The sequence below is a fragment of the Lissotriton vulgaris genome, unplaced genomic scaffold (genome assembly GCF_964263255.1).
Source record: "Lissotriton vulgaris unplaced genomic scaffold, aLisVul1.2 SCAFFOLD_1705, whole genome shotgun sequence".
Lineage (NCBI taxonomy): Eukaryota > Metazoa > Chordata > Amphibia > Caudata > Salamandridae > Lissotriton > Lissotriton vulgaris.
Genome location: NW_028252178.1, coordinates 1 through 545,846, shown reverse-complemented (window position 1 = coordinate 545,846; position 545,846 = coordinate 1). Strand labels below are relative to the sequence as shown.

The following is a 545,846-nucleotide window of genomic DNA, read 5'->3' as shown; positions in this document are numbered from 1 at the left end:
GTCTTAATATCGATATTAGTATGATATCAGTAATATCGAAGTTGTAAATATCGATGTCAATAATATCGAAATTAATAACTTCGATGTTACTAATATCAATTTTTAAATAAATTTAGTGTATATTACATTGTATTTATTATGTTTTATTATTTATTTATAATGTAATTTAATTAAATATTGTCTTTTACTACTGTAGCGGGTTGTGGGTTTATAGGGGAATAGGGTGGGAAGTAATTTAATTATGTTAAATTAATTATTAATTAGTAGGAATTATTAATTAATTAATTGAGAAATAATTTTTAATTATTTTTAATTAATAGATTAATTGATAAATATATTCTGTAGCGGGTTATGGGTTTATAGGGGAATAGGGTGGGAAGTAATTTAATAATAATTAATTAATTGTTATATGTTTGTACATATTTTAATTAATAATTAATTGGTAATTAATTTCTATTAATTAGTTAATTAATTAATATAATTTCGTACATATTTATAATTATTATTTAGTTGGTAATTAATTAATATTAATTATTTAATTACATTAATTATAGTAAAAAATTATATATAATTTATTGTTATTCTTAATAATTAATTGGGAAAAATAATATTAATTATTAAATTAAATTAATTACAGCAAATGTGCTAATATATTTACTTTATTGTTATTGTTAATTAATAATGAATTGGTAATTAAATAATAATAATTAATTTTGGGTAAAGGAGTATTTTTAGGGTTCAGGGTCAGTTTTCAGTTTTTGGGTAAAGGGGTATTTTTAGGGTTCAGGGTCAGTTTTCAGTTTTTGGGTAAAGGGGTATTTTTAGGGTTCTGGGTCAGTTTTCAGTTTTTGGGTAAAGGGGTATTTTTAGGGTTCTGGGTCAGTTTTCAGTTCATGGGTAAAGGGGTATTTTTAGGGTTCAGGGTCAGTTTTCAGTTTTTGGGTAAAGGGGTATTTTTAGGGTTTAGGGTCAGTTTTCAGTTTTTGGGTAAAGGGGTATTTTTAGGGTTCAGGGTCAGTTTTCAGTTTTTGGGTAAAGGGGTATTTTTAGGGATAAGGGTCAGTTTTCAGTTTTTGGGTAAAGGAGTATTTTTAGGTTTCAGGGTCAGTTTTGGGTTTTTGGGGTACAGGGATATTTTTAGGGTTCAGGGTCAGTTTTGGGTTTTTGGGGTACAGGCGTACAGGGTAAAACAAAAAAATATTACATTAAATCAAATAAATTACATGAAAAAAATTAAAATTACATTAAATTATTAAGTGTTTTATTTATTTTAAATGTATATGTATTAGTTTTAATTTTGTTTTAATATTTTTATTTAATATTTGTAAAATTATATGTATTTTAAAATTATTTTTACATTATTATTAATACATTTAAAAAAACGATATTTTTGATTCTGATATTTTTGTACTACGATATTATTTTTTCGATATTTTTGTACTTACCTTAATGAAGATAGAATTCCGATATTTTTGCTGTCGATATTTTTGCTCCGATATTTTTGCATTTCGATATTTTGTCTGTCGATATTATGTCAGACATTCGAAAATCTTTGTGTAATCTGGTGTACCTAACACTGGTGCAGAACAAAGGGCCTGTCTCAATTGTTCAAAAGCATTCTGACATTCATCTGTCCATTCAAGGGGCATTGGTGTAGTTTTGGACAATAACGCTAACAAAGGTTTTATAATGTGCGAAAACCCCATTATCCACTGTCTACAAAAAGACGTTAATCCTATGAAGGCACGCACATCTCTCTGAGTGCGGGGGACTGGTGTATCTAAAATTGCTTGAATTCGATCAGATGTTAATGCACGTCCCTCCTTAGACAAAAGATGACCGAGGTAGGTCACCTTTGGTCTACAATATTATAACTTTTTCCTAGAAACTTTGTGATTATTCTGAGCCAGAAAGCAGAGCAAAGCAAGAGTACTCTCCTCACATTGTGCGTAAGTGTCTGCAGCCAATAAGAGATCATCAACGTATTGGATAAGAGCTACTCCAGACCGCAATTCAAAAGAGTCGAGCTGTCTTTTTAAAGCTTGGTTATAAATGCTAGGACTTTCCGTATAGCCTTAGGGAACACGACAAAATCTATACGATTTATTATTTAACGTGAAACCAAATAGGTATCTGCTGTCGGGATGGATGGGGATGGAAAAGAAAGCATTCTTAAGGTCAATGACAGAAAAAGTAGTGGCAGTGGGGGGGACCAAAGTAAGTAAGGTGGTGATGTCAGACACCACCGGGTACTGGGGCACTACAATTTTGTTAATTTCTCTCAAATCAATAATAAATCGATAGACTTTGTCGTCAGTGTCTTTCTTGAGAATCGGAAGAATAGGGCTGTTACAAACATTGTAAGGAACTTCCTCCACTACTCCTGCAATAATCAAATCCTGAACGATGTGCGTCAGGGCAATCTCACCTTCTCTAGATATCTTATACTGAGGTACACGTGGCAAAGATACTCCCTCCTTAACAGTGATTCGAATAGGCGGGATGAGCATCTGCCCCACATCCGTATCTGATGTCGCCCATAACGTGTGTGGGAGAGAGGCTAGCGCTTCAATTTCCTGCATGGTACATAGTCTTCCTGCATCTGGATAATTGTCATTCAAAATAACCCGCATTCCTTCAGGAGCACAGCGTATTGTTGCTCGAAAATATTTGAGCAAATCTATGCCCATAATATTGTCTGGGGTATGAGGCGACAACAAGAATGGGCACAGACCAAAAAATGTATCAATGCAAAAGGCAAGAGGTTGTGACAATGGGCTTGGAGAGGGTGTGCCATCGAACCCTATACATGTAATCGTTTCGCCAGACAGGGGAGCCCTTGGAACCAAGTTTTTAGACAAAGCACTACGAGTAGCTCCTGTGTCAACTAAAAACTGATCAGTAGAACCCAAAACGCCCGCTGATACATATGGACCTCTTTGATCTACTGACACTTCAACCGATTCCACACCCCATCCTACGCAATCCTATGCATGCACATAATCCTGACTCTCCACGTTCTCACCCTCCGATATCTGGTACTGATTTCATCGATCAAAAGTATTACGTTCATCCATACCCCGACCCCATGCCTCAAACCTACCACGATCACTTCCTCCACCTCTCGCTCCCGAATAACTATTCTGTGTCCTTCCACCTCCTCGACCACGCTGGCTACGTTGCTCACGAAGCACCGGACAATCTTCAGCCCAATGCCCAAACTCTTTACAATACGCACATTGGTCCTCAGCAATGTCGGTACGACCATACGACGTATTACCCCCTCCTCGCCTGCCTCTGTCATTCCCTCTAGATTGTGCACCACGAACCTGTGCCAACATCACCTTCGTCTTTAACTCCTTCGCTTTCTTATCAACACTTTCTTTAGCTTCCAATTCCTGCCGCTCGTAATACTGAGCCACAGTGAACAAAGACGCGGGGGTCGCCGTGGTCCAAGAACTTTCACTAGTTTTCAATCGCTTTGCAATCTCCGGCAGGAGATTAGCCACATACTTATCGACAAACAAATGCCTCCCCGTATCATCCGTTAATAATTGCCCACTGTAATCATGAAACGCTTCTTCAAAACGGGAGAAGAAGTCAGATACCGACTCGTCTTGTTTCTGTTTGCACGAGGCTAACATAGTCCAAGCAATCTTTTTAGGGGGAACAAGCATTTTCAATTTGTTTAAAATAGCTGTTGGGAGATCTAAAATTAGCTGACAAGGCTTACACGCTGGTTCCCTATCTAAATCAGCTTGGCCTATAGTTTTCCAATCTGCTCCTAAAATCGCCTGATCATCAAACTTACTAATCGCTCTCCACATATCAGGGGGGAGTATTAATCCAAAGAAAAGATCTATATCAACTAATGTCATAACACAGGAAGAAATAGCCCCCTCCACTCCTTCATAGAAAGCTGCCGGATTTTTACGGGGATCGGGTAAAGCGTTTTTCAATGCCATAACATCTGCTCTATTCCAAGGCGTATACACCCAATTCTATATGAAATATCCTTTTGCATCCCCAGACAATTTATCATCACTGGTACCTTGCCCTTTAGGGGGAACATACAAAGGTGCAGCTTCACGCATGGGCATAACATGCACTTTAGAACTCTTATCTGCTTCAAAGATAGAACACTCTTTGGATTGTTCCGTCGACCCCGGCGCGGACTTCTCTGATGCTTTCCGTGCTTCCCGCAATCTGGACGCCTCATCCCGTAGCTGGACCAATCGTAGGAAAAAAGCATCCGCATCTGCAATAACAAATAGACCTTTACGCATATTCTCATGATGGACTGATATATCCTTAGGTTCTAAATCATCTGAATTCTTACGAAATCGCTCAACAACTTCGTCTGCAAAAGTACTCAAGAAATACAACTGTTCTCGTTCTGACCACTTATTCCTTTCAACATTAATCTCTGACATAGTTATTTTATTCAAATTCAGTTTCCTAGCGAAACTGCGCAAATCCGCGGCTTTAGCAGCAGTTAACCTTGTACTCGCACTATCTCGATCTTCATCGCCGAAATCCTCGTCCGGAGCCGTAGGCAGAACATACGGAGGCGGAGACCGATCTAATAATGAAAAATCATCAACTTCATTAGTAAGGACTGGATAAAGTGAACGCCGAATAGGGAATTGACCGCTCGTTTGCAAATTACGTTCCCGTGCCTCCCTCTCTTTCTTTTCCTGTAACTCCTTCTCCTCCAGCTGTAAAGCCTTATCTCGAGCAGCCTTGCGCTGCTCTTTTTCCACCAAGGCAATCTCACGCTTCATTCGTTCACGCACTGCTTTCTCCCACATTCGTACACAGTCAAACATATCCTGTCTAGACCTGCGCTGAAACAAACATTGCTCCACAAACTGAACCTTTCGTAAATCAAACGACCCATGTAGTGGCCATTGCAACTCGGGATCAGACTTAGTGTATTTGTTCCATAATTTACTATACAATATAGGGGGAAGGGCAAATTTAATATACATTTCACGATTGGGAGTCCCCTCGGGGGGAGCCGGCTGGAATTCGTTTAATCGATATGTGGTACCATTCCCAAGACAGCACATTCCTCGGAGTGTGCTTAAAACAGGCATGTTCAAAAAGTATCACGAAAACGTGATACCGTAAAAATGGCACTTACTATACTTCACACAAAATGTGCCGCTCGAAACACAAACAAAGTTAGAGAAACATCTCTACATGCCTGCCTATGTGAAGTGCACTGCACATATAAATCAATTCATAGAACCAAATGTTAGCTAACTCAAAACATACTCATATTCATAGAACCACAGTAAGTGTCCACAGACTACCTTACCAATCACAATTCTTACCAAAATCTCAAATATCCAGGTTCCAACTGCCAAGGTCTTTGATCAAATCAGCCAAACCGGCACTGTACGACAACGCAGACGAGCAGGATCTCAGTCGGGGACCGGCGCCACCTGGAAGGTCAGATCAGAAGGAAGGGAAGAAAACACCGTGGGTGCCAAGACTCGGGTCACTCAGTGGCAGCGTACGCGTCCATGGCGAGTTTCCAATCCTTCATCACGACCTCTCCTTCGGGCATCCGAGTCGCCGATGAGTCCCTTCGTGGTCGCCAATTTGTGGTATTGAGTTCTCCAGGCCTACATACTCCGCAGAATACCCTCTACACCATAAGAACTGTTGGCACAGAAACTAGAAAATGCAAAAGACAAGTTTATTAAGACCCCATGGGGTGGTGGTACATTCCTACAGCACCCTACGGCAATGCAAGAAGTATCACACCGAACATCGGTGTAAGTCCTTCTTTTATACATTTTTACAGACATTAAAAGATGGGCGGTACATGGTTACAGAATTTTAAGTACATATATGGTCATTTTTGGAACACAGCCAACTCATGGGAGGGGTTACAACACCACTGGTCAGTTTGGCGGAACATTCCTAAGTGATGACTGGTCAGTCTGAACTGCGCATATGCGGTGCTTGACCATTACTAAAAATAGCCTGTTGCTGGGCAAACTCAAGTGGTCAGCGGTACAGAGGAAGGACAAAAGGGCATGCTGACCATGAGGCGACGCATTCTCTAAAATGGCCGCCGATACAGACAAAATGGCGTCAAATAACTATAGTCAAGATAAGAGGAAATACGTGTAGCAAAGCTTAACGCTAACCCAGTCATTGTCAAATTACGACACCACTGTCTTTAAAATGTATTAGCACCCCTAGAACCTTCTGGTATGAGAGTCTTCTCACCCCTTAACCTCCACCAGCTACTGAATCAGCAGGTGGCCATCTTTAAAAGGATTCTAATCCTTTCCAAGGCATCGATCCAGTAACGGCATTTAGGAGTAGTAAGGGGTCGCAGCTACGAACTCTAGCTTCTTCCCTGCTAATCCTGGCACTTCCCTTGCGACCACGGGCCTAAGAGGTAACAAACGTTTTGCACCCTGTCGGGCAAAGGGTCGCAGATGAAGTGCCAGGAGTAGCAGGAAGCAAGCTAGAAGTCACAGCTGCGACCCCTGACTACCCCCAAATGACATCCATACAGTGATCATGGAATGATTTTCTGAAAACAGAAAATATGTACCCCTTTATGGGTGCCTGTTGGGTATTGCAGTGCTCATCCAACGAGGAGCAGGTCCATATGATGAAGCATGACACTTAGCTTGCTTGGTGTGTGAGGTACCCTAGTTCCGAAAGAAGGTATTCTCCCACTCGCTTTCCTGCACTGAACACCACTGAGTTTGTAATTTACAAACAAGGGAAGCTTGGCTGACTTTTTCTCCCAGGCACCACTATGAGGGGAACTACATACCTTTAGATAACATTATCTTACTTGGCATTTATGTTGGACCTCTATAAAAAAAACACCATAGTCCCCCATTTTGTTGAGCATTTATGATTTATGGTTATTACCTCCACACTCCTGTGGGCACATTGTTGGAGCTAGGTAATTCTCCACTGGCAGGACGTTCACCGTCCAACAAGCTTTCAAAACGGATGCGTAGACCGCCTGAGGTGAAGCCGGAGAATGCTCCATGTTTTATTGGGACTTCCTCTCCCCCATTTCAAATCAGGCCCAAGATTGTTATCCCACCTTCATCGGTGAGTGTGCAAGATAATTTATAAGCAAACTCCAAAAAGGAAGCCATCCGTTTACAAACAAAACTAGAACACATCTTGAAGAGGAGCCATTTGTATCTTGTGTGCACATTAAAGTAACTCCTCACATTAGCAGTTCATTTAATCCCATTGGTCATGCATGCCTTTCCATAGATAATTGAGGCTTAAAATTGCTTCCCAGTGAGCTAATGTTAAGACAGGAATGTGATTGTCAGATATATCCAGTCTTTTATTGGTAAGGATGCTCACCCATTTCCCATTATTGTGTTTAGTGAATATATGAGTGCTAATGAGATTTGTGGTATTTATGAGTATTATGTATGCTAGGGAGTCAGTGTTCAAGCATGCCTTGCTCATCACTACAATGGACTTGACTCTGTATAGAGCCTAGTTGCTCATAATATTCTCACAAAACATAATGGCCACCATCACCTTCACCTAAATACCTTTAGCATGGAATCTGTGGACATCCAGGTATACTACATCATTCAGCAAAAACACCACACAGACAGAACAAGGGTTTGGATGACAGGTATTACCCATACACTTAAAAGACAGGTGCTTCACTCAGGTCATCTAGGAGTGGCTGGGAATATGTAAAGTACCCCAGAGGCAAGGCTGGGTAATGTAAGTAGAAGGTCCAAGGCAAAATGTTAAAATATCTGGATCATGATGTGAATACACTGCTGAGCCACAACCAAGGGTGACCACTATGAACTCCCCAACCACACAAAGGCACAGTAAGGCATGGGCAAAGTGGGTTATTGTCCAGGGGCCCCAACATCCAAGGGGCCCCCTGAGAAACTGACATTTCCCTCCATTTGACCTCTGTCTTGTCTATTTCTTTATCTAAACCTCGCTTCCATTCAGCTGCCTGCCCTTACCTCTAACTCTGCCTCTCAAAACCACTGTTGACTTGGGGATTTTTGAGATCCCATGCAAGACATATTTCATCTGTTTTTGTATGACTTTGGTAAAATGTAACAAATAATTTATTATTATTCGCCATTATGTGGGCTTGAAATATGTATTCAAATTCATATTTGTTCTGCACATGGTCCCTCAAAAATATATTTTTCTTGAGGCCCCAAAAATCCGTAAGATGACACTGCAAACACCTATGTAACCATCTCCCTGAACCACAAGTACTCACAGTAGGAGGTAGCCCAAAGTCTGCAAGTGACCTCAATTCTTGATAAAGACGAGACACAGACATAGGGCCGATTTATATGTTGGCAGTAAACATATGCTTATCGCAAATGTAATGGTCCACCTGCCGAATTTAGAAGTGGGGGGACCATAGTTTACGCATGGCGGAGACTACTCTGTCTCCACTGTGGCCAAACCTCTCAGACAGAGTAAGGGCTGTCGGAGAATTGACTATATGTCTGCCCATCCACTTTGGATGGACAGACATATATAGCCATTTTTTAGTGCTCGTCACTGCTAAGAAAACCCTGACAGTAAGGGGTAGTAAAGAACAAGACATTTCTCCCTCGCCAATGACTCCCATGGCGATGGGGGGCAGTGACTTTTTATTTTCAAAAACAAAAACCCACTTTGGTTTTTTTTGTCTTTTTAAATTAAACAACTTTGGAAACTTTGCAGTTTTTGTGGCAAAATTCAAAAGCACTCACAGGAACTGCCTTGACGGTGGTTCCTGTGAATGCTTGAAATATCCGACCGGCTGACAGACATTTCATAATTTGGTGGCTGGGACCTCCAACAGGGGCATGGAGTAAATTACTCAATTGCCCTGATGAAGGACAGCCTGACAGCCACATTTAATTTGGGCCCATATTCTGCACGTGCTTCCTTCAGGTTTTTCTCTAAAATAATACATTCTCTTTTTCTTTGTGGAGAATGGAGATGTTTCACAATCACAACCTCTCTGCAACCCCGTGGCAATGTAGATTCCAGCTACCACATTTATTGATGTTAAATGCATTCCTGTTGAGCGGCTCTTGCTGCTGGGTATTTTGTCGCTGCAGGCATGCTCTGAAGGTTTGAAAGTGAGTATTCCGACCTGTTAGACTTGAGCGATGCAGAAGCAAAGATTATTCATTCTCTTTTCCATCAATAGAACTGTGACTAGTAAATCCTTACAATGTAAGGATGACTCTTCGGAAATCCAGCTGTGCCCATCCATCGCACATTAAGTGTATGACATATGCAGTCTCGATAGGTCTTTCGCATCCTCCCTGATCAATGAACATGTATCATCCTCAAACAAAATTTGATTGGATTTTTACCCCACGAAACAGATAAGAAATGCTCATCTCCTTCCATAAATGGGTATTCAATTTTACGCCGCCAGGGAAATTGCTTAAAATTGCTTGATGTATCATTAGAATTGCTTCCATCACTCTCATAGTCATTGTCCTTTGGGCATTTGACATGTCGGATTGTGCCTGTGTTCATTGCTGTGTGGCTGGCACAAATGTTATTAAAATGATCCCTGATGTTTGCATGTTAGTATGTGATTGCAGATTTCCTACCAAATTATTCCATTGTGAGGAAAGATAGGATAGGGATAAACGGTGGAGGAATTGCAATAGTGTTCAAAATTAGTTTTAAATTTACTATTAAAGAACTGATAATACCAGACTGTGGAGCAATATTGTTCTCACTTGCCCTCACACATAAGATCAGTTTATCGGGTGCCTTAATATATCAGAGGCCGGGTTATGCTGGGAATTGGGGTAAACTACTCCCTAAACATCTTGCCCCTGACATTTTAAGATCCTCTAAATTTGTGTTATTAGGTGACCTGAATATTTATTTTCGGGTTAGATCATGTTGTGTCGGGCAAACTTCAATTGAGGATATTAAAGTTTTAAGTCTAGAGCTAATTAATTCTGCACCAACTCATAGGGCGGGACATTTCTTACACCCGATCCTAGCCAATATACATTCATTGGAGTCTACTCCTGTGCCATTAATATAGACAGATCATTATGCAGTATCCTTTTTGGTTCAAATACAGGACAATCACATTATAGTGAAGAGGAAATCACAGCTCAAGAATAGTCCATGTTCAAAATTGGACACAGCAGGATTTAATATTCAATTTAGGAATTCAGTGGCATGTTTACCCCAGGTGGTGGAGCTAGACCAGCCTAGGATTGATGATTGGCTGAGGTTTGCATTGGACATGGTTTTCCAGCAAAAAGCAGATGCCATGACAGGACGTAACTCTGCCTCCATGGTTCATTGAGGCACTATAGACAGAAAAATCTAGATGCATGGCCTTAGAGAGGTTTTGGGGAGTTGACTATAACGAAGAGAATAAGCGCAGATATAATGATGAAATATGAAGATGCCACAGGCAATGCAGAGCGGCTAAGAGGACTTCTATTTGGATCATATCACATTTGCTAAAAATTGTCCTAAGACCCTCTTTAGAGTGGTAAAGGATCAGGGGGATCCAAATAGGATTTCACCAGTGCCAACATTGTCTCAATCACAGTGTGAGGATCTGGCCTGTTTTTTTGTTAAAAAGGTGGCAGACATTTTGATCTCAGTAGAGAAAGAGGTCCCACAGGCATGTATGAATGGAAGGTCCTCAGATGTTGAAGACTCAGACAGTCCATGTGCGGAGCAATTGGGTCAGAAGTTGAAAGCTTTGTACCCACTGGATTTGCCCTTGTTTTTCTCATTATTAACACACACCCCAGTAAACACACTAGGCACACCACAAAACGATACTCCACACAAGCTTATATAATAAAAAAATATCCTTTGTATTATACATAAAACACATAGACCACAATCACATAAATCACGTTCAGTTTTCCAACTAGGCAATTGTCATAAGAATACAGTTAGCATGATACAGTAATTATCCTTGTATAGGTCATAGACCACTCTGCCATAAGGCAATTGCCATACACACACATCACTTCGTGCGCTAAAGCACATAATAGAAGTTACACGTCATGAATCACTTTGTAAATACTGGCAGAAATGCATTAGATCACCATTATTTTGATAACTAAGCAGTACAGTGCGAATATTTCATAAACTGAGTTTCCAGGAAAGTTTGATTTTATAACTGGTTTCCTCTGCACCCCCCAGGCTGCCTGTGTTGCCAGCAAACACTCTACTTGTTTACGGTGAGCAGGCAAGGGGCACAGATGACACAGGTGCAATGCAGCCAAACAAAATTAAACTTCCCAAGGTCTTTACTCTTATTTTTCCAGCACCTCTGGGTTAGCTTGTTGCGAGTACACCATGCCAGTGCACTCGCACTAATTCACGTGATGCCGCCCCATACCTGATTAAATCCAGTGGCGGGAAGGCCGGATCACAATGCCCCCAGTTGGAATTGTTGTGAGGGAGAGGGGTAGAACACAACCACAGCGTTGGAAGCCCTCGCCTGGCCTCCAATCCAAAAGGAGTGAGGGCCTTAGGTTCCAATCAAAGGGGGCTATGTTGGCCCTGTGTAGAGGCAGCGGGACACTCCCTTGGTCCTTCCTTCATTGCCCCAGCTCACTTGAGCCCACGAGACTCCATCCGACAATAGCGGGATTGGGGTTGGAGCTGGGTGGTGCTGCTGCAGGGGCCGCTTTTCCCTTTGCGGCTTCGGGAGCCTCGGGTGGCCTGGACAGGCTTTGCTGTACGCTGCGGAGATCTTCTGGGACAAGTCAAGCATGGGTGGTCGATCCTTTGCCTACTTAGGCCCCACTTTCTAGAACTCTCTCCCTGCGTCGCTTCGCAGTGAATCTGTTTATGAGAATTTCCGTAAATGTTTAAAAACTTGGCTGTTTAACCAATAAGCGTCCCTTCCTTCCATTTTTTTTAGCTGGTGCCGGGAAATCCTTTTTGGGTAGCTGTTGTGCCTTACAAATTAAAATTAACATAACATAACAATTAACATGACATAACAAGTTGTTAGGCAATGCTTGGCAGCCCTGCTGTGCTCTACCAGCGGTTGAGCAGCCACATGTTGGTTTCCTGGGGGTTGTATACCTCACCACAGGGCGAGGCGGCCGGCTCCTCAGTCCCTGCTCGTCTCCGTGGAAGGGGGAGGGAAGGACAAGGGATCCTCAGCCAGGAAAGCCCAGAGAGGCTTTACACAGCATGTGGAGGGCAAAGAAGGCCACACAAGCACCAAGACGTGGCGAATTGAAGTAAAAGCAACAGCACTCTGCAATTTAAAGTAAAAGCACCGGAGCTTGGAAAATCCAAGTGAAAGCACCACAAATCTCAGGATAAAGTAGAGCACCAGAGATTTCAAAATAAAGTTTAACAAAGAGAAAGAAGACTTTGATGTCCCTAAGTCTTCAGAAACAGGAAGCCAGCACACACAAGCCCTTGAAGATTTCTCCCCGGCAGGATACCACAGCAGGGCAAAATGAGTCAATACTTTTCCTCCACCAAAGACAGAAGCAGCAACTGTAGGCCAACCCACCCCTCACTCAGAAAAGGCTGCGCTCCTCACACATTCCTTCCGCTCTTCTTGGCAGGGTCACCTTGGTCCTGGAAGTAATGTAAAGTCCTAGGGTTTAAAGTTTCATACTTATACCCCATTTTGTCATTGTTCTCTTTGTGGCAAGGGTCTCTGAACCCCGTCCGAACCAGTCATGTCCTCCCTAGCGCAGCATGACTACAGAGGGTGTTGACAGCATTGTGAAAAGGAGACACAGCCTATTCAATTGCAAGCGGAACTCAGCCCAGCGAAGAGTCATCCATGTATTGTATCACATATATTAACACTATAGCTGCTTCGAACGTTCCGTGCCAGTGCAGAACGTTCGAAGAAATGGGCGGGGCCGCGTCAGCCATTGGCCGTTCGCAGCACCAGCCAGGTAGTGCTCACGACGGCCAGCGGCCGACGGGGGCACTTAAGGGGTTAACACAAGCGACTCTCGAAATTTCCTCACCTTAAATGTCTGCTTTTCTATCAAACTCTTTAAGCATGGGATTAGCACAGTGCCATCCATGCCGAAATAGAAAGGGACAAAGGGCCAGATGTAGGTAGCTAAATACCAGCCAGTAACGGCCGAAAATCAGTGAATTTCCCGTTACCGACTGGTATTTAGCCCTTCCTAATTTAGGAGGCTGGAAATAAGGATTCGGTAATTTATCGATTCCTTATTTTATGTAGGTAGCACTTAAGTGAGTGCATTTTTGCTTTAAGGATTCGTTATTTACCACCAACTACAAGTTGGTGGTAAATACCGAATACCTTTAACCACATGCGCGCTAGTGGGATTCAGCACCTATGCTGAGATTTTTAAAAACCCATGTTACATGACGAGCTGGGCTCGTCATCAGTGTGCGAGGAGGCTACACCATGACGAGCCCAGCTCGTCATGAGCCTGGAAGGGGTTAAAAAAGCAATAATTTGCTTTTTTCAAGGTGCCATGTGGCAGACATACATGCCCTTAGGGCATGTATTTGTGCCACATGTGCACACATGCACGATTCAGGGGTGCAACAGGGTGCCAATGTGACACCCTGTCACCCTTAAATATGCTCCCGCAATTACCGATTCGGTAAATACCGAATCGGTAATAGTGAATGGCTTCCCATTCATTCCAATAGGCCTCCAGATCCATAGGAATGAAAGGGAAGGTATTTCTTATTACTGAATCGGTATTACCGAATTGGTAATAAGAAATATTACTGAATCGGTAAATTTTACCGATTTTTTTTACCTACATCATAGTTACTGATTCCTAAATACCGAATTGGTAAAGTTCGGTATTTAGGAATCGGTAAAATGAGATTACCTACATCGGGCCCAAAGTCTTTAGCAAGTTCCCCAAAAAAGTCTTTAACTCGTTCCGGGCTGCGTGAATTTTCGTGCTGTGCGGGCGTTTTATTGAGTGGGCGGAGTTCGGATGGCCCCTGGCCGTCCTCCACACATGCCCACCTTGACGTCGACTGAAGCACACACGGGGTTAAGCATAGGATTAGGACACAGATATCCATGGTGAGCTGTAAAATGACGAAAGTCTTTTACCACTCCAGGTACAGTACTAGAGCTTTGGACTGGTAAATACCATATATATTTGTGTGTGTATATGTATCTATTTAGTATAATACAATTGTTAAAAGTTGCATATATATATATACACATATTTTTTTATTATACAATTGTGAAACATTGGGTTGTTGAGTCCTACACAAGCTCTAGCCACAATTCCTCAATTCCTGTCAGGGTGAAATCTAAAAAGCACCACATTAACCATTGCTTAACCATCGAGTAGCTTGTCAGAAAAGCAGTCAGGCTTAAATTAAAGGCAATGTGTAAAGCATTTATGTAGCACTCAAAACAATAATAAAGTGAATACACAGCACAAGAAAAATCCCACACCAATTTACAAAAACTGATCAAAATGTAGTAAAGTATTTGACACCAAAACAACAAAAACCCAATAAGTAGAACTGGACTTGTGAATTTATAAAAGTTTTAGTAAAATCTAGCACCTAAAAGATCAAAGCCCCAACCGTGGAATCGGGACAAAGTCAAGAGTTATGGCTGACTGCGATGAAGCAGGGTTCAGATACACAAAGTGGTGTGGGCCTGGTCTCTGCTTTTCTTTCGGACTTAGAAGAAGTTTTAAGAAATAACTATCTGAAACGGTAAAGTTCCGTGGGGAAAGGCAGCCGGCGTTGTCCGAGGAATATGTGTTGTAGTTGGGGAGTTTCTAGACGATGTTGCAGTGAAGATTTCTACCTTCTGACTTAGTCTCTTTTATGGAAGTCAAAAATCTGCAGTGGAACGAAGTTGCAGGCTGTATCCAATGACGACCTCTGAAGGACGGATACCTTTATAGAACGTAGTGGGAGTCACTGTAAAGTCAGGCCGACCAGATTAGAGAAAAGGTTGGTCCCAGTCTCCTCTTGGTTCTCAGAGCACTTTCTTATAGAACATTTCCTAAGTCCCAAGTTTTGGATTTGGGCTATCTTAGCAATGTAGCACCACTTCCAGGGGTCAAAGACTGGAGGTGTACCACTTGGAGGGCCAGGAATCACTGAGACTGGGTCCAGGTGCGAGTTCAAGATGTTTGGAGACTTTTCTGGGCCTATGTCTCTGATCAGGAAGCCAGCCAACTGGCCGTTGGAGTCACAGTGGAAATTCTGGGTTCAAGCAGAAGTGCAGGGCAGGCCACTGAGGGCACAGGGCAGGCTTCAGGCTACAAATTAGTCCTCTTGGAGCAGCAGGGCATACCTCTGAAATACACAGCAGGCCTCAAGCAACAGGGCAGTCCACTGAGAGTCCTACCGCAGGGCCTGTAGTGAACTGAACAATGGGGCTGAGAGTCCATTTTTTATACCTGGTGCCCTCTTTGAAGTGGAAGAAACTTCTTAAGTCTTCCTCCCATAGCAGTGTCTGGAATTTCCTACCTCCCTGCCCTGGTCCCAGGATGTCAGGAGTCACAATAGACTACTGGGAAGCTTTTCCGTGTGTGTGCTGAGGCTGTGTCTTTGAAGTGCAAGTAGGACTGTTTGCAACTCCACACCCTCCCATCCTACCAGAGTGGCCCATTCTGCCACCACTCAGTCCCTTTATTGTGTAGCTGTGTAGGAGCCCTACACAGCTACACCTAGTCATGTACCAAAGAACAGGCTTCTGGCACCAAATGGTTAGGACAGCAAAATGCCAACTTTCTAAAAGTGGCATTTTTAGAATTTTGACATACATCCAACTTTACCTTTAAAGGGGATTTTGAATTACAGTTCTTTAAACACCATTCATGGTATTTCTACCTGCTCCCAAACAAAAGTTATAACTTATTAAATGTAATAAGGTAACCCAATGTTTTCCTACGGGAGAGGTAAGCCTCCCAGTAGTGAGAAACACATTTAGGATTTTTCAATTCCAGGACATGTAAAACTTAAAAGGACATGTTCCATTTTTTAAATACAAGCCACCCTGTCCTGTGGGCTGATGATGTCCTACCTTAGGGGCGATTTATATGTATTATAAAGAGAGTTCTAGACTTGACCCAGGGGTTATTTTGCAAAGGCAAATTGGCCGTTTAAAACTGCATGCACAGTAAAATGGCAGGCCTAAAACATGTTTTAAAGGTCTGCTTACGTGGGTGGCACAATAGGCCCTGCAGGTCCACTAGTAGCATTTAATTACCTGTCCTGGGTATATGGTATACCACTTTACTAGGGACTTATAAGTAAATTAAATAGGCCAATAAGGTACAAGGAGGCATTTCTAGAGACATTCTGACAGAGTACACGCATTCCTGAGGACATTTCGGGCTGTACGGTTCCCATGAGGCACAGGGTCAGACTGATTTGCATATGGCCATGTCTGAACTGGAGTGGCAGAGTGGGCTAAAGAATGGTGATGGATTAAACCCAGATCTGTTGACTGGGTGTGTGTGTTTGATTGGTTCAGATGCTCCGTCCATCACCACCCCCTTTTTGTACCGCTTTGTTCGCCATAAGTTGGCAGGGTATGCTCAGATGTGAGTCCCTTGCTCACTTTGCCACTGGATTCAAGCAAGCCTGGCTGAAGACGGCTGGAATGCCAGAAACCGGTCCTAAGAAGCTTGAATCCGGTCCACGGAAGGCATGCCTTGGCAGTTCGGGCTGGACTGTTCCCATGAGGCACAGGGTCAGACTGATTTGCATATGGCCATGTCTGAACTGGGGTGGCAGAGTGGGCTAAAGAACGGTGATGGATTAAACCCAGAACTGTTGACTGGGTGTGTGTGTTCGATTGGTTCAGATGCTCCGTCCATCACCACCCCCTTTTGTACCGCTTTGTTCGCCATAAGTTGGCAGGGTATGCTCAGACGTGAGTCCCTTGCTCACTTTGCCACTGGATTCTAGCAAGCCTGGCTGAAGACGGCTGGAATGCCAGAAACTGGTCCTAGGAAGCTTGAATCCGGTCCAGGTAAGGCATGGCTTTGCAGTTCGGGCTGGACTGTTCCCATGAAGCACAGGGTCAGACTGATTTGCATATGGCCATGTCTGAACTGGGGTGGCAGAGTGGGCTAAAGAACAGTGATGGATTAAACCCAGATCTGTTGACTGGGTGTGTGTGTTTGAGTGGTTCAGATGCTCCGTCCATCACCACCCCCTTTTGTACCACTTTTTTGCGCCATAAGTTGGCAGGGTATGCTCAGGCTTGAGTCCCTTGCTCACTCTGCCACTGGATTCAAGCAAGCCTGGCTGAAGACGACTGGAATGCCAGAAACCGGTCCTAGGAAGTTTGAATCCGGTCCAGGGAAGGCATGGCTTGGCAGTTCGGGCTGGACTGTTCCCATGAGGCACAGGGTCAGACTGATTTGCATATGTCCATGTCTGAACTGGGGTGGCAGAGTGGGCTAAAGAACGGTGATGGATTAAACCCAGATCTGTTGACTGGGTGTGTGTGTTTGATTGGTTCAGATGCTCCATCCATCACCACTCCTTTTTGTACCGCTTTGTTCGCCATAAGTTGGCAGGGTATGCTCAGATGTGAGTCACTTGCTCACTTTGCCACTGGATTCAAGCAAGCCTGGTTGAAGATGGCTGGAATGCCAGAAACCGGTCCTAGGAAGCTTGAATCCGGTCCATGGAAGGCATGGCTTGGCAGTTCGGGCTGGACTGTTCCCATGAGGCACAGGGTCAGACTGATTTGCATATGGCCATGTCTGAACTTGGGTGGCAGAGTGGGTTAAAGAACAGTGATGGATTAAACCCAGATCTGTTGACTGGGTGTGTGTGTTTGATTGGTTCAGATGCTCCGTCCATCACCACCCCCTTTTGTACAACTTTCTAAAAGTGGCATTTTTAGAATTTTGACATAAATCCAACTTTACCTTTAAAGGGGGTTTTAAATCACAGTTCTTTAAACACCATTCATGGCATTTCTACCTGCTCCCAAACAAAAGTTATAACTTATTAAATGTAATAAGGTAACCCAATGTATTCCTATGGGAGAGGTAAGCCTCCCAGTAGCGAGAAACACATTTAGGAGTTTTCAATTTCAGGACATGTAAAACTCAAAAGGACATGTCCAATTTCTTAAATGCAAGCCACCCTGTCCTGTGGGCTGATGATGTCCTACCTTAGGGGTGACTTAAATGTATTATAAAGGGAGTTCTAGACTTGGCCCTGGGGTTATTTTTCAAAGGCGAATTGGCCGTTTAAAACTGCATGCACAGTAAAATGGCAGGCCTAAAACATGTTTTAAAGGGCTGCTTAAGTGGGTGGCACAATAGGCGCTGCAGGTCCACTAGTAGCATTTAATTACCTGTCCTGGGTATATGGTATACCACTTTACTAGGGACTTATAAGTAAATTAAATAGGCCAATAAGGTACAAGGAGGCATTTCGAGAGACATTCTGGCTATTCCCACCATCATTGTAGCCCGTTTCTAACAGAGTGCACGCATTCCTGAGGACATTTTAGCCATCCATTGCTTAATATCACCCCATGCATGAAATATTGTTGATATCAATTCTTGTTGACACTCTGCTTACCTCTTGCTAATGGATAGCTTTGTTTAACACATTTTAGGGCAACGTAAAGACTGTTTCATGTTATATAGAGCAGCGTTTCTGAAAGTGTGGATCTGTAACTTTTTGCAAAATAAAATCATATTAGAATTGATACATTCACATTAATAAAGTATATACTAATAAAAAAGCAAAATTGACATTTTGCAGAAATTGTTTGAATATTTGATAGTAAATTGCTCAAAATATTTCAATATTTGAGCATTTGCTTGGCATATTTGTTTGTATTGTCTTGAGACTCAAATCATAGATATTGCCTAGGCTGGATGTCCCCTGTTGTCACAAATGACTAGTGGGGATCCCCAGATTCAAGTAATGATTCTTTGGGCTCCACAGAAGTAAAAAGGTTAAGAAGTGCTGAAATACAGGTTATTTGTGAAATTGTGGCTATCCCTTGCACACCAAGGCATGTTAGTGGCCCATAGATAACAACATATCATTGCAGTATTCTGGCTATCATTGATATAATACCTGACATATTGTGGAGCTGCATTCTTGGCAACATTCTGAATTTCCTTAAAATAATTGTGTCCAGACCTTGACTTATTATAGGCTTTCATGGCAATATGGCTAACCCTGGGAAAATAGTGGCTCATCCGTGACATATAGTGGGCATCCTTTGCAATATTTCCTGTATTAATAGTTGCACATCCACATATTCTGAGCATTTTTCAAAATGGTCTGGACTATCTCCAGCATAATATTGGCCCATATACATAATATTTTGGGCATGCAGTCTTGGCAACCTTCTGGATGTCCTGGTTATAGTAGTGGGCTGAACCTGACATCTGTGTGAATTCTTTCTGTACATTATTCTGGCTATCCCAGTCTGATTGTTCCCAGATCCTTGACGTATACAGGTCAATTCTTAAAGACATTCTGGCTATCCGCGGCATAATATTACCCTCTAAATGACATACTGTGATGATTATTGGCAACATCCCAGCTAACCCTGGCATCAAAGTGGCCCAAACCTTACATACTGTTGGCAATTGTAGAAACATTGAAGATATCCCTAGCACAATAGTGCATGTACCTACTACCTTGTGCCAGTCTTGATATACTGTGTGTATCCCTGCCATCATTTTAACCAGTGGCCTACACCTGGCAAAATTGCGGATCTGCTTTCCTGGCAACATTCTGGCTATCGTTGGCATAACAGTGGCATTTCTTTGACATTTTCAGGGCATTCCTGGTGACACTCTGCCTACATATAGCATAACAGTGGCTCATGCCTGACAAATTGGTGGCCTTCTATGCACCACAGCTACCCATGACAGAGTAGTAGCCCATGTTAGATATATTGTGAAAAATCTTGATGACTTCTAGCCCTTGCATAATAGTGGTCCATAGTTTTGATATTGTGGTCACTGTTAACAACATCATAGGTATTGTAGAGGTATCCCTGGCATAGCAGTGGTAGAACCTCAGCACGTCTTCTTGGAGAAAGTCTGCCTATCCGTGGCTTAATACTGACCATTCTTGTGATATTGTGTGCACTATTGGCAGAATTCAGGCTATTCATGGCTAACTAATGGCTAGCTCTCCATTAATACTGGTGCAGGTTAAACACATTTTGGGTGTTCTTGTCATAACTGTTCCAAGCTGTCATTACCAGGTCTGGTGGCTTAGTAGACTAATGTGTCCACTGTAGGGGCCTGTGTTTGCCCTCATGGTCACAGGTTCCAATCCTGGCGGGTTCACTCAGCCTTTCATCCACCCGAGGTAGATAAAATGAGTACCATTGAGATGGGCAACAACAAACATCTGTTAATCAGCACCAAGATGACCATGGATGAACGTGCGCTTTACAAATACATATGTTATGTTGTGTGACAATGGTAAAAAATATCTAACATAACACCACTGGTATTTAATGAAGATTATATATAGACATGCGAGGCTGAATGTGTTCTTGTGTTATAGAGTCACTTGTAGATGATTTGTGAAAATGTCAAGCAGAATTTCTGAGAAATAACCATGTATTACTTCACTTGTGGAAGTGACATGTTTGGAGGACTTGAGCTTATTTAACCCCCAATTATTTGTCTAGTATTTACAAGAACTGGAAGGCCTAGGTTTCTGATCAAATGGTTGCTTTTCAGAAGTTTATCTGAAGCTGATATTACAGTGATAGTTTTAAACCTGATATTAAATTGATAATTGAAGCAGAGTTCAGAAAGCCTTGTTGCTGGTTGGTTCCTTTAGTAGCAGAGGGCACAGAATGATATGGCTGTTCTTTCATAGAATGCATGGAGGCAGTTCATTCAGTGCAGATAAAGCTTAGTATGATGTCACTTCTGCCGTGTGGGGGCATGAGCATGTAGGACTGGTGTAACCTGTCTGCTGTCTGATCATGTAAACTCTATAAAATTGATCAATAGCATTGATTTATGAGGCCATAGAAGAAAGCGTACCCTCGCCCTAATCACATGCACAATCAATTAAAAGGTTCCCATACTACATGGAGGGGGCACCCATATTTGCTTGGACCTGAAATTGACTCCAAATGTGGCATTTTTTCTTCCCTTTAATTTTTTTATTATATTTATTTGTTTGTTTATTTATATATTTGTTTAATCGTTTACACACAACATTATCAAAAATGTTTAATATAAGTTTATATTCATTGTAGAACATTTATATACGTTCTCTTAGTTAATTGCTGAAAAATGACATTTTAATTTGAAATATTTAAAAATGTTACACAAAGGTCAATACATCGTCAGAGTTCATTTTCTGTATTATTTTTTATGACATCCAAATAAGAGAGAACGCACTTTTACAGTCCCATAGAGTGCATAACATTGGCAGATTATGGACAATTTAGGAAGAGAGGTCCACGATCCGGTCATCCATAAATAAAAATATTTATAAACCCACATTTCACAAACTCTCCTCGTTTCATGCTCATTAATCCAATGTTCTCATTGGTGGGGCCCTTCTCTAGTGTATAACGGTACTCAGCATCTTGTGGCCCCTTCTTAGGGTAGATCTTGTGTGAATGCAACTATTGATAGGTATATTCTTCACAAAACTTTCAAAGATCAATAGCACGGCCCATTTCTGCAACCAGTGGCATAACTTGAGTTACCAACCAACCACAGCTGGAGTTTATATCCTGTTGTCCAATCGCACTTGGGGAGCGCAGAGGCTGCTGTCGGAAGCAAAATCAACCATTTTAATTACTGATGTCACAGCCCTGCCCAGGCCCCTCTCAGAAGCTCTCTATTGGTTGATGGGAGACTCTCCGACGTCGCTTCCATACCAGTGCATCATACAATTTATTAAAACTCACCAGAACATTAGTTCGTTGTGGTGTTACTCATTTTTAGCGCTTTGCGCTTTGCTCTTTGCTCTCTCATGACCATCTTCCTGTCAAAACGACTCTAAACTAGTTGTATGACATGGTGTAAATGAGCTGTTTCTGGCTTAAATTCCACCCCTCCCAAAAGTGGTGAAGGCAGAAGCCATAGATGCGTTTCAACCATGACCATGGCTAATCAATGTTGGGTTCTTCTGCAGGACATTCAAGGCTCGCTGCAGGCCTAAAGCAGCCTGGTCACAGAAGACGTCACTGCGTGACGCCCAGGCCCATATTTATAAATTAAGGTTTGCGTCACTCTTGCACCAGGCAATGTGGCGCAAGAGCGACATGAACCTTAATTCATATTAAGTCTTATTTTTGAAGCCACACAAAGCCTCTTTGCATGGCTTGGATTGGCTCCAAACATGTGGAGTAATGCAACGCAGTGCAAACTGCTGTGTTGCGTTACTCTCCCCTGGGTAGGCATTCCATGGGTGTTCCCACGCAACTTCCATCGTTTTTGACGTATTTACAGATTTACAAGACCTTGTAAACCTGTGAATGTACCAAAATGATATGCCTCCCAGGAGAGGCGTAGTGGTTTGAAAGGAAACATCTCTCGGGGTTGTTTGTGTGCTGGAAGGTGCCCCTTCCTGCACAAAAACAAACCTGCCTACAACACAGGCACCCCTGCGCCATGGTGCAAGGGCGCCTGCGGTATCTAGGCTGCCGAACCCGCGTCAGAGCAAGGGAAAAGGACAGAAATGCACCACAATGGATGAATATGCGCATTCCTGCCCTTTCGCAGTGATGTAGGGCAGCGCTGCCCGTGCACCACTGAAGTCGTAAATATGGCCCCAGTTCTTGCTCCTTTGCATCCGTCTTCTTGTAGTGCGGAGTCGAAGCATAAATTGCCCGGCACGTGCGTGGATAACTGAGCTGACATGGGTGCCTCATACATGCCTGAAGGCTGTTCTTGATCTATATGTACACCCATCACTCGAGAGAATTAATACATGTGTTTCAGCAGCGACTCTTAAAAGCTTCGGCCTTTTCGATAAAATGTGGCCTCGTTTCTATTGACCGCATTTGTATTCTACAGGGCATCAGATGTCAAGAGAAAGCGCAGTGGGCGTGCACTTGATTCATGCAGTATAAATTGTCACTGTGCAAAGTCTCAAAACAGCACATCAGAGGATGCAGGTCCCTGCAATGATCGACAGCACCAGAGAATAACAGACTTGAGGAACTGATGCCCTTCAGCGCTGTCAGGCGCCCATCACTCCCAACATCTGAAGAGCGCATTCCACACCTAACATGGCGCCCTCTGGTGTCAGGAATGAAATGCACTTTTTCCACTGCTGCTCGGCCTGTGGTACATTTTTACTTGAAGCAATCCCGAACATTTTTTTGGGATTCAATTCTGAGAGCGTCCTCAAACTAGCTTTACCTTTGTTTAATTTGAGAAGATGCTTTAGTCTAATAAGTGAACTGCGTGAGAAAAGGCAATGGCTACATTTAAGATTAATGTCCCTCTACAAAGTGTGGCAACAGTTGTTAATGGCCCCGAATCCAAGTTATAGGTCCGAGCCCTGGCGTCTAGTGAGGGGGAAGAGGGGGGCATTGGTTTTAACAACCGAGGCAGAAGAGTTAAAAGGTTCTGGGAATATTCCACCAAATCGAGGTAGAAAGTTATAGTTATGGTTAGGGATGGCTATGTATTAGAGTTTATGATAAGATTACCCATCTAAAATATGTAAATAATACTATATGGGGTGCTATGAGGGTTTCTGCGTATTAATGTGTAAAATTGATATTTTATTTGTGATGTGTTGTGTGTAGTAAATATGACCGGGTTTGTTTACGGCCCATAACCCAAAAGATTCTGAAGGTGTTTCCGTGTAATCTGTGTCACAAGGGGGAATGATGGGGGTAAAGACCCAAGGGGTGGGGGGAACCCCCAGGGATAGTCTGCATGCAAGTCAAGGTGTAGGGGCCGGGACTCGGCCATACCGGCCCATGTGTTTATTCCTCCCCGTTTTTTCTCTTTCTGTAGCACACATAGACAGAGAAAAAAGACTCTCAGGAATGTTTTTGTTGAGGAAGGTTCCCCTTCCATGCACACACCTATCTGCAACACAGGCACCCTTGCACCATGGTGACACTAGGATGCCTAAACAGCTCTAGTTTAACCCCTTTGCTGCGGCGGCTATTCCGCCGCAGCGCTAAGGGGGAGGCGGGCCGCGCAGCACTCCCGTGCTCGTGACGGAACCGCTCCGTCATGAGCCTCGGGTGAGCTGTGCTTGTGACGAAACGGTTCCGTCACGGCCCCGCCCGCTCTTTAGAACGCCCAGCACAGGCGCGGAATTCACGCCACGCAGGCGCGGCGAGCGGGCCGTGACGGAAACGTTCCGTCACCAGCACAGCCCACCGAAGACTCGTGACGGAACGGTTCCATCACGAGCATGGGAGGGGTTAAGGGAAAAGAACAGGAATGCACCGCATTGGATGAGTACAGCACATTCCTGCCCTACCCTGTAATGTAGGGCAGCACTGCAAAGCGTCTTGTTGGGCTCCCCTGCGCCACTAAAGTTGTAAATGTAAATGTAAATTGATACTTGTATAGCGCACTACTCACCCGCAAGGGTCTCAAGGCGCTTGTACGAATACCGCTGTGGAACCCATCCTGGCTTTCCCTGTGAGGCGTCCACTCCTGGGCACCCCCAAGGGGGAGGCCAGGCATCCTTAGCGTTGTGGGGGCCATTGTGGAGATTAAGCAAGCTATTGCCCAGAGTTGCAGAGTGGGACCCCATGATTGGAATAGGCACTGAGGCGAGAATTATCAGGTCCATGGAATTTTGAGCCCAAGACCCACCGAGGCGGGGAATTGAACCCTGGTCCCAGGCTAGACCTCTGCATCAGGGTTTGCCGCTCTAACCATTGAGCCACACTTCTCCATATGGCCCCAGTTCTTGTTCCTTTACATCCGTCTTCTTTTAGTGCGGTGTCGAAGCATAAATTGCCCAGCACGTGCGTGGATAACTGAGCTGACTTGGTGCATCATACATGCCTAAAGCCTGTTCTTGATCAATATGTACAGCCATCACTCGAGAGAATTAATACATGTTTTTCTGCAGCGATTCTTAAAAGCTTCGGCCTTTTCTATAAAATGTGCACTTGTTTTTATTGACCACATTTGTATTCTACAGGGCATCAGGTGTCAAGAGAAAGCGCAGTGGGCGTGCACTTGATTAATTCAGTATAAATTGTCACTGTGCAAAGTCTCAAAAAAGCACATCAGAGGATGCAGGTCCCTGCAATGATCGACAGCACGAGAGAATAATAGACTTGCTGAAGTGATGCCCTTCAGCGCTGTCAGGCGCCCATCACTCCCAACATCTGAAGAGATCATTCCACACCTAATATGGCGCCCTGTAGTGTCAGGAATGAAATGCACTTTTCCCACTGCTGCTCTGCCTGTGGTACATTTATTTGAAGCAATTCCGAAATTATTATGGGATTCAATTTTAAGAGCGTCCTCAAATCAGTTTTATCTTTCTTTAATTTGAGAAGATGCTTTAGTCTAATAAGCGAACTTGCTCTGGGTCTCTACTAATTTTTTGGCACTTACCAGGCTGCACGTTGCCCAACAGGATGCTGCCAAACTGTCACCGGAACCAGCGCTCCAGCTCCGACGCCGGTCTACGTTTCCCGGCATCCCGCTCGCGGCGAGGACGCCGCTGATGGACATAAATGTTAAATGTTAAATGTCGTATACTTGTAAAGCGCACAGCTGCCCCAGCAAAGGGGCGTCCCTGCGCTGTATACCGCTGGGGAACCCATCCTGGCTTTCCCTGTGAGATGGTCCCTCCTGGGCATCTCCAAGGTGAAGACAAGCATCCCCGGCGCTGATGGGGCCGTTAGTAGATATTAAGCAAGCTATTGCCATGAGTTGCTGAGTGGGACCCATGGTTGGAGTAGGCACCGAGGTGAGAATTATTGAGTCCACTGACCATGGCCCAAGACCCTGCTGCGTCGGGAATCGAACCCTGGTCCCGGGCCGACCTCTGCTTCCGGGTCTGCCGCCTCTAACCAGTGAGCCACATCACTCCAAAGTACTAGTTTTTGGGCACTTACCAGGCTGCACGTTGCCCAACAGGACGCTGCCAAACTGTCACCGGGACCAGCTCTCCAGCTCCGACACCGGACTATGTTTCCCCGCATACCGCTCGCGGTGAGGACGCCGCTGACGCGGCAACTATGCGCTAGGAGGCGCATAAAGGGGTGGTTGGATCCTCGTCCTGCGGGACGCGCCGGGAGAAGCCCGGGACAAGGGCGGGGCCGTCTTAGGCCGTCAGAGGCTGGGCTGGGCCACCCCCCTTGGCCTACACGTAAACAAGGTATTGATGGTGTTATATTTTGATGTTTAATTGTTGGAAGTGCTGCCAATTGCCTATTGCCTAAGTAACTGGTGCAGTCCTTATTCTGAATTGGAACCTTGTTTTTCGTCTATCATGAGCAAATGGAAAGGTGCTGCCGGGACGCTCGATGATTTTGTAACTAGAGCTGAAACAGTACTGTGCCATGAGATTGAAATGGCACAGAGAAGGCTATCACTTGATCCTTCCAATTTCCCAACATATAGGCAATCTATTGTATAATCAGAACGAGGGCAGATGTTCTCAAACCCCTTTTAATCACTTTGAGTAACTCTGTGACAGAAATAGTAGAAATCAAAGAGGGGCAATCAAGTGCAAATGAAGCAGGGATTGCTGGGATATTTACAAGATTACGATACCAAAAATCAGTAGAAGTACCGAAAGGAAAAACGAAAAATTTACCAAAGGAGAAAAAAACTGGAGAAAAGAAGGGGAAGACTGGGACAACAGCAAAACCCAACAAAGGGGATACCAATGTTCAAGACTATGAGGAGATTTTATGCAGAACAATTGGGGTACCAACGGATATTGACCATTGTTCAAACCAAGGCAGACATAATGGGGCGGAGGAAGGAGAAGATCGCACTATGGTGCCCTAGATCTGATACAGACCCAAATAGATGAATGCCTAAATACAAAAATGATGGTTTTAGATAGTAAAATCAATCAGTTCAACCTTACCATAGCTAAGATGTGCACAGTAATCGAAGATGGTAACAGAATAATTGAGGAGGGGGCCTGCCTACTATTAGAGGTGAGGGCAGAAAATAAGGAAATTGAGGAAGCTAAAAATGCTGTACAAAGTCCTAAACAATCAAGTCTTGTTTTAGTAAATCATGCTAGGGCAGGGAGAAGATTGGAGGGATTGGAGGATAGTGTGTCCCAGAGCAACATTCCCGTTCAACTTGATAATAGAAAAAATCTTCTATAAACCCGTTGTAACAAGACCAATCCATAACTTTGGTAATTTCACATTCCCTGAAACCTTGAATAGCTTCCAAGAATTAACTTCTTTGGAAACTATTGATTGACCACAAATGATGAACGAGAAAGCTATAGAAACGCAGGAGGTACCTGCAGAGTGTAATTTAGAGGGGAATGTCATTCATTGTGAAGAACTGGTGGCAGGAACAGAACAACATGTTTGTGAAATCGTACTTCCTATTCCTATAGCAAGACCAATATGTGAGAATATACTGGTTAGGGAAGTTAATGGCACTGGAAATATGCCAAGAGATGTGTCATCCAGTGCAATAGTTCATAAGCACACTGCTGATCTAAAACTGATATCCTGGAAAATAGCAGGTTTGGGCAGAAATGTTAGTGACCCTGAATAAAAAAATTACATTAATACAAGTGACATCTGTATTCTCCAGGAGACCTGGGCTACCAAGACTCTACACAGGGTAGGGTACAACACCTTTCAAATAGCTGCAGTTCCATCTGTGAGAGGAAGGCCCTCTGGTGGCCTCATAATTTGGGTAAAAGTGACTCTTAACATCAGTGTCACTCAATTATGTACCAACTCACAAGATGTCCTTGGGATTAAAATTGTTACCAAAGATAAAAGGGTTTCACATCTATATAATATTTATAACAGACCATGCCCATCATATAGGGAGTCTCCAAGAATAGAAAAATTAGACTCACTTCTAAATGCGCTAGATCCTGGAACAAGCATAATATTAGGGGGTGATCTTAACTGTTATTATGAACCTATTACAGGATTTGGAAACGTATTAGTTGATGAAGCTAGTGCTAACAAGATAACCACAATGAATAGTAGTGGGACAGTCCCAGGTACCACCCTAGCTCTCCAAATTATGAGGGTAATAGCTGGTCACGGCTTGAGGGCATGTAATGGACGCTTACCATCGGACTGCCCAAAGGCTCCAACCTTTTTTAGAAGCAAGTGCCAGAGCAAAATTGATTATCTTATTTTATCATTGGAAATTTGCATGTTTGCTGTAGACATAGAGATTAGACCGAGAACAGAAAGCGACCATCGTCTGCTTGAGCTTCTCCTTCACAGCAGCTTATACTAGTCCAGAAGACATTATAGTCAGCAATATTCGCCGTTCAGTTATAGTACTTTTGCCAAAATCTTCGGCACATACGATGCCTCCCAAGATGGGAAAAAATCATTCCTAGATTTACACATGGGGTTTTTTAAATAACTTATCCTGTTGGTAACAAAAAAAACAAAAAAGACCGGTGGAGTTAGTAACTCTCAAATGGTAGGGAAATCCTGGTATAACAAGGAATGTCGTAGTGCAAAGGCTGATTTAGTCCACGCAACAAAAAACAACAATATGTTGGTGGTTAAAGAGGCTAGGATTAAATATAGAATAACCCAAGAGAAGGCGAAAGCATCTTGGGATGAAGAGATCTGGCCCAGCATGTTAATTGCAGCTAAAAATAGGGATCAAATGTCGTTCTGGAAAATAGTGGCCATAGGAAATAGAAAAGAAAAAGGATCCAGTGAAGTCTTTCTTGATGAGACCACCTGGATCGAGAATTTTACTAAGTTGTATGATGCTCCTGAGGAGGATCAGGCTTTTCCTGAGGCTAATATATTGTGGATTCCAAGCAAGGATAAATTAGATTTTGACTTACAGGGAACCAAATTAGCTATTAATTCGGTCAAAAATGGGAAGGCCCATGGACTAGACAAAATTCCAGGAGATTTATTCAAATACGAGACTAGTATCTGGGGCCCTTATAATATTGCTTATGCAATGCTGTAGCTGCGGGTGCAGATCTCCCGGAGACATGGAGGGGAGCGGAAATTATTACAATTTTTAAAAAGGGCGATAGGAATGATCCTGCAAACTATCGCACTATTAGTTTAATTGATATCTTACAGAAGATCTATGCAAGGCATATTTGAAATCGTATACATTTATGGATGGAGGAAAAAGCAGTGCTCACAAAGTTCCAAGCAGGGTTTAGAGCCAAAATATGTACTATTGATAAGGTCCTAAGGTTTTGTTGCCTGTGTTGGAAGTATGTTACTTTGAGAAAGGGTTACCTGTATGCAGCCTTCGTAGACCTTCGGGCTGTGTTTGATTTAATTCCCCGTAAATTGTTATGGGAGACACTCAGACATCAAGGGCTACCAGCCAAACTTTTAGAGCAGATTATAAAGCTACATGAAAACAATTATGCAAAGGTTAGGTGGGGCCCAGGAGGGGAGCTAACAAGACAAATACCGATAAAGAGGGGGGTTAGTCAAGGATGTGTGTTGGCCCCCACATTGTGCTTCTTGTTTGTCAATGACATTCCATCTTGCATGGAGGATTGTAGTAATGATTCTTCAAAATTGGGGGCAAAAGGGTCCCAGCCCTCCTTTTCGCTGACGACACTATATCTCAAACACCCAGGGGCCTACAGAACCTACTAAACACATTTCAGACATACTGCAGCAAAAAGGGCCTTGAGATTAATGTTAAGAAAACAAAATATATGGCTATAAACCCCCATAAAATTTCAAGGAAAATTTGACTCTAAACGGTTATAAAAATAGAACATGTACAAAATTTTAGCTATCTGGGTATTTCCTTGGACTCTAATTTATTTAGTGTGTTTTATATAGCGCACAGCTACCCCAACAGGGTGTCCCGGCGCTCCTGTGTATTCTTAAACTGAACTGGATTTTTTTAGAGTGGGGATTAGCAGAAGAGGAAAGTTTTTAAGGCTTTCCGAAAGGGGAGTTCTTCCTGGATCATCCGTATGGAAATTGGTAGCTTGTTCCAAAGGGCAGAGGCACATACTTGAAAGGTTTTTCCGCCAGAGCGGGTTTTTTTAAATCTGGGAGTAGGGAGAAGGTTTTTTGAGGAAGAGCGAAGAAGCCTGGTATTGCTGTAGGGGGAGAGGCATGTGGAAAGGTAGGCAGAGCCCTTTCCCCTCACTGCACGATGGGCCAGTACAAGTGCTTTAAATTCTGTCCTTTTTTGTATGGGCAGCCAATGTAGTTTACGGCGGTGGGGCGAGATGTGCTCACGCAAGGGAATGCCACCCACCAACCGTACTGCAGCATTCTGGACTGTCTGGGGTCGATGGCAAAGACCTGCAGTCAGTCCAATGTATAGGCCATTGGCGTAGTCCAGATGGGAGGTCAGTGCTTGGACAATAGTCTTCCTGGTGTTGTTAGGTAAGAAGTTGATGAACTTTTTCACCATCCTGATTTTGGAAAAGCATGCTGCAGAGACCGTATGTACTTGTTGTTGGAATGAGAAGTTAGAGTCCCATCTAACCCCTAGATTTTTCACCGATTCTTTAGGCTGGGGAGGGGCACTCAGATCAAGGGCCACCAGATGTTGGGATCCAGTGGGGACGGCTGGTGAAAGAATAATACCTCTGTTTTCCCGGCATTAAGCCGGAGGAAATTGTTATCCATCCATTGGGCAATGGTACTCAGGCAGTTTTTTAGTGGGTCAAAGGTAGATTGAGTGATACTGTTGAAAGTAAATAAGAGTTGAATATCATCTGCGTAGGAAGTGGCCTTTATTCCAGTTTGGGCGATGGTTTCAGCAAGGGGTGAAAAATAAACATTGAATAGAAGAGGGCTCAGTGAGGAGCCCTGAGGGACTCTCCACCGAAGCGGTCGGCTGTCCGAGGTGTGGGGAGGGGTGAACACTGCTTGCGTCCGGTTTGACAGGAAGGATGCGATCCATTTTAAGGCCGTACCCTGGATGCCTTGATTGTAGGCGGTCCAGGAGGAGGGGGTGGGAGACGGTGTCGAAGGCTGCCGACAAGTCAAGCAGCACCAACACCGCTCTTAATCCCTCGTCCATCCTCCAGCGTACGGCATCGGCCATCTCAATTAGTGCTGACTCAGTGCTATACCCTGGTCTGAAGCCATGCTGTGAGTCATGAAAAGCACCATGTGTTTCTAAAAAACCTGCTACTTGTTGCTGTACAGGTTTTTTGAGCACTTTGGCAGGAGCTGGTAAGAGAGAGATAGGCCTGTAGTTGGCGGGATCACTGGGGTCGGCATTAGCTTTCTTCAATATGGGGACTAACCGAGCATGCTTCCAAGAATCTGGAAAGACACCGGTATGCAGGGAATCATTCCATATCCCATTCAAAATGGGGTTAAGAAGAGGTGCCAGAGATTTGTATTGCTTAGCAGGCCAGGGGTCCAGAGGTGAGCCAGATTTGCATTTTAGGAGTTCTTTTAGGGATTGATCTAAGGCAATCGCTTTAAAGTTGGAGAAAGTACAGTCTGATCCAATAGCGACGGTACTGGTTACATGATTGTCAGGATTAATATTGCTGGGGAAGGAGTCATATATGGTGGCAATTTTGTTTTCGAATAAATCAGAGAGACTGTTGCATAGTGTCTGAGACACCAGAGGAGGTTGTTAGAGAGCTAAGGGGTCGGTAAAGGTTCTGACTGTATTAAACATTTCCCTGGATGATCCCTGTGCACGGTTAATTTTTTCTCCCAGAAAAATTCTTTTGTGCTCAATTATTTTTTTCCTACACTCTTTAAGGGCAGTTTTGTATAGGAGCTTACAGTCGGGAGAATAAGTTAATCTCCAGCATCTCTCAAGGAGCTTACATGCCGATTTGCATTTACGAAGCGCATTGGAGTACGAAGGAGCCCACACAATAGGTTTTAATGGGCCTGATTGGGGCAAGATGGTCAATGGCGGAAGAAATTCAGCCATTGAAGTTGGTCAGTCTGGCATCTAAGTCAGAAGCTGTATCAGAGTGATGGATGGGGGAAAGATGGGCAGCTAGGCTATCAAGGGAGATCTTGCTCCAGTTTCTACCTTGTAATTTGGCCGGGCATCTAAGACGGTCTTGATGGTGCAGAGAGAAGGAGAATGGAATAAAAAAGTGATCGGACCAAATCACCGGGAGGGGTTCATTTATGGATAGTCCATCCAGGTTGGTACAGATCAGGTCAAGAGTATGTCCGGCCTTATGTGTTGGACTGCTAATAAGTTGGTTTAGCCCTCCATCTGATAAGGTGGATAGAAAGTTGAGAGTGATGGAATCCAAGGGATTATCAACATGAAGGTTGAAGTCCCAGAGGAGGGTAAAGTTTGCGTAACGCGATGTTGCTTGCAGGACGTAGTCTAAGAAGGCCGGTAAATGGGATGTTTTAGAGTTAGGGGGGCGGTAGACCAGAAGGCCAGAAAAGGTAAAATTAGCCGCCATTTTAATACAAAAGGGAAGTGCTTCAATGCGTTCTAATTGTATGTAAGGGAAGGAGGAGATAGTCCACTGAGATCTATATATTATGGCAACTCCTCCTCCATAGCGAGAGCCCTGTCTGTTAGCGCACAGTATGCTGTAGCCAGAAGGTATGGCTAGATGTATAGCGGGATTGGTTTCGTCCCCTAACCAGGTCTCGGTTAAGAAGAGGAGATCCCACTTTTCATCTTCCAGAGTTTGGGCAACGTCAAGAGAGTGTTTTGCTAAAGAACGGCAGTTAATCATACCAGACTTTATGAATAAAGTGTTTGTAGTGGGAGGGGTAGGGGCCATTTACTATGGAACACTCAAATAGAAAAAGTAAAATAATACTTACACAAAACATGTTACCTATGACGAAAAGACATGGAAATAGTCTAAATAAAGCAGTTTCGCCAGCCTTGGAGATTTTTAAGTTTAAAGCTCAATCAGCTGCATTATAAGGAGCTGAACTATGGGGACCCATGTGTAAAAAATCCTTTGAAACTGATGAAAACAAATGTTATAGAGCTTTGCTGAGACTACCGGTCAGCACGCCACTAGTACCACTTATCCTAGATCTTAACATGAAATGTACTGACCACCATGCAATTTTGAGACCTTTGATGCTCTGGGTTAGACTTTGGTCGACCCCTGAGCTGAAAAATTATAAGGATGGTCTAAAAAGAAATAATGGATGTGGATTGCTGTAACAAAATGTTATGGTTTAAACATGTTAGATCCTGGTTAACAAAAATTGGTCTAGTACATTTCTGGGATGATCCATCTATATTATCTCGAACTTCGAAGAAAATCTTAAAATTATCATTCTGGGCATACTTGAATCACAATGTGTTGAATGGAAGAGTGTATGGATCGCTAACGAATAGTTTCCTCATGTTTAAAGATACAGTATATTATGAATGCTTATTGATGAGGTACACCCACCACTTGCCAAGACACTTTACATGAAATATAGATATGGTATTTTGAGGACAAATGCAAGTGTAGCAAGGTGGTCTAATAACAATAACAACTATCAATGCACTGTATGCTAAGGTGAAGTTAAGGAAGACGAATTCCATATTTTGTTCTTTTGCCCGGCCTATGTGGCACCTAGAAAAAGATGGATCAGACATCTCTGTCTAAACATAGGCGCAAGATCATACAAATAGGCAGGAAGGATTTTAAAAACTGATACCAGCCAGGTTACTGTCTTTGGCATTAGCAGATTTTTGTTAGCCACACATTTCATAAGAGTTAAATTGGGCCTAAAACTCTAGTAGAAATTACTTGTTTTAAAACTTACAAGCTGCTCCATGTTATATTGTTTTAATGAATTGGGAGAATATTTATATAACAACACTAATCATTATTAATGTTGGATTGTTGCGGATATATTTTTAAATTTTATATATTTTTATCTGTATATATGCCTTTTTATATTTATAACTATTTAATGAAGTTTTAAATGTAATGATAATCACCCCCGTAACTGTCTTCCAGGACCTCTGCGAACCGCATCTTACCTCGTTTGCCACCTTCCAATCACGCCAATTATGTTTTAATGTACTATGTTTTAATGTATATGCATGTGCTTCTTATGTATCTTTTATGGTACTAATATTACCGAAATAAAGATTATGAATAAATGAATGAATAAGTGAACTGCACGAGAAAAGACAACGGCTAAATTTAAGAGTAATGTCCCAGTACCGAGTATGGTAAGAGTTGTTAAAGGCCCAGAATCCGAGTTATAGGTCCGAACCCTGGCGTACAGCGAGGGGGAGGGCACTGGCTTTAACAGCCGTTGTTGGCCAAGGTAGAAGAGGGATAAGGCGATGGGAATATTCCACCCAATTGGGGTAGAAAGTAATAAATTAAAAAGGGAGAAAAAGGCAAACTTTGGTATATTGGAGCAGATGGTCTGTATCCACCAGTATTGGTCCTGACTAACCTCTTTGTCCCAAGTGGAACACTCAACATCCCAAAGTTCTTAGGATGATTATGTTTATGCCAGTATTTCAACACAAGGCAGCTTTGTCACTATATTTACTATATGAATATTCTCTTCTGATATTAATGGTGTCTTACCGGTGCCACACCCATTAACTCTTTCTTAAGATATGAACCTGAGTTGCTTAATCTTCGGCATGTTGAGGACTTTAGTCTTTAGAATGAAGTATTTTCCTGTGTTTGCTGTTGTCTGCGTTTATGGCAGTGATTGATGGTTAAGTCCCACCGGAACAAGTATCCAAACCTTCTGAGAAAGCAGTTGCAAATAGTCAACTATAGTGGTCGCCAAAACTGAACACAAGTCTGATATTGCTTAAAAACGGCTCTGACTCTTATTTGTCTCTTTTACTTGTCCTGAAAATGAAGACTTAAATGCAAAATTCAAAGAAGTCACTCTTTTGAGTCACTTACGTTGAATATTGTGCTACCCACTTACCACGGGAATGCATCGGAACTGGTCTCACCAGAGCTCCACAATAAAACACAAAAACCCCTGCAAATAAAATCCCTCAAAACCAAGGGTCTTCAAACTGCGGGTCTCTAACAACAATTCTGTCTTTGATTGTGGCAACAGTACAGATCTGATATCGTGGCTTCACTTGTACCATTTCAGGGTAGGGGGCTCTCAATGCATTCAGACTAACATCTTCATCACTGACAAGCAATTAGACAATTTGACTGTTGTTGTGCAGAAATAGAGATGTGTCCCAGCTTACCTTGGCTACAAAGGTGAATATTATTATCTAAATGTCTGTCTCTTAGGGGGACAGCCTAAGTAAACCCATCCAGTGGAGGGGCAACTTGAAATCAGATATTTCTATTTACCAACTATGAATCTTTCCAGTTGTTAGTGTTGCTTAAGATCACATATTAGGAAAATTACAACCATTCTTCCTTTGGTTTGGGTGCCCAGCCTTTCTGAAAACCCTGCTGTAAAATTGCCACAGGTACGCGTATATTTTACCTGTCCTAAACCGAATGATATTTTTGAATCAGTATGCTATCAGTATGCCATGAGGAAAGCTTGGATGGAGAATATCAGTTCTAGGATTGAAAGCTCACCCAATTCATCTAAGGAACTTTACAAAATGGTCAACTCCTTTTTTAAACCACCCACCATGGACTCAGACCCTTCACCCTCTGAGTCACGATGCAACCAACTAGATAATTACTTTCTCAGGAAAGCAAGGAGTATTTTTTATAAGCTCACTGGAGCATCGGAGCACAAGGAGTGCAGCATTTCACACTGGCTGAGATTGTGGGGAGTGTGCGAAAATGGCTCTCTTCTTTATAAATAACAGAAGCTTTCAAGTGAGTGAAGGGTCGTTTCTTTCTGCCACCCATCACCTGAAGTGTGGTGTTCTCCAGGGTTCTTCTTTAAGCCCAACGCTTTTTAATCTTTATGTTCGTCCGCTGTCAGACATCATTTGCTCGTTAGGCTTTCCATTGGCGTGGTATGCATGGCACACAGATCATTGTCCTGTTTAAAGCAAGTTCCTGACCGGATGGCCACTACTTGACTGAAGTTAAATGGCAACAGAACTCAGGTTCTGGCAGTTTCAACAATCCATCACTCTGGAATCAGCTCAGCTGGACCCGCTCCTTGGGAGACCCCCCATCTCCCACGTCAGAAGTGAAAAGCTTTGAAGTTATATTGGACATACTCATGTTTGGGCCTATTAAGAGCCCTTAGGAAGATGCTTGGTTTGTGTTGGGCCTGTCATCCTAAGGTGGTCTCTCCCCTAACTTTCCGCCTTTTGCCTACCATTTTTTGCTGTATCTTTTTATCGCCTTGGGACTCTGAGTACCTTACCACTGCTAACCATTGCCAAAGTGCAAGTAAAAAATGTTGACATTGATATATATCTAATTGGCATATTTAGTTTACTTAGAAGTCCCTTGTAAAGTGGAATACCATGCACCCAGGGCCGGTACTCTAAATGCTACTAGTGAGCCTGCAGCGCTGGTGGTGCCACCCACACAAGTAGCCATTCAAACCTGTCTGAACTGTTTCTCTGCTTTGCTGAGCAGCCCTGCTGTCTGATGATCTCTGCAATACTAAGGACTTGCCTCGCGCTTTCTGACATCTCAGGGACAAAAAAAACTTCCTACAATCCTGCTGGTGCTGCTAGACTCTGTCATCTGTGCGTCCTACCTTTGCCTGAAGTGCCTCTTCCTGTCCTAGGTCTCAGAAATGTGTTTCCTAGTGCCCTTCGATGCCTACACAGGGCCTGCTGATGACAGCGACTCTACAGCCAGTTTGGCTCGACATCAACACAGCGCATGCACCACAAAGGGGTTAGACACCGAAGCTTCCATCGAAGGTGTGGATTGGCGCCAATGCTCACCTCCATCTACGGATCGAAGACACTGTGGCACCTCCTCGACTTGGACCAAAGCTCCATCCAAGGTATTTCTGCAGCGTGTCTGGGTCCTGTAGGGGGCCTTCCCTTGCCTGAAGTTTGATTTTGAACCGGTCCCTTTGCCAACCAGAAACCCCATTTTTAACACTCCCCCTATATTGTGTTGTCTTATCCTTAATAGGTGAGGCGACACTGTGATTTTGGAGATCATGAACTATTAAGGGTCAATTGTGATTTCAGATTTCAGAATGTCATCAAAGGTAATTTGAAGAAAAAGCACTGACTGGACAATCATTTATTGAGTTTTAATATTGTGTTCCAGCGAATAGCGATTATCAGCCCACACCTTCTCCCCTAAGTAGGCCCTGGGCTGATCTGCTTCGCTGCCCTGAGACAGTCAAGTGTTAAAATGGGGTGCTTGGTTCCCAGTAATGAGTCAATTGTGGGCCTTTACTTGTGCAAGCTTCACATCCTGCACAACTAATAACCAAATTTGTTACACATACTAACTCCAAAAACTGTTTCAAATCTTTACAATGTACACATTCTTTACTAACCACACACAACCAAACACCCAGATAGAGAATACGCTACAGGACCATAACAATGGAAGTCTGTACTATACAAATGTCCTTAATATAAAATAAAGAGCATCCTAAAATATTTTCGGCCTTTAAGCACTATGGAAATGTAAATGATGAAGACTCACTGCTATCTTGGCTCATTGCTTTCATGGAGTCTAACTTGGGCAGTCAGGAAGAAATGGATCTCTCAAGCTATATTCAGCAGATTGACTGATCTTCACAAACCTTGTAAAGCAAGTTAAGTCATTTATTTATTATGCTTGATTAATTAAAACCATTGAATACATTGAAAACATATAAAAATTGAAATACCTTGCTCATATACAATAAATAAAACACTATTAAAAGACCCACGTTTTGCCACCAGCAACACATTTTTAAAATAGTCATTAAGGGATGGGCGCAAAGTTATTAATTCCTTCTATACCACGTTCTTATTAGTATAGAAGGACTGTTTCAGATATTGCGCAAGTCTATTGTACTAGGTTGATTCGTAGCCAGCGTGGACGAGTTTTTTTCAATCTCTTAGCAGTTATATCAACATTTTTTGTAAGGCGGCAGTTTAGCTGCACTGTCTCAGGATTGAAGCACATCATTGCCACTTGTGTGCATGTCCTAACTCCATGCTGTCTGAATATTAGTTTTAGTAAAGTTATCCTTATATCCCTTAGGTTGTTAAAGATACAAATGACATGAGTGAAGTCCTCCACACAACAGCTGCACAAGCGACAAAGCTGGTCGCCTCCTCTTCTCTCCCAAGGAGGTAGAAACGGGTTAATCGGGCCGACCCCCAAGCGGAGTTTTAAGAAATTGTCCTTGGTGGTGGTTTTTATTCCCATTTTCAAATAAGGTTGGGTTTTGAGGGATTTGTAGGTGTTAAATACTACCCAGCCATAAGCTTGTTTGGCTAATGCTTTTTGTCCTCTATGGAAGAAATTAGACGAGTTGCCTTTGTAACAGCTTTTTTGAATGAGGAATGATTCATTGGAATGTTCCAAAGGTCTGTCAGGCCTAAATGTTTGATTGGTTCCTGCAGATACTCTCTGGCTGGCGATTTTCCAGTGCGAAACAACTCAGTCCAGAGATAGTATTCAAGGATCCTTCCTCAACTCCTTTAACTTTTTGCCAGCATTTTATGTATGCTCCCCTTCTTTCAATTGTCTGTTTTTGGTGTCCAAACTCCAGCCATATTTAGGCCGGGGAAATAAATTTGGGGAGTTGGAAGATCTCTCAATATGAGTTAATTATTATGTTGCGCTCGCCATGGAGCCATTAGCGGAGACACTGCGCACCCAGTTGGGAGATGCAATACCCTCGGGAGATGCTAACCATTAGATTGCACTGTATGCGGACGATCTCCTCATCTGCGTCAGGGATATTACCTGTGTTCCTGCCCAACTGGCCAAACTACGGGAGGGGTTTGCCGTACTCTCCAGATTGAAAGTAAATGTGGATAAATCCTGCCTTTACCCATTCAAAGATGGGCTTAGTGACCCGGTATTCACCATGGGTGGCAAACTAGTACAGTGGAAGCCTGACACGTTCCGCTATCTAGGAATTCAGATCTACCGCCAGCCGAGCGATCTTTTTGATGGAAACCTAGGCAGGGCAGTAACATCTCTTAAGTCGCAAATGCGATTCTGGAGCATGCTGCCATTGACTGTAGCTCATATACTATTTTACGAATTTGCCGCTGTACAAGTCGGCTTCCTTCTACACTGCCTTCGAGAAACAGCTCAGAGACTTCATTTGGGGCAATACCAGACATACGATGGCACTTAGCAAACTGTATCTGCCAACAGACTGAGGTGGGTTGGCGGCTCCCTGTTTTGAACATAACTACCTGGAATCTCAACTACAATGGATTGCACAGTGGTTGTCGAACCGTCATTCTGCAGACACTGCAACTACACAGGCGCCCTACCTCCAGGAGCGCATTGTCAAACTATTCCATCCGGATGGGCACCTGCGTCCGCCAGAACCTCTGCTACTTGCTAAATGCTTCAGCAGGATTCTATATATAACGCGCACTAATATCGACTCAAAAATATCGATGTAAAAAACATAGATGTAAAAAATAGCGACTTTAAAAAATAACATAACTTAAATTAAATTAATTAAATATTATTATTATTATTGACAAATTAAATTACATTTAATATATATTTTAACTACTTATAGCAAATAAACTTAATTTAATAAATATAAACACAAAAAAGTGTACAGTTACATATATTTACTTAAATACATTTTATTAACTATTATCTTCATTTAATTTATAAACTTTATTAATTATATAAAAATAAAATAAAAACATATATAAATAATTTAAAATAAAATAATATATTCTATATTTAATTAACACATTGAACTATTAAAAAAAATACAGACATTTAATAACAAAATAAAAACATTAGTAGTTAAAACATTGGATAGCGGGAGGGTAAAAATAACTATTCCAACTCCAGTGAGTGCAACAGTAGGGAAAGCACTGGATAGCGCAGGGGTAAAAATTACTATTCCCACTCCAGTGAGTGCAATAGTAGGCAAAGCGCTGGATAGCGTAGGGGTAAAAATTACTATTCCCACTCCATTGAGTGCAACAGTAGGGAAAGTGCTAGTTAGCGTAGGGGTAAAAATTACTATTCCTACTCAAGTGAGTGCAACAGTAGGGAAAGCCCTGGATAGCGTAGGGGTACAAATTACTATTCCCACTCCAGTGAGTGCAACAGTAGGGAAAGCGCTGGATAGCAGAGGGGTAAAAATTACTATTCCCACTCCAGTGAGTGCAACAGTAGAAAAAGCGCGGGATCTTAAAACAATACAAAACAAAACTATCAACATTATTATTAAATTTAATTTCCAATTTTAACATAATTAATATATAAATGTAAATATATTATTATTAACAAAGATAATAAAAAAATTAATTACACATTATTTAGCACTATAATATCCACAATACACATCAAATTAATTACACAATTACATTTAATATTTATTAATTAGTTAATGAAAATTAATTTATTAATATTTATTAATTAATCAATAAAAAATTAATTACTTAAAAGATTTCACACCATTTACACATATAAACACCACAACACACACCTAAAATTAATTACACAATTACAATTATATTAATTAATCAATAAAAAATTAATTACTTACCAGATTTCACACCATTTACACATGTAAACACCACAACACACACCTAAAATAAATTAAACAATTAACATAATTAATTATTAATTGACTAATTGAAATTAATTAACAACTAATTATTAAACTATTATTAATTAATAAATTAACACATTAATTAATCAAATAATTTTATATAATTAAATTACTTCCCACCCTATTCCCCTATAAACCCACAACCCGCTACGGAGCTAATAACGCAAATTTAACCTTAAAATAAATTAATAACTAGAACAATTATAAAACATATAATAGAATGACAAAAAATTCTTATTAAAAACACTAAAATACATAACATTATTAATAAATCGAGATTTTTGTCAACTATATTTTTGTAAAGGATATTTATTACAACTATATTTTTGTAATCAATATTGCTTACCTGTCAGTCGATATTCTTGTCATCTATATTTTTGTTGTCGATATTTCTTCCAAATGATATTTCTGCGGCGATATTAATGTCCCACGATATTTCGCCATCGATATTCCTGCTCTGCACCATCTATATTATATTGTAGCTCAGTGTATGTGGCATCCCAGTACGTGGCGATAGGGATCTTACGTAGCTCCAGGGTTTCTAGGAGTTTAATAGCGAATCTTTCCGCTTTGGCCCATGCAAGTATTGAATTACGCCAAGCGCATATATGAGGGGGTCAGATGCTTTCCACTTTGTACTAATTAGCCTCTTGGCCACTATCAATCCCAGATCTAGAAATCTGGACGTGACTTACATGGTGTCCTGCGGAACTTATGTAACAGAAATGCAGGTCATTCGAACGGCAACTCCTGACCAGTGCAAGCGTGTAACGATGCGGCCACCTTCCACTAACATGTGCCCACCCTATAGCAGCTCCAGAACATGTGAATTAAGTCGGCACCCAGTTCCTCACATCTCGGGCATATGGCATCTCCACGATTAAAATATTGGTTCATTTTCGCTGGCGTTAGATATGCCCTATGTATGCCTTATGTATGATATACAACTGAATCTGCTGGAAGCGCATGTTCCTGGGGATGCGTGTCGGGCTCTCGAGTACTTGGACTGGCGACCTGGATCTTGTTCCAATTTACGGCGAAGTATATCAAGGCTGATCGCTGCCCAGGCCCTGAGCGAAGCTGCAAACCAGTGTTTCAGATGTCTACCCTGTTCCATGACGTGTAAGTATTGCATGGTGAGATGCGTCTGCGGCTCTGTAATGATGTCCCCCCATTTTGCCGTGAGCGAAGCCATCAGTTCTCAGTGAGTGAGAAACTGCCCAGGTGGTAATCCCTCTTCGTTCGCACGCATTGTGTATGGCATAAGCACCCCCTCATGATACAGATCTCCAAGAGTGTAAATGCCCTTTTCCTGCCACTCTCTGAGTACAAGTGTTGTCAGTACCGCTTGCCCAGTTGGGGTTCCCTTCAGTGGTATCGCCGATGCATAGGGGACCATGCTGCGCGTTATATATAGACTCCTGCTGAAGCATTTAGCAAGTAGCAGAGGCTCTGGCGGACGCAGGTGCGCATTCGGATGGAATAGTTTGACAATGCGCTCCTGGAGGTAGGGCGCCTGTGTAGTTGCAGTGTCTGCAGAATGACGGTTCGACAACCACTGTGCAATCCATTGTAGTTGAGATTCCAGGTAGTAATGTTCAAAACAGGGAGCCGCCAGCCCACCTCGGTCTGTTGGCAGATACAGTTTGCTAAGTGCCATCGTATGTCTGGTATTGCCCCAAATGAAGTCTCTGAGCTGTTTCTCGAAGGCAGTGTAGAAGGAAGCCGTCATGTACAGCGGCAAATTCGTAAAATAGTATATGAGCCACAGTCAATTGCAGCATGCTCCAGAATCGCATTTGCGACTTAAGAGATGTTACTGCCCTGCCTAGGTTTCCATCAAAAAGATCGCTCGGCTGGCGGTAGATCTGAATTCCTAGTTAGCGGCACGTGTCAGGCTTCCACTGTACTAGTTTGCCACCCATGGTGAATACCGTGTCACTAAGCCCATCTTTGAATGGGTAAAGGCAGGATTTATCCACATTTACTTTCAATCTGGAGAGTACGGCAAACCCCTCCCGTAGTTTGGCCAGTTGGGCAGGAACACAGGTAATATTCCTGACGCAGATGAGGAGATCGTCCGCATACAGTGCAATCTAATGGTTAGCATCTCCCGAGGGTATTGCATCTCCCAACTGGGTGCGCAGTGTCTCCGCTAATGGCTCCATGGCGAGCGCAACATAATAATTAACTCATATTGAGAGATCTTCCAACTCCCCAAATTTGTTTCCCCGGCCCAAATACGGCTGGAGTTTGGACACCAAAAACAGACAATTGAAAGAAGGGGAGCATACATAAAATGCTGGCATAAAATTAAAGGAGTTGAGGAAGGATCCTTGAATACTATCTCTGGACTGAGTTGTTTCGCACTGGAAAATCGCCAGCCAGAGAGTATCTGCAGGAACCAATCAAACATTTAGGCCTGACAGACCTTTGGAACATTTCAATGAATCATTCCTCATTCAAAAAAGCTGTTACAAAGGCAACTCATCTAATATTTTCCATAGAGGACAAAAAGCATTAGCCAAACAAGCTTATGGCTGGGCAGTATTTAACACCTTCGCTGCTAGCAATATTTTCCTTCTGCGCTGCATTCCCAGCTCAGCTCGTCATCAGCACAGCTCAACTGTGCCTCATGACGAGCTGAGCTCGTCATGAGCATGGAAGGGGTTAAACCTACAAATCCCTCAAAACCCAACCTTATTTGAAAATGGGAATAAAAACCACCACCAAGGACAATTTCTTAAAACTCCGCTTGGGGGTCGGCCCGATTAACCCATTTCTACCTCCTTGGGAGAGAAGAGGAGGCGACCAGCTTTGTCGCTTGTGCGGCTGATGTGTGGAGGACTTCACTCATGTCATTTGTATCTTTAACAACCTAAGGGATATAAGGATAACTTTACTAAAACTAATATTCAGACAGCATGGAGTTAGGACATGCACACAGGTGGCAATGATGTGCTTCAATCCTGAGACAGTGCAGCTAAACCGCCGCCTTACAAAAAATGTTGATATAACTGCTAAGAGATTGAAAAAAACTCGTCCACGCTGTCTACGAATCAACCTAGTACAATAGACTTGCGCAATATCTGAAACAGTCCTTCTATACTAATAAGAACGTGGTGTAGAAGGAATTAATAACTTTGAGCCCATCCCTTAATGACTATTTTAAAAATGTGTTACTGGTGGCTAAACGTGGATCTTTTAATAGTGTTTTATGTATTGTATATGAGCAAGGTATTTCAATTTTTTTATGTTTTCAATGTATTCAATGGTTTTAATTAATCAAGCATAATAAATAAATGACTTACCTTGCTTTACAAGGTTTGTGAAGATCAGTCAATCTGCTGAATATAGCTTGAGAGATCCATTTCTTCCTGACTGCCCAAGTTAGACTCCATGAAAGCAATGAGCCAAGATAGCAGTGAGTCTTCATCATTTACATTTCCATAGTGCTTAAAGGCCGAAAATATTTTAGGATGCTCTTTATTTTATATTAAGGACATTTGTATAGTACAGACTTCCATTGTCCTGTATAGTACAGACTTCCATTGTCCTGTAGCGTATTCTCTATCTGGGTGTTTGGTTAGTAAAGAATTTGTACATTGTAAAGATTTGAAACAGTTTTTGGAGTTAGTATGTGTAACACATTTGGTTATTAGTTCTGCAGGATGTGAAGCTTGCACCAGTAAAGGCCCACAATTAACTTATTACTGGTAACCAAGCACCCCATTTTAACACTTGACTGTCTCAGGGCAGCGAAGCAGATCAGTCCAGGGCCTACGTAGGGGAGAAGGTGTGGGCTGATAATCGCTTTTTCTTCGAATTACCTTTGATGACATTCTGAAATCACAATTGACCCTTAATAGTTCATGATCTCCAAAATCACAGTGTCGCCTCACCTATTAAGGATAAGACAACACAATATAGGGGGAGTGTTAAAAATGGGGTTTCTGGTTGGCAAAGGTATGCACCCCATCAAAGCTGAAACCTCGATCCTAGTCAGGGTAAACTAGATACACACTTAAAGATAACGGGCCTGATTTACAGAACTCACTTAAGACAAAATCCTAAACTTACTACTTTTGGTATTCACGGTAGTTAGGATTTTGTCTTAAGTTTGTCTTAAGACAAACTTAAGACAGACTTAAGTTAGGATTTTGTCTTAAGTCTGCCTTAAGTCAGTCTTAAGTCTGTCTTAAGACAAAATTTAAACAAAATCCTAACTTCTGTGAATACTAAAAGTAGTAAGTTTAGGATTTTGTCTTAAGTTAGTTCTGTAAATCAGCCCCAACCTGTTCTCACCCTTTGGTAGCTTGGCACAGAGCAATCAGACTCATATAAAGAGTAAATGTGTAAAGTATTTAAGCAACATACCCACACAGTAACACAATGAATACACCACAAAAAAAACTCCACACCGATGTATAAAAACAGATAATATTATGAACAAAACAAGACCTAAACAAAACAATCCAAATTATAGAAATTTTTATATTGAATTTTAAAGGAATAAATGCAGTAAAGTGCTTAGAAGCAAGTAGTGCAAAAGGGTTACTTTTGGTTGCGCTGGACCGGGACTTAGTCAAAGTTCAGGCCGATGACAATGGAGTACCGGCAGACTACAAGACACACCCTGGCCCTAGTGAACAAAGTACCTGTCCTGGTCGCAAACAATGAGAATCGCCGATCTTCTCCATGCAGTGAAGGCAATGCATCAGTTCCGAAGACGGGTGCCGGTGTTGAGAGGCATCGGCCGATGCGTTGGATTCACCCGCGCAGTCCAGGAGATGCATTGATCTTACCAAGCTGCAGCAGTGGCAATACGCTGTCTGGAATGCGCCGATTTTACTTCCGCAACCGGGTCGATGCGTCAGTTCTATTACACACAGACACCAGGACGGCTCCTCCCTTTGAGCGGAGGAGCATCGTCCCATTCACTAAAATGCACAAAAAATGCACCAGTGATGAAAAATGAATTGACAATGAACTTAATTTATTACCATTTTATTTTTCAATCCTCGTCCCAAATCAAGGGACAGGATGGGGGCAGGCTTTCACAGTGACTGCGGGAGGGAGCAGGGTGGGCTGCCTGGGCACTTTTCAAAGTGCGACTGTCCCTTTGGCCGGCCATCTTTTGATGACCAGTCACACATGCGCACTTTAAAAGCTCTAACCCAGCTGTTTTAAGACAGCTGGGATGGTGAAAGTGCAGGGCTCCAGTGCCCTCGGTAGCGCTGAGAGCGACCGCTCCTTCCAATCCTGTCGCTGCTATCATGCTGAGAGCAGCAACAGGATTGGTTAGGGAAGTTGTGGAGGAGCGCTGGAGGCAGAGGCGAGCAGAAGACCAGACTAGAGCGATGAGGAAGTTCATTCAAGTAAGTTCCCGTTAATTTATGTGCTGCTAGCCGCAACTGCACAGACAGCTGGCGTTGAAATCTGGCACAGGAGCAGGGATAGAGAAGTTGATATCCCTCAGTCTCAAACAACTGGTGGCAAGCCAACAAGCCCATGGAGATCATTTGGAGTGAAAGCAGAGTCCGGCTCACCTTCAGCTAAGTCGGAGAGTAGAAGGCGGCAGGGCAACACAAGGCCTTCTGTGTCTGCAGTCCAAAGATGAGTCCTTTAAGCAGCACAGCAGTCCTTCTGACATAGGTTCAGTTCAAGAGCCATAAGTGTCTGATTTGGTGGGATCAGAGATCCAGTACTTATACCCAAATGTGCCTTTGATGTGGGGGTGACTTCAAAGCAGCTCTCTGAAGTGCACAAGTATCTCTTTCAACCCAGTCCTACCAGGCTATCTGTGGGGAGTAATCAGTGCTTTGTGTGGGGACAGGACACAGCCTATTCAAGTGAAGTGTTATCCCCTCCCTTCCATCCCGCCCTGGCAAGGCCATCAGAATACATGTATGTATACGGGTACTCAGACGCACCTATCCTTCCTATGTTGTGGCTGTCTAGGGGGAATTCACAGTGTGTAGCTTTCACCCAGACGTGTACTGGAGACAGGCTACAAAGCACACAGAGTTATAAGCACTGAGAAATATCCACTTTTAATAAAAGAGTCATTTCTAAAATAGTAAATGCCAAATCCAACTTTACTACTAAAGAAAAATTTTCATTACCATTCCAAGCATATGAAACATGAAAAGGCTTCTCTTCTCTGATCAGGAATTGCAGTTTAAAAATGTATTAAGGAATTCCCAATGCTAAGATATGAGAGGAGTTGGCCTCACAGTAGTATGAAATGAAATATGCTGTTTGTCACTACCCAGATATGCAAAACATACCAGTACATGTCAAACCTTTCACTTACGTGGCACCCTGCCCTTAGGGTTACTTAGGCCCTACCTTAGGGGTGACATATGTAATAAATGGATGTTAAGGGCTTGGCAAGTAGTTTTAAATGCCAAGTCGAAGTAGAAGTAAACTGCAAACAAGGGTACTGCAGTTGCACCCCTGAGACAAGTTTGAAAGGCTACTTAGGTGGGTGGCACAATTAGTGCTGCACGCCCAGTAGTATAATTTGAAGTACAGGCCCTGTGTATATGGTATACCACTTTACAAGGGACTTATCTGTACATCAAATATGCCAATCAGGTATACACCAATGTCATCATGTTTAGGGGAGAGAGCACATGCACTTTAGCACTAGTCAGAAATGGCAAGTGCCTGGAGTCCTAAAGCCAACAAAAAGAAGGACAGAAAAATAGGAGGAGGAAGGCAACAAGTTTGGGGTAGCCCTGCAAAAAGGGCCATTTCCATCAGGGGGTATCATTTTAAGTAAAACAGCGCTATTGGCTTTTTCGTGGGGCCACCAAATCAATACATTTGGCAAACCCATTGGCTTTATCAAGGGGACTTAACAACCATAATATAAGGCAATCCTAAGTTTATCAAAAACCATTGTCAGCAATACACTGTCACTAAAGTATTTAAAATCGACATAACATGTCTGAGTCTTTCTTGTACCACTTTAGGCTACATAGAACTAAGGCAGCCATAGAACCAACCACTAGAGGTCCCTTCCTTTTTCTGGTGGGGCTAGTGATCCTCTGTTGGTGTTCGCGCTCGGGTTGAACAACCACTGCTGCCATTATTCGGTACCTGTGGGGTGGAGCCCACTACACCTGCTTCTTCTCCCACCCACAAAGGGGAGCACAGCAGACCTGCTCTTCTCCTTTACTCTAGCCATCCGGGTCCTGAGGATTGGGTCCCAGGACCCTGATTTCCACTCACCGGTCTGCTTTCTGATTGCGCAACTGCCATTTCTCTTATGCTGACCATGAGGAAGTGGGGGCCCCAGGTGACAATTAAAGATGCCGGGAGGGGGACCCATGCATCCTCCCTCCCAAGGACATATATAATAATTTAGCGCTGTGCTGACGCCCAGGTATTTTCAGAAATGGCGGTTGAGCCCTACAAATTAGTCGCTGTCAAAAGGGTCACACAGCTTTAAAGCTGCATAACTCCACCACTGTTAGGCCAATTTCAATGATCTTGGGCTTATTGTACTCCTGGTGGCAAACTCTAGCAACCAGGAGTATTTTTAGAAATCTTCCTAACCTCAAAAGGGTACACTCTGCAGGGAGATGGTTTCACCGGCTCCCTGCACCAGCTTCTCCCCTGCTGTGCCAGTTTAAACCTAACCCCTGAAACTGCCCTCCCAAACCGAGTTCTCAAACTCACTCAGCCAAACAGAACCCATGTCGAACTTGTGCAAACAAACATGCCAGCTTGGACTGCGGGGCTTATGGCAATTGGCAGTGTGTAAGGTATTGCATGGGCCCCTGCGTGTGTGACCTGATGGTACTGTACTGTTCCTCTACCCTTGTTTAGTGTCAAACTAGGAGCAATATACATGAAGGGGCCCCTTATCAGCATTCCACCACCCCTGATAGAGATTATCAAAGAGGGGTATCTGCATTACCTTCAAAATTAAACTGCAAAGCCAGCAGTCATTAGGGTGATGACAGGCCCTGCACGCAGGGTCTCCACTACTTCATCAATCGAGTCTCACTCAGGAGTCACATTGGCATTTGATCTCCATTCCAGGCTTCCATTTCAGCAGCTACCCTCTATTCCATGTCTGCTACTACCTGTGTCCTTTCTCGTGCAGCCTGTGACGTGGAGGGTTTGCTAAGTATCTTCCTGGCAGTTTGCCAGTTATTGCAGCCTTCTACTCATCCTGAATTCTGATCTTTGCTGTGAACAGGAGTGCATATTTGATATTCAATTGGTGAAGGTGCCATCTGACCTCAGTAGACGATTCCTGTTTCCTTTACACTTCCGTGGTGAATCAATAAAATTAGTCACTTTGCAGTTTTCTACCTTCCAAGGACCTTTGGCGCAGGTGAGTTGCAGTATTTCATCCCAGTGCTGGTAATTAAACATGCATGCCTCCATGAGACAGGGCAGCACACCAGGAGCAAGCTGATTGCTGTGGGTTCTGTGCGCCCTCTCCACTGAGAAGAATGTAGATCTTCTGCCCCCCAGCACCGTGATGGCTAACCAGTTTTGGATGAACTGTTCCATACTTGGGCCTTCAACATGTTCTGGAAGGACCACCACTCTTATTTTGTTGCAGCGTGTGCACCCCTCTGCATCATTAGCATTTTGCTGCAGCAATTGAACTTATTTCAATTCTTTAATCTGGTCCTGAGCCTCTGCAAGGGATGGTTGCAACATGTTCAACGTCGAATTAGCAGTGTCCACTCTATCCTGTAATTTAATCTCATCTTCACACAGGAAGCAAATATTTACAACCGGTGTGTCGATTTTTGGACCTAAGGAGGATTTTATGTCCAGTACTTCCTACAGCAGTTTAAAAAATTCTCAGAATATTCCTGTAATTTGTTCTTCACTGTGGTGACCCCAATCATGGGGGTGGCTGACTGATGGACTCCTTCCCCTTCTCTGGCACCCTTCGGTTACACCTGTGAGTTCTGATGGGGGTGGGACTCTGATAGGAGAAACAAGCAGCCCCACCTTCACCCCTTTACCTCTGGCAGATATCTGTGCACCCAGTTTACGCTGTGTTTGGTGGTACTGGTGGCTGGTGGCTGTGTCAGTGTCTGACTCCTGTACCATGTCGATGGATAAATTGCCAATGGCTCATTTGGGCCTATAAACCCGCCGGGTGCGTACCGGTTGATCAGAGGCCCCTCTGCCAAATCCCACCCCCAGTTGCCAGCAGCGTTCTCCGGCTCCAGGAAAGGAGCAGCTGCAAACAAATAGCTCCACTGCACTCAGCCACCCTTCAATCCTCAGCCACAGAAGCAGACCCTCTGTGCAACGGTCTGCATGGGCAGGAGACCATGGCAGTCTTTGCTCCCCTGGTGTCCCTGACGGTAGGACGGACAGGACTTTTCATGTCTCGCGAGGTGGGCTCGCCTGTTCAGCGAGTAAGCCACCAGCCGCTGCCTTCAACAGGACTCTGCAGGCTCCTAGCCCTACACACACAGCCGCTATAGACCATTGTGCCCCTTACTGATGTTCGCCCGTAGGGTCAACAACCAAAGGTTATTACCATTTTATGTTTTGGCTCTCTCAAACTGCGAGAAAGCAGTGTGGCAACGCTCCTCTGCCCAAGTGGAGGAGCTACCCTGGAAGGGCATGCCCCAGGCATATAGAGTGTAGTGTAGTGGGGGTAAGATATACCTGGTGAATAACATTATATTGTATCAATTTGAACCTCGAGTTAGGTGAGGCGGTCTTCACCCCCTTGTGTATGCTCTCCCACTCCTTGTCCATAATTGGTTAACCCAGTCTTTCCTGCCATCTGCCTTGAACCGTCAGCATGTGCAGTGAGACATCCTCCCATACACCCTGTATATAGAGGAGATTAATTTACCAATATCTGTGACTCTTCAGGGCATCCGGGAATGAAGGCCAGATACCATGAACTGTGGCAGCTGTTTTAGAGAATTGCTGGAGTCCACAGCCTAATTGAATGTTTCCATTGCATCTGACTCTGCCAGGGTAATACATCTATCATTTAGATACAAATCCCGTATTGTGTTATGGCATCCCACTTGTTTTACTCTATTTACGAGTGCTGCACATACAAAGAGGAAATTTCCTTAAAGAACAGTTTTTGAGCACAAAGGTGTCCTTTCTATGACACAAATTATGTACACCACAAGCAGACACCCTTGCACTCTAGTGCAAGGGTGCATGCATTGGCGCATTGTTTCAGGTGAGCCAGCGCAGGGCGGGAGCGGAACTGTGCCACTTCTTTGTAGATATGGCTCAGTTCTACTCTCTCCAGTTCACGCAATGTAACTCAGCAACTTTGCTTTCTGCCCTGGGCTGTTCATTGTAAATATGAGCATGGATGTGGATTGGCTGAGTGGTATGCCAGTGGATTCGTTTCTGTCTTATTAGTAATCCTCCCCTAAATATTTCCCTGATTCCAGTATTGAATTTTACATACCAAGTATTTATGAAAGGTAAGTCGTTACAAACCGCTGATCAAGGAACTGGGTCACAGCACGGGGGCAAGGTGAGGTTCAAAAGTGCCTCTTAGGTACTTTTCAGCACAAGGCCCTGCCCCCCTTCTCACATGCTGCGAGCTTTGTTCAGGTTGGCAGGATGAAGCCGTATGACCTGCCCTGATCAATATGCACGCCCAAAGCTATACATAATGATTACAGGCTGTTGAATGAATGAATGAATATATTTTATTGTATCAATTAACAAAAATTGTTACAAAAAGTGTCCTATAAAATATCCACAAAACTTGCTTGCTACAGTAATCATCGTTAACTGCTACAAATTTGGATGCACTAGATCCTGTTAAGCAAATCCTAAAAATACAGCTCATAGATAATAAAAAACATTAAAACCCATGTATCAATTATGAATTCAAGGCATTCAAAGGCCTATTTTGGAATAGAGATTCCAACAAAGTGCAAAATAGATACAACTTGTCGCAGCGTGCAAATCAAAGTCTGGGCATGCCCAAAGTGCAGTCTTGAAGTTCTAAAGTGCACGGTGCGTTTCTTAAACGTTCTTTAACTTTATGTGCAAATTTGGCAAACCTAGCCAATTCCATCGGTGTCTCCAGGCTAAACAAGAGTTTCATGGCATCCTTGCAATTACGTGTCCCATATTTTAAAAACAATGGCCTTAGTAAAGTGCGACGTGCTTGTATTAGGCAATGGCATATGCAGACCAAATGGACCATGGATTCTTCATGCTTGTGGCAAAGTCTGCAGGTGGTAATTGCCTCTAGGGTTTTCCAGCGCCTGTTGATATCTTTTATCGGTACTGCCATAAGCCTCACTGTTAAGATTTGCTTTAAAATTATCTTGTTTAATGCAGAATCGAGGTATGGTTGCCATAACCGATCTTCATAGGACCTAACAAGTATCCCAATGTTACTTTTGGAACGATTCAACTCCTTCATATCTTATTCTCTTGATAATGCTCTAACTTGTTTTTTTATTATAGATTTTAGTGTACCAGGCTGATAAGTCAGATCCTGCAGTTTGGTCATGTCAAGCTGTAATGCAGTGCAGGCAGTTCTCAGGCCGTTACTCCATGAATTATTGGCTTTCATAAAGATCATTTTCAGAGTTGACTTCATTGTGTTCGGAGGGGCCGCACAAACCCCTCGGTAGTAACGCACCAGCGTTCCCCAGGGCTCATAGTTTTGTTTGTTCAACCCAAATTCCAGCCGCACCAGGATGTTTCGTCTATGCGCATGGATCTGGAAAATATGCTTGTAGGCTCAGCAGTTGATATGTTCGAGGCTATTAACAAAAGCCGCAGGAAATGCCAACTGGCCATATGTTATTGAGGGAAGCAGCTTGGCCCTTATAACTCTACTAATGGATTTTGTTGTTGGGCTATTTAGTTTAGCATTCAGCTTGCACAAGGCAAACGTCACTGCATTTGCCTTTGTTTCGGCTGAAGCAAGGTAAGCTGTTGATTTCCCATTATTCATCAGCCAAACCTCTAAGTAATTATATCTGGGCACTGTTGTTACCTTCAAGTTGCCCAACCTCCAATGCTGCCTGAGTTTGTTGGCATACTTTCCGAATATAATTACCTTTGTTTTTCCTGCATTTGCTCTTAGGTCATTCTTGTTGTTGTAGAGATTTAGTGCGTCCAATAGTCTTTGCATGCCTACTTTTGTTTGATCTAATAGCACCATATCATCAGCATACTGTATTAAAAATATTCAATTTTCGGAGATAGAAGATTTGCATTAAGAATAGTTTTAGCAAGGTCTGCTGTATATAAGTTAAAAAGCAAAGGTGTCAATACGCAACCTTGTTTTAAACCACGGTCTGTTGGAATCTATTTGGTAGCTGAGTTCATTACAGGCTGTTATCTAAGGTTGTTATCTAATAGTCTTAAAAGCTTTTGTCTCTTCCAGGGACTGTGATCCTTCTACTAAAGGTCCTAGTTCTGTGCCTATGCTAGGATGAAGGGGTTTGTCCATTTAACAGACGCCTACGAAGGCCGAGGCACATTTAAAAGCCTTGTTCTGTGGTGGATGTCGAAGCGAAGGTGCAGAAAAATCAATGAATTTGGCTCCTGAGGCCCGGCCAGGCGCCGCCCATCTCACTTCCCACGAGATCAATAAAGCACGGAGAGGGCGTTCTCTGTTTAGCACTAAATAAATCCTACATTCATCACGTTTGAGTTGTGTTCAATCTACAGCTCATCTGGGCTAAATTTTCGTGTTTTGTGTTTGTAAATACCTGTTATAAAAGTGCATGTTTAACAAGGTTTTCTAAATTCCACATTTCTCACAATATATTGTCTAAGACAAGTGTGAAAATCAAAAATATATTTTGGAACAGATTAAGTTGATGAAATAAATAAATGCGCACGTCATTACTAGAACTACAAACTGTTCTGTACATAAAACACATATCTAGGTGAGCCGGAGGGGGGAGGGAGGGAGAAGGGAGTGAGGGAAAGAAAGAGGCACACCCAGAGAGGAGAAGGAAGTTGGGGGTGACCCTGAAAAGAATCAGTGTGTGACAAAGTTTGAAACCATTGTACGCTCTGCTTAGAACATTTTAGCATGAACTTAGAAAAATGCAGTTTATTTTGCAAATACCTATTGTATCCAGGAAACACATGCAGTAATTACACCTTTCAGAAATAGATGTCCTGCACATCTAACCTGAGCTTCTATAGGAATTCTATAACGCATATTAGCAACCCCATTATTTCCGTTTTAGCAGCAGTTTCCTGCCGCTAAAACTGCGATAATTTTAACCAGGTTCTTGCTAATATGCCCCCTAGTTTTACAAAAAAACGGATGATCAAATGAGTCCCACAATCTAGTGCACTCATTGATGAATGGCTTATGCGTGGCCTGTATTAAACCTTACAGATGATAAAGGGCTCCTTTATGGTTTTGTGGGCAGCCTACCAGGCCGGCAGGTTGGCCTCTTTGCCATCCTAGTTAGAGAACCATGCCTGCTTACCGGTATCCCTCTGCCTTCATTGTGGGCCCCATGTTTTTCTGGCCATGACTGCCATTTTTTTCAAACCTGAAACACTTCTCTAAGTGCAGTGCATGATCTGTTAAAGGTGCTGCAACCCAACATTTTTCTCAGTAGGCTTCCAGACAATCGCCGCTCCGCACACCTCACCCTCGCACAGATACCACGTATACACCGCTGCCGAGGACGCTCCTCTCCCGCCTAGCCGCCAAAGCCTGGAACGCCCTCCCCCTTCTCCTCCAAGCTGCACCCTCGCTGACCCACTTCAGGAAGGGACTCAAATCCTGGCTCTTCGACTGATACCTGCAGCACTGCGTCTGTATGCCCTCTTGTATGATTAGTCACGCTACACAAGTACTACTTGAATGAATACCTCCCACGCAACCGGATGTGGGGCTGATGAATACCGAGACTGGCTCGTGCCTCTTTCATCAACCGCTATACTCTCCCTGCCCCCTTTATCTCACTTTTGCAGGTTCTTTTCACCCCTGTTTTCTCCCCTTTATCACTGGTTTCCCTTCTTGCTCCCTTTGCTGCCTTTCTCTCCATTACTTTGGGTCACAGTCTAATGAAAAAGAAGTACCATCCCCTGTGGTACTGCAAATCCGGACCCTGCTGTTTCACAGATATCGAGGTCCAACACTCGTGTCACAAAATATCGTCGTACCATGACGAATTTGGTGTCTACAAACCGGTAATGATTAGGACATTATCCCTATGCATTTGCGTCACGATCGAGTGATGCTAACACCCTTAAATCGTAGTTTCCGTCCCGAACCCTCAGACTCCATTTTGTAAACGGCATCCATCTTATGACTTGCCCTCATATAGTCAATTGATTAAGACCGAGTTTGATCTAAAAGGACACGTCCGCCGTAGCTGACTTCCCCATGACCTGGCCGAAGCTGACTCCACTGCCTCCAGCCAAGCCTGTTTGGGCAGCTCCTCGCCCAGTGGCCGAGCAAGATATCATCAAGGCACAACATGTCATAAACCATTCACTACATGCAGACCCTGTTTTCTATACACATACACCTGTCCATGATTCTTGTTTATGACCCGTTTTATGATGGGAGGGTGCCCGACCTTATTGGTGTTTCATCGATATCTGATGGGAATTCTGGATATGGCGGGGTAATCCATCACAAACTGGACATCTAAAATATGTGCTGACCAGCAGGACTTCGCTCTTTGTATTATTGTAGAAATATGTGTATAGCCATATCATAAACTCAAGAATTCTTGCCTGCAGCTGTTATTTATGTATATAAGGAGAAGGCTGGTTCTGTAAAAACGAACAGTCTCCTGAGAACTTACGGCCCGTGTTGTCGTACTTCTAGGACGCATGTTACTTGGTTGCAGCCAATAAAACTCGATCTCTGACTTCAACTAGAAGACTCTGTGTTTCTGTAAGTCCAGAACAGGGAGAACTCAGAGGTCTTCGGGTGTGGTCCCCTGGCACCACCGGGTCTCTAAAAACCCGGCACCTCACTTGGCGCCCAACTCGAGGCGATATCAAGCGGTGACGGTCCAAGCCAGATGTTCGTGAGGAGCTTCGTGTGAAAATTCCGGAGGACGGCCAGCCACTTCAGCGACCCCTGCGTGTCGACGTGGTTCCGAAGGTCTTTGCTGCGAGGTTCCCCGCGTCCCGACGGCTACGAAGGACTGCTGCCCTGACTATCGCCCTGTTTTGGACCCAGTGATCCTTGGTAGAGCGAAACGATAGAAGAGTCTTCTAGTGACGTCACTGATCTTCAATATTCAGTTAAGTATAAGTGGAGCGTCTCCCAGTTCTTAGTTTGGTTCTTAGTTTTGGTATCCCAGAGATACGGTTTGTATTGGTTCTTGCAAGCACCAAAACCGAGGGATTCGTGTATTCACGACAATATCATAATTAGATAATCCCTTGAAGTTTGAAGCTAGACTAGTGAGCGAAGATGCCTGGTCTCAGCAGACTTGGAAACTTGTTTTGTCTTGGTTGTAGTAAGGATTCCCGATTAGAGGATTCGTGTCCGGTTCCTCCGATTGGAACTCCAACATATGAGTTATATATAAAGCACGGAGTAGGTCCTATCACATATAATGAGGTATGGATAAAATACACCCGCAAGGATGGTGTTTTAAAATGGCCCCAATATGGTAGTTTTGACTCAGAAATATTAGACAACCTCGAGGTCAAATTGTTCAAGAAGAAAGCCCGGCCGGCGATGTTTGACTCTTTTCGCTTATGGCGCAAAGAAGCCAAACAGAAAGAAATAAAGTTAGCAAAGAAAAATAAAAGAGGCATGTCGATGGTACAAGCTGCCATCGCGTACAGGGATAATGAGGAAGAGCAGGAAAGTGAACAAATGCTCAGAAGCAAGGAACTAGCAATAGATAAATGCTACCCGATGTTGCCACATGGGGAACAAGACTCAAAGGGAACATCCGAGACAGATCCATTAATGTCCCATTTATTGAACTCACCACCCCCATGTACATCGAGTATTGTTGGACCCCCGAGGCGTATTGTTATACCGCGCCCTGGCGCACGAAAAGCAGCTCTTGCACAAGCACCAGCTCCTCTTCAGCTGGTTCCTACTTCTCCGGCGCAGCCTTCTCAAGGGCCGCCGCCTTTGCTACATACTCCATCTACTTCTACAACTTTGCCTACTGCTCCAACTATTCACTATGATACTACGTCTGCTACTGCCTCGACTTCCTCTGCTGTTGCTTCGACTTCCTCTTTACATCAGCCCGTCTTTTCTGGCGCATCTGCCTCGCCGCAAGCTTCTCCTTCTGTCAGACAGAGAGTGGCAAGTACTGTCACTGGTCTATTCTCGCCCTTCTTTGGGTCGCCTAAAACGACCCCTAAAACAGAACGTAGACAGTTGCGTAGTCAACTACCCGACTACGAGGAAAGAGAAGTGCTGAATGAGTTAGCGCGCAAATGGGTTACTGATACTGTAAGATATGATGTTCAGTCTGTTATGGAAGTCTTCCGTCAGTGGGATTCATCCACTCAAAGATATGTATTTGAAGAAATGTGTGTGTACCTCTGGGAAGATTTACAAGACAATGACCCAAAACGCAGAATGCAGGAACTAGCCCGCATGCGATTCAAATTTTACGAAGGCATGATTATAGGTGCAGATGTTGAAAAAGCAATGGATCTGTTGTTATCTTATAGGAGTAAGGGAAACAGCTCTAGATCGTTTAATGAGGACGATATGTCTGGTAGGAAAAAGGCGCGACAGTACCCCATGAGAGAGGTTCCTCCGGTATGGAGGGAAGGTGACGCGAATGCACAACCACCTGTTCCACCGCATTTCCAGCGTGTATGGGTACATGTCCCCTGGAAAAGATCCGAAGTTTTAGCACTCAAACAGACACTACCTGATCCCCGTAAAAACCCAGCAGGATATTACAAGGAATTATCACAGACTGCCAGCTCATGTATAATGAATTTAGCAGATATAGACATGTTGTTTGGGAATGTTGTTCCGCATCCTTTATGGAGTAAAATCCGTCATGCAGATCATGATCAAGAACTAGGTGACTCATGGGCTAATATTACTGCTACAGATGCTAGACAAGTTGGTGGTTCTAAACCCGAGGCTTTAATAGCAGATCTTCCCGGTAGGATTATCGCGTACATGAAAACGTTAATGCCTGAATTACGTATAAATTGGGACAAGCTATCTGCGTGCAAGCAGAAGAAAGATGAGAATGTGTCTGACTTTTTCACGAGATTTGAGGAGACTTTCACTGATCATAGTGGTCAGGACATGGCTACCGAGGGTGGCCAAAGATTGTTTGTAGACAAATTTGTACATAATCTGCTTCCTGAACTGTGCAATAAATTGAAAGATTCAGAGAGTGCTTGGGCTGTTTCCACGTCAGCGCAGATTTTAGCCACAGCCCAGTACTATGAAAATAAACGCAAAGACGAGTTAGATAAGTCAGACAAGAAGACTAAAGAACTAAAAACTAAAGTTCTTCTCCAGCAAGCCTATCCGCCTCGCACTCCTAGTCAGCCCAATTATCAGCAACCACAGCAGTTTTCGAGAAACGCGCAAGGAAACGAGTTTTCCCACCAGCGTTCTCCGTATGGCCCGAATCAATGTGCATATTGCAAAGAAGAGGGTCATTTCAAAAGTAATTGCCAAGCTCTTGCACGACGTTTAAACGGTGTTTCCGGCGCAAGAGGTAGAGGTGTTCAACAGGCTCCTAGAGGTAGGGGACGTGGAAATTTCTCCCAGAATACCATTTCTTTTCCGCCTCAGAATTCTATGAATAGCTTTGACCAACAGAATAATGCGTCTTCCAGGTCAGCTCAGTACTATGCAGATGACTATTACGCAGAAAACGAGAATGAGGGTAATAATTGCTAGGACAGCCATGGACAAAGAGAGGGAGTTGTTTCAGTTCCAGTAGATCAGAATGGACCTTATGTCAAGGTGATTACAACCGGAGTGTCGGAGCCATTTCTGCTGGATACTGGTGCTACAAAAAGTTCTATTATGCACTCAAAACTTCCTGGTGCACCTTTGTCCGGCGAAATGAATGTTTCAGTAGGTTTTTCTGGCGCCCCTGTTAGAAACCCGATCTTCAGTCCCATGCCCCTTTCTGTTGGCCCATGCGAATTAGAAGCACCCCTCATTCTTACAACAGGTTGTGGCGAAAATTTGTTAGGTTTGGATTTGCTGAAGAGATTATATGCGACTTTGTACTGTTCTCCTTCGGGAGTACAACTTACCCTTGGTAAGAAAGTGATTTCCCCGATGTATTTGTCAAAGGAAAGAATTCCGACTGAGTTGTCATCTCTTCCAGATGTACTTTGGGTGAATGGTTCAAATGATGTAGGTCGTTTGGAGATAGCACCGTATGTCATAACATTGAAAACTAATGTTAGGTTGCCACGTATTCCCCAATATAGGATATCAAAAGAATGTGAAAAGGCTTTGTTAGAGATAGTCTACGATCTGATTGCGAAAGATGTCATCGAAGAGACTACAGGCAACATTTGTAACAGTCCTGTTTTGCCTGTTTTAAAGCGTACCGATCCTTCACAGCCCCCTGTGTACCGATTTGTGATCGACCTAAGGGAAGTGAATAAGATCGTTGTACCGCAGTTTCCAGTCGTCCCCGACATTACTGCTTTATTGACAATGGTTCCAGCCTCAGCCAATTGGTTTTCAGTGATTGACCTGAAGAACGCTTTCTTCAGCATCCCGATTGCCGAAGAGAGCAGAGATATCTTTGGCTTCAATTTAGGAGGACGAAGTTTCCGCTTTAGACGCGCTCCTCAGGGCTACTGTGAGAGTCCATCAATATTCAGTCAGGCTCTGAAAACACAACTAGATACGATTGTTCTACCTGGTGGCGCGACTCTGATTCAGTATGTACACGATTTACTGATCGCTGCAGATACTGAAGAGATTTGCAAGCGAGCTACGTTGTCCTTGTTGCGTCATTTATGTGACATGAAGCACAAGGTCTCGCTTTCCAAATTACAATTTTGCCGACAAGAAGTAACCTACTTAGGTCACATCTTATCAAAGGAGGGAAGGAGACTGACCCCAGAAAGAATACAGGCAATTGCAGAATTGAGTGTCCCAAGGACACAAAGAGAAGTGCGTGCCTTCTTGGGCATTACATCATACTGTAGACAATGGATACCGAATTTCTCACTGTTGGCCAAACTGTTGCTGGCATTAATGCGTAAAGACACACCCAATCCTTTGCCTTGGTCTGAAGATTGTCAGGCGAGTTTCCATGAGTTGCGTGAGGCATTATGTTCGGCTCCTGTGTTGGGCAACCCCGACTACAGCAAGCCTTTTACATTATACGTCCATGAGAAGGAAGGTTGCGCATTATCAGTCTTGACACAGCACTTTGGGGACAAACAACGCCCATGTGCATATTTCTCCGCGACTCTAGATCCTGTAGCTAAGGCATTACCAAGTTGCTTGAGGGCCACTGCCGCAGCGGCTGTCTGTATTCGACAGTCAGCTGGGTTAGTCATGAATAATACTCTGACCGTTATGGTCCCACATGCAGTAGATATCCTACTAAACAGGACGAAAACACAACATCTAACTAGTGCTCGACTATCCAGCTATGAATTGACCCTGTTAGCAAGTCACATTCACATAAAAGGTGTGATAAACTCAACCCTGCTACGTTACTACCCATTCCACCAGCAGAGACAGAAGAGGTCGACAAACATGATTGCTGCTTTAGGACAGAGGAAGAGACAAAAGGGAGAGTAGACTTGCAGGACACTCCCTTCCCTGAATGTAATGATAATTTATGGGTTGATGGTTCATGTTTCAAGTTGCCAAATGGTGATACGACTGCAGCATATGCCGTGACAACATTACACACGATTGTAGAGACAGCTCGCATCCCCCAGAATTCTGCACAAGCAGCAGAGTTAGTCGCACTCACAAGAGCATGTGTGTTGGCGAAAGGAAAACGAGTGAATGTGTACACTGATAGTCAGTACGCCGATGGCGTAGCCCACAGTTTTGGAAGATTGTGGCGTGAACGTGGGTTCCTGACGTCACATGGTGTGAGAATACAACACGGCCAGCTAGTACACGACCTTCTCGAGTCACTGACCTTGCCCCTACAGGTTGCGATTGTGAAGTGCAGCGCGCATAGGAAAATCCGAGATGATGTTGGCCGAGGGAATGCATTTGCCGATGAGGTCGCGAAAGAGACTGCAAGGAACACAATGAGTCGGATGTATGTTGTAGGTCCTGCTAGATGGACCCCTGATGTGGGTATGTGTGAGGACACCATCGAAAGCGTGAAGTCTATACAAGCTGATGCTACCGAGAAAGAGGTGAATGAATGGAGAGAAAGCAAGGGTAGATTAGACGCGAATGGTTGTTGGGTCGAACTGTCAGAACATCAGCGATGGTTGTTACCTAACGCCTATGTGCTCGCAGTGGTAACGATGGCCCATGGAATGGCACACATCAGTGTGAAAGGAATATGTAAGCTGTTGGCCCCAGTATGGCAGAATAGTGGTATCCCAAAATGTGCAGAGAATCTGGTCAGAAATTGTATGGTGTGTTTGAAGCACAATCCCGGTAGGGGAACCCCAACCCCAGCTGGTCATTTCGCACCTCCAACGTATCCGTTTGAGGTTTTGCAACTCGATTTCATTTACATGGAGAGGTGCAATAACCTGAAATATGTCCTTGTTGTCGTTTGCGCCTTCTCCAGGTGGGTAGAAGCGTACCCCCTTAAGAACAACACTGCATTGTCAACTGCCAAAGCCCTTGTCAAGGAATTCTTCCCTAGATTTGGCATGCCTAGAATTGTCTGGAGTGATAATGGAAGTGAATTCGTGGGACGAGTGATGAAGAGAGCGTGTGAGTGTCTAGACATCCACCAGAAGTTCCATGCCGCAAATCATCCCCAATCGGCAGGATTGGTAGAGTGCTATAATGGCACGTTAAAATTGAAACTGGCCAAGATCCAAGCCAGCACAGGTCTCAAGTGGCCAGACGCCCTGCCTTTAGCACTCCTGTCTACCAGGATGATTGTCCATTCCAGATTAGGACTTAGCCCACACGAGATCGTGTTCGGGCGCCCAGCCAATATATGGGGAGTACCGAGGCCCAAGAGGCTCAGTGAAATAGAGTACCCTGCACTGTTTGACTATTTGCACGAACTGACAACTAAACTCATGCTTTACATCAACAGGTCCACAGCTCCTCTCCACCGGCGTCTGACGATCCAGGCCACGCCATCGAACCCGGCTCCTGGATCCTGATTCGGAATTTCAGACGAACCAAGAACGAGGAGCCTCGCTGGACCGGACCTTTCCAGGTTTTGCTGTCCACCCGCTCTGCAGTACGTGTCCTCGGGAAGAAACACTGGGTGCACGGCGCCCATTGCAAAAGGGTCCCGCTCCCCCTTCCATATGACAGATGGGTCCGGCAAGGAGTCGCTGACTCCGAAACTGAGTTTACACCTCGTTTTGTCCCCTTCAGCGATGCACGATTAAAAGGAACTGGTACCGACAATGAGAGCGATTGTATTTTGCAAGGATCTGTACCTCCGTCGATGCAGTTGGACACGACAGAACCTGAAACGCTGTTTGAAGATCACACCGTGCCTGGAAAGGAACGATATAATCTGAGGTCAAGACCAAGGAACTGACATAATCGAATTTGTGCGATTTTCCCCCTTTTTCCCATGAACTATATTTGATTTCACAGCTCTCTCGCCCAGGGAACTAGCTCATTTTTGATTTTCGAACCGCCATCCGGTTCTGCTGCTAGGGCCGCGGTTGAAGTCTGAGGAGTGCAGCCGGGGACGCCTAGGTGAACGGTTCTGGTCAGTCTGAGGGAATTACCCCGGACTGGACAGAGCGCACATCTTGGCAGAAGCAACCTCCCACCGCAGGCAGCAACCAGAGGATGGAGTTTTCAGGGGTAGAGAGACCTGCTAGACACATGACCTTTGAAAAGAAAATATGCACTGTAATGGCAAAAAGACGAACTCTAGTGTTAAGCATCTCAATGTTGTGTAGTATAATAATGTTTTTAACTGGCTATGCTCTGTCCATTTTTCGAGTTCCATTCATACACAACACACAGCTCGCACCTCCTCCTACTGTTCCCGCACACTCTTTTCACCCTCTCCCTGAACACGAGTCTGCCAGAAGACTAGAATTCGTAAATAACTCCTTTATCCAGCTCCTACACCAGCACCAGTCTATAATGAACACATCGAATTGTTGGATATGCGGACTCATGCCACACACTACAGATAAGGGCATCCCTTACTTTGTCCTGCCATTTAGTTATTTCGGTTCTCTGTGGGCTTTCCAGACCATGTTCCTGTTTTCCCTTGAACCATACGTTCGAGGGGAGAACTCAAACAATAAGGTACTAGTGGCAGGGATCCGAAATATGAGTAGAGATATTGACACGGTTAGAGCAACTCCCAAAGATGAGTTTACCCCATACAGCAGGTGGAACATCACCAAGTATGGGATTTCCTTAAGTGAGAGCCAGAAATCAAAGAAATCCTCCCCAGTCTGGATAGTGCCCCACCGAGGTCACTTATGTCTGCAAGGTATTGGCAGGGATCCCAAAGCGCAGTTGGGGAAGAGCATATGCACGGAGACGTATGTGTTTGCCTCCCGAACTTCCCCTCCATTCTTGGTGGCTAAAGGCACCTATTTCGTCTGCCATGACAAAGCCTACACATGGTTGCCCCCTGACTTCTCGGGCACATGTTTTATCTCGTTTCTGCTGCCACCCACCTACACGGCCGGGGCAGATTACCATCGGACAAGGACAGTTAGGGGTGTCGTGAGTCAAGACGACACTGCGGGTCAGGAGTTTGGAGACTTTGCAAAGGGTTTTCTGCCATTTTGGGGGCCCATGGTGAACAGCAGGAACATTCGACAATTGACGAGAATAGTTGAATCCGCCGTGACTGAAACGGCCGGTGCCCTTAGCAACTTGACAGCTGAGCTTCAGTCGAATCAACTTATGACCCTTCAGAACAGGGTTGCCCTAGATGTCATACTTGCAGACCGTGGTGGTGTATGTAGAGTGATCCAATCTAGTTGCTGCATTTTCATCCCCGATAATGCTCCGACGGTGTACCAGGCCATCTCCAAATTACACAAAATCTCTGACTCCCTTCACATGGAGAAAGGAGACTGGTCTCTGCTAGGGTGGTTCTGGGAACTGATCTCTGCCTGGGGATGGAAAACTCTGATCTTCATCGGGATGATCTTAGCCGTTCTGTTTATGTTCTGCCTGTTTGTGCAGTGCGCTCCTGCAATATGTGGCCTCTGCGCCACTTCATGTGTAAGGAAGCCTGTGTCAAGGGACGAATTGAGCAACAGAATGATGCTACAGCAGCATCTCCGTGAATTCATCAATACAGATTTGGACTCAGATTAGCGTGAGTTATTGCCTAATATGAGGGCAAAAGGAGGGTCTGTGGTACTGCAAATCCGGACCCTGCTGTTTCACAGATATCGAGGTCCAACACTCGTGTCACAAAATATCGTCGTACCATGACGAATTTGGTGTCTACGAACCGGTAATGATTAGGACATTATCCCTATGCATTTGCGTCACGATCGAGTGATGCTAACACCCTTAAATCGTAGTTTCCGTCCCGAACCCTCAGACTCCTTTTTGTAAACGGCATCCATCTTATGACTTGCCCTCATATAGTCAATTGATTAAGACCGAGTTTGATCTAAAAGGACACGTCCGCCGTAGCTGACTTCCCCATGACCTGGCCGAAGCTGACTCCACTGCCTCCAGCCAAGCCTGTTTGGGCAGCTCCTCGCCCAGTGGCCGAGCAAGATATCATCAAGGCACAACATGTCATAAACCATTCACTACATGCAGACCCTGTTTTCCATACACATACACCTGTCCATGATTCTTGTTTATGACCCGTTTTATGATGGGAGGGTGCCCGACCTTATTGGTGTTTCATCGATATCTGATGGGAATTCTGGATCTGGCGGGGTAATCCATCACAAACTGGACATCTAAAATATGTGCTGACCAGCATGACTTCGCTCTTTGTATTATTGTAGAAATATGTGTATAGCCATATCATAAACTCAAGAATTCTTGCCTGCAGCTGTTATTTATGTATATAAGGAGAAGGCTGGTTCTGTAAAAACGAACAGTCTCCTGAGAACTTACGGCCCGTGTTGTCGTACTTCTAGGACGCATGTTACTTGGTTGCGGCCAATAAAACTCGATCTCTGACTTCAACTAGAAGACTCTGTGTTTCTGTAAGTCCAGAACAGGGAGAACTCAGAGGTCTTCGGGTGTGGTCCCCTGGCACCACCGGGTCTCTAAAAACCCGGCACCTCACCCCACAAATAAATGCTGGGTGGGGGGCAGTTAAAAACACAAACTCAAATTAACTACAGCCTCAGTGGGACTATCTTAAAAAAATGACCCTGGCAGGACCATTGCTTGTTTTTCCAGCCTGGGACATCTAGTGACATTGGCTACCCCAAGAAAATAAGTCGAATAACTGATACAGTGGCCCGCTGGTCCAGGGGCAGGCGGGCCACTAAGTGAAGGGTTTCCGCTGACATGGCCAGCACATGCTCTACCAGCAGAAACGCAGGGGTTCTCCTGACTGTAAATGAGATGGAGGGAATGAAAGTTGGGAGCTCTGCCAATGTCCATGAGCTTCAGGTCAGCCCAGTCTGAATGAGGCCCACAGTCCATGTGGTGTTATTGTTACAGCAAACTGATGCTTCACTTGTTTTTTGTAACTGTATTGATCTTTTATTCGCCTGCGTTTTAGTGCACAGAAAACACCGAGCATCATATTACACAAACCAATGTTTGGTTCCTGTTTCCACTTCACTCATGATTGGGTGAGTGGTTTATTGCTGTACATTGATATTACGGTGTCCTCTATTACGGTGCAGGTATGGATATGAAAACGTCGAGGAGTAATGAAGCAGGTATTGTATTAGACACTGCACAAGTGACTAGAATAGTCCAAAGTCATACAAATAATGACATTTACCATGGTCATTTTGTTACTCCAGTGATTAAACTAAATATAGGTAGGCTTGTAATACACTAACAATAACTGTGCCATGCCTTTATTTAAGTTGATTAGTTTTGTTCAAATTCTGCTATTACTATGGCGCAGCTAGAGACTTTGTAAGGCATGGGCAGAGTGGGCCCTGGCCCAGGGCCCCAGTCTTTTAGGGGGCCCCTGATAGAGCCTGCTCTCTTCTCCAGGGAGTCCTGCCCGATGGCCTAGGACCGTTCCTAAACAGATTGTTTTAAATACTATCTTCCTTTAATGTGTTTTAAATATAGGTGATGTGTGGTAGTCTATTACAGACATTTTGCAGAGAAATGTGTTTATATTTGACTATTTGATATGAACACATTTAGAATGTGGACCAGTGCACCTGTGCACTGTCAGTGGGTGGCCACAGAGGGATACAAGAGCTGAAATTAAATCATAAATTCAAGGCATTTCCAAACAGAGGCCCCTAAAATACATTTGTCCCAGGGCCCCCAAAAACCTTAAGATGTCCCTGTAGCGCACACTGGGGTATTTATTAGTATGTCAACTGGGTGTGCCTTCCTCAAGTTTGAGAGGTTCCAATTGCAGGACGGAGTATGGTATTCTGTTATCATATCTGCGAGTATTGTTTTCTGTCCGATTTTAGGTTGGATGGCAATTTATACATCAATCACCTGTGCGTATATGCCTTTGGTGTCAAGGTTGTGTGGTCAGAAAGGTTTATTTCTTGATTTGCAATTCTTACTTTGGAAACCTGCTCATTGCCCGGTGCTGAGGAGCCGTAGCTGACAATGTGTCATTTCGAAGCTATGGAGGATATAAATATGTGGTGCTCTTATGTCAACGTTACGTGGTGAATGGATGCATGTGAGAGGTCCTCTCTCAGGTGCTCCGTTGCATGCTTATATTGAGTAGGTTAAGATTCTAAGTGCTCTCCTGAGTGCAGCGATAGACGCCTATCTACCCAATACACAAAGAAGAAATTGACATTTTTTCCTGTTGAATAACACCTACTTGTGGCGTAAATACCCACCGTTCTTGTCATACACAAATAATTCCCGGAATATTCTTGAAAATGTGAGAGCACTTCAATGAAATGTATAAACATTGAGTCATACAGGAATGTAGGCGGCGTATAGATTCAAATAGGAAAGTATTTTTCCAGGAAGAAAACATGTTTCCCTGTAGAGAGAAACACCCACCCCCTTTTTGGGGGTTTCCTCTCCCCTTTCCCACCTTAAAATGGATTTGCTCTGTCCTTAAAAGGATTAAATCTTTCACCGTTTTCAGGGCTAGAAACGACCTGAAAAACATGCATGCTTCTGAGCGCGAAGCAACCTTTGCAGGTATGCCGACCCTGGGGCACCCAAGAACCACACATGAAAACAGGTCATTTAGATCTTGGTGGAGCAGGACCCCTGCTAAAAACTGACCACCTCATTTAGAGGTGAGCGAAGAGCAGGGTTTGCACCAGTGGAGCCTCAGCCAGCTCTTGGGTGGAGTCAATTGACCTTGTAACCCATCCTCCACCCTATTTTGGGGTTGATGGCTGTCGCTAGATTTCCCTGACCAGGACTGCAATGGAAGGTAGGGTTGTCCCAGTAGATAAATCCATCAAAACCCACACTCAGGGAGAATTCTTCCTGCTTGCCTGAGCCATGCATTGCTTGTTTTCCACAAACAAACCCCTATTTTGGAATTTGTGTAAAACAAAGAGAAACAATGAACAGAGTGAAAACAACATGGTGCCTGTAGATCATTTTACAAAATCTTACGAGTGCATTTCACACATGTGAGTAAATCCATTTACGAGTGCAAATTCTCATTTTGTGAAGAAAGATGTATTGTCAACTGGAAAAGCAGCTACATCCTAAGGGTGACAATGGTGCTGTGATTTGGGACCTATATGACATTTAGGTGCAACATTTGTTGCATGACGTGTTATGACTAGTAGGTTTTTGTTCCATGTTTGTGGGTCGTATCTTGGTGATAAGTGGTGTTGGGAACACATGATAGCTGACAATATCACATATCCTAACTATACACAGGTAGTGAAGTGGAGGACTAGGAGGATGTGGAGGGCATCTGACTTGTTGGCAGGGGCAGCTGAGATGGAGAGTGGGCGGGGCTATGAGAAGAAGGGGGGTCATTGTGGAAGGAGGGAGAGAGGATGGGGAAGGTACATGAGAGCAACCTGTGCATGGCAGAGAGTTTTATAATCATCACATTCTGTTGGAGAGACACCAGGCCACAGATAAAATATATGAATTCCAAAAATGTTATACTAAAACTAAACAGATTTCTACAATTGTGGATGCTTTGTCTACAGAAATGTGGAACATTATTGAATTGTATCCAATCATCCAGAGGTTAGCACTATATGAGTAGAACGTAATATCATTTGAAAAATCTGAGCATAGCAAGGGTCTGTAAAATTAGCACATGTGCTCGAAGGGTTGTGTTTCATATTTTACCTAAAAATTAACCCGTGCTACCTTAAAAAGGCGAAAATAATTTTTAAAATGTGCATCTACCCCTTTCATCTGCCCTTGTTCTTATCCACAGTAATACATATTGGCAGCAAATAATTAACCTCTTAGGTTGAGATATAGAAAAAAATTAATACATGGCAATATTTGAGGCCATGTGAGGGAAAAGTTGGGTGTAAAACCAGCAATCAGTGAAACTCAGCACTGAGCTGGTGTTTTCTAGGGATCAAAACCCTGTTACTGCAGATGTGGTGCATGAAAAAGCAGACCTCCCATATAAAAATGACCTATGCCAGAAAATATACACAGACCGCAAGGGCTGCGATTAAGGTTTGGTGGAGCAGGAGCACCACAGTAATTTCGTCTTCAACATTGCCAAAGCAGAAGGTCCCTGACTCATATAAAGGTGCGGAAATGGCCGAAAGACTGTCGGTGGAACCTTCGTAGCATCTTCTGATGGTCAATCATTGGCCCTTTCGTCGCAAGGCCACAGCCTTTACTGCATTGGGATGTCTACCCAAAATAGGGCGATTTTCCAATGCAGGTTTCCCCACTCTGGATCCATCAAGTGAAGCTTGATGGATTCAGCAGGGAAAATAAAAAATGCCCACCACGTGTCTTGAAAAACTCTGTTTCCTTGTGTTGTTTCTGCAAAAGAAAAACGAATCCCAGGGTGGATGCAACAACCTTGGGTCCCAGATAGCAATCATCTGTACTGAAAGTGCATCTATACCACTTTAACAGGTACAACGTCGGATGTACTTTTGGCAAAGATATAGTTTCTAACATGGCAGGTATATCTAGATGGGGCAAGTGGTGCACCTCCAGGAGTGTAAGAGCCTCTATTGACCCACCAACAGGCCCTGAGACTTTTCAGATCCATGCCATCTGTCAGGGCCTCTTCTGATGTCTTTATATTTCCTGAAAATTTAAAGAACAGAAAACAATTATTACATTACTAGCTTACCCGTTGCGCGTTGCTGCGATCTCAGAAGAAAGGACATTTAAGGAAACTTGTTATGATAATATTCAATTTACATTGTGTCATTTTTATTGAAACTTATTCATTTTAATATGGAAAACATTTTAAAGTGTTGTTTTAATTCTGTTTATTTATTCGAGTGCTTGTGGATACACAGTATTTTTTTTTCTTCTATCTGGTGCGTACACGAATAAATCAGAAGGTTTTCCGATGCGTGAGCTGGCCACATACAGTTGTCCATGTGAGAAGCACGTATTCTCCAAATCTAGTCCACACACTTGCAGCGATTGTCCTTGTGCTTTCTTGATGGTCATTGCAAAAGCGAGTCGCACCGGAAATTGTAAACGTTCAGTATTGGAAAGATTATGAGGGCCCTGGGGGGCCGATATTTAACAATTTTTTATTTTTTTGCCAGAAACCTTCGCGGAAGTGTACTCAACAACTTTTAACAAATATATATATACTAGCAGCTTGTCCCGACGTTGTCCGGGTATGAATTGCTGCCGGACAGTAGTATATTGTTTTGTAGGATTTTGTTTTGAAAGCATTTCTTATCTGTGACAGGCCTGTGAAACGCTCCGATTCACAGTGCACTGCTGATGCACTTAAGAGTGCGCGTTCAGTAGTGTGTGAACTCGAGTTTCCCTACTTTATTTTTCCTTGCAATATTATGTAGCGCGAACACGACAACATGGCATGAGCACAATTTACATTACGGAAGAACACATTCATTTGTGGTAGGCACGGGGAGACAAAGCGATTTGCCTGGAATCACAGGATGTTGAGCTGATGTTGAGATTCGAACGTAGCTCCCCAGCTCTAAAGTTTGCAATTCTAGAACTTGTGGTGGGAGGTGTGTCTAAAAGTGTATGTCGGTGCTGGCCATCAATGAGAGAGACCTGTGCATTTTTCAAATCGGTGGTGAAAAAATATGAGTAAGTTGCTGGAGATGTGGGCCGCTGTGCCACCAATGTACTTACCGGGGGAGGGTAAACACCCATTATTCCGCAACTTTCTTTCCGCATACCATCACTCTGTATACTTTCATTACGAAAGTACCATGACTCCGCAATGCCATTATAACGCATGGCATTACATTTTATATGCTTTTACCACACATACATTTTCAACGAAATTCGTTATAAATGCATGAATGGTAAACGCACGTTTTTTTTTATGTTTGGATGAGGTAAGTATGGGTATAGGGGTATATGTTTTGGGGTGTTTGGGTATTTTAATGGTTCAGATATAGTTTTGGGTTATGGGGTACAGGGGTTGTTTTAGGGTTTAGGGATAGGTATGGGTTTTGGAGTACAGGGGTATTTTTAGGGTTCAGGGCTAGGTTTGGGTTTTGGGGTATAGGGGTATTTTTAGGGTTCAGGGGTAGGTTTGGGGTACAGGGATATTTTAAGGGTTCAGGGCTAGGTTTGGGTTTTGGGGTACAGGGGTATTTTTAGGGTTCAGGGCTAGGTTTGGGATTTTGGGGTACAGGGGTATTTTAGGGTTCAGGGGTAGGTTGGGGTTTTGGGTTACAGGGTCATTTATATGGTTCAGTGCTAGGTTTGGGTTTTGGGGTACAGGGGTATTTTTAGGGTTCAGGGGTAGGTTTGGGTTTTGGGGTACTGGGGTATTTTCAGGGTTTAGAGATAGGTTTGGGTTTTGGGGTACAGGGTATATTTATAGGGTTAAGATAGGTTAGTGTTTAAGGGTGGTGGGGTATTTTAAGGAGTAAGGGTGGGTTATGATTATGGGGTGCAGGGGCATTTAAAAGGAGCAGGGTGGACACCCGGAGCTGGAATGTACAGAACCTGGGAAGAAAAAACAATGAAATATTGGGCACAACGCTTGCTTTTTTTCCGTAATCCCGCGCCCTCCACACGCCCACGCCCCCAGCACACGCCCAGAGCACACGATATGAGACATGGCATGAAGGGCGGAAAGTACCACACGCCCCCAGCGTTTGTCACGCCCCCATCACACGCCCACACACAACGCAGAGACGCCCACAAGGGACTACTTTGCTGGCACGGTTCTTTTACCTTTTAAATGTATATGGTGGGCGTCTGCATAGCCTATGTCCTTCTGCTGCAACTGCCCTTTCCAACGCTGTATTGGGTGTTGAGATTGGTGCTGTGGTTAATGAGATTACCCGCCTCAAAGGTTTGGGCTCTCTCTTTATTATATTAGTATGAATTTTGTTTTATTACATTTTTTTTTGTTGCCAGAAACCTTCGCGGGAGTGTACTCAACAACTTCCCAAAGTTTCATGGCGATCAGATGAATGGTGTAGTAATGCATAAAGGACAAACAGACATACTTTTGTTTATATATATATATAGAAGATTTTTTGACCCATGACTATTTTTCTTCATTCTTTGCAGCAATGAAACATATATTATAATGCCATCTCTGATGTGTGTTTCCACAGGTCTAGGTGGGAAGAAGATGCTGGTGGACACAAACATATCCCTACTTCCCAACTCTTCTTTCGCCTGCTCCTTGAAGATAAGAGAAGGAAACAGGACGGGAGCAGAGATCGCTCCTCATCAAGTTGCAGTTGGATTGTTACTCAGCATCATTGACTTAGTCACTTTCCTGGGAAATACTGTGGTTTTTATCTGCCCTGCGGTGGAAAAGAGACTTCGCACTGTCACTTACATGTTCATCATGTCATTGGCTATGGCGGATCTTCTCGTTGCGTGTATGGTCATGCCTTTTAGGTAAGAATTGAGTACAACTACATATTCACAAAATAATGTTGAAGCATGCATTTTACCTTGCCAGTGAATGTTGTGTCAAAATATGAATGCACCAGATGAGTTCTAACTTTATGATGTAAATGTATATCATATGGCCACAATCCAGATGGCACAAGAGCCATTGTAATCTCATTAATGACTTGTGCATTCTTGGTTCACATTTTCCCTCCATTGCCAATATCACTGGCTCAGGTCAGGTTCTGTTGTGTTCAATGATCACCAGGTCAGATGGGGATTGACTGAATCGCCCAAAGATATTTTCTCTATGTCCAGTTGCGAATTCCATCTGTAGAATTTAAAGTGGTTTAGAAAACGAATTAGATGATACAGTAGTATTAATGGAATGGCTGACAATGCAGAATTCAAAGAGGAAAGAATATAGATCTAACAGAAACACTGTGTTGGTAAGAAGGACAGATCACTTAGTATGTATATGAAACAAAGAGTGCTAAAGTTGCAATAAAGGAGCATTGCATGTGCAAGCAGTATAAAGAAGGAATCCATTTATGCACCAGTTATCCTTGCTCATAAACTGATAGAAATGGATCTTTAACTGGCACAGCTTAAGAGCATTCCAAAATCCAAAAATGCCCACTGTACGAAAAAGAGAGGCACCTCGTCACCCCCAGACTGACATGGCCATGGAAAGTGTGGCCAGTAGTACTGGAAGCTGCCACCCGAGAAGACTCATATCTAAGCTGTTAGCAGCAGAACATGCAGCATTATTTTCCCCATTGCAACGCACAGAGGCCACATGGAGAAGGGAAAGGGCCACTACAATGCGTCCGTTTCCACGCATTACCACGCATGCATTACAACGCAAGCGTGGTTACCACGAATAGCATTTACCATGCATACCTTTACTACAAGATACGTAGTAAAGGCATGTGTGCTAAAGGTAAAAAAAAAAAAAGGGGGCTTGGGCGGTCTCCCTCCTACCCAATAAAAAGCGTGCAATTCAAAAAGGGTGGTTGGGGGATCCCCCACCCCCAAAAAAACACACCTGTTTACATTGCGATGTGGAGGCAATCGGCGTCGTTAGAGGAAATGGAAAGATACTTCCGCTTCCTCTTTACGATGTACAACACACGTAGGAAGAGCATGGACAGGAGAGGTCCTGGAGAGGAAAGGGGAATTTTTGTAAAAAAAATAAAAATAAAAGGGATGAGGGGGTAGTGTCAAACAGGTAAAAAATGTAAGTGTTAAGAGCAGGTGTATTTATAAGAAGGAATGGGGGCGAAGGAACTTTTTAATTGTAACTTAATGTTATAGCAACATGAATTGTAAAATTCATTTAAACAGATCATTCTTGAACATAAACTGCATATAAATGCAGCATGTGCCATCTAGTGGAAAAAATAGATTCTTGTAACAAAGCTGAATCCCACCGCAGAATTGGGGCAGGGGAGAGGAGCCTTTACCATGGATATGCCATTATCCATAGAAATGGAACTTTAGCCGGCACAGCTTAAGAGCATTCCAAAATCCAAAAAGGCCCACTGTACGAAAAAGAGAGGCACCTCGTCACCCCCAGACTGACATGGCCATGGAAAGTGTGGCCAGTAATACTTGAAGCTGCCACCCGAGAAGACTAATATCTAAGTTGTTAGCAGCAGAACATGCAGCACTATGTTCCCCATTGCAACGCACAGGGGCCACATGGAGAAGGGAAACGGTACGGTATCATGGTGGTAAAAGGCATTTTCGTGGTAAAGGTTAGGCGGAGTAATGGCATTCGCGTTGTAACGCATGCGTGGTAAGGCATGCGTTGTAACGGAATGCGTTATAACGTTTTACAACCAAAAATCTTAGCTTCCAGAGAATAAACAAGATGCATCTGTTTCTCATCTTCAAGACCATTGGTGACGAAGACCTTTTCTAACTCTTCTATAATGGACTTTATCTATGCGTCACCATGGAATTTGTGCTAGTCTATGTGTGTTTGATGCTTTAAGGCTACAGCTCTTTCAAGGATATGGGTGATGGGGATGTAGTAGCTGAGGTTGCCCGGGTCTTGATGAATAGAGTATTTGTGAGGTCTCCAGAAGTGATGGTTGGAGATTGTTGATTTTAGTGTTTCTCTTTGTGCAATCGGTGGAGTGTGGAAGCAATGGGGTTGCTTCTCTATCATGTTTGATTTTGCTCATCATCAATCCATGGTATCAAGTTATAAAATGCAAAAATTGTTTAAAACAATTGAACTATTCAGGCAGGACTCTAGACTGGAATTACAAATGAATATAATGTAATCAATAAATAAAATACTGATTTAGTGTAGTTCCTGGCTTTCTCAAATAATTTTTTTTTTTTAATTGTAGCTATGTGACAATAAGAGGCTTGACTATCAAATCTCAATGACAAGCCCCAGGACTTGGCTACATTCACTACCGCCAACCCTCCACCGAGAAAAGTTAAATAAATAATAGGTTTTTAATCCCCCAACTAGGGAGTGGAACTTCAAATTATGGAGGATATAATTAAACGTCAGCGTTATCCCAAATACCACAGAATTTGTGATTCCACCAGATAGTGGTAGGCGAAATTCAGGTGCAATAAGCACAATGCAGGAATTTCATCTGTTTTTTTCCCACCAACAGGGTGGATTCAGGGCTGACCCACTGCTCCATGAGCGGGGAAAAAAAGCAAAAAAGCATAGTTGTGTTTCTAAGTACTATGAGTAACTGATCAATGTATTTAGCTTAATCCTAACCACATTAAATACTACGTAAATACAGTGTCCCGACGCCCAGACAGTGCACTTAAAAGCAACTTCTGCAGCCGGGAAGTCTGTGTGCATGCCCACCTGCAGGGTCCTCTTGGCAGGCAGGTAAGACCAACAAGCTTCCATGCTGGGACAGTTTCTTTGAAGAGCACTGTCAGGGCTCAGCCATTATAATTAACATAATGTAATTAGAATTATGTTAATTGCAATGGCGGGCCCCTGACTGTGCCAGCAGCACACAGGTTCCTTGCTCTTATAAATACTTAATGTCTAGAATAAGCAAATCCTGTTTTTTGCAGAGCATTTCACCTACAATCATTCCTTTTTCCCGTCCGTGGCAACCGGATGCCGAAACTGGAATGGCCTGCAGTATTGCATCTGCTTATCGCGGATGGAAAAAAAGATAATTTTGCCCATCCCCACACCAGTTCTCCTTGGGGTCTGAGAACACAATAATCCCAACTCTTCTGAGTACCTGATGGACTCCTCAAGAAGTTGATAAGGGCACACATTAGATCCAGGGAAGATGAGGTCTGGGCTAAACTCTTACAATACTCCAAATCCCAAAATAGCACACGCTTCTGGGCCGCGGCGAATAAAATAATGAGTCCATCACATGGAGGCATGACGTCTCACATGACAGAAAAGACATGGTCAGAGTTTCTGACAACCCACTTCGACCACCAGGGTTGCGCAGGCCACTAATATAGCCCTATAGCCCGCCGTAGAGGGCTATACCGGCTATTAAAGGCCCTCTCCAGCGTTAAAGGCCCCGAGCCGAAGGCGAGGGCCTTTAACAAGGGAGAGGGACTTTAATAGCGGTATAGCCCATCTACGAAGGGCTATAAGGCTATTAAAACATTCTGTCACTAGAGGACAGAATGTTCTAACAAAAAAAAACAAAGCCTTTTGGGATCGTGAGGGGATTGGAATCCCCTCAGGCTCCCTGCACCCTTTGTTCACAGCCAGAGCAGTGAACAAAGAAACATTGGAATGTTGGAGCTCCAGGCTTATACCAGCCATTATAAGCCCGGAGCACTCCATTGTTTTCAATGGAGCTCCCAACATTCCAATGTTCTAATATAGCCTTATAGCCCGCCGTAGAGGGCTATACCGGCTATTAAAGGCCCTCTCCAGCGTTAAAGGCCCCGAGCCGAAGGCGAGGGCCTTTAACAAGGGAGAGGGACTTTAATAGCGGTATAGCCCATCTACGAAGGGCTATAAGGCTATTAGAACATTCTGTCACTAGAGGACAGAATGTTCTAACAAAAAAAACAAAGCCTTTTGGGAGCGTGAGGGGATTGGAATCCCCTCAGGTTCCCTGAAGCCTTTTGTTCACAGCCAGAGCTGTGAACAAAGAAACAATGGAATGTTGGATCTCCAGGCTTATACCAGCCATTATAAGCCCAGAGCACTTCATTGTTTTCAATGGAGCTCCCAACATTCCAATGTTCTAATATAGCCTTACAGCCCGCCGTAGCGGGCTATACCGGCTATTAAAGGCCCGCTGAATCGTTAAAGGCCCGAGCCGAAGGCGAGGGACTTTAACGAGACAGCGGGACTTTAATTGCCGGTATAGCCCTGCTACGAAGGGCTATAAGGCTATTAGAACATTCTGCCACTAGAGGGCAGAATATTCTAACACATTAAACAAAGGGTTCTCGAAGCTCGAGGGGATATAAATCCCCTCGAGCTTCGAGAAGCCTTTGTAGGACATTGGAATGTTGCTCTGCGGGCCTTTACCGGCCTGTAGAAGCAGGGAGCACTCCATTGTCTGCAATGGAGCTCCCAACATTCCAATGTTCTAATAATAAAGAAGACCCTCAGACAAATGCCGTTATCAAAACCGACATCTACTACAATGAAACTAAAGTGCCGCCTGACATTGCAATAGTTAAACACCAGATTTGCCAAAGGCAGGAGAGAAGGAGCTCCAGGGCCAAATGGGATTCCCTCCGGCCCTCTTTAACCCCTTCCATGCTCATGACGAGCTCAGCTCGTCATGCAGTACACTGGTCGTGTGCTTATGACGAGCTGAGCTCGTCATGAACAATGGGAAAACAAAGGATCCAGCACAGGAGGGGAAAAGTCATAGCAGCCAAGGTGTTAAGCAAGACCCGGATTACTGGGCAGCGGCCTTGGACTCACTATTCCGGGAAGCCAGACATCTGGGTCAACTACCAGCCTTTTGGAAAGGTTCCATCATTGCGCCTATTTACAAAAGCGTCGAGAAATCCACCCCAAAAAATTATCACCTAGTGGCACTAATAGATAACGAAGCCAACTATTTTTCGGGCACCCAACTAGAAGACCTTCAAATATGGGTAGCTAAGCGAAAAATTACACCACCCAACCAAACCGGCTTCTCCAAAAACACAGGGACTCTTAACTAATATCCTAACACTGTCACTGCTCATAGACAAGGCTAAGTCATCAAAACAGTCACTCCATCTCTGCTTTGTAGACTCCAAGGCTGCCTTTGACAACATAGATAGAGCTAATCTCTGGAAAAAGCTGCAGGCTTGAAGGTCCCACAAGCACTACTTGGCACGCTAACAGGCCTGCATTCAGACACAAGGGTGCAGGTTAATTTGGGCAATGGCACAGGCTTGTCAAGGTGTATTCCAACCACCAAAGGGCTCAAACAGGGCTGTGTGCTCGCCCCGACCCTGTTTAATCTCTACATGGCCCACCTCATGCAGACCCTCAACTGCACATGCCCCAAGGATAGGAGGCAAGGCTCTATATAGAATTGTTTACGCCAACAATGTAGTTCTAATCAGCCACACTCACTTGGGAATGCAACGCCTTTTAAATACTCTTCATACATTTTCAAAAGATAACTTCCTGGAAGTAAAATTGGAAAAAACCAAGACAATGTCCATAACAAGACGCAGGGGAAAACCTCACCATTGGCACTTGGGAAACGGCCAAATACAAAACTCAACAAGCTACAAATGCCTAGGGCTAATCCTTGACAACGGGGACCAACTCTCCAGCTAGCTGGAGACGATAAAAAGGAAAGCAATGACCCTTGCAATTACTTTGAGGTATATAAAATCCCAGCTAATGGGCCCGAGGCTCTCTCCTCTTCTCCAGATTGCACAGGCTAAAATCTTGCCTACGATTACATACAGCAGCAAAGCTTTAAGAGGATATTTGACATCAATCAATCGGCCTCGTCTGTTCTTAATTTACAATCCACCATGCGATTTATAGGCGAGTGGATGAACTGCAACCATCTGAAGCTGAATCGCGATAAAACAGAGCTGATCCCTATAGGTGGGCCAGCCAACCCTTGGAATTCCAACTCCTAGCCACCCCCACTACCAGCATGTTCAACTAAAAGTCTGGGTATCACCATTAGCAGTGATCGGTGAAAGCCCAGATTGGGACAGTGGTCACTTCCTGCTTCTTCCAGTTGCGAAAGATCAGGAAGATTAGTAGATGTTTTACCTTGGAGGTCCTGACCCAGAGTGTCTTGGCCTTAGTCATTTGTCGCATTGACTACGCCAACTCCCTTTACCTGGGCATCCCAGCATATCAACTGAAACGTCTGCAACTAGTGCAAAATCAGGCAGCCAGACTGATTTACCACCAGCCCAAATGGCACCATGTTACGCCATTAATGGTCAGACTTCACTGGCTTCCAGTAGTCAAATGTTGCACATTCAAGCTAGGGTGGATCACCTTCAAGGCTCTTCATGACAGCAGTCATCCTGGATTCAGTCTATGTTTCTCTGCGGGACCTTAGGTCTTCCCATCTGAATCTGTTGGTCATCCCGTTGTCAAAATGGAAGAAACACAGAGGACTAAGATTTGCGGTCCTGGCTCCTCGATTCTGGAATTCTCTCCCTCTGGAGATTAGATCTCTGACCTCTTATGCTCTGTTTGGGAATAGTTAAAGACCTGGCTGTTCAGAGAAGCATATGGCTAAATCTCCTTTGCAGCAGTTTCTCATGGACTTCAGTGCCATGAAACTATTTGGTGTACATGCGCTTTACAAGAATCTTTACCATAACATAACAGGTAGGGATGCACAAATCCTGCACGCACAAATCCTGGTTAACATCCTAATCAGGGCCTACAGAATTATGTTCAACATCTCTACATATGCATCCGCAGCTCAGACCCGGCTAGAATATGGCTTCATAAAACTGCCAGCCATTCAGCATCTACCACCATGGGTGAAGGGGCAAATGTTCCCACATTGCCATCTGTGCAACTACGGAGTCAAGGACATGGCCCACCTGATATGCTCTTGCTCCAGCCTGACGGAGGAAAGAGCCCACCTGCTCAAACATCAATTCAACCAGCATGGGATTCGAATACAGAGACAAGCTGTGATAGCCTGTTTTAATCCAGATGACCCGCAGATGAAATGTAAGTTAGTAAAATACCTAGCGCTAATAGTCGAAAAACTGTCAAACGCAGGAAAAACGACAGATAAGTGCATGTAAGGCTCCGCTTACCGATGAAAGCACACATGCGCTCTGGAATTCACGCTTACTTCTGCTCACTCAGGATGACAAACTATCTGCAAATGATTTCAGTATAAACAGCCAAAGGACTTGAGGACATTAGGCTTAATAGCTCCTGCAATTAGCACCACAGCTTCTTATTAGCAAATGCTTTTTATCTGTTTTAATCACCGGTTTTAGCTATCACATGAATTGCGCACTTTCTACTATCATTTTTGTACGAGTTATAATTAACTTCATACAATAAAGATGACTTACTTACCATCCCTACACCAGTTCTCCCTGGGGCCTGAAAACACAATAATCCCAACTATTCTGAGTACCTGATGGACTCCTCTATGTGATTATATTCATCAGAGACAGGAGTTGGGGGGGGGGGGGGGGGGGGGTTGGCCTAATGGCTAGGGCTGTCAACCTCAAATCTGAGGAATCAGGTTGAAGTCTCAGCAAGGACGCGCAACATCCTGTGATTCTGGGCAAATCACTTAATCTCCCCATGCCTAACAAAAATAAATGTGTCCTCATGTAACACAACTGTTGCTTGTGTAAAGCGCTCTGATACCCAATACCTTCGGCTCAAGTTTGCACTATATAAAACTCCATAAAATAAAAAAAATTACAAATAAATTTAAAAAAAAACAAATTTGAGGGATACTTGAGGCCACACAAAAGAGGGACCCTATCTCATGCTCTCCCTAACATACAAAAGGGACCATATCACATCCTCTCACAAACAAAAAGGGAAACAGTTTTACCAAGCCAGGAACTGTTGCATTTTCACACAGTGCAACCTGGACAGGTCACTAGAAACCAAGGAATTAATTAGGACCCGGACTCAATTCACACTGCTGATGAAACCTCTCACCTGCCCCCTACAACTGACTACAGACTCCCTCATCTCCTTGATACCAGGAATCTCCCAGACGTATGATCACATCTTCATCCTGCTATCACCAATTCAAGACGTTTGTAGATCTTCATTGCTTGAAAGGGTGGCCATCTTGGAATGGTATTAACAATGGCCACCAAAAACCTTCTAGATGGTGACCACTTGCTTGCATATTTGTGTACAATCACAGACTGCCATCTTTCAATTGCAAAACCAAAATTGGACGTAAGAAATACTTCTTTCCCATAACAGACAGCCCTCCAGAGCAGTGCAATCATACTTATTATGTACATTATACATATCTCTGCGTGCTATATTTTAGGCACTTTAGGATTCAAAGATATTAGATTTAAGAAATGCACCACGTGCAGAATATTTAAAAAATAACCACTGCTGCCATGCCCAGGGAGGTCCCAGTGGACTATTCCGTGAAGACAACGTGTTATAACTGATCTGCTAGGATGTTATATGCTTGTTAGATTGTCATTAGCAGTTTATGTGTCATAACTATGGACACAGGTATGTGGAAATTGATAAAAAAGATTTCAACCAAAATAACCGCTGCTTTGTTCCTGATCTAAACAGGGATTTATGTGTTTGGCCTAGCACAGCATTTTCTTGACAAAGAAGAAATCATTTTGTCCACCCTATTTACCCGCACATTTTCCAAGTCCTGCATCAGGCGTTATACTAACACAATTCAGTGTGGTGATCCGCTTCACTGCATTGAAATGCAAAGTCACGCATATTAGGCATAGCTGCTGTCAAGCTGTAGCTGCTCTGCTGACTGCAAAATTAGTAGCTGGAGTGGCGCTGTGAAGAGCTTGCTGCTCCTTGTAGGCTTCTGGGGCTGGCTGAAGTGAGCTTGGCAACAATGTATCGATATTCATCCTGGATGCGGCATTACCTCCTGACACTGATTCTGTATCAGGAGAGGCCATGTTCAATGGCTACATCCGGTGCGCAGGACGTAACATCCTGCTGCCGTCTCCTGCGGCGGCGCAAGTGAGTGGGTAAAGTGTTGGAACTCAGGCACTTGGTACTGAATTGAATCATCGCGAGCGCAGCTGGAGCTCAGGCACACGCTACAGTGCCGGAGCTGCAGCTGAGCCTTGAATGAAACCGGGCTGAGGGACTGCAGTAGTTTATTGTGGCCTGTAGGACTCTCCGACGAGGCGGGCGGCCAGGCCATAACCCGCGTTTCCCGGCAGCGGCTCGCCTTCCATTTTAAGTTTATTCAACAGTTACTGTCACAATGCGCCTCTGGAGCGTGGTAACGCATGTAAAATGTGCTTTGTTTTTAGCGTGGCTTGCTGCAATGCACTTTAATTCATTCGGTGGAGCACCCTGGCTCACTCAGCTGCTGCACTGTGTGTGTGCATGTGTGCCTCCCAGCCTCTCACCCCACCCAATGAATGCCCGGACCGGTGCTCTTTGCCACGGTGGCGTTTAGGTGGTGACTTTCAAGTGCGTTAGCTCATTAAGACAACTATCTGGGCCACTAGCTACAATGAAGCTGGGCACGTCGTGGCACGCCGACCAGTTCACGGACCACTTGCTTTGAGGTAAAGAGTTTGTCAGGGCCTCACAGATCCTGTTAGGACGGCCCAGTTGTGAAGGGCACTACGTTATTGTCCTTTCATTTCTGGTGCTAACTTAACAGTTTTTCATTGCTCAGAGGGTTGTTATTTCAAAAATGTATGTTTCCCTCCTCTTCATTCCTTGAATGAAGGAATGAATGACTGAATGAGTGAATGAATATTACCTTTGTAGAGCGCCAACTTTGCCCAGGGTCGTCAAGGCACTACAGAAAGGGGCCAGCAGACGATTGTGCGAATATGTACAAGGCTTACAGAGTTGAAAGGGTGAAAAACAAGGTCTTCAAGGTTTTACGGAAGAGAGAATGAGTTTTCAGTCCAGAGATAGAGGAAGGAAGGGAATTCCAGAGTTTGGCAACAGCAAGGGAGAAAGCTCTACACCCCCCATCTAGCTTTCCTGAAACTCGGAACTATTAGCAAATTCTTGCTAGCAGATCTCAGCTGCTTGGTGGGAACATATCTTCGAAAGAGTTTTTTGAATGCCTTCTGAGCCTGTATCATGGAAAGCCTTGTGAACGAGGCAAAGGGCTTTAAATGCAATTCTCAGTCCAAGCAGGAGCCAATGCAGATTACTAATAGTGGCCGAGACTGAGTGATCCATCACCAGCCTGGCAGCAGCGTTCTGCACTAGCTGAAGTCGATGCACAAGCCCCTTATTAATACCCAAATAGAGGGAATTACAGAAATCTGATCTGGACAACACAGGGCCCCAACTGCCTGTTTTTCAGGAGGAAAAGGAGAGAAATTGGGAGATCTTTCTTAGAGTCCTTATAATCCCAAAGCAGGTGGAAACTCTTCTACTGATTTGGTGACCCAGGGAGAGGGAATTGTCAATCATGATACCTACGTTTTTAGCACTAGCCCCAGGGCGGGGCAGGTGCCAAGCGTATCCGGCCACCAACCTCTGACAAGGTATCCTGATGGTTTCCAAAAATTAAAACCTCAGTTTTATCCCCATTGAGTCTGAGATAGTTCTCTACCATCCAGGAAGCCACTGCCTGCATGCAGTTTTAAAATTAGTCGCCGAAGCTTCTACGCTGTCAGTGATGGAAACCATAATTTGAGTGTCATCAGCGTAGAATAACACTTCCAACCCAAAATATCTTAAAACCCTGGCGAGAGGGGCAACATAAATATTAAAAAGGGTTGGGTTCAATTAGGATCCCTGAGGGACTTCGCAGAACAACTGATTGGAAGCTGAGTAGAATTGACCCATCTTAACTCTTTGCAACTGGTCCTAAGAAATGAGGTGAGCAAGTTCAGGGTAGAGCCCTGATTCCTTGATTTTGCTTTTGAAAAAGTGTCACTCATATATGTGGAAATGTCACTCATAATTGCATTGAAAATCTGAAACTGCCACACAGCAATCTGAAACCTTGGCAGCTATGTTTTCCTTGATGTATTTTGTAAAGTTGGTACAAATTGCAGGGGCGCATTGTGAACAGCAAAGCTCAGACGATCGATCAATGTATTAACTTGTCACCTCTTTATTGCCTGAATGCAGCCATGAACAGTTGCAAAGTGGACAATTACTTTTTGCGAAGTGTCAGTGTTTTTAATATCTGTTCATCACTTGGGTTAGTATTAGATCTAGTATTAGATCTTTTGTGGCATATTCTGCAACTTAAGTAGAAAATGCTAGGTGGTAAATTTACAAAAATATGTTGGAGCTACTCCTAATTCCGCAGTGCCATATTTACAAGAATACAGCACACCCTTGTTTTTCCACTGGTGCAAAAAAAGCTGTCTTGCGCGCGCAGGCACCCTGCCACCATGTGGCAAGAGTCCCTGCACTACTGGGGTTATTGTTTATATGCACATAAACAATCATTCATTGCGATTTGCTCTTTCCATGTGTCCTACTGAATTCATCACAAATGGAAAAAGCAAAAAACTAGGAGAAATTAATAATTTCTCCTTGTATCACTATTCTAACACCTAGTAATCCATGGCGTTAGAATAGTGCTGTTTTTGGCACTGCCTCAGCCTTGCAAATCTGGGGCTAAGTATAAAGCAATAAACGCCCACAACAACACCCATTACATGCCCCTTTGTCGCAGAGGACTCCGGAGAAAATGGCATATTTACAAGGTGGCGTTAAGCCGCCTTAAGTGGCTTAGCGCCACCTTGTAAATATGTGAAATGGCACTACACCACTAGAGTGTAAAAAAGTGATGCTTCAGTGTCGAATGGGGTTTGTAAATATGCCCCCAGGTTATGTGATAAGTGTGTCAGCTATATATTTATGGAGAAACAAACGCAGCATTGCATTATTTCATGCCCGGGTTGCAGTTCAGACTGCAAAGCCATCCCTCATGACTGAGACTGCAGAGGTATTTTTCAGTTTACGAAGTTCTCATGAACACCAAGCTGTAGGGCTCTCAGAAAGAATATGGGAGCTGTCCTATAGTTCAGGTTGAGCTCTCTCAGTAAAGCATACAACCTCAATCTACACTCCAGGTTACCTGTGTAATAGCATCTCCAGTTTAAAAGCCTGTACCTTTTAAACACAAGCTCTGACCCACTGGCTTTCTCACTCTGGCTGGACTGCTGGCATTCATTTGCACTTAAATAGAACCGACACTAACAAGATAGCAGTGTTCTTGTTAGATCCCCAGCGGTGACAGGCATTCCTAGAAATGAAAATTGCTCTTGGCAGAGACCACTGTTTTTCCAGAGTGAATTCAATCACCCGCAGAGCAAACCAGCATCCTTGAGCTCTGGTCTGAAGAATGACGTACAGCTCGAAGAAAGAGAAGTAAAAAGAACCATTTTGTGATAAAGATTTTATAGTGTCCATTTCCAAAGGGCTAGATTGGTGACTACTCTTCTTGAAATAATGTTGGCATATTAGATCAGTCAAACTCAGGGCATGAGCTTTAAGATCTTGATATTTTTTTACAATGTAAAATTGATGTCTCACAGATGTTTCATTTTAGAATACACATTTTAGAGTCGCAAGTATATATCTAACTTTTACTATCTACCCTCTCTACTTTCATTGTCTTTGATATAGTTTTTAATACCTTTACTCTGTTGCTCTCACCTCATCTTTCCCTCATTAACTTTTCCTTGCTCTATTGATTTATATTCCACATAGTTGTGGCATAAATATTAGTTGTATTTACTTTTTTAAACTAATTTTATTAGTAATTGTACAACAGATTATATTTCGGTGCCATATTTAAATGGCAAGTGAATAGCAATCGATAACAGAGCCCAGTGGGTCCTCATATCAGTCAACTAGAAATATACAGATCCCAAGGGTTTATCAAAATGAGATAACTACCCCAACAGCCATCCCCACACCCCTATCCCCCAAGCAGGTATGCAGGAACTCAGCATCATATTTATTTATATGCTGTCATCACAGACGTTAGCATAAGTTATACATTTTACCAGAACCAGAAAGCCTATCACCCATGCCCTCGCTACCAGCCGACTAGACTACGGGAACGCCCTATACACAGGAACCACAGTCAAACTTCAGAAAAGACTCCAACGCATACAGAAAGCATCCGCATGACTCATCCTCGACATCCCCCGCCACAGCCACATATCAGCCCACCTGAGAGACCTGCACTGGCTCCCCGTCAACAAAAGGATCACGTTCAGGCTCCTCACTCACGCACACAAAGCGCTCCACGACATAGGTCCTGAATACCTTAACAACCGCCTCACGTTCTACACTCCAACTCGCAAACTCCGCTCCGCCAGCCTTGCCCTCGCCACCGTCCCACGGATCAGCAGAACCACAGCCAGAGGAAGGTCATTCTCCTACCTGGCGGCCAAGACGTGGAACTCCCTCCCCGCCCACCTACGACTGACCCAGGACTACCTCACATTCAGGAAACACCTCAAGACCTGGCTCCTCGAGCAGTAGCGGCTCTCTGACCCCCCCCCCTCCCCAGCGCCTTGAGACCCTCACGGGTGAGTAGCGCGCTCTACAAGTGTATTGATTGATTGATTGAAGTTGTCTCCGCTTGTACTAAGCAACAAATGTAAAGCCTGTAGTCTCAGGAATGTTATGTTATGTTATGTTATTTTTATTTGTACCGCGCACAGCTGCCCCAGCAAAGGGGCGTCCTGGCGCTTTGAGAAGGTAAACACAACACAGCATTAAAAGCGGGCAGAAAGGAGAAGAGACACAACAGATGAGCTAAACAAATAAAAAGGTCTTGATAGCCCGTCTAAACTGAAGGAGCTCATCGATGGCCCGGATTTGTGGAGGAAGAGAATTCCACCAGCTCGCTGCCAGGACTCGAAAGGAGCGGCCACCGATTCTTCTCAACTTAAAACGTGGGACCACTGCTAAGTTCTGGCCTAGCGATCTAAGAGTGCGAGAGGGGACATAGGGGATCAGCAGTTTTTCCAAGATTTGTGGGGAAGTACCCTTGAGGATTTTAAATGCAAGGCAGAGAACCTTGTGTTATGTATTCTGCTAATCACCCGCTAAGATATGCAGACCCTGAGTAGGGCAGGCCTGAGGAGGGAGGAGGAGATAATGCTTGTTTCATTTGGAAGAGTCATGTCTTGAGGTTTCTTCAAACTCCATGAGGGAGGGGGAAGTTCTCAGTTGTTTCAGGAGGTTGTTCCAGGTCTTGGCTGCTAGGTATAAATGGAACGGAAGAAGGAATATGTTATCTCCCTCAATGTTTCTCTATTTAATGTAGCACTGGTTGCCATACTGAGATAAAATCATCTTTGTCTTTCAGTAAGTGCCTAGATAACATTTGCCTCGCCCTCCAATTGCAGATTCTTCATATCACATGTTTAATGTTCGAGGGCTAGACTCCATTTTTTGTTCCATAGATTCTCCCAGTGTGTGGGCCTCAGTACCTATATAAATACCCCCAGCTCTATGGAATTAGGAAGCTATGATTTCTTTAGTTGCAGCAAATACTGGTTTGCAACAACATCCATCCATTAGAGTACATTGCCTGGGTTCTGTTTCTCTTTCTAATATAGTTGCCCACTTTTTTAGGTAACTCTTTTGATGTTGTGGACTTGTTATTATGTATATTTTTTAACCCACCCACCCTCCTCACAAGGTTCACCAGCTTCTCAACCTTGTGTCAATTGTTTGTTGCTTCCCCTTCGTTAATTGGTTGCAGTGCCCAGACATACACAACAGCTTCAAGACATACACAACAGCTTCAGCTCTCAACCGATGCACGCCACGACCGAACCACCGCCCCCCACCACCACCCTCCATGCCTGGACCCCGATCAGCACCGAAGACACCGTCCGCACGATGAACTCCATCCACTCCGGATCTCCGACCGACCCCTGCCATCACCACATCTTCAACAAGGCCGACGTTGTCATCGTACCCCACCTGCGGGACATCATCAACACCTCCTTCGACACCGCTACCTTCCCGGAGAGCTGGAAGCACGCCGAACTCAGCGCTCTACTAAAGAAGCCATCAGCCGACCCCACCGACCTCAAAAACTACCGCCCCATCTCGCTGCTCCCGTTCCCTGCAAAAGTCATCGAGAAGACCGTCAACAAACAGCTGGCCGCCTTCCTCGAGACGAACGGATCCCTCGACCTCTCGCAGTCTGGCTTCCGGGCCAACCACAGCACAGAGACCGCCCTGATCGCAGCAACCGATGACATCCGAGCCCTGCTCGACAACGGAGAAACAGCGGCCCTCATCCTCCTGGACCTCTCCGCGGCCTTCGACACTATCTGCCACCGCACCCTAGTGCAGCGCCTCAACAACGTCGGAATCCAGGAGAAGGCACTGGAGTGGATCATCTCCTTCCTCGCCGGAAGGACACAGAGAGTCCGCCTCCCCCCGTTTAGTTTAGAAGCCACCAAAGTCATCTGCGGCGTTCCTCAAGGCTCCTCGCTCAGCCCTACCCTCTTCAACGTCTGCATGAGCCCCCTCGCAGCCATCGCACGCCAGCACAACCTCAACATCATCTCCTACGCCGACGACACCCAGCTGATCCTCTCCCTCACCAACGACCCCGCCACCGCCAGAGCCAACCTACACGAAGGGATGAAAGAGGTAGTCGAATGGATGAAGAACAGCCGCCTGAAACTGAACTCGGACAAGACGGAAGTCCTCATCCTGGGATCTTCACCCTCCACCTGGGACGACTCCTGGTGGCCCCCCGCCTTAGGCAGCGCACCCAAACCATCAGACCACGCACGCAACCTGGCCTTCATCCTGGACTCCTCCCTCTCCATGACCAGACAAGTCAACGCCGTCTCCTCGTCGTGCTTCAACATCCTGCGCATGCTACGGAAGATCTTCCGGTGGATCCCCACAGAGAGCAGGAAGACGGTCACCCAGGCCCTCGTCATCAGCCGTCTGGACTAAGGCAACTCCCTCTACGCCGGAACCACCGCCAAACTCCAGAAGAGACTCCAGCGGATCCAGAACGCCTCAGCACGACTCATCCTGGACATCCCCCGCCGCAACCACATCTCCGGACACCTGAGAGACCTGCACTGGATCCCGGTCAACAAGAGAATCACCTTCCGTCTCCTCACCCACGCACACAAAGCCCTACACAACCAAGGTCCAGGATACCTCAACAGCCGCCTCAACTTCTACGCTCCCAAACGCCAGCTTCGATCGACCGGCGACGCCCTCGCCGCCATCCCCCGCATCCGAAGAGCCACCACAGGGGGAAGGTCCTTCTCCTACCTTGCCGCCAAGACTTGGAACTCCCTTCCGACCCACCTCCGCCTGACCCAGGACCACCTCGCCTTCAGGAAGCAGCTCAAGACCTGGCTGTTCGAGAAGTAGCGGATACCCCTCCCCCCCCCCCGTTCCCCTAGCGCCTTGAGACCCTCCGGGTGAGTAGCGCGCTTTATAAATGCTTTGATTGATTGATTGATACTGCTTTTGGTTCCAGAATGTCTCTTTGTCAGTTTATCTAAAGGTCAGTTTTTAAAGAATCTAATTTGATCTATTCAAACAGATCTGCAAGTTTCCCCCTCCTGGCAGCTCCTGTATCCACATCCCTCTTTTGCCAGTAAAAGTATTTTTTATATGTACTTAGGACGAATGGAAATGATGCAAGATGTGGAGTGCAGGCCATGCAATCCTGGATGTCCAGTCCTGTGCTAGTTATCTGAATATAGTATCAATGCTGAGGTTGTGATCCTCTGGGCAATCAGTGCAAAAAGAACAATTGATGGACGGAATGCTGAACAATGTCAAACATTCATCCCCAGTACAGAGATCTTGGCCGAAATCCATGATTTTTTTTGCTCACTATGCCATCCCATTTTGGACACATCCATATGCATATTAGTCGTGACCCTGCCCCCCATGGGAACAGTCCAGCCCGAACTGGGAAATCAGATCACGCCCCACAACAACATCATTACAAATCTGATAGATGATGTATCAGTCAATAACACCTTTTTGTTGGCCACTCAATCATCGGATGTAGAGAAGCATGTTTCGCAAAGGTGAATTGCTTATTGGTTTGCTTAATTCTTCGGACAGGCCCGTCATTGGCTCTGAAAGTTAATTCTAAGGCTTAGTCTATGCATTTAGGGTTGCTAGCTTGTGCCTAATCTAGTTTCTTTAATAACATTGGTTTGTGAACAGATAAACGTGTTGTGTCTTCATTTCAAGTCTAGTTTACTCAGAAGTGTTGCACCAAGGTAGCCTGCTAAAAAAACTTGGACCATCACACCTACAGCCTTGCCAGCTTGAAATGTGTCATTGTGCTCATGGCTAGAGGCAGAAGCATGGGAGGGGTTCAGTAGTTGGAGATTTACTGGAGTAAAGCCTGTTGGCAAGGACTTATGATAAAAGAATCATAACCTTCATATTCACATATCTTGAGCCTTAGCTATTACAGTTTTAAATGTTGCCTATCTTAGGTACAATGGTTTGTATGCCTGATAAGCTTGTTGGTGTCAAAAAGGGATGAGCAGAGACCAGATGAATAGGAATTAGTTTGTGCACATGCTTGGGAATACACCCACGTGAGTCACAATAACTAGTTGTCGATCCTCATCAATGAATTTCATCAGCATCCCCAGGATCAAGAAAGCCACCTGTGGAGGACGAGCTTTCAGCATTGCTGCCGCCCACCTTTGGAATAGCCTCCCCTTTGACATCAGGATAACTAATGATCTTCTAACCTTCCGGAAAAAAGGTGAAAACTTGGCTTTTCCCAAAAAACCCTTCCAAAACCCTCCGCAATAAATAATTCTCCCCGGCTCAGCATCCCGTTCCTGCTCCTGTCCCCACAAAGCTTTAGCTACGTACCTAAGCGCCAGGATGCCCGTAGGGTTACAGAGCGCTATACAAATGCTATAAATGAAATAAATAAGTTGTCAAGTCCTTCAGAAGTGTGCAGTGTCACCTGCAGTGAACTCTGTAAAGTCCTTCAAAAGTGCTGTGGGCACTGATGAAAGACAATTTCAACAAAAAAATAAAATCACTGTTCACACTATCGGCTCTTATGAATTGTTTCCATGCTAAACACCCTCCTGCGGAGCCAACTACTCTGTCACAATCATGTCTGCCACAATGTGGTAAACAAGCTGTGAGAGATGGTGTCAGAGCAACTGCTAAGTCTAGGGTGAATGTCCTGCTACAATGTCTATTAAAATTAGGTCTGTGAAAGACCACCACAGAAATGTAAAAATGTGAATATACGTATAGTGTCTCAAACATGCTGGAATATACACTGAAAGTGTTAGGGGAGACTAGATATGGTGGTACTGAGAATGTAAAGCCACTGTTGTGATGTGTTGTTTTTTGTCAAATGAAACCATTCTCCATTACCCGAATTTCTACCAGACAATTTACATCCAAAAGGGCACATCCAATGGCCGGGAAGTCACTTTGATTGACCATTCTCTGCAACCGTGCAGAGAACTCAACATTATATGGAATTTCCACTGCCAGTGTGTCAGAGGATTTATATCCCCACACTGAATGATGGAAGTTACACCGGCAAAACTCTAAATGAGTCTTTACGTCAGAAGATAACTCTGTTTATTGGCTCTGATCCACCATCTTAGATTGACTGCACACTCACAAGTGGGCTTGATTTTGGCACAGATCCCACTGAAAGAAGCACTTTTGGTATATTTTAGATGTGACTGGTATCATAAAAAATTTCTGTTTGTGGTGAAATATGATCCTATGGTGAAATTACCTTCACCACACTTCAGCTATGGCCAAGGTAGTACTGAGAGACATTTTAGCAATTTCTCTACACATCAGAGGATTTCCATTACTATCAAACTGTAATGTAGGCCCTTAGTAATTCTTTCTGACCTATTGTTCTTCCCATTCACTCACATTGATTTCCGCAGGACCCATGATAATGACTACTCTTATGGGCTTTCATTTGAATTGTCAACCCAATTTTTCTCCATTTTTCCTTTGTTTGTTTTCTAGGATTTGTTTATATGATAACTATATTTTTTATTTATATAAACTTGAATTGTACCTCACCATCTGTGTTCTTTGATAAATATTGCTTGTGTGAGTTGTTGATTCTTACATTGGGGTATAAGATGAGAGGGGACTGTGCCCACCTCAGGTAATAACCACAATCCTTTTTAGGGTGAATCACAAAAGTCACTAAATTAAACTGAGCGCAACATACTGGTACCTATGGTGCAGAGGAGATAAACTTAACTAAAAGGCAATGCATACAGTATTTATGCGGTACCTAAACAGTAATAAAGTCAAAATGCAATACAAAAAAAATCCCAAAATGAATTAGGAAAATAGAGCAAAATGTAATAAACAAAATGACATAAAAATGACAGCAATCCAATAAGGTGAACCAAAGATTTTTTTAAATTGTAATTCAAAATAGATCCAAAAAGCACAATGTGCCAATAATAGTCAATGTTTGTGGAAGTCAGGGACCTAGGCACAAATTGACACTGACTGCGATGGCGTTTGGGTCGGATACACTGGGTTCATCCTGGTCAAAGATTGTGCTTTCTGACTTTAGTCCTTTAGGTCCCAATCCACCATAGGAGTACACTTTTAAATGTTCCCAAGCATTTTATCACTGGTTAGCAGGTATAGTGCCCAGAGGTCTACAGCCAGCAAAAATATACAGTCCAGCAAATGACATAAAATCTGTTTGACCATGCAAAAAAGGCAGACGTCCTACAAACACCAACTTTTGCTCAATGAAAGTACCTCAGATTCATCCAGGACACCAATCTACCTCGCAAGGAAAACATAAACATCACCAAAAAATTAAGATGGCCTAATACCAGCTCTGTCTACTAAAGAAAGTGAAATATTTCCTCCCAGGAAATGGCTTCAGAACTGCCATTCACATATCTGGATGGTGACAATGAACTTCACGGCCTCCCAGATTCCAAGCTGGTCCTCCATAATGGCTTCATACATGATAAAGAGGGTCTCATCAAGGGCCTGAAGGAACCCCACCACATTACCCACACCCTGTTGGACTTCTGTTGCATGCCCTTGTCAGCTCACACCATCTTCAAAGTCACCTACATAAGCTCCAAAGCCATCACAACCAGTACCTCAGTACATCTGCCTATTTGGCAAACAATTTCACTGGTGGCTCTAGGCACACCCACAGCCTGGACAAAAAAAGACTTGAAACAAGGAAGTGAAAAAAAATAGTGAGCACGGGACCCACGTCTGGGCATACCCTTCCACAGACGTGGGTCCCTTGCTCACTAAGCCACTGGAGTCAAGCTATCCTAGTTGAAGACGGCTGATAGCCAGAAACCGGTCCTATGATGCTTGATTCTGGTCCAGGAAAGACATGGCTTGGCAGTTCGGGCTGGACTGTTCCCATGAGGCACAGGGTCAAGACTGATTTGCATATGGCCATGTCTGAATTAGGGTGGCTTGGTGAGCAAAATAACGATGAATTAAACCGAGATCTGTGACTGGGGGTGAATGTTTTGCCATTGTGCAACATTCCGTCCATCATCTTGTGTGTTTTTCTGTTCACCCTATGTGGGAAGGATATCCCCAGATGTGGATCCCTTGCTCACTAAGCCACTGGAGTCAAGATATCCTGGCTGAAGACGGCTGAAGCCAGGATAGCTTGACTCCATTGGTATAGTGAGCACGGGACCCACGTCCACATAATCAAAACTTGAGCATGGAGGATAGTAATATTCTTCTTAGTAATATTCTTCACTCCCAGTGTAACACTGAGACAATCACCAGGCAGGATCCCTTGTGGGACTAAAGTAAGCAGCTTATCTGCTAGTCTTTGTCACTTAGCTGACTTTGTGATAAGCTGTCCTTGTCACAGCCTTTGTCGCGCTGTTGTCGTGCATGTTGCTTGGGGAATTTCATTCCTTTCAATAAGCATATTCGTTCATGGAAGCGATTCAAAGATGACATTTGCATGATGTAGCAGTGGTGATGATAAATCACAGAAATCATTTCTTGAATGGTTGACTCAGTATTCAAAAGACTTAGGCCCCCCTTTAAAAGAGGCCTGTGCTGCCGAAGTGTCACTTTATATGACGATCCAGTGGTGCTGGCCTCCCAATCATATATATGAAAGCAAACCTGCATGGCTTTGCATGACCTCATGGATATGAAGTAAAGCAAGGAAGCACAAATCACTGCATTGCCTTCCTTTACGTCAACAAGGCATTCCATGGCAGTCGCTTTGGTTGGTCCCACTCAACACCCATGGATTTTGACAATTGACCCAGATTTACAATATCATAGAAACATGGGGCAGTGCCAAAAACCTACACATCCTCAGAGCAGGCGTAATGAGGAGAAATGTATACATTTCTGCTAGTTTCTTCCTCTTTCAGCGTGCTGCATTCCGCAGCACACATAGACCAAGTAAGACCCCTCTTGTGATTGTTTTTGTGCAGGAAGGTGCCACTTCCTGCACAAAAACAATTAAGCCAGCAACACAGTACACCCTTGCACCACGGTGCAAGGGTGCCTGCATTGGCGCTCGGCTGCAAATTGTGCGCTGGCTGAAAGGACAGGAATGCAGCATATCTTGTAAATTCAGTGCATTCCTGCCCTTTCTAATTGACATTGGGCAGCCCAACAAAATGACTTGTGATGCTACCCTAAGCCAATTCTTTATAAATGAGGCCCTTAACATTTACTTGAAGGTCAGGCAAAACATTTTATGATTTCCTGAAGCTCACATTCATTCCATCAGAAAGGTCTTAGGTACTACCTTATATAGACACCGAAATGTACACAATACTTTGCCACAATACTCTGATAACCAGACTTAGGCACTCAAAGATGTCTACCAATGTGGCCAATTTCTCAGAATTTTCCCAAATTAGAAATGAAAACGGGACTATTTGGGGAGGTGTAGACCCTTTCTATCAAAGTCTTAGCTAAGGGCTATCCTTGGAAATTAGTAAAAAATAGCCGTAACAAGGGCTTGTTATTTCCCCCGTGAATGGATATTGACACCCAGAGACACAAAACAATCAGACAGATTGGTCTTTGTTACCACTTTTGTTCCACAGAGCAACAAAGCGGTGGACATTATTAAAAAATATTGGTCTCCAATTAAGTCAATAGGGCTTACTTAAAACCGTCCAATGTTTTCATTGAAAAGACAGAAATGTGCATGTTCATATAGTTTATGCCAGTTTTGCCAAAAACGCCTTGTGCTGACATCGCAGAAATGTGGGGACTCTAAAAAATAACCTGACACTATAAATGTGCCAATTGTGTATTTTATCCATTACATAATAAGTAACCCTGGGCGTAGTTCGCGAAGTAGCGCTACGCGTAGCTACACAAAGTGCACTTCGCACTACGCGAGCTACGCGTAGCTACGCGACCTGCATAGTGCACTGTGCAAAATGCTGTTCGCACTGATTGCACAGTGCTGGTTGCTTGTGTGCACGGTGCAATCAGTGCAACTGCATCTTGCACAGTGCAAGCGGTCGTTTTCTGTCGCTCGAGTAGATTTCTACTCGGGCAGCAGCTTTCTCAACGCGGACAGGTAGTTTCTCATCGCGAGCGGTCACGAGCATAAGCGACCACTCGCAATGCGAAACCTGACCTCCCTGCGTTGAGAAGCTTGCCGGGAGGTTTATTTTCCACGCTCGTGATCGGCAACTTGATGTTGCTGATCGCGAACGAGGAAAAAGTCTCACTGGGATGTCATTTTGCTTGCTCGGGGTCGCCAACTTGACGTTGAGGACCGCGAGCAAGAAAAAAATGACCGCTGCACTACGCTATGCGGGTTTTGGAGGGTTCCACCCGTCGGGATGCTTGGAATTTCCTGCCTCCCTGCCCGTCCCCAGATTGTCCGGGGTCACACGTCTAGTGTCAAACCCTTTGTGGGTGTCCTCAGGCAGAGCCTTTTGAAGTGCTAGTGTAGTAGGTGACAGCTCCTCCCCCTCATCAAGTCAGAGATGGCCCATCCTGCCACCACCTATGGCCCTTTGTTTCACTCCCTGGGAGCAAAGCACAAAGACCAGCTTCCAGGTATACCTTGTCATGTAACCCAGGAAACAGCCTGCAGGCACCAATGGTTACGATAAGAAAATGCCAACTTTCTACAAGGTTTTTTTTAGATACATAAGAGCAACCCAATATTCCCTTGAGAGCTTGGGTAAATGTAATATAGCAGGTAAGAATGTCAACAAGGGAATTGTCCAAACACTTATACTTATATGTAAATGTCTGCATTTTTCAATATGTCAGAGCTTGACATTACAACTTAATTGAAGGTTATTTTCTAATAACATAAAAATAAACAGAATTTCAAATGCAGGTGTATATATTCAAAAATGTCTATATTGAAAAAGATAAATCTTCATATATACAATAACAGGGGTTCGCAAAGATAAATCTTATGACGCATTGACATTGGTCATTACTAAATCATATATACATTAATGTGCCATATGGCAATGCATCAGACAACCACTTCCTATAGACTCGATTAAGCCTGTGGACTACCCAGACTGACGACCCGTTCATGTAGGTGCAGTCATTCACTGCACCTGCAAGGGAATCATCTCTAATCCCTCTTGACAGTGCAGGCATCATGCCATCTGCACAGAGAAACATGGTGTATCTTTTAAACAGCTGTTCTGTATTTAACTGGAATGTGCTGACCCAGGGCGGTGCAAATTCACAGCTGCCCTCAGGGCAGCGGGTTCATTTTATACAGTGCACTATCCCTTTAGAAAGGTGTGCCGTGTCGCAAACGGGGAAAGTGCAATGTATGCATAAGAAAGGCCCCAAGTAGATTGTTTATGACAAGGTTAGGCACCCACCTGGGCACTATTCTAATTGTAACATAAGCAACTTGATAAATGGCATTGGGAATCCCCTTTACACAAAGTGCCCTGGGTAAGCACAATGGGCGTGTGAGCCTGCTTTGTGCACTTCCCATGAAATCTGATATTACAGAAGGGGCCACAGATGCTTGTGTGACCCGTCATGTAATACTAATAGCCCTGGCGCACATTTAATACCAGTGCTATCTCGAGAGGGCATTCCCTCATTTGTAGGGGGCATGGCCCCATGCAAATAAAGTAATCTGTTTACATCTAAGCCTGTGCCGTACTATGGACGTGGGCACATGGGCAAGAAGCTATCAGAAGGCGCACTGAGAGTTTGCCACACAATGGTAGCACTCTCTTAGTGCTCGCCCTGATAGCTGCCTCTGCAAGGTGAAACAGTGCTCCCAGGGACCCCCCAGACATCCCCTTGCAGGCGGGTGCAGTCACTTACTGCACCTGCCAGCAAAAGGATTGTTCTTGAAAGGGCAGGCTTTTGATAGCTGCTCTGTATTTCACTTGAATTTGCTGTCAGTGTATGTTCATGGCTGCCCTGAGGACATCGCATTCAGCATAATAGGGTGCACTTTCCCTGTTTGCACCCAGCGCACCTATCAAAAGGTGTGCCAGGCGCAGATGCGGAAAGTGTGGCCTGTGCCTAATATGACTCCTGGTGTCTGTGTAACTTATTGTACATTTGCCTAACTACTCAAAAAGTGAAATATAGACTATGCCAGCATTGTGGTCCCACTATGTATAAATGAACCACTCCAAAATAAAGTGCCAAACTGAATATGACATTGAAGTAGTTGAGAAGCCACCACACAAAGGTGATTTGCAATTACTTTTAAATACAATGGAGTGGAAACAGAAATGAGGAGTAAAACAGTGGCCAAGGATTGAATACAATGCAAGAAGAACATAATAGTGTTATTTAAAGTTCAGTGAGGGGTTTTGAGTGTTCAGAAATGTTACGGCGCCCAACAGGTAGTGGTAGGGTAAAAGAAATGACAATCTTGGTTGGTGCTTCTTGGTCAGAGGAAACCCAAAACCTCTGAAAAAAAGAAAGTGGGGGGAGCCCACCCTCTTGATTTAAGCAGACAAAGTCCAGAGCACACAAGAAATATTTTTGTAAGGGTAATCACAATATGTTGATAAAGATAAAATCACAAACAACAGATTCTTTCTTTTGCTTTTTATAAGTGAAAGAATGGTCTTCCTGTCAAGGGAGACACAAGGAACATGAGAAGGGAATAGTACAGTAATGATGCGAAAGAACACATTTACGCAAACATTTTGAAATGTGTTCTTTCGCATCATTACTGAACTATTCCCTTTTGTATCACCCCCAGCCCTGAAGAGTCACGGGTTAACACCCGATCTGACGAAACATGTGTCGGCTTGTCTCATGTTCCTTGTGTCTCCCTTGACAGGAAGACCATTCTTTCACTTATAAAAAGCAAAAGAAAGAATCCGTTGTTTGTTATTTTATCTTTATCAACATACTGTAATTACCCTTACAAAAAAAAGATTTCTTGTGTGCTCTGGACTTTGTCTGCTAATAGTGTTATTTTGTCTTAATTAATTTTTCTTACCTCCCAATATGCAATACTGCTATGGCCTATAACATGTCATACTGTAATAATCCTGTATTCTTTATTCTATTGTTTTGTAATTGCATTTATATAGAGCTTACTACTCCTGACGAGGTGTCAAAGCACTTTTTCGGCAAGTAGCCCCTACTTCAGAACCCATAAAGGATTAGTGGTGATTTAGTATAGTGAAAATATGAAAGTAATTTGGGTGGTGGATATATTAGTCCATTATTTGGATTGAGAAGGATAGTGAAGGCATAAAAAAGAGGGGAAAAGGTTTGCATTTATATAGCGCGTGCTACCCCTGATGGGGGGTTGAAGTTTTTTTTTTCCGGCGAGTAGCACGCTACTCTAGAAACGACTAATGTTTTTTGTTAGTGTAACAATACAAAACTGAAACAGATTCCTTACTTTTTAAAATAAAAAACTCAAAATGCATCTGGTGACTAACATGAATTGCTACTACTTGTGAACACCTAATTTTTTACTAAATGTATACATTGTTTACTGTGTATTCGCCTGGGGCTTAATGGTTCATTGACAACGCCTGTAGAGAGCTGGGATAAGTTCACCTTTGTGGATCAGGTCTTTGTAGTTTTTTTCGATTTTCACTATCTCTTGAAATCATCCTCATGAAGTTTCAAAAATGTTTTATTTAATTTTCTTTTATTACTTACTAAGCACTTGTTTTACTGCTACCGAAATATCTCATTCCTTTGTCTTTTTTGACTTTCTATGCCCATCATTAATGGTGCAACTGAGCATCATGCGTCAGTCATGTTTAATTTACCCTGGCTTCCATGCGCCATTCCGCATTCTTGCAACACGGACTCTGTGTCCTGCCATCCCTCTCCTTAGGCTTGTGTATAGCACCGTATCCAGTTATCGGCAGGACCCTGTTTCTCCAAATAGACCTCTTCTCTACTAGTATGACCGTATCAACAAAAAACGTTTTCATGATTTGCATTACATTTCAGATGGACTTTGGGGCTTTGTTTACTGGACAAGCTTGTAATCAGCAAACTACTTCTATTACCGTTTAATCAGCTACTAATTCTGGTTCAAGTTATTTGTTTGCCTTCCTTTGTGACACCCTGAAGGACTCTGCACTTTTCTTTTAGAAATGCCATAATTATCACTTTAGATTTACAGCTAGCTCTCTTTATTTCATTTTGACCTAGTGAGCCTCCTGAGTAAGTCCTTTTTTTACCCTTTGAGCACTATGTGGTTAGTAACCATTCTTGATATATACTCTAAATTGCGTATTCCTATATTTGAATTTTTCCATAACTGTTGGGCCACGTGGCTCATTTTGAGTATGTTTATTTTGAATGTTTTCCCTGCGACTAATCATAGTTGCTTATCAGTTACATTTTTAAAAACTAATGATTAAATCCATTATCATTTACAGAGCTCCATTCATTCCCAATGATCTATTGTACTGATGAAAACCCCGTAAAAGATCCACAGGTCATGACAGCATCGACACAAATGCCAATTGAAACAGATGTATCGCTCTGAAACTTTCTGTAGAAGTGTGTGTTTAAATGTATTCATCTTGTACACAGTTGCGGCTCCTCAGCTAAGGCGGAGGAACTGCGCCCCATGAGGTTCTGGGTTTTTCTCGGAACCAATACTACTACAATAACCCAGCGGTGTCAGGGCAACACCCAAAGACCTCGGATTCACCTGTCTTGGCAAACAGAGACAAGGGATACTTCTCGATGACGTCAAAGACCAAAGTTTATTGGTTGCAACCAGGGACAGAGGTCTACGAAGTACACACAGGTAGTTCGACAGAGACTGCACCACCTCAATGAACGAAACTCGGTCTTTTATGCCGAAAATTACGCCTCTGGCAACATACAATTTACATTGGGTGCATACAAACTGACCAATGAACAAGTAGCATTTCAAAAGCAACGAATGACGACAGTCAAAGTTAATCCCACTTTGCGTTGTCCAGCCCACCAAAACGATCGCACACATGGCCGGTTTCCTGTTCGATCAGGCCGGACAAACCCATCATAAAACCTTCAACCGAGATCGATGTTCAAGTCGTAAAGGAAAGGCAGAAACAGATGGAAAGGAGATAGAGAAGTGGGAATAGTGTACCATAAACACGGACACGTCCTGCCCTTTGATCTTTATTAGGCCAGCTGCTGCATGAGGAACTGGCTTGGCGGAATTCGCCTCAGGCGTGGAGTCAGTTCGGCCAGGTCAACCAAGAGTCAGCTAAGGCGTACGTGTCAAGGACTCGTTCGGCCACAGTCATCGGGCCTATGTTAGGGCAACCACACAAGATGGCTGCCATATATACAAAATGGAACCCGAGGGTTCAAACTAAATCCTCAAATACAGAATGTTCTCATATATCGATTCATACGAAAAACACTCAGACACGTTACACTCGCCATTTGCAGTCCGCTGACACCAAAATCGTCCATTTCCGACGATCTTTATAAATCGGGTTCGAAACTATCGAACTCAATTCGGAATCACGGAACCACAGCCCCTCCTTTTGCCCTATCATAGGTAATAAACCCAGACCCATTTTAATCTGAATCCGGATCTATGTTCATCAGGTCATCGATATGCTGCTGTAGCAAAATCTTATTACTATGTGTCTCTCTCTGGACATTTTTCCATACGCACAAAGTAGCACAAAAGCCACAAATAGCCGGAGCACACTGTACACAGAGACAGAACATGAACAGAATTGCTAAGACCATCCCAATGACCATCAGAATCTTCAAACCCCAAGTGGATATCAATCCCCATAACCATCCCATCAAAGACCAATCTCCTTTGTCCAGATGGACAGAATCGGGGAGTTTGTGCAATTTGGAAATGGCCTGGAAGACTGACTGGGCGTTGTCTGGAATATAAACACAACAGCTTGATTGGATCAGTCTACAAACTCCACCTCGATCTGCCAAAATAACGTCTAGGGCAACTCTATTCTGAAGTGTCATAAGTTTATCCGACTGGAGCTCAGCAGTCAGGTTACCAAGGGCACCGGCAGTTTCCACTATGGTGGACTCAACCACTCTTGTAAGCTGATGAATATACCTACTGTTAGCCATAGGTCCCCAAAATGGCAGAAAACCCTTAACGAAATCTCCCAATTCCTGACCTGCAGTGTCTTCTTGGCTAAAGACACCTCTAGCAACTCTCGTCCTGTGGTAATCTGCTGCTACTGTAAAAGTGGGAGGCAACAGAAAGGAAACAAAACATGTGCCCGAGAAATCGGAGGGCAACCATGCATACGCTTTGTCATAACAAACAAAGTAGGTACCCTTAGCAGCCAAAAACGCTGGGGAAGATTGAGACGGAAACACATAAGTCTCAGCACAAACGCTCTTCCCTAACTGAGCCTTCGGATTTTTACCGTTGCCCTGCAGACAATAGTAACCTTTATGGGGTACTATCCAGATCGGGAGAGGACTTTTCGCTCGCTGGTTAATACTCAGACTAACTCCATATCCAGTTACGTTCCGACCGCTATACGGTTGCCTTTCATCTTTCGGAATAGTCTCTACTGCATTAGTCCCCTTGATCATATCGACTATGCTTCTAGCTATAGGACTATTCTTGTCTCTCGGTGAACGTAAGGGGTCGACACTGTGGGCATATATGAACATGGTTCTATAAGCTCGGATCAAGCCGTTTAAACTAAAGGGCAAAACCAATTAGGGAATACCTTTATCGGCTGTATGGGGCATCAAACCACAAATCCAGCAGTTCGTCGTATTAATCACTAACTGATGCTGGTGCAAAAGCTGTATGAAAGAATTATTAGAGAATTCTTTACGTCTGACTACCTCATATTCAGGCAAAGGGTGGAAAGAATGAGAAGAAATAGTAGGTGAAGGTGTAGATTGCACAGTGGAATTAGACGTCATTTTAAAAACACATGCTACTTAACCAGTTATGAAAATCATGATGCTTAATAGCAGAAATATGCATGGTATCAAAAAGCATTTCTTCGACATTATTTTGCATATACGTTTTCTAAAAGTCAGTGTCTGCACAGGTCTCTCCAACTCAAAGAAATCCATCCTAAACTAAGGTTGCTGCCCGCGGTGGTTGGTTGATTCTGCTTGAGAGTGCTTTCTGCCGGATCCAGGAAGGCGGCCTTGGACCAACAGAACCCTAGACCTATTGTCTTGGGCTTACACTCCCAAGACTGGTAGCAACCGCGACCCTAGCAGCAAGAACCGGATGGCAGTTCAGAAAAAACAAAAATAAGTAGATCCTTGGTGGAGAGTTTAACCTGCAAACAGTAAAAAAAAAATCAACTTTATTAAATTTTATTTGTCCTTAATTCTCGATCTCAAATTGTATCTGTTTCTTCCAGGTAACTCTTGATCAGAAAACAAAAGATGAGGCTCGGTAGTGTCCAATCGGTCTGCAGAAAGTACTGATGCTTGCAAAAGGCAATCACTCTCTTTGTCTGTATTAGTTCAAACCGAACGAGCATCACTGAACGTCACAAACTTCGGAATTGTCTCAGTCTCGGAGTCTGCGAGACCATCCTGAACCCACTTATCATACGGCAAAGGTAAGGGTGCCTTCTTCGTGTGCGAGCCGTGAATCCAATGGCGTTTCCCACGTACTCGCACCGCAGATCTTGTCGACAAAAGGACCTGGTAGGGTCCTATTCAACGGGGTGGCTTGTTCTTGGTCCGTTGAAAATTGCGAACAAAAACCCAAGAGCCAGGGTCGATGGAGTGCCCTGGATCCTCTGAAGCTTGTGGAAGGCTGTCATGCACCTGTTGGCGTAAAACACTCATTTTCGTTGTTAATTCACGCAAGTAATCAAGCAAAACAGGATATTCGAGGTCACTAAACCTCGTTGGTCTTGGTATGCCCCAAATATTCGCCGGGCGACCAAACACAACTTCATATGGGCTCAAACCCATTCTCGAGTGTACAGTCATTCGGGTGGACAAAAGTGTTAATGGCAAGGCATCTGGCCATTGTAAACCAGTGCTTTCTTGAATTTTGGCTAACTTAAGCTTCAGAGTGCCATTATAGCACTCGACTAAACCAGCTGATTGGGGATGATTTGCAGCGTAGAATTTCTGCCTAATTCTGAGACCGTCACATACTCTCTTCATCACTTGACCCACAAACTCACTTCCGTTATCACTCCAAATGATTCTCGGCAAACCAAATCTCGGAAAAAATTCCTTTATCAAGACTTTCGCTGTGGACAAAGCAGTGTTGTCCTTAAGGGGGTAAGCTTCTACCCATCTAGAAAAAGAGCAAACAACCACTAACACATACTTGTTGCATCTTTCCATATGAATAAAATCTAGCTGCAAAGCCTCAAACGGATATGTAGGAGGAGCAAAATGACGAGCTGGTGTTGGAGTTCCCTTACCAGGATTATGCATCAAACTCACCATACAGTTCTTGACTAAATTCTCTGCACATCTGGGGATTCCTATGTTCAGCCAAACCGGAGCCAACAACTTGCAAATTCCTTTCACACTAATGTGTGCCAATCCATGTGCCATTGTAACAACTGGCAGCACATATGCATTAGGCAACAACCATCTTTGATGTTCGGACAAATCAGTCCAACAGCCATTCGAATCCAATCTACCCTTACTCTCTCTCCATTCATCCAACTCTTTCTCTGTGGCCTCACTCTGAATAACTTTCACGCTCTCAATGGTGTCTTCACACATACTCTTCTCTGGAACCCATCTCGCCGGACCCACAACATACATTCGACTCGTCAAGTTTCTAGCAGTTTCTTTCGCAACTTCATCCGCAAACGCATTACCACGACCAACATCATCCGTAATCTTCCTATGGGCACTGCATTTCACGATCGCTATTTGCAAAGGTAACGTAAGAGATTCAAGAAGTTCATTCACCAGCTGCCCATGCTGGATCTTAGTCCCATGTGATGTCAAAAATCCACGTTCACGCCACAATCGTCCAAAACTATGAGCCACTCCAAAAGCATACTGACTATCAGTATACACATTCACTCGTTTCCCTTTCGCCAACACACATGCTCTCGTAAGTGCAATCAACTCAGCCGCTTGCGCGGAATTATACGGGACGCGTGCAGCTTCAACAATCGTGTACAAAGTCGTCACAGCATATGCCGCAGTCGTCTCACCATTCGGCAACTTAAAACATGAACCGTCAACCCACAAGGCATCATCACAATCAGGAAGAGGAGTATCCCTCAAATCTATTCTCCCTTTGGTCTCTTCTTCAGTTCTCAGAAAACAATCGTGTTGCTCTTCGCTATCATCGTTTGTCTCAAGCGAAATCGGCAACAACGTAGCCGGGTTTAGAGTATTGCACCTCTTGATGTGCACATGGCTTGCTAACAACGTAAGCTCATATCCCGACAGTCGAGCACTAGTCAAGTGCTGTGTCTTCGTACGTTTCAACAAGGTATCCACTGCATGTGGAACCATAACCACTAACATATTGTCCATAACCAAACCAGCAGACTGTCGAATTGAAACAGCCGCTGCTGCTGTTGCTCTCAGGCAACTCGGCAACGCTCTAGCTACAGGATCTAATGTTGACGAAAAGTACGCACATGGGCGTTGCTTCCCGCCAAATTGTTGAGTCAAAACCGATAATGCACATCCCTCTCTCTCATGGACATACAGTGTGAAAGGCTTGCTGTAGTTGGGAGTACCCAACACAGGAGCCGAACACAGCGCATTGCGTAATTCTGAGAAACTCTTTTGACATTCCTCAGTCCAAGGAATAGGATGTGGAGTATCCTTAACAGTAAGAGCTAGCAAAGGCTTCGCTAAAAGAGAAAAATTTGGAATCCACTGTCTACAGTACGACGTAATACCCAAAAACGCACGTACTTCTCTCTGTGTCGTAGGGACACTCATTCTCGCAATAGTCTGGATTCTTTCTGGGGTCAGTTTCCTTCCCTCCTTCGATAAGAGGTGACCTAGATAGGGTACTTCTTGACGGCAAAATTGTAATTTCGAGAGAGAAACTTTATGATGGCATTCGGACAAATGAGACAACAAGGACACAGTGGCCTCCTTACATATGTCTTCAGTATCAGCAGCGACCAACATATCGTCGACATACTGAATAAGGGCTGCACCTTCGGGTAAAGTGAACAAGTCAAGTTGCGTCTTCAGAGCTTGACTGTAAATTGATGGACTCTCACAATAACCTTGAGGAGCGCGCTTAAAGCGGAAACTTCGTCCTCCTAAAGAGAATCCAAAGATATCTCTACTCTCTATGGCAATCGGAATACTGAAGAAAGCATTCTTCAAATCGATCACCGAAAACCAGGTGGCAGAAGCTGGAATCAATCTCAACAATGCAGTAATGTCTGGTACAACAGGGAATTACGGAACAACAACTTTATTCACTTCACGAAGCTCAATGACAAACCTATATACTGGAGGTTGTGAAGGACCAGTTCTCTTCAAGACAGGCAAAACAGGACTATTACACACATTACCTTGAGTCTCTTCAATAACGCCCTTTTCAATCAAATCATAAATGATCGACAAAAGCGCTCGTTCACCATCATTCGAAATCCGATATTGTGGAATGCGCGGTAACTGAGCATTCGCCTTCAATGTCACAACATATGGGGGAATGTCTAGCAGGCCCACATCATTTGTACCCGTAGCCCATAGCGAATCTGGTAACGAAGATAACTCAGATGAAAGACAATCTTTCGAAACATATATCGGAGAGATCACATTCTCGCCCAAAGTAAGATGTACTCCTGATGGAGAACAGTACAGAGTCGCATACAATCTCTTCAACAGGTCAAGGCCTAGCAAATTCTCATTACAACCTGTAGTCAAAAGAAGGGGTGCTTCGAACTTACAAGGACCAACGGAAAGAGGCAATGGGACTGAAATCGGATTTGTAACGGGGGCGCCACAAAAACCCATAAAAACATTATTAAAGCCAGACAAAGGTGCGCCAGGGAGTTTGGAATGCATAATAGAACTCTTCGTAGCACCAGTGTCTAGCAGGAAAGGCTCTGACACACCTGATGCAATTACTTCCACGTAGGGTCCACTCTGATCCACTGGAACTGAAACAACTCCCTCTCTTTGTCCATGGCTGTCCTAACAATCATTACCTTGCTCTTCATCGCCTTCAACATAGTAATCATCCACATAATACTGTGCTGTCCTACCAGAAGCATTCTGTTGTTGGTCAAAGCTATTCATCGAATTTTGCGGAGGCAAAGAACGCACATACTGTCCGCGACCTCTACCTCTAGGCGTTTGCTGAGCACCTCTACCTCTAACACCAGGAGCATTATTTGCCCGTTGCAACAGAACCGGACAACTGTTCTTATAATGGCCCTCTTCTCTACAATATGCACACTGATTAGGCCCATACTGAATACGCTGTTGTTGAGGAGTCTCGTCTCTTCGCGAGTTCCTCGAATACTGTGGTGATTGCTGATAATCACGCTGATTATTAACACGGGGTGGATAAGCTTGTTGTAGAAGAACTTTAGTCTTCAATTCCTTAGTCTTCTTATCCACTTTCTCTAACTCATCTTTGCGCCTATTTTCATAGTACAGAGCCGTAGCGAGAATCTGTGCCGATGTAGAAACAGGCCAAGCACTCTCGGAATCCTTCAACTTAGTACACAACTCAGGAAGAAGATTGTGCACGAATTTAACGACGAATAATCTCTGGCCACCTTCGGTAGCCATATCCTGACCACTATGATCAACAAATGTTTCCTCGAAGCGCGAGAAAAAGTCTGAAACTGACTCATCTTTCTTCTGCTTACAAGCTGACAATTTGTCCCAATTAACACGGACTTCAGGCATTAAAGTCTTCATGAAAGTGATAATTCTACCAGGAAGTTCAGCAATAACATCTTCAGGCTTAGCACCTCCAACTTGTCTATCATTTGCTGCAACAAGATTCGCCCACGAATCGCCTAATTCATTATCATGATCTGTATGTCGAATGACATTCCAAATGGGTTGTGGAACAACATTCCCAAACAGCATATCTATGTCTGCCAAATTCATAACGCACGAACTCACAGTTTGTGTAAGCTCTTTATAATATCCTGCAGGATTCTTTCTTGGATCTGGTAAAGTCTGTTTAAGAGCTAAAACTTCTGCACGTTTCCATGGAACATGCACCCAAACACGCTGAAAGTGTGCTTGAATAGGCGGAACAGCAGTCGCATCAGCAGGTCTCCATACCGGAGGAACTTCTCGCATAGGATACTGACGCGCATGTCTCCTAACTGATGAATCTGGCTCACACAGCCGTGCAGTAGGAACATCGCTACGAAGTGACAATAATGTCGATACCGCTTTCTCAACATCGAGTAGACCCACAATCGTTCCTTTAGCAAACTCCGAACGTAAACGGAACAATTCTACAGGAACTCTACCCAATTCATCCATCCATTGCTCGTTGAGGAACGCACACATAGGCTCGAAAACGTAACGCTGCTTTGGTGCTTCCCATTGTCGGAAAACATCCATAATACCTTCTAGATCGTACTGGGACTTATACGTCACCCATCTACGCGCCATATGGTCCAAAACCACTCGCTCATCTGTATCAGGCATTTGGCTACGCAACTGTCTACGCTCACTCACAGGAGACATACAAATCTGTCCCAACAGAGGAGTTAGAAAGTTAGAAAAGGCTGCGGTCATCCGCTGTCTAGGAGAAGGAGTAGTCGGAAAGACAAGAAGAGATGAAGCAGTAGTAGGAGTAGGATCCATAGTCGGAACAGGCATAGAGACAGTAGTAGCAGGAGGAGGCAAAGTTGGCAATCCTTGAGAAGGCTGCGCACAAGGAACAACAGTCAATGAAGAAACTGGCTGCGGAGGAATAATAGGTGGCAAAGCAATAGGTGCTTGTGCAGCCACAACCGGTGGTGCCGTAGCATTCTGCACATAAGGTGGTGGTGAATTTAGCAAATGCGACATTAAAGGGTCTTTCACAAGATCCTTTTCGTCTTTCTGTTCTTTAGCTGGCAGTACTGGGTAGCATCTGTCTACCGCTAACTTCCTCACTCTAAGCATCTGCTCACTGTCTTTCTCTTCTTCATCATCTCTGTATGCAACGGCAGCTTGCACCATTGACATACCCTTTCTACTTTTCTTCGCCAACTTAATTTCTTTCTGTTTGGCTTCTTTGCGCCTTATGCGGAAAGAGTCAAACATCGCCGGCCGGGCTTTCTTCTTAAACAACTTCACTTCCAAGTTATCTAAGACTTCTGTCTCAAAACTACCGTAACGGGGCCACTGTAGGACACCGTCATTCTTCGTATATCTTACCCAAACTTCATTGTAGCTAATAGGGCCCACACCATGTTTCACATACAACTCGTATGTAGGAGTTCCGATCGGAGGAACCGGACACGAATCCTCTAACCGGGAATCCCTCAAAGTACCACAACTAAACAATTTCCTAAGACTGCTAAAACCAGGCATCTTGCTCACTAGTTTAGCTTCAAACAACAAGGGTAATCTAAAATCGATAAGCTCGTGAATACACTAATCCCTTGGCTTTGGGGCCTGCAGGTACCAAATCAAAGCTATCCACTAAAGGATACAAACAAACTAAGCATCAGGAGACGCTCCGTTTATACTTAACGGAATTGTCGATGGCGTCACCAGAAGACCCGTCAATCGTCTTGCTCTACAAACGTCTAAGGCTCCAAAACAGGGCGACAGTCAGGGCAGCAGTCCTTCGTAGCCGTCGGGACGCGGGAAACCTCGCAGCAAAGACCTTCGGAACCACGTCGACATACAGGGGTCGCTGAAGTGGCTGGCCAATCCTCTGGAATTTTCAAACGAAGCTTCTCACGAACCTCTGGCTTGGACCGGTACCGCTGAAGTCGCCCCACTTGGGCGCCAATTGAGGTTCTGGGTTTTTCTCGGAACCAATACTACTACAATAACCCAGCGGTGTCAGGGCAACACCCAAAGACCTCGGATTCACCTGTCTTGGCACACAGAGAGACAGGATACTTCACGATGACGTCAAATACCAAAGTTTATTGGTTGCAACCAGGGACAGAGGTCTACGAAGTACACACGGTTAGTTCGACAGAGACTGCACCACCTCAATGAACGAAACACGGTCTTTTATGCCGAAAATTACGCCTCTGGCAACATACAAGTTACATTGGGTGCATACAAACTGACCAATGAACAAGTAGCCTTTCAAAAGCAACGAATGACGACAGTCAAAGTTAATCCCACTTTGCGTTGTCCAGCCCACCAAAACGATCGCACACATGGCCGGTTTCCTGTTCGATCAGGCCGGACAAACCCATCATAAAACCTTCAACCCAGATCGATGATCAAGTCATAAAGGAAAGGCAGAAACAGATGGAAAGGAGATAGAGAAGTGGGAATAGTGTACCATAAACACAGACACGTCCTGCCCTTTGATCTTTATTAGGCCAGCTGCTGCATGAGGAAATGGCTCGGCGGAATTCGCCTCAGGCGTGGAGTCAGTTCGGCCAGTTCAACCAAGAGTCAGCTAAGGCGTACGTGTCAAGGACTCGTTCGGCCAGTCATCGGCCGATGTTAGGGCAACCACACAAGATGGCTGCCATATATACAAAATGGAACCAGAGGGTTCAAACTAAATCCTCAAATACAGAATGTTCTCATATATCGATTCATACGAAAAACACTCAGACACGTTACACTCGCCATTTGCGGTCCGCTGACACCAAAATCGTCCATTTCCGACGATCTTTATAAATCGGGTTCGGAACTATCGAACTCAATTCGGAATCACGGAACCACACCCACTGCTATTCAGTAATGCAAAGAAGGAAAAATAATAACAGCACAATGTTGTTATCATTTTAGTTTTCCGTTCTGAAGCAGATTTTGGGGTGGGGCTTGGCTGTCGTCACAGCCAGCTGGGGGAGGAAGAAATATGTGCACTTATGTGCGCTTGACAATTTCACTGGCCGTTTTGGGACAGCCAAACAGTTATGCCCTCTTACCATGTTCTCCGCCGGGCTATAATGCACAGCCTGGGGGAGAAAATGCACAGACTCCTGCTCCATGTCTGAGCTCTGAACCAGGCTGCTAAGACCAATCATGACGCTGCTGTCATGCTGGTGACAGCAGCGTTGTGATTGGTTATTGGAGTCTGGGAGCCTGTGTGCTTTTTGACTCCGGAACAGAAACGGACGAGAGACGACGATGGAGGAGAGGCAACGGCCATACAAACGTTAGTGTTCTTTATTCTTTGTTCTTTTTTCTAAACCGCCTGCCTCACCAGCCCCGTTCAGTACTAGCCGCCACTGGTGCCATAATCTAATAAATGCATCGCCCATTAACTATTTCTGTCAGACACATACACTGGTCATTTTAAATGTTACGCATGTGTGATCACTTGAGTGCCTCATTGTTCCCAATTGCGATCAATAAATAGAAATGTAACATTCTCTTGTTGAATCGATTTTTGATGCATGGTCTATGATTATGTTTTAGCCTGAAATTAATTTCCATTGCTGACTGCATTTATTGTTTTTAAGTACATTTTGCGTAGACCACTAGGAACTATTATTCATTTACTATTTATACTTAGGGCACTTGTCATTAAATACCAGGGTCCCTGTCCTTCAATTCAAGCTTTAATTATCTGTTAGACTTTATTACAGATACTAAGGTTCACACCTGGAAATAATATAATGACTGAGTTGTTTATATATTCACTCCATCAGCTTTAAAGTGGTTATTGATAGGCCTTAACGTTGAAAGGCTGATTTACATTTAAAAACATATATCTTGGCAAGTAAACTGAGAAAGTAACAATATGTGACCACAGTCGGATTACTTAAGAGATTTAAGATGATTTTCAACCTTGAAAAGGTGTGACAACCTAAAATGTTCCTTTTGAAATCAATCTGTATGAGTATTTTGGAAGTTTACTGGTCGCAGATAATTCATTGTCTGAACATATCTGAAAGCATTCCATGGTGTCTGTGACGCCCTCAGTCAGTCTTGCTTTTTTGGTGAAAAGACGTTTATATTCAGTGGTTTAATTGGGTAAAACGTTTGAACACCACAATGTTATCTCACTTGACCGTTGAGAAAGTGAACACCCCAATGTTGTCCCACTTGTCCGTTGAGAAAGTTGCTAACAAATGGTTTGACCTGACCAACAAGATCAGAATGGGTCAGAAAATGGAATTGATGTAGGGAAATCCCAATCCTTACCGAAAGAGTAGTCAGTAAATGCCATATGAGGGAAAGCCACAGGCCAGACCAGAAGGTATACATTTTGTAAACTGAATCAATAAGGTATCAAACGTCAGTTGAGGACACGATTAAAATATTCAAGTAAGTAACATAAACAGAGGTGTTAAAGTAGGCCTCTGTCATCTTGGTATAACAACACGAATGGCATTGCTTTTTGGAGAATAATATTGTGAAGATAAGGGCTGACATCACAGACAATTTGGAGGCATTGCCTAATTCCACACCTGAGACACCACATTTCCTAACCTTGTTCTTAGTTTTTGCAGCTCTGAACTTCAAAGAAGTGCAAACAGCAGCTGGTAAGCTGAATAGAGTCTAACACTTCGAAACATGCAGTAAATACTGCCTTGCTAGGGAAACCATTGGCCAGCCTATTGGTATCATTAAAGTATAGAGCCAGCTTGAATTTCACCTGGAAAAGTTAATGATGGTGAGGCTTTGTGACAAGTGCAATAATTCAGACAGTCATGTGATGCTCTACAAGACAAACATTCTCTGCTTTAGGCTGCCAAGAGAGGCAGCATCTGTCATAGCCAACATCAGGTTAGACCTGCTCTCCTCCCTGGACATGTGACACCCGAATCCATAATCCTTCTCAATCTTTCAGGAGCATTTACATTTGCAGACCAAAAGCACCTGGAAATTTGTCTGGGATCACTGAAACAGACCTTCACTTGCACCAAGCATTCTTATACAATTGCAGTCTAATTACTTCAGCCTTGTGCAGAGATACATTCATCTTGTCTGGAGTCGCACAAGAAATCACAACTGCTGCATCCTTCTTTCCAATATCTGCATGAGGCCTCAGACCAAGGTTATATCAGAGCACCACTAACAGCTTCAAATTCATGCAGAGGACACCTAACTCCTCATCCATCTAAGTAACACCTTACAACACCATAAAAACATCTCAACCTCGCTTAAACACGTGTTTTTCTGGGTGAAGGAGAGCTTCCTCTGTGCAACCTGCATAAAGACCAAGGGACAGGTGTGTAAAATGGTTTTACCCATTCTGTGTCTATGGGAAAATGTGTTCGTACATATGGTCCCAAAATCATCTGAATTAGAGACTTGTTTGGCAGCTTTCTTTCAGTTTGTCATATGAATTAAGAGCGAATGCAAGCTTAGCTTAAGTATTAAAGCCCTTAGGCATAGTTGCATGCATGGGGTTTATGGTATTAATCAAAGGATTACTATAAAAGGTATAAAAAACTTCACACTCAATATAAATATCGAAAAATAGAATTATAAAATCATGACATACAAAAGACCAGTTTCTTTGCATGTGAACTCATGCTTTGCAATTCCGAGTCTGAGCATAATATTGAAATCACATAGGTAATAATTGGTGCATCTAATCTGTAAATATCATTAAAAAGAAAAACTGCAATTTCTTGAATACAAATTTTGATAGGTATACTAATGTACTGTGACATATATTTTGCAGTCATTATTCAAGATCAGTTTGCATGAAACTTGATCAAGTATAATCGACGAAGTGTAGACATTTACATATTTACAGAAGTGAAGCTTTTTGATCTCACGCAATAGCATCAATAGCCCTATTATTAGAACTGTTAGCCAGAACACTTTCAACCTCTTCCTTCCATTTTGTTTGACCTGCTAACTTTTCCTACCAGCTCAAAATGGTGCAAATGCACAAAAGTGTGCAAAAAGGGATATAAGTTAAATAGGGTGTGTGCAAACAGATTGAGACAAATCAGGATATATAAATGGGTAATAAAATCGTAAGGCTATATAATGCTGATCTAAAAATGTTATCCACATTGTTTTTGCACTATCTTCCCTGACTCAAACACAGTATCTGTCGGCTTCCACATTTGATCTTGTTTATCCTTGTTAAACATGGGCGTAAATACTTTTTACTTAAATGCAACCGTTTAGGGCAAATACATATGTTATGCAGAAGGGATTCGAGTGAATGCCCACAAAGAGGACAGACTTTTAGGAATATATCTCAAAAGAAAACAAAAAAACTGGATACCACTGCGGGGAATGAGATTTTGATATCTTTTCTGATCACTTAGATACCTATCTCATTCATCCAATTTGGATCGATTATTGACTGTCATTGAGTAAAAGGCAAACCCCGCATAAGTTAAATCAACCCCATAGACTGACGCAACTCTGAAGAACCACTTACGACTGATAAAGTTTAAAAAGTTTAATATAAAATCAGAATCAATTGCATATACAATCCTCTCAGGATAAGATTCAACAAGTATACAGGAACTAAAAGAAACATAAATTCCCTAAAGAATCTAAATCTACAAAAGAAAACGATTAAAATCAATTCCAGAATCAGCAAATTGAAAAGCCTAGACACAAAGTGGATCTGTTGCGTCATCTACAAAAAGAGAATAAACAAGTTAAATCTGTCCCTACTCTATGCTAGGTGACATCCCTACTTCGCAAGTTCTTTACCTAAAAAGGTGTCAGCAGTTTGACTTCCAAAGAAGTTCAAACTCTCTTAGCCTCTGATGGTATTCTATGTCGAGAACAGTACCCTTTCTGCCTACCCATCCGCTCTCTAAGGGTCCTCGGCCTACTGCTCTCTTGCGCTCTGCTCTCTGATCTTCTGTTCTGCGCTCTGGCTTCTCCCCGGGGTGCTGTCCCTAAATACAAAATCACAGTATGGGTGGAACGCCCCTTTGACGCCCACCACGTATACATTTCACGTGATCTCATTTCTGGGTTTTTCCATAGCTTCATCTCTTCGCGTCGTTCGTTAAGTTGACCTTGCTTCTTAGGCGCCATCTTCGTCTTCTTGCTGGTAACCTTATGACATTCCAGTTGACACTTTCAGAGCAAAGTCTATCACCTCAACAGAACTCTATTCATTACCGTTGTGATTGTAACCTCCTTTGGTCCTGAGAACGGTCACTTCTAAACAAGACCCCAAATTCCAAGCGTCTCTTATCTCACTTAGGCCATAAACTTCGTCCAGCATTGTCACTTTAAATTTAACAAGACCTTTGACTCTTGGCTCGCACGTACAGATCAAAGCTATCCCCCGATTCCTGTGAGCCCACTAAATTACATGCAGCGGACTACACTCTTGCGAACCCTTGGTCAGTTAGGTTAAAATCACACATGACCACACTATTCTAAAATTCCTACAAACTCTTCTACACGGTATAACTTTTAACACACATATATATATAATCGAATTTAGCAAACTATTGATTATAAGCGAATCCATGTTACATAAAACACAACGTTATATCCTCGTTTCTTACACAGTGCTATATAGTCTGCACATTTCTTCACTTTACATTTCGCCGCTTTCTCCGTTTAATAATTACATATGTACATTCTATTCAGCACGTTCTACTGTTCTTAAGCATTTCTACACATTTCTATATTAGCCCAACCTATATATACGGGCCTTTCTAATTCTAATGCATATTCTAGAGTAAATACAAATACATTTCCTATTACTTAGGTTACATCGGCTAACTTTATACTACAAGTGCTAACTTCACATTATAGATTCTACGTTTGCGTTATATGCTTGTAAATATGGTACAGATATGCTTTTCATTCAAATTGCGCTCTCTCAGTTCCCCCCTTTGATGACCTCTAGGGGTCATCACTAACACTTCAATTTGAATGACACCTTACACAGAACTAGTTACAAGACTCCCTCTTTTTATCGTTTCGAGAGCTCTTAAACTTTTATACTGTTGATCTTGTAAAGCAGCTAATCTCCTTTCTTGCTCTCTCATGGACCTTTGTAACCGGTTCGTCCTATACCATTTGTACAGTCTCACTAACCCCAACAATATGATTATGCAAATCAATATTATTAAGACAGGTTTCAATATGTACCACACAACGCTTTTACCAAGGTTGGCAAACCAACTTCCAACCTTTCCCACTCCATGACCTACTTTTTCCCAAACATTTACTTTTGTTAAATCTTCGATTTCTTGGTGTATCTCTGTAATGTTCTGTATGACTTTCTCAAGTGGTTTTGAATTGTCTGGAATATAAGTACAACATTCCTGGACCTTCAAAGCCTTGCAGACTCCGCCTTCTTTTGCTAGCAGAACATCTAAAGCAAGACGGTTCTGAAGAACCATTGCCCTAATCGACTGCATCTCTCCTTCTACTAGCATCAATGACCTTGCAGTACTAGCAAACAATCTATCCACAACTGTAGCTAGTCTCCTGATCTTAACATCATTCAGTATCAAACCTAAAAGAGGAAACATTGCTCCAAATATGTCTCCAACTACCTCAGCATCTCCTACTTCCCTTTTCGCTCTTGTCGAAGCCTTTCCTTCTATGATCTCTAAATCCTTTGCATGATATATTTTGGGGAAGACAATTGCCAAATAACACGAACCATACCAATTGTCAGGCAATTTTACATAGGCATTTCTTCCACATACAAAATATACATTAGGAATCGCTTGCATTCCTTTCATGAAATCTTTCGTATAGTACTCTAACCTAAAAGCATGTTCGCAATTAACTTCACCTACAAATACACTCCCATAATATGTCTTGCTTCGAGTTAAACATAACTTTCCTTTCTGCGTTCTATCCAAAGCTATTGGACCATTGCTACCTTTCCTTTTGTGTGCTTTTTCCTCTTCGGTCCAATCTGTTTTCCACTGTCCTGACATTTTTAGAATCTTCTGCCTCCTGTACCGGTCATCTACTTGTCCTATGAACTTTTTCTCTACCTCTGACACCTTGCAAGTCAGATTATTTCTGCGTGCATATGAAGTATCTAGTGTATCCCAAGGAAGAAAGAATTTTGCTAATCTATCTTCCTTTTTATAATAGTCCCACTTATTCATTTGTTTATAATTCGGGACTTCAGGCAGTACCGAATCATAATTTGAAAAGTAGTACTCGAACCCTTCTCTACCATAAAATATACTGAGCAATAAACTACATGTTATCCCATAAGTCAGTGGGAGATGATGATATCTGATGCCTTCATCTACAGAAGCCGGCAATTGCATGCAAACATAACAATCTTTGGCCTCCATGGCATCAATATACTCGTACAATAACTTGGCATATGCGTTTGACCTAAAATTTCCCTGTGACTCGTCTACGTGTAACCTACGAGCTTCATCTGCCAGTAACGCCTTTTCACGGATCACATTGCTCTCCTCCTTCTTCCCAACAAGAGCAGGTTTCAAAGTCGTTACAGGCTTTACATCTGTTGTCTCCTTTACATTTGTATGTCCTACTATGTATGATATGGTAACTACTGTAATAATGAGAAAAATTACTACTGCTATTAGTGTACCTATTATGCATTTGGCCTTTCGGTTTGGGTTGCCATTCTCCATGTTATCAAACAGCGTAGCTCTTTCTTTTTCGAGGAAAAAGTTTTCTTTTTCAGGTCTTTGTTTGCTTTATTTGCTTTCTCAGTCTGTGAAGCGCTCTTAATCAACAAAAAGTCTCTTTTTCACCACAATGTCTTTTTATCTTCAGCAACAGACAACCCTAACCCTTCTCCGTCCTCTAAATGTAATCCCTAATTTTATTCTTCTTTCCACTCGGCGCTAGGTTATCTTCTTCTTTATAGCTTAAACACAAAAGTCTTTATGCATCTACAATGATTTTCGTACCTGCAGCTCTAATAACATTTTTCCAATAATTCTAAACGAATGTTTTTTTCTTCTTGTGCTGGTATTTGATGACCAAAAGTCGGAAACTCTAATCGATTTAGCACTAGGTCTTTGATCCGACTTAGGTAAAGGGGAACGGGAAGTGTGAAAGTCAGTAGCCCCTCAATCTCGATTCCAGGCGTCAACATCCATATCTCCACTGCCACAATTGGATCGAGATTGATCACCTGCACTTCTCTCACTCTCCCAGATCTCTGTCCCCAAGACATCTGCTAGATAAGTCCACTCAGGGGTGGCGTATCTTCAGCAGGGCACACGTACCCTTCTTGATCTTCTTGGACTCTCAGAGCCTGAGTCCGTAGCTTCTTCGTCTAGATCCGAATCTTCAGAGATCGGGACAAGGGTTCTCTCTGGATTTGCTCTCAAGCTTGACCTTCTCCTTCTTTCCGGCCAACTAGCTTCTCCATTCCTTGTCCTCCTGCTCCTTGTTCTTGGACTCGTCTCTTGATCACTCACAGCTTGTTCAGTATCTGACTCGAACTCCCAGGTACTCTCCTCTTCTGAGGCAACTTCGGTCTCACTGGTGTCCTGACCGTCATCAGCCTGTTCCGACACAGGCTCAGCCTCTTCGATCACCTCTACAGCTTGACTTTCCCTCTCTGTGGCTTCTCCGCTTTCCGCTGAATTTTCATCCGAGAGAGGAGCTGTTTCTTCCAGAGGTGCTGGAACTCTTCGGGTGTGTGAGGCGTGTATCCAGTTGGGCAAGCCTCCACACTTTACTGCAGTGTTCGTAACTAGTATGACTTGGAATGGTCCACGCCAACGCACGTCTAGACAGTTCTTCCTGACATGCTTCTTCACCAGGACCCAGTCCCCCGGACACAGGTCATGGCACAAGTCTTGTGCTGATGGAACCTCTGCAGCCTGGACCTGGAGGGACACAGAATGAATGGCATCAGATAGTCCCTTGCAGTAGTCCATGATCAAATCGTCTGTGATGTTCAACAATGCTGCAGTCGGAACCGATGGCAATCTCATAGCTCTCCCCATTAGCACCTCGTGTGGAGAGAGACCTGTTCTTCTATCTGGTGTGCTACGTATGCTCATAAGAACCAATGGAAGTGCATCAGGCCAACTCAGGGATGTCGATGAACAAACTTTGGCGAGTCTGGATTTAATTGTGCTGTTGATTTGCTCTACAATCCCCGAGGCTTCTGGTCGATAACTACAGTGGAGCTTCTGGTCGATACTTAAGGCTGAACATAGCATCTTCACTATTTCGCTGTTGAAATGAGTTCCTCTGTCCGATTCCAAAGAGGCTGGCACCCCAAACCTCGGTATCAGCTCTCTAAGTAACAATTTTGCTACTGTAAGTGTATCGCACCTACGTTTAGGGTAAGCTTCAACCCATCTGGAAAATATACAGACAATCACTAAGACGTATCTGAGTCTATTGCACTTGGGCATTTCAATAAAATCCAGCTGCATTCTATTGAAAGGCCCCCCAGACCTCCCTATGTGACTCAAAGTGACTGGTGTTCTTTTTCCTACGTTTAGTTGCTGACAGATCGCACAACGCTGACATACTGCTTCTGCCGCTACTCTAAACTTCGGATTATACCACGTTTGTCTGAATACTCTCACCATAGCATCTCTACCTATGTGTGCTGGTCTGTGCAATCTCCTTGCCATTGGACTAACAAGTTCGTTTGGTAAAACTGCTCTCCCATCTGCAGAAATCCAAAAATTCATCTCACTTTTGGTACATCCAGCTGTTTCCCATGCCTTTTTCTCAGAATCTGGTGCATTTTCCTGAACACACTTCAATTCGTCCCACGTATCTACAGTATCTAACAACATAGTCAACTCATTTCTTTCTTGTATTCCCCCCACTTCTACATTGGTGTGAGAATACCCCTGTTCCGCACAATAACGTGCTACTTCATCTGCATATCGGTTTCCTTGCGACACAAAATCTGTATTCTTTGTGTGCGCGGCGCATTTGACAACCGCTATGGCTGTTGGACCTTGCAATGCGTCTAACAATAATCTCACGAATTCTCCATTCCTAATTGGAGAACCCGAGGAGGTCATGTAACCTCTTTGAGACCATAACTGCCCGTAGTCGTGAACTACCCCGAAACCATACTGGCTATCGGTGTATATGGTGACTCGAATTTTGTTGCCTGCCAAACAGGCACGGGTCAAAGCAATGATTTCAGCTACCTGAGCGGAATGTACTCCTTCCAGGCAAGCGGCTTCCACAACTCTGGTAATAGTACAAACTGCATATGCTGCTCTCAGCTGACCGATATCATCTCTTACGCATGAACCATCAACAAAGAATATTTCATCGGGGTCAGTCAATGGCTCATCTACGATATCGGGTCTCGGTTTGGTGCATAGTTCAGTCACATCAAGGCAGTCATGATCTGTACAAATTTCATCATCAATCTCATTTGGAAGTGGCATCAAAGTAGCAGGATTCAAGACAGAGCATCTCTTTATGGTCACATTCTCAGCAGCCAATATGACTTGCTCGTAGCGTGTGAGCCTGCTATTCGTCAGATGCTGAGTCTTCGTCCTGGTCATTAACAATTCCACAGAATGCGGCACATACACCACTAACTGGTGTCCCATGACCACGCTCTCAGATCGCTCAATACTGACACCCGTTGCAGCTACGGATTTGAGACATCCGGGCAACGCTGCGGCTACTGGATCTAATGTAGCCGAAAAGTACGCTACTGGCCTGCGCGCATCTCCGTGGATCTGAGCTAATACTGCTAACGCGCATCCCTCTCTCTCGCAGCAGTAAAGCAAAAAAGGTTTAGTGTAGTCTGGCATTCCCAAAGCCGGGGCGCGACATAAGTCCTCCCTCAGCTGCAAAAATGCCATCAAACAATCTTTGTCCCATGGCACCGGATCACTTACTCCTTTGTGCGTCAGTTGTAATAACGGTTTAGCCTTCAGTGAAAAGTTTGCTATCCACTGTCGACAATAACCGACCATGCCTAGAAACATCCTGACTTCTCTTTGTGTTGTAGGCGCGTTCATCTTCATAATCGCCTCTATTCTGTCTGGAGACACCTTCCGCTTTCCCTTTTCAATCCTATGGCCCAAGTATTGCACCTCAGTCTTACAATATTGCAATTTACCTGGAGACACCTTGTGCCCGTTCTCGGCCAAGTGATTTAACAAAGTGATGGTGTCTTCTCTGCAAGCTTCCTCAGTTTCTGACGCAACCAGGAGGTCGTCTATGTACTGGACCAGAACCGAGTTCTTGGGCAGTACTAGACTTTCAAGATTTTTCTTCAGCAGCTGGTTAAAAATCGATGGGCTTTCTGTATACCCCTGGGGAATACGACACCATGTTAAAACGCGATTTTCCAGCTTAAAAGCGAACAGATACTGGCTCTCCTCATCTAAAGGAATCGAAAAGAAAGCCTGGCACAAGTCTATCACTGTGAACCATTCAGCTTGGAACGGTATCTGAAACAATATCACTGATGGATTCGGTACCACTGGACAACATGAAACAACGATATTATTAATCTTTCGAAGGTCCTGCACTATTCTGTATTTCCCACTAGGCTTCTGTAAACCCATAATCGGGGAGTTACATGGACTTCCCACGATCTCCTTCAGTATTCCCTGTTCGAGTGGCCCCCGTATCCACCAAAAAGGTCGTAGGACATCCAGCCACCTCAGCTTCTACGTATGGTCCTCTCTGGTCTACCTCCAGGGCTGCTCCTAGAGTACAGTCTTCTTCCCTATTCACTCGTTGTCCCGTAAGGGGATCAACGTAGTAGCATTCTTCTCCTCCTACGAACAGTGGCAGTTGTCTATAGGTTTTCCCTCCATTTGCAATGCGAGGCGGTTGAGGGAACTGGGCTCGAGGAGTCTGAGTCCCCCCTTTGATAAACTTTCCCTTCGGGACTGCTGTTCCCTTTACCATGCTGTTCTGAACCTCATCCTCCTCTTGTTCTAATTCCCCCGTCTCGACATTATAGGGACACTCGCGTCTCCAATGTCCCACCTCGTTACACTGATGGCACCTCGTTGTCTTTTTCAGTGTCGCGATATCTACCCTCGGTCTCGGTCCTCCTCATCTCTGCTTTGATTATTCTGTTTCTTTCCTAGTGTTCCTGTTCCCTGTTGCCGCTGTCCACCCTTTCCAGCTGATTGCATCTGCACCAACATCAGCTTTTCCTTAAGTTTCTTTGCCTTCGAATCTATTTCATCGCTACAGTACCTCGCATATCTCAGAATCTCATCTAACGGTTTGTTCTGCCAACAAATCAAATGCTGTTGAATCATTAAGCTTATGTCTGGTCTCAATCCCAGGACAAACTTCGACACAAACTGTCCTATGTCTTTGGGATCCATCACATCCAACCCACTATACTGTTTGAAGGCTTTCAGCAATCTCTCATAGAACTCGTGAACGGTCTCTTTAGGTTCTTGAGTGGTTCGATCTATCTTAACCCAGTCTATGTCCTGCAACGGCACCTTCTCTTTTAACCATGCAATTACCCTCTCGTACTTTTCCATGACTCTCTCTGATGGACCATTCGTCCGGGCATCCCTCGTGGGTTCACAAATGGGCCATTCGACACTAAGTTTGCATGCCGTCCACAAATCTCCGGGTACTACAATGTCAAACAGGGTGTTCAAGTCGACCCACAGCACCTTAGAGATCTTCACGAACCTCTCTACCTGTTTGTACCATTCGACGGGATTCTCCCTTAGCTTTGGAAAGGAATTGGTAAATGCCGCTAAATCCCCCCTACTCCAGGGCACATGCACGTAGCTTCCGTTCGCGATTTCTCGCAAAGGGAAAGCTTCCATTCGCATTAGCTCTCCATCCGGGGACCTCGCAAGTGTACTCCTTCTGACGGTTCCCCTCTTGGACCATCTTTCCTCCCATTTATCCAAATTCCTCCACATTCTGATACTTAGAATCAGTTCTTTTAAGTGTATTTTCAGCCCAATCGTCCTACGCTCATCTAGATCCTGATCCGTGCAATTTAGCCTATGGTTACCCTGTAAAGCTTTAGTTCGTGATAGGTCTATCATATACCTGTTTGTCAACTCAGATAAATTTTCATGAACTGACCTCGCTTTCCGAGTAACATCCTTGGACATAAACAGTATTTCATCCTGATCATACAGCTCTATCCTTTCAATTGGCAATGTGCCGTCTATTATTTCATCCAAATCTGATTTCAAACTCATTACATCGAGCCGTTTTGCTTTTATCTCAGCTCTCAGTACCTCACTCCTAGGTGGTTCGTTTACATCCCTCTCACCCCCACTACGAGTCCTACGTCTAGGCACAGGTGAGTTATGAGGCGTCCTTCTTCTTTCTCTTTGTTCCCACCTCTCTAGATCCCAAGCTTTCCCATCCTCCCTTGGGGTATGGTGAAACAATGATCTATTCCCCATTACTGCATTCTGTCTTTTCGGCTCGGTCTCTTTGGATGCAAGATAGGATCCCCCGTTCTGTTCTATATCACTGCAACTCCCTTGCTGTCTGGTGTCGCTCAATAAACGATAAGATCCCTCACGGCCCTCCATGTTCCCGCGATCCCGTCCGTGATCACCGGATGCATGGCGAGACCCTTCGCGACTCCCTATATTCTCGTGACTCCAATGTCGCACGTTTTCGCCCGGGGCATGGTGAGTGCACCTGAAACTATCTCGGTACTCCTGCGTCTTTCGTTCTCCCTCGCTAAGGATGAGGCGAGGCACTCCCCCACACCCTGTACTCTTGTCATCGCACATTTGTCTATTGCCACTGGTGGTATGGCAAGTATCTCCTTTGCTTCCTTGACTCCCTTTGAGGAAATATAAATTCTATGGTCAAGAAATGTTCCCTAACGTGTACCCCACCGTCTCCATGTACTAGCTTGAAGTGCATGTAACTTCCCTCCTGTGCCAGCTATGAAGACGCAAATACATTTGCGTCCAACGTTACATGTCCTCTTTCAGATCCGCCATGAACGGGTTGAATATTCCGTTTCTAAGTATGCCTTGCCAACGTCTTTTTGTGGTATACTTTACACGTTTTCCAGCCCAGGCAAAGTAGGCCCTGAATCCTGCCATCAAGCCTTTTCCTGCCTTCTGACTCTGAATGCCTCAGCCTGGTCTGCCTCTGTACCCGTGACCTCTGCCTTACTCCCTGCGCGGCTCACGGCGCTTGGCCCAGTCTGTTGCCTGCCAAGACTGTATTCAACCTTCGAATTATCTGCTCCGCTCCTCGAAAATACATTCCTGTCTCGTAGTTCAAGTAAACATCCTTCCAGCTGCAGAGCAACGGGCCCGGCCTTACTGTCTCCGTGCAAGTAATTCATAGCTCCTGTTGCCATGGTAGGCCCATGCCCCCTCGCATCCCATGCAGACACGTAGACGCTTATACACGCACTCACAACCAGTATAGAATAGCCTCCGTCGGAGAGACCTTTCCCTTCCAGATAATACAGTTCCTTAAACATGAGATATTAGATACGATTTGGGATTAGGTTGATCTGACATCCCAGACTTATGTCTCCACTTGTAGGGCTAAATGTCAAGTCCCCTTCACCCTCCAGTTACACGTCAATCACACGTCATGCTGCTGCGCGCGCATCTCTGCCATGTATTTCTGCTGACACTGTCGGATTCTCTTATGGATCCACCTACTTGTGACATCATGTTAAATGACGTTTCTAGTACACGCCTTCATGCACGCCTATTGTAACGCCTTTTCTGTTACGTATGAGCATTCTTATCTCTCTTCTCAGCTGTTACGCCTTCTGCATATGCTTTTACTGTAATGCATTGACTATATATATGAATAATTGTCAATAAAGTATTGTCTGTCAGTCCCTTCCCGAACCTATGTGGTGACGGAATGGTATGCCACCTTGGCTCGAGCCAAATACCCAATTCCTTTTTAAGGAATAAAACCCTTTTTGAGAAACCTCAAATATCACGATTTTGCCTCTTATTTTTCTGAGTTATTCTTATTGAACTTTACCGCATAAATTAAGCGTGGGTAATTAGAATTTACCACATAATTGGCGCCCGAATAGGGACCCCTCCCCCATCTCACGCGCCGGAGGTGCGTTGCAGGCCTGGCCCCCTGCCACAGCCGGACGGACAACTACGCGTACCCGCAGGATTTCCTGTATCTCCCTCAGGCCAACGGAGGTGACTGAGGCTGCGATCAACACCCAGACGAGGCGGTGAGGAGTGCGGAGGATCCCGACCAGAGCCTAGCTGAGAGAGCAAGATCCGAGGTATACGGAGGCCCACCAGGTTCCGAAGTTCCGAAGTATCTGCGTCACGAGTCGAGTCTGAATCCAGTCCGGTCCAGTCCAGTCCAGAGTTTCCGAGGCCTTCTGTTTCCGTGCTTCCCGGTGAGTACCGTTGCTGGGGACGCATCTAAACGTGCGCATTAGTTTGTGCCGGTCAAGACGGGTTTGGGTACACAGACCTGGTCTGCACTGTTTAGCAGTGTATCTGTACTGTTTTAGCAGTATATCCTGTCTGCACTGTTTAAGGTGTATCTGTACTGTTTAGCAGTACATCTAGTATCACACAGTTAGTAAGTGTTATTCTAATTATTGTTGTTCGTTTTAAAATGTTTTAATGTGTTATCTAAATGTCGTGGTATGAGTGATTGTTCGATCTTCATTATTGTGATTATTGTGTTCATTGTGTTCATATCTGAGGAAGAACCAAGTAGCCAGATTTTAAGATGCCGTTATTCTCCAAATTAAGACAAATAAAAACTAGAAAAGGGATACTAGAAGAAGCTGTTCCCATTCCACCTAGGGACACTCCAGGGTACTTTATGTACCACAAGCACGGCCTAGATGCCGTTTTATATCTCGATTTATGGGTGGACTACACTAAGGATCTAGCAGAGAATCAGAGATGGCCCGCTGCTGGGACATGGGATGCAGATTGCATCATGAGAGTAGAAGAAGCATTATGGAAAAAGAAAGCCAGACAGTCACAGAAAGATGCCATTGAACTATGGCGTAAAGAATCGCATAGGCGTACAGAAAAAGCACACAGAAAAGAAGAGAAAAGTAGAGAGGAGTCTGAAAAGGCCCGAGAAAACGTATTAGTTGAGGAAGGTATCCGAGTAAAAATAGAACAAGTAGATAGACAACGAAACACCCTTATGAATGGTATGTATCCTCTTTTGGCTGAGGGTTTGCCTAAGGCCACCCCGGAAGTACCGAAAGATCTACCACCCCCATTGCTCCCGACTAAAATGCATCAGAAAACAGCAAAGGACATTTTCCTTTCTTCCTATCTAGACGATGTAGCCCCCGAATATGTTAATACTGCACCGCCACGCACACCTCCTCCTGGCGGCGCTCGACCCCAAGATGGTCAGCCCCCACCTCCGCGACAAGCTACTCCTCCTCCCGTTCCTCCTGGTCTTCCAGCCGTTCTTCCACCTCTTCCTGGACCTATCCCCCCTGCTTTACACCCAACGAATCCCTTCGGATCCGGCGCCTCAGGAGGCGCGTCCGGAGGGGCGACAGGTTTCCAAACCCCGCCACCCACACATCGGTGGACTTATAGAGACCTAGCACAACAACGTACACCTCGAACAGCCGATATTGCAATATATGGAGATCGTCTTGCAGACTGTAGATATGATCCAGTACCTGGTAAAAAGAATGACGAAAGTATGTTGCTCGCATCAGTACGATTGCGACGAGTCACAAACTTTTTATTAACACTACCTGGAATGGTAGATCATCTAGCTAAAATATATCATTTTGTCCAAACAGGGGCAGGGCCTGAAAGTATTAAGGAGGCATTGGCCTACCAGAAAGTGGATACTCAAGCCAAGATATTACGGTTTCTTATAAACTGTCTAATAAGAGAAGTGGATAGGCCGGGTATGAACCCGGATGACGTAAAAGCACTCCATAGGTGGGGTCAGAATATAGCAGATGGGAATCATGATAAACAGGCCTGTATAGATAATATGTACCGAAGAATCAGAAATGCAATAACAAAGATGCATGAAAAAAGACAGCCACCACCAGAAATAGATTCAGACAAACTTGAATCCTCATAGGAGGAGAACGAACAAGAAGAGACAGCAGAACAAACACAGTTACCAGTTAGAGAAATGATAGCTTATGTAGGTAAAGGAAGACCCTATAATAATTCAATGCGTCCAGTACGTCCAGAAAGTAAAAGAATTTTTCAGGAAGCTATGTGTAACCCGAGAACTCCTGAACACTTATTCCAAGCCACTGACAACAGGCTTCGAGAACGAATGGGGTACCATGTACTCGATTCTATGGACGAACAAGAATTAGCCAGGTCAGCAGTACAATGGGCTGACAATTCTGAGAAATATAGTGATGATGCGTTAGCACACACGTTTTTGAACATGACACCGAGTGAACAGCGTTTAGCTGGTACATACATGATACAACACCTACTCCTATTGTATAAAAGCCAACATTCCGATCCAGGTCCCCTGCCTGATATATTAGCAGAACTGCTCATGAATAAATGGAGAGGTCTAGGTACCGATCTAATTAAAGTGATTCTAGAACATCGACACAGATATAGTGCCTTCTTGTGTCCACAGACCGATTCAGCACATGCCATGGAAAGAAAAATGTATTACATAGACAGACAGAATCCGTTGCGAGAAGTGCACCCAGTTCAGAATGCCTACAATACGCTTAGACGCGTGTTTGTGTACACGCCCATAACTAAAATAGAATTATTGGAAATGAAAAAATTAGTACCTAGCCATGACAAAGATCCCGCAGGTTTTCACCGTGAAATAAAAGACATGTTACTAATGGGCGATTACACCTATCCAGACCTTATGAAAATATTGAAAGTACTACTGCCTCCTGGTATTTACGAGAAACTCAAAGAAAAAGAATGGGAGGTGGGAGATGCAAAGATTGATTGGGCTGCATTAGAAAACGAAGAAAATACTCGAGTTGCAGGCCTAGGGCTTGGAGACAAAGTTAAGGCGTTACCAGGATTGTTAGTACACGTATTGCCACGTTTATTAAGTACGAAAAAGGAAGATTGGGGTGCAATCTCAGCCTGCAAACAGAAACCCGATGAAGACACTAGTGACTTCTATACCCGATTTGAGAAATGTTTTGGTATTAATAGCGGCCTGAAAGCGAGTAGCGAGTCATATCCACATCTTTTTGTAACGAAATTAGTCGAGAATTCCCTGCCCCAGGTTAAGAACAGGGTACTGAAAGTCGAAAGCACTTGGCAAGCTACTACTCCTTCACAAATTTTACAAATGTTACAGTACCATCAGAATAGAATTAGAGAAGAACAAGAACACGAACAAAGACGTATGAAAGACACAAAAATGAAAATGTTAGTTGCCCAGTCAGTTCCTGCTGACGGTCATAAAAAGGGTGCGACCCAGCCCAGTAATTCGACGGCTCCTGTTAAGGGAGTATGTAACTATTGTAAACAGCCAGGTCATTATATAAACGATTGTGCAGTTCTGAAACACAATATCTCCACGGGTAAGACCAAGGAGAGACCGCGTCCACCTAGACAAGATCAGGCCCAACAACAAGTACCCCAGAATATACAACATATTCCGCCTATGCCAGCTTCAACACAGACCGTAGCAGTACCCCAGCAACAGCCTATTACCGCAACACAAAACATGACACAACAGATGTACCAGTATGCACAAAATGATTACCCCGATTATCAGCGATACACATGAAACAGCCTAGAGAGGGAGTTTGGCTTGCCTCTTATTGAGGTTCCTGTAGATCAAGAGGGTCCTTATGTACACAGTCAAGTATTAGGGAAAGACAGAAAGTTTCTCATTGATACAGGGGCAAGCAGAACCACGATAAGCCACAATGAGGTTCCAGGGGCACCCCTCTCAGGCTCACAGAATGTTTCCCTTGGATTTTCAGGAAAGCCTATTATTAATGAAGTATCACAACCCCTTCCTCTTGCAGTTGGTCCTTTGACACGGACTACAGATTTATTGCTTACAAAATCATGCCCAGAAAACTTGCTAGGTATAAAGACATTGAAAGCTCTAGGAGCTATTATATGCTGTTCTCCGGAAGGAGTACGATTATTCTTGCGAGATTTTAAAGGCCACTATGTATTGAGAGACATGGACCACTGGTTACAGAATGTACCTGCACATTTGTGGGCGCAAGGTCCCACTGAAGTAGGTTGTATGCACATTACACCATATCGAGTCACACTCAAAGCAGGAGTGGTATTACCACGGATTCGACAATACAAGTTACCCCCAGATGCTGTAGTGGCTTTACTGAGAATCATTGACGAGCTCATTGCACAAGGAGTGGTTGTGGAAACCGACTCCAATGTATGTAATTCTCCTATCATTCCAGTTCTTAAACGTACTGATCCAAATGCACCACCTGTTTATCGATTAGTTATTGATCTGCGCGAATTGAATAAATGCATTATACCACAGTATCCCGTGGTCCCAGATATCTCTTCATTACTGACAGCCATTGATTCAGAAGCGACGTTCTTTACTGTAATTGACCTCAAGAACGCCTTCTTTAGCGTCCCAATCGATCCGGAAAGCCAATACCTGTTCGGATTCAGTTTAAATGGACGAAGTTTCAAATTTGCACGCGCACCTCAAGGATTCACAGAAAGCCCCAGCATCTATAGCCAAGCACTGAAAAGACAACTCGACAGTATCCACATGCCAGTTAACACTGCCCTACTTCAGTATGTCGATGATCTGCTGATCACCGCTCGAAGTGAACCCGAATGTGAAAAAGCATCACTAACAGTTTTAAATTTCCTGGCTGACAAGGGGCACAAGGTATCCCCTTCGAAGCTGCAATTCTGTGTTCAGCAAGTTGTGTACCTGGGTCACTTGCTCTCCAAAGTGGGGAGGCAGCTCACTCCTGACCGCATTCAGTTAATTGTAAACATGTCACCACCCAAGACACAGAAGGAGGTGCGGGCTTTCATAGGCCTCACTTCGTACTGCAGACAATGGATTCCCCAATATGCATTTCTAGCAAAACCACTCATTCAGTTGACAACTCAGGAGGCAGCGACTGTCCTCCCTTGGACTCAGGAACATACACAAGCTTTTGAAGACTTAAAGAAAGCCTTATGTCAAGCACCTGTTTTAGCAACACCATGTTACAGTAAACCTTTTACACTTTTTGTCACAGAACGTGAAGGCACTGCCTTGTCAGTACTCACTCAGGAACAAGCAGGTTCACACAAACCGTGTGCTTACTTTTCTAGCACATTAGATCCAGTAGCCCAGGCCCTCCCTGCGTGCTTGAAATCAGTTGCAGCGACAGCTTTAGCAATCAGACAAAGCGATTCCATAGTGTTAGGACATCAATTGACAGTACAAGTTCCACATTCCGTGGAAGTCCTTTTAAATCGAACACAGACCCAACACCTGACCATAGCAAGACTGACAGGTTATGAATTGACATTGTTTCAACCACACATAGAAATCAGACGCTGTAGCACATTAAATCCTGCCACGCTTTTGCCATTAAATGGAGTAGATCCATTGGCACATGATTGTATTGAAGTCATTACTATTACAACAAAACCCAGACAAGACTTGACAGATGTTCCATTATCAGATCCATACCTGACACTTTATGTGGACGGTTCATGTATGAGAACAAGTACAGGAGAATTAGTGGCAGCCTACGCAGTCACGACAGACACCGAAGTTATTGAAACCAATTGTATCGACACCCTGTCAGCCCAAGCAGCAGAGCTCATCGCTCTGACACAAGCATGTATTCAAGCCAAGAATAAGAAAGTTAACATATACACTGATTCACGTTATGCATTCGGAGTCGTTCACGACTTTGGAGTCCTCTGGCGAGAGAGAGGTTACTTAACTTCTCACGGTGCCAACATTCAACACGGTCCCCTCATTCAAGCTCTGTTAGATGCAATACATCTGCCTACTGCAATCTCTATCATGAAATGTAAGGCACATACAAAAGTCACCGATACGATCTCCCAGGGTAACGATCTGGCAGACCGAACAGCTAAGCAAACTGCTCAAAATCGAACTCATGTAACTGACCTGACAAAGACAGTAGTACCGACACCGACACACTGTATGACAGTCAGGGACCCCGCACATGATGTAATTGACATACAGACACATGCCACACCAGACGAAATCAAGAAGTGGACTGAACTAGGAGGGATCCAAACAGATCAAGGATGGATGACGAAGGGAAAATCTACATGGTTTCTCCCCGACTCTATGGTTCAGGTCATCATTAACACGATACATAGTCCAGCGCACCTAGGAGAAAAAGCCATGCTAGACAGTATTCAACACATATGGTCCAATAAAAACTTACGAGCAGCAGCCAAACAAAAAGTACGTACTTCCATGATTTGTTGTCAGTTTAATCCAGGTAAAAGCATTCCCGTAGAGCAAGGTGGATTTCAGCCTCCCGATCACCCTTTTGAAGTCCTCCAGATGGATTATATCCAGATGGAACGTTGTCGAGGTTTCAAATATGTCCTCGTAGTCGTATGTGCACTTTCCCGATGGACAGAAGCATATCCAGTCCCAGATTACACTGCTCCGACCACTGCCAAGCAGCTGGTTCGCGAATTCTTCCCACGGTATGGTTTGCCCCGTATCGTGTACTCAGATAACGGTCAGCCATTCTCATCCGAGCTTGTGAAACATATTACACTCCTGTTAGGCTATCAGTGGAAATTCCACTGTGTCCGGCATCCCGAGGCAGCAGGTCTCGTGGAGCGCCATAATCAGACTCTAAAAATCCGACTTTCAAAAATCTGTAGAGAGAAAGGCGTTGACTGGATAGTCGCTTTGCCAGTTGCCCTTTTTTATATGAGGATGGTGGCGCATTCTCGAACCGGGCTATCCCCGTATGAAGTGGTCTTTGGTAGGCCACCGAATATGTGGGGGATGCCTATACCTCGTAAAATAACAGATGTTGACTGTATTATGCTGACAGATTACCTTGCTTCCTTGATGTCTGCACTACAATCTTGTCGTTCACAGGTAGCTGCAGCCTTTCCCGACAACACCGAGGTGAAGCCCCACGAAGTGGTCCCTGGGGATTTTGTCTTCGTTCGCAACTTCGACCGGAGAAGTCCACTGGAGCCCCGCTGGCAAACTCCGAAATTGGTTCTTCTGACGACGAGGACCGCTATTAAAGTTGAGGGCAGAAAAGGGTGGCTACATTCGAGCCATGTAAAGAAGTTTCACGGACTCCCTTCGGACTTGGACTCTAAGCCCTGCCCTCCTACACAGACTGATTCAAAACTCCCTTTGGTTGAGAAAACCGCCTCCGAAGAATACAGACTAAAGTTACGGTCTAGCAAGTCAGACAGTTTAATTGTTTAAGTCCTCCCCTAGGTGAATCGGTTAAATTAGTTTCTGACATGTACCCCCTAGATCGAGATAGAGAGAGAGATAGACAGAGACAACTCAAGAAACGTGCATATCGTAAATCACTTCGTAGTCACTGTATAGTGACATTATTGATTATGTTCTTCCTAAGTCTTCTGATTATTGCTGTTAGTATATTACTGCATATCTACTACCCTATTTTCAAGCGTGCACAATCTGCTTATAACGTCACTGCCGAACATTCTTTTAGTGAATTACCTCCACATGAACTATCTTACAGACTTGCGCTGCGCAACAACACATTCATTAGTATGTTACATCACTCCCATCAGACTAATAATGCTACGAATTGTTGGATATGTGGCCGACTCCCTCCCTACCAGAAATACAAGGGAGTTCTGCCCCTCTTTCCGTACCCGTTCACTCACAATGGCTCATGTGGCGCATGGTTTAGATTGATTAATTCCTTAGATTCTGATATTGCTGTATATGAAGGAAATTGGGTTTGGGGAAACCTGAACTTAGTCCTGCTTAAAGCCTGCTACCCTGACAAGAAGGGACTTCCCATTAGGACAGGAACTGATCTAGAAAAGGAAGTATATGGATTAGGTAATTATACAATTAACCTCATGATTCTAACTGTTGAATCCGAAGCTGCACCAGTTTTACCTGCCATGTCAGTATTACCAGTTACAGGTGAATTATGTGTCCGAAAGAATGGTTCAGTACATTTAGGTCATAGTAAATGCACTACTGTGGTCGAATTCAGTGATCAAGGCAAATCCACATTCAGAGCTACACGTCATTCCTACTTCGTTTGCGGCCATACCGCATACATACGCTTACCTCCAGATTGGGATGGTACCTGTTACATTGCATTCCTTTTGCCACCTGTTTTCCTAGCCCCTCCTGATTATCACAGAAATACCAATCTAGTAAACAATAGACTCCGAAGGGATCTCCCGATTGTCGATTACACTGAAACGGCATGGGAGCAATACACAGACTTCAATAAAGGCTTCTTTCCCTACTTAGGTGCTGTCTTTAATAGTAAACTGATACGTAAATTAACTAGAACCCTCGAAGCAGTAGTGAATGAAACTACTTCCGCTCTAGGCAACTTAACAGAGGAGCAGTCTGCGATGCGGGTTGTTGTTCTTCAAAATCGTCTTGTCATTGACGTCATCCTAGCAGACAGGGGTGGAGCCTGTAAGGTCATCGGGTCGAGCTGCTGTGTTTTCATTCCAGAAAACGCGCCGACAGTATATAAAGCTATAACACGTCTCCATAAGATTGCCAGTTTGATACACCAGAATCCAGGCACCTGAACTTGGTCCGGTTGGTTCTGGACAACGTTGACCGCTTGGGGATGGAAGATCCTATCCTTCCTAGGCATTGCCCTTCTCATAGTATTCAGTTGCTGCCTGTGTCTACAATGTGGGCCGGCGATTTGCGGCCTGTGCGCCACATCATGCATTCCGCATTCAAATTCCCATTCAAAACGCGAAAAGAAGAAGAGCAAATGATGTTACGTGAACAGATTGATCGATTCATGAGGATCGATATATCATGAAGGGTCCGTAGGGAACAAAGAGGGAATGAGGAAATATAAATTCTATGGTCAAGAAATGTTCCCTAACGTGTACCCCACCGTCTCCATGTACTAGCTTGAAGTGCATGTAACTTCCCTCCTGTGCCAGCTATGAAGACGCAAATACATTTGCGTCCAACGTTAACATGTCCTCTTTCAGATCCGCCATGAACGGGTTGAATATTCCGTTTCTAAGTATGCCTTGCCAACGTCTTTTTGTGGTATACTTTACACGTTTTCCAGCCCAGGCGAAGTAGGCCCTGAATCCTGCCATCAAGCCTTTTCCTGCCTTCTGACTCTGAATGCCTCAGCCTGGTCTGCCTCTGTACCCGTGACCTCTGCCTTACTCCCTGCGCGGCTCACGGCGCTTGGCCCAGTCTGTTGCCTGCCAAGACTGTATTCAACCTTCGAATTATCTGCTCCGCTCCTCGAAAATACATTCCTGTCTCGTAGTTCAAGTAAACATCCTTCCAGCTGCAGAGCAACGGGCCCGGCCTTACTGTCTCCGTGCAAGTAATTCATAGCTCCTGTTGCCATGGTAGGCCCATGCCCCCTCGCATCCCATGCAGACACGTAGACGCTTATACACGCACTCACAACCAGTATAGAATAGCCTCCGTCGGAGAGACCTTTCCCTTCCAGATAATACAGTTCCTTAAACATGAGATATTAGATACGATTTGGGATTAGGTTGATCTGACATCCCAGACTTATGTCTCCACTTGTAGGGCTAAATGTCAAGTCCCCTTCACCCTCCAGTTACACGTCAATCACACGTCATGCTGCTGCGCGCGCATCTCTGCCATGTATTTCTGCTGACACTGTCGGATTCTCTTATGGATCCACCTACTTGTGACATCATGTTAAATGACGTTTCTAGTACACGCCTTCATGCACGCCTATTGTAACGCCTTTTCTGTTACGTATGAGCATTCTTATCTCTCTTCTCAGCTGTTACGCCTTCTGCATATGCTTTTACTGTAATGCATTGACTATATATATGAATAATTGTCAATAAAGTATTGTCTGTCAGTCCCTTCCCGAACCTATGTGGTGACGGAATGGTATGCCACCTTGGCTCGAGCCAAATACCCAATTCCTTTTTAAGAAATAAAACCCTTTTTGAGAAACCTCAAATATCACGGATTTTGCCTCTTATTTTTCTGAGTTATTCTTATTGAACTTTACCGCATAAATTAAGCGTGGGTAATTAGAATTTACCACACCTTCCTCCCAGATCCTGTTATCCTGATCTCTCCATTCTGCTTCTGTTTCTATTCTTTTATTCTGAGTCTCTTCGGCAGCATCCCATTCTTTCAAATACTCCCTTAATTCCTTAAAGGTTTTCGGTTTCGGTCCCCTCAGATCCATCTGTCCTCTCTGACCCCCCTGTTCTATCCAGGGACCCGTTGCTGGATCCAATGGGGTACTCCGACTCTTTGGTCCTAGCAACTGCCTTTGGGAATTAATCGTATTATTCCTACTCTCCATCTCTGCCCTTTCCCTGTCCCATCGTGCCTGTTCCTCCTGCTGGGCTCCCTCTGGGTTGTAGATTGACACTACAGGACCTATGGTAACAGGTACTTGTAGAGCATCCGGCAATTGATACGACCTTGCACACTGCGTTTCTGGCACCTTCTGGACCACGAATCTTCCTACTACTCTCTGTACGGGACTAGATTGAGGTACTTCACCTTTCTTGGGGTCCCACTCTGATGTGGGGAGCGGTTTATATTCCCCCCACCTAGCCCCGTCACCTTGCTGTAGTTCGGGACTTTCGGCTTCTCTGTTGTACGGAGGTGGTCTGTCTAATAATAGCCTCTCTATCAGATCCTCATCTGGCTCGCTATCCTCATCTTCCTCTAGAGGTTTCTTTTCTCCCGTAGCCTCTAGCATTGGGTACAGTTTGTCTGCTTCTATTTTTTGCACCCTCCACTTTTTAGCTTCATCGTCCCATTTAGCATCCTGCACTGCTTTTACCGATCGTCTCACTCTTTTCTTGGCGCCTATTCAAGCTCTTGTCGTGTGCCGCTCTAAACCATGCACTGAGGGCTTCGAACTGTGTTGGCCTCGGTAGAGGTCTCGTTGCGAGCATTACCGCTTTCAGTTGGTTCAATACTTCTAACTTAAACGTCCCGTATCTCGGGAACATCAGTTCCTCATTTCCTTCTGTTAGCTTACTCCACTCGGAGATCCATAGTATTGAGTGTAACCCTACATTCACAGCCATATAATAAGCTGGTGTGCCTTCTGGTGGGGCTTCTTCCCCTGCATACAAGTTTCCTCTATCTCTCTTAAAGATCGCCCTTAAACGCTTAAAACACTTCATTTTCAAGAATCTTACGATTTTCCTTACTCTCTTCCTTGTTTACTTCCCGATGACAACCCCCAATCCCTGCGCTGCTCTCGCTGACCGGCCTATCCCAGCGCGGGTTTACACCAACCGGCCAATCCCAGCGCGGCTCTACGCTGACGTCACTTGTCCCCTGTGCAGCAGTTCCCCTCCTTTCTCAGCTCGTCTCGCGGTCTTGCATGCGTTTCATTCATACACCGAAAAATGACTACTTCCGACCAAGCGATCACTTTTCTTGACTGTACGTCCACAGTCTAACTGTAATTGTCACCTCAACTGGCGAGACGTCTTCCTCTCACTTCAGACGCTTCGCCTTAACTGATAGGTTACTTACACACAGTAAACGTCCGACCAGCGTCTGTTACTCATACACTCACTCTTACGTTCCCCCTATCTCGGTCCTGCGGGCGATCAATGGTACCTCATGACCCCCTTTACAATGGTAGACAATTACTCTGGGTGTTCGATACACCGGAACCACTTAAGCCCTTCTCTGGACTTAAGATTTTATCCGGTTGCGCGCGCTCACAACCTTCCCACAATCACACTACAGGCATTCAACTCCGCTTGACATTACAACACAGGTACAACACAAAACACCGCAATCTGGCAACGCATGACCCTTATACTCACTCTCGACCGACTCTGCTGCTTTTCTCTTCACGCACCGTCAGCACCTTCTTCGGCAGGGATTCTTCTTCTGGTCGTCGATGACTAGGGACCTTGGGGTAATCTAGACCTGACCTAGGTTGCCTTCCTCAAGAAGAAAACCATCTTTCTCTGCTACCAACTGCGGGGAATGAGATTTTGATATCTTTTCTGATCACTTAGATACCTATCTCATTCATCCAATTTGGATCGATTATTGACTGTCATTGAGTAAAAGGCAAACCCCGCATAAGTTAAATCAACCCCATAGACTGACGCAACTCTGAAGAACCACTTACGACTGATAAAGTTTAAAAAGTTTAATATAAAATCAGAATCAATTGCATATACAATCCTCTCAGGATAAGATTCAACAAGTATACAGGAACTAAAAGGAACATAAATTCCCTAAAGAATCTAAGTCTACAAAAGAAAACGATTAAAATCAATTCCAGAATCAGCAAATTGAAAAGCATAGACACAAAGTGGATCTGTTGCGTCATCTACAAAAAGAGAATAAACAAGTTAAATCTGTCCCTACTCTATGCTAGGTGACATCCCTACTTCGCAAGTTCTTTACCTAAAAAGGTGTCAGCAGTTTGACTTCCAAAGAAGTTCAAACTCTCTTAGCCTCTGATGGTATTCTATGTCGAGAACAGTACCCTTTCTGCCTACCCATCCGCTCTCTAAGGGTCCTCGGCCTACTGCTCTCTTGCGCTCTGCTCTCTGATCTTCTGTTCTGCGCTCTGGCTTCTCCCCGGGGTGCTGTCCCTAAATACAAAATCACAGTATGGGTGGAACGCCCCTTTGACGCCCACCACGTATACATTTCACGTGATCTCATTTCTGGGTTTTGCCATAGCTTCATCTCTTCGCGTCGTTCGTTAAGTTGACCTTGCTTCTTAGGCGCCATCTTCGTCTTCTTGCTGGTAACCTCATGACATTCCAGTTGACACTTTCAGAGCAAAGTCTATCACCTCAACAGAACTCTATTCATTACCGTTGTGATTGTAACCTCCTTTGGTCCTGAGAACGGTCACTTCTAAACAAGACCCCAAATTCCAAGCGTCTCTTATCTCACTTAGGCCATAAACTTCGTCCAGCATTGTCACTTTAAATTTAACAAGACCTTTGACTCTTGGCTCGCACGTACAGATCAAAGCTATCCCCCGATTCCTGTGAGCCCACTAAATTACATGCAGCGGACTACACTCTTGCGAACCCTTGGTCAGTTAGGTTAAAATCACACATGACCACACTATTCTAAAATTCCTACAAACTCTTCTACACGGTATAACTTTTAACACACATATATATATATAATCGAATTTAGCAAACTATTGATTATAAGCGAATCCATGTTACATAAAACACAACGTTATATCCTCGTTTCTTACACAGTGCTATATAGTCTGCACATTTCTTCACTTTACATTTCGCCGCTTTCTCCGTTTAATAATTACATACGTACATTCTATTCAGCATGTTCTACTGTTCTTAAGCATTTCTACACATTTCTATATTAGCCCAACCTATATATACGGGCCTTTCTAATTCTAATGCATATTCTAGAGTAAATACAAATACATTTCCTATTACTTAGGTTACATCGGCTAACTTTATACTGCAAGTGCTAACTTCACATTATAGATTCTACGTTTGCGTTATATGCTTGTAAATATGGTACAGATATACTTTTCATTCAAATTGCGCTCTCTCACCACCAAGCTTCAAACACCAGTTTCTACCTTGTGCTGCTGAGAACGATTATCCTGTTGAATCAGTTACCACAGTGCGATGAACTAATGCTTTGGGGTTGTCGAAGCCTGGTTACTCTGACATTGTCCATACTTGAGGCCCATGGAAAGAGCTCCTGTAGTTTGAGAGTCTGCATTAAGTTTCGGATCCGTCTTATACCACCCCAGCTCTGAAAGACCTTCGCTGGCTTGCAGCAGATCAGAGAATAAAGTTCAAACTATTCTGCCCAATCCTCAAAGCACATGAATGCCACAGCTAAACCACTATCTGGCTCTAGATCTAACCTACATATTCAGTCAAAACCATAGCAATACAAGCCTTATTACACTGGACAGATAAAACCACAAAACTCACTTAGGCGGGTCACACACATCTGGAAATCACAGGCCAGAAGCAGAAGTTGTAGGGAAAAAACAGCACGTTAGATGTCTGCAAAAACTATCTCTGATCGTGACATTCAAAGAAATGCCCAGGAATCCCACATCATGTCATTCTTTTGTGGGCCCATTCTAGTGTGGCTTATAGAAGGCCCCTTAATCAGGAATATTTCTCCAGTGTTTTCTGATGTCCTCTTTCTCAATTGGTAAGCCAATGTTATTGACAGCTTTTGAGTTTCTATCTTCAATTAACCCAATAGGAGAGAATTTTTTTCTGATAACTTAAGGTACAGATAGGTTATAACTACTTTTATTTGTAGGCTGTCCTGTTTTCAGTGTTTATTTGTGTGGCGTTTCAGTGGTGTTTTTTCAGTGTTTTCAGTGTAATTTACCTGCAGCTTATTTTAATTCAAGCACTCCATTCATCTTTTTTTATATATACTTTAGTATGTCACCCTAAGTGGGCTGGGTATGACCAGACGTGGATTCCATGCACACCAGAGCCAAGCTATACCTGGCTGATGGGTCCTAGCTAGGCTGAACCTAATTTGGGTTGCATGTGTTTGGGTTTAGGGAGGACTTGGATTGGCAGTTCGGTATGGACTGTTCCTTTTGGAACAGGGTCACAACTGATTTGCATATAGCTGGGTCTAAACTGTGGTTGCATGGTGTGCAAAATAGCACTGGACTGGGATGCAGCCCAAGGAATTACCAGTGGCTGAGATTAATTCAAGAATTCCAATCATCACTTTTTGCATACTTTAGTATGTCACTGTAGGTAGGACAGGTATGCCCAGATGTGGGTCCCATGCTATACCTGGCAGAAAAGCCCTAACTAGGACAAAACCAGTCCTGGGTTAATTGTGTCCCAGTTCAGGGAGAGCCTGGCTTTGCTGTTTGGGCTGCACTGTTCCCGCTGGAGCAGGGTCAAGACTGATTTGCATATAGCTGGGTACAAACTGGGGTAGCATGATGTGCAAAATAACGATGAATTGGGATGCGTCCTGAGTAATTACCAGTGGTTGAGTTAATGGAAATGTTCCATTCATCACCTTTTTGTATGCTTCAGTGTATCGCTGTAAGTGGGACAGGTATACTTAGACATGGGTCCTGTGCAGACTGTATCACTGGAGCCAAGCTCTGCCAGACTGATGAGCCCTACCTACGGTGAAACCAGTTCTGGTTCGCTTTTATTCCAGTACAGGGAGGACCTGGCTTGGCAGTTCAGGCTGGACTGTTCCCATTGGAACGGGGTCAAGACTGATTTGCATATATCTGGGTCCAAACAGGGGTGCCACGGTGTACAAAATATTAATACTAGTATTAATAAAAATATTAATACTAATATAAAATATATAATGTTATAATAATAGGGATGCAGCCACAAGTAATTACCAGTTACAGAGATACATTTAAGCATTCCATCCATCACCTTTTGTATAATTTAACTTTATTATGATGGTCTCCAAAACCCCATCAGTAGAGTGCAGTTGGGTAAAAGGACAAGATTAGCTGGAGGTATGACACACAACAATGGGACACCTTGCAGCTAAGAACTGTATGTATATGTGGAAAGTCTTGTGCCATGTTTTTGCCACTATCCTATATACTTAGTGACAGCACTCTTTTAATAGATATTGATCACTACACCATGCATTAAATGTTTAAAGCCTGGAATGTTTGCCAGGTGGGACCTGCTGTCAATACTGGCTTGTTAAAAGAGGGGGCTGATATGCCAAAGGGGTTTACCCATTCTGTATCTGGAGGTAAATGTGATGGTACATATTGGCCAAGACTCTTATGAGACATCCATTTCACCAATCAATGAAAGAATTAAACACTGCCAAATGATCCAATATGATTTTATTATTCACAGATCAGATTCTGTACAGTCTATAACATAATTAGATTAGACCTAAAACATGCTTCTAAACCCTGCACCTTTAATCTACGCATACAAAACCGGAGCAAACAGAAAGGAAGAAGAAACAATATTTAGTGACATCTCTAAATAACAGAACTCAGGAAGAATAATCTGAGCTCAGCCTTTCTTGCTGCAACCTTCTGTAACAAAGTGAAATTATGTTGTATCCTTTAGAATAAAATAAGAATGACTTATTCTCTCTCACTTTCCTTTCCTTAATGGTATTTTAGTTTGTGGTCATGTTTAGCAGTGTTTATATGTTCCTACTGACAAAGGTGGTTCCCCTTTCAGTGGGTTTATCAGTTCTTTTATGTTTAAACCTAAAACAGGATTGCGTAATTACTTGGAACCATTTGCCCTGTTACTGATGTCCTTGAATTTCTACATTCACTTGATGGATAAATTATTCCCATACTATTAAAATCTCCTCATGATTTATAAGTATAGCAGTCTTCTTCTCTTGCAGTATCTTTATTCTAATTTAAACTTTGCCATTCTGTTCATTGGCTCTTATACATTTATTTCTTCCTCTCTCAGCTTCTAAGGGCCTTATTTACAAGCCAATTGTGCCGCCGGTGCCTCTCTTTTTTTGACGCACCTGCATCGCAGTGTGCCGGCCCATATTTACAAGGCCTGTAAAGCCACCCAGTGGGGTTTTTCATGGTCTTGTAAACTTTGGCCCCTTTTCGCACATCACTCTGTGTGAAAGGAGCATTCCACGGGTGTTGCTGTGGGTCTTCCCATGCAACACCCATGAAACCTGACGCATTCCCAAAATTACAAGGTTTTGTAACCCTGGGAATGCGTCAGAATCCTACGCCTCACACATAGAAAGAGGAAATCACCCCAACAACGCAGACACCCTCGCACCATGACACAAGGATGCCTGCGTTGGCGCATGGCTGCCCATTTTGCGCCAGCGCATGGGAAAAGGTCAGGATTGTGGCATATCTTGTAGATACAGCGCATTCCTGCACTTTTCTTTTGATGCACGGCAGCGCAGCAGGAATGTTTGCTGCGATGCATGCGGCAAATATTATAAATGAGGCCCAAAAGATGGGAACTTGCTATAGGCACAACACATGAGAATTTAAGCCAAGTATGGTAACTAAAACTACCCTGTAATTCTTGAAACGTTCACGGTCTGGAATGGCTTTTTTAGCAATGTGATAACTAAAACAGCCTTCATCTCTTTGGGTATCCGCCAGGTTCTCAAGGAGGCGTTTCTAATGTTACAAACATCATCACATAACTTCTATAAAAGTGTTTTAGGCTATTTGTCTGGTGAAATGTCCGCCCACATCCCATGGACCTACCGTTTGCAATCAACGCCTCACAGTCTTTGTGACTCAGTTCAGAAAAATAGCTCTGCTTCATCCCTTTAAACATGCCTTTTATTCCAGCTGACTGTCAAGTAATGAAGAAAGGGTTTATCTTGATCATTAATTTTGACAACCTTTTGTTCACAAAAATTAGAAAATTGATTACTTTTTGCAAATGTGTTGCCCTGTCTGAGTATGTTCAGGTCATTTGTAAGCTCACCAATCACCTGATAGACAGATGTTGAAATATTTGAAGTATTCAGAATGCCTTCCACAGAGTAATTTCCAGTAGCAATGTTCATATCTTTTTTATAAGCATTGTTAAGAATGATTCATTTCTTTTCTATTGCTGGTGAATGATACTGACACTAATGTTTCTACAAACTCTTTACATCTTTCTTTAGGCCCAGCATGTTTTTCATAAACCAATTATGACCTCCTGTTTTTGGTTTAGTGTGAATCAGTGAATCTGTTTTCTGAGCACTAAGGCATCTATTGACTAGGTCTCTGTCTCATTTCTAATTAGCTAGTAGTTGTTTTGGACTACCTTAGTTAAACTCAGGAACAGGTGCTTCAGTCACTGCCTGTCTCAATAGCGGCATATCCAACGTGTATCAAAAACATCCCATACGAGGAGGTCAACCCATTTTTTTGGGCATGTAGGAGAGCAATCGTCGCCTAGCCAAAGAACAACGAAGAGTGGTATGACCACAATACTGATGAAACTGAGTTTATAGTTTAGGATTTACTGTCGCACCAAATCACTTCAGGCATGTTCCACAACTTATGGGGTGGGTGAAGATTTCAATAATGTATCATTAAAAAGAGACCATGTCTCTAAACGTCCACTCATGTCCATCTAACAGGTCATCAAAATATAAATATACATACTAGTCTCCTGCGCCGAACAGTGACCCTGAGCTGACTCCATACCCAGGGGTAAGTAATATTATTAGGTACAGTGTTCCATTCTGACTCATCCAAGAAACCTTTATAAATTTTGGGGGGCTCAGAGAAGTGATGTACAAACCCTAATAGCAATAAATGAATCAAAAGTTGCTGATTATGAGAAAAATTGTATTTATAAGTGTTAGACCTGGGATCCCTGGTTAGCTGAGGTAGGTACCTTAGGCCAAGTAGGGACCCGCGTTCCAACATCAGGGAAAGTAAGGTCACCTTCTTAGATAGCCCCACTCACCCCCTCTGTAGCTTGGCACGAGCAGCCAGGCTTATCTTCAAGACAAATGTGTAAAGTATTCACAGCCACGCTCACAATAATCCAATGATGACACCACAAATAGACTCCACACGAGTTTTATAAAATGAGTATAAATTATATGTAAAAAGATATACGATAAGACCACACAATATAAAACCAACATATGAGGTTGTGTAATATTTCTCCTGGCCAGTTGTTAGGCCAGCCAGGCCTTGTAAGTTCTGACGATGTCAATGAGCACTTCTAAACATTCTCCTGTACTCCTAAACACATGTCATACAGTTCGTAATGCTAGAATCAGGTACTTTTGCAATGTAAAAATAATGCAATGCGAAATCCAACCCCAGATATGTCGCTCTGCAATAATAAGGCAATGTGTATACACTAATTAGATAATTTGTTATGTAGGAATAATGCAATGCGCAATACGCTAATCAGGTAGTTTGTTATCCCGGAACACGGCAATGCGTCATACGACAATCAAGTAGTTCGTTATACAGACATTTTGCAATGTGTAATACGTCAGTCAGGTACTCTGCTATAAGAAATGGAATATTACGTAGTACACTTAGCCTCTGATCACCTGGCCTTAGGCGGTCTCTCTGCCTCCTCTTCTGACCTTCAGTCAGCCTCTCACAGTTGCCCCCAACACAGTACGATGTAATTCCAAAGTACAGCTTCGCACTCCGGCCCCTGTACCGCCACTCCCTTTGGCAATACGGGACGTGACACGAGCCAAAGCAGAGGCTCGTGATGCCAACACAAGAGAAAGGCCGAGAGCATCTCCCTCTGAGCCTGGCCCCGCCCCAGGAGTCGACACACAGTACCTGGGGGTGTGAACCCACTCTACTCTCCTTGGCCAGCGGCTGGGCCTCCAAGCAGCTTTGTGAAATGGCAACGGCGGCTCAGGCCGGCAACACAGCTCTTCTGGGACTGCCGGTCCGGGTCACTTCACTTACAAAAATCTCAGGCTGCCACAAAGCACATGCACACAGCGTCGCTCAGTCTTCCTTCACTCTGGCTCCACGATCACTGGGCACTCCACACACAGGTCTCAGGCTGCACGAAGATCACACGCACAGCGTCGCTGAGACTCCCTTTACTCCGGTGCGCACAATAATATGGGGATTCTTCACGAAAGTCTACCGGTGCACATTGCACCCGCACACAGCGGCGTTGAGACTCATGCGGATTCCGGTGCACACAATAACAAGGCAAATCCTCAGGAAGGTCTCACAGTGCACAACGCTCAGCGTTGATGAGACTCACTTGGATTCCGGTGCTCACGGTAACAAGGCAAATCCTCACGAAGCTCTCACAGTGCACAACGCACACACTCACAGCGTCGATGAGACTCACTTGGATTCCGGTGCACACCATAACAAGGCAAATCCTCACAAAGGTCTCACAGTGCAAAATACACACACTCACAGCGTCAATGAGACTCACTTGGATTCTGATGCACACGATCACATGCCGATCCTCCTGAAGGTGTCAGTGCTGCACAAAGCACACGCACACATCATCACTGACACTCACTTGGACACCAGGTGCCCATGATCACAGAAGTTGTTATGAAGGTCTCAGACTGCAACAGGCACGCTGACACAGCGCCACTGAGACTCTCCTGGAAATGTTTATGTTCATATGTTTTCAAACAGGAAGCCAGCACACCTCAGGCCCTTGGGGATAGTAACTTCAGGGCACAGCACACAGCACACAGCAAAGTCCTTCAAGCAGGGGGACACAGCACACAGCAACGTCCCTTTAGCCTTTCCTTGGTTGAAATTGCAAACTGTAGGCCAGCCCCAGATCACACAGCAAGGGTCAGTCCTATCCTTTAGTCTCTTCAGTTGTTTCTTCCTTGGCAAAGGTCCACCTGACCACAAAGTAGCTCCAGTCTTGCTTGATCAAGCCATTCTCCAAAGTTCAGGGGCTTCAGCTCTCTTAGTTATACCCCTCAATGGCTTTGAAGTCTTTGTGCTTCAGGGGGCACAGACCCCTGTTTAAACCAGTTCTGGGTGCCTCCCTGCCAATGACACCACTCTTCCTTTGATTAGTGGGTGTCTGGATTCTCAATCACTCAGCAGGAGGTGAGCCAATTGTTTTATAGCAGCAACCCAGACCTCTTAACCTCTACACTGCACATGCAGGTCAGCATGTTGCTGTCTCACCTCCTCTCCTGGGGTAAGACATTCCCCGAGTCCTATCGCTTTCAACTCCAGACAGTCAATCCACAGCCAGGCAGAGACACACAGAAATGTTGGAGCACAAAACTCAGCCACTTCTAAAAGAGTGGCTTCTGAACACACAATGCAAAAACCACCTTCATAAAAAGATGTTTTATTAAATTGTGAGTTCAGGCATACTAAACTTCACCTTTCCATCTTAAGCCCTTGGGAAGATAGGCTGGAAAACATATTACACAGCCTTCCTATTCTATCCTATGGGTCAGATGGCCTTAGAACAGTGAAAAACGAAAATGGAGATTATTCCACTGCCAGGAAATGACACACACCTTAGTACATGTCCTACCTTTCACACGCACTGCACCCTGTCCAGGGGTTACCCTAGACCTACCATAGGAGTGTCGGATGTACACAGAAAGGGAAGGGTAAGGTCTGCCAAAGAATGCACTTGACAGAACAACATGGCAGTTTAACAAACTGCGCGCAGGCCCTGCACTGGCAGGCCTAAGTCCCCTTTTTATTATTAAGGCTACTTGTGTGGGTGGCACAAATAGTGCTGCTGGCCCACTAGTAGCAGTTGTGTTACCAGCATTAGTAAGGGAAGCATACCAATCATGGACAACCAATTACCATTACTTTATACAGGGAGCACTTGCACTTTGACTCTGTTTAGCAGTGGCAAAGTGTCCAAAGCATCTAAATTGGCTACATTCTGTCAGAAAAAGGTCTAGGGGAAAGCAAAAAGTCTAGGGACTTTAGCCAAAAAGGGCCAAGTCCTACAATAAGCAAGACCAGTCTATTGGTGGACAGTTCACAAATAAGGTGTTCCTGGTGCAGGCGTCGTGCAAGTGTTAATAGTGAACAAATAATAAAGTGCACAGACAAGTATATACAAATAATATCAGTCACAGGGACACTACAGATTCATGATCCAAACAGATAGCAGTTCAGGGTTTATTGTTGACTGTCCAACAATAAATGAGTGACCAAAACTATAAAATGTTGATGTTTCAATCCCAATAAATATTTTGTCAGGTGGGTCTTCTTCAGAACAAAAAAACTGGTAACAACCTAAAGAGAATGTATAGGAACCATTAGTATCTAAATGGATTAGTGGGTGAGTAAAATCTGTGAGGAGGGTGGCTGAATGAATAGCTGGAATGCTGCCATTTTTTAAGCATCCATAAATATTTACAGGAATGGGTTAGAAACTAAGGGCAAAAATAAAGCATTATGGATTCAGGTTTGTACAATGGAAGGTGCAAAACTACTCAAAGAAGTACCAGGCCTGCTGTAGCAGAGTGCATAACACTCAGCCAAGCATGACAGACCACATCCCTGTTGGGAGTCCATCCCTGGTTGTGCATGGAACTGGAGCATTATTTTGTCTGGTGAATGGCCTACACCCAATTGACCTATTTAATTTACTTGAAAGTCTCTAGTAAAGTGGATCTACTTGTGCCCATGGCCTGTAAATTAAATGCTGCTATGGGGCCTACAGCACTGATTGTGGCACCCACTTACATAGCCTTTCTTTTAAACATCTCTGACCTGCCACTGCAGTCTGTGTATGCAGTTTTAAATTGCCATTTTTACATGGCAAAATGAACCTTTTGCTGGGCCAAAACCTTCCTTTTTAACGGATGTAGGTCATTCCTATGATAGGCCCCGAACAGCCCAGGGAGCAAAGTGCAGTGTATTAAAAAAAAGTAGGCCATGCACTTTTACGTTTTACATGTCCTGGTAGTGAAAAACTCCTAAATTCGTTTTTTACTACTGCATGGCTTACCTCTCACATAAGGTAACATAGGAGTCACCTTATTACATTTAATAAGCTGTCAATTCCATTTAAGAGCAGGTAGAAAGGTGGAGTTTGGTATCTAAAGAATTTTAATTAAAAGCCCCCTTTAAAGGTAATACTAGATTTTTAGTCACAGTTATGAAAATTCTACTTTTAGAATGTTGGTATTTTCATGAACTAACCATTTGGTGCCTGCTGCCAGATCCCGGGTCACATGATTAGGGTAGTTGGCAGTTGGCCTTTTTCTATTGCTAGACGAGACAGTGAGACAAAGGGAAGATAGGTTTTGGCAGGTTGGGCCACTCTGAGTTAATGAGAAGGAGGAGCTGTACATCAGAAAGGCTCTGCCATGTGCACCCTCACAAAGGGTTTGTCACTGATCTTTTGTGACCTCCGACAAGCTAGAGGCAGGAGAGGGAGGAAGGGCATGCCTTACACCTCAGGGGCCCGAAACGTTTAGAAGTTTCTACCACTTCAAAGTGGACACAGCTATAAATAGTGGACCCTTAGGCCCAACTCTCAAGTACACTTTTGGACCTGTGGGCTCTGCCAGGAAAAAAGGACTGCTATGCTACTGTAAGGAATGCCACTCTGATGGACTGCTGCCCTGCTGTGCTAACCTGGTGCCCTGCTGCCCTCTTGCCTGGGTAAGAAGGATTGGACCTGCATCTCCAAACCCAGGACCCAGAGTGACTCCAATGGCTAGTTGGCTGGCCTCCTGATCAGACAGAAGTCTTGGGGACATTACAGGACTCCAACAACGTTGAACTCAGCCCTTAGACTCTGCCATATGTGAGTCTTAACCCTCCCAAGTGGTGCCACCCTAGTCCTGGACCCTTGGAAGTAGGGCTGAAGAATCTCTGCCAGCCCTTTTGTGGATCCTGCAGAGCCGACACATCTCCCACAGTACTGGCACATCACCTTTCCTGCTTGATGCATTGCCCTTGGAACCTACACCTCGCCTCTGCTGAGCGGACTTCCCTAACAACATGACTCGCATTACCTATCACAGTCGAAGCATCTCCATGCAAGGACATTGTGTCGCCCAATGCATACTGTTGGAATTGCTGCTCTGTTAGGCATCTTTATGCAAGGACATCACCTCACATTTTGCAGCTCCCCTGAACCGCCTCTGCGTAACACATATCCTCCCCGGACCTTGGATCACCTCTGCTGCTTGACGCATCCTCGACACAGAACTCCCCATCTCTTTGCAACCAGGATTAAGGTACTGTTTTCCGCTGTCAAAACTGTGTCCCTGTAGCTGGCCCATTCTCCATCGTAGTAAGCCTAAACTTGTGACTTTGCCCCGTTGGGCACAACCAGATCACCGCAGTTGACACTTTGTGCTTTTTTAGCGTTATTTTCACATAAATATTTAAAATTTCATATCTCCCATTCTACTAATTGGATTTTTGCAGTTTTGGTCTTGATGCATTACATTTATTCTATTTTCCAAATTGGTGTTGTATTTTTCTTGAGTTTTCCCTTTATTACAGTTTGAGGTGTTGCAGTAATACTTTGCATATTGCCTCTAAGTGAAGCCTGTCTGCTCTGTGACAAGCTACCAGAGGGTTGACCACATGTTAATTTAGGGTTTACTTGTGACTTCACCCTGACAAGGATTGTGGTTGCTGCTTAAATAAGGTTTTGCACCCTTCAACCAGTAACCCAATTTCTAATATTGGTGATCAGCGGTGAGGATTAGGACTTTTGTTTGTGTAGTGCCATATAGCGATTGTGTGTTACACTGGAAATCCCAGATAAATATTCTATGTTAGACCTGGCATCCCTGTCTTTTTGGCCTCTACCTCCTGTATTTTTGATGTTGTACTGGATTTCGTTTTTGCTGGTTTAGATACTTTGGACACTCTGCCACTGCTGATCAGTGCCAGAGTGTAAGTGCTCCCTGTGTAAATTGTTATGATGATTGGATATACATGATTGGCATATTTGTATCACCAAGAAGTCCCTAGTAAAGTGCACTGGGTGTGCCAGGCTGGTGATGACAAATGCTATTAGTGGGCCTGCAGCACTGATTGTGCCACCCACATGAGTAGCCCCAAAATGGTGTCTCAGGCCTCCCACTGCAGTGCCTCTGTGCAGTCTGTGAACTGCCATGTCCTCCTAGTCAGTGTTCCCACTGACCAGGCCTAACCCTTCCCTTTTTGTGCACATTGGTCACCCCTATGGAAGGCCCAAAGTACCCCCCTGGGCAGGGTGCAGTGTATGTGAAAGGTAGAGCATGTACTGGTGCAGGCGACATGCTCTGGTAGTGAATCACAGCCAATTTCGTTTTTCACTATTGTAAGGCTATCTTGCTCCATAGGTTAACATGGGGGATGCTGGCTACAGTGGCTACCAGCATTTCTTCCCATAGGAACTAGGCATGAGCAGGTTTTGCGGATTGGCAATCCGCGAATTTGCGGATTTGCGAATTTGCGGATTGCCAAAATCCGCAAAATCTGCGAATCCGCGCAAATTATTATTTTTTTTTTATGTTCGCACGGGTTTCTGCAAGTTTGCGAGGGTTTTGTACAATTTCGCAAATTGCGAAATTGTACAAAACGCATGCGAACTTGCAGCAACCCGTGCGTACACAATTATATGAAGAGAAAGAAGCTCCTGGTCACAGGAACAGCACGGGGATTGCACTCATGAAAGTCAAGGATGCAAAGGCCTCTACCCAGCATCACAGCTGATTTTCCACAGTTGATTTGGGAAGAGGCACACCTGTCCAGCCTCAAAGACGCTCATGATTGTTTTTGGGCTAATGAATGAGTCACTGATTTTGAGCATCAACTAGTTTGAGTGACCATGTGTGTGTTACTATGCAATCTCCCTGAAGGGCGCAGGGGTCCCTTGAGTGACCTGTGTAAGGCTGTAACTATTTTACAATGGCGCCAGCAAGCTGCCAGCGCCGTTGTAAAATAGTTACAAAGTTAGCTTGCACAGGAAGCACCTGCTTCGTTTTATCTAGTGGTTCCTGTGCAAGCTAACTTTGTAACTATTTTACAACGGCGCTGGCAGCTTGCTGGCGCCATTGTAAAATAGTTGCATGAGTGGGGGTTAAACTTTTGAACCCGTTAAATTCGCGGATTGCGGATTTCCCAAAAATCCTCAAAATCCGCGAGCGTAACGGATTTCCCGCTCATGCTTAATAGGAACAAGATAGGAAATAAGAGTCTAGTATCCCTGAACTCAGAATTTAATAACACATCTTTTAGTAAAGGTTGTTTTTGAATCCTGTGTTTGAGAACAGCACTTTTAGAAAGTTGCTATTCTCTTGTCTGACCTTACTGTGTGACTTGGCCTGTTTGTGTATTGACTGTCTGGTTTGAGAGTGACAGGGGCTGGGGATTCCCCAGGAGGCTGGTTGAGTCAGCCCTAGGCTGAATGACTGCATTTGCAACTTGAGTGGTGGGAGGAGATAGCACCTGGGCCTGAATAGGGCTGTGCCTGCCTTCCACAATGCTGGCTCCACCTCCTGCTGGGCGGCTGACGACCCTGCCCCTCACTCTGAAAGGAAAGGAGAAGCCAGGAAAACAAAGTGCTCAAGAAACACCCAGAACTGGTGCAGACCGGGCTCAGGGCCCACTTGCACAAAGAGAACAAAGACTCTAGGGGTATAAGTACAGGACCCCTGACAACAGAAAATTAGATCATCCTGGAATCAAGATGGAACCTCTGCCAAGGATCCAGCCGGAAGACGGAAGAAGGAAGACTGCCCTGATGTGTTGCCAGGGCTGAACTGCAGTAGCTTTGTTGCCAAGGAGAGGGGAAGGACTTTGCTTTGTGCTGTGTCCCCTTGCTTGAAGGAATCTCCAAGGGCCAGAGAAGAGCTGGCTCCCTGTTTTGAAGTCCCAGGAACAAAAGAACTTCACCTTCAATTTCCTCTGAGCTCTACTGAGAGAGTTCTGTCCTTCCTGGAGTGCGTGGCCCATGTGTGGTGCCTCTGGAAGTTGTAGCTGTGCTGGGAAGCTGGAAACCAAGATTTGAGAGACTTTGCTGCAGAAATGTTATTGCATCGCTCGCTGCGGAGCGCATCCCCGACAGTGCGAGGAAATTCCCACCGCTACGAAGGTCGAGATCATCGCAGCGCCTGTTGCCGCTGTCAGAGCCGTCGCATCCTTCGTTTGCGGGACGCACCAGATCGGTGCGGGAAGTCTAACATCGCTGCGAGTGTCGTCGCAGAGCCTGTCATCACTGGATGAGATCGTCGCACCGCCTGCTTGCGGACCGCATCACATCGCTGCGAGAGTCATCACCGAAATCATCGCACGAGGAGCTGTGAGAGAGAGGATCACCGCCGGATGCGCATCGTCGCCCTGGAGATCATCGCAGCCCCTACGAGATCGTCGCATCGTACCTTTGCGAGAACAAACTTCTTACGGAACCTACGCACCGGAATCCATACAAGTGGCCTTCCTCCCCATACAGACCGGATTCGTCGCAACACGCCCGCTGCTGCAGCGGGGCTATCGCTAACGCCTCCCCAGGGTCTCAGGAGTAAAGCATCGCTTGTTTTCCACCGCACCAGCTTCTGCTTTTGGAACTTTGTCGCAACTAAAGGTACTGTGAATTAAATGTGACGCAACTGTGAACTTTTCACACAACTGTGGATTATTTTATCGCAACCATAAGAACTCTTTTGAAACCATATTCTTGAACTGTGTATGTTGGATTTTTGTCGTTTTGGTCTTGTGTAGTTTAGATTAAATACCTTTATTTTTCTAAACTGTTGTGGAGACAGTTTGTGGTGTTTTCACTGTGTTACTGTGAGTGTTGGTACAGATACTTTACACATTGCCTTCTGATTAGCCTTGACTGCTCGTTCCAAGCTACCTAGAGGGCGAGCAGGGGTTATCCCAGAGGGTTTCCTCCTTACCCTGACTAGAATCAAGTGTACCTATTTGGACAGTGGTACCTACCTCTGCCAACTAGAGACCCCCAGTTCTAACAATCTAAGACCAATTTGTGTTTACATTTCCTCTTCATTGACGATTTAGATTTTTTCCAAATTCACCCTTACTCTACCTGGCTGTTTGGGACTTCACCTTCAAAAATAGAATTTGAGTTCTTCAATCTGAAGGGCTACCTTGTGACTGAGCTCAAGGAATTTTGTAAGGAGAGCCACCACAAGGAGCACCAGGAAGGTTCAGAGGGCATGGGCAGAGGCCCACCAGTTGTGAGTTGAAACAGATGACCTGGATGGAGAGAATGATGTGGAAGGCCAGACCAGGGCCCGGATGAGGGTCCTGAAATGCAGCAGTCAGCTGAGAAGGATGACTTGTCTCCTAAATTCAAGCTCCCTGCCAGAGCAGAGAGCACTGTGTCTTATCAAGGCCATTCCCAGAGGAACTGATGGACAGGAAAGCCTAAACTGAGTTTAGGCTGCAAGTGACCCATCTAAAAATGGAAGAAAAGAAACTGGCCATGGAGACAGAACAAAAGAAGGCTGAGGAAGAGAGAGCCTTTGAGTAGATATAAATGTTGTTGGCTCATGAAGTGAGTCTTAAGGAGCTGGACATCAGGGGCAGACAGGCAAGATCTCGCAGTGTTGGTCGCAGTGTCCATACTGTGCCCTCTAAAGACAAGAAGGTCCACATCCCTAAAGGTATGGTGCCTAATCTTTGTTGTGGAGAATAACTTTTACTTATGGGGTAGTTTGCAGTTGCATAGGATCCCTGAGGATGATTAGGGGCTAGCCTTTCGAAGCATATACCTAGTGTTGGGAGTAGCATCCAACTGGTCCTGGAAAAGGGGGACAGGATGAGGTATCCCCAATGAAGGAAGCTCTTGCTAAAAAAATATGGTCTCACCCCTGAACAGTATAGGCTAAAGCTAAGGGACAGCCAAGTTGCCCCAGGAGTCCTGGGTGGATAGTGTAGATTCCTTCTGCAAGGCACAAGATGGCTGGGCGAAAGGGCAGTGATGTGAAAGATTACCATGGGCTGGATAACTTGCTGCAAATGAGCACATGTTCAGTCTTTATTTTGTAAGATCTGTGCCAATATCTGATTGATACTAAGCTTACTGTTCCCAGGAAGCTTGCTAAGGAGGCGGACCACTGGCTCATCTACAGGGTATATATATTGAGGTGCTTCAGAGTAACGCCAAAAATGGTGGTTCTGGTTCTCCCAGCAGAGTGGGGGGTGGGGGTTACAAGTGACTCAGGCAAGATCCAGAGTAAGGTGAAGGAAATAGCTCTCATGCCCTTTCCGAGAAACAGGGAGGAGGCTTTGGTGGCCAGCGGCCAAGGGAACCCCATTTCCAACCCCGCTGATTTGAGTGTTCCCAGCTAGGACACAATCAGGGGGACCTGGTCTGTCCTAAGAAACCACCCACTGGTAGGACATCTACAGGAGTGGCCAGTGTAGCCTTAGGGGTAAGAATTCCCCAGAAGCAGGCCATAGACCATGCCATGATCACCTGTAGCTGGGAGAATGTTAGAAATGGGGGTCTCTTGTTGGCAGAGGTAGGTACCTTTGTCTAAATAAGGACCCTTGCTTCCAGTCAGGGTAAGGGGGATACACTTCTAAAATAACGCCTGCTCACACCCTTGGGAGCTTGGCACAAGCAAACAGGTGTATGTCATAGGCAGTGTGTAAAGCATTAGTGAACACAGAGTAAAATAGTGAAAACACTACAAATGGACACCACACAAGTTAAACGAAATAACTAATCTTCATCTAAACCAAACAAGACTAAAACAACAAAAATCCACAATACGGTAATATGACTTACAGATGGTTTAAATAGTTCAGTTCAAAGCAAATTGCCGATGTGACATTTTTCAAACAAAGTACCTTGAATGTGTAGTGCACACAAACAAAAAGGGTCGCAGGGAAGGTGATGCGTCAGTTCCTTACACTCCGGGAAGGTGATGCATTGGTTCCTTGCTCCGGCGGAGGTGATGCGTTGGTTCCTTACTGCTGCGCAGGGGAGGTGATGCAATGGTTCCTTACCGGAGAGGAGGTGATACGTCGGTTTCTTACTGCGTGGGGAGGTGATGCGTCGGTTTCTTACTGCGTCCCCCAAAAGATGTGACAGATTTGGCTCCGCGATTCGATGATCCTTGACGAAGCGTAGGTTCTTGCAGCCCCACAGCAAGCCTTACGACGGAATCAGTGTGATGATCCCGGACTTCGGAGATCAGTGCACTCTATGCAGCATGTGGTGATTTCTCAAGCCGCAGGCAGGCGCTGTGACAAATTCTTCAGCGATGCATCGGAAACAGGTGCAGATGCCTCGCTCTTCTCAAAGTTGCGTTACTTTTCCCAGCACACAGAAAACAGCCTCCAAAGGTCCAAAACACCACCAGGCACCTCTTAGCAGGGCAGAACTCCCAGCAAGGAAATTCAGGAGAGCTGATAGTGAATCTTTGTGTCCCTGAGACTTCAGAACAGGAGACAAGCTCAGTTTCAAGCTCTTGGAAATCTTCCTCAAGCAGGGGACACAGCAAACAGCAAAGTCCTTTCTCCTTTCATTGGCAGCAAACAGCCACTGATGGCCAACCACAGACAGCAAACAGCACAGGGGTAGTATTTGACCTCGGCTAGCAGCATTTGATCTAAAGGCCCTTAGCAAAGGTTCCTATTGATTCGCAGAAGTGATCTTTGACGTCTTTTCTATCCCTGAGACTTCTAACAGGAGGCAATCTCTACTTCAAGCCCTTGGAGAAAACCCTAAAAGTAGGATGAAGAAAACACAGTCCAGTCCTTTCCCTACCCAAGCCAGAAGCAACCAGTGCAGGCCAACCCCAACAGCTCACAGCACCGGGGCAGTACTCCTCCTCCAGCTTTCCCGGTCCTTTTTCCTGGCAGGTACCTTAGTTCAGCAGTGATTTACAAGTCTGGGCCCCTCTTTTTATATGGTAAATCTTTGTTCTCCCCAGGCCCAGAGCTCTGAGCTCCTTCCAAACCATTTCTGAGGGGGCACTTTGCTTGTGCACACCAACTTCCGTTGTCAGTGTGAGCCCTGGCTCCAGACACACCACAGGGGGCGGAGCCATCATTGTGGGAGGCAGACACAGCCCTATTCAGGTGCAGGTGGTGGTCCTCCCACCACTCCAAAAGCAGATCAGACCTATTCAGCCTAGCGCTGACACATCCAGACTCTCTGGAGCAACTGCACATCACCAGCCCCTGTGAAACCAAAACCAGACAGTTGATAGACATTCTGGCAAAGGCACACTGGATGGCTAAGCAAGAAAGTACCTACTTTCTAAAAGTGGTATTTCCAAACACAGAATTTAAAAATCACCCACACTAAAAGATGCATCTTGACATTATTAGGTCAGGCATATCAAACTTTATTTTCCTAGCTTGTGCCCCCAGGGTAGTTATGTTTATAAATTGTTATAAGCAAACTCCTCATTCCATCCTATGGGAACAGATAGCCTTGCAATAGAGAAAAAACGAAATTGGCAGTATTTCACTATCAGGACATGCCACCCTGCACCCTGCCCACAGGGGTACCTTGGGCCTACCTTAGGGATGACTAGCAAGTAAGTAAAGGGCCTGGCAAGTTGGTGTATGTGCCAAGTCAACATGGCAGCCCTAGTCTGTCCACAGGTTCTGCAATGGCAGGCATGGGTTACATTTATAGGCTGCTTATGTGGGTGACACAATCAGTGCTGCAAGCACACTAGTATCATTTGGTTTACAGGCCCTGGGCACATACAGTGCACTGTACTAGGGACTGACTAGTAAATCAAATATGCCAATCATGGAATCACCAATCCATAAACACAATTATTAGCGAGTGCAAATGCACTTTAGCACAGATCAGCAGAGGTAAAATGCCCAAAGTCAGAAAACCACCAACAACAGGTCAGAAAAAATAGGAGGTGGCAAAAAGCTTGTGATTCCTGCAGGTGGTAGTCCTCACTTCCACCAGGTGAAAGTGAATTGGATCCTTGTCACTGCTCTGAGGAACACCGGAGCTAGCCAGACCATGGTATTGAGAAGGCTGGTTTCACTAGAGCAGTACACCAGGCAGGTGTGTAGGGTCAGTCAGGTCCAGGAGCAGGACTTTTTCATTCCCATGGTCCTGGTATCATTGGAATGAGGTAGGGAGGTGGCCCAGAGAAGGATCATAGTTAGTCCCCAGATGCCCATAGTCTGCATTCTGTGGAATGAGTCGCTTCAGGTGTCAGGAGAACTAATGGGGGCGGCCACCCAGGGTGCCCTGACAGTTCTGTTTTCTGGGAGTGCCACTACCAAACAGTACATAGGCCCAGATGGAGGGACAGAAGGTGGAAGCAGTCCACTGTGGAAGGACCAGGAGATCTGTTTTTGCTAGCTCTGAGAACAGAGTGCCCAAGATTGACCCTGGTGAAGCTACTTCTGACTTGAAGTGCTCTCTGCACTGTCAGGGACAGAGGGTTATAGACCTCCACCCAGCAGGTCCCTGCATGATACAGACAGAGTATGCCACCTTTGAGGGGGCTAGTGGTTTCCCCCTAAAGTCCTGACTTGCCAGGCACCTGTCCAGCCTCAGGATACAGACCCTGAGCTGAGTGAGTAGTCTCAGGCTACCACCCCTAGACTGGTGGGAAGCAGCATGGAAGAAGGGTGCCTATCACTCGGGGTTGTTAGCCAGCATTCTGAGAAACCTCAAAGGTCAGAGAACATGGATGGCCTGGGGCCTGGCTCTTGACACTGGCAGCTGTCAGGGGCCTTCGTTGGTTGCTGTCCTTATGGGCAGAGTTTTCCTTGGGTTGGGAACAGAAGTCTTACTGCCTACTGGAATGCATCTGTGAGCAAGTTAAAGGTAGGTGCTCCGCAGATAGGGGCCCACAGATGAGGGCAAGGGTTCCCCATTGGTTAGTTTGGTGGCTGAGAACAGTGTAGACAGAGGCATCCAACTTAGTACAGAAGGGCGTAAAGTTGACAAGCCCCCAGCATAACAAAGTTCTTCGTCCATGTTTATCGCCTAAGCAGGGAAGCCCATAAAGGTATTGATTACTCTAACCTGGCTTTTGGCTAGAGGGGGGTCATGTTGGACTTGGCCTTGTCTGCAGGGTCATTCCTGGACTTTTTACCTTCCCCCTTCTGTTTTCTGAACCTGTTTTGGCTGACGTTGAGGACTCTGCACACTTTACCACTGCTAACCAGTGCTCTATCATTTAAACATGGTAGAATTGGCTGACATGCAATTGGCCTATTCAATTTACTTGAAAGTCCCTAGTAAGTGGCACTACATGTGCCAAGGGCCTGTAAAGTAAATGCTATAAGTGGGCCTGCAGCACTGATTGTGCCACCCACTTACATAGCCCTTTACACATATCTCTGTCCTGCCAATGTAGCTTATGTGTGAAGTTTTAAAACTGCCATTTTGACCTTGCATAATAAACCTTTTGCCAGGTCAAACCTTCCTTTTTAATAACATACAAGTTACCCCTAGGGTTGACCCAGAAAAGTTCAGAGGGCAGGGTGCAGTGTATTTAGAGAATAGGACCTGTACTGTTACATTTTACATCTCCTGAAAATTAAAAAGTCCTACATTTTTTTTTACTATAGCAAGGCCACCTCTCCCGTGGGATAACATTAGAGTCGCCTTATTACATTTAATAAGCTGTAAATTCCAATTGGAAGAAGGTAGATAGATAGAGTTTGGTACCTGGAGAATTGTAATTAATGGCCCTCTTTAATGGTAAAGTCGGATTTTAGCCACAATTCTAAAGATGCCACTTTTAGAAAGCTGGTATTTTCTTGTCCTACCATTTGGTGCCTGCAGCCTGATCCTGGGCCACATGACTAGGTGTTGCTGGCAGCTGGTCTGTGTATATTGCTCCCAGACAGTGAGACAAAGGCAAGAAAATGGTTGGAAAGATGGGTCACACTCTGAGTTAGAAAGAGGAAGGAGTTGTCAACTACCACACTTGCACATCACAAAGGCTTTGCCTGAGCGCACTCACAAAGGGTTTGTCACAAGCAAGCTGGGGCCAGGACAGGGAGGAAGGGGATGTCTGACACATCAGCGGGTGGAAACGTCAAGAAAGCTTCTCCCACTTTACAGTACGTCAGAGGTATAAATAGTGCCCCCCCTAGACCCAACTCTTCAGGACACTACTGGACCTGTTGACTCTGCCAGCAAGAAGGACTGATGTGCTGCTGAAAGAACTGCCACTCTGCTGAACTGCTGATCTGAAGGACTACTGCTCTGCTTTGCTGATCTGCTGCCCTGCTACCCTCTTGCTTGGGTGAGAAGGACTGGACTTGCATCTCTAAACCCAGGACCCCAGAGTGACTCGAAGGGCTAGTTGGCTGGCCTCCTAATCAGAAGCCTAAGGGAAATAACAGGCTTCCCAAAATCTTGAACTCGGCAACTGGACTCTGCCAGCTGTGTATCCTGTCCTCCCAAGTAGTGCCAGTCCTAGACCCTTAGAAGTGGGCCTGAAGGTGCTCTGACAGCCCATCTGTTGATCCAGCAGAACCGGCACATTTCCTCCGAACACAGTGCATTTTCCGCAGAACCGGTGCATCCCCTTTGCTGCTTGATGCACCACCTCTGCTGTGCAGATCGCCCATTGAAGTCCATGGGGGCCAATGCATCTCCATGCAAGGGCATCACCTCACACAACGCTACCCAACAGAAACGCTGTGGTGTGATTAATCTCCACACAAGGACTTTGCGTTGCAGAGAGAGAGATGCGCTCACCCCCTTGCGGAGGATTGCTCGTGGCGCTGCCTGTAAAAAATGCTTTTAATGCTGCTACTTTTTAAAATTGGAAAATTATCTTTTAAAAATTGAATTTTGCACTGTATTCACCAGCGCTCAGCGCTACCTCACTTCCACCACCCCAGGGCACTTCCGCTTAGTTGGACGGGTTAGTTGCTCAGGGACGGTCAGCTGCCCGCAGCAGGGCTGATTGGTGGGTGGGTGGAGCCCCCAGCTTAACTTCAGAGCTGGAGCAAGTACGCAGCGACGCTGGGGCCCCGAAAGCTAGTGTAAGAGGGCATGTATCTCGGCAGAAGTCCTTGCAACTTGTAGATCATAGGTTTCTTTGGCCGAGGTCAGTGGCACAGTTTTTTGCAAAAGAATGGCTTTCATTCTGATTAAAGTATCAATTCATATAGAAGAGATGCTCAGTGAAGGCCATAAGGGCGACTCCATGTCTGTCTTGGTTTTTGGAAACAAAACTTGCATACAGCAAGTGACCCTGGCTGACACAGTTACTAGATAGGGTATACCTGGCAACGCGACCGACCGGGACCAGGGGCCAGTCCCCCTGGTCCCTGTTACTCATATTCCATGGAGGAACTCCAGGTCTTAGCTCTAGGAGAGGTGCCACTAAGAAATGAAGTAGTTATACCAATCAGGGCGGCAGGTCTACTAAGGACACACATGGTAGTAGACAGCACAGGCTCCACTTCCCACCCACTCAGAGCGGTCCTGTCCAACGACTCACAGGGACTCCGAGTGTATACCCTCAACAACAACTCACTGCAGAAACACAATCTTGATGTCTTCTCGCTCCTCCAAGGTGACCCTGCTGACATACTTGGTGTTACAGAAACCTGGCTCGAGGACTCCTCAACTCCGGACCTAGTAGCTGCTATGCCCCCAAACCACGCCACCCTCTGCTATAATAGACCAAGTAGCAATAAAGGAGGTGGAGTTGCAATCCTGTATAATCAACAGCTACAGTCAGAGACCCTTTGTGCGGAAAGCATTGAGTGGGCAGATGTGCTGGGAGCCAAGTTTTGCTCTCAGATCACCTGCCTAATAGTTCCGATAGTATATCACCCTCTGCGAACGCCCCCAAATTTGTTGCGCTCTTCACCAAATTAGTTAATGATATTCGCTCATGGTACCAATACATCTTGGTATTGGGGCACTTTAACTTCCACTGGGATCAGACACCCAAAGATGGCCAGGCCAAACAGTTGGAAAAGGCTTTAGATGCCCTGGATCTGGAGCAATTGGTGAACACACCTACTCATGAGGAGGGTCATACACTTGATTTGGTCTGGACTTCCTACCCTTCATCCAGTAAATGTAAAATGTAAATGTAAAATGTAAATGTAAATGTAAATTGATACTTGTAAATTGGTACTTGTCTAATTGAGATCAGCCTTTGCGCCTGGTCCGACCACCATCTAATCAGAGGCCTGTTTCCGCCCACTAAACAAGCAGCACACCCCTACCAGGAATGGAGAGTGCTGAGGGGATGAACAGAAATCAGAGCTCACGACCTGATTAACACTCTACATAAAACTACCCCCCCTCCTGCAACACAGCGAAACCCCAACCTTGACTGAGAACGTGCTGCCCTCTCTACTAGGTTGGAGAATGCCGTTGACATAGTAGCCCCCATGCGCAGAGAAAGAGTAAGGGATAAAGGCAAAGGGGCCTCCTGGTTCAATGAGGCCCTAAGAAACAAGAAACAAGCCCTATGCCAGTGCGAGAGAGCCGGATGCAAAGCCTATGATCCAAATGCCCGGCTAGAATATAAAGCAATGTTTGCAGTTTACAAAAAGGCGATCCTAACAAGGAAAGCGGAATTTTATGAAACTAGGATTCTAAAAGCTGATAACATTCAAAAGGAAACCTTTCAGATACTAAAAGAGCTAAGACATGCCCCGGAACAGAAGCCCCTCTTCTACCCTGAAGACTCTAACAAATTCCAGTCTTTCTTCCTAAGGAAAGTGGAAGACCTATTGACGGAGATCCATCTTTCCCCTACCGCCCACTGACCCTTAGCACCAGTACCCTTGCCCCCCACCTTTGATAAACCACTCGCCATTTTCCCCATGCTCACGCACGACTCTTTGTCTCCCTTAATGGACTGGGTTAAGTCAATTTTACCGGCTGACCCCTGTCCCCCAAGGATTTTCAATCTGTCAGTTCCAGGGATTGAAAGTGAGGTCCTTACACTACTCAATCGAACGAGTCATCCCACTCCTGAAAAAAACGGGGGCAGACGCGAAGAACCGAAAATATTTTAGGCCGATATCCCAACTTCCATTCCTGGCAAAGTAGGTGCCGGAACAGCACGTACTAAAATCCCTGACACACCAAATAGAAGCAAACCATCTCCTGCAAACCAACCAGGCAGGCTTCAGGCCCCATCACAGCACGGAAATGGTCATGCTGGAAGTGTTGGATGAACTTAGGCTTAGGGCTGACAAGAAAAAAACATGTGCCCTGGTCCTCCTAGACCTATCCGCAGCATTTGGTATGGTCAACCATGACCAACTTTTGTCACGGATCTCGGAGCTAGGCATCCAGGGTACGGCCCGGAGATGGCTTAAGTCCTTCCTCATTAACCGATCAGAGAGAGTGCAACCGGGTGAACATGTATCTAATTCCGGCAAACTCTTGTGCGGGGTGTCACAGGGCTCAGCATTGTCGCCCCTCCTATTTAACGCCTACCTCCAGCCCCTGATAGCCGCACTGAATCTTATGGAGTGCCAGATCTACTACTACGCTGACAACACCCAAATCATCATTCAGATAGACAACTCCCAAGCTGCACACTCACGAATGCAAAACATTTAAAAATATATAGTTAATTGGATGACGGCCAACTCCCTTAAAATCAATCCTGAAAAGACTGAAGTACTAGCCATCACCACTGACTCTAACACCTGGAGTGACCTCTACTGGCCACTAGGGCTTGGCACAAACCCTGTACCAGCCCAGGCCGTAAAAAGCCTGGGCATCAATATCGATGTCAAGCTATCCATGACCCAGCAGGTATCGGCCGTAGTGGGAACATGTGTCGGCCTGCTTAGGCAGCTTCACTGTACATTTGTCTCCCAGAAAAGCTGCTCACCAGACTACAGGTCATTATGAATGATCCTGCCAGACTAATTTTTAGACTACCTAGGAGGGCCTACGCAACCCCCCTTCTACGCCAGCTACACTGGCTTCCGATTAGGCAGAGAGCTAGGTTTAAGGTCCTATGCATCGCACATGTAAATGTAAATGTGGCGTATTTGTATAGCGCGAACAGTGACCCGGAGGCATCCCGGCGCTTGTACTCCTACCACAAGGGAACCCCTCCTGGCTTTTCCTTGTGGGGTGTCCACTCCTGGGCATCCCATGGTGAAACCAGGCATCCCTTGTGTATCAGGGGGCCTTTGTGGAGACTAAGCAAGCTATTGCCCAGAGTTGCAGCGTGGGACCCATGCTTAGAATCGGCACTGAGGCGAGAATATCCGGTCAGAGGAATTTAAGCCCGAAACCCGCTGAGGCGGGAATCGAACCCTGGTCCCTGGCCAGCATTCTGCATCAAGGTCTGCCGCTCTAAGCATTGAGCCACACTTCTCCACTCCACATAAGGCCAACTATGGCCAAGCCCCATCTTACAATATAAAGCGCCTAGCAACCTACACTCCTAGTAGGACACTACAGTCCTCGGAGGCCGGCCTGCTGGCTGCTCCCGCTTTAGCACGACCTCTAAAGGAGGCAGAGCCTTCTCAACTTTAATCCCTGTGCATTGGAACAAGCTGCCGGAGAACCTGGGTAAGGAGCGTGCCCTCCTCCCTTTTAGGAAGATGCTAAAAACACTCCTTTTTGCGGAAGCCTGTGGCACAACCTAGCCATCTTCAACTCCTCCACGCGCTAGGGTAGGGCTCCCTCTCACAGCGCTTAGAGGCCTGACGGTGATTATGTACTCTACAAATGACAATTACAATTTACAATTCAAATTCACAGCTCCCTGGAACCGCCTCTGCGAACTCATCTCCTCGCATGGACCTTGCATTACATCTGCTGCTTAATGCATCATCGATGCAGGATTCCACATCTCTTCACAACCAGGATTAAGGTACTGTGTTCAGCAGACCTAACTGGGTCCTTGTAGCCTACCCGCCCACTTTCACAGTTGGCCTCAACTTGTGGCTTTGTCTCAGTCTGGTGCAACCAGATAATCACAGTTGGTGCTTTGTGCTTTTTTGGAACTTTTTTCCCTTAAATCTTTAAAATTGCATATCTCTGGTTCTACTTATTGGATTTTTATTTTGTGGTCTTAAATATTTGATTACATTTGAGTCTATTTTTCTAATTTGGTTTGGGATTTTTCTTCTGTTGTGTTTTCATCGTATTACTGTTTGAAGTGCTACACAAATACTTTACATATTGCCTCCAAGTTAAACCTGACTGCTTTGTGCCAAGCTACTAGAGAGTTGAGCGTAGGTTAATATGGGATTTGTTTGTGACTTAACCCTGACGAGGATTGTGTTTGCTGCTTTAGTAAGATTTCACCTCCCTCAACCAGGAGCCCAAATTCCTAAGGAGACTTGACGAGGGTAGCCATAACAGACATTGCAGCCAGCAGAAAAAAAGTTGTGATTCAATAAGTAATTGTGTTGATACAACAAAGTACGTATGTGGGTATAAATACATCACACATACTGGTGCCGAAAAACCATGTAGAGGTTTTTAGTAGTGATAAAGGGTCCAAAAGCTACTTTGCTCACTCATGCAAGTCAGAGAACTTGAAACAGACCATGTTTCAGTTAAGAATATCAAGCTACAGCTATTTACAAATATGTAAAGATATGTGTAAGAAACTTGTCTAGAGTCTGAGAAAAGCAGCACAATAAGGTTACAGATGGTTGGAGGGCAGGTTCATGCATCTGTAAGAAAATAAAACTGAGTGAATGCAAATACACCATATCGTGCTATGCCATGCAGACGAGACATGCAAAGTTTCAAAGTACCTTGAAAGTGTACACATCACTTTTTACATATGAATCCGACCGGCTTCCTTATAAAACAAAGGCACACATCCTGTGTCAGCACGGCTGACTGCCTGAGACAGAAAATAAAGAAATCATCTCTCACACATCAGGGAAGTCACAACTGAGGCTGGTCAGCAAATCAATACATTCAAATATTGTGAAACACATTAGGCTCCATAAGGGAGGCAGAGTGGTTAGGATTTCCAAACATAAAGGTTTATTAGAGGTTACGATCTTTATAGAAGGCAAACTCATTACTTTAGTGTCAATTATTAATATATGAATGCATTAGTTAATATGAAGTTCAAATTATTCAAAGTGATAAGTGTAAGAGGATGAACTAATATAGAGTCTCCTCAAAGAAAGGGGTAAGTAAAATAAGTTATTCCAGAAATAGAGTACCCTAAGGGGCCTTGTAGGACTTTTTGGCGGAGAGGTGACGCAGCACTGCAAACCTCCATGCCACCGCTCCACCAAAGGTTGTGTCACCCGCCCGCTAGATTACAACTTTTTAGTAGTCTCCTTCCTTATTGCCTCCAATCTCACTCAACCACCTCCTAAGCTACTTTCTCCTATTTTCAAACACTCCAAAGCTTTAACACTTGCACTTTTTCGTTCATTCTCTGTACCATCTACTCTTCATATGTATACCCCACTTTGGTAGAATAAATCTCTTAAAATTACGCAATTGTGCGCTCTTTTGGAAGGAATGGATTGACAAAGGAATTCTCACTTACCAACATCTTATTTCTGACAATTCCTTACTAACCTTTCCAGCACTTCGTGACTCCTTCAGTATCTCTACCAAATACTGCACACACTTTCATGAACTTCTGCCCAAACTATCCACAATTATCCTACACAATACTCCTTCATCCTCTTCACCTCCCCTCCTTGCCTCTCCACCTAACTTTCAGGTTCCCCTTAAGGCCTCTGCTATTTATAAATTACTTTCTCCCTCACTTATTGACAGGCCTAAAACTAATCTTGAACTTATCTGGGAATCGGACCTCAATCAAACTTTCCCCTCACTTGCCTGGGACAATATTTGGTCCAAACTTCATTCCACTTCTCGTTCCGCTAGTACCACACAAACTCTTTGTTTTTTTTATGATAGATTATTTTATACTCCCTGTGATTTGTTTACATTTAAATTGTTAAACATAATTTTAATTGTTAGACACTAAGAAGTGTTAGTCCTATTCATGCACTCCTGGTGACTTTGTTCACATGTTTTTTCTTTGTCCTGAGGTCCAACTTATGTGGTCCCACATTTGGTCTACACTTAATAAGATTTTAATTTTAATGTTCCCTTTGTTATTTCTTCTGTATTCCTGGGTGGTTTGGCCCCAGTTTGGGATGTCCCACTCCATACTCGTAAATTTATTGATCTTTGCATAGCTATCGCTTTTCAAATTATAACAACTAATTGGAAAGACACTACAAACGTGGTATATAATGCTTGGTGGAATTTGCTCTGCCATCATCATAGACTAGATCGTGCATGTGCTTCTTCTATTCCATTGTTGATGATAAAAAGTGATTTACTTTGGTCCCCTTTAACAGACTTTTTATCTAAAAGTGCCTCTTGATCACATGTTATTGTTATATTTAGTATTACTGTTATTATTATGAACTTCTCTGTATTTCATACCTCTTTATTTCTCTTACCATAAATTTTTCTATTGCTGTTCCCCTTCCATCCCCCCTTTTTTCCCTTTCTTCCCTCTTTCTTTCTCTCTTCCTTCCCCACAAAATGAAAAGTTATAAAAGCATTTTTTCTTTGTATAGCGCTGTAATGGCTGGATTTTCTGTTTAGATGGGATCAGCCCCCAGGGGCCCCTGTGACCCAGCCAAAACGTACTCACCTTCCGTCCTCAGGACTCCTCTATATCCAGGCACCTGGTACCTACCTGAGGATAGGGAACTCGCAATATACAAGCTCATATTATTAAGAACACCACTAAATCTATAGGGATACTAAGAATACGCACTGATTACTAGGGATATCCATACCCTACACCACACTTATTCACATCAGTTGGTCTCGCGGCCACCCTGACCCAGACCGTTCTACCCTAGGGCAGATCTGACACACAATCTGGTGCGTCTACACACGGGCCTGCAGAACCCAATGCTCCCTTTTCCAAATTGTTCGCGATCCTGCGAAACTCCACGTCAGTGTCCTTCCTGACGCTCTCACTTATTTTAAGCCACAATCTGGTGGATTTACACGCCGGTCTCCTTCCCGACGCTCTCATTAACGCCGCATATCAACGACGACCACATTCCTATGAACACCTATACATATATATATATATATATTGGGATATTATCTCAGCTGTCTACTCGGGATGAAACTACAATAATAACTTTGAATATGGGTCCGGATTGTATAGTGTACTCTCTGCTCTTGGCATCAAAGGTTCACTCACTCCCTATTTATGTGATCACCACCTACCTGATTGGGATTACTCATCCATTCACATATCTAGTGCTCACCTAGGAGCTATGTTTACCTTTAGTGAACAAGAATAGGGGCTACACACCAGTTTATTATAAACTGGGGATCTTTTATTTTAGTAATATAAACATTTATACAAATCTAACAAAGGCTATAGGTAGAACACACCACTTAAAAGAGAAGGATTACACATAACAGGAACACTCCGCTGAAAGGGAAAAGATTAAGTGTAGCTAATGTGATGAAAACAATATCACCTGATTAGTGTGAAGTCTTGTTCTAGCTGTCATCTGGGTTCCTCTCTCGTCTGTGCCTTGGCTCATCTCATGCTCTCTCTCTCTCCTGCACTCTTGGGTACACCTCTGCGCTGATCACTCTGTCTCTGGACTCCTCTCCCCCACACGAACTGTCTCTCCACCTTGCGTCTTCAATCTTAATGGTTCCTGCCGCTCTGATCACCGTTCATTCCACTATCTTATTCACTCTGTCTCTGCGCCAATGTCCAATTCCATCTGCTCCCATAGGTTAATCCACGAGCTCTCCTCTATCTCTTCTAAAAGGCATTACTTCAGACTCCAGCTATTCACACCTCCTCCTGATAAGCAACTGCTTCTGACTGCTTCCTTCAGTTCCAGCTCACTATTCAACTCAGCTCTTCTCCAGATTGAACCCTCTCTCTCTCTCTCTGCCAACTCCACTCCACTGCTGGACTCTCTCCTCGACTCTCTCCTCGACTCCCCTCTGCTTGACTGCCTGACTCCGCCTCTGCACTTCACAAATATAGAATGCTGTTTCCTCATGGAAAATTCCATCCATCAGCCCGCCGCTTACCAGGTCTCTGCATCACCTCGCATCAAGGACACACACCCAGCCGGCCGGCCTTTTGTTGTGTCTTCTACACAGAGAATAATACAGCCTACCGATAAGGGCTGGCCCAGACCGGTTCTCTCCAAGTGGAAAACAGCCTTAACTATAAACTTCGCCTTTGCCCTGAAAAGCCTCTCTGCTTCCATCAAGATGGAGTCTCTCTAGTTTTAGGCCTGAAAGGGGTGAAATGCTCCTTAGCTCTGTCAGAATACCTACATAAACCATACCAATATGTCTAATATGTCAAAGCCAATAGGCAATAGACAGGTTAAAGTCAAGAATAAAGGCATATTAAGCAGCTATCCTCTTCTAGGTCTGGAAAAAGGGCTTAAAAGGGCCAACACAGGCTAAGAATACCTATACTAGATGCGAGCAAGAATAATGATCTATATCACTGCTAAATAAAGCCAAAAACTCTGCCATTACACTGCACCCTAGATCCTTATCTTGCGAGCATCTTATAAACAACAACAACCATCTAAACAAACATCAACATAATCTATCCAACATAGGCTAAAAATACCTATCCTAGGTGTGAGCAAGATTAAGATCTATGTCACTGCTAAATATCTCTGCCATCCACCCTTAGATCCTTATCTTGCGAACATCTGACAAACAATAACATCTAAATAAACAAACATCAACACAATCTATCAACAAATCAAAACCTAAAAAACTCCCTAAAAACAATGACAACTCAAGAAAATTCCCCCTGAACCTCAATTGTAGGGAATAGAAACCTAAAAACAAATCAAAGCACCCTTGACTTGAATGCTGAAACATATCTGAGATTGGATGTGATAACAAAAGAAACTAACCAAAGCATCCTCAAACTAAATGTTCCTCAACTTCTAATGATAACTGGTGAAATCTAGTGATGTAGGGACTTATGTGTTGAATGAAAACAGCAAGGGGCCTAAATGGGCCTACTTCGGACAACTTAAGCTAATGATGACTCATGAAACTATTGGTGTAGGTGCTAATATGTGAGATGAAAATAACAATAGGCCTAAATGAGGCCTACCTGCTGACATTTGTCAATTTAAAGTGAAATCTGAGAAATACAGTTGCAAGGTCTGGGCAAACATTAATACATAATCATACTAAAAGACACACCACCCAGAATAATTCAAATTTTAAGGTAACTACCCTTTGATCAATCAAGGTGAAAATATAAGAACAGTAAAAATACCCCATGTCTATAAGATAGCTAATGTAACATCAAGCTTAAAACAACAAAAAACATTTTAAATCGCACGGTGAAACACATGTGCGCACCATCATTGAAAAAAGTCCTTCATTTGGAAAAACTATAATAGGTGACATATTTTTTTTAAAAGTGGGGCCTGCTTGTAGTGATGTCAAAATTGCAGGCCAGGGAATTAAATAACTTAGTCATAATAGGTGACACGTTTTTTTTGCTTTAAAAGTGGGGCCTGATTGTCCAAGGGATTATTTAATGTCCAAATTCTTCAGTGTAGGCCACCACCCTGCATCCTCGGTACTTCCTCCAATGTGGCCATCCATCACCCGGTCTGGTCTGGTCTGGTCTGGTCTGGTTCCATCATCCAAAACAATAAACTAAAATAATAACATGAAAATAAAAAGCTAAAACAAATAAAGGGAGTGGGAGGGGAGTGGGCAGACGCACGCACGCACCCCAACTGCAGCAATCCTAGAAACAAGAGAAGAAGTATCATTATTCTTGTAAAATAAAATTTTCCATTTAAAAAGCACCCCGGGTGCCTTTCATTATTGAAAAGAAAATATCCTAATTAATTAAAAACATTCAAAATTTAACTTTTAATAACTTTTATCGCAGGGCCTAACATACCCTAATCCTAACTAAGCCAGTCCCACCCTTCAGGGCAAGAGCCATGCTTACAATGTGAAAAAAAAAATTTGGAGTACCGCCCAAATGGTGACAGCATCAGCAGGGCACTGCAAGCCTCCCATTTTCCCAGGTCTGAGAAGCCCGCCCAGGCCCATCCAACTAACTAACTCCAAGGGAAGAGCCAGGCCACCCCGCCCTTAAATAAACAAGCCGTGCGCGGAAGAAAATTGAACTGTAGCCAATCATAACACACTGGGACGTGATCGAAACTTGCAGAATGAAAAAGCTCGTCTGCACAGACCAGCTGGTCTGCCAAGGTCAAAAAACAAATTTCACATGCCTTATTTTGTAACTAACAGAAGCTCGAATTTAACAAAAACAATTCTGTTACAGTGTATTGCCAATTAAAAAAGCTCCAGTTTTTTTTTTTTTAAAAAGACGTTTGTCCAACTAACTCAACTAAAGGCAAGACATTTAAAATAGGGGCACTTATTTAGGGTCCATTTGTCAAAGAGAAATGATTTGTAAAACAACATAAAATGCAGATACATTTCAACATTGTATTTCATGCAATGTTTCGCTAACACATTTATAAAAGCATACATTTTAATTCACATTTGGGAAAATAATAATGTTATGTTGCAACATCCTTCCCTCTTTCAAAGGCACATGGTCGCATTCTACTAATTAAAAGCACATGTTATCATGCACAGTCGGGCAAGATTTATTATTATTAAACCAGCACATTCCTGTCTAGATGGAAACCCCTCACAGAAATTATTAATGAAAACAGCTCGTAGCGTGCACTCTAACGGGCTATCTTTTTAACATTTCACTCATTTTAAAAGAACACAGCTTTCTCCGTAAACAGACTGGTTGATTTATAACCACTTCAGTTCCAAGGTGAACCCACACAAATACGTAGACGCATTTCAAAAGGAATGTGAAATGAACAGAACTCTTCTCAAAACACAAGATGTTACCTTTCCGTCAAGAAACTGACAAAGCACATAGGCTGACCAAGGAACCAAAAAAAAAAAAAAGTCAAAATCAAACCATCAAAAAATCCACTGACTTTTATAGTCAGGTCAGATAACCATGCATGTTGACAGCATGTAAAAAAAAAAGGCTGCCATCTCAACTCAAGATATTAACCCTTTGGCAGCTCAAATAGAAACATTTCCCAACGTCCATTTATACATGGGAAAATCATTAGCACATTTCTTCACATTTACAAATGACACGTACACATATTTTCAAAAACGTTATCCCCAAGCACCCGAGAAAGATCCAGCTCTCTCCTGCCAAACGTAATGATAACATGCCCTGTCCAAGCCATGACCACATGGCGCTATTCACAAGCCATATTTACAAGACAAGCCTTTCACAAACAATGTATCCAAGGCGCAATGCACAAGGAACACAGCAGATCAACATGAGAACATGCACCTCACAAGTCACAATAATATGGCGCTATTCACAAGTCATATTTACAAGACAATCTTTTCACAAACAATGTATCCAAGGCGCAATGCACAAGGAACACAATAAATCAACATGAGAACCTGCACCTCACAAGTCACATTAATATGGCGCTATTCACAAGTCATATTTACAAGGAGCTATATTCACAGAACTCCACAGATCATAGAACAATGAACACATTTCACATTGCACAGCATAAGCAGATGCAGCAAGCAATTGAATGGGCAATTGAAAAGCATTTTTTACACACATTTATACAATTGGACCATCACAAAGATGTAACTGGCTTCCTCATGTAATGCCATCCTTCAACTCTGACAGTTTAAACACCAAGATGAAAACCATTCCTTCCACCCTGAATAAACCAAATGCCATGATGTAATGCAATCTCCTCACGCTGCAACTGTTCAAGCCAATAGGTCTAACAGGCTACATAAACTGCAACATTACGCCAGATGGAACCAGCGTTCAGGGCACTCCCTCAGAACACATAGGCAACTCTCTAAGCACATGGCCAGGCACACAGGCTTCGTAAACTGTCCGACTACGCCAAAATGTAATGTCTGGCGCTCAGGGCACTCCCACACAACACATGGGCAACAATCTAAACACATGGCCAGGCACACAGAGTTCGTAAACTGTCCGACTACGCCAAAATGTAATGGCTGGATTTTCTGTTTAGATGGGATCAGCCCCCAGGGGCCCCTGTGACCCAGCCAAAACGTACTCACCTTCCGTCCTCAGGACTCCTCTATATCCAGGCACCTGGTACCTACCTGAGGATAGGGAACTCGCAATATACAAGCTCATATTATTAAGAACACCACAAAATCTATAGGGATACTAAGAATACTCACTGATTACTAGGGATATCCATACCCTACACCACACTTATTCACATCAGTTGGTCTCGCGGCCACCCTGACCCAGACCGTTCTACCCTAGGGCAGATCTGACACACAATCTGGTGCGTCTACACACGGGCCTGCAGAACCCAATGCTCCCTTTTCCAAATTGTTCGCGATCCTGCGAAACTCCACGTCAGTGTCCTTCCTGACGCTCTCACTTATTTTAAGCCACAATCTGGTGGATTTACACGCCGGTCTCCTTCCCGACGCTCTCATTAACGCCGCATATCAACGACGACCACATTCCTATGAACACCTATACATATATATATATATATTGGGATATTATCTCAGCTGTCTACTCGGGATGAAACTACAATAATAACTTTGAATATGGGTCCGGATTGTATAGTGTACTCTCTGCTCTTGGCATCAAAGGTTCACTCACTCCCTATTTATGTGATCACCACCTACCTGATTGGGATTACTCATCCATTCACATATCTAGTGCTCACCTAGGAGCTATGTTTACCTTTAGTGAACAAGAATAGGGGCTACACACCAGTTTATCATAAACTGGGGATCTTTTATTTTAGTAATATAAACATTTATACAAATCTAACAAAGGCTATAGGTAGAACACACCACTTAAAAGAGAAGGATTACACATAACAGGAACACTCCGCTGAAAGGGAAAAGATTAAGTGTAGCTAATGTGATGAAAACAATATCACCTGATTAGTGTGAAGTCTTGTTCTAGCTGTCATCTGGGTTCCTCTCTCGTCTGTGCCTTGGCTCATCTCATGCTCTCTCTCTCTCCTGCACTCTTGGGTACACCTCTGCGCTGATCACTCTGTCTCTGGACTCCTCTCCCCCACACGAACTGTCTCTCCACCTTGCGTCTTCAATCTTAATGGTTCCTGCCGCTCTGATCACCGTTCATTCCACTATCTTATTCACTCTGTCTCTGCGCCAATGTCCAATTCCATCTGCTCCCATAGGTTAATCCACGAGCTCTCCTCTATCTCTTCTAAAAGGCATTACTTCAGACTCCAGCTATTCACACCTCCTCCTGATAAGCAACTGCTTCTGACTGCTTCCTTCAGTTCCAGCTCACTATTCAACTCAGCTCTTCTCCAGATTGAACCCTCTCTCTCTCTCTCTGCCAACTCCACTCCACTGCTGGACTCTCTCCTCGACTCTCTCCTCGACTCCCCTCTGCTTGACTGCCTGACTCCGCCTCTGCACTTCACAAATATAGAATGCTGTTTCCTCATGGAAAATTCCATCCATCAGCCCGCCGCTTACCAGGTCTCTGCATCACCTCGCATCAAGGACACACACCCAGCCGGCCGGCCTTTTGTTGTGTCTTCTACACAGAGAATAATACAGCCTACCGATAAGGGCTGGCCCAGACCGGTTCTCTCCAAGTGGAAAACAGCCTTAACTATAAACTTCGCCTTTGCCCTGAAAAGCCTCTCTGCTTCCATCAAGATGGAGTCTCTCTAGTTTTAGGCCTGAAAGGGGTGAAATGCTCCTTAGCTCTGTCAGAATACCTACATAAACCATACCAATATGTCTAATATGTCAAAGCCAATAGGCAATAGACAGGTTAAAGTCAAGAATAAAGGCATATTAAGCAGCTATCCTCTTCTAGGTCTGGAAAAAGGGCTCAAAAGGGCCAACACAGGCTAAGAATACCTATACTAGATGCGAGCAAGAATAATGATCTATATCACTGCTAAATAAAGCCAAAAACTCTGCCATTACAAGCGCTTTCCCCTTTTGGGGCCTTTCTTGTTTATTGGCACATTATTCTCCACAATTATTTTAATTCCTATTGCTCTTTATTTGTGCTATTGTACTGATGTTTTACATTGTTTTCTTCAACTCAATAAAGCTTTTCAAACTTAAAAAAAGGAACAAAATGAGGGGGTATATTATGCCTCAGAAAGTATTATTAGTGCTGCAGAAAGAAAAATTAGGGCACATTTTGAGTGACTTCTCAAATCCTCTTCTGTTTCATTAAAAAATACTGACATGCAGTCTCCCAAGATGGCCACCAGAGACAAAAGAGCCCAAATGTAGCCCAAATATCACCCAGATGTAGCCCAAGTATAGCCCAATGACAGAATGTCCCAGAGTGTTCTAAAGAACAACTAGAGCGCTAACAGTCCTACTTATTACAAAGGTATGGCACACCTGAAGCCATCTTGATTGGAATAAAGTGGTAACTCTTAAAACATTTAATTTAAAAAGGAACAAAATGAGGGGGTATATTTTGCCATAGAAAGTATGATTAGTGCTGCAGAAAGACCAATTAGGGAACATTTTGGGTGACTTCTCAAATCCTCTTCTATTTCATGAAAAAAAATTCTGACATGCAGACTGAAACATGCACTTAGAATACCAGCAGCAGACTTCCCTGGTGAGCAGTACCTTTACTACAGTGATCTAATGAGCAACTAGAGTGCTAACATTCAGAATTTATGGCAAATGTGTGACACATCTGAATGCCTTCTTGATGGAACCAAAGTAAACAAGCATTGAAAATGCAATAGATCTCGCCCTCGTTTAAGTTAAAGCCATTCTGTTTGTAATGAGGTGGCTTTTTAGCTTTGCTTTTATTAGTGTTTTTTAAACTTTCATGTAAATAACATGCATCTGTATGCATATATGTATATGTATGCATGCATTTATATTTGTATTTATATAGATATACAGATTATATATGTTTATAAATGTATATATATATATATATATATATACATACAAATCCTCTTCTATTTCATGAAAAAAAATTCTGACATGCAGACTGAAACATGCACTTAGAATACCAGCAGCAGACTTCCCTGGTGAGCAGTACCTTTACTACAGTGATCTAATGAGCAACTAGAGTGCTAACATTCAGAATTTATGGCAAATGTGTGACACATCTGAATGCCTTCTTGATGGAACCAAAGTAAACAAGCATTGAAAATGCAATAGATCTCGCCCTCGTTTAAGTTAAAGCCATTCTGTTTGTAATGAGGTGGCTTTTTAGCTTTGCTTTTATTAGTGTTTTTTAAACTTTCATGTAAATAACATGCATCTGTATGCATATATGTATATGTATGCATGCATTTATATTTGTATTTATATAGATATACAGATTATATATGTTTATAAATGTATATATATATATATATATATATACATACAAATACATATATAAATGCATATGCATATATATGCATATATATATATATGTGTATATGTGTGCGTGTAGAGAGAGGTAGAGAGGTAGAGGTGTAGAGGTAGAGAGGTAGAGGTAGAGAGGTAGCGGTAGAGAGCTAGAGACTAGTAGAGAGAGAAGTAGAGAGAGGTAGAGAGGTAGAGAGTAGAGAGTGAGTAATAGACAGTAGAGAGTGAGTAGTAGAGAGTAGTAGAGAGAGTAGCAGAGAGTGAGTAGTAGAGAGTAGTAGAGTGAATAGTAGAGTGAGTAGTAGAGAGTAGTAGAGAGTGAGTAGTAGAGAGTGAGTAGTAGAGAATAGTAGAGAGTAAGTAGTAGACTGTGTAGTAGTAAGCAGTAGAGAGTGAGTAGTAGAGAGTAGTAAAGAGTGAGTAGTAGAGAGTAGTAGAGAGTGAGTAGTAGAGAGTGAGTAGTAGAGAGTAGTAGAGAGAGAGTAGTAGAGAGTGAGTAGTAGAGTGAGTAGTAGAGAGTGAGTAGTAGAGAGAGAGTAGTAGAGAGTGAGTAGTAGAGAGTAGCAGAGAGTGAGTAGTAAAGAGTGAGTAGTAGAGAGTAGTAGAGAGTGAGTAGTAGAGAGTGAGTTGTAGAGAGTAGTAGAGAGTGAGTAGCAGAGAGAGAGAATAGTAGAGAGTAGTAGAGAGTGAGTTGTAGAGTGAGTAGTAGAGACTAGTAGAGAGAGAGTAGTAGAGAGTGAGTAGTACAGAGAAGTAGAGATTGAGTAGTAGAGAGTAGTAGAGAGTGAGTAGTAGAGAGTGAGTAGTAAAGAGTGAGTAGTAGAGAGAGAGTAGTAGAGAGTGAGTAGTAGAGGGTAGTAGATAGTGAGTAGTAGGGAGTGTGTAGTAGAGAGGGAGTAGTAGAGAGTAGTAGAGTAGTAGAGAAGGAGTAGTAGAGAGTGAGTATTTGAGAGTAGTGGAGAATAAGTAGTAGAGAGTAGTGGAGAATATTCCAAAGTTTGGCACAGCACCACTTGCACAATAAGTCCAATCAAATCATATCACTTAGAGTCCTTATTGAAGCGCTGAATCTTGGTGTATATTCAAATGCTTTTATTTTCCTTAAGTTTATGTACCACAGCCAGCCGAAATGTTTCGTTCTGTACCACAGAACTTCTTCAGGGCGTTCTTATTTCCTTCAAGTTATGTCGGTATCCTGTTGTCATATAACTAGATATTTCTTCCAAATGTTAGACGAGACGTAAGTACATTCTTATTCAAAGTGACTAGGTATCAATTTTACCCACACAATTCGGGCAGACTTGAGTAATTTATAGCATCCTCAAAGTCAGTCTTTCAAAAATTCCAAAGTATAGGACATGATAATCCAAATCCAAATGTTTCTCAAGAAAAGTCATTTTCAATTGTACGGAATATCGGTGTTTGGGCAGATATGACCCAGGGACCTCCAGTATGCAAGGGGAATTTGTCCCCCCTCTGCAAACGCGCCAGTGGCCTGCGTTGCAGAGAGGTGTAAAAAGGGGCTTAGCCTCATTACACCTCTGTGCAATGCAGTCCCCTGGCGCATACCAGAGGTTCCAGGTGGGCTAGTTGGCCCCCAGGGACCCCTAGTATGCAAGGGGAATTAGTTCCCCCTCTTCAAACATGCACGGGGGCTGCGTTGCAGAGAGGTGTAAAAAAGGGTGTGGCCTCATTACACCTCTTTGCAATGCAGCCCCCGGGCACTTACTGGAGGTTCCTGGTGGGCTAGTTGGCCCCCAGTATTTAAGGGGAATTAGTCCCCCTCTGCAAACGTGGCAGGGGGCTGCTTTGTAGAGACGTGTAACAAGGGGCATAGACTCATTACACCTCTGCAATGCAGCCCCCTGGCGCATACTGGAGGTTCCAGGTGGGCTAGTTGGCCCCCAGGGGCCCCCAGTATGCAAGGGGAATTAGTTCCCCCATCTTCAAACATGCACGGGGGCTGCGTTACAGAGAGGTGTAAAAAGGGGCGTGGCTTCATTACACCTCTCTGCAATGCAGTCCCCTGGCGCATACTGGAGATTTCTGGTGGGCTTTCAGGTCTTATATAGTTAGGAATTAGCATTAAAAAAAACTTTGAAATTCACTGAAAAAAACATAGGTTTCAGGCCTTATATGGTTAGGAATTAGCATTTAAAAAAACTTGCAAATTCACTGAAAAAACCATAGGTTTCAGGCCTTATATAGTTAGGAATTAGCATTTAAGAAACCTATTAAATTCACTGAAAAAACCATAGGTTTGACACCAGTTATAGTTAGCTGGAAATTTTACTGACATAAAACCATTGAAATTCCCACGTTATAGTTAGTTGGACTCACTATAACTTGCGCGCCTGCAATGCACTGCTGATGACGTCACATATTACATCACTCATGACATGGTCAGTGACATCACTCATGACATCACTGATGACACCATCCAGTGAATGTGTATCTTTCTGAAAATTAAATATGTTTTAAATATGTGTATGTAAAGGTCGATGGAAGAATAAATGTTTAAATAAGTGTCTTAATGGATTGGGTAACTGTCTTATTAAGTGTATCTTAGTGAATACATATATTAGCGAGTATTGTTTAAATATTTAAATGTTTGTATCAGTGTTTCACTTTGTGTATAAGTGGCTGCATGCACGACCACAGCCAGCCTCACCACCACAACCAGCCTCACCAACATCAACACCACCTGCAGTGGTGAGACCTAGAAGGCATGCTGTTGCCAGACTGGTGCTGTTGAAGTTGCGGACAGCGGAGACACAACCAGTCGGAGCAGCATTACCCCCCCTGTAACAGACACCCGGAGGAGCAGCAGACGGCATGGGTCCGCCACTGGTACCACAGCCAGTGAGGAAAGTCAGTCAATGCCATCCAGCACTGTTGTGCGTGGGTGCAGACGGTGATGCAGCCCACACTTCCAGGACAGAATTGGGTGAAGTAACCCATTACTTCTTATTATGATGTGACAAATTGGAGGTTTTCGTTGTGGCGTAATGCCCAGAAATTAAACTACGTCATTACATTCAACAACTGGCTGTGTCTCCTTACTTACTTAAAAATAGTTGCATATGATCTCAGCCCGTCTCTGTTTCCCATCTGTTGCTGGTGGCACTCCTGCTGCGTTGGGCTCTGGCTGAGCAAATTCATCATCATGGTCCTCATAATCAGTTAATTCCACTTCTGTACCTTTCTTAGTGGCAAGGTGGTGCAGCATTGCACAAGTTCCAATGATTTTGCAGTAGATGATGGGTGTGCACCTCCGCTTTTTGTGGAGGCAGCGGAACCTGCTTTTCAATAGTCCAAAAGTACACTCCACAACGTTGTGAGTTGATTTGTGTGCCACATTGTATCATCTTTCACTCAGGGTTGCTGGGTTCAGGTAGGGAGTAAGGATAAATGACCGCACGGCATATGCACTATCGCCTAGGTGAGATTGAGAGTGCCATTAGTCACATACACCAAGACACATTCATCTGCAGTAAGTATAAGGGAGTGTCACAGTGATTTACCTAGCAGTTATTCTTGTCCAAATTCTCCAGCAGCCAGGTATCTGTAGATCGTTATGTTCTGGAAGATGTAGGAATCGTGGGTGCTCCCAGGAAATGTGGCCACAATGTCAGTGATTATTTTGCCAGCATCGCAGATTACCTGCACATTTATGGAGTGGGTAGATTTTCTGTTCCTGTAGATATACTCAGTGGCTGCTGGTGGGGAGATTGGAATGTGTGTGCCATCAATACAGCCTATGACATACGGGAACTGTGCCATCTGGTAAAAGTCTGTCTTGGTTTTCAGCAGTTCCGCTTGTGTGTGTGGGAAGCTGATGTAGTGATGCATTCTCTGCATCATGGCATCCAGGAACTTTCTGAAGAAACGGGACTGGCAACTCTGAGACACCCCACCTACCGCAGCTATCACCCCCTGGTAACTGCCAAATGCGAGAAGATGAAGGCTACAGAACACCTGCACATGTGGTGGTATGGCATGCGGCCTTGGTGTTGGGTGCTCAAGGAGTGGGTGCAGGCCCCTTATCAAGTCCAAGATGGTGTGGGGGTGTAGTCTGTACCTTTCATGGATCTCAGCCTCAGTCTGTTGGAAGAGTGTGATGCGCTGTCTAAAAATGCGCTCCTTCCATCTCCAGATCCTCACTCCTGCTGCCTGTAGACGTAGCCGCCTTGCAATCACATAGAAAGCCACCATAGTGATCACACTGTTGCATTTTGGGATTGCTTATATACAATGTGGCTGATTACTACCTGCTTTCAGTCAGTGTTGTATAAAATACAGAATTTCATGAAATTCAGTATTACCAAATTTACCTACATCTCTTTTCTCGTTTTTACCATTTCCTATTTACCGATTCGGTAAATAAGGAATCGGTAATTCTGATTCGGTAATTTTGGGTTCGGTAATGATGAATCGGTATTTACCGATTCATATTTACCGAATCCTTATTTTTGGACTCCTACATCTCAATTGCCAAAAAAACGGTCGTAATGGGAAATGTACTGAATTTCGGCCGTTACCGACCGGTATTTAGCTACCTACATAAGGCCCTTTGTTTGGAAAGATGAGGATATATCTTCTGTAAAGACTTCTCACAATTTTGGTGTAGATCAACAGGAGATTATCCCATAGCCCTTCAGGGTGGTGGTTGGAATACATCAACAAGGAATTTCTCTCTGTGGGCTTACGGAACAAAGTGGTGTATAGTGGGGTTTCATTGGCCTTAATAGTGAGGTCCAACAAACAAATAGGCTTGTCGAGGTAAATTTAAAGTCTGAGGATCTGGAATGCAACCAATCCAGAAACTCTTTCAAAGAAGAGGCATCTCTATTCAAGATCGTGAAAACAATATCGATGTAGTGCACCCAAATCACATTATTTTGCCTCTATAAATTGGAATCAGTGAAAATATTTCTGAGTTTGGAATTGTCAATGCGAGATTCGACAGATCTGGAACAAATCGAACCCTCATGGATGAAAATAGAAAGCATTACTGAACTGGAAGAAGTTGTAATTCAGTGCTATTTCTTTGAATCTAACTATGTAGGAGTGGGGGCGTGGCTTAGCTGGCATCTGAGATGGCCGTGCTGAGCTAGAGCTCTCCGGTAGCCTGTAACGCATCCGGCACACCAGCATTGTCCAAGTGGCCAAAAATCAACCACAGGGCGTCGGAAAGGTGCAGCACCCGATCCCGCTCCTTCCCTCCGCGAATCGGACCGCGGAACATCCAAAAAACAGCGAATGCGGCGCATAGCCGCGAAATCCAAGATGGCGGCCGGGACGAATGCCTGAGAACGCCTACTGCCCAGCGGACCGGAGCCGGCGCGATCGGAGGGATCAAAGAAGCCCGACGCCCGAGAACCTGCCTGTGCTGCTCAAGGAGTGATGAGAGCGGGTGAGCCGGGCGCGTAACGGCGAGACACGTGCTGCACGCCCTACGGCCCATGTGTGGTCTGCAGTTGCGGCGGGGGTGGGAGCCGAATGTGTGGAGGACCGGGGCATAGTCCCCACACCACCGGGGGGAGCAGAGAGTAGTGCACCACCATTTACGGCTATCTTGGTGCCCTACCAACAGCACAACTCCGCGCAGCTCCCCCGCCTCTCTGCCGAGGTACTATAAGAGAGACATTACCTGGGCCACCTCGGTTGGGCCTGCTGCTGCCACGCAGGGCCCCATTACCATCGCCTGATAGCAGCTCGGCCAGTCAAACGGCACATAAGCGCAGCCACACTGGACACGGCACGTCCCTGAACCTGCTCACCCCCACGAAGTCTGGCTGCAACCTGGGGGGTCTGACCTCGCACACACACGCCTGGAGCCCAATTAAAAAAAACTGCTGCCCCTCGTCACCACGTGAAACCATTCAAGGGCCCTCTTCAGCCGAAAAGGTTTATATTTTGGAGGCAGTGGTGCGTGGATTGTTGATAACTCTGGCCCCCCAGGACCCAGCCCCCAGGCTACCACGGCGCCCCTCTGTGCCACCCCGCAGTGGAATAATGAGGCATGGGCAAAAAAGACTGCGGCAAGGCCAGCTATCCTTCGAGAAATCGACGAACGTGCACAAAAACCCGCCTCCCGACATGGCGACAGGCGGACAGCCCCCTACCGCACCCACGGAAGAAATGTGCCAACTCGGCCATTTGCTACAGGAAATGCGTACGGGATTCAGGGCACTGGATATCCGCTTTGATACCCTTGATAAGCACATTGCAGACCTGGGAGCTAAACTGCAAAGCCACGATCAGCGCCTGGAGGTGGCTGAATCCCGAACGTCCGACTTGGAGGACGGCACGGCCCAGTCCCTGAAGAGGATCGACAGAATGGAGCGGATACTGAAGGAGGTGGCTATCAAAAATTGAGGATTTGGAAGCCAGGAGCCGCAGAAACAACATCCGCTTGGTGGGCGTTCCAGAATCCACAGCCGCTGGACGTATGGACAATTTGGTAGAGTCCATCCTAATAGATCTTTTTAGCAAAGAAGCATTCACCCCGACCTTCATGGTGGAGCGTGCCCACAGATCCTTAGGCCCGAGGCCAAATCTAGGCATCCCACCATGTCCCATTATCGCAAGGCTCCTAAACTTCCGCGATAGAGTCATCATACTGCGCATGGCCAGGGAAAAAGGAGATCTTACATGGCAGGGCTCCAAGCTGTCCGTATATCCAGACTTCACCACTAAGGGGCAGGACACCAGGAGGAAATTTCAGGGAGTTAAAGCCGCCCTCAGAAACTTGGGATTGAAATATGACATGTTATACCCTGCCAGGTTACGGGTGGAAGTGAACGGGCGATCCTGTATATTTGAGACCCCTGCTGAGGCACAGGACTTCAGCCACTCCTACAAATCCAACACCAAAAGCCCTTCAGGCGCTGTGTCTTCTTCCCCACCTCAAAGCGGTTCTGACGCCAGTGCCGACCTGTTCTCTTCATCTGGACAGGGCTGAAAACATATCCTTTTTAGGTATGCTGCCGCTGCTTTTATGGTCTAAAGGACAATGGGTGATTACAATGACATTATTCGGCAAAAGTTACAGTAATACTGGTTAGCGAATGTCCCCCTGTTTTGGTGCACGCCTCTAACTGTGATTGTTGCATTATTTTGTGCTCTGTGATGCTAAATTTGCATACATGTCAAACGGACTGGACATTGTGGGTTACTGTTGGCAATAGGTTATTGCCTTTCCGATTGAGCGGGAAGGCTGGGTGGGGGGTGGGACGGGAACTGTGGTATTTCAATTGTGTTACACCACTCTAAAGATTAACGCACAGTTATGGCACACATAGGGCATTCTACGGGCCCCTCTCTTGTCAATTTGATGACATGGAATGTCAGGGGCCTGAATGATACACAGAAACGTCGGCAAGTCCTGCAATACTTGAACTGGCATAAAGTCGACATAAACAAAACAAAAGGGGGGGTTCCTTTCTGTGTTATTCAATTAACTGTTGACAATTTAGACACTTGGCAGATAATCACAAAACTTTTGACAAGACATGTGAAAAAATTATAAATCAAAAGCTCAATAAATTCATCTTTATACTCATATTTATTGGTAGGAAAAACATTTAATTAAAATTGTACAATATACAGTTAGGCACAATCTCTAGCAAGTATTTTGAACCTGCACATTTCATTACATAATGAAGCAATTGGTATCCATATTCATATGTTGCACAAATTTTATAAAAAACATCAAAAACATTTTTTTAAGGTATAAAGTTGACATAGCCTTGTTACAAGAAACTCACCTCCCCCCTGCAGACCGCTCCCGATTTGCATCGTCCTGGGGCCCAAACTGCTATTTCAGTGATAATAGTAACTACGCTAGAGGCACAGCCATCTTGATTCATAAACGTCTCCCCTTTAAATGTCACAGTATTATATGATGATTCCGGTAGATTCGTCATAGTAGTGGGCACGCTGTCCTATTATACGATTGCACTGGGTTGTATATACGGCCGGAATAGTGACTCCCCGTTTTTTTTCCATGACCTTCATGCAAAGGTATTATGCCTAGGTTCCACTCCTCTATTGCTGGGTGGGGACTTCAATGTTACATTTGACCCCCGATTAGATACGACATCAGCAGCCCCTGACCCAAAACCTAGAGCTTGCAAAACCCTACATTCTTTATGTGACCACCTTGCATTAGCAGACATAGGGAGGGCATGTGACCCGGGACACACCACGCACACACACTATAAGGGGGCTAGCGATACCTAGACCCACCTTGACTACTGGTTGGCCTCCCCGGAATTGACAGGTTGGTTTCACAACATATGCACTTTCCCCAGGTCCTATTCCAACCATTCTCCAGTACTGCTGGGTCTGCTTGTCCCTCGGACAGAAGGGTACGAACGGCAATGGAGATTCCCGATACGGGCGCTAGAAGACCAACGATTTAGACAAGAAGTGTTGGGAGCCATTGAGGAATACTTTGATCTAAATACTGGTTCTGTTGATTCCAAGGCGGTATTATGGGAAGGTTTCAAGGCCTATTTAAGGGGTGTCTGTATTTCCAATAGCGCAGAGACCCTTAAAGATTTGCGTTCTACACTCTCCCGCCTGGAAACAGAACTGAGCATACTAGATGCCTCCCATAAGGCGGCTGCTACCCCAGGCTTTGACATAAGACGAACGGCTTTACTCATGCAATACAAGGAAACAGCAGAGAAGGAAATACTGTAAATGGGTAAATATCATAGCGCCAAAGTTTACGGGGAGGGTGACCGCCCCGGCAGGACACTAGCCCAGATGATAAGACCCTAGTATGCGAAATCGTATGTTACAGAGCTGAACTCTGCAGCAGGCCATACTATCACAGACCCCCTGTTAATACAGGATGAGTTCCTTGCCTATTTTAAGATGTTATATACCACCAAATTGGGAACTGATCCCTCTGAGCAGGAAGAATATCTATCAGAAATTGCATTAGTCTATCTAGAAAGAATCATGCAAGATTTTTTAGCAGAACCCATCACCACGGATAGCATTTACGAGGCTATCGGTACTCTAAACACCACCACGGCCCGGGACTAGACGGTTACACGCCTGAATTTTATAAGGCATACAGAGAAATCCTGACCCCACATCTTTTGGATGTTTATGCAGAGGCCCTAGAGATGCAGCAACTCCCTCCCACCCTTCGGGACGCGGTAGTAATCTTACTGCCGAAGCCCGGCAAAGACCCTCTCCACTGCAGCTCCTATCGACCTCTGTCCCTTTTAAACCTGGACTACAAAATCCTAGCAAAGGCCTTAGCGTGTCGACTATCCCTATTAATGGAATTCAATACTATCCCCGGCCCAATCGTGATTCATTCCACATCGCTCCACAGCATTTAACCTCAGAACCCTATTCAATGTTCTTCACCGACTAGACCCAGAGACTCCTGCAGCAGCAATCCTATTAGACACTGAAAAGGCGTTTGACTCTTTGGAGTGGCCCTTCTTTCTTTCAATAATGAGGCGCATGGGAGTGCCCCAGGGCTTTATAGACACCACTGCCTTACTTTACACTTACCCCATGGCCAGACTGAGACTGAATGGGACGGTATCTGCCCCCTTTTCTTTATCGCGTGGTACGCGGCGGGGATGTCCCCTCTCCCCTTTATTATTCATCCTAGCAATGGACCCGCTCATAAAGCACTTTCAGGAAAGGCACCTACACAGGAGTTTGGTGTTTAGAACTGGTCCATTATTAGTCTCATTATATGCAGACGATATCATCCTGTACGTACACGATCCCCAAATAAATCAGGACCCGCTATTGAGAGAGATCATCCGATTTGGCAACTTCTCGGGCCTGAAAATTAACTGCCACAAGTCAGTCATCTTCCCGCTGACAGAGGGGACAGGTCGCTGGTCCCCAGAATTCCCGCTAGACTGGTGCACTGACTCAGTGAAGTACCTAGGAATCCACATTCACCGTAGCAATATCCTAGCTAGAAACCCGGATAGACTCATGGCTCAAACTCCCACTCTCCATGACAGGCCGCATTGCCCTGATAAAAATGATAGTACTCCCCAAATTTTTATATTTGTTTCAGAATATACCAATTCCTGTCACCAACAAATTTTTTGGCACTTTGCGTTCTCTTTTGATTAAACTAATTTGGAACGCCAAAACTCCCAGGGTAAAGTGGCAGGTGCTTACTCTCCCCTATGATCGAGGCGGCTATGGGGTACTCAATTTACATCTTTATTATATAGCAGCCCAAGCTAGTTTTGCACATAGCTGGCATGATCCCGACGCCAGAATCCCCTATCTTCGTCCAGAAGCGGACTTTGTCCTTCCAGACGTCCTTCCCTCAATATTGATCGGTATTGATAGAGATCCTAATCCTTTTATAAGTGCAGAAACCCCAATGCCATATCCAAACAATCCCCTAGTTTCTACCTTAAACAAGATTCTTATTTGAGTAGTGTCTTTCGTGGTATCTCAAGTAGCTTTTAAGTGACACGACGACATGACATATTTAGACCTGGAACCTCAGACCATTGCACAACACAGCCTGCACTGCTTCATCCTGTGAAAAGTGATCTTAGATTTAGCAACACATTAGGTCTGATTTAGAGTTTGGAGCGAAGGGTACTCCATTGCCAATGCGATGGAGTACCGCGTTTACCAAACCCTTGGTCTGCTCACCGCATTTATAGACGGGAGGACCACAGTCTTTCCATCAACTGAGCCCCTTTTGCCTCTATGGATGGGAAGTTTCTTCCAACATCCTGATGAAGTGGGGGCCCTCAGAGGAATGGTATTAAACCACCCTCCCTGAGAAAAAGCAATAATGGCTCCCACTCCCTTAGAGAAAAGATCAAAAGGATGGGGAGGGGCACTAGATTTTTGTTTCACTGAAACAAATTCACAATTTGTGAGCTTGTTTATGAAAAAACAAAACAGCTAACAGCTTGATGAATGGCCATGAAAATTAAAATTTGACAGAGTAGGGTTGGGATGGAGGGCATAATGGTCCCCATGAACGGTACTCCACCCATCAAACCTAAAATCAGGCCCATAGTCATTTTATCCAAGATGGCCAGAGGTATATTCACACAGTTAATCAGGCACTGTTGTGCCGCGGGTAAATTCCTTTTCAGTGGTCAGCTCCATCATTATGGAGAGATGCCGCTGGCCACAGCAGGGCTTATTATACAAAGCAGGCAAGGAGTAGGAAACAGCCAGAGGCCTTCTCCTGCTGCAGTATGGACTTTTTCAAATAATGAATCTTTCGAGTAGAATAATATCCAACTGCCTCAAAAATGGAATGACCTTTCAGCAAGTGTCTGCATTCTTTCTCTAAATTATTGCACAATTGATTTGGTTTGAAATTCTTTTTTTTACCCCACTTGCTTCCACAAAGAATTGACATTATCCGTGTAATGACACATAGATTCTCCTATGCACCCATCCTCTCCTTTTCTTCTTACCCTGTGCCATTGTTAAACATAATTACATTTCATAGCTTAGAGCTTTCTGAAGATAAGTGCTCAAAAAGCATTTATTCAGTAGATTGTTGTTAACGTCCTCGCTTCTAGAGGCACCATTTGTGGCCTTGCCACAGCGTTTCACATCTCAGGCTTCGATGCGGTATGATAAATATTTCATTTTTCTGTATTTACAATGTGAAGATAGAAAGCTGAACCCTTTCAGCCCTCACCTATGGGAATGTTCTTTGAATGTTCTGTGAAATCACGCAGGGTCTGTAAAGTGATGAAACGTCTGTGTGTGGAAAGAAGGTTCAACGCATTCAGGATAGTTATGGAAAGCTGCTAAGTGCATTTTCTTATTATAAGTCTTGCAAAGAGCCAAGACCGACAGAAAAGAATAGTAGCCTTTGTAGCATTTTCAAATGGCTTTTTTAAATGAACGTAATGTAAAAATCATCAGTTTCGCTAGATCACTGTCAGATGAAGTGAGGTAAATGGGATATTCACACCACCTAAACACTGACTTTCACACTCTTGAGGCAATACCAGGTGCATGTAACATTAGTGCTAGTTACCAAGGCCCTTATTTATGAGGCCTTGCGTCAGTTTTGCGCCGCCGGTGCGTCACTTTTTGGGACGCACCAGCGGCGTACAAAATGCGCCTTATTGCACCATATTTAAAAAGTGAAGCATCTAGGTAGATGCGTCACTTTTTAAACCCCTGCACCACATTATACCTGCGTCAGGTATAATGTATGCAGAGGGGGCGTTCCCCCACAAAAAGCCTCGTAATAGTGACGCAGTGAAATCTATGAGATTTCACTGCGTCACTTTTAGAATGCTGTGGCGTCAAAATCTTGCGCCTGCCTCACAGCAGGCATAAGACTGACGCAAGCCCTTTCACATGGGGCTTTCCCCATGTGAAAGGACGCATTGCTGGAGTTGCATCACTTTTGTGACACACTCCAGCAATGCGTCACTTTTGCGCTTACAGATGCGTCAGAAATACTGACGTATCTGTAATCCTTGCAACATGATGCGTCATACATTAAATATGACGCATCATTGGTGTCGCAAGGAGTGCGCAGTGAAAAGTGACGCATCGCTGTTTTCACGCAGCGATGCGTCACTTTTCATAAATGAGGCCCCTGGGGCCTTATTTATGAAGGCCTTGCGTCAGTTTTGCGCCGCCGGTGCGTCACTTTTTGTGACGCACCAGCGGCGTACAAAATGCGCCTTGTTGCACCATATTTAAAAAGTGACGCATCTAGGTAGATGCGTCACTTTTTAAACCCCTGTGCCACATTATACCTGCGTCAGGTATAATGTATGCAGAGGGGGCGTTCCCCCGCAAAAAGCCTCGTAATAGTGACGCAGTGAAATCTATGAGATTTCACTGCGTCACTTTTAGGATGCTCTTGCGCCTGCCTCACAGCAGGCGTAAGACTGGCGCAAGCCCTTTCACATGGGGCTTTCCCCATGTGAAAGGACGCATTGCTGGAGTTGCGTCACTTTTGTAACACACTCCAGCAATGCGTCACTTTTACGCTTACAGATGCGTCAGAAATACTGACGTATCTGTAAGTCCTTGCGACATGATGCGTCATACATTAAATATGACGCATCATTGGTGTCGCAAGGAGTGCGCAGTGAAAAGTGACGCATGGCTGTTTTCACGCAGCGATGCGTCACTTTTCATCAATGAGGCCCCTGGTGTATTTTCGGGTTGTATGACTGAACCACGGATGAGATTACCACCCACGCATTTAACCCACGGTCCAGGGTTGGATTCGGATTCAAATTCGTCTCGGGCAGGCTAAAAAAAAGTGGCCCACATTTGCATATTGCCTTTCCGTAAAACACTACTTCGGTGAAGTTTTATAAAAACATGGTGGGGACTCTGACAGAAGCATGTTTTCTTCACTTTACTTAGATAACAAAAAAATACTCAGATTAGTTCACACTGGTGAAGCACACCTGAAAACAAGAAATGCCACTTCTGCTCAGGCCCCATGCCCCCACTCAATCTGCATGGATTAATTTGCCGACCCAGCGAGAAAAAGGGAGTGACACCTCCACCTGTTGCTAAAAGGGAGGTAATAGAGGCCCACCTGCCTCCGGAAAAGATATTCAGGCACCCAGTGGGCCGCTGGTGGCACCCGAACAACACAGACACCGCCCAAGTCGCCTCCCCAGGCTGCCCAAAAATGCAGCCCACAGCTGGAACTCAGATACCGGGCCCTTGGCCATTGCCCAAGTGCCCACCTTACCAATCTGACCCTGCCACGTTCATTACAACGCCCGCAACACTATCAAGCATTTGATTACCATGCAAATCTTTACCACTCGTATGGCTTTACCACACATGCCTTTACAATGAATTTTTGCTGTAAAGGCATGCATGGTAAAGGCATATGTGTCGTTAAAATTGAACTGGTAAGTATACCCCAATATATATATATATATATATATATATATATATATTGGTATTGGGGTATACTTACCAGTTCGATTTTAACGACACATGTGCCTTTACCATGCATGCCTTTACAGCAAAAATTCATTGTAAAGGCATGTGTGGTAAAGCCATACGAGTGGTAAAGATTTGCATGGTAATCAAATGCTTGATAGTGTTGCGGGCGTTGTAATGAACTATATATATATATATATATATATATATATATATATATATATATATATATATATATATATATATATATATATATATATTGAGGTATACTTACCAGTTCAATTTTAAATATATATATATATATATATATATATATATATATATATATATATATATATATATATATATATATATATATATATATATATATATATATATATACATATATATATATATATATATGTATCAAAGCTTCCCAAGAAAAATGGAGCACTCACAGGGCACATATCAATTCTTTACTGGCAAGAAGACATGTTCCGGTGTTAGACTGTTTCAATTCTTGTCTCAATAGTGAAAAAATGCACATCTTCTTTAAATTCCAAACAATGTGCTTTCATTGGTTAATTCAAAGCAGCCAATCCAAAGAAGGCTGCCTCTGTCATAGTTCGAAATGTAAGATCATTCGTTGCCGTCTTAGCATGTTTTTATACTTATATAATGGTTCCCTTCATTTATTAGTTATAGTTAGGATGTAGTTTCCATAGGAAGGCCGTTTTTTCATTTGCCAATAACTTTAGCGTTGTTTGACGAATCCTCGCAATACACCAGTCACTTCAAATGCTGTCTTGAAAGTTTCGTGGTGATCCGTCAAGCAGGGGCAGAGAAAAAAGGTGGTCCCAAAACACTTTTCCCCCATATTAATACCTATAGAAAACTTTAGACACGGCTACAGCCCGAACTGCTGACCGGAATTACACCAAATTACACAATTTAGCAAAAGGTAGCGCTTGTCCAGAAAGTGACCTTTTTGTTAAGTTGTGTAAATTCGTTCAGTAGTTGCTGAGAATTTTAAAGATTTCTCAGATATACAACTGTGGCCGCGATGGATCAGCGACCCTTCCCGATCCCGTGCCTGAGATCTGATTGGCTGCCAACACTTCAAACCAGGAAGTATTGGCAGCCATCTTGTGATTCAGTTGAACCGAGTCACAAAAAATAACCTTAAAAAAAAGAAGGGGCAGGGTAAAAACACCCTGGGCCCAAAAAGCATTTTTTGTGTACATTTTCGGTGGGAGTCACGTTGGATCCGCCAATGCGGCTGAAATGTTGTAAAAAACGAAGCACAGGTTGCTGCGTTTCATTTAATTAGGACCCCGGGTGGGCCAGGGGCAATTAGATATAATATGAAGGGGCTCCCCATCGGGCCCCCTGCAGTTCTGGGGACCGGCACCACCCCAAGGCTAATTCCCATAAATGCTGGAGGGTCATGAGTCCCATCCCGCAACCCCGAAGAACGCCACCTCTCGGGGTCTAATTCACTGAAATGCGGGGAACCATGCCCCGCAGCCCTGGGGACTGCCACGTCCCTGGGCTATTTTTAAAAATAATAAGAGGAGGGGCGTCAGTCCACCATGCAGCCCCATGGACCGCCCCCCCAAACCCCAGGCTAATTCAATAAAATGTGGGGGACCACATGCCCTCTCTTCCCCGCAGCCCCAGGCACTGCCAATTCCCTGGGGCTATTTTTAAAAATATTGCATGAAGGGGCTCCAGCCCCCTACGCAGCCCTGGGGACCAGCAGCTTCACAGGGCTTAATTGTTGGTGTGGGGCCATGTGGCCCCCCTCATGGAGCTGTAGATGGCCCTGGGGACCCTCTCAGGGCTGGCTCCAGCAATGTTCTGGGGTGCCCACCCCGGGACATTGTTGTTTTCTATAGCAAACTCTGCTCCGGTTCATAGAAGTGAGAGCAGAAAAATTATCTTGCTTCCAAGAAGTGGAGCAGAATTTCTTTCGGACAGAGGGAGCTGCATGTTTGCAGCTCCCTCTGTCTGAAAATCAATCCAGCAGGAAGAGGGGAGCTGGGAGGGACCGCGGGGGCCTTGAAGCTTGCGCCGTGGTCCCCAAAACCCTGGCTATGTTGCGGGGGATGGGGTCCCAGGGGCAAAATCGGCCTGGGGAGGGGGGCCACGCTAGCCCCCCTCTCTTTTAAAAAAGTAAATAAATCAATAAAGGGCAGACCCCAGGAGATAAGGTCCCCAGGGATAAAAGTGGTCCAGGGCAAGAGGGCCATGCGGCCCCACTTCCTTTATTTTTTTTATTATAAAAAGGAAAAGGCAAGGCCCGGGGATGGGGTGCCCAGGGACATAATCGGCCTGGGGAGGGAGGCCCCGCAGACCTCCCTCCCTAATGAATAAAAAGGACTGCCCCGGGGATGGTGTCCCTGGGGCAAAAATCAGCCTAGGGAAGGAGGCTACGCAGCCCTCCTTCCCTAAAAACAAAAAACCTCAGCAAGTCACCAGAGCCATGCCCCCTTCACCTCCTCCCTGCAAACGCGTCTCCTGGCACAGTGGTGGTTGCAAAATGAAAATCTTTTGAATGCTAAGGGTCTTTGGGGGCTAACAAGACCTCTTGTTACCTCCAGTAAGTCCCAGAGAGCGGGATTGCTGAGAGGACTTGAAGGCTACACCCCCTTTGTTTACCACTGTTCAAACCTGCCTCCTGTCATGCTTCAGGTTGGGGAATGAATTCCACTTTACTCCTGAGGGCTTCAGGTCTAAAGTGGACTATTTCCCCCAAACAGAAGTGCTTCAGGAGGTGTGTTGGCAGAGTGGTATAGAGAAAGGTGGCATGGCCTCTGACAATCACTCAGCAATCCAACATTGTGGGTCTTACTGGAGGTGGCAGGAGTTGTAAAAGTTTTCAAGGTAGGTGCAGGTACGTTTTAAGTGATTTAAGTATTGCGTTTTTTTTGCATATATATTTATATGCAAAAAAGTAATATTTAAAACACCTGCACTTACCTTGAAAACTTTTACAACAATTATTCCTTCACCATTCATGCCTTTATAACAAAATCCATTGTAATGGCATGAGTGGTGAAGGCATATTTTTTGTAAAGGCATGAGTGCTAATGGCATGCATGGTGGCGTTGCATGCATGGTAGTGTTGCATGCATGGTAAAGCCTGCCTGGTAAAGGCATGTGGGGTTTCGGCTTTGTGATAAAACTGTTTACCATATTTTCACTTCTGATTATGATCTGGGTGATATATAGCGGTGGGCAAAGTTTTCAATACACCTGCATAATTTGGCAAAGTTAGAAAAGTACTCCAGTGAAGAATGCAAACTGTGGGCCTGATTCACAAAGGTACTTACTCATCAGTAATGTACACTTAAGGGTAACATTACTGCTTTTTGGCTATTCCTTAAATCCAAGAGTAAATTTAGTCCAAAAGGTTAACTTTCAGGTTTCCAGCAAATAGAAGATACTGGGGCTATTAAAAACTACATGGGCTATTCACAAAGGTAGCTTGCTCTTTTTGGTAAATATAATAATCTCATACACTTTTAAGTACGTTTATTACTTTTGGCTATTCACAAAATCCGAGTGTAAAGGGTAAAGTTGGAAAGTGTATGTCAGAATCAAGACATAGCCCAAATCCAGGTATGTGTAAAAAGAGAGAAACTAAACAAACAGCTCAAATCCAGTTTTATCAATGACATCATTTTTAACAAGCAGCGACAAAGTCAACAGATCTGCCTATTTTACAATTTGAAATCATTTTTCATTGATAGATGAGTTTTTGTGTGAGGTTTTGTGAACTGACGATAGGGTACATGTAATAATGAGTCAGCTGCCAGATGAGTGAGTATTTATTTATTTATTTATTTATTTAAGGTTTTTATAGAGCGCGTAATCACCCGGGAGTATCTCAGCGCTATACCTAGTAGTCAGACGGGGGGCACAGAACAGGAGGTTAGGAGGATTTGGGAAAAAGAAGGGTTTTAAGTGATTTTCTGAAACGGAGATGGTTAGGTTCCGTTCTAAGTTTCCACTGCTTGGCTGTGTGCACCGAGAATCGGCGTCCTCCAGCCCGGGCTTTCTTCACTCTCGGTACCACTAAGAGGTTTTCGTGGTCCGATCTGAGCGCTCTGGCCGGTCTATAGGGGGTGATGCAGTTTTTGAGGATTGGAGGACCTTCTTCGTGAAGCGTTTTGTGGGCCAGGCAGAGAGCCTTGAACACCACCCTCTCCCTGACCGGCAGCCAGTGCAGCTTCATCAAGGCGGGTTTCGCGGATGTTCTGGCTGGGGTGCCCGTGAGCATCCGGGCAGCAGCGTTCTGAATTTTCTGCAGAGTGTAAAAGGTTGCTTCCGGGGCTCCCAAGTAAATGGCATTACAGTAGTCCAGCCTGGACACAATCAGGCCCTGGATCAACAGTTTCCGGGAGTTAAAAGGTAGCAGGGGGAGGACTTTCCTGCATGACCTGAGAAGGCCGAAGCAAACGCCGGCCGTCTTCTTTGCCTGTGTCCTAAAGGTGAGATCTTTCTCCAGCCATACCCCTAGGCTCTTCACCTCAGCTTTGGGGGAAGGTGGTTCACCGAGGCAGGCAGGCCAGGTGTTTGGGGGAAGGGAGATCTCTCTGTGCCCCAGGAGTAGGATCTCCGTTTTTGACCCATTGAGCTTTAGGGCAGAGTCATTCATCCACTGATGAATTTTGGAGAGGCAGCCATGGAGGTCCGAGGGGTCTTGCTTGGGGTGGGAGAGCGTTACCACAAGCTGTGTGTCATCAGCATAACTGATGATGGTTACTCCAAATGGAGTAACCACTTCCTCCAGTGTGGCCATATACACGTTAAATAACGTGGGGCTAAGTGACGAGCCCTGGGGCACGCCACACCGGAGAGGGATGGTAGGAGAGCGGCTGTCACTTTCCCAGACTTGGAAGGAACGTTGGTCGAGAAATGACGCAAGCCACTCCAGAGCTTTGTCCTTCACTCCGACATTCCCCAGGCGTTGGATAAGGACCTGGTGGCTGACAGTGTCGAAAGCCGCACTGAGGTCTAGGAGGATCACTGCCACTGATCCTCCCGTGTCCAGAATGTCTCTGGCCTTCTCCACTGCTGCCAGGAGTGCGGTGTCAGTGCCTTGGCCTGGTCTGAAACCGGTTTGAGAGCTCTTGAGCAGATGGTTGGTTTCCAAGAACTCAGACAGTTTTTTGTTGACCAGTTTCTCCGCGACCTTGCCCGCCCATGGGAGGAGGGAGATGGGTCTATAATTAGATAGATCTGCTGGATCTAGGGAAGGTTTCTTGAGGAGACCCTTAACGACCGCCGCTTTCCAGCTCGGCGGTACTTCTCCTTGAAGTAAGGAGGTATTAATCAATGCGGTCAACGGGGGCACTATGGTATGGATGATTTTTTTTAGGAACCGTATAGGCACCGGGTCGCTAGGGGCGCCACTCTTGATGGATGCAAGTGTGGTGGCTACTTCCTCCCTGGTAACCGGACCGAATGAAGGCAGGTGAGGGAAGGATGGTTTCCGGGGGTTCGGGGGGAAAAAGCCGTTTTCCCCTTCATTAAAAGCGGCAGCGGTAGCAGGGAGGGAGGCAAGAATCTTTTTGATTTTTTCATCAAAGAATGAAGCTAAGTTGATACATTTGTCCTCCGCTTCTTTGGGGCTCAGATGTTTCTCAGGGGGGTCAGGGACCTGAAGGAGCTCTTTAAGAATAAGGAAAGTTTCCCTGGCGGAGCAGCAAGAATTTTTTATTTTTTCATCATAGAAGACGCTTTTGGCTCTGCGGAGTGCCATTTTGTATGTTCTCATGGCTGTCTGGAATAATTCTTTTTTATTCGCAGACTTGTCCTTCCTCCATAACCGTTCTGACTTTTTGCATTCCTTTCGTAGGGCATTTAGTGCAGGGGTATACCAAGGGGCGGGGTTGGTCCTCTTGGCATGTTTGAGCGTGCTCGTTTGGGGGATAAGATCGTCTAAGGAATGGGTAAGCCAGTCGTTAAATTCTCTATCCGCAGTTTTGGGGTCCAAAGAGGGGAGGGGGGTGGATTCTCTCAGCTTAGCTTCCCATATCTCGGGTACCAGCTTGTGCCAGCGGCGCGCAAGGGTCCTGGCTTTAGGTGTTTGCGTCGGAGTGGATTTGAGACGCCAGTGCATGGGGATCAAAAAGTGATCAGTCCATGGGTAAGAGATGGGTGTCTCGGTTTTAAAGTTATTAAGATTCGTGAAAATCGGATCCAGGAGCTGGCCTTTTTCGTGTGTAGCTTGTGTATTCCTAAGATGCAGGTCAACTGAGGAGAGGTCTGTCAATATGTTGGCTGCAGGGTGATCCGTGGGGTCAAGGAAATGGATATTGAGATCTCCAAGGAGAAGGAAGTTGGAGGCAATGGATGCCTTTAGTGTCACGTGGTCCATCAGAGAACTGGGGAATTCCCCAAGTGGACCTGGCGGTCGGTAAACTAACAGTCCGGGAAGGGAGACTGTAGGCGAAATTTGTAGGGTGAAGTCGCAGCTCTCACAGTCTTTGATATTGCCAGAGTGAATCCTACAGGTGAGGTGGTCCTTGTATAGGATGGCTAGGCCTCCGCCTCTGCCGACCGGTCTATTTGCGAGACGTATTTGGTATCCGGGGGGAACGGCGTTGACTATATCGAAGTCGCTGTGCGGCGTTAGCCATGTTTCTGTAAGAAACAATATGTCCAGCAGAAGATTTTGTGCGAGGAGGTTTATTTCGTGGGCGTGTCTAACTAGGGACCTGCAATTAAGAAGTCCGAGCCGGAGGGTTTGTTGGTGTGCCAGATCCTCCGGTGGGTTGCATAGGGTGCAGCCCAGAAATGGGGTATCTTCCCTGAGGATATGTGAGCAATTGGGGTGTTTGCTCGGGTTCAAAGCACGGAGCCTATCCTGCGAGTAAAATATACGGCCTTGGGAATCGGGCATGGTGTCTGGGCCTAGGGCCGTCTGGGCCCGGACGGGCCCAGACGGGCTTGCCTTAGGCGCGCCCGCTGCGCCCGTCCGCTGCGCGTCCGGTGGAGGCACATGTGTTTATGGGGATTTCGGAGGGAGTGGCCTCAGAAAAGGAGGCGTGTCCTACACCGGGAATCCCTCTCCCGCGTCAGCGCTGACCTCGGCTGGGCGGGGGGGTCAGGTCTGATAAAGTGCCTAAGTGTAGCAGCGTTTTTTCAAGTAAGCAGGATTAAAACCACAGTATACACAAGTAAAAGCAGAAAGTTCTAAAGTTAAAAACCTCCCGGCTGTGCCTCAGGAGTCTACCAGGTATTATGGCGCGGCTCGTATTCAGCGCGTCTAAATACTGGAAGGGGGCGTGGCTTAGCTCAAGGGGCGTGGCTCCACGGCGGGCGGGAACTGTGCCTGCACCGGGAATCCCTCTCCCGCGTCAGCGCTGACCTCGGCTGGGCGGGGGGGTCAGGTCTGATAAAGTGCCTAAGTGTAGCAGCGTTTTTTCAAGTAAGCAGGATTAAAACCACAGTATACACAAGTAAAAGCAGAAAGTTCTAAAGTTAAAAACCTCCCGGCTGTGCCTCAGGAGTCTACCAGGTATTATGGCGCGGCTCGTATTCAGCGCGTCTAAATACTGGAAGGGGGCGTGGCTTAGCTCAAGGGGCGTGGCTCCACGGCGGGCGGGAACTGTGCCTGCACCGGGAATCCCTCTCCCGCGTCAGCGCTGACCTCGGCTGGGCGGGGGGGTCAGGTCTGATAAAGTGCCTAAGTGTAGCAGCGTTTTTTCAAGTAAGCAGGATTAAAACCACAGTATACACAAGTAAAAGCAGAAAGTTCTAAAGTTAAAAACCTCCCGGCTGTGCCTCAGGAGTCTACCAGGTATTATGGCGCGGCTCGTATTCAGCGCGTCTAAATACTGGAAGGGGGCGTGGCTTAGCTCAAGGGGCGTGGCTCCACGGCGGGCGGGAACTGTGCCTGCACCGGGAATCCCTCTCCCGCGTCAGCGCTGACCTCGGCTGGGCGGGGGGGTCAGGTCTGATAAAGTGCCTAAGTGTAGCAGCATTTTTTCAAGTAAGCAGGATTAAAACCACAGTATACACAAGTAAAAGCAGAAAGTTCTAAAGTTAAAAACCTCCCGGCTGTGCCTCAGGAGTCTACCAGGTATTATGGCGCGGCTCGTATTCAGCGCGTCTAAATACTGGAAGGGGGCGTGGCTTAGCTCAAGGGGCGTGGCTCCACGGCGGGCGGGAACTGTGCCTGCACCGGGAATCCCTCTCCCGCGTCAGCGCTGACCTCGGCTGGGCGGGGGGTCAGGTCTGATAAAGTGCCTAAGTGTAGCAGCGTTTTTCAAGTAAGCAGGATTAAAACCACAGTATACACAAGTAAAAGCAGAAAGTTCTAAAGTTAAAAACCTCCCGGCTGTGCCTCAGGAGTCTACCAGGTATTATGGCGCGGCTCGTATTCAGCGCGTCTAAATACTGGAAGGGGGCGTGGCTTAGCTCAAGGGGCGTGGCTCCACGGCGGGCGGGAACTGTGCCTGCACCGGGAATCCCTCTCCCGCGTCAGCGCTGACCTCGGCTGGGCGGGGGGGTCAGGTCTGATAAAGTGCCTAAGTGTAGCAGCGTTTTTTCAAGTAAGCAGGATTAAAACCACAGTATACACAAGTAAAAGCAGAAAGTTCTAAAGTTAAAAACCTCCCGGCTGTGCCTCAGGAGTCTACCAGGTATTATGGCGCGGCTCGTATTCAGCGCGTCTAAATACTGGAAGGGGGCGTGGCTTAGCTCAAGGGGCGAGGCTCCACGGCGGGCGGGAACTGTGCCTGCACCGGGAATCCCTCTCCCGCGTCAGCGCTGACCTCGGCTGGGCGGGGGGGTCAGGTCTGATAAAGTGCCTAAGTGTAGCAGCGTTTTTTCAAGTAAGCAGGATTAAAACCACAGTATACACAAGTAAAAGCAGAAAGTTCTAAAGTTAAAAACCTCCCGGCTGTGCCTCAGGAGTCTACCAGGTATTATGGCGCGGCTCGTATTCAGCGCGTCTAAATACTGGAAGGGGGCGTGGCTTAGCTCAAGGGGCGTGGCTCCACGGCGGGCGGGAACTGTGCCTGCACCGGGAATCCCTCTCCCGCGTCAGCGCTGACCTCGGCTGGGCGGGGGGGTCAGGTCTGATAAAGTGCCTAAGTGTAGCAGCGTTTTTTCAAGTAAGCAGGATTAAAACCACAGTATACACAAGTAAAAGCAGAAAGTTCTAAAGTTAAAAACCTCCCGGCTGTGCCTCAGGAGTCTACCAGGTATTATGGCGCGGCTCGTATTCAGCGCGTCTAAATACTGGAAGGGGGCGTGGCTTAGCTCAAGGGGCGTGGCTCCACGGCGGGCGGGAACTGTGCCTGCACCGGGAATCCCTCTCCCGCGTCAGCGCTGACCTCGGCTGGGCGGGGGGTCAGGTCTGATAAAGTGCCTAAGTGTAGCAGCGTTTTTCAAGTAAGCAGGATTAAAACCACAGTATACACAAGTAAAAGCAGAAAGTTCTAAAGTTAAAAACCTCCCGGCTGTGCCTCAGGAGTCTACCAGGTATTATGGCGCGGCTCGTATTCAGCGCGTCTAAATACTGGAAGGGGGCGTGGCTTAGCTCAAGGGGCGTGGCTCCACGGCGGGCGGGAACTGTGCCTGCACCGGGAATCCCTCTCCCGCGTCAGCGCTGACCTCGGCTGGGCGGGGGGGTCAGGTCTGATAAAGTGCCTAAGTGTAGCAGCGTTTTTTCAAGTAAGCAGGATTAAAACCACAGTATACACAAGTAAAAGCAGAAAGTTCTAAAGTTAAAAACCTCCCGGCTGTGCCTCAGGAGTCTACCAGGTATTATGGCGCGGCTCGTATTCAGCGCGTCTAAATACTGGAAGGGGGCGTGGCTTAGCTCAAGGGGCGAGGCTCCACGGCGGGCGGGAACTGTGCCTGCACCGGGAATCCCTCTCCCGCGTCAGCGCTGACCTCGGCTGGGCGGGGGGGTCAGGTCTGATAAAGTGCCTAAGTGTAGCAGCGTTTTTTCAAGTAAGCAGGATTAAAACCACAGTATACACAAGTAAAAGCAGAAAGTTCTAAAGTTAAAAACCTCCCGGCTGTGCCTCAGGAGTCTACCAGGTATTATCTCAATGGATGAATGCAAGAATAGGTATAGAGTGAATTCACTGATAGGTTAAAGTTTGAATAATTCCCTGCATTGATTGATATATGGATGAATAGGTGTGTGCATGAACTGATTAATTTGTAATTGATCAGATAGAGGCAGACAGGTTACCACCATCTAGCTGGCTGAGACCTCGAACAGCAGCTGTTATACTGTTTAAAAAATACCAAGAAGAACCAAAATTTGACACTGCAAGCGTTACACCAGATCGGGAATTCCTTATGCCAAGAATACCGAAGGGCCATATGTATCATTGAAATTCTCATTCGCAAAATGATATGTATGAAGGAAAATCCAAAGCAAAATAAGGAATCACAAAATGTGCGATTCCTTATTTTGCGATTGCATTTAAGGAATAGCAAACTTTGCAATTCCTTAAATGCAATGTAAGAAGGCAAAAAAAAATGCTAAATGGCCTTAAGGAATCGCAAATTACCACCAACTTCTAGTTGGTGGTAAGTTGCGAATTCCTTGAAAGATGCAAATTTTTGCATTTTTCAAAGTGCCATGTGACGCACATACATGCCCTTAGGGCATGTATGTGCACCCCATGTGCACCTATGCTTATTTCAGGGTGCAACAGGGTGTCCTTTGGACACCCCTGCACCCTTGGAATTATTCTCAATTTGCGATTAGCAAATTGCGAATTCGCAAATTGAGAAAAAATTCCTATTCCTTCCTATGGGCCTCCTGGCCCATAGAAATGAATGGGAAAGTATTCCTTAATTGCAAACACACAATTCGCAAATTCGCAATTAAGAAATATCAAGGAATCACTAAAAAATGCGTTTTTCTTGATACATACCATTTTGCGATTCTGAAATGGCGATTTCTTAAAAATCGCTATTACAGAATCGCAACTTGGTTCCTTGATACATATGGCCCCTAGTATAAAAAATGAATTTAAACATTTGCCATTGAAAATACTCTACCAAGAGTAAGAATAGTTGAGAATGCCCACAATATGTCAAGAATGATCACAAATAATCATTCAGTAATCCCGAATGGAGTTTCAGATTTTTGCAATTACTGATTAACTCTAAGTGCTTGTTTTCATTTAATGCATCACTCATTAATCAATGGTGCTTATTTAAATTTGCCCCATCCCTTGGTAATCATTTGTTCATGTTTATATTTGCACCATGTAACCCATTAATTCATCACTTACTCATTCTTAGTACAGATTCATACTTACTCCATCACTAGGTAATACTGCTGCATTCTATTTGCAGGCACCGGAACACAAATGCAACACTTTCAAATAACATATTTTGGGCTTGATTACGATGCAGTTCAGAATTCATTTTGACCGAATCGGTTTGGGAATGGTTCCTGACCGAATCGGATCGGGAGAGTTGGACCGATTACGATGCATTCAGATGCTTCCAGATACGATTCGGCTGGACTCCTATTGACTTCAATAGGGGCGTATGTTCCGACAGAATGCATAGGCTCTCATTGAAGAAAGGGGTGGCTGAAGAAAATCGGGGACCCTGTGGCGGGCACCCCCTGGTGCCTGCCACACTGTACATGGCTGGTAAGGGGGGACTCATGGGTACCCCCATGGGCCCAATTGGTAAGGCTCTGAGTGCAAAGGGGCCTGCTACGGGCCCCCAAAGTTTGATTCCGATTGCTAATTCGAGTCATACGTCACAATTCAGAAAGGCTGTCCAAATCCAGCATCGTAATCAGTCAATTGAAAACAGGGCTCGTAGAGACGTACGAGTCTGCTCCCTACTGCTAGGTAATTCTGAATGCTGCCGGGTTTGGATTAGGATAATCCTAATGCCTAACTCGCATCGTAATTGGTTGGTCAGAAACCTTTCTGATTCGGTCGGAAAAACACGTTTCCTATCCAATTCCGACAGAGCAGAAGCCTTCCAAACCGCAGCATAATCAACCCCATAGTGTTTATGGTTCTCCATGCTTCATCAGAAGTGATTTGTATATCTGGTCCTTCCTCATTATGCTGCCAGGCGTACAAGAATGCAGTATTACAGGTAGTTACAGAGGTCCTTTCAAAGTCAACAAAAATGTTTCAGTATCACAAGTCATTACTAGAGGAGTCTATGAAGTAAGAAGAATGTGTACAATACCTCAGGTCCTTAATAGAGCTCTGTTTGCAGTCCGCAGATAGATAGCAGCACACATTCTTTATGCACAATCACATAATAATACTTGCTTGAACAAGGTTACAATAATACTGGCACATCGCATTTGCAAACTTTGGGGCCCATTACGATGCGGTTGGAAAAGGCTCCAACCGTATCGAAATATGGTGGTCGGAATCCTTTCCGACCGCCGCATTTCAATGGAGACGGTCAGAACGGAATCCAAATGGTCATTCCGACTGGCTTCTGAAGAGCACAGAGAGACTGTCCATCAGTCGGAATGTGGCCAGGACTGCTCTTTCGATTAAGATGTCAGGTTTCGGCAGCCTTTCTGTGCTGGCCTTCCCAACACAGAAAGGCTGTTGGAACTCAACTTTGGAGGCCCCCCAGCAGGGCCCCCTTGGCTGCACGGCCTCTGGTAAGAGGCTGAGCTGGTACCTATGGTGCCCCCCTGTTGATCCCTGCACACAGCACCTTTAGGTGCCTGCCACGGGGTGCAGGGATGAACTGCACCTCTTATTTTACAACGGGAGCAAGCATTCCGGCCAGAATACATGCTCCCATTGTAAAGTATAGGAATGTGACTGTACAGTGTTCGGTTGCATACTAATTAGTTGGTTGGGACCACCGGCCGGGTGTCGGTCGGTCCTATGACCGAGACAATGGCTGGCGGAGGAAACTCCACCTGACATCATAATAGGGCCCTTAGGATCAAAAATACCACATTTGATAATATTACCTGTTATTTTCAAAGGTAAATGATATAGGGCCTGATGTACGAAAGCAACATTTACAGATTCCTAAATTGCATTTGCAATAATGAAATCTTAGGAAATGCTAAAGTTGATTTACTTATGTTTACTTTATGTAAACAGCGATTCAGAACCATTCAGTATTCTTAAATACCAAATCATAAATTGTGGTTCAGTAGGAAACGCGATTTGTTATTCTTGCATCGGGAGCTAATTAGGATCACACCCAGTATATGAAGAGCATTTACCTGATGCAGCATAGCATTGCATAGTAACAGTTTGCCGCACAGCCTAGCAGCTTTCCCTTGAAGATGTCAAGCCAGGAGACATAGGAAGTGAAGGGGGAGACTCGCAAAATGAAATTTAGTGATGCTGAGCTGGAGATTCTGGTGAAAAAGTGTGTGATAGAGCAAGACCAGCTATTTAGGAAGTCTTCCATGTCTGTTTTTGAGTTCACAAAAAAAACATATATGAAGCTGTGAGAAAGTCATCCTTCTGCCCTGCTCACTCCCATTTTTTGACTCATACTGGTAGACTAGGCGTCAGGGCCAATGCTATGATGAAAAAGGTATATGGTAATTAGGTATAATTACAAATGGCAATGACAGACCCCCTGTAAGTCTCTAGTATATGATAATGAGAGGTGGATTCAAACTACCTATAAATCCGTAGTATATAAAAGGGCAGGGGGTTTAGAGGCTCAGTAGATTTCCTACATTGAAGTGTGCACTACTTTGTTGCCTGCTGTCATTCATTTTTAAAGGCAGCCCTTCTTTGCAGACTGTCTTTAAAAGTTAATTATATGGAAATTCGACTTTGTAATTAAAGGTCCTTCCAAAGTGGTAATCTACCTTATTTTCTATATAAGTCACCACTAAGGTCTTCCCTAGGTGCCCTAAGGATGGGTTGCCATGTAACTATAAGCAGGGACACTATACAAGATATTAAATAATGCCCCGGTGAGGGAAAAATACACCAATTTGTTTTCCCCCATTGTAGATTATTAGCTCCAAAGGCATAACATTGGAATATTTTATATAAATATAAATATTGCCGGGAAGGGGCTAAAAAGTCATTCAAATACTCAAAAGGAGTGCATCCAATGGGCTTTTAAATATTTGGCCATGTGCATTGTAACAACTGTACTTCCAAACTTCCAACGACCATCTCCGTATTTCTAGACCCATGGAATTGTGTTTTTGACACTTTGAACACACAAGAGGAACTTCAGGAAAAAGTTCCAGAAGTTTGGAAACACTTTTGGAATAATGCTCCATAAGTGGACTGTCCCGACCCGACATCGAGAGTCAAGCCGACTACCTTCAACCACAACCCGACCTGGATTTCAGGTTTTTCTATCTGAAAACTCCAGAGCTCAAGACTTTCAGGAGTTGAGCGGGAGTTCCTGCCGAACCAAGTCGGCGAACCAGCTGCGAATCTAGCTTGACAAAGGGCCTTGCTTGCCACTGAGAAAAAAACCTCCAGAAACGTTTCTAGTTGTGAAGGTAAAATTTGGACCGGGGATCCAGCTTAGTGTATCTGGCCAGAGATCTATCGCGGTCAGCCTCAAACTTTGACTTTGTCCTGCTCAAGTGCAACTAGATGTCCCAAGTTGGCGCTATATGTTTTTAAGCACTATAAAGTGGTTAATCTTTAAAAGTTCAAATTTCCAGTTCTCTATATCGAATGTGTGTCATTCACAACCACAAGCTATCTTTGGAGTATCTACCATTGATACTTCTGTCCCTTCACGGAACATCAGGGTTAGCAATTTACTGTTTGCATTTATAAATATATTGTTCTTTGTTTAAAATATTTCAAAACATTACACAATAGTTAAGCTAAAGTTGAATTTTAATATGATTTTATTTAAAAACTGAACACGATTAGATTATTCAAATGAAGTTTAAACAACACTTAGAAAAATAAAATTCGGCTTTTCTTAGAGCTGTAGACAATTAATTATGGGTAATGTGGTCCAAAAGATAAAAAGAAACAGATTCAGGAAACAAATACTCATTTACATGTGATGTTTGTTGGCATTACAAAACATATAGCTCATTGAAGAAGTAGGTATATATTATCCCTGTAAATAAAAAAAAAAAGCAATTAGTATCAATGTGACCATTGCTACCTGTTACACATAAAAAAAAACACCATTAGTAAACATTTTTTTCTTGCTCCCGTTCAACCCACCTAAAATACACCAGAAACTGAGAATGTGGGTGAGACATTGGGTCGAACTAAAGTCAAAGATGCAGAAACTGCAATAAACATTTTCAACATACACAGAAAGCGGGACAAGCAGTCTGTTCAAAACTATTCCTTTAGTGCAGTAGACTACAAATATTGCCACTTGCGATGAAAATTAAGATCAAATAATGACATCAGTACCTGTAGTGCATAAAGCAAGAAGGCCTGTAAGGCTGGCTGGAAGGTATGTGATGCGAAATATCAGTGAGTCTTCACCTATTCCAGCACAATTTTATGTATTGGAGCAATGGTCAAAATACAACTCAAGCAGAAATGAGCTCCATCTGAATTAAGTTGAAGGATAGGAAGATAAGAGTGAGCCATTTTAGGAGGCAATGGGGTTATGAAAATTAGCTTTGAGGACTTAACTTTGGCTATTAAAGATCTGACCACACAAATGGCTCAAGATTCAGCATAACATAGGTGCCAACAAAGACACAAGCCTGTGAAAGCTGTTGGACGTTCTGTAGAAAGGTTGAATTCAGTGATATGAAGTGTGCATAGAAGAACAGCCAACAAGTAATGTAGTGTATTTTGTAAAATGCACAGCTGCCCCAACAGGGCGTCCTGGCGCTGTATAACGCTGTGGAACCCTTCCTGGCTCTCCCTGTGAGATGCCCCTCCTGGGCACCCCCAAGGTGGAGGCCAGGCATCCCAGTGTTGTAGGGGCCGTTGTGCAGATTAAGCAAGCTATTGCCCAGAGTTGCAGCTTGGGACCCATGATTAGAGCAGGCGCTGAGGCGAGAATTATCGAGTCCACGGACATTGAGCCCAAGACCCTGTCGCGTCGGGACTTGAACCCTGGTCCCGTCGGGACTTGAACCCTGGTCCCGTCGGGACTTGAACCCTGGTCCCGGGCCTGATCTCTGCTTCAGAGTCTGCCACTCTAACCAGTGAGCCACAGTTCTCCACGTGCAGGTTGAATTAGTACAGCACAGTTGTAATATGACAAAGACTGTTACACAAATTAAAACTTCACTTGAGGAAATGCAAACTGCTAATACAGTAAATAGGTCACCAAGGTCTGTTGGTGAAATGTTGGGGTTGAAGTGTGAGCATTTTGTCAGTTGGTGAGCCTGCTATATCTAGCAGCAGTAGAAGCTAGAGTGAGGAAGGGCAAGGGCCACCCTGCGTTCTAATCTAGGACGAGATACTGGACGTCAAACGCGTAAAGAGTAAATAAAGCTATTACAATGTGCAATACACTGTAAAGATGAGATAATTTATTTACTAAGTGTAAATGGAAAGAACATTTTATTTGTATAAAAAAAAACAATTGCGGTGTTGTCCATTGGAAAATATAATCCGTGAAGAAACAGAAAAAATGATTACCACTTTGAAAATTTTTATATTTTTTATATCAAACAAATATGTTGCAAGTACTTTAAAAATAGTTGTTTGTCAAATAATCTCAGCATCAGGTCCTGGATGTGGAACGCCAGGGGGAATGTCATAATTGCCCTCTGCAGAATCATCACTTGCTGCTTCAGTGGCCAGACTCCTACTCACAGCTCGGTTGTGTAGCATAGCACAGTATCTATAAACGTACAGCACATTGTTTTCTATGTACACCATGCCTCCTCAGTTTGGCCCCAGCTATATGAAAACCAGTCTAACCCTGCTCCAATAGGAACAGTCCACTCCGAACTTCCAAGTCAGGTCTCCCCTGAACTGGAATAGAAGCAACCCAGGACTGGTTTCACCCTAGTTATGGGCTCATCATCCGGGTATAGCTTGGTTCCAGTGGGACCCACTGCTGGCGATCCAATAAGTATGCAAAACAGTGAAGGATGAAAAGCTTGAATAATCTCAGCCACTGGTAATCACTTGGGGCAGGATCCCTGTACATTGTTATTTTGCACAACATGCCACCTCAGTTTCGACATACCTATATGCAAATAATTCTTGACCCTGCTCCAATAGGAACAGTCCAGTTCGAACTTCCAAGCCAGGTCCTCCCTGAACTGGAACACAAACAACCCAGGACTGGTTTTGCCCTAGTTATGGACTCAGCAGCTGGGTACAGCTTGGTTCCAGTGACACAGTGTTCACTGGAGCCACTTCTGGCATACCCGTACCACTTAGGGCGGCACAGTAAGTATACAAAATTGTGATGGATTGAATGCTTGAATTAATCTCAGCCACTGGTAATCACTCGGGCCGCATCCCGAATCTATTGGTATTTTGCACACATTAGTAGTACAGGCTGAAAAAGCAGGCCTTCTTATTCATTGTAATGCACGAAATAGGATTATATTAACATACAGCAAGCTTTGTGATGTAGGCAACTTATCACAACACAAAAAAGAATAGCACACATTCCTTTTTAGGTCGAGCTGGATTTGCATCTGATAGGATGCTCCAGTTCGACAACTTTAGTCAGCTGTCTCGGGGGAATTAGGGACAGGAGGGTGCCACGCGTTTCTGTTGCCGATTTTGCTGGATTTGGGTGCGTGTACGCGCACGCTTTCGCGTTGGTGAACAGGCACGCACACACACACGCGCACAGGCAGGCAGGCACACACACACACACGCAGGCATACAGACATACAGGCAAACCTCCCCGCCCCCCCTTACCAGGCTCGCACCACTCTGGCCAGCGTGTCCAGGTCTTCCAGCCGGCCGGCTGCCGCCGCCACGCATCCACACATAACCCACAAGCAACAGCAGCCGAGCAGCAGCTGGGGATCCAAAAGCAGCGTGTCGTCCAGCATCATGGCAGGAGGGAGCGGCTATGTGTCCAGCCCCGGTCGCCGATCCCAGGAGCGCGAGCCTCTGAAGAAGCACGGTGGGTATGGGCTCCTGGCGCACGCCGAAACAAGCGCAACCGCAGGGGGAAATAGCTTGAAAACAAGCCGCGCCCCTAGCGTGATGGAGAGGGGCAGGAGCCAACCGATGTGCACACTCTTATTGCTGCCGCTGCTTCTGCTAATCAGCCCATGTATGTCGGGTTTTGTTTAGGGCCGGGACATTAAGAGATTTGCCCAGAATCACGTTATGCTTGTTTCGTATCTTTTTGTTTCCTTTGTTTGCTGAAAATCTTTATGTTTCAGACACCGCATTAGCATCTTGTTCAGGTGAGGTGCTGCCTGAGTGCCCCTGGACAGTGCATTAGCCGGCTTTGAATAAAAGCAGGTTACACATTCTCGCGGCTCTCGAGTGATTACCGCAGGTTTTTTTTATTAAATAGCCTACAAATCGAGCTGACATGGGGTTGATGAAGCGGCAAGGGCTCGCGAGATGGAATGTTCGCGCCTGTTTGGCCTACTAATGTCACCGGGGGCGAGTGACTGCACTCCATCCACTCAAGGCCTCCTCCCTTCTGGGGTGAGGGAGGCAAGGGGTGCAGGGTATGTGGGCACCGGCAAAACTGCGACGTGTGCAAAACACACCGGAAGTTCGGCGATTGTCCGGATGTGAAATGGTCTCTCTCAGAAGAAGGTGGTTCTGACATCACCGTCAGAGGAGAGCATTCAATACTTTGTTTTCTACCCCCGCCCACGTGCAATCGTGGGACTTTTTGTTTTTCTAAACTCTGTAAAAGAATCTGGGGTCATTCAAAGGCCAACCCTATCCTAAATAGGATTATTTCGAGGATAAACACAGATAAATGTGGTCTCATATTGAGTGCACCAAAAGACCAAGCTGCCCTTTTGTCAGGTGGGTATTATGTTTTCGCTGACTTGTCAGTATGCAGGTAGATTAAATGAACAATCAGCCTGATTCATGATCGGACCGTTTTGCGAGGCTCAAATAGCGAATCATAAGGAATCGCTATTTGAGACTCGCAAAACGGTAATCATGTAGGAATCGCAATATTAATTGCGATTCCCACTGATTCCTTATTTGCGATTAGCTAATTGCTAATCGCAAATAAGGAATAACTCCCCATGCATTCCTATGGGCCAAAAGCCCATAGGAATGCATGGGGAGTATTCCTTATTTGCGATTAGCAATTTGCTACTCGCAAATAAGATAGCGATTTAAAGGGTGCCAGGGGTGTCCAAAGGACACCCTGTAGCACCCCTTAAATGCAAATTGAAACAGGTGTTGCGCACACACATGTCCAAAGGACATGTGTGTGTGCAACATGCAACTTAGAAAAATGCTTTTAAAAGCATTTTTCTAAGTTTTTGCTATTTACCGAGAGGTCTGAACTCTCGGTAAATAGCGGCCCAAAATTGCATTTTCGCAATTTTCAAATGCTTCATGAATTGCATTTAAGGAATCTCAAATAGAGATTCCTTAAATGTAATTCCTCGCAATTTAGCGATTTAGCAATTACCGATTTTTGCATTTGGGATGCTGAATCCCAAATGCAAAAATCGCACTCGCAAAGGGCCGGATTCTCAGAATCCGGCCCTTTGCGAGCCGATTTAGCCTTCATGAATAAGGCTGAATATTTTTATGAGCTGGCATTGTTTTCAGGGATGTCCTGTTGAATGATTTCGCCTTGAACCTGCAATTATTTAAAATGCTTGGGGCGCTAGAGGGCGCACTGCAGAATGGCCGCACTGCCGTGAGGCTCCTGCTGCCCGGAGCTATTATCCGTTTATTGATCCTGCTGACCATCACTGCGCCCAGATCTGACCCCGGAGTTCTGCTGGCACATCGACTGACCACCCACGGTCCAACTCCTGTGCAGATCGGAGCTTGCTAGCCGAAGTTACGAGGGCTCCAAGTTTCCCCGACTCGCGCTCTGGATGTCAGGTGCTCCATAGCCGGCGTCGCCTTCCACTCTAGCCCGAGGCTTCGCACGTGGGGTGGAGGCCCGGATCTCCCTCCCTCCTCCGGGCTTGTTTGCCGACTGGGCGCGCTGCGGAGTGCTCCCCTGGGAAGTGACTGGCTGACGGTCTCCACTTCTAACAGTCCTGGAGATGTTGTATTGCGAAGACGCGGCTTGCCGCTTGGACGCTCAGGAGACGAGCACTTAGCCTGAGAGGTGCGGCGGGCATTGTTTTGTCGGGAGTGGCGGGGTGTCCGGGCCTGCTCGTGCCCCCGACTGTGGTGAGTGGTCGCGTGGTGGGAACAGCCTACGACTTGGCCTTTATTGACTTGTGTGCCCCTTCGAGCTGGTAGCGGTTTATCATGGGGAAATCGGACGCTAAGCAGTCCAAATTATCCTTTGATTCGGGGGGAGCCAGGAGGGGTACGCGCCTGGTGCAGGAGGCTGGAACTTCGCGGTCTCCTCCCCCGCCTGTCGCTGATACTGTGCCGCAGCCACAAGCCCCGGACTTTTAGCAGATGATGCAGGAGATGAGGCAAGGGTTTGCCACTATAGTGGACAAAGTGGACAAACTGTCGTCGCGCATGGATGCGGTGGTGCAGAAGCTAGATGTGCACGAGGAACGCCTAACATCAGCGGAACAGCGCATCTCTGACCACGACGATACTGCTGCCACCCATACCACTCAGTTGGCGAGGATTGATAATATATTGCGGGTGATTGCCGCTAAGAATGAGGAGTTGGAGGCGAGGAGTAGGCGCAACAATGTACGCATAGTAGGTGTGCCGGAGTCGACGAATGTTGGGAAAATGGAGACATATGTGGAGAGACTCCTTGTGGGTGCCTTTGGTACGGAGGCCTTCTCGTCGCAGTTCATCGTCGAGAGGGCGCACCGTTCACTGGGGCCTCGGCCGGCTCCCGGGGCTGCGCCGCGCCCTATAATTGCACGACTTCTAAATTACCGCGACATGGACGCTGCCCTCAAGGCTGCCCGCACTACTCGTACCCTCTCTTTTGAGGGGGTTTCCTTTACCGTGTACCCTGATTTCACGCCGATGGTGCAGGACCAGCGTCGTAAGTTCCTAGGGGTAAAAAAGAAACTTCGAGAACTTCAAGTGGACTATGCTTTGCTTTATCCTGCTAAGCTGAGGGTGACTCATCAGGCAAAGCAGCACTTTTTCACTAACCCGCAGCATGCTGAGGACTTTGTACAGCGTCTCAAACGTGAACGTGCTGCTGCGGATCGGAGAGGTGACCGGGACCCCGAAGGCGAACATTCGGCGGCTGAGGAGGAGGTCGCTTGAATGGGGCGATCTTGCATTCATGAGACGTTGATGGTGCCTGCGCTTGACTGTTTCTGTGGCCTCGGCTCTACCGTGCCTTGTACTGTGGGGGATCATTGTGGTTGATTGCTGATTTATGTTTGAGTGTCGGTTCTTGGGGACAGTATGGAAACGATGGTTGGCGCCTTTGTTGCGCTCCGGGCACCCACCCCCCGCGCTGCGCCTGGGCCGTGTGTGACTCGTTGGCTCGGACACTGACGTGGTGTGTGGGAGTGGTGCTGTGCACCTCTAGTGGGTACCCCATAGGGTGTTCCCCACTATTACCTTTGGTTTGGTTTCTAGTCATTTGTTGGTTGACTGGATGGGTGTTTGGGAATGGAGGGGGGTTGGTGTTTGAGTGTCCTGATAGTTGGGGATTCATCAGGTGGGAGGCGGGGGGGGGGACAATGTGGGTGACACGTGCTCGGCCTGGTCCTTTGGACTGTAGTGCTATTTGCTCTTGCTGTGTGTTTGCGCAGATACGGCTGCAGTTCCGCTGCACAGGCTGGTTCTTCGACTTGTTGGACGGTATTGGTCCTGGGACCCGTGCCTTCGTACTCCTTGGGCCTGAGCGTCATGGCCGCTATCTCCTTCGGCTGGATGGAAGTGAGCGCGTTACATGGGGGATGCGCGTGCCTGTTGAGGGCCGGGAGAGCTGTGAATGCTGCGCGTTGTGTGTTGTATTTCTTGCGTGCCTTTTGCACGGATGGTGCTGTTTGGGGATGGGAGGTGGGGTTCTGGTTGGTTGGTTTGGAGATGGCTGGGATGTCTGTGGAGTGTATGTAGTGGGGCGATTGTGGTTTGGGCTGGTGACGTGTTGCTGTCTGGCGCTGGGAGTCGGGCACACTGCCCTCATCACTGGGTCCTATGGTGCCCCGGTCATGGCTGATGTCGACTGAAACTATAGACAAGATATCAATATTGTCCTGGAATGTACGGGGTCTTAATGAAGCAAGGAAATGTCGAAATGTGCTACAGTATTTGGATAGGCATGCTATTCATGTGGCCCTCCTGCAGGAGACGCATCTGCGGCCTGGGCCTGCTCCTAGGTTTGGTGGGCGGTGGGCTGCGGTTAGGGTATTTACATCGTACTCCTCGTATGCTCGTGGGGCTGTTATTCTTGTTAAAAAATCGCTCACCTTTCAAGAACTGGGATCTGTGGTGGATCCTGAGGGGCGCTATGTGCTGTTATGGGGGCGGCTTGGGCAGATCACTGTGCTGTTTGTCAATTGCTATGCTCCTAATATTGATACACCGGCTTTCTTCCTTACCCTGTGGGGCCATGTGCTTGCTGTCGATGCCTCTCACATTGTGTGGGGGGGGGATTTCAATTTTGCATTTCAAGCTCAGCTGGATAGGTCGGAAGGATGCCCTCAGTACAATGTGCAAGCTAGGGATGTTTTGCGGGGTATTGTGGAGGAAGCTGGATTGATTGACAGCTGGAGGTATTCTCACCCTGCTACTAGGGAGGGCACACATTACACTGCGCATGCACGCTCATGGGCGAGGCTGGACTATGTCTTTCTCTCCAGGGGGCTGGTAGCTGGTCTGCCGGAGGCGGTACATCTGGAAGTTTTTTCGTAGGCTCCGTTCTGAGCTCCTTCGTTTGTTTTGGGGGGGCAAACAGCCACGTGTGGCCTGGGCTACCCTTACGTTACCCTATTCCGATGGGGGCTTTGATGTCCCTGATTTTGAGCTTTACTACCTTAGCGCTCAAATGCACTATGCTTATCATTGGATGCGCCCCACGCCGTTTATGCCACAAGTTGCGGCTGAACATTGGGTCGCCCATCCGCTCCCACTGGAGGGATTGGTACTGGGCAATGTGTCTGATGTGGACACGCATCAGACGACGGTGACATGCACAGTAGACGCTTGGAAACGGGTGGCGCGTTTGTTGGGTGTCTCCTTTCTCTATTCGCCGGCACTGCCTCTATCCTATCATCCTGATCTATCTCTGTTGCAGGAAACGGGGTTTCAGCGTCTTTGTAAGCGGCTTGGAATCCTTACGTGGGGTGGCGTTTTTCATGAGGGTGCGTTTCGTACCCAGGCTCAGTTTTTTGGAACTGCCGACTGTTCCCCTTTGGAGCTGTTTTATTATGTGCGTCTGAGACAGGGCTTACGTGCCTTGTTGCCGGATTTCCCTTCGGAACCGGAGGTGACTGTTGGACGTGGCCCATCTGGCAGGTCCGCCCCTGAAGTTTTTATGGTATATGTAACCTGGGGATGGTGATTCCCCCTCTGAGTGAGTGTGAGGAGAGAGCGACCTACTCTTCCATAGGAATACATGGGGAATGGATGAGTCCTCTGTAGTTCCCGGTGCGTAGGGTGTGCAGGGTCAAGTCTGGTATGTATGAACTCGTGAGATTGAATGCTGCGCAACGGTATATGAGGTATGAGTGTGTCTAGTGTAGAAGTCCCCCTTTTGGAAGTTGGCATATTTGTGGAATATGTGCCTGGCGTATGATTGGCCGGGGCTGGCTGGTGAGCCTGGCTCCCAGGATCTGAGAGGGTCTGCCCCGGTGGTGAATGGAGTGTTTAGCATACTGATGTGAGGGGAGGAGTGAGCCTGGGTCTGCTTGTGGATTGACTGTCTGGTTTGAGTGTCATGAATGAGGCTGGGTTTTCCCCAGACAATGCTGGCTCCACCCCCTGGGGTGCGGCTGATGTTCCTAGCCTGGCCAGTGTAAAGAATCCCCCCATAACCAGTTCCAGCTGGTTCTCCCCCTGCCTGCCCCTTCAGACCAAGAATGTGTGTATAAAAAGGGTGCTGTGACACTCTGGACTTGTTCTTGTTCTCAACTTGAATCTACCAGGAGCTGCTGCTGCTTGGGCTCAGGGTTGGCTTGCCTCCCTGGGCCCTGCCCGACTCCTGGACTCCTGATGGTGTTCCCCCTTCTAGGAGCGGCTACGCTCCACCTGAGGTCCTAGACTCCCTATGGACTTTGCTACCTTCATCTGGCCTTTGGGGAAGCGCTTTTCTTCTGATCCCTAGCGCTGGGAGCGCGGCATCTATACCCAAGCGCTTGGGAGCGCTGGATTCATCGAGCCGGTGCCACCCGGCATTTGCCCTGCCCCACGGAGTTGCCAGACGCCCAGCGAGTGCCTACCTCGCCTACCCCCTTGCGCGGCATATTTACGAGGGAGCCTACTCCTCGCTACCTCCCCGAGTTCACCGCTGCAGCCCGGAGTCGGCTGTGGAGGCGCTGTGCCCGCCTCCCTATCCAGGGCCGCGCTGCCATTGGCGGCCCCGGAGAAAGTATTGCCACCCCACCATTGGTCCTGGCCGCCGGGACTCCTACCGCGTCATTTCGGGGCCGCGCAGGGATTGGCCCGACCCTGGGAGGGCTTCCCCAGGCGCACCCGGCAGTCTATGGTTCTCCCGGAGGAGGGAGCGCCGCCATCGCCACGCCAAGGAGCTGAGGCCCCGTGGAGCCGCCGCCTCTAACAACTGGTGAGTGCGGGCGGGCTACGGGACGCTCCTCTGCCCTGGGGAGTGCTGTGGGTCCGCGAGGCTCCCCCCCTTTTGGTCCCCGAGTCCGGGAAGGACTCCCACGATGCTCCACCTTTGGCCCTTCATTTTCCCGAGCCCGGCGAGGCTCTTCCTTGGGCCCCCTCATCTCTCGAGCCTGCGAGGCTCCACCTTTGGCCCTTCATTTTCCCGAGCCCGGCGAGGCTCTACCTTGGCCCCCCTCATCTCGCGAGCCCGGCGAGGCTCCACCTCTGGCCCCTTCGTACCTCGAGCCTGCGAGGCTCCACCTCTGGCCCCTTCGTTCCTCGAGCCCGAGAGGCTCCACCATTGTCCCTTGTCCTGCCGAGCCTGCGAGGCTCCAACGTGATGCCCCCAGCATCTACAGCTGCCCAGCACTTCGTGGGCCGCTGCCACGTTTAGGTTTATCGGTGGGTACCTGCAGTCCCCCCCACCCCTGACATTGAGACTATGGGCGTCCCAGCCCCCGAAGGTCGGTTGGCCTGTTGAGAGGACTAGCTAAATGTCAATTGTGCTCCTTGAGATTTATTCTATGTGTCTTTCCTACAGGTACCCCTGCAGGCTTATGTACTTTTGTCCTTTCCCCCCTGAAATGCCAGATATCCCCTGTATGTGATTCCTGGCAGTGGTCCCTTGGCCCTGCGCTGTACCTTCTTCCCTGTAGCCCCTGCCCGTGCCCCTGGCACCTTGTACAATGTGTGTCTATATGTGTCATGCTTAATACAAAGACTATTCTCATATATACTTGGTGTGGAGTTCCTTTTGTGGGAGGCCCGGGATGTTGTTGTTGGTGGGTGCGTGCGCAAATGCTTCACATGTCCTCCGAGATAGGCCTGGCTGCCCGCGCCGCGTTACCTAGAGGGCGAGCAGGGGTCGACTTTTCATAGGAGTGGCGGTCTCTGACTGGCTGTGGCGCAAGCCCTGGCCGGCCGGGGGTCCCATTTCCTACACTGGTGGCTAGCGGTGGGATCCGGACTTGTGTTTGCGCAGTACCACAATGATAACTGGCCTCCCTACAAAACTCTGTATTGTAAATGGTCGCAAAGAAAAGAGATTATTGTTTTAAGAGTTTACGTAAATGTCCGTCCTATGAAAGATGTGTTCTGGTTAGATGGCCCTAACTAGGGAGGGTAGATCAACTCCCTAGTACAATGTGTTTTCTGGACTCACCGGAAGGGTGGGATCCAGTGGTGGCAGCATAATTATGTTCAATGTATATGGTCCCTGTCCCTTCCTTGGAATAATGGTACCTGTGCCACATAGGGTCAGGTCAGGTTGCTAAAAATGTCTGTGAAAAATGTTAAAGATTGTTAGAAATACCCGTCCTGTGGAAAGTTTTAAGGGTTACTTAAATATCTGTTCTGTAGAAAAAAATGTACATGTATACTGAGAGTTAGGTGTCCCTAGCTTGGGAGGGTAAATCATCTCCCTAGTGTAATATGGTTTTCTGGATTCACCAGAAGGGTGGGATCCAGTGGTGGTTGCAAAATTGTGTTCAAATATGTATGGTCCTTGTCCCTGCCCTAGAGTAATGGTACCTGTGCCCCGAGGGTCAGGTTGAGGAATCAGGGGCGGTGGAAAACTGTCCTACCAGTCTAGGGAACGGTATGTGCATGAATGTTGAGGTATGCTGAGTAATGGAGTATAAGTTCTCTGGGATGGGGAGCTTGCTGAATCAACGTTAATCTTGTCCTTCCTTATCCCGATGAATGTGTTGGAGGCATCATGTGTTCAGTGCACCGCTGAATGTGTTTGATGCGTCAGGTGTCCCCCCCCCCCTTTTTTGCCCTGCTAATTGTGTTTGATGCATCATGCGTTCCATACCCCGCTGAATGTGGTTTAGGCGTCAGGTGTCGCCCTGGCTGAATTTATGGTAGTTGTATCCCGGACAAGGAAGACCTGCTGGCTCGGCCGCGGCTTGCCTTGGGGAGAGCTGAACCTTGAGACCGGCTAGTACTGCCGCGGCTCGTTTTGTTGAATTCATGTTAGTTGTATCCCAGACAAGGAAGACCTGCTGGCGCGGCCGCGGCTTGCCTTGGGGAGAGCTAAAACGCTTAGTTCCCAGGTGGAAGACCAGTGGAGGGAGGAAGTTCCAAGACTGTTAGGAAAGTGTGTTCTGAGGGTGTTTCTCCTGGGAGAACGCGGAACCTCAGAAGTAGAGGTAGGGTGGGGCATTCTTGCCCGTGACCTCTGGCAAGCCTGAGGGTGTGGACCCTAGGTGGAAGGAACAGTGGTAGTCGTGGCTACCCTGAGAAAGGGAGTGGAGAAGGGCTATTGTGGGCCCGGGGTTACCACCCCCCACTTCGGATTCGCAGGGACCAGTGGTATCTGGGTGGCCTAGGGCCTGGTCCTAGTCACGGACAACTAAGGCGTGCCAGGGGGGTAGCCTGGTTGGACCTCTGTCTTTATTATTTTTTTTTTATTTTTTTTTAATTTTTCTTAATTTTTAGCCTGTGTGTGTCTATCGGCCCAGGTAGGCGTCGAACTGGAGGGTGGCTCGGTAGCGCGAGCCACGTCCATGTTCTATCGCCCTGCAGCAGGGAAGTCCATCACGGTAGTGATTGGTCTACCCTGCGTTTGGGCTGGGAGGGGCATGTGTTGGACGTGGCCCATCTGGCAGGTCCGCCCCTGAAGTTTTTATGGTATATGTAACCTGGGGATGGTGATTCCCCCTCTGAGTGAGTGTGAGGCGAGAGCGACCTACCCTTCCATAGGAATACATGGGGAATGGATGAGTCCTCTGTAGTTCCCGGTGCGTAGGGTGTGCAGGGTCAAGTCTGGTATGTATGAACTCGTGAGATTGAATGCTGCGCAACGGTATATGAGGTATGAGTGTGTCTAGTGTAGAAGTCCCCCTTTTGGAAGTTGGCATATTTGTGGAATATGTGCCTGGCGTATGATTGGCCGGGGCTGGCTGGTGAGCCTGGCTCCCAGGATCTGGGAGGGTCTGCCCCGGTGGTGAATGGAGTGTTTAGCATACTGATGTGAGGGGAGGAGTGAGCATGGGTCTGCTTGTGGATTGACTGTCTGGTTTGAGTGTCATGAATGAGGCTGGGTTTTCCCCAGACAATGCTGGCTCCACCCCCTGGGGTGCGGCTGATGTTCCTAGCCTGGCCAGTGTAAAGAATCCCCACATAACCAGTTCCAGCTGGTTCTCCCCCTGCCTGCCCCTTCAGACCAAGAATGTGTGTATAAAAAGGGTGCTGTGACACTCTGGACTTGTTCTTGTTCTCAACTTGAATCTACCAGGAGCTGCTGCTGCTTGGGCTCAGGGTTGGCTTGCCTCCCTGGGCCCTGCCCGACTCCTGGACTCCTGATGGTGTTCCCCCTTCTAGGAGCGGCTACGCTCCACATGAGGTCCTAGACTCCCTATGGACTTTGCTACCTTCATCTGGCCTTTGGGGAAGCGCTTTTCTTCTGATCCCTAGCGCTGGGAGCGCGGCATCTATACCCTAGCGCTTGGGAGCGCTGGATTCATCGAGCCGGTGCCACCCGGCATTTGCCCTGCCCCACGGAGTTGCCAGACGCCCAGCGAGTGCCTACCTCGCCTACCCCCTTGCGTGGCATATTTACGAGGGAGCCTACTCCTCGCTACCTCCCCGAGTTCACCGCTGCAGCCCGGAGTCGGCTGTGGAGGCGCTGTGCCCGCCTCCCTATCCAGGGCCGCGCTGCCATTGGCGGCCCCGGAGAAAGCATTGCCACCCCACCATTGGTCCTGGCCGCTGGGACTCCTACCGCGTCATTTCGGGGCCGCGCAGGGATTGGCCCGACCCTGGGAGGGCTTCCCCAGGCGCACCCGGCAGTCTATGGTTCTCCCGGAGGAGGGAGCGCCGCCATCGCCACGCCAAGGAGCTGAGGCCCCGTGGAGCCGCCGCCTCTAACAACTGGTGAGTGCGGGCGGGCTACGGGACGCTCCTCTGCCCTGGGGAGTGCTGTGGGTCCGCGAGGCTCCCCCCCTTTTGGTCCCCGAGTCCGGGAAGGACTCCCACGATGCTCCACCTTTGGCCCTTCATTTTCCCGAGCCCGGCGAGGCTCTTCCTTGGGCCCCCTCATCTCTCGAGCCTGCGAGGCTCCACCTTTGGCCCTTCATTTTCCCGAGCCCGGCGAGGCTCTACCTTGGCCCCCCTCATCTCGCGAGCCCGGCGAGGCTCCACCTCTGGCCCCTTCGTACCTCGAGCCTGCGAGGCTCCACCTCTGGCCCCTTCGTTCCTCGAGCCCGAGAGGCTCCACCATTGTCCCTTGTCCTGCCGAGCCTGCGAGGCTCCAACGTGATGCCCCCAGCATCTACAGCTGCCCAGCACTTCGTGGGCCGCTGCCACGTTTAGGTTTATCGGTGGGTACCTGCAGTCCCCCCCACCCCTGACATTGAGACTATGGGCGTCCCAGCCCCCGAAGGTCGGTTGGCCTGTTGAGAGGACTAGCTAAATGTCAATTGTGCTCCTTGAGATTTATTCTATGTGTCTTTCCTACAGGTACCCCTGCAGGCTTATGTACTTTTGTCCTTTCCCCCCTGAAATGCCAGATATCCCCTGTATGTGATTCCTGGCAGTGGTCCCTTGGCCCTGCGCTGTACCTTCTTCCCTGTAGCCCCTGCCCGTGCCCCTGGCACCTTGTACAATGTGTGTCTATATGTGTCATGCTTAATACAAAGACTATTCTCATATATACTTGGTGTGGAGTTCCTTTTGTGGGAGGCCCGGGATGTTGTTGTTGGTGGGTGCGTGCGCAAATGCTTCACATGTCCTCCGAGATAGGCCTGGCTGCCCGCGCCGCGTTACCTAGAGGGCGATTAGGGGTCGACTTTTCATAGGAGTGGCGGTCTCTGACTGGCTGTGGCGCAAGCCCTGGCCGGCCGGGGGGCCCATTTCCTACAGTGACCCTCCCTCTTCATGTGCTCCTGGTCTCAGATGGTCGTCATTTAGTTTCGAAATTGTATGGTGCCATTCGACGACAACGCTCTGTCCCGACCAGTCGGGTACGGGAGCAGTGGGTTGCTGAGTTGGGCGTCCCTATTACTGATGAGCAGTGGACGTACTGCTGTGGTCTTACTGCCAATATCTCCTCCAGTTGCCGCCTGAAAATCATACATTACAAATTCATCCAAAGGTTTTATTACACCCCGGCGAGGAAACTTCGGTTTCATTTAGCGGATGATGACAGATGTGCTAGGTGCCGAGCAGAGGGTGCCGACTTTCTGCATTTGGCGTGGCAATGTGCAGGGGTTCTGGAGTATTGGGTTCAGGTCCATGCGGCCCTTCAGATTATGACAGAGGATGGAGTGGTGTTCGACCCCTTAGTGATGCTGTTGGGTTATTCCAGGGACGTGCCTGCCCTCCACCGTAGATTTACTGACGTGGCCTTGTTGTTAGCCAAACGTAGAGTGGCCTGTTGTTGGGGTCGTGGCAGGGTGCCGCGATTCAAGGATTGGCTAAGTGATCTCATTTATTGTCAGGACCAATATAATATCTACTCGGAACTGATGCCCGTGAGATGTAGGCCCAAGGATTTTTGGAGCCCGTTACAGGTGTACCTCCTCACTAGAGCTGCGCAGGACTCTGAATCTGAAAGTGAGGACCGGGTTGGGGTTGGTTAACACCGGCGTAGAGGCTGAGATATTGTATTGCATTTGCTGGCCCTCTGGCGTTGGGTGGGGGGTGGATTATCTCCTTCTGGGTTGAGGGGTTTGTACTCCCTTCTGTGACACTCCTGAGACCGCGTTGGTGGTCCAATGCCTGTATGCTATCTGTTGGCAAACAAGGGGGGGCCTGTATGGACTATATCGTGCATGGGGGGTGCTGGTATCTGCTGGTACGGTGGGACCCTCCTTTTCATTTGGATTTTTGCACTGACAGCTTCTGCCCATGCCATTGTATGCAATTTTATTAGTATGTATTATGAGATGCCCATTTGTGAACGATACATGCCTTTATCCGTTACTAACTGCACTGATTTATATGTTAACCTGTATTCCGGACTCCTTGATTGACTCGCTTTTTTGTACTGGCCATATAAGACTGTATGTATCATGATTGCACTACCTTTTCTCTGGCTTATCTCCAAATAAAGGTTTAAAAAAAAAAAATTATTTAAAATGCTATCTTGTAAAAATGGTGTGTGTGTGCTGGAAATATGGCGTATGTGTGGTAAAAGTTCAAGTATAACAAAAATAGCTTTTTCTAAACAGTTTATGCTCCACAGTGTCAGTAAGCGGGTCTTCTCGGCCCGGCCATGCTGGTGGCATGTTACACTGCTCGAGATGTATTGGTGGTGACAGCAAGCCTCGCAGTGCCCCTCTTCACTGTCTGGGAGGATCTATAGTTCATGCACTCTTCTCTGTGCTCTCTGAAGAAGGGCACCCAGACACACGGGAGAGGGGAGGGGGGGTCAGGGGGCAGGCCTCTACCTCAAGTAATGGGAACTCCTGGCTTCACCAAGGACAGTCTCACAAACATACCGAGGAAGGTGTCGGGTGACTGCAGACTGGAGGCATGTGTCCGAAAGTTGACCAATGTCCTTATAGCTCTTCCATGAAAGCTCACGGCCCTTAAATATAATCCCCACCCATGAGCTATTTAGCTCTGTCAATGACGCAACTCTGTTTACACGTGCATCGGCGAGATGCACGATTGAACGTGGTCTGGTGCAACAACAAACACATTTTAATGCTAATACTGGTATGTTATTCTTTTTTTTATAAAGCGCTCAATTACTCATAGCTGCTGCCTGTTTATCCCATACATGTGATCTAAAAGGGAAACTGACCGCATGTGTCTTCCATCCTTGCGATCTCAGATTATGTTGAGAACAGCCAAGTTTTCAGAGCCTTTCTGAAGGCCAATACGTTTGGCATGGTTTTTTAACTGAAGAGGGAGTTAGTTCCTCCCCACGACATATGTTCCCCAGGACATACCCTCTAGATTGGTATACTTGAGCAAAACCCATATTTGAATCTATATGTTGAAGTTAATGGCCTGTCTGTATGCCACGTGAATAAATTACACATAGACGGGTTCATGATGTTTCTGAGTAAAATCGAAGGGGTATGTGTATACGGGGCGTCTAGGATTCGTGGCCAAGGGACCATGGTGCTAGGCTATGCTGGGAGCCAATAACAAATGGAGATTCCTTTTCTGGTGGGGATGTGACCTCGAAGAATAACGTTGATTGGCTGAAAGGTATTCTATAGAGAGCAGTCTTCATAGTTCAGCAATGTCCTTTTAAGTGAGCCTCTGGATGCCAGCCAAACACCCAACCCCAGAAGCCAATCAGATGATCGGAGAGAACGAGTTATTCAATCACAAGGACCAGCTCGGATGATACCGAGTGCGCGGCTGGGCCGTTAATGGTAGTTTTGCCCCAGATGTAAAGTTTCAGCTCACCGTGAATGACTATGCACTGAAAAATCGCTGACTACTCTCGGTCATCTGAGGGATCTGGTGAAGAAAGGGCCGGCCGTAATGTGTATAAAGGGGTCTTTATCATTTGCTCGGGATGCAGGCTTATTGGGGGGCGACGGGGGTCATTAAGACCACAGAGGGAACTTGTACCCGAAAAACCGGCATATCCGGTTACCTTTCAATCACTCTGCCCCACTCATATCAACTGTACTGAGAAACACAGTGCATTTGACATATGACTGACACTGCCACAGCTCCACCAGCCTCACAGGGCTTGTTCACTCTGACTGACTGTCCCAGAATTGACCTTACAGGAATTGCTAGACAAAGGAAGGTCTTATGCAGTGGCGAGGTAATACACATTATTTATCCTGCATATTATATTAGTAAAGGCACATTCCTGATCGTGATCTGACCACCAAGCATCCATAGTTGGTGCTACGAGATGTACAACACAAAGCATTCTAGCCCAGCATCATTGTGTATAATCTATGTATCATCCATGCATCCCACCCAGATCCCATTTGATGCTGAACACGCAGAATATGTGGGTTGCATCCAAAATCAGAGGACCCTTCCTGCAATAGCTGCTGTATTGAGAACACTTTCATGCTGGCATGAACTTCGCATGAACAGGGAAGCAAACGTTTTTCATGAAAAGGAGTGGTCCTGATTACACCCTGTTTGAATTGCTTGTAAATGTCCACTGTTTTGGCACATGCCGAAAAAGATGCCTGTACTGGCCAAGAAATTGAGAAATCAAACACCTGGGCTACACTCTAGCCATTTTAATGCCTCAAAAAACTAAACAGCAGCTTACAAAATGCAGGGCTACCACTGGAGACACATCTTCTGGCCCTTTACGCAGCTGCAGTGTAGTAAAAGCACTATGGGGCAGATGTACAAGCCGCTTGCGCCTCTTTTGCGCCGCAGTTGCATAACTTTTGTGACGCAGCAGCAGCACAAAAGATGCGCCGTGGTGCTGGGTATTAACAATGTGACGCATCTGAGAGATGCGTCACGTTGTAAAGCCCTGCGCCATCAGGAGGCGTTTCGGCGCAGAGGAGGGCGTTCCTGCGCAGGAACACCTCCTAAAAGTGGCTGTGTGAAATCTACAAGATTTCACTCAGTCACTTTTAGGCCAATGCTGCGTCAAAACCCTGGGCCTGCTTGAAGTAGGCGTACGGCTTGACGCAGCATTGGGGAGATAGGGCCCCCCAGGGCATTGCTGGAGCTACATCTCGCTTGCGACGCAGCTCCAGCAATGCGCTGCTTTTATGGCTTGTTTTTCTGCCCTTCTGCCCCCTGTTAGACTCGTTTTTTGTGCCCTTCTGCCCTCTGTTAGACTCGTTTCCCCTTGTTTTTCGGCCCTGCTGCCCTCTGTTAGACTCGTTTTTTGTGCCCTTCTGCCCTATGTTAGACTCGTTTTTCCCTTGTTTTTCTGCCCTTCTACCCTCTGTTAGACTAGTTTTTTGTGCCCTTCTGCCCTTTGTTAGACTCGTTTTTCCCTTGTTTTTTTGCTACCCTCTGTAAGACTCTTTTTTGTGCCTTTCTACCCTCTGCATCACCACATCATCACTCAGCGCTACCCCAGCATCACTCAGCACCACCACATTATCACTCAGCACCACAACATTGTCACTCAGCACCACAACATTATCACTCAGCACCACTACATTATCACTCAGCACCACCACATTATCACTCAGCACCACCACATTATCACTCAGCACCACCACAGTATCACTCAGCACCACCACATTATTACTCAGCACCACCACAGCACCACTCAGCACCACCACAGCGCCACTCAGCACCACCACAGCGCCACTCAGCGCCACCACAGCTCCATTCAGTACCACCACAGCATCACTCAGCACCACCACAGCATCACTCAGCACCACCACAGCACCACTCAGCATCACCACAGCACCACTCAGCACCACTACAGCACCACTCAGCACCACCACAGCTCCACTCAGCGCCACCCCAGCATCAATCTGTGCAACCATTCAACAACAACAACTGGTTCAAATATGTTCTCTCAATGTTTCAATCTTTATTACAAATGTCACAAAAAAGATGTTAATATTTCACTTCTGTTCTTGGATTTTTGTCACAATAAAATACACTGAACATAATCTTCACAAAAGGTATTTACAAAAGTTTAAGCTTTTGACATTATAAATTAAAATCACTTTTATATAAGTATTAATTATTTAAAAAAAATTAAAAACCATTGTAATTTGTAATATCAATACATCTAAGTCACGTAAATACAAAACATTTTGCATTACAAATGCTATAGGTGTCACATTTGCGAAAGTTATAACTATTGGCATTGTAAGTGACAAAGCTATTAATTTAGCTATTTTCAAAACCAATACATAAATAAAAAAAATTGTCATTTACAAGACCAATAGCTCAAAATTTGCTAATGCGAGACCTATTGCATTGCAAATGCTTGTTTCTTGACTAATCCAATTGATAAGAATCAATATTATTGCACAATGCGGGGCAACTATGAGTATTAGACTGCAATGTGTGGTATACATACTCCATATCTTTGTGTTCTTCGAGAGAGTCCTAATCTTTATAGATCTTGTCTTGAATAGTTAGTGAAAACATTGTAGTATAAGTGGATGAATCATGAAGCTGAAGACCTGGCTTTTCAATTAACAACTGCAGGGTTAGGCACATATATCAGCTCAGCACTAAGATAGCCTCTCGAGTGATAGTGTGCCTTTCAAATACATATTGCAAACAAAACAGGTGATGGACCGAATGTGGATCAATGTCACACATTCATCCCAGTCAAAAGATCTGGGCCCAAATCCATCGCTTTTTTGCACTCCACACCACCCTGGGTTAGACAATGGCGATATGCAAATCAGCTTTGACCCTGTGCCCCATGGGAACAGTCCAGACCGAACTACAAAAGCCATGTCCTTCCCAGAACGGAATCAAGCATCCGAGGACCGGACCGGTTTCGAGGTAACACCTCTCATCAGCCCGGCTAGCCCGACTCCAGTGGTGTGGAGTGCCTGGGACCCACGCCTGAGCATCCCCAGCGCACTTATGGCGGTATTGCAAACAAAACAGGTGATGGACCGAATGTGGATCAATGTCACAAATTCATCCCAGTCAAAAGATCTGGGCCCAAATCCATCGCTTTTTTGCACTCCACACCACCCTGGGTTAGACAATGGCGATATGCAAATCAGCTCTGACCCTGTGCCCCATGGGAACAGTCCAGTCCGAACTACAAAAGCCATGTCCTTCCCAGAACGGAATCAAGCATCCGAGGACCGGACCGGTTTCGAGGTAACACCTCTCATCAGCCCGGCTAGCCCGACTCCAGTGGTGTGGAGTGCCTGGGACCCACGTCTGAGCATCCCCAGCGCACTTATGGCGGTATTGCAAACAAAACAGGTGATGGACCGAATGTGGATCAATGTCACACATTCATCCCAGTCAAAAGATCTGGGCCCAAATCCATCGCTTTTTTGCACTCCACACCACCCTGGGTTAGACAATGGCGATATGCAAATCAGCTCTGACCCTGTGCCCCATGGGAACAGTCCAGTCCGAACTACAAAAGCCATGTCCTTCCCAGAACGGAATCAAGCATCCGAGGACCGGACCGGTTTCGAGGTAACACCTCTCATCAGCCCGGCTAGCCCGACTCCAGTGGTGTGGAGTGCCTGGGACCCACGTCTGAGCATCCCCAGCGCACTTATGGCGGTATTGCAAACAAAACAGGTGATGGACCGAATGTGGATCAATGTCACACATTCATCCCAGTCAAAAGATCTGGGCCCAAATCCATCGCTTTTTTGCACTCCACACCACCCTGGGTTAGACAATGGCGATATGCAAATCAGCTCTGACCCTGTGCCCCATGGGAACAGTCCAGTCCGAACTACAAAAGCCATGTCCTTCCCAGAACGGAATCAAGCATCCGAGGACCGGACCGGTTTCGAGGTAACACCTCTCATCAGCCCGGCTAGCCCGACTCCAGTGGTGTGGAGTGCCTGGGACCCACGTCTGAGCATCCCCAGCGCACTTATGGCGGTATTGCAAACAAAACAGGTGATGGACCGAATGTGGATCAATGTCACACATTCATCCCAGTCAAAAGATCTGGGCCCAAATCCATCGCTTTTTTGCACTCCACACCACCCTGGGTTAGACAATGGCGATATGCAAATCAGCTCTGACCCTGTGCCCCATGGGAACAGTCCAGTCCGAACTACAAAAGCCATGTCCTTCCCAGAACGGAATCAAGCATCCGAGGACCGGACCGGTTTCGAGGTAACACCTCTCATCAGCCCGGCTAGCCCGACTCCAGTGGTGTGGAGTGCCTGGGACCCACGTCTGAGCATCCCCAGCGCACTTATGGCGGTATTGCAAACAAAACAGGTGATGGACCGAATGTGGATCAATGTCACACATTCATCCCAGTCAAAAGATCTGGGACCAAATCCATTGCTTTTTTGCACTCCACACCACCCTGGGTTAGACAATGGCGATATGCAAATCAGCTCTGACCCTGTGCCCCATGGGAACAGTCCAGTCTGAACTACAAAAGCCATGTCCTTCCCAGAACGGAATCAAGCATCCGAGGACCGGACCGGTTTCGAGGTAACACCTCTCATCAGCCCGGCTAGCCCGACTCCAGTGGTGTGGAGTGCCTGGGACCCACGTCTGAGCATCCCCAGCGCACTTATGGCGGTATTGCAAACAAAACAGGTGATGGACCGAATGTGGATCAATGTCACACATTCATCCCAGTCAAAAGATCTGGGCCCAAATCCATCGCTTTTTTGCACTCCACACCACCCTGGGTTAGACAATGGCAATATGCAAATCAGCTCTGACCCTGTGCCCCATGGGAACAGTCCAGTCCGAACTACAAAAGCCATGTCCTTCCCAGAACGGAATCAAGCATCCGAGGACTGGACCGGTTTCGAGGTAACACCTCTCATCAGCCCGGCTAGCCCGACTCCAGTGGTGTGGAGTGCCTGGGACCCACGTCTGAGTATCCCCAGCGCACTTATGGCGGTATTGCAAACAAAACAGGTGATGGACCGAATGTGGATCAATGTCACACATTCATCCCAGTCAAAAGATCTGGGCCCAAATCCATCGCATTTTTGCACTCCACACCACCCTGGGTTAGACAATGGCGATATGCAAATCAGCTCTGACCCTGTGCCCCATGGGAACAGTCCAGTCCGAACTACAAAAGCCACGTCCTTCCCAGAACGGAATCAAGCATCCGAGGACCGGACCGGTTTCGAGGTAACACCTCTCATCAGCCCGGCTAGCCCGACTCCAGTGGTGTGGAGTGCCTGGGACCCACGTCTGAGCATCCCCAGCGCACTTATGGCGGTATTGCAAACAAAACAGGTGATGGACCGAATGTGGATCAATGTCACACATTCATCCCAGTCAAAAGATCTGGGCCCAAATCCATCGCTTTTTTGCACTCCACACCACCCTGGGTTAGACAATGGCGATATGCAAATCAGCTCTGACCCTGTGCCCCATGGGAACAGTCCAGTCCGAACTACAAAAGCCATGTCCTTCCCAGAACGGAATCAAGCATCCAAGGACCGGACCGGTTTCGAGGTAACACCTCTCATCAGCCCGGCTAGCCCGACTCCAGTGGTGTGGAGTGCCTGGTACCCACGTCTGAGCATCCCCAGCGCACTTATGGCGGTATTGCAAACAAAACAGGTGATGGACCGAATGTGGATCAATGTCACACATTCATCCCAGTCAAAAGATCTGGGCCCAAATCCATCGCTTTTTTGCACTCCACACCACCCTGGGTTAGACAATGGCGATATGCAAATCAGCTCTGACCCTGTGCCCCATGGGAACAGTCCAGTCCGAACTACAAAAGCCATGTCCTTCCCAGAACGGAATCAAGCATCCGAGGACTGGACCGGTTTCGAGGTAACACCTCTCATCAGCCCGGCTAGCCCGACTCCAGTGGTGTGGAGTGCCTGGGACCCACGTCTGAGCATCCCCAGCGCACTTATGGCGGTATTGCAAACAAAACAGGTGATGGACCGAATGTGGATCAATGTCACACATTCATCCCAGTCAAAAGATCTGGGCCCAAATCCATGGCTTTTGTATTTCGGACTGGACTGTTCCCATGGGGCACAGGGTCAGAGCTGATTTGCATATCGCCATTGTCTAACCCAGGGTGGTGTGGAGTGCAAGAAAACGATGGATTTGGGCCCAGATCTTTTGACTGGGATGAATGTGTGACATTGATCCACATTCGGTCCATCACCTGTTTTGTTTGCAATACCGCCATAAGTGCGCTGGGGATGCTCAGACGTGGGTCCCAGGCACTCCACACCACTGGAGTCAAGCTAGCGGGGCTGATGAGAGGTGTTACCTCGAAACCGGTCCGGTCCTCGGATGCTTGATTCCGTTCTGGGAAGGACATGGCTTTTGTAGTTCGGACTGGACTGTTCCCATGGGGCACAGGGTCAGAGCTGATTTGCATATCGCCATTGTCTAACCCAGTGTGGTGTGGAGTGCAAAAAAACGATGGATTTGGGCCCAGATCTTTTGACTGGGGTGAATGTGTGACATTGATCCACATTCGGTCCATCACCTGTTTTGTTTGCAATACCGCCATAAGTGCGCTGGGGATGCTCAGACGTGGGTCCCAGGCACTCCACACCACTGGAGTCAAGCTAGCCGGGCTGATGAGAGGTGTTACCTCGAAACCGGTCCGGTCCTCGGATGCTTGATTCCGTTCTGGGAAGGACATGGTTTTTGTAGTTCGGACTGGACTGTTCTCATGGGGCACAGGGTCAGAGCTGATTTGCATATCGCCATTGTCTAACCCAGGGTGGTGTGGAGTGCAAAAAAACGATGGATTTGGGCCCAGATCTTTTGACTGGGGTGAATGTGTGACATTGATCCACATTCGGTCCATCACCTGTTTTGTTTTCAAATACATATAGCATGATTGCTGGTGTGCTTGATGATGTTCGGAATGTTGGATGTGTGTGATGTCACGGAATGCTTGGGGTCTGGAGATATGTGGAGTGGCAGTTGGTGGATGCAGGCTGAGCAGCAGGGAGGCTGCTCCTGTGGGGCTTTGTTATCTTTTACTTATCTACTTGAAGCTTAACTTGGAACTAAGCTTCATTAAATCCAGCGTGTTTTATATACCTGGCTCAAGGACTTTTCATTATTACAGAAAGGTCAGCCTTTTTAATCAAAAACTTGTTCAAAACTGTGTTCAGAAAAGTCCTACCTCAAAATAATTGAATCATGTTAACCATACAAACTTGATTAAATAAAGATGCCAGACTCAAGAGTAATAATATGGGTTTTTAGTAATTTTATAAAGTGTCAAACAAGGTCAAATCCAATACAGCTTGAAGGAGGCAATCAAAACAGAGTTTATTTTATTCTTTAGAAGTTTTTTTATCGAGCGTACATTACCCAATTGGCAAGAGAATGAGGCACATAAAAACAGTTTGGCTTAAGAAGTATTAAACATGCACTATGCTACAGATTATATAACAGTATATTATAAAATAAAAAACACAGACACATAAAATATGTGATGTACATAAGGAGCAAGAGTGACACAGGGTGGGTTGAGTGTATTGGAGAAGAGGCATAAAGTTGTGTCAGAACATTATTAACAGCCGTACCCATTTCCAGAATTCTTGACGAGAGACAGTATTTTTTCATGATTGCAAATAGCCAGTTGAAATAATTATCTTTCATGGACTGGATTGTTCAAACGACTGGAGGGATAGTGGAGAAGTGTGGCTCAATGATTAGAGTGGCAGACCCTGATGCAGAGGTCTAGCGCGGGACCAGGGTTCAATTCCCCGCCTCAGCGGGTCTTGGGCTCAAAATTCCAAGGACCTGATAATTCTCGCCTCGGTGCCTATTCCAATCATGGAGAGCTACTCTGGGCAATAGCTTGCTTAATCTCCACAACAGCCCCCACAACGCTAAGGATGCCTGGCCTTCACCTTGGGGGTGCCCAGGAGTGGACGCCTCACAGGGAAAGCCAGGTAGGTTCCACAGTGGTATTCGTACAAGAGCCTTGAGACCCTTGCGGGTGAGTAGAGCTCTATACAAGTATCAATTTACACTTTTTTCACACCATATGTACGGATGCATTACGGAACCACGCAAGCCATTACCATGCATGGTTTTACAACGCGTTCATTACAATGACTGCAACACTACCATGCAAGTCTTTACCATACAAGTCTTTATCAAACATATACTTTTACAACAACATTTGCGTTGTAAGGCATGTATGATAAAAACTTACCAGGTAAGTATAATGTCAAATTATATATATATATATATATTAGTTATGTAGAAATGTATAAAAAGGTTGTACACACACACACACACACACACACACAGACACATATATATATATATATATATATATTCAATGAAAAAACCATAGGTTATAGACCATATATAGTTAGGAATTCGCATTTACAAAACCTTATTTTACTCGCACAAAACCATTGAAATTCCATATATAGTTAGTTACACTAACTATATATCGCGCACCCGCAATCCACTGCTGATGATGTCACATATTACATCATTCATGACATGGTCAGTGACATCACTGATGACATCACTGATGACATCTCAAATGACATCACTGATGACATCACTGATGACATCTCAAATGACATCACTGATGACATCACTGACATCTCATTTGACATTACTGATTACATCACTGATGATATCATTTATGTGATAATACATCTTCAGACTCTAATATAACCTTAGATACACTCAGTGTAAACAGGCACTCACAGACTGTCACACATCCATGGAGTTACTCACACACCTAGTCAATCATGCAAAGAATCAATCACACCTCCATTTCCTCAACTATACAGTTATACACACCTTACTTATTCAAACATATACTAACACATATTTACTCTCTTATACAATCCTTGATACAAGTTCACAATGATTCATACAGCCACTCTCACATTCACTGGCTCTTATGTTCAGTTATTTATATATGTCAACTCTCACATGGAGTGTGTTTTACATATGTACTTACTTTGACATGTAGAACTGAGATATCCATTCACTCACCAATATACTCATGCACACAGTCAACTGTCCATACAGCTGTTTCTACATGCACTTTTGAAGCCATACACCTAGGGAATCAACTGCTCACACATCTATGCACAGAGTTATACACCTCCCAGCCACCCACAGACATACTCAGTCTCCCATACAAATACTTGGGCAACCATTCAATAACCCATATAGTTACTGATATAGCTACTGATTTAAACATGCAGCAGTTTACAGAAGAACATAAATAATGATTGCCAAATTAAGACACTTTAATCACTAACCCATGCACTCAGTGAGACACATTTAATCATTCTCTCATACAGTCAGTCATGCACCTACTAAATCCTTCATCCAGACACTTATACATCCACTCATTCTTCAATATGTAAGACATATTTAAACTTTACAGACACATACAATCACTGGATGTTGTGATCAGTGATGTCATCAGTGATGTCATTTGAGATGTCATCAGTGATGTCATCAGTGATGTCACTGACCATGTCATGAATGATGTAATATGTGACATCATCAGCAGTGGATTGCGGGTGCGCGATATATAGTTAGTGTAACTAACTATATATGGAATTTCAATGGTTTTGTGCGAGTAAAATAAGGTTTTGTAAATGCGAATTCCTAACTATATATGGTCTATAACCTATGGTTTTTTCATTGAATTTCAATGGTTTTTTAAAAGCAAATTTCTAACTATATATGGTCTATAACCTATGGTTTTTTCAGTGAATTTCATTGGTTTTTTAAAAGCTAACATCTGTAGCTGTAAAATGTATTATTCTTTAAATCCCAAAATATATATAGATATTTATTGATAATTTTTTTTAAATATTTTTTTCTTCGCTTCTAGTTCGCGAACCGGGAAGCTTTCCGTTAGCTCATGTTGATGCCGCGATCTAGTCCGCGAACCGGTCAACGTTACGTTAGCGGAACAGTGACGCGTCGCGGAAGCGCGACATATCACGTTATCGCGTAATGCGTCTAATGACGCGTCGCGTTAGCGCAACCGGAAGTGCTCCGGACCGCGAACCGGAAGCGATGTGGGACGCGGCGCGCGCCGCGTAACGTAAGCGGAACAGGTCATGTGACTTGTTTATCAAACTTCTCATTGGTTCATTTCACTTTTGGTTTCCAAATGATGTATGACTAGGTCATGTGACCTAAAAATAACACTTTTCATTGGCTCAGAACTTTTGTTTTCCCCAAATCATGTAAACCCCTCCTTATTTCCTCACTCTGACTTTCATCTTGGTGAGAGAAAGACCATTTATCTGAAGATCCACAATGGCTTCCATTCTTGCTGCAGCTGGTGGACCCCCACCACCACCTCCACCTCCTCATAAGAAGAGAGGACCACCTAGTCAAATTCTGACTAACAGAGAGGAGGAAGATGAGGAAGAAGAAGAAGAGGAGAGAGAGGGACAACAATTTGTTGATGAGTTGCCCCGGGTTTCTAAACGAAAATCCAGTTTTATCTGGCAGTTTTTCACCATCCCTCCTGGAACCAAGAAAGTGAATGCAAAATATGCCACCTGCCTCATCTGTGACTACAGATTGTCGAGAGGCACAGAAAAGAAGTACAGTATGGGGAACTATACAATGCATCGTCACATGAGCAGGTGGCATCCCAATAACTACAGCCGGGCTGAATTAAGGGATCTTGTAGACAATCCGACGGCAACTCCTGTGGCAAGATCTACATCCACATTGTCTTTGACGGGAAGAGAGGCACAAGAGACTGTGCCAAACATCCAACCTAACTTTCAGCACATAAAGTTAACTTGTGTTTACTGTGGTGAAATGCTGTCCTATGGCAACATGAGCATCAACCTCATGAACATTGCATATGAAAATCATGACTGCCCTAATGCACCCAAAAAGTAATTTTCGTTTTTTTGCTCCAGTTGAGCCGTTTTGAAAGCCTGTTTTTTGTTGTCTCCCCTCCATAAAAAAAACAAAAAAAACATAAAACAGTTCTAAAAATACAAAAAAATCAAAAAATGTTCAAAAAATAAAAAAAAATATAAAACAACAAAAACAAAAAAAAACAGTTCTTTTCAGAACTACCCCCCCTTTCAAACAAAATTGCTAGAATGTTTATCACTCTGGCAAGCTCTATTTCTTTTGGTTCGCTTCAAGTTCGCTGACCGGTTCGCGAACTTTAAGCGAACTAAAAAAATATTTTTTTAAAAAAAAGAAGAGTTAGTATAAGGGAAGTAAACAGAGAATAATGTAAAAAGAAAGACAGCTAGAGAGAGTAAATGAGAGATAGTGTCAATGACATCATCAGCAGTGCATTGCGGGTAAAAAGAGTGGAAAACATTTACCTTATAATTCTTGTTACCTTTTTAAAATATTTTTTCATACTTTCAATCTGTAAAACAAAGAACAAACATTTCAAAAAATATTAAAACATGTATTTAAAAATTAGAAAAGACAAGGGAAAAGGTTCAAAAACAAACAGTTTTTCAACAACTTTAACATTTACAGAAGTCTCTGCTTTTCTACGTCCCCTACACAATCCTAAAGATATATATTCGAAAGAAACTGTATCTTGATGTTGCTGAACTGAGGCCTATTTTGCAACATGATGTTTTTCTTGCACTGCTAATGTCTCACAATAGTGATCCAATAGCAGCGCAAAAAAGGTGTAAAGCCATCATAAAATTGTGTCTAACATTGTAAATGATTGTTTTAGGATGCAAATAAGATGTGTGCTTTCAAGAGCTTTCTTTGTGGTGAGGCCTCTTTTTTAAAAAAAAAAAAAAACACTACCCAGAAGTACAGCACTATAAGCATTAAAATTGATATTTACAGAACTCAGCTTACCCATATGTACCACACATTTCTAAATGTATATCATAAGGACAAAAAGCATAACATTAATTATACATGTTAAATGGTTTATTTTTGCTGTTCTCAGAATGTATCAAATTTCACTTAAAACAGTGACTTGAAGGTATTCATCATGTAACAGCGGGGAAAAAAAAACACAATCAAAATGACTGTGTTTAAAAAACCCATACAACCTAATAAATCTGATTTCAAAACTTCTTAAAATTAACTTACTTTCAATGACGTCAAACGATCTCCTATAAACAGCATCCACTCTGTTGTGCTTTAAATATTTTCAGCCCACCACTTTCTGAAAGAAAACCTCCATCGATACGTGAAATATGTTACATAGAAAAAAAACTTCTCTCATTATATCACATGTTTCCACTAGGCCAAATCATGTTGCCGCGATTCGCAAGTCTTGTAATTCTTCCAATCAAATCCCGACATTTTCTATTTTCGCAACTTTCAAAAATAAAATATTTGAGATTATTTTCACAATCCTGGACTACTAATATCTTACTCTTCTTTGTCACTCATGTTCTCCTTTTCCTATGACACTGATACTGCTTACTATGAAGCAGACTTACTTGCATCAGGTTTATATAGTTGGATTTTTAATCGAGACAGCATTGCAGACTTACATTCCCTCTACTTAAAATTTTGGTTTTAAAAACACCAGGTAAGAATTTTTAAGGTCAAACGGCAATTTTTTTTTGAAAGTTACAACAGAATCATTACAGAATGACCAGCCGTTTCCAGACTTTAAGTAAGCTGTATAATGTCCTGATGTTGTTGATGGACCATCGTGATAGATAATTGCTACAGTAACAAAAGTCCTCCCTGATATTGACAGCTGAGAAGCCACAAAATTTTTTATTAAAGTTGACAATTTTGATCTATGAAGCTCTAACAGTACATATCCTGAAATTTAATTCATTTCAAAATTCGTTTTTAAACACAGCATATAAATCAATTGTATACCTGCATTCATGAAGAAATGACTGAAAATGTCCTTGAGACACATGAAAGTGTTTTCTGGAATGCCCTAGCACCATTTTTGGGACACTATTAACATGGCTAGGTAACTCCCATAATGAAAATCTAAATTTGCCAAGCACAAGTGGGAGCGTATTTACAAGACACTTGCCCCATGAGGAACACTTTACATTTTAAAAGGCGAACATAACATCTTAGACACTCAAATAACTTATAAATATGGCCCAAAACAACCTATGAAGCTCTAGCAGTAAATATCCAGAAATGTAATTGATTTCTGAAATCGTTTTTAAAAGCAACATATCTGTTTCAGCTTACATAACAGACCATGAAATGGCCTCCATGTATTACAATATCTTGTGTTACTGCATGCCAGAATGTTACACCAAATATGCCATTATAATTTCTCTATGAAACTAATTCTATTAGTATATAACTAGAGACAAAACCACATTTTAAAAACACAGCTTTCTTCATCATTTTCTCCTTAAATCATACTATTCTCTATCTAAATTAAATAAATCTTTTCTCACCTTAGCAAATATTTTTTGAGTTTTGAAAACAGTCTCAGAAATACACCAAATTGTCTTCAGCAGAAGAAAAAGGATGCACTCCAAAGGCTGCAGCTATTGAAAGCACAGAAATACAGATATTCTTTTCACATATCTATCATATTAGCCAATCATACCTCTTCCCTCACTTTTTTCAAATCAAAACCCTTCCCCCCTCTGCCCTGTCTGCCTTGTTTCCATAGCAACCACCTCCTGGAAGACCTCTCATGTTTGCAAATTCACACAACAATGTTTCAATTGAACTCTGAACTCTCAGTGCACCTGCGTATCCAGTGCAATCTTTCATTAATTGTTTCTTCCTTGACCATTCAAATTACATCTTTCAAAGAACACATCCATGCACCCTAACTTTCTGTTTTCAGAAATGGAAATGCACCAATCACTGCTAATGAATCATTAGCATTGTAAATCCACAGTTTTTTTTCTTTAGAAACTCCTACTGTTTCAACTGCCCTTTCATTACCACACTTCATCTGACTGCAGAACAACCTTCTTCAACCATGTTTAACGTCTGGATTGTTGGACATAGTTACATCCACTGGGCTCAAAGGTATGCTGAGAGCAGAAATTTACACAACCTCAATTTACAAGATGTGGAAATTAAGTGGTTGGGCCAAAGAGGATTAAAATGTCACCAATTGATACCATTGGTGAAAACCTTTATGCATTTGCCAAAACCTGACCTGTTAATAGTGCACTGTGGAGGTAATGATTTGGGCACTTTGACAGGGGTAGGTCTGGAAATGCTTTTAAAGGACACCTTTGAGCAATTAATGGCACTTTTTCCTCAAACTGCCTTGGTATATTCCAATATATGCCAAAGACAGAAATGGAGGTGGTCCAACCAATTTTGTCCACAAATTGAGAAAGCGAGGAAGCATGTAAACAAATCTGTTTCAGCTTACATGAGAGACCATGGAATGGGCTCTCTTTACAACAATAACTTGCGTTACTACATGCAAGATATCTACAGAGGAGATGGAGTTCACTTCTCAGATGAGGGCAACAGAATTTTCATTCTGAATTTAAGACTGTGCATTGGTACCTACTTATAAGTACCTAAATGTACCATAAACCCAAAAGCTCTTCTCAGAGCTACCCTACATCTGATCACTCACAATTATTATTTTTCTCTAACTTTTTTCACTAATTTTCCACAAAATTCGCTCCCCGGAGCGCTACCCGGTTCGCTAACCGAAAGCTAACCTCGCGGAATTTTTTTAAAAAAAGTTTTTTTTTCCGCACATATAAGCCTCCTCAGCCACGCTCAGAAAACCTAGGGGGTCAAGATAAGTCTAACATGACCCCTTCTACCCATTCTAAACATTATTTGCCCTCCATCTTGTATCTTAATGCGAACGAAACACAAAATGGTGGACTCCCGTAACGCTTAAGGTTCGCTAACCGGGCAGCTTCCCGGAAAGCGGTCCTAAAAAAAGGCGGGAAAGTAATTTACAGAAAAACGACTAGAGACACTCTCACCAAATATAGATTAGCTCATACTACATAACATTCCCTTCCATTCTCACAAATTTCATTGAAATTCCATTTAGCCATTTAGCCTGTAGACCTCTCCAAGTACCGTGAGGTAAATTACTTCACAAAACACATCTGAATTGTTGGAATTGACAACCAATGAAAATGTTACTTTCATTTTCTACTTTTATTACCTGACATTTGATTGGTTATATACCTGTATATATATAAAGGGAGAGAAGGAAACACAGCCATTTTGACTACTACTTGTTGTTGTACATTACAATTGAATTATCACTAAACTCTTCAACTTGTTTGTAAAGGTAAGTTAATATAGTAGACTTTTTCTGCTAGATATACACTATCCCTCTGTAGTAGTAATGTATTTAGATAGACTTCTCTGTTATAGTTATCAATGGAGTAAGGCTTGTCTTGGTTAAATCACATACACTTTTTTATAGTCCTATTTCCACTCTCATACTATACACTGCCAAAAGATAAATTCACTGATAAAAACTGCCTATCTAAAATTAATCCCAACAGTGCCCTATCTCTACTAATATATATTTTTTTAATCCAAATTTCAGGCAAAATGGAAGGCGAGCAGCAAGTTTCTTTTGAGATGGACCTGGAAGAGAGCAGCCAGGAATTAATAGAACCAATTGACATGGAATTTATGGATGAAAGCTTGGATAATGAACTGCTGCAATGTGTCCAAGCAGTAGATGCCCTCCTTGCAAATGAGGACATTTTACAACCTCACAGATTGCAAAGAATATTTCAAGAAAATAATGACATTTCAGACACTGAAATGTTAGAAAGTTTAATAAATTATGAAAAAGAATCAAAATAAAAAAAACACTTTAAAAAAAAAGAAAACAAAAAAAAACAAGAAAAACAACAAACAATTAACATACAGTACTAGAAAAGTCTTTCATTCTTTTATCCATAAAGTTCGCTGCCCAGAAAGCTATCCGGTTCGCGAACTTGGCGCTTACCACGCAAAAAAAAATTTTTTTTTTGGGACCCTCCTAGGCCCTTTTAAAACCTCCACATAAAACCTAGGGGGTCAAGGAGGATCTACTATGCCCCCTTATGGTAATTTCCCCCTTTGTTTTGGCCTCCTCTTGTCTCTCGATCCTACCGAGAGACAAGATGGCGGCCGCTCCGGACTGTTTAGAATGTTGACAGACACCGGAGGGCCAATCAGCTTCTCATCGCAAAGTTCCGTTACGCGAAAGGTTCGCTAACCGGATAGCTGCCCGGAGCGCTGTTACAGATATATATCTTGATTTAAACGTTAATTTCTCAAAATCCACTGAAGCACATATATTGAGACCTAGCAAAGGCACATCGGGCTAACAGTCCCTACAATTTTGCCAAGTTTCGTGAAAATCCATTCAGCCGTTCGGGCTAAAAGTGAGTCCAACCGCCCTATGGAAATTAACATGGGAAAAAGGTGTTTTGGGACCCCCCTTTTTTCTCGGCCCCCCCTCCACAAAACCCCCCCAAATTTTCAAGGGCTGCTCAGAAACAAAATGTGCCATTTTCCTGAAAATTTCAGCCAATTCCGTCCACAAACGCCAAAGTTATTAGGCATAGAATTTTCAGAAATCCCATAGGGAAAAAATCCTAACTATATATACCTACTGGCGACCGCCAGTAGGTAATACATATATATACATAGATATATATATTTATATATTTACACATATATGTATATAGAATTATTTTTAAAAATATTTTTAAATAAATATATATATATATCTATATTCACACACATGCATACACACATAAACACATGTCTTCACACTTGCCACCCCAATACCCATACACACCCTAAAATCAAACAATACCATTGCTACCCCAAACCCATACCCACCCTAAACCCTAACCAAACCATACCACCCAAAAACCCATACCCAATCTAAACTAGAAATCCTAAAAACTTCACTTGCCACCTAAAAACCGAAACCCACCCTAAAATCTTAAAACCCCTTACCATCCAAACCCATACCCACGATAAAACCTAAAAATATCCTTACCACCTAAATACCCAGGCCCACCTTAAACCCTACAAATAACCTAGCCACGCAAAAAAACATACGCACTCTAAACCCTAAAAAGCCCTTAGCACCCAAAACCCATACCGACCCTAAACCCTATAAAACCCCTTACCATCCAAAAACCCATACCCACCTTAAACCCTAATAATAACCTTGCCACTTAAAAACCCACATCTACCCGAAACCGAAAAAATACTCTTACCATCGAAAAACCCATGTCTACCCAAATCCCTAAAAATAACCTTGCAATCCAAAAATCCATACTCACCCTCAATACCCCTTAGCACCCAAAACCCACCCTAAACACTAAACAATTCCATTACAACACAAAAACCCATATCCACTCTAAACTCAAAAAATAAATTAACTTACCTTCCAAAACACCATGGCGACCTTAAACCCTAAAATGTTCTTGCCATCCAAAACCCTCAATTTCAACCTAAATCCCCCCAAAATTCCTTCAACCCAGAGCCTCCTTGATAGGTTCCAATCCTTTTGTGATGCGAGGGGGTTAGAAATTAATATGAGGAAGACCAAATATCTGATCCTGAATCCCCCGAAGAAGATAGGCAGGCCTCCCGTGTTGAACTCAGCATGCCTCGAAAGGGTCAAGGAGTTTGACTACTTAGGAATCCGCCTCACCGACACCATGAGGTGGAACTGTCATCTCCAAAAAATGCTGTTAAATCACAAAAGGGTGGTGGAGGCCCTGCTCAAAGAGCAGCGTTCCTCTACCTTTAAAACAATTGCCCCGGTACTGGATATTTATAAGGCAAGAGGTGTGAGTGCGGCGTTGTACGTGGCGGAGCTCTGGGGGGCACAGAATGTGGATCAGTTAACCCGTTCAGAACACAAATTCCTGAAGGATTTGATGGGCCTCCCTTATAGTACCCCCTCTGTTCCCCTACTCCTTGAAATTGGCTGTCGCTCTATCAAGGATCAGGCTAGGTTACGCCCTCTTCTCCTCTGAACTTGCTAGTTATGCAGAGGGGCTAAAAGAGGTTTTATCAATGCCTGGCTGCCACCGAATTAGATGGTTAAGGGATGTGAAATGGTTACTCAGAGAAGTGGGTCTTGGAAATATTTGGCAGTCTAGGACCGCACTCCCCAAGTCTGTCCTGAAAAACTCTTATTGGAAATGGGTAAGGGATTCGAGGAACTTAAACCCTAATGCAGGTAGCTCTACTGTCGAATTCCTATTGCATAAGGAGGTGGCATTCCGAGAGCCCTATCTCAATATCATCACTAAACCTAGAGATAGGGCTCTATATTTTAAGTTTAGAGTCGGAGTGCTGCCTGTCCATGAATTGACTGCCAGATGGTAGCCCCCTGCACAGACCATTCCATTCTGCCCATTCTGTGAGACCATGATTGAGACAGTACCTCATTTTCTTTTTGTATGCCCTGCATACAATGCCCCTCGCATTAGGTTGCTGAAACCCGTCTGCAAAGAATTAGGTACGAGACATTGTGGTGAGGCCCTACGCATTCTGAAATCAGATACACGGCCGCTACTTGTCTGTGGCTTGGCGAAGTTTTTAAACTGGGCTTGGCTGATCAGGTCCAAAAAGCTTTCTTGCATTGTTTAATTGAGATTTTATGTCTATTTTATGTAATTTATTGTCGCCATTTGTATTTCGTATTCGATCTTTGTATATCTGTTTTTTTCATGAAATAATGCTTCATATGAATTTTAAACAAGGCTTTTATGTATTTTAAAACTGTATTGTGATGCTTTTAGAGATATATTCATATCGAAAAAAAAAGCCTACTTTGACTGACTGACTACAACCCAAAAAATCTATAGACTAATACCCACCCTAAACTCTAAAAAAAGCCTTTTCCTAATATTTATATAAATAGATGCATATTTATATATGTAAAAAAAAAAATATATATATATATATATATATATATATATATATATATATATATATATATATAAATATATATATATATATATAACGCTCCAACTCCCCTTGATATTTGCAAAAGGACGAAACAGCACTCGGAGGGCAAATCTGTCGATCACGCTGATTTTATTTACACGGACGGGGCACACACAGACGCGTTTCGGCGTGCTGCCTTTGTCAGTGTGTGTTACACTGAAAATCATGTTGACATGTTTTTTAAAGCCACACACACATTGTTTCGGACATCGACATAGACAAGGGACTTTCGCCACAACAAGAAAAGGGCACGCCATCTTTCAATGTTTTCAATGTTATTCATGCAGCTCATTATTATGCATTCAGTAAAATCCAGCCCATAGATGAGCGGTGGCCCGAATAAAGTCGTGGTACAAATAATATGCATTAGTCCATAAAGTGAACAAAGATCAAGCCGTGGATCGGCTAATGTCCCTTGTCATACAAATCAATGCTGTCCATCATATTATAAGACTTCACATTTTGTATCATGCATTTTGAAGTTACTTATAAATAAATTAGAAAGTGGATATGGCTCAATGCTGTGGGTGTGGCGGCGGATAGAAAGTTGCATGAAAACTGAACATAATGAGTGAACATGGTGGAATAATTGCCCAACATTCAATCAATATCTCAAGTTCTGGCAGTGACTTTGAACAGTCTTACTTAGCGATTCATTTCATTCAAGGTTGCAAAATTAGAGTAATCTCGACTCAGTTTCCCTGTACTCAGAGATTATTTTAAATACAGAGAATGAGATACATCCTATTACAAACCAGATTTCATAATTTCAAGATGTCATCACGAAAAACAAACGTCAATCATATAAATCTGTCTAAAAATTCAATTCACCTGACAGCTGTCAAATGTTGCGATGTTCCAATATAGAACATGTGGAACCATCCCATGTGATAATGGAAAGCCTGAGCTCGGGAGATACATTATCTTTCAGACAAGGTCTCATCACAGCACTATAGTCTGACAATGTTAAACTTCAAGTTCTCAAAACAGTGTGGAGGTTAGTGTGTCTCATTTCCCCAGATGAAATGCCATCTCTTCCCCACTGTTGAGGCCTTTCGGATGTTTCGTTGAAAGGTCTATAATGTATCTAGATTCCAACCTCCGTAGTCTCCTTAGCCGATCACCACCTCTCACATTGGGAGGCACAATATCAAGACCAAAGTATTGAAGTTTATTACGGTCCTGCTTATGAGCCTCAGCGAAGTGGCGGGCCACTGGATAGGCCTGATCCGCCTTGTCTATAGCTCTAAGGCGCTCAAGTATTCTCAACTTGAGCTCCTTAATAGTGCTCCCAATGTAGCGGAGGCCACATGGGCACTGTAAACAGTAGACGGCATATTGCGTACTACAGGTGATAAATTTGTTTATAGTCATTTTTCTCCCTGTATCTGCTATTACGTATGACAGGACCCGTTTACTGCCTGCGCACGCTTTGCAGCGGCCGCAAGGGTAAAAGCCTTTTTCATCCCTTAGGGTGTTAACTCTCTGGGGTAATTTATCAAAATGGCTGGTCACTAGCATGTCGCCTACAGATCTGGCTTTGCTAAACGTTAGAAGAGGATGGATTGGTAGGTCTTCCTTAAGCACATTATCCGTCAGAAGAATGTGCCAGTTTTTGTTTAGCATCACTCTTAGATCTTTAGCCCCTGACGAGTATGGAGTTATTGATCTGAAATTTCCTTTGTTGTTACTTGCTTGCTCCGTACGTCTACCCCGTATAGGGTTAGTCGTTAGGAGAGTGCGTCTTTCAATTTTCCTTACTTTATTTAGAGTCTTTCTCAGCAGTTTCTCACCGTATTCCCTGATCTTGAAACGGGATACACACTCTGAGGCAGCCTCCTCGAAGTCAGACTCCCTGGAACAGTTTCTACGAAGCCTAAGTAATTCCCCGTATGGGATGCTGTTAATCAGTTGGGGGGGATGACTGCTGCTGGCAAAGAGTGTAGAATTGCCAGCAGTCTCTTTTCTGAATAGGGATGTATGGAGATGTCCTTCTTCTATAAATATTTTCAAGTCCAGGTAGTCTGCTGCCACCGGACTAACTGAGCCCGAGAAATGAAGGTTGACATTATTTCTATTCAGTACATTTATATATTCTTGTGCTGTGTCATATCCACCACTCCATACAATGAATAGTTCATCGATGTAATGATGCCAGCATATGACCTTCCCCTCTTGTTCCCCAACTGTACAGCTCCTGGGCACTTGCTCCTCCCACCAGCCTACGAATACATTTGCATAGCTGGGGGCAAAGCAAGTGCCCATTGCCGTCCCAGACCTCTGTATGTACAGTTTATCCTCAAATAAGAAGATGTTGTGGGTCAGGCAGAATTGTAAAAATTCAAGAATCATAATGTTATGCCTTGCAAAATGTAGCTGGCGTTGTTCTAAGGCATGTTTGACAGCTTCTAAGCCATGTTGATGTTCTATCCTAGTATATAAACTAGTAATGTCCAGTACCATCAACAGGTATCCTGATTCCCACTCAAGGTCCTGTATTTTCGTCAAAAAGTCCTTTGTGTCCCTAACATATGATTCTAAGGTAGACACCAAAGGAAACAGGGTGTTATCGACGAACCGGGACATATTTTCAGTTAGGCAATAGAGGAAATAATTGGACGACCAGGCGGACAGTCATGATGCTTGTGTAGTTTAGGGAGGTAGTAAAATGTTGGAGTCATGGGACAATTAGTTTGCAGGAATAGGTGTTCATCTCTATTGAGGATCTGGAGATTGTACCACTTTTTAATCAGTTCATCATATTCTTTAATACTTTGTTGATAAGTCTTACTGGTACATTTGTTGTAGAACTTCTCATCCGAGAGCTGCTTCAGAGCTTCTTGTTTATAATAGTCCCTAGTCATTAAAACCACGTTCCCACCCTTATCCGAGGGTTTCACTATAATGTTCGTGTCTGCCATTAAGGTTTTCAGCGCATACTTTTGTGGTTCCGTGATGTTATGATCAAATTCATGGTGGTCCGCTTTGCGATATTTTATTAGATCATATATATGTGTGTGTGTGTGTGTGTGTGTGTGTGTGTGTGTGTGTGTGTGTGTGTGTGTAAAAAACCTTAAAATAATTAATCCATAAAACCATTAATTCTTACAGGTACTTACCTTGAACACCTTTACAACGAATATGCCTTTACTAAATTCATTGTATGGTATGCGTGGTAAAGGTATATTCATTGTAAAATCCTGAGTGGTAAAGACTTGTGTGGTGATGTTACCTGTGTGGTAAAGGCATGCAGGGTTCCGGCTTTGTGGTAAAGGCTGTTTCCACATATGTACAGTTCCTGAGAAGAATTCATTTAGGGTATTTTCTTCCATGAAACGTGGTTTCTCCAGCAGTAGGTTGTCCTGGCTCTGAAGGATGTGTTGTCTGCCTGACATGGTCGATTTTAACGCAAGGGACCTTCATGCATATGAAAGCACATTTACAGATGCTCATCACTTCTATAGGGAATTACTTCAGTGAGACTAGAATAGGTGAAATGTTGTCACATTTTTTTTGTTCACATGGCCTACCTGGCAGCGGCATGGAGTGTTGCTATTATTGACGCTATCTTATCAGATAATCTAAGATAGAGTACCTATGCAGGAATATATGCAGGTTCTTTTCCCTACAATGATTAGAGAGAAATAAAATAAATGTACCTGGTCAAATAAGCCTCAAGACTCAAAAAAAGGCTTAAGGCCAGTAATGGTAAGAATCCATGAATGTTTGCGAAATACTTAAAGTGCAATTTGGAAGGCAAAAATAATAGTCAAAATGCATGGCAAATCAAAATAGGGAATTAGCATAAGGCTCAAACGAATGCAGAAAGCAGTACGACATTAAGTCAAGTCTCAGAATAAAATATTCTAAGTCCTAAACAAGAGACAGACTGAAAAGGCCTGATCTCACAGCGTTGGGGCTAACCCGACTTTGGCTCACCCCACTAAAGGAGTCTTTTTATATTAAAATTCACAGGTAAAATTGTTGAAATGCCAGCAAACGGTGATGAAATGGTTACACAGGTGTAAGAAATCTGAATACAGATTGTAATACAGCATCATCTTATACCATCCCCATAATGAATATTAATACAACCCCTTTGAACCTAATGTCATTGGATGTGACAGTATAAATCGAGTTACACTCAAAACAATGACAGACTCGTATACATAAATAACCTTACAATGGCACAGACAGGAAGAATTGTTACAAGGAGAGAAAGGGAAGCTTCCCTCCAGAGTTCTTGAACACAGCATGTCAACAGTGTACATTGTGCTGAATGTAATGAGAGGAGAAGTGAACACACATCATGGCTGCCTTGAAATAGAAGACGGAGTCAGGGCTAATTTAGGCCTAGGTTGGCCATGCAGAGGAAAATACAGCTTACAAGGTGCAGAGTTTTTGTTTTGAATACAGAATGCTCACAGTATTAAGCACACATTATTTCAGAATGAGAAATATCTACTTTACTATGTGAAGAGCGAGATGTAGATTGGGAATATGTAAGGGTAGGGATTTGCTGTAGTCTATTGAAGACAAACCACAAGACTGTACAATTAACATAACATAAATGTATAGAAGGCTTGATACCACATAGGACTCTAAGGGGCCGATTACAATGCCAGATGGAGCCAAGTCCGTCGGGCATCGTTCTGAAACTGGAACCGAACTACCTCCAGTCGTCGGTTCCAGCCCAGGAATTAGGATGGTCGCAATCCTGCTCGTTGCTATGAGATCATGCATTCCGAACGGAATGCATGATCTCATAGCAAAGAGCAGGGTTGCAGTACATCCCTGCACCCAGGTGCCTGCCTACGGTGCAGGGATCAGCACGGTGGCACCCTAGGTGCTCCCTAGGCCACCATTCGGCGGCCTTGCACCCATGGGGGATCTGCTGGGGGCCTCCAAAGCCGTTTCTCACTGCCTTTTTGTGCCAGAACGGCTGGCACAAAAAGGCAGTGGAAAGCTGGCATCGTAATCCCTTGGACGGAAAGAGCCGGTGGGGGATTACTGTGGGTCTTCCGAATGGCAGACGGGCTCTCAGAGCCCGTCGTAAGCCATTGAGAAGACTGGCTTGGATTCCCCTCCGACTGAGCCTATCGAAATGGCTCGGTCGGAATGGAATCCGAATCAATGATTACGATGCGGCCAGGAAGGGCTCCAACCTTCGCTTGGAGCCCTACCTTCTTGCTTCATAATCGGGCCCTAAGTTGTACTTCAGCTCCCAATGAAATGCGTGGTTGCAGATTAAGGTTCAGAAAAAAACAAGTGGTTTAGCAGATTTCACAATTGAATGATTAAAAATGTTAAACAATCTGAGACTGTTTCATGGGCTAAAAACGTTATTAAGCGCATTGTCTGATACAATGGCTAATTTCATTGAGTAGCATGTTAGGAAAGGGCTCACCTTATTTGAAGGAGGTCCAGGCTGGTCCTTTTGCATTACTGTGGTTCTAATAGGTGAGGTAAGGAGAGTTGTATCTACATTACTTTTTCAACAAAGAGGTAGGAGAAGAACTGCTCAGATATTTCTTTGATATTGCTGGGCTGTGGCTGCTTTTGGAACAGGGAGTTGTTTTACAATCCTGAACACATTTTTGTGGGCATTTGTTTGCTTGATAACTTTTTTACACATGTAGATTTGTCTTTAAAGATAAGTTTTGCTAATTTACATCTTTCCCAGTGAAGTTTCTTCTGGTTCCCCTAGGATGGTTTTGACTCCGGATTTGTAGAGTGGTTTCTTGCCTTCTTCTACTCTAAAGAAAACCAGTGAGGAGATCTTTTCATTTTTTTACTTTGTTTCTGGTGTGATTTATACAGAAGCCCTCACACGCTTTTGTTGTACTAAACTGCTAAGTTGTTGACCTCTTTTTCCATGGAGAGGGATTGAAAAATGTGTGCTACTTCTGAAGCATAGAAAAGTTAATATTCCTCATGTCTCTTCCTCATCTCTTCATTCTCATAGGCTGATCAGTGGTTAGTAGTCTCCAGAACTGGAGAGAAAATGGTATAAGGAACTGGTCAACCGGGATTGGTCTATCAGTCTCAATCCTCCCTTGTTTGGTTACGTTGAGGTCCCACAGGGAGCTTTTTATGTTAAGTGTGTGTGTGTGTGTGTGTGTGGGGGGGGGGGTTAATACAATAAACAAAATACACAGGGTCTAATTCACAAAGAAAAATAATGTACAGGACAAGTAATGCACATGTGCAATGCAACAACCATCTTCATGCATAAAACTACACTTCTACAAATAAAAAAATAACTATGCACCTAATACATGCAACATTAAGAATGCAGAGGCTTATGACATCCCTTCACTATTCAAATCATGGGCATAACACGGTATGCCATGTTTGTATATTCATAATACCCTGATGAGACCCCTCTCACCCTTGTAGGGGTTGAAACACCATTGACAGATCAACATAAAAAATAAACTATTGTCCGGATCCTTTCTCTCTACAAGAAATACCAATAATTTCTCAGTAGTTGTCTGCCACTTAGCATAATCCTTTATGTTCACTATTTACTATAATGTATATTATTATGTTTGAGCTTTGACACTGGGGGCACATGACACACGTTCAACTCATTGCTTGTTCTTTCAATGACGATACTTGGGAGTTTAGGGTACAGTTCAGTCCTCATGACTGGATGGTTGTGATTGCAGTACTGCATATATAAATATTCATAAATATTATTTTCCTCTTACAGTGATGTCCGTTGTCGATTTGTTGTTTTTTGTTTTATACAAATGTGCCAGAACTCATTCAGGCCTGGCAGGTGTTGCCATTTTTGCTAAATATTTTTTAGACTTCTTTTGGGCCTCTTTTCATTGTATTATCTTTTTTTTTATGACGCCTATGCGAACCATTGTAGAATAAAAGCAGAGCCCAGGGTACAGTCAGAGACAGCAACCACCAGAGTCAGCCAGTACAAAACAATTATGGGGTGAACAGGCAAAAAGGGTGACTTTCTAACACCCTGGATTTGATTCCAAACTGGGAAGTGCAGGCCCTAAACCTGCAGATATCTGAGACACAAAATACCTGAACAGAAACCATAATTTAGTGGTATACACATTCGGCCATGATGCACCTGGGGGCAACCAGAATGAAACAGTGCTGCTGGCATCACCAGAAGGACTCAGTAGTAGTCTTTTGAAGAAGGATCGAGGGGCCATATTATCAAGAAAGGGCGATACATTATCGCCGCTTTTATCGGCATGAAACTGCTGCTAAAGCGGCGATAATGGGCATGATAATATGCCCTTGTGAATTCCCATAGAAGCCCAGGTTAACACCAGAACCTGGGCTTCTATGGGAATTCACAACGGCATATTATCAAGCCCATTATCGCCGTTTTAGCAGCAGTTTCCTGCCGATAAAAGCGGCGATAATTATTCGCCCTTTCTTGATTATATGGCCCGTAGATTTATACGTTAGAGCCTGTATAACTGGAAAGGCAATCAGAATAAGCAGAGTGATACCAGAGGTTGACAGAGTCCAGACATCTCCCAACAGTGAACGCAATCCTTCTAACTAAATAAAACATCTGCAATGCAAGATGTCCTCCGTTCCCTGACAGGAAACAGAAGTATTTTTATTGTATTGTATTGTATATTGGATTTATATAGCGCTTATCACCCAGGGGTCTCTAAGCACTTTCTTTGGGAACCCGTCCTGGCTTTTCCCTGTGAGATAGCCCCTACAGGGCATCCCCAAGGTGAAAGCCAGGCATCCCGCCGCGGGGGGCCGTTGTGGAGATTAAGCAAGCTTAATGCCCAGAGTTGCAGAGTGTGAACCCATGATTAGGTCAGGCACCGAAGCGAGAATTATCGAGTCTGTGGACATTTGAGCTCAAGACCCTGCCGCGTCGGGAATTGAACCCTGGTCCCGGGTCTGACCTCTGCTTCAGGGTCTGCCTGCTCTACACCGTGAGCCACACTTCTCCACACTTCTTTTTAGCAAGTATTAGACGTTAATGGAAACAAGCATCTCAGAGGGGCTTGTGGAGTGCTTGTGCCTATCCTCACACAGTGGCGGTATTGCCTAGAATGATGTGAAGTGGCTGCTCTTCACTGGTTTTATGCATTATCTCTTAGTCCTGCATTCTGGTCAAATGAAAGCATGACAAAGCCGCATAATCTGCAGTTCAGAGGTCCAGGCTGGGTGTATGGTGTTGTTCCTGCTCACATGAAATCAGCCTATGCCAAATGCAGCAATAAAGGCTGCAGAAGAAATGTATAGACACGTCGCCTATTTAGAAGTTGTGTGCTTAGAGGCAATTATGCTTCCATATTGCTAAAGAAAACTTTTAAAGAAACGCTTATCACGTAAATCCAGTGAGAAATGAGATCTGGAGGAGCTTGAGAATTGATTGAGTTTGGTGGAGAAAAATGCAAACACCCAGAAACTGGAGGCCAAGCTATGCATGTGAGACTGACATCATGAAAGGGATCTCAACCACTGCCCCTAAAAAATAGTACATGGTTTTATTGAAAAATAGAAAGGGAGTAATGCAGGCCCCTGCTGTGCAGAAGGGCCCCAGTCATTCATAAAAGCCCCATTCTGCTCAAGGTCAATAAAGAGTCCCTCATCACATTTTGCAGGGGGGCCCCATCATTTTGCGTTATGCCATTGCAAAACAGGTGTAGGTGAACAGGGCTAATGCCTGTTTTTGTTTATTACTTTATATACATTTAATCTGAGAGACATTGTAAATATCATTCTAATATAATAGTATTTCCCTAAAAGAATATTCCCACAGCAAGAATCACTTGGGGCAGCCTGGAATGAAGGTTTGCAGGTCCAATCTTTCTTCTTTAGACAGCAAGGCAGCCATCAAGCAGCAGGGCAGTCCTTCTGGCAGCAGGGCAGTCCTTCTTCTAAATCTTGTACAGGTCAAGAATATTCTGATGAGTGGTTCTTAAGGTCCTATTTTTATACCTGGCCAAGCCTTTGTGTGGGTGTGTCTCTAACCTACCCTGAAAACTGCTTATGGCTAGTTCTTCCCCTTCCCCTGGCTCAGGCTCCAAACCTCTATGGGACAATAGGAGTGGTGAGCCCTTTGAAATGTAATCAGGGCCGGTGGCAACTCCTCCCCTGCCATCCTGTCAGGTAGACCCTGTTACCTCACACCTAAATGAATAAAGGAAAAACTGAAGTTTGAGTGTTTTGCACGCAGCAATCCATTTGGTCCAATATCTGGTGGCCGAAGGAGTGCAGAACCCTTCCCACTCCGGTCAAGTCAGCCAAACACCTGGGTGTCATCTTTGATAACACCTTATGTTTTGACACTCAGGTTACCCGGCTCAGCCTAACCTGCTTCCTCATCATCAGGACCTTGAGGAAGATCTTTCCATACATTCCCATGGAACTGCGCCAATATGCCTTCATTGCTCTGGTTTCGTCACAATTGGATTACTAAATCTCTATACTGCAATATTGAAACCTCCATCCTTAATAAGCGTCAAGTTGCCCAGAATGCAGCAGCATGTTTGGTCCTTAAGAACCCCAAGCACCTCTCGGCCAGGAACTAAATTTGTTCCCTTCACTGGCTCACCGTGAAAAAAAACTCTCTGTACGACGTTGTTAGCCCTGCACCAAAAATACCCCAGTCAACTTAACTCACTCTTTCGTTGGTACACTCCTAGCAGGCTTCTTAGATCCTCCTTCCATAAAAAGCCAATAATTCCCGGATTTCTGCAGGACTGATAAGGCAGTCACTCTATCTCGGGGGCTGCATCCAAATTATGTAACACCCTTCCCGCTCACCTCTGTGGAATTGACTTTTTCTGTTTTTAAAAACAACATAATGTGGATTTTCTCTTCCCAGACTCCTTAGTCATCCTCTCCACTACTGCAGACTGCTATGTACTGCATCCCAAAGTGCTTTGACACCTGCTGGTATAGTGCTCTCTACAAAATGTGTTAACATAACCTGTATTTCCCAGAGAAATAAATCCCCAGTTTTTATTAGGCTGCCAAGGGTCAGTTAGGGTTTCCACACAGAAATCAGATTTAGCATGTTGTTTGGGTCCTGCAGGAGTTTAGTCACATTGCAAAGATGGCCTCACACCCTAATGTTCAAATCGCTGTGTCCTTCCCTGAACTTTAAAGTAAACCACATCATAAAACAAGTTAGGCTCCAGTTTGCGTATCCATCCCATCACTCATGCAAGTCCACTTCTTCAGAAAGTTAAGCCTGACATATCCTTTTCAGAAAGAAACTTGCTGAGTCAAATCTTAGACTACTCTATCCAGTACCCTATCATAGTCCCCCTTTGCATCTCCAGGGAGGGAGACCACCCTCATAAAAATGTTTATTAAGAGTTCAGTGTATACTTGTCCCCCAATGTTAGTGGAGCCATGTCTACTTACTGCAGCAATGACCAATTCTAGAGGCTGTCACTCTCACACCTGCTACTCCCCCTCCTATGGTCATAGTTTATCTCCAAAACCGTTTCTCATCTTCCATGCCCATATCCTTCTTCCTGTAGCAGTCTGACCGCGAAAGAGGGGTGTACATACGCTAGGGCACGTCCATCTCTATGGAGCACAGGACAGCCTACAAGAGAGACCTATGTGAGTAAACTATTTTTCCTGATCACATCAATGACGTAAGGAGTCAACAGAGAAAGTCATTTGTCTAGAACTGAACTGCTCTGGAGAGCTTACTCCATAAAAGAGTTCTGACCCCACTTGCTCTGACCTTTCTGAGGCAGGAATGGCCAGTCTCAAAAAGAATGTTGTGACCTCATTCTTATCTTTACAATGAGAAACCACCTTTGTTGGCATGTGTGCAGCATCAGAATAATAATGGCTGACAATCCCTAGTGAGGAATTAGACCCCACGAGGAAGGTGTTGCTGTGATCAAAGAATAAGGGTAATCAGGTATAATCATGAATTAATTTAGTCAGGAAACCACTCCGTCATCAGCCGTGGTCCCGCTGTGCTGATAACGGAGCGGTTCCGTCACGGCCCGCTCGGAACACCTGCGCTGAACGTTCTATTGAGCGGGCGGGGCCGTGACGGAACCGCTCCGTCATGAGCACAGCGAAACCGCGGCTGGTGACGGAGCGGTTCCATCACCAGCATGCGCCCATCGCGCGGCCGCCCCACACCCTTAGCACTGCGGCGGAATAGCCGCCGCAGTGAAGGGGTTAAAACTGTCAGCTGAAGAAGATGCCAATGAGCTGCTCCATAAAAACAGCGCAGTGATAATTGACACCTCCATTGAATCTAATAAGGCTGCCAGAATCATGCAGCGCCCTCACCTGGTGCTCATAATGTGCGGTCGAGACCAATCCAATATGGCCGACACGCTACGTCGAAGTGTCACAGCAATGCGTGTCAAATAAGGCCACGCACGCAGCCTTCGAACTCCTGTTGACAAAGATGCTCGCACAGCTGCACTTCACTTTGTCAGAGTCGCCCCCACCGTTCCGGCTTTAAACTCAATTTGCACTAGTATATGCAGTAAACCTTCGTACTCTCTACCATTCCTAGGTGACTATTAGAGTATATCCATTCATATCCCTTCCCTATGTATATAGAGATACCTCTAATCACTAGTATATGCAGTAGACCTTCCTACTCTCTACCATTCCTAGGTGACTATTAGAGTATATCCATTCGTATCCCTTCCCTATGTATATAGAGATAACTCTAATCACTAGTATATGCAGTAGACCTTCGTACTCTCTACCATTCCTATGTGACTCTTAGAGTATATCCATTTGTATCTCTTCCTTGAGTGACTTTACCATTTGTACATTTGCAATTTTTCTTTCTGTTTGTCTCTCTTCCTTGTGTGACTTTACATCTTGTACATTTGCAATTTTTTCTGTTTGTATCTTTTATATAACGCATGCAATCCTAAGTCCTTCTGTTTTGCAACGGGTTCTTATGTAAAGCACTCTGACACCTTCAGGTAATGTTCGTGCTATATAAAATCGCATTAAATAAATAAATAAATAAAATCACAATAACCGCCATACCATTGGCTCAAGAATGCTCAGTGCGTCCGCCCTCTTGCAGGGAAGTTCCTCCAGAGATTCGTAAGCCAGGAGACCCCAATATGCTCCTATGCCGCGTGGCTGATGTCGGTGGGTGGAACCCAGTTTCCCAATCGTCGCCAAATGTAATGAGTATAAGAGGGTAAATTTCCACCCGCGGCATGAAGAGACCTCCTGGTCCAGTGATCGAACGACAACTAACCGATGTCATTCAAACCCTGACCAGTGTCCGCTCCATGCACAGGACACATTTTAAAAAGCAACATTAAGTAAACATAGCTTGTGCACGACCGTGCGAGAGACATATTCCACTAGAACACTACACTAACAATCCCTAGTGAGGAATTAGACCGAACGAGGAAACTGTTGCTGTCATCAGAGAATGAGGTTAATCAGGTACAATCATGAGTTTGAGTCAGAAAGTGGCCTATAATGGTAGTGATCTCTTTTCTGAATTAAAGGCCATTGTTGCCAGTTTAAGGCCAATCTACCTTTGTTCTCACAATACAGAATGACAAAGACATAGCCCTAGATACCTCCAACAGCCTCTCTCTGACACTATCCAGATTCATGTGGTATCCCGAGTCATAAAGTCCCATGCTGACCATGATGTTTAGTAACCTCGCTCAAAACCCCACTGTGACCGAACCACTGGCCAATCACTACATATTTTTATGTACATTTATTACTCCCAGCCTCCAAGCCTGCTGTCTCACTAGATGGATATGTGTCATTATTTCATGTTCTCACACCGGTACATTCACTGTCCCATGACAATGAACCCAAAACCTTACATTCAGGTCATCCAACCTGCAACAATGGAAGAGAACTCTGTACCGGGCAAGGCATGCTGCTCCACATGACTATGCACATCAGCCATCCCAATAGCCAGTGAAGAAACATCACAATTATGAGCAATATAGGGCTGCAAAGGGAATGGTCTAGGCAAGGTTTGTGTGGGGAGCAAACCAGGTACAAGTCTCTGAAATAGTTCCCTGCATGATTCCAACTCTCCCGAACATATCTTTTGCCTCTCACCAAAAACAGGGGGTTTTGTCAACCCTGCCAGCAGACCTCTCTCCCCTTCTGCTCACTTATTCCAGGGGGGAGTATTCAGGGAGAGAGACCCAAAAACCTCAAGGTCTAAAAGCACCTAAGGTCATCTCCATGAAAAGGGGCACCCATTTAGAAAATCACTGCAAGGGTATCCAATTGTGTTGTTACACCATCACAGCCAACTAAATGGGACCGTCTGTACTTTTTGGTATATCTTATTCCATTTAGTGAGCTAAGTCAAGATCCACAACTATCAACCCACAACTATGACCTTATACATCAACCACTAAATAAGTTCCTTGCAGTCCCCAATTGTGGCCATGGCTTAGTCCCATTGCTATAGCTCAAAGTACTCAAAGCCGTGTTTTTCCTTAAGACACCCCCCAGTCTGTCACTACCCCAATTACTCCCAAATGAAGCCCAGCACTTAATGTCTCAAAACAACTCAGAGCCCATATTTTTTCCCTCCCCACCCTCTCATCCCAGAACCTCCTAGGGCCTGCTGTAACTGTGATGTTTGCTCGACAGGCATGACATTATATAACAAATCTGCCACATCCTCCAGTACTCAAAAAATGCTGAAATCCACCCCAGAGCACTCCCAGCACTCAGTGGCATAACGAAACTTGAGGGGGCCCCCCTGCAAAGCACATGCAGCCCCCCCCCCCACACTCCGGCGACTCGGACCACCACCTACCACTTTGCCCTACCATTGGGAGCTCCTCTGCTGTTGTTCATCCTGGATGGAAGTAAACCATCCTGTGTCGTGTGGTTAGATTTTCCCTAATTTCTAGCTGACAAAATAGCAAATAAAAGTTCAAATCCCTTAAAAGGTATTTTAAAGTTTTGTAAACTAACTACATGATAATAAAAATATTCAAAGACAGATTTGCCATGTTAAAAAACAATGGTGGGAATTTTACAGGCGTTCTTATCCAAGCATCAATTTATGTCCCAGTCATAATCTCAAAACATGAACAAATAGCCAGTATTTTTACAGTGATAACAGAAGAGAGAAGGGGGCCAGAAAGAAAATGGTAAAGCAGTGGTTGCTGTATCGGGTTCAGCAAACAAGTTACCAACTAAAATCTTAACAGAGCCTACTTGGCCTCTCATCTTTCTGGGATCAAAAAACACTGTGACTAATTACTTATATTAACATTCATTCGTATGAAATCAGAGGACATATTTTCTATTGCACAACACGTCACCTTGTGGTCACTGCGTAGCCCTTCATTATACTCAAAATGTGTATAGTGAAATCTGTTGTTGATGGTGATATGAAAAGACACATCTGCGGTCGTAAACACTACATACAAAAAACGATTTTTAATAGATGACGGGGAATCACTTATAGGTTGGTTCCCTCCCTTTGCAATACGCAGCATACAGAAACCAAGAGGAGATGGGTTAGGATATATTAAATGCACACCTGTTTGTTGCAATTCCATTTGGAGGGAGCCCAATAGGGTAAAACATGAATACAGACAGGGAGAGTGCAAATTACTAAATGAAATGGGATTCCTCTAAGGGTATTGTGTTAACCTAAAGAATAAACAGTGCAGATGTGGAATATATGTTAAAGCAACCCTCACATAAGTTAGAATACAGTAATAATGCAAGAATGAGAACATGAAAGGTTGACAAGAATGTTGTGGTCATAAGTACATTTTATAAAGTTATGTTTCTATCACCCTCTATCATTCTCTTCCCCTCCTTGGGCACCATGACTAAAATGTAAAGTAGGGAGAAGGGGGTAGCAGCAGTAGTTCTGGCAGACAAGCCTACACAGCAATTACAGGCAGTCCATCTTGGATTAACCCTTTCTATGCTGATGACCGAACCGCTCCGTCATCAGCTGCGGTGGCACTGTGCTGATGACGGAGCGGTTCCGTCATGGCCCGGCCGCCGCGCCTGCGCGGCGCGGATTCCGCGCCTGCGCTGGGCGTTCTATTGAACGGGCGGGGCAATGACGGAACCCTCCATCATCAGCACAGCCCAACCGGGGCTGGTGACGGAGCGGTTCTGTCACCAGCATGCGGCCACCGCGCGGCCGCCCCGCCCCCTTAGCACTGCGGCGAAATAGCCGCCGCAGTGAAGGGGTTAAACTACAGTCATAAGCAAAACCCTTCCTCCACTGAGGAAAAACCAACATTGGAAAAGCCAATAGGTCTGGACAATAATTGAACATTCACGACAGAACTAGTGCTTTGCCCATGCTTGTTACCTTATGCCAGTCAGCCTCATAATCGCAAGCAAAATTGATGCTCAGTAGAGTGTATCAATGTGTGGTATGCGGAACCTATGTGCAAGTGAATATGATGCCCGGTGGTAGCCATCTGAGTGCTGCTGTGCGTGACATGTGTCAAGACTGGCTGCACAGATCAGGAAAATTAAATACACATTTGGAAATGACAGGCAATGCTGAGGTGAATGTGTGCATGGGTACCTACATTGGAGTTTGGTTTAAGGTTCGTTCGGCTGGCAAAGCAAGACTGAAAATGTATCCAGCTGTGTTGTGGTTTAAAAACGTATTTTGCAAAATGCATTTTTTCTATTTTGTGTTATACTTGACGGTGGGCACATATACTAGTTTTAATCAATGTTTAATGTTAATTTGTAGCTTTACCTAAATACTAATCTAGCATTAATTTCTATGTTATTTCCATTAGAACTTATTTACGTATTCCTCCTTACTTCTATTTGTTTAATTCTTTTGATACTCTCACTCAGAGAGGACAATGGTCCAAGCCTTTTAGAGTACAAGAAAAGGGCCAGAGAAAAGGTTGATCTGGGGGGAGACCATATCAGTCATCTTTCAAAATTCTTATTTTGCATACGTAAAGCCCTTGATCTATGCCCATAATTCTCTGATACCCTTAGTCGTTACACTGCTCTTCCTTAGACTAATGACCATGAATCCGGTAGAGGGGTGTCACAAAAGGTGTCTATGTTTCCACTGACTCCATTCCTTCATTGTAGGCATTTGGAGTGACTACCCTCTTTGATCTGTGTCCTGGGCTATTACAATAAAGGTTGCACCGACCGGTAAATGGTAATTCCTGATGTAGGGCCCCATTTTACCGATTCGGTAAATTTACCGAATCGGTAAATTTACTGAATCGGTAAAATACTGAATCGGTATTTATACCTATTCGGTAACTTCCTAATGTAGGTGGGACTCTTCTGAGTCCCACAGGCCTCACAGAATCGGTATTTTACCACCCAATCCAATTGGGTGGTAAAATACCGAATCCAGGTGTGCATGCACATGTTTGCATGCACACCTGTGCCATGTGACAGACAGACATGCCCGGCGTGTCCTTAGGGCATGTCTGTGTGCCACATGGCACACGTGCCTGAATTCGGGGTGCTAGAGGGTGTCAAAGTGACACCACCTGCACCCTTGCAAAAATCGGTATATACCGAATCAGTAAATACCGATTCGGTAATGACCATTGATTCCTATGGGCTTCAATGCCCATAGGAATCAATGGGCTTTACCGATTCGGTATTTACAGAATCGGTAAATACCGAATCTTAACGATTCGGTATTTACCGAATCTGAAATACCTACATCCCCCCCCCTCCATTTTACCACTTCTTAAATACCGAATCGGTATGATTCGGTATTTAAGAAGTGGTAAAATGAATTTACCTACATCCGGCCCCAAAAATCTATTTTAGAATGTTACGGGTAACAGCACCTGCTACATGGATCTTTGACTGCTCAACAAGTTCCAGTAGCAGTAAAATCGCTCTGGTTAATGGATTTTTTGGAGAACTGTGGCAGTTTAATCCTAGGTGCGACTCATCACAAACTAGTTGATCGAGGGAACATGCCCGCTACAAAACAAGTTTAATTATCAGGACACTCAGTTTGGTATTTTATGTAGATATGTTTATAGTTTAAAGCTTTTGTTGCAGACTCGTGTGCTACTTGTGGGTCTCAAGTTGCAATCAATATAGCTTAGTGAGCATTGTGTGTTAAGTACCTGCCTCAGGAAGCCGGATGCAAACCACAAGGCAGAAATTTAAAACGATTTTTCCTCCAAATTTTTAGTTTCCTAAAATTCCCCCCCACCACAAAATCCTCTGGGTATTAATAATTAAGTATTAGTAAGTGCCATATAAATGGTTTTTAGTACAATTACACAAACAGACTTCCTACATTGTGGCAGTGCATGCTTAGCTCTTATAAACTTATAACGCTTGCAAAAGGGCAAAATCATGCAGAAAATCATAGTTCATTTACAATGGCACTGAATCAATGTGTTAGGCACCAAACTACCTCTCAGCCTGAATGAGACAAACTAAAAGAGGGAAGGTAGTCCTTTAAGTGAGGCATTTAAGTTAGGCACGGCTAGCCGGCTAGAACAGCAGATAAGACACACAGTTTACATATTGCACATTTTCACTGGGGCCTGCGCGGACCTGTCTCAATAACCACCTCTCAATTTTAACGCGGTCAACATGCATAAAAATGTCAATACCTTCTACCCAAGATATGCTTGTGCGATCGCTAGAAAATAGGCACTCTCGACTAAGAAGGCAATGACTCGCGCTGAGTAATTCTATTGACCGGTGTGTACCAAGCTCATCTGCACAATTCTTCATTACTCCAACCAGAGAACAACAGGAACCTGTACAAAAGAATAACCCATAGAATAATCCACGGGAACAAGGCCCTCAACCTGGAGCCATAGACGTAATTGGGAACTCATCAATCGAGAATAATTCAGAGAGAAGACAAAATACTCAGAACAATACTTATAACAATGGTACAACAATACTTGACAGAACGGCTAACCCAAAAATCAAGGAGAGAGAGAACTATTGGCCAAAGGGAATGAGCAAGAAAGCAATGATACACGAATCTAAACGAAAAATCAGGAACAGAATTAAAGAAAATAGGAACCTACAGAGGATTATTCACACTACGGCACCCAAGGTCATGAGAAAAATCCGCGAGATCCAAACACAAATCAGCAACTTAGCACAAGATATACAAAACTCCACGAAAGGGATTGTAAAATTATGTGATATCACAAAGAAGACTCAGAATGAAGTAGAACTCATCGGAAAGCTAGTAAATACTTCCATAGCGATAAACAATAAAAGATCTCTCCCTCTGACAGACAGACAAAACAGACCAGATAGGAACCAAAATCATCTAACCGAAAAAGACATAACATCACTTCTCCAGGAATATGAATCATCAAACCCCATGATTACACAGGAAATCAAAAGAGTAGCGATAGACATAAACAGAACATCTACAATGAAGGAAAATAAAGTAAACTTCAACAACTTACAACAAATCCAAATCTCCACAGATCCGTTAACTATGACCACAAATAGAACGGAGACATCTCTAAAATGTCTGCTGCTCAACTGTCGTTCTGCGGCGAAACATGCGTCGGACATAGCCGACATCATCATCAATCGAGAAATAGACATAACAATCCTGACGGAAACCTGGTTATCTGAATCCTCATCACCAGTCATGGACCTTCTGGTACCACTGCAATACAACATATTAAGACTAGACAGGCAGATAAGGACATGGGGAGGTATTGCCTGTATCCATAAATCGACTTTTGAAGTTGGCCAATTTCAATCAGATCCCCTAGAATCATGCGAATACCTAGGGCTCAACGTAAGATCGGCTAACAAACATATCTGCAACCTACACGCCCTATACCACCCACCAGGAAACAATATGAATTTCATTGACCAAATGATGGAGATCATCACTACCAACGCCAACGCGGACATCAACAATATTTTTTTAGGTGATTTCAATCTTCATTGGAACGACAACAACGACAAACAGGTCAACGCCTTTAAAGAATTTTTAAATGACCTAAAACTATACCAAGCTTGTCATCAACCAACGCACTCAAAAGGAGCTACACTGGACTGGATTATCTCTTAGAACAAGTACATCTCAATACTCTCCATTGAAAAGTGCGACTGGTCAGATCACCACGCCATAACCTTCCGAATACCATCACAGGAGAAAATAAAAACGACACAAACTAACAAAATTAAAAAATGGATCTGAGATACCAGAGACACTAATATGGATTTGTTAGCTGAAAGCTGCAAGAGAGACTTGCACCCACCGGACAATCTGATAAATGTGAACGATCTAACGAACCATTACAATTCCACAGTAACAAAAATAGTCAATGACACCATACCACTAAAATTAAAAAGAGTAACGGAAAAGAATAAAAATCCATGGTTCAATGGAATAAAGACGAAATTTGAGACGAGCAGAAAGAATATGGAGACAACACCCTTCCTCCCTTACACTGATATCACTCAGAAAAATCAGAAATGAATATAACAAGAAGATTATTAACACTAAAAAGGAATTTATCTGAACTGAACTGGATAACGCCAAAAATAGACCTCGTAAATTATTCGAAATCATAAAACAATAATCTAACAAACTGGCAAAATCTGTCCATGAGGCAACTAAAACACAACTAAGTTGCGATGAATTTTCTACCTTCTTCATTACCAAAGCCAATGAGTTGGAAGAAGAGCTTAAGACCGCCGCAGATAATATCAAAGACAATACTAATACATTACCTTCTGTTCCGAATTTTGAGAACATGACGACTAAAAACAATGCCCAATGGAACACCTTCGAACCATTAGACCAGATTGAAATTGCCAAAATAATTGCAACCACGAAACCCAACAACCATTATAACGACCCACTACCATCAAAATGCCTGAAAGAAATTAGCCATAATATGATTACAATATGGACTGACATCATAAACGCCTCACTCACACAGGGGTGCCTGCCTGAAAGCCTGAAGACGGGACAAGTAGTCCCGATCATCAAAAAACCCACAGCAGACCCAACAGATCCAAACAATTATCGCCCAGTGACCAACATCCCTTTTCTCGTCAAACTCATAGAGAAATGTGTACAGAATCAGCTGAATAAACATATCGACACCTACTCCTTGCTAGATGACAACCAATCGGGATTCAGAACTAACCACAGCACGGAAACAGCAATCCTTCACATTGTCGATGATGCACTTCAAGCGCTAGATAGAAATCAATCTTGTCTACTCATCCTTCTAGACTTGTCAGCAGCATTTGACTCAGTCAATCACGAAAAATTACTGAACAGACTCCATGTTAGGATGGGATTGTCAGGCATGGTACTGAAATGGTTTGAATCATTTTTAAAGAACAGAACTCAGAGATTCCTAGTAAACCAAGCACTATCGCCGTCATGGCCAAACACACTCGGAGTGCCGCAAGGATCCACCATATCTCCTTCTCTGTTTAATTTATACATAGAACCTCTTACAGAAATTCTACGGAAGTCAAAAATATCCTACCACATGTATGCAGATGACACGCAACTTGTACATCAAGATTGCTAGCTTGGAAGACATAACCACAATGAACGATGCCCTCAAACTAGCGATGAAATGGTTAACGAACAATCATCTCAAGCTTAACGCTAACAAAACAGAATTCTTGCTCATCTCACCACATAAAAATCAATCCGTAGTGAAAGAATGGTCCAAAATGATTACAGCTTTAAATTGCATCCCAACCCTAGTGGACTCGGTGAAATCTCTTGGAATCACTCTGGATGAGAACCTGGATATGAAAACGCACATTAACTCCATGGCAAAAACGCTCATTTCCACTTGAACTATCTGAGAAAGATGAAATCTTTTTTAACGGAGACAGACCTAAAACTAGCGGTGCATTCGCTGGTTATCTCCAGGATCGAATACGGCTGTACTACACTCGCTGGTCTACCAAAAATCTCTACTGCACCCCTAAAAGCCTGCCTCAATGCAGCGGCAAGGCTTATCACAGGGTCGAGGAAATTTGACCACATAAAACCCCACTTGAAGGCCTTAAATTGGTTACCATATGAAGCCAGAGTACAGATGAAAATGGCTTGTATAACCCATAAAGCGATTCATCACAACACACCTAAATATCTCACCCACAAAATAGAAATTACAGGAAGAAACAGACTTGTCAGGAATGCCAATTATCTGCTCCTGAAACCTCCTATCTTTAAGAAGAAAAAAACATATGAAAGGACTTTCTCAGGCGTAGCTCCCAGGATTTGGAACTCCCTCCCGGCAAACATCAGAAAAATTAGAAACACGACAACATTCAAGAAAGAAATAAAGATCTTTCTTATGAACAAGTTCCTCCCATAAACAAGATAATAGAAACCGAAGACTTATCATGGATTTTATGACTATAGGATCTGATTTAACCTAAAAAAAAAAAACTCTACCTCAGAATTTTATTAACTCAGGTCTTGAATCAATACCTTACATGTTGCTTATCAAGATATTAACCTATAATTACTATGTCTAAATCGCCATTTACTAAGTCAGCATGTTTTCGTGCATTTTAGTAATATGCAAGTGCTACTGTTTTTATCTGAACTTCTTATGTTCATCCTATTACCACTATGGTAGAAATGTATCTACTATTTACTATACTTTGTACTTTTAATCTCTTTTGTATGCTTCTGTCTTCTGATTGTCGCAGCACATGTGTTTTGACACAAGGCTGTCGCTGGACGAATAAATACTTTTTGAAACATCCTACTCGCCATCTTGTGTATTTTATGAGAGTAAGCCAGAACAAGTGTATGAGCGAAATGTACTGTACTGTTTTCCACGATCCATCAGGAATCAGGGTTGTCATGTTCAGTGGTTACCATAAACTACCTACACCACTGTAGCATACAGGGGTTGGTAGTGGCACTGTAGAGCTAGCTGGTCTAATGGCTGGCATATCTTGTGGGGCTGTTGGGAAGGGGTTTGGTACACCAAGCCCTCAGTTTACGTTATCCAAAACGCGCAGGTCCTGAGAGATTCCTAGTAACTACACGACATGGCGCTGCCAACGTTGGTTTGGTACTTATATTAACAGCAAAAATCTGACTAGTTCAGTTGTGCTTTCTCAGAAAGCCCTACTCACACCTTTCAGAGATTTCTGAAGTGGGAAGGTAAATACACCTCAGCTGAGCAGATATACTCTGTGTATTGGCTGTAGGTTTAGCAAGCTTGTAAGGATAATAGGTTCCCCACATTGTGCAAAACCCCACCTCTTAACTTTTCTCTTCTCTTTTAAAAAAATTACTGACCCTGCGAGTTGCTTGGGGGGAGAAGAATTTGAAACGCTCTTAACATCACAGAGAACTGCAGACATGCAGTAACTATAAAATTGTTAGAACACGACATACCCGCAACAGTTTGCTGTGTTACCTTCGTGATAGAGGCACACAAAGTGTTCGGATAAAAGGTATTCTATTTTGGGGTTCAGTACCCACCTGCAGATCCGGTGACTAATTTGTTTCACACATACATTGTAGTTGAACCACCGGAGAAATACATTCTATATGAAGACATTGAAGTCCCGTTAACTTATCAAGAACACAGAAACTGGTTTAAAGGTACCCTCCCACACACATCTGTCGTGAGACTCAGCCCACTCAGCAGAGAAGGAGCAACTTGGCCGTTCTTAGCGACATACACTCCAAATCCTGAGATAAATACACTACCAGTAGATGAAGTCCGTACAATATACAAAGACATAGTCAGGCTATACAGACACATTGCCCAGTTTGTCATGCAAACATTAACAGTTCAACCTTGAAGAAATGCTACAGCTGGTCCACATCAGACCACACACACCATTAACCCACAGACACTAAAGTCAGTGATAGGAACAAGTCCTTCCAAACTGGAGCAAATTCCGTTCTGGATGTCCCAAAAAAATAGCGCAGCTGGAAACAGTAATTTTCCATACGGGTCCACAGGAAAAACACAGAATGCTAACCATTTGCTTACCAATTAGGATGGTTCCCTCGATCTAGGATTGTACCACTTGGGAAACAATCTTTGCTGCAGTATACATTAGAATACACAGAACTGCTTCCATAGCAGTCATTCTGAAGGTATTGAACCATTACAGAATGAGTCAGTTGCAGGAACTGCCCTGGATTTGGGGAAGAAACTGATGGGTAATTCTGCCCAAGTCTCTGCAATCATGCTGAACAACATAAAGGGGGAGGCAGCAGCAGTGACCATACACATCCGCCTAAGGGAAATAGCACTGATAAATGAGGAACGAGAGTTACCAAAAATTATTAAAGAAACCTATGCTGCATTAGGTAGAGATTATTTGGGAACCAAAGCAGGTAAACCACAAATGGCGAGTGGTCCTGACAAGGACAACTCAAACCCGCTACTTCCAAAAAGTAATGGGGAAACAGAAGTTCTAAAAATAACAATTGTGAAAAGAATTCATAATCAAGGGGTGGGTCTCCCCAACGGGAGTCCTCTGAAAAGAGGTATAGCCTTAGGAATTGTGATAACATTAGGAAACCTGACAAGAATCAGGTGTAGGAAGCTGGCTCTGTATATACTATACCAAAGGGAGGTAAAGTGTGCACAGAGTCCAGTGAAACCCCAACGGTAGGCAGAGGTAAAAGTAGATAGCACCTTACTCTCTATTTGTGGTTGTGGGATCGAGCAGTAAGGCTTTATCAGAGGACAGTGTAAAGCATTTGTTGTACACACTCAGTCAGCAAATGAATTCACACACTCAAAGACTGAAATTCAGACCAATTGTTTTTCTATAAAAATATTCTTTTAGTTAATTTATTTTAAGGTACCAAGCAAGCCTGGCACAGGTAAGCAATAAATACATTACAGTAGTAATGCAGTTGTAACACATTTTGGATTGCAATTGTATATGCACTTTGTTTTGATTTACTGAACTGTTACTGAAAAATGCAATGCTTTGGAAATACAGTACATATACTTTGAATGCGCGTTTTACTAAAATGACTGGTACATTACTTTCAGATTACTTTTCTTACACAGTGTAGTATACCTGGATACTACACTGGGACATTTTCTGTAAACAGGTAAGTAAAAGTGTTTTTGTTATTTAGTATAGTAAATCCACACTTAGAAACTTTTTCATGGAAAAACAGTCAATGTTATCCTCTGGAGAAAAATAGTGTTATCGGTTAACAGGTAAGTACTTTGTTGTGGGAGTTGGTATTCTGGAGTTAGTCTCAGCGGTCTCCCATGGTCAAGGATGCACTCTTGTTACACCCTCAGTGGCACTAGGCCAGCTGGGTGCGGAGTGCTGAGGCCTAATGTTATCCAATGGGAGATAGGGGGCCTCCGTTTGGTGGCTGCTTACGAGCAGGCCACTGGGTTGTGAGAGCAAGGCTCCTGGGCTTAAGCTCAGGGCAAATGGGGGTTTAGGCCAGCATAAAAGATGCACCCTCAGCAGCACTGGGGCAGCCGGGTGCAGAGTGCTGTTTTGGCGTCGGTGCCCTGTAGCTTTCAATGGGGAGTCTCTGATTTCCAAACACACTGTAGGCTCAGGGATGAAGGTCTTCTGGGTGTGAACACCATTTGGAGAGGTAAGTTGGGATGTTGGGGGTTGGTTAGGCAACATCGGTTGGGCCACCCAAGGCCGTGGGGCGTCGGGTGCAGGGGTGCCTTTTAGGGTTGGATCTTCTTACCAGCTCCAGGTCGCAGTTGGGGGGACCTTCCGGTTTGAGGTTGCCGTCGTCGGCTGGAGCCTTGAGGCTGATCAGTGATCACTGGTTCTCAGGTCAGGATCACGGGGAAGACCACCTATTGATGTTGGGACACTCAAAATCGGGCCGTGGGTGTCAGGTGCAGAGTGGTTCGGACTTGCGGATCCTTGAGGAGCTGGAGTCTGTTGTTGAATACTTGTGGTGATGACAGGAGACAGAGTCTTTGGGACTCAAGGTTTCTCAAGGTTTCTCGAGGTTGCTGGCTGCAGGACACACTGGTATTTCACTGGAGCATGTTTGAGGTGGGGACAGGCCGAAAGGACTGGGGCCAAGTCAGTGGGCATCCTCCTCTAGTTAGCTTCAGCACAGCTGTTCGGTCCTTTTTCTTCTTTTCTTCTTATAGTTTCTTGTCTGAGGAAGCAAGGTTCAGGGGTGCCCCAAAATACTAGACTGAGGGGCGTTACAGATAGGTAAAAGGATGGTAATAATGGGTCCCTTCCCTGGGTGGGTACACCTCCTATTATGCCACTCTCCTGTGGGACTGGGGCATATGCCTCACCCTGGTTGGCTGGGTCCCTCGTCTGAAAGATGGCAGGGATTGAGAGTTGTGCTTCACCTTGCCTCCCCCACCTGAAGGGAGGAGATTGCACTCACCCATTTTTTCCCACCGGCTCTCCCACACATAGTGGGGGTCAGAACCAGTGGGGACCAGTTGCTGAAAACAGCAAGTGGCCTGGGGAAGCTCACAAAGGCGGCAAGCCATTGAAGCTTCCCCTTCATGGATCCTGCCCATCCTGAGGTAGGAGGTTTGGCACCTCGTCCCAGGATGTGCATTGCTTCAGGCCCCAAAGAGCAGCAGGCTCTCGACCTAGTGGTCCAGAAACATGTCTAGTGGTAGCAGCTGAAAGCAGACACTCAGCCTCCACTAGTGGTAGGTCATTTTTCTGGGGGCGTCTCTGAGATGCCCTCTGTGTGCAATTTTTTTATTAAATCACACATTGGCATCAGAGTGGGTTTAACGTGCTGAGAAGTTTGATACCAATCTTCTCAGTTTTCAATGTAGCCATTATGGTGCTGTGAATGGCAGCACTGCACTTAGAATGTCTAAGAATGGACTTAGACACTGTAGGAGTACAGAGCGCATGCACCTGTACCATCACCACTGGTATAGGGCACTCAGCTAAAGTGGTGACTGATATATGCCAGGGCTGTGGATTGGAGGCATGGCATACAGGGATGTGTACCATGTTGACTCTTTACTTTGTTCTGCACTAAGAAACGCAGCCTGCGAAGGCAGCATGTGAGTGTAATGGTACAGGGCCTCTAAGGGTGGCACAATAAGTGATGCCGCCCTTAGAGCCCTTCCCTGGTCACACTGCCCTGGGTACCACCTTTGGTTCCATTTACCAGGGCCTGACTTGTGGCCAGAGATGCCAATTTGGTTTGGTTTTCAGTGCAGGTTTAGGGAAAGAACAAAGGTCCTTGGTACCAGAATGGCAGGAGCCCAGGGCACACTCAGTCAAATACATCAGCAGTTCAGCAAAAAGTGGGCACAACCATGCAGAAAGAGGGCACTTTCTCACATCAGACACTGATACACATCCTTTCATTCCTTTCGTTCCTTTCAGGGTTCATCAAAATATTCGGAGAGGGATGGGGATCAGAACTAAAGCAAGAAGATTGGCCAAAGACAAAAAGGGAAATACAATGAAATTCCGATTATATTATCAAACAGGAAGAGCAACCTAAAGCAAAACCTCAATTCAAAAAGAAGAAAGTAGCTGGCTTAAAGATTAGACATGCCCAGGTTACTGAGGACTCAGCTTCGGAACGGGGAATGGGCTCTGACGATTTTAGACAGCGCAGCAGAAGTAACAATAGCTTGCAGGAACCTGAAGGATTTTCTGGTGACAACAGTGTTGAATGCGCACATCACGGTGGAAACACCTGATACGGGAGTTAGTATCCCACATCAATTACACGAAAATACACTCCAAATAGAGGGGGACATCTCAAGAAAGGTTAAAGGTCTCTTTTGGGAGAACTTAACATATGGATTTCACATACTGCAAACACAAAAAGATTAACCGCCTAAGTTGGTGTTGGATTGCCCAAAGGGGGGAGGAGTCATGTTGCCTTCTTTCTCTGACCTCAGTCCAGAATCTTTTAAACATTTATAAGCACAGGGTTGGGCGCAAGCACTAGCTCTGGCACTATACCGCAACCATGTAGGGTGGTACGTGGAGTCTACCCACCATGAAATCCCATTAAAATCTATTCCAAATGCACAGAGACAGTATCCTATAAAAAACGATGCAAAAAGGCAGGTCAAAGAAATTCTAGACCAACTTGAATATCAAAGTGTAATTGAGACTAGCACCTGGAGTTCGCAGGGTTCTGCTCAGTGCAAAGAAAACTCTGCCGCACTACGCAGAGCTCCACAAGCAGTAGAGTTTCTTTAGATAAATGCCGCTTGCTTTGATTTTCAGTGCCAAGTGCTTGTCTGCACTGTGCAGTCATCGCGAATGACACCATGCACAGTGCAAGCGGGCGCTGCTTCCTTTCTGCCGCTGGAGTAGATTTTTACTCATGTGGCAGCTTTCTCAACGGGAACAGACAGTTTCTCAATGCGAGAGGTTGGGAGAATCCGCGACCACTCGCAATGAGAAATCTGACCGCCTGCATTCAGAAATCTCACCAGTAGGTTGATTTTCCTTGCTTGCGCTCACCAACTTGACATTGCTGAACATGAGCATAACACAGAGGAAAACTCTGCAAACTCCACGAGCAGAGCAGAGTTTACCGCCCAGGCTTATATATAAGCAAACACAATATATATAAGAGCAGCCCGGGCTATTCTTGTCAAGAGTGTTGGAAAGATTACAAACATGCAATGAGGAGGTAGTGTCCTATGTTATCTGACGGACGATGAATTACTTGAACACTTGAGCAGGGTGAACAACATAATTTTGGGATTCGCCTACTTGGGCTACAAATTTAATTGCAAGAAATCAAAAATTGCCTATCTTGACTTCCTATTTGTGGGATATGAGCTATCAAGAGAGGGCAAGAGCTTGACATTAAACTTTTTAGAAAAGTGTGCGCTGCTCCAATCTCCGAAGACTCTCTAGATTATGCAGCAAGAATAAAAGCTTTCTACAAGTTAATCAGACCTGATTTCACAGCACATCAGTGGACACAGTAACACAAAGATACTCTCCTTTCAGTTCAGGCTGACATGATAGCATCCAAACATTAGCACATACGTTTGAATACCACTAACTTGGTGAGCTGGGTGGTCCCGGGTTTCTTAGGATATACATATATCACTTTCAACAAAGGTTAGACAGTCGCAATTGCATACATATCACATTTATACACAAAAGCTCAGATGTAATTTGCAGCAACTGAAAAAATATTGACAGCAGTACAGACTGCTGTTGTGAGAGAAAGAGCACTAGCAGAGGGGAAACACATTATTGTTGTAACCCCTGTACCAACTTTAGAAGCTGTTACCAAAGCAAGCATTCCAAATGCAAAAGCACTGCATCTGCGATGGATACAATGGGCTAATTTCCTCACTGCAACAGATGTAGATTACAAATAAGATTCTACATTAAAAACACAAGCGTTCCTGCAGTACGAACAAGAATACCCTCCCCCGAATGAAATCTTGTCTCTAGAGAAATATGAATATATAATTTATACTGATGGTTCTGCTCAGCCTGCCATAGAAAGTAAACAACAGTATTTTGCAGCACGTGCAATACTAAAGGGACGCATGCAGGACTGTAAGTTCCATCCCAGCAATACGACGATGCAATCTCTAGGAGATTGTACAGCACAGTTGGCAGAGCTGAAAGCCCTGATACTAGCACTACAATATACAGATCAGGAATTCCCCACACTAATAGTGTGTGGTTCATTTTACTGTGTGCAGTCCTATTATGAATATCTTCATTACTGGGGCCAGAATGGGTTTATAGATTCCAAGGGTTGCACAATTAAGCATAAATTGTTATGGGAACAAGTGGCAAAGCTGAAAGCATGCCTGCCACGGGATCAATTTATTCACACTTTGAGTCATCAGTGTGTTGGTGTACACGTTGAAAGTTATTCACTGGCTGATGAAGCCGCCAAGGCGACAATACGAACTGCTGAAGTTGCTGCAATTACTCGTTCTAGCACGAGGATAGACAGAGACATACTGATAGCTGTCAATGCCTCAAAGAACGGCTCTGCCATCCCGAAAGGCTTTCCACTCAAATATTCCTGTAAATTAGATGCACAAAACACACCGTATGCTCAAATTCCAAGAGTGGGGGATAGAGTTATACCAAACATGGATCGCAGATTAGGTTTAATACTAGCTGCACACGAGGGTCTGAGCTCTGCACACGCAGCAGTTACCGCTGCAGTTTTGTTACTGAAGCGGCGATTCTGGTGGCCAAGTTTGTCTAAACAAACAAAGTCTTATGTCTTAAAGTGCAACATCAGTCAGCAGATGACACATTCCACCGTAGCACGGACACCAGAAACACCATTACTCATTTTTGAAAGACCTCTCGCATGTGTCTATTTGGATCACTGCAGCCCCTTAAATTCAGATGGTGCTTACAAGTACATCTTGGTGGCAGTGGATTTATGCTCTAGATTCCTGTGGGTTTGGCCTCAGTGCTCGGCTGACACTCGAACTGTTATAAAGGATTTGCGGGTCTTCATCGGGACATTCGCAATAGGCATGGTACATTCAGACCATAGGCCTGCGTTTAGCTCTCGTGCTTGCAATTAAGCCATAGAAAGTATGGGTTTGGCCTTGCAGTACTCATCCCCCTACCATCCCAAGGGAAATTCCATGGTGGAGAGGAAAAACCGGGACCTAAAGCAATCCTTAACAGCAAGGGTATTAGGTGTGGGCGATAGCTGGGTCAACTCAATCACCTATTTGGCTCCAGAGGGTACTAAACAATATGCCAGGAAAGTCCTTGGTAGAACGTACCCCCTATGAGATCCTGTTTGGGACAAGAATGTGGGTACCTGACCTCGATTGTGCCAGCACAGTGGCGTATGTAAAATCATTTTAATTGAATGATCGTTTGGCTGTTTTACAGGAACTCAATGAATTTCCAGCATTACAAAGCAATGCCCAAGTAAAATGCACCCCCATAGGGGAGGTAAAACTGGTTCCGGCAAGACCTGTCTGGGTCCCAAAGATTGGGGAGCTGGTCAGAGAAAAGATTGTGGATAAGAAGGAGTTTGGGCCATCCTACAGATTTCAATTCGGTCCAATAACAAACTTTACATCAACGTGCCTTCACAAGAAGCAACTGCCAGTTCTACTAACAATGTTGAGCTTCCAAAGACAGACCAAACTGCATCTGTCTACTTCATCAACGCCAATGACTTTTCTTTAGATCTAAGTGAACCTGAGCAATCCCCACCCATTTCCAAGAAAGAAAAATTTCAACAATTCTATCTCTGGCTGAACAAGACTTACTGTGTGTCCCCTTGGTTGCATCTTTGATTTGCATTAGGGATCCTGTTCCTGTTAATTTGGATTGGTATAGTTACTGTCTTTTTCCTACTACTGAATGGACATTACCTCCCACAATGCTCTGCAGTACAACCTGGAACTAGGGGCCAGATGTCCGACCTGCCAAATAGCACCTCTTAAATTGCGTTGCATTTGCGACTCGCAATTTATGAGGCGCTATTTGGCCTGTACAACAGTGTGTTTAGCACTGTTGGCGATTTCCAATGGGGTCGCAAATTGGCAATGACAAGCCCTTCCAGGGATGGTGGCCTGCTGGGCTCAGCAGACCACCATATCTGGGACTGCTTTTAAATAAAGCAGCATTTCATTTTTTAAATGCAGCCCATTTTCCTTTAAGGACAACGGGATGCATATAAAAAATAAAAATTAAATGTTTTTGTTTAATTTTTTATGGGCAGGCATTTGCAAAGTGGAATGGGTCCACTGGGGACCCCATCCCATTTGCGAATGTATTACCACCTACTTGAAGTAGGTGGTAATTTGCAAGTGTTTTACGACCGCAGATGCGGTCACAAAACATTGGTACATAGCTTTGCGGTCGCTATTAGGAAGGGAACGCCCCTTCCTAACAGCGAGTCACAAAACTGTATTTTGTGAGTCGCAATTTATTTGCAAGTCGCAAAATACTGTTTGTACATGGGCCTATGCTTGTTAACATGCACAAAAGGGTCTAAGACCCGTTTGCACATGCTAAAAAGCATTATACATCTGGCCCTTGGTCTTGAAACCTCATACATCATCACACCGTGAATAAAGAGACCTGTCCCTAGTGAACATTATGGTACAAAAGGGGGTGGTGGTGGACGGAGCATCTGAATCAATCAAACACTCACACCCAGTCAAAAGATCTGGGTTTAATCCATCACCGTTCTTTAGCCCACTCTGCCACCCCAGTTCAGACATGGCTATATGGCTTGGCAGTTCGGGCTGGACTTTTCCCATGAGGCACAGGGTCAGACTGATTTGCATATAGCCATGTCTGAACTGGGGTGGCAGAGTGGGCGAAAGAACGGTGATGGATTAAACCCAGATCTTTTGACTGGGTGTGAGTGTTTGATTGGTTCAGATGCTCCGTCCATTACCACCCCCTTTTGTACCGCTAGTGAACATTACAGCAGTTCCAGTACCGGATGATATAGTTTGGGATAGAGTTTCATATGATGTGTTTGGTCCTATTGAACTTTTAAAAATTCTACATGTATTTAAGATTTCATTGAATGTTTTCACAACCCCGAGAACACTTTCTGATGATTGGAACATTGAGACTGGAAATACTATGCTCTCAGATTTAGAACAATCTACTGCATTTTCTTACAGGGAATTGTTTGAAGATACACCTGACTTTGACAGTATGTATTGTTACCAGCATTATGGTCATCACTTTTTGCACAGAGCTAGTGTTCCACGAACTGTTAACGCTTACCATTATTGGGAACATTGCCCGACACCACTGAAAGGTAGTTCTGCCACATTCGCACAGAAATTTTCGTACATTTCAGGGTTCAGTACATCAGACCCAATGTACAAACTAATGCAACTGCTAAGAAAATGATGGTGACAAACACCAAGCTCATATATTCAGCCCCTTTTATCTCCCAAATGTCTATACAAGCTTTCAACTGTTGGAGGGACACAATAGACACAAAATCAATCTGGGGACGAAAGATTGGCAGGTTCAGGAAAAAGAGGATTTATGTAACGCTTGTCTCATACCATTACATATAATTTTCTGAACAGAACAGTGCAACAGACCAGTTGCTACAGGTTTTCAAAAATTAAAGACCTGAATACACCACGCATCCCCTTATCCACACCTACTACAGGTATATTAAATAACACACTAATAAGTGAGTATATGCTGAGTGCAATAATACAGAAAGGTGTATACAATTCATCAGCTGCCAATTGGAAGGGATGGTTGGTTTGGCCAATCAAGATTCAAGGGTACCGCCGGAGGGTTTAGTATCCATAGGCCTGACCCACGATACGTACACACAGGCGACCCAGGGGTAGTGACTTCTTATAGTGTTGGGAAGTTGTGCCGAGAATTGCTACAAACCTCGACACTACAACAGGTGAAACAACACTTGTCCCTTCTAGCTGAAAGTGACAACATGGATCTTAGGGCTTTCTTGCTAGGTCCCTAGAAATCGCATAAAAAATGCTTCTCATATGCCATCCACAATGAACTATGGAAAGTCTCCCAACAGGATGCTGCTGAGAGATTACGTGAGAGTGTTTATTCACTGGGCAACATTGTGTCCTCAGCAATTGGCATAATGGAACAAGATGTGTCTATTCTATAACATGGGTAATCTCAATTGCCCTCCATTGTGCTTTGAAGCTGGACGCTACAATCACTGCATTCTGGCCACGTGCCATGGTGGTACATTAATGGCTCAAGTTCGTTTAGGGCTTATAATCTGACCAACAGACAGTTGACTATAGCACGCAGAGATGCAAAGTGCACCATGCTGCTCATTGAAAAATTAGAGAAGTTACCTTTTACAGTAGCAGAGTCACCGTCTACGGAATGGTTTATTCATGGCTATATCACACTGCAAATCATGACATTCCAGTTCCAATACTTATTTATTTATTTATTTATTTTAATGTTTTCTAGAGCGCGAACTTGACCCGTGAGGGTATCAGAGCGCTTTATAGGTTCATAGAGTAATTCAAGAAAGAAGTTGTCAAAGGGGAAAAAAAACAATACATCAGAGGGTTATACAGAATCAGGGGTCATATGGTAGGCGGGGAGTCAAAAGGGGAATGTGCAAGGGAGGGAGGGGAAGAAAGCTGTACATAGGAGCAATTTACACAATAGAGGGGCATACATTAGGGAGGATGTTACAGGGGTGCTTTACGTTAAGGGACTGAAAAGGAAAAGAAAGCTGTACCACAGTGTGCTTTACAGAGTCAAAGAACATGCAATAGAACAGGATATCACATGGGTAATAAGTCTCTCGGTGGCTGTGGAGCGGATTATCCAAGGAATTTACCCATGAGGAAGGATTTAGCCTCTTTTTTGAAGCGTGCCAGGGAGTGGATACTTCTGATGTTAGGCGGGAAGGAGTTCCATATTCTTGGAGCGGTCCAGGTGAAAGCCCGGTTGTAGGTTTTTGTTTTCCAAAAACGTGCAGGCCAGAGTAGGAGGGTATTAGCCAAACGTGAGTTTCTGCTTCCTCCGGATATCACAAGCTTCTGTGCTAGATACGCCGGAGAGTTGGAGTGTATGGCCTTGTGCGTGATGCATGCTATCTTGAAGTGAATCCTTGCCTCGAGGGGAAGCCAATTTAACCCTTTCATGTGGGGGGTGATGTGATCAAATTTTCTAGAGCCAGTAAGTAGTCTGGCTGCTGCGTGGAGGCAGGCTTTTAAGGGTGCCATAGTGACCTTGGGTAAACCGGAGAGGGTGGAGCAACCATATTCCAGTCTAGCGATGACTAATGATTGGAATGCTAGTTTTACGTCGGGAGCAGCTAGAAAGGGTTTCAGTTTCCATAGGTAGCTCAGGTGGAATTTGGCAGATTTGGCCATTGAGTTGATGTGGTTTGTCATGTTAAGGTTGTGATCCAAGGTGATACCCAGTGATTTGGCAGAGTCCACAATGGTCGGGGAACAGTTTAAGGCTGTGATAGCTTTGATCCAAGTCTGTATCTTAGAGTTGCTCTTGGGCGGGAAGATTAGAAGGAACTCAGTTTTATTAGCATTGAGTTTGAGTTTGTTTGAAGCAAGCCATCAGACAGTCAGCTTCAGGGTCTCATTCAGGGTGAGGATCTCCGGGAGTGATGACATTTTTATGTAGATCTGAGTATCATCAGCGTACATATGGAAGGAGATATTTGCAGTGCGAAGGATTTCGGCAAGAGGTTCCAAATAGAGATTAAAAAGGGTAGGGGACAATGGTGATCCTTGAGGGGCTCCCACCTAACCATGGAGGAGGAGAGTTCACCATTGACCAGGAATCTCTGAGATCGATTTTGAAGGTAGGAACTAAACCAGTCAAGTACAGTGCCATCTAAGCCCATCCTAAGTTTGAGGCGTTCGAGTAGCATCTCGTGGTTGACAGTGTCCAAGGCCGAGGATAGATCAAGGAGGATTAGGAGACATGTTTTGTCTTGGTCCAGGTCTTGAAGAGCATCATCGGCAATGTGGAGCATGGTGGTTTCAGTGCTATGTCCTGGTCGAAAGCCGGATTGGCAGTCATCGAGTAGGCAGAAATTGCTGATGTGGTGATTTAGCTGTGTGTGAACACATTTTTCGATCACTTTTGCCAAGAGGGGAATGTTGGAGATTGGTCTAAAGTTATCTGGGGAGGCTGGGTCCAGCGATGGTCTTTTCAGAATGGGGAGGACTTGGCCTGCTTTCAGTGAGATCGGGATTGATCCCTGCCGGAGAGAGGTGTTGATTATAGCAGTCCAGCAAGGAATGATGGATTTGGTAATAGTCGCAAGACAGATCGAGGGCAGTGAGTCATTGAAATGGTTGTTCGGATTTAAGGAGGAAAGGATATTTGCGACAGAGTCTTCATCGTAGGGTGAGAATTCGGACCAATAATGCCTTGGATACATCCAAACAGGCAAATATTAAGCATTGGGTGATGGGTACATACAGGTAACCTGGGCGTTACCATATAGATATGGGTGCAGAAATAAGGATACTGAAGTTTTCTTAAGTGGTACAGACTGCGAGAAGGCTTTGAGTGGGTCTTTAGTGTGCAAAGAAGAGTCGCTTCATGGAGCGTGTAATGCGTCAAAAGCAAACTTATTTTGCTACTTGAAAGGCTCCCCAGCTGCAGAGATTCATCCAGTTTTTGAGTTGCTCTCGAATGGGAGTTATTTACTGCTGAATGATCAAGACTGTTGTGGGATGGTGCCAGGCATTGCATATCTAGTCCCAGTTAACCTCAGCGTTGTTTGCTGTAAGCAAGTATTATTTTCCCCGGCTTGCACAGTTAAGGAGGCACCACTGTGGCCTTCATTAAATGTTTCCAGTATATGGTTTGAATCGCTGAGCAGACTGAATCCACGTTGTTTAAAAAAAATGTAGCCTTAACTTCAGCCCAAGAGACTTTTTATCTTCAGGTCGCAAGGGCTACAGCAGAGATACAGGCCCTGGTCCATACGAACTTCCCGATCCATTTCGTAGAAATAGTTCATCATATCTTTAACATTACCACATTTCAGACCATTCTTTGTAGTAATTCCAGCTTTCATACACTCCGTGCTTGGAAGCGTTTTTGTAGCACTTCCTTTGGTCCTGCTATCAGTAGCAGTCATCCTGATTTTAATCCTATTGCTTCGTGATGAATGTCTCAATCCCTCAAGAAATGGACTGCTCGAACGACGTTGTCGTGAGAGTATGGTATTCTACCTGAATACACCTCAGCTTCGAGAGCTAAGTAAGCATTGGTTCCTGTCTTTTAGACTGATCTGGCTAGACACTGTCCTGCCTGTGTTCGGTTGCCTCCTCTGTGGATTTGTCTGCATGTTGGACCTGTGTCTGACATTTCCATCGGTTGCGCCGCTGCTCCAGAGGAACAGGCATCGGTATCAAGAGTGCAGGCTTCTAATTCTTCCCCGGCAGTTGCTGTAGGGAGGAAGATGATCATCTTTGATCACTCGGCATGATACTGGAAGTTCTGGAGGGATTGCCACCTGCGGATACAATGTTCAGCGATGTTGAGGCTTCAGCGCAGGATTCTTAAACAATCCGGGCTCTACTGTGCTGTAAACCATTTGGCAACTTTTTAAACATTTACCAAATTGAAGGTCGAAGCTGAGTTTGCTTTATTTTTCCTTCTCTGCTCTAACTGAGCATAATGGCTTTCAAGGTGCTCAGTGTAATAACAACCGCATATACAAGCTTAGAGGCCCTTTCTGAATGCTTTTTAGGGAAAAAGGGCTTTTCTTGTATGGAAATGTTTTCAAGAATTTAACGTGTTTTTAGTATGCTTTATTGTAAATGATTGGTATGCCTTTTAATAGCCTTAGCTTTATCATTACCTAGCTGATCCTGTCGACCTTTTGGTGAGGAGTGAATGTCATGTCCTTTAGGATAGTCCAGTCATGTATGCCCCATTTTACATACATTGTCCCATCCACACCACAATAACTATTCTAAACAGGTGACTTTTTACTTAGTAGTTTGCTCCAGTCTCTCCGACACCGAGTTCTAGGGACCTAACGTACATAAACATGTTACAGTTTAATTATTCTTTATAAGGATCACCACTTTTTTTATCCTTGGCCAACAGCCAGATGTGTATGATCGCATTTGTTTGGAAAACATTCATGATTGTTTCCAAAACATTTATGGTTGTTTTCAAAACATATCGATTCTAGAAGAAACTGTGGAGTGACCACTCTACTACATAAGACCCTTATCCCCCATGCAAATTAGAGAAGAATTCCTTCCAAGCTGACACAGGGTCCTTCATGCTAAATCTTCGACACGCAGAGGTCTGACATCCCTTGGGGGTGTCATCCTCGAAGCATGGGTGGGGTCTTTTATTCTCAACCATCAGGTGGGGGGGATGCAATGCCTTCCACCCTCAAGCCTCCCATTAACAAAGAAACTAATTCTGACCATCTGAAATTGTAATACCATACTGCAGTCCTGAAAGAACGCGCCTCTCCAAAAATACTCAAAATCAGGCAGAAAACAAGGATTAATAAAAATGTTCCCCCTTTCCCCCTCCCCCCCCCACCCTCTTACCCTGTGCCCTACCCTGCCCCACCCACCCCCTTGGGAAACCCTTGCTCTATCTATCCGCACCAAGTCCAGAAGATGATGCCCCTTCTCCTGGCTCCTGTCACGCGTCTAATTAGTGTGAGCCAGAGAGAAAGGAATAGGTGAAGTAAATAAAATGATGAGCCGTTAATAATCCCCCCAGCAACTAAATCAATTTATATGTGTAAGTGGTGGTGTGAGGGATTATAACATTACATGTTCTATAACATTATTTTTTTTGTTTGTTTCCTCTGTTTATTTTTCCTCATTTCTCTCTTTTTTTTAAATGTATTTATTTATTTATTCCCCCCTCCCTTATTTATGAATAATCTTATAACCCTCAAACAAGGATTAGATGAGTAGTACCGGATTAGTTACAAGATACAGAATATTGCAAAAAAGCTTGATTCTTTTTTTTTGTTTTGGTGCTTGAACCAAACATATATGACCTAACCGAACCCTGAGGGCCCTTTCTCATTGCCGAGCACCAAGAGTAGCTCATCTGCTTCCTGCACAGACCTAATATTATGCATCTTATTGTTGTGCATAATTTTCAGTGTGGCAGGGAACTTACGTTGTGCCACTGCCCCTAGCTTTCTAAATGCATCAAGCCTTCTCACAAGCTCCCATTGTTTATCTAGGGTAGCCCTGGATAAATCAGACCTGATCTGAAAGTTGAAACCCTTCCCCACCAAAGATTTTTGCCTCAGAGCTAAATTGAGGATTGTTTCCTTGAGAGTGTAAGTGTGAAAATTTACAAGAATCCTCCTAGGTTTAGACCTTTGAGGGTTCTTCCGAAAGGGGTCCCTGTGGATACGTTGGATATCCAAAGCTAGAACTTCCGCTGATTGATCTAGACTTAAGGCTTCCTTTAGGAGCAAGATGACGTATTGTTTAATGTCTGTGCCCTCGCTCCCCTCCGGAACATTAAGAATGCGAATGTTACTCCGCCTAGCAATGTTTTCCAACGATTCCATTCTTTCGGATAGGATAAGATCTTCCTTTTTGAGCTTAACGATGTCATCCTTAGCTTGATCTAAATGAAGAGAAATTTCAGCCATAGTATCTTCAAGTACCACTGTCCTGGAGGTAATCGATCTTTTTATCAAGCGATTCACAAAAATTCCTGATCTCCAACTGGTTAGGAGCCGAAGCGTCAAAACCTCTTTTAATGTCCGCTGACAGTGAAGAGAACATAAGGTGTAAAGAAGGGGCCATCAAGCTTCTGTCATCACCTACAGGGCAGTGATTCAAGAGATTAACTATATCCTTCTGTATGATCTCCTCTTGTGAGGCGCCTTGTGAAGCACCTTGTGGACCCGTTAACCCAGCTTCCGTTGCTGCTTCATTAGAAAACTCACTAGATGCCGCAGGAGCTAATTCTTGCGGAATTATTCATGGAGGCGGCACCTGTAGGGCTAGCTGTGACATTGACAACCCAGGTACCGAAACCTGAAACTCAGTTTCCCCTTCCCCTTCTGTTTCCAGAGAGACCTCTGCTTCTACCAAACAATCCACTCTGCTCATGTTACTGAAGGAAGGAACCTCAGGTACCAAAGTGCTTGAAGAACCAGGACAGGGTGAAACTCGATCCCCTGCCAAGTCTAACACTTGGGGGACAACCTTAAAGAAAGAGCGGAGTGATGGTGTTATCTTGGAACTAAGTTCAGTAGCTTTTAGCCCCCTTACTACTTTACACCCTTTGGACCGTTTAGCCTTTACTTCAGTGCATAAAAAAGTAGATTTTTTCTTTTTCTTAGACACCATCAAATCAGGGCTTGATTTTAAATTGGGGATTGATGTTTAACACAGGCGCCCCAACTGAGCTTTTCCCTCCCTTACACTCTTTTCTTTCAATCCACGCTTTCCTCTTCTCTTCTCCAAGGAAGCATAGACAACAGAAACACTCGCCTCCCCAGATTGACTAACCAAGCAATCAGCCTCCGCCTCCTACGAGTTCAGCTGGGGTGATTCTCCAGACACAATTGCCTCACCTGCCTCCATCATCGCCGTCCCCCTCAGGGCTACTCCACTCACCAAGGACCCAGCAACCGCACCGCAGGAGCCCCCGAGAAGACTGCGGAGCCTCCTACCCCTCTTCAGCTCCAAGGCGGCCCGCGGCCAACGCCAGAAACTTGGCGAAAGTGGAGGATGTGAACCGGGGAAGCCCGACAATCTCTGCCGACTCGACAGCTGGCTTGACTGCAGCCGATCAAGTGAGACAGACAGGCCCCCATCAGAAGCTTGGACAACGAAGGACGGAGAACGCTACTCCGCAGGCAAGAAAACGGTAAACGGTTAAAAAAACGCAATAGCGATTTTAAAAGATATCGCGTATTAAAATCCAGAACAAAAACAATGAAATTAACAGCAGTGAAACGGCTCTTCTGACGTGGCAAACCGTGAGCTTATACATATGATGGGAGCCCGAGCTCAGACACCGCGGCAGCTCAGCTAGCTGCCGCCATGTTTCCCCCTCACGTATAAAGACAAAAAAAATGTATTTTTGTTCCGAATATTTAAAAAGACATGGCCTCTACCAAATCCCCTTGGATGTTTACGCTTGCTTTACTATCAACAAATTCAGTTTCACAAACTGGATTTATCGTGAGAAAGAAATGAATGCAAACCTTGTTTTTTGAACTTTTCAATTGATGTATCTTTCTCCCACCAACGCAAAGTTTGGCTTGTTCACAAGGTTTTACAATGCAAATACTTATTTTGAGAAATAACATATCACTTCTCAATATCAGTTCTTGTCTACATATGTTGGAGAAAATACCTCTGCACTAACTGCTGTGGTCAAAATATTTCATATGGATATTCAGAGAATATGTTGTAGGAATCTCGTCTAGATATACCATACCAAAGTAAGGTATAGTGTGCACCCAGTCCAGGGAGCCCCCTTAGGCATAGCAGTGGCTAAATTAGGTAAGTACTAACAGCTCTCTTTGTGGTAGTGTGGGCAAGCAGTTAGTCTTTTCCTGAGAGTGTATTAAGCATGTATTGTAGTCACTGAATCAAGGACTGATGCACACACTCAGAGACAGAATCCAGACCAATCAGGTGAGTATAAAAAAAATATACTTATGTTTTAATTTAGAACCGAGCAGGACTTGGCATTGGTGAGTAAAATATACTTTCAAATGCAAGACTGTTCAAGGAAATGCAGTTGTGCTTGAAATTACAATCACTATTAAATGCAGTTTGTATCATACAGTAAATATTTTAGATTACTTTTGAGTTACTTTAGATTACTTTGAGTACTGGTTGTGGTATGCCTAGATACCACAACCCTAAGAGTTGTACATACAAGGTTAGCATGACTTTTTATACTTTGCAATTAAATTCACTTTTCTCCATACATTAGCAGTTCCACACTTAAAAAATGTTAGGCCCAAAATCTTATAACATGGGTTCCTATGAGAAGAAAATGGTTATCGGTTTTGGAGGTAAGTACTCGACTCACGAGGGTGAGCTTTGGGGGTTAGGACCCAGGTTCCCTGAGGTCTAGGAGGGCACTCCAGTTGCACAACCAGTGGCTCTAGGGCGGCTGGGAGCTGGGAGCAGAGTGAAGGGGCCCAACGTTTGCCAATGGGCTTAAGGGGGCCTTTGATTAGAGTCTGCTGATGAGCAGTTAACTCACTTAGAGGTCGGGGATCACCAGATCCCAGGTCAGGATTGTTGGGGAGACCTCCTGGGGTGTTGGGCCACTCGGCCCGTGGGCAGAGTAGTGCAGAATCGCAGAGTTGATGGAATCTCGATTCTGGAGGTGTCTTTGGTTGAGCAAATCAAATGCTTATGGGAGAAAGAGTCTGTGGGAAGGTCGCAGGGCAGGTCCTCCGGGCTCTGGGGGCTGCTGGACTCAGGGTTCTTGCTAGGCAGGTCATAGACTGGACAGGCTGGTAGTGCTGGGGCCAAGGCAGATGTTGTCCTGGGTCAGCATGGCTCGTTGGTCCTTCTTCTTTCTTTCTCAGATCAGAGGAAGCAAGGTTCAGGGTCACCCCTAAATACTAACTTTAGGGGCGTTAAACATGTGTGCAGGTCGGGATCAATTGGTTCCTTCCCTGGGGTGGGTACACCCCTTATTATGCCACCCTCCAGTGCCACCCTCCAGTGGTCAAAATGGCAGAGTCCCCTCATCTTCAAGCTGGAGGGGACTGAGATGTGTGCTTCACCTTGCCTCCCTACCTGAGTGGTGGGGTTAACAAAGGTGGGCATACCTCTTTTTCTAGCTTGGTTTCCCCGCTGATTCTTCTGCCCAAAGAGAGCGGAGTTTCTCCACCCAGGGGTCCAGAAACCTGTCTTGTGGTGGCAAATGGTGGGCAGCCATTCAGGAACCACACCAGGGCTGGCTGATTTTCAGGGGGAATCTCTAGGATGCCCGCCAAGTGCTTTTTTACATTAAATCCCACACTGGCATCAGAGTGGGTTTAATGTGCTGAGAGGTTTCCTACCAAATGTACTCTTTTATGGCTTTACTACACTTGCAATGTCTAAGAATGGTATCCATCCACCATCCATGCAGAATTTTTCCATCCATCCATCCTTCCCTTCAATCTAATCTCTGTTTTTCCATTCATCCATCCCTTCATCTCCACATCCATCATTCTCTCCCCATTCACCAATCTTTAATCCCTTTATCCTCTCTATTCTTCTCACCACCCATCCCTGCATCCAGCTCTCCCTTGCTTTCTATCCTTTAATGGAGGTCAGAGGGTATTTTATTCTGTAGAATACATGGTCACACTATAAACCTTTCATCTAACCACTTAAATCCCTGATGTCTTCTTGCTCCTTGGAGGCAAGGAAAATAAAATCAGAATTTGTAGTGTGCTATTAAACAATCTAAAATCAGTTGGTACTTGTGTACCCAAAGTTATTAGAATCAGTTTATTGTAAATCAGATTATAAAAATGCTGTACATCCGAAGGTGTAAAAACATGCAACGAATCTCTCTTTTTCAAGCATGGAAAATAAGCATGCTGCCATTAATATCTTTTTTTCTGCTGATTCTTTTTTTTCTTCTTAGAAAAAGATATCAGAAGGAAAACCATTTCACATTTCCCTTGTTTGAACTGCATCTGTAATTAAGCTGCTACCTGCCTTTCACCCTGGCCAGCCAGTCTGGTTCTGAGTCACAATGCCTGATGGCCCTGGCAACAGAAACTGTGATTCAGAACCAGACTGTAATAACTCATTACAGTTGAGCAGCTGCTTCATTTCTTTGGAGATGTCACAAGTGTGCCTTAAGAAAGAAATTCGTTACAGATTTTTATTGGGGATTACAGCCTCCCATGTATTAAACAACAATTAACAAAGAAAGATGAAGTATGCATTAACATTGCTGTGGAAGCAGTAATCGAAGAGAGGGCAGGCTGTGTAGCATCAGATTATTTAGGACATGACCTGACTCCTAACAGGTTGCATCTATCGCACATCTGAGATACCCCGACATTTTCAGGATTGTTTATTACATCTTGTAACTCGGATAGTGGAAATAATAAAACACATTTATGACATCATACAGTTGTTCTTGGTAGGGAATCCACGCTATAAGAGTGCTTGATTTACTGCCACCATTACATTTTATTGTCTTTGCTATTACAGCCTCTTGAACAGCCCTTATGTGCCTGCTTCTTTGGTCCCGCTATTACAACTAATGGTACTCATGCAAATATACTTAGCTCCCTGAAACTATGGCTGCTCGTGTTCTTATTTTTTTATTTGGAATTTATATGCTTTTTCGGCCACTAGGGAAGTATATCTTGGCTCAGCCCAGCTATTTACTGTAATGATGCTTTAGTTGTTGCCATAACTCTTGTTCGCTCATTAGCACTCTGTCTTTATATCCTTTTCAATACAATGCTGATGTATGTTTTGTAGCTTCACCTTCTGTGCAGTCGTCCATAAACTTTTTAATGTAAGCACACAATGAGCTATAAAATGTGGTCTAACGGCTAGAGCGGTAGACCTCGAAGCTGCAGAACCGTGTTTGACTCTCGGCAGGAACGTTCAACATCCTGTGATATTCTGCAAATCGCTTAATCTTCCCATACCTAACAAAAAAAAGAATGAATGTGTCCATCTGTAACGCAACTGGGGCTCATGTACAGCGCTCTGATGCCCTTGAGTCTAGTTTGTACTTCATAAATCTCCCCCAAAAAAACGATCTTACTGCTACTCATATATGTAGGAAAATGCCCCTTTTTGCATGGTTACCCCCGCTTTTTGTCTTACATCTGATGCAACCTGACTTTATGTGCCCGTTAGTCCCTGCCAACCAGGTTCCCTGGGCGTGTGTTCTTTCCCAAGACTGTACCATTGAACCCACAATTGGCCAATCCCTGGCCACAGGTAAGTCCCTTGAAAAAGGTACCATGGGTGCCAAGGGCAGTGAGAACAGGGAAGGCCTGCCTCTAAGGGCTGCAGCACCTATTGTGCCACCCTGAGCGGCCCTCCACCTTAGAGCATACACACTGCCACTGCAGGCGGCATGTTTCGGTGCAGAGGAAAGTGAAGAGTTGAGATGGCACACATCCCTCTGTCCCATGCCTGCAATCCACTGCCTAAAGCCTAGGTAAGTCACCCCCTCACGCAGTGTGTACTAGCCCTAAGGTGAGGGTACAGAGGTATTAGCGCTGTACCCCTACAGTGTCCATTTGGGTTCAGGCGGCCGGCACTCGTGTCCTAAGGAAAATATAACTCACACCCTCTCCATGCACAGGTTTCTCATCATTAATCTTATTGAAAATGTTGCAGTGATATTATCAATGATCATTCAAAATGTCAATAGTGATGTAAAGTGTGCAGAATTAGCAGCGCATGGTCAGGCATAAGTTATAGTTACCTTAGGGCATGACTTATAGTTTCCTGACATATTTAGAACTCTAACTGCTAAACTTTTGTGGTTTGAGTGTGTAAAATCTGACCCTAACTATAACGTCCCTGTAACCTTTGTTTTTTTGAGTGAATATCAAGTTTATTTTAACATAACCATCAGCCATGCAAGGTGGGGGGTTGACCACAGGACCTAGCCCCCCTTGCACAAGCTCTGTGGCCAACTCCCCACTTGCAGCCAACAGCCCACAAGCAGCCAGCCCAACTGCATACATGTGTGGAGAAGTGTGGCTTACTGGTTAGAGGAGGCAGACCTGGAAGCAGAGGTCAGCCCGGGACCAGGGTTCAATTCCCGGCTCGGCGGGGTCTTGAGTCCTAAAATGTCCATGGACATGACAATTCTCGCTCCGGTGCCTACTCGATTCACGGGTTCACACTCTGCGACTCTGGGCAATAGCGTGCTTAATCTCCACAACGGCCCCTCGCGGCGGGATGCCTGGCTTTCACCTTGCGGATACCCTGCCGGGGTTATCTCAAAGGGGAATACCAGGACGGGTTCCCTAAGCAAGCGCTTAGAAACCACTCAGTGATTTGCGCTATATAAATTCCTGTACATTTACATTTATACACAGCATTTGGCCATGCACATGGGGAGGTTGGCCAGCCGCTAGCCCCTGTACCAACTCCTCAAAGGCATCCAACCCGAGAGAGGGGGGCACACAGCTCCCCTCCGTTGGCCAGATTCGGCCCCAGGACGCCATCGCCAGGGTGCATGCCACATTTGTTTAGAGGTTAGAGGAGGGGTATGTGGCCACCCCAACCCATCCTCGGGCCGATCTTGCCTAGGGGCAATATTGCAAATGAGGAGAGGGGTATGCAGCCTCCCTCCCGGGGCCAATTTCTGGCCCCACGGACCCCACATTCCAGGGTCGGGCATATTATAAAGGGGAGGGGTCATGCAGCCCCTCTCTCTGGGCCCTTATTGGCCCCTGGCACCCCATCGCCGGGATCTGTCCAATTCAGAATGGGGGAAAGGGGACTGCACCCTGGGGCCTGGCCAATAAAGGGTGGATGCCCTGGAGCCCACCCATGGCACCCACTGCATCTTTGTTGGGGGCTGCAGGGGAAGACCCATGCATCCACAGTTTGCTCCCTGCCTCCGGCAGGAGCCGGCTTTGCTCCCTCCCAAGGGAGCTGCTAAAAATGGATGTCCCTGCGGACTCGAGCAATATTTTCTCCTGTTTTCCTGCTCGCTTCAGCTCTGGCAGGGAAACAGATTGAAAGTCCTCTCCTGGCGGGGGGGACATTTTTCCTGTTACACCTGCTGGGAGCAGACTTAGAGGCTGAGTTAGATCTTGGCAGATGGGTTAGTCCATCACAACGTGACTTTTAACCAATTCTGTACAGTATCGTGGAGCCTGTGACCAAGGACCTTGCTCTGAAACGCGTACGAGAATGAAATGCATCTGAATGAAAATTCCAGTTTTCTTTTATTAAAAGAATCATTGGAATTCATCTCCTGTTCGAGTAAGTCTTCAACTGTAGATGTTTTGTTGAAAGATGTGTTACCAGAAGTCCAGCCAAGAAGACTGCACCACCGCTCAAGGTCAAGGTAAGGGGGCCACGAGGACATGGAACAACTCCTAGTCTTCCTTAGTGGAAAAGCAGAAAAGAAAAAATAAACTCCAGGGGCCTCATTTATGAGAAGTGACGCATCGCTGCGTGAAAGCAGCGATGCGTCACTTCTCAGTGCGCACTCCTTGCGACATTCCTGATGCGTCATATTTAATGTATGACGCATCATGTCGCAAGGAGTTACAGATACGTCAGTATTTCTGATGTATCTGTAGTCGCAAAAATGATGCATTGCTGGAATGTGTCTCAAAAGTGACGCAACTCCAGCAATGCGTCTTCTCACATGGCCCATGTGAGAGGGCCTGGTCAGTCTTACGCCTGCTGTGAGGCAGGCGCAAGATTTTGACGCAACGGCGTCCTAAAAGTGACGCAGTGAAATCTAATAGATTTCACTGCGTCACTTCTACGACCCTTCCCTGCGTCAATAAGCCCCCCTTGCATACATTACACCTGGCGCAGGTATAATGTGGCGCAGAGGTGTACAAAGTGACGCATCTACCTAGATGCATCACTTTGTAAATATGGTGCAACAAGGCGCATTTTTTACGCCACTGGTGCGTCACAAAAAGTGACCCACCGGCGGCGTAAAAGTGACGCACAGCCTCATAATGAGGCCCAACATTTTCATTTCGGAGGCCCACTGGAGGGCTTTTAAATTAAATGAACATTTTGCTACAGCACACAAACCTACTGAAGGTAAAAGAATTTTGAAAGTGCACTACTGATCCCAGCATGCAATAATTAGTTGAACTCACTTGTGAGGCCCACTGAGGGCGAATTAAATGGACATGCAGTGGAAGGGGGAGTGCTGTAGCATACACCAATAAAGCATGGAGAAAGGTGTATTCAAGAATATGTTTATTATCAACAAGGGCCGCGGTAGCGGGATAACAACTAGCGTTAACAGGTGTCAGCTGTCATCTGTCACCGTGTACAAGTGACGTCACCTATATACAGAATGTGTTACCATGGTGATGTGGTGTGACGCTGCATAATAAACATGGAAAACATACTAACATGTACGACATCTCCCTTCCTTCATAAACAATAAACAGAAAACTATTCCATAATATAGTCTTTAAACTTGGCGGGCAATTTGACCACTCTGCCCGTTCTAGAAAGATGTCTTCCAGTTACATTGCCCTCAATATCACCCATGCTTGTTGCATTACACTCATTGCCTTCCTCACAGTTGTCTCCCCTAGTTCCATTCCGCACTGAAGTAGTGTCCACGGGACTGGAAGAGAATCCATCAAAACCTGCGTCTGAAACATCAGACGCTCCTTGACTGACTCTGGTGTGTGACCCATCTAGGTTACCACACGTGTCATCCCATTCTAGAATACTGTCATTTAGACCTCCTTCCTCCGTTCCTGCATTTCTCATTATGATCTGTTCTTGACCTTGTTTCAGTTTTACCACATCATCTTAACTGCGCCATCCCTCACCTTCAACTAGCACAGCTCCTCCAGTTGCTCTGTCGACTCTCAACGGCCTGCTAAGCTTAGACTCTCCTTTAGCAACCAGACCAGGCTTCCTCACTAGCACCCAATCCCCAGGTACTATGACTTTATCTTTAGCACGATTGACATTGTCAGAATAAGCCTTATTCTTCAATTGTTTACACAGTATGTTCTCTCTCACATTGAGTTCTTTTTCACAGACTTGTCTTGCTTCTACCGCTGCTGCTTTCCATTCACCTATTTTCGGCGTATTGACGCCGTTGCATACTCTTCCTCTCATCAGGAAAAACGGTGTAAACCCTGTTGCTTCCTTAGGAGTATTATTATATGCATTTATTTTTACTTTGATAAACTCCTTTACATCCATGTCATTCGCAATAGCCAACTGGATTCCTTCTTTGAAGAATCCGTTGATCCTCTCAACTTGACCATTGCTCTTAGGACTATACAGGGGTGTTTTCTCCTGCACTATACCACGCTTTTCCAAGAAATCTACCATTAAACGACGCGATACAAGTTGTGATCCATTATCAGATACTATAATTTTTGGTTGCCCTTCTCTCTCAAAGATTTTCTCCAGAAATTTTATGACTATTTCAGTAGTAATCATCCTCACAAACTTGTAACACACCCACTTAGTATAGTAGTCCGTCAAAACTATTAGGTATTTACATTCATCTTGTAGCAGATTGAAAGGTCCGGCAAAATCTATTGCAACCTTGGCCCAAGGTCCATCAGGGATTTGCACGATTTGCAGCTCATTTTTCTCCATTCTCCAATGTTTGTCTGACTTCAAACATTGCTCACAGTTATCTACAGTATTCCTAACTTCGCTGTCCACACCTGGCCACCAATAGTACATTCTCAGAACATTTCTAGTGGCAGTGGTGCCAGGATGCCCTCTATGAGCCATCTGGATTATCTTTTGCCTGAGGCCTAGTGGCGGCACGAACACTTCACCTCTTTTCAGGAAACCATTTTCCAGAGTCAATTCATCGCTTACTTGTTGGTAATTTTTTAGCTCCTTAGGTAAATTCCTCACATGTGGCCAATTGGATTGTACATACTCCTTTACTTTGGCCAGGACATTGTCTCTCTTTGTACATTCTTCCCATTCCTCATCTTTTATTGATCCTTCACACATTACAGTCGCGTCAATGTGTGCCACCACACATTCATTGTCTTCCAGTACCTCATCATTGTTTTCCTTTACTGGTAACCGGGATAGACAATCCGCCCTACTGTTCTTTCCTCCTTTTATGTGTTCCATTCTGAAGTTATACTCCTGAAGCTTTGACATGAGTCTGATCAGCCTTGAACTGGCATTGCCATTGCCACGCCCCTTGCCGTCCATCATGTACACAAGGGGTTTGTGGTCCGTTACAAGCGTGAAACTCTTGCCCCACAAATAATCTTTGAGTTTGTGTACAGCCCACACACAGGCTAGAGTCTCACGTTCAATTGTACTGTAATGGATCTCAGTGTCATTTAACTTCCTGGGAATAAATGCAATTGTGTTTTCTTCATTACCTTTCCTTTGGCAGAACACAGCACCTATTCCCTCATTGCTAGCATCCACGGTTACGATGTTTTCTAGCTGCGGATCATATGGTTTTAATGCTGGCGCCTATTTCCATTTTGACAGTTTTGAATGCATCACCTTGTTCCATTCCCCATTCATATTTCACATTTTTCTTTAACAGTCTCCTAAGTGGTTCCACTTTTTCTGCATATTTACTGATAAATTTTGCGTAATACTCACTGAGGCCAAGGAATGACTTGAGGGTCTTGAGGAAAATTAAATTTTGGCCATGATGTGTTCCCTAGCGCGTACCCCACCGACTCCATGTATCAGCTTAAAGTGCATGTAACTTCCCTCCTGTGCCAGCTATGAAGACGCAAATACATTTGCGTCCACCGTTAACTTGTCCTCTTTTAGACGCACCATGAATGGATTATATGGTCCGTTCCTAAATATGCTATGCCAACGTCTTTTTGTAGTACACTTTTCACTTTTTCCTGCTCTAGTCAGAGTAGGCCCTGAATTCCTGCCATCTGAACCTCTTTTGTGGCTCCTGACTCTGCCCAGGCTACCTCTCTACTCGTGAACTCTGTCCTACTTTCAGCGCGGCCCCTCGCGCTCAGCTCAAGCCTGCTTTCTGCCAAGACTGACTATAACCTTCGAGTTATCTGTTCCGTTCCCCGAGAATACATTCCTGCCTACTAGATCCTGTAAACATCCTCTCCAGCTGCAGAGCCAAAAGGGCCGACCTGTCTCAATGCAAGTAATTCATAGCCTCCGTTGCCATGCTGCCATGGAAGGCCCCGTGCCCCCACGCTCCACATGTAGACACTCAGGCGCTTATACACGCATCCACAGTTAGCATAGAATAGCCTCTACCCTAGAGACCTTTCCGCCCAGATAGTATAGTTCCTAAACATCAGATATCAGATATGATAGAAGTACAAGTTGATCTGACATGCCAGACTTCTGTCTCTTTCCGTCAGTGTAAATGTCAAGACCCCTGCACCCCGTCAATCACACGTCATGCAGCTGCGTGCGCATCCAAGCTTCCGATTTCTGCTGACATTGCAACATTCTGTTAGCACCACCCCTTGGTGCCACCCACTTGCGTCACCTATCAGTGACGTTTCTAGCACACACCTCTAGTTCACGCCTAGTTTACGCCTCTTGATGATGTATTGGTACCACGTGTATACTGTTATCTTGTCTTCTCTCAGCTGTTACGCCTCTCACACTGAAACTTATGATGTAAATCAAGTATATAAGCTATGTAATGTCAATAAACGTGAGCGCGCTCATCTATCCCTTCTGACACCCCTGTGGTGGTCAGAACATGATATCCTGATTCCTTTATGAGGAATAAAACCCTTAGAAACTCTAACACCATGGACTCTGTTTTCTTTCCTTCTGATTGAGTTATTATTGATTAAGTACTTACCTGCATAGAAATTAAGAGAGTAAATTAATTATTTACGTCATTTTGGCGCCCGAACAGGGACCCCTCCCCCACCTCACGCGCCGGAAGGTGCGTTGCAATCCGTGTCCCCTGCCATCAGTTAGACGGACTACACGTGTACTGGCAGGATTTCCTGCATCCCCCTCTGACACACGGAGGTGACGAAGACTGCGATCAGTGCCCAGACGAGGCGGTGAGGAGTGCGGAGGATCCCGACCAGAGCCCAGCCGAAAGAAGCAAGGTCCGAGGTGTGAAGAGGCCCACCAGTTTTCCGAAGTTTTCCGAAGTTTTCCGAAGTTTTCCGAAGTTCCGAGTCGAGTCCAGTCGAGTTTTCCGAGGCCTTCTGTTTCCGTGCTTCCCGGTGAGTACCATTGCTGGGTCGTATCTAGACGGGTTTGGGTACGCAAGTCCGGTCTGCACTGTTTTTAGGCAGTGTATCTGTACTGTTTAGCAGTATATAAAGTATTCCGAATTTTTTGCACTGTTACACCAGTGTATCCGTACCGTTGAGCGGTACATTCAGTGTAGGGGGTAGTTAGCTATGTCTCCAATGTTTTCATGTTTTCATGTGATTAATGTCGTGGTATGAATGTGACTGTTTTATTGTGTATCATTGTATTTCTCGTATCAACTAGCAACTCGTATCAAGGAATAAAGATCTAGCGTTCAAGTAATAAGCAAACAAGATGCCGTTCCTCAGCAAGTTAAAACAGATAGGAACTAGGAAAGGGTTACTAGAGGAAGAAATTCCCATCCCCCCTAGGGACACTCCAGGCAATTTTATGTATCAAAAGCATGGCATAGATGCCATATTATATCTAGATTTATGGGCCGATTACACCAAGCACCTAGACGAAAGACACAGATGGCCTGTTACCGGAACGTGGGATGCCGAGTGCATCATGAGGGTAGAAGAAGCATTATGGAAAAAGAAAGCTAGGCAATCTCAGAAGGACGCCATAGAATTTTGGCGTAAGGAATCACGTAAGCGTGCTGACAAAGCACTCCGTAGAGAAGACAGACTTAAAGAATCAGATAAAGAACGAGAAAACGAATTAGTTACTGAAGGGATCCGAGTAAAAACAGAACAAATAGACCGTGCCCGAAATAACCTTGTAAACGGTATGTACCTCGCAGCAGATGGCCCATCCGAAATTGAATCAGAAATACCGAAAAACTTACCGACACCATTAGTTCCAACTAAAGTAATGCACAAGACTACTAAAGACATATTCCTGAATTCGTATCTAGAGGATGTAGCGCCAGCTTACACCAATCTGCCTGTTCGTGCCCTGCCTACTGACAGGGATGGGGGTGGCACTGCGCCCCCAGATAATGTTCCACCGGTACCGCGACAGACCTCCCCTGTTCCGCCACCTCCGCCACTTCCTCCACTCAAGACGGATCTACCGAAACCAGCACTACCCGATCTTACTAAAAGACAGACTCAAGTCCAGATACAGACTCCGCGGAGAGATAATGCCCAAGCATCCGCCCCAGGAGGTGCGACAGCGGGTCTACAGACCCCGCCACCGACACACAGATTACATTTAAAGGACACACAGAATCCTTCCCAGTCTCCCTATTCAGCCCGGCTAGACGCATTCAAAGATAGGATGTCATTCTGCAGATATGATCCAGTACCCGGAACAGACGATCTGATGGTCTTAGCATCACTACGCTTAAGATCTGCCACCGATAGCTTGCTATGCTATGTAGGAATGCAGGAAGCTCTCGACAGACTATACAAATTCATACAGACGGGGAAAGACCCCGACAGTGTTAAAGCTGCCATGTATAAACAGAAAGTTGACGTTCAAAAACAGATTTTAAGATTCTTCATAAATTGTGTGATAAGAGAACGAGACAGGCCCGGGACAGATCAGAGTGAGTTAGACGCATTAAACAAGTGGGGCCAAAATATAGCAGACGCGAAACATGACAAGGGGACTTGCATAGCCACTATGTCCCAGAAAATTAGAAAGGCAGTATTAACTGCACATCAGGAAGAAAATGATAAAACTTCCTCTGAGGAGGAAGATGAAGATGAAACATCAGAAAAGTCTACAGATATAATAGCGTATGTAGGTAGGGGAAACTACCTTAGGAAAGGTGTCCGTCCGGAGAGCAAGAGAGTTCTTTTCTCCGCTTTAACAAATCCGAATTCTTCAGAACATCAGTTCCAGGAAACTGATAAAAGGCTTCGAGATCGAGTAGGGTATCATATACTCAATTCTATGGATGAACAGGAACTAGCCCGGTCCGCCGTGTTGTGGGCTGAAAACGCAGACATATATAATGATGACACGTTAGTGCAGACATTCTTGAACCTTTCCCCGGAAGAGCAGAAAATAGCAGGTGTATACATGATTCAGCACCTCCTCATCAAGTTCAGAAACCATCATTCTGATCCAGGTCCCTTACACGAAACATTAGAAGCACTAATTATGGATAGATGGAGAGGTTTTAGTACCAAATTAATACAAATAATTCTAGAACAACGACGTAAGTATAACACTTTCCTGAGCTCTGAATATGTTCCCGCCCCACCTCCAGAAAGAAAAATGTACCACATGCAATGCGGTAGTGGCATTGAAAGTCAGAATCCCTTACGAGAAGTACATCCAGTTATGGGTGCGGACCAACGTCTGAAACGTGTGTATGTTCACACACCACTGACTAAGTTAGAACTGTTAGAAATGAAGAAATTAGTTCCGTGCCATGATAAAGACCCTGCAGGTTTTCACAGAGAGCTTAAAGACATGTTACTGATGGGAGATTACACGTATGATGATATTATGAAAATGTTGAAAGTACTGTTGCCCACGGGCATTTACGAGAAATTAAAGGAGAAGGATTGGGAAGTGGGAGAGTCAAAGATAGCATGGGCGGAGATAGAAGACGAAGAAAAGAAACGAGTCCCAGGGTTAGGCCTTGGGGATCTGACTAAAGCATTACCAGGTTTAATAGTACAGGTTCTGCCAAGATTATTGACAACTAGAAAGGAAGATTGGGACGCAATCTCGTCCTGCAAACAGAAACAAGATGAAGATACTAGTGACTTTTATTCAAGATTCGAGAAATGTTTCATTATCAATAGTGGTCTAAAAACAAGTAGCGAGTCATATCCACACCTTTTTGTAACGAAATTAGTAGAGAACGCCCTACCACTGGTTAAAAATCGAGTGTACAAGGTTGAAAGTACTTGGCAGGCAAATACGCCATCACAGATGTTACAAATGTTACAATATCACCAGAATAGAATTAGGGAAGAACAAGAGCAGGAACAGAAACGTATGAAAGACACGAAAATGAAAATGTTAGTGGCTCAGACAATTCCAGCCGAGGGTCATAGAAAAGGTGGGGCTCAGACAAATCATTCTGCCGCTCCCGTTAAAGGGACATGTAATTATTGCAAGCAGCCAGGTCACTACGTACATGAATGTCCAGTCCTGAAACATAACATCGAGACAGGTAAAACTAAAGAAAGACCGCGTCCGCCTAGACATGAACAGGGTCAACAACAGACCTCACAGAACGAACAGCCAATGCAGAATACACAGCCTATGCATGATCAGTCCCATACAGTACAGACAGTAGCAGTACCGCAGCCACAGCATGCTCAGACACAGCCCGTTGCCGCAACAAGACAAGTATCACAACAGATGTACCAGTATGCCCAGTCGGCATATCCAGATTATCAGCGTTATACATGAAACAGCCTAGGGAGGGAAAGTGATTTGCCTCTTATTGAAATTCCTGTAGATCAAGAAGGTCCTTATGTACATAGTCACGTATTAGGAAAAGATAGAAAGTTTTTAATTGACACAGGGGCAAGTCGCACTACTATAAGTCATAATGAAGTTCCAGGGGCACCCCTCTCAGGCTCACAGAATGTTTCCCTTGGTTTTTCAGGACAGCCTATTGTAAATGAAGTATCAGAACCAGTACCACTAGCTGTGGGTCCGTTATCTCGAGTTACAGACTTGTTACTTACGAAATCATGTCCCGAAAATCTGTTAGGAATTAAAACACTGAAGGCTCTAGGAGCTATAATTTGCTGTTCCCCGGAGGGAGTTAGACTCTTTCTACGAGATTTCAAGGGTCATTATGTTCTACGTGACTTTGATGTCAGATTGAAAAATGTACCAGATCACTTGTGGGCAAAAGGCCCAGCTGATGTAGGTTGTATGCATATCACACCATATCGTGTTACACTCAAGACAGGTGTTGTTCTACCCAGAATCAGACAATACAAGTTACCACCCGATGCTGTAGTGGCTTTACTGAAAATCATTGAAGAGCTTATTGCCCAAGGAGTGGTTGTAGAGACCGACTCCAATATCTGTAATTCGCCTATCATTCCAATTCTTAAACGTACAGACCGCAATGCACCGCCAGGATACCGGCTGGTGATTGATCTTCGAGAACTGAACAAATGCATTGTACCACAGTATCCTGTGGTCCCCGATATCTCCTCCCTGTTGACTGCCATTGATTCAGAAGCAACGTTCTTTACTGTAATCGATCTCAAGAACGCTTTCTTCAGTGTACCCATCGACCCGGAGAGCCAATATCTCTTCGGATTCAGTTTAAATGGACGAAGTTTCAAATTTTCCCGCGCACCTCAAGGATTTACAGAAAGCCCCAGCATCTATAGTCAAGCACTGAAAAGACAACTAGATTGTATTCAAATGCCAGTTAATACCGCTTTACTACAGTACGTCGATGATCTACTGATCACCGCACGAAGTGAGCCCGAATGTGAACAAGCATCTCTGATAGTTTTGCATTTTCTGGCCGACAAGGGACACAAGGTGTCTCCTTCGAAGCTACAATTCTGTGTTCAGCAAGTTGTGTACTTGGGTCACTTGCTGTCCAAAGTGGGGAGACAGCTCACTCCCGATCGCATTCAGTTAATAGTAAACATGCCCCGACCCCAGACACAAAAAGAAGTGCGGGCCTTCATAGGCCTCACCTCGTACTGCAGACAATGGATTCCTCAATATGCATTTCTAGCTAAACCACTCATCCAGTTAACGACACAGGAGGCAGCAACTTCGACTGTCCTCCCTTGGACTCAGGAACACACACAAGCCTTTGAGGAATTAAAGAAAGCTTTATGCCAAGCACCAGTTTTAGCGACACCATGTTACAGCAAACCGTTTACACTTTTTGTTACAGAACGTGACGGTACAGCATTGTCTGTCCTCACTCAAGATCAAGCAGGTTCACATAAGCCTTGCGCTTATTTTTCAAGCACATTGGATTCAGTAGCACAGGCACTCCCTGCATGCTTAAAGTCAGTAGCAGCAACAGCGTTAGCAATCAGACAAAGCGATTCAATTGTTTTAGGTCATCAGTTAACAGTACAAGTTCCACATTCTGTAGAGGTTCTGTTAAACAGAACCCAGACTCAACACTTAACTATAGCACGACTGACAGGTTACGAATTGACATTATTCCAGCCACACATAGAAATCAGACGCTGCAGTATCTTGAATCCAGCAACATTGTTACCTACAGTTATGACAGATCCAGCCCCACATGATTGTATAGAGATTATTAATGCAGTAACAAAGCCCAGACGAGATTTAACAGATGTTCCACTGACAAATCCAGACCTGACACTTTATGTGGATGGTTCATGCATGAGAACAAGTACAGGAGAGTTAGTGGCCGCATATGCCGTGACCACTGAAACTGAAGTTAAAGAAACACATCGTATTGATACACTGTCTGCTCAAGCGGCAGAGCTCATCGCTCTGACCCAAGCCTGTATTCTAGCAAAGAACAGAAATGTTAACATATACACAGATTCCCGTTATGCGTTTGGAGTCGTACACGACTTCGGCATGCTCTGGCAGGAACGAGGTTTCCTGACCTCTCATGGTACCAAAATACAGCATGGTCCTCTCATTCAAGCACTGTTAGAAGCAATACATCTGCCTTCAGCCATATCAGTCATGAAGTGTAAAGCACATACTAAAGCCACAGATTCTGTTTCCCAGGGTAACGACCTGGCAGATCAAACTGCAAAACATACAGCACTGACTCACACTCAGACAACTGACACGACAAAGATAACAGATCCGACAAACTGCATGACAGTCAGGGATCCCACACTAGATGTTATTGACATTCAGACACATGCTACTGCAGACGAAATAAAGAAATGGACCGAACTAGGAGGGATCCAGACAGATCAAGGTTGGATGACGGGAAAATCTACATGGTTTCTCCCTGACTCTATGGTTCAAGTCATGATAAATACAGCACATAGTCCTGCCCACCTGGGAGAGAAAGCCATGTTAGACAGTTTACAAAATCTCTGGTACAATAAACACTTACGAGCAGCCGCAAAACAGAAAGTGCGTACTTGCATGATCTGTTGTCAGTTCAATCCAGGTAAAAGCGTCCCTGTAGAGCAAGGTGGATTTCATCCTCCCGATCACCCTTTTGAAGTCCTCCAGATGGATTATATCCAGATGGACCGTTGTCGAGGATTCAAATATGTTCTCGTAGTTGTCTGTGCTCTGTCCCGCTGGACCGAAGCATACCCAGTCCCCGATTACACTGCTCCGACCACTGCCAAACAGTTGGTTCGTGAATTTTTCCCACGGTACGGCTTGCCTCGTGTCGTGTACTCAGATAACGGTCAGCCATTCTCATCTGCCCTAATGAAAGAAGTTTCCTTGTTATTGGGATACCAGTGGAAGTTCCATTGTGTCCGACATCCAGAAGCCGCAGGCCTTGTTGAAAGGCATAATCAGACATTAAAGATTCGCCTTGCCAAAATATGTCAGGACAAAGGGGTCGACTGGATAGTCGCCCTGCCGGTGGCACTATTCTATATGAGAATGGTCGCCCATTCGAGATCAGGGCTATCTCCGTACGAAGTGGTCTTTGGCAGACCACCGAATATGTGGGGGACGCCCATTCCTAAAAAGATAACCGATGTTGATTCTAATATGTTGACAGATTACCTTGCCTCCTTGATGTCTGCACTCCAATCATGTCGTTCACAGGTTGCCGCTGCCTTCCCTGACAACACCGATGTGAAGGAGCATGATGTCCGCCCCGGTGACGTTGTTTTAGTCCGGAACTTCGACAGGAAAAGTCCGTTGGAGCCCCGCTGGAAGTCTCCGAAAACCGTTCTACTAACAACAAGGACCGCCGTCAAGTTGGAAGGAAGAAAGGGGTGGGTCCACCTAAGCCATATCAAAACATTCCCAGGACTGAAACCAGAACAAGACACACCCACCCCCACCAAAGACTCTGATATCAAAGACCTTTCCGAATGCAAACGAGAAAAAACTCCTCAAGAACAATATCGTATGAAATTGCGATCTAGCAAGTCAGACAGTTTAATTGTTTAAGTCCTCCCCTAGGTGAATCGGTTAAATAGTTTCTGACATGTATCCCCTAGATCGAGTTAGAGAGAGAGAGGAAAAGAAAAGAACATATTGCAAATCACTTCGTAGTCACTGCATAGTGACACTAATAATTATGTTTATTCTAAGTATATTAATAATTGTTGCTAGCATCTTATTACCCATATACTACCCTATTTTCAAGCGTGAACAATCTGCTTACAATGTCTCTGCTGAACACACTTTTAGTGAATTACCTCCTCATGAGCTTTCCTACAGACTTGCGCTGCGCAACAATACATTCATTAGTATGTTACATCATTCTCATCAAACTAACAATGCTACAAATTGCTGGATATGTGGCCGACTCCCTCCCTATCAGAATTACAAGGGAGCCCTGCCTCTCTTTCCGTACCCGTTCACTCACAATGGCTCCTGCGGAGCATGGTTCAAAATAATTAATTCTTTAGATCCCGACATTGCTGTTTTCGATGGGGGTTGGGTTTGGGGAAACCTGAACTTGGTCCTACTAGACGTCTGTTACCCGGATAAGGAGGGACTCCCCATTAGAATAGGAACTGATCTAGAAAATGAAGTGTATGGATTAGGTAATTATACAATTAGCCTTATGATTCTTACTGTCGAATCCAAAGCCGCACCAGTTCTACCTATTATGTCAGTACTGCCAGTCATCGGTGAATTATGTATCAAGAAGAAAGGTTCCGTACACTTAGGTCATAGTAAATGCACTACTGTGGTCGAATTCAGTGATGATGGAAAATCATCTTTCAAAGCTATCAGTCATTCTTACTTTGTGTGCGGTCATACCGCATACATCCGTCTACCTCCAGATTGGGACGGTACCTGTTACATTGCATTCCTTCTGCCACCTGTTTTCCTAGCTCCTTCTGATTACCATAGAAATAGCAATCTAGTAAAGAATAGACCCAGAAGAGATGCCCCCCTTGTCGACTACACAGAAACGGCATGGGAACAGTACACTGACTTTAATAAAGGATTCTTTTTCTTCTTAGGTCCTGTCCAGAATAGTAAATTAATACGCAGATTAACTAGAACACTTGAAGCAGTAGTAAATGAAACTACCTCCGCCTTAGGTAACTTAACAGAAGAGCAGTCCGCTATGCGGGTTGTTGTCCTTCAGAATCGTCTTGTAATTGACGTCATCTTGGCAGATAGAGGTGGAGCCTGTAAGGTCATCGGGTCAAGCTGCTGTGTTTTCATACCACAGAATGCACCATCTGTATATCAAGCTATCACCCGTCTTCATAAAATTGCAAACCAGATCCATCAGAATCCAGGCACCTGGACTTGGTCCGGTTGGTTCTGGACAACGTTAACAGCTTGGGGATGGAAGATCCTATCCTTCCTAGGCATTGGCCTAGTCCTAGTATTCAGTTGCTGCCTATGTCTGCAGTGTGGGCCAGCGATCTGTGGACTGTGTGCCACTTCTTGTATTGAACATTCCAGTTTCCACTCAAAACGTAACCAAAAGAAAGAAGAACAAATGATGTTACAAGAACAGACTGATCGATTCATGAGGATCGATATTTCATGAAGGGTCCGTAGGGAACAAGGAGGGAATGAGGAAAATTAAATTTTGGCCATGATGTGTTCCCTAGCGCGTACCCCACCGACTCCATGTATCAGCTTAAAGTGCATGTAACTTCCCTCCTGTGCCAGCTATGAAGACGCAAATACATTTGCGTCCACCGTTAACTTGTCCTCTTTTAGACGCACCATGAATGGATTATATGGTCCGTTCCTAAATATGCTATGCCAACGTCTTTTTGTAGTACACTTTTCACTTTTTCCTGCTCTAGTCAGAGTAGGCCCTGAATTCCTGCCATCTGAACCTCTTTTGTGGCTCCTGACTCTGCCCAGGCTACCTCTCTACTCGTGAACTCTGTCCTACTTTCAGCGCGGCCCCTCGCGCTCAGCTCAAGCCTGCTTTCTGCCAAGACTGACTATAACCTTCGAGTTATCTGTTCCGTTCCCCGAGAATACATTCCTGCCTACTAGATCCTGTAAACATCCTCTCCAGCTGCAGAGCCAAAAGGGCCGACCTGTCTCAATGCAAGTAATTCATAGCCTCCGTTGCCATGCTGCCATGGAAGGCCCCGTGCCCCCACGCTCCACATGTAGACACTCAGGCGCTTATACACGCATCCACAGTTAGCATAGAATAGCCTCTACCCTAGAGACCTTTCCGCCCAGATAGTATAGTTCCTAAACATCAGATATCAGATATGATAGAAGTACAAGTTGATCTGACATGCCAGACTTCTGTCTCTTTCCGTCAGTGTAAATGTCAAGACCCCTGCACCCCGTCAATCACACGTCATGCAGCTGCGTGCGCATCCAAGCTTCCGATTTCTGCTGACATTGCAACATTCTGTTAGCACCACCCCTTGGTGCCACCCACTTGCGTCACCTATCAGTGACGTTTCTAGCACACACCTCTAGTTCACGCCTAGTTTACGCCTCTTGATGATGTATTGGTACCACGTGTATACTGTTATCTTGTCTTCTCTCAGCTGTTACGCCTCTCACACTGAAACTTATGATGTAAATCAAGTATATAAGCTATGTAATGTCAATAAACGTGAGCGCGCTCATCTATCCCTTCTGACACCCCTGTGGTGGTCAGAACATGATATCCTGATTCCTTTATGAGGAATAAAACCCTTAGAAACTCTAACACCATGGACTCTGTTTTCTTTCCTTCTGATTGAGTTATTATTGATTAAGTACTTACCTGCATAGAAATTAAGAGAGTAAATTAATTATTTACGTCAGTCTCTTTATTTTTTGGTTCAGGGGCCTCCCTTATTGCATGGACCAAATCATCTTTTGGCAAAATACCCTCTGCAGACAGAACATGTCCTAAATATTCAATTTCCTTTGCCATGAATTTGCATTTGTCCTTAGCAACTGTCATGCCTCTACTTTCCAACACACTCAGAACTGTATCAATCAACTGTATGTGCTCGCTTTCCATGTTGGAGTGCAGCAAAATGTCATCCTGAAAGGCTTCCACCCCTTTCATTTTCCCAAACAATACATCCATGAGTTTCTGGAAAACTCCTGAAGACGATGCTAGACCAAAAGGAAGTCTCACATACCTAAATGCTCCAAATGGCGTAATGAAAGTTGTTAGTTGTTTGGACTTTTCAGACAAGCACACTTGATGGTACGCTGACCTTAAGTCTATAAGAGAAAAATACTTTGATCCAGATGTTGACTGAAGAATGTCCTTAATTTTTGGCAAGGGATGACAATTAATTACAATATTTCTTTTAAGCGACCTCAGGTCGACACACAACCTAATTTCCCCTGTCACCTTCTTCTTTGATACAACTATGGCAGAAATCCATTCGGATTCTTCCGCCTCTTCAATCACACCTTCCCTCTTTAATTTTTCAAGCACTTCTCTTAATTCATTTTTTACTGACAAAGGCACAGATCTTACCTTGTGCTTACATGGAATAGCACCTTCTTTAAGCTTGATGTCATGACTGAATCCTTTTACACATCCAATAACATTTTTAAATACATCTTTATGCTTTTCCAAAATTTCACCCAATGTACTTTCTTCTCTCCCTACACAAATGCTGTTCATCCATTCCTCTCTTAAAATCACAGGGTCTTTCGCTCCCGGAACTAATACCACCCCCAGCTGGGCCAAATCTCTCCATCCTACCAGTATTCTCCCCTTTTCTGCTACGTAGACCTGTGTCTCAATCACTCTCCCTTTAAATGTTACGGTGTCAATGAAATATCCCAACATATTTATATCCTTCTCTCCAAAGGCTTTTGGGTTCATATCAGATTCAGTCAACTGCACACCTTTCCATCTCTCTTCAAAAAGGGTATCAGAAATTGTAGTTATTGGGGCACCAGAATCAGCAGTGAACTTTAACTCAACCTCCCCAATTTTTACATCACTAATGGGACCTTTTATTTTCCCATCCTCCATTTCTATGTACAACATAATATTAGCGCACATTTCTTCGTCAAAATTTCCAACTGTGTTTATGCTTGTACTATTGCTTATCCTTTTTGTTTTACATAAGGTAGAATAATGTCCATACCTCTTGCACTTTATACATTTTTTACCTACAGCTGGACAGTTTTTAAAGTCAGCCAAGTGTTCACTAGAACCACATCTAAAACAGCATAACTGCTTACCTCCCACCTTTCTTTCACTCATATTTCTTTCGTTTGTCTTACCATCCCCTTTCTTCTTCTCCTGCAAGTAAAGTACATTAGCATTATTTCCAGTAGATGACAATTCTTTTGTAGAAGTTAAGGATCTTTCGATACCCCTAGCGATATCAATGACTTCTTGCAAACTTGGCCTTTTGCAAGCCAATAATCTCTCCTGCACCTTCCTTGTGTAGCAATAAAACACTATTTGGTCCCTTATGTATATATCAGTCATTTCCTCATATTCGCACTCTACAGCTAAAACTCTTAAGCATGCAACATAGTCCTCAACAGACTCCCCTTCCTGTTGCTTCCTTTGAGCAAATTTATGCCTGGCAACCATTATATTATTTTCTTCATCAAATTGCCTCTCCAATCTTTTTAACGCTTCCTGATACTCATTCAGTGGTATGAATGTTCCTGGTGGGCTCTCATACTCAGGTAAACTGTCAAAGATGTCTTGCCCTGCTTTACCTAATAGTCCAAACAATAAGGAACATTTTCTTTCGGCATCAAAAGCTTTCCCATCAATAGAAATGATGTAATTTTCGAATGCCCTTACCCACTTCTTCCACTTCATAGTGGGTTTCCCTGGTTCATCCAGGAAACGAGGAGGGGCACATATGTTGTTACACTCTGCCATGCTTACTTATTCACTTTTTGCTTTTCTGACAATTTTATTTCCAATGCACTGGCGGAAGATCACTTTATTTTGGCTCCGATATTACTCTGTGGCTTACTTGTAAAGCTGCACGTTTTCCTTTGATCGATTTCACTAGTGCGCAATATTCCCCTCAGAGTGCGCTTCGTTTTTCCTTCACTCGCTTACCTGACAGGAAAATTCCAAAGATGGCCGCACGTTGTTTACGTTGATGACGTGCAGCCAATCACAACGCACTACCGGCATGCTTCACGCGACTCAGCTGAGGTAATTGACTGACGCCTCAGCTGGATGTCACGAAGCGCCGGTTTCAAAATGCTTCCTTCAGCTCGATCCTCAACGCAGCCGCCTGATTAAATACAGTTCAGATGCTCCTCAAACGCTTTACGCCGCACACCTTCACCACTTTCTTCGTGAACTTAAACTTAAATCTTTCTAAATTCACGCGGTGCCGAGCAAAAGCGCTTCCTCAGATTATATCCGACTGTCACAATTGCTCTTCAGTAATATACTTTTAGTCAGCAGCGCTTGCTTCCTTAGTGTACTCACTCCGTTAAACGCCTTAACTTCTCTCCCGCATTTTCTCATCAATATGATCACGATCATCAATCATCGCCGATCTCAGTATTTCCGCTGGCCCTTGTTGAAAGAACCCTCGTCGCCAATTGTAGCATACACCAATAAAGCATGGAGAAAGGTGTATTCAAGAATATGTTTATTATCAACAAGGGCCCGCGGTAGCGGGATAACAACTAGCGTTAACAGGTGTCAGCTGTCATCTGTCACCGTGTACAAGTGACGTCACCTATATACAGAATGTGTTACCATGGTGATGTGGTGTGACGCTGCATAATAAACATGGAAAACATACTAACATGTACGACAAGTGCCTTTTCACCATTTCTGTGCAGTATCATGGAGCCTGTGACCAAGGAGCTGTGCTCTGAACCCCATAAGGGAATGAAATTCATCTTAATGAAAATGCCAGTTTCCTTTTATTAAAAGAATAATTGCAATTATTCTGCTTTTTGAGTGTGTCTTCAACTGGGGATGTTTTGTTTAAAGATGTATGACCAGCAGTCCAGCTGGAAGACTGCCCCACCCCTCAAGGTCAAGGTGTGGGGGCCATTAGGACATGGAACCACTCCGAGTCTTCCTCCGTGGAAAAGCAGAAAAGAAAAAATAAACTCAACATTTTCATTTTGGAGGCTCACTGGAGGGCTTTTAAATTAAATTAACATTTTGCTACAGCACAGAAACCTACTGAAGGTAAAAGAATTTTGAAAGTGCACTACTGATCCCAGAATGCAACACTTAGTTAAACTCACCTGTGTGGCCCACTCAGGGCTATTTAAATGGACATGCGGGGAGTGCCTTTTCACCATTTCTGTGCAGTATCATGGAAAATGTGAACAAGAAGCTGTGCTCTGAAAGGCGTAAGGCAATGAAATGCATCCGAATGAAAATGCCAGTTTCCTTCTACTGGTGCCATAGTCCGTTTTGATAATAAAGGAAACCCCTAATACAAATACAACTATTTTCGTGGCCACGATCCTGGAGTGTGAGTGTTTCTTGGTATTACACTTCAAAATACTAAGGTGTCCTTTAATATACATCTTGTGGCATTTACATGGAGTAAATACCAGATTGACGGAAGATAGCCTACTTTTTTGTACATTTTTACACCTTACAATTATCAATTTGCATCATTGATTTTTGTCTTCTTAGACTGCATGCTCTGCATGTGTACAAACATATCCAATTCCTAACCAGATGGACAACCTCTTTCCTGACTAAGAACCTCAACTACCGGAAAATAACTAATTCACCAGTTGCCCTCCTGGTTGTTAGAAGATAGGGAATGTGCTCTTCCTGAGGATACTCTCCCACTGGAAAATTTGCTTCATGGACACAACACTGAGGGAACGGTGTAGGAAGTCATCCATTTAGGGAAACTCTCCAATGCCTTTCCCATTAGTGTCCATTCTGTGCACCACCTCCAAGCCAGCCATGTCAGTCCAGGACACAAAAACACTGGGAGTCTCCCATGCACTGGAAGCAAACTTCCAGCACATCAGGGACATCAATTATGCCATTCACCAAGAAAGATCCTGATATGGGGATCTATCTTCAAACATGAAAGAACTGTGATGCAGCCTGATGCAAAAGTTTAAATGTGTCGAACTATAAATGATCCACTAATTTTCCTAATAAATGGGAAATCTCTCTTTAACAATGCCTTAAAAATCTGAAATCACACATTATTTTAAAGGACATTTTTATTTGGCCCAATTTCCTTACCTTCCATGTATTGATATTGTCCAATTGGGTTACATTAATATGTGTCTTCTTCTTATTGTTTTATGCACATTTATAAAATGCAGGGTTTGTTATCATAGTGGTCTCTTGGAACGAATCTAGCGGGCAGAACATAAAAACAGTAGCCTGATAAGTAGTATAGTTACTGAGCAAAAGCCCAGCATTACATAAACTAATATAAGGTCAGGGGAACTTTGATTCCCTGGATGGCCACTGTGAGAGAGTTTCAGAGGCAGCCATTGAATGGAGAAGCAGCAAGACTGCTGGTCGAGCCAAGTAGTGGTCAAGGATGTGCTGTGCTGATGTTTAGAAGTAATGAATTGCAAACAGGCGGTGTCTTCTGAGGTTTTAGATGAGGAAATTAAGGACTGTTAATGTACATAGATCTATTGCAGAGCAGACTGCCAAATAAATTATGCAAAACAAATAAGGATCTCTGCAATGCTACCAGTTTATGTGGGCACTTTAAAAGAGCAATCCAATGAACGTCTAAATTGCCTTGTCAAAGGTACTTAGTTAATGTTAATTACATGAGGAAGTAGAACAATATACCTGCTAAGCCTGGCAATATATTAACTAAATGTTGAGGTGGTAACTAAATGGTGCTCACAAGGTACCACAGCTTATGACAATGCTCCCTGGTACCCATGGACTGCAGAGCACAGGCAACAAAAGGTGGCTCCTCTGTCGGAGATCCTATTTATGTAACTAAATGTATCAAAAAAATATTTTTCGGAGTATACAAATCAAAAAATAGATTCCCCCCTACAGTAAACAGTACATGTTTTATTACGCAGTAATAATTAATAAATGTGATGTATATGATTTGTTGAAAGTACTTTAATTATAGTTTATTAAATAATAGTGTTCCATTAATAGATTCAAGAAAGGTTTTTAAAATATTTTATAATTTAATAATGAATACTTTATTTTTACATTTTTTAACATTAAATTATATTTATTTATATGTTTAACTATTTTAAGTCATTTAATTTAACATTATTTCCTATAGAGTTTTATTTTAAGTTCCTACCCCCATTATTTGCTGTAGAAGGGTGTTTAAGTCTCAGTGATTGGACATGTGTAGGGCCGATTTTGCTAATTTTGGGCTGGTTTTCTTACTGTTTGCTACCCCTATCCACCGCGAGCATTTTCGTCAGGCCTCCTTGTCTCTAAAGCAGGAATTTTGTTGGGAGCTTGATTTGTAGGCTCCCTGCACCATACCCGTCCTCTGCCTGGGATCCTGGTACTCTTCTTCTAGGAGGACGTCTTCCCATGCCCCTCTACAGCCAGGTAGCATAATATCCTCCCTGCCACACTCCCCAGGTCCCACACCCTCCTGGCTTGTTAAAGAGCACCTTTAAGTCAGCAGTCAAGACCCGGTCTATAGAAATCCCAGGGGAACGATCCAGGGTCCCGCAAGCAGGTCCACTGCCCTAACTGTTCCTAAGGGGACTTAAATGAGCCAGACCCACTGGTCCTGGAGAGACCCATCCAAGTTATTAAGGCATTCTTGTAGGGGCATCGGGTGGCTTCTCCTTCCAGCTGAGCATTCTTTCACCATTGTCGCTGTCAGGTCCAGAGTCTTCTCAAATGTTTTGCCCTTGTGCATGAGTTTTTTGAGTGGGGGTAAAATGTTCTGGAACTCAGGCATCCCTGGCCATTTCTAGGGTGCCACATCACCACTCCACCCCTGTACCAATGCTCCTTTACATTCTGGGACATTCCAACATGGCAGCTTCAAGTGTTCTATAGAAAAACCTTCCCTGTGAGCCTCAGCTCAGCCCTGCCTCACACAGCTGCCTGATCCTTTGCCACCACTCAGCACTGCTTCCTTTTCCAAGGACTGCATCTAACCCTGTTAATGGCTCTATCTTGTGGGGAGGCCTTTGTTCCTCCTGCTGGCTAGCAAAGTAATTAACTTGGCCCAGGCGGCTGGATAACAGCCTGGAATCTGATTATGGCTGAGACAGGGAAATATGAAAATGCTTAAAGTACCACACAGAGTGTCAATATGATGAAAGGGACTGTGAATATCAACCTGTGATGCATATTTACCGTCAGATTGGTACCTCCCTGGACCCTGTAGGTCAAAGTAGCGCAAAACAGTACTTTGTTGCAGATTGTGTTTATAATTTGTTCAATTCTGTTCAGTTAAACACCACAGACTTTCATTAAGCATTACAGACCTTCACTGTGAATGTCCAGCCACATTATAATGCCTACCCTGGGTCAACAACAATCCCTGATGGGTCACCCCTGCAAAACGCTACCTGAGCGCAGATACTGAGCTGTGCAAGATTGTAGTCTCACATGCGCAGCCCGCACACATACACACACGTATGTGCAAATAGCCCAGAGCCCCTGCCCTAAAAGGCAGACATTGGCAGTTAGCATTCTCAATCCAGTTGTACAAAATTTACCATGAGTAAGACTCTGTTGCTGAAACTCACGGTAAAAGCCCAAAATTGAGTAGTCAGCGAGAAATGCAGGGGGTTAAATGGGCGGAACTTATTTCCTACAGAAGTACAGCTCCACACACTCAAAGATTTTTAATCAGTGCTTCACACTACCTGACACACTATTCTGTGAGTACTGAGGTGGAAAGGAAGAATATTGCTTAGATGCAAGCAGATATGTCTCTCTCCTGATGTTTCCCAGTCTTCATATGCAGGGTGGATAAAGCTAGGAATGATGACAGTGATAAAGTCTTTAAAGTGAAGGATCCTTATCCAGGGCTCTTTTTCTAGCCAAACTGTCAGTAGGATCTAGGAGGTAAAAAATACATATTCTGAGATCTGAAAGGTGAGTGCAAGCTATGCACGTGTTTAATAGAAAAAGGGGTACCTACCTCTTGTGAGACAAGATCCTCAAACTTCCTGGTTCCAACTGTGATGATGTCTGACCAACTCGAAGACCTCAGTGGTGCTGGAAAGGTGCATGCTAGGGAGTCTGCAATATTATTTTGGGTTATTGTGTCTTAGTACTTCACCTGCCTGGCGTCAGTCCCTATTTCCTATGTTCTCCCTCTTTCTTTTTCTCACCCTTTTGGTAGTTCCTAAAAGTGTCCTACACACTACCCGTATCTGTCCTTGTATCTCAACCTTTCCTTTTAAGTTTCTCACTCCTTACAGTCTGATATTCAGTGAGAAGCCAAAAAGGCTGTCCGTGTCAGAGCTCCCTGCGAGTAGGGGAGACAGCAGATGGAGATAAGAGAGTATAGATTCAGAGGCCATGAGCTATTGTGAAGATGGCTGGAGGGCTTCAATGAAGGGGACCGAAGGCCCAGCAGACTGTGGGTGCTCCCTGTGCTCTGATGACAGATTGAGCCTGAAGCATTTCAGCATTCCCATTCTTTCCACATCTGGGATGCTTTATTTAATTTGAAGGCTCTTTAACATTTTCAATAAAGTTTTACGTTCCATCAAAAACCTACATGCTCCCCCATTTCATCATGATACATCTGCTCAAGCGTCACCCGCATCCACTCCTTTGACACAAAGACTGTTCAAACTCTACCAGGACTTCTGTGCTCTGCACTGGTCTAATTTCAGGCCCAAAAGGCATAAATAAAACCATCTAAGGACGTCCTGTCTTCTTTGCACTACATAGACATGTCTATCTGTGCTGTAGATCCATGAATTTAATCAGGCTTCAAAGAATCTAATAATTCTATGTTGAGCCCTAAATAAACCCTAACACTTACCACTGACTCACTGGGGATCTGAAATTCCGCACACATTCAAACATTCTCTCAGAAATTATTATCCCAAGGGTATCCCAGAATAAACTAAGATAAATGCCTCCGCAAACTATTTTGGCAATGGGTTGATTGAACTGCTTGGCATCTGCAACAATCTTATGCATATCCAAAGCCACAATCAGAACCAAATCACCCCTACTTTCAACTACATCACCAGGGCAGCCCCTCCTTGTCTACCTTTCCCTTGGTTCTTTCTTCCAACACCGCAACAATCGCTCACAAAATGACCAACAAACCCGTATATGCCTAACACTTTTTAGTGCAGAGCACTATGAAAAATTCACTTGAAGCACCGTTCATTCACACGAGCACTTGTGAATCATTACCATGTTCAGGAGACACTTCCTTGTTGCATCCCTCAGGGAGCCCTGTCAACATGTTCACTGTGAGCAAGATCACCTCCTGTCTTGTCACTTCTTGTCATTTCTCGTTGCTGTTCACAAATTCGACAGCCTCAAGTAGAAAGGGATGTTTCTTCAGGTTCATAGGTTCATAGACTGTGTTAGATCTTTTTATTGAACGCCTTTCTCTTTATTGCTCTATGGTTATCAAACGCACTTGACACAGCCAATAGCCTAAATGCTGCAACAGGTTACAGTCATCTCAGCCCTTTGCATGCATACTATTGACCAACAGGCCTCTTTTTCCTCAGTAATGTGGTTGCAGTCTCTTGGCTGCATCCTCATTTAATTCTTATTCCCCTTCAGAGGTTCAATGGTTGTTTGTTTCTCCAGGGACAGGCAGGGTTCTGGTTCGCATCTCTTTCTGCTGTGCCTAAACTTAAAACATATATGGTTTCAAGATGATCTTTGAAGGATCTGGTGCAATGCTTCCTTGGTGTCAGCGGCTCCCATGCTGTCAGAAAAGGAACTGAAAAGCAGCAAAAAAAAGAAAACAAAAAGAACACACTTCAGAGGGAAGCAGATTCATGTATTAAAGATGGGGGAATAAAGGTCACTGAATGCAGAAGGGACTGAGAAACAGCCCGGCCGCGATGTGGGGAAGAGAGCAAAACCATACATCTCTCCCAATGTGAAATGATAATTAAAGCCAGCAGCAGCACAGTGGGATAGATTCCAGAAGAAATGTGCTGAACAAATATGCCTTCATTTAATCCTGCAAAGTGGCCCTCAGATTGTAATTCAACTCTGTTAGCAGCAGTTCACCAGCATGGGAAAGCTGTAGGCACTTGCTCAAACTCCTAGAGCGGCTCGATGCTTTTGATGCGTCAACACGATGCAGGATAGAAGCGGAGGCGAAGGTAAGGGTTCTTTAAGTATATTTATTAACAACAGCCCCTACACATCCGGGCGGTTAAGGGCTCTGGCTACCAACTGCCAGTCGAGCCGTTGGGGTGACAGGGGACAGATGGAGGGCAAGGTGGAATGTTGGGGGACCAATGAGGGGGCAGGAAGGACAAAGGGAACTCTCGCGCAGGAGAGCAACGGAATGCATGATGTCACGAGCCAGGGGTGGCTCGTGGCACAACGGTGAATACAGCACACGACTCTTAAAAAGTGTACCTCCATATGATGTAAAATAAATCACTGCGTTTGACAGTTGTGAGAACCCCATTTGGAGAGCAACAGGGCAAGCAGGGGTTGCCGCGCTGTGGGGGTTGATCACTACATGGTAAGTTGCAACAACCCCACTCGTAGTGCCTAACTCCTGCTAAAGGTAGTAGCCTTCCACCACTATGAGTGTAGCGCTTTTGGCATCCATCCCTATCCGAAAAGGCCTCAATCTGTGACATAGGCCTATGTCATGGCACGCTCGCATGATCTGTGTTTGCCTATGACAACAAAAATCAGCAATAGGGTGCCTGATGTGTGTAAAGTTCTGACACTCAGGGCAGGTGGTCACGTCCATCACCATACGAAGGACTTTTCCATCCCAACAACAATCAAGATAGTGGCCTGTGTAATGCAGGTCACCAATTTCAATGCCAAATCTCCTTACACTATTAAAAGCTCTACTGTGCCAATTTCGTTTTTCACTATTACAAGGACCAGCACTCCCTTAGGCTATCATTGGAGCTGCATTGAAACATTTTACAAGTTTAACTTTCAATTGGGAACAGCTAGAGATTTGGAGTTTGAGCTCTCTGAGCTCAGAATTTAAAAACACATCTTTTAGTGAAGGTGCTTTTTAAATTGTGTGTTTGAAAAGGCCAAAACGGGTATAAGTATTGGTCCTAAATCCCAGAATTTCAGAATACTTCTGGCTCAAGAGTAACCCATGCCAAGGAGAGGAGCTGAAGAGCTGCTAGAAGGAGTACTACCCTGTTGCTGTGTGTGGCTTTTCTGCGTTGGCCTGCAGTTGCTGCTTCTGCTTTGGAGCTGAGAAGGATTGAACCTTTGCTGTGTATCCTGCTTGTGAGGTTTCTCCAAGGGCTTGTGTGTGCTTCTCTCATTTTAAGACGTCTCAGGGACAGCAAAGACTTTACCTGCAGCATCCCTCAACTACACTCCGGGAGTTCTGACCTGCCATGTGGTGTCAAATCCGGTTTCAGGCCCTTGGAGGTTGTTCCTGTTGCAAAGACGTGCTTGAAACCATGAAAAATGATGCATTGCCCTTCAAGCGCCTATTTTTCTGACACAGCACGGTCGTGTGGGAGTATTTCCACTCACCGCTGCTGTGTGGCTGAAGAAATCACTGCAACGCCTGTCAGCTGCCTAAGAAACTGCTGCAGCCCGAGTTTAGCGCACTGTGTCTTCGAAGTTCAAGACTCCAGCACTGCCTCTGACACACGCCCTTGTGGGCAGCTGACAAGATCAACGCATTGTGGGACCACGGCTGAAGAAACCAACACTGCGCCTGTTTGCTGCACCTGCACCGATCACCAGTGCGTCTGGATTTCCACGAATTGCACTTGTGCGGCAAGTTTTTCAAATGCATCACCCGCATACCAGGAACATCTTGGTTTTCACTGCATCGCTTCCCCCTGCAGTCCGGATTTGACAGAACGCTTCTCTTGCGTGCAGCAGAACTGATGCATCTCTGTGTTTTCAAACGCTTCTCTCCTCTGCGGCTGTTTTGCCCTGTGGATTTTCATGCAATTGAGGTACTTTGTGTAAAATCACAACATCCAAAGAGTTCTATTGACAGAATTGCTTGATACCTTGTAAAAGTCATATTGTGAGTTGTGTATGTTGGATTTTGTCATTTTGGTCATGTTTGGTTTAGATAAAGGTACTTTATTTTAAACTGGTGGGGTGTCTATTTGTAGTGTTTTTTCTCTGGATTAGTGTGTGTGTTATGCACATATACTCTACACATTGCCTCTAAGACAGGCCTGACTGCTCGTGCCAAGCTACCAACGGGGTGAGCAGGGGTTATCTTGGTTGTGTAACTACCTTATCCTGACTAGAAGGAAGGGTCCCTACTTGGACAGGATGTATATCACTACCAAATAAAGACCCCCATTTCTAACAGTGTATGTTTTATTGTGGTTGTGTCAGAGTGTCAATGGGAGGATGTCAGTAGATTGATGAATGGATGCACGAGAGCAAACATGAGTGACAGACTTTGTGCATAAAGACTCATTGAGTATCTACATCCATCAATGATACAAAAAACACTTTCATTCATAAGCCCGAACTATTGGCACTGCCAATGCTTGATAATCTAATGTGCATAGATTCATAAGCTATTTTGTATCATGTAATGCTAACAGGCCTTCCAAAATGTGAATGAAATTCCCATATATTTTTCATTTATTCAGAAAAGGCATTCAATTGCCGAATGTATAAAAAGCTTCTTTTTGACTTAAGCAAACCCTATTCCAAGTCAATCAAGTTCAGCATATGCATTAAGTCAGCCTAAGAGCTGTGCAAAGCATCCTTGAAGTGTTGAAATCTCTATATATTTGTTATTCTCATTAGAGACTGGCAAAGAAATTTAGCTATTCCAGACAAGAGCCAGGCATCTAGTTCATGAAAACAAATTCCACACAAGCTTAGAGTTCTGCATAAATTATGCAAATCTTAGAGAAGGCGATTTAAAGTGTTTCTGGTGGGTTACTGGTGCCACTGACTGTGAATCCTCTCCACCTAAATTGGATTCCAGTGCTGCACACATGTAAATGTAAATGTAAATGTATGTAAATGTATAGGCATTTATATAGCGCACTACTTACCCGGAGGGTCCCAAGGCGCTTCGACCGCTGCAAAACCCTTCCTGGCTTCCCTGAGAGATGGTCCCTTAATGGGTATCTCCAGGGTGAGACCAGGCATCCCCGGCGGTCTGGTGGGGCCGTTAGTGAAGATGAGGCAAGCTAATGCCCAGAGTTGCCGAGTGTGAACGCTGATCAGAGTGGGCACCGAGGCGAGAGAATTATCGAGTCCGCTGACCCTGGTCCAGAAACCTGCCGCGCCGGGAATCGAACCCTGGTCCCGGGCCGTCCTCTGCTCTCGGGTCTGCCGCCTCTAACCAGTGAGCCACACTACTTCACCATGTATAACTGCCACCAGATATAGAAGAAAAATGCAAAAGTATAGAAAGGTGTGAACAAGCAGAATATCAGAATAAATGCGGAAATGCAGAGGTCGTTAAACTATATAATAATCGTATATCTTGACGAGGGGATAGATGGTATTAGGTGAAGCAAATATGAGGTAATTAAAAATGTATAATTCATTAATATGTAGTGCATGGCTTGTTATAAATAATATTATATAAGAGCAATTTTAGAAGACTGGTGTACATAAAGTACACAGTAAAGTTTTCAAAGTTATGTAGAATCACATCTAAGGAGAGCAGCTCTACCAAACGCTGCATTGAGTACAGATTTAATGAACTAGTATGTTTACTTGGAGCCTAGAATGACCATATAGTGAATCTAGGTGCAATCATGCTCTATCGTTTGTTTTTCTTCTTAAAGTGCATCTTCGGGTGTGGTGTCTCAATGGTCCAAATTCTGCTCCTCCTACCAAACAGCCCAAACATGTAATATGTTCAGATATTGCTCGACCACATCCACAATCATAGATGGCCCTCAAGTCTTTCTTTTTATAAAAGAGAATGTTGCCTTTTCTAGGCGTGGGTTGAATCCTTGCAAAGTTTGCACAACAAGCACATTGCTTTGTACCTGGTTAGCCCCATCCTGAATGGTACATTGTAAAGCTGGCGACCTTACCCGTCGGGAATGGTGGAGTCCAACCTCTTCTGATCTGTCATTTCCGGCTTCTCCGCAGGATCACGAGTGGGTACACGGAAAGGAAACTGCTAGTGAGTACGAAGACAACGGGCCCTTTAAGTGGGCGTCGGCATACGAGGGTGAAGCCCCGACCCTCCGTGACGTCCCTGGCTCTGGATTGGTTAAAACAGGGGAAGTCCTGTACACAGTGTGTGGAGACACCGCGAGAAGGAAGGCGGAACCCGAGGAGGCAGAGAAGCGGAGCACGTTGGAAGCAGAGACCGGAAGGACCGAAGAAGGAGCCTCCAGAGGAGCTGGAGGAGAAGCTGAACCACAAGGCGAGCCAGGAGGCCAACGACCCTGCGGACCGCCGTGCCACACTCCCGAGGGAGGAGTGTGGCTGACACAGGTACGGCGGCGTTTGGTGGCTTGGCTAGGAAAGCGTAACGATAGCGTGTAGTGCGCAGCTGTATATAAGACTTACCTCCACTGAATCCGACCTTCCAGCCTATCTCCCACCTTACCCTCACCCTGCCCTTTCTTACCGCTACCCCTCTTGCACTGTGCACTGTATATACCAATAGTCACACCGGGTGTAAACCAAACACTCCCTGGGCCCCCATGGTGCAAACCCTGTAGAGGACTGTGACCTAACGGCTTTCCGTCCTGTTGGTCTTCTTTCTTGCATGTGGTGAGACTCCCGACGCCCGAAGAAAGAACGCCACTTCCTGGGGAAAACGCCTATAGACGAGCAGCGCCACGGACTCCAGTACATTCGCCCGGGAGAGACTAACTTTCAGGACTCGAAAGACGTTGGTTAATAAGCCTATCAGAACTATCAAAATAAAACCTTCCTTAAACCCTACAGTTGGTGTCACGGTCGTCCCTTCACCCACGTCCACACTGGTGTCAGAAGTGGGATCCTCTCCTTCCCAAACGACCATGGCAATGGAACAAGTGATCCAAACGCTTATTGATGGACAACAAAAGTTGGAATGGGCAATAGGCCAACAAATAAATACAGCTGACGCTGACCGGGACTTGTTCAAAATGTCTATGACCCAACAGTTGGACGCCATCCAAAAAGTTGTGCAAACTCCCCTCTCGACAACCGCCACAGACAGACGACCAATAGGGCCACACCCGTCAGGGGTAGCCTTACAAAAGTATGTGAATGGGGAAGATCCTGACGCGTTTCTGTTAAACTTTGAACGGGCCGCCAGGGCATGTGGGTGGCCGGAAGAAAAATGGCCTTTCTTTTTGGCGCCCTTACTCTCGGGAGAAGCACAAACTGCCTATCAAGTGGCGAATCAAACAGGAACGTCTTCATATGCCGAGATAAAAGCGGTGATTTTAGATCACCTAGGAATGGATGCGGAAGCATACCGTTTGCGGTTTAGAAAAGAGAAGGGAATACCGGGTGAGAACCCAAAGACCATGTATCTCAGAGTAAAAATGGCGGCTGAGAAATGGCTCCGGCCAGATATTCGGAGTAAGGAAGAGGTCATGACCAGTATCATATTGGAGCAGTTCATGGAGGTCTTACCATACGGGACACAGAGATGGCTAAGACAACACCCCGGACTAACGGCAGCCCAAGCCATAGAAATGGCAGCCAATTATAATCGAGCAGCACCCCGGTCTTTTCCCTGGGAAAATGAGAAAAGTTCCAAAGTTATTACATCGTCGACTAAACCAGAGAAAAAAAAGACTGTGCCAGAACCTGTGAAAACACGGCAGTTCAAGTATGACGGCCCCCCTATGAGAGGACCGCAGTGTTTTGAATGTGGGGAGTGGGGTCACATAGCCCGGATGTGCACCCAAAGGAAACCCGCAGAAGAACCCATGGAGGTCGGATACATCCCAAGGGCGGTCATGTACTCCTCAGAAATGGGCCCCTCCTTTTACGTAAGGGTACGAGTCAACCAGAAGTTAGTGAGAGCATTACTAGATTCGGGTTGTCGACAATCAGTTATCCAGGAGCGACTCCTACACCCTGATCAGATAGGCCAGGAAGGGACTGTACTAATTAGGTGCGTCCATGGAGATGTCAAACCCTACCCCATGGCAAGAATTACCCTACACCCTATAGGTAGAGATCCCTGTTCGGTAAAGGTGGGGGTAGTGAGGTCTTTGCCCGAAGAGTTAATACTCGGAGTGGATAACCCAGATTTCCTATCCTTATTTAAAAGGGAGCTGAAAGAGAACCCTGTAGAAGCCTACCTGTCAGCAGACCCCTGGGTATTAGATAAAGGGTTTAAATTCGCACAAGTCAATGATCCCTCTCTGTTAAACGCCTGGGAAGCAGCACACGTAGCACAGACCAACCCCACCAAGAGCTACCCTAGGTTCAGAATAGAAAATGATCTGCTTTATAGAGAAAGCAAAGAGGGAGAACCTACCCAACTGGTAGTACCCCAGGAGTTCAGGGACCAGATACTCTTCTATGCTCACACCCACCTTACTGCTGGGCATAGCGGTAGTGAAAAAACTACACAGAATATTCTAAGACTCTTTTATTGGCCAGGAATATACAAGGAAACTGACGCATATTGCAAACAGTGCGAGGTGTGCCAAAAAAAGAATCTCACACGTCCACCAGCAGTACCTCTACAGCCTATGCCCATTATAGGCAATCCCTGGGATAGAGTAGGGATGGACTTGATTGGTCCACTACCACGTACATCCCGTGGCCACACATACGCTCTTGTTGTGGTTGATTACAACACTAGGTTCCCAGAAGCCTTTGCGCTCAGTACCCCGACTACTAAGAACGTAGCGGACAAGTTGGTAGAGCTATTTTCAAGAGTAGGGTTCCCTCGTGAAATTCTAACGGACCAGGGAACACCCTTTGTTTCCCGGATGATGAAAGAGGTGTGCAAAACGCTTGATCTCCATCACATCCGAACGTCCGCATATCATCCGCAAACGGACGGCCTCGTGGAGAGGTACAATAGAACTTTAAAAACCACCTTGAAGAAACTACTGACTTCCGAAAATAAGGATTGGGACAGAGTATTACCCTTGGCGTTGTATGTAATAAGAGCTCAGGTACAGAGCAGTTTGGGCTTTTCACCCTTCGAATTGCTCTATGGCCGCCAACCCCGGTCTCTGTTAGAAATCACAAGGGAAGCCTGGGAAACAGAAGGGGCTGCAGAGCAGAGAAGTTTGTTAGACTACACCCAGCAATTGAGATCTCGGTTAGGTAAACTGAGAGACCTGGCATATTCAAACTTAGAGAAGGCTCAAGTTGCTCAAAAGCAATGCTATGACAAAGGAAAGAAGTGGAGGACCCTAGAAAAAGGGGACTGGGCTCTCGTACTACTTCCTTCCTCAACCCGAAAGTTCCGAAGTGAGTGGAAAGGTCCCTATAGAGTTATGGAAACGTATGGACGTACAACATACAGCTTACAAATGTCCCAGAATAGGAGACAAACTTTCCATATCAACCTCCTAAAAAAATGGATTGGTCCATGTCCACGTCAGGCCAACTTAACTCTACCTGAAGACAAAAGTGGGTCCACCCTAAATCAATTACCAGTGAATTCAGAGTTAACAGAAGTAGAGAAAGAAGAGCTACGGTCGACTCTCCTGCCCTTTTCCCCTATCTTCTCAGACACCCCTGGGTGTACCCATTTGGCAGAGCATCAGATACGAACAAAAGAGGGTCAAATAGTAAAGCAAAGGCCTTATCGCATCCCAGCTGCAAAAAGGGCGGGCGTAAGAAAAGAGGTACAGGACATGCTTCGCCTAGGGGTGATCAGACCATCCAAAAGTAATTGGTCCTCACCCATAGTCATGGTCCCTAAACCTGACGGGTCTACCCGTTTTTGCATGGACTTCAGGGCCCTAAATGCTGTATCCTCTTTTGACGCCTTTCCAATACCCCGTGTGGACGAACTAATAGAGAGGATAGGGGATGCCCGTTACATTACCACTCTAGACCTGACCAAGGGCTATTGGCAGGTACCACTCAGGGAGGAGGATTGCCACAAAACTGCCTTTGCAACGGAAGATGGGCTCTTTGAGTTTACTGTCTTACCATTTGGACTCCATGGGGCACCTGCTACCTTTCAGCGGTTAATGAACAGGGTACTGGCAAAACACACCTCATACAGTTCGGTGTATCTGGATGATATAGTCATCTTTAGTTCATCCTGGAAAGAACATCTGATACATGTGTCCAATATCTTAACCGCACTACAGGCAGCCGGACTCCATGTGAACGCAAAAAAATCAAGAGCGGCATTCCCAAAGGTGAAATACCTGGGGTTCATGTTAGGGGAGGGAGTCATAGCGCCCCAGGAGGAAAAGATCAAAGCCATAACAGGAACTCCTTTCCCAACCACAAAGAAACAGTTACGAGCCTTTCTAGGTCTTATAGGGTACTATAGAAGGTTTATAAAGAACTTCGCAGATCTTTCTAGTCCCTTAACAGACCTTTTGCAGAAACACGTCAAAAACGTGCTTCCAAGTCCACCATCAGACGGTGCCATCAGTGCGTTCCAAACACTGAAAAATGCCCTTACCACCAGTCCAGTTCTCATCCCACCTAACTTTGAGAAGCCCTTTTCACTAGCAACTGATGCCTCTGACACCGGCATAGGAGCTGTGCTATCACAGGAAGGGGATGACGGTGTCGAACATCCTGTGCTCTATGTCAGCAGAAAGCTCCATCCAAGGGAACAGAAGTACCCCACGGTGGAAAAGGAGTCCCTCGCCATCAGGTGGGCCATTGACAAACTGAGGTATTACCTGGAGGGTAAATCTTTCACCTTGTATTCAGATCACGCTCCCCTCCAGTGGATGCACCGAAACAGGTCCCAGAACGCTAGAATACTTCGCTGGTTTCTCTTCCTGCAACCGTTTGCCTTCAAGGTTGTGCATCGGAAGGGGGTTGACAATGGGAACGCTGACTTTCTCTCCAGAATGCCCATTCTCCCCGATCGGGAGAATCCAGGGGGGGAGGAATGTAAAGCTGGCGACCTTACCCGTCGGGAATGGTGGAGTCCAACCTCTTCTGATCTGTCATTTCCGGCTTCTCCGCAGGATCACGAGTGGGTACACGGAAAGGAAACTGCTAGTGAGTACGAAGACAACGGGCCCTTTAAGTGGGCGTCGGCATACGAGGGTGAAGCCCCGACCCTCCGTGACGTCCCTGGCTCTGGATTGGTTAAAACAGGGGAAGTCCTGTACACAGTGTGTGGAGACACCGCGAGAAGGAAGGCGGAACCCGAGGAGGCAGAGAAGCGGAGCACGTTGGAAGCAGAGACCGGAAGGACCGAAGAAGGAGCCTCCAGAGGAGCTGGAGGAGAAGCTGAACCACAAGGCGAGCCAGGAGGCCAACGACCCTGCGGACCGCCGTGCCACACTCCCGAGGGAGGAGTGTGGCTGACACAGGTACGGCGGCGTTTGGCGGCTTGGCTAGGAAAGCGTAACGATAGCGTGTAGTGCGCAGCTGTATATAAGACTTACCTCCACTGAATCCGACCTTCCAGCCTATCTCCCACCTTACCCTCACCCTGCCCTTTCTTACCGCTACCCCTCTTGCACTGTGCACTGTATATACCAATAGTCACACCGGGTGTAAACCAAACACTCCCTGGGCCCCCATGGTGCAAACCCTGTAGAGGACTGTGACCTAACGGCTTTCCGTCCTGTTGGTCTTCTTTCTTGCATGTGGTGAGACTCCCGACGCCCGAAGAAAGAACGCCACTTCCTGGGGAAAACGCCTATAGACGAGCAGCGCCACGGACTCCAGTACATTCGCCCGGGAGAGACTAACTTTCAGGACTCGAAAGACGTTGGTTAATAAGCCTATCAGAACTATCAAAATAAAACCTTCCTTAAACCCTACAGTTGGTGTCACGGTCGTCCCTTCACCCACGTCCACATACATATAATTCACTTTTTAGAGGATACATTTTACAGGTATAAGAGATCAGCACGCAGGGCAGAATCATGAAGAAAATAGTAAATGTAGGTGTCATAAGCTTATCTGTGTGTTTTTTGTAGATTTACTACACTTTAGGGATTCAGAAAAATGGCGAAGATGAATACAGAAATACGATTAGTTGTATGTTGATGAAAAAGCTGATGGATTTTTGCTGATGGAAAATCAATCTGTTCGCTGTTCAGAGTTCAGGTACAACTAATCTCTTTTTTTCTCTTTAATTCCCAAATGGGATTCTTATGTGCAAGTATGTAAATTTCTCCTATAAATCCCCAGTAAATATTAGACTCCTATTGTGTTTTCAGACCAGGGCCTAGATGTATCAAGCATTTTGCGATTCGTTAGCGAATCGCAAACGGACATTTTGCATCTTTTGGGATGTATGTGAAATTAATAAAATAAGTAATCGCAAAAAATTGTGATTCCTTATTTTGCTTAAGCATTTAAGGAATCGCAATTTTGCGATTCCTTAAATGCCATGTATGAAGCTTTTTTAATTTGCGAATTCAGGTTAAGGAATCGCAAATTAACACCAACTTGAGGTTCATGTTAATTTGCAAAATCCTTTCAAAAACCAAAATTTGGCACACATACATACCCATAGGGCATGTATGTGCGCCATATACACACACATGTAAGTTTCAGGGGTGCAGCAGAGTGTCCTTGAGACACCCCTGCACCCTTGCAATAATTCTCAAATTGCGATTAGCAAATTGCGAATTCGCAATTTGAGAATTATTTCGCAATCATTCCTATGGGCCTCCTGGCCCATAGGAATGAATGGGAAATTATTCCTTATTTGCGAATTCGCAACTTGCAAATTAGAAATACTAAGGAATCGCAAAAAAATAGCGATTTAAAACATACATCCCATCTTGCGATTTCTTAATAGCGATTCGGTAAAAATCGCTATTAAGAAATTGCAAATAGGAACGATGATACATCTAGGCCTTAGAGCCTGATTACGAGTACGGCGGGCTTGAGGACAGCTGTACTCGTGATGGCGGTCCGACCACTGTGGGTTTCCCTGCAGTATTTTGAGTGTGGCGGTCGAACCACCGCAGTCCGGGATCCTGCGGTTGTGGTGGTGCGAACAGGGGGAGTAATATACTGGCGGTGCCGATGCCGGCACCAGACAGCATATTACAGCTTGTCTCTCCACTGCACTTTTCATGGCGGAGAGCCCGCCATAAAGAGGGTGGCAGAGATGCAGGTAAGGGTGGTGGAGATGCAGGTAAGGGGGCTGTGACAGGGCCCTGGCCACATCTGGACATGGGGGTAGGTGTGACGGGGCACACGTTGTGCCTCTTACAATTGCACCTTTGTTCCTGCACGGTCTGGAATGCACAACATGGTGCATGCCACACCTTGTGGGAACGTCCAGTTGGTGCTCTCAGGGTAGCAGTCTGCATGGTAGGCTCTCCTTTGAGCCTAACATACCACAGCTGTGAGGCCGCCGGCACACTGGTGGATGCAACTCGAAATCAGGCGGGCGGGTGCACCACAGCCTTGCCAGTCCTTCTGTGGGCACAGCGGTGGCAGTCCTACAAGAGGACCGTTAAAGTCATAATAAGGCCCTTAATTTAGACATTCCCTCCAGCCAATTTTGGGAAACTTTAAGCCCTCTTTACAAGGAACCGGCCCCATCAGGAATCAAAGGTATTGCAGTTTTGCTGTACAGTACCCAGTATTAACAGGTACAGTAACATTGCATGCTTTACTGCAGAAAAAATCCCCACTTCATATCTGGAGCACTTTGTTCCAAGTAAATTGTTGTAAATAGGATGGTAAATGATGACAGGATACTTCTAGTTGATTACATGTAGATTTAATGTAGGACACAGCTGAGCACACAACCTCACCAGCTGACCAGACCACCAACTGACACTAGTGGAATTCTCCAGGTAGATGTCAGAACATACATAAGCATTGTGGTAGACAGAGAACAGGAAAACACAAAGAAAGGACTAAGACAAAAGACAGGAAAACACAAAGAAAGGACTAAGACAAAAGACAACCATATTACATGAAGAATCAATGTACAACATAAATGCAACAGGATTACAAGTTTACGTGTGCAAATCAGTGCAGTAACTCCGATTTGTAGATATTTTTCACCCTTGCATAGGGATAAAAAATTATCAAGCTGTGATCTCACTGTAATCTCACTGTAATAAAGGGTGCATTACTGTTATTGCCACTCGTAATGAGGGCTGTAGTGCACAAATTGGGTGGTGTGTGAATGCTACTGACCCCCACAACCCTCTTCTGGGAACCCACATGTTCCCACCATAATTATATTGTTATGCCTGTGGCAAATATGCTCTTTTGCCGTAGTGATATGTTCCATTTTTGGACAGAGATGTCACCAGTGCCTAATTTGAGCCGGTGGTTGACAGGGGGCCACTGGCACTAATGTTTCGAGACCGGCACTTGAAGTCGATTGAAGAGGCATGGGGTGGATTCTAGACTATACAGCCTTGGTATTTAGCTCGCCAGTGCCGGTCACGAGCTTCTCAGGAGAGCTTTGGCCACCAGCACTTAGGGTCTGATTTATATCTTGGCGGATGGGTTACTCCGTCACAACAGTGGCGGATATCCCATCTCCCGAAATATAAATCCCATAGAATATAATGAGATTTATATTTCGGTGGAAGTGATATTTGTCACCGTTGTGACGGAGTCACCCATCAGCCAAGATATAAATCAGGTCCATAGTCTTTTACAAATTAAACACTGGCTATTTTTGTGCACAAAAGTCACTTTTTGCACAACTAGCTTGAAGTCAGGGGCACACAAAGCGTTGTGAATGAAGATTGCTTGTTATTTAGGGGTGGATGAAAATTTTAACTGTGCCCTCATAGGAAGTTGTGGTCAAGAATCTATGCTTTGCTTCAACAAGCAAAAGTTAACCAAGAGCAGCCAACTTTACTGAGCGTAGTTAAAACCTACCCAACTAGCCTGCAGACCTGATTTCCAGTTAGCAGGATATTTTGCACCAGAAAGCACTTATGGGAACCCTGGCAACAATTCTCCATAAAGTTAATAGATGCATGGATAGGAAAACAAAGAGGGGGCACATAGGAGTTGGAGAACAGTGCAGCAGCAAAATTTCAAGTAATGATGGAGGAGTCAGTAGCTCAGGAGGTATAAGTACAGGAGACTATTCTTTGTTCCAGTGAGCGGCTAGCATCATGGGATGGGTGACTGCGCTGCAGAAATCTACCTGCTGCCAGACGTGGCCCTTTGCAGCAGTAGGAATGGTTTCCCACTGCTGCAATGGGTTGCAGCCACAATTTCTCATTTTAAAACACAATTGTTAAAACAATTGGCTTTGTCAATGCTTGTTTACAGCAGCCTGCGCACGTATGTCGGGCAATCTTGGAACAGGTGTCATATACTTGGAAGCCCATTCCAAGATGCCCCCCATGTGTTATGACACATGCTCATGCATGTTGCAACAACAATTGTGAGCGTAAGTCATGACAAAACCACAATTTTGTTTTTTAATTTAATGTTCCAAGACGTCAGATGCTCATTTTAGAACAACATGTTAGAAAATTGATTAAATGTACCCAAAAGTGCATTTTGAGAAATGAGTGGGCCAGCAGCAAACTGCATCTGCCAGCCACGCCCCAGCAAAAAATTCATTAAAAAAAGCAAAAAACAATGCAATGGAGACGTAAGAGAGGGGCTGTAGAGCATTGGTAGAGTGGACAGGGAGTGGGAGGGAATTAAATGCCATTGAGCGGCAAGAGTACAGGCCTAAATGGAGGACCAATCGTTTTTTTAAAAATAAATAAAAAAAATGCTGGATGGGGCAGCGGAATCAACATATGTAAAGTTGGGAAAATGTAAGAGGAGAGAGCAAGGAAACCCGTGCACTCCCACGGAGTGCAGAAAGGAAAAGAGAACATAGGTCCATGAATGCAAGCAGCATCAGCAGTGGAAGGATAGAAGTCAACCAATCAGAGCAATGAGAGAGTACTCGGAGTACTGGTACTCGGAGTCGTTAAGATTACTAAGACAAGGCTGCAGAAAGCAGGAATGACTCTGGAGGACTAGTTGGGATACACAGGATAGGGAAACCCATAAAGCTCTTCTGAGGGAATATAGGGCTGAGGTCATAAGAGCTAAGCAGGAATATTTTTCTAATCTCACTACTGCTCTTACTTCGCCGAAAGAGCTTTTGAACATCGTGGATACATTGACCACCTTGAAGATCCCCGACCCTGTTATATGCACGCAACAGCTGTGTGACAATATCGCCCAATACTTTCATGTCAAGATTGCTGATATCGTTTTGGCCCTTCAGCTACAAAGGGCCTCATTATCTTTCTCCACCTCTCAGGTTCCTCCCCTCCCAGTGTTTGTTAGACCTCCTAATTTGATTCCTCTGTCCGGTTTTCCACCTCTTTCTCTGCAGGAACTGGATGTCCTCCTGGTTAAGACCAGGTCGGGTCACCTCTTGACCCCTGCCCTCTCAATCTCCTTAAGCAATGTAAGGATATTCTTTTGCCCCCTCTTCTCCAGATTATGAACAGGGCTATAAGGGATGGCATTTTTCCTTCTCAATGGAAGAAAGCGGTGGTGAAACCCCTTTTAAAAAAGTCCACCCTGGACCGGGAGGTGCTTAAAAACTTTCGCCCCATTTTGTTGCTCCCAGCCCCAGCAAAGATGCTGGAAGTCCACCTTAACCAGCATCTTTTATCCTTTCTGGAAACCTCTGGTCTTTTGGATCATTCGCAGCACGGATTTCGTAAGGGTCACAGCACAGAATCGGCCCATCCGCACCACTGTCGATAAGGGTGTGAGTACCCTGCTGATCCTGCTAGATCTCTCGGCTGCGTTTGATACCCTTTCTCCCTCCGTCTTAACATCTCGACGGAGGGAGATAGGGGTGGAGGTGCCTGCTTTAAGTTTGTTGGCCTCCTTCTTGGACCAGAGGGAACAGAGAGTGAAGCTGGGGGAGTTCCTATCTCCATCCCTGCCAGTGAAGTGTGGGTCCCACAGGGGTCGGCGTACAGTCTGACCCTGTTTAACATCTATGTGACCCCCCTGGCCAGGCTCATTAGATCTTTTGGGATGGAGGTAGTTTCCTACGCTGATGACAGTCAGATTTTGCTGTCTCTCACCCAGCCGGTTAGCTCTTCTGCCTCCAAGTTTAGACACTGTATGGAGGCAGTCGCGCAATGGATGATTGACAATTCATTGAGGCTAAACTGCGAGAAGACGGAGATCCTTGTGTTTGGGGAGAAGGAAGACATCTGGTCTCCGGAATGGTGGCCCGTATCTCTGGGGACTTGCCCGGTTCCAACCCGGTGAAGTATCTTGGAAAACGAAGCGTGAGATGTAGTCCTTAGTATTTATTCCAGATATAGCAGGAAGACAGCTTACACAACCATCGAGCAACAGTATCTTACAACACTAATCCCCAACCGCCCATTCATAGAATCCCCAGCAAGAATCAGAACATAGAATGCCAGCCCAAGCTAACCAAGTGACAAGGGATACAACACACCTCCCCCCCCCAATAAAAACAAAAAAGAAAACATCAATACTTCACATAGTCTTTCATTTTTAACGGAACATTCCTAGTACAACAACTTCTTCTAGGTTCACATATAGATTGGTAAGCATTTTTAGAGGTACTATCAGCAACTCCCAATTCCCCAGACATACTGTTCCGTCCCACAACAGGAGAAGGAGTTTTCTCAAGACCATCCTGAATAAGGCCGTCTGAATCAGAACCAGAAACTTGACCACCATCTGAAGAAGGTTCAGGAAAACAAAAACTGTCAAAGAAATTTTGAGAATCCTCATGAACTATTTCCTTAGAACGTACAACAGGCAAATGAGATTTCCCAATAAGAGAATTATTCTTAAACAAAGAAACGCGTCTGAAATTCCAAACTTTGCCATCTTTAACCCTTACAGCTTTAGAGAAAACCTCAATCACTTCAATAGGATCAGACCATTTAGACCCTTTCCTATTGTAAGTCCCTCCAAATTTCACTCTCACCAAATCACCAATTTGAACTCTCCGATCCTCCCCTTGAGGCACAAATTTATACTTATTCATTCTCCCTTGATAGTTACGTACACGTTCTCTAACCTGAGTAAAATCCACACCATCATCTTGAGTATACCTTCCTTTCAACCACCAAGGCAGAAGTTTCACCCCAGGTTTCCGACCTCTCAACATTTCAAAAGGCGAAAAACCAGTAACAGCACTTGGGGAAGTGCCATAAGTAAGCAAGGTAGCTCGCAAAGCTTTCCGCCAATCAATATTGCTTTTTACAGCCAGTTGAATAGATTCTTTAATAACCCGGTTGAAGCGCTCAACTTGACCATTCGCTTGTGGGTTATAATTAGAGACCCTTTTGTGCACAATACCGTAAGTCTTTAAAAACAGTTCCATCTCCTTACTTGTAAATTGGGTACCATTATCCGAAACCAGCTCTGAAGGTAAACCCTCACGAGAGAAAACATTATCTAGAAATCCAATTACTTGAGAAGAAGCAATTTTCTCTACAACTTTAACCTCCGGCCATTTGGAAAAATAGTCTATTAAAACCAAAGCAAAAACTTCCTTAGAAGAAGGCAAAGACAAAGGGCCAATAATATCAATCCCCAATTTCTTCCAAGGGCCATCAACGAACTCAATAGGAGACGTGGAAGTAGACAAAGGCTTGACAGATTTATTGCTCTTGGAACAAGGAATACAGTCTCTAACCCATTTGTCAACAATATTGTCAATACTTGGCCACCAGTAGAATTCACGTAAACGCCTCTTTGTACAAGACATACCTAAGTGTCCCTCATGAGCAATGGTCATTAATTTCTCTCTAACACCAAACGGAGGAACAATTTTGTCACCTCTGGTAATAACATCTTGTGAAGACATAAGTTCGTCCTTTACTTTAAAAAACAAACTCAATTCACCATTCAACTTCCTCTCCTCTGGCCAACCAACATGTAGAAATTCAAGCACACTACACAAAACATTGTCTTCACCCATAGCTTTCCTCCAATCATCCTCAGAAATAACTCCAGAAAATCCAAAACTATTGACATCCCGAAAGGTATAAGCAACATCAACACATTCTTCTCCAGAAACACTGCAATCCACATCAATAGGCAGAGGTAACCGAGACATACAATCAGCATGAACATTCATGCGCGTAATGCTGAGACGTAGTTTTCAATAGACTCATCATCTTTTTGAGCCCGTGAGTAAAATTTGAATCTCTCCATTACTGTATTGATCTTCTTGCCAAAGCGTAAGGACAGTTGTTTAATAGCAATTTCAAAAACATCAGTCTCCTCGGATCCTTCAATTGGAGAAAAATTCGTAAATTCTTTAATTCCCTGTCCACCTAAACAATGTCTCAAAAGATCCAATTTTCTCTTTTGAGAACAACCATCTTCCTCCAATACCTCCACATATGCCAAAAACATGGGGTATCATCACTCCCATTCAATTTTTGGTTCTCCTGCAACCGGTAAAAAATGTGGAGGCGCTAAAATAGAGGACATTATGATAACAGTATAAAGTGGTATAAGAAAAATGAATGCCAAAAAAAAAAAACTTTTTTTTATTATTATTATTTTTTTTTTTAAATAATATTTGCAAAATGACAATAATGTCTAAAATACAATTAAATATCTCAAATTCAGTTAGTGTTAAAGATGAAAGGGATACAACACCAGGGTAGCACGAAATCTGGGGGTCATGATTGACCCAGCTCTTGACATGGATCATCAAGTAAATAGGACCATCTCCACCTGCTGGGGCATTATTAGGATCTTGCGTAAAATCAAGCACTATCTGTGTGTTCAAGCCCGGAAACAGACTGTGGTAGCACTGATAGCCTCTCGGCTTGATTATTGCAATGCCCTTTACGCTGGAGTTAATAGGGTTTGTTGCAAAGACTTCAAACTGTGCAAAATGCTGCGGCTAAGTTTGTACTTGACCTACCCAGGAGGTCATCAGCAACTTTTGCCAGGAAATCCTTGCACTGGCTTTCAATTGATGCCAGGATTTCCTTTAAAGTTCTTTGTCTGGTTTATGCAGCTTTAAACAGTAAAGAGACCGGAGGAGTAAAAGGTCTTTTGATTCCCTATGTTCCCTCTAGAAACCACCGCTCTTCAAAAAAGCTTCTCCTCTCAGTCCCCCGAGTTCGAAGAGCTAAGTGGGGGGGGGGTGGTTGAGCTTTTTCCAGTCTTGCTCCCAGATGGTGGAACATTGTTCCCCATGAAATTAGGACTCTGCCCTCAATGCTAATCTCCAGAAAGGCCCTGAAAACATGGCTCTTTGTCAAAGCTTACCCTTAGTTCTCTGGTTTTTGCCTTTTATGATTCTTTTGTAGGCGCCTTGATGCTTTCGGGCAAAGTCTGCGCGTTATAAGTTTTATTTCATTTCATTTCATTTCAGAGAGTGAAATCCTCCAAGAACAGGGTACAAGCCATTGAATTAGGTGCAGGAATGTCAGATGGACAACAAACTCCTCCAATCATGAGGAATGGGCTATCCAAAGCCCACTCTATATACTGGAAGCAATAGGCCTGGCCAGCACACAGCTTTAGCTCTTTGAAGCAAAGGTTTAAAAATGTGCAAAGTTGTGAGTTGGCTCATGTGTGACAATGTGACAACTAGTACCAATATGTACAGAGACAATGTAATTTTGAAGCTTCTTCCTGAAGCCTCTATACTGCTGGTGAAATATAGAACCCTCTTGAAATCTAGAAAATGAAAGATGGAGAACAGTGGGTAAGCTCAAATAAAAAAAAATGCACGAGTTCTTTACTAAGTACATTACGCATGCCCTCTAAAAATTTAAAACATTATGTTATGATACGATTTTTATATGAAATCTTGTATATTGATGTATTTTTAAATGGTTATTGTTTGAACACAAAAGACCGGATAGCGCATTCTTAAATAATCCAAAACTCATGCGTTTTTGCGCAGCTGAAAATTGACGTGGCATATTGCTAATACAGGAAGATTGCAAGAAAATCTGCAACATAAACTTTAAACGTAAAGAAGGACAAACCAACAAATTAACATGGAGAGCAGAGTCAAAGCAAAGCCAAGGGCCTGGCTGGACTGAACAAGCCCATCCACGAGCCAAGCTTTGAAAATATTTGTCATGTAAATCACACAACAAACATCATGCAAAAATGTGATAAGGTGCCTTCAAAAAAGTGAATTTACCACGTGGAAACGTTTCACCTTATTACATCTGATTATGTCTCTGCATTTAGAAATATTTATGAAAAGTGATAGTTTTTAGGTCAAAGCCTACTAGACAGCAAAGCTGTCTGGTTTGCATAAAGACTTCATCTGAACATTCTAAAATCTTCCCAGGGAATGTAATCTGCCAATTGCTTACCATTGGCTTTGTGGTTTGTAACTCACCTTTGCTTGTTTTCTATTTTTATTTATTTTAAGCTGTCAAGGTTGAGTAGTCCATCCCGTGGAGCATAGCCTGCTTACTGTATTCTTCCATGAGTGCACTTCTGCTTCTTCTGTAAACAGGCCTATGAATTCTGCTCTTATTTTGCCACATTTGCTGTGCATTCAAAGACAGAGGTCAAATGTCAGGCTTTGTCTTCCGAGGGGGCTTGATGTTTACTTTTCTTTCTCTGACTTCAAAGTGAGAGGATTTGTGTGACAATCATCGTGTTGGGTACAGGAAAGGAAAGGCTTTTTTATAGTACACAGCAACATTTGGATGTCTATAAAGGAACTTTGCAGGTATTTCAGAATACATCAGATTTAGGGAATTACAAACCATGCACATTTTTTGTAATTCTTGAGTGTGGTGGTAACAAATAATTTAATATGATCAAAACAAATCAGTAGACCAGGTGATGCCATTTCCACACATCATGGTTTGTGTGCTGTATAGTTTTATCTGTCAAAGTGTATAAGCAAATGTAATGGTCATTTCAATTGAAAGTGTGTTATATGTAATGGCAGTGCCCTAGCACACTATGCATACTCCACTCAACACCAGTTCACTATACGCCACTCTACTCCACTCTATGCCACTCCAATCTACAACACTCTACACCACTTCACTCTAGGCCACGGCACTCCACTCTTTGACACTCCACAACACTTTACTCCACGCTACACCACTCCACTCTATGACACTCTACTCCAACCTACACTCCTCCACTCTCCACCACTACACTCTACAACAATGTACTTCATTCTACGCTAGGCCACTCTCTAGCACTCCACTCTGACACTGCTCTACAACACTCTACTTCACTCCACTCCACTTCACTCTTTGACACTCCACTCTCGGCCACTCCACTTCTCTATGTTACATTCCATGACACTGTACTCCACTCCCCTCTATGACACTCTACTCTACTCTGTGCCACTCTAAGACACGACACTCTACAACACTCTACTCCCACTCCACTCTAGGCCACTCTGCTTCACTCACTGCCAATAAGCTACACTCTACGCCACTCCCCTCTATGACACTCTACTCTACTCTGTGCCACTCTAAGACACAACACTCTACAATACTCTACTCCCACTCCACTCTAGGCCACTCTGCTTCACTCACTGCCAATAAGCTACACTCTATGCCACTCCACTCCGCTCTACTCTACAACACCTTATCCACTCTACAACTCTCTACTCTATGACCCTCCAACCATGATACTCCACTGTACGACACTCAACTCCACTACCCGCCAATCTAAGACACTCCACTCTATGACACTCCACTTTACTCCACTGTACACCGCTCAACTGTACGCCACTCTACACAATTCCCTCCATGCCATTTTACTCTACTCTACAACACTCCACCCTACGACTCTCCAAACTACAACACTCTACTCCACTCCACGCCCCACAATGTACAACACACTTCTAAATTGTTCTCCACTTCTCCTCTCTCTGTACGCCCCTCAATACCACTCCACGCCCTTCCACCCTACGCATCTCCACTTTATACCATTCTGATCTACGACACTTTACTCCACTCTATGCTACGCCACTTCACTTTTCGCCACTCCACAACACTCTACTCTAATCTACGGCACTCTACACAACATCATCTACACCACTCTACTCCATTCTGTGCCGCTCCACTCTACTATGTCACAGACTCCCTGTTCAATCCCTGCACTGCTGTTCTAAAAAGACGCTCCGTCTGAGGGGTTTCTCTAACCAAGCTGTTCACGACACCCGGGTTAGAGAAACCTAAGTATGCATGTGTGTTTTGGTCAGCCTGAGACAGCCAGCCATACACACATAAGCACTCAGGGAGTGCACTTAGCACTCCTCCTCCCCCTCCCATGCCTCACTCCTCCCCTCCCTGCACACGCTGGCTAAAAAATGAAACAATAAATAACATATTGTTTTATTTTTTTGCTGCTGGCGCTGAGCCAGTGGGGCGGGCGACGCTCCTCAACCATTGCCCCTGACTATTAGCCATGCTGAACAGCAGCCACGCTGATGTATAACATGGCTAAAACACATTATCTTGCATAGGTGTGACCTGTCGGCTTTGCCAGTGCTTGTTAAATATTCTTGTCCTCTCGTGATGCCATGGAGTGCCCTTTCTTAAGTAGACAGGATAATTAAGAGAACTGGTATGCTCTGTAAGCATATAGGTGGCGAAAAGTATGACGAAGGTGCCTTTTACATGACATTTTTAAACTGTTTCTGAAAACGTAAAATAAAATAGCGCTGATCTAACCTCTTGTGACATTACATTGGCCAACATGGTCGTTATTCATGCTGTTGTTTTCGTTTGGAAGTCCAGCGCCTTTGGGTTACTTACACATTTGAGTACATATTCATGTTTTCTCTATTGAAAGAGGCTGTTAGTGCAGGGCTTTAAGTGGGCCGGGTCTCACAGGTGCTGAGCACCTGTGAGACCCGGCCTCGAAACGGGTCTCTATCGGGCTCTGTTTTGTGCACTGGTACATGAGGACTACAGTGACAGCATGCTTACACGGCTCACTTCCCACTAGTGGAGTAGTTATGGCATGACGTCATGCCAAGTGAGCCTTGTAGGGGAAGAGAAATCCTTTAAAGTCATTTTCTCTCTGGATTTCACTTCTCTTTATTAAACTCAGGAGCAGCAACATTGTGGTAGTGTCACCAGGGCTGTAAGTGGAATCTGTTTCAATATTATACACACGCCATAGTTGCTGCTTATTTATCCAATGCAACGAACAACCATTGACAAAGCCAATACACCTGACTTGTAGGTATGATGTTACTTGTTGATCATATATCTGGATGCAATGACAGAAACAGCAAAATACAAGTCGGGAGGCACACTGTGCTAAGCACAGATTTTTAGCTTATGTGTTTTACCCACGCCATTACGTATATTGGCCACGCCCCTTTGAGACACCCCCCCCCCAGTTTTTTTCACCCCACTTAAAACCCTGTGTTAGTGGCAGATCAGACAAGCGTAATACAAAGAGCACACTACAAAACAGGGTAAAATACCACCAGTTAGGCTTCTAGGCACTGAGGAATAATACGGCAGGGTAAAATACCAAAAGTTGGGCTTCTAGGCACTGAAGAATGATACGGCAGGGTAAAATACCATCAGTTGGGCTTCAAGGCACTGAGGAATGATACGGCAGGGTAAAATACCATCAGTTGGGCTTCTAGGCACTGAGGAAGGATACGGCAGGGTAAAATACCATCAGTTGGGCTTCTAGGCACTGAGTAATAATACGGCAGGGTAAAATACCATCAGTTGGGCTTCTAGGCACTGAGGAATAATACGGCAGGGTAAAATACCACCAGTTAGGCTTCTAGGCACTGAGGAATGATACGGCAGGGTAAAATACCAAAAGTTGGGCTTCTATGCACTGAGGAATGATACGGCAGGGTAAAATACCATCAGTTGGGTTTAGGAATAATACGGCAGGGTAAAATGCCATCAGTTGGGCTTCTAGGCACTGAGGAATAATATGGCAGGGTAAAATACCATCAGTTGGGCTTCTAGGCACTGAGGAATAATATGGCAGGGTAAAATACCATCAGTTGGGTTTAGGAATAATACGGCAGGGTAAAATGCCATCAGTTGGGCTTCTAGGCACTGAGGAATAATATGGCAGGGTAAAATACCATCAGTTGGTCTTCTAGGCACTGAGGAATAATATGGCAGGGTAAAATACAATTGTTGGGCTTCTAGGCACTGAGGAATGATACGGCGCGTGCCCGCGGGTGGCTCGCGGCTCCTGATCGGCTTCCGCGAGCTCATTAAGTGGCTGGCGAGCAGTAAGCGGCGCTCCGTCTGCCGCACCTCAGGCAGCCGCGAGACAGGCACAGGCCGCCACTCTGAAAATTGCTTCGCCAAGACACCGGAGCTGGCTCAATTTCCAGGTCAAATTGGCTTCTTTGATTGCAGCGCGAGAGATTCACATCTGCTGCATTAACACGAAGAAAGAGCAGAACTTGTATTTTCTGAATGACGGGGCAGAGACGCCAGGTATCTGTGGCCGACCTAAAAAACACAGTAGAAGAAAGATCAGGCGGCAGGGCTGTGGACCTTGAATCTATAAGCCCACCGGCATTCTATGTTGAAACAAGCATTGGCAAAGACTATCCCCCACATGCATCAAACTCCCGTTTTGCGTTTCCAAATTTGCGATTTTTACCGAATCGCAAATATGGATTCGCAAAACGGGATGCATCACAGAAAATGCATAATTTTTGCGATGCGGTAAAAATCGCAATTTTTACTGAATCGCAAAAATTATGCGAATTCAAAATTGCGAATTAGCTATTCCCATTGATTCCTATGGGCCAAAAGGCCCATAGGAATCCATGGAAATTGCGAATTCGCAATTTTGCATTCGCATAATGTTGATGCATTCCATGGGTGCAGGGGGGGTCCAAAGGACTATGGTCAAAATCACATTTCAAACAATGTCATGTTTCACACACACATGTCCTAAGGACATGTGTGTCTGTAACATGACATTGTTTGAAATGTGATTTTGACCATTTTAAACATTTTTCGCAATTTACCGCGAGGTTCAACCTCGTGGTAAATTGCACTTGCAATCTTCAAGATCGCAATTTTTTAAAGAATGATGCATTGCATTTAAGGAATCGCAAAACTGCGATTCCTTAAATGCAATCACATTTCAGAAAATCGCAAAATTAGCGATTTCAAAGAAAAAGCAATGATGCATCCCAAAAAGCATTTTTGGAATCTCAAACGGCCGATTTTAAGGAATCGCACCGTTTGCGATTCCAAAAATGCTTGATGCATGTGGGCAAAATGTCTGGCTTTCGGTTAGGAGATGTGTTTGGTCATAGTGGGCCCTCTCAGCTATTGTAGAAGTAAACTCCCACTGCTACGCAGCGTCTTGTGTTACAACAAAGCCATAGGAGTAGGCACACGTTTCTGATCCCACTTAAAAAGCAGGACTATGACGTGCCCTCCTCAAACAAGAGTGTAAATAAAAGTAGTCATAAGATAAAGTTTTGGTTGTAAGTGGTGAACTTAAAAGGCATTCACAGCAAAATATAGCCAAATAGATAGTTGGACACAGGGAGTTTTTTCGTTGCATCTTTAGGAAGCCTACGTGAATGCATATCTTTAGTTTGCTAGCATGTGTACATTCAACATGTTATTATGACATGTAAGTTAATCTAACAATCAAGGGCATTCCTGGGTAAAATCCCTAAAAAATCAGCCCATCTTCGACTCCAAAATCATATCAGTAACAAGCATATCCTGCACGGCTACCAGTCTGGCTCGAGATCACGCCATCCAGGTCGTGAAGAAATATGATTGCATTACCCCTATCTTGATGGAACTCCATTGGCTCCCATTTCTGGCCGACACTATCTATAAAACGAGAGGAATCATTTATAACGCCATTACGAATAGCACCCCCACTTATCTGACAGACACGCACACCATCTTTGGGGGTTCTTGACACTTCCTTAATCAGGAGACCATCAGAATGCAGACTAAAAAGCCTAAAAAAGAAAAAAACAAGACAGCAGACCTTTTCCATTTATGCACCCAGGATCTAGGACAACATTGCTGTATCCACCAGGCCCGCCCCAAAGCTGCTCCAATTTAGAAAAGAGTTGAACACTCACCTCTTTAAAGAACACTGCAGCAACATTCATTAGCTCTTCACAACCGAGCTTTCTCTCCAATTAAGCATTGATTTTATGCTTTTCTTTCACCACATGCAGCACGACACTGCCTTTTGGCTCAGTTGCACTAGAAAAATACCATATACATACACTTAAGCAATATCCCTGTGTCTTTATAACATGCTAAAGCATCAGAGTAGCACCTAAAAATGCTGTAAGCCAATAATTAAAATGTTGTTGTGTCAGCAAGGTAAATACATCGAAGAGCAGAGGCTGGTTCTAGTCTAACAATAGAACTATCTGAGCCCCATCACGAAAACCTAATGGGAACACAACTGAGACAATGTAATCAACCACAAAATGCCGTAGCCTTGTTAGCCTGCCCACCCAAGCAATGTTAACCAGACAAAAATGCATGAAAACCAACGGCTGATGAGTCTCACCTGAGGCCCACTCTCTCTTTGTACATCCTATTGTACTCTTTTGGGGACCATTGGGGCCAATTACGATGGTGGGCGGACTTCAGCCCTCCCGGCATCATAGTGGGATGGGGACCGCCCGCCTGTAATGCGGCGGTCCCACACTCCTAATTAGAATGCGACGCGGTGCTCGCATCTGGCAATTTAACACTGCGGCAGGTGCTGCTGGCTGCAGCACCCGCTGCAAAGGTAAATGGCCAAGTTGTGCATCGAAATGTAGGAGGGTACCATGGGTACCTCCTAGTGCACAACTGCTCCCCCTTACCACAGAGGGGGCCTGTAACTGGGCCCCCGAAGACAGTCTACGCCAGCCTCTTCATGGCGGTTCCACCGCCATGGAAATGCTGCATTGTGATCAGGTGGGCCCTCATATCCCCGGCCTTATCCGCTCTGCCAGGAAATCGTTACGATTGCCAGTGGCGGAAGCCTGGCAGGCGCTCTTTGCGCCTGCCATGCTTGTGGCACCATTCCCCCCGCCATCCTAATGTGGCGGGGGAAATGGGAGCCAGATGGGGGAGGGACCGACACCGCCGGCCCGGTGGTGGCGATCTCTTTGCCATCGTAGTGAACCCCAATTGTTCCTTAAGCCCACTATCTCTTTGGAAATATTATTGTACTCTCTTGGGGAGCATTGTTCCTTAACCCCACTATCTCTTTGTACATCTTATGGTACTCTTTTGAGGAACAATGTTCTCGAAGCCCACTCTCTCTTTGGACATCTTATTGCATAGTCTTTTGAAGGACATTGTTCCTCAAAAGAGTACGGAAAGATGTACAATGATAGAGTGGGCTTCAGCTGAGACTGATCAGCCATTGGTTTTCATGCATTTGTCTGGTCTACAATTGCTTGGATGGGCTGTCCTAAGAAGAATACATCAGTGTGCGGGTGAGATGGCATTCAAATTGATCGAAAACAATACATTTAAAACCAGTCTATACCATAATTCAAACCAATACAATAGTAATATTACTGCAGAAGATATTTTTGTAAATATGTAAAACTTTCATTAGACTGGACATGTCTCTCAAAAATCTTTAAGCTGCCCTTATACTGGCAGCAACAGACATAAATTTAAAATATATAAAGAAAAATTATCTTGAACAATGTTTTCTAGTAAGTAAGTCAGTTTATCGCATAGTTACTTAAAACCATTGCAAAATCATTACAAAAATCGGCATCCACTGATTCTTAAAAAATTAAATTAAAAGTAATACAAATCAGAAATAACATTTATTTATTTATTTATTTTAGCTCTTATATAGCGCAGGAATTCGACCCCCGAAGAGGTATCTCCGCGCTTTTGTTCTTTCCGTGTGCAGAGCCAAGACAAAGACATCTGTGTAACATTGGTGGGAGGCTACTAGATCGAGAATAGGTGCGTCTTCAGGCATTTCCTGAATGCAGTCAGATTAGAATTTAGCCTAAGAGTGAGAGGCAGGGAGTTCCAGAGAATGGGGCCTTTGTATGATAAGGCTCGGCCTCCCTGTCTCTCTCTTTTAATCCTAGGTATCTGGAGCAAGGCTTGATTTTTGGAGCGCAGGGTTCGACCTGGCTCATAAGGTTTAAAGATTTCCGTTAGGTACCTGAGGCCAGTTACGAACAAGCATTTATGGATGATGCAGCATATCTTAAATTTCACTCTCTGGCGAATGGATAGCCAGTGTAGCTTATTTAACAGAGGACAAGAGGGGGATCTGGCTGGAGCATTTAAAATCAGCATAGCAGCCGTGTTCTGGGCTACTTGTAGCCTGCCTAGCTGTTCCTCGTTAGCAGAGATGAGCAGCCCATTGCAGTAATCCAGCCTGCTGATTACTAGGGTCTGCACTAGTGTTTTTCTGTGAGGGTCTGCTAAGTAGGGGAAGACTCTCCTCAATAGGCCAATCACCCTCAGGCAAGTTCCTGTAACCTGTGTGGCATGATCTTTGAGAACCAAGAACTGATCAAGCTTAACACCTAGGTTTTTTACAGTTTCTTTTGGGCATGGGGCCGTACCTAATTCAGGAGGCCACCACTCAGGTGACCAGAGGAGCGGGGCATCTCCAAAGAGCATGATCTCCGTCTTGCCTACATTACAGTGCAGGCAGTTGGAGGACATCCATCCGGCTATCGCTCTCATTCCTGCAGCAAAAGAGCTTTTTACTGCTGGTGTCATGTTCTGGAAAGGGAATAATAGCTGGGTGTCATCAGCATAAGATATTGGTGTGAACCCATGTTCTCTCACAATTTTCGCCAGGGGGGCCACATACACATTGAACAATGTGGGGCTTAGGCATGAGCCCTGGGGAACCCCCTTTGTGAGCTCCCTAAAGATGGAAGAATGGGAGCCCAATCTAACACTTTGTGAGCGAGCGGATATAGAGCTTTTTAACCATGATAGGGCCATTCCGTCGACCCCTACCCCCTCCAGACGACTGACGAGAGTGTCATGAGACACCGTGTCGAAGGCAGCGGATAAATCTAACAGCACCAGAATCATAGAGCCTCCTCTATCCTGTGCCATCCGGATGGTATTGGTCACGGAGAGAAGAGCTGATTCTGTGCTGTGATTTGGCCTGAACCCAGATTGAGAAGGGTCCAGACCGTCCGCTGCCTCGATGTATTTAGACAGGTGGGTGTTGACGTGCCTCTCAGTCATCTTACTCAGATGGGGTAGGAGGGATATTGGACGGAGGTTGTTAAGGTCAGACCATGGTAACACAGTATTTTTGCGGACAGGGTTCATGACTGCCCTTTTCCAGACACTGGGAATCTTTCCTTCCTTAAGGGAGAGATTAATCAATGATTTAAAGCTCGGGGCTAACAGGCTGCCTAATGGAGCTATCATCTTTGCAGGTAGTAAGTCTGTGGGTGAGCCTGATTTGATTAGGTTATATAGGGTAGTGACTTCTGACAGGCTGATCTCTGGAATCAAAGTGAGCCTGCTGCTTTCGCTCTTGGCTGGCAGGGGGCCAGCAAAGAGCGAACAATATCCAGCTTTCGAATGGTTTTCTGCTTCCTTGCAAGAGGATTACTTAAATTACCGTAACTAGTAAAAATGTACACGTAATAGAAAGCTTAATGTCATAAATACATGTTGTGTCTAGCGAACGTCTGATTTTTTCGGTGTCATAGTCTCTGTAATGTGGTTAATTCCCTTCAATCTAGGACTTGTGGCTATGACTTTACTAGTTCCTTCTTTGACTGGTTCAAGAATTTTGTATCCTGGCAAGCTAACGGGATGGAGGTTGCGCTCAGCAGGGCAATGATTGCTAGTCTGCAGGTCCAAATTTGGAGTTGTAAAAAAAAGTCCTGAATAAAGTTCTTTTTAGGTCTCACCTAGGCAGCGTATGCGCTGTCTAGTCAAGAGATGCTGTATACCGTATAAGTGTAAATGTAAATGTGTGTATACTTGTAAAGCGCACTGCCGCCCCATCTCGGGGCATCCTGGCGCTGTATACCGCTGTGAAACCCTTCCTGGCTTTCCCTGTGAGATGCCCCCTCCTGGGCACCCCCAAGGTGAAGCCAGGCATCCCAGCGCTGTTGGGGCCATTGTGGAGATTAAGCAAGCTATTGCCCAGAGTTGCAGAGTGGGACCCATGATTAGAGTAGGCACCGAGGCGAGAATTATCGAGTCCTCGGACATTGAGCCCAAAACGCAGTCGCGTCGGGAATTGAACCCTGGTCCCGGGCCTGACCTCTGCTTCAGGGTCTGCCGCTTCTAACCAGTGAGCCACACTTCTCCACTAATATAGCGGGGGAAGCTCCGCCCACTTTCTGCCTATCATTTAGATTGGCTGCAATTCTAAATGCTGCATTTTGATTGGTTTTTGGGAACTTAATCCTGCCTCCTGACAGCCATGACGTCATTTTCCTCCTTCCGAGGCTATCTACCCCTTTACATCCAACACCGGTTTGTTCCCCTGCCTCTCCCCGTTCCCTCCCTGAGTCCGTAACTTCATGGACCATCATGACCCACCCCACCCATTCCTGTTCGTGCCTTCTTTCACGCCCGCACTTCTGTTGAAAATGCAATAGGTCTCGCGTAAATACGAGTCCTCTTGCATTTTCAATACTTGTTTGGCGTGTGATTGGTGGATGGATTCGCACTCTTTGTCTCGCATGCGCGAGATGCCTTACATCGTACGCATGCGGACAAAACAGTGCTGCCACGGCTGCAGATCCAGCCCGAGGCCCTGCGGCCTCCGCTCCCCTTCTCCCGCCTCTGGCATTGCATCGAGAACATGCACAGACTACCCTCCCTGCACACAGTGAAAGAAATGACCACTACATTGACAAACCGAGGCTTCGCTTGAAGCATATTTGAATATCTTACCACGATGTGTGAGCGAGCCTGCACTCGCTAGTATTGGGAGGCACATGTAGGAGCTGGGACAAGTGAGAGCAGAGCGTTAGACATGGACCGGAGTTGGAGTTGCAAGGGCAGGGCTGGTCCTAGAACTCCTGGGGCCCCGGGCGAAAGAGAAGATGTGAGGCCCCTCTAATTTGCATATATCTTCCAGTCGCAGCCGGCATGACTCGCGGGTAGAGGATCTCGCGGGAGTTCGGAAGGGGGGGTGGAGAACAAGAAGCAGGCAGCCTCCCTCCCCTCCCCTAAGCCAATCATATTGCTGCAATGGAAGCGTTGTGATTGATCAGGAGGCAGCCAGCCAGGCGCCTATGGGGAGGCCATTTTCCCCATGTAGGCTGCATTGCAGCCTACATAGAGGAAGGCCAGAGTGCGCATGACTGGATTGGCCGAACAGTCAGCGCCCTTAGCAGTTGGCAAGGAAATCCTCTCCTGCCCTAAAACAGACCCGCCCGCCCCCAACGAAACACTTCTGCTTTCTCGCAGTGCTAGAAGCAGAAACATAAAATGGACATTTTAGCATTTTGCGTTTCTGCTTTTGCGAGAAAGTAGTGGGGCGTCGCTCCTCTGCCCTAGTGAAGGAGCCGCCCTTGGTAACATCACAAGAAGTGACATCATAGAAAGTGACATCGCAGGACTATTGATCTTATTTGGCATCCCTGAAGAGACCTAACATGGATATCAGTAACATGGACAAAAAGATAAATATACAAATGAAATAAGTCCATATATTTTAAAACTATTAAATGGATTACATTTGTCTCATTAGATGGAAAAGCTAGGTGCAGGTCTCACAAAGATGTATATTATTGATCACCGGAGTTTCATGACATTTTTGTTGTTGCCGAAAATTCCTGGAGACCAGGAAGGAGGCAGCAAGTGCTTTTAGAAAGACAATATATTCGCAAACATGACCCAAAGTCAGCGCTCAATGCGATCTCACCGTTTGCACCGCCCTAGAGCCTCCCTGCTCAAGGGTCCTGTGACCTCAATGACAGAGTCACTGTTGCTCTAGGGTGTGCTGCTTCGTAGGCCTCCCCAAAAGACTTGCTGTGGGCTTCAATAGGGATTGTGGTAGACAGGCCTTCAAGGTTAACCCACACTTGCCACTGCTAGGGTTCACCTGCTGGTGCTAAGACACCAGGGCTTCTAAGGTCGTGTGGGTCCTTGCAAGGTCTAGCATGGAAATGTGCTCCCTCAGGGAGATTGGTCTGGTGGACTGGTCATGAAGGCTGAACCTGTCTCCCCAGTTCCAAATTTGGCAGCTCTGACCATAGTGCCACATCCTCTCTCCACTGAACACCATACTACCCCACTGAGAGAAACTCGCACTGCCTTCAACTACAACCCAATTGTGCCCCGCTACTAACACCTAGAGGCGACTCATTTCAAATTACGCACTAGACAAGAGCAATATGCTGCCTAAAAAAAAAAGTGACAACATTCTGGAAAAAGCAAACACTCATAAGGAATGTAAGATTAATTAAAGCATGTGAAATATCAGCAGGAACAACATGGTTACCTTGACGCTTTAGCACTTATTCAGAAATGAATGAGTGCTTTTGCATGAAAAGTTAAGGCCATGACTACAGGGCCGGAACGGACCTGCTTCAATGCCCATTGAATATATCCTTACAAAACAAAAGCAATATGGTTTAAAAAGACCACATTTGTGAATACAGAGCAGTGGTATGCACTTTATTTTCCAGTCCGCCCATCAAGGAGGTATTGCAGTACATCCAGAAATGGTGCACTTCCCCACCTGGGGAAAACAATGCTGTTTAGAGAAAGACAAGAAAACAAAAGTAGCGCTTCACTGGTAAACTCGGTGTAGTGACACTAATGTGATTTAGGTGTGAATAAAATCAATCTGGCCCCTTTTCGACCCACTCTGTCTTGCTTTAGTTATTTTTTACGTTTGAATTTTTTATTTCTCTCTTTCTCAAGGCTGCACTTTGGAAGTGAGAAATGTCACACAAAAGATGACCTTCCCAGCAAAAAAGTTTTTCTTTTTTAGATTCATTTCACAGGGGAACAAATAAAGGAAAGGAAAAGAAAGAGGGAGTAGTGGCTACAAGGCGCTGGGAAGGGGGCCCCCACACCCTGACCTTGCAGATTTCTATAGTGCTTAGAGGCCCAGGGAACGGGGGCCCCACACCTGGACCTTGCAGCTTGCTCTAGTGCTTCGAAGCCCAGGGAAAGGGGGCCCCCTCCCCCGGGCCTGAAGCAGTAACAAGGCCTTTCTTAAAACACTGCCCCAGCACCAGTTTCTCTGGCTGCTCCCTCCTCCCCTCACCCACTGCTCCTAACCTGTGTCCGGCTGGTCCTGGAAACAAAGGGGCCTTCTGTCACCTAGCAACAAAATGCAGACAGGGAATGGCTGGTACTTAAGAGAGGTGTTGCCTCGCCCCTGACACTCTGAGCCCTAATTGATGGCCCTGCCGCTGTGACTTCCCCACTCTGTTTGTCCCTCCCCCCCACCCCTGCACCCCCAGGAATGCCACCACGCGGTTGGACACCAGACATCTCTGATGTGTATTGTAATGTGTGGGGAGGGGGCCCTGGTGGAGCAGGGGGGCCCCCTGCCTCTCACCTGAGCGCGAGGCCCTGGGCGGCTGCCCATGCTGCCCATGCCTAGCGCCGGCCCTGGCAAGGGGTAAGGAGTTCAGGCCTGTGTGCAGCTGAGGCGGGGCTCATACCCAGGCTCGGCCACCACATTTCGCATTGAGCGAGAGGCTGTCTACTCCCGCACACCCAAAATCCAGCAAATCACACAGTTCTTTCTCTGCCCCTTTGAGCAAAATCCAAACAAAACCTGGAAACATGGAAATAACTGCATTCAGAAAATCCAGTCATGAGCGTGAGTTAAACACAATCGGTTTCTTTGTTTAGTTGTTGAATAAGGGTTGGAATGTAATGGGAGGTGAAACAAGCAAAAGCTTTTGTTAATACAGCAGTTGCTTTGCTTTCTGTTAAAAATAACAATATGGAGCAAGCGAAAAATTAAAATTTCAATTTAATATTCAGTCGCACTTATCCGCAGCAAGCACAAAAATGCCTACCCTGTCCTGCTGGAGCCCAAACCCCGAGGACATGCACGGCTAATCGCGGAAACACATTGCTGCACATTTTCTCTTTTTACTTTATTTTGTACTTGCACAGGCACACCTCAATGCGTGTGGTCTCTTCAGCAAGAGTTGGTCTTTTACCAGTCTGGCAAAATGCAAAACAGAAATAAATGCATTTCTCCTGCTCCTACACAGGAGAGGCCGGCGAGTCAACAACATCGGTAAAGCACGCAGTCTATATTCAAAGCGCTTTACAATTTACACAAAGGCCCACCTAGTAACACAGCAAATTTCCAGTCCTGCTTTCATTTTCTTTTTGCAAAACATTTTTATTAAGAAAAACAAACATCAGCAATAGCATGACAATGCAGAGAGAGCAATACAGTAGGCATCGTTGATACAGTAGGTAATGGTACAAAATACAGTCTTACATGATGGAAGGTCTAGGGTGACAGGGGGTCATCCATTGCGAGGGCCAAAGGAGGCTGACATATTTCTCCACGATAGGAGTTCCACGGGCCCCAAACACAAGACCATTTTTTGGGACAACCACGCAATACATATACAGTCTTTTCTCTAAACATTGCCCAGTCCAAGTCTTTTTCCCATGCTTGTACCGTGGGCAGGACTTGTGCTCCCTACCGCTGGGCGATGTTCTTTTTGGCCAGCATTAGCCCCAGTGTTACCCACTGAGTCAAGCAAACAATTAAATCAGTTTTTTTCCCAGATGTTTAAGAGACACCTACGGGCCTCCATACGGAGCTGTTCAGACAGAACAGTGGTGATGATATCATGAATGTCACGCCAGTAGGATTGGATATGTGTACATTCCCAAGCTATGTGGAAAAAAGTTCGCAGCTGGCCACAATCCCGCCTGCAGGTGCCCTCCCCTACCCTTACTATTCGTACCAGTTGGGGTCCGTTACATAAATACGGTGGAGACATTTTAGCTGAACAAGGCGGAGACAAGCTGGTATTGCTACCACTTTGGGGGAGGAGACTGCCTCCTGCCACTCCTCGTCATCCATTTCTATATCATCCCTAGCCCACTTCTCTCGGAGGGTATGGAGAGGGTCAGAGATGTTGTTGACCAGCTTTTTATATATCAGGGAGATGTTGCTGTCAGGGAGATGGCTATCAAGCACTCTGTCCTCCTGTGGGGATGATTCCGGCAGTGTGGTCCCGGGCTGTAGGTGTGTGCGAAGTGCATGCCGAACCTGTGTGTATCGGAAGCGCTCAGATTGGGCCATGATATATTGTTGCTGCAGCGCTGCAAATTATTTAATATCAGATTTGTCCTACAAGTCCCTAATGCATGTTATACCTATGAGATCCCATTTGTCGAATCCCTTACTCCTCCACAGGTCACCCAGTTGCTCGGAATCCCATAATGGCGTTGCAAGCGTTAGTTTACGTTTCCAGCCTAGGCGAGTGGCTGCTGCATGCCAAATGTGTACAGCATGTTTGGTGGGGCCCGTAAGTGGATAGCGTTGGGGCCTAGAGTAAAAGGCTCCACTGAAGGTCCCTCCAGAGAGGAGCCACCTATCCATGTTATAACCCAGGTTGCAAGGCTGGGTATAGGTGCAGTGGTTAATGGAGGACAGATGAGATGCCCAGTAATACAGTTTTATATCCGGGAGGCTGATGCCTCCGTCGTACCAGTTCAGGGAAAGTTTGCTAAGAGCGATTCAAGGGTTACCATTCCATAGTAGGTCCCGTTGGAGGTTCTCGACCTCCCGAAAATATGTAGCGGGTATGGGGTCCATGGAATTTTGAAGAGTGTGCAGGAATCGGGGGAGGGACATCATCTATAAAACGGCGTCCTTACCTAGCAAAGAGAGGGGAAGCGACTTCCACCTGGCGATATCTTTGCGCAACTGAAACAGCTGGGGCTGGAAGTTGCGTGCATAGCGAAGAGAGGGATCTAAAGAAAGGAAGATACCCAAGTATGTAAACCCTTTGGAACAGATTTGTAGTGGGCAGAAACGCGACGGGTTCGGGGGCTCTCCCGCCACCACGAACAGGAGGGATTTGCTCCAGTTTATGGAATAACCGGCGTACCGGCTAAAGATCGTGAAGATATCCAAAACCACTACCAAAGATCTCCCAGGGGAGGACAAATACAGAAGCATATTGTCCGCGTAAAGGGAAATTTGGTCTTCCCAATCTGAAGACCAGCGCATACCCCTGATCATCAGATCCTGATGTATCCAAGCTGCCAGTGGCTCCAATGCAAGGGCAAACAGCAATGGGGACATGGGGGCAAGCCTGGCGGGTCCCCCTGCCCAGCCGGAAGGCTCTGCCCAAAACCCCTTGAACTCTGCGTAGGTTCAGTGCGTGTTACGGTGCGGTATGAAACCTGATTGATCCGGGTGGACCAGGGCCCCAATCACTGTCAAGACGCGAGTAGCAAGGAGCTTAGCCATGATCTTGGGCTCCGCGTTCAACAGGGATATCAGTCGGTAAGAACCACATTCAGTCTTGGGCTTCCCTTCCTTGTGAATAGTCACTGTAGTGGCAGTACGCTGGTCTAATAGCAAAATGCCAGCTTGCCTCGCCTCCTCATACATGGCCCTTGGGTAAGGGGCCAATTTGTGTGGTTTAAGCTTGTACAGCTCAATCGGTAGGCCGTTAGGGCCCGTGGCTTTGCCCGGCTTGAGCAATCGTATTGCTGCCGCAATTTCTTCGTTAGACAGGTCGCTGTCCATGAAGTCGTGTTTCGACCTCAGACAATTTGGGTAGGGCAATGTTGGTAAGCATCTAGCGGAATAGTCTATAGGGTAGGAGGCTACCGATGTGTACACAACCCTAAAGTGGGCCGCGAAGCAGTCCACAATAGCTTGTGGGTCTGACAGGGAATTACCCTCTCGCCCTCGGAGTTCAGGTACTAGTCTGCTTGCCCACTCTCTCTTATCCAACCAGGCCAAGAGTTTCCCGGCCTTGTCGCCCACCTCATACAATCGTCCCTGAACCGCTCTTCCTATGGCCTTTGCCAGATCTGTCACTATCGCCCTTTAGTCGTGTTGTTTGAGGTTAAGAAGGTGGAGCTTGTCGGGTGTGATGTCCAGATCTAGATCTGCCTCCAGTCTCCCCACCTCTACCTCTAGTGCCATCAGCTCTTTGCCCTGTTCCTTCTTTTTCCCCAAAATTAAGGAAAGGTTCTGGCCCCGTATCACTGTCTTAAATGCCACCCATAGCACCTGAGAGGATTCCACTAAGTCTTCATTCTCATTAAAGTAATTATCAATGGCCATAAGGAGCTCTCGTCTGATATGGGGATCACGTAGATACCACGGATTGATGGGGCCCCCCGCCCTACCTGTCTGTAACCGAGCGACAACTGGAGCCACACCGGTGAATGATCTGAAATGCCCCATGCCAAGTGTTTTATCTCATGGACATGGGGAATTTGGGATGCGGGGAAAAGAAAGTAGTCAATTCTAGATAGACTCCGATGAGCTCCCGAATGAAAGGTATACTGGGATGTGTCAGGGTGAAAGACCCTCCACCCATCCACAAGCCCCATGGAGTCCAGGAAGTCAGGCAGCCAGATTGGCGAGCGAGGGAGATCACGCGGAGGGTAACGATCCAGATCCCCAGAGACCACTGAGTTTAAGTCCTCTCCCAGCACCAAGAGACTCTCCGGGATCTCTAACAGCAGCTTACCCAAGTCCCTAAACGTGGTTGCTTGAATGCCCGGGGTACATACATTGAAAGGAAGGGGACATGATGGCCCTCCCATGTGCCCGAGACTCCAATATACCGTTCCCAGGCATCCGACCAAGTATCCTGCACAAAAAGGGGCCCTCTTTCGTTTTGAGTAGTAATCTTTGCAGGTTCCTTTGTCCAAGTGGTTAATTTCAGGACTGTTCGTCTCCAAATCCCAGACGGCAATGATTTGTGCAGTGAAAGCAACGGATTAAAATCAAATAAAGTCACACAATACAAACTAAAATTGAGTTACGTTATCATTAGTTATTAGAACTTGCAAGTTGAAACAACAAACATGAATGCATTATTCTTTTTTATTTTACTTAAAGTTCATTTTTGATTCATAATGCTGGATTGGTTGAAATGCTTTACGCGCATTACTTTCTGATTGAATTAATTACCACACGTTTCATTATTTGGCCATCTCATGGTCTTTTGCAGATGCCACATGTAATTGCACTGTAATTCCTTTACTTGGCCTCTTTTTCTCAAAATTAGACAGAAAGAAACAAACACTTTTATTTCTATGTTTGTAACATGGGGTATGTGTTAAACAGGGGTACCATGAGCCCCGGTATTTTCGCCACTGTCGTCCCCTGTTCAGAGATACAGGAACTCAGGATTTACTTGCGCAACAAGTTTTACAGGCAAAAATAATGGGTTGGGAAAAAAAACTGTGTGGAGCGCTGTTTGCACAATTCAGACAAAATTGGGAGATTGCGTCCCAATAAGGATTTTTAGCGGTGGTATGTAAGACCTCTCTGATAACGCAATAGGGAATATGCATCAACTTAAGAAACGCGCAGAAGCGACGCCACATGCTCTTAAGTAGATTCCACACCGCATCAGCACTCTACGCCACTGGTGCTGATTGATTACGCAAAGTGCAGGCGGGCAGGATCCCAGGCGCTACTACTCTTTACTTATATCAAATTAATTGTGTCATGGGTAAACGGGACAAACACCAACCAAAAATATCCTTTGACACCTGCTGCAATCCTAAAACAATGACGGCGCATTCAGACTCTGAACTAGATATGGAACAAGCGTCAAACTCTGCTCTGGAAGCTGAATTACAAGCCATACAACAAAGCCTATGCACCATAAATGGCAAGCTGGACACGCTCACCCAAAGAGTTGACACTATGTCTGCCAAGCTTGATAAGCAGGGGGAAAGGCTAGATGCCGCAGAACTGCGCATATCTGCGGTAGAGGATGTATCCAGCATGACGACGTGGAAATGCACAGACCTGTAAAGGATACTGGAAGTTAATAAAAACAAAAATGAAGATTTGGAGGCGAGATCCCACCCCACTAATGTACGCATTGTGGGAATACCGGAAAGTACCAATATAGAAAGACTGGAAACATACATGGAAGACATGCTGCAGCACATTTTTGGTGCAGAGAGTTTCTCCCCAGTGCTAATTACGGAACATGACCACAGGTCGCTGGTGCCTGTACCACCTCACCGAGACCCATCCTCTCCCGAGTTCTTAATTACAGGTATTGAGATGCGATTTTACGATTAGCGAGAGAGAAACAACAAATCACTTACCAGGGAAACAATGTGTTTTTTTACGCAGACAGTGGCGGGCGCATCCAGCATTCCTGTCATTGTGGCGGGTGGTGCAGTCAGCACCGCCCGCCACAATGCCAAGAAGGCATGCTGTGCACTTCAATGCACAACATGGCAGGCACCGCGCGTTGTCTGCCATCGTGTGCATGGAACTGCTGGGGGGTACCAGAGGTACCCCCCATGTGCACCCCCCTGAATCCCTGGGGGCCCGCTACAGGCCCCCAAAGTTGAAAACCACCTGCTTTTTCGAGGCGGCAACGCCGCCACGGAAAGGCACATCCAGCCCTCATAGTAATATGGATGGCGGTGTCTACCAGACACCGCCACCATATAAACTGCTTTTCCGCCCGGTAGGCAATCGGGCGGATTGCCTACCAGCGGAAAATCGGCGGACGGTCTTCCCGTCCGCCGGGGTTCCCCCCACGCCATGGTAATGTGGCGGGGGCAAATTAGAGGCGGAAGGTGGTTTTTGGCGGGCGGATCGCCACAGCCATATGGGCGGTGGCGATCAGCCCGTTATCATAATGGGCCCCTAAGACTTTGCATGCGTTCATAGATGTGTACCTGATATGCAACTTTGTAAAATTGATGATCCCCCATATGGAGATGTGCAGATATATACTGCTTACGTAACTAGATAGGGATCCACTACTCATTAGGTGATGTAATAGCAAGATGTATCTGAAGATGTATATATGGTACGCAGTATTCAAATGGTGCACTGACAATGAGAAAATGGGGCCATAGTTCAAAATACCACCAGGTGCTAACCGTGCTCACTTTTACTCCATATACTAAGCCAAATTACCCAGATAATACCCGACCACATCCGTATATGCGAATGTAGATGTGAGCACTTAGTGGCCCCACCCCAGAGGGCGGTCCCCGTAACTGTTTGCACACGGTTAATGTTGTTTTTATAGGTATGTCTTTGCCATAGTTGGGATGCTGAAGTGGATGGGGGAATTAGAGGGAAGTTTTTTGTTATATGCAGGCAACCACAAACAGAGTACACTACAGAAATTCAAGTCATGAGTAACCTTTAGTATACAACCATGCTGTTGACGCAAATTGCACACTATGTCTATGAAGAGAAGGTATGTTGTGTTCACATATAAATTCCATGCTAGGTGATGGAGAATAGACTAAAGCCGTCCCAAATCAGATTATTGTCCTGGAATATTAGAGACCTAAACAACCCTAAGAAAATATGTCAGGCATTTGCCTACCTTGACAGACACCACATTGGTATAGCCTTTTTGCAGAAATCTCGCCTTGCAAAAGCAACTAAATGTACACTGGAAGGCAAATGGGCTGAGGCTATAATAACGTCATCACACTCCACATAGTTTAGAGGAGTCATGATACTCGTGAAAAAGGGCGTACAATTCCTTATAGATTAAACTATAACAGATGATCTGGGCCAATATATTATTGTCACAGGCCATATTACAGGACACCGCATAGGATTGATTAACATCTATGGACCAGATGTAGACAATCGTGAATTTTTCAAAAACATATGGCGGAAACTAAGCGACCTACCTGACATGGAGCTGCTGTGGGGTGGGGACCTAAATTTGGGGGGGTAACAAAAGAACTGCACAAGCGGGCAGTGAAGGTAGTACTGGATGTTATGACTGACTTTAAAATGCTGGGTCTCTGGCTTCTGCGACACCCTCTATATTTAGAAGCCATACATAATTCTGTGGTACATGATAGCTGGTCACGTATTGGCTACTGGCTGAGGGTGCTGCTGCATGGAGACAGGATATACAACACTTGCCCAAAACAATATCCGACCACAAGCCAGTTCTCTTATCCTTTGAACTCCCACATTATGTACCACCGCCATACATATGGAGAGTTAACGCCAAAGCGTTATTAGACTCCTCCTATAACAATGCTATTCGATAAGCTATTCAGGAGTATTTTCAATTGAATAAGCCCTTAGTTGACACCCAAGTCTCCTATGGGAAGCTTTTAAAGCCACCATACGTGGAGTTTGTATTAGTACTACAGAAGGCATACTGAAAGACATCCGCAATCAGCTTTCCCAATGTGAAACCAAGCTTAGAGCCCTAGAACAGGAGTATGAATGCACTCAAAACATGGCTATACTGGGTGACATCAGGAAGATAATGTCGGAGTACCAGGAGTTTGTTGAAGATGAACTTAAGTAGATATCGAAAAGGCACATTGCTCGTACATATGGTGAGGGAGGTAGACCAGAACGTGTTTTGGCACACAAAATCTGCACTAGGCACATTGAACACGAGGTAGTTAAAGCCAAAGACAAACATGGCACACAACTTTATGATACAGAAGGTATATTAAAAGCCTTCATGGACCTGTATGCATCACGAGACACAGCCACATCACAAGAAACATTATCATACTTAGAGGATATCACGATAGCTTGGCTATCAGATGCTCAAAGGGGGTATCTGTTGCAGGCAGTCACTGTCGTAGAAGTTACAACTGTGATTAAAACACTACCCAATGGTAAAGCCCCCTGACTCAACGGATTTACAAGTGAATTTCACAAGGAAAACACTGACTTGTTGGCACCTCACCTTGTGGAAATGTATGGAGATGCCCACAGTAGACAGATATTACCGCCCACACTAAGAGAAGCTATGCTCATAGCCTTTTTGAAACCTGATAAAGACCCTGAGAACTGTAAGTCCTACCTGCCCTTATCAATGATTAATACAGACACGAACATTTAGCTAAATGAATTGCTAAACGCTTGCAACCACTAATGCCCAATATTATACTGCTGGATCAATCCGGGTTTATACACCACCACTCTACTGCCCATAATATACGTACTTTATTTGCATTTACACATCAACTAAACCCGGAACTTAAAGTGGCCGCAGTCCCATTAGATGCAGCTAAGGCGTTCGACTTGGTCGAATGGACTTATCTTTTCACAGTCTTACAGAAAATGGGCCTTCCCCCGATCTTCCTGCAATGGATTAGGATGCTTTATACACTGTTAGTAGCGTGAATAAGGGTGAATCAATATGTATCAAATACGATAAAAATTACACGAGGCACAAGACAGGGATGTCCCCTCTCACCGCTCCTGTTTGCGATTGCATTAGAACCGCTGGCATGCAAAATTAGACAGTGCCACAAATCTCCGGCCCTACAATTCCCTCAACGACCCTTGAATATTTCGCTATACGCTGATGACATGTTGCTATATGTCTGTGACCCCACTAATAATCTTTCCCCCCTATTACGGGAGTATATTAAATTTGGGAGCCACTCCAGTCTCCAAATTAACTGGAGTAAGTCTTCAATAATTCCCCTAACAGACACCACTCAGCCTCACCCTGCTGAGTTCCTGCTTGATTGGCAGACTGACCTGGTTAAGTATTTAGGAGTCTGGTACCATCTTGTCCCTGACACAGTCATACGCACAAACTACGGGACAGCCATCAGTAAACTTGAAGAGAAAGTGGTTGGCATTATCCATTCCACATCGCTGGCAGCGTGCATCAGGTCTGAGTCCGCATTTGTGCAGCTTAATAGGTGTGTGATAAGTTTGATGTAGATATTTATAATGTATGATGCGCAGGTTACCATTAGGAGTGAGCATACCAGTCAAGGTACAACAGCTAGGCCATTCTTCTTCAGTGAGGCGTATTTCTAGTTAGTTGTTCCACTGGTCTAGTGCTTTATATGTATTTCCCTCAGCGTCTTCCTGGAATAGTATATATAGTTTTGTTACAATATGTACGTTATGAGGGTTATTGATAATCATTTGCAGCGCTTTCAGCATTGGTGGTTCATTGAGGAAGGTAGGGTACAGACTTTTTATGGCACCTCGTAGTCTATAGTGAGTAAATTTAAAAAGTAGCGTTTGGTTGCTAATATAGGTAAGATCGTCAGCTTTTATGAAAGTGCCATCTTGATATAGATCTTCCATCTTATCAATACCCACCCGCTGTAGTAACTTCATTCCAACCCTTTCTTGGGTGACTGATAAAGCTAGATGGTGTTGCAGTGGCATTGCCGGCGCATATAACGGCAATTTATGTGCTAGCCTTCCCATTCGCAGCCGTGCCATGTTTGTAGTGCGTATTGTGTCTATCTCATGATCAGTCACATGAGTGCAGGGGTGTGGTAGTATGCTGTGTAATGGGATTGGATGTGCATCTCCATCCTCAATCGCTGTGTGTGGTTGATGTTCGGCTGCCATTCTTGTATATAGAATGAAAGATACTTCCTTTCAATGATGGGGAGATCTTGTTTGTGCTATAGATTTGTTTGAACAATATGGTCAAGTATTTAGGCCAAAATGTTATGTAGTGTTTAAGAAGGGCATTTGGGAAGCCATTTGGGCCTGGCTTCCCATCTATTTTCAGTTTCTTCAGTAGTTTTTCCAAACGCTTCTCATCAGTTAGCGACGCATCTTTGTTTTTATATGGTGTGATCTGTAACATCGCATTGTCAGCAACCTTTTTTTAGATTAATATGACTTTTTGTCATCCAGAGCACTGGTCTCTTCTTTTGTCTGTGTTTTCTCTGTCCCCTTAGGACTGATAAGGACTGATAAATATTTTGTAGCTATGCGACTTCCATTCTTCCACAGAAATCTCGCCATTAAACTGGCAGTCTGGCCCCCGGTTTAGCCTGTTTATCAGATTAAATTATCTACTATTTTTGGTCTTGATAGACTCTAATAACTTATTCAATACATCTTCTTTCTTTGCGTTTTTTTTCTTTGCTACAATCTTTGTTATAATGGCCCTCTTAAGACAAAGTATGGTTTTATCCCACTCCTATCCATGCTTTGCCTGCACTGTTATTGTTCTTACTTCCTTTGCTATTTGCATTTTCAAGTATTGCAGCTCGTTTGTATACCAGCTCTCCTCTGTACATCCTGCCTTTATTGGACCTCATTCCTTCTTGGGAACTTCTACTTTGTTTGGGATTATAATGAGTAGCTTCTTTTTTAGGTCGAGCCAGTTTTGTGGCTCGGCATCTGCGCCTATCCCCTTGTTGTTTTCTCCTTGAGTGTATACCATTGCCATTATTTGAAAAAATGTTAGTGCACTATTTGAGTCATTGTCTATTGTAACCTGCGGACAGAGACCCTGGTCATTTGGTTTCACTCAAATTTTGGGGTTTTAGCACGATTTTTAATGTCAGTGCCAAGAGGGGTGTAGGACTTTGGGGACCCAGTATCCTTCTTGAATTTTCTCAACCATGGTTAGGGTTTGCTTCTTTCTTGGTTGGTCTTTATTTATTGCCTTTACAATCGTTAGATTTCTCCTGTTAGTAGATGGAAAATCAGGTTCCAAAGCTCCTTTTAGAGCTACTTGACTGTCATTTGAAGTTTGCCTAGGCTCCCTTGATTTTCAATTTAAAGCAGTAGTCTTGGCTGGGAGCAGTGGCCCAGGGTATATGACTGGCTCAGGTCCATATATATTGAGCCCCCATTGCTGGAAATACTCAAGGTGATTGAGGACTTGACTCCCAATCTCTCTTGTGGCCCTAATGTAGCTTCCCGTTGTTCTCGACATGGGTGTGGCAGAAATTCAATTACTGTTAGATGTTTTGAGTTGATGTGTTCCTGTGTTCTAATTTCCTTTAATAATTTCCAGACTGCACTTTTATTTAAAGTGTCGGAGACTTCTCTCGATTCATACTTTGGGATCAACATGAGGTTTACGACTGATTGTTCCTGTTTATGGACCTGTTGTTTGTCACATATGTCTTCCCTGATGTTTGGTGTTTGATTTTGTTTGGGCCTCTTTGTTGGACTCTTTAAAACTGGTTATGTCTTGGGCTTTTGTTGAAGGTAAGCTGGGATGGTAATACTCTGTTAGAATTGGAAAACTCCCTATTTCAGAAGTTTCATCTGGGGTTAATTTAATGTTATGCCATGCGAATTTATATGGGGCTTTGGCCTTGGCGATTGGATTGTCCTTGAACGGTAATAGGATTAAGATGTGTCTTGTTGTTGAAGTGTACTGTTGGACTTGGCCCTTTTGGCATGTTCACCCCGAAACTTTTTGCATTTACCTAGCCTGTTTCTGTAACCTGGTGTTGGTGATTTTAGGCCTCTGCACACTTTTTCACTGTGGCCCAGTGTAAAGTGCGTGCACTCTCTGTGTACGTGTGGTGAGACTGGCCTGTCCTCCCATTGGATTGCATGGGTAATATGTGTGTCCATGGTAGTTCCTGATGTGTGGGGAGTGCAGGGTCAAGTTTGGTATGTGCAAACTCATGAGATTAAATGCTGTGCGATGATGTGCGCGGATTTATTGTGTCTAGTGTGGAAGTGCCACTTCTAGAAGTAGGCATGTCTGTGCAGTGAAGGTGAATTGGCTGTCTGGCTTGTGATTGGCTGGAGCTGGCTGGTGTGCCTGGCTCTAGGAGTCAGGATGGGTCTGCCCCGGTGGTGAATGGAGAGATCTGCATGTTGATAGGAGGGAGGAGTGCACCTGGGACTAGAATAGGGCTGGGCCTTCCCTCCACAATGCTGGCTCCACCCCCTGTGGTGTGTCTGATGTCACTAGCCTGGCCAGTGAAAGGGAGAGAGGGGCTGAGCAAAACAAAGTGCTCAGGAGTTCCCCTGAACCAGCTGTAGCTGGTTCTCCCATTGCCTGCACCTTGTTAACAAAGGGATTTTGTGTATAAAAAGGGGATGAGACCCCATGAAAAATGTTCTAGTTTCCTGACTTGAATCTACCAGGGGAGTGCTGCTGCTGGGGCCCAGGGGAAGGCTTGCTTCTTGCCCGATTTAGTTAAGGGCGCTGTTGTTTTTAAATAGCAGGAGCCCACCCTGCTTTATCGCCAAATTTGGAGGGAGCCTACCCTCATGGCGCTTTTTAACTTATTAATTCAGACAGGTGCCCACCCCGTTTATGGGGGCCTTAGCGGGTGCCCACCCCGCTTCTACTTTTTGTTTTTACACCGAGGGAGCCTACCACTCGTTATTGCCCCCGAAAAAGTGATGCCGGCGCCGCGGCAAAACAGGAAGTCAGGCGGCCGGGCGCCTAGAGCGGGGCGGGACTTCCGCTTGCTTCCAGGAAGTCCCGCCCGCCGCCGCGCTGGGATTGGCAAAAGTCCCGCGCCTAGAGAGAGGAGCATTGCGGCCGAGTCCCGGGTCCCGAGAGGGGGCCCGGGTGAAGAGGGAGGTGGGGCTCTCCTACGGAGAGAGAGCCCCGCATGCACCCCCGCCCGGAGGAGCCCCCGCTGAAGGAAAAGCAGCCCGGTGAGTGAAACGGGCTGGGGGGGCTCCGTGGGGGCTAAGGTTGGTGCCTGAGAAAGGCACAGCATCAGGGGGGCATTTAGGGCCGACCCCATGTTTGTTTAATGAGTCCCCAGAGCCTCGTTGGCTCCATCGTGGCCCCACAGTTGGGTCTAGAGCACGAGGCTCCACGTTGTCTAGTGCCCTTCGCAGCCCAGTGCCATGGTTACGCTTCGAGCGGCCCCATCTTGCAGTGGGCTGCTCCAACGAGGCAGGCATGATTTTGGTCCTGGAGCCAGCCCGCTCCACCATGCCCATTATTCCCCGCTTGGGACATATTGACTTTGGGGGCATGTTTGTCTAAGGAGCCAAGGTGGCTCCCCCGCCCCACAGAAGTTGCGGTACAGCCCGTGAGGGGCCATAGGAGCCCATGCTGAGCCCTGTGGCTCCAACGATGGGCACGAGTTTCTTCCAGAGCCTAGAGGACTCCAACCTTTTGGCGCAGTCTTTGTTCAAAGGGGCCAGTGAGGGCCCAGGTCGCAGTTTGCTGCACAGCTGCCCAGCAAGTAGTGGGCAGCTGCACCGTGTAGGTTTTTCTTTCTAGGGACATGTCTTTGGACTCCGGAGTGAGTCGCACTCCTTCGCCCCTACCTCGGCCTTCCACAGCTGCGCAGCACTTAGTGCCAGCTGCAGCGTTTAGGCCCTGTTCATTGTTCTCAGCTGCCCAGCAAGTAGTGGGCAGTTACCACGTTTAGGGTTTGGCACAGTGGCGCGACCTTGATGTGAATTATGTGCTAATGCTTTGGGTGTTAGGAAATGTACTGTGTGTAGTATGTTGTGCGCTCCCTGTGTTTGATACCTCTAGAGATGGTTTTACCTATGAAGGTTTGTGTTAGTGAGATTGTACTTCACTGTGATTTACGCCCCTAAATGTGAGTTATACTTAGGAGGTAGGGTCTAATGTGTTTAGACTAGAGAGGATATTGCCTACTGTATTTATACTGGTTAGGCCTAATGTGATTTATATGTACTATGCAATGCCTTTATGCCTGTGATACCTCTACAGGTGTGTTCATGCTTAGGAGGTTGTTTTGCCTAGTATAGTTTATGCTAGTGAGTTTATGTGTCCCTGCGTGAGCTATGCCTATGGTTATTAGTATTGCGTAGTGTGTACCTACCTGTTACCAGTGGTTACTGGTTGTGGTCTATAATTGTTATTTGGTATTACAGTTACTCTATGTGCTATTTCTACTAAGTGCTGATCCTGACAGTGGCCCACGTGGCCCTGTCCTGTGTAAATAATCCCTTGTGAATACTGCCCATGCCAGTTGGCACAATGTATATTGCGTGATTACTATCTGATGTGTTTTGACAATACAAAAGTTATTTTTATATAACCTTGTGTGGAGTTCCTTTTGTAGTGTGCCTGGGATGTTGTTGCTGTGTGCGTGTGCAAATGCTTTACACATATCCTCCGGGATAAGCCTGACTGATTGTGCCAAGCTACCAAGGGGGTGAGCAGGGGTTATCTTTGGCGTGGAACTCCCTTGCCCTGACTAGAGTGCTGGTTTATGCCTGGCTTTGGCGCAAGCCTCAGCCAACCAGAAATCCCATTTCTAACATGTACCAATTGTAGTTGAGGACGTTTGTTGCTGTACTGATCTCGCTGCTTCCCCTTGGAGGTAAAGTAATTTTTCCATGAGCTCTGTTAAGGGTTGCTCTTGACTTTCTAACTGGACTGACTGTTGTTAGACCCTACTGTCCCCTGAGGGGCAATGACTAGAGGGTTCCCAGTTGCTGAGTCCTGATAGATTCAGTGATAACTTGGAGACATCAGATTGGCAGCGTGTACCTGTGCACGTGTCAAGGGTGGACTAACATATTGAGATTCCCTCTTAGTTGTGGTAATTGACTGCTGACAGTTGGATTACTGTGCCGTTTCTGTAGCATTTGGGCTTGCAATGGACTACTGTTTGGGTATTTTCAAAATAAAAAAATCTGTTATTTTTTGCTCCGCACATTTTGCTGTGCCATTTTTTCCTTCCCCTTTAAGGTTGGCCTTTTTTAGGTCGAGCCTGGAGCAACGCATGAGCTGCTTGCTCGACTTTTAGTAAGGGGCTTTTCAAAGTGCTACCCACAAGCTTTTCCTGGCCTAAAGCTTGCGTGCATGTGCGCGTGTACGCACGCAGCCGCCATCTGCCTTTCTTATTTCATTAAGCCTTGTTCTAATGGCTCCTCTGCTCGCACTCTTCCTCCCTTCTCCCCCTCTCTCCTTGTCAGCCTTATTCAGGCTCCTCTACTTGCACTACCCCCTCCTTTCTCCCCCGCCCTTCTCGTCACCTCTGCTTGCACTACCCCCTCCTTTCTCCCCCTGGCTTGTTTTGTTGATGCAAAGAATCATAAATTGCATAACTTAATTTTCGGAACTGCAGCTGTTCTGTTATCCTGGCTTTGAAATGATTGAACCGTGTAAGGCAGGACCTGCTGGTGTGTGATTGTTTTATGGGTCATTTGCCTGGCTTGACCTGCAGTTCCAGGCTTTCTGCGCACTGTTCATTTGCGACACATGGACGCTTGAGATTAGTTTCAGTACAGAATTACTACAGTTTCATTCCATCGATGTAGCGAGGGTGGTCTGGACCCGAGAGAATGCAGGGGAAAAGGGCCTCCGTCTTCTCTCTGGATACTAAAACACGGCAATAAGCACTGTTCATTAGTACACTCAGACCTCTGGGCTCCGCCACCTTTGACTGCTGTGCCCTTGTTGCCTGCGTTTCAAGATTTATTATGATTAGTTAAAATGTTCCTTTTAGTTACAGCACTGGTATTAAACAGGAGGATAGTGGTAATATTCTGTTGTTGGTGAAGATATTTGGAATGACTTCAGTATATTATTCAGTCTCAATGATAGGATATTTGAGTCATAATTCCGCAGTAATATTATGTAATTTAGGAATTTGAAAAAACATAATCTATAGGAGGCAGCAGTAATTTTCAGGCCATTTCCAAGTACAATTGTTCATGGATTATAAATCCCTCCAGTGCTCTAAATAATTTTAAAAAGTGTGCTCGGTATGCTCTAGTGATGTGTGTGTGTGTGTGCGTGTGTGTGCGTGTTTATTTGTATATGTGCTTTAAAAACTGACCTACAGTTGTCAACCTCTCCTTTTGCCTTTCGCTTGCACCACATACACTATTGGTATGTTGCTGTGTAGTCCGAATATAATTGTTAATCCTAAATTTACAAAAGCCTGATCCGTTACGTATGCATTGCTAACACGTTACTATGAACCCTTTCTAATAACGTGCGAGTTTGTATGATAATGGTGTACATTTAAATGAGTAACAATATTCTCTACATTATTAAGCAATTACGCTTGCAAATCCTTCATAAATTTTACACAAGAACTTTACACAAGAACTTCTCTCTCATCGAAATCTCCTGTAAAATCATAAGCACTTCCTGCTTGTGTGCGGAGATCCCAGAGCACTTCTTTAAACAAGCACTGGCATAGCCAATAGGTCTCGCCTCATAAGTGTTTAGCCATGCAACAGTTGATGTTGTTGCACCAAGGATATTGCGCTGCACAACTAAATACTTATAAGGTCCCAAAAGCGAGACCTATTGGCAATGCCAATGCTTATTTCAATTATCTTTACTCTATTATATTCTTCTGAGCTTCTCTCTATAACTGTATCCTGGGTCTTTGGTCTTTTTTAGCTGTTCACTTTCACTCTTACTGTGGTTTCCTCTTGTGCTCCTTGACCTCATGGTGGGGTCTGTTTAAGACGCTCTATGAAGGGCAACTGGAAAGCAATCTGCAGACTGCTGGATTTGCTGTGTTGAATTGTGGCTACTTTACTTAGCTTCCTCCGAGCCGCTCACTCAGTGGCTTTTTATTCCTTTAAGATTTACTTAATTGCTATTCCTTCCCCACCTGAGTTTTTAAGGTTTTTCCCAACTTCTTGTTGTGTTGCTGTTTATTTGGCAGATAGGAGTGATAATGATATTGAGTGAGCAATGTGGACAATGTGGGAGAGGCGGAGGGTTACAAGCCGGGGCACGCCGTGCCCCCGCCCCCAACCTACCCCCCCCCCCAACTTCTCACCCCCAGCTGGTCTGCTTCTCAGGGCCTGGATCTCCTTCTGTGGAGCAGGCTCCTTCGCCAAGGAACATCACAAAAAGTGGTGCTCCGGTGGCGCAAGGCGCCTCATTAATGAGGCCCTTGATTTCCAGCATTAGGTGAGACTTGCTCATGCATTTTCAGCAGTAAGCCACCTTAGTGTAAAAGTTTTGTTATTCACAAGGGTATTTTTCTTAAACATGCAGCCTCTCTAAATTCATGACTAAGTCACACCTGTGTCTGGACCATGCTTTCTAAAAGCAGGCCGTAAAATTCTGAATCAGTTTACACCTAAGACAGGAGTGAGAAACCACTACTCAAGTTCAAGTTCCACTTTATTCGGATTCCAAAAAATCCATAAAAGCACAATAACACTGCAGATTTACAACAAAATTAATAAAATTAATTCCATGTTACTCAGTTTACAATAATATACAACAGCGATTCGTCAATTGATTTGATGGGGTACCAGGATAAGAACATTCAGGGGTTACACATCATCTTACGTGCTCGTGTGGCAATTTTCAGAAAAATGCTGGTGCGAAAAATGAATTCTTCATTATTCGGAGTAAGCAACCACTGATAAGCATTATCCAAAGAAACAGGTTTCTGCTTATTAAAAAATGGGGTTAAAAACCACTTGGTGTATTTTAAATAATATTTACAAAAGAACAAAAAATGTAAATCAATTTGGCCACTCGCACCATCACATGGACATAGTACTTGATCAAGGTTGGGAAACCACTACTCATAAAAAAGGTTTGAGTATCAGGCTGTCTTCTGATACTTACTCGTCTTTTTTAAGTCTTAAATTGTTTCCATGGTATTCGTGAAGACTTAAAGTTTAACTTAAGCATACATTTCATTATATAATATTATTTTGTTTTAAAAAACACAAAACAAAGGAAATACACCTCCTCAAATGACATTTCAGCACCTCCAGACCTTGCTCTTCATGAGAGCGGCATCACACAGGATACTGTATGAATTTCTAATGCAGGACTAGAAGTACATACTCATGTCTTAATTCAGCTCTGTTCTGTTTTCCAGCATCATTTACGAGGTGACCGGAATGTGGCTGTTTGGGAGGCAGTTTTGTAAAGTCTGGATCTCTTTTGACGTCTTGTTCTGTACAGCATCCATTGTCACACTATGTTTCATCAGCCTGGACCGATACTGCTCGGTTGTGACCCCCTATCACTATTCGAAGAGGATGTCCCGCCGACGGTGAGTAGTCAGCACCTTTCGGGAGCATGAGGGAAGGGAGCATGCGCAGAAGCATTATAGAAGGCTTCTAAATATGCTTTCCGATCAGAAAACAGCATTTTTCAAGGTCAGTCTAATTTCTGATGATAACCATAATACTGTATGGGCCAGAAGGGGTGTGGAAGAACTGCTGTTCATCCAGGTAAGAAAGCCACAGTATTTATTTTTTGCAGTTTTGTATAGCGAGGAAAAGACCCTAATACCGTGTGGAGAAAACTAACGAAGTGAAATAGTTAAGTTTTAGACGCCAAAGAAACATTTCTAAGAGAATGCTTACGCACATTAAGGGCCTCCACACTCGTGGCAAGGCCCTGCAGTTGCGTGCGAGTCTCAGCACTCGCGGCGGAGGCTCCACAGTCGTGGGTGAGTCTGCACACTCGTGGCAGAGGCCCCGCAGTTGTGGGAGAGTCTTCGCACTTGTGGCGGAGGCCCAGCAGTCGTGGGAGAGTCTTCGCACTCGTGGCAGAGACCCCGCAGTCGTAGGAGAGTCTCAACACTCATAGCGGAGGCCCCGCAGTCGTGGGAGAGTCTCCACACTCATGGCAGAGGCCCCGCAGTCGTGGGAGAACACTTGTGGCTGAGGCCCCGCAGTCATGGGTGACTCCGAAATGAGTACTTACTGCAGAGATTCTGTCCCGAGTGTGGAGACTCCCCCACAAGTGCAGAGGCCTTTTGTGAATCAGACCCAAAGAGTATTTTGGAAGAAGAGACAAACTATCGAACTAAAGCATTTTAAGTATCCTGTGAAGAAGCAGTATAGTAAGAGAAAAATTAAATGAAACTCAGAACCCAGAGCTCAAACAAATTTGGAAAGGGCACAGACTACTTAGTTATGAGATTTAGCTGTTACATAGAAATACATTAACTTCAAAACAACAAACACCAGCAAACATGGAGTAAGTACAGCCGAGTAGACTACGTCATTATTATACATAGCAATGGTGTTTGTAGGAGTCAAAAATTTGCTAGCATTCGCGCCAAGAATTTTCAATTCTATTAAGGACACGGAGGCGAGGATTATGCTTCTCAAACTTTACTGCATCAACACAGCAGCCAATGAAAATATATTATTTTCGCAACAAACAATAAATTACTACATTTCCCATGAACACCATGGTTATAGGCACGCCCCCATAGTCCATAAGAACCCTCTGCGTGCGTTACACATCCTCTTTCTTTGAGGCGAAAGTTCATTGCATGAACCAACACGAACTCCAACATGGAAGAATAACTTCAGCTCAACAGCTTGACGGCCATCGTCTCTTAATCCACCGTAATCACTGAAATACAGGGTGGGCAAGCGTATGATATACAGACATTAAGCCGGGTGGGATAATCCTCGCCTCCGTGTCCTTAATAGAATTGAAAATTCTTGGCGCGAAAGCTAGCAAATTTTTGATTCTATTACAGGACCGGAGGCTTCAGAATATGCTTGGTTTAAAGCTTGATTAAATACAACAGAAGTAATATCTCCCACTGGCTTATAGTAAAACGTTTTAAAAGTCGATTCAGACGACCAATCTGCACAACGCATGATATCTTGGATACTTGATCCCAACCCAAACGATTTCGACGCCATTGCGCCTCTCACAGAATGAGCACCAAATATTCTAGTATCTACACCAGCTTCGACCATCACATAACGAAGCCATCTAGCAATCGTGGCCGCAGCCACAGGTTTGAAGGGTTTCTGAATGGCGATCAACAATTGTGTACAACCCTGCGGCCGCAAGGCCTTAGTACATTCTTCGTAAGCTTTCAAGCAATGAACCACACACAATTTGTCATTTGAAGGAAAAGCATTATATGAAATGTGACGTGACAAAGTTTTAGTACAACCTGTAATATGAAAGGAAACCCCTTCCGGGGTGAACACTCTACCTGTTACGTTGAGCGCTCTCACATCCGAAGTCCGTCTGCAAGACGATAAACACAATAACATAGCCAGTTTTGCCGATAGCTGCTTTCTGGACAGAAGAGCATCACTCGGCCATGTATTGAATAAGGAAAGCACTAAGGATACATCCCACAAACCTGTATATTTGGGCGCGGGCGGCTTGGCAGCCCTGATGCCCTTTAACAGCTTGCATACCATCGGGTGCATGCCCACCGGTTTCCCGTCTATCTGGGCATGCCCCGCCGAAATTGCCGACTGAAAATTATTAACCGACCGGTACGCTAAACCTGAACCGGCCTTTTCCGTCAGGAAATTCAGTACCTGGGACAACTCCGCCCCCACGGGATCCAAACGTCGTCCCACGCACCAATCCATCCAGTTTTTCCAGGCTGAGGAATAACGTTTCCTGGTGGAAGGCGCCCATGCCTGTCTGATAAACTCAGCAGTTTCGTCCGAAATTCCCGGCAACTGCCACTGTTCCCGGAAAGCCTCCATGCCATCAGCGACAGCTTGCCCTCCAGAAGCAACGGGTGCTGTTACCGCTGAGGGCCCTGCAGCAACCATTTCGAGTCCGGAAGCATCCGTGGGCAATCGCAGCTCCACTGCAAGAGCTTGGGGAACCAAGCCTGAGACGTCCACCACGGAGTCACCATGACTATCTCGGCTTTCTGTCTGATTACCTGTGTCATCACCCTGGGAATCATGAGGAAGGGAGGAAACGCATACTGTGTCCCCTGAGACCAGTCCTGGAGAAAGGCGTCCGTCGCCGCCGCCATTGGATCCGGTCTCCAGCTGAAGAACCGGTGAATCTGAAACGAGAGCCTGGAGGCAAACAGGTCCGTCTGAAACGGGCCCCATGTGGCCTGAAGCCACCGAAAGACACGAGGGAGCAGCTTCCACTCACTGTAATCCCTGAGATGTCTGGAACTCCAATCCGCTACCTGATTGGCCTGGCCCGGAATATATTCCGCCACCACCGAAATCTGGTTCTGGAGACAATAATGCCAAAAATCTTTGGCTATCTGAACAAGCATCGACGACCTCGTGCCGCCCAACTTGTTGATATACCTCACCGCCGACACATTGTCCAGGTGGAGGAGGATGCAACAAGACGATTGTTTCGGGGACAAAGTGCGAATCGCAAATGACCCCGCTAACAGTTCCAGACAATTTATGTGCATTTCCAGTTCCTGCGCCGACCATCTGCCGCCTGTAGAAACTTCTCGACAGCGCGCGCCCCAGCCCCATCTGCTGGCGTCGGACTCGATCACCACCTCTGGTTGTGACCCGAAAATCGCCCTGCCATTCCAGGCATCTACGTGACTTAACCACCACTGTAATTCCGTCCGTACTTCCTCCGAGAGAGGTACAGAGTCTGTGTATGAGAGGCCCCTCCGTAGATGTTGTATCTTGAGCCTTTGAAGGGCTCTGTAATGTAAGGGCCCTGGAAAGATCGCTTGAATGGACGATGCCAGAATGCCCACTACTCTGGCCAGCGTCCTGAGAGTCACTACCTGACTGTCCAACAACTTCCGTATCTCTGATTTCAAATCCCGCAACTTGGCCTGCGGAAGGAATAGTTGAGCCGACAGAGAATCTATCGTGAAACCCAGAAAATCCACCGACTGCGTCGGAACCAGTACCGATTTCTTTGAGTTGACTACAAAACCCAAGCTTTGGAGTAAGGACATGGTCATGCTCAGATGCCGCAGGAGACAAATTCGATCCTGTGCCATAATTAATATATCGTCTAGATAGATGATCAGTCTTACCCCTCTTTCCCTGAGGAAGGCGACCACCGGTTTCATCACTTTCGTGAAGCACCATTGGAGCCGAGGAGAGACCGAAGGGAAGTGCCAAGAATTCGTAACATTGGTTGCCCCAAATGAATTGCAGAAACCTGCGATGCGGTGGGAATATCGGGATAGACAGATAAGCGTCCTTGAGGTCCAGGCGGACAAACCAATCCCTTTCCTGCAGCAAATCTGCCAGGAGGTGGATCCCCTCCATTTTGAAATGGTTGTAGGTAAGGTATTGGTTGAAATCCCTGAGATTGAGAACCAACCTGTTGCCGCCTCCTTTCTTTTGGACAAGGAAGACGTTGCTGAAGAAAGACCGAGGGCCCCTTTGAACCCTTGCGATCGCCCCTTTCTTCAGCAATTCTTCCACCTCTTCGTTTATAAAATTGTGATCTTGTAGGGAAAAATGGAGAGGCGGAGGGGGAGAACCCTGCTCTGAGCGGGAATAAAATTCCAGGTGAAAACCCTGAATCGTTTGCAGCACCCATGCATCTTGTGTCAAAGCTCGCCACTGCGCCATGCAATGCTGCGTTCGTCCCCCCAACGGAAGAATGGAAAGATCTGGAACACTCACCGGAGTTCTGGCTGGACTTGAAGTTGGCCCTGGTGTTTCCCGACTGGAAACGGCCCTTCGAGAATCTTCGCTTGGAAGGGTAGAAAGTCCCACCGCAGGTGGAGTCCCACTCTCCACGGCCACGGCCAAAGTCTCCACGCTGGGAGCCTTGCTGGAATCCTCGGCCTGACGAGCGGGCCCCGCCTCGTCCGGCCCTGTTGAAAACCCCCTGGCTTAGGGCTCGCTTGATACCGCTCTGGGCTTTGTCAAGGGCGGTGAAGGTGCCGACATATTTAGTAACGTCCTTCACGAACTTGTCGCCAAAGAGGAAACCCCCCGCCAGGGGTCCAGGTTCCGCTTCCGGAAGCTCAGTGAGGTTGCTGTCCATCCGAAGGAGTAGGGATTTCCGCCTCTCGGAAGAGATGGCGCAGTTCGCGTTGCCCACGAGGCAAATGGCGCGCTGGGCCCAGCCCGCCAGAATGTCCGGGTCCACTGCGTCTGGACCCTCCTTGGCCTTTAGTGCCATTTCCAGAATTTTCGCCAGGGGCCCCATGACATCCAACATCTTATCCTGGCAGCCTCGCCAGGCCCTATCCAACCCCCTCTTCGGGTCTTTGGAGAATTTACGTAAAAACGTGAGCATGCTCGCGTCTATCTCCGGAGTGTCTGCTACGCCATCTTGAATCTCAGGCCGGGGACACTCCGACCTTAAACGATTGCGGACCTCCCTGCTGAAAGGCTTGCGGAGGTTCTCGTGTAGATACTCAGCGACCGCCGGGGGAGGGATCCAGTCCGAGGACCGGGGGTGGATGATATCCGCCGGGTCAAAATTGAATGTCCCGATTTTTTCCTCCGCCGGATTCGGTTCGGTTCTGGCCTTCTTAAAGGGAGGAGGGCGCTCCTCCGAGGTGTCGGTGTCGGTACCCGTGTCCGTATTGGTGTCATCCGTGTCCGTATCCACAGGTATCGGGCGTTTGGACTTGGCCTTTCCGCCCACGTAGTATTGGTCTGATGGCCCTTTCGCCGGCAGGGAAGCCAGAGACTGAGCATGCGGCCACTGCTGACCCGCCGAGCACGTCTCGGAAGAAGTGGCTGCGTGTTTGGATTTCTGCTTCTTCTTCTTCCCATAGCCGTGTCGTTTGGCAAAACCCTCGAGCTGTTTCCGAATAGGGCGCAGAGCCTCTGCAAGCGCCTGATGCACCGTCTGCGGGACTTGCGTCTCCATAGCTTTCGAAACCGAAGCCTGGACCGAGGCATCCAGGGCTTCCACGATATTATCCTCTAGAACAGCCTCCCGCTGTCCATCCACAATCTCCTCCTCATCCTGATGTTCCTCATCTGGGTAGCGAACCCAGCCCTCCATCGTGAAGGAACGTCGGCCGACTGCCGGTACAAAGGGGAGGTAATGGGGGGGGGGGGGTCAGCCCGGGCACACTTGAACAAGTTCGACGGTAACGTTTCCCAAACCCCCTCAGCAGAGCTGTAGTCAAAGGTCAAAGACCTGGGCCTTTGATTCTGAGAGCGTGTGCACACTCTGGGCCTCGCAGATTTTCCAACCAACAGGCTCAAGAGCGCTGGCGATCACACAAGGGGACCCGCCGGTGTGTGGAACGCGTGTGCAATGCGTTCGCAGAAAGCGAAGGGATCAGCACGAGGCGCGCTGCCCAAGCGCTACCAAAACCGCCCAATTAGCCCAAATTGGTAAGCGTGAAGGTAGCGCGCATCGGCCGAGAGCCACCCGGAGAAGCGTCAGGGCGTACGAGGGAAGCCTCTGCGCGCCTTGCGGCTGCCGGTATCGGGCTCGTATGCGTTAGCGCGGCGGCCCCCTTGCCGGCCAAAGACCGTTGTCCTGAGCGCTAGAAGCACAAGGACCGAAAGACTGATGTCCTAAGTCAACGGCTCTGAAGTGGTTCGTAAACGGACAAAGAAAAGTGCAACAACAATTCCAACAGAAATAATAAAATAATTCAATTCGGAGCTAAGGCTCAATCATACAACACATGTTAAATCAATACAAAGCAACCTCAAAGGAACAACCCAAACACAAGCAGAGTGAGGGGACCCAGGGGAGGTGCACTTAACTCTGACTTGAGCAGCAAAGAAAGAGGATGTGTAACGCACGCAGAGGGTTCTTATGGACTATGGGGGCGTGCCTATAACCATGGTGTTCATGGGAAATGTAGTAATTTATTGTTTGTTGCGAAAATAATATATTTTCATTGGCTGCTGTGTTGATGCAGTAAAGTTTGAGAAGCATAATCTGAAGCCTCCGGTCCTGTAATAGAATCTTGCTCCTCTATCAGTCCTCAGCAAATCCTTTCTAAGGAATCTTGTTGTAAATAAGTTAAGTTGGTAGCAGGACACGTCTTCAGGTTATTAAGATATATTTATTAAGTTACAAGATAAGACAAGACAGCAGAGCAGTAAACCTCACAGCTGACCAGACCATCAACTGCCAAGGCTAGAATCTTCACAACACAGATAGAACACTCTTAGGTAGTATGGGAGACTGGTAAGATAAGAACACTAAGAAAGGACTACAGACACCAAGTAGTCATATTGAAGTAAGTATAAATATACATCACATCTTCTCCCCTAACAGACAAAACACAAATGAAAGACTCAAACAAATGGTAAGAGTTAAAGCATGGAGAAACACAAAGAAGGAAACATATAACACTTAGGAGGTCAGCGACCTCATGAACTTCCAGAACTCGAAGAAAGCGAATCAGGATCAAGATGATAATGATGATGACCACCTTCTCCCCTTCGATCGACAAAACATGAAGACCCAGTCTACTCTCTACAATCCGTCATTGTGGCCAGCAAAAACGGGAATAGACAGTTTACTTTCTCCATATCAGTGTTTGTCTGTCACGGCTTCACGCTCCTTGAAGATAGAACAGGTCACCAAAAGTCTCCAATTCTTAAACAGTTCTGGAAGAATGTTCCTGTAGAAAAATTTGGAGCTAGTTCTCTTACAGTCCAATATAAAATTTTAAACCAGGTGTCTAGGTTCTTGTTCTTTTTCTCAGGTTATGGGCCTCCAGTTGTGGTTCGGGCCTCTAAGTTACCATTAAATTGTATTTCTTTTGTGGACAAACTGTCTCAGTACTGTGGGCTATAAGCCTGGTTCTAAACGCGGAACATTTATCCCGGTTCAAAGAACCACCCTGTCACAACTTTCTGTTGTGGTACTGGAACTCTTGTCTGTCACGAATCTCTATCGTGAATTCTCCCGGTTCTGGGACTCCCTTTGTCCACTTCCGGTACTGATTTGGGGGCATCCGTTGTCCCCTTCTAGTTCTGCCAATCCTGGGACATCCATTGTCCACTCCCGGTTCCAGGTACTGCCGGTCCTGAGACTAGTTTTGTCCTCTCCCGGTCGTAATTCTGGGGCCTTTGTCCCCTTCCAGTCCTGGGACATCTTTTGTCCACTCCCATTTCTTGGTTCTGCAGGTCCTGGAATTTACTTTGTCGACTCTCCTTTGTTCTCTTTCCTCTCTGAGACCTTTTTCTCCTTTATAGAACCTTTGTCTCCTTAGACCACAGGAGTCTCCATCTAGGTCTCTGGACATACTGTCGTGGCACTGGGGCGTTTGCCCACTTCCACTTGAGACCACTTCCGGGACCTTTGTCCCCTCCTGGTTCTGGGACCATTGTCCCTGTTGTGGTTCAGCAGTTCCTTGGACTAGCTTTGGCCACTCCCGGTACTAACCAGTCCTTCATTTTCACTGAATTGTAGTTTGAGTCCCATTAGATTTGCATCTCACCTGCCATACTTTTCCAGGTCATTGTCAAAAAACACTTTCTAAATTCCATTTGCATTACTTGTCTTTAAATTGATCTGTGCCAAACACTGGATAAACAAATTACTCCCTGGAGGAATTGATGGTAGCTGCCAAACAAACCTTTCCAATTTACATTTGTAATACAAATTCTACAAATACTTCTTTTTGTGCTTCTTCTTCTGAGATTTTGCCATATATGTGCTGATAAACATCACCAATGAACTATTTGCTGTAACAGTTCTTAACTTGACCCTTCTCACTTTTGCTCCCAAGCTTTTAATTTAATTGAGAATTGCAAATGAAAACTATATTGTGAGGTCGAATTCTTCATTTAAAAAATGAGCCGCACAAATTATTTCAAAAATCCACAAGGTGGCAGTATTGTAAAATATTTAAACGTGTAACAGACTTAGAAATGTAGCGAAAATTCAATAAAGCTTGTTTTTTGCATTATGGAACAAGCGATATCTTAGGCAAAACAACTTTGACACTAAGCACTTTGCCCTCACTTTCCAATCGACACGAACAACTAGTTCCATCGGAGCACATGAGTAATGAAAAGATACGGCAGTCACACTGCAATTCTATGTCAGGACGGAGGCGAGGATTATGCAGTCCTTTGTTCTCTTTATTACAATAGCAATTCAAAGAAAAAACCAATCAGCACATATTAACTGAACCACAACTCCAATGAGCACATGGGGCACAGTGTCCATAGTAACCACCAGCCAATCATGATGCCGTCCGTTGTATAATTAGCCTTGACGTCCCTTCCTCTTCCTCCTTCTTCTCTGCTCGTCAGATGAGTCACCCTTTTTTCCTCTCTGACGTACTGTGTTTCTAGTGATTGTGATTTATTATTATTATCTGCCTGTGCAATAGCGCTGTTTCTCTAGTGCGCTTTTCTCTGTGTTTGGCCTTCAGCAGTTGACTGGCGACAGGCGCTGCTTGCGCCGTCTCTGCCGATCTATCGCGGACTGTGTGAAGCGCATCCTAGCGCTTCCTCGGCTCTGTGGGGTGCCACCGTTGGGGGAAGGCTGCACTCGCGGCTCTTTTTCCTTCGATGTGCGCGTTGAGGCAGAGTATTACCGGCCTCACCAACCCTCGCCTTGACACCGGCTCGGTGCATTGAACGCGCTGTGGGCGCGGCGCCACCTAGTGGCGGTTTACAAGTACTGCACCTAATTTTTGACAGATAGGCTGTCAGGGCACCGGCGAGGGGGCTACCTTCTAGATTCTAGGCATAAGGTGTTTTGTGCTCACACCCTCATAGAATGCAGTCTACCGAGCATTCAAAACCCCCATTCAAGAGGCGGAGGAAAGTTGCTGCACCCAACCCTTGCCACCGGCGGTTGGTCGCGCGCTTTCTCAGGCCCTGGATACTGTGCTGGCGCCCCTGCGGGAGCGAGTGAATGCCCTCATCCAAAGTATCCCCGGGGTGTTCGGTAAAGCAGTGCTGTCGACCGCGGACCCAAAGGTGCGCAGGGGGGAGGGAAAAAGTCTGCGAAGTGTCACGCGGGGCACCTGGAGGAGTTCGACCGCTTGAGGGACTCCTTCCGCAAGAGTGCACGAACGCTGAAGCATGTACCCTGCTGGGAGGGTTTCTTCCCCGGAGAGGATGGCGACGAGGTCGCCCCGGACTCAGACCATGAGGATGGTTTCCCCGTGGAGGGAGAAGGTGTTACCGAGGAGGAGGCCTCCTCGGAGGACGAAGGCGAGTACACCGGGCGGCCCTGGCGCCCGGCGTCTCAGTCTTCGGGGTCCATGGAAGGGGATGACAAACTCCCGATATGTTTGATCCGACAAAAATCTACCACCCACGATCGTCGGAATGGACCCCTGACCCCAAAGTTGCAGCGTATGTGGCGGGGAAAGTTCGCCAACCCCTGGAGAAAGAGGTTCGGACCCGCATGCGGGGAGAGTGCCCTCGCCCGAAGCTAGAGGGCAGAGTGGCGGCCACCCCGGACATCGATGAGAAGCTTTATGCGTTCTTCGCTAAATTTATGAAGGACCCTAGGAAGGGCATAGATCGTTCCTGGCGCAACTGCCAGGATAAGCTACTGGACGCCGTGGGCCCCGTGACCCAGATCATCCAGTTAGCCGAGAGGGCCAATGAATCGGGGACGGCGATGTCCACGGAGGTCGTGGCAGGTTGGGCGCAGCGGGCGCTATGCTTCCTGGGCAACGCGAACTGTGCGTTGGCAGCGGAACGGAGGAGATCTCTCCTCATCAAGATAGACCCTAAGCTGGGAGATCTGGCCACTTCGGAGGCAGGGCCTATTGCACAAGGCAAGTTATTTGGCGAGCCCTTTATTAAGGAGCTGAATAAGTTCATCACCACTTTCTCTGCTTTAGACAGGGCGCAGACGTCCATCAAAAAGATTTTTCCCGGACGGGTTTTTGCAGGGGCCGGAAGAGGACGGGGTCGCTCCTCCGGCCACCAGTTCCAGCAAGGCCCTAATAACAAGAACCAGCAGCGGCGTAACAACGGCTGGAACGATGGCCGGCAGGGAAACTTCTACCCCAGTCAAGGCGTTGGCAAGGGGCGAGGCAGAGGATATCTGGGAGGCCCATCCAGTGAGTGTTACCCTTAAGGAATTATCTCCACAATTGGTGCAAAATCTCCTCAGACCCTTGGGTTCTCCAAACTGTCAGGGGCTTCCGAATAGAATTTTACGGTACTCCCCTCCAGAAAGTTCGCCCTCAACCGTTAACTTTTTCCACAGAAGACAGGATTCTAATCGAAAACGAGGTGTCGGAACTCCTCAGGAAAGGAGCGATCCGCAGAACACGCCTTCACCCTTCGGGTTTCTTGAGCAATTTTTTCCTAGTCCAGAAAAAGGACAAAGGGTTTCGCCCAGTTATCAACTTAAGGGAATTCAACGAATGGCTGGTCTACCGCCATGTCAAGATGGAGGGAATCCATCTGTTACACGACATTCTCCTCCAGGGGGATTGGATGGTTCGCCTGGACTTGAAGGACGCATACCTCACGGTGCCGATCTTTCCGCCTCACAGGCGCTTTCTGCAGTTCTTATGGAACGGGGAGGTCTTCGAATTTCAAGCACTCCCCTTCGGCCTCTCTTCGGCCCCATGGTGCTTTACGAAGCTCCTACGGCCAGTGGTGGAGTCACTATGCGAGAGAGGTGTTCGGATGATCATTTATCTCGACTACATCCTGATCATGGATCAGTCGCCGGATTGACTTCGTTCCAACTTGAACATGACTATTGCTCTGCTCCAGGACCTGGGGTTTGTGGTGAATGCTGAGAAGTCTGAGCTTCTTCCGAGGAGACAGATGACTTTTCTGAGGTTCCTCATAGATTCGGAATCTGCTTGCCTCAGCCTTCTGCAGCAGAAGGTGACCAAGATTCGCAAAGAACTCTCCCAGACCCTTCGGAGGGACAGAATCTCCCTTCGGCACCTGGCTCGAATCGTGGGTCTCCTCTCAGCCTCAATTCAGGTGATTTTTCCGGGCCCGTTGCACTACAGGGCCCTTCAACGACTGAAAGCGCAACATCTCCGGAAAGGACTCACATACTCCGAACTCATTTCCCTCACAGAGGAGACGAGGACGGAGTTGCGCTGGTGGATAGAACACATGAGTGCGTGGAACGGGAGAGCGATCTTCGGATCCAGCCCGGACCTGATCATCGAATCGGATGCCAGCCGAGCGGGCTGGGGAGCCCGTTGCGGCGACATCACGATGGGGGGCCGTTGGTCAGAGGAAGAGCTTCAGCTTCACATCAATTGCCTGGAGCTTCTAGCGGGCTCCTTCGCGGTGAAGTCTCTGACCCAGAACCAGGTGTCGTGTTGCATCCTGCTACGCATGGACAACGTGTCGGCGGTGCAGTATATCAACCGCCTGGGTGGACCTCGGTCCCGGGCCCTGGCAAACCTGGCAAAGGACTTCTGGCACTACTGCCTAGAGAAGCGGATTTCGTTGTCGGCGGAATATCTCCCGGGCACACAGAACTCGATCGTGGCTGGCATTCCAGGAACTTCCAGGATTTCAGCGTCTGGCGACTGCACTCTGCGGTCTTCCAGGCTTTGATGAACAGTTGGGGGCCATTCTCGGTGGACCTGTTCGCTTCCCTGCTCAACCGTCAACTCCCGAGGTTCGTGAGCTGGAGGCCGGACCCGGAGGCGGCGGCGGTCGATGCATTTTTGCAGAACTGGTCGCTGGAACAGGCTTACGCGTTCCCTCCCTTTCTAATGATTCCTCGAGTAGCGGCGCAGGTTCGCCGACAACAAGCATCGCTGGTCCTAGTGACCCCCTTCTGGCGGGCTCAAGCCTGGTTCCCCCACTGCTCGAATTGTCGTGGGATTGTACGATTCGATTGCCCTTGTTCCCTTCATTACTTTCGGGACCCCTGGGAGAGGGGCACCCGCTGGACTTCAGGGGACTTTGCACCTCACGGCGTGGAGGATTTCAGGGGACATTGGCAAGACGGACACCTTTCAGCGGACGCTGAGGAACTCATCAGCAGAGCCTTGGCCCCAGGTACTGTCAAGAGGTACCGATCGGCTTGGCAGCGGTGGCGTCGTTGGTGTCTGGGAAGACATGCCGATCCCGTGGAGGCTGATGTTACCCTCATTCTAAATTTTCTGTCTGAATTGGCCCAATCGGGTTTGGCCTATCGGTCTGTCAACTCTTTCAGATCCGCCATTTCAGCGGGGCATGCCCACATCGATGGCAAACCGGCGGGGAAACATGTAAATGTACAGGAATTTATATAGCGCAAATTACCAAGCGGTTTCTAAGCGCTTGCTTAGGGAACCCGTGCTGGTATTCCCCTGTGAGATAACCCCGGCAGGGTATCCGCAAGGTGAAAGCCAGGCATCCCGCCGCGAGGGGCCATTGTGGAGATTAAGCAAGCTATTGCCCAGAGTCGCAGAGTGTGAACCCATGAATCGAGTAGGCACCGGAGCGAGAATTGTCGAGTCTGTGGACATTTTAGGACTCAAGACCCCGCCGAGCCGGGAATTGAACCCTGGTCCCGGGCTGACGTCTGCTTCCAGGTCTGCCTCCTCTAACCAGTGAAATAGATACCAGGTATGAGCTCAGGGAAGCCCTGGGCTACCAAAGGCACTACCTTAAAGGGCCATAAGGCCTCACCAGAATATTCAAACCTTAAACTTTTTTGTATTTTCAAATTCAAACTGAAGGTTTATTTCAAGTTTATGTTTTCATCATAGAAATATCAATGCTCTCGTGTTTCAATGTTCATACATCTACAAGACATCCGTGATTTATACATATGTTGAAAAGTTTCAAAGTCTTATTAATTGTAAACAAAACATACGGGCTCCCTGAGCTCATACCTGGTATCTATTACATTGGGGGGGCTGGGCACGCTCCCTCCCAACCACTGAGCACACTAAACAACATTTAGCGTGGATTAACTACACATAAGCTTATAGAGATATAGGTGTGCTATTCCACCACTCCTCTGTATAATCCTCTAACCAGTGAGCCACACTTCTCCACTTCTCCTTGGGTTTGCAAACTCATGAAGGGTGCCAGACTTTCCAAACCCCCGGAACCCAGATATAAAAATCTCTGGGATGTCAAAATCATCCTGCGCTTACTTGGCTCCTGGCGTGATAACCAGTATCTGAACAGGAAGGAATTGTCGTCTAAGCTGGCGATCTTGCTGTGTCTGGTTTCGTGCAAACGCGTCTCCGACATGCAGGCACTGGATATCACGGCACGCATGTTCACTCCGGAGGGAGTTACTTTCACGGTCGCTAGAAGGACCAAGACTAATATCAGGTCGGTGTCATACCCGACGTTTCCGAATCACCCTAAACTGTGTGTAGTGCGCTGCCTCAAGGCGTATGAGGACATGACGGCGGAGTACCGCCCTCCAGGGGAACGGCAGCTTCTCATTGCACTGCAGAAGCCGTTTAAGGCGGTTTTGGCTCCATCCATCGCTAGGTGGGTCCGTTGGATCATGACTGAAGCGGGGGTGGCTGTGACCAGATTTGGAGCTCACTCCACAAGAGGAGCAATGGCCTCTAAAGCCATTCAGGTGGGCGGTAGACTGGAGGACATCATGGCAGCAGCGGATTGGTCCTCGGTGTCCACATTCAAAAAGTTTTACTTCAAGCCCATCTATGGCGCAGCAGAACTTGTGGTGGATAAACTTTGAAACTGCATAATCCTCGCCTCCGTCCTGACATAGAATGAAAAATTTCCTAGCTAACGTAACAGAAAGTTTCAATTCTATTAAGGACTAGGAGGCAAGGATTATCCCTCCCGAGACTTGCTGGTCTCGACCCACCCGTGCGCCTTCGAACTTCAGTAAGTAATGATTTACGATTTATTTCACTGCTATACCTATGCAATGAGATGAGTTGGAACAGGATATTGATGTGTATACATATTCTAGAACTCTAAAATGTTCACGTTGCTAGGCTGTGCTGATTCTCGTAAATGCTGTGTACTGCCTCTCTTTGCTTTCTTCTTGAAAGAGGAGCTGGATAACGGTTATCTTGTTTGGTTTAGGACAAGACCAGAAGGATTGAGAAGCGTTCCTGGGGCTCTTTCCTCACTGAGCAGAAGAGGAAGAGGAAGGGACGTCATGGCTAATTATACAACGGACGGCATCATGATTGGCTGGTGGTTACTATGGACACTGTGCCCCATGTGCTCATGGGAGTTGTGGTTCAGTTAATATGTGTTGATTGGTTTTTTAGGTCTCGCCTGTCAATGCGCATGCGCATCGAGCTTGCGAGACTATGGGGGCTTAAACAGTCTTTAACCAACTTGCAAGGAATCGTGGCGATTCCTTGCAGTGCCCGTGAAATTCAAGCTCAATGCGCATGCGCATTGAGCTTAATAGCGCGTGCACATGCCCCCAGCCGCCTGCCTTGCATGTATTTTCCCTCAGGCGCACTCCTCCCACACCCCCGCTCCGCCCCCTCCCCTGCCTGCCGTGTCGCATTTCTTCAGTTCCCTCAGCCGCACTCCAGGCCCCTGCTGCTTTCACACCCTCTCCCCGCTCCGCCCCCTCCCCTGCCCGCTGTGTCGCATTTCTCCTCCCCCCTCCCCTTCTCTGCCTTCCCTCCGTCTTGTCTCTTCACTTCTTGGTTGCACGGCCGCTAGGCCGTGCCTCCCCTACTCTCCTCCCCCCTCCTCCTCCTACTCTCCTCCCCACTCTCTCTCTCCCAGCACAACCTTGCCGCTCAGGTTTGGACCCCCAGAGCGTTTACTTTTCAAAGTAAGTCGCAGATTAGAGCGTTACTTGCAAATCTCCAAGGTGAACTCTTCCAAAGTCGCCCCACCCCAGAAGAAGTCACCATCTGCCACTGGTGTGGTCTTTCACATAGGTAGTAGCCTTCTGCAAGCCAGAAAAGACTGGGGACGGCGACACCATCACCTCCCAACCCCCCAACTCCCCACCTTCACGCCCTCCTCCATTTCCATCTACACTGCCCCTCCTGCTCTGCAGAGTGGTTGTGACAAAAGCCAGCGAGCTCGCTCCGCCGCGGCCACTCCCCTCTGCCTGTGCATTTCCAGACATGTTCATTAGCCTCGCAACAGACACCTTTGGGGCTGCCCTGCATGTCTAATTCATTCTCCAAACGTTCCATTTTTGCCAGCGCAAACGAAACGATGGGCTGAGAGTCAGCGTCGGGGAAGATGGTCGAGGTATTTTATGCGGTATTGATGGGCCAATAAGGGTAGACATCAAGGAAATTCTGTGGATAAAGCTTTTGAAGAAAATTATACGAATATTTCATTATTGAGACCTGGTAATCGACTAAATGAAGTAAACATTTAGATCCGATGAATTCACAATAGCGGATTACGCAAGTCATAATTGTACTGTTTATAAACTTGATAGATTTGTGGTAAAAGTTTGTCTTCTAATGTACTTGAAGATCAAAAAGTCTGTTTAATAATTTATGTGGTTGAATATCAGGACATTCACTTATGGGCTGGCTTTGGCAGATACTGTATGACACAAGTGAAATCTCTTCGCTGCAAAGAAATGGAATCTAAACTCCCTCACCCACAATGCTTTTGAAAAACCCAGAGGTACGGGTTGAGCACTAATACAATAGCTCCGCCCCCTGCTCTACGCCCCCTCCCTTCTCCAACCCCTCCCCACTCTCTCTCCCAGCACAGCACCATCAAAAAACCCCAGCCGACAGTGCAATAGGTCTCGCAGCATTTGAGTTAGAGCTTTTAGAAATGTTTATGGCTTTTTTTATTTGTAATTCTTTAGCATTGGCTACAGGAAACAAAAATGCTAAAGATTTACAAAAAAAACCCATAAACAATTCTAAAAGCACTAACTCTAATGATGCGAGACCTATTGCATTTCCAATGCTTGTTCTTTGAATTGCTATTGTAATAAAGACAAGAAAGGACTGCATAATCCTCGCTTCCTAGTCCTTAATAGAATTGAAACTTTCCGTTACGTTAGCTAGGAAATTTTTCATTACTCACTGAATCCTTTTATCTCATTGGATTCGCTGACTTTATGCTCTTGTCAACCTTCAATTTCTCTCCGTGAAGATCCGGTAAGCTTGGAAACACCTAACATAATGGCCGCTCACGTTGCGTGCCATTGCGCAGTGACGCCTCGGGTCAGAGGTTGAAAGCAGTCTGAAGCAAAAACACTGAATCCTGATGACGCTCTGGTTCTCACCTAACACACATGGAGATTCCATGACGTCATCACAGTAAAAAGCACAGCGGCACAGAAGGATCTCTCTCTCTCTGACAAACGGTGAGAGGAAACACACAAACACAAGTAGAAGCGCAGCTGCCGCTGACTCACAGTTAGTGATGAAGACGTCAGGAGTACTTGAAATACATTTGTTCTTTCAATCGATTTACTTTAAAAATGGAAATAAAGACCACTGGATGGCAGAAGCTGGGCTAAATATGGTGAGTTTCTTGTCAGGAAGCAGTGTCCATGCAATTTGTTATGATGGTTACTTTGAGTTTCAAATGTTTTTGGCAGAAGCTTACTTACAGACTTGTATCTCCTCTTCGTGGCATTAGCTGATCGGTTTCCTCTGTGAAAAATTGATTACCGCATTACCTCGGATGCACCTTTCTTTACTCTGTGGTAACTGGGCAAATCTTCGGCTATCTTTTGGGATGGCAGATACTTAAGTCCTAGTGAAGGGCAGTTTCTTGTAGATTGTTATTCCGTTTTTCCCATGAGAACCATTTGAGGCTGATATAGTTTAATCCTTTTAATCTTATGGATTAAAACAATTGAGGTTGGCTGCTCGTTTTTCTTCTTCTAGTTTGTGAATTCTTTATTTATTTTCTTTAGTTGCAGCTCATTACCTCTGGATTTCTTGCAATTCAACGTTTTTCAGTTGCCTAATCTCTTGCTCCTTACTGCAGTAGGATGACACGCAGTCTAGATGGGTTCTTTATTGTGAGGTCTTGCTCGTGCTGCATAGTTTTTCTTGGTGGTCTTGTGCTCCTCTGGTCTGGTCAGCTTCAAATGTTGCCAAATGTTGTAAATAAGTTAAGTTGGTAGCAGGGCACATCTTCAGGTTATTAAGATATATTTATTATGTTAAAAGATAAGACAAGACAGCAGAGCAGTAAACCTCACAGCTGACCAGACCATCAACTGCCAAGGCTGGAATCTTCACAACGCTGATAGAACACTCTTAGGTAGTATGGGAGACTGGTAAGATAAGAACACTAAGAAAGGACTACAGACACCAAGTAGTCATATTGAAGTATAAATATACAACAAATCTCTTGCCATCAGGGGTCTAACAGAGGGCTAAATCAATAGCTCTAAAATAAAACGATCTAGCCGATCCGTGCAAACGTTAGCAGATTAGTGCATGGGTGTCAGAGTTGCAGAAAGGGCCTTATTCAAGAAGCTGCGAAATTTGGGGTGGAAATACGGGACCTGGTAAATATCAGTACCACTGACAGTAGTATTTATAGGGGCAGTAATGAAATCCCATTCTGAGAGCCACACCTCGGAGTGGGCAATAATGCAGCAATACGGCATGTTTCCCCAGTTCTAAGCTGCAACTTAAGAATGTGTAGGGTTTTCCCCTGAACAGACTCTGCCAGAAATTTGTGCCACAAAAAGTGCAGTATTACCACACCAGTTAGAATCCCAAATGTGGGACAGACTCCTCTTTGCGCCCATATTGGATGTACTGGCTCCTTTGTGATGAGGACCATAGTCACTAAGCTCTTGCAGAGGCGGCTCCTCCGCTAAGAAAATAAAAATAAAACAATAATAAACTGTGGTTTATTATCATTTTATTTTGGGTCTCGGGGTCTTGGGGGCGGGGCCAGAGGGATAGCAGGCACCCACGGGCGTGGTATGTACTGTTATCAGTGTGCATGACAGTTTGGCCGGCCGTCTCAGGACGCCCAAGCCGACTTACGCACTTTGCATATTCTCCATGGAGGCTGCTTTACAGCCTGGGGGGAGAATATGCCCAGGCTCCTAGTCCCTGCCTCAGCGCCGAACCACAACGCTCAGACCAATCACAACGCTGCAGTGTAGCGTTGTGATTGGCTCAGGGGAGCCTGGGTGCTTCCTGCTTCCAGCCGAAGCAGAGCGACGAGGAGGGGCGGCGAGAATAGAAGCAGGGGCAGGGAGGTACATTTAATTTATTTATTTTTACTAACCTCCTGCCCCCTCACCCCAACCCTGATCCGTGCCAGCCGCCACTGAGCTCTTGTGAAGATGACACTTACACTGCAGAGCATCTGTGATTACTGCTAGATGCACACAAGCACAACTCTCAAAATCCATCCTTCACACATAACTAGCTGCGGTAAGCGCCAGTGATATTATGCTTCTAAATAATGTTTCCCCTCTCCCAGCTCCATCGTCGTTTATACAAGGAGCCTTTGACAATGAGTTATATCAGCATTGGTGATGGAGAGGGCCAGAGGTAGGCTGGATGTCACATTTGGCAGAGTTAAATGTGGCAGGTCCATAAAATGACACAGATTTCCACATAAGCTTACATTGCATAGCTAGTCTGTTGCTTGTACAATCTCTGGCTGTAGATTGGAAATTGAATGCTCACATGTGTAAACCGGGTGACCTTGTGAAGAAAGCTGATATTGTTTGACAAACGGTGGCACCGTGTGATTTAGCAGGTCTGAATTGTGTCACTGGATAAAGCCAACATACTGTTGGCACCCTGGCTATAAGGTCAAAAAGGCAAATACAAGCTAAAACAAGCATTTGTAAATGGAATATGTATTGCCTTGGGAGAAAATAATCACAGGCACTTGTATTGTTAGTAAAAGGCCACATTATTTAAGAGCAAGCAGGGCATGAAACTAATAACAGCCTTCAGCTTTTTGCTATTGCCGGAGCGCGTATTCTTGTATCTCAAATGTCTAGTATAATTATCAAACCATTGGTCGTATGGACCTTTGTCAGTTGACAAGGAGAGATGGTAAGGAGTTACCATTTACATCAATTACAGCGAAGTCCAGTTGAGGCTTTAAAGGAATTGACAAAGAAATTTGGTGTGATTTTTAAGAGTTTTATTAACAAATTAGTTCAAATCAAATTATTCAATTAATAAGTATTAATTTTAGTCATCATTGTTCCAAATTCAAATAATCCATAAGTCGATATTTCAGGTTGAGATAAAATACTAGTAGTAAGAATTGCAAATAAGATTGAGAAGATGTAAATGTAAATGTAAAATGTAAATGGATACTTGTATAGCGCACTACTCACCCGCAAGGGTCTCAAGGCGCTTGTACGAATACCGCTGTGGAACCCATCCTGGCTTTCCCTGTGAGGCGTCCACTCCTGGGCACCCCCAAGGTGGAGGCCAGGCATCCTTAGCGTTGTGGGGGCCGTTGTGGAGATTAAGCAAGCTATTGCCCAGAGTTTGCAGAGTGGGACTCCATGATTGGAATAGGCACCGAGGCGAGAATTATCAGGTCCGTGGAATTTTTGAGCCCATGACCTGCCGAGGAGGGGAATTGAACCCTGGTCCCGGGCTAGACCTCTGCATCAGTGTCTGCCGCTCTAACCATTGAGCCACACTTCTCCACCAGCAAGTGTGTTCCAAAAAAGAAAATTCCCTAATCTAAATGATTGAAGATTGGATATAAAGGGCATCCAATTTTAGTAAGCAAGTTAAAGTGTCAGAAACCCAGATGGAGGGCTCGGATGAGAGAAATAAGAATGCATTGGCATTTAGCCTAAGCACTTAAGTAGTATAAATTAGCAGAATCTGGGAAATATTCTCAGCTCCAAGTTAACAGGTATCCCTAAAGTCTATCATCTAAACTCGCTGAGGAAGGAGGCTCTCTAATCTAAGTAACACACTAATGTAATTCTATCAAAACACTAATGGCAGCATATAAATGCCACAATGTCTTTCATAATGAGCTATGGAATCATTGAAATTGAGTGTGTCTTGTAAAGCGCACTTCTACCCGCACCGCAGGCCTCGTAGCGCTATAGACCGCTGGGGAACCCGTCCTGGCTTTCCCTGTGAGATAGTCCCTCCTGGGAGTCTCCAAGGTGAAACCAGGCATCCCCGGCGTTTGTGAGGGGCCGTTGTGGAGATGAGGCAAGCTAATGCCCAGAGTTGCCGAGTGTGATATCTGGTTGGAGTAGGCACCGATGCAAGAATTATCAAGTCCGCTGATCCTGGTCCAAGACCCTGCCACGTCGGGAATCGAACCCTGGTCCCGGGCCGTTCTCTGCTCTTGGGTCTGCCGCCTCTAACCAGTGAGCCACACCACTCCATCATGTCCTTGGTTTATTATTTTGATCAAATCTTGTGTTTCAGAACGTTTTTCCCATCAGTCACGTTTTCTGCCATCTCCTTTTCTCCTGGTGAGAACCTCACTGTCAGTTGTTTAATGGACAACAAATGTCTATTCACTAGCTCACAGAAAACATCTTGTAAATTATAGCATTTTTATTAGGAAAATGCAAAACGTAAGTTTAAATGCAAAAATAGGCCTATTATCCCTAACGTGTGAAGTCAACATTCAATATGTCATCAGTAGTTAGGGTAACTTAAGACAATACAATATGTTAATGTTATATCTAAGGTTTCTACCTTACATCTTCCCTGTTTCTTTGCATCTGCTGTTCAGCCAGTGTGAGTGGAATGTTAGTGTGAATGTGATGTCATTGGAATGTTTGGTATGCTGTGAGTGGACTGTCAGTTGGATCCTGGGCTGAGCAGCAGAGAGGATGCTCCTGGTGGGACTTTGATTACATATATACTGGAAAACCTATCTAACCATCTAAGAAGAATAAACTTATCATCTGTAACCTATCCAATTCTTCTGGAATTCCTTACCAGGATGTAACATAAATTTGGCGACGAGGTGGAATCAAAACTACGCGTGAGGACCTTCTTCAAGCTTCTTAAAGGTACTTTTATTCAAAATTTTACGAAAAACTAACCTACTTAAGGATTTTACGTCCTCCTGCTCCACCAGTGTCCATATTTCACCGGACATCCCATGGACAAGGCGTAGATTTCCTGCTAGCTGCTTCTTCCTGCCTTAGTCCTATGGCCTGCTTCAAACAGGACATTTGCTTCCTGGTACCTGCTTCTATTTACTAATCCCTACTAAAGTTGAACTGTCTGCTACCTGCCTGTTGTGGAAGTCCCTCCTGCTTCTTGGGACATCCGTCTCCAACCTGCTACTTACAACTTTACTGTTTCTGAGGCCTGGTGTGATACCTTTCCACTACATGCCTGCCTGTGTTTCCTGATGCCCACTGCAGCGTGCCTTTGTTGCCGTCCTCCCTGCTGTTAACTGTTGTGGATACTGCCGCATCTTTACTGAGGAGGAGCATTTTGTTCGCTGTGTTTCTTGATTGGGGATTGCTGTTTGGCAGTGCAAGGGTCTGGCATTGAATTCCACAGTTTCACTCTGATGCCGTCCTGCCTGCTAAATTTTTTTGTGATGGAGAGCGTTTCACTTTGGTTCATAATTACAAACTGATGTGCTAAATTTGAGTGGGATCGTGGCAGTTTTAAGTTTCATTTTTCATAGTCTGTTTATTATTTTTTGTTTTTTTCATTGCCTGAGAACTGCGCTTCACTGTGGCAGTTTAACTGTCATCTAAAGCCTTCAAAACCTCTCGAGCACACAGTGAGATCGCGTGCTCTTACCTTCACTATCCTGCTGTACTGTCCTTCTTTCCTCATGACATCTGCAGCCTTTGTGATGTTCCCAGCCGGCACTGTGACGTACCAATTCTCTACAGGCTTAGAGGAGCTTGGAGATGTCTTGAGCCACCCGGCACGCCGTCGCACTGCGTGCCTCCATTTTCTCAGGCACCACCGACCTTCTTGACTTTCGAGTGTGCTGTCAACTGTCAACTACGTTTTTTTGCAGTTTGCCTTCGCTATTTTCATTTTTCTTCAATCGATTGGTGACATGCAATTCTTTTGTCACGATGGCAGAGAGTTACGTTTTGGTATTTTATTGGCTATGCAACAGTGCCACCTAGCGGTCAACCACCATGACTGCACTTCTTCAAGGAAATAAAGTTTAATTGTGTCACTTTTTCAAGGAAGATAAGTCCACTTGTTTATAGACATGTAAATTCAACACCTCCAGTGTTTTCCTGCATCAAATGTTTCTGCAAACGTCTTATTTCACAAGGTACTGTTCCATGTACCTTTAATTCATCAGCTGCACGCCATGACAACGGTGACAACTTTATTTGTGTTATCTTATAATTTTATTCATCTTACCTAAAATGTACATTATGCTGGATCATTTTCAACTTATTTCACTCTAATTTTTAGCTCATATTTACTACGTTTTCTCTTATGCTTTTTAACCCTATTACAATTATACAATGTGTTTATGCACTTCTTATTTTACTGTAGTACTGCCATTTTATTCTGAAGCATTTGTTAATGTACTTTCCTTGGCATGCAGGTTTTCTACATTTTCTATTCTGTATTTTGATGTGGTGCATTTCTCCTTTTTCCTTGGTTCTGTACATGATTTTTAGTTACAGTGCCTTTATTATATTGTGCGCATGTTTTGTATGTGGTCTAACTTGAGATGTGACTGAATTTTCTTTGCTGTGTTCATTCAGTTCACGCAGATCGCACTTTTCCTGGAGCAATTTTTTCTTGTACTTCTGATGTTTTCATGATGATACTTACGGTGCATTTTTCATTTAGTGCGCAGGTTTTCATATGTGGTCTAACTTGAGGCGTGACTGAATTTCTTAGCAATGTAGTTCAGTTTACCCAGATCACATTTTCCTGCAGTTTCATACGTGGTCTAACTTTAGGCATGACTGAACTTTTTTGTTGTGTAGTTCAGTTTACCCAGATCGCACTTTCCTGGAGCATTTTTTTTGTTCCTCTGATTCTTTACATGAGCACTTGATATTTACTGTTCATTGTCAAATTGTACGCAGGTTTACTTATGTGGTCTAATTTGAGGTGTTACTGAATTTTCTTTGCTGTCTAGTTCAGTTTCCGAGATCGCACTTTCCCTGCATTTTTCACTTGTGGTCTAATTTTTGTTGTGACTGTACTCTTATCTTCGGTGTGGTACGGTTTACGTAGATCGCAGACCTTTTCTACATGTCTTCCTTTTGGTTGATGTGTTAGGTGTACACCACCTGTTTTCTTTCTTTACTTTCATTTGTTTCTTGTTTCCTTCTTCCTGTTGCTGTGTTCAGTGGTTCCATAATTCTCGCTAGCCTGGCCAGTTGGTGTAGTTGTGATGGTCACACTCGTGCACTACTTCTTTGTTAGTCTTCGTGGTATTTTTACTTCTTGCTTATGTACATTTTCTTAGTTTGCTTTTCTGTTCTTTTACTATTTCCTTCCTTTTGAAACTTCTTACTTCAATTTTTCTCTGCTAAGGAAGGAGATGTGTGTCTTTTCTATTTTTGTATTCCTTTCGTGCTGTAAAATTTGTCATGCTGTTCTCACTTTGTACTTTATTACATGTTTTCTTTTCCTTTATTGCTTGTGTTTACATCACATTTCACCTTGCTTATATTTAGTATGTTTTCATACTTGTGTGCATTCACAATTTTCTACTGCAATTTCTTTTTGATTATTCTGTGATGTTACTGTACCATTGCTATTTACATTTGCTTTCTCTTTGTTCATTTTATAAAGAGGGAAGGTGTGTTATATCTAAGGTTTCTAACTTACATCTGCCCTTTTTCTTTGCCTCGGCTGTTCAGCCAGTATGAGTGGAATATTAGTGTGAATGTGATGTCATTGGAATGTTTGGTATGCTGTGAGTGGACTGTCAGTTGGATCCTGGGCTGAGCAGCAGAGAGGATGCTCCTGGTGGGACTTTGATTACATATATACTGGAAAACCTATCTAACCATCTAAGAAGAATAACGTATCATCTGTAACCTATCCAATTCTTCTAGAATTCCTTACCAGGATGTAACATAAATTTGGCGACGAGGTGGAATTGTAAAACTAAGCGTGAGGACCTTCTTCAAGCTTCTTAAAGGTACTTTTATTCAAGATTTTACGAAAAACGAACCTACTTAAGGATTTTACGTCCTCCCGCTCCACCAGTATCCATATTTCACCGGACAGCCCATGGACAAGGCGTAGATTTCCTGTTACCTGCTTCTTCCTGCCTTAGTCCTACAGCCTGCTTCAAACAGGACATTTGCTTCCTGGTACCTGCTTCTATTTACTACTCCCTACTAAAGTTGAACTGTCTGCTACCTGCCTGTTGTGGAAGTCCCTCCTGCTTCTTGGGACATCCGTCTCCAACCTGCTACTTACAACTTTACTGTTTCTGAGGCCTGGTGTGATACCTTTCCACTACATGCCTGCCTGTGTTTCCTGATGCCCACTGCAGCTTGCCTTTGTTGCCGTCCTCCCTGCTGTTAACTGTTGTGGATACTGCCGCATCTTTACTGAGGAGGAGCATTTTGTTCGCTGTGTTTCTTGATTGGGGATTGCTGTTTGGCAGTGCAAGGGTCTGGCATTGATTTCCACAGTTTCACTCTGATGCCGTCCTGCCTGCTAAAAATTTTTGTGATGGAGAGCGTTTCACTTTGGTTCATAATTACAAACTGATGTGCTAAATTTGAGTGGGGTCGTGGCAGTTTTAAGTTTCATTTTTCATAGTCTGTTTATTATTTTTTGGTTTTTTCGTTGCCTGAGAACTGCGCTTCACTGTGGCAGTTTAACTGTCATCTAAAGCCTTCAAAACTTCTCGAGCACACAGTGAGATGGCGTGCTCTTACCTTCACTATCCTGCTGTACTGCCCTTCTTTCCTCATGACATCTGCAGCCTTTGTGATGTTCCCAGCCGGTACTGTGACGTACCAATTCTCTACAGGGTTAGAGGAGCTTGGAGATGTCTTGAGCCACCCGGCACGCCGTCGCACTGCGTGCCTCCATTTTCTCGGGCACCACCGGACCTTCTTGGCTTTCAAGTGTGCTGCCAACTGTCAACCACGTTTTTTTGCAGATTGCCTTCGCTATTTTCATTTTTCTTCAATCGATTGGTAACATACAATTCTTTTGTCACGATGGCAGAGAGTCACGTTATGGTATTTTATTGGCTATGCAACAGTGCCACCTAGCGGTCAACCACCATGACTGCACTTCTTCAAGGAAATAAAGTTTATTCGTGTCACTTCTTCAAGGAAGATAAGTACACTTCTTTCTAGACACGTAAATTCAACACCTCCAGTGTTTTCTTGCATCAAATGTTTCTGCAAACGTCTTATTTCACAAGGTACTGTTCCATTTATCTTTAATTCATCAGCTGCACGCCATGACAACGGTGACAACTTTATTTGTGTTATCTTATTATTTTAGTCATCTTACCTAAAATGTACATTATGCTGGATCATTTTCAACTTATTTCACTCTCATTTTTAGCTCATATTTACTACGTTTTCTCTTTTGCTTTTTAACACTATTACAATTATACAATGTGTTTATGCACTTCTTATTTTACTGTTGTACTGCCATTTTATTCTGAAGCATTTGTTAATGTACTTTGCTTGGCATGCAGGTTTTCTACATTTTCTATTCTGTATTTTGATGTGGTGCATTTCTCTTTTTTCCTTGGTTCTGTACATGATTTTTACTTACAGTGCCTTTATTATATTGTGTGCATGTTTTGTATGTGGTCTAACTTGAGATGTGACTGAATTTTCTTTGCTGTGTAGTTCAGTTCACACAGATCGCACTTTTCCTGGAGCTATTTTTTCTTGTACCTCTGATGTTTTCATGATGATACTTATAGTGCATTTTTCATTTAGTGCGCAGGTTTTCAAACATGGTCTAACTTGAGGCGTGACTGAATTTCTTTGCAGTGTAGTTCAGTTTACCCAGATCATATTTTCCTGCAGTTTCATACGTGGTCTAACTTTAGGCATGACTGAACTTCTTTGTTGTGTAGTTCAGTTTACCCAGATCGCATTTTCCTGGAGCATTTTTTTTGTTCCTCTGATTCTTTACATGAGCACTTGATATTTACTGTTCATTGTCAAATTGTACGCAGGTTTACTTACGTGGTCTAATTTGAGGTGTTACTGAATTTTCTTTGCTGTCTAGTTCAGTTTCCGAGATCGCACTTTCCCTGCATTTTTCACTTGTGGTCTAATTTTAGTTGTGACTGTACTCTTATCTTCGGTGTGGTACGGTTTATGTAGATCGCAGACCTTTTCTACATGTCTTCCTTTTGGTTGATGTGTTAGGTGTACACCACCTGTTTTCTTTCTTTACTTTCATTTGTTTCTTGTTGCCTTCTTCCTGTTGCTGTGTTCAGTGGTTCCATAATTCTCGCTAGCCTGGCCAGTTGGTGTAGTTGTGATGGTCACACTCGTGCACTACTTCTTTGTTAGTCTTCGTGGTATTTTTACTTCTTGCTTATGTACATTTTCTTAGTTTGCTTTTCTGTTCTTTTACTATTTCCTTCCTTTTGAAACTTCTTACTTCAATTTTTCTCTGCTAAGGAAGGAGATGTGTGTCTTTTCTATTTTTGTATTCCTTTCGTGCTGTAAAATTTGTCATACTGTTCTCACTTTGTACTTTATTACATGTTTTCTTTTCCTTTATTGCTTATGTTTACATCACATTTCACCTTGCTTATTTTTAGTATGTTTTCATACTTGTGTGCATTCATAATTTTCTACTGCAATTTCTTTTTGATTATTCTGTGATGTTACTGTACCATTGCTATTTACATTTGATTTCTCTTTGTTCATTTTATAAAGAGGGAAGGTGTCTTATATCTAAGGTTTCTACCTTACATCTTCCCAGTTTCTTTGCCTCGGTTGTTCAGCCAGTGTGAGTGGAATATTAGTGTGGATGTGATGTCATTGGAATGTTTGGTATTCTGTGAGTGGACTGTCAGTTGGATCCTGGGCTGAGCAGCAGAGAGGATGCTCCTGGAGGGGCGTTGATTACATATATACTGGAAAACTTATCTAACCATCTAAGAAGAATAAACTTATCATCTGTAACCTATCCAAGTCTTCTGGAATTCCTTACCGGGATGTAACAGGTAATTCATGTATGTGCTTTTAATGCCTATATATGATAACCTACTACAAATTGTGCATGTATTATGCATGTGTTATTCAGTATTGAAATTAGTACTTTTCAGTTAAATGCGTTTAATTAGCAAAATGAGAAAATTCACTCAATCAATTCCCCCTTTGATGGCTAGAATAGCCCTCACATTTATTTCCTCTCACTTTTGCCTTTTAATTTCTTCCTTTCTCTTTTTTTCTAAGTAACATCTAAATGGCTTATATAAAGCAAATACTCATATTTAGCAATGCCAGTAATCAATATGTGTTTGAGTATAACCCCTAAATTTCCATTACCAATACTTCCAAGCCAGCTACCTATAGCAGAAGCTCCTTTCCCCAAGGGTTCCAAACACACTAGTTGTTTCTAAGTTTTCTAGTTCAGGTCTTAACTCAGAAATGTTCTTTACAAATTCTTCAATCATCTTCCTTTTGTCTGGTATATATGAACAGTAATGTTGTGGCTTCAACATTAAACAGACACTACCTTTTTCTGTCCAAAGCTATTTGATTTTGCAAAACCATTGTTTAAATGGCTACTATTTCTATATTTACTAGAAAGCACCAGATGTAATAGTGGATAGTTTATCCAGTATTGTAGAAAGCTTTCTGATTTTCTCATTATTTAGGACTACTCCTAACGTGGGAATAATTGTACCAAAAATATCTCCCACTAACTGTGTCCCATTATTAACACAACGTCTTTGTCCGTGAGATGGATTCATTGTTAAGGCTTTCTATGCTATTTACATGATACATTTTAGGAAACTATAAAGCTAGAAAACAAGCACCTTGCCAAACAGCAGGCAATTACAAAAATGCACCTTGCCCACATATAAAGTATGCTCCAGGGATTACTGGTTCTTCTCCAGCTAATATTTGAACAGGCCCTCCAAGAGCCTAAAATGTATTTGCACAGCTGCTGAGCCTCATGTGTCGAGTTCTGATGTGATTTCTTCTTTTGTAAAAGCATAGTTTCCCTTTCTGCCGTCTGTCTAATTTCAATCTGAGATATACCATTTTCTCTTTATATTCATCTTCCTCCTCTTTACACACATTCTTTAAAACATCCTCCTGCTGTATGAAACATGCAAGCTCTCCTTTCTTTTAAGGCTTGGATCTATTTATTTTCCAATGGTTTCATTGAACATGTCAAATTTTATTCATGCGCCTTAACAGTGTCTATCTTTGTAGGGGACCTAAAGAAAAAACAAGCTGCTTCCATCTCCTTAGCCTGTGGGTGAGGATTCTTTCTTTTGTGAAGAGGAACTTCAGAAAGGATAAAGTCATAATTGGAAACATTATATTCAAAATAATACTGCCTATAAAATAAACTAAGCAACATACTACAGGTAACTGCATATGAAAGTTGAATATGATGGTAGGTCACATCCTTTTTATTTATTTTTATTTTATTTTATTGAACTTATATTGCGCACAGCTACCCGCATTGGGTTTCCTGGCGCCAGGGACAGACTAGAGAAGAAAAGGCAATTGCTGAGAGAAAAAGAAAAGAAAAAAACAAAACAGAAGAACTTAGAACAGATAAGTCTTCAATTTTTTTCGGAGGGCCAGAAGACTGGTTTCTGTTTTTAGTGCCAACGGGAGAGCATTCCACATCTTGGGTCCAAGATATGCGAATGAGCGGCCTCCCATTTTTGCCAGTCGGATTCTAGGAATCGCGAGATTGCCATTATTGGATGACCTAAGGGGGCGGCCAGGCAGATATGGCTGAGCAAGATTGTGCAGGTAGATGGGAGCAGAACCCTGACGAATCTTAAATAGGAAGCGCAAAGTTTTGAAGACCACACGGTCAGAAATTGTTAACCAATGAAGGTCACGCAGGGCTTGCATTGCGGACGTTCTCCGTGGAACATTGCGCAGCAGACGAGCTGCTGAGTTCTGTACAACCTGGAGTTTGTTGATGGTGGCTTTATCTGCTCCTAGGTAAAGCACATTGCCATAGTCGATGCGGGACATCACAAGGGCCTGTATGACAGTTCTTCGAGCAGACTCAGGCAACATCCATATGATCTTCTGCAACCAACGTAGAGTATTAAAACAGATTGCAGCGACCTTGGTTGCCTGTTGCCTCATCGAGAGTTTGTCGTCAATCAGGACACCGAGGTTCCGGGCAACAGGCACGGGGGTAGGCAGTGGACCCATATCACTGGGCCAGTGTCTAGAGCCCCACAGATCTTTATGTTTGCCTAGTACGATCACCTCGGTCTTATCTCCGTTGAGCTTCAATAGATGCGTTTGCATCCAAGCTGCAACACGAGAAAGGCCAGTTTTAAGGGCAGAAGTGTCCTGAGCCCTGCTGCTAGACAAGGAGAACACAATCTGCGTGTCGTCTGCATATGAATATGTGGACAGACCGGCGTCCTCTACGATAGAAGCAAGTGGTCTGATGTAAATGTTGAACAGCAGAGGGCTCAATATAGACCCTTGGGGGACATCCTCAGTAACTGATGCAGGTAAGTGTGCACAAACTTAGCAATCCTCAGCATCCAAAGCGTGTGTGTACTAATGTACTAATCTAGATTTACCATTTGATTTGAACCACCCACCAAAGCTTCTATAAATGCTACTTTTAATTTTCTATTATTTACTATTTGTGCAGGTGATGTAGGTGTAGGGGTGGGTTTAAGTATCTCTATCTCAGGAGTGATACTCATACCAACTAAAAAGACTAATAATACTAACACAATAACTATTAAGGTTACAGCAATCACTATTTTATATTTAGCCTTAGTAAGGAAATACGTTTGTCTACAGTCAGACCTTTAGTAGAATTTAGCAGCAAGCAGACACATTTTTCTGCATTTGTTTCTACTTGTACAAAATTAGCAACCTTTTTGATCATCAGTTTGCAGTTATTTTCATTCAGCTCATATACAATAGTCTTCATGAAGCATCGCCAGCCCTACTCTGCCTTCTTTTAAGAATGTCAAACCTACTCTTCTACCATAGCCTTGGCCTTAGGTCCTTTTTGCAAATTCTTTTACTTTTGTATTTGTTTTATTTTTCACTAAGCAATAATTGTTACATTCCTCTATTAGTTGTCACAGTCTATTCAACAGTTCAGTTCAGACACAGTCCATGATTAGAAAAATCAATTATTTTTTAATTGAATTAATTAGATATCAAATGAGTCAAGCTTAAATTGTTATTTTGTTTCAAGAGTTTGAATATGTGCTCTGATAATGCGGCATATCATATGATTCACGTAGGTCTGTTCTCAGTTCATTTGGATTTAATGCTGAAGTCCATTCAGGTGCTGAATACCTGCAACAAGATACTGTTGCCCTCTTAGATCTCCAAGGTGTCTTTTGATCGTACTCCGTATCAATTATACCACTAGATTCTATTTCTTCAATGATGGTTTGTGTTCAACTAACACACTAGATTTTAATTGCCTTCTGATCTATGGCCATTCCTCTCTCCATTCTTGTTCCTTCATCAAGGTCATTTGGTTACTCCAGTAGTTGGTTCTACAGCATTCCCTCTTTCAGGTTTCAGCCCTTCACCTTCAGGGGATGCTTCTGAGATATGTCAGGAATCTGGATAGGTGAGGAATTCTAATGCACATCACCTCCCTCTGGTCCTTGTGGACGTGTGTACCTGGTTCAAACGTCACCACCTCATCAAGTGGGTATCTCATTTGCTTGCTATAGGAGGTGTAAATCCAGTTGGTATCCCGCCACACTTCACAGCAGTATTAGTGATAAGGATCACTCGATAGGACTCCTTCCACGTTGGCTCCAAACAGGATTTACAGACATGGTTTTTTATGAAGATCCAATTGCTGGGGCTAAGGTCAAGGCACTCCTCCGGACCTTGCCTGGCAGTAGGTGCTCCAACCTGGTGAGTGACAGAATGTATTACATCAGCCAACCCCTTGCAGTATTTGTGAATCATGTCATCTGTTAAATTTACAAGCACAGTTGCAGGCAAAGCAGGCAGTCTCATGGTATGCCCCATGGGTATTTTGTCTGTTGGCAATCCTGTTCTTCAGTCAGGTGTGCTTCGGAGACTTGTCAACACCAAAGGCAAGGCATCTGGCCATTTCAAAGAAATGGATGTGAATACCTTGGCCCAAATTGATTTCAGTGTGCCATTAAGTTGCTCGACAACTCCTGAAGCTTCTGGTCTGTAGCTAACTACAATGCAATTTCTGTTCCACTTGTAATGACACACACAGCATTTTAAGGATCTCATTATTAAAATGAGTCCCTCTGTCTGACTCCAGACAAATCGGAAATTCGGACCTTGGTATGAGTTCTCGGAATAGCGGTTTGGCTACAGTCAGATTGTATTTTCTCTGTATTGGGTAAGCTTCCAGCCTTCGAGAGAAAATGCACATTATGACCAGGATATATCTCACCCGGTTACAAACAAGCATTTTGATAAAGTCTAACTGCATTCTTTCAAAGGGTCCTCCAGGTCTACCTTTTTGGCTTATGGTTACAGGGGGTCTTCTCTTTATATTCAGTTGGTGACAAGTCACACATCTGTGGCACAACTCCCCATCTAGAATTCTAAATCAGGGATTGAAGCAATTCTCCCTAAAAAGTCTCACCATGGCATCTGAAAATGTCTCATCATGGTAAATAGCTGGCTATCAGGCATCACAGGTCCTCCATCAGCTGAAACCCAGATCTCATTTGCGTTTTTATTCATCCTGCTCTGAACCTTCTCTGCTGGTCTGCCGTTGATACTTCTTCCTTCAATCACTTGATTTCCTACCAGGTATCGGCCACTGACAACATCATTAAAAAAGTGGCGTCCTCATCAGATTCATTTGCATATTCTCCGTTCAATGACCTTGCCACAATTACACAATACAGAGCAACTTCGTCTGCATATCTGCTCCCACCAGTCATAAAATCATTTCTTCTCCTGTAGGATACACATTTACCAATGGTAATTTTTTGTGGCAGTTATAATGCGTTCAACAGTCTCATCAAACAGTCTCCATTCCAGATAGGAGACACAGGGAAAGTCATAAATCTCCCCTGTGACCTTAACTGCCCAAAATCATGGACCACACCAAAGCCATATTGACTGTCAGTAAATATTGTCACCCGCAATTGCTCTGAAAGATAACATGCCAATTCTTCCACTTGAGCAGAGGTAACATCTCGAAGCCAGGAGGCTCTACCACTTCCTGATTTGTGCAGACGGCATCAGCTGCTCTCAAATTCCCCTCACTCATTATTTATTATACATGAACCATCAACAATGATTACATAGTTGGACTTATTGGAGTGTTTGTCCTTAATATCCTTGGTGCATACATCCATGACATCAACCCTTTCCCCATTAATTTCATTTACAGGCAGTGGAAACAACGTATCTAGAATAAGAATCTGACATCTTTTCAAAGTAACATTTTCCACTGCGAGAATTAATTGTTCATATTTTGTGGGTCTGCTGCTTGTCGTATGCTGAATTTTAGTTTGTGTGAGCAACATTTTCACCTAATGAGGGGCCCTCACTGTAAGAGGATGTCCTATGACTATACTCTCACTTATTTCACAACTGACACCAATCTCCACAACTTCATTAAGGCATCTGGGTAGCACTGCAGCAACACGGTCAAAAATAGTTGAAAAATATGAGGCGTCTCCAGTGCAGAGGCACAACAGAGACTCTCTCTCAGTTCCAGGTGCGCTTTTAAGAAATGGTTTTCCCATGTAAGCAGATCAGGGACACGTTTAAGTATCTGCCTCAGTAAAGGCTTGGCTACTATGGAAAAGTTGGATACCCACTGCCTACAGTGGCCCACCATTCCCAGAAACATTGGACTCATTTAAAATGCAGAGAGGAGTGACATTTTCAAAATTGCAGTGATTCTGTCTCGTGACACCTCGTTGTTCGTTTCTCAATGAGATGTCCTGAATATAAGACCTCTTTTTGGCAGTATTACAACTTGCTCAGGGACACTTTATGTCCATTCCCAGCCAAAGAATTTAGCAAGGCAATCATATACTTTTAGAAGGTTTCTTGTGTACTTGACACCAGAAGTAGGACATCAATATACTGCACAATAACCAAACTGCAAGGCATTTGCAAAGGCTCAAAATTTTCTTTTAAGATCTGATTAAAAAGCAGAGGGCTTTCAGAATACCCTTGCAGGACTAGGCACCATGACAAAACTCTGTTTTGAAATTTAAAATAGAACAGAAATTGATTGTCCTCATGCAATGGGATTGAGAAAAAAGCTTGGCAGAGGTCCACTACAGTCAACTACTCTGCGTGACAGGGAGAAACTGAAACAATATTGTAGCTGGATGTGATACCATAGGACAACATGGAATGACTATACTATAAGTTTTTCATAAGTCATGCATGATTCTATATTTGCCTTTCAGCTTCTGTAAGCACATGATCGGTGAATTGCAAGGACCTCCGACTATTTCTTTCAAAATTCCTTGTTGTAACATTGATTCAATCACTGAAGTGATTATAGCCACTGTCCCAGTTGTGAGATTGTATGGTCGGGTTCTTGGAAATTTAGCATTTGGTCTAAACATTAATCTAGCAGGTTCTACACCTTTAATAATTCCACTGTCTTTTCCGGAAAAATCCCATACATCAGGTCTCACAGCATTTAGTAAATTACGCACAGAGAACAATTCAACATCTATTCCTTGTCTGGTCATTATAAATTCAACATCTTCATCATGCGTTTGGAACTTGACAACTTTTAGTGTACAGGAAATTGTGCAATTTAATTTGTACAAAGATCCCATCCTAACGGATTTACGGGACTTGAATCACTTACAACAAATTGATGTTCTTCTTCAATGAGACTATTTTTACAGGAACTTTCTTTGAGACGTGGTTGGTTATATGCTTATTTGTGACACCTAGAACTTGGATCTTCTTTACCCAAAAAGTAGTACGTCAGGGACTTCAGCTGTTCTATCAGTTGAATGGGTAGCTCTGGTGTCAATCAAAATTGGCACTTGGTGGCCATTTATCCCAAGTTCTACGAATGGATCACTCTAGTCTATCTCTAAAACTGCGCCAAGTACACAATCCTTCTTCCCCCTCCCCCCCTCAGGTAGCACCATTGTTAATTGCCAGAGGCAAAACTCTGTTTTTCAAACATAGGGGATTGTTGAAATGGAGTCTGATTCTGGAAAGGGTTTGAGTTGGCTCTTGTACTTGACTCATATTAAATCTAGGGTTATCCACATTCTGTAGAAACCATCGGAGCCTGTGGACCTGCATTATAGGGACTTTTTATTGATCTGGAGTTTGTATTAATTGAACTGGGACCTGACCTGGAGGATTCTGCATGTGAGTTAAATTCACACTTTGCATGATCCCATCACCACTTACTGTATTAGGGTTTTGTCAACTTTTCCTTTTCCACTGCCCAACCTTGTTACATGACAAGGAATATATTTCTTCAACGTTGTAATGTCTACCCCTGAATTTGGAACAACTGGAACACCTCAATCTCTTCCTTGTGAAACACCAACTACACCTTTCACCATTTGACCTCCATGCTGGTAACTAGCACCTTGCATTCCACCAACATTACCAACATAAGGCTGATTTTGAAACCTTTCTGAGCCAGCTTCGTCTGTTTAAGCATGAACTTCTCTATAAGCCTTTTCTGCTTTATCCCTTGTTCATCTCTGCTGAACTTAGCATACCTCAGGATCTCATTTAGTGGTTTGGTCTGCCAGCAAATCACATTCTGTTATATCTGCATTCTGATCTCTGGGTGTAACTCAAGAACGAACAGTGGCTCAAAGCTTCCCTTATCTCCTCTTTCAGGACTGTCTTGTCCGCTGTGCTGTTCAAACTCCTGTAATCACTGTTCATAATTGGAATGCACTGATTCTTTAGCTCCCGGAGTCGTCCTATTGATCTTTAACCAACTGATGTCCCTTGCTGGAACCTTTTCCTTCAGCACAGTAAATACATCGTTATACTTTGTAATCACCACAGGCAATGGTGCACTGGTACGTGGATCCCTTGGGGATTCTGTATGTGGCCATTGTACAGCTATCTTACATTCAGTGTTAGGAATCGGGTTAGTCCCTTTTCTATGATCATGCCTTGACATCACATGATGAGGAAGTAGGATAAAAGGTGGTCCTACCTTTAGCTCGATGCTTGATATTGCCAGTGTTTGGATTCCTCTCCTGGTTGTTGGCTGCCGATTTGTTGCTGGATTGAGAATTTCCCTGCTATTTTGAAGCCCCTTTTTGCTCCCTTGCCTTTCTCACGGGCTCGTGAGAAAGTTTGCCGTTTTCCCTTATTTCCCTTTTTGTCCCCTGCTTAGTTAGTGAGGTTGTGTTGGGTTCCCGGGTTTCCCTTCCCACCTATTGTATCCTTTTATTTTTTCCAGCCTTCTGTTTTGTTTACTGTGTTCTAGGGGCCCCCACTCACACTCGCGTTGCACGGAGACGTTATGCTCTCGTGAAGAGGAACGAAGCAACGCGGACGTTAAACGGAGCTTTGGTTTTTCCAGCGCGTCTTTTTGCTGGGACTGCTTTCTGCCTCGTTTTGAGCGGAAGTGACGTTTCGGGTCACTCCGCGAAGGCTGTGCTGGGTTTGTTTTGGGGATTATCGGAAGATTATCCTCTGTCCCTGTCCCTTGGAGACTAAGCGAAGGGGTTTTTTTAGGCGGTGGTTTTTTATCATTGTAAGACCTTTTTCCCCTCATTTGTTATTATATTATTTTGAATTTTGCGACGAAAGCTCCCTCCACTTACTGCATACTACAGTACTCGATTGCAGTTATTGGAGTGTTACTTTCATTAGGTGGAGCTCCTTATCTTTACGAAGCAAAGCCTGCACATTATAGCGGTAAGAGGGGTTGTTGAATGTATTGCAAGGCATGATCATGGAGGGTTGGTGGTGTTAATATCTGCAGTGATACATGAAGGGATTGTTTTGTCTCACCTTATACAGTGGTGCAGAAGCGTAAATCAGGAGGGAGCTGTGTCCTTTTCGTCGCCAAGGGTGGAAGACTTGGTGTCTCCTCAACATTACCACCCTCTTTTCGGGTCCGTTGGTGCCCACATAGTGTTTGACCTGTGGGGGTCCAAGGGGCAAGTAAAGGGGATTGGTGCATGCTACGTTCCTGCAGTGCTTGGGCTGGTTGGAGTCTAACATTCAGCCCATAGATCACTTGGTACCACAATGTTGGAAAACGTATTCAAGTCTGTCCACAAAACCTTCAAAATGTTCACAGACCTGTCAACTTGAATATACCATTGAGCATGTTTCTTTTTCAGCTTAGGGATGTTGTTCGCACCTGTTGCAAGATCACCTTGACTCCATGCCACATGAACATACCCTCCACCTGGCATCTCGCTCACAGGGAATGTCAAAGCCTCATGTTCATCTGGGGGTACTAAAGGTGGTTTACCATGTACCTCTACAGTTTCTGGTTGCTTCTTTTTCTTTACTTGCTTTTTTACCCAATTGCACTTTAATGTGTCAAAAGCGCTCCATTTCCGAATTTATTAAACTAATTCACCAACATGTAGCTTCATTCTTAAAGAATGCATGTTGACAGGCTATTCATCATCTAATTGTGCTCTAAAATTTTTGTGCAAAGGAATGGTTTTAGAAAGATCCACCTCATATTTTTCTGCTAATTCCGTTAGTTTTTCATGTGTGGAAGCTCAATTTCTTGTAATATTCCTGTTATTAATTACTTAATTCAAATGTGAGATGTATAAGCATCCCCTAATGATTTATTCCAATTCCACCTTCAATGTTGGTACATCTAGGGGTCTAACACTTCCTCGTATTATGGATGGTGTCTCTGTATCTCCTGTTTCCCAACTCTCAGGAGTTTCTTCAAACCATGGGGCAAAATCTCATTATCGAATGCTCCCATTTCCCTTTGAGCAAATGGAGTTTTAAAAGCATTTGTCTCCCGCCTTTTAAGTCTGAAGATTTTGTGGTGGGGCAATACAAAATCTGTGAGTTGTGCAACATCTGCATAACCCCTACTGCAGCTATTCCACCAACAGCTCCTAAAGCAAACAGGTTCAGGCAGTGCTTATCGGTGTGGATACAACAAGCCAATTTTGAAATTCATAGCCTCCTCCTTAGTCCCTTGCAAAATCAACAGGAGGTCACCTATGTTTCTCTTCCATATTTTATGTGAATCTTGAAAGGGTTTGTGGTGTTATAGATGTACTTGATCTCAAAAGCATGCACATATAAACACGCAAGGCTAAGGGCATAGATGTTCCACGTATTTGCAAAAATAAATCTCATTCATATTCTAAATAATTGCCTGTCAGGGTCATGAATGCACAAGCTAACACAAAGTCACATGGTGCTATGTACTACCAACTCATATTTGAGATAATATCATCTATCATTTTTAGAGTTATCTGTTGTGGAATGCTGCCATAAAAGGAATCAACATCCATACTACTCATTGTCAATCTCAAAAGTCATGTCTTTAAGTAAGTTAAGGACATTCTTAGTATATTTCAAAAAGGAGGGCATGCTTATTACAGATGCTCTCAAAAGGTGATCACTTAACTGTGAAAGAGGCTCGAGGATGGAACTAATGACTGAAGCTATAGGTAGTCTAGGGACCACTGGAAATGTGTTCTTATGTACCTTAGGTAGTATGTAAAAATACAATACAAGGTTCTTTTTTAATCATGAACAAGGCTTTGTGTTTTGTAATCCTTTTGTTTCCAGTTCCTTTTTCTACCAGGAAAACGATTATCTCTAGTATTTCTGGAGTATGATCTTTTAATAGTTGTTTATAGGTCTGAGGTAAATTGAGCAATCATAGGCACTCTTCATTATGCATGACTTTGGATTGCACCCCTTTTATCAGCCGGCTTGATGATAATTATATCATCAGTAACTAGTTAAGTAAGTGCCTCCTTTTCTTCATTTGGGATGTTGTTAATGGAGGGGTTCTGTTGATTACTTAAAGTTTCAACCTCCTGGTTGATGGATTCTCGAAGGCGAGTACCTCTGAAGGCTTTCAAAAGGAGGAGGATTGCATGTCAATTTTGGTTTAAGCCCGGTATTTGTGCGGATGGTTTGAGTCATTTAATCTCTGCCAAAAAATACATTTAGTTAGATTTTTATTGAACTTCTGCTATCTCTGACTTTAGTCTGAATAGATTCTCCCTAGGTGTGGGTAACCTTCTTGCACAGCTGTCAACCTACACTTTATTTAGAAAGGACACATTTTAGAGACAAGGATTCCTGATGAATGCCCCTGACCGTTATTGGCACTAGAGAGGGCAGAATCATGTTGGCCTAGCATGAATGAAAAGGTCATGAAACATAATTATCATCCATACATTTTCTGGTTTTAGATATACCTGAAGTACCCACCAATAAACGTACATCCTTTGGTTTACTGTAAGGTATTTATGGCTGATCTGTATCTCTTACAATATAACTTTTATTTAAAAAAACTCCTTCCTACTGAGGTTGAGTCTCCCTTGGTAGTACCATCTTAACAGGCTGGGAAGAGGTTGCCAATGATGAAGCATGCTATAAAAAGTGGGCAAGGCATCCTCATTCAATATAGCTGGCATGTCTAGGTTTGTTAGTCTAAGAGGATGCATATGTAGGGCCACCTAACCTTCTTACTGTGTGCCTTGACCAGGCATTACAGTTCTTACCATTACATCTTTTTGTGATATTTGGAACATAATTTTACTCGCGATTTCTCCAATATTACCACAAATGTTACCTGCAGCCAGCATACGGTCTCACGGACCACCTACACAGCATTCTTTACGATCAAAATTGTTACTACATGAGGATTTAGGCCCTTTCTTTTTTTACTATCTGATTCACAAATTAGGTCACTTTTATTTCACTGCCTGTGCCTGTTTCCTGTCCCAGTTTGACCCTGGTAATGCTGCAGTGTCCTACATCTAGCAATTATGTTCTAAATTTAACCTGTCTTATTGCAAGTGTTTTATTTCCCATATGGTTATGTTTACTTATTTTTTTGACACTTTTAATAGGTTTTCAATGTTAGGCCAATGTTAGGCCCACGGGCCCATAGTCACATGTTCAGTGTATGTGGCATTTCAGGCAGAGACGTTAGCCTCATCCCAACAAACTCCAGGCTCCAAATAAAAGGTCCCGCACGTGGAGCCTGACAACCTGGTGGCAGAATACCCACCATTGTTAGAGGTCTGCCATGCTGGAACCGAAAGTGGAGTTGGTGCAGATGTCCTGCCAGCTCAAATTCATGTTTATCAGTATTTTTCCCTGGAATTAACAGTTGGAAAAACTAGGGGTTCCAATCTGGCAACCTCCATATCCATGGCACTTAAAGGGAATCCCATAAAATGATAGTGAAGCAGGAGAATTGTATTCCAAGGAGAGGCAGATAAGCCCTATATAATATTATTTGTCAAGAAATTTAAAGTGCAGCCCACCTCATATCAGCAACTAAAACATTACACACAATGATAGTTATTCAAAACCATTTGTAAAAATGAATGATGAATCCTTACCCACTTGTAGAGGCATTCTTCCCCATCTAGTATTGGGAGGCATCCTATGCTTTAATTAACTTTTATACAATGCTGTAAGTGGGGAAATAAAGGTAAAAAGTAATACTTCAGAGTGTGAGAAAAAGAAACCACGTAGTGATAAATGTCTGTGTAGTAGCAGCTACCAGCCGGGTACTAACTTTGTTCCTACCCGCCCACTCTTAAGATTAAAAAGAAGCAGGCGTGTAATATGGAACCCGCATGCCATTGGAATCAACATGTTTCAGCATCATTTATGGTCTGGAGGTTTCATCAGGACAACATCTCTATACACACAAAATGATTCAGATACCAAAAGGTATCCCCTCCCCCTTTGTGGTTCGTAACTTGGTAGATGACCTTGTGCACCTAAAAAAGTGAGCTTAATAATAATGCATCTCTATCATTATGTAGGTTGTTTCAAAAGAAGCTCTGCTTGGTGATAACAACTGTGGGAAAGAACAAGAGAGAATGTCATCTACTTGCATGCAAGCCAATATACTGCAATCTTAATTCATAGCATTATACTTACCCTCAACACAATGCCCCACTCACCAGCTTGCCAAAAGCCCACCTTGAAGCTCTCACCAGGTTAAAGACTCAAGGCTGGAGAAATAATTGAAAATGGGTTCCAAAGGGTTTGCAGTAACAATGAGTACAGTGTCAACATTTAAAATACAACTTTAGAGCTTTTCGCCTCACGCCTCACGTCCTGATTGAGGAAGGTCACACTGGTGTGAGCCATTACCTTCAAGGCCACCTTCTCCCACCTACCTCACTGGTGTTGCTGTAATCTCAGGTGGTGTGTGGAGCTATTTTATACCCAATCTGTTCCATGAGTGCGGAAGAAGGAAATTGTGTTGTACACATCACTAGCATGACATAGCTAACATGTCTAAACCAAACAAGAGATCTGTCTTTTCATGATACAAATTGGGTGGATATAAACTTGAGAGGGAATATTATGTATCATTTTAATACAGATCTCCACATACAAACATAAATATTATATATGGGTCCTTGTATTAATGCGCACTAATAAAAGAGTAAGGCGTTTGTTAACATTGACCATGTTAAAAATCTTACAACTGTTGGTTAGATGCACAATGAGGTGTTTCTGTCTGATATTTGTGGGCAAAGTGGTCATTATTTCTAAACTTCCTTTGTATAGTGAAGCAGTGGGGATAGTTAGCGTCACATGCCTGTGAGTTAATATTTTTGGTAACTAAACATAATATCGAATTCAAAATATTGAGTGGACAAAATATTGAGTATTGAATATCGAGTGGACAGGATATCGACATGCAAAAATACAGTTGTTAAGAATATCGACATGCAGATAAGAAATATTGTTTTTTAAAATATCGAAGTCAGTAATATCGTTTGTAAAAATATCATTTTTTTTAGTGTTTTGTATGTTAATATATGTGTTAAAAGTATGTATTATTTTTGTAATGTATGTTTGAATTTGTTTTAAAGTAATGAATTTTATGTTAATTAATTTTTGCATAATTTAATTCTGTAGCGGGTTGCAGGTTTCTAGGGGAATAGGGTGGGAAGTAATTTATTTATAAAATATTTTTTAAGAATTATATAGAATTAATTAATTATATGTTAATTACTTTTTGCATAATTTAATTCTGTAGCAGGTTGTGGGTTTATAGGGGAATAGGGTGGCAAGTAATGTAATGGAAATTAATTAATTATTGTATTAATTAATAATTTAGTATTTAATATTTTATATAGTTAATTAAGTTCATGTATTTAAATGTTAAATGTTAAATGTCGTATACTTGTAAAGCGCACAGCTGCCCCAGCAAAGGGGCGTCCCGGCGCTGTATACCGCTGGGGAACCCGTCTTCCTTTCCCTGTGGGATGGCCCCTACTGGGAATCCCCAAGGTGAAGCCAGGCATCGCTGGCATTGATGGGGCCATTGTGGAGATTAGGCAACCTAATGCCCAGAGTTGCCGAGTGGGACCCCAGGTTAGAGTAGGCACCGTGGCGAGAATTGTCGAGTCTGCTGACCTTGTTCCATGACCCTGCCGTGTTGGGAATTGAACCCTGGTCCCGGGCCGACTTCTGCTCCCGGGTCAGCCCTCTCTAACCAGTGAGCCACACCACTCCACTTATTAATAATTACTTATAAATTGATTAATAACAATTAATAATTAATTGGTAATTATGTTCATTGTATTAAATACTTTTTTAATAATGAGTAAATAATTAGATATTAATTATTAATAATTGATTTGTAAATATGTTAATTGTGTACTTTTTTTAGGAGCGAGTTGAGGTTTGATAGGGGATAGGGTGGGAAGTAATCTAATTTTAATGTAATTTTTATTATTTTTATATAATATTTATTCAAAAATATTTTATAGTGGTGTGTGAATTAATTTAGATTTGATGGTTATTAATGTTATTGTTAATTGTTATTAGTTAATTAATTAATTGTTAATTAATTATGATAATTTATTAATATTTTACAATATTGTAGGTGACGTTTATAGGGGAAAATGGTGGGAGGTAAATTAATTTTGAAAAAATAAATAATTGTTCATTAATGTTAATTATATTGCAGGAGTGGGTATACTAAATTATTCCCCTATGCTATCCAACAATTTCCCTACTGTTACACTTGGTGGAGTGGGAATATTAAATTATTCCCACCCGCATCCAACACTTTCCCTACTGTTGCATTCGTTGGAGTGGGAATAGTAATTTTTACCCTTCCGCTATCCAACACTTTCCCTACTGTTGCACTCACTGGAGTGGGAATAGTAATTTTTACCCACCCGCTATCCAACACTTTCCCTACTGGTGTACTCACTGGAGTGGAAATAGTAATTTTTACCCTACCACTATCCAAAACTTTCCCTACTGTTCCAGTCGCTGGAGTGGGAATAGTAATTTTTTCCCTCCCGCAATCCAACACTTTAAATACTGTTACACTTGGTGCAATGAGAATAGTACATTATTCCCACCCCTATCCAACACTTTCCCTACTGTTGCACGCACTGGAGTGAGAATAGTCATTTTTACCCACCCGCTATCCAAAACTTTCCCTACTGTTGCACGCATTGGAGTGGGAATAGTCATTTTTACCCTCCCGCTATCCAACACTTTCCCCAGCGTTGCCTCACTGGAGTGGGAATAGTAATTTTTACCCACCCGCTATCCAACACTTTCCCTACTGTTGCACTTACTGGAGTGGGAATAGTCATTTTTACATACCCACTATCCAACACTTTACTGTTGCACTCGCTGGAGTGGGAATAGTAATTTTTACCCACCCGCTATCCAACATTTCCCTACTGTTCCCACTCGTTGGAGTGGGAATAGTAATTGTTATCCACCCGCTATCCAACACTTTCCCTACTGTACCACTTGCTGGAGTGGGAATAGCAATTTTATCCCCTACGCTATGCAACGTGTTCAGTATTGTTATATTTAATGTAGTTAAAATATATATTTTTTTGAATATTTGTTTTAATGTTTTAACTTATATATAAATAATTGTTATATTTATATATTACGTTAGGTATATATATATATGTAATTATATTTAAATTATGTTTTAACATTTTATAATTAAAAGTAATATTTGTTTTTTAATATATTAAGTTAAGACATATAAAAAAATACAAATGCATGGTTTTCACATTTATTATTTATTAATTCTAACCTTTTTTATCATTTTAAGTATATTTTACTTAATTATATTTATTATTTAATTAATTATATATTACTTCTAAGACATTTAAAAAGTCGATATTTAAGCAAAATATATTATTAACAACGATATTTAGGATTCAATATTTTTCTACTTACCTGTTTGTAGATAGGAAGCTGATATTCTGTCATTCTGCCCACATCTTTCTACCGGCTTACTGCATTGCCCGACAACACCTGACTCACGACCCTGGACCTGTGTGTGCTTTCCGCTCCCCCTCCGCCGCTGCAGAGCAACAGCAGCCGCCGAGTGAGGGAGAGCGTGAGGGCGCGAAACTACAACACCCAGCTGCCCTTGCACCAGGACCGGAAGGGTGACTGAGAACCAGCGCGCCAGGCGGCGCTTAAAAACAAGGCTCCACATCGGTGGAGTGAGGGACGCATTCTGCCCACATCTTTCTACCGGCTTACTGCATTGCCCGACAACACCTGACTCACGACCCCGGACCTGTGTGTGCTTTCCGCTCCCCCTCCGCCGCTGCAGAGCAACAGCAGCCGCCAAGTGAGGGAGAGCATGAGGGCGTGACACTACAACACCCAGCTGCCCTTGCACCGGGACCGGAAGGGTGACAGAGAACCAGCGCGCCAGGCGGCGCTTAAAAACAAGGCTCCACATCGGTGGAGTGAGGGACGCATTCTGCGCATTCTGCCCACATCTTTCTAACGGCTTACTGCATTGCCCGACAACACCTGACTCACGACCCCGGACCTGTGTGTGCTTTCCGCTCCCCCTCCGCCGCTGCAGAGCAACAGCAGCCGCCAAGTGAGGGAGAGCGTGAGGGCGTGACACTACAACACCCAGATGCCCTTGCACCGGGACCGGAAGGGTGACAGAGAACCAGCGCGCCAGGCGGCGCTTAAAAACAAGGCTCCACATCGGTGGAGTGAGGGACGCATTCTGCGCATTCTGCCCACATCTTTCTACCGGCTTACTGCATTGCCCGACAACACCTGACTCACAACCCCGGACCTGTGTGTGCTTTCTGCTCCCCCTCCGCCGCTGCAGAGCAACAGCAGCCGCCGAGTGAGGGAGAGCGTGAGGGCGCGAAACTACAACACCCAGCTGCCCTTGCACCGGGACCGGAAGGGTGACAGAGAACCAACGCGCCAGGCGGCGCTTAAAAACAAGGTTCCACACCCGCGTCGCGGGAGCGCGCGGGAGCGCCGGGCGAAGGGCGGGCCCTCTATGGCCCTCTAAGGCCATAAGAGGCTGGGCTGGGCCACCCCCCTAATTGCTGCGCTACACTGAAAAGGTACCTTCCTTTTGTTGATACCATTTGATGCCCAAACTTTTTCTCCTGTACGCGGGTGGTCCGTCCTCAGTTCCATCTAAACATTACTTAATCTCTAGGTGCTACTTATTCCCTTATTTCCTTTTTGTCTCTGAGTAATATGAGGAAGATCACAAAATCGTCCAGGATGCCTACTCTAAGGTCAAGCACTAAACAGAAGGCGGCTGCACCTCAACCAGTCCCTACACTCACTGCTATTGATATAATGTTGCAGCAGACTATAGGGGCAGTATCAACTGCTATAGCCAATACAGAAAGGAGGATGTCCTTACCACCGACAATATTTGCCCATGACTCACAAGATGCAGCTACTGATCCTCTGGTAACCACTATAGATGCCACTGACGATTTAGACCTAAGCCTTGGTGTTACCTCTTCCTTTGCTGAGCTCCTGTGTGCTCAGGCTCCAACTGAGCTAATAGGGGATACAGAATTCCCCCAGCCCAACTTGAGCATTCCTCGGGACGGGGAGAAGTCGAATCTAAGCAACCTAGTGCCAAAAAAAGCTAGCGACGCCTCTGCATATAAGAAGAAGAAAAAGGGCCAGATCACTACGCAAAACCATAATCTTGTTACCCCAATTCCCAATCTCACACCAGGAATACCTTGTTGGGTAGCAAATATGGTAGCTGATCTCAAGGCAGACCTCAAAGATACAATCATTGCCCACATCAAACCACTCATGTCAAAAATTGACAGATTGACGTCCCTAATAAACAACAAAGGGATGGGTCCTACTAGGCAAACTGCAAAGGATAGCACACTAATCAAAGGGGGGGCAAAAGGGGGCACTGCTAATAACATCCCAAATGATAAGGTCACTACAGTTAATCCACCCTTAGTTAAAAAACTAAAGGATGCAACACAAAATAATATTCTGCCTGGGAAGAAAGCTCCCGCATCCTTGAATCCTAGTGCACCTACTACCACCTCACAAGCCCAACCGAAGCAAGGACAAGGAATGGGAAATGTTTCACCTTTAGCAGACAAAACTGGACAACTTTCAAAAAAGGGAATAAGTACAGACACTACCCAAACAAATAACCAAGCAAAGAAGGCAAGGTTGACACGCTTCAGGACAATCAATCTTCCGCCTGAAGCCCTTCCCTTTGTAGTTGTATTAACAGGAGTGCCACCTATGAAGGAGGGAAAAAGGGAAACAAAAATTGAATTAAAGAATAAATGCGTACAATGGTTACAGCTAAACAGACCTTTTCCCCTTAACATCTCTGGAGAAATACTAACGGTTAGACGAGGGGAATGGATAGGTAGAAGCATTAAAACAATAGCAGGGGGCATCATAACCAGTAATTTTAGAGATAGGGCTGCGGTAGAATACATGTAATGCACCCCCCTGTGGAACTAACACACAGATTCACCCCTTACATCTCTCATACTTTTATCCGTCAATGCACCAAAGGCAAATTCCAAGAAATAGAATTCCTATGAGCAGGGCATACCAGCAAGCTCCCCAGCAAAGATTTTTACAATGGCAATCCCCCTGGCAAGGTACCCCTAATTTCGAACCCTTTCTATCCCAGTACACACACTGGAACAGGTTTTGTGCACTGGATGAGGTGGACTGACTCAACTTTGAGGAAACCAACACTCCGCCACTAGATTTGAGGCTAGACGTGGTAGGGAATATCCTAATGGAAACTCCAATCACATTTCCCCTCCCTACCCCTACATCTATGTCTAGTCATGCACAGTCTACACTTTTAACAGTGACCATGCCTCCAAGTGAAGTTCTAGGTCCTCAAAAGAGTAATGGTCATGATCCCAAGGGTGCACTAACGATCCTTAGTTGGAATCTAGCAGGTATCCATCGGAAATTGGTGTCGCCTGAGTGGAACTCTCTAGTAGAGGCGCATAAGATCTGCCTGTTCCAGGAGACCGGGAGCTTATTTATTTGTATTTATTTTTATTTCAGGTATTTATAGAGCGCGACACTCATCCCATAGGATATCACGGCGCTATAAGAAAAAGGGGGACTACTGAGATTATGCAAAGGGAGTTAGTTTTTTGGAAAGAGGTGGGTTTTTAATTTTTGCCGAAATTGAAGGAGGTTTGCAGTGTGTCTAAGATCCATGGGTAACTCGTTCCATCTTTTGGCCGCCAGGTGTGAAAAAGCTCGTCCACCTGTCCTTGCCCTGAAAATGCGCTTGGGTTTTGCCAGGGCTGAGTTGTTGGATCTTAGGTTCCTGTTTGGAATATAGAATTCGATTTTTCCTTGCAAGATTGTAGGGCCTGTTTTGTGGAGGGCTTTGTGCGCGTGACAAAGTATTTTGAAGGTGGCTCGCTGACGCATTGGTAGCCAGTGGAGTTTTTTTAGGCATGCGGATGCCGAATCTCGTTTGCCTTTGTTGCATACCAGTTTGGCTGCCTGGTTTTGTAGGACTTGTAGGCGGGAGAACAGCTGCTCGTTCATCCCTTCGAATAAGGCATAATCCAGGCGGCTGACCAGGAGGGCCTGGGTGATTGTGTGCCGACAGTCCAATGGGATCCAAGAGAAGATTTTGGCCAGGAGTTTCAACATTGCAAAGCCTTTGCCCCAGAGTATGTGTACGTGGTCTTTCATGGACAGTGCGTCGTCCATCATGATGCCAAGGTTTCTGGCGTACTGTTTTGGGGTGGGGGCTGTTCCCAGTGATGGTGGCCACCACGTATCATTCCATGATAGTTTGGCTCCTCCGAACAGTAATATTTCAGATTTTCCGGCGTTGAGTTTACGGCAGTGGTTGCGCATCCATTCTGCCATTTCGGAGAGACAACTGTGTAGTTTTTTCTTAGTTGTTTCGACCCTTCGTCCATAGTCACCATCAGCTGTGTATCGTCGGCATATGAACATATGCCGATGCCCCACTTTCTTCCAATGTCGGCCAGAGATGAGACATAGACATTAAAGAGAGTGGGGCTTAGTGAGGACCCTTGTGGGACCCCACAGCCGATGGGACGGGGTTTTGAATGGAATTGGCCCATGTGCACTGCTTGGGTGCGGTTGCTTAGAAATGATTTGATCCATTTTAACGCTGTGGCTTGTACTCCTTTACTCTGGAGGGTTTTTAGTAGGCATTCGTGCGACACCGTGTCAAACGCCGCTGACAGGTCTAGCAGTATCAGAGCCACAGATCCCCCTTGGTCTGTGATGCATCTGACACTGTCCGACACTGCCAGCAACGTTGCTTCGGTGCTGTTGTTTGCTCTAAAGCCAGTTTGGGTGGGGTCCAGAAGTGAGTTGTCCTCCAAGTATTTGGACAATTGTGAATTGACCATTTTCTCCAAAGCCTTGGAGAGATAGGGGAGCTGGGAAATTGGCCTGTAGTTCTCTGGGTTAAGGATGTCGGATCCGGCTTTCTTCAAGAGGGGGGTTACAGATGCGTGTTTCCAGGATTCTGGAAAGGACGCAGAGGTGAGGGACTGATTAAAACGTTTGGTAATGAGGGGGCAGAGTGTCGGTGCGATTTCTGAAAACACAAAATGCGGGCAGGGGTCTGCAGGAGAGCCGGATTTGATTGCTTTAAGAACCGCTAACACCTCCTCTTCGGAGAGTGGATGGAAGTTGGTTAGGCATGGGGAGTTGCCTGCGTCTAGATAGATGTTGTCTTTGTCGGATGTAGGCGAGTTTTCGTCAGAGTTGTCGGATGGGGTAGTGGTGTGGGAGGAGGTAAAGGTAGAATAAATTTTGTTAATCTTTTCGGAAAAGAAGGTGCTAATCCGTTCGCATGCCTCAGTTGAGGGGGTGAGGGTTTGTGAGGTACTGGATGGATTGCTAAGCTCTTTTACGATTTTGAACAGCTCTTTTGCGAAGTTGTGGATTCGTAAATTCGTTGTGTGAAGAATGCTTTTTTTGCATCTCGAATGGCAAGGATGTATTGTCTCCGCTTAGTGATATAGTTAGCTCTGGTATCAGAGTCTTTAGTTTGTCTCCATTGGTGTTCTGTTTTTTGAAATTCCCTTTTAAGGCTTTTGAGGATGGTGGTGTACCATTTTTCATTGGTGGATGTTTTTTTCCATACTTCCTGCAGGGGTGCTAGTTTGTCCAGCGTTTGGCGGATACCGGTTTCTAGCAGAACGACGTTGTTACAAATAGATGAATCGTCTAGTAAGGAGACATCTATTTCACGAAAGTGATTTTGGAAGTTGGAGTCGTTGATTAGTCTCCAGGCTCTGTTGGTGGTGATGGGGGTGGGTCTAGTCTTTACGGGTTTACCGGGAAGTTTAAAAGAGAATGAAAGCATGGAGTGATCGGACCAGGACAGGGGGAGGGTTTCCTTAATGATGGTCGACTCAATGTTAGTAAAAAGGAGATCCAAGGTATGCCCTGCTATGTGCGTAGGGCCCTCGACCAGCTGTTTGAGTTGCAGGATTTCCATGTCGTACTTTAGCTGTGTCGATCCAGGGGCATTGGTGTTTTCATAATGGACGTTAAAGTCCCCAATGACCATGTAATTTTTGTGTTTCAGGCACGATGGGAGCAGTTGGTTCAGTAGTTTGGCACTGATGCTGGTTTGTTGTCCTGGCGGATTGTAGACAACTGCACCTGCTAATATGATAAAATTCTCTGCGAGAATTTTGAATGATAGTAACTCATGTTCGGGATAGGCAGTAATAGTATCCGTGAGACATGTTAGGTGGTCCCTGAAAATCACGGCGACTCCACCTCCTTTCTTTTTGCCTTGTCTGTTTTGTGTGATTATTTTGTATTCAGGGGGGAGGGCGTTGGCCAGGTCTGGAGCACTGGCGTCGGATAGCCACGTTTCGGTGATAAAAACCAAATCCGGGGTCTTAGATGTTAATATGTCCCAGATGTCTAAAGCATGTTTGGGTAGAGATCTGGCGTTGAAATATAGGCATTTTAGTTCCCGCTGGTAACTGGTGGAGAGTGTGTGATGATCCGTTGGGATTTGGCCCATGCTAGCCCATCGGCATGAGCGGCATGAGATAGGTCCGTAGGATAGACCAGGGCCAGTTTGGATGCATGGGTGCAGTTTGGTCGCTATGGTTGTTTTGTTAAGAGCTAGTAGTTCGTTGCGATTGTAGCGAATGGTATCAGCCATGGCTGGGTTGGAACCTGTAGGGGGTATAGCCCCAAGTCCTGTCCGGTCTCGGACGGGCGCAGACGGGCTTGCCTTAGGCGCGCCTTCGGCGCGCAATCGTCGCGCCCGCTGCGCTCGCCCGCTGCGCGACCGAGGGTTGCACATAGTTTATAGTGCTCTGGGGTTGTGGGATAGGGGGGCGTGGCCTGAAAAGGGGCGTGGCCTCCGCTCATGGCGGGAGGGCACGAGGGGGAGAACGCGCGTGACGTCAGCGCTGGCTCTGCTGAGTGCACGGCAGTTCTGTCCGGTAAGTGGTTTGGACGCACAAGTAATCTGTGACAGTAAATTTTAAAACAAACAAGTTATTCGGTGACACAAAAGTTTTTAAAAAGCAAATGGTCTTTCTCCCGGCTTCCGCCTCAGGAGTCGACCCTTAGTCTTTGCTAGAGCTCAAATCACGGCGCTTTTATATGCACGAGTGTTTGTTTGTTGGGGGCGTGGCCTGAAAAAGGGGCGTGGTCTCCGCTCGTGGCGGGAGGGCGCAAGGGGGAGAACGCGTGTGACGTCAGCGCTGGCTCCGCTGAGTGCACGGCAGTTCTGTCCGGTAAGTGGTTTGGACGCACAAGTAATCTGTGACAGTAAATTTTAAAACAAACAAGTTATTCGGTGACACAAAAGTTTTTAAAAAGCAAATGGTCTTTCTCCCGGCTTCCGCCTCAGGAGTCGAACCTTAGTCTTTGCTAGAGCTCAAATCACAGCGCTTTTATATGCGCGAGTGTTTGTTTGTTGGGGGCGTGGCCTGAAAAAGGGGCGTGGCCTCCGCTCGTGGCGGGAGGGCGCGAGGGGGAGAACGCGTGTGACGTCAGCGCTGGCTCCGCTGAGTGCACGGCAGTTCTGTCCGGTAAGTGGTTTGGACGCACAAGTAATCTGTGACAGTAAATTTTAAAACAAACAAGTTATTCGGTGACACAACAGTTTTTAAAAAGCAAATGGTCTTTCTCCCGGCTTCCGCCTCAGGAGTCGACCCTTAGAACCACTCCACCGAGTTGGTTACGTCACATATTTTGTACCTGCGGAGAAACATACGAATGGGAAGGGACGCCCTTCAGGGGGTCTGCTTACTTGGGTAAGCATCTCTTTTAATTGTCGCATAAAATCTAAGCAGATCATTAGTCCAGATATTCTAGGACTTTCTTTAAAAGGTCCTCTCAGGGGGCTTACATTGGATTTGTTTAATATATATGTCAGAGGTACCAAACACGGGTCTATGTCCCCGACTGAAACCACCCTTGAAGTAGAATTAAGAGAAAAAACTGAGGGTGCCCAAATTCTAGTTGCGGGTGACTTTAATTGTACCTATGAGCCACTTTCCTCAGATGACATTCTGGACCTGGGTGAGGATGACACTAGAAGGGGCATTCCGGCCCTAACCATTCCCCCGATTAAAAGATGGTCTCATAGTGCGATCCAGTTAAATGCTCTGACATTGGAGTTTGGCCTAAGAGCTGCAAATGGCCGTACACCATCTGACCCCCTGGGTGCTGCTACATATAATAGAGTTAATCACACCTCAAAGATCGATTCTATTTTGTTAGATTTTATGCTATGGGGATTAGTCCAGGATATGGTAGTTTTATCCACGGTAGAAAGCGACCATAATCCGCTTTCTCTTTCTTTAACAAACCCCAGGCCCAATAAATCAACTGAAAAGCCCCCCAAATATGCCCATAAAATTTCTGTCTCCACTTGCGGGAGACGTTTAAAGTGGAAACAAATCTCTACTGATGAGGCTAAACTTAAATCAATTAACGAATTACTCGTGACCTCACAAATGGAACTGGATACTATTAATCCAGCCCTGGCAACAGGAAGGGTGACATCTATTTTTGAGGATACACTTAGGTCCATAGGGGACATATTCCTGAAAAAGGGGTGCGTGGGAAGGAATACGGTATCCGGGAGCGCTAGGGGTAAGCATGACTGGTATACATCTGCATGCAGACATGCCAAATCCCTCCTGATCGAGGCTGTCAAAGGCAAATTACAACCCCAGATACAGGAAGCCAGGAAAGAGTACAAGCGAACACTGGCAAGAGCAAAAAAGGAGTGGGAAGAAGACTTCTGGTGCACTTTAAAAGAGGCAAGTGCTAGGAAAGATTCAAGGTGCTTCTGGGATACAATCAGAACCAGAAACAGACCAGATAGTGACCTCATAACATGCAACATCACTAGCCAAGAGTGGGTCAACCACTTCTCTAAATTATATACTTGCCAACCCGACCACAACATTCTAGATATACCCAAGGAAGATCAGGGATGGGAAGTGGCTCCAATTGTGACCCAAAAGGACTGGGTTGTAGATCCAATAGACTCAGACTTCTCAATAAAATAAGTAGAATATGCCATTAGTGCCATTATGCCTCAAAAGGCACCTGGTCCGGATGGTATTCCCGGGGATTTTTTTGCGTTCAGACATCACGATATGGGGGAAATGTATCCACCGTTTACTTATTGCCATCTGTAGGGGTGCACCTGTTCCCACATCCTGGAAAGGGGCGGAGGTCGTCCCTATTTTCAAAAAAGGTGCTAGGGACGACCCGTCTAATTACAGGCCTATACGTTTGCTGGACATAAGCCAAAAGGTAGCCGGAAAGGTACTGCTGATTAGAATACTGTGCTGGATCAATGATAATAACATCCTCTCCGATTTCCAGGCAGGATTTAGAGTAGGCACTGGCACAATCGAACAAGCCTTTAGATTGATGCTAGTGACTGGAAGGTGGTGGTCATAAGCAAAGGCAGTCTTTATCTCTCATGTATCGATTTAAAGACTGCCTTTGACCTCGTACCTAGGGAGACCCTCTGGAGAGTCCTTACTGATATGGGGATACCGCATTATATTTTATCCTTACTTGTAAGGCTCCACGACAATAGCTTTGCCCAGATTAGATGGGGTACAGGGGGAGAAAAAAACACCAGCATTCCAGTGGAAAGAGGGGTTCGCCAGGGATGTGTTCTGGCTCCCACCCTTTTCTCTTTGTACATCAATGGAGTGGTAGAGCACCTGCTGAAAGACCCTTCAGACGAACCATCCCTGGCGGGGGAGCGTATCCCCACCCTTCTCTTTGCCTACGATACGCTCCGCCTGTCCAAATCCCCAATGGGTCTTCAAAAACTTCTTAACAACTTCCAGACTTTTTGTGTGGAATGGGGCCTGGTAATCAATACCGATAAAATGAAATATCTTGTGAAGAATCCCCCCAAAAAACCTGTACGCCCCCCTAAGTTGAACGGTGTACCATTGGGGAGGGTAGACGTATTTGATTACCTAGGCATCCGGTTGTCGCACAATATGCAGTGGGCCCCCCACTTAGATAAAATGTTGTCAGCCCACAAGAGGGTAACTGGGGCCCTTTTGAAGGAACAACGTTCTTGTGTCATAGGACCTATAGCCCCTGTCATTGACATCTATATAGCAAAGGGAGTTAGCTCTGCTCTGTATGGGGCAGAGCTATGGGGCTCGTGTAAAATTAACGAATTATCAAGATCTGAAAGGAAGTTCTGCAGGGCAATTATGTCACTCCCCCAAGGCACTCCCATAACTCCACTAATGCTTGATCTAGGTTGTCGACCTATTGAAGATCTAGCAAAGTTCCGACCCCTACTTCTATGGGCCCGGTTGTGGCGAGTTCCGGAGCTCGCCAACTATGCGAAAGGGCTCTCTGAAATAATGTCATTACCAGGATGGTATAAAATCAAATGGCTAAGAGACATGAAATCCCTTCTGTGTGACTTGGGCTTAAGTTAAGCCTGGATAAACAAGGCATCTCCACCAAAAGCAGTGCTCAAGAGTTTGTACTGGAGTTGGATTCTGAGCAAAAGGAGTGCCGACCGCACACTGGGCAGATTGAGGGAGGACTTCTTGAGATTCAAGGACTTACCAATTCGGGAACTCTATTTAGACATTATTGAGAAACCATTTGATAGGTCCCTTTATTTCAAATTTAGAACTGGAACCCTTCCTCTGCACACCTTTACATCTCGGTGGAAACCGCCAGCTCAGACCACAGAGTTCTGCCCTTCGTGCCCACTCAAACAGGAGTCAGTGGCACACTTTATGTTTGAGTGTCAGGAGTATGCCCAACCAAGAAGAAAATCGCTCAAGCAACTGTGCCGCTTGCTGGGGACTAGGCATCATGTTGAGGCACTGCGCATTTTAATGTCAGACCCACGTCCACTGTATGTTTGCACCCTCTCAAATTTTTTATCGTGGGCCTGGCGCATTAGAAGCAAAAGGCTTAAAGAAAATGTTTAATTCCTTTTTAAACTAATCTCTATGATATGCTTCTTTTATCGGAAAATCAAGGTTTTTTAAAGTTTAATATAATTAATTTGCTCTATTTTTCTCTCCAATCAAATGAACTTGTGTATTATTTTACTATGAAGCTTTTATGATAATTTTTATCGAAATAAAGCCTTTTTGACTTGACTTGACTTGATATTCTGTCACTCGATATTTTTACCTCAAACTTTTGGCAGCTCATTATTCTTCTCCTCGATATTCTGTCAGTGATCCAATAGTTTTGGCTCAGGTCTGATGCACATGTAAAAAAAAGTTGCTTTACTCAGATCATATGATTTGGTTCCATTCTGTCTCCTCAATGAAGCCAGACTGATGATTTTTGAGATGGAACACCCACTGTTGTTCCCTTCGGTGTAACTCTTGTGTGTGATGTTTTGTTGCTAACTGTAATACTGACAATTTAATGTATATCCTCACATTTCAATGTGAGATCCATTTCATAGGAAAGACTACCCAATAAGTAAAACTATTAATGCTGGAACACAAAAGCTACATCCTGAATAAAACATTTTGACATTACAATGAGGCACAAAATACATCAGACGATTTGATGAAAGAGAAACAAAACTCCATGCTTGATCTGGGAAATCTAATATCTATTAGTAACCAACAACTGTTGAGTGTTTGTTCTTTCATCTCACTGTGATATGTGGGTGATACAATCACAACAATGCTAAACTAACCATGGGTAAGTGAAGATAACTGATTATTGTTCCTAGCACACACTAATTTTGTCTTCTTGTGTTTCTGCAGGTGCATTTTAATGACCATAACAATATGGGTCTACTCATCTCTAATATCCTTCCTTCCTGTCATGCAAGGTTGGAATGAGATACCAGGTATAGACTTTGACACAGGCAAAGAATGCGTATTCGTCACCAACTGGACATTTGCCATTGTGGCTTCTGCACTGGCGTTCTACATCCCCTTCATGATCATGTGCAGCATGTATTTCTTCATCTATAGAGCATCTCGGCTTAAAGCCACTCGTATCGTATCCCAGACCCTAGATCTCCACTACCACCCAGACAGCAAGCGGCGCAACAACTTGCACCTGGAAAATAAAGCAACCAGAACGATGAGCATCATCATATCCGTCTTTGTCATGTGTTGGCTACCATACTTTGTGCTTAACGTTTGGATAGCCACAAAGGGTATCGAGTCGGCCAGTGCGGTCCTCATCAACTCCTTTAAAATTCTTACATGGTTAGGCTACTGCAATTCCACAATCAACCCCATGCTTTATGCCTTCCTAAACAGAGACTTCCAGAGGGCTTTGAAGAAGTTGCTTGTCTGCAGGCGCTGGAGATCTCAAGTGGACATTGGAGATGATATGGTCTCAATAGTCACCTTTTCGAAAACAGCACAAGACGCAGACTACAGCAGTAATTTACCAGTATCCAGCGGTGCATTAAAAAGTAAACAAATGATGAAGTGTAATGCAACTGTTCATTTCTGAAGCAATACCATCACAGCATTTCTGGGGAGTCATTCCTACGAATTTTCTTTTCACAATTTGATCTGTTGTGACATTTTGACAATCCGGTAATCCCCTTTGGGTCTTCTCCTTTGGGGGTTTGAGCTTCCTCTCAAACCGTGCAATGTATAACTGTAATCAAGAAATCCACTTAAGTCCATCTCATCCAAAGTATATTCTAAGATTTATATAATTTTGTAAACCTGTAGCTGGAAACATTTTGATGCAAACATATTTGATGAAACTGGAACAATAGTACTCACTGCATCTTGCTCTGTTCATTTATTGTCTCCCAAAGTTTCAACAACACCTATGACTTCGAGACACAAGGGCTGTGGACTCATAATATATTCTTCACACATTCATCACTGTCCTTCTAGTTGGTAAAGGGACTGAACTATGGAACACTGGTGTGCATGTGTCAAAATAGTATAACAGAATGAGAGGATATGCCATGATTGTTTGAACAAATGAGAGCCATAAACAAACCCATATGGAGAACATTTGAAAATGTTTTCTTCATTTCTTGTGTAACACTAATGGACATGTAGAAGGTACAAACAGTTGAAGGATGAAGCGTGGTTCAAAAGCCATATTGACTATTTTGTGAAAGTGCATTCATAAGACTTTTCTGTAAACTAATCTCATTGTAGAGGTTTTCTCACTGGAATAACTGTTTTTGGTTGCATGGGAATTAATAAAACACTTTAAGCAGATTTTCAAGATCAAATGTGTCTGAACATCAGAGCATAAAACAATACCCACCCTTGCTTTCCTGCTCTTGTTCCTACCTCCATATTTCGCTGGACTTCAGTGTTAACTAGAAACTGCTGCAGATCTTAAATGACCCCTTTCCTGAGATGGAGTTGATTTTCTCTCAGTCATCCTCAATTCTCTTACCTAGATCTTATTTTTCTCTTTATATGGTGCATCACAACTCCAGCCACACTTCTGCTTACTCTTGGGTATCTCACTTTTTTTCTCGCTACCTAAAACCAATATGGCAAAACCTTTCTTCCTGTGTGCAGAAGTGTGGCTAGGATAATCAGCAAACCCTCCCATGTGGTCACTCAAAACCTGTTCTGGGAACAGCCCCTCTCCCACTGGGATTAGTGTGTGGTTGGATAGCAGGACAATGAAGGAGCAGGCTGAGGTGTGAGTTACAATTGTTTATGACAGACTGGGCACCTTTCGAAGTTGAATGAGCACAGCCTAGATAGCCCTCCGGTCAGGAAGAAAAACATCTCTCCACACCCAAGCCTTTTATCCACTGTCTGGGAGCAATACACATCTCACCATAGGAACGTAATTAACAGTCTGGTGACACTAAACACTGGCAGAAGGGCACATTTGGCTTCAAAAGGAAAATGTCAACTTTCTAAAAGTATAAAAAACTAAATATACCAAAAAGTATACTTTATTTGTATACTTTAACTTTCTAAAAGTGGAATTTTCAAAATAGTATTTTAAAATCTGAATTGATCTTTAGATTGAATTTTGAATGACTATTAAACTGAGTCCTTGAATAATTTTTCTAGCTAGTGCCAAACTGATGGCATGCATTATAAGATTTTATAAAGTAACTGAGTGCTTTTCTATGGGACAGCCAGCCTTGCCACAGTAAAAATCGACTCTGTAGACTTTTCACTGCCATGACATATAAAACATAAGCACATGTGCCCTACCTTTTAAATACCATGCACCCTGCCCTGTGGGCATTAAGGGCCTATTTTACGGGGTCAAATATATATTGGTTAAAAAGGTAGGTTTACAGTTGGCAAAAATAGTTATTTTGCCATATCAAATCTGCAGTTTTAAAACTTTACAATCAGGGTGTGGCGGCAGGCCAGAAGGCATGCTTTCATTGGCACTTCATTGGTAGCATAATTGGTGCTTCGGTCCACTGGAGACATTCAACTTACAGGCTCAGGGTCCACTGAGTACCATATACTAGAGACTTTTAAGTAAGTTAAATGTGCCAATCAATGAGGATTGCCAGGACATCTCTCACTAGAAATCCACTGGGGGGGGGGGAAGGGGGGGACTGGGGGGGTATCCCTCCCAGACCTAAGCCTGTACTATTGGGCGACCCAGCTTCAGACAGGTAATGAATGTGCCTTCTCCTCCAAAAAGGAACTATCAGTGGTGGCCACAGGCGGGCAATGAGCCTGGTGGGCTGTGTCTGAGGACTCTACGGGGGAAGAGGGATAGTACCATTGCCAACACCCACCACAGTGGTGATTAAGACATCGTAAAGCCACCAAAATTGTGGGCTCGAAAGGAAAACTGACAATGGAAACCCCACTATGGGCCTCCGAAACTTTGAAGGGACTACATGCAATGGAGGGCCATGGTAAATGGGACCTGCTGAGAATGTCCAAGGTGGGTAGCGTCTGTTAGGGGAAGAGATTATACTGTTCTCTGAACTACAGGAACAATATCCTTTGAAGAAGTGAGGTTCTAATTACAGCACACCAAATAATTTAAATTCTTTCAGTCTTTGTTTGCGTATTGCACAAATGAAAACTCAAACTGTTGTAACCAGTAGAGTTTACAAGAAGACACAACATTCAAACAGCATAAGGGTGAATTAGTAATCCAATGTAGAGTCAATGTAGACTCTGTACAGGAACAATATGAACTGTCCGGGTGTCAATATTTGCGCTTCCAATATTTAAGGTACCTTTGATGGCCACGTGCGGAGTCTCAGAGGTAGTCTCTGGGTGAATCACCTCTACAATATAGGGTCCTGGGGGCTCACCTAACCAGCCACACAGTGTGCCAGCTGTACTTTAATCTCCTGCTTAACAACCTAACCCTACTAGCAAACCTCATGAAAAATGGGAAGGGGGCGAGGGCAGATTGGAGGATGATGAACGGCAGTCAGCCTGTATGTACACCCCGAGAGGCAGCTATACAAGATGGATTTCAACTCATCCAATAGAAACTCCTTCACAGGGCCTATCTCATAATATTGAGATTGCTCCATATGGGAACGAACAACGTAGACTGTCCCGAGCAAAGTGGTACTATATGTACCTAGGGATTATAAATTAAATGTTACAAGTTGGCCTTCAGAACTTGTAGTGCCAGCCACTTAAAGTGCCTTGTAAACCTGTCTAAGGCCTGCCACAGACCTGTGCTTGAGGGATACTAGGCTAAAGGGCACACCAATACATTCTATATGGGGTTGCCCGAAGAGTCCGATTTACCAGGGGGGAACAGGAAGAATGCACAATAGAGCTGCCGTGCACTGATAGCCTTGGGTATCTGGGGTAAGCAGACCCTGGATCGCTACTCCCTCCTTTTATGTAACACTGCATTGATGGTGGTGAAACAAGACGTGATCAGAATGTGGGGACATGGTGTGACCCCAATGGAGCAGGCCTGGGAATCCAATGTGGACTGGTGTGATTTGAAAAACTGGCGTATCAAGCATGAGGCTGTCCCAAGAAGTTGGATAAAGTATGGGGACCTTGGCAGCATGCGAGGAAGACCTTCCATGAGGGTGGGCCCGGGGATGGGGGATTCCCAGACAGGCACTGGGAACTGAGGGCCAGATGTAGGTAGCCCATTACCGGTCGGAAACGGCCGAAAATACCGATTTTTGGCCGTTTCCGATCGGTAAAGGGCTATTGGGATGTAGGGGCACATTTTCGGAAATTTTACCGAATCGGTATCATTACCGAATCGGTAAATTTACCGATTCGGTAATATGTACCGAATCGGTAAAATAATTACCGATTCGGTAATATTTACCGATTCGGTAAAATTTCCGAAAATACAATGTAGGTAGGCTATGTACCTTCTGCACATGGCTTACAGAATCGGTATTTTACCATGCAATACAAATCCATGGTAAAATACCGATTCCGGTGTGCATGCACATGTGTGCATGCACACCTATGTCATGTGACAGGCAGACCTGCCCTTAGGGCAGGTATGCCTGCCACATGGCACCTGTGCCTGTTTTGGGGGTGCCAGAGGGTGTCAAAGTGACACCCCCTGCACCCTTGTGAATTCTTTAATTACCGATTCGGTAAATACCGAATCGGTAATGCCTAATCATTCCTATGGGCTTCAAAGCCCATAGGAATGAATGGCCATTACCGATTCAGTATTTACCGAATCGGTAATTAAAGAATTGTTAAGGATTCGGTAACGAATCCAGATGTTGTGATCTACATACCATTTACAGATTCTGAAATACCGAATCGGTAGGATTCGGTATTTTAAAATCGGTAAATGGCATTTACCTACATCGGGCCCTGAGAAAACTAAGTAGCAACAGAGTATGCTGTTGGTGGTTAATGTGTTTTTCGATTGTACATCTCAGCCCCGTAGGGCATTGGTGGATGTCTTGGACAACAGATTCTGATGTAATTGTGCAACACGCCTCATGTTTAACTGTTCGCAGACAGGTGACCGCTTCCCACCTGGTTGTATCAAAAACAATAAAGAGATTTTTAACAAGCATTAGTAAATGCATTCGTTTTCGCCTATGTGATTAATAATAAGCTGTTTTTGTAAGTTGCAGCTTGCTGAGTAATTGTACAATGTAAGTTACAGAAAGTCTGTTAAGTGTTATGACTTGTTTATGTACAAAAAGGCAATATATTGTGCTGTTACTAGTGATATAGTGTGGATAACTAATAGCAACATTTTGAAAAATGAAATAAAAGAGGGAAATAAAAGAATTCATTGATGTAATAGCAATATTATGTGTTTAAAACAGTTCTGACAACTTTTAGGCCTGGTGCCACTGCACCTGCTGCACCATTCAAATCATGGCCCTAGTGCCTGCAAGATACCTGCATTTCTGACTGGCTGTTTAGTGGTAAAATATAGCAATTTCTGGTGTTTAGAGGAATTATGACAACGTTTGGGCCCAGTGCTACTGCACCTGCTGCAACATTCAAAACATTACCCTATTGCCTGTAAGGTAACTGCACTTGTGACTGCCTGTTTAGTAGTAAAATATTGCATTATTTGGTGAATAGAGGGGTTGCTAGAACTTTGGCCCCAGTGTCACTGCACCTGCTGCACCATTGAAATAATGACACTAGTGCCTGCAATGAAACTGCACTTCTGACTGCTTATTTGTTAGTTAAATATGTCAATATTTTGTGTTTTGAGGAGTTCTGACAACTTTTGGCCCCGGTGCCACTGCACCTGCAGCACCATTCAAATTGTGACAATAGTGAAATGGCAATAGTCGGTGTTTAGTGGGGTGCCTGGAGCTTTTGGTCCTGATGCCACTGCACCTGCTGCACTATGGAAATCATGACTCGACCGCTTGCTAGATAACCACCCTTGTGACTGCTTGTTTAGTTATAAAATACAGCAATATTAGGTGTTTAAAGGAGTTCAGGTTACTTTTGGGCCTAGTTCCACTGCACCAGCAGCACCAATCAAATAACAACCCTTTTGCCTGAACGATAGCTGCACTTGTGACTGCCTTTTTAGTATTACAAGTTTGCAATATTTGGTGTTTAGAGAAGGTATGACAACTTTTTACCCCATTTCCTCTGCACCTGCTACACCATTTAAATCAAGCCCCTTTTAACTGCAAGGTAACTGCAATTGTGATTGCCTGCCTGTATAGTAGCAAAACATTGCAATATTGGGTGTTTACTGGGGTGCCAAGAGCGTTTAGGCCTGGTGCCACTGCATCTGCTGCACCACTGAAATCATGACCCTGTTGTCTGCCAGGAAATTACACTTGTGTCTACCTTTTTAGTTTTCCATCTTCGCAATAATCTGGGTTTAGTTGGGTCCCTAGAGCTTTTGGCCCTGGTGCCGCTGCACCATTCAAATCAAGTCCCTTTTAACGGCAAAGTAACTGCAATAGTGACTGCCTGTTTGGTAGTCAAAGGTTCAAAAACACTTTGGGGCCTATTAGGATGGTGGGCGGATGAAAGTGCGGCCGCCACCCTAGCGGCGCTGGGACTGGCCGTCAGTGGTGTGGGGGTCCTGCACCGACAATTAGGATGCCACCGCCACCGTGGTGGTGGCATCTTCTATTCCCAGCATTGTGGCAGGCGGTGCTCACCTCACCGCCGGCCAAAATGCTGGGAATGCACGTCGTGCACTGGCATGCACAAGGTGATAGGCACCACGCGGTGCCTGCCACTTTGTCCGTGTCTATGCAGGGGATATCATAGGTACCCCCATGTATTCTCCCCACCCCTCCAACATTATAGGGGCCCGCAACAGGCCCCCAATTGCAAAATCTGCATGCCTTTCCATAGCTGCAACGCCGCCACAGAAAGTCTGTTCCCCGCATGCATTATAATATGGATGGCAGCGTCTAACAGACACTGCCATCATATTCAAACCTTTTCCGCTCGGTCGACTCATCGACCGGGCGCCTGCGGTACCCCCCGCCAACATAATCAGGCGGGGTAAATTGCATGCGGGGTGAGTATAATGGCGGGTGGATCGCCACTGCCAAAGGGGCGGTGGCAATCCATCCTCCATTATAATAGACCCCTTTATTCGGATAACGTTGTTTCCATAAAAGCACAAAACTGCAACAACAAACAAGTTAAAAATGTGCAAATTAGAGAGTCATAATAAAACCATAGCAGCATGCAATTTACAATAACCTTTAGATTCATGTAAATTCGTTGATGCAAATCTTAAAAACTCAGAGATTAGACATCATCTGATGTGCTCGGACTGCAATTCTCAAAAAAATGCCTGTGCGAAAAACCAACTCCTCATCGTCCTGAGCAAGTAATCTTAAATAACGTTGTCCAAACGGATGGGTATATGCTTTTTAAAACATGGAGTTAAAAGCCACTTAATATACTCTTAATAGTAATTACAAAAAGTGCAAAATAGATTGAACACTCTGACCGTCACACGGGCAAAGAATGCAATCAAGGTCAGAGTGGTAGCCAAGGGGAAAACATAATACAAATGTAATAGTGCCAGCCAGTAAACAAAACAAAAGGCTCCTCTCCCAATGGCTCATTGGCAAGGTGTACAGAATTATCAATGGCCGTGGAGGTATGAACAAGGGAATTTTTTGATTCCTTTTCGAACCATTCTGCTTTATATAATGAATAGAGGGCATTCCTAAGCTCACTTTTATTCGCGGCCATTGCTGTGCTAGGATCTGTGTAAATTCTTCTCTTATTAACACTACAGAGGCTCTGATACACCCCTGACAGCCATGGCATGTCTTTCCGTTTCGCACATCCTATGCAGTCACTGATGATCTCTCTTGTTAAGGATGCGGCTGGGTTTTTCCAGACCGATAGCCAGAAAAGGGCAGGGCGGGCTCTAATAAAATCTTCCATAGAATGTAAGTTAAGTTTGTTGTGGCAAATGTATTGGGTTGTAGAAATTGGAACGCCTAGTAGTTTCCTGCACAATCTTTGCTCTTCCTATTGGATGCAGGTACTATTGGCGAAGCCCCAAACCTCAGCGCCATACGTAGCTGTTGGTACGCATTGAGATTTTAAACATTTTTAAATGGCTAAAATGGCCCCTGTTCTCTTTGGGCGTGGAAGGCTGAGAATCGAATTGGAGGCCTTTGAGAACTTGCTCCTTGAGAGAGCCATATGCTCAGTCCAGGAGCCGTTTTCTGCGAAGACCACCCCAAGATAAGGAAAGGTGCTAGTGCTCATCAGCTTCTGATTGCCCACCGATATGGAAATAAGTTGACTTTTTTTGGGCCACATGACATTATAAAAGACTTTTTTAAATTACTGCATAGGTCCAGGCCTTCCATATGGTTAACAAAACCCTGCACTAACATACGTAGAGAATTCGGAGTGCGTCCCATGAGGACCGCATCATCCACATAGAGTAGCACGGGGAGTGGTTTTCCATTCATTTTTGGAACATTTCGGGTTAATGATTTTAAAGTTTTGTTCAGTCCATTGATGTAGATAATAAAAAGAAGGGGGGGTCAGAACACAACCCTGTCCGACCCCCCTACCCACATCGATGACTTCGGAAACCTCACCCCTGCAACCAATCCTCACCCGGGCTTTAAGATCTTTGTGCTGGTGTGCCAAGAAATACACCAGGGGTTCATCCAATCCATATGTCAGCAGGATAGACCAGAGCTTTGACCTATTGACAAGGTCAAAAGCTGAGTTTAAATCCATAAATGCCAGGTAGACTGGAGAGGCCAACGCAATGGTGTATTTGCCCATAATTAAGTTAAGATTGAGGCATCGTTTATTGGTGCCCTCCTAACTTCAGAAGCTCAGTTGACAAGGATCTAAAATTCCATTTTCCTCTGACCACTCTAAATCTTATTGTATAGGACTTTACCTACAATGTTTAAAGTGTTATCAATGAGGGAGATAGTCCTCTAATAATTTGGTTGAGAATGGTCCCCTTTTTTAAAAATCGGATCAATAGTGGTTGTGGACCAGGAGCTGGGTAATGGAGTGTGCATTAGGTTGTTAAAAACATTTAAAAGTAGGGGTGACCAAAAGTCTGGCTTGTATTTAATAAGATCAATAGGTAGGCCATCTGGTCCAGGGGTTTTATTCTCCACACTCTGATGGATTGCTTCTTCCACCGAAGGTAGGGTCATCTGTATTCTGGTTAGTGGCCCCAGCTCAAAGAGTTCTGCCTCTTGTGCGGGTGTAGCATAGAGTTCTGTGAAATGCTTTTCCCAGGACTCACTTGCAATGGTGTAGCTTATGGGGGGGAGAAGCTGCCCCATAGATCACAAGACCCTCACAGCTGACCAGAATGTATCACCTTTTTTAGCGTTTGCCGCTACCACTTATGCTTCCCAACGTTTTTTTAGAATTTCCCCTTTCCGAGTGGAAATCGCATTTTTATACGTCCGCCTGGCCAGTTTCACTTCAGAAATACATCCTGAGTAAGATGTTAAGGCTCTGCGCAATTGTTTATTGGCCTCAGAGCACTTGAGATCGAACCATCTGGGGTCAGGCTTCACACAGGAGGTGGGTCTTGACAAAAGCATTTTTATAGCTGAGCAAAGTATATTAAAATCATGAGTAGTTTTGGGGAATGGGTCTTAGGCTGATAGACATGAATTTATAAGATTAATGTTTTCCTTTACCACCGTCTGAAACAGGTCAATATTATCTACACCCCTCCATATTAGTCTCAAGTTATCGATGGATGGTGTTAAATTCCTGGACCCATATTCAGAGGTGAACATGGGTTGTGGGGCTAGACTCAGCCCTTTTCTAATATGATTGGGATCCCCTTGACGCTTGATAATGACTTCAGCTTCCATTAGGTGGTCAGTGAGGTGGGGGGATATTAAAAATAAATCTATAGTAGAGGAACACCCCTCCCCCTGAATGTTGGCACAGGGTGGTTGTTTGTGTGATTCACTCCAACAATGTCCATGACATTGCTGAAATTGTGCATGCTCAAAAACGTGGCCAACGCAGTACCCCTGTGACAAGTAAAGCTGGAGTTGTAAGGCCCTAAGCTATTTTGTCTATCCATCAGTTTCGCATTGAAATTTCCCCTAAGAGAATACCAGTGATGTTTGCAGATTCTTGCTGGGAATCAAGATGGGAGATGAAATTCCCATTATTGATAGAGTTAAAATCATTTTTATTAAAATTGACCAAATAAAAAGAGACACTTCTTTTTTGGAACTGGGGGCCAAAATATTATGACAATGAAACCCATTAATATGTAGATCTTGGGTAGCCCAGGTTTCCTGAAACATGGCTATGTCTTGATCCTCAATCAGGCATAGACAGTCCGGTTATTGTGTTACCTTTTAAAAAAAATATTATTTTATAGGAAACCTTTTTACTTATTGTTGCAAATACTTGCTCCTGCTGCACTTAGTCACTTTCCCGTAACGCTCCCTTGATGTGCTGGTGTACTCGTCTGTGAGAGAGAGTCACCGGAAGCACTGCCATCTTGGGTAGCGTTCTAGTTGCTCTTTTGCATTCTCCCTATTTAAAAGGACGAGATGCAAGTGCGCAGCGCGCGCAGCACGCACACCAACGGCGCGCCGAAGGCGTGCCAAAAGCAAGCCCGTCTGCGCTCGTCCGCATGCGCTCAGCACCAGCTATGCTGCTCCTACTGCCTCTCGTTTGGTCTATTCTAGAGATGAGCTTCTCCGGTTTGACACTCGGAAGGATAGGACCAAGAATAATGAAAGTGCCACAGGCGGTAAGACTTTCCTTAAGAAAGCCATGTCAGAGACCCTTATTTGTGGACTGATCAATGTTAGATCCCTGGCTAAACGTTACCTGGAGATTTAAATATTATTAGAAGATCATAACCTCGATGTCCTATTTCTTACGAGTTGGGCTTAGTCTGCCCCCCTGGTTATAAAATCTGCCATAAACCCAGGCTGGATGGGAGAGGGGGAGGAGTAGGATTTATTTATAAAGACACCTGGAATATCACTCCTCTCTATATAGAGGATATCACGGGGATCGAATCACTAGGGTTCTCACTTAAGGATACCAATGGTGCTCTATGATCAGGCTTACCACCAGATGGAGCTGCCCATGGTTATTAAGAATTGATTGATGCTTTATATAACTTATCGCACTCTCATTCTAAGCTATTGATCCTTGGAGATTTTAATCTCTGGCAGAATGGTTCCCTTGATACAGCTTTTAAAGAGCTTTGCCAGGCCTGTGAGAATGTTAACCCTCAACAGCTGGTACTACGTCCTACGCATCAGAAGGGCCATGTGCTTGATCTTGTTTTTGCTGAAGAAAAAGACACAGCTGTAAAGGAGATACTTCCTTTATGCTGGAAAGACCATTTTTTGGTTCTTTTCTCCTTAAAGTTGCCAATCGTCAAAAACAAGCTGCTTCTATGACTGTTACTCGAACTAGTAGAGAATGGTCCAAAATATTAAAACTAGGGGATCTTCCCCGTCTTGTTGATGATAGATTTGTCATTGATGACTCAGTGGGGATGAACTACCTGAAACAGTGCCATCAAATCACCAATTCTTTAGATCAGCTCGCTCCTCTGAGGAAAGCCAAAAGTTGTGAAAAGCCATCCACCCCTTGGTACAATGAAGAGCTAAGGTTGATGTAGACTGGCTGTAAACAAGCAGAAAGGAAATGGAGGAGGAATTATTTAGAGACAAATAAAGTAGCCAAAAAAATCTGCTTTATATTTATAAAGAGTCGATGGGCAAAGCCAAGGCTAAATTTCTTGAGGAGATCATTTTACATTCAGCTAATAAATCTCAAACTTTATTTAGCCTAGTAAGAGGTCTGTCCAACCCAGACTGCGCAAAATCTAAAATTCCGGCATCACAAGAACTGTGTGATGACTTTGCAGTCTTTTTTTGAGGAAAAAAATAATAAAATCTTAACTGGGCTAAAATCATCTACGGATGGTGATGCGCACCAGCACATTGGTACTGCCACTCTGATAAACTGTGGTATAATTTATAGGGAACATATGACACTTTTGGATCAATTTCAGGTTCCCTCACTAGAGGAATTTATTGCAATTGCAGCTGGCATCTCCTGAGGTTCCCCTATGGACCCACTGCCACACAAGTTCTGGAAACTGTTTGGTGGTGAACTCTTTCCGCATCTGTATCAAATCTGCTGTCAATCACTAACTAATGGTGTTGTACCGGACTGCTGGAAAAAAGACAGTTGTCTCTCCTCTGTTAAAAAAGGCTACACTGGATCCCTAGTGTCCCTCTAACTAAACCCATCTCATTGCTACCGTATCCGATTAAGATCTTGGAGAGGGAAGGGAGTAAATCTCTTTCAAAATACGCTGAGGATAATGAGCTGCTGTACGAAGTCCAATTTGGTTTTCGCCCTGCACAAGGGACTGAGACTGCCCTGGTGGCAGTCTTGGATGACCTGAGAATGCGGGCTGACAGAGGTCAGACAGCCTTTTTAGTGCTGTTTAACATGTCAGCTGCGTACGATACGGTTAACCTGATTAAGAGATTGGAGGAGATGGGTGTTGTGGGTAGGGCCCGGAACTGGCTGCATTTCTATTTCTCTAATAGGCAGCAGGCAGTGACCCTGTCGCCATTTACTTCTCAGAATAAAGAAAGATGTTAAACATGGGGTTCCACAGGGCTCGGCTATCAGCCCACTTTTGTTTAATCTTTATCTTTGCCCACTTATTGTCCTAATCAAATCATTTGGCATTGATATCATAAATTATGCGGATGACACTGAGCTAGTCTTTTCCGTTCAGGGCAACAGAGCAGTGCCTTTAGAAACAGTTCACAACTGTATGTATAGAACAGCAGAATGGCTGAAAGAAAACTCATTGCAATTAAATGGGGGGAAAACGGAAGTCCTGTGCTGTACCGCAGGTAAAATTCATCGGCCTCTCAAAGTAGACTTCTGGCCAGGCTCGGCTAACAACTCCTTATTGTCCGCTAGTACAGTGCGCAATTTAGGAGTGATGTTGGATAGAAATTTACAACTGGACTCCCAGGTAAATAAAACGGTGAACATTTGCCTATCTTTGTTTCGAGCTCTTCGGAGGATACTCCCATTTTTACCTACACTAGCTAGACCTCAAGTGGTGCAGAGTATTGTTCTAAGCAGAATAGATTATCGCAATGCACTCCTTTTAGGTGCCCCAGATTCTTTGATAAAAAAATTACAAAGAGTACAGACCCTAGCGGCTAAATTGCACTAAATCGGCCACGCAGAGCCTCGGCCTCACAGGCCTTAAAGGACTTACATTGGCTGCCCATTGCACAAAGAGTCCAATTTAAGGCACTTTGCATTGTCTACAGGGCAACACATAACACTGGGCCAAAATTGCTGCAAAGGAAATTTGTATGGTACTCCCCTGTTAGACACTTGCGCTCTTCCTCTGCTAATCTGGTCTAAGCTCGAATGGCTGGCTAAGCTCGAATGGGTGGCAGATCCTTAAGCTTTACAGCATTCAGACTTTGGAATGCTCTGCCACCGGAGCTCAGACAATTCAACACCTTGTCCCGCTTCCGGAAGAAACTGAAAACCAGATTGTTTCCTAGAGATCAGATCCTTGCCCATCTCAGTTTAGATACACGCAGTGGCTGATTGGTAATCTTAAGCGCCAGGATACTCTTGGGGTGGCAGTTGCGCTTTACAAGTGTGCCTTACATATATACATACACCAAGCCTCTGTTGAAGGCCGGCAACGTTCCAGCTCAAAATACTTAAGCCTGTGTCAGCCTTAACTTTAGGTGTGGTGGGCTGATCGTCTAAGGTATCAGTAGGGGGGGAGGGAACAAAAACCTGAAAATTTTCCAGGGGACGAGGGGGATGTTCCACTTGGGGTTGTCAAGCCTGTGTATCCAAATCTGACAAGGCCTGGAATCTATTGGATACTGAAGTTGCGTTAAACACATGATCTGTGGGCCTAAATTGTGGTTTATAAAAATACCCCAAGGGGAGCGCAAAAATTCTCAAACTTTGGCTGAATGTTCACAAAAGCTTAAAATACAACAAACGAAATGGGGTCTGCGGAAGTTAATCACAATGTAGTCCCTCTCAATGTTTTTAGGAGATTGACCAATTCACCCTACTCGGCGGACCAACCGGATTTCGTTCATGTAGGCTGGGTGGAACCTTTTGTGATTAGTTAGCGAATCCACAGTCTTGTTACGGAGATCAGTCCAAGATTCCCTCTGACCCTTTACTAGAACAGGTACACCAGCCAGAACTAATACGTAAGAGCAGGTAGCTGGAGGTAAATTTTAAAAATCTGCGTTAGGTCTTGGGCATTTTCTTCGTGCACTGTCTGTTATGCTCCGGCTTAAGACAGATAGTGTAGATGGTATGTTTCCAAAAACTGAATGTTCAGGCTGACTACTGCTTAGGCCCGAGACTCTCATGATGCGATCCCCATGTAGGTCCTCTGAGTTTCCCTACTCGAGGATAGATTTCGGCACCAGGGGTGCTTTGGATTTGCAGCTGATGGTGCGAGGGTTGGCAGATGAAAATGCTTCATGCGGGTTGGAACTTGGGATCGGCGGATTCGATCTTAAGTTGGCATCTACAGCATTGAAAAGTCCACCCCCACGTTGTCAGCCGGTTTTGAGTTCTCATTAGTACCATGATAATTTGAGGTATCATGGCAGTAACCAGACGTTCTATCTTTTCCCGGAGGTGGGTGAGGTTCCTAACAAGCAGATCTTTAGAGTGGGCTAGTACTTTTCCCAATGCTTTTTCCAAAATACTTTCTACAACAATGGAAAGTTCGACATCCTCAATAGTATCTTTTGGCGTTACTGGTAAGACAGTATCGGTCTGTGTGCTAACAGAGTTCGCTGAAATTATGGCATGGCTTGATGGGTAGGTCGCAGGGTTGGTTGGGATGGCCGATCTAGGACCCTTTGTACTTTTAGATTTTGGGTACCGGCGCCCGCTTCCGTTTAGTCGGTGGTACTCTCGCCTTAGGCTCGTCACCGGGTTTTGTGGCCCGTCCTCTCATAATAATACTAGATCCGTTAGGTGTTGCTGTTAGTGCTACATCCGGGCTTCCAAAGGGGGATTCTAAGACAGAGTTGAGGGTGAGGAAGGAGGGAGCAATTGGGGGATACCAACCAAATTGGAGATACCTAGAGACAGACGAATATGAAGTGTGCTGGGTTCAGATATTTCTATTTCATGGGTTAGCAGTGATTCAGCTCTCATGATAAATGCATCTTGGTTCCCCGCTACTCCTTTACACTTGCTCATGATGACGATTATGTATATGTATTGACAGAACCAGGTTCAACACGAATACAGTCTAATAGCAGGAGTAAATATATACGCAGCAGTACCTGAGAGTTGGATGAGATGCTCGTGAGCTGGTAACCGGGTTTCAGATGTCAGAGGGGGGGTCGAGCCCGGCCTCTTCCGATCTCTGACGGGCGTGGACGGGCCCGCCCGCGCGCTTCTCGAGCTGCGGGAGCCCTGGGCAGTTTTTTTCACCTCCCGGCGTGACCCATTCACAACGCAGCGTCCCTGCCGCAAGGCTTGCTGGGAGGTGTAGTCTCCTACCTCCCAGCAGCGCTGATGCGGCAGTTGATGGCAGCGGTGATTGCGCGGTTCAGCGCACGGGCTCTGCTGTCTCCCCCTGGCAGTAAGTGGGAAGTGCCGGCTGGTGACTGGATTGGACTCCCACGATGCGGGAGCCCTGGGCAGTTTTTATCGCCTCCCGCCGTGTCCCGTTCACAACGCGGCATCCCTGCCATAGGGCTTGCTGGAGGTGTAGTCACTCCTTTGGAATAGGGCAGCATGCTTCCGCTTTCAAAACATTGCCGCAACGACTTATCTCTTGTCAGACCCCCAGGATATAGCGGCATGGATTCGCAAATTTAGCGGCACAAATATGGAAATTTAGCGGCACAAATATGGAAATTTAGCGGCATTTTAGCGTTACTTGAAGTAGATGTCCCGTTTTTTGAGGGGGACAAAGGTGAAGTCATCCTGGAATCAGAATTGAAACTTAGATTTTCTTTTCCATGGGCGCCTCTAAAGTAATTTTCATCTCCTTTCAGGTGGCAGGAGGAGGTCGGCTTCACGCTTCCTGCATAGGGGAGGCAGAGTAGGGAGGAGGGCAGGGGGGGTATTAGAGTGGCGGTCCATTCACAGCTAATTATATATATATTGTAGAAATCGGGACATGCCAGACATAGACTAAAGGCTTTGGGCCTTTTATATCTAGCCAGTTCCGGTTTTTGCTTCTCAAATAAAGGGGTGTTTTGTTATGACGCAGGTATGAGGTAACCAGATTTTAAGTCCATTCCTGTCTTTCTAGCCCCTCTTTTTGCATGGATCCAAATGCCCATCTATTGCCTTCACCCCTTGTGCCCCTCCCCAAACACCTTAAGCGACTGGTTTACCTCAGCATACAGACTTCCACCATCATGCATGCCGCTCCGACATACAGCTATCACTTGGAACATTGGTATTGTTACACACCCACCCTGCCCTGGAGTGACTGTGTGTCACCACTGCAATATGACCGGTACTGGCACACTGATTTATCTAAGCAGCACTGTGATCTCATTGGCAGCACCCTGGATTATTTGAACCCCCCGCCACGTTATCTATTTGCAGCAGCAGCCGCACGTGGTTTCAACAGTTCCTGTTGTATTTTCTTTCTGGCACAGAGTTAGTCATTATATAATGGCGTAGTATTTCAGTGTGTTTCAGGCACACTGTTCCCTGTTTCCGAACGACTCTATAGGGTACTACTACTTTTTTCCCTTGTGGCACAAGCTTTTGGGCACTATTAGTTCTCTGGGGCATAATTTGGTCTGCTGTGCATCCAGTGTTTACACCTTGCACACAGCTTTGTAATGAGCACATAAATCCATTTACAAACACAAAGAAATAAAGATGCAAATTCAATTTTTAATCGGAGCTATTGAGGGAATGGACATGTCTACCTTTTTCAGCCATATCCAGTTGAGGTTGGAAACTGAGAAGTAAACTTTAGCTGTAAAAGAGTGTGGCTGTCGTTGTGAATTATTTACCGCTCTGTGTCTGACCCACTTCCTCTTCTTGTGCCGCGCTTACATTGCCCCAAGGAAGCAGTGCCCCCATAACCACCGCAAGCCCCTGACACCTGCCAGAGCCGAGGATAACAGGCGGGGGTGTGAAAAACAAAGCCTTATTAACGAGTGAAAGGACTTTTAATGACCTGTGAAGTACTCGGGTGCGGCTGGCAGCCATCAGAAAATTGACTGTCTGTGTGTGTCCCGGAAAGCTGCTGACACACACGAGTGGGGGCGGCGGCGCGCACAGCCAATAAAAGGCATTGTTTGAAATATTGCGGCCAATATGGTTATTATCGCGGCCATCGCGGTAATCTGCCGATTTCGCGATTTCTTCGTGAATCGTGAAATCGTGATAAACTGGAGGGTCTGTCTTGTGTTTTACGGCTTGTTATAAGGCTAGGTAGGACACAACAATTCCTGCCAACGAGTAGTGAAAAAGTAAAAAAAAACAAGCACCAATAGTCAAATATAGCAATATTATGTGCCTAGAGCAGTTCTAACAACTTTTGTTCCTGGTGCTACTGCACGTGCAGCACAATTCAAGGTAACTGCACTTGTGGTTGCCTGTTTGGTAGTAAAATGGAGCATTGCTCTTGAATGTTAACTTTATTTTTAATGTGCCATGTTTATTACAACATGTAGAATTTGATCATAATGACCAAATAGATTTAGTTGAAAAAAATTGGTTGATAATGCCTACAACGTGCAAAGCAAGGTACTGAGGCATGAATAGGAAATAGGAAATGTACTAAGGCTAAAGCAACTGCTTTACACAGCTGAGTAATAAAACGCAAGCATTCCGGCATACTGTTAGAAGCTGTATGCCTTTTCAGTGGGAAAAGATTTTATCTTGACAGTGAATGGGACTTCAATAGTGTGAACAGCTTTAGTAGAAATATCGTAAATACGTGCAGCCTGGGGAAGATAACAAAAAAATAAATCCACACAAAAGCAAATGAACACAGTAATTTTGGCTATGGGAACCGATAAGAACCCCCTTTTAAGATGAATTAAATACAAGAGATTTCAGGTGAAACCTAAAAATGAGCCAATCAAGATTTTTAGCCAATTTGACAAGTTTTAAGGGGTCAGAGCACAGGCACTAGGGCCTGTTCAGCAGGGTCCCAATGCACAAAGTCTACCAACCAACAGCACCAGTCAAAAAAATGAGGGAGATAATACAAAAATAGGAAATTTTTATCACAATCTCCAAGACTAGATAAGGATCTGGAAGAGATCTGTTAATCTTGGAAACTCTTCTAAGTTAGAGACAGAATACATTATTTTGTTCAATTTCAATTTTTTCAATTCAATTTTATTTATTATGATTTTGGCTCTCAAAGAGGGCCACATAAAATATACAAGATATAACACACAACAGTTTCAGCGCGACCATTACATTGCTCAAAGAAGAGTACAAAAAAATATCCACAGATAAATACGGAACTGACATATGAATCAAAAAAACTACACAAATCGGACAGTCAAGGTACATCTCCATAGACATATTAATAAATAGCTAAAAACCCTTTAAAGAAGTTAAAAATATAAGAACAGAACATTTCATTCGGGGGGGAATAAAGTGCAAGCAGGAAATCTTTCAAAGTGACAATGCCAAGATTCAAACAGATTACTTTTATCCATCTACATCGTAATTTACGAAGCGCCGGGCAGACCAGCAACACATGCATACAGTCCTGGATATTTACTTTACAAAAATTACACAGAGGAGAGGAGCCATTCCATTTAGATAACAGTCGGTTTAACGGTAATAAATCATAGCGTAAAAGAAACCAAAATCTACGGATACCATGTGGTAGGTTCCATCTTACATAGGGCTGAGGGAGTTTCCACAGATAGGAATCAAGGAGATGTTCTACCTTTCTTTTTCCACAAATTACTTTTTTATCCGTCTGGAAACACAAGTCCCATGAAGCTGCTTTTAAGACTAATTTTAACTGTAAAGAAGAATACAAAAACAAAGCAGATTCATCTAATTTGAGGAGGATTACAGCTTTTCGAAAATTACGCACAAGTTGAGAAAACTCATTGAAATTACCCAGTAATTCACTTTTGAGGATAGCTCTCATTGTCCCTACCTTAGCTCTTGCAAGGCAGGCCACCCATCTAACAAGGGCAGATAGTCCCTGTACCCAGGTACTCCTGAGTCCAAAATCCAGCCTGCAGGCCGCTAAGGGACACGCGTTGTTTAGGGAGGAGAGAGATCTTAGAAGTTTACCCTCTATCTTATGGCAAAAGTCCCACTTTTTCATATCGATAAGTTCAATACCATACAGTATTGTAGCGGGGATTTTTGATCTGTACACTTCCAATAAAATCGGAAAGTGCCGTTTCCCCGTTGCATGGTAAAGAGAGCTTAGACCTTTGCCATGGGCAATAGCTTTGCGTGTGCAATGTTCTATGTGGAGTTTCTCACTCAAGTTAGCCATGATAATTTTCCCCAAAAAAGTATAGGACTTTACCACCTCAAGTTTTTGGCCTCCTAAAAACCAACCAAAATCAACGGAGCGGCACTTCTTCTTACCAGCTATACACATAACTTTACTTTTAGTGATGTTGATCTTCATCTGATGCGCCACCGCAAACATATGGAGCGCATTTAGCCGATCTGCCAGTCCTTTGGGGGATAAATCTAAAATGAGGACATCGTCGGCGTACATCAGGCAAAATATAGGGGACCCCCCGAGCACCGGGGCAATGCCTATACTAGAGGAAAGGGCTGCAGGTAGGTCTACCGTATACAGAGAAAACAAAAGGGGGGCCAACAAACAACCTTGCTTAAGGCCATTCAGTGATGGAATTATATCTGAAAGACCCCTTTTGTTCATATAACATTTCTCCTCAGTTTTACAGTGTTATAGCTACAGGAAAGTTAACAATGACTTACATTGCCTCTTTCTGTGCTATTTGTATAACTAAAGTCAGAAACTTGGAAGGATGAGTTAGTTCTGCAAGTTCATTCACCTACCAAGGGATCTTCATTTGTACATTGCTCTTGTCAGAAAGGCCACTGAACTACATAGGGCACATTTCTAGATTCTGACTGGGTAGAAACAAACCAAACTGAAACAGTCTTGGTGGGAAGTACAAGAAAACTCCACTCCTTGGAACTTATAGCCTGATTAAGTCAGAAGCAATAATTATTACATCTAGTAAAAATCTGACGCCATGGTATATTTTTGGTATGCGGAAATTATCACATAAATTCTGAGATTTTAGGCACAAAAGGACAAGTTACTTATCTGGTAGAGACATTATGTAGCCGCAGAGTACCTTTGAACTTCCAGGCGTCAGGCTGGATCCAGAAGATTTTTCTTAGTAGTACCCCGGTGCACCCGTAGATGGCATCAGTCGACTCTGCATGACGTCGTCGGCGTTGTGTTCATTGTTGTGACGTCGGCGTTGTCAATATAACCACCACTCCGGCGTGCTGACGTCAATACTTTCCACGAATTTCCACGGCAATAGCACGAACCCATGAAGTGACTGACAATGGTGTGTGAAAAAAATTAGCAGCTAGGGCCCTGAAGGGGAACATCCCTGACACTTAAGGCCAATTTTGCAGTGTGGGGGAGGATGGGTGGGTCAGTAAGAAATCTGCGGCTAGATCTTGTCTCTACCAGATAAGGCGTTACCGAAGGCAAGTAACTTGTCCATCTGATAGAGCCATTTAGCTGTGGATTCCTTACCTTTGAACAGATACCCAAGCAATACCATCCCCGGAGGAGGGACTGCGGATCGGCTTAGATCAGAAAATCCTTTAAGACAGACAGAGCAACCAAACAGGCCTTCTCTGTGAACCTGGGAATCCAGGCAGTAGTGTCTGGCAAACATGTGCAGAGATACCCACGTGGCAGTTTGGCAGATATCAGAGACTAGAACACCATGCTGTGGAGTAGTGGTGGCTGCTTTTGCCATGGTCGAATGAATCCTAAGCCCTTTGGGGGGATCCTTCTTCATTAAGGCATAACATCCACGTATCCAATAAAGAGTTGATTATCCACTCGGAACTCTTTGGTTCGATCGAGGTAGAACGATAATGTTCTTTTTGGGTCCAGACGATGGAGATGCTCCTCTTCCTTGGAAGGATGCAGGCATGCATAGAAGGTGGGCAGGGTAACAGACTCTCTCAGATGGAAGGATGTTACCACCTTAGGCAGAAGGGATGCCTTAGTCCAGAGTACTACTTTGTCCGGAAAGATCACAAAGTAAGAGGGCTGTGAAGACAGTGCCTGCAGTTCACTAACCTTCCAGGCAGAGGTTATTGCCATCAAAAAACCTATCTTGATGATGAGCAACCACAGAGGACAGTTGTGCAACAGCTCAAACAGTGCACACATCAGAAAAGTGAGAACCAAATTAAGGTCTCACTGTGGCATGATGAAAGGTGAAGGAGGAAAAAAATGGGTTAGCCCCTTCAAAACTCTCTGCACCAGAGGGGATTAGAACAGAGAGGACTGATCAGGTAGCCGAAGAAAAGAAGAAAGGGCCGAAAGGTAGCCCTTCAATGTGCCAAGAGCAGAGCCCTGCTGGGCCAAAGAAAGTATGAACAGAAGGACTTCAGATAAGGGAGCATATAAGGGGTCAATATACCTGTCTGTTCAATATGTACAAAAATTGTTCCATCGGCAGGAGCATACAGATTTTGTTGAGGGATGCCTGGCTGCCAAGATAACCTCACAGACTCGAGAGGGAAGTCAAAAGCTGTCAACTGTCGCCACTCAATCTCCACGCAAGGAGGCGGAGAATGGACAGGTTCGGATGGAGAACCCTCCCCTGCTGCAGAGATCCTCCCAAAGGGACAGACTGACCGGAGGATCGATGCTCACATCTAGAACCTCGGGATACCAAACTCTCCATGCCCAGTCCGGAGCCACACAAATAACTTGTGCCCATCACTCCTGATCTTCTGGAGCACTCCTGGCAGGAGGGGTATTGGCAAAAAGGCCTATAGGGGGCCTGAGCTCCACTTGCTGTGAAAAGCGTAGCTGAGCAAGATCAGCCTTGGAAGCTCCAACGTGCAAAACAGCTGACATTGCGTGTTCTGGGAGGTGAACATATCTAACTAAGGCTCTCCCCACCACTGTAAGAGACCTTGTGCCAATAGTGATCTGCAAGGCACCTTTAGCTGAGCTCGTCCGCCCTGGCGTTCAGAGAACTGGCCAGGTGTTGAACCACCAGGGAAATGCCCTGGTGTTCCAGCCAAGTCCAGAGGCTCAGGGCCTCTTGACAAAGAGTCCACAACCCCACTCTGCCCTTTTTGTTGCAGTACCACATGGCGGTAGTGTTGTCTGTGAACACCTGTACATGCCTTCCCTTTATTGATGAGAAAAAGGTTTTCATTGCCAGTCCGATCGCCCGAAGCTCCAACAGATTGATATGGAGCTTGGCTTCCACTGGAGACCAGAGTCCACAAATCTCCACGCCCCCAGATGGCCACCTCATCCCAGAAGGGTGGGGAAGAGAGAGGGGTCTGCCCTTGAACCAATCAGGGTCTATTAGCCACCACTGCAGGTCTTTCGCAGTGCCCTCTGAAACCTGAACCAGGTCGGTGAGATTTCCTCGATGCTGTGCTCATTGGAACTTCAGGTCCCACTGCAGAGCCCGCATGTGCCACCAAGCATGGGTCAGTAGCAGGAGGCCATGAGGCCCAACAGCCTCAGAGTCATTCTCACCGGAATCCAGGATAGAGAGTGAAACATCGGTATCATAGCCTGACTATCTTGGACTTGCCATTCGGGTGGATAGGCCCAAAACTGCACTATATCAAGAACCACCCCAATAAAATGGAGTGTCTGAGAGGGAGTCAGATGTGACTTTGGCATGTTGATAGTGAACCCCAATAAATTCAGGAGGTTCGCCGTAGCCTGGAGGTGTGAGACAGCTGCTTAGGCCGAGCCCGCCTTCAACAACCAGTCGTCGAAATAGGGGAAGACTGGAACACCTGATCTCGGTAGGTGGACTTCGACCACCGGCATCACCTTTGTGAACACCCGGAGGGTACAGGTGAGGCCAAAGTGGAGCACCACAAATTGAAAGTGCTTGTGGCACACCGTGAACCGCAGGTAAAGACGATGGCCAGGGAGGATGGGAATATGAAAATAGGCATCCTGCAAGTCCAGCGCTACCATCCTCGGTCCAAGGCAGACAGGACCTGAACAAGTGTGAGCATCTTGAATTTCTCCTTTTTGAGGAAGTAATTGAGGGCTCTGAGGTGTAGGATAGGATGAAGGCCTCTGTCCTTCTTTGGGACCATAAAGTAGCCCAAATAACAACCACTGCCTACTTTGGGCCCAGGAACCCTCTCTATAGCTCCCTTGGCCAAGAGAGTTGTGACTTTCTCGCGGAGAAAAGCAAAGTGATTCTCCGTCAGCCGATCGTACACTGCCGGCATAGCCGGAGGAGCAGTCTCGAAGGGGAGGCAGTAGCCCCTTTGGACGGTTTGCAACTCCCACCTGTCCGATGTAATGTTTTTCCAGTGGTGGAGATGATGGCATATTCTGCCACCGACTGGCCGAGAGTGATCCTGGGGGATTGGACTAGGAATGTTTTGTGGTGGATGAGGGGATCGTGGCTTGGCTCTAGTTCTGGTTTCCCAACCCACGAGGCTGGGGTGAACCGCGTCCACGCCCCCAAAGGGGTTACTGTACTTGTGGGGCCCTCTGGCCAGAATAGGGTTGGTGCAGCTGGAAGCCCCTTCTGTTACCACGAAAGGAGTGAAAAGTGGATGAAGCCCTGGGGGCGATGGTGAGGCCCAAAGACATGGCCATGGCCTGTGCATCTTTAAAGCGCTCAAGGGCAGCATCCACCTTGTCTCCAAAGAGACAGGAGCCATCAACGGGCATGTCAATGAGGTTAGCCTGGACATCCCCCAAAAAACCATATGTTCTCAACCAGGCGTGGAATTGCTCTACCCAGTGCGTCCGTCATGTCCAAGCCACATCTGATGGCAAACTTAGCTGCGTCCCTCCTGTATGAGATAGCTTGGGAGAATAGAGCACCTGCGCTACCGTATCTCATATCAAATGGGAGTAACGGCCCAAGAAGCATGCAGTGTTCACCGACCGCAATGCTAGACTGGCGGAAGAAAAGATTTTCTTGCTGAAGTTCTCCAGTCTCTTGGATTCCCTATCCGGGTGTGCAGAAGGAAATGCGCCACAAGAAGTGGAAGCTTGGACCACCAAACTTTGCGGGGTGGGAAGGGTGGTGAGGAAAAGTGGGTTGCCCAGTGCAGCATGATCGTGGTTGGCAATCGTCCTATTCACAGGAGCCCCTGTGCTGGGTTTGGACCAGGTCCCCAGAATGACATCTGTGAAGGCCTCAATGAAAGGCAATAGGGTTCCGAGCTCGAGACCCCAGGCTGAAGGACCTCTGTCTTGACCGCCACTGTAGGAATCTGCAGGTGGAAGACCTCCACAGACCTACGCACCACCATGATGCTCCCTCCTCCATAGCCAGGTTAGACGGGGAAAGCATACAAGAGTCTGGAGAGGTGGCCAGGCCACTGGAGTCACCCAGTTTCTCTTACCAGTCCACATCTTGTTGGTGTGGAATTTCTAACGGACTCTGCTCCCCCTTCCAATCCTTTTCCTCCATCCCTAACTCTTCAGAATAGGGCTGGGTGAATGGCATGGAGCCCCACGGCTCCATCAGTATGAATCTCAGTATCGGAGGAGGCCTGAAGGGATCTTTGTCGTTGGGAATGAGGATCAGGGATGAGCCAGCAGTGGGCGCCGACACCGAGGACCATGGCACCGTGCACAAAGCAGGGCAAAGTCGCAGTGGAGGTGTGACCAATGTCAGTCCTGGCCCAGGAGCAGATCCACTCGGAGACCGTGGTGCTGGGGCCAGATCCGCCGGCATGCGAATCATGGTGGCCTTTCCGTCCTCTGAGCCTGCTGGGCCCGAAGGGCCGCCGGCAGGGTCAGGCCACCCAAATAGGGTGCACATGGCATCATAATACTCCTTCAGCTTGTCGGGGGTCTCTCCCGGCCCCAGAAAGGAAAGGAAATGCTGAGCCAACCCAGGCACCCACTCTGCGGAGTGAGGCCTCGAACGCTGAGGTTCCTCCGTCGCATCGTGAGATGGGCAGGGCGAAATAAAAACCTGACTTTGACAACTTTGGTAACGAGGACTTGGATTCACCAGAGCAGTGCTCGGAACTTCCTCTCGACTGAGACCTGGACCGGAATCGAGACCGATAAGGCAACTTCAGTGCAGGAGGCCGAGCGGCAAGAAGGCTTTATGAACTGCTCCCTCAACGCCTTCAGCGCCATTGGCCCGACAGTTGGAGCACAACTTGCAGTCGGGGTAGCGCTCCAAGCACCAAAGACAAATTAAATGGAAGTCCGTGACCTACATGGTGCGATGACAGGCACTGCACGGCTTGAACCCCGAAATCTTCTTGCTCAACATGACTCTTAACACACCAACAACGTTAACAAAAGGTCGAAAATAGTATGTCAAAAAATGAAAGGGGTTAGCATCTCCAACAGATCAGCACTGATGGCTCAGAAAGAAAAGAACTGATGTCAGCCTGCCGGAGTAGTGGTTATATTGACTACGTAGATGCCACGATGACGACGAGCACGACGACAACGTCATGTGGAGTTGACTGATGTCATCTACCGGTGTGCAGGGGTACTGCTAAGAAAAATCTTCCAGATTCAGTCTGACGCCTAGAAGTTCAAAGGTAAGGAATCTGCGGATACATTTCTATCTGATAGCCTCATGTTACTAAAAATATCATACTTTTTCTCCCGTTTATTTTCCTGTAGGTTTGACCGGTGGAATTTTAAAGAAGGGAGATGTTTTTAATGCACCTGGCAATTACTGTGCATGGTAAACTCAATACAACTTAGTATAACGACCCACTCATAATCAGGTTCATAGTTTTGAACTGAGTTGTAACTATTTAAACAAATAGAAGTGCTGCAGTTTATCATGGGGCAATTTACACAACTTCCTTTTTATATTCCCTATGATAGAAAAATGGGGTGCTTAATTTGTAAAAAAAAAATGAAGTGCAGGGGCCCTTCTCGGGAGGCCACTGCAGCCAGCACCACCCAATGCTGCTGTCAGTGACAGTATAGAGACAACCACTAACCATCACACTCCTCCAAGTGTGACAATTCAGACTATTCCAGGCCACCCAAAGCCATAATAATGGCATGAGGAGCAGATATTTTTCTTTTTTAATGTATTTATTAAACAGTTCTGTTATGCTCATCATCTCATAATATGACGGATAGCCTCACCATGTGGTGGACTAGAGCCCGTGCTGACAATTAAGTGCCGAGCAGAGCACGGAAATCCACCGGCTCAGATTAAGCACTGGAACAATGACCACACGCCCGTTTTAAATGAGCTAGTTTATTACTCGGGTTATGGCCACTGCAGCCATACATTTCAGCACTCTGCTCCAATCTTTGCCACTAGTTGATTATCGTCCCTTATCCCCAGCAGGCTAACTAGCTTCTTAAAGACCTCAAAAGATTAAATATGTGGCTACCCTGAAGAACGGCAGGGAGTGGGTGTGGGAACTGTCGACCAATTTGTACTAGGCCAAACTGGGCAGCTGCGAGAGGGGCATATTCTCTCAGGGCTCTAGGCTCATGGCGGCCCTGGGCAGGGAGCGTAGGTAGGGGGCCGCCGAAGAGGGGGTCCAGGCGGGGCGGAGCACGGAGGCCAGTGAAGAGGGGGGGGGGGTCAGGGGGTTTGAAAGTGAACAGAGCCGGAGGCCGCCAAATCCCTGCCAGGGGCCGCCACGCAAATATGTACCCATCCTCAGAGGATTATTATATTCAGGATATATATTGGCGTGGTGGCCCCTGGGGTTTGGTGGCCCTGTGCAGGTGCACAGCTTGCACATGCCTAAGGCCGCCCCTACTGTCACTCCGGGTCCCAAAAGCGACAGCTAAGACTCAGGCTGCGGAGAGTGCACTTGTAGTCATTAATAGGGCAAAATAGAATGTAATGTAAAAGGAATTTCTAAAGCTCTCTGTTACTCCAAGGAGTGCCCTGGCACTCTGCACTTCTACTGAGAAGTAGCTATGAGAAGTAACATTATTCTTGCTTAAAGAGCCATGTCTACAGTTTCCCCCGGAACTGGGGGGGGGAGGGGCGGGGGGGGGGAGGGGGTGGTAGCTGAAATGCACCTTCACTCCAAAGGGAGTTTGTTCCAGAGTGAAAGTTCCAAAAATGAAAAGGACCTGTTCCTTGTGAAATCCAAGTCCCTGTGCTTGACCAGGTCCCAATGTAAACTCATCTTGCCCAGGCCCCAATTTAAACTTATTCAGACTCTTGCCCGGCTTATGTCATACTCCCTTACAAAGAATCAGAGAGCAGGTGGAAGCCAGCAAATTTGAATATTAATTTTCCTCGTTCAATGCTGGCCGCCCTAAAACTGGGACAATCATGCGTTCGGACATGGCTTCCCTCCGCTCAAACCCTATTGGCTCAGCCTCTCGTATGCTGCCTGCTGGAATTTCTTGTCCTATGTCCTCCAAACAGATTCCCCAAGAAATCCTTAATTAAGTTCCATCTAGCTTCCATGGCCTGGTCATCTGCATAAACATATTTCTTCTGCATCATGCCCAAACGGACGCGTAATAAGTCATCCATCGCTATTATTTCCGTCACGGGCATCTTGGATACACCCTGTAATTTGCTTCCATTGCCACAGCCATGTATCCGTTGCTTGCCTTGCCGAATCTCAAAGAGCTATTCCTTTAACAGCCCCTGTACTTGCTGCAAAATCAACTCTCTTTCTTTTATCGAGTCATCCATATTTCCTTACCTTCCATTCAGAATTCCCCACGTTGTCTTCCGTGCTTAAACTATTTTTCACAGCAGTCAATTTTTCTGTACAATTCACAGCACAAAATGGCAGTCAGTTTTTCTGTACACTTTACAGTACAAAATTTATAGCTGATTACTTTACCTGACATAAAACCCAATGAAGGTGGTGTTTGTGGCAAAAAACAAATATAGTCTCAAGTCAAACTTCAAACTCCCCCCAACAATTTGCGAGTCACTGTTACCATATCCTGGTGATCATATGTCATCATCTGACCATGTTACCATGAGCCAAAACTTCTGGGTAAAAAAACATAGGAAAACATAAAAGCAAGATGGGTTGATACCTCCCCAAGGCTCCGACGCCTTTTGAGCTTCAGACCATGCTTGGTTCAATTTTCAATTAAATGTCACCCACATCTCACTACTTCTCCTGTCCTGATCCTGTTATGTACCCATCTTCATCAATGACATGTTCATTTTTTCTAGATGAGGTAGTCTGTACCATTGACTGACCAGGGTACCCACTTCACCTTGGCCAGAAGATTCTTCCAAAGAGGTGACATCTAAGCACTGCTGTTAACTGGTCATTGTCCATAGCCTGGGTCGCAGACCTGCTTTTTTGCCTTTGTTTTTGGGTCAAAACACCATATTATACACTTCAAGTGGAATGACAAGCCGGATGACCACCCTAGAATCTGATAAACAGTGTAACCTACAAAATGCATTCCTTCCAGACCATCCTTGTGCCCTAAAAGCCTTTGTCCTCAATTCCAAAAAGAAACCCAAGTCCAACTCTCATTTGGCATGCAGATCAGAAAAATTGCACATGATGTTTTTGGAGTACCCTCATGTAGCATTCAAATGTTCTTCTATTCAATTCATCAAAGAAACGTAGGCATGTGGCTGCAGATTTGCAGGTCTAGGCCTAAGATGCTGAACTTGTATCACAGGCTCTCAAAGAAGAAGGAAATAGAACTAGATATAAGAGCAAATGCTAGATCTACAGGTTTCTCCTTCATGTCTTTTCCTCTCACTAGCAAGACCTGCCACATATCAAATTCACACTTACCTGTCAATGATCCATGACAGTCTGCAGCTCAGGAAGACGATATAAAAATATAAATGGACCACTAGACCCTAGAACAGCAGGTGTTGATGTATAGTTCAGTAAAGTACATCTCCTCAGTAAGAGCCCATGACAGCATGCTGTATGTACTGCAGATGATTGCACCATCAGCTTACTAGGAGAGGGACAAACACTTTTCACCAGCACTCCTTAATGCCAGACTAGCAAGCTAATAATGCTAATGTATTGCGCAATCAACACAGCTCCAAAAGAAAATTTCAGCTCATCCAAAACTCACTGCTGACAAGATCAATTCATAGAGATCTGTCAGCCTTCAATACTGTGTATACCACTGTCAGCAATACATTGATTAAAAATAAAGTCAGTAGCCCAGAGTCAAATCCCTAAAGACCTGCCTGGCTCTTTAGATTGTGATGTTGTGATCTTGGTCTGCAATTGCCTTGATCCTCGAGCCGGGACACTCTTGGAAGTAGTTGTGCATGGTATAAATCCTCAAGCATTCATTCAAACAAAAAAAGTCCTAAATAAAATGCATGGAAAATCCATAACCTCTAGCAATCACCAAAACATGTGTTAATGGTAATACTTGATACAGGAAGGTAGGCATCATCTGCCCCATGAGTGTTGGAGAGAGCTGCTCTCCAAAGAACATCCCACAAAACATCCCCCCATGTCCACTGCAGAAAGCGCACATGGCATCGGTACAAGAGTGCTTCGACTTTAGCAAATTGTATGAAGAATATATGAGATAACGCACCCCCTGCCATATCTTATAAGGATATTGCAAGTCTCTGAGCAGTTGCATGACCATTTCGAGAAACAAGGCCGAAGGTCGAATTTCTTTATAAGGTTATGGAACTTTGTGTTGACTTGCAATATCCTTTTAATGTACAGCAGAGGGTACATTTCTGAACAATAATATAGTTTATTCAGAAAGTGGGTAGTAGTGAGGAAATAATAGATTTGCATCTCTGTATCATTGGCACAAGACAGAAAGGTGTATAGCCTTTGGGTTCGGTGCATAAGATACCAGGTCTCCATTACAGCATGATCCACTGTCAGATTGCTAAAGAGGCCTCAATTTGTATTGCATGGTTTTCTGGTGGATTGGACCTGTCCAAAACAGAGGCTCTGTCGTGTTTCAGTCAGCTCATAGCAGAATATTGTTAGGCTCAATCTCTCTCAGGGTTCTTTTCAATTTAGAAAATAATTCCATTTTCTTTAGTAGAGGCATAAACTGAAAAAAAAGTAAAAACTGGGATTGTTGCATAGATAGTTAGTGTCCTTTCTTGTCAATCCAAGTTTTTGTGATATGTGTGGGGGTTCATGACCGTGGACACTCGTCAGCTTTATGGGGCTGCTGAGAGGGGCTAAGTAATGGGAGAGATAAAATAAATGACAACCACACAGTATGCTGCTGGGCTGGACCGGAAGCCTCGAGTGACCCCGGCCCGTTTATTTAAGTTCTCTGGCCACGCCTGGCCAGAGAGTGTTACATTGTTCGGGGGTGCTTCCGGATCTCTGCCAAAAGGCAGAAAGACTAGACCGTTACATCCCATCCCAAGTCAGTTTTTTATCAACTCTTTAACAAAATTGTTCAACACATAAAATTCGCAAGTCTCTGGCTAGGCTGATGGTTCGGTCTAAGATTGTACGGCCGTTGTTGGTCTTCGTTACCTTGTCCAGAGCTCCCTCTCCCGTCACCCGGCACTGCCTGCACTGGGCTGGCTACCGGCGATCCACAAGGGCCAGCTTCCGAGATGCTTACATCGGGATCTGCTACTCTTGTTGACTCCAGGTACTGAGGTGCGCCAACCACTGAGGGCACTTGCTTGAACCAGGACACATTGCGTGTTACTAGTTCACCGTTCTTTTCGGCGGTGATGGCTGTGCTTTTTGTCGACTTAACAACCCACGGCCCGCTTCATAGGGGGTGCGGAACTTTCCACCAGGTCGCCTGGTTTGTATCAGCACTGAGTCCCTGGGGACCAGCAACCAGTATCTAGCCCTCCGCCGTCGACTGACTTTGTCTTTGGTGTTGCGCCTCCTCTCTTGTGTTGCCTGTGGATCGTATGGCTCAGGGGCCCAGGTGTCTGCCATGGGTAACATGTCCCGCCTAGGACCGGTCAATATGAGTGACCAGGGAGAGCGTTGCGTGGTGCAGTGCGGGGTACTCCTGTATTCCCGTAAGAAATGTTAGAGAGCTGCCTCTGGATCCTTCTCTTCTGCCGTTGCTATATGTAGCACTTTGTTGATGGTTCACATACACCGCTCGACCTCCCCGTTTGCTTGCGGCAACTGTGGCGTGATTCGGTGATGCTTGATTCCGAGTTCTTCCAGGAATTCTTTGAACTCGCACCCTTGGAATGGAGGTCCATTATCCGTTTTGATGACTTGAGGCAGGCCAAATAACGCAAAAGATTTGGTCAGAATTGGTTGCACGTTGGCAAAACTTGTCGACGGTGCTACCTCCACTATGGGGTATTTGGTGTAGCTGTCTACCATGACTACGGTGATCCTCCCATCAGGAAAGCTGCCAAACTCGAGGCTGACCCACGGCCATGGTGACGATGCTGGATCTTCCGTGATGATAGGACCTGTGGCCTCCGACGTGCTGGTAAGTTGGCAAGACCAGCAGTTGCGAACCACGGTGTCCACACCCTCTTCTAGATTGGCGAACCATACTTTCTCCCTCATTCTCGATTTCATTCTTCTCGTGCCTTGATTGCCTTCATGTGCAAGGATGGTAGCTTGCTCTTGCAAGTGATTTGGGATAACGATTTGTGAACCTCTCAGGACAACGCAATGCTGAGCACGTCATGAACTCTCCAGAACTGCCTCAAACGGGTTCTGTCCGCTTCACTCCAGCCGTGAACATTCTTGAGGAAACCTTCCCATGACTCACTTCTCAGGGCCTGAGCTACTCGTTTAAGCACTGCGTCAGCGTCGATATGTGCCTTAACCCCGTCAATCGACATGGCTCGAGGGCATGACCATTGGGAGATCATGTTAATGAATTCTTCGGTTTTTGACTCCTGATCAACATCTGGCTCAGTTGTCTGCGCAGGGTGATGAGATAAGAAGTCAGCGGGATTCTTAGCTCCAGGCCGATATACCAAGTCCATCTGGTATTGTTGCACTTGTATTGCCCATCTCTCTATTCTTGGAGGTGGAGGTGGGGCCATGCCCTTGAACAAAGGGAGGAGCGGTTGATAGTCGGTCACTACTCGGAACGGGTGTCCGCTTACATATAGATGGAAATGGTTACAGGTACATTTCACAGCTAGTGCCTCCTTCTCGATTTGCGAATATCGTGATTTCGTGGCGGTGAGTGCTTTGCTGGCAAATGACAATGGCGCCCAGGTTCCTGGCTCTGTTTCTTGTGTCAGTAGCGCCCCATGACCAACGGGGCTGGCATCAACTAATATCTCTGTGGACTTGGTGGTGTCAAAGTAAGCCATCGTGGTGCTGTCTAACAGTGCTTCTTTCACCTGCTCAAATGCCTTGCTTTCAGCGGGTGTCCATCTCCAAGGGGTATCCTTCTTCGTGAGGTTTCGTAGAGGTTCGGCGATGGTTGCTAAGATTTGCGAATATCGTGATTCCGTGGCGGTGAGTGCTTTGCTGGCAAATGACAATGGCGCCCAGGTTCCTGGCTCCGTTTCTTGTGTCAGTAGCGCCCCATGACCAACGGGGCTGGCATCAACTAATATCTCTTTGGACTTGGTGGTGTCAAAGTAAGCCATTGTGGTGCTGTCTAACAGTGCTTCTTTCACCTGCTCAAATGCCTTGCTTTCAGCGGGTGTCCATCTCCAAGGGGTCTCCTTCTTCGTGAGGTTTCGTAGAGGTTCGGCGATGGTTGCTAAGTGCTTCTTTCACCTGCTCAAATGCCTTGCTTTCAGCGGGTGTCCATCTCCAAGGGGTCTCCTTTTTCGTGAGGTTTCGTAGAGGTTCGGCGATGGTTGCTAAGTTCGGAATGAACCTCGCACAATATGTTGCCATCCCCAGGAAAGTTCGGATGTGCTGGTTGGAGCAGGGGCACCCTGAATGGCTTGTGACTTTCTGGGGTCTACTTTGACTCCCTCGGAGCTGAATACGTATCCAAAGAAATCGATTGTTTTCTGAAAGAACTGGCACTTTTCCTTGTGTAGTGTCACACCGTGTTCTGCCAGCCGTTGTAACGTGGCTCTGAGTTGCCGATGGTGTTCTTCAACCGTTTTGGTATGAATCAGGATATCGTCGCTTACGTTAAGTACGCCTTGAAGCCATTACAGTATTTCCTTCTCTGTGTTCTGAAAGATTTCGGCAGCTGACGATATATCAAAACTAAGCCTCTTGTACCGGCGAAGTCCTAGATGCGTTGAAAATGTTGTGATGTATCTACTATCCTCTGCTAGCCTCAGTTGGTGATATCCGGCATTGAGGTCCAGCTTTGAGAACAATTGTGAGCCGTTCAGGTCAGCAAGGATGTCGTCAACTGTTGGTGTGAGGTGCCTTTCCCGTTTGATGGCTCGATTCGGCATCCTCATGTCTATGCAGATTCTAATCTTGCCTGGCTGCTTTGGTTTTTCTGCTATGACCATGGGTGACACCCACGGGGTAGGGCCTGACACCTTTTGAATCACCCCTTGCTGTTCCAACTTCAGGAGCTAATGTTCGAATAGCGGTCTCAAATGAAACGGAATCCTCCGGTGGCGCAGCGCTACTGGCTGTACAGCCATGTCAATGTGGAGTTTTACTGGTTGCCTCTTGATTGTTCCTAACCCTTTAAACAGTTGCGGGAACAGCTCCAAAATGTATTCAGTCTGGAGCATCTTCACAGCATTTGCAAACGCTATCAGCTGGAGGTCTTCCGTGGTGTGGCTTCCAACAAGTAGATCTGCCTCCCTGTCGACAACATGAAACGTGGTTGTGACTTCTTTGTCTTTCGACTTGACTTGGACCACCATTTTCCCTCGGAGGGGAAGTGGGTCCTGACTTCCATACGTCAGAATGCGGATTTTGGACGGTGTGAGTTGCGGTCTTGGGTTTAACCTCTTATAGTGTTGCAGGCCCATCACATTGACCGTTGCTCCTGTGTCAATCAGGCCCGTTACCGAGGATCCGTCAATCTCGATGTTGCATTTTGGCTGCGGCCTCCGACTTCTCTTAAGATCATTCGCAAATGATACGAAATAGCACTCCCCGTCCTCCTCAGTCGACGAGTCATCCAGGCTGATAGCTGTGAGACAATGTTTTAACTGTGCTGGACGTCGTTGGTTCTTCTAGTGACAGATGCCTCACTGCGATTGTTACGGATTTCTTCCCAGTGGTGTTCATGCCTCGAAAACCTCACCGACATGCACTCGCAAAGTGATTCGGGATTCCACACTTGGAACACGTCTTTCCTCTTGCTGGACAACTGTACGGGTTGTGTTCCTCTCTGCCACAGTATCCACACTGGGTGTGTCGCGTCGTTCTGGTGGGCCACCTTCCCCGTCCACTCCGTGTCGGGGTACGAACGGCATCTACCCTCTGTTTTCACGCTGGCCTGCGTGTTCTCTTGCTGGTTGAGAGCGGCCTCCATCGCCGTCGCCCGAACATCAGACAGTTCATGTGATCGCGCAAGGAGCAGAATCTCCTCCAGGGTGATGCGTGGTTGTCGGAGTATGAGTGTCCTCAAAGTTTTGTTGCCACAACCTTGGATCAGTTGTGCCGCAACTTCCTGAGTTTGATCATCTTCAATGCACTTGCTCACTAGTTCTCTGAGCCGTGCGTGAAAAGCGTCCATTGACTCCCCTTCTCTTTGCCTGGACTGCCGAAACTTGAAACGTTCATAGTGAGGATTGAGCTGGGGATCACAATAGCCATTTAGGGCCCTGACTGCAGCATCGTAGTCGTTTGGTGCGCCCTTGTTTGGGAGATGCGCAAATAGCATATAAGTTTTGTCACCCCCAAAGTGCAGAAGCAATGATCTTTTGACCGCCTCATCAGTCTCTCGGGTTGCGATGAAATAATTGTTCAGATGCCCAATCCATACTGCCCACCTGGGCGCTGCAGTTGATGGCTCAATCAGCTCACTGAACGTGGGCAACACCTGAATTTGTGAATGTGCTGGCGGTGGAGGCGGTTGGGCTGGCACTGATGCCTGTTGTTGAGGGGCAATATGTGCTTGTTGATTTGACATGGTGCACTAAGGCCAGTAATGATGTGTGCACTGGTGCGGAATTGCCTCTTGCCACTTCCTTTACCCTCCGCTGCTTATTCAGGTGTGAACTCTGTTGTATTTGCCAAGGCTTGTTGTCAGGTTGTTCATTCCGTTCTTTGTTGCAGCTGGTGTGTTACTGACTCTGCCAGTGCTTATGGTGCATGAGCTGTGTACTAACAGTTTTCTTTTCCTTTCTTTTAATGTTGCCAATGTTTGTTGTGCAGTCTTTCTGTTAACTTTGCCAATGTTTGTTGTGTTTATTGGCTTATTTGTTGGGCCTTCATGTGATGTGATGTGATGTGAGATGGAACTTATATAGCGCGATACCACTCCAGGGAGTATCTTGGCACTTGGATTCCAGAAAAACAGCAGGTAGTAGGTGAAAAGAGACTACCTGTCTATAAAGCACATCATATAAATCCAATGCATTCGGAGTTGGACAGGGAGTAGATCCATGTTTTTAGAGATTTTCTGAATTTTAGTTCAGCTGTGGATTGACGCAGGAAAGAGGGAAGTTTGTTCCATGCTTTCGCGCCAATGACTGCAATGGATTTTCCTCCTCTAGTTGACATTTTGAACCGGGGGACAAGGAGTAGGTTAGCTGTAGAGGATCTGAGTGATCTTGAGGGATGATATTGTTTGAAGTATTTGCGCAGGTACAGTGGGCCATGGTGGTAAAAGGCTCTGTAAGTAATGGTAAGAACTTTAAAAAGTATGCGCTTGTGAATTGGGAGCCAGTGTAACGCATCCAAAGCTGCAGAAGTCGAAGATTTCCTAGGCAGTCTGAGGACCAGTCTAGCATCTGCATGCTGGACCATTTGAAGTTTATGCAGGGCTGATTTATTAAGTCCTGCATAAAGGCTATTACAATAGTCCAGCCTAGATGTTATAAGGGCAACAGCTACCGTGCGTCTGGCGCTCAGGGGAAGAAGATCGAAAAATGTTCCAAGGCTCCTGATGATGCCGAAGCATACCCCTGCTACTTCCTTGGCTTGTTGGTTGAAAGTCAGAGTATTATCAAACTTTATGCCTAGGTTTCGAGCAGCATTGATAGTGTTAGGGGGGGCTTCTGCTTTTTCAGGCCACCAATCTTGTGTCGAGAAGGAATTATTGGGTCCGAAAGGAATAATTTCAGTTTTGGACGAATTACACTTTAAGTGGTTGTGTGACATCCATTTGAAGGTTGCTGACAGACATTCTTTTAAAATTTGTTCTGCGTTAGATTGATTTTTGTCAAGGGTCAGAACAAGCTGAGTGTCGTCAGCATAGGCGACAGTACTGATGTTAAAGGAAGAAATTAAATTTAGTAGGGGAACCAAGTACAGGTTGAATAAGGTAGGGCTTAAACTGGAGCCCTGCGGGACCCCTGTTTTAGTGTTTTTTTCTTCTGAAGAAAAGTTGCCCAGCCTTACAATTTGGCGCCTGTGTGCTAGATAGTTTTTACACCATTTGAACACGGTTCCTGCTATGCCTGCATTGGTAAGGCGATGTAAAAGGATAGCGTGGGATACCGTGTCGAATGCTACCGAGAGATCTAATAGGATCAGGACAGCATGTTTGCCCTGATCCAATGCAGCACGAATGGTTTCAGTGGAGTACAGGAGTGCAGATTCAGTGGAGTGATGGGTCCTGAAACCTGCTTGACAAGGATGTAATATGTCATTTTCTTCAAGAAATGCCATTAGTTGTTTGTTGGCAAAAGATTCTGCAATCTTGCAGATGGCAGGAAGAAGAGAGATGGGACGTAGGTTAGAGAGTATAGTAGGGTCTTGTGAGACCTTTTTCTGTAGTGGTTTCACTATTGCTACCTTCCATTGAGGAGGAATCTCCCCAGATTGGAAGGACGAATTAATGATGGCGTTGATATAGGGGTTGGCCTCCTGTATTATGGATTTAAGAAATGAGGGGGGGCAGGGGTGAGAAGGGGATCCTGATTTCAGGGTAGAAATTCCCTGTAGAGTGTCGTCAAGGCTAATGTGACTAAATTTTTCCCATCTGGGTTGATGGGGCTTGAGAACAGTTTCACTCGCAGGTTCTGCTGTTAGGAATTGGGGAAAATCATTGGTGAGCGTTTCTATTTTTTTGGTGAAGTAAGAGGCTATGTCGTTACATAAAATCTGGGACGGGGGAATCTCTTGGGTTGCAATTTTAGGTTAAGTGAAGCTGTTGACGATTTTAAAAATTTCTTCTTGATTGTTATTTGCTGCTTCAATACGGGAAGTGAAATACTTAATTACTGCTGATTGCCGAAATTCTGAATTTCTGCTCGTGTTGCCACCCGTGTCCTCAGAAACCTACACTGACCCTTACAGCTCTTGCGAACCCGCCCGCCAGTCTCCCGCCGCTCTGCCGCTTTTTTGTCAACCAAAGCGGGAGCCGGCTGGACTACGTCTCCCAGCAGCCCTACTGGGGTTCTGCGTTACCTGCAAGCGCCAGGAGGCGCATATAAACAACGTCACCACTGCTGTAAGCGGGTTACTTCCTTCCTGATTGCTGAAATTCTGAATTGCTGCTCGTGTTGCCACCCGTGTCCTCAGAAACCTACACTGATCCTTACAGCTCTTGCGAACCCGCCCGCCAGTCTTCCGCCGCTCTGCCGCTTTTTTGTCAACCAAAGCGGGAGCCGCCGAGTGGAGACCGGCGAGGGGCTGGACTACGTCTCCCAGCAGCCCTACTGGGGTTACGCGTTACCTGCAAGCGCCAGGAGGCGCATATAAACAACGTCACCACTGCTGTAAGCGGGTTACTTCCTTCCTGATTGCCGAAATTCTGAATTGCTGCTCGTGTTGCCATCCGTGTCCTCAGAAACCTACACTGACCCTTACAGCTCTTGCGAACCCGCCCGCCAGTCTCCCGCCGCTCTGCCGCTTTTTTGTCAACCAAAGCGGGAGCCGCCGAGTGGAGACTGACGAGGGGCTGGATTACGTCTCCCAGCAGCCCTACTGGGGTTCCGCGTTACCTGCAAGCGCCAGGAGGCGCATATAAACAACGTCACCACTGCTGTAAGCGGGTTACTTCCTTCCTGATTGCCGAAATTCTGAATTGCTGCTCGTGTTGCCACATTGTCCTCAGAAAACTACACTGACCCTTACAGCTCTTGCGAACCCGCCCGCCAGTCTCCCGCCGCTCTGCCGCTTTTTTGTCAACCAAAGCGGGAGCCGCCGAGTGGAGACCGGCGAGGGGCTGGACTACGTCTCCCAGCAGCCCTACTGGGGTTCCGCGTTGCCTGCAAGCGCCAGGAGACGCATATAAACAACGTCACCACTCCCTTGCGGGACGCGAGCGGGACGCCCGGGGCGAAGACCGGGCAAAGGGCGGGCCCTCTTAGGCCCTCAGAGGCCTGAGGAGACTGGGCTGGGCCAGACCTCTTGGCAGTTGGCATTTCAATGAGTAAGTAGTGCACGTGTTACATTATTGTCACTGCATTCCAATGGCTACTATTCCAAGTAGTCCGGCTACTGCTGGTTCAGATAAAGTAGGGGGCACGATAAACCGAACCCTGGATAACTACTTTACCAAAGCTGTTTCTGAAGGATCCAAAGATCTATCCCTAGCAGAGCGGCGGGCAGACCGCTGTCGTTCTATCGAACGTATGAAGAATAGGACTCCAGCTGAGCCTTTTCCTGTTGTTACCACGGACAATGAGCATAGTACCACCATCATGGATACTACATCACCAGTTGCCAGCGTGCCCTTATTACTTAGGGAATGTTTAGCACCTGCCATTGGCTTAACACAAACTCTAACAGAAATCTATACCGCCCCTCTCGACTCCCCTATTATACCCAATCCATCAAAGGCCATGATTTCACCAACATCTAGGCCGGGGAAGGTAGTAAGAGGAAAAAGTATGAGGCCCCTGCCACACAAAAGTTATGGCCCTCCACCAATTAAAAAGAGACGGAAGAGGATGGACCCAACCAAGCCAAAACTGAGCCACACCGAGTTTGGGAAGAAATCCAACCCCACTACTAATAAGGCTACGGGAGCAATAGCTGTTAAAGAAACAGCAGGATTAGTTTTAGACTCTTCAACACCTGTACTGTCATCTTCCTACCCAGTTATTGAGTCTAATATCGACCACGCTACAATGGTTGAAGGGTCCCAACTAGCACCTCCGAACACCCTTCTGGATAGCATAGAACTTATTGTGAGAAGCTATACGTTGGCCATAGCCGAAAGACTAAAAGGAGTGGAATCAAGGTTGGGGAAAATAGAGGTGGATTTGGCAACATATGGAAATTCTATAAGGTCTTCAATACATACAGGGCCTACAACAGTATCAATCCCTTCCAAAGCCTCCACCACGGTACACATTCCCTTAACAGATGTAGTTGTAGCAAACCCCCCTAACACTACCTTACATAACAGCACGAAACCAGCTGCCTCAGTTACCACCAACCACTCGCTTACAAGCGCATCACCTGCACGCAAACATCCCCCCAACCACAACATAAATCAGCCAAAAACAACATCGGCTAGAACAACTTTAACATCGATTTGCATCCCTGATATTACAGCTAACACTTTAGCAAGAGAAACGAGTATCCCTCCAATTGGACTCCCAAGATTGAAGGAGATTGAAACTAGTCACATAAGAGGGGGTCAAGGTAGGAAACCACCCACTGAACTCCCGCCGGAATCCGTACCATATGTGGTGGTTCTTACTGGCGTTCCGGGACTGTTAGGTAGTCAATTGGAAGGTTTCTTCCAATTAAAAAACAAAATAATGAATTGGTTGACACTACATAGACCAATAGCCAGTAATATAAATGGCGAAATAGTCCATGTTCGACGCCTGCCATGGCTGGGTGGAAGACCCAAGGACATAGGGGGAGATGTTGTTGTTGTAAATTTCAGGGGCAAAAGAGCTGTACAATACATACTGAATTGGCCATATGGCAATGAAAATAACTGTATTGTGCCGCGCCCTCTGACATACTTTTATCCAAGATCTATAGTATTTCCTCCCCAATTTGCAACTAACAATGTCCCCTTTGTCAATCATTTTTCTAACATGGAGATTGCTAGGAACCCTGTCTACACGCACCAATTAGCTCCAACTCCCGTGACACTAGGGTGGAACACAATACCCTCCAGTCATAATACGGGTGAATACAGAAAAATGGCTCATCTGATGCCATTCACACCTTTAGAGTTATCAAATAGGTTTGATGTATTCAGTGGTTTGGAGGAGTGTGATTGAAGACTAAAGATCAGGGAGGATGACAGCGGGAACGCAAACACCCCTTGTATTGTGGGGTCTAAGGAGGAAGAAGGGTCTAGACTCCCAAAGGCAGGGAACCCTATTACTGTAACTGGTGATGAGGATAATAGTAGTCCGTCCTTATCTATACCTTCAGGGTCTCGCGGGACAAACGAGGGGTCATCCTTGTATTCACTCGTTTCATGGAATATAGCGGGGGTGCGTGCTAAATTATGTGACCCTGATTGGAACATTTACATGAATACTTTTGATATTTGTGTGTTGCAGGAAACCTGGGCTACGGATCAGATGCATAGGGTTGGTTATAAAACTTACCAATTAGAGGCCGTGCCTTCATTAAGAGGACGTGCTTCAGGAGGTCTTTTAATATGGATCAGTGTTTTCATCAATATTAGTATAAAAATCCTTAACATTGATTCTTCAGACATTCTTGGTCTGGAAATGACCACAGTGGATAAAAGGGTGATCTACCTCCTTAACGTGTATAACAGTCCTCACCCATCCCACAAGGAGTCACCATGTATCGAAAAGCTGGAGATTTTCATGGACACTTTAAAACCAAACGCAAGTGTAATTCTATGTGGGGACATGAACTGCAACTTTGAACCGATTATGGGCATAGCACAATTGTACGAAGATGAGGATGCTGCCAATGGGATACCTGCCCTGATTGAAAATGGAACGGTTGCTGGTACTACATCAGCTTTTCAGATCACAAGGCTGCTTACAGCCCATGGTCTGAGGGCATGCAATGGGCGTATGCCATCTGACAGTCCGAAAGCACCCACTTTTAAGAGGCGAGACTACGAAAGTAAACTAGATTATGTCATCGTTTCTTTTGATCTTTGGCCATTCACAATTGATTTAAAGGTTAAGGATAGATTTGACAGTGACCATAATCCATTAGAAACCAGCTTTCTTCAAAGTTTATTAATGGGGCCTGGAGATACTGAGGGAGGCCACAGCCTAGTACCCCTACCCACAACAGATAATATCGTCCTCAGTAACAATCGAAGGGCTGTTAAATGGGCATATTTACTGGGAAGAGAGCACTTACTGGCTAATATTTACTGTACCTTTGTAAATACATTTGAATCATATTGTCCACATAGATGTGATTCTAAAGAATTTATTACACTACATAAATCCCTTTTCAGTAAACTACTAGAACTTCTGACAAAAAAACCAAAAAAAAGGACTGGTACGGTAAATGCAAAACCGGTAGGTAAACCCTGGTACAACAAGGGATGTCGTCTTGCCAAAACCGCTATGATCGACGCACTTAAAAGGAAAGGTCCTACAGAAATTAGAGACAAAAGGAAGTCATATAATAAAACAATAATAAAAGCAAAATCTTCTTGGGACGAGGAATTATGGTCTAGTATGTTATTAGCAGCTAAAACCAAGGACCAGAGACAATTCTGGGAACTAGTGGCCAAGGGGAATAAACGCGAAAAAGGTTCTAGAGAGGTTTTCCTGGATGAGGATACGTGGGTTAAACATTTCACAACGTTGTATGCAGCTAAAACTCCCACGGAAGTTTCTATAGAAGAATCCGCCTTTTCTCCGCCAGAGAAACCTCACCCTTTGATAGTTTTTGACATACAGGAAACGGAGTTAGCAATTGCTACAGTAAAGCAAGGGAAGGCGCCCGGGCTTGATAAAATTCCAGGTGATCTTTATTTGTATAATGTTGATGTTTGGGCACCCTACTTAAATCACTTATTTAATATTATTGCGGCTGGTGACCAAATTCCGGACACATGGAATGGCGCAGAAATTATCACTATTTTTAAAAAGGGGGATCGTGGCGATCCAGCCAATTATCGCCCCATTAGTCTTTTAGACATAACACAAAAGATATACGCCAGGCATATTTTAAATCGAATAAACACGTGGTTGGAGGAAGAAACAGTTTTATCTAAATATCAGGCGGGGTTTAGGGAAAAAACTGGGACCATTGATCAGGTATTAAGGCTATGCTGCTTGTACTGGAAATATGTCATCATTCGCAAAGGTCACTTGTATGTGACCTTTGTAGACCTGCGAGCAGCATTTGACCTAATTCCTCGAGACCTACTCTGGAAAACTTTGGAAAGGCAGGGGCTCCCTGGAGAATTGTTAAAACTTCTGATGGGCCTGCACCAGGAGAACTATGCCAAGGTTAGGTGGGGTCCAAATGGGGAACTTACAGATCCAATCCCCATTAAAAGGGGAGTACGCCAGGGATGCGTACTGGCTCCCACCCTTTTCTCCCTTTATGTTAACGATATTGCAGCTTATATGGAGAATTGTGATAATGACTCGCCTCGATTGGGGGGGGAACGAGTAGCGTCCCTCCTCTTCGTGGACGATACGATCCTCATTTCACAAACACCACGGGGCCTCCAGACCTTATTAGACAGGTTCCAGCAATATTGCATCTCAAAAGGGTTAGAAATCAACATAAAAAAACAAAATATATGGCACTAAACCCTCATAAAAGTTTTAAAAGAAATTTAATGTTAAACGGCCAAAAAATAGATTACGAACAAAGTTTTACCTATTTGGGGGTTCTACTAGATTCATCAATGGGGTGGAGTCCACAGCTAGAAAAATCAAAACTGGTGTTTAAACAAAATTGTCTTCCAATATTACAAAGACACAATAAAAGTGTTAATAAGGCAGTTACCCCAGCAATAGAGATTTTTAGGTACATGGTTCAATCAGCCACCTTGCATGGGGCAGAACTATGGGGTCCAGTATGTAGGAAGACCTTCGAAATACAGGAGAACAAGTTTATCAGGGGACTAATAAAAGTACCTAACAACACTCCACTGATACCTTTATTCCTAGATTTAAATATTAAACATACTGACCATCATGTAATGCTGAGACCACTACTACTAATGGTTAGACTATGGACAACCCCTGAACTGATTGATTATAAAAATGGCCTGAAAGAAGTCCTGGACCTAGATAGTGGCAGTAAAATCTTTTGGTTTAAACATGTAAAAGCTTGGCTAACCAAGCTAGGATTAGCCCATTTTTGGAACGAGCCGGAGTCTTTAACTACGGCTTCTAAAAAAATTGTCAAGCTGTCTTTTTGGTCCTATGTGAGCCATGAGTCTGTGTATACAAGAACTCATGGCCCTCTAACTAAAAAAATTTTAATGGCCAAAAATGAGGCTTCTTTTGAACCATTTCTCGATGAGATCCAGCCACCTTTGGCCAAAATACTGTACTTAAAATACAGATACGGAACTTTGAGGACAAAGGCCACCGAGAAAAGCTGGGGGAAGATAAACAGCGATTACTGTACCTTGTGTACAAATAACCAAAGGGAGGACGTTTTACATATACTGTTTTTTTGTACTAGTTATGGTAATGTAAGGAAAAAATGGATAGCCCCTCTGTGTCGCAATATTGGTTCTATCTCCCATAAGGAAGTTGGCAGAATCTTAAGTACAGATACCAGCCAAGCAATTGTGTTCGGAATTAGTAAATTCTTATTGGCTGTAAATTTTATTAGACAGAAAGTGTCTCTTTCTTTTTAACAATGCTTATCTCATGAACTTGCCTAAACCACAAATCATGTCCAGTTAAGTTGTGCGAATTTAAATTTTCTCTTGCCTTGGCTGTTATAAATTCAATTTAATGAATTTTTAATCTGAATTTTAAACCTTTATATATATTTATTTAAATTTTGTGATAAATTCCAAACCATAATATTGTGTGTCCTGATATGATGAAACGTAGAATTGATAATAGGGTGTCCTATTATGATGAAATGTAGTGTTGAATATTGATTCCTGATGTGATATTTTGTATTTTATTGTATATCTTTTATGTTGCAAAGCAACGAAATAAAGATTAATTGATTGATTGATTTACTTGATTGAAATAGTTAATTTTTGCATCCTTGATGGAAGAGTGATATGATCTCCTAGCTGTCTTATATATCACTTTAGCGTGATTGTCATAGTTCCGTCGCCATTTGCGTTCTAAAGTTTAATTTCCACCAGTTGATCTTTTAGGGTGTCTGAAAACCAGGGAGCAGAAATTTTCCTTTTTCCTATGGAATCTCTGGTTCTTTCTGGGTTTCTAATATTGTTACCAATGTCAGTCATCCATCTTTCAAATTTTTGATAGTCTATAGTAGTATTCCCCGAAACAGTAGGTTTGCTTTCCTTGGCCCAACTAGTAAGGTCAGGATGTTTCATAATTTTTCCCCAATTGGGTAGAGTGTTTCCCTTATTTGCTACCTCTTTAGACTTCAATTGGCTCCCTGTGAGTTCAATATTGAATTCAATGAAGAAATGATCGGTCCAGGTCTGAGGTATAGGATAATTAACCATCATTTTATCCAAATTAGAACTAATACAGTCAAGGGAGTGTCCAGCCTTGTGAGTGGCTTTGAGAGTCCTGAGAGTTAATCCCAGGATCTGTAAAATTTCTTTAAAGTTGGAGGCGTGATTGTCATTAGGGTCGTCTAAGTGGAGGTTTAGATCACCTACTATAGTGAAGTTGGAGTATCTGAGAGTCAGGTCGCTCAACACTTCCCCCATACTTACAAGAAACTGCGTGGGATTACAGGGAGGGCGATAGAGCAATGCTCCCGAAAAGGAGAAAGTGTCATGCACTTGAATACAAAAATATAGGCTCTCAGCTTCTTCAGTATCAGGAAGCTCTCTGACTGAACATTTATAGATATCTCTATAAATGATAGCCAAGCCACCACCACGCTGTTCTACGCGATCTTGTCTGCAAATAGAGTAACCAGGGGGGACGGCATGGACTATGTCAGGGTTGGACCAGTCGCGAAGCCAAGTTTCTGTTATAAATAAACAATCTAAATCATTTTCGCTAATTAAGTCAAATATGTGAAGAGAATTTTTGCACATTGAGCGAGCATTAATCAGACCACCCTTCAGAAAGTTAGGAGTCGGTTGATTTACAGTATGGTGATAGGGTTTAAGTGTTTGTCTACAGACAGCACAGCAAATGGGACCTGCCCACTTGTCTACATCGAGGGCATGGTGGCAATGGGAACAGGAATTATTTAAAGCTAGAATAGCGTTTCTGGATAAAGGAGTCACCTGAGTATAGTGTGTGGCCCTAGGCCCGTCCTCGGCGCGGACGAGCGCAGACGGGCTAGACTCAGGCTCGACTCCGGCGTGACAATGGCGCGCCCGCAGCTCGCGTTCGCTGCGCGAAGCAGTGGCCATCTGTATTTGTAGTCCCTTCTACAGCAAGGGCGCTGGGACTTGTAGTTCCCCACCGGAGTTGTCAGGGGTCTGGTCCCGCGATTACCGGCCACAATACCTAGTTGTTTGTGAGCTCGGAGGCGGTGCAATCAATGTTTTAAAGCAGTGGGGAGAATTATTTAAAAATGACAGATGTCAAAATGCGCCGCAAAAGAAAAATAATAACACAAAGTTTTAACATACAGGCAGACTACCATCCGGCTTCCGCCTCAGGTGCAAGGATTATTTATGTGCTAGTGGCCGGAGCAGCCTAGTAGTATTTACCAGGCTCCCGCCTCGAGTGTAACAGGAATCTCGCGTCTCATTGAGCGCTCCTCCCTTTGTAGTCCCTTCTACAGCAAGGGCGCTGGGACTTGTAGTTCCCCACCGGAGTTGTCAGGGGTCTGGTCCTGCGGTTACCGGCCACAATACCAAGTCGTTTGTGAGCTCGGAGGGGGAGCAATCAATGTTCTAAAGCAGTGGGGAGAATTATTTAAAAATGACAGATGTCAAAATGCGCCGCAAAAGAAAATAATAGCACAAAGTTTTAAAATACAGGCGGACTACCACCCGGCTTCCGCCTCAGGTGCAAGGATTATTTATGTGCTAGTGGCCGGAGCAGCCTAGTAGTATTCACCAGGCTCCCGCCTCGAGTGTAACAGGAATCATGCTCTTCCTCGTGTCTTGCCGATATTTTGCCCGTGTCTGCCTCTGCTGGGTGTGCCGCGCTGTCTCTGCTAAAACACAGTCAACTGCCCAGCTCAAACTCCATTCATGAATGTGTAGATTGCATACATTTGAGTGAAGGTCTTTTTCCCTGTAGCAGAGACGGTGATACTCCCAAAGTGGCAGCTGGATTGGAGGACAGGTGCTCATTCCCAGAAGCTCTGGGTATCATGCTCTCCGGTTCCAATCCACCGCCTCCAGAATGACTTAGGCCCATTCTTTCTTGATCTTTTTCAGAACTTGAGGCAGGAGAGGTAGAGGCAGGAAGACATACAGGTGTCCTAAGTTCCATTCCAGTCGGAATGCATCTTCTAGTGACTGTTCTTGCACAAACTCCAAAGTGAACAACTGCTGACACTGCACATTATCGATGGTGGCAAGAAAGATCTAGCCATGGTTCTCCGCTCTGCCGCAAGATGCCCTGCACCATCTCCGAATGCAGTCGTAATTTTTCGTTTGTAAGACACCGTCCGCTAAAGTCTTACATTCTGCATTAAAGGTGACCCGTGATCAGGAAGATGCTCCAATCAACTTCATATGCAAAAAGAACAATTAATGGACAGAATACAAAACAATGTCATACATTTACCCCAGTACAGAGATCTGGGCCTAAACCCATCGTTTTTTGCTCACCATGACATTCCAGTTTGAACCCAACCATATGCAAATCAGTCTTGACCTTGTGCCTCATGGGAACAGTCCAGCCCAAACTGCCAGGCCAGGTCCTCCCTGGACCGGAAACAAGCATCCTAGGTCCGGTTTTGGGGTTTCACCCCTCATCAGCCAGGATAGCTTGACTCCAGTGCCACTTCAGTGAATTTGTGCTTGAACAGGATCCATAAGAGAATTATAAGCAGTATGCTTCATCGGTGTGGAATTTACTATTCTAATTAACTTTCACACAGAAAGTGAGGATCAGTTGCTACAGGAGAAATCAGTTCACCTCCGAGGAGATGCAACTTGATGTCTGGAGTTTTAGCTCAGAAGCAGCCCTATTTATTCTTCCAAACCACAAAGGAAAAATTATACATTCATCACTGACGTAAGCAATGTTCACACAGGACATATAAGCTTCAGTAGATGTAGCAACTTCTCGGAAACAGAAGCGCAGGTAGGTGGGACTAGCCTCACATGATGAGTGTAGAAAGCCCCTATGTGGGTTCCAGTTCTCGGAATTTAAGCTGAGCAAAGATATATTTATCTTACTGCACTGCGTGTGGTTATATCCTGCTAAACACTGATAGGCCAAGCTTATCTGACATTTTGTATGTGGTTTCTTCCGTCAAGCCATCTAGCCGGTTAAGTGTGAAGCTGTGGTTTCTGTAGAAGCGAGTGACCACCTATCTGATGTTTAGTTGTGATCTCAGCGGAAGCGTGCACATTTGCGTCAGTATGTACTAAGGCAGGATGTGCATCTGGTATTTTTCCTATGTACGTGTTCAAGCGACAGGTGTAAGAAACTGCAGCGCTTCAGAGGAAGCAGGTTCTTGTGTGATTGGTGCATCTTGGCTCGTTCCTCTAGTAGATAAAGATTGTGTAAACCTATTTTTGTAGCCTCTGCGCTTAAGCACTTCTGGTTTCCTGAGTCTGGAGGGAGATATGATCTAAGCTTCATGCAGTAGTTCAATTTGCTAGCCTTAAGATGTTTCCTGACCTTCTAACGAACAATTTGACCTATTTATCTCTACTAAAGACATTTTTCTCCATAACTATTTCTGTGCAGAGGCCTGTGTTCCTGCAGGGGCCTAAAACTATCTCTAACTTGAAACCTTTGCATGGAAATTGCAGGCCTCAGATTTGTGTGTGTCTGTGTATAATGCATCACATTGTTTCCTATATATATAAAAAAACTACCCTAAAAGTACCTTCCCAATGACTCACAGGATTCTGGCAACCACTTAAATGTATTATGAGCAGCAAGAAGGCAGGAAAATGTGTGAAGTACTTCAAAACATTTCCTTCAATTAGTTATTTCTAATTAGGAAGCAAGTGGAGCCCCACCTCAGTCTCGGGCCCTACCGCAACAACTAAAAGATTGGGGTGATTGATGCAATGGCTAAACCTGTTGGTAATACTGAAAGTCAAAATCGTTGATGAAGCTAGCATGGAGGAGGAGAAAAGCCCAGAGAGAGACTGTGCTCTGCTGTCTTTAAAGTGCTCTGGCACCAAATCTGATTTATCCCAAAAGGATAGGAACTGTCGGATGCCATCCAGAAAACTGGCCTGAACTTCACCTGACAAGCAAATGAATTGAATTAAGGCACACTTGCGAAGGGCACACTGGTGCCGATGGCTCTACCAAGCAAGCCAGTGGTGTCCAAACTTCAGCGTATATTAAACTTTGCCATATCAGAACTATCCTGAATAGCCTGAGAGGCTAGCATGAGCTTCTTCAGGAACCATGGGCAAAACCTGGGATACTGAGTCCCACAGGGCGTGAGAGTAGCAGGCTAGAAAGGCAGCTGCCATTTACAGAGAGAAGAGCCAAAACTCTTGATCGTCTCTGATTTCCTCTCAGGAGGGAGTAGTTTGGAACGTATTCAGGTGAGCTTTGCTGGCTGCAGTGACATAGGAAGGGGGTGCGGGCCGCCCCAGAAGTCATCACTGAGAGGGGTGACAAAATGGCGAAAAATATGTATTTTAAACACATATTTTTGCCATTTTGTCAAGCCGAGGGTGACAAGTGTTATCACTGAGGGTGGTGACAAAATGGTAAAAATATTGAATGTTAAACACATATTTTTTCTTTTTTGTCAAGACGGAGGTGCCAAGAAATGTTCCGCACCGGGTATCACCTGACCTTGCTACACCACTGGCTGGCTGAAGCCTGTACCACAAGGCTGCTGGAATAGGGGGCTGGGTGAGAAAGTCTGGGTCACTTGGGGCAGGGTAATAGTGTCTGGCACCTTGCAGACTGACAACAGGATGTGGTAGCACACCGCTGACCTCTCAGGCAAGGTTCGTCCCTGGCATTCTGGTAAATGCAGTCTTTTGTAGCTCGCTCCGATATTTTCGAGTATTTCACCAAGGTTGGCACAGATAGTGCTGATCTCTAGACACATGTTTCTGGTTTATTAACCGTCATCAGTAGAGAATACAGTCTTTATTTTGGGGTTTGCTGAGTAGGCTGCCAAACATTCAATCAGGTCCGGTACCTCTCACTGGCACGCAGGTGCTTCATCCACGAGCTTGTCAGCTCAATGACTCACGGGAGTACTTTAAATAGGCAACCGGATGTGGGAGCACAACGCTGACCTCTCTGGCAAGGTTAGCCCCTGGCATTCTGGTAAATGCAGTCTCTTGTAGCTCGCTACAATATTTTCGAGTATTTCACCAAGGTTGGCGCAGATAGTGCTGATCTCTAGACACGTGTTTCTGGTTTATTAACCGTTATCAGTAGAGAATACAGTCTTTATTTTGGGGTTTGCTGAGTAGGCTGCCAAACATTCAATCAGGTCCGGTACCTCTCACGGGCGCACAGGTGCTTCATCCACGAGCTCGTCAGCTCAATGACTCACGGGAGTACTTTAAAAAGACAACAGGATGTGGGAGCACACCGCTGACCTCTCAGGCAAGGTTCGCCCCTGGCATTCTGGTAATGTAGTGTAGTTCCTATTTTCCCTATAGGCCCTACGCATTGGAATAACATAAACAGCAGTGTAGACATAGAAGTGCAGTCTTCCAGGTCTCTACTGACTATGTTAAACTTAATTGGGTTTGTACCAGCTAGCTCAGAGGTCATTGGAAACTTTCTTGACTGAATAGGAAGTGATCAGCTTCCCTGGCTCAGACAAGAAGGGATTCAGTTTTCCAACAACCGCATTAACATGACAACTTTGCTCCTCAGAATAAGAGTCAATCTCTAGAGTTGTGTGAAACAATAGACAGCTATTTAACTCAGTCAGTTGTGCAAAATTACTTTCACCAGTTATGCAGAGAATAGAGAGACGGGCATTTTCAATAAAAAGGTATTATTTATTGAACAGTCTTCTCATGCAAGAGAAATGAATTGCCACAATTGCAAGACTTGTTATTATAAAAAGTGCGTACAGTAAAAGGAGTATTGCGAAATAATACTGTAAAAGCCTTGATATGGTTTCTTAGCCATATGATAGTTAAAATGAATAAAATATATACATTCATATATACATTTGGCTAACGTCCTCAACTGGTGCTTCTAACTACACCTACCCCAATGTACCTGACCTAAGCCTAATACTTGGGAGGGAGTACGTAAGTAGCAGTCTAAGTTAGGTTGGTTTTGCCAAGTGTTTGCTTCAAGAATTTTCTCTAAGGGTTTAGTCAGCACTGTACCTCTGGAATAGAATGTTGGAGGTCTGGTATCTCCTCTCAGGACTCGATATTCCAGTTACCCGCAAGGGTAGGCTGGAAACACCGGAGCTGGATTTTCTTGGCAGGAGAAAAGACAGCGTCAAGGAGGAGGAGGGGGGGCAGCGTCCGTGGGCTTCTCGCATCTGCTGAGCTCTGCAAGGGACAGCTGTTCTGCTCCTGTATTCACCACCACCATCGCATTTGCTTAAGGCAACGTTGGTATTATTTATACCTGAAAGGTGCCGAGTTTGACGTAAGTTTTTGGATATAAGACGTCAATAAAGATGTCACTAAGAACTGGTCGTTCTTACAGTGCTCGTTAGAGTTCTATTACTAATCAAAACAAAGCAAGCAGGGCTTTCCCAGGTTGCTGGGGGTTTTATCTGTTGAAAGAACTCGGTGTGTTATCTAGGAATCTAGGAAGTGGCTTCTGCTGTGTCATGTACTGTAATGAGCTGCAGAGACGAGTTACTGAAATATGGCTCTGATCGTTTATGCCATTATAGGGATACCTATTGATTATAGCCGTATAGGGGCATGAGGTCACAATATTGATCGGGGTCCTAGATAGAACACAACACCCACTCCACGAATCTATGTCCATCAAATTACTAAAAACTAAAGCAATAGGATGCGCGTGTATTCCTACCCATCCCAAAATACATATTGCATTTGAAATGGTGTATATGAAATACATGAGAATATAGGTACTGTACGTTTTTCAAGCATAGTAATCATTCAAAAATTATTGCATATGTAATCAGTAGAACGATTTTGCGAAATATTACACATGAAAAGTCTCTAAATACAGAAAAGAAGGGCGAGACTATTTCATCACATATAAATTCAATTGCTGTAAAAATGTGCTAGAGGCCGTGGTAATATATTGTCTTTAGATTTACTAAAAATAGAAGTTCTGTTCTTTATGAATAGTTCTACTTTAAGCAAAGTATGTGTGTCAGAAAAAAGGTAAATATTTTGAAAAATGTTCAATTAAAAAAAAAATTCATGGTGAACGGGGGAATAGAGTTCCAAACGCTTTTTAGTCGTTTTTGTTGATCAAAACTGAAGGCCAAATTCAGAGTTTATGGGAACGCTGTGCACCGGAATGTTTTTTCCAAAAAATCATTGTTGCTGTTCAGGGGAGAACATTATATCAGACAGGCTCTTAAAGAATAGGTCTACATATTCAGGTGACAGTTCAACCAGGTTCGATAGTGCAGTAACCTGGCAGTTGTCAGAATGATTGCTATCATCGATGTTTGGATCAGCAAGGCTCACAGAAGGCCATACCTGGGTGATGTTGCTTTCATTTACCGCTTCACTGCCGCCACCTAGTCGTAGCGCAGGAGTCTCAACGAATGCCGTTATCAGGATTGGTAGCCGCTGGGGACAACACGATGCATGAGCCGTTACAGGACTTAGCAAAGTATCGATATCCATTGGTACTGCTGATGGTAGTGCAAGACAGGTGTCTAACATGCATTCTTCTCCACATAGCATACATCGAAGCACAGGTAAGATGCAGGTCTGCCATATAGGTCTGAATGAAAGAAACCAGGTCATGTTCAGATCTCTCAGCCGGGCCAATCCAAGGACTCTAGTTATGCGGTCCCGGTAGCGTACTGCTAGGATCGTGTCTTCCATCCTTGCCGGAGTCATGTCTGTGTTTTGGCTTGCCATATCGGAGCAGGAGGGTCAAAAATAAAATGCCTGCTACAAGTCCCAAAGTTAGGGGTATGCCGCCAAAGACTGAATGGACAAAATTGGGAATAATGCCCAGAATTGCTTTGAATGGTGTTAATAGTCCCGAATAAATCGTCTTAAATATGTTTGAGATACCAATGGCATCCGACATATTTAGGATTTGGCTAAGCATTTCTGTGAAATGCATGGGGCAATTTGTTGATAAAAGTTCATGTATCTCCGATGTTGTCCTTGCAACTTGGAGATCATACGTCTCTTTTGATGACGTGATGGGCACTGTTGTCTGTAAAAGCACAGACTTCATTCTGCTTAAAGTATCAATTCGTATAGAAGAGACATTCAAAGGAGGCCAAATCGGCGTCTCGGAATCTCCAGGGCCGTTTGGAAACAATGCTTGCATACAGCAAGTGACCATGGAAGTTACGCTTACGAGATATGCTTTCCCTGGCATCAAGCCACAACAGCTGTGATCCGTTATTAGAATGTAACTCACGTTAGAAAGTTGTGACATGCTGGTGGCATGAAAGGTTGTTTGAAGTCCCTTCACAGGCCCCATGTAAATTAATACCCTGGCACAAAAGTATACCGCTCAGTGAATGTTTGCAATTTTCACCACTAAGAAATACATTTTTGTTGTAGTCACTGTAGCATGTGTGTGTATATGGTAATTTCCATGATGACTTAATGTACCCTTTACCCAATCGTTCATACTGGCCAGTCGGTATATACTCAAGGCAATTTTTAAATCGGAAAGTTGTTATCGGAATTGTGATAATCCCGTGTATTATCCATTCAATGACAGGTCTTTCTGACATTGTCAATGGTAATCTCTCAAGTTTTTCGATGCTCAGGATTGTATAGTCTGCTCCTTTCTGTGCTAAGCTGATTTGTTTATCAGTAAGGTTAAAGATGGAAAAAAATGACGTTGTGTTGATTAAACGCCATGGCACATAGCCTGAACAAAGATTATGCAGCGTCCAGCCTAGCTGTACAATAGAACGTAATTGCGACTGACCATGTTGTAACATTAGCAAGTCTTTGTCTATTATATCGATGGCAGATGATACAATACTGTCCAGTGAATATATTCTGGAGGACAGAGTCATTAACCCATTGTCCACAACAGAAAGTGATTTTTCCGAATTAATACGATCAATTTCTCGTATTTTTTCGGCTGTTTCAATTTGAGTTTCTTTCCAAGCCTCGTTGTATGCCGCATATATGCTGGCTGCTATGAAACGTTTCTGACGCCGTTTGCGTGGTCCCATAATGAAATCGCGCAAATCAGCACCATCTTTAAGTAAAGATAAGTGTTGCTTAATTTCTGCCAGTATGGATGATTCTAGCCATTCAAAGCAGAGCTTCCCTACACTGTATGTTGTTACTATCCCTGGATGTTGTCTCTGGGAGTATCTAGGGTCTGGTCATTTTTTACCCCTGTGTTTTGTTCAGGAATCTATCTTGACAGTTATTCGTGTCTATAGGCCAGATTAACCACTTTTTCCAATCAGGATTTGTTCTGTTTAGATGTAAAATTTTTGGTACGTCTATTTCAATATCTGTGGTTGCATTATCAGGTATTGGCTTTGGAATAGACGGTTTGTTAAGGTCTTTTATCTTAGCTAGGCCAAGACAGGTTGTTTGGTGAATTGTGTCATTTAAGAACATTATTTGTTCTGGGATCATGCAGGCTCGAAATAATGCTTCTAGGCCTTGTACCTGCCAATCTTTTGTACCCCAGATGGTTTTTGTTTCAATGTTGTTTTTCCAGAAATCAAAACCAAATGTCATCATTTTTTCATAAAATGCTTCCAAATATATCAATTTAGTATTTGTCAGCATGGTTTTCGTCCCTGTTTTATCCAACAGTTTATAATAAAATGTTTCTGCATCACTCGTGTTAAACCCTGAGAAGTATTGGCATTTCTCTTAGAATGTTTTTGAACTGCTTTAAGGTGGAGTAGCACAATGTTCACATTGGTTATATTTAAAAACATTTCTAGGTTGAGCAGATTTATGTAAGTAATGGTCTCCGTAATGTGAGAAACAGTACATTTGTTCATAACTAGATGAACCTTGTACATAATCATGTTCTGTAAATTTTGCTGACAGTACTAAATCTGACATCATATTATTTATACTTTCAGAATCCCAATCATCAGCCAATGTATTTTGTTTTACAAAGTCACTTAATGAAACCTTGAACTGGTGAGGATATTTCAAGATTCCCACCGGGCCATATATTTCATAGTCAGTCTTGTCCCACACTACCCCGCCGGGTATTGGAATGGCTGTGACATTTACCGATGATAGTCCTCTTTTCTTCACGTGTGATGATTTGTGTGGTTTCAGAACTAAGTTGATGTTCTGACTTGCTGTGTCCATTGAACTGTATTTTCCCTCAATGAATTTTCCCAAACAAAGTACCATGATGAGCCAAAGCAGGAGGAAAAATACACCTAACCCAAACCAAAATTCCAACCATGGAGAAATAAGATACGTTTCTTTGATTTGATGAAAGAGTTCTGTTGCTTTTTCTTTAAAAGTCTTTGTATCTGGCGTTATTTCAGGGTCGCTATGATCTTCCCAAAAGTTATCGAAGTTGATGAAGTAGCCAGAGGCAGTTCTGTCAATTGTTCGAATTGGTTTCTCCAATTGCTTTTCATTAGCACATTCTGATGCCACATCATTGTAGACTGGTGTTTCATGATGAACTGTTTCAATCTGTGTTTCAAGAGGTACGAGTTCCATGACATTATTGCATAGTCCTTCTCTGTGTACTGCAGGTTTATCAAATGTGATTAGTCTTTCAGTTTGAACCTCTTGGATTGTTGCAAATTTGGGTATTCTGTTATTTCTTGGGAGTCCACTTGGCCTACTGTTGATTATAGGCCACATGTTTGTGGTTTTACCAGGTCGATGGATACAACTCGGTTCTCCTTTTTACCAGCAAGGGGCGGTAGTACTACTGATCTTGTTCCGTTGATTGCTAAGACAGGTACTGCTTTTCTGTAAGATGGCCCAAATTCCTTCTTCACCGCTATTTTTTCTCTGACCAGATCCCCAATATTTGGAATCCAGACAGGTCTTACTGGGGCAGGTGGTGTGTCTTCAGTGGTAGCTTGTTGTTGTTGTTTTAACTTTATTTTGCTTAAGGATTTTCTTGTTTCATTCAGTTCCTGTAAAATAGCCAAACGATCTTTGATGTCAAAGTCTTTATTTTTATCTTTTACCACTGAAGCCTGACTATCAAGATCCTGAATATGCATTCTAGTTCCGAACAATAGTTCGTACGGGCTGAAACCTTTTAGAGAATTTCTTGGCAGGTTGTTAAGACTAAGTTGGACACTTATTAAATGTTTGGCCCACCCATCACCCGAACCTAATACCCTCGCTGTTATAGATTGCTTTATGTCTCGGTTTTTTCTTTCCACTACACGGTTCCCCTCAGGGTGGAATGGACAAGAGTATCGCAACCCAATTCCCATACTGGCCATGGCCTCCTTATAAGCTCGAGAGCTGAAAGTAGGACCCTGGTCAGAATGAAACATGGCAATTGCGTATGTACCGATAAAGACTCGCAGATCTTTTATAACAGTTTTGGCGTCAGCCGAGCGCTGGGGCCACATTTTTAAAGTGAATGTAGTTTTAAACAATTATTAGGACGCTGGATTGCATATAGACAGCATTACCCTGTCCATACCAGGCCATGGCATTACTCCGCTTGACTCGCTGCTGCGATCTCTGTCGCAGTCGGAACAGTTCTTTACATATTTATAGTGGTGCAGGCTCATCTCCGGCCACCAGTATACTGTGTGTAATTCAGACAGAGATTCCTTCATCTTTTTGTGCCTCGGACCCAGTCCCATGTGTGCGTCAGCTATTAAAAAGATTCTCCGATTCATGTTTGGAATTACCCTATCCCCCACTCCAGGGATTCGAGCAAAAGGAACGGAGTTTGCATCAATTACGTATGCATAATTGAGTGGATAGTTCACGGGTAGTGCTGCACAGTCGCCTTTTAAGGACGTTTTTACTGCCAGCATGGTTTCCCCATCTACATATTTTTCTGAACGCTTTTTTGTGGCTACGGAAGCTGGTTTACTCGCTTCCGCTATGGCTGTATTGGCCAATGAATTCCCTGCAACGTGAACGCCATCATGTCGATGACTCAGAGTGTGTATCACGTGAGTCTTTTGTAGTTCTTTCTGTAAAAGAACTACTTGCTTCCAAAGCATTTTATGCTTGATTGTGACACCTGTGTCATCTTTGTAATCATTTTGAATCCAGCTCTGCAAATCATTATTGTAGGAGTTGACGCAAAAATGCGAATCGCACACGATTAGTGTCGGGAATTCACATTCCGCGTTTTCGAGTGCCATCTTTAAAGATCTGATTTCAGCTCGCTGAGCCGAACATTTTCTCAGTGATTCAGTTTTTGTTATTTTCGGTCTGAATTTACCGCAGAGCCAGTGACCTTTAACAATCGCACAGGCTGCAACGTAGGATTTATTTTCTACATTGTAATGTTGTACAAATCTGTCTGTATAGATTATACAGGAGTACTGTTCTAGAGGAAGAATTTCGATTGGCAGAGGATATTCTTTTTCATAATTTAAATCATTCCGTTTTTTCATGTGCGGGGTGAAATAGAATTTCACATCTTCTGCAGCATGAGAATTTTTACACTGTATCCATTTCGGATCCAGTGACACTGTAGGCAGGTTTACTGGGCTAAATAGCGCCTCGAAGGCGGATTCCGCTGTGAGGACAATGATCCTTTTGCCATGTGCTAGTTCTCATTCTTTTGCTATAGCAGTTTGCACTGCTTTCACAGTATTTTCTGTGAGACTGAATGTTTTTTCTGCTTGTGTGTACAAGTGAGATTTGTAAGCTATTGGTACCGTTTCTCCCTCATTAGAGGTCAGGTACGTGAATCCGCATCTTCCTGGGATGACTCGCATTACAAGGTTGCGTGTATTGTCACGTGTATCTAATTTTGTTTTTGCTAACATGTCTGTTTGCAGTGATCTCAAAATGTCTGTGTGTTTTTGAGTCCAGTTGATTGGTTTAAAATCAGGTTTAATTAATTTGTAGAGAGGTTTAACTCTTTCCGCATAATTTAGAATGTAAGTTCTTCCGAAATTCAGGAAGCCTAGAATCGATTGTAAGTTCTTCAGCGTTTTTGGTGCTTGAAGTACAGCGCACTTCTCTAAGAAGTTATCCACCAGGCTTTTTCCTTCACTTGATAATTCGTATCCTAAAAATAATACTGTCAGATGGGCAATTCGAGACTTTTTAAAGTTGAATTTGTAACCCTCTGCTGCGAAACCAAGTATTATGGTGTTCACCCTTTTCAAGTGAGTCTCCAAGTCGTTGTCTGTGAGATAGATGTCATCGACATAAGATACTGCCTCATCATCATATATTTGTAGTAACTCTGTTACTCTGGCTGAGAATAGTCCTGGGCTGTTCTTGAATCCCTGTGGGAGCCTACAGAAATTTTTCTGTGACCCCATTATTGAGAAAGCGGTCAAGTACCTGCTTTCTGGTGCAATATTTTGACAAAAGAACCCATTAGATATGTCTAATGTCGTTTTATATTTTTTGCGAACTATGTTATTCATTAGTGCAGCACTATGCGAATTTTGTACTGCAAATGTTTTGCAACATGAGTTTAGGTGTCTGTAGTCGTCTGTAGTAGACTAGACGATATGAATCGTCCGGTTTGGAAACAGGAAACAAAGGATTGTTCATTTGAGAGGTGCATGTTTCAATCACGCCCTGGTATTCAAGTTGATCTAAAATCTCCCTGACTTGTTTTTTAGCTTCTTGCTTGACTGGGTACAGCCTTTGTGCAGTAGGTTGACATTTTAACTGGATTTTGTGAGGAGAGAGTCCTCATCCCATCCTACATGATTTTTATATAATGCTGGTGCCTGGGCTACTGCCCATTTCCTTGCATATATATATTTAGTGTGAATCGGAATGTGATTCGAGAAGGCAGGCATAATCATTTCTTCGCCTCGAGGGCACTCCCTGACAAACTCTGGGGGCAAATCTTTCTCGGCTAACAGGATGTCATAGCCTTTTGAGAGGTTATCCCAAAATAGACCCCTTATTTTCCTAGTCTTATCCCCCTCTATACTCAGTGTTATTTCGTATATCTTATGAGGTTCGCTAACTCTGGTGTCGGCAGTTTCTACTTGAATGTATTCATTCGTGTCCACTGTCTCCAGATGACTCATCAGGATCTTGCGAGCTATGGTGATTTCTGCTGCACTGTCTAGCATTGTCTGTGCCCACTCCCCGTTTTTCAGCTGTGTCCTCAGTATTCTCGGCATGTTCGATTACTCTAATACTGGCTACCTTCTTCCTTGGAAATTGTAATTTTTTTTTTTTTTGTTGAACCTTTATTTGTAGTACATGTGGTTACAGGTATGGGCCTACAACCATCCCGGCCGGCCGCTAAACAAAGCTAGAATACTGCAAGCAATATGCATAGTTGTAACAGTTCGAAGCCCAGGGTAATAAAATAACAGTACATAGTTTGTAAGCAGACACAACAGCTTGAAATCAGGATTTGAGAGGTACATTTTCAAATAAGGAACTAAGGAAAGGTGTCGCACAGTTGTACACAGTCCCGCAATAGTGTGCGAATCAGGATATCTGCAAACAGTAGTAATACGGGGGAATATCGGGAGATAAGATATACAAAGCAGGAGAAATGCAGGCACAACCCCATCGTGTAACAAGTCTAACCCCCGCCCCTCAACACCAAACATACCGCAAGGAGCATGAGCGACAACGACACTAAAAAAGGAGAAGAAAGACTAAAGGGCCATAGAAACAAATACCGATCAAACACCCATCCCGCAACCCCCACCCTGCACACCTGCAGAAGGCCATGGCCTACCCCCCCCAGCAGCGTGCCTGTCGCCCTAATAGAAACCCAAAATATAGAAAGATAGGGGAAAGAAGAAAAGAAAAAAAAAGCAGAGGAGGGCCCTCATCGTGCCGCCCGGCCCGCCCTTCACCCCTACACCTCGGAAATCCCAGAAAGGAAGTAATACTATAATGAAGAATAACAAATCCCGAGCACAATAACGATGAAATATCGATCGAACATACCCACTGCACCGTCTGCCAATAATAAAGCCAATAGACCATGAACCGCCTCATCCCTGACCCTGTCTGGCAGTGGTACTGCCAGAAGTCCTCTCGGTAATCAATTTAAAGCACAGTCCTGAGGGTCCAAACAGTATGGGCGGGTCCGGTCGGGGCGCAGCCACAGAAGAGCACAGTAATCCAAATCCATCTAAATATAGACAGCAAAGATCAGGCAATATCAACGCCGGTCCCGTGAACTTCCCAAAGCTGACAGATAATAACACCATCCAGGAGTGGAGAGTCACACAGTCCGGCCACCGCCGCGACATAACCAGGCCAGTCCAAGAAGGAAAACAGCGCTCCACCCCCAGCCGCCAGTTGGACATGTGTCCCAAGGATACATCCATACGAGCAATCGAGTCGGCCCGCGCGGGCACAGGAGCCCGGTCCTCAAGCGGCTCTCGGTGCCCCCGAGGAGCCGAAACTCCCTCCATGGACTCAGCAGCAAGTTCATCGGCAGTCCCCTGGATTAGAACCATGGCCGCCATAGACGGTGAAACAGCAATGGCATCCATTCTTTCACCCAGGTCTCGGACATGGCAATCCATGGTCTCGTGCAAAACTGTTAGGGCAGCCAACACGTCCCAGGATGTGAACTCCCTCGTATGTTGCAAGCATCTCGGCCCCATCCATGCAACAGCCGTCTGACATGGACGTGGGCCGTAGAGGAGGGCACCAGCCGCCATCTTGATCCAGTCGGCCCCGTCCCTCTTCACCACATTCAGGGACCAGGCCTCACTGTGAGGGCGCCACGGGATGCGTCCCCAGGGCAAACAAACTGTGGGGCAGGCTCCAGAAAGGATAGCCACCAAAAGGCTAAAGTCCCTGCCGGGCCCCGGGAGTCGCCCGCCTATGTCGGGGGCGGTCCTTGGCTATGCCCGGGCAACAAAATTTGGGGAGGGGGCAGGAGTCATGCGCCCCCTCCGATCCTGTGCCACCACACTGCCCCTCAAAGGTCACCGACAAGCGGATCGGGTCTTCACCGCTATCAGCGGTCCTTCATGTCATCGGCACCCGCCGGCAGGCCCCTTACCGCCATCAACGGCCGTTGGTGCTGCAGATGCGGCCGGAGGCCCCGCCGAATCAACGCCCCGGTCTCATCATCGCGTGGGCCGCAGAGCAGTCAGGGATAGTTCACAGGATCCGCTGCACGCAGGAGCTCCGGGAGCAAACGGTAGGTGCTCGTTTTCTTTCTTCTATTAAAGTATGCCTTCGTGGCTCAGGATAGACGTCAGGATAGACGTGTGGGGCGAAAGGGCTCGCGGAGCCGAGCGACAATGCGGCCATTTCGAATACCTGCTTGGCTCCTCCTTGGAAATTGTAATTTTTTACTTTGAGCAGGTTCCTTGTCTTTGGACTTGGTGTGCTCTCCTGGGTCTGACCGTCCTCTTCTTTCCGATTTCTGCGAAAAAGATCGAGAGGGACGTGTATCAATACTTTGATATCTATCAGGCTTTCTCAAGTTATCCCTATTTCTAAGGTTATATCTTTTCTCAGAGGGCTCCCTCTGGGGAAACTGGTGTTCTCGAGTCGGAGTTCTTTCCCTCCGTCGAGGAGACCTTCCTCTGGACTTGAATTTTTTTTCCTTGGGAGTGGATTGTTTATTTCCATCCCAGCTCTTCTTTGGAGTGTTTAGATTCTTTTTAATAAATAATTTTTCAGGATTTTCAAGTAGTTGGGGTTTTACTGGTTTCCCACCCAAACTGTCTCTACCTAATTCTTCATAGCATTTTTCTATAATTCTGGCAAGCTCAATTGGTTGATCTGTTATATCTGTTTCTTTCAATTTCTGGCGGATCGCCACAGATGCTGCTTCTCCTTTTATATTGGCTAGTAATATAGCCGAGACCTGCTTGAAGTCTTTCAGTAACTTCATACCAAGAGTTAAAGCAGGTTCTGGACCGTATTCATTCTGAATCTGTTTTAGTACATCTGGTATTACCGCCATTGACGGAACACCATGTGCTTTTGTGTAAATGGAAGCAAAGACTGTACACCAAGTGTCACAGTCCTCCACGTGTGGTGCGACCCCCATTGGAAGGCAGATGGTCAGAATTCTGTGTTTCTCAATAGGGGTAGTATTCGGAAATACTGCCTCTATTTGAGTAATTTTCTGCGCTAACCAGAAAGGAATTTGTTCCCGTTTTATGGGTGTTTTACCAAGACATGATTGTATGTTCTGTGGTGTAATTTTATTTGTGTTCCCCTGATGAGGGGTCAGCTGTGGAACATTAACAGCTGTTTGGACTGTTGCAGTCCGCATTACATATTGGACTAATTGTCTATGTATTTTAATTAATGTTTTTAGCTGTCCTAACAGCTCTTCTTTTGACATTTTTTCAATGTCTGGATGTGGTGTGTAGCTGGCTAGAACCGGCCACGTTGCTCCTGGTCTACCTAGTGGACCGAGCCTGGTAATATGATCATTGTTTTTTAGGGCGCCTTTAAACCAGAGCAGATGCTCTTGGTATTTTAATGGGATTTCAATCTCCTCAAAGGGAGCGTACTCATCCGGTGGATCCTCTATTTTGTAATAGTGGAACTCTTGTGTTGTAGCGTTTGCCGCTGGAAATTTTATCCAAGAATAGAATACCTCTGTCTGCCGATATTCATGTGCCTCTATCACGAATACGACTGTGCCACCTTGTGTGGTCAGTCCGTGTTCTATAGGTTTTAACGTTATAGTTTTTCTTATATTGACTGGGATGATATTTGCACCCGGTGGGTAAATCCCTGTTTCATCGGATTCATGCTGAGTCGCATTTACTGCGGTATCAGCGGTCCCATTGTTTCCGCCTTCTCCTGGCATTTTACTGTCAGGAAGGTCTTTTATTGCAGATCAGGTTTCAAGGAGACAAAGATTAGGTGCACAATATTTTGGAACACTGTATCCTTCAACGTTGAATAAACCAGAAACTCTACATAGGAATCTCTTCCTACTAAGTTCGGGCGGATTTTAACCTTTCACCCACTCCAGACGTCTATTGGAGTATTTACGGGAGAAAGGGTCTGTGTGAAAATGCACGATTGAGTTACTCTAACGTCTTGCGTTAGTTTTATCGCCTTACCAAACGTTGGGCGCCATGTAGTGTAGTTCCTATTTTCCCTATAGGCCCTGCGCATTGGAATAACATAAACAGCAGTGTAGACGTAGAAGTGCGGTCTTCCAGGTCTCTACTGAGTATGTTAAACTTAATTGGGTTTGTACCAGCTAGCTCAGAGGTCACTGGAAACTTTATTGACTGAATAGGAAGTGATCAGCTTCCCTGGCTCAGACAAGAAGGGATTCAGTTTTCCAACAACCGCATTAACATGACAACTTTGCTCCTCAGAATAAGAGTCAATCTCTAGAGTCGTGTGAAACAATAGACAGCTATTTCACTCAGTCAGTTGTGCAAAATTACTTTCACCAGTTATGCAGAGAATAGAGAGACGGGCGTTTTCAATAAAAAGGTATTATTTATTGAACAGTCTTTCTTCTCATGCAAGAGAAATGAATTGCCACAATTGCAAGACTTGTTATTATAAAAAGTGCGTACAGTAAAAGGAGTATTGCGAAATAATACTGTAAAAGCATTGATATGGTTTCTTAGCCATATGATAGTTAAAATGAATAAAATATAAACATTCATATATACATTTGGCTAAAGTCTTCAACTGGTGCTTCTAACTACGCCTACCCCAGTGTACCTGACCTAAGCCTAATACTTGGGAGGGAGTACGTAAGTAGCAGTCTAAGTTAGGTTGGTTTTGCCAAGTGTTTGCTTCAAGAATTCTCTCTAAGGGTTTAGTCAGCACTCTACCTCTGGAATGGAATGTTGGAGGTCTGGTATCTCCTCTCAGGACTCGATATTCCATTTACCCGCAAGGGTAGGCTGGAAACGCTGGAGCTGGATTTTCTCGGCAGGAGAAAAGACAGCGTCTTTCTCAGCGCGTCAAGGTGGAGGAGGGGCAGCGTCCGTGGGCTTCTCGCATCTGCTGGGCTCTGCAAGGGACAGCTGTTCTGCTCTTGCATTCACCACCACCATCGCATTTGCTTAAGGCAACGTTGGTATTATTTATACCTGAAAGGTGCCGAGTTTGACGTAAGTTTTTGGACATAAGACGTCAATAAAGATGTCACTAAGAACTGGTCGTTCTTACAGTGCTCGTTAGAGTTCTATTACTAATCAAAACAAAGCAAGCGGGTCTTTCCCAGGTTGCTGGGGGTTTTATCTGTTGAAAGAACTTGTTGTGTTATCTAGGAATCTAGGAAGTGGCTTCTGCTGTGTCATGTACTGTAATGAGCTGCAGAGACGAGTTACTGAAATATGGCTCTGATCGTTTATGCCATTATAGGGATACGTATTGATTCTAGCCGTATAGGGGCATGAGGTCACAATATTGATCGGGGTCCTAGATAGAACACAACAGTAAATGCAGTCTATTGTAGCTCGCTCGGATATTTTCGAGCATTTCGCCAAGGTTGGCACAGATAGTGCTGATCTCTAGACACCTGTTTCTGGTTTATTACCCGTCATCAGTAGAGAATACAGTCTTTATTTTGGGGTTTGCTGAGTAGGCTACCAAACATTCAATCAGGTCCGGTAGCTCTCACTGGCGCGCAGGTGCTTCAACCACGGTCCTGTCTGCTCAATGACTCACGGGAGTACTTTAAATAGACAACAGGATGTGGGAGCACACTGCTGACCTCTCAGGCAAGGTTAGCCCCTGGCATTCTGGTAAATGCCGTCTATTGTAGCTCGCTCCAATATTTTTGAGTATTTCGCCAAGGTTGGCGCAGATAGTGCTGATCCCTAGACACGTGTTTCTGGTTTATTAACCGTCATCAGTAGAGAATACAGTCTTTATTTTGGGATTTGCTGAGATGGCTGCCAAAAATTCAATCAGGTCCGGTACCTCTCACCGGCGCGGAGGTACTTCATCCACAAGCTCGTCAGCTCAATGACTCACTGGAGTACTTTAAAACTTTCAGATTGACAGTGGGACCTGAATAGGGATTATCCCAGGTCTCTAAATGTGTGTCTGTTAGTGCCTCAACAAAATACAAAAGGGGTTCAGAACTTGTTAGGCCAGGTGGAAGCTGACTCTTAGGACATTGCTCTTTGTTTCCTGGGTAGGAAGCTGCAGATCAAGAACCTCTGCTGCACCCTACACAACCATTTCGAAGGAAGCACTTCCCTCTGTGGCAGGGAACATAGCTCAAACCAGTCCAGTGTCTGGAAAATGTCTCAAGGCCACTGGCATCCTGGAAGTCCTCATACCAATTATCCTGCAGATGGGGCTGGGTAAACGTGTCACCAGCATCATAGCAGCCATTGTCAGAATCCATTCCAAATTATGCATGTGGGACATGATATCTTCTGGAGGGTATGGGCACCGTGTCGGAATCATAGGAAAGGGGGCTTTTCTGCACAGCCTTTCCTTTCTTCACCCAGGAGATACCCACAAAAAGCTGAAGGTCCACTTGTGTTCCTTGGTATGATCAATGTAAAAGCTAAACATCCTTTATAGGGTCCAGCCGATGGAACCTCTCCTCCTTTTTCCTGGGGTGATGGGGCAAGAGACGCGAGAGGGTGATGGATTTCCCAATGTGAAAGGGCGCCACTACTTTTGGTAAGAATGTCACTCAAAACCTCTACACCATCTTCTCTGGAAAAAAGGATGTATATGGAAGATGCGCTGAAAGTGCCTGGAGTTCTCTCATGCAATAAGCTTTAAAAGGAACAGGTGAGTCAAAACTTTAATAAACCTCATTACAACAGGTGATTAAAATAAGAACAGATGGTCCAGCAAACATAGAAAGGCCTGACAAATAACCTTTAATGGTGCAATCTTCAAGGCCTGACAACTTTGCTTATAAAGAGTCAATCTTGAAGATACCACACTAGCTTACAAATCTGGCCCAGCAACTTGAATAAATAGAGTTTGTGTAAGGGCACCTAGTGGCAAGCATGATTTCCACCAGTTCAGGCACCTGATAAAACACAGTCAACTGCCCAGCTCAAACTCCATGCATGAATGTGTAGATTGCATACATTTGAGTGAAGGTCTTTTTCCCTGTAGCCGAGACGGTGATACTCCCAAAGTGGCAGCTGGATTGGAGGACAGGTGCTCATTCCGAGAAGCTCTGGGTATCATGCTCTCCTGTTCCAATCTACAGCCTCCAGAATGACTTAGGCCCATTCATTCTTGATCTTTTTCAGAACTTAAGACAGGAGAGGTAGAGGCAGGAAGACATACAAGAGTCTTAAGTTCCATTCCAGTCGGAATGCATCTTCTAGTGACTGTTCTTGCACAAACTCCAAAGTGACCAACTGCTGACACTGCATATTATCGATGGTGGCAAAAAAGATCTAGCCATGGTTCTCCGCACTGCCAGAAGATGTCCTGCACCATCTCCGAATGTAGTCGTAATTTGTTGTTTGCAAGGCACCATCCGCTAAAGTCTTACACTCTGCATTAAAGGTGACCCGTGATCAGGAAAATGCTCAAATCAACTTCATATGCAAAAAGAACAATTGATGGACAGAATACATAACTATGTCATACATTTACCCCAGTACAGAGATCTGGGCTTAAATCCATAGTTTTTTGCTCACCATGACATTCCAGTTTGAACCCAACCATATGCAAATCAGTCTTGACCTTGTGCCTCATGGGAACAGTCCAGCCCGAACTGCCAGGCCAGGTCCTCTCTGGACCGGAAACAAGCATCCTAGGTCCGGTTTCGGGGTTTCACCCCTCATCAGCCAGGATAGCTTGACTCCAGTGCCACTTCAGTGAATTCGTGCTTAAACAGGATCCATAAGAGAATTATAAGCAGTATGCTTCATCGGCGTGGAATTTACTATTCTAATTAACTTTCACACAGAAAGTGAGGATCAGTTGCTACAGGAAAAATCAGTTGACCTCCGAGGAGATGCAACTTGATGTCTGGAGTTTTAGCTCAGAAGCAGCCCTATTTATTCTTCCAAATCACAAAGGAAAAGATTACACATTCATCACTGACGTAAGCAATGTTCACACAGGACATATAAGATAGCTTCAGTAGATGTAGCAACTTCTCGGAAACAGAAGCGCAGGTTGGTGGGCTTAGCCTCACATGATGAGTGTAGAAACCCCCTATGTGGGTTTCAGTTCTCGAAATTTAAGTGGAGCAAAGATATATTTATCTTACTGCACTGCGTGTGGTTATATCCTGCTAAACACTGATTGGGCAAGCTTATCTGACCTTTTGTATGTGGTTTCTTCCGTCGAGCCATCTAGCCATTTAAGTGTGAAGCTGTGGTTTCTGCAGAAGCGAGTGACCACTTACCTGATGTTTAGTTGTGATCTCAGCAGAAGTGTGCACATTTGTGTCAGTATGTACTAAGGCAGGATGTGCATCTGGTATTTTTCCTATGTACGTGTTTAAGCGAAAGGTGTAAGAAACTGCAGCGCTGCAGAGGAAGCGGGCTCTTATGTGATTGGTGCATCTTGGCTCGTTCCTCTAGCAGATGAAGATTGTGTAAACCTATTTTTGTAGCCTCTGCGCTTAAGCACTTCTGGTTTCTTGAGTCTGGAGGAAGATATGATCTAAGCTTCATGCAGTAGTTAAATTTGCTAGCCTTAAGATGTTTCCTGACCTTCTAATGAACAATGTGACCTATTTATCTCTACTAAAGACATTTTTCTCCATAAATATTTCTGTGCAGAGGCCTGTGTTCCTGCAGGGGCCCAAAACTATCTCTAGCTTGAAACCTTTGCAAGGAAATTGCAGGCCTCAGATTCGTGTGTGTCTATGTATAATGCATCATATTTTTTCCTATATCAAACAAATAAATAAATACCCTAAATGTACCTTCCCAATTACTCACAGGATTCAGGCAACTGCCTAAATGTATTATGAGCAGCAAGAAGGCAGGAAAATGTGTGAAGTACTTCAAAACATTTCCTTCGATTAGTTATTTCTAATTAGGAAGCAAGTGGAGTAACAATCAGTATGTACTTGCCTAGACTGACTAGTAACTTTAGAGAAGCTCTTTGTATTGCAATTTATCTTCAGTGAACTGGTTTATTTTGAGTTGTTTTCAGTCTAGATGTAGCATCTTTTATGTCTCTGTAATATCAAGGTGTGGTTGGTACTCTACACTAAGATGTACAGAGTTTTTACGAGAAACAATTTCATCTAGCGTCCGTAATCCACTCAATAAAATTCATTTCTTCTGCCCCACCTCAGTCTCGGGCCCTACCGCAACAACTAAAAGACTGGGGTGATTGATGCAATGGCTAAACCTGTTGGTAATACTGAAAGTCTCTGCCATGGCCATGGAGAGGGCAAAATCATTGATGAAGCTAGCATGGAGGAGGAGAAAAGCCCAGAGAGAGACTGTGCTCTGCTGTCTTTAAAGTGCTCTGGCACCAAATCTGATTTATCCCAAAAGGATAGGAATTGTCCGATGCCATCCAGAAAACTGGCCTGAACTTCCCCTGACAAGCAAATGAATTGAATCACGGCACACTTGCGAAGGGCACACTGGTGCTGATGGCTCTACCAATCAAGTCAGTGGTGTCCAAACTTCAGCGTATATGAAACTTTGCCATATCACAACCATCCTGAATAGCCCGAGAGGCTAGCATGAGCTTCTTCAGGAACCATGGGCAAACCCTGGGATACTGAGTCCCACAGGGCGTGAGAGTAGCAGGCTAGAAAGGCAGCTGCCATTTACAGAGAGAAGAGCCAAAACTCTTGATCGTCTCTGATTTCCTGTCAGGGGGGAGTCGTTTGGAATGTATTCAGGTGAGCTTTGCTGGCTGCAGTGGCGTAGGAAGGGGGGTGCGGGCCGCCCCAGGAGTCATCATTGAGAGGGGTCACAAAATGGTAAAAAATATGTATTTTAAACACATATTTTTGCCATTTTGTCAAGCCGGAGGTGACAAGAAATGTTCCGCACCGGGTATCACCTGACCTTGCTACGCCACTGGCTGGCTGAAGCCTGTACCACAAGGCTGCTGGAATAGGGGGCTGTGTGAGAAAGTCTGGGTCACTTGGGGCATGGTAATAGTGACTGGAACCTTGCAGATTGACAACAGGATGTGGGAGCACGCCACTGACCTCTCAGGCAAGGTTCGCCCCTGGCATTCTGGTAAATGCAGTCTCTTGTAGCTCGCTCCGATATTTTTGAGTATTTCGCCAAGGTTGGCGCTGATAGTGCTGATCTCTAGACACATGTTTCTGGTTTATTAACCATTATCAGTAGAGAATACAGTCTTTATTTTGGGGTTTGCTGAGTACGCTGCCAAACATTCAATGAGGTCTGGTACCTCTCACATGCGTTTAGGTGCTTCATCCACAAGCTCCTCAGCTCAATGACTCACGAGAGTACTTTAAAACTTTTAGATTGACAGTGGGACCTGAATAGGGATTATCCCAGGTCTCTAAATGCGTGTCTGTTAGTGCCTCATTAAAAGACAAAAGGGGTTCAGAACTTGTTAGGCAAGGTGGAAGCTGACTCTGTTAGGACATTGCTCTTTATTTCCTGGGTAGGAAGCTGCAGATCAAGAACCTCTGCTGCACCCTACACAACCATTTCGAAGGAAGCACTTCCCTCTGTGGCAGGGAACATAGCTCAAACCAGTCCAGTGTCTGGGAAATGTATCCAGGCCACTGGCATCCTGGAAGTCCTCATACCAATTATCCTGCAGATGGAGCTGGGTAAACGTGTCACCAGCATCATAGCAGCCATTGTCAGAGTCCATTCCAAATTATGCATGTTGGACATGATATCTTCTGGAGGGTAAGGGCACCATGTCGGAATCATAAGTGTGACTAAACTAATCTGGTATAGTTAAAGTGGCACGTGGCCTCGTTTTTTGGGAGGGTTTATATAGCACGAACGAGACACAAAGGTATCATAGCGCTTTACATGAGCACCAGTTACATTACAGACAGAAACATTCATTGTTTTTTGTTAGGGACAGGGAGATTAAGTGATTTGCCCAGTATCATAGAATGTTGAGCATCCCTACCGAGACTGTGATCCAGTCCCCCTGCTTTGAGATCGACTGCCCCAGCCATTAGACCACATCGCCTCCCTCTGTGTCTAGATAGCACCAGGATCAAATTTAAGTCCTTTTGCCTTGCACATAGAGCCATGTATGGGAGAGGTTCGAGCAGGTTGCGAACCTTGCTCTCCCACTACTCACCTCGCCGCTGTCTTAGATCAGGGTCGAATTTTCTGATGAACACCACCAGAATTAGGAGGTCAAGGTGGGGTGGAAGATCGTTCTCACATCTGGCACCCAAACTCTGGAACAGTATGGCCTCAGAGCTGTGACAAAGCGAAAACGAACAGTCCTTTAAAAAGAAACGTAAAACTTGGCTGTTCCCTTGACTCTCGTTCCAGATAGCTTCCCTTACCGGTTATAGCGTGGGGATGCCTGCGGGTAGCCATGCGCTCTATAAATCACTAAACCTAAACCATCTCAGCATCAGGGAGTCTAGGTTGGCCTGCATCATTCAGAGTCAATGGTGCAGGAATAGAGGGTCAGTGGGTCATGGTGCTGGAGATGGGCAAGTACACCTGAGGAGTACTTTTAATGCCAAAGGAGATACAGAGAACTAACAGTTCTTGTGGACTACCTGAAACTGCAGGTAAGACCAGGGTGACTGTAAGACGGGAATGTGAAAACAGACAACCTGCAGATCCAATGCCATCATCCTTTCTCCTGGATCCATAACTTAGGCTAGGGTTAGAACTTTGAACTTGTACTTCCTGAGGAAGTAGTTCAAAGGTCAGGGATAGGATGGAAGCCTCTGTCCTTCGTCAGCACCAAGAATAACAACCAGTCTCGTCCTCCGATGCAAGCACCCTCTCTAAGGCTCTTATTTTCAAGACAGCCTGAACTTCACTTTGCAGGATGGACACGTGGTCCTCAGGGGGATGTTGTGGTGTAGTAAGTATGCACAGAGGCATAGAGAGCAGGGGGAAAAAGTATCTATTTTGAACAATTTGTAACACTCACATAATGCTCTGCCATCTGTGGACGTAAGTTATCCGACCTTCTACCAGACAACTGTGCACCACCAAGGGCAAATATTAAAGTGGTTTTGCATCGACTGAGGAGGTAAAGGCAGGTGACTGGGTATTTTTTTGCGCCTGGTGCCCTGGATGTTGGTGGAACAACCTCTACCTCAAAAGTCCGGGGAGATATGCTGTTGTTGAGGCAAAGTCTGACTTGGCCTCTGCTGGAACCCTCCTCCGAACCTTTGAAAGGGATGAAATTGTAGTGAGAACTACCAAGTAGACGATGCCAGTCCTAGGGAGCATGCTGTGGCCTTGCTGTCTTTGAAGTGCTACAATACTGAGTTTGCCTTGTCCAAAAGAGATGCATGTCATCAAATGGCATATCCCGCTGTCGCATTGCTTATACTTTCTCAAGTAAACATTTGCATTTGTTGCACAACATAAACCTTGGACTGGTGCGAGATTGATTCTGAGCTACCTCAGGATATGTCGGCCTACAGTCCTGGTAGCTCACAGTGCATCATCTGTACCTCTAATCTTACAGGGTAGAGAAATGGATGTAAAACCTCATCAAACATCAACAAAATTAGAGACAGAGCACAACACAACAAGGGAACAAAGCAACGTTTAGAAAAGGAAAAAAAAAATTCCCCTTGGGAAGTACAAAACCATAAATTCATACAACATTAAATTGAACACCAGCATAATCCAATCATGCATGTGTTGTGTAAATGCAAACATCTGTACCACTACAGTGTAGAAAAACTCTAGTTCAAGGTGGGGCACTTTCAGAGCTCTTCCATTATTTTATTAATGTTTATAAGTTAAAAATATACGTCATCTAAAATGGTGAACAAGTTTTTTTTAAACATTTTACAACATTAAACATAATTCTTACAGCTAGAAAATAGTTTGTTACTACAATGCAATGAGTGGATCTGCCTAACTCCTCATTACCTGTGGGTAAGTGTCCGCAAGCTGGCCTTGGTGTGGAGCTGGACAAAATCCCTCACATGAGGTGACAGTAATCACCTGAGCTGGACCGACCTCTTAGTGCCAACAAAATGCTCCTCTGAATAAACAAAGGCTTGATGTCATTTATATATAATAACCTCCTTAATGTTACCATGCCAAAACCCCAGTCCGGGTGCTTTTGTTTATTCTATTGAGATAGCTCTGTTGCAGAGTGGTTAAAACAATTGACAACAATTTGTTTGCTTAACTTAACTCTTGTACAAAATATTCAAGGTGTTCTGATAGAATGCCTATGAAGTGGTATTGTGAGCAAAAAGAGTTCACTGGATGTTATCCTGCGTGTGCACGCTAATGAATTTGTGTCAAATGTCATTGTATTTAAGGGGAGAAGGCAACTTAAGAACATGAGCATGTAAAGATGGTGTTTGTTAACCGGGCTAAATACCTACACATGACACCCATTCCGTGGATGTAAGATGACTAAATAAAACTATCAATGCAAACAAAGGGGGGAGGGAGAGGTCAGGTACAAGGTGGACTCAGCATCCTGTCTTGTGTAAATAACCAAAAGAAGTCCACTTGGTATTGATTGATGGTTTAGTGAAAACACAGAGTTTTCTTAAAATAACCACTACTAACTGAACTTGATAGGTCTAATTAATTGAGTTACAAATTTCATTTCATTGATTAAATACTACTTCATGCAATTACAGTACCTACTCAATATGCTCTTACTGATAAGACCTGTAAAAATAGGACATCATTAAATAATAATATGTTAGATGCATTTCCATAAACAAACATAGACCTATCAAGTACAGTTAGGAGTGGTACATGGGATCATATTCCCTGGTCCTGACGAAAAAGCCTTAGGCGTAGGCTTGAAACATGTAAACCAGGAGATAAGCATCCATCATAGTGAAAGTCTCCATTCGCCCCCTTTTTAACAGTACCAGCTACAGGAGTTAATAAAAAATTATACTCCACATTGCCAGGTACTTTTTAATAATACGCACTTGCTTGACCCTCCTACTCCCATCCCCTCATAGTCAATACCCTGCAAAATGCACTCACGTCTCCATCGGTCGTAGGACGCCCCGTCCCGCAACGGGCGAGAAGAACCCAATGATGACGCATGCCACCATAGGTCACTTTGGTGGGTGAGGGTTATTTTAAGAAAACTCATCGTTTTCTCTAAACCATCAATCAAAACCATCGATAGGACAGTCACTCTAATCACAAGTGAACTGCTTTTGGTTATTTAAATAAAACTATCTACATACAGCACTAAACTTACACAAAAGCATAAAAACCCTTAAAGCTAAAAAAGGTACTATGCTAGTTTGAGGATAAAGGCATAATGAAAGCCTCATTTAAAAAGTATATAAGCAAATTTTAAAAATGCATTTAAAAGGCGATGTACAAAACAATTTTAAAACAATTTAGGATGTTAAAAACAAGAAGGAATTAAGATATATTCCTACAACTCGAAACTACCAGATTGTTTGTGTTCCAAGCTTTAGGCCAAACATGGATGTTCCCAGCAACCACAGACGATCCCAGAGCCACTCAACGCAGAAGGTCTATAGAGAAAAGATGTTCCAGTCCATCCCCCTCAGCCTCCGCGAAGGCAGGAACAGCATGTGCCAATTCCGTAGATGATGAGCCAGGATCCAAATAACCAGGAGTCAAAGTATCCAATGAGTGCTCCTAATATGCATTCAGGAGCAATGGCATGTGCGAGAGAAAACAGTACCAGTGAGCTGTTAACGGGTCTACCAATGGGGCAATACATGGAGGTTGAATCAATTGCGATCCCAAGTATATGTCCAGGGTACACTTGAAAGTGCACATCAGACAGCGGAAAATGAGTTGCACCAGTGTAGCCAGACAGGCTATAAGGACAAGAACCACTGGTCTTTCAGTACCTGATGTAAGGGTGCACCAAAGTACTTTATTATATGTTCACTACACAGAAGCACATGTGATAGTACTATCCCCATTTGACCTCATAGTGGGACATCCATTGGGAACCATACAAATTTAAAAGCACAGTTCTGACACCTAGGAACTAGGACAAGCGCTAAGCCTTCAAAAATGCTTCCAAGCACAGAGTGTAATAATGATGGGATAACTCCAAAGACTGTCTGGAAGGTGCTTACCAACCTGAAGTCAATTGTCTCAAATAAGTGCGCCAGTCAAGCTCCCGAAAATGATGTGGGAAGTTAGTGCGGAGTAGTGACTGTATCTCAGAAGAGGACCTTGTAACTTGAACATCAAACAACTCTATTACAGATCTTAAGGGCACATCTTTCTAGAACAATAAGGCTTTCAGTCTGCTTAAAGCATCAAAGCGCACATTTGTAAGCCGTATCGAAGGCCAAAGCGTTGCATCCCTAAGAGTGCGGGTAGGTGGAAACAGTAATTATGCAAAGCAAGTCACAACAGCAGAGACCATTACAAAAAAGACAATGCCTGGTCTCATCTCACAGCAGCCTTGATCATTCAGCATCAAGTAACTCCCATTCGGGAGTAATCTGAAAGCTGGACGGATCACAGCAGCCGTGGAACATTTCAAGTAACATGACAAGTTTGCTTTAGACACATTACATGCTCCATAAAGTGAAACTTCCTTGAAAACTAAGGAATGTCACAAGGTACTCTCACAGTCAGTTCTGCTAAGAAAAACGTCAGTCTCCCTGTTCCGACATCGGTATTTGAAAGGTAAGACCCATGACTCATGTACATACCCCTCTCCTAACGCCTCATATCTGCCCACATGATGGTGTTGTAAGCAGTATTGGAAGTGAAATGTCAAAATTGGCAGAGAAATGAATCTGTGGATTATCTAATCTGCGGAAGGTGTTTCAGCAACAGTGAATGGAAATGTCTCTCGCTTTGCTATGTGGAACATGGTATAAGGTATGTCCTTTTATGCTATGACAATCTGCTTTTTGTGAGGTTATATGGCAAAAAAACTGCAGAAGATTGCGCTGTTGCCTTTGTGGCTTCGTCAACCATGGAATTCCCTACAATGTTTATTCCTACACACTGATGACTCCGTGTGTGCATTACATGAGTGTGGCAAACAGCCTTTGAGTTTTGCCACCTGTCACAAAGTATTTTGTGCTTCATGGTGTATCCTTTGGAATCTCTGAATCCATTCTGGGTTCAGTAGTGTAGGTACTCCTAAGACTGGACACAATAAAACAAATCACTTACAATCAGTGTGGGAATTCCGGGATCCGAATGTTCCAGACTTAGAGCCCTGAGTTCTGCTGGTTGCGCTGTGCAATCACCCAGTGACTGCATGTAGGTCTTGTGGGGGTGGTATTCACCATTCTCAATTCTACCCTTAACAGTGGTGCACGCTGCAGAGTATTGGTATTTTGTTCCTACAGCAGGTTGTGCATAACCGCCAGTATAGATTATAAAATCATATTCATCAAGAGGCAGGGCTTCATTAGGCAGAGCGTCTTCATTTTCTTATTGCAGCATGCTCGTGTTTGTAGTGTATAGTGAAATCTGTAGTCTACATCTGTTGCGGTGACAGAATCGGCCCACTGTATCCATCATGGATGTAAAATCTTAGTTTTAGGAACGCTGGCCTTCATGACCGCCTCAAGAGCTGGAATGGAGTCATGACAATTATGCGTTTCCTCTGAGCCAAGGTTCATTATCTCACTAAATCAGTCTGTACTGCAGTCCGAATCTTTTCTGTCCGAGCAAATCGCATCTCTGCATTGGTGTATAAATATGATTTATATGCAATTGGTATAGTGTCACCCTCATTGAAAGTAACATAGGTACACCCTCATGTACCCGCAAATATATGGATCACAAGGTTTGTTGTGTTTACACGTGTGTGTTGAAGCTAGCATGTCAGCTTGTACTGAGTTGTGTGTTTTCAGTTGTCCAATGTGTGCTTGAAACGTCTGTACATATAAAGTCGAACAGTTTTACCCTCTCTGCATAATCTGGATTTTAAATTCTGCCAAAATTCAGGAAACTCAATATTGATTGGAGTTTCTTCAAGGTGTTCGGTGGTTGTAGAAGTGCACACTTTTGAGGACATGTGTCGCTAGGCTTTTGCCTTCACTTGACAGCTCACATCATATAAATAGGACTTTAAGGTGAGCTATTTTTGATTTTTTTTGTTATTGGATTTGTAGCCGATGTGAGCAAATCCCAATACTATGCAATCCACTCTTGCCAAGTGTGTTGAAAGGTCATCATATTCTTACAGAAGTTCTGTAACCAGGGCTAAAAATAACCCTGGTCTTTTCTTATACCCTTGAAGCAAACAACTGAACTACTTTTGAAAATGCAGCACTCTCAATGCAGTCAAATACCTGCTTTCAGGCACTATGGTTTGCCAGAACACTCAATTGAGATGCCTAGGGTTGCTTTGTATTTCTTTTGCAATATGTTGTTCATTAGCGCCATGCTATTTACTTTTTGTACAGCGAATGGGCGTCTAGCTGTTTACAGGTGTCTGTAATCTAATATTAGATTATATGAATGGTCAGGTTTCATAAATAGAAACAAAGGATTATTCATAGGGGAGGTGCAAATTTCTATTATACCTTGGTTTTTCTTCCAGGGGATCCTCATCAATAGTCATACGCATTAGAATATTCCCGCCCATGTGCGGGACCCCGGAAACACTATATTATATGTGCCCCACATATATATATACATATATATATATAAATAAACATATATATATATAAAAACATGCAATAGCAGCCAAATTACATCAGAGCTGAAATATGCTGTGAAGAATTTCCACCATACATGAATAATCAGCATTAGAAACATGAGAAACAACACCAAAGATTGTTTAGAAACTGTTTTAATGCTCAGAAAACAGTAGACAGTCTCATAACTCACTAGAAGCATAGGAAGCTCCCAGGCTGCATTGCAAACACACAGTCTAAAAAGACTGAAAAGCTAACCTGTAGCTGAATAGCAATAAACTGACACCGTGCCTTTAAGGCACTCATGACCCCCTGTTTCCCATCATGCCCCAGGGGTGACAGTTAGGTCAGTTGTTCTTTCCGGCTCCTTCAGGAAGGATCCTGGTTACTCAGCTCCACTAATTTCTGTTTTCTGACAGAAAATTACTTCACTTTGAACAACTTTTTCACTTACTGTGACATTTTACATCTAGTCAAGTAAGGAACTGCCTTTTTAAGTCAGTTTACTGGGCTTTTTCAGTGGAAAATGCCTTCACTTTTTGATAAGTGTCCTTCTTGTGGTAACAAGAAAGCAAAATCAGACAACCACGATGTTTGTATCCTGTGTCTGCCTGAAGAACATGATCCAGGCACCTGTCCTCACTGCGAGCACCTGTCAGGAAGAACTCTCAAAGACAGGGAGAGAATTTGCATCTATGGCCTGGCTCATAGGTCATCCAGAGGAAGGTCTCCGGGGAAGAAGGGTTCCAAGAAGACTAAAACATCTTCAAAACACAGGTCTTCCATCCCTTCAGCCTCAGCGTCAGGCTTGGCGCTGAGGAAAGAACCACCGGTGGATCGTTTGGCATCAAAAAGGCTGTCGCCGGCGGGCTCGCTGTCGAAAAGAAGAACAGGTACGTCGACGACGTCGAAGGATCCTATTCCGTCGTCGAAATCCCCTCCGCCGTCGTCAACCGGGCGACGATCGGCGTCGAGGGATGTGACTCCGCCGCTGTCAACCGGGCGACGGTGGGCATCGAGATCAAAGGCCCCTCCGCCGTCGTCAACCAGGCGACGATCGGCGTCGAGGGAGGTCACTCCTCCGCCGTCGTCATCCAGGCGACGACCGGCGTCGAGAAGTGTGACTCCTCCACCGTCGCCCAAGAAGCGGCGTTCGGCGTCGAGGACCAAGACCCCTCTGCCGTCGACAGTAACTTGTCGATCGGCGTCGAGGACGCAGTCTCCGTCAGTGTCTCGCCGACGCTCGACGTCGAGGGTGTCCAATACCCCTCTGCCGTCGTCGCACAGGCACTCGACGTCGAGACAGAAGACTCCGTTGACGGCTGGTCATCGCCGTTCGACGTCGAGACAGAAGACTCCGTCGACGGCTGGTCATCGCCGTTCGACGTCGAGACAGAGAACTCCGTCGACGACTGGACATCGTCGTTTGACGTCGAGAGAGAAGCCTCCGTCAAAGACTGGACATCGTCGTTCGACGTAGAGAGAGAGGGCTCCGTCGACAGCCGGGCATCGCCGTTCGACGTCGAGGCAGAGAGCTCCGTCGACGGCCGGTCATCGCCGTTCGACGTCGAGACAGAAAACTCAGTTGACGGCTGGTCATCGCCGCTCGACGTCGAGAGACCATAGATCCTCACATAGACATTCGAAGTCGAGATTGTTTGATCCGCCGACTCCCTGAAGGCGTTTGGCGGCGAGGGAAGAACGCTCTACGTCGAGGCATTTAGATGTGATCATGGTAACGGAGTCAGCTTCCCGTCATTCCACTTCACGGTCCTCTGGCTCCTCAACTGCATCTTCAAAGTCCAGAAGTCCTGAGCGTCGGCCAGATCCTTCGGCCGAGCAAGTTAGACTATCACCTAGATGGTACAAGTCTTTGGACCATTGGCGAGAGTCTGGGGCTACCAAACGGATGCAAGAATATGCCAGCCTGCAACACAGGTCTCCTCTTCAGAATCTGGTAGAGGAGATGGACAAGCGTAGTCCTCCCAGGCGCAAATCACCTGTGAGAACACCAACCAGATCTCCCAGAAAGTCCCGATCTCCCAGAAGAAGACCTCGTTCAGAAGATCGGATCAGATCTCGCTCTCCTAGACGGGAGGAGCGTTCAAAAAGATCGTGGGAGAGGAGGCACAGTGATCACCGTAGACGTCGTCGAACTCCGTCTACTTCATCTACCTCTTCTACCAGGTCTTCCAAGAGGGACTACTCCCCTACGTTGACGGACAGTCCTACGTCCAGATCCTCCCCAGTGGATGACATTGGCACGTATCTGGATGTCCTACAAAGAGGAGCACTGAAGCTGAACATTGAAATGTCTGTCCCTCAGGTCACAACAACAGTCTTTACAGAGACTTTACACAAAAAAGCTATCTCCCGTCCACTGCTGCCTTAGTCCCGGGGATTATGGATCCTGTCAAAGAGGTTTTCCTAACTCCAGCGGCTATCAGAGCGGTGCCAGCCCGCATTCAGAAGAAATACAAAACGGCCTCTTCTGACCCGGTTTTTGTAAAATCTGACCCTCCAGCAGACTCTGTAATTGTGGCAGCGGCGAGGAAGACGCACGCAGTTGCCGGTTCCTCTTCAGTGCCACCAGACAAGGACAGCAAATCTCAAGACTCCTGGGGTCGCAAGGTTTGCAACTCAGCTGCATCCACTCTTAAGGTTTCTAGTGCAGCTGCGCTTCTGGGTCGATACGACAGAGCCTTATGGGTCTCCATGGAAAGGTTCAAATCCAAACTGCCAAAGGAAGACCAGCAGGATTTTGAAGAGACTGTGACAGAAGGATGTCTGGTGGCGAATCAGACGATAAGCACGGCTGCGGATGGTGCAGTACTTGCGGCGCATTCCTATTCACATGGGGTTTGTGGCAGGAGGTCGGCCTGGTTGCGCCTCACAGGTCTGAAGCCGGATGCTCAGCATCGCATCCTTAATCTCCCCTTTTCGGGTTCAGCTCTCTTCGGGGAACATGCTGACGAAGAAATGACCAGAATGAAGACGGAACTAGATACAGTGAAAGCAGTGGGTTTGGAGAAGAAAAAATAATTCAAACGCCGCTTCAAGGCCAACAGGGGGAGAGGGGCTCAACAGAGGGTTCAAACCCCTCAGTGGTCCCAAAGTAAAAACCAGGGTAAACCCCAGTTTTGAGGCAAACCCAACAGAGGTAGAGGAGGTCACCAACAATCCTCTAACACCCCAAGAGGAGGAAAGGCCTGAGCAGTGGCTTCCTCTGGTGCCGTTACCCACTCCAATGGGAGGAAGTGCTTCATAACACCTGGCAGAGTGGGTCAGCATCACAAAGGATCAGTGGGTGCTGAATATACTGCGCAATGGATACAGGCTACGTTTCCGTACGCCTCCGAAGAACATTCCTCCAAAGAGCTCTTGCCCTCACCAGCTAAGCTTGCTCCGAAGAGAGGTGAAAGTCCTACTGCAAAAAAGAGTGATAGAGGAGGTTCCTCCCGCTCAAAGAGGAAAGGGAGTTTACTCCAGATACTTTTTGTCCCCAAAAAAGATCAGGAGAACAAGTTCAGACCAATACTCGATCAGCGACTATTAAACAAAGTCATCGTCAGAGAAAAGTTCTGCATGTTAGCGCTTCACCTATGTCCACTTCTTCAAGCCGGAGATTGGATGTGTTCGGTGGATCTGCAAGATGCGTACTTTCACCTCCCAATTGCTCAACAACATCGCAGGTACTTGAGGTTTGTCGTAGGGAACAAACACTACCAGTACAAGGTGCTACCCTTTGGGCTCAAGTCCGCTCCACGAGTCTTCACCAAATGCATGGCAGTGGTGGCGGCTTTTCTTCACAAAAAGGGACTCTTCATCTACCCATACCTGGACGACTGGCTCCTAAAAGGCCCATCTCCGGTACAGGTAACGCACGATCTACAACTGTGCCTGCACCAGTTGCACGGGCTCGGCCTCCATGTGAACCTGGAGAAGTCAGTCCAGCGGCCTACACAGTCCATCCACTACCTAGGCTCCATTCTGGACACAAGAGTGGGAAAAGCGTTTCCTTCGGAGAAGAGACTTTTTTCCATGAGTCAGAAATGTGGGATTCTGCTAGAGTCTCGGCTTCCAACAGCCCGACAAGTAGCATCCCTGCTGGGTTCCATGGCGTCCTGCATTTTTCTCATCCCAAACGCCAGGCTGAGAATGCGTCCTCTACAACAGGCTCTAGAGGACCAGTGGGACCAAGCGACAGGACGTTGGGAAGATCGTATCACTCTTTCCCAAGCGACGAAAGATGCCATCAAATGGTGGACTCGGAGAAATAATGTGCTGGTGGGGGTACCATTTCACCAACCTCTTCCATCCCAGTCTATAGTGACGGATGCCTCTCTGCAAGGCTGGGGAGCGCACATGGGTCCGCTTAAAATTCAAGGCCAGTGGTCTGCGCAGGAGCAGACATACCACATCAATATGCTGGAACTCAGAGCGGTATTCCTGGCTCTCAAAGCTTTCTTTCCAGCGATAGAGTCCAACTCAGTCCTAGTTCAGACGGACAATACGACCACCATGTTCTATCTGAACAAACAAGGAGGCACAAGATCTCGCCCACTCTCTCGAGAGGCTCAGACAATCTGACATTGGCTTCTCTCTCGAGGCCTCACAGTAGTGGCAGGGCACCTTCCAGGCGAGTTGAACGTAAAAGAAGACGCACTCAGCAGGCACTTCGAAGATCAGCCAGACTGGGTGCTAAACGACGAAGTAGTAGAAGAGCTTTTTCGTTGCTGGGGTCGTCCAACCATAGACTTGTTCGCAGACGACAAAAACGCCAAATGCCACGCCTTCGTGTCCAGGTTCCACCGGCCAGGAACGCAGGGGAATGCTCTACTGATGGATTGGTCATGGACGTTCGCTTACGCGTTTCCTCCCCTGGCTCTGATTCCGAGAGTAGTTTCCAAGCTCCTCAGGTCGAACATGGAAATGATCCTGATAGCTCCGGATTGGCCGCGGCAGTGGTGGTGCCCGGACCTTCTACATCTGTATGTGTATCCACATAGACGACTCCCTTACAGGCCGCAACTGTTGAGCAAGATGAACGGGAGGATAATGCATCCCAACCTCCCATCACTGAACCTAACAGCATGGCTCCTGAGGTCCTGCAATATGGACATTTGAACTTGCCTCACGAATGCATGAACATTTTAAAGGAGGCTAAGAGACCTTCCACGAGAGCGTCCTATGCGTTCAAGTGGAAAAGGTTTTACTTATGGTGTAGGGATCATCACTTAGATCCGACTAAAGGGCAGGAGGACATCATCTTGCCATACCTCCTTTCCCTGGCAACTCCTGGTTTAAAGTACACTTCTATTAGAGTGCATGTGTCAGCCATAGTAGCCTACAGAAAATCACCTGATCAGATTTCTTTCTTTCAGGTTCCAGTGGTTAAGGACTTCCTCCAGGGGTTGAAAAAAAGTGTATCCCCCTGTGCGAAATCCTTCCCCTCCATGGGAATTAAACCTGGTTCTATCCAGGTTAATGTCACCTCCTTTCGATCCCATCCACAAGGCCTCCTTGCAACATCTCTCTTGGAAGGCAGCCTTTTTGGTGGCGATTACCTCTGCGCACAGAGTAAGCGAGATACAAGCGCTCTGTGCGAAGGAACCATATACTGTTTTGCACCACAACAGAGTAGTCCTAAGGGCTCAACCATCTTTCTTGCCTAAAGTCATTTCTGATTTTCATATAAATCAGTCCATTTCCCTCCCTTCGTTTTTTCCAAATCCTACAACCCCAGCCGAGCGGTCACTTCACTCCTTAGATCTTAAGAGAGTGCTCAAGTTTTATTTGGAAAAAGACTAAAGGGATTAGGAAAACGAATCAACTGTTTGTGAACTATGGTTCAATGAGGACAGGTTTTCCAGCGGCCAAGAGGTCTATCTCCACATGGATTGTCTCTTGCATTAAATTGGCCTACTAGCTTGCAGGCAAGCCTTTGTTGGTGTCACCCAAAGCGCATTCCACTAGAGGGAAAGCCGCTACAGTAGCGTTCTTGCATGACATTCCAATGTCAGAAATATGCAAGGCTGCAACCTGGAAATCGGTTCATACCTTTACGAGGCATTACTGTCTCGAATCTGATTCCAGGGCCGATACTCAAGTAGGGCAAACCTCCTTGAGGAATCTGTTTGGATAGCCTATAGCCTACTCAGACTTGTTGATGAGATTACGGTCTTATCATTCCTTTGCCCGCAGGGAAGAGGAGAGGCTCGCTATTCTATTCTAATGCTTATGACTATTGATGAGGATCCCCTGGAAGAGAAGGATTAGTTACTTACCTGTAATCCTAGTTCTCTTCCAGGGGTATCCTCATCAAAGTCATAAGCAACCCTCCCGCCTACCCGGGCAAAGGATACTCTTTAATAAGGAGATATTGTTAACCTATTTGTTACTGGGTTTGTTTTCAGTCTCCGAAAAGAACAACTGACCTGTCACCCCTGAGGCATGATGGGATACAGGGGGTCATGAGTGCCTTAAAGGTACGGTGTCAGTTTATTGCTATTCAGCTACAGGTTAGCTTTTCAGTCTTTTTAGACTGTGTGTTTGCAATGCAGCCTGGGAGCTTCCTATGCTTCCAGTGAGTTATGAGAATTTCTACTGTTTTCTGAGCATTAAAACAGTTTCTGAACAATCTTTGGTGTTGTTTCTCATGTTTCTAATGCTGATTATTCATGTATGGTGGAAATTCTTCACAGCATATTTCAGCTCTGATGTTATTTGGCTGCTATTGCATATTTTTATATATATATGTTTATTTATATATATATATATGTATATATATGTGGGCACATATAATATAGGGTTTCCGGGGTCCCGCACAAGGGGCGGGAATATTCTAATGCTTATGACTTTGATGAGGATACCCCCGGAAGAGAACTAGGATTACAGGTAAGTAACTAATCGATTCAAGTAGTGTGAGGATCTCTCAAACTTGCCTTTTAGTCTCATGTTTAATGAGGTATTGTCTTTGAGGTTGTGGGGTCACCCTCACTGGTATAACTTGATAAGAGAAACCATCATCCCACCCCACATGGTTGAAGTATAATGCAGGAGCTAGCACTAAAGCCTACTCCTTGGCATAGGAATGCTAAACTGTCTCTGGGAAGAGGTCACAGAAGGTAGGTAAAATTACTGTTTCTCCCTCTGGACAATCCATCACAAATGCAGGTGGCCAATCCTTTTCAGCCAAGAAACTATCAAAGCAGAATGATAAGTTCTACCAAAAGAGAACATTAATGTATCTGGTACGTACCCCTCCAATTGGATTTGCATCTCATATAATCAATACGGAACACTCACGCATGTCTGGTGTTTCCACCTGGATGTAGTCGCTCAACGCTACTGCCACCAGATTGTCCATCAAGTTCTGGCGAACTATCATGACTTCTGCCATGCTGTCCAGCAAGGTCTGAGTCCATTCCCCACTCAGAAGCACTGTCCTCAATATCTGGTGGTATGCTTGGATTTTATGCTAGCAACTTTTTTCTTTTTGAATTGAGGTTTGAACTATTTAGGTTTACCTTCCTTTTTAGGTTGAGCCTGAGCCAACGCGCATGCGCTGCTCTGCAAGGCTTCTTGTAAGTACTCTAAAAAACTCAGTTTGAATCTGACTACTCCCAAACATAGGATCGGTTGTTGTGTCTTTCACTAATTAAAGCACGCAAATGGCTAAAATCGGGTGCATGTCTCACCTTCTTTTTTAATGCTCACTCGCACTGCGTTTTGCTCTTTGGAGCAAGCAGAGGTGCGCAGGGTGGCAGCTGCATGCCTCGTGGGACAGGTTACAAACAACGCGCTGTGCTTTCACTTGTTTTATGGGTGTGTTCAATGAGCGCAGTGTGTTTATCTTGATAACCATGCTTGATGTTTGCTTTTCGTAGCTCTGAACCGACCCTTGTTTAATTAGTTGCACCTTTATCGTAAATCAGCGCAGCACCTGCTTTAAGGAAGCTGCAGTTCATGTCTCAACAAGGGGCCGATTCGGGAGACTGTGTCCCTTTCTATCTGTTGCATGCATGTTACCAATGGCCAGGGACAGACTAATTTGCATGTAGCCAGGTTCTGAGCTGGGATGGTACAGTGAGCTAAAAAACGGTGATGGATCAAGCCCTGATCTGTTGACTGGGTACGAGTGTTCTGCTTAATTCAGATACTCTGTCCATCACCACCCCCTTTTCTGAATTGCATGTTACCAATGAGCGCAGCGTGTTTATCTTGATAACCATGCTTGATGTTTCACCTCACTTGTTATATTAGCCGATTATCAGCGTAGCCGTTGCGCTTCATTTTTCAGCATCTTCCAGTTGGCTTCTTAAAAATTCTCCTTCATTGTGCCCGCCCCCAAGGTTCCTTCTGGTTTGTCCCTTGCGAGTTTCATCTCGTTGCCTCCTACCTTATAGGACCCCCACCACTACTCCAGGTTTGTGAAACTCTCGATTCACTGCAACGACCTTGAGCGCCTATTTACTGTTAGAAATACACCAGCCTTGAAATTCTGATGTGATGTTTGGCCAGTGATAAATAAAGCATTCATCTTCAAAGCTCGGAAGGTGTGACTTTTAGCCTGATCGTACTATAGACAATGCCAGGACTGTGCTGTTGTCATGCGCACTGTAGATTTAGAAATGTTTCTGTGTGGCCAGATGCTTCCTCGAAGGCCCTAGAGAGTTGAGATAGTTCTGTTCTGTCCCTTTCCTCCTCTCTATCGTTTCAAAGATCTGATTCACACTGTCAGGCAACCTTAGGTGGTCGACTCACAGGAGGGGAACATGGTGGAGGCAGCTGCAGCAGCGGGGGTAATGGTGCCTCAGCACAGCTTGTTTTCTGTCATTGCTGCAAGGGAGAGGTCAGCCTAAAGCTGCCAGTAAGAATACGTGGAGAGGAATACTTACTATCGTCTTGGTTAGAGCGCTCTACCTTTGGTGTGGTTAACCACTGCCCACTTCCGTCCTGTCAGACAGTTTCATATAAGGTGATAGGGTGGAAACATTCGAGAGTGAAGAGTGTGAGACACGTTTAGCTATCAGCACTGAAGGGTTTGGTCTGTAGACAAAAAGGTAGATCTCATGACAGATTGACAACCCTGAAGGGTCAGTAGGGCTGCTACAGAGTCAGAATCATGCCATTAACTCCATACCAGCCCTTTTTACCTCTCAAGGTCGTTCAGTTGTACATAATTTATTTCTTTATTTGAAAGGTTTTATATAGCGCTAGCTACACCCGAGGATATCAGAGCGCTTCACATCAACAATGAAGATAAACAGGAAAGTAACAAACAATATATGAAGCAAATTAGATAAAACATCACATGAAAATAAAGGAGTAATTTAAAAAAACATATTGAGCAGCGTGCATATAGCATAAAAGAAAACAGATTAATATGACCAGAATGTTGTTATAACAAGTAGTTTAATATACTATATAGCAGGGAGGACTAAGTAGACAGTCTCAGGGGGGGAGACTGTATGGTGAGGGGAGACCAAGGATCTAATTACCCCTTATATGTAAGGTAGCAAAAATGCTTAGAACACTTTTTTCTAATAACTTTTTAACATGCTGCACATCAGCCACAATGCTCTACTACAGAGCTTAAATATATTGACAAAACCACTAGCTGTGGCTAAACACTTATAAGGTCCCAAAGGCGAGACCTATTGCTATGACAAAACTTGTTTATTATGTAGCCGGAAGAACATTGTGAATTCTTCTTAGGTTGCATGCACTCCTCTGATCTGTGCTCTGACCGTCCTCCTATCTCTGAGCGTTTTTTCAGAGGAATCCTGAAAGGAACGAGATGAATGTATATCAGTATCCTGATACATGTCAGGCATCTTAATATTGTCATGGTTATGCAGATTATAGTGATTTCCGGTGGCCTACTTTTGAGGAGTTCAGCCCGTGCCTTAGTATTCTTGTTATCCTGCTTCTTCCTAAAGATTCGGGCACTTGCTCTGAGAGAATCACTATTAATTTGTGGTTTACTAGGGCTGGCTCCCAAATTAGCTCAGTACATTGTTGCATTGGTTTCCTCAATCTTATTAGGTAACTAGCGCTCCCGTTCTTTTGGACTTACGTTAGTGAGTCGCTGGCTTACCACCAACACTGCTGCTTCCCCTTTAATGTTACTCAACATAATGGTGGATACTTCAGCAAAATTGCCCATCAGTTTTAGCTCCAAATCCAAGGCAGGGGCTGCCCCATACTCATATTGGATCGGTTTAAGCATCTCTGGCAAAACCGCTAATGAGTCTGTACCATGTGTTCTGGTATATACTGTGGCAAAGACTGTACCCCAAGTGGTGCCGCCTTCCACTGGGGGAGCCATCCCCACTGGCAAGCAAATTGTAAGAATTCTGTGTTTTTCCTGGCGTTGGTTATGAGAAAACATTGCTTCAAACTGGTTTCGTTTTTTGTGCATTTCAGCTCTGTATTTCTTCTCATCTGACGGGAATCATACCCATGACTGTATTTATTGTTTGTGGATTCATTCCAGGTGTAGCCAATTGTGGTTGGGCAACTTGAGTACCCCTCACAGGATTTATTGTCATGGTTCGCATAACAAACTGTTAAACATCTATATGTTTTAACCAGATCTATGTACATAGCTCTGGAGCTTTCAGATTATCTATAATAATAATAATAATAATAGGCACATTTATAAAGCGCATGGTTACACTCAGCCAGTGTGTCCCCACGCTGCGGTGCAACTGCACAGATTTCCACACCCTGAAACCTCACCCCTCCTAGCTATCCCAGGGGAAGAGATGCGTTTTCAAATTTTTCCTGAATATGCCCTCCCGGGCCTCCATCTGGAGACACAAGGGGAGTCTGTTCCAGTGCTGGGCAGCCAGCAGGCGGAAAGAGCGCCCACCCATCCTTCCTCTCTTAATAGCGGGAACACACACCTGAAAATGATGTGTATCTGGCTAAGACTGGCCATGTTGCTCTCTCATTGCTAAGGGGACCTAGTCGAACGTTATTGTATGTATGTGATAGGGCACCTTCAAACCAATTTTGATGTTCTTGGTAAAGTAATGGTATTGCTAGTGCTTCATAAGCAGTGTAGTTATTAGAAACGGTTTCTGGAGTGTATGTGTGAAAGTCTTGATGTTATATTTACTGCTAGGAATGTAGCCCATGAATAGAATACCTGTCCTGAATGCTTCTTGTGCCTCAACTACAAAGGTGAAGTCTTTAACCGTCTGAGGCCACGTTGCAACAGCATTTGTGTAACTGCAATTCTGCAGTTAGTTGATAGGTTTATTGGTTGGTCTTTAGTCTCATACTTTTGAATATGTGGAATCAAAGAGGTTACCTCTACAGGGAGATTTGAAAGGTTCAAGCTTAAAAAACCAACAAACCAATATTTAGGGGTTACCTACTCAGCTGCAGAGGATATTTTGCCTAATGTCTAGAACGTCTCATGTTAGCAGGTGGGTAGGGTTTTGGGTACACAAAAGAAAAACGACTCAGGCGATCCATTAAATAAGAACCCAACCTAGAACTTTGGTGGCGCCATGTTATACAGTTTATACTTTCACAAGTAAAACAGCGTTTGTTGGACAACATAAAATTTGGACTGGTGCGAGAGTGATTCTGAGCACCCTTCAGGAATGTAGGCCTATGGTCCTGCTACCTCACAGTGTGCCATCTGTACCCCTAACCTTACAGGGTAACAAATGGATATGTGACCTAAGAACGTGACAACCCTGACTCCCCAAGGAAATTATTGTAACGGATCTAGAAACGTTTCGCTCAATTACTTATGCATACCCAAAGAGATACACAAGAAATACACTGTATGCAGTTTCAAAATTTAGCGAAGTATTGTGATTCTTGAGTAAAATACTTGTACTGCAATGATTAATAGAAGGAAACTGAACCATATAACATTACAATGGTGAAGAAGATGAACAATTCAACCATTTTGCTGATTACCGAAAACTATGTTTGCATACATGTACTGTAATATAGTGTACTCCTACCTAGTGCATTCCACTGTATCATGTCTAAGGTAAGTGGATCTCACCTGTTGGGTGGTCTAACTCCTCATTAATTGTGGGTATGTGTCAGCAAGCTGCCCGTCTTGGTGTAGAGTTGGACAGTATCCTTCGCATGAGGTGCCAGGAATCAGCTGAGCTGGAATTCCAGAATGGACCAACCTATCAGTGCCAATGAAAGCGCAGGAGAGGATGTTGTCCGTCGGCTAGACTGCTGACTTTGGTGCTGGAAACCAGGGTTCAAGCCTCGGGGTCGCGTCCACATCCTGTGATTCTGGACAAATCATTTAATCTCCCCGTGCCTGAATGTGTAACTAGCTGGTGCTCATGTAAAGTGCTCCAATACCTTCGGGTCTAGTTCGCGCTAGATAAATATGAAAAAAAAACGAAATGCTCTACAAACAAATTAGATCTGGTGGGCTGAAAATAGCACTTGTACAGTGTGTTCAAGGTGTTCCGATAGAGTGCCTACAGAGGGGTATTGTAAGCTGAGTTTGACTAATGTTATCCTGTGTGCACACAAATGAATGTATGTCAAATGTCATTGTGTAGAGGAGAAGGCAGCATAAGAAAGTGAGCATGTAAAGATGGCGTTTCTTAAACAGGTCTAATACCTCCACATGGCACAGCAGGGTTACTTGAGCACTGCTGGAGAACGCTGTGTAATGCACCCACACTGGCCACGCCATAGCTATCCAAACAGTTGCAATGTCCAGGGCCAGGCGAATCATATTTTGTCGTGTCCTACTTATCACACATGAACTGCTGGAGGTTCGTTCTAAGGTCCTCAGGATTGCTGGAAAGATCTCCATCACCATATCCCAAGATGCATGTGAATAGCAACTCAGGAGGTACCTGGAATTGACATAACTATTGGCAGGGCTTGCAAAGGAAAACATGCACTTCACAAACAATATCTAAGTGCTGCACCTCTATCTGGCAAGGTAGTTTGAGAAGCATTTGTGCTGAGCCTGCTAGTAGATGCTTGGACTACTAGACTGTCTGGAAAGGGATTTTGCAAAAGAAAAGGAGGGTTTCACTGAGCATGTCTGTGTCTTCCTACTATCTACATGTTGACTGGCGGGGAAGATCCTCTTTTCGCGCTGGTGCCCATCAGTGCATCAGAAGGACCTTATTGAAGGAAAAATGAGGTTACTGTGAGGTCTACCATTGCTGCAGACAGTCTGTGAGAACATTTATTTTAACCACCTTGGTTGGTAGTTGTAGGTAGAGGACCTCTGCTGCCCTCCTTAAAACCATAACAACGCAGAAAGACTATCACAGGAGTAGGTGAGTGTCTGAGGCGATGAAGAGACCACTGGCATCCTCGAGGTCCAAAAAGGTTTTCATCATTGTAAACCTGTATAGTATCATCATCATCGTTGAGGTCAGGCAAATTATAATGAGACAGAAGTGTCTCCAAATCTGAATATGTGAGATAGCGAGATGGGTATTACTTTGGTGCAGGTCGCAGTGGATTTGCTTCTGAGTCTGAGAAGGACTATTGGTCCTCCTCCGGAATCTGTGGCATCAGTGTGAGTGTAGACTCCTGATGCTTCGGAGTAAGTTGTGGCACAATGTGAGGGCTAGGAGTAGGCATCACCCCCAGAGCGGGGGAATTCCCAAGGTGCCAGACTGGATCTGGAAACTTTTTCATAGTACCCCAGAAGGAGCCAGCACTGATGCTGTTCCACTCCAGAAATTATGTTTAGGGGCTATAAAGGTGCCACTCCCATGCACTTACGTCAGTTCCTTTCTTTCTGCGCTTCGGGTCGCAAATCAGGAACTTCCCACATCTCTCAGAGACTGCTTAATGTCTGGGTACCTATTCATCCTAGAGCAAACCTGAATGCTGTAAGCCCTGTAGGTGTGACAATTTCTCTTGCCAGGACACAATGCATGTCATTATGTTTTGTGGGCTCTATTCTGATTTACGGAAAAAATATCTGCTACCAATTTTACGAGTGGCAGGGTTTATACAAGTCAGACCCGTTCTCATCTACCTGCAGATGGAAAGTTGTCCCCGCAACATTTTTTATGTGGCCAGCTTTCTGGTGGCAGCTATGCGGGTGAAAACAAGAGTTTGCCTTCCATATTTGACCCTGCGTGATTGGTTTTTATCTGATGGATTTTATTATGTGTGTTTTTATCAGAAAAGTAATTTTTAGCCTTTACTGCTGGTTTGCACTATTGATGTATATATATGATGTATATATGTGTGTGTTGTATGTTTTTGAATTGTATGAATTTGTCTGCCTTTTATGATTTTAATTAATCAAATAAAGTGTTTTGATGATGACTGCTTAATGTCAGCTATTTCTCTAAATTTTCCAGTGTGCAAGGGTTTTCACCAGACAACAGGTTTTAAGCCCTTTAAGGTAATGGTTAGGAGTAGCGCAGCGGAGGTCCTTGATCTTCCGCTTTCCACTATAGAGGTGAAAACAAACGTGCTAATGGAAGCCCTGCAGCTTCACCAGCAACACCATCATTTGTGGATTCTGCCACGGCCTATTGCTAGCCTATCCCACCCCATAATGGAACCCAGCAGTTTCACAGGAGAGGCTGTGGTGCCCACCGCCTCCACGGACAAGGTCAGCGTGCTGCTCATTCCACCACCTCCCCTGCAGCCCCACCTGCAAAGCCCCGTTTGTGTACTGTTACAGGGTCACAGTCACCCATTGAGAGGCAGAACCCATAAGATCTTATCTAGGCTGAAAAGGAATCACATTGGACATGTGGGTCTACTATATTGTTTGCAAAGGTTATGCCTTACCCTTCCTTCCGTCCCCTCTGCACCTTCCACTGCCTAACCAACGGACACATACCGGACCATGTCTTCATTTGGCATCAGGAGGTGCAATCCCTTTTGGACAAAGGGGCTATTGAGAAGATGTTTTACCAAAAGTAGGACGTGGTTGTTATTCCGACACTTTCTGGTGTGGTAGGGTCACGGACCCTGTGCCAGGAGGCCTTGCACCTCTAGAAATTGCTGGGCCACCAGGGTATCATCCCTGGCTCACTGAACAGCAAGGTGGATGAACTAAGCTGGCTCATGAGTGGAAGTTACCCAGGGGTGGCACAAAGTCTGTTGCATGAATGGGGAGAACCTTGGCTTAATATATTCACAATTGTCAAGAACACGCAATGATTGCACTCAGTTTCCCATGCATATGTCGCTTGGAGATGTGTTCAACCTTGAGTGGAACCCAGGACTACTGTGTTCCATTCCTTAGATACCACTCCTGCCCCGAATTTACAAGAAGACCAGGACAGACCAGGCCAGTCATCCTAGTGCCCATGGAATATAGCATTTAGAACTCCTGGCTTGTGCATCTGTCCTCTGATTAGAATGCCCCTCCAGGAGGACTTGCTCTCGCAGCAGAATGGTTGGGTTCTCCATCCCCAGCCTTCGCAATCTCTACCTTCATGTGTGGAGATTGAGCAGCGACAGCTGAGCACCTTCGTCTTTTCGCTGGTGGTGGTTGATGTCCTCTTGGTAGCCAGGTGTTGCTCAGTGAAAACCTGCCTAAGCCTATTGTTGGGACAAATTTGTGGTTTGGTGTGGCGCTCACCAGGTTGATGCCCTTGAGGCCAAACTTTATGATGTTATATTATTTGTGCTGTGATGCGGTTTTTAAAAAGGTTGCAACATATGTTTCCGCCGTCTCCTTCTGTGATGCCTCAATGGAACCACAATCTTGTCCTGATATAACTGATGTGTACTCCATTCAAGTTGCTCCACAGGTGTCCTTTACAGCTTCTCACAATCAATACTGTGTTGCTAGTTACCAGCACTTCAGCATGGCATGTGAGTGACCTTTAGGCTTTGTGTGTTCATCCTCAATACACCACCATCTTCCCCGACAAGCAGCTTCTGCATACTTGGGCATCTTTTCTCCAGAATGTTATAATTTTTATTGTGAAAAGAAACTTGCATTAACCCAAAAGTTGTGACGACATTTCATATCCGTCCAACCATCAGCATGCAGGCATTTTGTGCTCCAGTTCACCCCTCTAAGGAGGAGGAGAGGATCCATTTCTTGGCCCTTAAGAGGGTACTTAGCCTTTATGTTGATCGCACCAAAGATCACAGGGTGGATGATCAGGTAGTTGTGGGGTTTTCTAGAATGAAAAAAGGCAAGGATGTGCAGAAGCATACAGTCTAATGCTGGATTGTGCTCTGCATAAAGGTTTGTAAAGAACTGGCAAAGAAGCAGCATCCAGAAGGACTGTATGTCCATTCCACCAGAGCAAAAGCTGCTACCACTGCATTAACATGCAGCGTCCCGTTCATAGACATCTGCCAGGCAGCTACATGGGCATCCCTCCATAAGCTCTCAAAGCACTGTTGTCTGGTCAGCCAATTCTGCAGTGAGGTGCACTTTGCCCGCTCAGTGCTGCAGGACTTTCTGGTTTGAGTCCACCCACAGCCCCCTCCCTTACGTAGTGCTTTGATATTTATTCAAACGGTGAGGACTCTGCGGCTGGATGCCTCTATCAGAACAAGTTAATTACCTTCTGTAATGCTCTTTCTGGTAGAGACTCTATCTAGCTGCAGGTTACTCACCGACCATCCCATCAGGCCCGTTCTGTGTTTCGACTCTATCCCATTTCTAGGAATCTGCAAACTGATATACCAATTAGCTTTTGGGGTTCCAAGTCTGGAGGCACAGACAGACTCGAAAACAACTGATGTCAGCGTGCGAGAGTTGTGCATTTATAGGCACTGCGTGTCATTTACGGAGCAGAATGCAGTCAGTGCGGAGCTGCGTGTGCCACCTTCCACTACACTGGGGTACTAAGAAAAAGTTTACGGCTTAAGTCTGGCACCTGGGGAATATTCAAAAGGTGAGGAATCTGTAACTAGATATAGTCTCCACTAGAAAGAGTGCTAATGAAGGTAAGCAATTTGTTAGTGACAAATCCTCCGGTGGTAGACTGACTGGATGCCTCCTTGGCTTGTTAGGGTCCATAGGTGCTCCCGAGGGATCCAATAGGGTACTGAAGAAACACAGCATGGCCTCCATTAAAGCCTGGATCTGCTGTGGTGACCCCAATGGACCCAGGAACTCTGGTTGGTTCTGAACTGAAATCAGTTTTTTTTTCGAGGTTGGAGACTTTGAATAAAAATTGGCAACGGCACCTTCTACTGATGTATTAGAATTTATAAAATTGTCGTGAGATAAGAAAATAAAAAATTTCTTACAGTATACATCAAATGTGCGTAGAAGATAAAAGATATTCAAGAAGAAGTACAAGAACAAGAAAGTATTATAGGCATTTCTGAGGATTTGCAGCCCAATCATAGGATTAACATTCCTAGATGGATGAGGGTTCGTGCGGAGATGCGTACACTTCATTGGCTCCCGGTTGCACAGCGCATCCGGTTTAAGTCACTGGTTCTGGCGTTTCGTGCCATTCATGATCAAGGCCCCCAGTACCTGAGAAAAAGATTCATCAGCTACGTTCCCGCACGGACTCTGAGATCCTCCACCATGTTTCAACTGTCCCTTCCCCGTTTCAAGCGTGCCAGACTTGGTGGTCAGTCGATTGCGGTGGTTGTGGCTCGCGCTTGGAATGCTCTTCCTCTTCACCTGCGCTCCACACCCACTGTAGCCGCATTTAAAAAACATCTGAAAACATATTTGTTTAACAATGCTATTTAAGAGTTCATTTATTTCTGTGAGGGTCTGCTTTCTGCCTCTTTTATTTCCCTCGCGCCAGGATACTCCCCAGTAGCAGAGCGCGCTATAAAATGGTTTATAATAATAATAATAATAATAATCATAGTCCCAAAGATGTTTGGAAAGGAAAAGATGGTGTCCAAGTTAGTCTGAAAATGATGCAGCTGGTGTTGATGCGGATCCATATGTCTCACCAGTGTCCCGCCATATTCATTGATAAGATTCCTTTAAAAGTTCTTGTAGACTTGGGATCTGCCTATACAGTTATTTCCAACTTGTTTTTTGATAAATGTGGGGCAATTCTATTGCTATGCTAAACTCCTTTATTGCTCGTACTCAGCTTAATGATAGAAAATGTGTAGGGAAAGTAGATGTGGGCCACAAAGGGCAGTATTTGTTTGGGTGGCAACACAAAAGTTGCTTAGTACATGAACTCTTGTTCCTAGCTCATGTGACAAAAGTATTAAAGAACGAGTTACTTACCTTCGGTAACGATGTATCTGGTAGAGACACAGTCTAGTCGCTGATTCCTTAACTTAGAATATCCCCAGGCATCAGACTGGATCCAGAAAATTTTCTGCAGCAGCACCTCTGCGTGCTGGGGGAGGCACCGCACGGGTCCGCCCCGACGTCGTCCACGGACGTGACGTCAGCGGAGCCATTTAGGGACCCCACTTGCGCTTACGTCAGTTTTCGTCGGAGAAACTTTTCAACGTCACAACGCGGGCCGACACCAAAAACTGTGAGTTGAGAATATGGAAACAGTGTGCGAAAATGATGAAAAAGGAAAAGAAATTGAATGGTGAAAAACAGAACCATAAAGGACAGTGTCAGACACTGTATCTTGAAAAATAGTAAAAGGAAAGAGCAGAGCACCGCTCTGAGAAGCAACCCCACAAAAGCGAAGGCCAAAGCACCTTTGGAGGGAGAAGAAGATGTGAAAAAACAGCATGGCAGACGACAGAAAGTCTGACAACATAACGAATAACCGTGAAGGACAACAAGGTCAGAACATAGGAGCAAGAACAATCCACCACAAGACGTCACCAGAGAGAGACGTTGTAACCCCAACAAGAGACCTTAAGAATGTGGCAGAGCCAATAGGCTTGAACAAATGGGTTGCAGGGATGGTAAGAGACCCCAAGCCGATGGAGAAGGGGAGAGCGGAGTGGGGAAAAACATGAATAGATCCCACACCGTACAATCCAGGCATAGGGTTGGAAAGGACACATGATGTAAGAGCATACCACCCAATCCCGAGAATGGGTGGAGTAGAGCAATGAAAACAAAATGAAACATTCTGTGTCGGCAGTGGCGGCTGGTAACATTTGAAAGGGGTGAGGCGGAAAAGTGCGGGATGAGTGTCCCATGGATAGCAAGTTTAGTGAGTGAGCCTGACTGCCACCATTCCTCCGAGGAAACCCCCCTCCCCCTCCCCTTTTGAAGGCCTGCCTGGGCCTGCAGACCCAGAGGAGGTCAGGGCAGCCCAGGGCCTACCAGTGACGTTGTGCAGCACACACAGTCATCTTATATGATAAGATTCATGGCCCGGCACTGTAATAATAACGGACATGTCAGCCAGCCACATCATTCACTCGCAAATTTCAACAACAAACACATTTATAAATTATATGCATTGCACTTGCATTAAAATATTGGCTCGTCGTGTAGACTCGTCGTATGTACATACAGGTGTCACTCACTGCACACTGTCCAGCAGTCACGGCTCGCTCACAGTGGGGGCCAGGGGGGGTGGGGATAAATAAAATAAAAAAACTTACCTTGTCTTGGCCGGGTCCACTCCACACCATCTCTGCTCTGGGGTCCCGTCCCGTTGGCGCCTAGACTGAGTCACTCTCTCCGAAGTTCAGGCTCTGGCTGGCTCTCCGCGCGCCTCTAAACAATAATGGCGGCCAACTAAGACACAGTAGTAGGCTAGTAGCCAATCCTGATGCTGCTCTCTTTAGAGGAGAGCTGCTCTCTAAAGAGAGCAGCATCAGGATTGGACTGAGCCTTAAAAAAACGTCGTTCCTTTTCCAAGCACTGGGCTGCATTAGGCAACCCATTACTCTGCACAGAGTGCTTGCTTTTTTAACACCCACGGTTTCTTCACTACAGAAACCCTGCCGGGCAAACACCACATGCGCAGTGAGTGCACACTGTGCTGCCTGCCACAGAGTCCAGCGCCACCCAGTGTCAGACAGTGCACAATGCATACTGTCTGAAGCACAATGACACACACCGCAGGGCAATAATTATCGGGCAATTTATTCGAGTGGCACGTTAATTTATAAAACTTCTATTAACGCACCGCTCGAATAAATTGCCTGATAATTATTGGTGGGGCAACGCCCAAACGCCCTAATGGTAAAACCGCCACTGTGTGTCGGAGTGAAGTGAAAATGTCGCCCTGCAGAAGGGTGAAGCCACCCGGAGGGAGATGAGTGTAGAAAGCCCAACCTGAAAAGGTCCTCTCAGAACGGGGTGGACAGGCCGGCGTTAAGGAATCTGTGGCTAGACTGTCTCTACCAGATACATCGTTACTGAAGGTAACTCGTTCACCTGATAGGGACATCTAGCCGCAGATTCCTCGACTTAGAATAGACACCAAAGCCATACCCATAGAGAAGGCGGGTCTGCGACTGAACCCCATCAAGTGCCTGAGGGAACGTAGCCGTCAACAAGGTGACGAAACACGGTGGGGACCGCACGCCAGCGCAGCCACACCAGCGCAGCCACACCAGACCATGAAGTTCATAAAAGAGCAGAAAACGCATACGTCATCCAGGAGCAGCATGAAAACCCCCGTATGTATACCGGGTGAGAGAAAGAAACACATACAAGCTATGTTGGTGTGAAAAGGAAGTTCATGACTTCGCAAAGAAGTGGAACTGAACTTCGGGTCTGATAGATCCGCAGGATCCGGCGTGCCAACCGTAAGTAAAACCCAGAGAGATGGCAACTGGTATGATAGAGTCAGCGAATAACGGTCCTGTATGCACAACAGTGGAAAGAAGCACTGTTCAAACCTGCACCAGCTAAACTACGTGTGACAGCATTGACAGGATGCCAATCCATGGCCAGAAAGTGCCGGTAGTACTAGAAACAGAAGACACGCCAGTAAATAGTTGGTTTGTCACAAGACATGTGAAAGGACTGACGGCAACCAGCAGAAGCACCCAAAACAGGACTGCAGTAAGAACGATAATCAAGTGGAGAACTTGAAGATACATGAGCATTCCGTGTGGACACTAGAACCAAACGAAGTATCGCAAAGACCCACACCTGCAGGGTAGCGTGAGTAGCCCGGATGCGAGAGGCGCAATAGCAAGAAGGCAACCGGCAAAAAGGGGCACCGCATGAGGACCAACCTAAAGGTCCAGGGTCCCAAGAAGCGAGTATCCTGAGGAGAACACTCCCCTTGAGAGTGTTACAGTATGAACCCAAAGCAGAAGTGTGGAAAACACCTGTGCGGAAGCAGCAGGGAATGTGGAAAAATTCCTGTTGTAAAAGTGTCCAGAAACGAGGCCATAAGACAATGTACAGCAGAGACGTACTTGGTAAATCCGCTACCTTGAAAGACAAGCCTAGTAAGAGCTGACCATAGAAGCACCCAAGTTTGCACCAATAGTAATAAGCGTGCCGCACAGCGACTTTTGTCCCTGGCGCAAAAATGAGGACAGGGCGTCAGCCATGAAGGAACTGTGCCTGAACTGAAGAAAACAAGGGCCCCGAGGGACAGTGGCCTTCAAAAGAAGAGCAGCCATCATAGACGAGAAGATCACTGAAATGCTGAAAAAACAAAAAGACTTTGTCAAGGCAGACGAGGCAGAGGCCGCACGGCAAGGAACCCTTGCCGAGGCCTAGAAGCACCACAGATAACAGGAGCCAATTGCAACCGAAGTGCAATAGAGCGATGCTAACGTTAAGGACTGGTCAACAGTTTTGTGATGTTTTGTGAATTGTCAGAGTTGTGTTTCTGTTGTTTTTGTCAATTTTTGTAAATGATGTGTTCACATTTTCCTTTTTCTGAATTTTAGCACTCATTGTTCTTTCCTGTGACATGAACTTAAATGTTGATATTGTGTGCTTTGAAAAATGAATGAATAAAAATAAGCTGATAGATACACCGCAACTACTTTTATTGTCAAGGTATTTCCATTTTGAAAAATTCATAGTGAATGTGCGACCAAACATCTTTCATGTATATTCTAACGTTAGGATCGCAGCAGAAAAACAGGTCAGCCTGACCCCCAGAAGGATGTGCGTTAGGAAGACTTCATAGGAGTGTACCAAGGCTAAAGCAGTTACCCAATAGCCAGTAAATACCCCACATAGGGAAAGTTTGAACCCCTGAGAGGGGAGTCATCTTGGGCAAAACACACATTCAGAGGACTGAAAGGAAGACATAACCAGCCGTCCTGCTGTACTGAACGAATACCGAGATGGCGGAACAACCACTTACACTATCCAAGTACTATGCAAGAGCCCGGGACATTTTTGGAAATCAAACCAAGGCAACATCACCTATGTAGAAGAAAAAGATACTACAAGGCAGAAAGTCGTGCCGCAAGAGTTACGGTAGCCCAAACATGAGGCGGGAGACCGCTGAATCTGCGTGGCGGTTAAAAAGGTCCACACGATTGAATGGCAGATCTCTAAGAGCATCCCGAACATTGTCTGGGAAACAACTGTCGCACAGCCATGCATGGCGGTGCAGAGCCACAGACCGAGCAAAAGCCCTTCCCACAGAGTCAGTTGCATCAAGGGAAGATAGGAGGGAAAATTGCGCTATTTCCCTGCCATCAAGCAGAAGGCCATGTAATTCTGCCCACGGCCCTTCTGGAATAGAAGGAAGGTTCTCGACTAAGTCCCAAAGGGCAGTAGATGCGCATGTGAACATGCAAGACTTATTTAATGCGTGGATGCCCGCACTGGCAGAGGCAAAAAGCTGGCAACCACATGCGTCTAACCACCTAGACTCCTTGGTGGGAGGTAACAATGGCAAGGCGGAGGAAGACTGCAAGTCAAAAGCTACCTGAACAACTAGACCCTGAGCTCTAGGGTGAAGGGACAGGTAGAGTGGATCATCCGGGGCAGGACGGTGTCGACGAGCAATGGGCCTATCAACAGGGTTACCAGAAGAGGGCCATGTGCCAAGCATGATGTCAAATAAAGATCCCCCAAGGGGCAGCAAAGGCTCCACCTCAATAGGCTCCATGTGGAGAAGATCCAGTAAAGGATCAGAAGGCAGGGAAACCACAAGGGACTGAAATCAAAGAATAGCTGCCGCCCTGTGAATAGCCCGTGCGAGGCAGTACTAGCCTCAGTTGCCATCCTGGGAGGCGACAATAAACCGTTGGTAGGAGACGGTTGGAGACTAACCCGTCCACTAGACAGCAAAAGTGGAGGAGCCGGAGGCTGATCCAAAGGCCAAGCAACACTAGGTACCTGCACCGTGGACGGAAATAACTTCAGACCCGGGGAGTCCAGAGGAACGTCAACCTCTTCCAAAAGAGGAGGCATAGACGCCAGCACAGGCGTCGACCGACGCCGTGTGGGAGTCGCGTCGACATCCGAGGAGTCGGGAGAAACATCAACCTCATGCAAAAGAAGGGGCGTAGACGTTGGCACCGGTGTCGGCCGACAGAGTCGGAGTCGATTCGGCTTCGATGACATCCAGAGGGGACTCGGCCTGGGCGCCTTCCAAAGTTGATCCCACTGCAAGATGCGGGAGGAAAGACGTCAACAGGGCGTCGAGCCCAGCACCACCTCAGACGTCAGCGCAGGAAGCCGCGCAGGGCTATACGGTGACTGGAGGGGTGGGCTGGACGGGCGACTGGGAGGGCCCTCTGGGCCATGTCCCTTCGGCGTCGTATTGGCTCCGGAACCGGAGTCAATGCACACTGCCGGTGCCGAGGAAGAGTCCGCCGGCAACGACCCGACATAAGTGCTTTCCATCTCTGTGGCCGAAGGCGCACAAGGGAGAGGAGTGACCCAAAGTAAGAGTGGAGTGCTTTTGAATAAGCCTCCATTTGGGTCTGTGTCGCTCCAACTCCCGAGAAAGGGAGGGTACGGGGGAGACGCTGCCCGATGCCCGTGCCTGGCAAGGAGCGAGAGGAACAGGCGCCAGCATCACACGGATGGGAAGAAGTCCTACGTGACTTACGCTTGTGCTTACCCACCTCTGAACGACGTCCACTGGAACGACCTCCGGAACGGGCCTGATCCCGTGAGGGAGAGGAGCGGTGCGAAGGTGCAGGACCGGACAGCCGTGCGGCCAGCAATTTCATACGATGCTCCCTCAAGGACTTGTTTCATTTGTTGACAGGCATCGCACTCTTTGGAGTCCTGGTGCACTCGTAGGCACCACATACAGATGACGTGCTGGTCCATGACTGACATCGGACGCGTACAGGTCTTACATGCCTTAAAGCCTGAAGGCATTGCACACTGTTCTGTGATGCGGAAGGGGTCGAGAAGGCCCAAAAAATAGGCCAAGGAACCGCGGGTTTTTCAGGATCCGCGTTGGGACACGAAAAAGAAGAAAACTGACGTCAGCTCGCTGGGGTGGGCATATATGGCTCCGCTGACGTCAAGGCAGAGCCATCCGGCACCACCCCCGGCAAACAGAGGTGCTGCTGTAGAAATTTTCTGGATCCAGTCTGACTCCTGTGGATATTCTAAGTTAAGGAATCTACAGCTAGATGTTTCGATCAGATTGATATTTTGCATATACAAAATCAGTACAAAGAAATTTTAGGAAGGAGTTGGGGAAAGTGGATAGAGTGTCACTAGCTTAAGTTAAAAGACAATGCCATCTTAATTAAATGCAAACTTAGGAATATTACATTAAAAGTGAGATAAGAGCTTACCTTAATGCTCACAGAGATGTATAAAGAAGGTGCCATTTAGCCGTTTAATTCAGCTGAGTGGAAGTTCCCAATTGTACTGGTAAGTAAGATATTAGGAAGCTTAATATTGTGCTCCAGCATTAGATCTTTGAATAAACACATCTTAGTTGATTAAAATCTCCTCTCAAAAATTCAAGAGTTCTTTGCTGTAATGAGTCGGGGTAGCCTATCTTCCATGCTGTACCTATCAGCAGCACATCACCAGATTCAACTCTTTGCATTTTGTTTCAAAAGGTTGCTATGTTGTTTGTTACACGACGCTTCTGTTTCTCAGAGGCTTGATGCATATTTTGCGCGGGACATAAAAGGGTCACCAATTTCCAGAATGACATCCTTTTGTTGGTGCCACCTCTAGATGATCATAATAGGATTTTGAGTAATGCTTAAAGAGCGCTTAGATATAAAGGGATAGGGCTAAAAATATAAAAGTCTAAGTTTTTCCACAAATAAATGTGGTAGTGAGCGGATACGATTTCTGACAACCTCCGGCTCTAAAACATTGAGCCACGCGTAGAAACTGTCAACAGAACCAGTGTGCCAGAAAGAGACATCTTTGTGTCAAACAAATACGAAGAACTAAAGAAAAGCATCAGAGTGTCAATATAGGGATTTTGTAACCGGACCAGCAGTTTGCAGAGCGCGGAGGATGGGTGGGTCGGTAAGGAATCTGCAGCTAGATCCTGTCTCTACCAGACTAGGCGTTAAAGAAGGCAAGTAACCTGTTTTAAATAAATAAATAAGAAAGACATTCCTTCAATGTCAACTTCTGTCCGTACTGCTCAATTTCATATAACGTGAACCAGACCCTCCAACACAGCAAAGCAATTTACATCGGAATAAATGTTACAATATAACGGCAGTGGAGCAGCAACAGGACAGTAAAATATAAAGAAATTATGCTGAAAGAGTAGGGCTTTAACCTCTCGAAGTTAACATGGGAGATTTGTCCAAGAGGCCTGAGCTGTTGCGCTACAGCGAAGGCTTGCTTCAGCATTCTAGCTTTTAGAATGAAGATTTTTTTTGTGGCAGAATTAACTGCCCAGGAAATTAAACTAAATTTAACAGCCAGTGGTTCAAAGACCCAATTTGTGCACTAGGTGAAACTTAAAACGTCTGCAAACTATAGCATAATGTATATTTGCATAGCATATAACATAAAATGAATGGTCTCTTGGTGCACAACTTAAATTTGGCTAAAATTGACCTGAAGGAAGAATTAATCTGCCCCGTTATAAGACTGCGTACTACTCACTCAGCTATTTTGCCATGGAGGAGAATATGTTGAGCCTCAGCTACATGAATTTAAATCTGAATGTGCTGCTAGAAGGATGGTGGTGAGCTCTGCAGGGGAAGGGAGCCGAATTTGCATTTGGACAAGCAAAAGGGATGGGCATGCACCATTTTTGGCGCGGTTCCAGCCTCCGTCGTTAAAACTTCCACACACCCGTAATGTAAGTGCTGTAGACCAAGGAGCACAACGAGAAGAAAATCAAATTGGAAAAAAAACTGTCTTAAACCAGTGGCAATGCAACTACCTGGTGAAGTAAAAAATAAAAAGGCACTTTAAATTTAAAAAAAGTTTTATTTAGACTTGAAAGAAGTCACAAATATATAATGCACTTGAAGATTTCTTTGTAAAAAGTGCTGTACACCACCAACCCAAAAGGATTGATTCTGCATCATTATAAATAAAAATGAACATATTTACAGGTCAATTAGGCATTGGTTACATTTCTTAAGCTTAATGTAGAGTGCCCGTAATCATCGTATCGTTTTTAGGTACAAAGCTACAAGATCATGTAAGACACATATGACTTAATATACATTTAAGTTCCTTCATTCCATCCTTGAAATGTTTTCATTGTGTGCTTCATATTTTTTTATCATTGAAATAAGAATTCAATTTATTTATAGATTTTAAACCCTTATAGCAAAATATAACATTTCCTACAACTTTCTAAAGTTAAGAAAAACACAGTATGCCCAATTATTTTTACTAGATAAATAGGCTCTTTGATTTCAATGACACAATTGATCATCATAAGTGTTTGAAAATAGTGCATGAATTTACAGTAACCGTCACAAACAAAAAACTGACATTTTGTTCATCAAAACCCGTCCGAAGAGAACCGTCTTCACTTCTAACAGCTCTAAAATAGCACTGAACTCACCTCTGACGTGTACTAGCTACAAAAATATTATACACCTATTTACATTTTTATATGTGATTCTTTGTAATTATTAACACTCTGCAACAGCCCAACAGGTCAGTGCTATTCACAGAGCACAAACAAATGAACAGAATATGAAGCAACATGTAAACAAAACAAATTAACAGAGAACGGAAAATAGCTGATAACAAAATGCACCATGATGTAATTATCCGAAATTGGGCATACATAAAAAAAATTCAGATTGCACACATTCTCCATCTTTGATTTTGGGGACTCCCTTTTTCCATGTTCACTATTGAATCAAGTAAGATATGCAGGTAAAGTTGGGTTATCGACATGTAAAGCAGAAAGAGACTTTTCATTGGAGCTATAATACCATTTACAGCGCGGGCTTGAAAGCCTCCTGAAAGCATCAGCCATTGTGCTCTAGTAAGTGTCAAAGGAGCTCGAGTCTGGTGACATCACAGTATACATGGTCAAGGAGTGTGTATATGCGCTTTACTATAAGGGAGCAAACTATGCTTTGCAAACACTGCCGGTGAAATGTGATACCAGCACACTGCGAAAGGATGCGCCTCAACGGGAATAAAACAGAGCTGCTAGTGATGGGGAAAGCACCATCAATTTGGTCCTCGGCTTGGTGGCCACCAGAACTAGGTCCTACGCCCATTCCCTCCGAGCATATGAGAAACTTGGGTGTACGTTTGGATGCTAATCTCTCCTTTGAACATCATATTGGAGGGGTTGCAGGCAAATGCTATGGCATTCTGAAAAGTCTTCGCAAGACTCTGGACTTACTTCCCATTACAGCGAGGAAAACGTTAATACACGCTCTAGTCACCTCCCGTCTTGACTATGGGAACTCACTGTATATCGGTTTGAGTAAGAAAGGAATGCACCAACTCCATTGTGTTCAGTAATGCGGCTGCCAGAATAGGACTGAATCTGCCCCGGAAGTCATCAGGGAGCCGTGCTTTAGCCACCTTGCACTGGCTTCCCATACGGGAGCGTATTTTGTTTACACCAATGTGCATGGCTCCGCGTATTGCTCAGGGAAAGGGCCCTACATACCTACAAAATATGTTGATCATTTATCGTCCCAAGCGGCATCTGAGATCCCTAGAAAGTATGCAATTTCAGATTCCAGGTATTTACAAAGCACGGATGGGCGGCCGATCGTTTAGGTATTTAGCCAGTAAACAATGGAACTCACTTCCTAATGAGCTCCGTATGGAACCGTCTGAGATGAGGTTCCGTCTGAAGCTAAAGACTCACCTATTCCCTAAGGAGAGGATCTGAGGTCGTTTGTGGCTCCCACCCCTGTCTTTAGCCGGGATAGCTGTTGTGGCTCTTCTATGGTCTGTATCTGCAGCGCGGGGACACACTGCTGTAGTGTAACCAGGCGCTTTACAAATGTCTTTATTATTATGATTATTATTATTATGAAGGTTTGAAAACTGTGTTAGCAAACAAATATTCCTAAACTCATTCATTCTCACGGTTGTCGGCCTACTTCTTAAGTCAACCACTTGCTGGGACCCTTTGTTACTTAACACGCTACTCAAGTTTTTATATATAGGTTAGTAATAGGTTTTGTTTGTAAGTGTTCTGAATTATGGCAGGTTAGGGAAATCAGAAGGGGAAATAAAATGATTTGCTGAGGAATACACCAATCTGGATAAAGTGTGAAGCCACAGCCAGAACGAAGGACTGGCTCCACAACTTTAACTCTAGGCCATAACTACTAACATCCTACAAAGATGAGATTCCTGCAGAAAGCTAAGAATAAATTATATATTATTGTTTTTTAAACATCTACCTGTTGGTGGGGGTATTTTAAATGCATGATCAGTCAGTTACGAGTGATTATGAGTTTCCTGCAGAATAAAGTTAACTGCAGCTTCTGTGGGTGAGCATGCAAAAAAAATTTGCCACACAAAAGTCAGACTCGGCCTCCTATTACCTAGGACTTGACAGGTGCACTTCGGCAGACACGTCAACAGGGACACACCTGCGAGTCCTTACTTTCGTTTGTCAGACCCATGCAGTTTTCTAGTTGTTAGCTAGCTGAGCCAATTGAAGAGTAGCAGATTATAATGGTCTGCAAAGATCAACAGTGTCGTGTAACATGGACTTCTAAGGTAAACTTGTAACAGCGTCAGATGCACAAAGGCCTTTTGTGGTCAAAAACCTGGCGATTCACTGGGTTTGCAGTCGGAAAGGGGATTTGTACAAAAGCTCTTATAGTAGGGGGCAAGCATTGCTGATTCCTAAAAGGGGTTTCGGGACTCATTACAAATCTATCTGCCACTTGGAAGGGAATGCCTTCATTGTTTCTGACCACCTCTGCGGTCACAATCCACCGATCCGTCACCGACCCTGGAGCAGGGGCAGTCAGCGATTCGCAAAAAAGGGAAGCCGTTCCAACTGCGCATCCATGGTTAGCGAATGGTAACAGAGTACCTAGTTAACTAGTTCTATTCCGTCACATCAACCTTACCCAGTACATAAGCAGTTCAAAGCACAGGCATTACCCCCTATAGATGTATGTGAGCAGGAAATCGGTGAAACGCTATATCCGAGGAACAAGGGACTTAAGCCTTTAAGGCAATTATTAAGACATAATATTACACAAAAACCCAGTTAAGGCCTATATCTATTTTTCTCCCTCCACTGAAGGGGTGAGAGTTAATTTCAGTTTCATTTGACAGTGACCTCCTGGGACATTTGTCACCAAAACCCCTTCAATGACTAGATCACTTAGTAGTACATAGAAAAAGTTATTCATAAAGATGTAGTCGGTCATGGTTTGCAGCACGCTGGGCGGGTAAGGCTGTGGAAGACAAGGCGCATCAGCAGGCGTCCTAGGCCTCATTTGCTGGGCTGCCTGGCGTGCTTGCTTCCGGAGGCGCTCAGAGTCCGCGACCGCTGCCTGAGAATCTGCTTCCCCGGGAGCTCCAGGTCCTCGAACAGGGGGCTGTCGATGATGTCCGTGGCCTCGGGCCTCTCGCCGGGGGTCGCAGAGAGCATGTGCTTTACCATGGTGTGCTGCAAAGAAAGATGCATGCATTATTCAAGGCTTAGAAACCACTAGCAAAGACCCTGGCACACACTGCAACAATCATCTGGGTTCACGAGCCGTGACCCACTGCGATTCACAAAACAAAGGGTGAGAAACAAACTCTTGTAAATGTAAATTGATACTTGTATAGCGCACTACTCACCCGCAAGGGTCTCAAGGCGCTTGTACGAATACTGCTGTGGAACCCATCCTGGCTTTCCCTGTGAGGCGTCCACTCCTGGGCACCCCCAAGGTGGAGGCCAGGCATCCCTAGCGTTGTGGGGGCCGTTGTGGAGATTAAGCAAGCTATTAGAGTTGCAGAGTGGGACTCCATGATTGGAATAGGCGAGAATTATCAGGTCCGTGGAATTTTGAGCCCAAGACCCGCCGAGGCGGGGAATTGAACCCTGGTCCCGGGCTAGACCTCTGCATCAGGGTCTGCCGTTCTAACCATTGAGCCACACTTCTCCACTCTCCAACCCTCACTCTGGTCAGCCCAGCATCAGCTACACAGCACACAACTACAAGTGGAAAATCAAAGCATGCACGATGCACAGGAAATACATTACTGAACCAAAACACGCCCAACCCCAGACTCACTGTACTCTATGCACCAGCACAAACTTTAGCAACACAAGAGATATAGAAGGGGGATTCTAGATTCTAGCGTTTAGCAAAATATGTACAAACTCAAATGCAATGCTTTGCACTGGGAGTGGAGCCAGCTCGACTCCTGGACGGATGTGCTGTGCTGTCTGGAGCACTAGAATGGTTCCTTCTTCGGGGCAACGAAGCAGCGTTGGGCGAGTACAGGAGTAAGCCGAGCAGACACACGTAGGCAGGTGCAGCAGCGAGACTGACAACTCCACATTCAACTATTGGGGCTCGTCGGCTGCTGCAGAAAAAAAAACCTCTCCTCCACAGAGGTCCAACAAGATGGCGTCCACCTGCATCTTTAGATCTAAGCTGTTACTCATTTGTTTGGTGCATCCGGGCGTAGCAATATCACCTTGATTACTTGGCATCCATAGATTGATTTGTCCTTTTATCGACTGGCTTGACCGATATTATGACCCTGCCATTGAGTCTCACATTGTGTGTCCTTTGTCCATTAACAAGAGGTATAACTAAGTGCAAAAGAATGGGGCGACTCTGCAGAATCTCAAAGCCTTCTAGCACATCAGCTGGTTTTTGTAGTATTTTAAAAGCATCCTACGTCCTGCAGCTGCCATCTAGTGGTCACGTTTAAAACTACTCTACAGCCATGAAACTAAAACGACGAAAACAGCTGCTGTATTGCAAATTTACATTATTTGTAAAATTAATTTATTCTAGCCCATTAAACACTCTCTAAACTAACGTCGGCATTATTTATACATTATAAAATCCATCCATCGTCAATCAAATAATTTCCTTAAATGTTTAAAATGCAATCCCTTTTATACACACTGTTAATCCTGCAATTAGGACTCTTAAAAAACGGAACCATAACATTTGGTTTCAAGCACAATTAATGGGATACGACCACTGTCCTTTTTCTAATACCAGTTCCTTTATAAAGTCCACTACATATTGCACAGTACAATTTTGTTTTTTGCTATATTTTCTCAATTATTTTAAGGAAAAGGGTTTTCCTCAGTTTGGTAACACGCAAAATTAGAGTTCCACCTTCCTTGGCTTCAAATAGGAGAGTTCCACCTCCCTTGGCTTCAAGCTGGAGAGCTCCTTGCCCTCCATGCTGAAAAACAACCTACAGAGCCATTGCTTGCTGGAGCTATCTGCCCCTGGCCCCAAGCGCGCATGCTCCCACAAAGGGATATGCAGTACTCCCAAACTAATGAAACTTATTAAGGCCTTATTTAGAGGTTGGCGGATCGATACACCATCAAAATGTGACAGATATCACGTCCGCCTTATTACAAGCCATTATACTTTCTTCCTAGTCCTCAACTACTGACTGTGGGGCGGTATTGAAGAAGGATTTAAGAGATGGACAACCCTTTCGACTGATTTATTTATTTTATTTATGTCATTTCTAGAGGGCATGAATCACCCCAACCGGGGTATCTCCGCGCTATGACGGCAGTAGACAACTGAGCCCAGTAATTTAGAACCGAGAGGTTTTTAATTGCCTTCTGAAAGATAAGTAGCAGGGGAGAGACGAATGTGTATGGGAAGTTGATTCCAGAGAGAAGGTGCAACATAAGAGAATGATGCTCCCCCCAGTCGGGTTTGTTTTATGCGAGGTACACAGAGAAGCTCTTTGGCCCCAGAGCGTAGGGTCCTCGAAGACCGTATCAAGAAGGCGTGAACAAGTGGGATCTGGTAGCGGAGAGGACAACCTGAAGTCAATGGCTAAACTCACTGAGCAGCTCTTTGTGGAGAACCTGGGAGGAGATTGGCAGTACCCTCCCAGATCCTTCTGACAAACAGCTGGCGCGGTCACGGTGTCTTCGGCTGGGAATGGTCCCTTGACTGCACCGACTCATGACGAAACTGAACACTTGGAAACTCTGAAGTTATAGACATGAAAGTGAAGATTGCCCCCTGTCAAGGGATAAATTAAATGGGAACTGTCCCACACCTAGCATCATTTTAGGAATGCAGGATGGTGGAAGGACAAAGTGTTTGGCAAGATGGCGAATGGACAAATCTTCGTACTTACAAAGGTTGCTGATCCCCCTCTGCAAACATTTTATCCTTCCACCATAACATCAGTTTCTTTTTCCCACCGGCTTGTGTCCTGATCACTTTAGCACCAGCTAAAGACATATTTCCACATCATTAATCAGGTCTCATCAGTAATTCTTCCCAAGGACCCCCGAGATGATTCTTCAGTTCTTCCTTCAGGTGACTATATGTTAAGTCGTGGTGCTAGCAGATGACATCTGACCATAGTAGCCCATGTCTCTTTAGGTTCGAAACGTCTACCCTAGCTGCCAGTTGTGAGTTCGTAGGTGTTACCAAGTTCGAGAGAGTACATTTGGATTATAGTTTCTTGTTTTGGTTTTTACCACTTGGATATACCCAAAGAAGTGGAAAACACTGTCCCAAAAGCATTACAAAAAAAAAAGGTTCTGCAATATTCAGTATACACTGGCAACAATGCAACAACTACAAGGTGTTGGATGGAATGCTTGCATTAATCTTTGCCACTGGCAATTGATATGGGCCGCGTTCCAGTCCATCCTTTTTCGCCCACCATGCCACTCTAGACAAAGGCCCGCCTGCCTCCTTCGACAGGGAGCTCTTTCGACTGCCCTGGTCCAAGGAAGTCATGATGGATAGTTACAAGCTTGATCCGCAGATGCGCTGGTGAGGTAACACATCTTTGACATGTTGAGCGTTTCTTTAGATGAGGGCATCCCTGGAGGTTTAAAGGTAATGCATCCCCTATTCTGGTGCTGGCATTGGAAAAACTGGAAAAAACAAAGGGTGAGCTCCAGATGACCTCCATAAGGGAGGTACGCAAGTTTCTGACATGCTGTAAGGTATAAGGGAGGCCTGGGAACACTTGTTTTGTTCATCACTGAAGTGGCTCTTTATTAAGCTAGAAACAGTATCTTTCCAGGACCCTAGCAACCCTTTGTTGCTCAGTCCCTTTCCTAAACTGCCATCCCTAAGTGGTTTTGATGCGTCAACGACTTATTTCACCCGTCTTTGCATGTTATTCGCTGCCATAAGCAGATCACGCACTCCCATCCTTGTTTGTTTCCACAGTTTTGCTAGCAGTCGATACAGAGCACATTTTCTGGAGCTGAATAGGTGGCAATTACCCCCAAAACGCACATCTGGGAAGCACCCTTGAGGAACTATTGAGGATGAAAAAGTTTTATAAAACAACCCAATACACTACTTATACTTCACATCAGTAGTGTATGCTTCTACATGTCATGAAAAAGGGCTGCACTCAACCACCAACGTGCAATAAAAATAATTTCAAAGGTACTCTGAGCAGGAAAAGGAATTTAACAGTAGAAGCTAAGATTGGTCTTTAGTCGAGTTGCCTATTTTTTTCATTTGCCACTAGCTGCAGAAAAAATCTATAAATATTCTTCTCTATTTTTTTAAAGCTCAGTTCTGATTTTAGAACATTCCTCTCTAGCCTTTTAATGCCCAGTTCTCCTTAACAAGCCTCAAACTGCTTTTACTCCCTCTTCAAGTTGCCCAAAATATCAGTACATTGAACAGTTTTTGGTGTTCTGTATATTACGAGAAAATGCTGATGAACTGTTAACATTCTTAATTTTACACTTTGTTTGAGGAGCAAAACTCTAGTTTTAATTCTACGACCCTGGATTTTTTGCTATTAAAGGAATATTGCAATGACATGCTTCTGCACAGATTCATTCAAGCTACAAAAACAAAAGGTTCACCAATGAAACCAACATATTAACACTTTAAAAAGCAAAATTGTAGGAAAAAAAACACAATTCGTTTTTAAATATTTGTTTCTTAAAACTGCACAGAGGACGTTGAAATTAGGAATTATGCAACATGGCTTCTTCTCTCCCTCCTTACATCACAAAATGGAACTAAAATGAGCACAAGAAACTGCTGGCAACTGGCAGTTTTTCAAGCAATTTTCTGGTTAAAAGCAATTGCAATGTTATTTTTTTAAATATAAATCTTGAGAGCCTGAAAAACCATAATTTAGGTGGCCAAAGAAAATCTTGAACTGTAGCTTATGGATTGCAAGGAACGCTGCATATTCCATTTAAGAGAAATCATAGCAATGACTCATGATATCAAACAATTATCAACACTTTAATCCAAACAAAAAATAATTAAAAATCCCCATTACATGAAAGCATTTGCAAAACAACATATTGCTAACTGAGTTGTTTCAGTGTTTTCTTTTAGAAAGCCTGCAGACTTGTTACAAGTGTTTAAGCAGTTAGACTGCTAAGAAACTCTAGTATTTTTATTTTGTTAGAGCACCCGTTGTTTAATAGTAGTTACCTCTTGAGCATACTGTTGAGTGAAGAGTGGTGGAAATTGCAAATTCCTCACATCAGTTAATATCTAAAATAGAAATAATACACTTGTTAATGAAGAGCATCAACAGGAAACAGCAATGCTGAAAGACAGCTCAAGACTGTTCCTTGAGCTAGACAGAAGTGTACTGTAATGACTGAAGATGCAACAGAAAGAGCAAACACAGCATAGCAACATGGCTGGTCACAAAGAACTGCATCACAATTTACTTTCAAAGCATGGTGTTGAAGATGGACATCCCCCACCCCAGGAGCAAACATTCCTGCTGTATTCACCCAACTCATCCACTTTAGGTTTACAGTAAGAGCTGAAACATATACACGTAATATTACAATATGATTTTGGAAACCGAAAGAGGTGAACACTACTGGATTTAGAGTGCTGAACTATATGTTCACAACTAACAACTTTCCAATTTAATATGGATTGCCACCAATATTGCTGAGCAACATACTATTTGAGTACTGTCGTTTACCATGGGTGTCGCACAGCCACCAATACCACCGCGCTCCAATTGGAAAACCAAGACACTCACTGTGAGTTCAGAGCTTGCTCTAGCACATGGTAAGAGCTGGGAACTAAGTCACAGTACACAATACTCAATATCCCTGTAAGGCGGCTGAGGTAGACAAGGACCTTTATCAACAGTAAAGTTAGAAAAACAGTTAAAATTATGATATAGAAAGAACCTCAGGAGGTGCTAGGATTTTCTGGGCCAAGATAGGATTCGCAAATGTTTTAAAATGTCTATATGCTAGAGTGTCTAATAACTTTGTGATCGATATCCAATGTTATACTGCGAGACGATGTTTGTGAGCTTTTGATTATAGTGAAGACTATAGTTTGCAAAAGTAGTTCAGATCACTATATGGGCCAGACAACTGCATACAATGTAGCAAGCTGGCTACAGTATATCTTGCCTTCTCTTTCAATGGTCTTTGGCTATGGACAGTCCACTGGGCCGAAGAAACAAAGTCAGCATTTTCAGGCAAACACTCTTTGGCTGAAGCACCCTACACTCAAAAAAAGAAAATTAGATGCCCATGTACCAAAAGATCAAATGACTACTTCTGCATGCCAAGACTCTCAGTATAGTCCCAGGTGGGCAACAACAAGCTAGTAGTTGAGACTCCTAAGGACAGAGTTTTGTTGAGTACCCAACTGAAGTCACAGATTTTAAAAGGGGACAAATGTAGTAGTGACCCGACTCAAACTACGAGCTCCTATTTTATCGCCCGTATCTCAGAAAAGAGTGGTTGTGGTCAAGGTTCTTAAGCAGCATGGGTAGACACTGATCCGGCAGGCTTCATCAGTCTAAAGCAGGAACTGCGCACATAAAAGTGTTCTTAATCCAGGCTTCAAGTTACACATTTCATTTGTGTAGGAGAAATTGCACACTTACTCTGACTCGCTCCATCTGAGTGCTGAATGGATACAAAAGTTCAAACAGAATCAGCCCCAAGGAAAAGATATCCACTTTGTGGGAGTAACTTTGTCCATAAATCTAAAAGAAGAAAACAAAATCAAATTAATGAAGAGGGTACTTTTTAGAAGGGTCAGAAACCCACAATCACAAGGTTTAGAGTGGACAGAAACCAAAGTGAAGCTATCAATTCATACTTCTGAGGCATACACCAATATTTTCACATTTAATATTTGAGGTTCGGCAGTTGAGACCTGACACCTTCACATACACAACTTTACTGTCTTTGGCTGGATTCATGACAAATGGAACGAAACGAACAGTAAAAAAATAAATGAAAATGAGAAAAAAGGCAACCAGGATTTGCCATGCAATTAAACACCTGCTACCCCAAACATATGCTAAGAGCACCCTCTAATATTTCAAAACGTATCTTACCTCCCCAGGGAAGGCCTGGAAAACAAATAGTGAAGAATGATTTTTACATGGATAAGAAGCCTGGACACCTAGAGAGACTGTGTTGATTATGAGGATATTTTTGGTCACGACCCACAAAGACGCATAATAGAGTTTTTATACCACCAATGAAACTCTTTTGATAGTTAAAATGACACACTATAAAAATAAAATATTGTAAAAACTGAAAATCATTCTCCCAATTTTTTTCCGCAAGCATACTTAGAACTATTTATCTGCGGACCAGGGCAATCGGACTGTTTAATTACTTCATTTTTTTTATTTACAAGTTGAAACCATCTGCGCTACATCTCTGCACACTCCCAGGACACAGCAATGGTTTTACACACTAAGCACTTTTATAACAGGCAGAATTCCACCAGGTAGAAAGTGCTGTCCCACCATACAAAATGTACAACAGTTGTGCAAAGTTTACCTGTTCAGGACTCATGTAAAGTTTTGTTCCCACTTGTCCAGTGTGTCGGGCGTAAGCAGGCATTGGTGTAAGGACAGTCTCGTCATCTTCATCTTGGTCCATGGCAGTCACAAGACCAAAGTCCCCAACCTTTACAATATCATCTATTGTGAAAAATATATTGGAAGGCTGAAAAAAACCCAGATTGAATGTATTAGTGAGGAAGTACACGAAATGCATAGACTGATGCTAGATGCTGGGCACATGAATTCCACAAAGTGATGGACTGGAAGGAAGTCAGTCAGGAGAGTGCATTTAGAGTAAACATAACAGGCAATCTGACCAAAAACCTAACAAAACTCAAAATGACCGAATGTTGGTTCTGCAGCATTTCTGTGGAGAGACAGTGGCAGGCGAGTTAAGGGCGCCGCGGGTGATGGAAGTGGGGGCCACAGGAAGGACCCGGTACAGGGACGAGTACAGATATTGCAGTATTTCAAGGACAAACTATGCACAAAGTTAAGTGCTGGTCATGACCTCACACTTCATAGGGATTTACAAATATATCCACCGATTTCCCAAGATATGGGATAAAACATAGGTTTAACTTACAAGTAATAAATATCACAGGCAGCTGTAAGGCTACAGTATCACTGTCAGCATTTATGTGTCTTGGTTAGTTACAGATTTATTTGTAATGGTGTTGTGTCAAAGGAAGCTCTTTATTAAATGTATTTAGGGAAGTAAGTCCACAAATTATATTTTGGTCATCAAAAATTTAAAGAATTTTCCGGAAAGTGCAAGAAAAAAAGTCTCAAAGGCCAGGTACTGAAGCTTTTTAGAATTTCTTATTACAGTAGGTTTTGTCCAAGGAGTGGAGGGCACCCACAATAGACATCATGGTTTGCCAATGTCACCTCAGGAACCCTACCGGCCCGACGGACCAACTCATAAGTCAACTCACTGTCTCCTTTCAAGGTACAATGTCTACTAGCAATCCTCATGTTAGGATAGATGTCTTGCACCCATGTAATAAGATTATTATGGATTATGCCATCGGAGTGTTCTAAAAACTTGGTTGACTTTTCATCAGACGTGATCAGAAATGCCTTGGTGCAAGTCTTCGATCGCGGTCTCATCTGCTTTTTGAGGCCTCAGTCCCCATGGCAGATACAGTAGAAAGTTTTGTATGCAGCATAATCAATACTTGATCCAGGTTTATGGGAGACTGACTTGCACTGCGATGGAAGAAATGGCCCTTAAATTACCATGCTGAGGCATGTTCAGAATATCAATGTTAACTAAGGTACTAAAAAAAAGGTGCCTCTTTCAGAAAAAAAATATCCTATCAGAAGGAGATTTCCTGAGTCGAAGATTCAGCACAGACACTTTTTAGGGTAGTTGCAGCCATGATTATTCAGTTGTGTCAGGTGTGCTACAAGTAAGGGCTCTATGCTAGACTGGCTGCTTTCTGTAATGAAAAAGGTTAAATATCTACAAAAGCATAATGCAGATGTGCTTGACTCTCAGCCTCAGAACTGCCTCTTTCTACCTGTTATAATGGGTCTTAAGTAGAGTACTTTGAAACAGCTCGTCTCGACTGCGGGAACAGAAGCAGTTGCATGGAAGCGGACAAGAAAGGCACTGATCTGGGCATGAGGAGGACGATCCACTTCAGACAGTGTAGGGACCCAACTGTGTCTACACTAAGGGGCCGATTAGGATCGAAGAAAGGGACCGTCCACCACAGGGGCGGAGGTCCTGTGCGACGAATTGGATGCACCCGCTACAGTGGCGGGTGCATCCTGCATTTTTAACATTGCTGAAAGCACCGTCCGCCGCAATGCTAAAAATGCATGTTGTGCAATTCAAAGCACAACATGACAGGCACTGCGCAGTGCCTGCCACGGTGGCAATGCCGCCGTGGAAATGCATAGGACCGCCAGCATCTTAATATGGTTGGCGGTGTCTCGCAGACACCGCCACCATATGTAAGCACTTTGCGACCTGCGGAAAAGCGGCGGACGATCTTGCCGTCCACCGCAGACTGGACCCCCCCGCCATCCTTATGTGGTGGGGGGTCATTTCTGTGAGGATGGCGGACGGATTGCCCCCGCCGGTGGCTACCGCCAGCCCGGCGGGGCAATCCGTCCGCCATCCTAATCGGCCCCTACGTTTTCATTCACTGTTGGACCACTGGAGTATAAGCAGGTAGCATCCATGCACATCCTGTTCATGTGTGAACGAGCAGGAGAGCCTGGTGTCCCCAAAACAATATATGTTCAAGACACCAGCCTGGAAGACTGTCAGGACCATTGATGTGCATTCCTTCCCGGGTGCAGGGGAAACACACAGACCCAACACAGCTCTAACGGGTTGAGAGCTTTTAAACAGCCCCAAGACCGCGGCACCATTTAGAGGCGAATTTAACAACACCAGTGCCTCAATGCCTCTACTGAGGATTTCCAGGTTGGTAAAAAATAACAGAATTATGATTAATATGTCAGCAATTTAATACCAAGTCTCCCTCAATCAAGAAGTTCACCCTTGAAGTCTTAAACTACAAATAACTGCACAGCTTAGTGCGTATATAATTCACAGAACCTACTTCACATCAGAAACTTAATAAAGCACTCTCATCCTCTTAATCTTCAATCACGTTCTCTTTCACTTCTGAATCCATGCCCAAGCCTGCTCCTTTTGCATCCATTGTTGGCCATGAGAAACCATCTCATATCATGCACTGGAAGCTCAAACCCCCGGTGCTCCATTGAAAACATATCTGAAGATTGTGCAGTTATTCAATTTACCTTTCTTGTTTCCTCATGTAAGGTTGCTTTTCTTCATGTATTTAATTAGTAAACATGAAAGGTGTTCTCATTTGATAGGGAACTACACAAATACTAAATACAATAAATGGTTAATAAATAAATAAAAAGGTTTTCTTCAGCAGCCAGAACACATTACTCTTCATTGAAAGGTGCTAGCTCCACATCAAAGACAAAGAATGTGAAAAGAATATACTGATGAAATTCAAAAACAGGTTAACAAAAGGCTAATGTCCTACCTACTTCATCAGACTAGTTAACGAGATAATTCTAACACTCACTGTACTAAGTAAAGCTAAGTTCACACCTCCCTAGCTGAGGACAGCCAGGTGAAGAACACAGAAGTTACAGACAGATGAAACAAAACCTTCAGTTATGTCTCCAGTTTCTGGGGGTCAGCAAGGGTGCCAGGAATCAACACATGATCCATCTTCGGCTACAGCAGCAGCTTTCAAGTATCGTATATCTACTCAAACACCATGCTGACCCCATGCGTTGTCACCATCAGACCCATGAGCCTGTCCAAGACAGACACAGGAAGCATCATTTTATGATCTTTAGTAAAGACCATTAAAGACTCTCAGCAACAGCATGGCTACGAGCAACAGAGCATACCTACGCCACCAGGCCTGCACTGAACAAATATTTGTGCATGCCTGTGCAATACTTGTGTTAAGATGCATAAATGGTCATCTGGGGGCACGAAGAGTGAGAACTTGTTTCAAAAGGACTATATTTGTGTTGTGGGGCAGAAAAGTGACTGATGGGCAGGGAGGGGGTTGGGCATAGGAGGAACATAACAAAACTCTTAAGCTTCACACACGTTTTGACAAGTGTTCCCCTACTAGGATATACACTAAACTAATCTTGCAAAAAAAATAATAAACTGGAGTATGCATTACCTGGGTAGGAAAAAGAAAGGAACAGTCACACATTTAATGAGGAAGGAGCTGGTGGATGAAGAAAAGATTTCTCAGCTAGGAAAAACCTTTCTCAAGCAAAGGGAAAGATCCACTAAACTTACTATTATGGAATGCCAATTCCACAAACAATCCTCGAGTACAATTAGTGGATTTCCACGCGTATGCTAAGAGATTTCTGTGAATCTCTCCCAAATTAGACATGCACAAATTGTTGCCTTTTGTATACACTAAACACATTCACTACACCTTTGCAAATAAGGTTGCCACTGTTTTGAAAATAACACTTGACACAAGTTGATTTAATCACTTAAATCTTAATCTCTGCCCTGCACTACTTAAATCTTAATCTCTGCCCTACATCAGCTATAAGTAGTACAATTTTCACTCTAAAAACTTGCCTTTTGCTTTCTTTTACATTCGATTCTGTGCCCACAGTTCTGGGCACTTGACAAATGTGTTTGCCAGCAGACTAGTTATGCCATTCTGCCAACAGACTAGTTGAGTCATCAAACTTATGCTGAACGCCAATAACTGATAAAGAAGAGATGATTATTTCCACCATACAGGATTGCCAGCACTCTGCGCAACACCAAAGGATGGTCCTTAAATTGAGTTGTGCGTCTCTCTATCAAACATGACACCGGAACAGAACTGCAAACTGGTTATACACATTGAAGCATGAATCACACTTTTTTTGTAGGTGTCTCTGAGCTTTAACACTTAGTACAAATACCAGCAACAGACGGTATTCTAAAGTACTTAATGGATGAATGTATACTTTGCAATAGAGAAACAGAACAACCTTAATAAAAACACACCTTGAGATCCCTGTGCATTAGTCCTTTAGTATGCAAAAACTCAACAGCTTCTGCAATCTGCAGGAAAATCTGCAGACTGTCCGTCCGCGGTCGATCCTCCAACGTACACCGGGCACTCATCCAGTCTTTAAGGTTCTCCTTCCGGCAGAGTTGCATCTGGATGTACAGGTAAACTTTGGGCGAACTTGCTTTCACTTTTTCCCCAGTGTTTTTGGTCAGGTCCAGGCTTAGGGTTTTAGGCCTGGGAGGAGAAACCGAGATTCGGGGAGAGCTTTCGGATGTGGACTTTCGTTCAAGGGATTCACTAGAACATGTGTCTTTTGCGGCCCAAAAATGACTCAAATGGGGATTAAAGACATGAACTCTGTTTTGATTGTTACAGGAGTTATCACAACCTGAGTCTTCAAATACTATGGAGGAAGAGGTCCTCTCTCGCAACTTCCCACCCGAAACCAGGGGTGGGCAATGTTCATATGACTGTTCCATTTCGTTTTCATGGACAGGACTGCCGCAGTCGCTACGGAAGCTGTCCTGAAGATGAAGCATTGGGTCTGTGGACTGGTTTAAATCCAGGTTTTCAGTAGTGGACGATTCCATTGGGGAACTCGGCCCTGCCACTGATCCAGTCTGTAGAGCCGAGAAGGAGCCGAAGCTCCCTGACGAAGGAGTGATCACTTCCACGTGTTCTTTCAAAGAGTCGGTCCCATGATATTTGATGGAAAGAACATCGAAAGGCGTTGGAGAGCTGAGCGGCCAGTCCGTGCTACAAAATAAAATGAATATATTTAATGAGTGCAATTTATTTTTGTAACACTGCCACAGTGGGTATCGTTTTAGGAGTGTTTACTAGATCTAACTTTCAACTTTTCTCAACCGTACAAGGTAAGCTACATCATCATCTTACTGACAAAACTCTGTGATTTGGAGTATTAAGGATATAAATTAGAAAATGCAATGCCTAGAAAGGTTTTTTTTTTAACATAGTTCAACCCACAGTGGACATTTCATATATGTAAACGTTAAAAAAGAAAAATGGAGTTAAAAACATAACGTGTAGAATAGAATTTGAAGTCAAGTGTACCATGTTAAAATTAGACTCTGCTTAAATGTGTTTGCAAACACATTCATCTTCATATAAATCAAGCTGTAAAGAGGACACATCAATAATAATTAAACATTTTCAAACAGGAAAGATAGAATAGTTTTAAAGTAAAGCAGCCGAGGGCAGCTCCACAGCACGTCATCACCTCAAAGGCAACACAGATGATGTACCACGTCCACTCTACTTCTCACCCATGAATATGTCTAAACCAGGTCTGTTCAACACAAAACCTGCAATCTTCAATGAAGGCCTCCCATCCTCTTCTTTTTATGCAGTTCACAAAGGTATGTGTTTTCAAAATTAGTTTGGTGAGTTCCATGAATGGAAAGAAAGTAAGAAAGATCATCTCACATGCTGCTTCAATACCAGGCTGTGCTCTTGGCTGTAAAAGGAGAGCAAACCTAAGCATTTATGCTCCAAAGCTCGGAGTCTCACGTTTTCCAGTTTCATGCGCGAGTAGCTGTTCCAGTGCAGGCTTTTTTCTCTGCATTGTCTTAGACCTATTTATCCCATTATGAAGTCAGGATGAGCCTCTTATTCAGGCCTGGGAAACTTGAAAGCTCTGCATGTGAGAAGGCCATTCACCATTACACACAGCTTGCCCCCCCTCACCCTCCTCCTCTTTTGGAGAGTTTTTGTTGAGATTTTAACTAATACTCAATGAGCGTCACTCAAACCGTGGCGTCATCCGTCCTACTAAATAGCTCAAGTAAACATTGTATTAAAATTATTTCAGACAGATCTTGTTGTCTATCTCCCTCATGAGTGGAGTGGTGTGGCTCACTGGTTAGAGGCGGCAGACCCAGAAGCAGAGGACGGCCCGGGACCAGGGTTCAATTCCTGACGCTGCAGGTTTCTGGACCAGGGTCAGCGGACTCGATAATTCTCGCCTCGGTGCCTACTCTAACCAGGGATCACACTCGGCAACTCTGGGCATTAGCTTGCCTCATTTCCACAACGGCCCCCCACATACGCCGGGGATGCCTGGTTTCAGGGAAAGCCAGGACGGGTTCCCCAGCGGTCTACAGAGCGGAGATACCCCATGTGGGGTGATTCATGCGCTTTACAAGACATCATTACATTACATTACATTACATTACATATTACATTACATTACATGAGAAGCAACCAAAGGCTCAGTGCCATATTACAGAAGGTACCCTTAGGCGCTCTGCCCATATTTGCACACGGCTCACTTTGTACTACTGAAATACTGATTGTGCCAGTGCACATTTTGCCCCTAGGGAATCTTAATGGGGAGTTGCCTTATTTGCATGGGTGTGAGTGGCTACAAGCAGAGTGTCTGCCTTTGCTCTGCCCTTAATTAGCAGGGCCACTGGAATTATGAGATTGTGCGGCCGAGCGATTTTCATATAATTCTATCTGCCGCTTTTCACAACAACAAAAATTTGTTTCCAGCACAAATGGTTAAAAAATTACTAAAAATGCAGACACAAAAGAGGCAGCAGCTTGAAATGACCACTCCTGCATGTCACTGCAATAATGTACCAAGCACAAGCGAGGAGCTTTCACCTAAGCTGGAGACAGCACATTTTCTTCATATCGGGTGCACTGTCCCAGTATCAGGAGAATTCAATATCTGGGCATAACGGGGCAGATGTGGCCACTGCACCCAGGGCAAAATATGGCTGCTTCTAATCCTTTCTCTTAATTATGTCCAGAAGTTGCTCCACATTCTTACTTATATTTCTGTCCTTGAATTTGACAAGAGAAACTATGTATTAAAAAAAACCTGCTTTCTCATTGGATCTCTATCCACAATTTCCCTTTCTCTTGAAAACCGTAGGCACATCAAGTAGGGAAGTATTTCTGCTTTCAATTCGTATCTTTTTCCTGAAATAGGATCACAGGCTTTTTACCAACTATAGTTAATGAAGAATTCAGATCAACAGGCCCATGGCTAGAACTGATCATTGCTTTTGAACCTCTGGATATTTAGATGCACTCATGAGATCCTGCAGTGGGGGTGTGGACTCTCGGCCAGGACAGCCTGCTGGTCCATACTATCTGGCCGAGCCTGACGGTGTCTGTCAAAGAGCATATGCACCCGCTTCAATGAGAAGTTGTCTCTGGTGGAACAAGTGAGATTCGTGCTGTCCACACGTTTTTACCAAACAAGATTGTTAAAAAAGATGCTTTCTTCCATTGTGCAACATATGAGGTGGAAGTTCTAAGCCCAGCTCTGACCATGCGGATATCCATAACATGGGGCCTTCCTGCCTCCACAATCCACAGGTTTCAAGAGACTCGGAACATGGTCAGGTTTACAAACTTTATTAATTTTGACTATGTTTTTACTCGATTCATTTCAAAAGCTGCTCTTAATGCGCCCTTCCAGGGTTTAGGCTGGTCTGCATTTGAGATACATTTCGTTGGTATGCTGCCTAAGGGCCGATCATGCTCCCCTTCTACAATCTGTTCCACGCTTTGAGAATCTCCACTGGGTTGCTTGTCTATACATTCTGCAAACAGTCCCTACAGGCACCCTCACTCAGTTTGCACAGTCCTCTGTAAATCCCTGCACTGCCTTCTCCGGGCTAGGCTGTGCTATTTAAATTCCTCCAAATATTTAAGAAAAAAATACTTTTACTTGTGAACATTTTCCACTGCTTCTGGCGTGGAACAATTCATGTGGTAGCCTTTAAATCCCCTCTGGTTTTGCTTTGTTTGCCCTAAATTGGCAGGGTATGCCCAGACGTGGGCCCCTTGCTTACTTTGCTACTGGAGTCAAGCTAGCCCGGCTGATGACGGCTGATTAGCCAGAAACCGGTCCCAGGATGCTTATTTCCGGTCCAGGGAAGACATGACTTGGCAGTTCGGTCTGGATTGTTCCCATGAGGCACAGGGTCAGCTTGATTTGTATATGGCCATATCTGAACTGGGGGTGGCAGAGTGAGCTAAAGAATGATGATGAATTAAACCCAGATCAGTCAACTGAGGGCGAGTGCTTGCAATGTTCAACACACCGTCCATCATCCCCTTTGGTTTTGCTTTAGTCTTTAAATCTAGACATTGATAGTGGAGATCACACGTTCACATGACCTAGTTATAAACATTTTCTAAGTTTAAATTGTCTGGTGCCTTTGAAAAATGTGTTCCGAGCCTATACATTTTTAGTCTTTACCGGTATATTATTGAGCCATTTTTAGATGGATTTGTTCGAATTACTCCGACAAAGCTCAGTTTGTTTTAAGTTTGCACATCCAATCAACATTATCTAGGGTTGTCACTCACTATGAAGAACATGTACAACAAGCTCATGCCTTGTGCGCTTACAGCCAATGACTTCAGATCACCCATGGCTGTCTGACGCAAGATGCACAATGGTCGAGGGTATCAATAGGTGCTTGCCTGTATCACTCCTTCATCTTGTAGCCCTGGGCAGCTTCCTGGCTAGCAAACATCTCACGAGATTTGGCGGGTGAGTTGTTAAATGCAGTCTTCAGGGCATTACTGATTTAGAGATTGCACCAACATATCCATCGGCGTAAGGGTAATGAGTTTAACATGAACGGGGTCTAAGTAGCAAAGCAATGGCCCCTACCTTCATGTGTACTTTACGCCAAATGTCGGCTGTTGATATAGTTGCTTTTCGTGCCAATTTTTTTTTAAATTAAAAATAGCTAACCAAAGAAATATTGAGTGCTTGCAACTTAGAGCTTTACTATCTGTGCCAATAAGACACTGGGAGGGTTTTTTAGGATGTTAAACTCAGTCGGTTGTTGCAAAGCGAGACAGTAGAAGTCGTGCTCCGCAGGTATGCTCCCTAAATTGCACAAAAAAAACCTCAATGTCCAACACAGAAATTCATGTAGAGTAAAGGCTTAGAAGTTCAAATTATAAACGTTGTCTAAAACCAAACCAGCCCAATCAATATGTTAAGGGAAATTTAAGGATGATAAAACATTATATATTAGCTAAAATTGATCATTTACGAGAGACAACGTAATGAGCATATTCCTAATGTGTAACAAACTCCACAAATTTATTTGCAACCTTTATCAAATGAAGCCCTTTACTGAAATATTGACATTATTATTTAAGCAAACAAATGTTAAGTATCAGGAGAAAAGGAAGACAGTCAGTATAACAAAGCACAAAGCAAAAAGAAAATAAGCATATAGAAAATGACCAGCCACCCTCAGAAGAGGGAAGGAGGAAGGGTGACGAGGAAACCGCACGAAAGCAGAGTACTCACCAGATAAAAAAATTACAGAATGGAAATAACTCATTCTTCTACCGGATGTTTCTTTCGTTAGATTCCTGATCATTTGAGGGAGGATATGTGGAGCATCAACATCTAAGAATCGGCCTAGCAGAAGCAGAGTAAAACCAGCAGACACTACAGACAGGGCTGTTTGTTGATCCTAAAGGCTGGGACATGTCAAGCACTGGTGCGATGCAAGAGTGCAGTGTGGACACTCAGCTTTCAGCTGACTTGTTCCCAATGTCTTCCGGGGATTATTTGCATAAATATACATCATAAGCTGCCAAATAATACACACACTGTTTATTCTTGATATTCTTTCTAAAGATTGTCATTTTTTTTATTGATGATTTTGACCTAGGATTTGACCTGTGTTTTGAGGGTATAGAAGAGTTAAACATTTCTGGTGCCATTTATGTCCCTAAGAGGTTTTCAGTGCTTCTATGCTCTTGCCACTATAATCACTGTAAACTAAAAAAAACAAATTTAAATATCAGAATCTACAGATAACACCACCTAGTACCCACTTTGCAAGTTAAGCTACTCCTGACTCATTCTTACGACTGGAGACTAACCCTGTGCGTAGTTTGCGTAGTAGCGATACGCGTAGCTACGCGAAGTGCACTTCGCACTACGCGAGCTACGCGAACTGCAAAGTGAGTGCACTGTGCAAAATGCTGTTCGCACTGATTGCACAGGGCCGGATGCTTGTCCGCACTGTGCAATCAGTGCAAACCGCATCTTGCACAGTGCAAGCAGTCGTTTTCTGCCGCTCAAGTAGAAATCTACTTGAGCGTCAACTTTCCTAACGCGGACTGGTAGTTTCTCAGTGCAAGCGTACGCGAGCATACGCAACCACTCGCAATGAGAAACCTGACCTCCCCGCGTTGAGAATCTCGCCGGGAGGTTTATATTCCACGCTCCCGATCGGCAACTTGATGTTGCTGATCGCGAACGAGGAAAAAGTCTCGCTGGGATGTCATTTTGCTCGCTCGCGTTCGCCAACTTGACGCTGTGAACCGCGAGCAAGCAAAAAATGGCCGCTATGCTATGCGTGTTTGCACTGTGCTACATGCAATTCCCGTAGTGCAAGTAGCGCAAACTACACGAGCGTAGCGTAGTACTTCGCCCAGGGTTACTGGAGACCTCTTCAACATAATGAATGGTGGGATGAAGAGAAGAGTGCAATAATATTTTTTAAAGATTTTTTTTTTAAAACACCGTGACTTGGGGATCATTTAAAATGTGTCTGAATAATATATATTTTGCTTTCAAAAACATTGTTTAAGAATAAGGCAGGATAATTAACCCACGAATCAGGATTTTTCAACATTTTGTTTCCAAATTCTGTGAACAATGTAGCAAGAATCATCACTAATAAGTGATTTTAAATTTCACCTTAAAGAAATATTGTTAATGTATTTCATGATAAGCAACAGTTTAATCAGATGGTAGGAAATACAATGCATGTCTTACACATCCCCGCCACCATGAAAAACAACTTGTAAATTACTTCACAAATTACCTTTCGTCCTTTAACCAGATCTCATCCATCTTTTCCTGCCATCGCTCTGGTGGAGCTTCCAACCAGGCATTAAAATAGCGGACAATGCCTGGATGCTCAAGTTTAGCTAATGCTTTAACTTCACGCATTACTTTTTCTCGAGCCAATTCCCTGAGATAAACAGAAAGATATAAAAATTAAACACACCTCAAGGATCATGCAAGCCACAGAATCACAAGTCTTTACGGCAGCTGCAATATTTTATTCAAAATTATGTGTCTGCCACACTTTTCACATAATTCACAATCTGATGCATAAATTGCTGAATTCCATAAAACATGCCTCCAGCTCAAATAGTAAAACAAAAAGTACTAACCCTGCTGCAAAAGTAATGCAAAGAAGTTCCTAAAACTCAGCAAAAGGTAACCTGTAACCGTTCATAAAAAGATTTAAAAACAAAAAAAAATCCCATGGATGAGATATCCTTCTAGCTTATTCTAACTTGCATAATCTTTCATGGAAATTTGTTTTATTAGTAGGCATTACATCAGCAAGAAGAGAAAGCAAGATACCAGGTCTGCGCTTTCATGACAATATTTCTTCTGGAAAAAGAGTCTGGGAAGGCTCCCTTGGCTTCTGAAAATGACCAGTAAAAGTATTTTTCTTCTGGTTTACCGGATCCATTCTCTCCTGATGTAAGAATATTTTACATCGCTGATGCCAAAAGACCATGCTGATGTAATTATGACATGATGAAAATCAATAGGATATTTACACAACATATTGTTGATTAAGCGGATTGTGATGGCATATGTATAAATCAAGGGCAACCAATCAAGTAGGTCATCAATCAATCAATCAATCAATACATTTGTAGAGCGCGCTACTCACCGTGAGGGTCTCAAGGCGCTGGGGAGGGGGAGTGCCGCTACTGCTCGAAGAACCAGGTCTTGAGGTGTTTCCTGAATGTGAGGTGGTCCTGGTCGTAGGTGGGAGGGGAGGGAGTTCCACGTCTTGGCCGCCAGTTAGGAGAATGATCTTCCTCCGGCGGTGGTTCTGCGAATCCGTGGGACGGTGGCGAGGGCGAGGCTGGAGGAGCGGAGCTTGCGTGTTGGAGTGTAGAACGTGAGGCGGTTGATGAGGTATTCGGGACCTAAGTCGTGGAGCGCTTTGTGTGCGTAGGTGAACGTGATCCTTGTGTTGACGGGGAGCCAGTGCAGGTCTCTCAGGTGGGCTGATATGTGGCTGTGGCGGGGGATGTCGAGGATGAGTCGTGCAGATGCGTTCTGTATTGGTTGGAGTCTTTTCTGAAGTTTGACTGTGGTACCTGCGTATAGGGCGTTCCGGTAGTTTAGTCGGCTGGTGATGAGGGCATGGGTTACCGTCTTTCTAGTTCTGGTAGGGATCCACCTTAAGATCTTACGGAGCATGCGGAGGGTGTTGAAGCATGAAGATGAGATGGCGTTGACTTGCTTGGTCATCGTGAGAGAGGAGTCCAGGATGAATCCCAGGTTGCGTGCGTGGTCAGTGGGTGTTGGTGCGGTGCCCAGTTCTGTGGGCCACCAGGAGTCGTCCCAGGCGAATGGGAATGGTCCGAGGATGATGACCTCCGTCTTGTCTGAGTTCAGTTTCAGACGGCTGAGTTTCATCCATTCAGCGTCGCTTTTCATTCCTTCCTGGAGGTTGAGCTTGGCGGTGGCTGGGTCTTTGGTGAGGGAGAGTATCAGCTGGGTGTCGTCGGCGTATGAGATGATGTTGAGGTTGTGTTTGCGTGCAATGGTGGCGAGGGGGCTCATGTAGATATTGAAGAGGGTCGGGCTGAGCGATGAGCCTTGGGGTACGCCGCAGATGATCTCGGTGGCCGCGGAGCGAGAGGGAGGCGGACTCTCTGGATTCTGTCAGAGAGGAACAAGGTGATCCAGTTAAACATTGTATGTATGTACCTTCATGTTCTTTAATGGTATCTTTTTAAGTACCGAATAAAGATAATTTGAATTTGAATTTGATCCAGTCCAGAGCTTTACGTTGGATCCCGGTGTTGTGGAGGCGGGTTATTAGGGTGCAGTGGCAGACTGTATCAAAGGCAGCTGAGAGGTCTAGGAGGATGAGGTTTCCCCGTTGTCGAGTAGGGTCCTGATGTTGTTGGTGGCTGCGATGAGGGCAGTCTCGGTGCTATGGTTAGCTCGAAATCCGGACTGGGATGGGTCGAGGGATCCATTGGCGTCGAGGAATGCGGTCAGCTGTTTATTGACTATCTTCTCGATCACTTTCGCTGGGAAGGGCAGAAGAGAGATGGGGCGGACGTTTTTGAGGTCTTTAGGGCCCGCTGTGGGTTTCTTCAGTAGGGCGTTGATCTCTGTGTGCTTCCAGCTCTCTGGGAAGGTGGCAGACATGAGGGAGTTTTTTATGACGTACCTTAGGTGGGGAGCGATGATGGTGTCGGCTTTGTTGAAGATGTGGTGAGGGCATGGGTCGGAAGGAGAGCCGGAGTGGATGGTGTTCATAGCGTGGGCGGTGTCTTAAGTGCTGATGTGAGTCCAAGCGCTGAGGGTGGTTGTAGGGGGTGTTGGTTCGGTGGCTGGGGCCAAGTCTGGGCGCCGAAGCTGTTGTGGATATCGGCGATCTTGCGGTGAAAGAACGTGGCAAGGGAGTTGCAGAGGTCTTGCAACGGTGTGATGTCATTGCTGTTGGCGTTGGAATTGGAGAGCTCTTTTACGATGCTGAAGAGTTCCTTGCGTTTGTGTGTGTTGTTGTCCAGCCGATGTCTTTTTGGTGGTGCGGATCAGCTGGTGGTGTTTGCGGGTGGCGCTCATGAGGGCTGTCATGTTTTCTGTCGTCTGTTCGCGGCGCCAGGTTTTCTCGAGGGTTCGGCAGGATTTCTTCGATTCTTTGAGGTCATCGGTGAACCATGTTGTTTTCCTGTTGCCGGGCTTGCCTGGAGGGTTCTTCAGTGGTGCAAGGGCGTCGGCGCAGTTGACGATCCACTGTGTGAGGTTGTGGGCTGCGTCGTTGGTGTCAGTGGTGGTGATAGGTGGGTTCTGGCTCAGTGATGTGGTTAGCTGGTCTGCGGTAACTTTGCTCCAGCATCTATGGGGGATCTGTTGCGTGCGGTGGTGGAATGCGGTCTTTTTAAAGGTGAAGTGGATGCAGCTGTGGTCGGTCCAGTGTAGTCCGGTGGAATGGCTGAAGGCAACATGGCTGCTGGCAGAGAAGATGGGGTCGAGCGTGTGGCCGGCGTAGTGGGTGGGGGTGTTCACCAGTTGCTTGAGTCTGAGGTTGTCGAGCAGGGTGGTGGTGTTGTTGTCATTGTTGTTCTCCAGGTGGAAGTTCCGGTCCCCTAGGAGGGTGTAGTCTGATGAGGCGAGGGCATGTGGGCTGATGAAGTTGGCGATGACTTCACTGAATTGTGTGCGTGGGCCCGGTCTGTAGACGAGGGTTCCTCTGAGGGTTCGGCGGTGGTGAGGGCATCTTCGGAGTTGGTCGTGACGTCGATGGTGTTCCTGTAGATGATGGCGATTCCTTCTCCGATTTGGTTGATGTGGTCCTTTCGGGTGATCTTGTAGCCATCCGGGATGGCTATGGCGATGTCGGGGGCTGAGGAGGAGTTCATCCAGGTTTCTGTGAGGAAGGCAACGTCTGGTGCCGTTGTATCGAGGAGGTCCCAGAGTTCGAGGGCGTGCTTGTCGACGGAGCGGGTGTTGAGCAGGATGTACTTGAGTTGGTTGTTGTTGTTGCCTGGTCTGGGTGGTGGGACGTAGGTTCGGATGCAGGTGAATTAGCAGGTTTGGCAGGAGAAGGGTCCATGGGTGCGCTTCCTAGTGGCTTGGTAGCAGGCGGCTGGTCGGAGGGTGTTGAGTGCGTGGAGGGTGGTGGTGTCGTATCTCAGTCTGGTTTCTTGGTTTCGACGGGGGCCAAGGGTTCTGGCACTGGCCATGGTCCAGGCGCGGACGGGCACAGACGGGCTTGCCTTTGGCGCGCCCGCTGCAAGGCCTCCATAATAAGGGCTGTGGGAGGGAGGAGCAGGCGGGAGAGGGGCGGCGAATGGGGCACCATGGGGGCGGGGCCACAGGGAGGCAGCGGCGAGGAGCACGAGGGAGGTGAGCGGGTGGGGGGCAGGGGTGGAGGGCACGGGCACTAGGGGCGACGCAAAAGAATGAGGAGAGCAGTGAAAAAAGTGAAAAGAAAGTAAGAGAAGAAAAGGCAGGTCCAATGGCAGAGAAAATGAAAAAAGAAAGGCAAGGACAGTCCGAGGCAGAAGAAGAGGACTGCGACGAAGCAGGCTACTCAGCGGGACAGCGGTGGCACAGGGGGACAGTGTGGCGGCTGGGGGGGGCAACCTACCTGGTGACAGGGTCAAAGGTCGCTCCCTTTACCACCGCACAGCCTCCATAAGAAGGGCTGTGGGAGGAGGAGCAGCTGAGAGCGGGCAGCGAATGGGGCACCAGGAGGGCGGGCCGCAGGGTGGCAGCGGAAGAAAGCGCGAGGGAGGGGAGCAGGTGGGGGGGAGGGAGGGTGGAGGGCACGGGCACTAGGGGCGACGCAAAATAATGAGGAGAGCAGTGAAAAAAGTGAAAAGAAAGTGGGAGAAGAAAAGGCAGGTCCAATGGCACAGAAAATGAAAAAAGAAAGGCAAGAACTGTCCGAGGCAGAAGAAGAGGACTGCGAAGAAGCAGGCTACACAGCGACGGCACAGGGGACCGTGTGGCGGCGACCTACCTATTGACAGGGTCAAAGGTCGCTCATGGCTTTGTTAACTTATTACGTTCTTTTTTGCTTTTTTCGTGCTTCTTGCTGGTTAGTTCGCTCTTCTGCGGATTTGAGCTAAGCTCGCTATTTTCTGCTGATGAATAATAAAAGTGCTGGAAACTTTACTTATTTTCAAACCTGGTTTTCTGTCAGGGGTACTACAGAAAAGTGATAGCCGGCACACTATCAGTGAGTTATCCCCTCACTGCTTACGTCTGTGACAACTGCAAGCAGAGAGTTTGAATCAAAGTCACTTTGGTGTTTCATCCTACAGAGTTCGTTAAAATAAACAACGTTAAACTGGGTCATTGCTAAAGTTAGCATTTATGGTGGCTTACGGTCATTTATTTTATTTAGTCAAAACATATGAACTGAGGTTAAACAACTTTACGACTCAGAGAGCTAGGCTGCTTTGCAGTGGGACAATCGCATTTCTTTACGTAAGACTAAATGATACTCTTTGAACATGTGTTGCTTGTTTCTATTTACACCTGGTGTTTAACGACTGTTTTAAGCAATAAAGGTCAATTCGGACAGAACTATTTAAAAAAGTGAATTCTCTCTGGATATTGGTAGTAATTTTGCAATGAGGTTTCACTTTAAAACATATTCTGGCATACTGTAAGTAGTTAGCGTTTATGAATTTAATTAAGAATCAAGCATAGAGCAACGTTCATTAAGCATAGAAAGTTCAACAAGCACTGGCAAAGCCACTAGGTCTTGTTTTTGTAATGTGAATGCCAACCTATTGGGTCTGCCAATGCTTGCTTCAGAAGAATAATTCAAAAAGGTAAATGATATAAAACTTGAAACACTGGCGAAAAAGCTAACTAATCTTAAGGCATCTCAAAATTGTACACCCAATTCAATATTTTCTCTTTTTAATTATGTCATGGTTTATTTTAATTTTATTTTCTGTGCTTTAATAGACAAGCTGAAAGGGGTAAGGAGCAACATTGAGAGTAAAGGAAGGTTTTTGAGAAGGCAACCAGCATGCACGGGAGAGAGCTACAAAAGCATGCCCTCTCGGAGAGGGCTGAAAGAAAAGTTTAAAAAAGGAGTTCTCAGAATGTGAGCAGTGGAAGTATACATGCCAGTCAAGCAAAAGGATGCTAAAGAGACTGTGCTACGGGAAGGAACACACAAGAAGAGGCAGGGAAGCCACTGAACAAGAAACAAGCAAAGGAGAGTGACAATAAATGCAAACAATTCTAAGAAATGATTGGGCTGTAAGCCCACTGAAGGTTTTTGGTATGGTCTACAAGAGGTATTTCAGAACCAGATAGCTACAAACTGTGAATGAATTAGCTGCACAGTAATACGTTACAACCAGGTAAAATCAAACGCTATGCAAGTGGCATATAGGACTTGCTTTGAGAATCAGGTAAAATATTGTTACATTTCGGTAGTGCACTTTAAAAAAAAGTTTTTTATGAAAGGATCCTTTTTCTTACTCATCGCTTTTTGTTAGTGTGCACCTTCTTGTCTTCATGTTTGTGTACTAAGTGCAATTTATCCTTCATTACGCATTGCTCTCTTGAAAACATCAGAAAGCAAAAACATTGGTTTCGTTTCCAAGTCTGAATGTCTCATTAATACTTAAATGTCCTTTTTCTCGATTACACAATTCAGAAACTATAAAAAGCAGCTTTAGATATATCTACCACACGCACACACACACACACACACACACACACACACACAACCACACACACACACACAAGTGTGTATATACCAAGTCAACGCTAGCAACACCACTGTTACAGCTCTTAGGAATTAAAAACTAGTTAGTAAGGCATATTGAAAGTGTGAAGTGTGGCTCAATGGTTAGAGTGGCAGACCCTGATGCAGAGGTCTAGCCCGGGACCAGGGTTCAATTCCCCGCCTCGGCGGGTCTTGGGCTCAAAATTCCACGGCCCTGATAATTCTCGCCTCGGTGCCTATTCCAGTCATGGAGTCCCACTCTGCAACTCTGGGCAATAGCTTGCTTAATCTCCACAACGGCCCCCACAACGCTAAGGATGCCTGGCCTCCACCCTTGGGGGTGCCCAGGAGTGGACGCCTCACAGGGAAAGCCAGGATGGGTTCCACAGCGGTATTCGTACAAGCGCCTTGAGACCCTTGCGGGTGAGTAGTGCGCTATACAAGTATCAATTTACAATTTATTGTAGTAATCGAAGAGTTACGTGAATAAATTATTCTAATAATATATAGAAAATACATCCAATACATGCAATGCCAGGCTACAAATCCAGGTATTCCATCTGCCAGGAT

General features: G+C 44.8%; 2 protein-coding genes across 2 annotated transcripts; one reads left to right on the top strand and one right to left on the bottom strand.

The window, feature by feature from the left end:
- Positions 1-71,661: 71,661 nt before the first annotated feature.
- On the top strand, positions 71,662-416,008 carry LOC147662646 (histamine H2 receptor-like). The gene is made up of 3 exons (XM_086951026.1): positions 71,662-71,936; positions 358,465-358,641; positions 413,942-416,008. The coding sequence occupies exons 1-3, from the start codon at positions 71,662-71,664 to the stop codon at positions 414,645-414,647; spliced, it is 1,158 nt and encodes a 385-aa protein (XP_086807152.1). The 3' UTR covers positions 414,648-416,008.
- Positions 416,009-516,458: 100,450 nt separating this feature from the next.
- Positions 516,459-539,022, bottom strand: LOC147662645 (eukaryotic translation initiation factor 2-alpha kinase 3-like). Its single transcript, XM_086951027.1, has 6 exons — positions 538,848-539,022; positions 531,993-532,755; positions 527,445-527,612; positions 526,532-526,633; positions 525,094-525,156; positions 516,459-520,118 (listed from the first exon to the last, which is right to left on the bottom strand). The coding sequence occupies exons 1-6, from the start codon at positions 538,973-538,975 to the stop codon at positions 519,942-519,944; spliced, it is 1,401 nt and encodes a 466-aa protein (XP_086807153.1). The 5' UTR covers positions 538,976-539,022; the 3' UTR covers positions 516,459-519,941.
- Between the last annotated feature and the right edge of the window lie 6,824 nt (positions 539,023-545,846).

Bases quoted from the DNA above. Each gene is read 5' to 3' on its own strand.
- LOC147662646 (XM_086951026.1), top strand. From the start codon at position 71,662: ATGCTGGTGGACACAAACATATCCCTACTTCCCAACTCTTCTTTCGCC. The intron at 71,937-358,464 runs GTAAGAATTGAG...TCTGTTTTCCAG, and splicing joins TGTATGGTCATGCCTTTTAG to CATCATTTACGAGGTGACCG. The intron at 358,642-413,941 runs GTGAGTAGTCAG...GTGTTTCTGCAG, and splicing joins AAGAGGATGTCCCGCCGACG to GTGCATTTTAATGACCATAA.
- LOC147662645 (XM_086951027.1), bottom strand. From the start codon at position 538,975: ATGCGTGAAGTTAAAGCATTAGCTAAACTTGAGCATCCAGGCATTGTC. The intron at 527,613-531,992 runs GTGTGTTTTTAT...GGTTTTTTTCAG, and splicing joins TAATGCACAGGGATCTCAAG to CCTTCCAATATATTTTTCAC. The intron at 525,157-526,531 runs GTAAGTGTGCAA...TTTCTATTTTAG, and splicing joins CTCAGATGGAGCGAGTCAGA to ATATTAACTGATGTGAGGAA.